Source organism: Musca autumnalis, unplaced genomic scaffold (assembly GCF_047663935.1).
Source record: "Musca autumnalis isolate F117 unplaced genomic scaffold, ASM4766393v1 scaffold_1, whole genome shotgun sequence".
Lineage (NCBI taxonomy): Eukaryota > Metazoa > Arthropoda > Insecta > Diptera > Muscidae > Musca > Musca autumnalis.
The window spans coordinates 215766988-216284178 of record NW_027411644.1 but is presented as its reverse complement, the minus strand read 5'-3'; the positions used below and the strand labels follow the sequence as shown (position 1 = coordinate 216284178).

General features: G+C 37.0%; 31 protein-coding genes and 7 long non-coding RNA genes across 51 annotated transcripts; 18 read left to right on the top strand and 20 right to left on the bottom strand.

Annotated features, from left to right (window-relative positions):
- Positions 1-817: 817 nt before the first annotated feature.
- Positions 818-32359, bottom strand: srl (PGC-1 family member spargel). The gene is made up of 9 exons (XM_073960152.1): positions 31752-32359; positions 20572-20708; positions 20368-20485; positions 19207-20250; positions 17069-19131; positions 6771-6916; positions 6443-6703; positions 6188-6328; positions 818-890 (listed from the first exon to the last, which is right to left on the bottom strand). Exons 2-9 carry the CDS (start codon positions 20667-20669, stop codon positions 844-846), a joined length of 3918 nt encoding a protein of 1305 aa, XP_073816253.1. The 5' UTR covers positions 20670-20708; positions 31752-32359; the 3' UTR covers positions 818-843.
- Positions 32360-39966: 7607 nt separating this feature from the next.
- Positions 39967-44506, bottom strand: LOC141389101 (eukaryotic translation initiation factor 3 subunit A-like). Its single transcript, XM_073960151.1, has 4 exons — positions 44206-44506; positions 42905-43989; positions 40651-42838; positions 39967-40583 (listed from the first exon to the last, which is right to left on the bottom strand). The coding sequence occupies exons 1-4, from the start codon at positions 44252-44254 to the stop codon at positions 40534-40536; spliced, it is 3372 nt and encodes a 1123-aa protein (XP_073816252.1). The 5' UTR covers positions 44255-44506; the 3' UTR covers positions 39967-40533.
- A 12150-nt stretch (positions 44507-56656) lies between these two features.
- LOC141389100 (uncharacterized) lies at positions 56657-64798 on the top strand. Its single transcript, XR_012408986.1, has 2 exons — positions 56657-63504; positions 63666-64798. It is a non-coding gene; the product is annotated as an uncharacterized lncRNA (long non-coding RNA).
- LOC141389099 (eukaryotic translation initiation factor 3 subunit A-like) lies at positions 63247-71199 on the bottom strand. The gene is made up of 3 exons (XM_073960150.1): positions 70802-71199; positions 69945-70715; positions 63247-69879 (listed from the first exon to the last, which is right to left on the bottom strand). The coding sequence occupies exons 2-3, from the start codon at positions 70122-70124 to the stop codon at positions 69772-69774; spliced, it is 288 nt and encodes a 95-aa protein (XP_073816251.1). The 5' UTR covers positions 70125-70715; positions 70802-71199; the 3' UTR covers positions 63247-69771.
- A 4838-nt stretch (positions 71200-76037) lies between these two features.
- On the top strand, positions 76038-77501 carry LOC141391085 (uncharacterized). The gene is made up of 4 exons (XM_073964005.1): positions 76038-76270; positions 76331-76482; positions 76537-76800; positions 76860-77501. Exons 1-3 carry the CDS (start codon positions 76152-76154, stop codon positions 76749-76751), a joined length of 486 nt encoding a protein of 161 aa, XP_073820106.1. The 5' UTR covers positions 76038-76151; the 3' UTR covers positions 76752-76800; positions 76860-77501.
- LOC141391086 (uncharacterized) lies at positions 77399-79765 on the bottom strand. The gene is made up of 2 exons (XR_012409553.1): positions 78383-79765; positions 77399-78326 (listed from the first exon to the last, which is right to left on the bottom strand). It is a non-coding gene; the product is annotated as an uncharacterized lncRNA (long non-coding RNA).
- A 2882-nt stretch (positions 79766-82647) lies between these two features.
- On the top strand, positions 82648-84629 carry LOC141389097 (tRNA (guanine(10)-N(2))-methyltransferase TRMT11). The gene is made up of 6 exons (XM_073960148.1): positions 82648-82867; positions 82940-83002; positions 83064-83456; positions 83515-83917; positions 83980-84178; positions 84250-84629. Exons 1-6 carry the CDS (start codon positions 82790-82792, stop codon positions 84608-84610), a joined length of 1497 nt encoding a protein of 498 aa, XP_073816249.1. The 5' UTR covers positions 82648-82789; the 3' UTR covers positions 84611-84629.
- Positions 84630-85137: 508 nt separating this feature from the next.
- On the bottom strand, positions 85138-86401 carry Lipt2 (Lipoyl(octanoyl) transferase 2). Its single transcript, XM_073960149.1, has 2 exons — positions 85915-86401; positions 85138-85780 (listed from the first exon to the last, which is right to left on the bottom strand). The coding sequence occupies exons 1-2, from the start codon at positions 86106-86108 to the stop codon at positions 85210-85212; spliced, it is 765 nt and encodes a 254-aa protein (XP_073816250.1). The 5' UTR covers positions 86109-86401; the 3' UTR covers positions 85138-85209.
- A 1583-nt stretch (positions 86402-87984) lies between these two features.
- Positions 87985-103703, top strand: LOC141389095 (uncharacterized). Its single transcript, XM_073960145.1, has 7 exons — positions 87985-89972; positions 98296-99001; positions 99065-99218; positions 99289-99413; positions 99474-99576; positions 102615-102928; positions 103002-103703. The coding sequence occupies exons 1-7, from the start codon at positions 88268-88270 to the stop codon at positions 103108-103110; spliced, it is 3216 nt and encodes a 1071-aa protein (XP_073816246.1). The 5' UTR covers positions 87985-88267; the 3' UTR covers positions 103111-103703.
- Positions 103704-103999: 296 nt separating this feature from the next.
- tex (THO complex 3 homolog tex) lies at positions 104000-105520 on the bottom strand. Its single transcript, XM_073960146.1, has 4 exons — positions 105316-105520; positions 104982-105077; positions 104635-104919; positions 104000-104570 (listed from the first exon to the last, which is right to left on the bottom strand). The coding sequence occupies exons 1-4, from the start codon at positions 105406-105408 to the stop codon at positions 104076-104078; spliced, it is 969 nt and encodes a 322-aa protein (XP_073816247.1). The 5' UTR covers positions 105409-105520; the 3' UTR covers positions 104000-104075.
- A 3375-nt stretch (positions 105521-108895) lies between these two features.
- On the top strand, positions 108896-113352 carry LOC141389094 (uncharacterized). Its single transcript, XM_073960144.1, has 2 exons — positions 108896-109095; positions 109175-113352. The coding sequence occupies exon 2, from the start codon at positions 111387-111389 to the stop codon at positions 113043-113045; it is 1659 nt and encodes a 552-aa protein (XP_073816245.1). The 5' UTR covers positions 108896-109095; positions 109175-111386; the 3' UTR covers positions 113046-113352.
- Positions 113353-118700: 5348 nt separating this feature from the next.
- Positions 118701-119744, bottom strand: LOC141389093 (uncharacterized). The gene is made up of 2 exons (XR_012408985.1): positions 119245-119744; positions 118701-119183 (listed from the first exon to the last, which is right to left on the bottom strand). It is a non-coding gene; the product is annotated as an uncharacterized lncRNA (long non-coding RNA).
- Positions 119745-120164: 420 nt separating this feature from the next.
- Positions 120165-121438, top strand: LOC141389092 (uncharacterized). The gene is made up of 2 exons (XR_012408984.1): positions 120165-120361; positions 120441-121438. It is a non-coding gene; the product is annotated as an uncharacterized lncRNA (long non-coding RNA).
- A 2404-nt stretch (positions 121439-123842) lies between these two features.
- ATPsynCF6 (ATP synthase, coupling factor 6) lies at positions 123843-124806 on the top strand. Its single transcript, XM_073960143.1, has 3 exons — positions 123843-123981; positions 124217-124368; positions 124438-124806. Exons 2-3 carry the CDS (start codon positions 124217-124219, stop codon positions 124601-124603), a joined length of 318 nt encoding a protein of 105 aa, XP_073816244.1. The 5' UTR covers positions 123843-123981; the 3' UTR covers positions 124604-124806.
- PolE1 (DNA polymerase epsilon catalytic subunit 1) lies at positions 124795-136929 on the bottom strand. Its single transcript, XM_073960137.1, has 5 exons — positions 136661-136929; positions 136473-136599; positions 135067-136089; positions 129471-134731; positions 124795-125153 (listed from the first exon to the last, which is right to left on the bottom strand). Exons 1-5 carry the CDS (start codon positions 136729-136731, stop codon positions 124853-124855), a joined length of 6783 nt encoding a protein of 2260 aa, XP_073816238.1. The 5' UTR covers positions 136732-136929; the 3' UTR covers positions 124795-124852.
- Positions 136888-138954, top strand: Rpt5 (26S proteasome regulatory subunit Rpt5). 4 transcript variants are annotated; one of them, XM_073960139.1, is made up of 3 exons: positions 136888-137355; positions 137473-137686; positions 137744-138954. In XM_073960139.1, the coding sequence occupies exons 2-3, from the start codon at positions 137480-137482 to the stop codon at positions 138818-138820; spliced, it is 1284 nt and encodes a 427-aa protein (XP_073816240.1). In that variant the 5' UTR covers positions 136888-137355; positions 137473-137479; the 3' UTR covers positions 138821-138954. The 4 variants fall into 4 exon arrangements, with proteins under 4 accessions (XP_073816240.1, XP_073816239.1, XP_073816242.1 ...); XM_073960138.1 differs by having other exon boundaries at positions 137215-137350; XM_073960141.1 differs by having other exon boundaries at positions 137263-137355; positions 137441-137686.
- A 923-nt stretch (positions 138955-139877) lies between these two features.
- On the bottom strand, positions 139878-140791 carry COX7A (Cytochrome c oxidase subunit 7A). The gene is made up of 3 exons (XM_073964004.1): positions 140638-140791; positions 140083-140444; positions 139878-140005 (listed from the first exon to the last, which is right to left on the bottom strand). The coding sequence occupies exons 1-2, from the start codon at positions 140650-140652 to the stop codon at positions 140199-140201; spliced, it is 261 nt and encodes an 86-aa protein (XP_073820105.1). The 5' UTR covers positions 140653-140791; the 3' UTR covers positions 139878-140005; positions 140083-140198.
- A 15154-nt stretch (positions 140792-155945) lies between these two features.
- On the top strand, positions 155946-156935 carry Arl2 (ADP ribosylation factor-like 2). The gene is made up of 3 exons (XM_073960136.1): positions 155946-156108; positions 156219-156573; positions 156636-156935. The coding sequence occupies exons 1-3, from the start codon at positions 156044-156046 to the stop codon at positions 156768-156770; spliced, it is 555 nt and encodes a 184-aa protein (XP_073816237.1). The 5' UTR covers positions 155946-156043; the 3' UTR covers positions 156771-156935.
- On the bottom strand, positions 156867-158750 carry PNKP (Polynucleotide kinase 3'-phosphatase). Of its 3 annotated transcripts, none has more exons than XM_073960131.1 (3): positions 158630-158750; positions 157394-158556; positions 156867-157324 (listed from the first exon to the last, which is right to left on the bottom strand). In XM_073960131.1, the coding sequence occupies exons 2-3, from the start codon at positions 158547-158549 to the stop codon at positions 156882-156884; spliced, it is 1599 nt and encodes a 532-aa protein (XP_073816232.1). In that variant the 5' UTR covers positions 158550-158556; positions 158630-158750; the 3' UTR covers positions 156867-156881. The 3 variants fall into 3 exon arrangements, with proteins under 3 accessions (XP_073816232.1, XP_073816233.1, XP_073816231.1); XM_073960132.1 differs by having other exon boundaries at positions 157394-158571; positions 158630-158743; XM_073960130.1 differs by lacking the exon at positions 158630-158750 and having other exon boundaries at positions 157394-158623.
- Positions 158751-160334: 1584 nt separating this feature from the next.
- On the top strand, positions 160335-177849 carry Tti1 (Telo2 interacting protein 1). Of its 2 annotated transcripts, none has more exons than XM_073960127.1 (10): positions 160335-161063; positions 163457-163777; positions 163834-164011; positions 164069-165178; positions 165239-165332; positions 165391-165546; positions 176009-176151; positions 176217-176920; positions 176994-177065; positions 177547-177849. In XM_073960127.1, the coding sequence occupies exons 1-10, from the start codon at positions 160873-160875 to the stop codon at positions 177830-177832; spliced, it is 3255 nt and encodes a 1084-aa protein (XP_073816228.1). In that variant the 5' UTR covers positions 160335-160872; the 3' UTR covers positions 177833-177849. The 2 variants fall into 2 exon arrangements, with proteins under 2 accessions (XP_073816228.1, XP_073816229.1); XM_073960128.1 differs by lacking the exon at positions 160335-161063 and adding an exon at positions 162959-163114.
- A 17430-nt stretch (positions 177850-195279) lies between these two features.
- LOC141389079 (uncharacterized) lies at positions 195280-209814 on the bottom strand. Of its 2 annotated transcripts, XM_073960125.1 has the most exons (4): positions 209590-209814; positions 209249-209526; positions 203531-207590; positions 195280-203233 (listed from the first exon to the last, which is right to left on the bottom strand). In XM_073960125.1, exons 1-4 carry the CDS (start codon positions 209592-209594, stop codon positions 195364-195366), a joined length of 12213 nt encoding a protein of 4070 aa, XP_073816226.1. In that variant the 5' UTR covers positions 209595-209814; the 3' UTR covers positions 195280-195363. The 2 variants fall into 2 exon arrangements, with proteins under 2 accessions (XP_073816226.1, XP_073816225.1); XM_073960124.1 differs by having other exon boundaries at positions 195280-207590.
- Positions 209815-220093: 10279 nt separating this feature from the next.
- PpD3 (protein phosphatase D3) lies at positions 220094-248974 on the bottom strand. The gene is made up of 9 exons (XM_073960134.1): positions 248798-248974; positions 248227-248713; positions 230260-230501; positions 229879-230029; positions 229683-229804; positions 229094-229364; positions 228571-229021; positions 228417-228498; positions 220094-221457 (listed from the first exon to the last, which is right to left on the bottom strand). The coding sequence occupies exons 2-9, from the start codon at positions 248405-248407 to the stop codon at positions 221398-221400; spliced, it is 1560 nt and encodes a 519-aa protein (XP_073816235.1). The 5' UTR covers positions 248408-248713; positions 248798-248974; the 3' UTR covers positions 220094-221397.
- A 5799-nt stretch (positions 248975-254773) lies between these two features.
- LOC141391083 (uncharacterized) lies at positions 254774-255561 on the top strand. Its single transcript, XR_012409552.1, has 3 exons — positions 254774-254931; positions 255003-255419; positions 255499-255561. It is a non-coding gene; the product is annotated as an uncharacterized lncRNA (long non-coding RNA).
- A 1399-nt stretch (positions 255562-256960) lies between these two features.
- On the top strand, positions 256961-296589 carry Prp4k (Pre-mRNA processing factor 4 kinase). 2 transcript variants are annotated; one of them, XR_012408982.1, is made up of 13 exons: positions 256961-257241; positions 257329-257778; positions 257845-258910; positions 258975-259307; positions 266726-266958; positions 267021-267129; positions 267194-267626; positions 267701-267804; positions 268096-268413; positions 268961-269114; positions 269322-269415; positions 269497-269588; positions 296230-296589. XR_012408982.1 is itself a non-coding variant. In XM_073960129.1 (9 exons), exons 1-9 carry the CDS (start codon positions 257222-257224, stop codon positions 268297-268299), a joined length of 2952 nt encoding a protein of 983 aa, XP_073816230.1. In that variant the 5' UTR covers positions 257041-257221; the 3' UTR covers positions 268300-268900. The 2 variants fall into 2 exon arrangements, 1 of the variants encoding a protein (XP_073816230.1); XM_073960129.1 differs by lacking the exons at positions 268961-269114; positions 269322-269415; positions 269497-269588; positions 296230-296589 and having other exon boundaries at positions 257041-257241; positions 268096-268900.
- On the bottom strand, positions 264683-264951 carry LOC141389088 (uncharacterized). The gene is made up of 2 exons (XR_012408983.1): positions 264892-264951; positions 264683-264834 (listed from the first exon to the last, which is right to left on the bottom strand). It is a non-coding gene; the product is annotated as an uncharacterized lncRNA (long non-coding RNA).
- On the bottom strand, positions 292328-293500 carry LOC141389086 (ciliary microtubule associated protein 1A-like). Its single transcript, XM_073960135.1, has 4 exons — positions 293335-293500; positions 293049-293261; positions 292805-292994; positions 292328-292738 (listed from the first exon to the last, which is right to left on the bottom strand). The coding sequence occupies exons 1-4, from the start codon at positions 293345-293347 to the stop codon at positions 292474-292476; spliced, it is 681 nt and encodes a 226-aa protein (XP_073816236.1). The 5' UTR covers positions 293348-293500; the 3' UTR covers positions 292328-292473.
- Positions 296590-302060: 5471 nt separating the features above from the next.
- Positions 302061-303565, bottom strand: LOC141389080 (protein CIMAP1D-like). The gene is made up of 4 exons (XM_073960126.1): positions 303034-303565; positions 302755-302970; positions 302486-302672; positions 302061-302370 (listed from the first exon to the last, which is right to left on the bottom strand). Exons 1-4 carry the CDS (start codon positions 303053-303055, stop codon positions 302106-302108), a joined length of 690 nt encoding a protein of 229 aa, XP_073816227.1. The 5' UTR covers positions 303056-303565; the 3' UTR covers positions 302061-302105.
- Positions 303566-306806: 3241 nt separating this feature from the next.
- prt (putative mushroom body vesicular transporter portabella) lies at positions 306807-331270 on the bottom strand. Its single transcript, XM_073960123.1, has 8 exons — positions 330987-331270; positions 324840-325661; positions 314249-314352; positions 314029-314191; positions 308182-308222; positions 307811-308116; positions 307323-307694; positions 306807-307103 (listed from the first exon to the last, which is right to left on the bottom strand). Exons 1-8 carry the CDS (start codon positions 331195-331197, stop codon positions 306999-307001), a joined length of 2124 nt encoding a protein of 707 aa, XP_073816224.1. The 5' UTR covers positions 331198-331270; the 3' UTR covers positions 306807-306998.
- An 11656-nt stretch (positions 331271-342926) lies between these two features.
- Sec23 (transport protein Sec23) lies at positions 342927-351622 on the bottom strand. 2 transcript variants are annotated; one of them, XM_073960120.1, is made up of 7 exons: positions 350161-350272; positions 346831-347248; positions 345486-346771; positions 344647-344800; positions 344023-344571; positions 343800-343820; positions 342927-343431 (listed from the first exon to the last, which is right to left on the bottom strand). In XM_073960120.1, exons 2-7 carry the CDS (start codon positions 347107-347109, stop codon positions 343342-343344), a joined length of 2379 nt encoding a protein of 792 aa, XP_073816221.1. In that variant the 5' UTR covers positions 347110-347248; positions 350161-350272; the 3' UTR covers positions 342927-343341. The 2 variants fall into 2 exon arrangements, with proteins under 2 accessions (XP_073816221.1, XP_073816222.1); XM_073960121.1 differs by lacking the exon at positions 343800-343820 and having other exon boundaries at positions 350161-351622.
- Positions 351623-352862: 1240 nt separating this feature from the next.
- LOC141389077 (uncharacterized) lies at positions 352863-363187 on the top strand. Of its 2 annotated transcripts, none has more exons than XR_012408980.1 (6): positions 352863-353238; positions 353296-353571; positions 353637-353690; positions 353754-354082; positions 354147-354290; positions 362769-363187. It is a non-coding gene; the product is annotated as an uncharacterized lncRNA (long non-coding RNA). The 2 variants fall into 2 exon arrangements; XR_012408981.1 differs by having other exon boundaries at positions 352897-353238; positions 353296-353575.
- A 1832-nt stretch (positions 363188-365019) lies between these two features.
- On the top strand, positions 365020-421638 carry MTA1-like (metastasis associated 1-like). Of its 2 annotated transcripts, XM_073960118.1 has the most exons (13): positions 365020-365254; positions 381746-381907; positions 409059-409166; positions 409434-409687; positions 409835-410155; positions 410223-410411; positions 410483-410737; positions 410811-410989; positions 411055-411305; positions 411374-411715; positions 411779-411906; positions 411982-412097; positions 420482-421638. In XM_073960118.1, exons 1-13 carry the CDS (start codon positions 365227-365229, stop codon positions 420609-420611), a joined length of 2463 nt encoding a protein of 820 aa, XP_073816219.1. In that variant the 5' UTR covers positions 365020-365226; the 3' UTR covers positions 420612-421638. The 2 variants fall into 2 exon arrangements, with proteins under 2 accessions (XP_073816219.1, XP_073816220.1); XM_073960119.1 differs by lacking the exon at positions 409059-409166 and having other exon boundaries at positions 365041-365254.
- Positions 421639-439152: 17514 nt separating this feature from the next.
- LOC141391082 (probable oligoribonuclease) lies at positions 439153-440101 on the bottom strand. Its single transcript, XM_073964003.1, has 2 exons — positions 439555-440101; positions 439153-439494 (listed from the first exon to the last, which is right to left on the bottom strand). The coding sequence occupies exons 1-2, from the start codon at positions 439992-439994 to the stop codon at positions 439287-439289; spliced, it is 648 nt and encodes a 215-aa protein (XP_073820104.1). The 5' UTR covers positions 439995-440101; the 3' UTR covers positions 439153-439286.
- Positions 440102-447422: 7321 nt separating this feature from the next.
- Positions 447423-449369, top strand: LOC141389073 (dnaJ homolog subfamily C member 8). Its single transcript, XM_073960117.1, has 4 exons — positions 447423-447448; positions 447593-447654; positions 448252-448572; positions 448637-449369. The coding sequence occupies exons 2-4, from the start codon at positions 447595-447597 to the stop codon at positions 449000-449002; spliced, it is 747 nt and encodes a 248-aa protein (XP_073816218.1). The 5' UTR covers positions 447423-447448; positions 447593-447594; the 3' UTR covers positions 449003-449369.
- A 2642-nt stretch (positions 449370-452011) lies between these two features.
- Positions 452012-456836, bottom strand: tst (superkiller complex helicase subunit twister). The gene is made up of 8 exons (XM_073960115.1): positions 456705-456836; positions 454962-456628; positions 454187-454906; positions 453947-454126; positions 452806-453382; positions 452562-452740; positions 452372-452503; positions 452012-452311 (listed from the first exon to the last, which is right to left on the bottom strand). The coding sequence occupies exons 2-8, from the start codon at positions 456561-456563 to the stop codon at positions 452108-452110; spliced, it is 3594 nt and encodes a 1197-aa protein (XP_073816216.1). The 5' UTR covers positions 456564-456628; positions 456705-456836; the 3' UTR covers positions 452012-452107.
- Positions 456837-475432: 18596 nt separating this feature from the next.
- Positions 475433-476507, top strand: LOC141391081 (succinate dehydrogenase [ubiquinone] cytochrome b small subunit, mitochondrial-like). Its single transcript, XM_073964002.1, has 4 exons — positions 475433-475609; positions 475744-475862; positions 475920-476107; positions 476177-476507. Exons 1-4 carry the CDS (start codon positions 475567-475569, stop codon positions 476361-476363), a joined length of 537 nt encoding a protein of 178 aa, XP_073820103.1. The 5' UTR covers positions 475433-475566; the 3' UTR covers positions 476364-476507.
- Positions 476508-481044: 4537 nt separating this feature from the next.
- LOC141391080 (succinate dehydrogenase [ubiquinone] cytochrome b small subunit, mitochondrial-like) lies at positions 481045-481795 on the top strand. Its single transcript, XM_073964001.1, has 3 exons — positions 481045-481176; positions 481258-481546; positions 481609-481795. The coding sequence occupies exons 1-3, from the start codon at positions 481104-481106 to the stop codon at positions 481793-481795; spliced, it is 549 nt and encodes a 182-aa protein (XP_073820102.1). The 5' UTR covers positions 481045-481103.
- A 52-nt stretch (positions 481796-481847) lies between these two features.
- Positions 481848-484235, bottom strand: PTPMT1 (protein tyrosine phosphatase, mitochondrial 1). 3 transcript variants are annotated; one of them, XM_073963999.1, is made up of 5 exons: positions 484087-484233; positions 483933-483991; positions 483405-483548; positions 483020-483337; positions 481848-482168 (listed from the first exon to the last, which is right to left on the bottom strand). In XM_073963999.1, exons 2-5 carry the CDS (start codon positions 483942-483944, stop codon positions 482043-482045), a joined length of 600 nt encoding a protein of 199 aa, XP_073820100.1. In that variant the 5' UTR covers positions 483945-483991; positions 484087-484233; the 3' UTR covers positions 481848-482042. The 3 variants fall into 3 exon arrangements, with proteins under 3 accessions (XP_073820100.1, XP_073820101.1, XP_073820099.1); XM_073964000.1 differs by having other exon boundaries at positions 484097-484195; XM_073963998.1 differs by having other exon boundaries at positions 483933-484235.
- Positions 484236-495679: 11444 nt separating this feature from the next.
- Sec13 (nuclear pore and COPII coat complex component secretory 13) lies at positions 495680-497416 on the top strand. The gene is made up of 2 exons (XM_073960114.1): positions 495680-496150; positions 496225-497416. Exons 1-2 carry the CDS (start codon positions 495861-495863, stop codon positions 496883-496885), a joined length of 951 nt encoding a protein of 316 aa, XP_073816215.1. The 5' UTR covers positions 495680-495860; the 3' UTR covers positions 496886-497416.
- Positions 497417-517191: the final 19775 nt, after the last annotated feature.

The window sequence follows — 517191 nt, the reverse complement described above, 5'->3', positions numbered from 1 at the left end:
CCTTTGATATAGTCAGGCACTCCACGCTGTTTGAGGAAATTGAGCAGACAACCCTCCTACCAAACTTGAAACGTTGGATAGTCAATTATATGTGTGGACGCCAGTCGAACGTGGAACTCAGGAACAAGAGCTCCAAACCATGTAGAGTGAAACAGGGAGTTCCCAAAGGTGGGGTGATACCTCCGGAACTGTTTAACCTCTATCTCTCCTGTATTCCGCCCACTCCAGACGGCATCGATATCGTAACGTATGCGGATGATTGCACGACCCTGGAGTCAGGTACCTTCGCTGATGTCAATTGTGAAAGGCTGAACTCATATTTGTCTGATCTTACCACATTTTTCCACGCGAGAAATATGCAAATATCCACTACTAAATCTACGGCCACTCTGTTCACCACAAAGACGCCAGAGATGAGTACTGAGTTGAATGTCACGATCGATGGTAGGGTCACATTCGACAGCTGTTCAGGTCGTCTGTGCATGCCAAAGCTATCTGCGCCAAGTTGAGATGTAGGAACAAGGTCATCATGTCCCTAGCCGGCAGCATTTGGGACGCACATAATGAAAACCTATTGATCACAAATAATGCGATAGGTCGGTCTGTGTCCGCCAGTGTGGTCCGCGAATTTAACTGCCCAGCATGTGGCACATGCCCGCACGAAACACTGCACCAGTCCTGCCATTTTGTCCGGGAAGGACAAGGTGAAGACATATGCAGTAACACTATTAAATAATAAGGACACCCATAATCTCCTTGATGAATTGTGATGGTGTTCCTGCATACTTCTCCAATTCACTTTTAATTAAAACAAGAATTTATTTGAAATTATACGCACATTTTTTATTTTCTTTTTCCTTTTTGTTGTTGCATACAAATTACACGTTTTCCTGTTGCTGTAAAGTTATATCAATAAAAAAAACAAGAGAGAGAGAACATAATAAAATTATAACATGTTTTTTTCGGTTTTGTTTTATAACACTTTAACACATTTTTGTTGGTTAGGGGATTGATTCAATACAAAAAGATAATATAACTCAAAATTATTTATGAAAAACTATGGACTTTTTTCTTGCGGTTTTCATACAAAAGGGATTTTTTTTGACAAAGCGAGAGAGAGAGAGAGTGGGGGGTAGAAAAATAATAACTTATGCATTTTAAATCTAACAATTGTGTTTTTGTTTTTAATCAAAATTAAAAAAATATGTTTTTAACTAAATTCTGTTTGTCTTGTTGTTGTTTCTTTTTTAAAGGCTAAACAGGCATACAATTTATATAAAAAATATGTTTAAAAAAATCATTACATTACAAACTAATATCAAGGTTTTATTATCAACAGTTAATTCATGTTAGTGTCCCTGGGCGATGACGAGACGAGTCGATGCAAACGCTCGCTGGCGCACCCAAAGACATAACAAAATTCAAGTTTGAAAAGAATAAAAATTATATGAAATTTGAATAATGTGTGGAGGGGATGTTTGTTGCTTTTTTGCATCGCATTTAGAGTTGGCGGTGGGTGGTAATAACAAAAAATTATTCTTGTCTAAAAATTATTTTGTTTTACCACATAAAGCATATAATTTTGTTGTTTTCTATTAGCAATAGCAGTTGTAACGGTTTGGTGTTTTACCACACATTTCTTTTTAATACAAGTTTGATGTTTTTTTTTTCTTTTGTATAATTAACAAATTCAAAAACACAAACCGACAACTATTTGCTTTGGGAGATGGGGTTGGTTTTTTTTTAATGTTTAAAAACTAAAATAATAAATTATAAAAAAATGTTACTATTGAGGAGTAGGAAGTAGTTTTCTATAATCTTCTTATCTATTAAAGGGGTTGAGCTATTGAGGTGTTTTGGGGGAGGAGGTGTTTTTTGCGGTTTTTGGGCTACTTTATGTTTTTAATATTTATGTTATCTTTTAAGTTTTATTGGGGAAGGAGAACCTAAGTTTAATGACTTCTTTGTTTTTTATTGTTTATTTTTATATCACATTTCATTTAATGCCAAGCAAATTTAAGCAATTTCAATATTTCGCTAAATAGAAATCAAAGAATTTTGTTTGAAAGGTAATTTAAAAATATTGTAGCTAAAAGCTGGTACAGTTCAATTTTAAATGTTCGGCGGTATAGGATTTTTCACTTTCACTAATTCGTCCTATTAGGAACAAACAGGGAGGTTAAAAAACGGATTTCATGTTTGATTTTTTTTAATTCTTTTTTATTTTTATTTTTTTTTTTTGAATAATGGCCACGATTCGTTACCTAATTCATTCGAATTTACTACCAAACTTTTGTATTTGTTAACTGTTTGGTAATGATTCGAACCAATGAGGGTTAGTTTTGTCTCTCTGCCGTATAAACATAAATGAGTGAGAAAACGCACATTTGACTGACCTTTGTAAAGCAACTGACGATACTACTACACAGTGTGTAATTTTTTGAGTCATATATATTCTGACACCGCAGCGCGATAGAAAACCAAAAATAAGAAGATACGTGTCCCTGCGTTTTTCCCTATCACTTCAACTTTCGCGGTTATGGGCCACAAAAGACCTGAGGCATTGATGTCAAAAGGGATCATTTTGTCAGGCACATATCTTCTAAACCGCTAAGAATTTGGGTTTACTCGTAGAGGAAAAGTTGTAGCTCTCGTCTTAAAGAATAATAATTGTCAACACATAAAATCCATTCAACCTCACCTTCAAAGTCAAAATCGTCAAAGTAAAATTTGCCTTTTAATTTTTTCTCGGATTTTAGTCTACCGATATCAAACCGATCAAAATTGAAGCAAACAACCAAATAGAAAAATGTACCTTAGATCTTAGTAAACAACTTTCTAGAACATACGAACTCTGTAGAAACGGTTCTTAATGGTCAAAATAGCCAATCAAATGCGATTTTTAACCCCTTTTCTCGGTCCCTGCTCCATAGATACCAATCCGTTCAAAATTCAAGAAAACAATGGACCACAATAATTTGGCATAGATATCAGCAAACGACTTTGTGGAAAATACGAAATGTCTATGACCGGTTCTGAAATGTGAAAATAGCCAAAAACTTTTGAAAATATTCGATTTTTATACTTTTTTCTCCGATTCCGGTCCACAGATACCGAACCGCCCAAAAATTAAGGACACCGTCAACTACAAAAATGTACCTAAGATTTCAATAAACAACTTTCTAAAATGTAAAAAGATTCTAGGAATGTTTCTTGTTTAATAAGATCTAAGGTACATTTTTCTAGTTGGTTGTTTGCTTCAATTTTGATCGGTTTGATATCTGTAGACTAAAATCCGAGAAAAAAATTAAAAGGGAAATTTGACCTTGAGGATTTTCTTGTTTAATAAGATCTAAGGTACATTTTTCTAGTCGGTTGTTTGCTTAAATTTTGATCGGTTTGATATCGGTAGACTAAAATCTGAGAAAAAAATTAAAGGAAATTTGACTTTGACGATTTTGACCTTGAAGGTGAGGTTGAATGGATTTTATGTGTTAGCGATTACTATTCTTTAGGACGAGAACTACAACTTTGCTCCCACTAGTAAACCAAAATTCTTATCGGTTTAGAAGATATGTGCCTGACAAAATGATCCCTTTTGACATCAATGCCTCAGGTCTTTGGGGGCCATAACCGCGAAAGTTGAAGTGATAGGAAAAAACGCGGAGACACGTGTCTTCTTATTTTTGGTCTTCTATCCCGTTACGGTGTCAGAATATGGTTAATAATTTTCGTGTCGCACAGTGCTATTAGCACCGGACATAAGAGTGGTTAATCGAAACGTCAGTTGTTTTGTTGTCATGAAAGAAATCTCATGAAATTAGGCGTTCTTAAATCGAGTTCCATACTAGAGTAATTTTATGAAATTACAGTAGCGGGGAACTCGATCTAAGAACGCCTATTTTCATGAGATTTGTTTCATGACAACAAAGCAACTGACGTTACCGAAGGCAGTCAGTGTATGTTTTATGCATGTATTTCGAAACACAAATATGTGCGCATGAAACACACCCAAACTTTAATTTTCGAAATTTTATTTCCTTTGCTTTTGCTTCAAAACAAAAACTAATTTAAAAAACACAATCAAATTTGGTATTGTTTCTTACTCATTCATTTTCTTCTCGACATACATAAACAGTAGGGTGGGGCGATTTGAACACCACCACGGGCGCCTGGATTTTCTGATTATTGGGAGTGTACTGAGCAAAAAAGTCCACTAGACCATATGTCTACGGTGAAAATCGAGCCCCCGGATTTTTACTTGAAGTTTCTTTTCAATGTTTTTTTTGGATATTTTGGCATGTATGTAACAGCCAAACCACTGAGATTTTCGATCCAACACAAAGACAAAAATTGTAGCCAAGACAATAATTAAGAACTCTCTAGTACATCGCAAAAGCATTGGAACGCTCCTTCAGGTAGTTATGGCCCCGAAAAAGTGCACATTTTTCGGAAAATATCGATAAATTACACTGTGCTACAAAATTTGACTCAAAGTCAGTGGGTGGAAATTTCCTTTTGGAGATAAAAGTCCTTGGTGAGTGTACTAAGAATGCAAAAGGAAATTTTCAGGATAGGTCAAGTTTCTGAGATATGGTTTGGCCAAAAAAACCTTGAAAAAAATTTCCATTCAAAATCCGGGGGCTCGATTTTCACCGTAGACATATGGTCTAGTGAACTTTTTTGCTCAGTACAATCCCAAGAATCAGAAACTCCAGGCGCCCACTATCACTTTTTTTCCTTCCACACAAATCGCCCCGGCCTAATAAACAGGCCTTTATAAATTTGCGTATTCACTTTAGTTGGTGTAAATTTTATAGATTCCCGAAAAGATGTTAAATTTTTAACAATTTTTCATTTTATGAGCCTGGTGTCAAAGGGGAAAATATTCAGCATCAAATTGTACTATGGGTCATCGAACAGATAAAACCTTTATATAAAGATATCAATAAGAGGTGGTCTATATCAAATTTGTATGTATCAAAAAAAAAAAAAAAATATTTTATGGTAATTTTATAGCCTCCCGAATTGAGTCCGGATTTCGTATAACACTTAAATTTTTGGGTATGACGTTTAAGGGTAAAATATAATTCATCAAATTTTAACATAGGTCACCGAAAAAATGAAAGCAGTAGATGAGATGGATATCAATATAAATGGGGACATAAATTTTACCCAATCAAAAATAATGACATTAAAGTGGAGCACATTTTTCATCAAATTTTAACATGGGGCATCAATGAAATGAAAGCTGTTGATATAATGCATATCAATTATAATAGCTATAACAAATTTGTAACTATTATCATTATAATATAATTCAAAACGTCTCGTATTGATTTAAAAATGTCCAACAATACTTAATTTTATATTGGTAAAAGCGGAAATATTCTAAATCAAATTGCAGCATTGGTCACAGTACAATGGAAATATGTGGATGCAATAAATTTCACTAAAAATATCAACAATAAAAACTGTATATAAATATTTTTTCTATGACAATGAATTCATTGGCAAAACGCATCTTGTTAAAAATCTATTCTACAAACGAGTAACTTTCTAAATTCAGCTAAAAATTTAGGAATATAATCAACAATTTGAAAGTCCCCTCGATATTGAATTTAATCACTTTCATGTAATTCCTTAAAAAAATTCTTTGATTTCCATTTGGCAAAAAAAATATTGTCGAAATTTTGAAAAACAAACCAAGAAAATCGACGACCCTCAAGGAAGTTAGAAAAATTAACTATACATTTTTTGGGTTTTATAAATATACAATCTTATGTTAAATATTTTATATATAATAAAAAAACAAAACAAATCTATAACAATTGTTTAACTTGGTTATCGTCACCATCATCATTATCATCAAACTCATGACTTTCTAGCTATCTAACATCCAAGAGGGTTTTTCTTGAATTTTTTTTTTTTCACAATTTCTCCTACGATTGCTTAGCTCTGCTTGACAAAACTTAATTATTAAGTTAAAAAAATAAACTTAAAAGCAACAAAAAGAAACATAAAAACATATTTATGATACTATATGCTCTGTTCCAGCACATGCAAGAAACTACTATTTTTTACTACGACAACATTTGTTCCTTTATGTTATCGGAAAAAAATAGTAAAAATTAGTAGATTCTTGCAGTTCTAGAACAGACCAATTATTGTAAAGGGTGTGTTATGCCTTTTCGTTTTTTTTTTTTTTGGTGGAGTAGTTTAAATTCTATTGTATAGAAATTTTGGAAAATATCATTCTTTTTTTGGCTGTAGACAAAATTTGTAATAATCTTTAGGCCTAAACGGTCAATGGAGGAGCATTTGAAAACTTTTAAAAAAGAAGAATCAGAAGAAATATAAGAAATAGTCTTGTTGTTATCAGTTGAACAAGTTAAACTCTGGCTACTACTGGGTACGACGAAATATAGCCGTCAAATTTTACCATTAGACATTGAATTGGTGGTTGATGTGACATCACTAGATGATGCTGCTGTTGTTGCTGACGAAGTTGATGATGATGTCGTTGATGTTGCACCTGTTGTTGTTGTTGCTGCTGTTGTTGTATTACTACTATTTGTATTCTTATTAGCACTCAATTTAGCTTTCATTTTCATAAGTAAAGCCTCAAAGGAATCTTCTTCTTTGGGTTGCTGTTGTTGTTGTGGAAAAACATACGATTGATAGGTATTAATGCCGGCATTATCTGTAAATGAATGAATTTGTAATTTTATTAAACGCTGTTGTCTTACTGTCTTAATTAGTTTTCTTACCCAAATCAGCATAGGATGCCCTACAAAATGCTCTTCTGCCACCAAAACTAACATCATACATATTTATTTGAGGATCACGTGTACTATTGTCTATGGCATTGAATGCATCCTGTGATCTTTCAAATGTTACAAATCCATATTTCATACTAAAAAGAGAACGAAAATTAATACAAATTAATAAAAATGTACAAGCAATTCAATTCAGTTTTGATCTTATGTGGGAAAAAGTGGGAGCAATGCTTCGTTTTTCTAACTAAAGTGTTCAAAAAACCCCGGTTTATAGGATATTCAAGTATAATACAAAATGCATTTGCTTTATATAGGGGTTCTTCTTTTAAAGCTTACATATTGAATTTAATGCGGCTATAAGGACTTATATTTACTAAAAAAATCAATAAAGACCGAAAACATGTGAGCGAATCTGCTGAAGAGTCAATAAACAACAATCGACACAGAGGAAGAGAAAATTCTTGATAAGTTTCATAGCTCTTTGGAATCAATGTTAAAGTTTCTGAAACAATTCGCGGTTATGGGCACCCAAAAAACCTGAGGCCTTGATGTCAAAACGGATCATTGTGTCAGGCACATATCTTCTAAACTGCTAAGAATTTGGGTTTACTCGTAGAAGAAAAGTTGTAGCTCTCGTCTTAAAGAACAATAATTGTGAACACATAAAATCCATTCAACCTCACCTTCCAGGTCAAAATCGTCAAGGTCAAATTTCCCTTTTAATTTTTTCTCGGATTTTAGTCTACAGATATCAAACCGATCAAAATTGAGGAAAACAACCAACTAGAAAAATGTACCTTAGATCTTAGTAAACGACTTTCTAGAACATACGAACTCTGAAGAACCGTTCCTAGAATCTTTTTATACCCTCAGTCTTTAGGCTAAGGAGGGTATATACACTTTGATACGATGAAAATGTGCCTCACCGAAATAATGGTTTTAGACCCCAAGTATGTTTGGACGAAATGTGTTTCAGACAATTTGGAGTCGATCTAGCCATGTCCGTCCGTCTGTATGTCTGTCTGTCCTGCTGGCTGGAGCGCACGATAACTCTCGAACGGATGAACCAAATCGGTTCAAATTTTGGCTTTCGTAATATTTTGCCCAAACTTAGTTTAAGTTCGAAGATGAGCTACATCGGTCCACTCCTTCCGGTACCTCCCCCATAAAAGTTCGAAAATGTTCGGAAAGTTTGTACGCACGATAACTCTTGAAGGTAGTGACCGATTTGGTCCATACTTTGTATAGCGTAAACTTTCTACCAGAGGAATATGAGGTTTCAATATGGTCTCAATAGGTCTACTCCTTCGGGTACCTCCCACACAAAATTTCGAAAAAGTTCAGTTTAGGGCCATCTCTCGAATCGCTTTGATTTTTGTTTTAGCAACTTGTATTCACTGCCCTCCATACGACGGTACAAGTTTCAACAGGGGCAAGTCCATACTTCCTGAGAAAATAGCATGAAAGTTGCAAAAAAACCCTATGACACCGTGTGAGGTGGTTGGAGCGCAAAATAACTCTCGAACCGATCTTCCGATTCGGTCCAAAATATGGCCTTAGTAATATTTTGTCCCAACATAGTTTAAGTTTGAAGATAAGCCATATCGGTCCACTCCTTCAGGTACCTCAAAAGTTAAAAAATTTTCGGAAAAATTGTTCGTACGGTAACTCTTGAAGGGAGTGGCCGAATTGGTCTATACTTTACACATCCTAATATATCTACTAGATATATATCAGGTTCAAATATGGACTATACTTGTCCACTCCATCCGGTACCTCCCACACAAAATTTCGAAAAAGTTCAGTTTAGGGCCATCTCTCGAATCGCTTTGATTTTTGTTTTAGCAACTTGTATTCACTGCCCTCCATACGACGGTACAAGTTTCAACAGGGGCAAGTCCATACTTCCTGAGAAAATAGCATGAAAGTTGCAAAAAAACCCTATGACACCGTGTGAGGTGGTTGGAGCGCAAAATAACTCTCGAACCGATCTTCCGATTCGGTCCAAAATATGGCCTTAGTAATATTTTGTCCCAACATAGTTTAAGTTTGAAGATAAGCCATATCGGTCCACTCCTTCAGGTACCTCAAAAGTTAAAAAATTTTCGGAAAAATTGTTCGTACGGTAACTCTTGAAGGGAGTGGCCGAATTGGTCTATACTTTACACATCCTAATATATCTACTAGATATATATCAGGTTCAAATATGGACTATACTTGTCCACTCCATCCGGTATCTCCCACACAAAATTTCGGATAAGTTCACTTTAAGATCTGATGTCGAATCGCTTTGATTTTTGTTGAAGCAACTTGCATTCTCTGCCTCATTTACGATGGTAAAAGTTTTTTAGGGGCAAGTCCATATTTCTTAAGCAAACAGACCGAAGAGTGTAAAATCCCCCTATGGCACCATATGTTGTGGCTGGAGATCCACTTCCACAACGGTCAATGTCGATCCATTACTTTTAAGATCTCCTACGCAAAACTTTTGATCTTTAATCCTAATCATCATTTCAAACGCCCAACATTTTTAAAACCCCCTAAATACATACGTATTTTGGGAAAAATTGTTTCAATATACACAGGCTGAGGGTATATCTCTGTCGGCAAAGCCGACTGATACTTTTTTACTTGTTATATTCTAGAAAGTTATTTATTGAAATCTTAGGTACATTTTTGTAGTTGACTGTATACTTAATTTTTGTGCGGTTCGGTATCTGTGGACCGGAATCGGAGAAAAAAAGTATAAAAATCGAATATTTTCAAAAGTTGTTGGCTATTTTCACATTTCAGAACCGGTCATAGACATTTCGTATTTTCCAGAAAGTCGTTTGCTGATATGTTTGCTACATTAGTGTGGTCCATTGTTTTCTTGAATTTTGAACGGTTTAGTATCTATGGAGCAGGAACCGAGAAAAGAGGATAAAAATGGCATTTGATTTGCTATTTTGGCCATTACGACCGTTTCTACAGAGTTCGTATGTTCCAGAAAGTTTACTAAGATCTAATACATTTTTCTAGTTGGTTGTTTGCTTCAATTTTCATCCGTTTTTATATCTGTAGACTAAAATCCGTGAAAAAATTAAAAGGGAAATTTGACCATGACGATTTTGACCTTGAAGGTGAGGTTGAATGGATTTTATGTGTTCACAATTATTATTCTTTAAGACAAGAGCTACAACTTTTACTCTACGAGTAAACCCAAATTCTTAGCGGTTTGGAATATATGTGCCTGACAAAATGATCCCTTTTGACATCAAGGCCTCAAGTCTTTGGGGGCCCATAACCACGAAAGATGACGTGATAGGGAAAAACGCCGGGACACGTGTCTTCTTTTTTTGGTCTTATATCCCACTACGATGTCAGAATATGGTTAATAATTTTCGTGTCGCACAGTGTAATCTATTCAATCCAGGGTTGGAATAAGTGGGGCAAGGCTTTGTTTTTTACCTAAGGTTTGTTAAACCCCCAGCCTATTTAATAGACTCATAGGGTATTCTAATATAATATAAAATATCGATGCCTTACTTTCTCAACTTCGTATCTTAAAAAATACAACTTTTCAGGAGAGGCAAAAAACGGTTTATCTTTTGATACATCAGTGTTTGGGTAAAAGTGTAAAAGACAACAAGTAAAAAAGTATCAGTCGGCTTTGCCGACAGAGATGTGTATATTGAAACAATTTTTTTCCAAAATAAGTATGTATAGATCAAAAGTTTTGAGGAGGAGATACTAAAAGGAATGGATCGACATTGAAGTGGAAGTGGATCTCCAGCCACAAAATATGGTGCCATAGGGGCTTTTTACACTCTTCGGGCTGTTTGCTCAAGAAGTATGGACTTGCCCCTAAAAAACTTTTACCATCGTAAATGAGGCAGCGAGTGCAAGTTGCTTAAACAAAAATTGAAGTAATTCGAGAGCATGTCTTAAAGTGAACTTATCCGAATTTTTGTGTGTGTGGTACCAGATGGAGTGGACAAATATAGTCCATATTTGAACCTGATCTATATCTGGTAGATGTATTAGGATGTGTAAAGTATATACCAATTTGGCAACTCCCTCCAAGAGTTACCGTACGAACAATTTTTCCGAACATTTTTGAACTTTTGTGGGGGAGGTACCTGAAAGAGTGGACCGATATGGCTTATCTTCAAACTTAAACTATGTTTGGACAAAATATTACTAAGGCCAAATTTTGGACCGAATCGGCAGTTCCGTTCGAGAGTTATCTTGCTCTCCAACCACCTCACACGGTGTCATATGGGTTTTGTGCAACTTTCAGGCTATTTTCTCAGGAAGTATGGACTTGCCCCTAATGAAACTTGTACCGTCGTATGGAGGGCAGTGAATACAAGTTGCTAAAACAAAAATCAGAGCGATTCGAGAGATGGCCCCAAACTGAACTGAATGAAATTTTGTGTGGGAGGTACCCGAAGGAGTAGGCCGATTGAGTCTATATTGAAACATTATCTAAGTCTGGTACACATTTTACGATGGGTAAAGTATGGACCAAATCGGTTACTCCCTTCAAGAGTTATCGTGCGCACAAATTTTCCGAACATTTTCGAACTTTTGTGGGGGAGGTACCGGAAGGAGTGGACCGATATTGCCCATCTTCGAACTTAAACTAAGTTTGGGCAAAATATTGCGAAATCCAAAATTTGAACCGAATCGGTTCATCCGTTCGAGAGTTATCGTGCGCTCCAGCCAGACAGACAGACGGACGGACATTGCTAAATCGACTCCAAATTGTCTGAAACACATTTCGTCCAAACCATTATTTCGATGAGGCACATTTTGCCCGTATGAAAGTTTATATACCCTCGTTAGCATAAATGCTGAGGGTATAAAAATGTATAAGCTATTCAATTGGGTATACAAAATGTGCCTCATCGAAATAATGGTTTTAGACCCCAAGTATGTTTGGACGAAATGTGTTTTAGACAATTTGGAGTTGATTTAGCCATGTCCGTCCATCTGTCTGGCTAGAGCGCACGATAACTCTCGAACGGATCAACCGATTCGGTTCAAAATTTGGCTTTCGTAATATTTTGTCCAAACTTAGTTTAAGTTCGAAGATGGGTTATATCGGTCCACTCCTTTCGGTACCTCCCCCACAAAAAGTTCGAAAATTTTCGGAAGATTTGTGCGCACGATAACTCTTGAAGGGAGTAACCGATTCGTTCCATATTTTGCACATCGTGAAACTTCTATCAGACTTAGATAAGGTTCCAAAATGGACTCAATCGGTAAACTCCTTCGGGTACCTCCAACACCAAATTTCGAAAATGTTCAGTTTAGGACCTGCTCTCGAATCGCCTTGGTTTTTGTTGTAGCAACTTGTATTCACTCTCCCCCATACGAGGTACAAGTTTCATCAGGGGCAAGTCCATACTTCCTGAGAAAATAGTCTGAAAGTTGAAAAAAAAATCCACACAAAATTTCGGAAAATTCACTTTAAGACCTGCTATCGAATCACGTTGATTTTTGTTGAAGCAACTTACATTCGCTGCCTCAATTGCGATGGTAAAAGTTTCTTCATGGGCAAGTCCATACTTCTTGAGAAAACAGCCCGAAGGTTGTAAAAACCCCCTATGGCACCACCATAGTCTATGTCGGTCCATTCCTTTAAGTACCTCCTCCGCAAAACTTTTGAACTTTAATCCTAATGAACATTTTTCTACGCCCGCAATTTTGAAACCCCCTAAATACATAAGTTTTTTTTTTTTTTTTGGGAAAAAAGTGTTTCAATTTACACTGGCTGAGGGTATATCTCTATCGGCAAAGCCGACTGATACTTTTTTTTGTTCTTACCTAAGATTTGTTAAACCCCAGTCTATTTAATAGATTCATAGGGAATTTTATTATAATATCAAATATGTTTCCTTTATATAGGAATTTATTTTATAGCGAAATCTGCTGGGGACTTTATTAAAGATCAAACCGAATGCCGCTGTAAGGACTTATGCTAAAAGCAATAAAGTCCAAAAACATTTGAGACAATCTGCTGAAGAGCCATTCCCCTTTATTAGGCAACAATCGGCACGGTGTGCCTTAACCAAATTTAAATGGAAGGTGCTTACACCTGGGAAGTTTTTGCAGATTCTGAAACTACAATGCTCATAGATGACAAATATCAAGAAACAAAAAAAATCGCCGGAGGGATTTTCAAATAAATCGCGTTTTTAGGGGTTCTTTAGGTTTTCAAGATTTTGCTTGGAAACCGCGAGTCCTATGTAAATGGGTCTAAAGAAAATGTTGTAGCTGTGAAAATTTTTCACAAGATTGACCTTTTGATATCTTCGTAGGTTTTACCGTTTTTGAGATATAGAAGTTCAAATTGAGACAATGCTCTGACTGTATCGCCTCCTTATAAAACAATATCATGCTCAGTGCGCCTTAACCAACTTTTGATGAAATCCGCTTACACATGGGAAAATTTCGCGGATTCTGAAACAGCAATGTTCATAGATAAGAAAAATAAAGAAAACAAAAAAAATCGCCGGTGGAATTTTTAAATAAATCGCTATCAAAATTCACAATTTTAGGGTTTTTTTAGGTTTTCACGATTTTGCTTGGAAACCGCAAGTCGTATCGAAATGAGTCTAAAGAAAATATTGAAGCTGTGAAAATTCTCTATAAGACTGATTTCTGGGTTTTTTCTTAGGTTTTATCACTTTTGAGATATAGAGGTTCAGTTCAAATTTTTAGGTTTTTATCCTAAGTCTTCAAGATTTTGCTTGGAAACCGCAAGTCATATCAAAATGGGACTAAAGAAAATATTGAAGCTGTGAAAATTCTCTACACGACTGGATGATTTATTTTTTTCCTAGGTTGTTCCATTTTCAAGATATATAAGTTTTATTTGGGAAATTGCAGTAATGACATTGTATTATAAGGAGGCGATACAGTCAATGCATGGTGTCTCAATTTGAACTTCTATATCTCAAAAACGGTGAAACCTACGAAAGTATCATAAAGGTCAATCTTGTGAATTTTCACAGCTACAAAATTTTCTTTAGGCCCATTTACATAAGATGCGCCGCTTCGAAGCAAAATCATGAAAACCTAAAGAACCCCTAATAATGTGAACTTAAATCACGATTTATTTGAAAATCCCTCCGGCGATTTTTTTGTTTCTAGATATTTCTCATCTATGAGCATTGTAGTTTCAGAATCTGCAAAAACTTCCCAGTTGTAAGCACCTTCCATTTAAAATTAGTTAAGGAAGGCGCACCGTGTCGGCACAGAGAAAGAGATAATTCTTGAAAAGTTTAATGGCTCTTTCGAATCAACGTTAAAGTTCCTATAACAATCAATTCATTTTATTTAATATGCCTTTGGTTGGGAGTCAAGGCAAATGAATTATGGCTTTGGGTTGGAGTCAAACCTGTAGATATAATAGATTCGAAAAAAATTATATCAAGTTCGTTTATATAACAAATTATTTGGAATAAATTTCATATCTTCCCGAATCGATGTTAAATCTTCAACTGCATTTCATTTTTGGGTGGGGGCTGGTGTCGAGGAAGAAAATATTCTTATCAAATTGTACTATGGGTTACCGAACAAATAAAACCTGTATATCGTCACCATAAATGCCGGAAGACGTAACCGACATGAAAATCGAAATTCGTTTTTTGACGTAATCTGATACATAAAGCTAAAATACATGCTTTGGCTAAATTTCAAGCTTCTACGTTCAAAAACAACGATCCTATTCAAGAAATGGCATTTCGGAAAATGGGATAGTATTGCAGATTTTGTGGTAATGGAAGATCTCGAAACTAAGCAATTCAGCGGTTTTGGTTTCACTACTTATTCCCCTTCGTATATGATCGATAATATCCCATATACTCGCCTTTATAAGATTAATATTCCGTAAAACAGTTTTTAATTTTATAACGTTTTTTGCTTCTCCTGTAAAGTTTTGGTTTTGTGGGTTACGTCTTCGGGCATTTATGGTGACGATATGTAATAGATATCATATATGGATCTATCAATGAATTCATTTCATATTAATTGCATAGCTTCTCCGAATTGATTCTATAATTCTTATAACACTTCAATTTTCAGGAATGGCGTTAAAGAAGAGTATATTCTTCATCAATTTTTAACATGGGTCACCGAATAAATGGAAGCTCTAAATATAATAAATATCAATAAAAATTGGAATTTGAGACAATTTAAAAGATGTTTATTATACCCTCAGCATTTATGCTAACGAGGGTATATACACTTTCATACGGGCAAAATGTGCCTCATCGAAATAATGGTTTTAGACCCCAAGTATGTTTGGACGAAATGTGTTTCAGACAATTTGAAGTCGATTGAGCAATGTCCGTCCGTCTGTCTGGCTGGTTGGAGCGCACGATAACTCTCGAACGGATGAACCGATTCGGTTCAAATTTTTGGCTTTCGTAATATTTTGCCCAAACTTAGTTTAAGTTCGAAGATGGGCTATATCGGTACACTCCTTCAGGTACCTCCCCCACAAAAGTTCGAAAATGTTCGGAAAATTTGTGCGCACGATAACTCTTGAAGGGAGTAACCTATTTGGTCCATACTTTGCCCATCGTAAAATGTGTACCAGACTTAGATAATGTTTCAATATAGACTCAGTCGGCCTACTCCTTCGGGTACCTCCCACACAAAATTTCGGGAAAGTTCAGTTTAGGGCCATCTCTCGAATCGCTCTGATTTTTGTTTTAGCAACTTGTATTCACTGCTCTCCATACGACGGTACAAGTTTCATTAGGCGCAAGTCCATACTTCCTGAGAAAAAAGCCTGAAAGTTGCAAAAAACCCCTATGACACCGTGTGAGGTGGTTGGAGAGCAAGATAACTCTCGAACGGAACTGCCGATTCGGTCCAAAATTTGACCTTAGTAATATTTTGTCCAAACATAGTTTAAGTTTGAAGATAAGCCATATCGGCCCACTCCTTCAGGTACCTCCCCCACAAAAGTTCAAAAATGTTCAGAAAAATTGTGCACACGATAACTCTTGAAGGAAGTGACCGATGTAATCCAAACTTTGCACATCCTATATCTACCAGACATAGATCAGGTTCACATATGGACAAAATTTGTCCACTCCATCCGGTACCTCCCACACAAAATTTTGGATAAGTACACTTTAAGACCTGTTCTCGAATCACTTTGATTTTTGTTGAAGCAACTTGCATTCGCTGCCTCAATTACGATGGCAAACGTTTTTCAGGGGCAAGTCCATATTTCTCGGGAAAACAGTTCGAAAGGTGTAAAAAACCCCTATGTCACCATATGTAGTGGCTGGAGATCCACTTCCATAATGGTCAATGCAGATCCATTCCTTTTAGTATCTCCTCCGCAAAACTTTTGATCTCTAATCCTAATGAACATTTTTGTCGGTTCAAATTCCCAAAATTTAAAAAAAAAACAAAATACATACGTTTTTTTGGGAAAAAATTGTTTCGGCAAAGCCGACTGATACTTTCTTACTTGTTTTATGTTAATTTCATTTCATAACCTCTTCAATTGATTTAAAAAATTCCCACATTTCATTTTGAAGAGAAAAAAATTCTTCACCAAATTTTAAAATGGGTCACGCAGAAATGAATTGATGTTAATATAAAAGGCTTATAACAACTGTGTCCCAATCAAAAAATATTATAATTTCATAGCATCCCCAAATTTCAAATTTCCTAAAACATTACATTTTAGAGGGTGGTGTTAACGGGGAAAATATTCTTCATCGCGTTGTACTAGGGGTCACGGAACAAATAAAACATGCAGATATAATATATATCAATAAGATTGTCTATATAAAATTTGTATCTATAATAATAATATAATAATTGTTCCACAAACATCCCAGATGGGACAACGGAGACTACTCTCATATCAATGAGTGCACACCGATTCATATTAGGTGGTATCTATCAACAAAAAAATCATGGAACAAGTATCGTTTAGGAACACTTCTCGGATCGGGTTGAAATTTTTACCATAGGTAGTCCTTAGAACCCTGATTACAACGATATAGATCTCTCCCGAGGGAAGTTCATACTTCTAGAGACATGGTCTCTATTATCGGACATGTCTTACTCTAAAGGTATTGAAGGATAAAACCAAAAAATCAATGGGAAGTTCTGTATCGAACCACCTCATTTAGATTTTCAGTTTAATGGCCATTATTCTAAATAATCCTTTACCTATATCAAAATCTCTCTCAATCCCTTATTGCTCCCACTTTTATATGGCAATAATAGTTTACTTATAAATTTTAAGTTTTTTTTTGCACACTTACCCCGTATCCTTATAATGTATGCTAATCTGTTTAATTGTACCGTAGGGTAAAAATTTACGCCTCAACATATCCTTCGTTGTCTCCTGCTCTATCCTTCCGACATAAACAATACGACGCTCTTCCACAGCTGGTTGTGAAACATTACGATCGACAAAGTTCTTCTTATTTTGACGATTTGATGAATAACGGGAACGTGAACCACGTGAATTTGATCTACTACGTGAACGACGATACAATGGACTTCGCGAACGATCTGAATCCGAGGTATACGAAGAGGAACTATATGGTGAACCAGATGAACGTTTGCGTCGTGACGAACGTTGTTTATAGCTGGTGCGTCGTTGACGACGGCCACGTGCTTCACGATCCAGTGATTCGGAATATGATGATGATGACATGGAGCTACGATGTTTACGACTACTTCTTGAGGAATAGCCTCCCGTTCCAATGGCACTATCATAGATACGCATACGTTCCTGAGATGAGGAAGAGCTGTTATCACGTGAACGCAAAATTGACGAAGAATTTGAATGATCCGAATGGTGATGGTTGTTGTGATGATCTTCATCTGAAGAATATTCCGAAGATAATGATGCACTATCATCATTTCTATGCTTACGATATTGACGTTTACGATGTTTACGCATACGTTCACGAGATTTATGCTGCATGGCTCCCTTGGGTAATGGCAATGGTGGAAATTCTGGTTGTAAATCAGTCTGTATGGCAATGGTAGCGGTACGTTTACGTATTCTATCTTTGCGCAAATGCATAATGATTTTATCTTCACCATGTTGTTCGGACTTTTGTGTACTATTTGTGGGTGAATCGTTATCTTCTGGATTCTCAACGGGTAGGGTTTTCTTCACCACAACATCCTGTATACTGGCAATGAGAGAACTTGTGGATATTTTGCCATTATCAACGGCTTTAACTTTTTGAAAGGTGTTCGTTATGGTAGAGAGTAAAGCTGATGATTTCAACAACGAGCGAGAGGCTGTATTTACTGGTTGTAAAGATGGATTTGGTAGTGGTGGTATGGAAATATCTGTATTACAACTAGCTGATACAATAATGATTTCTTCATAGTCTGGATGACATTTAAAGGATTGATTGGCATTATCGCCTGTTTCAGTGAAGTAAGGAGAATCTTTGACAATTTCCCTAAGGGGTGGAAGTTTTGTAACTCTTGGCACCTTTGCTGATATTGTTGAATCAATGATGCGCATCTGTTGGGCCTTTTTCAATTCCTGCATGCGCAAAACTTTGTTTTTAGCCTCTGTTATGGGATCGACATGGTTGGTGGTCTTTGGAGGTTGACTTTGTTGTTCTTTTAGCGTTTTAACCACAGTCTTGACCTCATTACTGTGTTTTTGTGTCGTTGTGTTGGTTGTTGTTGCAGTTTGTTTTTGTTGCTGCGCATTTTTGTCATTGTGGTTTCCTGGTGTGCTGTTGTTGTTGCTGCTGTTTGTTTTATCTTCCAACTTTGGTATTTTATAAGATTGGAACTTTGCCTTAGCTGTGGGAATTATGCTGGCGACACTTGGTATTGTGTCACTGCGCCTCTTTTTATATTCCTCTAAGTTTAGTTTCCGTTTACAAGCGGCTGTGGCTTTTTGTGGAGATGTGGGGAGTTCTTCTTCTACTTCCTGGGTTTCTGGCTCCTTTTTAACAATTTGGGATGTTGGTTTTTGTGGTGTTGTCTTCTGCTCCTGCTTAATGTTGAGGGGAGGAGCAGGATTTTGTATTTTAACAGGGGTTGTATTCTCCTCTGAACTTTGTTCAGATATACTGGTACGTTCGTGATACCGCAATAAGGCCAAATTCTTACCACCCATGCCAATGCCAGTTTTTCTCTCTGTTATGGGGGGTGTTGTTTCAATCTTCGTTTCTTTCTGCTGTGTGTTGCAGCTTCCCGCCTTTGGCAAGGGTTTTGCTGGTTTCTGGGTAATCTTTGCTGCTTTGCCTTTACCAAATTTCCCCTTTAAAAGGTCGCATTGTTTTTTATTAGGAACTAATGTTATAGTTTTGGGAAAATTGTTTTGTTTGGTGGCTTGTTTTTCCTGTAACAAAGGGAAAATTTATGCAAATTTAGATCTCTTTCTAACTCTCACTCTCCTTATAAAAAAAAATCTTACCTCATTTTTACTATTTTCCACCTTTTTCACCGATTGTTGTTGTTGCCCTGGACTCCAGGAGGGATCTTTTGTGGTATTATCCACAAATGACAAATCTTCCTCTGGTATTTGTTTTGCCTGCACCTCTCCCACTTGAATATCATTATTTTGGGTTGGTTGTTTCAAAAGCTCTGAGGCTTTTCTCAATGAATTTACATCCTCATCATCATCTGCCTCTACGGTTTCAACATCAACAATTATATCCGATTCCGAATCGGAATCTATGGATTTAGAAGATGAAATAATTTGTGTATTTGGTGGTATGACTGTTGCAGCTGCCACATGGGTATTTACAGCCGGTGCTGTTATTGCTGCCAAATCTTCGCTAACCGGATTAATTGTAAAATCATCTTTTGTTATAAATTCAGCTAAATCAAAATTATTAGCATCGATATTCAAACCCAAAGCATCAACATCAGAATTAATGGTATTTGTGCTCATGGTACGATTTTTGTGATAGGCTGTATCTAGCATTATATCATTATTATCGGGTGTTATAAGATGTTGTTGAAGTGTAGCAGCATTCAGGGCTAAAAGTGACTCATTTTGATTTAGCAAATTTGCTTGTGTTATGTGGGGTGCTGCTGCTGTGGGGGGTATTTGCATATTACCCATTTGGCCAATAACATAGGCATTGTGGGCCTCTTCACTGACATCATCATCATCGTCGTCATCATCATCATCACTGTCATCATCATCATCATCGTCGGTGTCATCATAATCACTTGTGTGTGATTCATAGTCTCCTATAGAAGAACTATCAGTTCTTGTACGAAATGTCAAGTTGCTACATTGACTCTGGCGATCAAATTCTATTAGGCTATTATGTACGATGCCATTAGTTTGATTAATAACATCATTATCCTCATCGTCGTCATCATCATCGTCATCATCATCACTGTCATCGCTATCGCTGTCATAGCCATCAGCATTTGGATCAACTGTAACAATTTCGATGGCACCACCAGCTGTTAAGTGCTGACCAGCAAAGTCTTCATAATTAAACTGTTGTGTTTAAAAATAAACACCATGAAGAGAACAGCGGGAAGAAGAAGACATTTCAAATTATTTAATGCTTCATTACTAGCTCTTCGATTTTTTTTTTGTTTTTCAGAAACCTACCGCATTTTTATTACTTTGTAATGTTAAGGCGTTTGCATTGTCTTCTTTGCCAAAATCATCTGTTGGCGCTATAGGCAATATGCCATGCAATGTCTCTGTTAGTTGCATACCCATGGTACTATAAAAATTCGGTAGTTAATCACAAATCATGTTCACAATAATGACCGTTTGATATTCTAAATATATTTCAAAACTGAAACTTACTCGCTTCCACTGGACCAAAAGTCTGTATCATTGTCATATTTTGTAAAGTTTCCGTCAAACGGATCATCATAGACGACATTTAATAGTCTTGAATCCATAATAGCAGCAATGTGACCAGTTTCGAAAAGCAATAAATGCTGTTTGGAATAAAAAGAGAAATATTAGTAGAATGGGGAGGAAGTGGTTAGCAATAATTTATATAATAAATACAATAGGATTGCTATAATTTTGAAACAATTACTCTTGCAGGCTGTAATCGACTTTATACATAATATTTCTTCCAAACTTTGATCAAGTTCAAAGATGTTACTAATTTTCTTCTAAACTCAATTTAAGAGCTGTTTGAAGATTGTTTTGAAATTGTTGAGTATCACTCAGAATTGAAGTCTTACGCTGCTCAACCGGAATAGTCGCCACATGGCCAGTTTTAGGAAAGAAACTGGCGACCATTTGCTTCGAAGTGCTTCTTTCACCAACAACTTTCATCGCATTTGGCTCATCTTGGAAGAACCACGCTGTCGATTGTTTTTTTGTTTCGGCCTCATACGCATATATCCAAGCGGAACTATATCCCATAGTTCCCTTTGGGGATATACATATAATCACTTTCTGAGCCGATTTATGCATGTCCGTCCGTCTGTCCATGTATTTTTGTTCTCAACGTACAGGTAGCATTTTTTGCCCGATTCAGCTGAAAATTGGGGAATATAATTTTTTTAGCCATAGGAAGAACGCTATTGCTTTTGGTGCTCCCACATATATATATATATATATATATATATATATATATATATATATATATATATATATATATATATATATATATATATATATATATATATATATATATATATATATATTCGCCCGATTCAAGGTATTTGCTGCACCAAACACGCTATATCTTTGATTTCGATGAAATTTGGAATGTGTGACTGAATTCAGTCTAAAAATAAATGTGCCAAATTACATCGAAATCGGCTCAGATTTGGATATAGCTCCCATATATATTTTTGGCCGATTTGACGTAATTGCTGCACCAAACACGCTATATACGTCCGATTTTGATGAACTTTGGATTGCGTGACTGAACTCGGTCTAGAAACAAGTGTGCGAAATTATATCGAAATTGGTTCAGATTTGGATATAGCTTCCATATATATTTTCGCCCGATTTCACGTATTTGCTGCAACAAACACCCCATATCTTTCCAATTTTGATGAAATTTGGAATGCGTTACGGAATTTTGTCTAGTAATAAGTGTACCATGTCATATAGAAATCAGTTCAAATTGATATATCTCATGTATATATTTTACATATTCACAGTGGTGTAGGGTATCATATAGTCGGCCCGCCCGACAATGATCCTTTCCTTACTGGTTTGTGACGTGAAATGGCGCCTGTAGTGTTGCCTAGGCTGGAAACTTGTATATTAGCCATCCTATAACTGGTTAAAGACAAAAATAATGCACATTTTAGGTCAATTAGCGATTAAAATTCGAATATTTCTATTTGTAGTTTGAATTTTTCTATTTGCAAATGAAAGTTTTTCATTTGGAATTTCAAATTTAGATTAAATATTTTTTTTAATTTAAATTAAAATTTTTAAAAATTAAAAAAAATCCTTGATTTTTCATAAATCTCATATATTTAAAAAAATGTAAATTTTTCTTTAAAAAGCTATAATTAATATGGGAAACGGTAACAGGAGACACATTTTTGCCCATTTTATTTCAATAAATTTAAAAAAGTGTTAAACGGACGGAACCGATAAAAGTGTATGGGCTGAAAGAGGACCCAGCTAACATTTTTTTCCGAATTAGTTTCGAATTCGGACAGAATTTCTGAAAAAATATCCGATTCTGATGCCGAATTCGTACCGAATTCGGTACGAAAGTTGTATGGACGTGGTCACAGAATTCAGAAAGAATTTTCTAAGGAAATTCTTAAAAAATATTCGAGTTTCGCGACGAATTCGGAAGTAAATTCTTGGAAAATTCGGAGAAAATATTAGATTTTCTGAGAGAATTCGGTCCGAATTCGGAAGAAAATTCGGTGAAAATTTTAGATTTTCTTAAGAAAATCGGTCCGAATTCGGAAAGAAATTCTGGAAAAATTCGGATAAAAGTTCAGATTTTCTGAAAAAATGGGAAACAATTTTGACGCTGACGCCTTTGATATTGACACAACACGTGTCGTGCTGTACAGAACAACCCCCACTCAGAGACAATTTTCTTTTAATGTGCTATTTATGGAAGCTTCTAATTTCAAACTTTCTAATGAATTTGCCTGTTGTTATCATTTTGTGATTAATAGTAGAACAATGTGCATGAGTAAGTTGAACCTATCAACACTAGCATGAATTATTGTATGTTGCATTTATATTTAAAAAAGTTAAAAATTGTATATGCGAATTTTATAACAAGTAATTTTGTTTTTCGACAACAACCGAACAAAAAACAGCCTTAGAAATCGATTAGAAATCGGAACGAATTCGGAATGAATTCTTAAGATTCTTCAGAAAATGTGCAGAGATTCTTAAAACGAACTTATAGAAAATCAGTACAATTTCTAAGAAAATATTAGAGAAATCGGCAAAATTTCTTAAAAAAATCAGAAAATCTCAGAAAAAATCGGAAATCTGAGCCCTCGGAAAAAATTTTTAGCTGGGGACACTCTCAGGCATCTTTTTGCGAATTCGAAACTTTGTTCCATATTGTTCCAAAAAAGTTCTACTCCACTAAAGTTGAAGTTTCCCTACAATTCAGTGCCAGTATTAAAATTCTGTAACACATTTGTTGGTTACCGACAAAAATCCGTATAATTAAATCTAAAATTATTTAGGAAAAGTACCAATAAAAGATGGTTGCTAACTTACTGACAAATTTTGTTAATTATCGAAATTTTAAGCATATTATTTGACCTATTTTTGTCGCTGACTCAAAAACAATTTACAGAATACCACTACTGAGGAAAAATAAAATAGATCATCGTGTGTAAACGCTATGGTAATTTATTGAAACGTTTCCTAAAGTCAACAATCCTACCTACCTAACAAAGAACCCAATATCTTTTATGGTTTCCAAGAAATAGTTATTTCTTATTCTAGAAATGTTCAAAAATTACATGGTACAACTTGATTATATTATATTTCTTTCTCGGATTCGAGGATTATTTAGCCACTGTCCACAATTTATCAAATCCTGTACCATTGTAGCATTTCTTATGGTGCACACACTATAGCGAGTTCATTCTTTGGCTCCATGAAGCGCAAACTATCCGAAATGAATGGAGTTGCATTGCAGATTTACTTTAAAGCTAAATACGTGCGAACGACCCTGAAAGGAACATCGAGGAGTGGACAAAGAAAGACCTTATGGCGCATTATTTATTTCATAACATGCAATTTTACGCCGTATGGCCGGATAACAATGAAATTGCAAGCTTAGTAATAAGCATAAAAGGGCAATAATAATAATTATATGTATCTTAAAAATAATAATACAAATTCATTGAAGATCGAATGCAAAGCTAAAATTGGTTGTTTGTTTAAAAAGTAGTAGTCTATTCTTGCAAAAACTCCATTGTTCAAAGTTTTGACTTGGACCACATATTATACACATGGACGTCTCTAAGATAAATTGTGGAGTCTGTTCGAGAGTCTTCTCGGAAGAAACAAACATATTTACATCAACAAAGCTACCTGCATTGTGATTGAGGCGGAGATTCTTGTCATAAAGAAAGATTATATCGTACTTCTTCTTCTTCTTCTTACTTAAAATCATACACTGACACATCAAAGCTAGTAAAAGAGAGTGTAAAGAAGAACTTCCAGATGGGAGAAGGCTGAAAATGTCAAATATCAAAATCTACATACCCTTATTACAACATCAAACGCACAAAGTTCCTGATTAGCCAAAATCGACGGAACTTGGTAAGACTTATTTTGGTGTTAATCGGTCACTGGGCTATTTGTAACCATGCAAAGCGCCTTAATCTAGGAAAGAGTAGGAAACGTTCAAGCATCTCCCCTGTATCTGCACAAATGCAACAAAGATTATGTTCACGCTACGAACTCGATTTGGAAGACCTACTGAGAGTCATCAATTCATCAGGCTAGATATATAAATTTCAATAGATTATAACGGAGTAGTAATCTTTACACGAGTGGTGTGGCTGTCAAAATGAAATACATCCCAGCAAAATTTATTTGAAGTTGTTCTATGTTAAGTAGTGATTGAATAGCTTTTTTAGAAGCAGTCCACGCATATTCGTGAAAAATGCATTCCTTTTTTCACATTTTGACAATGTCCGATTTGAATCCATTTCATAAAATTTTCACATTTTAGCAATGTTTACATTTATAATAACTTTTCTGCAAATAAAATTCTTAAGAACACAAAAAAACAATTTTTTGTATGGTATTTTAATTACTCAGCAAAATGTTTGTATCCATAAAGATCATCATGGGTGCAAGAAATGTCAGACTGCATCTTTGTTTGTAGCCAAAAAAGTAGTTGAATCATGAGTGCAAGTGACTATGTCTTTTTACGTGAAAGAAGTCATAATTTTTACAAGGACATGGTGCAGCTAGAATGCAATCAATTTTAGATGACTCTATGCAAGAAGCATTTTAAGATGTTTTTGGGTATTTTTGAGTAATAAAAGCTAACTTTCTAGAATAAAAGTATTTGATTTTGCACTCAGTCGCTATTTATAATGCTTTATTTGAGATATATTTCATTGTTTTATATTCATTTTATTTCAATTTCATTAAGACGATCGAACTATTATCAAACTACTGCTTTTTTTTCAAACGAAAATTTTCTACAAAAACATGAGTTTGGTAGTAATTTGAACGAATTTTAATTCGAGTCGTCTTATAGAAATATGCCAAAAATATTAATTAAAATTTACCACAACTCTTTTAAATAATTTTTCCAAATCCCGAGGTCTCAAATCAGTAAAAAATCCTCGCCTAATAGATGTTATCTTCTCCCATATCCTCGCTTGCGAATCAAATTTTAAATGAATGGAAAAATCAATTCAAAATACTTTTCATGTAATGTATGTACATATATTTATTCACCACAAAGAACTAATGCAAAATGTGTGCTTAAGAAGCAAATTAGACAGTATCCTCACTGCACCATGCCCTTGCAAAAATCATGACTTCTTTCACGTAAAAAGATGTAGTGCATTGGGAGCATTATCTAGTGGCAGCAAAAATATAAGACTTCATAAGCCCTCTAACTATGATCCTGGATCAACAACTTCTGAATCTCCTGGTTCATGTCCAATCAACGAGGACTGTTTTTAGTCTTTGGGAGTCAAGAACATAGTGATATTCACATCATGGACATGTGAGGGTACTATACATAATTGACAGTCAAATTGTGTAGGATGACCGTTATAAATACAGGGGGCATGGCGGCGGGTTCTTCGATATCGGATTGACCCGGAACCGCACAACACCCGTATTTCGTCCAGCGGCAACCACCTTAGTGTACACAAATTTGTATTTGTATCGCTTTTCTGTTTTGGGATCAGCATATCCCGGAATACCGGAATCTTTTGGTCTTTGCCGGGAAATCCCAGGACCAAAGTGCCCTGTCACATCCGCATCCACATTACTCAACCCTCGGTGATATGCATTTCAGTGGTTGTTCTGGAGTCGTCCATGCGATGGACTATGACAGGGACTATATTGCTGCATGCAGCCCCCAGCCCCCCCGTGACTCGTCTTCTGACTACACAACTCCCCTGCAATCCCCCAACAGCAGCCGCACAAGCAGCACTTAACGCCAGCCGTTGCTGTTCCAATCCCCGAAAATGAGTCCTTTTTGCAATTTAATTGCAATGGTCTCCAGGATAAGGTCGAGGAAATAGTAAATCACCACATTGACGGCAGAGGTGAGCTATGTTTCTACGTAGGTTTCATGCTGCTATAACAACATAGTTGAATGTCATGTTTGTGGACCACAAACTATCCCAAAATTCACATGCATGAAAAATGGAGTTCTCGTTGCATTGGATTTATCCAAAGCATTTGATCGACTGGATATTTCGAAGATAATAAGTAAACTTCGATCCAATTATTTGTTCGATTCATCTGCTTGTGCATTAATTTCATCTTTTTTTTTTTTTTTTTGGGTCGCTCCCAATTCGTTACATTCAATGGTAGTGTTTCCGATATTCGTTATATATACAGTGGAGTACCCCAGGGTTCCATCCTGGGTCCTCTTCTGTTTATTTTATACATCAATGATATTTCCAACAGTGTACACAGACGTGGGTGTACTCTGTTTTTGTATGCTGGTGACATTCATCTATTTTTTAGTGGTAATACTCCTGCCGAATTGCAGTCTACATTATGCGACATATCACATTGGTTAGATAGCAACAATTTGCTGATTAATGTTTCTAAATCTAAGTCAATGATATTTGGCCCCACTAGTCGTCTAGGTGGTAGTGTAAATATACTTCCCTGTGGGGACGAAAATTCCAATTGTCGCAATTTAAGTAGTCCAGAACTAGTTCTAATCAGTACTAGTACAAATATTGGCCGCTAAGTAATGCGAAGGGAACCAATTGTCACCTTTTTATCCCCAAGTAAACGAGGAGGCGTCAGTTGCGACTTAATTAACTTAACTTAAACGACGAGTTGTATAAATAATTCACATTTACATTTTCTTCATAACTTTAATATAAATGAAGCATCCAATAACAGAAGCTAGTGTTGATGGAATGAATATCTTCGTTCATATTATTCATATTGTTCTGGTATAAAAAAGGAATACGACGGAAATATGCAAATCGCGCTCTTCTTCTCTCTACCCGCTAGCAATTCCAATTGTCGCAATTTAAATAGTCCTAAACTAGAGGTAAGTGGTACTAGTTCACAATTGACCCATAAGTAATGCGAAGGGAACCAATTGACACCTATATATCCCCAAGTAAACGACGAAGCGTCAGTTGTGTGACTATTTCCCACCACTTTTTTTTATAAATAAACTGGTATATGACTGTAAACCTGGAACTAGTACAATACCACCTACAGGTAATGTATAGAGTGTCAATTGGTTACCTCCTATGACATCCCCATGTTAAAGTTTACAGTTGATTGCACTGTGAGGGGTCAGAAGTGGAACTAGTTACTGTAACGCTGAGAATCGACGAGTTTCCGATGCCGAACTAGCCCATCGCCCAAGCGGGTTATTGATGGTTCTCCTATACATTTCGTGGACAAGATGAAGTGTCTAGGTGTCATTAACGATTCGAAACTTGATTTTTCTGCACATATTGATGCTTTGTTTCCTAAGATCATAAATGTTCTTCGAAAATTATATAGCACTGAGTTCTACCTGCCCCTTTTTTTTTTAAAGGAATATGGCTCACGCACTACTGTCAGTTATTTCTTGTGGCATTGATGTTATACCAGGTACAACTGATGAGCAGTTGAAGAGAGTAGAAAAGCTTTTTTAAAAAGGTTTGCAGATTTGTTTACAGTTTAAGCAGAAGGGACCACATTTCTACTCATGCGTACAATTTCTTAGAAGTACCTTTTAAAATTTTTATCCAACAACGTGTTGTGTCTTTTCTTTATAAATCGATATACTTAGATCTGCCATCTGCCAGTAGTACTTCGGGAACGATTTGCGTTTTCAAAATCTACTCGGAACACACAGATAATTCTTCCCCCTTTTTTACCACATCTTTGTTAGAAAATTCTTTTGTTGTTCATGCTGATCGGCTGTGGAATCACCTATCCAATGAGCTGCGTAACTTCTCTTACCATGTTTTGAATTTCGGCGTAAGTTTGAAGCCTTTACGTTTCTTTGCATTTCCAAACGCTGACAGCATATATTTTCATATTAGACCTCAAATATTGTTGCAGAAGGACTGTCATTAGCTATTTTCGTCAAATATTAGGGAATAAATTGTCATAGTTAATCATATCTACCACATTTTTCTTAAGAATTTCAAATGTTTGTCCGACTTTTTATGCATGCAAAATTTTTAATAAAACAAGTAAAAAAGTATCAGTCGGCTTTGCCGACAGAGATATACCCTCAGCAAATTGAAACACTTTTTTCACAAAAAAACTTATGTATTTAGGGGGTTTCAAAATTTTGGTCTAACCGACAAAAATGTTGATTAGGATTAAAATTTAAAAATTTTGCGGAAAAGGCACTTAAAGAATGGACCGTCATAGACCATGGGGGTGCCATAGGGGGTTTTTACACCATTCGGGCTGTTTTCTCAAGAAGTATGGACTTGCCCCTGAAACAACTTTTATCATCGTAATTGAGGCAGCGAATGTAAGTTGCTTCAACAAAAATCAAAGTGATTCAATAGCAGGTCTTAAAGTGAACATATCCAAAATTTGGTGTGGGAGGTACGGGATGGAGTGGACAAATATAGTCCATATTCGAACCTTATCTATATCTGGTAGATATTATGAGAATGTGTAAAGTATGGACCAAATCGGTCACTCCCATCAAGAGTTGTCGTGCGCACAATTTTTTCCGAATATTTTTGAACTTTTGTGGGGTAGGTAGGTACCTGAGGGAGTGGACCGATATGGCTTATCTACGAACTTAAACTAAGTTTGGAAACAATATTACGAAGGCCAAATTTTGGCCGGAATCGGAATTTCCGTTCGAGAATTATCTTGCGTTTCCACCCATAAACATGGTGTCATAGGGTTTGTTTTTCAACTTTTAGGCTATTTTTTCAGTAAGTATGGACTTGCCCCTGAGCAACATGTACCTTCGTATAGGGGGAGGTACCTGAAGGAGTGGACCTATATGGCCCAGCTTCGAACTTAAATCGAATCTGGACAAAATATTTCGATACCCAAAATTTGAACCGAATCCATTGATCCGTTCGAGAGTTATCGTGCGCACCAACCAGACAGACGGACATTGCTTGATCTACTCAAAATTGTCTGAAACGGATATCGTACAAACATACTTGGGGTCTATAACCATTATTTCGATGAGGCACATTTTTGGTCGTATCAAAGTGTAAATACCCTCTTTAGCCTAAAGGCTGAGGGTATAATTATAGTTATTTTTACATATTTCTATAGCAGAGGCATTCCAAAAGAAGAAAAGAACAAAAAAATATATTGCTCATATGTGTACGAATACGAACTTTGCCGCCCACACAGGCGCCATCTATACCTAAATGACGGAATAAATTAAAAATTTGTTTCGTTATTCTTAAATCTTTCTTCGTTTTAGTAATTCCCATCAATTGTTTCATATTTGCACATAAAATATGGAATAAATAACGATTTTATTCATTTTTTAGGGGTGTACGAATATGAACTTTGCATACTGTATATCTATTCTGTCTTAGTCCTTATTTATATTAGGCAATTTTCCTTGCGGCAATTGTCAGTTTGATGGAGAGAGAGGTGAGGTATATGGTAACTCTTTGCCTCTCAACACCTTCTCTCACCCACAAACTGACAATTGCCGCAAGTAAAATGGCCTAATGAAAATTGGGACTTATCTCTTATCTGTTAAAGTTCATTTAGAATACGCTGGATTTAGCAATTATCTGGCTTTATTTGACATATGTTGTATGAAAATGACAACTTAAATCCACTGGATTTGCTAAATCCAGCATAGTCTAAATCAGGCATAAGTCATTTTGTAATATGAAATAATGTTGTAGTTTCTTGCTGTGTTGCGATGCTTCTATAAACGGAAAAATATTTATTTAAACCGATTTTCGCACTTTGCCGTTTTTGACCACCAAAACAAGTCTTTTCGCAATATTCACCCATATAAAATTGTAAAATTTTTAGATGCTTGCATGTTCGAAACAGAATCAGAATAAAATGCTCCGGAGTTGTTCTTATAAAATTCATGCGACTTTCCCGCAAACTTTAAAGTTTAAACCTACGCTCAATGCGTTTGTCAAAGAAAAGTAAAAGTTATGTGAAATGGCAACACTGTTATTGGGTTAGTGCAACAAATGAAAACACGTGGCAAATTTTTGCCAAACTCAGCGGGATATGAGTCACTAGTATAAACAAAATAGGCAGTATTGAGATATTGATATTTTGTCATAAATTTTCCCAATATTGAAAAATACTGTTAATTTTTATTGAGAAGAAACACAGAACTAAAAGAATAAACAACAGCCATAACCAGAAAAATTAGAGAACCAACGAGAAAGATAGGAAATGTTGAAATTTATAACGAAAAATTCCGAATAAATCGTGGTCATCAAAAATCCCAAACATTCCCCAACAACAAATGCCATAACAAAACAAACAAAAAGTCTACCATGCAACATGTTTGAGGACAACATGCCTGCATCATGCACGACGACAATTGTTGTGTACAACAATAACACAACAACAAAAGAACACAATGTAAACGGAGAACAAAAAAAAAAATAACACAAACATGTGCTTTTTTTGTCGTCACTTTTCTATTAATTGATTTGGATACCAAAGGAAAATGTTCTTAATTTTTCTGACATACAAACATATTTAAATCAAAACAAAACAATTTCAACGATATATTTTAAAATAGCCACATTGAATATTATTAATTATTCACTTTCCACATACATATTAAAATACAATCTATGGTATTAAGCAAGAGACCTAGCCTAGAGAGGGGGTTTTAGGAGGTGGAAAATGGGGTTTTGCGATTACTTTTGTCTCACGATGGGGGGAAGATAAAACCATACAATTTTTTTGGTATTGAATGCGTATTGAACTTAAACGAATGCCATTATGTTGACACGTTGCATTTTTGCTCTACTTCTGTGCACTGAAATTTGCCATCATTTGTTTATCCACACTCTCACCAAACATACAAATACCGCATGAAACATATTTTTTCTTTGTCACATATGCACAATTACATATAACTGTAATTAATTTTCAATAGTTAACCGTTATTTAAGGCAATGACCTTTTACTAAAATCAATTATTTGCTTCAACAATTGTAACGGTTGGCGGTGGCAGACTTGAATCCCCCCCCAAAACCAAAAGGAATGCAAAGCATGTATGGATCTTTTCTTTTTGTAGAAAGGGAGGGTCAATAACTTCATCTTTTAACAGCTAACAACCAAACACAGACATCAATTTATCATGGGTTTTAGCAAACAACTTCATCATCGTCAGTCTCGTTGTACATGTGCCAACTTACCTTTTACTTCTTCGTCTATCTGGTCAATCTACTATTCTCCTCCTCACCACTGCCTCTTCCTTCCGTGTTTGTTTCGTTTCTTTGCACTTTTATGTTACTTCTTTTAACTTTTTAACAATTTTTAAAAACGTGTTCACTTATTTTTTTATTTTATTTGTTGTTGGTGGTGGTTTAGCTTAGACTCTTCTTAAAGATTTTTGGTTACTTTACTTTTTGAAGTGCTAAGAAGAGTTGGTGGGTTGGCTGTTTTAACCTCACATGTTGTGTTGTCGTCCACATACAAATCAAATTTTTATGGGTGGGTGTGTGTGTTGCTTCTTCTATAGATTTGCGTGTGGCGACCGACTAGGACAACTTGTATCTATTTAAATTTCTTTTCAATAAACACTTTTTCTTCAAATTTAATTCTGCGCCCGCTTCGCGTTTAAAACTTTAAAAATGATTTATATTTATTTATTTATTCTTTGTTATGTTTTGAAATATTTTGTTGAGCAGCACTTAAAGAATTTCACGTGGAGCGAACAACGACGCTATACGAATTTTGACGTTATACTTTAGACGACCTTTCTTGCGTTGCGGCGATTTGATTTTGCGAAATCAAGTGGAATGTGAAAACGTCAAAAGTCTTAGCACGTGTTTTTTGTGACAACTTCGTCACTTGGAAATGATAGCTTCAAATGAATACAACAGCGTCATCTATATTTGAAATGTGGCTAATTTTGGGAATGTGAGCTTTGATGCGAGTAATTTAAATGAATATATGTTCCAATGTGAAGTCATTTTCAATATATACCATTATTTTTATATGTATATGCAATTATATTTTTATTTAAGGCCTTGTACACACGCTGCGACTTTTGATGCATCACCATTTTTTTAGCGGTGTTGCAAAAAATAGTAGTGATGGAGGGAATGAAAATTTACGAAATGTAAAATTTCATGACTAATCATTTAATTTATTAATACCGTTTAGAATGTTAAAATTATTTAATGTACATCATGGATTTAAAAGAATGTAATAAAAATAAATGGACTAAACTTCCTCCTTTATTTGATAAGTATGTTGTTTTTGAATCGATTGGATTAATATTGACGTCGTTAGTTGCTCTATTTGTTGCCCAACAGTTCGTAAAAATATTTCAATAATTATAATTGTGTGAACACCCATATCAATACAAAGTTACAAATCAAATGTTACATAACATATATTCCGTTAATTTAAAGAATTCTGTACCTGCATTTTACAAATAAACGTAAAAACCCAACAGGTATTTTAATATGAGCTATTTTACTCTAAAGAAAAGTAATTGTCGGAGTTTTATTACCTGTATCTCGTAGAATGGAATAACCCGAATGTTGGAAAATACATTTTTACCTAACAATGTTTTTTCCAAAAATTTTGTTATTTACATTTGTCGAGAAATACAGTTGAACCTCGATTATCCGTGAATCGATTATCCGGGAACCTCCATTATCCGTGATAGAAAAGACATGTTGGACTTTTTTCCATTTCTTCTATTTTTCGTTATAAACTTCATTGTCCGGGAGTAAAAAAACAATTTCCAATTAATCTGATTAGGCAAACAGAAGGTAAACAAACGAAAACTGGAAATTCTCTCGTATTACACAATTTGTGTATTTATGGTATCACAAAAACCATAGGGCAAAGTCCATTCAGACGAATCTAATGATGATGATGATATTATGTATCCTTCTAAAATTTGGTGGATTACCGTAACGAATTTAATAAAAGTTTCTGATATTGATAGTATTGTACAATATTATGTCATTTTTACTTAAAAATACGTTCAAAAACTGCGTAAAAGCATTGCCTCCATTATCCGGGAAAATCGATTATCCGTAATGCCTCCGGTCCCGACCATCACGGATAATCGAGGTCCAACTGTATTAACAAATATTTTTACGTGTTTCAATAATTTTGGTTTAACAATTTATACCTACATGCATTCAACAATCATAACATGTATGTAAAATCGTACATGTTTGTTACAAAAATTACACTTCTTACAATATTACGAAAAAAAATGCAACCCTACAAGTACGAAAATGGTGATGCATGCATCAAAAGTCGCAGCGTGTGTACAAGGCCTAAAAAGGTTCAGTTAAATTAGATTGCCAATCACTTTGAAATGTTAGCCCCTTTGGTTAAGTGAGACATCTGCATTTCAAATGAATTTTGATTAAAAACATAGAAAAAATCGAAAATTCGTTATTTTAAAATAAATGGTCTGTTCCAAACCTGCAGGAAACTATTACTTTTACTACGATAAAATTTTGTTCTTTATGTTATCGGAAAAAATAGTAAAAATTAGTAGATTCTTGCAATTCTGGAACAGACCAAAAATAATGAGTAAATAAACATATCCAGAGCATTTAAATATAGAAGTCTACATTTAAAGTTAAGGGAAAGATGCTCTTTAAAGAGAATCCTTAAAAGAATTCTTTTAAATTATTAATTGTCCTCAACTTAACCACTTATTTAATTTGTTATACCTACTAGCGCGGGTGTTACATTTCGTATGCCGTTGTTTTGAGCAGTAAAGTGACCTAATCCGTCTGTGCAATTTCTTATCACGTTCACGAGACGTATAAACTTTTCCAGCAGCTCTCGTATATCGTTGTTTTGAGTAGTAAAGTGTCATATATTTTTTGCCGGGTAAATTAAATCCGGTTATATGTAAACATATTACTATTTTATCTAAGCCATTCTTTATCATTTTCACGACACGTAAGACCTTTTCCAGCAGGATATTGAAAAAATCTCACGATTATCTCCATTAGGTATTGACTTGTTCTGAGAGGTCCTTCCTCCCTTTAATTGCAGATCAGGGGCTGGATTCTTGTTCTATGAAAATTTGAATTGAAAAATATTTCCTTTATAATTTTTTCACTGGGCAGTTTTTACCTTTATAATTGTGAGACGATTCGAATACCAATTCGTTCGAACTATGGTAGTAATTCGAACGAATTTCGTTTCGAATCCTCTTAGTCCCGGTCCACACTAGAGTGATTTCATTGAAAAATTTGCATGAAATTATGCGTCTCTAGATCGACTTCCATAGTAGAATAAAATCATAAAATTGCTGTAGTGGGGAATTCGATTTAAGAACGCCTAATTTCATGAATTTTTTTAGTGAAATTCACGCTAGTGTGGACCGGGACTTACAGAACCTGGCAATAAAAGTTTTCATTTCACATTTTCATAGAAACAGAATTGAGCCCCAGGTATGATTTAAAATCACGTAGACATTGACATGTGTGTATTGACCAGCTTCTCCTGGCTTAGCTTAAGGCGAAATCTTTCAATAATATTTCCCTCTGTAATTGAAACAGTCATGATCGCGTGGCTTTGAGGTTATGTTGTACAAGGGAAACAAGAATTTTGGCTGGCTCAAAAACTTACGTTACGTTGTCACCGGTAACACACATAACAACAGATACAGACATGCGTCCAATCAAATACACAATCGACTTCGAGATAATTCAACTTAGCATCTATAAGAATACATTTAAGAGGAAAATCGAATGCTTTAGAACTGCATCAGTATTTGGTCTGTTCCTTTACTTTTGAAAGTGGTAAAACCGGCAAAAGTAGCAAAAGTTGTAAACTGCTCCCATATGAATTGTATGGTGTCAGAAGTAAAGGAACGCTTTTCGAGTAAAAAGTGGTAAAACTTGAAGATTCTTGCACGTAAAGGAACAGAGCTATTGTCAGTAGATGTTTTGTTTCCAACAATCATCAAAGTAATTGTTTATAATTTAGGTTTAAATGCTATTTTCGGCTTCCAAAAGACGCTGTTCTGTATATAGTAGAGGTACTAAAAATGACTTTAAAAAAGCCGTAGGTCAACAACAATGCAGCCACTCCTTAAAGTGTGTGCTGCTTATCGATTTTTTTTTATTTTTTGCATAAGGAAGTTTTCAAGGATCCCATGGCAATGACTTTTACCTCGGTATGGCTCAACCCATATTGTCAGTGGTATCTGGGAAGTGTTGCAGTCAATAGTCGATGGTGCAGTTGTGGCTTTAAAATGAATCCACACTCTGCGCTATTCATCTGGTTTACGGGTTGGTGGACCATAACTATTTAATTGCTCCGCAACATCCTTCCATACCTCTTCAAAAGTGGCCTTAGTTTCGCCAAAAAACCTGACTCCACGAGCTACGTTTAGGTGGGCTTCCATTTTTTCAACAAGCATTTCAAATTGCTATTTTGTAGTAATACTAAACACCAAAAAACGTATTTAATAGGTGTGTCTTCTTACTTACTAAGGGGTCGATTATGCATTGCCACTCAACTCGAGTTGCGTTGTAAATTGTCAGCACAAGTGAGATGAAATGTTGTATTATTGATGTCAACCCAACTGGGTTGTCGATAAACGTGTTATCGATCAGTGTTTTTTCAAACTAGTGAACTCTATTAAATCCAAAAGGCACAATTCGCCAAAAAAAAACTATTTTAAAATAATAAGTTCAGTGGAATTATTTTTTGATGGAGAAGAAAATGTACAGGATATGACATCTATTAGAAGAAATTTGAGGGACAATTCGAATCCATTGGAATTGTCATCTGCACTGTCAGTTGAAACTCATGTTGGAAAGATCTGTATAATCAATAAATTATTTTAGGTTTAAGGCGTATTTTCGATTGTCAAAGCATGCCGTAGTTTATGGGCCGATTCCGTACAGCGAGGCGAGTCATGTCGCGTCGTCTATCGTCTCTGTGATAAAATTTAAAAAATGCACTACGTACAGCGATAGAAAATAATCGTCGATAACAAGTTATTTTTATTCGTTAGTAAAAATGAACGGCGACAGCTAATTTGTTGTCGCCGGAAAATGAACATTACGGCGACAAAATTTGACGTCGTCGTGCGACTTTTGCCATACGTAATGGAAAAATTGCAACTGGCAACGCGACACGACTCGCCTCGCTGTACGGAATCGGCCCATTACATTGTGGAAACGTTAAAGGATGACTTCAAAGTAAGTTACAGATCAACAGCAATGCCCACACTTTCCAACACACATTGGATTATCAATTAATATTTCAAACTGTTGTTTTGTTATTATTTTCACCATATTTTTGATACACAAAATTATGGGCCGATTCCGTACAGCGAGGCGAGTCATGTCGCGTCGTCTATCGTCTCTGTGACAAAATTTAAAAAATTCACTACGTACAGCGATAGAAAATAATCGTCGATAACAAGTTATTTTTATTTTTTTTTTATTTTATTTTTATTCGTTAGTAAAAATGAACGGCGACAGCTAATTTGTTGTCGCCGGAAAATGAACATTACGGCGACAAAATTTGACGTCGTCGTGCGACTTTTGCCATACGTAATGGAAAAATTGCAACTGGCAACGCGACACGACTCGCCTCGCTGTACGGAATCGGCCCATTAATTAATCGTGCAAATAATCAACAATTGTTAAGAAAAATTTTTTTTTTCTTTCAATTTTACTTCTTTTTTTACTTGAATATATTCACTGCAACTGAAAATAACTGGTTGCTGAAAAATAGCCGGTTCGTCAACTAAGATTCGCAACTTCAGTTGAAGGTTGCCATACATAAAGTAATTTTGACAACTGACAACTCCACTTAACGATAATTGCTATCGATAATCGACCCATAAATGTTGCAGAAATATTTTTTCAGCAACTTTTCCTTTATACAACTGTCAAAATCTGATTATCACGTAAAAAGACACAGCTAATATCAAACAAAGTCACTTACAGCGTGTTTTTGTAAAAAGTTTTTGCCCATTCGTTCGTCGACTTCATGAACGAAGACACAATTTGGTTTTCATAGCGGTTGACGTTTGTATTCGTGTGACAAACAAATGAAAGCTTTTTATTTTCGTAATTTTTTTGGTTTTCGTAACAAAATCAGACGAACGAATACGTCAAAAATAAACGAATGGAAAAGACCCATCGTTTTGAATGAAAATTAAATAATTTGGGTAATAAATGGCACAAAACACGCGCAAACTGGAAGGGAATTCAATTTTATTTATTTTCATAGAACCACACGCGTGTATGTACATCCGTTTCTTTATATTATCACAATTATTTTTGGACAAATTTGATTACATTTTTTTCTTATTTTTTGTTTGTCATCTGTTTATCGGGGTTGCCATCAAGTAGCAAATTTTACGTGCAGATGCCTATGCCAAATTCACAAAATAAGTATCATGGAAACCCTGAAATATAAAAGCTTTTATGAAATAGACGAAAGCTTTTAGATAAAAACGAATGGTTCGTAAATTTTTACAAGAACCAAATTTTGAATGTATACGTTTTAGTACGAACCATGGCACAATTACCCAGGTAGTGGCATCGTAAAATTTTGAATATGTTATGTCAAAACTTTCCTTATGTTGTTGGGGAAATTACAACAAAAATATTTTTTTTTAGAAAGGGATTTGACTTTTCATATTCGATCAGCTGGTGTGATACCACTACCTGGTAGTTCTGCCATGGTACGAACGGTTCGTGTGACAGGCAAGCATTTTTACAAAAACACCCTGTTAAAATAAATGAAAATGTTACTTCTTGGTCTGTTCCAGGACTACTACACCTTTTTCAGATGTAATTCGAAACACTTAAGTTGTAATTCGTAACATTTCATTTGTAATTCGAGAATTCTATTTGTAATTCGTAACTTTCCATTTGTAATTCGAATTATTCCATTTGTAATTCGAATTATTCTATTTGTAATTCGAATTATTCTATTTGTAATTCGAATTATTCTATTTGGAATTCGAATCATTCCATTTGTAATTCGAATTATTTCATTTGAAATTCGAATTATTCAATTTGTAATTCGAATTATTCCATTTGTAATTCGAATTATTTCATTTGTAATTCGAACTAATCCATTTGTAATTCGAATTATATTATTTGAAATTACAAAGGAAATCATTCGAATTACAAATGGAATAATTCGAATTACATATGGAATAATTCAAATTTCAAATGGAATAATTCGAATTGCAAATGGAATATTTCGAATTACAAATGGTATAACTCGAATTACAAAATGAATAATTCAAATTACAAATGGAATTCTCGAATTACAAATTAAATGTTACGAATTACAAATAGAATTCTCGAATTACAATTAAAATAATTCGAATTACATCTGAAAAAGGTATAGAATCTACTAATTTGTACTATTTTTTCCGATAACATAAAGGAAAAATTTTATCGTAGTAAAAAATAGTAGCTTCTTGCAGGTTCTGGAACAGACCATATGTTTCAATTTTTCGTTTTTATTAACTTGTAAATATGCACGGCGACAGCTAATTTGTTGTCGCCGAAAATTAACTTTATGGCGACAGAATTTGACGTCGTCGTGTGACTTTTGCCATACGTAATGTAAAAATTGCATCTGGCAACGCGACATGACTCGTATCACAATACGGAATCGACCCATTACTTTTGTGGTTGTAGCAGCATAGGTTTGTTGCTGGGTTGGCATCGACTGGACGAAACTTTTGGTTTCGGGTCAATCGACAGATTTACTCCTATAGCTCTTCTATATGCAGGGCAATCATGAATAAATATTGCGTGCGGAATTTGTTGCAGCATAGGTTTGATGCTGGGTTGGCATCGATTGACCGAAACTTTTTTGGTTTCGGTCAATCGACAGATTTACTTCTGTCGCTCTCATGAATAAAAATTCCGTGCCGAATTTGTTCTCTTTCCCCAATTTCACAATTTTTTATTTCCATATTTATGTCCAAAAAGGGAATATTTTTGTCGATTCCGCGAGATTATTCGGGTATGTTCTGAGACACACTTCATATCTCACTTTACGCCTCAAGCAGTTTGTTCACCCCGTTTACTCCTATTTTTTGCGAAATTCTCTGGGATAAGATCCATTAGGGTATTTAAAACGAATAGTACACCGTAGTCCATCCAAAAAATACTCAAAAAATAAGAATAAATGGGGTGAACAAAATGCTTGAGACGTGAAGTGTGTCTCAGAACGTACCCGATTCATTTTAAAATAATTTCAGTTTTCAAAATAATTTTCCGTGCGAAAAATTCCGAGGGAAATATTCCTTATGATCAGTTTTCTATTTCTTTTCTTAGATTAAATCCCATAGACCCCAATACTTAGGGACTAATTTCAAAACCCCCTTGGCCCCAATGCAAAAAACGACAAAGAACAAAGAAAGACTCATTTATCCTCCAAGCATTGTTTTCATTATACTGTAATATATTTTTGCTTAAATATTGAATTTGAGGGGGAGTTTTTATAACACTTTTGTTGTTGCTGTTGTATGAATATTAGATGATATACATATTTTTATGTTTCATGGAAGTCGAAGTATGAAGGTATGTTGTTGCATATCGAATACATTGATCTGTGTGAACAGTTTTCCTACACTTCCAATGCGTTTTGTTTTCAATATCAGCAAAAGGATATAAAATAACACCTCCTAATGCTGAATTGGAAAATTTATTGATTTTCCTTGTTTCAATGTTTCATACAAAGTAATCTTCCTCTAGTTACTGACGTGTCTTCTCTTCCTATTATAGAGGCCCTTTTTCAGGGGACAATAGTTATTATAACGCTTAAAAATTAAAAAAAAAATAATAATAAAATACAGATTTAAAATAATTAGCATTAGTAGTTTGTATATAAAAATTTGTGTTTAGAAAAAATGCAGGAGGGGATATTTCTTCATCATTTTTCTTTATAAGATTTCAAATGTGTGTATATATAAGAAAGAACGGTGGTTGCCCCTTAACGACGTCTGACATTAGTCCATTCACCATCATCTCCGCTCTTGTTTTCTGCAATGGAAGGAAATGGAAGTTATAATTTTGGTGTCGAATGGTTTCAGTTTTTAGTGGGACTCACCTTTATCTTGTTGTTGTTCACGTTCCTTTTTTTCTTCGCGGGCTGGAGGACGTTCAGTTCTCCAGTTTCCAGAATCCTTAGCACCACCACCTGCACCACGTTCGGGACGATCACGACGATCGCGATCACCGCCAGGGCGACGATTTTCACGGTTATCACGATCAGCTGGTGCGGGACGTGGAGCATCGCGCCAATTTCCGCTGGTATTTTCATCACGACGTACATCACGGCGTTCATCGCGATCTACGCCACCTCGTCTGAATTCACCGCCACCGCGAGGACGTTCATCACGTTCACCGGCAGGACCGCGTCGGAAATCTCCACCACGTGGAGGACGTTCATCACTAGCACCTCCGCCACGACGCCATTTATCATCACGTGATGATGGAGTAGCAGCAGATGAATCAGCATCACGACGTGCACGCCAAGAACTGCCACCTTCGTTAGATTCACCAGCTTCCTTGCGTTCACCACGGTCACGGTCACGATCGCGATCACCAGCAACTGATGGTCCACCACGGCGCCATTCGGAAGCACCTTCCGATGCACCTTCACGTTCTGGACGTCTTTCAAGACCACGCTCAGGACGATCACGATCACCACCACGTTCAGGACGTTCACGATCACCACCACGAGCACGCCAGACACCCTTATCCGCAGGCTTCTCACGTTCTCTTTCGGCAGCCAATTCACGGGCCAAACGTTCTCTTTCTTCTTGAATTCTGCGTTCGGCTTCTTCTTCCTTGGCACGTTGTTTCTCGTATTGAATGCGGCGTTTTTCATCCTCGGCTTCTCTTTCCTTGCGGCGAGCTTCGGCCAAAGCACGCTCCTCTTCTTCCTTGGCACGACGAATCTCCTCCTCCTTGCGCATACGCTCCTCTTCTTTTTCGCGTAGCCATTGTTGGCGACGTTGTTCTCGTCTTTGTTCTACACGCTTGGCCAAACGCCTCTTGCGATCCTCAGCTAAGGCAATTTCGAATTGTTCAAGTTTCTTGGCATAAATAGAGGCACGTTCCTTCTTCAAGGTTTCCAAGAATACATCGCGATCGGGGTGCATGCGTTTCAAGCGCTCTTGTTGGGCCACAGCATCCTTGCGTTCTATAATAGCGTTCTCTATGCGTGTAGCCTCTTGGGCCTCCCAGAACTCTTTGTCCTTAACCATTTTCTCGCTCAAATACTTTTCAAAGAGTGGAATTTCCTTCATACGCTTGCAACGTTCGAAGTAATCTATCTTCTTTTCTTGTGATTTAAGTTTGTTTTGCAATTCCTTGCGTTCTCTTTGCAGCTCCTCAGATTCACGTGCTGCAATTTGCTCAGGATCCAATGTCTTGATGGTCTCAGCATCGAGATTTTTCAAAATCTTCTTTCCGTGAGCGGTTTGGGCGATTTGTTCCACCTTCTCCTTCAAGCTCTTCTCCTTGATGGCTTGGATTTCATTTTGATGACGCTTGCGTTCACGTTCCTCGTTTTCTTGTTCGAGGCGTTTTTGCTCAGCCAATTTAGCCTTGCGAGCCTCTTCTTCCAAGCGACGGGCCTCTTCTTCTTCGCGGGCATTATTCTGTTTCTCAATGAATTCCTTGCGGTCTTCAATGATCTTTTGACGCTGCAAAATGCGTTGATGTTCACGATCCTTGATTTCATGATAATGTTGGACCATTTGAGTGCGCAATTTGGCACGTTGGTCACGCTCCCGATTGGGATAGACAATGGATACAGCACGATGCAATACAGTGGACATATTGACCAATTGGGAACGAATTTGCTCGGAAGGCATAGATTGCAAGGTTGGGCCATCTGGGTGATCTTCACGTTGGCTTTCAGTTAGATCGGTACCAAAGTAGATACAACGTTTTTGATGATCAATACGGATTTGCATGTCATTGTGGCGGACAGATTCTACCAATAATTTTTCCAATTCGAAGATATTGCTGAAGGGGGCCAATTTCAAGAGGCGTGCGAATTCGATGCTCTCATAAACTTGAGATATTTGGCGAATCAAACGCATAATTGTGACATCCTTCAATGGACGAACGTAGGGTGTCAAGGGATTTTCACCGGGAATGGCTTCAATGGCGTCGACAACAGTTTGAACGCGTTGGCACAAATTGAGGGGGTTGAAATCAACTTCAAGCCAGTTGTACAAGTTGCGGTACTCCTCAGAAGCCAATTGGGGCACACTTAGGCGAACCTATAACCAACAATATACCATTAAACACATATGAACCAACTTAATGTTGTACCATAAATAACTTACCACTTCCTTAAGCAATGAAGCTCGAGTGGGTGGTTGTTGGAGACCCAACAACACAGCCAGTTTTTGGGCCTTTTCCAAGGGACTCTTATCTGCTTCAATAAAACGATCAAATTCAGGATGCGCAGATGGCAATGGAATGGACAAGGTGGCAATTAAAACATGGGAGGCCATACGTTGCATATCTTCCCTGGTTAAATTCTTCTTCAATTCACGAGTCAATTGGAAGAGTTTCAACAATGCAGCGGCATGGAACAATTGATTGCCGGCCTTAGAGAAAACCATAGCCAACTTTTGGTAATAATTTGCCATGGTCTTGGGTACGGGGGCCTTCTTCGACAAAGCCATCAAACCATGAATATCCTCAATGGCCTTGTAAGCTTCTTGCCACAATTCCATTTGAATGGCACAATCCAATTGGTACAATCTTGTTTCCAAACACAACTGTTGAGTCTCCAATTTGGTAATGGAAACACCAGTAGTTTGATTAGTGCTCTTGCAAATATCTTCCAAATGCTTGCGCAACTTATCGCACAAACGACGGAACTCGCTCTTACGATTATATTTCAAGCAAAACTGAAATGCCATGCGAGCAATGTCGTGGTACAAAGCTTCACAGTGGGTATTAATACGTAGCAACTCCAAACATTGACAATATGATTCCCACAAAAATTTTACCCAGGGCAAGAGGATGGTACGATCCGAACGATCTTGGGCATCCTCACCGCAGACAGCACTCATTAGAATACTCTCGGGAGTGGCAATGTTGTCCAAATCGTCCAGTTCCAAAACAGCAACGGCAGCCGAAGACTGAGCCTGAGCTGCCTCAGTATGCTCCTCAGCCATACGCAGATAGGCACGGATAACATTTTCCAATGAATTCACATTCACCAATTGGAACATATTACGGTACTGGAACAAACCTTCCTTGGCAATGTGCGACTTCTTGAGCTCCACGCACAACCACAAGTACTTGTACATGAGAGGCTCAATGATGGTTTCCGAGTAGGCATAGTTCCAACGTTTATTGCGAAACACCTCCTGCAATGTATCCAAGGCACGCAAAGGCTTTCCCACTTCAATAAATTCTGTATGGAAGAAAGAAATTAAAAAAAGTTGTATGAATGATAAATCTCAAGATTGCCATTATTTTCTTGTCATCTCTTTCGCACCACCCCATCATCTCGTCCAAATGTACACACATTCACGGCTCATCTGATTGTATGTGTACTCGTTGCTCGTCATATCAACGTCCGCATGGATTTTTTCAATTGCGAAAATCTTCGGTCACTTGCTAGACTTACCATTCGCCCTTTTCAAAGCATTTTCCGGTCGTTGAGTATAACGTGCCATTATTAATTCATATAATTTCGACGTAGAAACACTTGAACTTTTAATTTACACAATTTTTTCACACTTTCTATGTGATTTTATAGCGGAAAATTATAAAAATCTTCGGCCAAATTGTGTGTGCCGTCGAAATTTATGCAAAATGGCCGAGTGTCATTTCTTTTGACGACACGACAAAATCGCCAGGGTTGTATCTTTTTAGGCACAACACCAGCGTAGTTGCTTATGCAGCATTGTTTAAGGGGAGTTCACATCAAATAATTTATTGAATACGTATCTTTTCTTTCATATCGGGTCTGTTCCAAACTGCAAGAATCTACTTAATTTTTCTATTTTCTCCGATAACACAAAGGAAACAATTGGTCTGTTCCAGTACTGCAAGAATCTACTGATTTTAACTATTTTTTCCGATAACATAAAGAGACAAATGTTATCGTAGTAAAAAATAGTAGCTTCTTGCAGGTTCTGGAACACAGCAAATGTTATCGTAGTAAAAAAATAGTAGCTTCTTGCAGGCACTGGAACGGAACAATAAATTACTGCAGTCCGTTTCTTGTTTGATAGCACGTTTACATATAACCGGATTTAATAAAACCACTGGCTTTCAATGTCAAATAAATGGACTGTTCCATAACTGCAAGAATCTACTTATATTTACTATTTTTTCGATAGCACAAAGGCAAAATTGTTATCGTAGTGAAAATTAGTAGTTTCTTGCAGGTACTTCAACAGACCAAAATACTCATAAAAAAGGTTAACCTGCAGTGCGATTCTCTAACTTATTTTTTGAGTTACCGACAATTGTCGGCAATATTCAAATGCTTATAATTTCCGTAATTACCGACGTTTTTCGGTAAGTTAACGAAGAATAAAAAGTAGTCGTAAAGTTTTACCGATAACAAGAGTGTTGTTAACTTTTGTTTGAACTTTTCATTCATAATTTTGTGTTTTAATTTTACCGATTTTTGTCGGTAACACAAAAAATATGTTAGAGAATCGCACTACTGATACATCAACCTTGTATACATGCCTTGGCGCAAGCCATGCGAAGCATTTTGTCGCGTCAACCTTCTTTATGAGGATTTATTTGACGTTTGCGCTATGGAATTGGCATTTGAAACCAAGTGGGTTTATTAAATCCGGCTAAGTGCGAACGCCGTATTAACCCGTCAAAAAGCTCTAATGCAAACGGCGTTTAAGGCCTGCGTACATAAGCTTCCTTGCCTGCTTACCTTGCTTACTTCTAATAAAAGAATAAAAAAGAAAAGGGCAACCCAGTTCGAAATTTGCTCGGCCTTCTTTATCCCAGCAAAAAGTTTACATCCGCGGATGCAGTTGAATCACTACAAGTTTACGGTACATTTGCCGTTGGAGTACATCTTTTCCTATGAATTCACATATGAATTTTACAAGAGAGCGCGCAGCTAGGATGCACTCCATTTTCGATCCAAATCACGGTTTAAGATACAGTGCTTTTGATTGGATTTACATACATGCATTCTTCGGATAGCATTTTAAAGATGCAATTAAAATGCAAGCGATTGCAAAATATCCCAAAATAAATAAAATGCATTTATTATTTGTGTAAAACAAGAACACAAAGAACTTTATTATATAAACACAAATTAAAACAAAAGTTTCCATTAATTTCAATCACATTTGAGCCTACTTCCTCCGTTTCCGACATGGTAGAATAAGAAAAGGTAGCAGCAATACACAGCTGACTGAACTGGGTTGTAACGTTAGTGTCAAATTTCATATGACATTTTATACATTTATTTCTATTTCGATGTACATTAGGGACATATATTTTTTGAAAAAAAAAAAACAAAATATATATCATTCGGAAAAAACCATTTCCCAGAAAGACTTCTTCATATCAATGATATGTAACCTCCTCCAAGTTCGAACGATAAGCCGTAAGCATAAATCCCCGCTTGTAGAGGCGATACAACGTTCGTTAATATAAGAGGTATTTTGTTAAAATTTAAAAAACATAAAGCCCTAATAAACATGTGCTTCTTTGATTTCTAAAACAAAACATTGAAACAGCTTCTCCTTTTTCTATGAATTTCCAGCGACCCCAAACTTTTCTGCAAGAATTCTACTTTCTGCGAGAATTTATGCATTTAGTGGAATGATGTGGAAACATGAAAATTGAAAATGTAACGAATTTTCATTCATGTTTTCCAAAATATTCAACCAAATGTGAAAAATTATTAGTTTTTTAAATTCCAATAATTTATAGACATTTCCTTGTTTTGTTTACAAATACAACTGGCAGTAACGTTACAAACAAAAACAAATTCCTTTGTGGTTGTTGTTCGAGTTGTATTTGTTGTAGTATTAACTTTACCTTGTATTTGTTCTACCATGCGTTTCCGATTTAATCCAAGCGCATCTGATTTTCTTTCATCATTCTAAATTTTTTTATGTTGCCTTCCCATCACTAGTTCAGCTTTCGACATGGATTCAACTCCACTTTATTACAAATTTCCGTCTCGTGAATTACCGCAAAAATGTTCGCAACTAAAGTTGTTATCTCTTTATTTTATAACAAATTCTTCGAAATGTATACACTATTGTTTATCTTTTGAAGAAATGTGTAGGGATCAACTAACTGTTTTTTTCTGTAGGGATCTCTACAGCAACTGCTTATAAAATGTATCGAACGGAGTGCATTTTTCATAACTCTTTGGACTACATCGAAAGATGTTGTGAAATCATAACTCCAATTGCACAACTTCCAAAATTTGTTGCTGGGTAGGCCTTAAAAGCTTGGGTACATAAGCTGCTTTGCCTGGTTGCCTTGCTTTCCTGCTTCATTTCTGACATAATAAAAATAAAAGAATAAAGAAGGCCGAGCAATTTTCGAACTCGGTTGTCCTTTTCTTTTTTATTTTTTTATCAGAAGTAAGCAAGGTAAGCAGGCAAGGCAGCTTATGTACGCAGGCCTTTAGGCCTCGGTACATTGACAGCTAGTTTCTGTATGTCGAAAGAAGAACGTGTGCGAATGAAACACGTCGAAACTCGTGTATGTGTTTTCAAATTTGTTTTTTGTTTGAAGCAAAAGCAAAGGTAAAATTATTACGGAAACTAAATTTTGGACGTGTTTCATTCGCACACATTCTTCTTTCGACATACAGAAACAGGCTGTGAGTGTTTTTGAGGTTAAAAGCAACAACGACATACAAACTTCAAAAGAAAAACGGCATCCCCTAAGGCCTAGGCACATAAGATACTTTATGTGACGCGTTGCGAGTTGAAAACAACAACCACATGACAAATGTGTAAGTGATGCCGAATTTGTTCTTAAACTTTTCATGTGGTTGTTGTAACGCGGCACTCAACGGACTGTATGTGCAGAACCATTTACAGTTTTTATGTGGTTGTGGTTGTGTTAACGCGTCAGTCAATGGAAGCGTTTTGCGAGCACTTTAAGCTGAAAACACGTCTAAAGGCCAGAACAGAATCAATCGTCGCTTGCTTTCCAAATGTCAAATAATAAAGGGATGCCAAAGCCTTCTAAAGGGGAACGCAGGTGGATTTGCAAAGAGGGTCTGGCATTACTATTTTTTACTACGATAATATTTTTTGCTTTATGTTATCGAAGAAAATAGTAAAAATTAGTAGATTCTTGCAGTTCTGGAACAGACCAAAAAATGGCAAGAACATAATAATTGCTCTGTTCGAGAACGTGCAAGAAGCTACTAATTTTTACTACGATAATAGCACGGTTACACTACAGCTTTTTGCTGGGTTAACCCACTTCATGAGGATTTATTGCTTAATCTGGTCAAATCTGACCAGATTTGCCATACAAAAATTAAATCCTCTCACGACTGGGTTTATTTTAAATCCGTCACAAATGCACCAAAAATACAGTGTTGTATTCGGTATTTGTGCAAAAAAATCCAACTCCACTCAAAAAGTACCAAAAGTTGCAACTGTTTTCGCAACAGAGTTTGTCGTGTTTTACACGTTTACGATTGGTTGCATGAGATTTTATGAAGTTAATAAATCTAAAGTTAATTGAAAATCATAAAATTATTTATTTTTTACATTACATACTTTTTTAACAAAAAGTACGCTTGATACCATGATACAAAAATGTATCCCTGTGTGTAAAATATACCAATATGAGCAAAGAGGGGACGATATCTCATACGAGAAATTGTAAAAGTGTAAAACACGACTTTATTAGTTATTTTGTATGTATACGTAAACAAACATCAGCTGACAGTTTATATCCTCGAAAAGCTAAGTGTAACGAGCAAAGATTAACCCACTGGATCTATTAAACCCAGTGGGTTAACCTTTAATAGTGTAACCGGGATATAAGTGCAAACGGCGTTTAGGCCTCGGTACATTGACAGCCAGTTTCTGTATGTCGAAAGAAGAATGTGTGCGAATCCCAGCAAAAAGTTTGCATCCGCGGATGCAGTTAAATCACTAGAACAATTGCCGCTGGAGTACATCTTTTTTTATGAATTCACCTATGAATTTTACAAGAAAGCGCGCAGCTAGGATGCACTCAATTTTGCTTCCACGGCACACAGCTAGGATGCACTCCATTTTCGATCCAAATCACAGCCTTTGATGTAGTGTTTTGGATTGAATTTAAATGCAGTCTAAAGATGTTATAAAATGCAAGCCATTGCAAATATCCCAAAATAAATAAAATACATTTCTTCATGGTTTAATAAGAAAGGTTAGCCAAGGCTTCCTGTTAATTTAAATTTTTTCTTTCGACTATTCCTAAAACGTCAAAACAATATACACAATCTTTGTATGTGTGTGTGCTGTTTGAATAATATGCCAAACAATTTTAAAAACAATCGAATTCAATGGTTTTTAAATTCGTGTTTAGACTATTAGTATGGAAGAAATTTGTCAGCTTATCATTGAAACAAACATTTTATCATATCCGAAACTCGATTATGTGGAGAAACCTTGGCCCTTCATTAATTTTAAAGCTGTTCTACACGGTATGTTTTTTACATATTTGTGCATACCAACTGTCACTTTTTACAAATCTGAATTTTGTACACATGGTGTGAACCATACAGAAATTTCAATGGATGAAGGTGTTATGTGCATACATATGTATATTTTTCGAATAGAACGCGCTCTATTCTCGTCTGTACAACCAAAGGTAAACAGCTGTTTTGTTTGTACGCGGAATTAATAAAGAAAACAACAGAAAACAAATGAAAAATAAAATGTTGCCGTGCAGAAGGAATCACATATGGGCGAAAAAAAGTGACAGTTGCTATGCATGAATATGTAAAAAACATACCGTGTAGAAACCCCATTACGTGTTTTTTATAAAATGCTCAAAATTGGTATTGTAAACAAACCCACTTGTTGCTTTTGTGTTTACCAATTTTGATGTTTTAGGAATTCAGGAAAAACAAGGGTTTTATAGATTTTTTGCATTTAAATCTACCTCTTTACTTATACCATGCATTTCTTATTTGTGTAAAAAAAGAATATTAACTTTTGGCCTGTTCCCGTACTTTATCAAGTTGTAAAAGTCGTAAACGATTTTCGTATAAATTTTGTGTACGGGAACGCAAAATGTGTAAAAGTGGTAAAAATTGTAAAAACTTTTTAGTTCTGGAACAGAGCGTGAATTACATTAACACATATCAAGGCATATTTATACAAGGTAGAAGTGACAATCAGCTGTATTCTTACTTTTTTTGTAAAATTAGTTTTCAAAATGTAATAGGGTCTTCTCATGAAATTTGAAATTTCGAATTTTGCTACTTTAAAATACTGCTTTTCATCCTAAACGTGTAATAAAAATGCCCTACGACAGTTCTGAATGCTTTATGTTTACATGTTGATTCAAATGTATTCTATTTTATAGGATTTTCAAAATGTATTTATGTTTTTCCTGAACAAATTTTTGGAACGACCCTATTATTCAATATTTATCTTTGACAATTAATTTTCAATAACAACAATGTTGTTTTTGTAAATTTGTTAGTTGTTGTAATTCATGCATTTACCTTATATGAATATGCCTTGACACATTAACTTTATTACATTAACACAAATTATGAAAATGCTCCATTAAATTTAATCGTAGCTGTGTTTACTCCTCTTTTCTGCATTTTATGACACCGCAACTGATTTTGCTTCATCATCAAAATGGTTTTTCATTTTTCCTCCTGCTCCAGTTCAGATTTCCAAAAAAACTCCAACTCCACTTCAAAAATAATTTGCGTCTCGTGAATTACAGCAATGTTCGTAATAGTGCGGTTACACTACAGTTTTTTGCCGTGTTAACCCACTTTATGAGGATTTATTGCTTAATCTGGTCAAATCTGACCAGATTTGCAATACAAAAATTAAATCCTCTTACGACAGGGTTTATTTTAAATCCGGCACAAATCCACCAAAAATACAGTGTTGTATTCGGTATTTGTGCAAAAAAATCCAACTCTACTCAAAAAGTACCAAAAGTTGCAACTGTTTTTGCAACAGAGTTTGTCGTGTTTTACACGTTTACGACTGGTCGCATGAGATTTTATGGAGTTAATAAATCTAAAGTTATTTGAAAATCATAAAATTATTTATTTTTTTACATTAGACACTTTTTTAACAAAAAGTACGCTTGATACCATGATACAAAAATGTATCCCTGTGTGAAAAATATACCAATATGAGCAAAGAGGGGACCATATCTCATACGATAAATTGTAAAAGTGTAAAACACGACTTTATTAGTTATTTTGTATGTAAACGTAAACAAACATCAGCTGACAGTTTATATCCTCGAAAAGCTAAGTGTAACCAGAAAAGATTAACCCACTGGATCTATTAGACCCAGTGGGTTAACCTTCAATAGTGTAACCGGGGTATAACTTTAGTTTGTATTTCTTTATTTTTTAAACAAATTCTTATAATTTTAGACACACTTTCTTGTGTTCAGAAAAAAGACTGCGACTGTAGGGATCAAAAAATTGGTTTGCTTGGCTAGGGATCTATAAGCGAGTGCTTCTAAAATGTATCGAGCGGAGTGCATTTTTCATAACTCCGTGTGGACTGCATCGAAAGATGTATTGAAATCATAACTCTGCTTTGCACTACTTCCACACTTTTTTGCTGGGATGAAACACGTCGAAACTCTTGTTTGTGTTTTCAAATTTGTTTTTTGTTTTGAAGCAAAAGCAACGGTAAAATTATTACGGAAACTAAAGTTTGGGCGTGTGTGCGAATGAAGCACATTCTTCTTTCGATATACAGAAACAGGCTGTGAGTGTTTTGGAGGTTAAAAGCAACAACGACATACAAACTTCAAAAGAAAAACGGCATCCCTTAAGGCCTAGGCACATAATATACTTTATGTGACGCGTTGCGCGTTGAAAACAACAACCACATGACAAATGTGTAAGTGATGCCGCATTTGTTCTTAAACTTTTCATGTGGTTGTTGTAACGCGTCACTCAACGGACCGTATGTGCAGAACCCTTTAAAGTTTTTATGTGGTTGTGTTAACGCGTCAGTCAATGGAGGCATTTTGCGAGCACTTTAAGCTGAAACCACGTCTAAAGGCCAGAACAGAATCAATCGTCGCTTGCTTTGCTTGCTTTCCAAATGTCAAATTATAAAGGAATGCCAGAGCCTTCTAAAGGGGAACGCAGGCGGATTTGCAAAGAGGGTCTGGCATTCCTTTATAATTTGACATTTGGGGAAGCAAGCGACGATTGATTCTGCTCTGGCCTTAAATTTTGTGTAAAGTTTTGTGTCATTTCTGGTAAGTTTCAATTTTTACAAGCTTCAATTTTTCTTTGTTCTTCTACAAGAAATGATACAAAACTTTACTCAAACCTTGGATGTGTTTTCAGCACCTTGTTTATTACAACATGGCTTTCTCAGCTAAAAAATAAAGGCCTGCATACATAAGCTGACTTGCCTGATTGCCTTGCTTTCCTGCTTCATTTCTGACATAATAAAAATAAAAGAATAAAGAGGGCCGAGCAAATTTCGAACTGTTGCCCTTTTCTTTTATCAGAAGCAAGCAAGGTAAGCAGGCAAAGCAGCTTATGTACTCACCCCTTAAATGCTCTGTTCCAGAACCTGCAAGAAGCTACTATTTTTTACTACGATAATATTTTTTCCTTTATGTTATCGAAGAAAATAGTAAAAATTAGTAGATTCTTGAAGTTCTGGAACAGACCAAAAAATGGCAATAACATAATAATTGCTCTGTTCGAGAACGTGCAAGAAGCTACTAATTTTTACTACGATAAGGCGGTCATCAGACCATCTGCTTTTCACATGTATGTTGTCACCTTGGGTATACTAATATACAGAACAGCTGATAACATACATGTGAAAAAGCAGATGGTCTGATGGCGGCCTAAAGTGGAGTACACACTAACAGTCAAAACTGACAGTCAACGTACTTTTAGGACAATTTTCCGGCAAATAACAACTTTTATTTAGCTAAAAACGTTTGAAATACAATATTTACGGTATTATTTAGAGATTACAAAAGAAATTTTTCAGTTAAGTCCAATTTACATATGCACATTAAATGATTTCGTTTTACGGAATCCTAGAATCAAATGAAGTGCATTTACATCTGTTTTTTTTCGTCATTTGCTTACGCACACAATCGCACATACACACATATACAATAACACAAACACACTCACACAATATATTTATTCAGAAAAATAGGAATTTCAGCACAAATGTGTATCAAATAACTTAAATTAATTCAAAAAACATATTTTTTGCAAGTTGTTTAACCATTTATTTTCACTTTTGTCATCGTTTGAGTATTTTTGTTTTTCTACAACACACACAAACGAACAAAGACATCATAAAACAGTTGCATTTTTGGTAGTTTATGACGAAAAAGCAGGGTTGCGTATAACAGTATGGTGTTTTCGTGCGTTGTTTATAATAAATGACGTAGCTATAGTCATTTATTTTTGTATGGTAAATGACGCAAAATGTTGCCTGTTTTAGCAAATAAATGACGAAACAGCTCTAAATGATGAAAAATTTGCTAATGTAAATTGGACATTAGGCTTTGGTATTCACGAAATAGACCTCGATGACTGTCAGTTTTGCTTGTCAATGTGTACTTTACTTAACATTTTTTCCTTTATGTTATCGGAAAAAATAGTAAAAATTAGTAGATTCTTGCAGTTCTGGAACAGACCAAAAATTATAATGCTTACACATAAGCTCTGTTCCAGAACTAAAAACTTTTTACCATTTTACCACTTTTGCACAGTTTGCGTTCACCTGCAGAAAGTTTGTATTTCTACTTCTTTATGACGACATTTTTCTCTGTAACAAATAAAAAATAAAACACAAATTTTCACCCATTTTAACTTCTCTATAACACACAAACCTCTCTATAACTGCAAACTTCTTTTCATGGAAGTTTACACAATAAATGAGAGACAAAACATATTGATAAACTATACTTTTTATTGAAGTTCTCACAAAAAAGAGAAGCAAACTCTTAAAATAAAAATTGGAAATTTTTTTCAATATTTATTTGTCATCAAACTGACAGAGTGGAGAGTGCTGAGGCATATGGTAACCCATGGTTACCTGATGCCGGTTTGCTTTTAACTTCAAATGAATAATAACAAATTCAACAGGTTTTGTTTATTTTAAATATTGTCAAATATTTAAATTGAAATATTCTATGTATGTATGTCCACATTTTGGTATAGCCCCATATAACGCGAAATTTCGCTTTTAGTAATTTTGAATTTATTAGGCCAATTTGCCCTCGTAATGCTAAGTTTACATTTACGAAATCCCCTCGATTTCAACTGTCAATACCATTGCTTAAACGTCAAATGAAATCCAATGGATTTGAGATGAGATTTCATTTGACCATTGGATTTGAGATGAGATTTCATTTTACGTTTAAGCAATGGAATTGACAGTTGAAATCGAGTGGATTTCGTATATGTAAACCTAGCATAGTTTAGGATTTTATATTTGCAGAGCTTAAAAATCATTTCTACCAAAAATTGTTTATAAAGTCCACGTACGCAGGCCTTTAAGGCCTGGGTAAATAAGCTGCCTCGCCTACTTGCCTTGCTTTCCCACTTCATTTTTGACATAATAAAAATAAAAGAATAAGAAGGCCGAGCAAATTTCGAACTGTTGCCCTTTTCTTTTTTATTCTTTTATCAGAAGCAAACGAGGTAGTCCCGGTCCACACTAGCGTGAATTTCATTAAAAAATTTCATGAAATTAGGTGTTCTTAAATCGAATTCCCCACTACAGCAATTTTATGATTTTACTCTACTATGGATGTCGATCTAGAGACGCATAATTTCATATCAAAATTTCAGTTAAATTACTGTGGTGTGGCCCGGGACGTAAGGGGTAGTTTAAACTATATGTAAATGTCATATGACATGAAATTTTCCATCATTATATCGTCGCTAATATGTGCAATACTGGGGATTTTCCTTACGCCATTTACTTGGTGCGTCCACACGAGCAAAATTGTAATAAAGTTACGTCTCTACATTGCCTGTGTGAGCAGATATGGAATGCTTTTATTTCGTGTCATATGACGTTGATAGATAGTGTAAACTACCTCTAAGCAGGCAAGGCAGCTTCACCCGAATAATTTCATAAGTAAACTCCTAGACCAGCAAGCCAATCAAATAACTTTGGAGAGCATTTAATAAACAAACATCTAACGCAGCTAAAAACGGCAGCTGCCACTACAAATCAGATCCCATGGCAGCGAGTTCTTTCGTAGCGGGTTAACCAGAAACCATAGTGCTTCGGCCAGTGGCTGCCAAACCAGCGTTGCTACGTAGGTTCCTATGTGAAAGATATTTTCATCAGCATTTGAACCCATTCCATCGATCCAATAGAGATAATGTTGGGGTTCTTATTTACACGCTTATATATTTTATTTATCTAAATATATTTAAATCTATATAAGGTTTATTATTTACAATAGGCTTGATGTTGCCGGACATTTGCAATCACGACCAAAGTCTTGAGGTAGAAACACAATGAAATACGCCGCTTTTCACGCTCAGTTTCATGTAAAAGACTAAAGGCCAAGTACTACCTAATTCAAATGAATTAGGCAGCATTTGAATTAGGTAGTACTTGGGCTTTAATCTTTACATGAAACTGAGCGTGAAAAAAGTGGCGTGTTTCATTCTGTTCACACCTTTAAGGCCTCGACACATAAGAAGCATGGCATTCTTGCTGAAGTCATATCTGATAAAAGACTAAAGACCAAGTTCGACCTAATAAAGATTTCAGAATCACATTTGAATTAGGTCGAACTTGGTCTTTAGTCATTTACCAGTAATGACTTAAGCAAGAATGCCATGTTCTTATGTGTCGAGGCCTTTCTCCCTTCTTATCCATAAGCTGAAAACATTTTCATTAAAATTTTCATAGTCTGGCACAAGACTATTCATAAATCAGAACAATGCACTTAACTAGGCGTTTACACTAGACAGTTTGTCTTCAAATACAACTCTGATTTACCAACACATACATACTAGAGTTGTACAATCTAGTTCATTTGAAAGATCTAGTTCAATAGCTCACCTCTTTAAACTGAACTAAGTCAGTAATCTAGTTCATAGTTCACTGTCCAGTTCAATCATTCGGATAAAAATCGTTCACCGGCTCTTAATAGGTCGTTTGATGAAAACGCATACATACACCAAATACAAACAAACAAAAGACTAATATAATTTAACTACTCCATATCAAAAATATAAAATTTACATAGTTTTATTGCATTCTTAAAGAAAGATTAATTAATTTTAGAAAAAACATCCTTCATTTAGGTGACTGGCAAAAAATCTTATGTTGTGTGTGTAGAAATTGTCATTGCGAAAAGGCTTTGTGCGTGTGTGTTTCTTTTTATGTTTTCCCTTTTTTGGTCTGTTCCTTTACTTTTGAAAGTGGTAAAACCGGCAAAAGTAGCAAAAGTTGTAATCTGCTTCCATATGAATTGTATGTTGTCTGAAGTAAAGGAACGCTTTTCGAGTAAAAAGTTGTAAAACTTGAAGATTCTTGCACGTAAAGGAACAGAGCTATTGTCTATCCAAAAAAGCAGATTCATTAGGTAATCGGTTCGACATACAGTTAGTCAACTTAATTATTGCAAAACAAAAATTATTACAAAATTTGAAATAAAACATCATTTTATTGATATAAATAAATATCATTTTTAATATTTTTGTTAACAGTATAATTCTTACAGATGTTTATTAATATAATAAGATAAAAAAGTAGCTAAATTTCACTAAACATTTCCTAAAATTAAAAAATGAAAACAACTCAATTTTTGCACTGTCAACTAAAGAATTGCAAAATTGACAACTTTTCAGTCTTTTACGGTATTTTTCGAAAAGTTGGTTTTAATATTTCGTATACCCACCTTTGGCATCAAAACCAGCTTGTAAACGTATCTGAATTTAATAAATAAGTTTCGTAATGTCATATTTCAATGGTATTTTTGCCATTCTTCTTTATTGCATTTTATTTAGTCCCCCAGGTTAGTGGGCGGCCTTTTCCCGACTTTTTCCTTCAGGTGTTCCCATGAATGGTCGATGGCATGGTATAAGTAAAGAGGTAGATTTAAATGAAAAAAAAATCTATAGAACCCTTGTTTTTCTTGAATTCCTAAAACTTCAAAATAAAAGCAACAAGTGGGTTTGTTTACAATCCATTTTTTGAGCATTTTATAAAAAACGCGAAAAATGAATGAAGAGTTAAGTTTTCTCCACATAATCGAGTTGTGAATATGATAAACTGATTGTTTCAATGCAAATCTCACCAATTTCTTCCATACAAATGGTCTAAAAACAATTTTAAAAATCATTGAATTCGAATGTTTTTAAAATTGTTTGGCATATTATTCAAACACCACACACACATACACAGTTTGTTTATATTGTTTTGAAGTTTTAGGCATACTCGAATGAAAAAATTTAAATTGACATAAAGCTTTGGCTAACCTTTCTTATTAAACCATGGTCGATGGGGTTAATATCTAGACATTGGAACGAGGTGTATATGACTTTGGTACAGTTGTATAACAACCAAGTCCTACATAAATTAGATTTATGCTTAGGGGCGTTGTCTTGGTAGTACTTATATTGCAATTTGTTTGAATTTTCAGGGCCAACAGGCCTACATTTCTTGACGCTTTTGGTTAAATCATGTTTTGAAACATCTAAATAAACTTCCTCTGTCATTGTTTCCTCCAAAATCTGGATGTTACCAACGTCATTGCTTGGTATACAACCCCATACCATAAATGACAGTTTTCCGAACTTTACGGTATGTATTAAATTTTTGTTTTCTATGACTGTAAGGGGTTTTCGCAACACTTTTTGAGACCCATCGTGATAGTACAGCATAATTTTAGTCTCATCAGAAAATATAACGACATGCCGATACTAAAGATGGCGTGAAAAGTTGTCTGTAACAAGTCTGAATAGTTTCTATATATTGTGCTGGGAGGGCAATGGTTTTTACCTAGTCACTCGTGATGAGTGCTTGTTATTATGTAGCACTTTTCTGACTTTTCCATGTGACACACTTACTCCAAAATCATTTTTAATTAAAAAATCAATTTTCTGGTGCTGCTTTGGGCTCTTTCGTCACTTTCTTTAATCATTCTCCTATCAATTTGTGTGATTACTATTTTGGGTCTGCCATGTAACGTCTTTAGTTTGAGCCTGCCTTCTCTCTCGGTGCGGTATATGATGTTGTATATAGTTTTCAGCTTACGAGATGTGATTTTAAGGAATTCTCTTTCGGATTTGCCATTATTATAATTGGAATAGACCAAATGTAGCCTATTTTCCGAAACCGTTTACCTGACTTTCTCTTTTTCTGAATATACTGTCTATCTTACACACACAAAAATTAATTTTTGATCAAAAATTATGGATTTGCATGTCCACATACCATAAAAGTCATAAAAATCCTTAATTGGAAAAAATCGCGGGGAAAATCCCACTATTTTATTGCACGTTCATTCATTTTGCAATTATTTAGTTGACACCACAAAAACCAGGTACCTATCCTTTTTGCCCGTTATTTTTGTTATTTCCTACCGATTTCTGCATTTATTGGCTTGATGTTGTCATTAACAAGTAAATCAACAGATATTTGCAAAAAGCCCAACATTATTGAAAGAATTTCTTGTAGTAATTCCTAATTAAATATCTAAATTTTTAAAAATTCATAATTTGCAATAATATAGTTGACTAACTGTATTGTAATATGTTATGTCTCTATGTTTTTGTAGAAATCTTCATTTTCGGGCAGCTATTCCATGTACCTTGATCCAAACAAATAAACAAACTGATCACATTACGAAGGCATCCCTTAACATAGACGACGCCGTCACTTTATGTATTTGTGAACGACATGTTGAACTAGATTGTGAATCGTTCGTTGATCGTACGGCCACCGACTGATTATAGTTCAGTGAACTATTGAACTATAATGAACTAAATCCACTGATCTAGTTCATACGCTCTTTTCAATGAATCGTTCAATTGAACTAGTTCGTTCATGAACTATACAACTCTAATACATACATTTGTCGTTTGGCTACCAGCTGTCCATCATTCTTTCACAGACAGCCGGGTTAACAAAATTTTGACATTTTTTGTAAAAATCTGTAAGATAATAATTGAAATGTGTTGAAAACAAAAGAACATGAACAAAAATAAAATATGTGAACGGAAAACAAAAGGAAAAGGAAAATGATTTTCATTCATAATTTTACAACTGTTTTTGCAGTTGTCTGGGCGCCTACGTCACAAAGGTAAGTTTTGGGATTTTGACAACCAATACATGAAGTCAACTGTCCTGTCATTTGTAAACGCAGGGTAAAAACAAAGAAACAACATTAGGCATGTTCGATAACCTAAAAGTTTATACAAACTTTTACAAAATGCTGTTTGATAACAAACTAGTTCAGTAAACGAGAAATGAGACGTAGTTGTAAGTACTTTTTGACATACTAATTTCTAGACCAAATTCCGTCACACATTTCAAATTTCAAGGAAATTGGACATTCATAGCGTGTTTAGTGCATAAAATACACGAAATCGGACGAAAATATATATGGGAGCTATATCCAAATCTGAACCGATTTTAATATAGTTTGGCTAATGCTTCGTTTACATTGGGCTTCGTTTCGTGATTTCGTAGGCGTTTCGTGATTTCGCGCGAAATCAAGCAAAATTTATCATGATTTTGCGTACAAAAATGAAATCATCTCATTTCGTGATTTCAGCGAAATCAACATCGAAATCACAGTACACATGATATACAACCTTGCTTTTGCCTAAAAAAGCACCAAAAGTTGCAACACTTTTCACGTATGACAATAAACAAGGTAGATGTGCGAATTGCTGCAACAAAAAATGTTTGTAAACAATGTGAAAAAATATTAAATTACTTTGTTGCAATGCTATTTTTCATGTGTTCCCGTACTTTTTAAATAGTAATTTTAGAAAATGGAGCGAATTGTCAAAAATTGCTTCCCCATACAAATTTCCTAAAAAATACTGGAACGGAAAAATGACGGAAATTGCAAAAACTCCAGCAGAAATGTCAAAATCAGGGTATCAGTTATAATATTAGATACCAATGAACTTATGAACATGCTTGCTGCTAGTTTCTACTAGGCCAAACTTTTATGGCAGAAAACAGGAGAAGAGGGTGTTATTCAGCGCTCTTTTTGTTTAAAGAGAAGTACAAGTCTTGCTAGATTTCGGTGTACGGGAACGCATTTTTAGCACTAAACGGGAAAACTACTGCAAGTACTAATATTTTGCAGGTTCTGAGCTCAACTTTTATCTATCAAAATTTATTATTATGATGTCTCAACGATAAAATCATTATTTATTTGGTACTATACACAATTAATACGATATATTGATAATTTTACGATAATTTTCGAAATAAAGTTGTAAAGTTCTATATTGTCGTATATTTTTTAAGTTTAATTCAATTTACAATAACTTGTTTTGAAAATTATGTTCGATCAGCTGCGCATATGCATCTACCTTGATCATTGTGATATGTTTGAAATCAACAAAAAATAAGTGTAAACACCGGGGTGTATTTCAGGATTTCGTGAAATCCAGTGGATTTTGGAGCGCAAGTGTAAACTTGGCATAATTTATTTCTAGACCAAATTCCGTTAGTCCCAATTTACATTGGGCGAGTTTACTTGCGGCAATTGTCATTTTGTAGGAGAGAGAGGTGAGGCATATGGTAACCCTTTGCCTCTCAGCACCCTCTCTCACCTACAAACTGACAATTGCCGCAAGTAAACTCGCCTAATGTAAAGCTCTGTTCCAGAACTAAAAAGTTTTTACAAGTTTTACCACTTTTACACATTTTGCGTTTCTGTACACAAAATTTATATGAAAATCGTTTACGACTTTTACAACTTTTACGACTTTTACCACTTTATAAAGTACGGGAACAGGCCATAAATTGGGACTTACTTATTTCAAAATTTCTGTAATAGAGTTGTATAGTTCATGAACGAACTAGTTCAATTGAACGATTCATTGAAAAGAGCGTATGAACTAGATCAGTGGATTTAGTTCATTATAGTTCAATAGTTCACTGAACTATAATCAGTCGGTGGCCGTACGATCAACGAACGATTCACAATCTAGTTCAACATGTCGTTCACAAATACATAAAGTGACGGCGTCGTCTATGTTAAGGGATGCCTTCGTATATTAGTCTTTTGTTTGTTTGTATTTGGTGTATGTATGCGTTTTCATCAAACGACCTATTAAGAGCCGGTGAACGATTTTTATCCGAATGATTGAACTGGACAGTGAACTATGAACTAGATTACTGACCTAGTTCAGTTTAAAGAGGTGAGCTATTGAACTAGATCTTTCAAATGAACTAGATTGTACAACTCTATTCTGTAACCGTTCATTAGATATCAGCATACAAAACCTACATTTGTTGGAGGTACCTCCGATCCTGAGGCTATATCTTTTCAGGTCGACGCGAAATTTCTAAAATTAATATAGCCTATTTTACGTTCAGGCGATATTGCAATATACCCTCAAAATTTCTGGACGATCGGTTCAGCGGTTTTCGAGTCCATAAATTACAAAAATTTTTCTATTTTATATATATATAGAAGTCGTGTCATATTATTGTTGTTCTGTGTTTGACACGGTCCTGTACAGACATACAGAGTTGCATGAACATTCATTTCATAAGTGAGACTACCTTTTATCATTCTACCATGGGCATGTCTTTTTCACCAATGAAATTTTCATATCTTGTTTAGAAAATGGAAAATGCTGTATTGAAATATGATTTTCATGACAAAAAGCTCTTTATTTATTCAAACGAATACATGCAATAACTACAATTAATTTATCAGCGAAAAGTTTACGTCAAAAATTGCAATTTGATCACCGCAACAGAGTTTACTTCCTCCGCTTTCCGCAACTGATCTTGTTTCATCTTACAAAATGTTTTTTCTATTATCTTCCCAACACCAGTTGAGATTCCGACATGGACTTCAACTGTACTCCTTTTAGAATTTCTTGTACGTGAATTACCTTTAATTTTATAACAAAATTTTGGAAATTTATAATCTTTTGTTTCGGGAAGAAATGATATCGCTAAGGTACCTAGAGAATAAAATTTAGCGAACGGAGAGGAGAGACTTTTTCAGGAAAATATCATTTATGCGTTATTAATTTATAAAAATTCCTTTTCAAAACTCGTTACTTTTTTCTTTTTGGTTTCTTGTTCCTTTTCGCGTCGACTTTTTATTCAAATTTCGTGAAGCGAGATTTGAATGATTTCATTCTATGTCAGATTTAGAACAGACATGGAGACTTTTATAATACCAAAGAGTGCAGTCCTGAGTGCAGAGTCTGAACGACGTTTCGAGCTAGGTACAACACCAATTGTTTAGAAGTCGTACTTGCCTGATATACGGGAAATGTAAGAAAGCATTATGACGAAAGTTTTAACAACTTTAGTCGTGATTTCGAGTCTTCGACAACATCAAGCATATTGTAAATAAAAAACACCATATAACTGTAAACATATTTAGATAAATAAAAAAAACATATATAAGTGCGTAAATAAAAAACACAAACTTCATCTTGGATCGATGGTATGGGTTCAAATGCCAATGAAAAGATCGGATCTTACACGACTACCTTTGAATTGGCTTAAATGCTGATGAAAAGATAAGATCTTTCACCTCTTCCTTTGAACCAATGCAAAAGATGACATGAAATCACGTCATCAAATAGAACCCCTTCCATCAAATTTTGCTCGATAGTTATTCATTAAACTGCTAAGCATCAACATGTTAATTAATCATAAATCAGAACAAAATAAATGTCATCTTAAAAACCAACAAATAACATTAGCTTTCTTACAGAACTATAAAGTTTTTACTATTTTTACCCGTTCCCGTACACAAAAAAGTTGTAAAATGTTAATTTATCTTTAAACAAAAATTGCACTATGTTTACATTTGCGAAATCCACTCGATTTCAACTGTCAATTCCATTGCTCAAATGTCAAATGAAATCCACTCGATTTCAGATGAGTTTTCATTTGACGTATACGCAAAGGAGTTGACAGTTGAAATCGAGTGGATTTCGTAAATGTAAACATAGTCTTGCGCTGAGATATGCTCTCTTTAAAAACTTTTTACACAAGAAATTTGAGCGTGTAAAAATAGTAACATGGTTGCCGCCTTCTGATTGGCTGGTAGGCCGACTTTGACATTTGTTCCATTTTTTTGACGTTTTTTTTTAAAGTTGTATGTGTATCTCATTTTTCTCAGTTCTCTCTTTTACATCTTTTACCATTAAAAAATTACGGGAACACACATATTGTTTCATGTATCAGAACAATGAACCATAAACAAATCATAACGGCACGTTCTGCAAAAAATAGTACAATTACCAAAACAATTTTTCTTTTTTTTATTTGTTTGTTTATTTATTAAAGACATGTAATATATTTAACTACAAATAAACAAATAGTAATTGGTCTGTTCCTGTACCGCAAGAATCTACTAATCTTTACTATTTCTTCGATATCATAAAAGAAAAATTTTTATCGTAGTAAAAAATAGTAGCTTTTTGCAGGTTCTGGAATAGAGCAAATATAAATTCTTATTACACATTTTATCTTATATCTCAATCGAATATCTCAAGTGTATAGCTTAAGCCCTGTTCCTTTACGCTCAAGAATCTTCAAGTTTTACAACTTTTTACTCGAAAAGCGTTCCTTTACCTCAGACACAATACAATTCATATGGGAGCAGTTTTCAACTTTTACTACTTTTGCCGGTTTTACCATTTTCAGAAATAAAGGAACAGACCATTAGTATATAGATGAACTTTTTCAAGAATTGATAACACATTTATACAATAGGAAGTATTCCTTGATATTATCTTGATATGTGACGGTTAGCATCTCCACGGAGAACGTTAACCCAAAAGAAATAAATGTGTTAGGGCATTCAAAAATATCTTAGTTAATAGCATAGAAACAACATTGTTCGTTATTCGTTAATCAGAACAATGTGTAATACCCAGGTTACACTATTGAAGGTTAACCCACTGGGTTTAATAGATCCAGTGGGTTAATCTTTGCTGGTTACACTTAGCTTTTCGAGGATATAAACTGTCAGCTGATGATTGTTTACGTATACATACAAAATAACTAATAAAGTCGTGTGTTACACTTTTACAATTTCTCGTATGAGATATCGTCCCCTCATTGCTCATATTGGTATATTTTACGCACAGGGATAAAGTTTTGCAGCATGGCATCAAGCGTACTTTTTGTTAAAAAAGTGTCTAATGAAAAAAAAATAATTTTATGATTTCCAAATAACTTTAGATTTATTAACTCCATAAAATCTCATGCGACCAATCGTAAACGTGTAAAACATGACAAACTCTGTTGCAAAAACAGTTGCAACTTTTGGTACTTTTTGAGTAGAGTTGGATTTTTTTTGCATAAATACCGAATACAACACTGTATTTTTGGTGGATTTGTGCCGGATTTAAAATAAACCCAGCCGTGAGAGGATTTAATTGTTGTATGGCAAATCTGGTCAGATTTGACCAGATTAAGCAATAAATCCTCATGAAGTGGGTTAACCCGGCAAAAAGCTGTAGTGTAACCGTGCTATAAACTGCTAAATATCAACATGTTAATTATTTATAAATCAGAACAAAATGAATGTCATCTTAAAAACAAACAAATAACATTCTTAGTTATTGATTAATCAGAAAAATGAACCGATAAACGAATCATGAGGGCACGTTCTGTAAACTGTTACAACAACAATAGTACACAGATCGAGCAATAAAGGTATAAAAAGCTTTAGGATTTCTAGTGGAGCTAGCAAAAAAAATTGTCTTCATAAGGTTACATTGTAAAACAAAAACTTTTTATATATTAGAAATTAATTTTTCTTTTTTCTCTATTGGCAATGAATTGGGAAGAAAATCATCGGAACTTTTGCAACGTCGAACTGGAGACAAGGCTAATAGTGGTAAACGAATTGCATTCAAAGAAGGCATATACCATGGACCAACACCTGTTAGGTACAAAAACACCCGACATTGCTATTGTTGAAGAGTGGTTCCCAAGGAATCAAATTTGATTTTCAGAATCCACACGAAGAAAGCTGGTGGAATTTTTCGCGGAAGGAATCTCCGTTTATCCATACAATGAACCGGATAAAGGTTCATAATTTAACCAAAGAAGGCATATATCATCGACCAACACTTGTTAGGTATAAAGACACCCGACATTGCTATTGTTGAAGAGTGGTTCCCAAGAAATCAAATGGGATTTTCGGAATCCACAAGAAGGAAGCTGGCGGAATTTTTCTCGGAAGGAATCTCCGTTTATCCATACAATGAACAGGAGACAAGACTAATAATGGGGAAAGAATTGCATTCAAAGAAGGCATATACCATGGACCAACACCTGTTAGGTACAAAAACACCCACAAGAAGGAAGCTGGCGCAATTTTTCGCGGAAGGAGTCTCCGTTTATCCATACAATGAACAGGACAAAAGGTTAAAAATATAATCAAAAAAGGCATACATATTGGACCAGGACTTGTTAGGTACAAAGACACCTGACATTGTTATTGTTGAAGAATGGTTCCCAAGGAATCAAATGGGATTTTCAGAAGAAGGATGCTGGCGGAATTTCACGAGTAAAGGGCTGTTTACACCATCTATCAATGTCATATGAGCTGCCATTCCTTTCACCCATTTGACATTCTCTATGTTTGTCAAAATTGACGTCATCCATACAACTTTCAATTTGTGCGTTCATACCTGCAAGTGTTATTTTCGTATGACATAACCTAAAAATACAAAAACAGCTGTTTTTGTCATTATTTACATTTATTGTTGAGTTGCAATTTTGCGCAAATTTTAATTTTGGTTGAAGGAAACTGAATTGGTAGAATTGGTGTTTGGAGTTATAGAGGCATTCATGTTTTTGCCACCAAACAATCATTTCAAAGACTGCTTCTTTCGACCAATCGATCTGAAAATAACATTATAAACGCCATTTATTTACTTTACTGAATATTTAAATATAAATACCTTTCCATTTTCTTTTTTACAAGATTTTGTTTTTCATTTTTTGTTTGAGAATGTCAGAAAACAGCTGATAAATTTATGTTTACATACGAGAATGCCGTATCAAATAGAGCGCTCCCTAAATGAAAAATTTACATATGAGTTGCCAAATCATTTTGATAGATGAAAATTTTCATAGTGGTTACACTATGTGTACAACATTCGCAGGTAGAAAATTTGGCATCTCATACGACATTGATAGATGGTGTAAACAACCCTTAAGGAATCTTCGTTTATCCATACAATGAACAGGAGAAAATGACAATAATTCAATCAAAGAAGGCATATACCATGAACCAACACTTGTTGGGTACAAAGACACCCGATATTGCTATTGTTGAAGAGTGGTTCCCAAGGAATCGAATGGGATATTCAGAATCCACAAGAAGGAAGCTGGCGAAAATTTTGCATGAACGTTACGAAAGAAGGCATATCGTTGATATAATATCACATAAATAGCATGAAGCCGAAAGCATTGGAGTTAATGTTGTAGCCAGTGTCTGCGATGCGGACGCTATACATCAATCTACTTAAAAACAAAGAAACAACATTGTTAATTATTCATTAATCAGAACAATGTGTAAACTGCTAAAATCAACATGTTAATTATTCATAAATCAGAACAAAATTAATGCCATCTTAAAAACAAACAACATTCTTAGTTATTCATTAATCAGAACAATGTACATAAACAAATCATGAGGGCACGTTCTCTAAACTGTTACAACAACAACAGTACACAGATCGAGCAATACAAGGTATAAAAAGCTTTAGCATTTCTAGTGAATCTATAAAAATATATGTTGTCTTAATAACGTTACATTATAGAACAAAATAAACGTTGTATATGTTAGAAATTATTTTTTCTTTTTCTCTATTTGCAATGAATTGCGAAGAAATCAGCGAAACTTTTGCAATGTCGCAAAAGAGATATCGATTCATCCATACAATGAACAGGAGAAAAGGGTAATAATAGTGAAAGCATGCATTCAAAGAAGGCATATACCATTGTTGAAGAGTGGTATCCAAGGAAAGGAATGGGATTTTCAGAATCTACAAGAATGAAGCTGGCAGAATTTTTCTCGTTTATCCATACAATGAACAGGAAAAAAGTGTAATAATTCAATCAAAGAAGGCATATACCATGAACCAACACTTGTTGGGTACAAAGACACCCGACATGTTGAAGAGTGGTTCCCAAGGAATCGAATGGGATTTTCAGAATCCACAAGAAGGAAGCTGGCGAAAATTTTCGCATGAACGTTACGAAAGAAGGCATATCGTTGATATAATATCACATAAATAGAATGAAGCAGAAAGCATTGGAGTTAATGTTGTAGCCAGTGTATGCGATGCGGACGCTATACATCAATCTACTTAAAAACAAAGAAACAACATTGTTCGCTATTCTTTAACCAGAACAATGTGTAAACTGCTAAATATCAACATGTTAATTATTTATAAATCAGAACAAAATTAATGTCATCTTAAAAACAAACATACAACATTCTTAGTTATTCATTAATCAGAACAATGAACCGATAAACGAATCCTGAGGTCTATACAAAGTATAAAAGCTTTAGGATTTCTAGTGGATGTAGCAAAAATAAATGTTGTCTTCATAAGGTTACATTGTAGAACAAAAACTTTTTATATATTAGAAATTAATTTTTCTTTGTTATTGTTGAAGAATGGTTCCCACGGAATCAAATGGTATTTTCATAATCCAGAAGAAGGAAGCTGGCGGAATTTTTCGAGGAAGGGATCTCCTTTTATCCATACAATGTCGAAATTTGTCTCATGAAGAAGGTATATCGTTCATACGATATCAAATATATACCATGCAGCAAAAAGCGTTGGCGTTAATGTTGTAGCCAGTGTCTGCGATGCAAACGCTATGCATCAATCTACTTGAAAACAGAGAAACAACATTGTTCGTTATTCTTTAATCAGAACAATGTGTAAACTGCTAAATATCAACATGATAATTATTCATTAATCAAAACAAAATGAATGTCATCTTAAAAACAAACAACATTCTTAGATACTCATTAATCAGAACAAGAAATCGATAAACAAATCATAACGGTACGTTCTGTAAACTGTTACAACAACAGCACACAGATCGAGCAATACGAGTTATAAAAGCTTTAGGATTTTTAGTGGATCTAACAAAAATAAACGTCGTTTTCATAACGTTATATTATAGTACAAAATAATCTTTGTATATATTAGAAATTCAGGTTGTGATAACAACAAAGATAACGAGAACTTGAAAAATACATATACATTTGTGACAATGACGACAGAATTCCATAGACTACTAACAGTAGGAGGAAATCAAGAGCATAAATAAAATGTAATATGGGATTATAAAATAATTTTGCAAAGAATGAGGTATATTAAAAAACATATTCTTTATGCAACGCTAAAAGCATGGGAAGAATTGCTGGAGTTGCACGGACGTTATAATTTAAATAATTTATCAACTCATACTAAAATCGAAAATTTTTTCATCGAAATAAGAAAAACGCCAACAAACAAACAACATTCTTAGTTACTCATTAATCAGAACAAGAAATCGATAAACAAATCATAAATGCACGTTCTGTAAACTGTTACAGCAACAGCGCACAGATCGAGCAATACGAGTTATAAAAGCTTTAGGATTTCTAGTGGATCTAGCAAAAATAAACGTCGTTTTCATAACGTTATATTATAGTACAAAATAAACTTTGTATATATTAGAAATTCAGGTTGTGATAACAACAAAGATAACGAGAACTTGAAAAATACATATACATTTGTGACAATGACGACAGAATTCCTTAGACTACTAACAGTAGGAGAAAATCAAGAGCATAAATAAAATGTAATAAGAGATTATAAAATAATTTTGCAAAGAATGAGGTATATTAAAAACATATTCTTTATGCAACGCTAAAAGCATGGGAAGAATTGCTGGAGTTGCACGGACATTATAATTTAAATAATTTATCAACTCATACTAAAATCGAAAATTTTTTCATCGAAATAAGAAAAACGCCAACAAACAAACAACATTCTTAGTTACTCATTAATCAGAACAAGAAATCGATAAACAAATCATAAATGCACGTTCTGTAAACTGTTACAGCAACAGCGCACAGATCGAGCAATACGAGTTATAAAAGCTTTAGGATTTCTAGTGGATCTAGCAAAAATAAACGTCGTTTTCATAACGTTATATTATAGTACAAAATAAACTTTGTATATATTAGAAATTCAGGTTGTGATAACAACAAAGATAACGAGAACTTGAAAAATACATATACATTTGTGACAATGACGACAGAATTCCTTAGACTACTAACAGTAGGAGGAAATCAAGAGCATAAATAAAATGTAATAAGGAATTATAAAATAATTTTGCAAAGAATGAGATATATTAAAAAACATATTCTTTATGTCACACTAAAAGCATGGGAAGAATTGCTGGAGTTGCACGGACATTATAATTTAAATAATTTATCAACAAATACTAATATAGAAAATTTTTTCGCCGAAATAAGAAAACGGATAGAAGGTACGCCAACTATGCGTACCATGTCATATGCCAAGGCAAGATTTGATAATTCTCTTGAGTGCACAAATCGAATTGCAGACGCTTATAGATTATATTGATTGTTAAAAATTTATCCCACATATATTTTACCCATAGCAAGAGGATGTTACGATCATTAGAATACTCCAGTTCTAAAACAGCAACGTCAGCCGAAGACTGACTGACTAAGCTGCCTAAGTATGCTTATCAGTCATAAGCAGATAGATATTACGGTACTAGAAGAGACATTCCTTGATTATATGCGAGCTCCACGCACAATTACTTGTACATGAGAGGCTCAATGATGGTTTCCGAGTAGGCATAGTTCCAACACTTAGACGAACCTATAACCAACAATAGACCATTAAACACATATGAACCAACTTAATGTTGTACCAAAATAACTTACCACTTCCTTAAGCAATGAAGCTCCGGTGGGTGGTTGTTGGAGACCCAACAACACAGACAATTGTTGAGCTTTTTCCAAGAGACTCTTATCTGCTTCAATAAAACGATCAAATTCAGGCTTAGCAGATGACAGTGGAATGGACAAGGTTGCAATTAAAACATGGGAGGCCATACGTTGCATAACTTCCCTTGCTAAATTTTTCTTCAATTCACGAGTCAGCTGAAAGCTTCAATTATGCAGGGGCATTGAACAATTGATTGTTGGCCTTAGAGAAAACCATAGTCAACTTTTAATAGTAGTTTGCCATGGTCTTAGGTACGGAAGCCTTCTTCGACAAAGCCATCAAACCTTGAATATCTTCAATGGCCTTGTAAGCTTCTTGCCACAATTCCATTTGAATGGCACAATCCAATTGGTACAATCTTGTTTCCAAACACAGCTGTTGAGTCTCCAATTTGGTAACGGAAACACCAGTAGTTTGATTAGTTCTCTTGAAAATGTCTCCCAAATGCTTGCGCAACTTGTCGCACAAACGACGGAATTCGCTCTTAATTCGTGGTACAAAGCTTCCAGTTCCAAAACAGCCACGACAGCTGAAGACTGGGCCTGAGCTGCCTCAGTATGCTCCTCAGCCATACGCACCATTTGGAACATATTACGGTACTAGAACAAACCTTCCATCTTGAGCTCCACGCACAAGTACTTGTACATGAGGGGCTGAATGATGGTTTCCGAGTAGGCATAGTTCCAAAGTTTATTGCGAAACACCTCCTGCAATGTATCCAAGGCAAGCAAGAAAGAAAAAAAAGTTGTATGAATGTTAAATTGTCATTATTTTCTTGTTATCTCTTTCGCACCACCCCATTATCTCGTCCAATCTCATCTGATTGTACGTGTACTCGTTGCTCGTCAAATCAACGTTCGCATGGATTTTTTTTCGAGTCACTTGCTAGACTTATCATTCGCCCTTTTCAAGGAATTTTCCGGCCATTGGGTGTAACGTGCCATTATTGTTTCATATAATTTCGATGTAGAAGCATTTGAACTTTTAATTAACACAACTTTTTCACACATTCTATGCGATTTAATAGCGGAAGATTATAAAAATCTTCGGCCAAATTGTGTGTGCCGTCGAAATTTTGCGAAATGGGCGAGTGTAATTTCTTTTTGGTTTGCTTGTGGGTTTAAAGTGGTAGTTGTATTCTCTAATTAAAATTTACGTCTTCTCTTTGAGCCGCCCGAAGACAAACTGGTCATTTCTTTTGACGACACGACAAAATCGCCTGGGTTGCAGCTTTTTAGGCACAACACAAGCGTAGTTGTTTATGCAACATTTTAAGGGGAATTCACACCAAATAAATTATTGGATTATTAATTTTTGCTGAGAGATCAAACACTTGTAGTACGTTTATATAACCTGTAGTGCGATTTTCTAGAGGACTCGACACATAAGAAGCAAGAATGCTATGCTTCTTATGTGTCGAGGCCTTAACTCATTTTTTGAGTTACCCACAAATATCGGTAAATTTAAAATGACTATAATTTCTGTAATTAACGATATTTCTTGGTAAGTTAGCGACCAATGAAAAGTAGTTGTTAAGTTCTACCGATAGCAAGAGTGCTGTCAAATTCTATTTGAACTTTTTTTTATAAGTTTGCGTTTAATGTTTTTGTCGCTAACTCAAAAAATAAGTTACAGAATTCCACTACTGTAGTGCGATTCTGTGACTCTCTACCGATGGAATTAACGACACAAGTCGATAGTTAGCAATATTTGTCGGTAAGTGCAATTCTGTATACAAATTTTACCGATTTTTTGTCGGTAATTATAGAAAATCATCTGTCAGTTACCGACGAAACAAAGGAGTCGTTATTTTAACCAAAAAATAAAAAAAGCTATGAAAATCACATTTTTAAGAAATGGAGTTATAATATATTTGATTGCAAATAATAAGGTAGGCAGATATACATATTTTTTTACACATAACAAAAAGAAAATTCTGCGACTTATGGAGGATACTTTCGATCTAATCGCTCTATCACACCATATGTTTTTCGCAAGTATTACTCAGCTGAAGTGCGATTCTCTAACTCATTTTTTGAGTTACCGACAAAAATCGGTAAAATTAAAACGCAAAATTATGAGTGAAAAATTCAAATAGAAGTTGACAACGCACATGCTATCGGTAGAACTTTTCGACTGCTTTTTATTCGTCGCTATCTTACCGAAAAACATCGGTAATTACCGAAATTATAAAAAAATAATTACCAAAATCAAAAAATGAGTTAGAGAATCGCACTATTGAGGCTCAATTCTCGTTCTATGAAAATTTGAAATGAAAACTTTTATAAAGGAAATAAATGTCAAATGAAAAATTTTATAAAGAAAATATTTTTCATTTGGGGCTGGATTCTTGTTCTATGAAAATTTGAAATGAAAAATATTTCCTTTATAATTTTTTTCATTTGACAGTTTTCTCCTTTATAAAAGTTTTCATTTCACATTTTCATAGAAACAAAATTGAGCCCCTGGCCTGTAAACTCAAAGTGACAACATACATGTCAAAAACCATATGGTATCGTATAGGCCTAAGTGATATGATCTAATGACTCTTTACAAATTGGACATGGAAACATTTTATGAAATAATGGATAAAATCGGGGGTCATTTGGAAACCTTCAGAATTGCAGAAAAATTCCTAATGTAAATACCCAGCAAACCAATCGTACCGACATCTTAACGAAATCGGAACAAAATTCGGACGATACGTCCGATGTCTGATCCGAAATCGTAACGATATGTTAACGAAAGTTGTATGAAGTGGTTGAAATAATTTCGGAACGAAATTTCGGAGCGACATCGTATCGATTTCGATCCGATTTCTTAACGAAATTTGAAGAAAATCATTGGGAAATTCGGAAAGGAAATTTCTTTCCGACATTAGTTCCGAAATCGAAACGAAATCGGTACAAAATCTAAACTATTTCCGCTCCGAAAAATCATTTAGAAATCGGAACGAAATCTGAACGACGTTGCTTCCGAAATTGTTCAGACGTGTCGGACATCCGACATTTGTTTTTCACATTTTTGTAGTCATTATGCATTTTTATGACTTTTGTGACTAATAATAGACTAACAATATTGAATGTGATAAATGCTCTGTTCCAGAACATGCAAGAAGCTACTATTTTTTACTACGATGAAATTTTTTCCTTTATGTTATCGGGAAAAATAGTAAAAATTTGTAGATTCTTGCAATTCTGGAACAGACCAAAAGTTCAATACATTTATTAGGTCTGTTCGTAGCTTCTTGTAAACGACTAAGGTCTTTTGCATTGTACTTTACTAACTACACTAAACGGAACGATTGTAGCTATGTTCCAGAACTAAAAAGTTTTTACAATTTTTACCACTTTTACACATTTTGCGTTCCCGTACACAAAATTTGTATGAAAATCGTTTACGACTTTTACAACTTTTACGACTTTTACCACTTTATAAAGTACGGGAACATGCCATGTATTTGCCCCCGAAGAACTTTTAAGCGGGGTACACACGATCAGGTTTGGCTGACAGCCAGAAAGCCAGCCACTTATGCATCGAGGCCTTAAGTCCAATTTACATATGCACATTAAATGATTTCGTTTTACGAAATCCTAGAAACAAATGAAGTGTATTTAATTCTGTTTTTTGCGTCATTTGCTTACGCACACAATCGCACATACAATAACACATACACACGCACACAATAATTTTAATTCCGAAAAATAAGAATTTCACAACACTAATATTTACCAAATAACTTGACTTAATTCAAAATTGAAAAAATTTAATTTTTGCAAGTTTTTTAAACATTTATTTACACTTTTGTCATCGTTTGAGTATTTTTGTTTTTCTACAACACACACAAACAAATAAAGACATCATAAAACAGTTGCATTTTTTGGTAGTTTATGACGAAAAAGCAGCGTTGCGTATAATAGAATGGTGTTTTCGTGCGTTATTTAGAATAAATGACGCAGCTATCGTCATTTAATTTTGTATGGTAAATGACACAAAATGTTGCCTGTTTTAAATTTCGGAGCGACATCGTATCGATTTCGATCCGATTTCTTAACGAAATTTGAAGAAAATCATTGGGAAATTCGGAAAGGAAATTTCTTTCCGACATTAGTTCCGAAATCGAAACGAAATCGGTACAAAATCTAAACTATTTCCGCTCCGAAAAATCATTTAGAAATCGGAACGAAATCTGAACGACGTTGCTTCCGAAATTGTTCAGACGTGTCGGACATCCGACATTTGTTTTTCACATTTTTGTAGTCATTATGCATTTTTATGACTTTTGTGACTAATAATAGACTAACAATATTGAATGTGATAAATGCTCTGTTCCAGAACATGCAAGAAGCTACTATTTTTTACTACGATGAAATTTTTTCCTTTATGTTATCGGGAAAAATAGTAAAAATTTGTAGATTCTTGCAATTCTGGAACAGACCAAAAGTTCAATACATTTATTAGGTCTGTTCGTAGCTTCTTGTAAACGACTAAGGTCTTTTGCATTGTACTTTACTAACTACACTAAACGGAACGATTGTAGCTATGTTCCAGAACTAAAAAGTTTTTACAATTTTTACCACTTTTACACATTTTGCGTTCCCGTACACAAAATTTGTATGAAAATCGTTTACGACTTTTACAACTTTTACGACTTTTACCACTTTATAAAGTACGGGAACATGCCATGTATTTGCCCCCGAAGAACTTTTAAGCGGGGTACACACGATCAGGTTTGGCTGACAGCCAGAAAGCCAGCCACTTATGCATCGAGGCCTTAAGTCCAATTTACATATGCACATTAAATGATTTCGTTTTACGAAATCCTAGAAACAAATGAAGTGTATTTAATTCTGTTTTTTGCGTCATTTGCTTACGCACACAATCGCACATACAATAACACATACACACGCACACAATAATTTTAATTCCGAAAAATAAGAATTTCACAACACTAATATTTACCAAATAACTTGACTTAATTCAAAATTGAAAAAATTTAATTTTTGCAAGTTTTTTAAACATTTATTTACACTTTTGTCATCGTTTGAGTATTTTTGTTTTTCTACAACACACACAAACAAATAAAGAAATCATAAAACAGTTGCATTTTTTGGTAGTTTATGACGAAAAAGCAGCGTTGCGTATAATAGAATGGTGTTTTCGTGCGTTATTTAGAATAAATGACGCAGCTATCGTCATTTAATTTTGTATGGTAAATGACACAAAATGTTGCCTGTTTTAGCAAATAAATGACGAAATAGCTCTAAATGACGAAAAAGTTGCTAATGTAAATTGGACATTAATTACTTTATATTAGGAAAATTTCCTCGCGGCAATGTTCAGTTTGAAGGATAGAGAGGTGAGGCATATGGTAACCCTTTCCCCCATTATTATAAGTCTTCTTTTGCTATAGTTTGGATTTACCGAACAGATTTAAAGTGTTCCGGTTAACTTAAAGCTAATAGTGATGATTGAATTTCAAGCAGGAGCTTCTTGGCATTCACTTTCAATGTAAAAATTGTATTTTTAATGCCTCCAAATTGGTTTATTTTTCGTTTTCAAATCCATCAAATGCTTGGTTTACATTTACGAAATCCACTCGAATTTAACTATCAAATCCGTAGGTTAAACGTCAAATGAAATCCAGATGTGATTTCATTTGACGTTTGAGCTATGGAATTGACAGTTGAAATCGAGTGGATTTCGTAAATGTAAACTTAGCAAAATAGTTAAATGACACATATATGGTCTGTTCCCGTACTTTATAAAGTGGTAAAAGTCGTAAACGGTTTTCATATAAATTTTGTGTACGGGAACGCAAAATTTGTAAAAGTGGTAAAAATTGTAAAAACTTTTTAGTTCTGGAACACAGCTATAATACAGGCATGTCACAGATTCCGATCGGAATGGTTTCAATTCCGTAATTTCATTTCGATCGTTTTTGTTTTAGCTTCTTCAGATTCCGATCGATTTGGTGAATTTCGGAATTCTCATTATTTAGCATAAATGTGGCAACATTAGACGAAAAAGAATCAAAACAAAAACCATATGATTAGAAAACACTGTAGAAGCGGGCATTGCGAAAAATATTTTGTTTAAAAAAAGTTTTGTTTTTGTGCGAAAATAAAGTTAATTTTTACAAAATGCCTGGTGTATCTATATTTTCTGTAATTGAGGCGCAAAGTAATCAACATAACAATGAAAAAATACGCCGGAGAAATTTGAGAGATGCTTCGGATCTTTTGTCCTATCCCAATGCAGTGTGAGTATTTTTGTAACTACTTTAGTTTTATCTTATAAATAAAAATAACTCTTCTTTTAGTTTTACAAGTTATTTCCGATTGAATAAAGAAGCTTTTATTTTGGTATTGGACCAAATAAGTCAGCATCTTCCACGTTCATCTATACCCCCAATATTACAATTGTCGACCACACTTCGCTTTTTGGCAACGGGTGCTTTTCAAGGTGTAATAGGTAAGAATAACATATCCCCTTCCACTTCATTTTATTAACTTTACAAAATTACAGGTAAGGACTTTGACGTTTCAGTGGGAAGAAGCACAGTTTCCACAATCCTATGGCGAGTTTTGTATGCAATGGAAAATGAAATTTGCCCACAGTGGATACAATTGCGAAAGTCAACAAATGAAAAGCGTGATTCCAAAACGCATTTTTTCCAAAAATGCCGAATTCCTGGAGTAGTAGGATGCATTGATGGCACTAAACAAGCCACGAGAAGATGAATCGCTTTATCTTAATAAAAAGGGTACATTTAGCCTTAACGTTATGATTGTAAGTATTTTGGTTTAAACTCATGCACCTAGATATTAATTATTACAATTTCTTTATAGATTTGCGATTATAGAATGAAAGTGCTTGCTGTGGATGCTTCCAGGCCTGGTTCTTGTCACGATTCATTTATATGGAATATGAGTAATGCCAGGGATTACTTTTTAAACCAATATAACCAGGGGGATACGAATTCTAGGTTGCTCGGGGATTCTGGCTATGGATTGGAGCCTTTCCTACTTACTCCATATAAAGATGTTGCTGCCGGAACCACAGCACATAAATTTAATAAATGCCATGCATCCGGTCGCAACATTATTGAAAGGACAATTGGCGTCATTAAAAGCCGATTTCGGTGTTTACTTGGAACATTATTATATACACCCCAAAAAGTGGTTACCATCACGAATGTTTGTTGTGCCCTCAATAACATATGCAGGGAATTGAATGTGGACTGGGAGGAAGGTCCCATAATTGAAGAAGGCATTGATGATGACGTAAGCGTAGATGATGAGGAAGAGGCATCCCAAAGAAATATGTTCAATGTCGCCAAAAGACTTAGGGACAACATCGCTGCGGGATTAAATAAAACATTTAATAGTTTATAACGACTGAATTCATTTTTTATTTAAATATTATTATTATTAACACTAGTTTTAATCCATGAATGAACTTTTTGGAATTAAATATTTTTACTTAGAAAACTTAAAGTATTTGTACTATAGATTTGCGGAGATCAAGGAATGATTATTGTTGTTTCGCCTTTTCTTGTTCGATATGAAGCCTTAGTCTTTCAACTTGGAGTAACTTCATTTTTAGCTCATTTTTTTCCTTTAAACTTTTATTGACTTCATAATCATTTAGCTGTCTAGCTTTATAATGATCTTGTAAAATATTGCACAGCCTCTCTAGCTTTTCATTTTGTATTTTCATTTCTATTCGCTGTTCTTCCATTACATTAAGGATTTGTCCTAATTTTGTATTTTTCTCATCGTTCGGGTTAGGTGACGGCGTGCGAGAATGGCACATCAAGGTGGTATCCAAATTATTGTTTTCTTTGTTTCCTGAGCTTACTCTTTTTAAGCCCTTTGAAGTGGATGGTGTCTCGTCGAGCGTCTTATTCTCACTTTCATCTTCTAACTCGTTTAAAAACGCATCCACATCCGCTACTCCAAAAGTTTTTGCTCCCTCAATACCATCAACACTTTTATGGAGGCCACACAATATTGCAATTGATTCTTCAATTTCACTTAGCACGTATTTGTTGAAAGACCAACCCCAGTTTTTGCATTCTCCTTTTTGTTGTGGCACAATTTTTTTTAACGTATATTTTCCAGTCTGTCCAAGTCTTTTTCCATCCGTTGCAATCTTTGGTAGGTGGCCCCGAGGAATTTAGTTTTTCAGTAAGTTGTGACCAATTTGTTTCTGCAACAACTCGATCACCTTTGACATAGCCCCTGGCAAGGTCCTGATGGCTCTCCATAAAATCTATAAAGATTTTTTCTTGTGCCGAATTCCTGTGCTTGCCCCTAAAATATTAAACATTAATTAATACATCAAAATTACATGATTTGAAAATACTTACATTTTGCACGAAACTCCTTGTTTGAGTTATTTTTTGTTTTTTTTTTATACCCTCAGCCTTTAGGCTATGGAGGGTATATACACTTTGATACGATGAAAATGTGCCTCATCGAAATAATGGTTTTAGACCCCAAGTATGTTTGGACGAAATGTGTTTCAGACAATTTGGAGTCGATCTAGCAATGTCCGTCCGTCTGTCTGCCTGTCCTGCTGGCTGGAGCGCACGATAACTCTCGAACGGATGAACCGATTCAGTTCAAATTTTGGCTTTCGTAATATTTTGCCTAAACTTAGTTTAAGTTCGAAGATGGGCTATATCGGTCCAGTCCTTCCGGCACCTCCCCCACAAAAGTTCGAAAATGTTCGGAAAATTTGTGCGCACGATAACTCTTGAAGGGGTAACCGATTTGATTCATACTTTGCCCATCGTGAAATATATACTAGACTTAGATGTGGTTCCAATATGGACTCAATCAGTCTACTCCTTCTGGTACCTCCCACACAAAATTTCGGATAAGTTCAGTTTAGGACCTGCTCTCGAATCGTTTTGATTTTTGTTTTAGCAACTTCTATTCACCGCCCCCTACACGACGGTAAAAGTTTCATCAGGGGCAAGTCCATAATTCCTGAGAAAATAGCCTGAAAGTTGCAAAAAAAACCATGAGACCGTGTGAGGTGGTTGTAGCGCAAGATAACTCTCGAACGGATCTGACGATTCGGTCCAAAATTTGGCCTTAGTAATATTTTGTCCAAACATAGTTTAAGTTCGAAGATAAGCCATATCGGTCCACTCCTTCAGGTACCTCCCCCACAAAATTTCAAAAATGTTCGGAAAAATTGTTCGTACGGTAACTTTTGAAGGGAGTGTCCGAATTGGTCCATACTTTACACATCTTAATATATGTACCAGATATAGATCAGGTTCAAATATGGACTATATTTGTCCACTTCATCCAGTACCTCCCAAACAAAATTTCGGATTAGTTCACTTTAAGACCTGCTATCGAATCACTTTAATTTTTGTTGAAGCAACTTGCATTCGCTGCCTAAATTATGATGATAAAATTTTTTCAGGGGCAAATCCACACTTCTTAAGCAAACAGCCCGAAGGGAGTAAAACCACCCTAATGGCACCATATGTAGTGGCTGGAGATCGACTTCCATAATGGTCAATGTCGATCCATTCCTTAAAGTATTTCCCCCGCAAAACTTCTGCTCTTTAATCTAATCAACATTTTTGTCGGTTCATACCTCCAAATATTTTAAAACCCCCTAAATACATACGTTTTTTTGGGAAAAAATTGTTTCAATATACGCAGGCTGAGGGTATATCTCTGTCGGCCGAGCCAACTGATACTTTTTTTACTTGTTTTTTGTATCTTCGCTTTATGCTATCATTCGTAATGCCAGATTGTGTAGTTTTTGCAAACAAATAATCTTTGTTTTCACGAAAAAATCATGTGGCAACACTTTGTTAACAAGTGGTTTCGTTGATTGAGAAATAATGACATTTTGCTAAATTTTTAATTAAAATGATTAAAAAAATATGAAAATAAATGTGATTTTGTTAATAAAACAATATTTTTATTATTTTTAAGTGCTTTTGGAGTGTTTTAAAGTGACTTGTTTTCAAAAAAATACAATTCCACTTGAGAAACCAAAAGTGGTTTCATTCCGAAGAAATTTTTCGTTTTTCGTTTTCTGAAGAAGGTAAATTCGGAATCAATTCCACTTTCGATCGGAATTGGTTTCTGTGACATGCCTGATAATGGCCCTTTGTCTCTCAACACCGTATCTCACCGACAAAATGACAATTGCCGCAAGTAAAATTGCCTAAAGCTGGGTACACATTGTAAGTTTTGATTGACAGCTTTGTCGTTGCTTGCTAGTGTGGCCGTTCATTTTTGTCATTCATCATGCAACCGCAAAATGTTTTGTGGTTGCTGGACGGTTTGACAGTTATCGATAATTGCTAAATATCGACATTCAAAACTGACAATATGTGTGGTCGTTTACTCAAAATCTGTACAAATTGTTACTGGATGTTGTTCGTTTACTCTACAGTACACCGATTACAAGAAGTTACTGAACTTGTAAAATTTTTTACAAATTGTTGAGTAAACGAACACACCTAATGTTTACCCAGCTTAGGGCGAAACCTATAACTCTGCGTGTTGCGTGTGCGTTTAAAAAAACAAAAACAAAATACATGTATTTCAAATTGTATTTTGTTTTTGTATTTTTGAACGCACACGCAACACGCAGAGTTATATGTTTCGTCCTTAATGTAAATATGGACTTAATAGGCGTTTACACCGGATAATTTGTCTTAGAATACAACTCTGATTTAAAACACATAAATACATTTGTCGTTTGTCTCCCAGCTGTCCATATTTTTTTCACAGACAGTAGGGTTAACAAATTTTTGACATTTTTGTGAAAAAGAAGTGAGAAGATAATTCAAATGTGTTGAAAACAAAATAATATTTACAAAAACAAAATATGTGAACGGAAAACAAAAAGAGATCGATGATTTTCATTCATAATTTTACAACTGTTTTTGCAGTTGTCTGGACGCCTACGTCACACTGGCAAGTTTTGGGTTTTTGACAATCAGTACATGAACTCAACTGTCCTGTTATGTGTAAACACAGGGTTACAGTACAGTTACACTAGAGTTTTTTGCCGGGTTAACCCACTTCATGAGTATTGATTTGACGTTTGCGCTATGGAATTGACATTTGATACCCAAACCCACTGGGTTAATCCGGTTAAGTGTAACCGGGGTATTAGGATTCTTTCAAATATAGGAACAAAACTACATAACTTGACATGTGGCCATACAACTGTTTATATAGTGATGCATGGTACCATGGTAGAATAAAGTAAAGGTAGGCCACAGCTAACAGCTGATTACAATTTTTTTCTTTTTATGGCCTAATCTGTCAAAAGCAGGGTTGACATTTTGTACAGTTTTTGACATTATGCAATCATAAAGGTAGATGTATCGCTGAATTGTTCCAACAAAAAACTTCTGATGTAACACTATATCTTAAAATTGACAACAAGGACAAAGAATGTGTATTCGCGTGGCAAAATAAAATTGTTGATTTTTTAGCAAAACATACGAATGAACAATTTATCAAATAGTGATATTAATTTAAATTTGTTCCAAAAGTACGGGAATGAATTTTTGTAAAAATTCTGCTGACATTTATCAGCAAATCGGATACCATGTCAAACAAAGTAGAAAATAAGTGAATGACATTTTTCCATTGTCATAAGTTAAGGAAGAACTTTTGCTATTTTTTGAACACTTTTCCAACAAGAATATTTTGGAGCCTAGCTAAAGAAATGTTTTTACACTATATGAGAATTTTAACATATAAAAAGTGAAGCTCTAAGTTCCATATGTTTTTGTAATACGGGTTAGCTATGCAGGTATGTACATCTACCATTATTATTTTACCATGCCATTTGACGTTTTAAGCCATGGCAGCAGGGTGGCATTTCTCAGTGATTTTCATACCTGGCCTACCTCTACTTCATTGTACCATGCATGGTACAATAAAGGAGAGGTAGGCCAGGTATGAAAATCACTGAGAAATGCCACCCTGCACCCATGGCTTAAAACGTCAAATGGCATGGTACAATAATAATGGTAGATGTACCTGCATAGCTATCCCGTATTACAAAAACATATGGAACTTAGAGCTTCACTTTTTATATGTTAAAAGTGCCATATAGTGTAAAAACATTTCTTTAGCTAGGCTCCAGAATATTCTTGTTGGTAAAGTGTTCCAAAAATAGCAAAAGTTCTTCCCAAACTTATGACAGTGAAAAAATGTCATTCACTTATTTTCTACTTCACAAGTTTGGCTAATCTGACATCGTGATTGCTGGCATCCGATTTGCAGATAAATGTCAGCAGAATTTTTACAAAAATTGTAATTTTTACATTCCCGTACTTTTGGAACAAATTTAAATTAATATCAATATTTGATAAAACTTTCATTCGTAAGTTTTGCTAAAAAAAAATCAACAATTTTATTTTGCCACGCGAATACACATTTTTTGTCCTTGTTTTCAATTTTAAGATAAATTGTTACAGCAGAAATTTTTTGTTGGAACAATTCAGCGATACATCTACCTTTATGATTGCATAATGACAAAAACAGTACAAAATGTCAACCCTGCTTTTGACAGATTAGGCCATAAAAAGAAAAAAATTGTAATCAGCTGTGAGCTGTGGCCTACCTTTACTTTATTCTACCATGTATTGATGTATCTGAACATCCCTTGTAAGAGAATGTAAACAAATACATGTGTTCGGCTCGAATTTGTTTGTGTTGCTTCTCTAATTTCGGATTTTTTTTTTTTTGGACATTTTATTTGGAAACACACACCGATGGTTTTAAAAATGACACATAATTGGAGACGTTATATTCTCTGGTTTGCTCAGGAACACGTGGATTTTCGTCAAGCAGTAAGTCCGTCATACCATCAAAAATTAGAATCAGACCGGATTTGAAAACGTTATTTGATTTTACTTTTCCAGGAGTTCAATTCACTGGTAAAACTGTTCAACATAGAGTATCGTAAAATTTCCCCAGATTCCTTGGTAAGCTCTTCAATAAAGTTTTCATTAACATATAAGCAATGTCAGTTCATTTTTTCCGTAGAATCCTTTTTGGATTGTTGATTTCCCCAATGATAGTTCGGCACTGAAAATTGCCTCCAGATCGATCGGCTTAAGAGCTATTTTCGAGCTATGGTCCCATGGAAATAATTACCAAACATTTCACAATCAGCTAAGGAATTATGTTCAGGATAACAAAGAAGCCGTGGAAGGTTATTTTAAGAAAGATTGCAGTTTCAAGATAACTGTGGAAACATATAACAAACATTTTACCCACAAGGAAAAGATAGAAAAAATTGAAACTATGGATTATCTACCCTTAGAGGGTAATGTTGATTTGAAAACACCACAAGTTGAATGGTGGTACATTGAATTTTGGGGTCTAGATCCAACACAAGTACCAGAACAGCCAGAAGATATTTTGTTTGGTAGATGGGTAACTACATGAGGATTATTATTCAATGAGAAATTATAACAATAATTTTGTTTTGCAGCTTTGTGATGGCCAACGTCATTTGATAAAAGAAATGTCCTTGAAAAAACGTAAATTCATTGGCAACACCTCTATGGATGCTCAATTGAGTTTACTCATGGCAAATCAAGCTTTGGTTAAGCCAGGTGACTTGATATTTGATCCATTTGTTGGCACTGGCTCCCTTTTGGTAAGTGCCGCCAAGTTTGGAGGTTACGTTATGGGCGCTGATATAGATTTTATGATGTTGCATGCCCGAGCCCGCCCAAGTCGCATAACACAAAAGGTTCGTGAAAAGGATGAAAGTATTCGGGCAAATTTAAAACAATATGGTTGTGATGATCGTTATATGGATGTTGTTGTGGCAGATTTTTCAAATCCTCTATGGACGGATTCATTGGAATTTGATAGCATTATTACCGATCGTAAGTTTCGGGGCAGATGTTTTCGCTTTATTTTAAATGATCCATGACATTTTTATTTTTAGCTCCCTATGGCATTCGTGAGTCAACAGAAAAAGTCGAAACCAAGACAAACATGAAACAAACCTCCAAAAATCAAGATGTACCGCATTATCCCTCAACGTCGCATTATGCTCTACAGCATTTGTACAAAGATTTGCTTGTATTTGCTGCCAAGCATTTAACCCTTGGTGGTCGTTTAGTATGTTGGTTACCATTTCATAGGTGGGTTGCGTCCTATAACATTATAACCTTAAAAATGCTGACAATATGCTTGTTTTCATTCTCCCTTACAGAGATGATTATACGGATAAGATGATACCACGCCACTCGAACTTGCATTTAATAGCAAATTCGGAACAACCATTGAGTGGTCACACGGCCAGGCGTTTATTAACCTATGAGAAACATTCAGAACCATCAGTTGATCATAATGGCGTAGAGGTAATTGTGGATGAATCGTTAACTTTGGATTTCCGAGAGCGTTATTTTGATAATGCACTTGAAAGTAGAACTGAACGACGCTTGCGTAAAGCAGAACTACGCGAAATCGGCCGTCTGGAGGCATTAAAGCGTGGAAAAATTATTACTGATGGTCGTGAAAAGAAGTGCAATATTAATAAGGCCAGATTTAGTAATACAAATAATGAGAAATAAAATGTTTGCTGTAAGATTACTATTACTTTTCCTTATTATGGTAACTTATCGGATACGTAGCTTCGAGGACATTTCTTTACAACAAATAGGTGCCTAGGAAGATATCGACATTTTTACACATTAACGTAAAGATTTCACATATCGTTTCATTTAATCATTCTAACATTTCTGAAGTTAGTTGTCACTCGTGCTTGGTGAGTCTTGTCAGGTGAACATTTGGGCTGAATTCCTTATCGTCATTTGCTTTACAAATGACTGAAAATAAGCGAAGTATTGTTTCTTAACGCCGTTGTACTTAACAACTAAGAAGCTACGTGTTTCAAAACGTCAAAAATAATAATTTTTAAAGCAGGTAAAAAGCAAACATGTATCATTTTTATTTCTGATACATTTAGTTGAATTTTCGAGGAACAATGAATGAACGTGCAACTGAAATATTTTGACGAAGTTAAACAACACAAAGTAATTGACGATACGGAAGTCAGCCTTGATTTTATACCTACATTTATTCACCTCAAATGTATAAATTTATTGACATCTTTTATTAACAAATATCTTTGGTCTCTTACATTAATTAGCATTTTCTTTTGTATTATTAGCTAACTCTTTAAAGCTCGTTCCAGCAACTCTTTCGAATTATTATTCTCAACATCACACTGAAACACTTTGGCAAATGTTTCAGTTAACTTTTCCGCACACTCATCTATGGAGACATTACGTTTTAGTTCCTCACTCAATGATGTAACGCCTTTTCCCTCGATACCACATGGAATAATATGATCAAACCAGCTTAAATCGGTACAACAATTAAAACCAATACCATGTGTTGTAACATATCTCGAACCGTGGACTCCTATTGCACATATTTTCCTATCATCCACCCATATGCCAGTATCTTTTGTTGTTGTTGCATTCATAATACCCATCTGTCGACATGTTTCTATAACCATTTGTTCAAGTGTAGCTACATACCATCGCATGCTGGGCTTAAATTGCTTTAAATGTAATAGTGGATATGCCACCAGCTGTCCAGGTCCATGAAATGTTATAAGACCTCCTCTATTGGTTTTATGAAATTCTGCACCTAGTTTTCTCAGTCTATCTTCATCTTCTTGTGTATATCCTTTAGTGCGTATTCCAATTGTATAGACCGGTTCAAATTCTTGAAAACTAGAAGGCAAAGGAAACGTAGACACGGTTTACTTTATTTCAAAGGAAATATAAAATGGAGAACTATGGCAATGAAATAGGACAGAAAATGAGGGTAAGTAGTGATTTGGTCCAACATTTGGTAAGTTACTTACATCAAATAATTTTGAAATTCGGTAAATGGTTCATTTGGTTGATTGGTGGTTAGGAATTTTTGTAGCTGCAATCCTTGTTGATAATTGATGCGACCAGCTCTAATAACATTTATTAATGGTTTTAGTTTAACCATTTTAAAATGAAAAGTACAATTCCAAACAGCTTTCCGGGACGAAAGAAACGATCGATCCATTCAAAACAAAAATCATATGATTTCATGAGCTTCTTCTTTTTTACTTAAGCTCTGTTCCAGAACTAAAAAGTTTTTACAATTTTTACCACTTTTACACATTTTGCGTTCCCGTACACAAAATTTATATGAAAATCGTTTACGACTTTTACGACTTTTACCACTTTATAAAGTACGGGAACAGGCCAAAAGAAAGTTTTGACATAACATATTCAAAATTTTACGATGCCACTACCTGGGTAATTGTGCCATGCAATGAACGCAAAACAATTTCCGGAAGGCAACCACTTAGCCATGGTGGAATAACATGGCACAATAAGAAGGTACAGCGCCAAAAACACCTGATTTTCAGACTAGTTGTCAAAATGCATTATTGTGAATAAAATCTCATACAAAATGTAAACAAGCAATTCACAGCACTGCATTATTGTGATCAAATTTGACGTTTGGTATGATTTGATGTAATGCTTGGTTTACATTTACGAAATCCACTCGATTTCAACTGTCAAATCCATAGGTTAAACGTCAAATGAAATCCAGATGAGATTTCATTTGACGTTTGAGCTATGGAATTGACAGTTGAAATCGAGTGGATTTCGTAAATGTAAACTTAGCATAACACCTTCTTATTCCACCATGTGTAACACCTTATTCCACCATGTGGAATAATAAGGTGTAAAGCCAAAAACAGCTGATCTTCATACCAGTTGTCAAAATGCGTTATTGTGAATAAAATCACATACAAAATGTAAACAAGCAATTCACCATAATGCATTATTGTGAGCAAATTTGACGTTTGACATGATTTGATGTAATGCTAAGTTTACATTTACGAAATCCACTCGATTTCAACTGTCAATTCCATAGCTCAAACGTCAAATGAAATCTCATCTGAAATCCATTGGATTTCATTTGACGTTTAACCTATGGATTTGACAGTTGAAATCGAGTGGATTTCGTAAATTTAAACATAGTATAACACCTTCATATTCCACCATGCACTTAAGGCCTGCGTACATAAGCTGCCTCGTCTGATTGCCTTGCTTGCTTCAGATAAAAGAATAAAAAAGAAAAGGGTAACCCAGTTCGAAATTTGCTCGGCCTGCTTTATTCTTTTTTGTTATGTTAGAAGCAGGAAAGCAAGGTAAGCAGGCGAGGCAGCTTATGTACGGAGGCCTTTAACGTACTGCTCTTATGCCCTCGGCACATACGGTCCGTTTTCAGCTTTAAAGCAGTAAACACATCCAACGTTGGAGTAAAGTTTTGTGTCATTTCTAGTAGATGAATAAAAGACAAAGTGCTGCCAAGTTTCAATTTTTCTTTATTCTTCTACCAGAAATGACACAAAACTTTACTCAAACGTTGAATGTGTTTAGGGCTTAAGGCCAATGCATATACGGCGCGTTGCGTTACAACAACCACATGAAAACTTCAAGACCAAACTTGGCATCACTTAGTCCCGGGCCACACTACAGTAATTCCACTGAAATTTCGATATGAAATTATGCGTCTCTAGATCGACGTCCATAGTAGAGTAAAATTATAAAATTGCTGTAGTGGGGAATTCGATTTAAGAACACCTAATTTCATGAAATTTTTTAATGAAATTCGCGCTAGTGTGGACCGAGACTTACACATTTTTCATGTGGTTGTTGTTTTCAACGCGTCGCACAACGGACCGTATGTATTTGGCCCATTAAGGCCTCTGCACATACGGCGCGTTGAGCGTCGCGTTACAACAACCACATGAAAACTTCACTTACACATTTTATTTACTAAATTTTTTGTTGTTGTGTGCTGATTGTGCCGATTGCTGCATAACAGGAATTCAGTCGTGTGTACTCCCCTTTCGATTTTCTTCTCTTTTTTAACTGGCAGCACTTACGATAGCAACAAAAAATAACGATAATCTCGGGTTCCTACGTACAGATCCCTAAAAGCTGAAAAAACATTTTTGTGTGTCTTTTAATTGAAGAAAATAAAAATATATAAAAATAAAAGAAAACAACTTTTGCATTGTTCATATCGGCAACAAAAGCTCTTGACACTGATATGGTGAAGTGACATAAAAGGTTTTCAAAAGAAACAAAATAAATGAAGGAAAACAACAATTTCTTCTACCCAAGACAGACACGTATTAAACGATATCGTTGTATTTTGTAATGTCAACGCCAAATGATGGAGGAAATTCTGCGGAAGAATTGTACAGGGGTGGAATAAATCCTAATGTACCACAGCCGCCACCGCCGCAAATTCAACAATATGTAAGTGCTGGTGTTCCTCCACAATTTGTCCATTGGCCAAATCCATTGATTGGTGGAACCCCATTTATGCAACAGCATCAGCAGCATCATCCACATCCACCACCCCAGCAGCTATTTAATGATGTATTGTTCAATATCCAGGCACAGGCTTATGCATCGGCGGCGGTTCCTGCGACGCCAGCACCACAACAGGAAACTTACTCAGTTTTAAGGGTGGGTAATGGTAATTTCTTGAAAATATATCACTGCCCTGAAAATGCAATGGGTCCCTTGCCGGGAGAAACGTCGTTTGCTCCCCTGCACCATGCCCCTCCTCCACCACCACCCCCATTTAATCCGCAACCTCAACAGCAACAAGCCTATCATCACATTCAACAACAACAAGCAGCAAGTGTCCAGCCAGCACCACCACAACAGCAGCAGCAACATTCGCAAGCCCAGCAACAAACACCATCACATATACCACCCAACAACAATTCTGGCAATAGTGCTCCGCAAATTTTCAATAGTTATGAACTATTTTCAAGTAATACCTTTACACAATTGCCCACTGCGGAAATGCCACCTGTGCTCTTGCTTGGTACAACTAACAGTAATCTTAATGAACAACCAATAACTATAACCGAAGAGTTCGATGAACAACAAGAACAGCAACAAACAACTCCTCCTCAGCCAATAATGGAGGAAAATAATACTGTGGCCAATATGACAAATAATTGGTTGGGTGATTCAAGCATTCCACCATTGTATGACCATTTTGACAATTCTTCCCAAACAATGCAAACGGAAAAGGAATTTCTTGCCCAAATTGAATTAGAAAAATCGCAACAACACGAAAATTTCACTAGTAATGACAATTCCGATAGAAATACAGATGCCTCCGCCGCCAGTTACATTGCCATACAACCACAACAGAAACAACATATGCAACAAACACACGTTAATGTCATCCCAAAACTCCAATCTAAAGATAAACATACTGTTATCATGCAATCTCCTCCTCCTCCTGCTCTTAATCACAAATCGGAAATCCCTAGGCAAGAAGCTCCCAAAAAACGCATAGTTGCCGAAGTAAAACCAATGCGTATGACCTACTCCGATGTCTTGAGTAAAATCAATAACCAAGCACAGCAGAATTCCTCCAACTATGTTGGAAATAATTCCAACAACTCCATAAGAAATCAACAAAAATCTTCAGTAAAATCTTCAACCGATAATAATAGTATTTCAAATTCAAATAACTATTTGGGTACACGACGTAACATGGAAGAGTTTCCCAATAATCGTTCGTCTAAGAAATCTCCAACGCATGATAATAAAGAAAATCAACAACAAATTAATAATAAAAATATCAACAATAATAAGAGGTCATCGGCAGGAGCAACAACACCCACAGCTAACAATGCAACAAACACTTTAAATAATAAAAACATGGCAACAGGCACATCGACTGCCCAGAAGAACTCAATAAATAATTTAAAGACAAATGCTAATGATTTGCAACAGCATGCACAGTCGCTGCAGCAGCAGCAACAACAACAGCAGCAGCATCAGCAAAAGAAGCGTATTAATAAAAACAATGATATTCAAGTTAATGGTGGAGGTAAGTCCAGAAATAGTTTTATATTTACGTTATTTAGAAATGTTAATTTTTCAAAGAGAGAGGTATTTAGAATTCCAAGGGAATTCCATGTAAGAGTCACTAGAGTCTAGTTCAAACGAGATAGGATTCTCTATTAAACAGAAAGGTACAATAGGAAATATCGTTGTGATGTCACTTCTTCTGTAATTTGACAGAGGAATTAATATTAAGGCTCTTTTAGCAACTACAAACGCTCTCACTTTGCGCCTATTTGCCGCTTAGTCCACCATATTTTTGTACAAATGCAATTCACAAAAGTTCAAAAATTCTTGCTAAAACGGTGCAAACTTTGAACCTTGTAATATATCCTCCAGACATATATCAGCTTCAGTATCTAAGATGAAAAGAGTTTGCAGGGGTCCAGCAGCTGCAGCTTTGCATAGACGTAGATTTATCTGCACAAAGTTAAGCCTTGCTGCTTCGCTCTACTGGTGTTTTGGAGGGATTCGGAAGCATAACCTTCCAAATTCGAATTAGCACCCTTCTCCACGTTTTACATAGTCCTATCTATACTTATCGGTGGTAAAGTTAATGGCAGACAAGCCGCTATGTTACTGACTTCCCAAGGTAAGCCAATGCCATTATATGTCCGAATAAGAAAATCGATAATAACGTTGGGCTGCCAGGTCTTGCCGTACTTTACTCTTGTACACAATGTCGGAGGTAAGAATGTCCCTGAGATTACCCTCAATAAGTAAACAATGAAAATTGCTGATGCACCCGTTTGGGTCAGCCCTGTCAATGATCGCTAGCTTCATTCAGATCATTTGGACAATTCGTCGTGCAGAATTGTCAACATGTTTCGGACTAGACAAGCATGTTTTCAGGGAAGAGCCTGACTGATCACCTTCGAAGACAACAACAACTCACAACAACTGCATCATCATCTTCGAATCACCCTACCTGACAAGCCTTGTCATGTCCTTCCAACCTATCATCAATGTCCATTAACTATCATGCGTTTATTTAGCTCTTTCACGAAACTTGGATGTGCCTGGGGACTTCGCATTTGCGGGGACCCGCAACAGCTTTCAGCGAAGATGTCTGACTAAAGATATTTTGGTATCTCCGGTAGGATTTTCTCACTAAACTTTTTCGTCATCGAAGCATGCGACGTAGGAGTATGGCGATACTGTGCCTCGGACGATCTTACCCTCTTCACAGCCACTGGTTGTGATATTGGATTTGTCGACTGAGAACTAGCGACCTTTGAAATAGTTGACGCTATCATAAACCGATCATTGTCCGACTGCTTGCGTTTGTACCTAAATCGGATGGTTGCAAACAGTCAACGGATTTGGGGTCAGTATCATGACTATAGTAAAAGACACTGCGTGTCCACGGCTTTAACCTCATCTGTCAATGATAAATTATCCAAAATATCGTCCGCGATATTATCTTCCCTGAGCCTTATGTGGACCTTTTCTTCAATAAGATTGAGGAGTACATTTTCTTCGCTGAGAATTTGAGGGACCTGCTTATTTCGTCCAGTACCGGGATGTTGTATTCGCTCTTACCTTCAGTTCGTTTCTTTTTCACATTATTGCTGTCGACCATAGTTAGACCAATCCCACGGCAGCGGGTTCTTTCGTACTGGATTGACCCGAAACCATAGTGTTTCGGCCAGCGGCTGCCAACACAGCATCAAACCTACGGGTTTATGTTGGTTTTTATGCTGCTACAACAACAACAACAACAACAACCGTAGTTAGGTGTTCGCTGTCAATCTCCATATTTGTAATGGTCAGAGAGAGTGAAATTTGTAGGAGTAAACGACAGAGGGCACCAAGGCATTCACACCTACATCAGTTGAAGATTTAATTTCGGGTTCCTTTTTAGTAAAAGTTCGTACGTAGTGGATGGACTGTGGTCGACGGCAAGGTATGGAGTTGGCAACTAAGCCTAGGGTATTTCCACTTTTATACGACCATAATGTACCTAACCAAAATAATGGTTTTAGACCCCAAATATACTTGGACGAAATCAGTTTCAAACAATTTGGAGTCGTTTGGCCATATCCGTCAGCGCGTCTGTCGGGAGGAGCGCACAATAACTCTCGAACGGAGCAACCATTCGGTCCAAAATTTGGCCAATCTTGGGCCACTTAGTTCGAAGATGGACCATATCGGTTCACTCGTTCTGGTACACCAAATTTCAAAAGTGCAGTTTAGAAACTCTTTTCGGACCGTCTTGACTTTTGCAGCTGGTTGTTTCCGCGGCCCTTTTAGGATGTTACAATTTTTTTCGGGAAAAGTCCATACTTCCTTAGATAAAGACCCAAAAGCTCCAAATAACCCCCTACCGGCACCAACTCATCAAATTTCTCATGACCACGATTATCCAATTTGGCCGAAACTTTACACATCGTGAAATTTATTCCAAACGTACCTACATCATGTTCCAAGAAGGTCTATATTAGAAAATATTTTAGAGCATTTCCCTCTCAAAAGTTCATTACTTTTTGTTTAAGTGCAGTTTAAGGACTGTTCGAGGATAGTTTGCAATTTTTTTAACGAAAGTACTTCTTGTGGTCCTGTTTACAGCGATATATTTTGTTTTTCGAGGGCAAGTCCACAAAAACCGACAAAGTGCCGACTAAAGTGCCTAATGGGCACGATAACTATCTTCTTCTTCAGACATATGTTTTCATATGTCAATTCCAACCATGTTTGGGGTGGAATTTAAAGTGACATGAGACACTAAGTCTATGTTGCCACTTTCATGGGTATAAATGTATTTCATGGGAACGTGGTAGATTTGTTAATTTTGGGAGTTCTGTGTTCTTGAATGTTGATTCTGATTTAAATTTTAATGTCTGCTTCTTTATAATAAGTCCATAAGGCCAGGTAGGCCTTAATGTTGTTTGTTTTAAGAATATCATCGACTGATGGTTGATGTATACCGAGTTGTCGCAGTTTCTGTAATAGAGCACGTCTTGTGCTGAGGTTAACGTCTGGGCAATTGAATGTGACGTGGTCCACGGTTTGGATGTCACCACAATCACATCTGTCAGTGCTGGTAATATTGATCTTGTGGAGATGTTGTTTCATCTGGTTATGGCCAAACCTAAGTCTCGTAATGGTTGTTGCGACGCTTCGGGGCATTTTGATGTTTCGAAACCAAGGGTTGCAGTTGACTTTAGGGGAGAATGAATAAAATCGTCTGCCGTATATACTTGTGTTCCATTTTTCCTGCCAGGATGAGACAGCCGCAGTTTTGTCTTGTTGTCTTAAGTCCGATGAATATAATTTTGGACATGAGTCGGTATGGTTGTGATTCGTTGCAATAGAGTCCACGTACTCATTCCCATCGATGCCACAATGACTTGGTACCCACAGGAAGTGAACGGTGAAAGCCTCCCCAGACATTTGACACACCTCATTCTTTATTTCGAGAATAGAGGGATGGGTGTTTTTATTGTTTTGGGATGCAATGGCTGTTAGGACCGATTTGCTGTCCGTAATGATTATATATTTCCCAGGTTCACAGGTTCTTACTAATAACAAAGCCTCATGTATGGCGTATGCTTCCGCGGAATATATGGAACTTGCTTTATTTAAGGAGAAGGATGCTTCGATGTCTAACGATGGCATCCATAAGGCACAGCTGGTTTTGTCTGGGGTTTTTGATCCGTCGGTAAATACTTTTATGTAATCTGGAAAGTTGGTGTTGATTGTAGTGCTATACAGGTTTTGTATATCCACTGAGGTCGAACGATTTTTACAGACGTTAAGAAATGATATGTTGGGAACCAGAAGGCTAGCTTGAAGTGGGAATTCATATTGCATAGGCCGCTGAAGTTTCACAATATTGTTGTTCGCTACCTTATCTTGATATAGTTGGAAAAATGTAGGCCTGATCTGAAATTTTTCATTATATTCTGATAGAAATTTATTGGTCGGGTTTCTACAGTCGACTATCATACTGTTGATGTAGTTATTGGAAAGCAGTTTTAATCTTTCCGGCAAAGGCATTATATTGGCCTCCACTTCCAAAGATTGTGTATGGGTAGAAATCATAGCTCCGAGTGCCGTTCTGAGCGCCCGAAATTGGATTCTTTGCATTTTGAGTAACTTGTTAAGCGGAGCGTCAAGCAATAGGTGTCCCATATATTCAATTTTAGGTCTAACTACTCCAACGTAGAGACGAATAAGCTGTTGTGGATTGCCTCCCCAAGACACGCCACAAAGGGCACGGATTATGTTCATGAATTGAAAAGTCGATTTATGTATATAATCAATGTGTGGTATAAAGCTGAGTTTCGAGTCCAATACAAAACCCAAAAAGTTGAATGTATTTACAAATTCAATTTGTTCGCCATTGATAATTAGATCAGGGTGCATTTGAATAGAACGTCTGCTGTACGGATTGAAAATCATTCCTTTCGATTTTTGTGGGGAAAGTTCAAGCTGTATTTCTCCTAATCTTTTAACTAGACAATCAAGTGCTTTCTGCATTTTTATTTTTGCAATATTTAGGTCATATTCTGCGCAGAATATTACGAGGTCATCTGCATAAGCTAAAATTTCCACTCCTAGATCTTTGAAGATATCGTTTATATAAACGTTGAAGCTCAGTGGACTCAGGACGGAGCCTTGTGGTGTTCCGGTAAAGGATCTACGAGTAGTAGAATTCTCTGCTTCGATAATGAGTTCTTTATATTGGAATAGACGATGTAAAATAGCGCAGGTATGTTCACTTGCACCAAGATCTTTATATTTATCGATTAAAATATCAATGTTTACATTATCGAATGCGCTTTTGATGTCTAGAAATGCAGCCATAAGGTATTTACCTTCCCTTTTTGCCAATTGGGCCGCTGACCAAATACAAGTTAGGTTATCACGTGTTGATCTGGTTTTCCGGAATCCAGATTGTGCATTGTGCAGTTTATCTGAAGATTCTAGTTGGTGGTCGATCCTTCGAAAGACCATTCGTTCGAATATCTTCCTCCAACATGAGATCATGGCAATTGAACGATATGAATATGGGTCATCAACAGGCTTGCCTTTTTTATGTATAGGACATACTTTGTATTCCATCCATGGGTTCGGTATTTTTTTCAGAGCGCCATATGTGGTTATATAGTGACAATAGTGTTTCTCTTACCTCATTATTAAATTCTTTTATGTGCCCATGACGAATACCATCAAGGCCGGCTGATGTGTCTTTAGATCCCTCTATAGCTGCGTTTAATTCCTCTATTGTGAAGTCATTGTCTCTTGGAATGTTGTCCATTGTAGGAGGTACATTTATAGGTCCGATGGGCCCAGATAATATGTCGTAGAATTTATCAACGCACATTTCTGGCATGCTTTTGTGTTTATTGCTGTGTCTTCGTCTGAACTTTTTAACGGTGTTCCACAGTTCAGTTGGTGTGATGTCGGCATGGATGTCTTCACACATTTTTTGCCACCCTTTTCGCTTTTCCTCTCTGAGAGTGTAAAAGTAATCCTTTTGACATTTTTTCAACTTTTCATTATTTATTCTGGTGGGAACTTTTTTGAAACGTGCTAGGGCTTTGATTAATGCTGCTTTGACTTTTTTGCATTTAAGATTCCACCAGCCGTTGTCTGGATATTGTTTCTTGCCAACGGGAATCACAAATTTGTTGTACAAGCCTTTTGAAAGGTGTTCAAATTTTTCGTCATCGGGACATTCATTATATTGTTCACTATTCAGTATTTCATCTATGCCGTTATTTAGCCGATCTTTTGTTATGTGTCTTGGTACGCCATATGTGGTTTTGTGGCACCTTGCGTGTAAGTCGACTTCAATGATTACGGAGCAGTGGTCGGAACCAAAGCATTCGTTTAACGTGTACCATGTTGAGATCAGTGCTATAGCAGGACTACATATTGATAGGTCTAATGCTGAAGGACAGCTGGTACCAAAATAAGTTTGTGCTCCATCATTTAGGAGAACGAGATCTTTGTCTTCTATAAATTGGAGCATATTTTCTCCGCGATGGTCAGTGTTGTTACAACCCCATATTATGTGATGGCAATTGAAATCTCCACACATAATAATTTTTGCACATTGTGGTGTAGATGGTATGATGCTCATAAGGTCAGCTGTGCTGAAAGACACGTTAGGTGGAATGTATGTTGATATTACTATGACTGGGCCAATCTCGCTGTTAATGCAACAGGCGACTATTTCTATGTTCCGATTTATGATGTTGATGTCAACGCTGGTGAAATGTATTGAATTTTTTATTAATATGGCAACTCCGCCGCCATATGAAGTCCTATCTTTTCTTAAAATGTCGTAGCCAGGTAAATTACAATCATCTATATTATCCAAATAAGTCTCCGAAATGCATGCAATGTCTATCCCCGATTCTCTTAAGAACTGAGACAATTGGGGTTTTTTATTTCTGATACTTCTTAAATTAATCTGTAGAATCTTCATTGTTACAATTCATCTTGTCTTTTTGAAAAGCCTCAAAAAGATGCAGGGGTGCATTAATGCTGTTATCGGAGGATGTGGATGATTGTTTAATATTTTTAACTTTATTAATACTTGTTTGGATATGATTAGGTTTATTGTTGTTAGTCGTTTGTTTTGGTGTATTGCTGATTGTAGTTTGTATGGTTTCAACTGAATTTTGGCTTTGGGTGCTTTCAATGCGAGTGGAGCTGCACAACGAGTTTGAATTGAACTCAACGTGCGAAGCTAGGTTCTCCATGGAATCAGGCAATTGAAGGTCATTGTTAGTCTGAGATTTGGCTATGTCGATGTCAACCGACAAGTCCTCAGTTATTGGAGTTTCATTTTGAATGTCATTATTGTTAGTTGTTTCTCCTATGCCATCATTAGCAATAGGTTTTGGGTTATTAATTATCTTTCTTTTTATACCACCTTTGGGTTTTAGCTTTGGTCTCTTTGCATTTATTTCAGGAAAGTCTTCCTGAGTAAGGTCGAACGTATTTGGAGAAGTATTTTGACTTGTTGAATCGAAGTCAGTCGTGAGCATTGGTGTTTTTTCTTCGGCTACTTTTTTAGCTTTATTTCTCAGCTCGGTACGTACATCACAATGGTTGGACCTCGCATCATGGGGCTTGTGACAATTGATACACTGTGGCATCAATGTGCAAATACCCTCATGAGCAGAGCCACAACGTGGGCAAACTTGGCGGGCCCGTGTGCAAACTCGAGTGGAGTGTCCGAATTTCCAACACTTCTTGCACTGGAGAATTCGCCTAATAAACGGCTTCACTGGGAAATATACTTTATTGATACATACATGAGAAGGCAGCTTATTGCCACCAAATGATAACATGACGGCATCTGAATTGGTTCTTTGACCCTCTTGAGCTGGGTCCGGCTTAGTAAAACGCTTAACCTCAGTTATGGCAATGTCTTGATCGATTGGACCATACTCGGCTTTATGTTTTATAATTAAATTTTCATACAAAAATTTTTCCGAAAAGTCATGGTCGGCCGGGATTTGCACTACGGCTTTGATCTCACAAAGCTCAGCAGGAATGAAAATGTTATATTTACTGCGCATTTCCTCATCAGCAACAATTTTGTTGATGGTGTCACGGTCGCTACAGATAATCTTCATTTTCCGCTTCGTAACAAAATGTGTCTCCAAGTTTTCAAATTTGCTGTGGAGCTCATCGGCGATTTTCATTATTGGGATAATTTTCTTATTGGGAAAAGCCTGTAAGATCGCGGCATACTCCCTCATGTAATTAATGTATTTTTTGATCCTCGGTAACGGGTATTTAAACCCATCATCCAGAGTTATTTCAACGGCCTCAGGCCAAATTATTGTAATTAATTAATTAATTTTATTTTCTTTGAAATTTTGCGCGTCCTATTCGTTCGGCGTCACTTTCGGGTTTTTTTTCACGATAACTATCGAAATTATATATTGACTAGAGTTGTATAGTTCATGAACGAACTAGTTCAATTGAACGATTCATTGAAAAGAGCGTGTGAACTAGATCAGTCGATATAGTTCATTATAGTTCAATAGCTCACTGAGCGCCGACCTAAAGATCCACGAAGAACGATCAGCGAACGATTCACAATTTAGTTCAGTTAAAAGAACTGAGCTATTGAACTAGATCTTTCAAATGAACTAGGTTGTACAACTCTAATATTGACATTAGTCCAATTTTTTTGCACATCGCCATACTATTTTCACACATAACTCATGTTCGAATATGGACTACATCGGTGCTCGAGTGTTTTGAAAAACGATTTCAGTCTTGTAAATCCCTAAGCATTTCTCATGTATATTTTTAATTTCTTCTCTCTTCCATTTTAGGTAAAAATGGAAACGATACTCGCGGTTCTTCCAAAGGCAATGCAAACACTAACAACAATAATAACAATGCAACTGCTTCAACAAATGTATACAATGCAACCAACAATACATATGTTCGCAAAGCAACAAAATCTCCAAATTCTTCATACGGCGGCACCACATCGGCAGGACAGCAGAGATCACGCTATCAAAATAATTCAAATGCTTCGTATTCATACTCATCAACGAAACGCAATCGAAATAATAGTTCGTACGGGACTTCATCGACACCTTCTTATGGTGGTGGTGGATCGGGTCCCAACAATCCTAACTATGAATTGGCAAAACGTTTTCTTAAGGCCTGGTACTCTTACACATTAAAAATATTGATATGGTTATTCAATTTGGTCTATGATATTGTCGTTGTCGGATGTAGTATACTCTATGATCGCTTGACTTCGGGCTATGAATACTGTAAGACTTATGCACAACAGCTATGGAAAGATCTGAAACAGAATTCGAATAAACCCAGTATTTGGTTTAAAAATACCTGTCGTCGTTTTGATGCAAGATTTTCGAAGACGAGTAAATGGGCATTTTGGCGAAGATTCTATAAGAAACGGCCACCAGATATTTCGAGTGAAGCAACAAAAACTGGACGTTTACCACAGACCGGAGAAGAGGCCATGTATCAGCTGCTTAACTGTAAAGGAAAGGATGCCTATAGGTGGGCCAAAACACTCATATTATAATTTGATTATATTGAAATTTTACCTTTTAAATGTTACAGCATTTTAGGAGTACCACGCAACAGCTCACAGGAACAAATACGCAAACATTACAAGAAAATTGCCGTTCTCGTGCATCCTGATAAAAACAAACAACCCGGGGCAGAGGAGGCGTTTAAAGTTTTGCAAAGGGCATTTGAACTAATTGCAGAACCGGTATGGGCGTATCGATATTTCCCGGTTAGATTTCAATTTTAATAATATTCCTCTTGTTTTTTTTCGGCAGGAAAATCGTCTATCGTATGATCAGAGTTTAGCCGAAGCATTACATGCCGAAAAAGCCTGGACAGAATTGCACGATTTACTATCACAGCTACAGACTAAAATTACCGAAGCTGCTAATACAATAAGGTATACCGGTGAGCATTATAATTAAGTTAACAGTGATAACACTACAATTTCCTATTCCAGATGTAGTACATGTGGCTTACGTCATCCCCGGAAAATGACCGATCGTCCCCATTATGCGGCACGTGAATGTGCATCTTGCAAAATACGACACTCAGCAAGAGAGGTATGTACAAAAATGAAACAGAAGATATTTAATATTTTCGATCCTTTGGGGGGCGGGATTTTGGATTATGGTCTCATAGAGCCAATGGATATTTGCAACCACCTTTTTTATATCAAATTGATGTAGTTGTGGCAATGCGAATATATTCGTTCGTATATCTTTTCGTTATCGGAAAGGCTGATGTTTTGCACTGTGTCATCGATCCTTGCCTTATAGAATCCATACGAGCGTAGTTGAGCAAAAACTACTCTGACGCTGGGGAGGATTAAAACCTCAAGGGTCTTTGCTACGGGCGATAAAAGCGAAAACAAGTCTTTAAGATTCATCTTTGTTGGCATCCTTGCCTGGCTTTAGTAGCTGGTCCACCCTGTACATTTCCAGACTAGGGATACGTAGTGAAATGCTATAATCGGTTTTTCGATCATTCGGTTTATGTGAAAAACTTAAAACTCAATTTTCGGTTTGTCGATTATTTGAGAGTGTTCAAAAAGTCGACTTTCGATTAATCGTTAACCGCCGAAAACCGATTATAATTGACCATTTTTCGTTGATGGGATCCGTGATGGTTATTATATGTATAAACAAGTAAAAAAGTGTCAGTCGGCTTTGCCGAAAGATATATACCCTCAGCCAATGTGAAGTGAAACTTTCACCTACGGACAGATCAAATGTATTTAAGGTCTCTTCAGAATTTTGTGGCCCTTTTTGGACATTTGAACTTGCCGACAAACATGTGGATTAGGAATTAACTGCACTAAGGAACAAATGTTGAACCTTTGTGGGGGAGGTACCCTTAACACCGTTCGGGCTGTTTTCCTAAGAAATATGGACTTGCCCCTGAAAAAACCTTTACCGTCGTAATGGAGGTAGCGAATGCAAATCGTATCAACAAAAATCAAAGTGATTTGAGAGCAGGTCTTAAAGTGAATTTATCCGAAATTGTGTGTGAGAGTTACCAGAAGGAGTAGACAAATATAGTCCATATTCGAACCTGATCTATATCTGGTAGATATATAAGGATGTGCAAAGTATGGATTACATCTGATTACTATCTTGAGCTCCGTCCACTGCACACGGTGTTATAGGGGCTTTTTGCATCTTTCAGGATATTTTCTCAGGAAGTATGGACTTGCCCCTGATGAAACTTGTACCGTCGTATGGGGGGCAATGAATACAAGTTGTTGCAACAAAAAGCAAAGCGATTCGAGAGCAGGTCCTAATCCGAACTTTTCCGAAATTTTGTGTGAGAGGTACCCGAAGGAGTGGACCGATTGAGTTCATTTTGGAAACACATCTAAGTTTAGTAGAAATTTCACGATGTGCAAAGTATGGCCCAAATCGGTTACTTCCTTCAAGAGTTATCGTGCGCACAAATTTTCCGAACATTTTCCAACTTTTGTGGGGGAGGTACTGGAACAAACTAAGTTTGGACAAAATATTACGAAAGCCAAAGTTTGGATCGAATCGGTTGATCCGTTCGAGAGTTATCGTGCGCACCAGCCAGACAGACGGACGGACATTGCTCAATCGACTCCAAATTGTCTGAAACACGATGAGGCACATTTTGCCCGTATGAAAGTGTATATACATACCCTCGTTAGCATAAATGCTGAGGGTATAAAAAGTACGATCGATTACGCGGCTTTAGCACGCCCAATAGTCAACTACGACTAATAGTCGACCACGATTAATAGTCGACTACGAATAATAATGGACTACGACTAAAATGGTTGACTACGAATAATAGTTGACTCCGTCTTCCGAAAGTCGATTAAGAATAATCTATTATCCGGTTTTCGCACATTCAATAGTTATAAATTTTACGGCTAATAACCGATTAATTGAAATCGATTTTACGAATCCCTTCCAGACTTCGGAAACGATGTGAGGGGCTACCGACAGGTTGGAACTTTAATGATATACTCATCTCCCGGCATTTTCAGCTGTTTCAGCATTGCCCTGGAGATTCCAGCAGATCCCAACGCTTTGGATGCTTTGGGCAGGAAGACATCTAATGTGTGTAGTACTCTTCTCTTCGCTATATCGTTCCCGGATGTGCTCGCCAAACTGTCGATTGAAATAACTTTAGCACCAACGTCGCCAAACTTGACTGAGGTCCTATCTTCCTTCTTCCCAGGGTTCGAGAGTGACTTAACCGTTGTCCGCAATTCACTTATTTCGGTTCCAATTTTGTAACTCTTCCGATGATTTAACCACTTATTTCGCTTATGCTCGCCTACCACGACGAAGCTCATCACGCTCATTTGATAAGGAAGGTAAATGCCGAGCGGCTGCAGCAGTGATCATGTCTCGGAACGTCCTTTTTGCTACCCGAATATCAGAAGGGTTGGACAGATCTCTGAAGCGGTGATTAGTGAACTTTCTGAAACTAGGCCAATTAGCTTTCCTATGATTGATGAAAGTGCGGTGTTCAGAGGTAATGAAATCGCACGGTCTGTTGATGGAGACAGTTATGGGGAGATGGTCTGATACAAGAGAAACGGAGGGTTGTTAGATGACACGTTTGTTATGTCTGGGGAACTGTGACACTCTCTGCTAATTCTGGTAAGGGCGTCCTCATTGACCGTGCTAAACGTAGAGTTAACAATCTGCTCAACCAGCACTATACAGCTCTGGTCGTTTTCGAGGACCTAATGCTCCCAAAGGTGGAAAAAAAAAACTCAAAATCCGGGGGCTCGGTTTTCACCGTAGACATATGGTCTAGTGGACTTTTTTGCTCAGTACAATCCCAATAATCAGAAACTCCAGGCGCCCACTATCACTTTTTTCCTTCCATACAAATCGCCCCGGCCTAACCCCCATACTTTCCATGCACGGGTTATTAGAGTCTGGTTCAAACTGATGTGGGTCACGTTGCTGTTGTAGAGTCGTCCTTAGTCGTTTGTTTTTCTCATTTAAAAGGGTTCTTCACTCATCGTCGTCTTTGAATTGTTAATAGATGAGTTTGTAATATCTTTTAATTTAAAATATTTTAAGATTCCATCATTTATCATTATTGTACTATTTTTTTCTGTTAGGGCGATATTTGGGCTGAAACAAGTATGCTTGGTTTACGTTGGAAATATTTGGCATTGATGGAGGGTAAAGTTTATGACATTACCGAATGGGCAAATTGTCAGAAGGGTGCATTGGCTCACTTGGAACCAAATTCACATATGGTCCAATATCGCATTGTTCGTGGAGCTCAACAGCAACAACAGCAGCAGCAACAACATAAACAACAATCACATCACCAACAACAACAGCAGCATCAACAGCATACTGGATCTCATTATGCCGGCGGCGGTGGACCAGCGGGTGGTAAATTTAAACGTGATAATATACCAACAACGTAAGTTAAAAAAATATATAATTAAATTTGAAACAAAGTGTTAAAATAATGTGAAATTCTTCCTTTTTAACAGCGAGGCATCTTTGCATGAGTTCCTCGACAACTTATACAGTGGTCAACATCCCCAGCAACAGAATTCCTCTGCATATGCTGGTTCCGGCCGTCGGCGAAATCGCCGTTAGTTTAAGCTGTTTTTTCTCTCTTTATTTTTTGTTTCTTGAGTTTCTTTTTCCTATTTTTACAACTTTTCTCAATTCCCTTCAACTATTTAAATCCATAATTATATACTCTACAATTACTACTACCAATATTATTTTGCCATTTATACAATACACACACACTATTATGTATTCTTTTGTGATGTACATCACTTACATCTCCTCAACCCCTGCTATCGAATTTCTTCGTTTTTTTGTTAGTGTCTCCTTTTTATATATGTATATTTTTAATTAAATATATGTTTTTTTTTAATTTTAATCCATACTTTTTTTACTATATTTTAGTAATTTTAAATACAAAAACAAGCAACTTTCATTAAGAAAGCAAAAACAACTTAAAAAAATCATTAAAAATTTATATATTTAAACTCAAAAATAATTAACGTATTTACATATAAATGTAGTGTTAATTTACTCATAAATTAAATGTGTAACACTTCTTCTTCTTCTTAAATGTGAAGAGAACATGATATTCGCATTGAATTTCATTTTGATTGTAAAAACAACAAACAATTTAAAAACAAAACAAAAAAATAAAAAGAAAGCAAAATAATCTATAACTAGGACTTTCAATTCCACGGACGGTGGGAAAGGGTGCTTCTTAAGACCCTTTCCTAGCGAAAGGGTGCTTTTTAGGACCCTTTCCTAGCGAAAGGATGCTTTTTAGGACCCTTTCCTAGCGAAAGGGTGCTTTTTAGGAGCCTTTCCTAGGGAAAGGGTGCTTCTTAAGACCCCTTACTAGGGAAATGGTGCTTCTAAGGCCCTTTCCTAGCGAAAGGGTGCTTCTCTCTTCAAGTTCTCGTAGTGTCATTGGTGCAAAAACCTCAGTACAATTAAAATAAATCTTAATAAATCATTTTCTTCTTAAATATACATTTTATTTCACTTCTTACTTTGATAATAATAAAAAATCCAAATGTTCATTTACTCTACTCTTGGAAACCAAAAACTTTAAGATTACCCGCCTCACGACGTCTATCATTACTATCCTTGTCGTCACAAGCATAGGCCAACAAATATTGTTTCGGATGCCAAGCCACCGTAAATGTAGCTGCATCAACTGGTACATCAGCAATTTTTTCACCCGTTTCCGTATGGGCAATATCAATCAGTAAATCTTCCGAAGCTGAGGCTATTAGCTTACCATCATGACTAAAGGAAATTGTACGTACCGGCCAATCCAGTCGAGACAGAACACGTAAACAAGCCAATTCATTAGCATCCCATAAAGATACTAAAGCATCTGCTGAACCGGTAGCAAAATATTTTCCAGTTGGATCGAATTCAATACAAATACATGTGGCCGGGTGAGCTTTTAAAATATGCTGTAATTCCAAACTGGGATAACTTAATATGTGGACACATCCCATACCATTCGTGAGGAAAAACAAGTCACTACTGTTATTCCAAGCGATTTCGTTGACCTGTTATAAAAATTCCACATTATAACTGGATTATACAGTAATCTCTCATCTCATTTGAACTTACCTCAAAGTTAAATTGTTCTTCGGCACGAATTTTATTGGTTCGGGTATCAATGAATGTAACTAAATCCTCTTTATTGCCCACAGCTATGGTTTTACCATCAGGAGACCATGTTATATTTATGTTTTCTCCCTTGGTATTGGTAACCGAGGAACATTTGCCAGCCCTTATGTCCCAAATACGAACAGTTTTATCACCACTCGCCGTGCTTAGTAGATCGGCATTAGAAGCATGCCAACACAGTTGATCTACCGAACCACTATGTCCACGATAGGTGTTTTCCTTGCTCTAAAAAGAAAAGGAACAGCGATAAAAACCTCTGCTAAAACAATATGAATCTATATACATACCACTCTATCTCTTTCCAATGTATATACAGCCACAGATTTGTCAAAGGATGCCGAAGCCAAACGACGACCATCACAACTCCACCCAACGGAATGAACCTATAAATGTCGGCGAAAACTTATTTTTTTAGAATCTAGTCCTCACAACCTTTTAAATGATACCAATATTGCATTGGTTAGCTTTTAAAACAAAAAAATAAATTACGATATTTCAGAAACTTTGAAGGAAGTGTGACTTCCCGTCCCAAATGACAAAGTGATCCGGAGATCAGGCCTTAAATCTGACATGTTTCATTTTTTAGTTTTTCTCGACCTATTACATGATTTTATCAGTTACCTTTGATGTATGTGCTTTTTGTTCTCTAATTTTACTGTGGCTTTTGAAATAACTTTTCAGTTCTTCCTCTATAGCAGCGTTTGTGCGTCCCATTTTTCAGTCCAAACTATTGATGGAGTTTGACAGCCTGCTTTGATGTGTCACCAGGCCACTTAATAAAATGCCGCATTTCATAAACAAACATTTTGTTTAGACTCCTGGCAATATGTCAAACTCAAAGTCGACACCGGTAAATGCATGGTCTGTTCCTTTACTTTTGAAAATGGTAAAACCGTAGTAGTAAAAGTAGTAAAAGTTGTAAACTGTTCACATATGAAGTGCATGGTGTCAGAAGTAAAGGAACGCTTTTCGAGTAAAAAGTGGTAAAACTTGAAGATTCTTGCACGTAAAGGAACAGTGCTAAAGTGGGTTAACCCGGCAAAAAACTGTAGTGTAACTGCACTATAAAACCCTAAACACATCCAATGTTTGAGTAAAGTTTTGTGTCATTCCTGGTAGAAGAATAAAGACAAATTGAAACTTGGCAGCACTTTGTCTTTTATTTATCATACGAGCTTTGTTCCTTTACTTTTTTAATAGCAAAAGTAGCAAAAGAGAGAAGTTCTCTCTTCTCTCAGAAAACTGTGAAAATTGCTCTCAACTCTTATGTTACACGTTGAAACTTTCATACGAAACTTTCCCATTATTTTGGCGTTCTTAGGTCGAGTTCCCCATTACAGCAATTTCATAAAATTACTTTTGTATGGAACTCGATCTATGAACGCCAAAATAATGGGAAAGTTTCGTATGAAAGTTTTAGCGTGTAACATAAGAGCAAGTAACAAGTTTTGCACAAAAGTTGTTACGTGCCACCTGCAGTGGCGCTACGGGGAGGTACCAACTAGCTCAGGGGGCCATCTTCAGGGCGGTCCCAACCCATTCCACCGTAGCCCTAGGGGACGAACAATTATAAATAATGACTACACAACATAAAAAAATAAAACGATCACAAACACGAGGTACACCTAAAACAAGGGAGCTTGGTAGTTCTGCCCCCACACTTCGCCCGCCCATCCTTGACCCTTAAATCCACTTACAAAAACAAACATTATAAGGGCCCCGTTTTCCACCGACACTCACCTCAGGCTATGTTCACCCACTTTCCTCTCATTAACAAAAAAACAATTAGCACGTCATATTGATTTTAAAACATTCAAACAATGGAATCATTTATTACATCTATCATTTTTCTTCCTTAAACCTAACATTTAACCATACATATAACACGTCGATTTATGGAACACTAACTCCGGAAACAATTATAAACGAGTCATTGACTCGGATTACCCTTAATATTTCGTAGAACAAAAAAAAATGATGCCAAATCTGGCCTTTATTACTAATTCATCTATACCTTCCTAACAGAGCTCTTTTAGGGGGTCTTTGGACACATTGATTCGTCCATGCAAAAACCAATCAAACTCTGGATACCAGATTCTACGTAATTTGGGGCAACCCTACACTCGAAATTCAAATTATAATGGGTTAATGTCCCTCACAAAAAAAAAGTTAACTTATTTAGAACACTTAATAGACAGCACTTAACGACACAACTTTACCTAGGTTATACACATAAAACAATAGATTTTCTTTTATAATATTCTGCTTTTTTTTTATAATTTATACTATGAGTTTTTTTTTTAACTCATGATTTTTTTCATTATCAACTTATTAATTTACTTTTTGTCATATCATTTTTCTTTTCAGGTCACAGATGATCAACACGGGCCGTCCAGCAACCCGAGGAAATATTTAACAAGCAAGAAAGTACGTGTTTAGACTAATGTTACCTGGACTTTACATGAATAATTAATACAATGTTTGGTTTTTTTTTCTCTTATGTTTCAGGATTTGCCAAGATTTATCCTGCCCACAATTGGGATGTATGGAGCCAGCTCCTCAGAATTACCAGATTTTCCGGATTTTTGGATAAAAATATCTGACCTCCTCCTTGCAGAGGAGGCCAGCGATTGCCTTATTTTGATTGTTGGCGATATCTTTAAAATAAAAAGAAAACAACGAAACACCACACAACGTTAACATAGCCAACACACAATATTCGTACAAAACCACACTTATGCTAAGTTTACATTTACGAAATCCACTCGATTTCAACTGTCAATTCCATAGCTCAAACGTCAAATGAAATCTCATCTGGATTTCATTTGACGTTTAACCTATGGATTTGACAGTTGAAATCGAGTGGATTTCGTAAATGTAAACCAAGCATTACTTATGTTTGTTAAAGCCCACTGCATGGGATTTAAATAAAACGAAGCAGTCCTCAAATAAAAATTGAATTTATTCCAAATTGTTTTTATTTATCTTTTGGGAAATACACTTTGGCTGTAATAAAAAAAGCCAGTTTTTAAAGCCGGTTGGTTTTTGAGTTCACCCTGAAACACAAGTTGACAAAAAGAGTCAGATTTCTTGGTTATGGCCCTTTTATACCCCCGGGAAAAGCATAGAATTTTAACGCTTTTCATACATTTTTCCATATTTTCCGACATTTATTTCCATTTTCCTATCCACTCAACCTAAGAGACCCTGTAGGTACCCACAGTGTTGTATTCTGCCATACGTTCATTGTTCAGGATTAACTCAGACCATACAACCATGTGCCTGGCATCACCTTTTAGATACCCATTCCATCCGTTAGCATTTCCGCTTAATTTTTCTGTGCGTACCATGTACGCGGAATTGCTGCCATCGTACTTCTTTCTTTTAAAACAATTAAAATAAACATTTAATAAGTGTTGCTGGCCTGGTACAAGAACACTCAGCAAGAAGAAGCATAAAGGCCGTGTGCCAAACATATGGCAAGAAGCCTGTACACCAGGCGGCTCTTATCTTTAGGCCATGCCAAGAAAATATTCTCCATGTATTTCATTCTATTCCATCCGAGAGTGAGAGGCAACAAGCGTAAATAGGGTCAAGCTGCTTTAGGCGACGGCAGTAGGAGGACTTTGCGTTTGGTAAAGGGGCAATAGGAAAAATTTGTTTTCTTTGCGTTTGAATATGCACATGGTGCAAATTAAATGTAAGCCCATTGTAAATTGGATGTGTTGTCTATGTAGTAGCGTGTTCTAGAATGACAGAATGGTTTGCCAGGGCGCACATGATCGAAAAAGGACTGGTCAGGGGTGATTAATTGGGTAGGAGATAATCGACCGCAGGGTTGTATCGAGTGGGGACCTAAAGCAAAAGCGGGCGGAAAACAAGGCGAATTAGATTTCAGGAGATTTATAAATATGGACGTTTACATTGAACAGCACGTTCAAGATCGAAAAGGTTGTAAAATTCATACTATTGTATGCATAGATATTCAATAAAATATAAACTTGGACATATATGAGGGTACTGGTAAAATAATACGATCGCGTATAATCAGGGAAAGAAATAGGAGTGCAGTCATTCGAGCAATCTGATGACCGTTAAATTTCAAAAACCAGATCAGGTGTTAATATAGCATTGCCATTCAATATCCAAAGAATCATCCCTGAAGAAATACGGAAAAAGAAAACGAATGGTTACCGAAAACGTTAGAAGAAAAATCGGTAAAGAAAATGGTGTTGGCTGGAAAATTTGGCTTGTGGCGGGAGAAAAGAGGGCTATAAAAGCCGTCTGGTTGAGAAAATCGTCATTTTGGAGTGGATCGTTACGTTAACCTGTTAAAACAAGAGTGAAAAAATAAAAAGATTATTTTGTATTTGCTGTGTTTTGTGTTTGTATTTAATATCTGTGAGTATTAACAACGGTCGAGGGAAATGAAGTGTGGTGTTTACATCTTTTGTTTGTGTATTTGTTTATATTTTAACAGCCTAAATCATTGGTTTGCGAGTAACACTGGCCTTCATAGCAATTGAAGGGGGCCAGTGTATTTATTTAATTGCTGGAGGAAACATTTTGGTTATTTTGGCTGGAGTTTGTTAGTGGCCCCTTGTGTCTCGCCCGCAAACGTGATTATTCCGTGGCATAGTCTGGTGTGAGTGCGGCAAATAAGTATATGTATCCGTTGGATGGATGATTCTGGTATTTGTGTTGCAACTGCCGTCGAATCGATGTAAACCAATCCATGACCAAGGGGAATCTTGCGACATATTGGAACCTAGAGCGTCTGCCGTCACTGCCGCCATTGGTGCATAAACGGAAAGTGGTGTTGCTACCATTTTTTTGTATTGTGAAATCTGAAACTAGAAAAAAACCCAATTGATTAATGTTTTAACAACAGGTAATACTGTGTCGTACCTTGTGTCGTCTTTATTGAACGTAACGATAATTTGATTCAAGAACATCACCTGAAAGGAAAGAAAATATAAGCTTTTCATTGAATATTCGGCAAATGAGTCAGAAATCTATCAGACAAAGAAATAAGGAAAATAAGGATAGTAATTAGAAAGAGTTAGCGATAAGTAAATTAATAATTAAGTTTTGTACAGGGAATAATACCTAAGGTGAAAAAATATTAGTAGGCGTAGGGCAACAGTAGACTTAACTTTGAGCCTTGTTTTTTTGTATTTTCTAGCGAGCCGTGAGCAGAGGAACGGCAAAAGCAAACTGGTAAGAGAGCTCTTTTAGTGGTTGTGTAGAGTAAAGCGCTTGTGCCGGTAGTGGGCACTAAGAACAAGGAAAAAGCTTAATCCTATTGGAAAGCCTTAGAAATTGAGCCTGAAGTCGTGAGAGATAAGTCTAGGTATTATTCTCCTAATTTGTTCATCAAAAAAAAATTATTGTTCAATTATTGTGTAAGGAAAACAAAGGGAATTTCTATTGAAAATTTAATTTTAATAAATTGTCTAATGTAGTGTTGAAGATTAATTAAGATGTGTTGCTAATTGTTTGTGATTGCGTGGGGAACGCTATGAGGTAAGTGTGGGAAGTTGAGTGTGTGGTTAATGGGGTCCAGGAGAGATTATCGATGAGGACCATCTGGACCATGGTAGGGTGGGCCAGTGTAGGGTCGGGACAGCAAGACCCGTGTGTGGATGTTTTCTCGTAAAGTAAGTAAATGTGAAGGTAGGAAAGAAAATTCACCCTCATTCAATGTTTGTGTGTGAGTCCTGTTTTGGCGGGTTGAGACCCCATGCCGCCTTTGAGATGTCTCAAGCTAGTCTGGTGGCTAAAGCGGACGCCCTAAAAGCACACATAACAGAGATGGCGCCCAAACGAAAAGAAAGATAAATTAGTACCTGATGCGCATTCAAAATGGCGCGGAAACGAAGTCGTTTAAGAACTGTGATGTTAGGAGATAAACAGTGCAATATTACCACCTATGCACCGAGAAATAGACTACTAATGAACTAAGTAATAGACCTAAGGAAACAATTCATAATCTTTATGCAAACTATAATTTCCGTTGCAGCCGAATTTGTGTGTAACAGATTATGTTGTGCAATAATAATTATAGTAGGCAAGAAGGAAATGTTTTCTCAATTTAGCATCGGGGTTGTGCAGTAGCTCAGAGATTCGTTGATGAATAATGATGTATTGCCAATGTCGTATTTGTTTTTTTTTAGTTTTTTTTTTTATAAGCAATAAACCATGAGATAAAGCATGAGATTTACACAGACTTCAGCTTAGGGAAATAAGCAACAGCCAATCGGCTATTTAAGAGATTCAGCGATTGTAGTGTTGTAAGTACCGTGCTATGAGCTTGTTTTTTATATTATTGATGGGAAGATGTCATAGTCAGCGAAGAAGTACATGTTTTAACGTTGTTTTTTTATCTGTTTGGGGAAACATCCATATATCTCTATAGAGAGCACTGTAATGAAAATTCAAGTACAATACCACACCACATCCATACTGCCTCTAAAAGAAAAGCCGTACCCATGCAAATATATGTATGAAGTGTCCTTTAGTAAATTATTGCGTTTATATGTGTTTGTGTAGTTCGTAATATTGAGGTTTAGTAGAATTATTCTTGTTAATCAGCATTTTAATTGAGACTACCGCTCGTTTATCTAAAAATACGATCACTCTTGTCAACTTAGTTGAAAAAAATACCAACATTTTCTGAGAGGCTAGGGGATATGAATTATAACACTAGGTCTAAACAACGAAACAAAAGAGGTAGGCCAGAAACCTTTGATTTCAACAGATCGGTATATTACCCAAGTACTCGTAAACAAAGAAGAATAGGCATCGGGGACGAAATGGCGGAATCGAATCCTAATATGACTCCATACCAATTCATAGACTTGGCCGATTCTATAATCAGACGTGAAAATAACAATATGCCAAATGGGGGAAGTAACCCGGTAATGAATGAGTCAGGTGAACTCTTAAACTCTGAGGTAAGAAGTTTAGTACACGAGGAAGCGGCATCTGTTCAGAAATCCCTGGAGGATAAAGTTAAAAGCTTGGTACAAAATGAGATGTCAGAGGTGAGAAAAATGATTGATAGTTTGACAAGGGGAATGAAAGATCTGTCGGAGGTTGTTCGCGCACAGACCGGGTCTACGGCGACGGTAAATCAACCAATTTCTAATCCAGAGATGGTTAATTCTGCACCTATGCAAATGCCATCAAACGAGGATAACCCCATTACGACATTTACAAATAGTCAACAAACGTCCAATAGAGCGACATTTAGTTCTGCACCTATACAGGTACCAGCCAACAGGGATAATCCTACGATGATAAATACAAATAGTCAACTAACTTCTAACCCGGCGATGGTTAATTCGGTACCGATACAAATGCCAACAACCAGTCGTAACCCCTTGATGACCTACATAAATGGTCTGCCAATTATCCAATATCCTAGTACAAACCCCACACCGGCGGTTAATCAGGGGATAGTGCCAGTGAATGCACCAATGAATGAACTTTTGAGAACTAGGGTGGACAAACTAGGTCTGAATTTTAGTGGAGATCCGAAAGATCTTAGGGTAGCTGATTTTGTATACCGCTTAGAGATCATGAGGGAACAATATGGTATACCATGGGCCGAAGTCCTGCGGGATTTTTCGTTCCTTGTCTCCGGCCAAGCCAGGGAATGGTATTGGTTGTATCGCCGAAACAATATAGGGACTGATTGGGAAGGTTTGAAACTTGCATTGCTTAGTCAGTATCAGACTCCTCAGTCTAAATTCGATCTTCTTCGAGAGTTACTGGAAAGGAAGCAGAGGTACAATGAACCAGTGAACGCTTATTTCCATGAAATGGGGATTTTGCGCTCGAGGTTAATGCAGCCTGTCTCCGATAACGATATGATCAAAATATTGAAAGGTAATATTCGTGAGGACATAAAACGACATGTCTATCAGATGACCATATCGTCTGTTGAACAATTGCGCATAGAGTGTATAGACGCAGAGCGAAACTTCCCGAGGCGTGAAACGAAACCTATGACTGTACCTCAAAGACCAAATAGGCAGGTTAATGAAATCTATGAAGAGGAACAATGTATCAACATCGAGGGCGATGATATTCTGGCGGAAGACAATATTTCAGCAATCCGTTTCCAACAGCAGGCCAAGCCGCAAATTAAGTGCTGGAATTGCCGTGAAAACGGGCACCTTTTCATGGATTGTCCGGCGGAGTACAGAAAGTTATTTTGCTACAAGTGTGGTAAGCCAGACACAGTAACTCCGAAATGCCCGAATTGTCGACAGGGAAACCACAGGAGGGGCGTGGAGAATACAGGGGACCCACGTCCGGCGGAGAACCCTGCGACTCAAAATTAGTACCGGATATATCGGTTAAAATTCTAGCGAGAAAAAAAGGAAACCCCGTGAATAGTAAAGTATACAATACGGAATTTTCTCCAGCTGAGAGACACTATATCCCACTGGAAGTGCGCCAAGAAAATTATAAGAGGACAAGAGAGAGAATTTTTAATTCGGAAATTCATAATATCCCTAAGAAAATTGAACATTTAAGAGAAAAACAAAAACAATGGCGTCAACAAAAGAAATGTTTAGTCGATTCCCTATCAAAAATATCAAAAAGCACAAAAGATCCCAGAGTTTTTGCAAAAGTTAGTATACAAAATAAGAGCATTGAAGGTCTTCTAGATACGGGAGCCTCAGTTAGTTTGTTGGGTCGAGACTGTAGGGAACTAGTGGAGGAATTGGAAATTCCCATCATTCCAATGACCAGCAGGGTTGCCACAGCTGGCGGAAAACAATATATGGTTTTGGGCAAAATACAAGTTTCGGTACAATATCAAAACCAGGAAAAAAGTATGATGTTATTTCTGTGTCCAGAATTGGAACAGCGACTGTACCTTGGTATAGATTTCTGGCGAATCTTTCAACTAGCTCCCGCCGTAGTGGGGGTATCGGAAGTCAACGTTGAAAAGATTACTACAGATATGGCGGAAAAAGACTCGAAGTACAAACTGAACCCGCATGAGTTGACAGAGGATCAAGAAAAGAGACTAAATGAGGTTATAAGTAAGTTCCGTACTTTTGAAAAAGATGGTTTGGGGTGTACAAATCTCGAAAAGCACAGTATAAAACTGATTGAAGGGTCAGAGCCGGTCAAAGACAGGCATTACCCGATGTCTCCAGCTGTCCAGGCAATTACATACCAGGAGGTAGACAATATGTTGGCTTTAAATGTTATAGAAGAAAGCGAAAGCCCCTGGAGCAATCGGACAACGGTCGTACGGAAGCCCGGGAAAAACCGCTTTTGCCTAGATGCCCGGAAGTTGAACAAATTGACGATAAAAGACGCCTACCCACTGCAAAATATTGAGGGAATATTAAGCCGGATTGATGAGACTTATTTTATTAGCAGTGTGGATTTAAAATGCGCATTCTGGCAAATTGAGCTGGACGAAGAGAGCAAATCTTACACCGCCTTTACTGTCCCAGGTCGTCCATTGTATCAATTCCGCGTGATGCCTTTCGGCCTGTGCAATGCCGCACAAAGATTATGCCGTCTGATGGATAAAGTCATTCCCCAACGATTAAAGGAGAATGTCTTTGTATACTTGGACGACCTGTTGATAATATCAGGCGATTTTGACGAGCACCTGCGTCTGCTAAGCGAAGTTGCCGAATGTTTGCAGAAGGCCAATCTCACAATCGGGTTGAAAAAGTCTCAATTTTGTTTTCGACAACTAAAGTATTTAGGGTTTATAGTCGGGGAAGGGGTTTTGCGTACGGATCCAGAAAAGGTAGAAGCAATTCAGAGGATTAAAGTCCCCAAGAATGCTAGGGAGGTTAGAAGTTTTCTTGGTACAGCGGGATGGTACCGCAGATTTATAAAGAATTTCGCTACTATTTCCGCACCCCTCACTGACACTCTTAAAAAGTCAACCAAATTCGCCATGGATGAAAATGCGAAAAAGGCTTTCGAGGACCTCAAAAAGGCATTAACGTCAGCCCCGGTGCTGCGCCATGCGGACTTCTCAAAACGATTTTATATTCAGTGTGACGCATCAGAGTATGGAATCGGTGCTGTTCTCTTTCAGCTGGATAGCGAAGGAGAAGAGCACCCGATTGCCTTCTACTCGCAAAAACTGAATAAATGTCAGCGAAACTACAGCGTCACTGAGAAGGAGTGTCTCGCCGCGCTAATGGCCATAAAACGATTCCGACCTTACGTTGAGCTCATGGAGTTTACCGTAATAACCGATCATGCGAGTTTGCAGTGGCTAATGAGCCTGAAAGACCTTAGTGGTCGGTTAGCTCGTTGGTCATTGCAACTCCAAGGGTACAATTTTAACATCGAGCACCGTAAAGGGAAGGAAAACGTAGTAGCTGACATGCTGTCCCGTATGCCCAACGCTGATGAAATGGACATCGATCAAATTTTTGACTTTGAGACAGTAGAATTTGAGAGTGAAGCCTATAAAGAGCTAAGAGAGGTGGTGGAGAAAAATCAAGAAAGTTTACCTGACCTCAAAATCATGGGCAATATGGTTTTTAAAAAAGGACATGCGTCATACGATCCGGAAACACAAGAGTTTCAATGGAAACTGTGGGTTCCTGAAGCGTTAACGCAAGACTTGATAGAACAAGCCCACAATCCAACCACTTCTGCTCACGGAGGGATCGCAAAAACTTTGTACCGATTAAAAGAAAAATATTACTGGCCTAATATGGCGGTCCAAGTACGTAAATACGTCTCGAATTGTACAACTTGTAAAGAAACGAAACCCACCAATGAAAATACCCAACCAACCATCGGAGAGGAAGTCGTCACCCAACGTCCCTTTCAAAAATTATACGTGGACTTCTTGGGGAAATATCCACGCTCTAAAAGTGGCAACGCGTTTATTTTTATAGTGGTCGACCACTTTAGCAAATTCACCTTTTTAAAGGCAATGCGTGAGGCAACCGCTTCAAATGTGGTTAGGTTCTTAGTAGAAGACATTTTCAGAAAGTTTGGAGTACCTGAGACGATCCATACGGACAACGGGGCACAATTCGTGGCAAAAGCCTTTAGGGAAATGATTGAAACATATGGCATTAATCATCTCCAAACTGCACCGTATGCCCCGCAGTCCAATGCATCGGAACGGGTAAACCAATCTGTTCTTGCAGCCATAAGAGCGTATTTAGAGAACGATCACCGAGATTGGGATCTGTATTTAACAGATATCGAATGTGCTTTAAGAACATCGATACATAGTGCGACTGGTGTCACCCCTTTTTTCGCCTTGTTTGGCTATAGTATGTACACCCATGGGGCGGATTATAGGTTGGCTCGAAAGTTACATTCTCTGTCCGATCATGAGATCGCGAGATTGAATAGAAACGATAGACAGGAACTCATCCGAGCTAAGATAAAAGACAATATGCATAGAGCATTTGAGCAGAGTGCAAAGCGGTATAATGCCAGGGCCAGAACGGTTATTTTTGCCCCAGGACAGGAGGTATTTAAAAGAAATTACGTTCTGAGCGACTTTGGCAAGAATTTCAATGCGAAATTTGCTCGCAAATTCGTAAAATGCCGCATTGTTAAACCAGTTGGCAATAATATGTATGCCATTGAGGATTTAAAAGGGAAATCAATGGGCGTATGTCACGCCAAAGACCTCAAGAGGTAATTCAGCGGCGATATATACAACCGGAAGAGGCTGAAAACAGCGAAATATTCCAGATAAATAATGTTCAGTAGATGGGGGAACTAACTCACCAAACAAAAAAAAAAACACATTATATCCAGACAAAATTGTACAAGAATGTCCGGATTTCCCTCGCAAAATAAATCTAATCAAATGGCAAGCACGGAACATTCACCCCGAGGTATAGTGAGAAGGAATAAGTTGCAACCCTTTGGTGTTTTTTTTTTTACTTTTTTTGGCGTAAATTAAGTGGGAAGTTCAATAGGGTCTACTGAAAATCTCTTCCATAAAATACTTGGCATCATCTAAAACGTGTAATGCAAATTTACAATGTTGTATTCTAAAGTTTGATTCCATTTTACAGGCTTCTTTTGTGTTTTCTAATTTTTTTTAGAAAGATCCTAGTATTCAATGTTTTCACAGACCGTATATTCAATAATAGCAAGGGTGGTTTTGTAAAAGTGGTGATAATTTAGGCATATTTCTCCTATAAATGGACCTTGGTATACACCTTGAGAGCAGGATATGATTTGGTTTCCGAAAATAATAACGACAGGTTCACGCGAGAAACTGAGTTACGTGGTCGCGGGACGATTGCCAATCAACCCGTTTCCGAGACACCATACGTAATGAGGATTAACTCAGTCCTTAAAATTGCGGAGACCCACATAAAAACACATGTGAAATGTACAATGTGGGTAGGGAAAGCTGAAAATTTTTTGTGTAGACATATGCGTCATGTTTAATTTCATACCGTTCATTCATATGTTCGTTTATTCGGACAAATTTTTAAAGTCCAATTAAATAATCCGCCTTGATCCAGATGGAGAGACAAGTCAACACACTTTGTACGTATACGGACTTTCACCAATCCGTATGCCGCCTTGTCTAAAGCATATCTGATTTTCGAATGTATATCCGATTAATTTAACCCTTTGAACCCCGATATTTTTTCCGTAGAGATACAAATATTTTTCATATTTATTATGATTATTGGTAGCAAAATAAGTCCGCTGTGAAAAAAATTCTTAAATTCCTCGTGTTTAGGGAGTTACCAAATGGTGCTTGTTTGCAACATTGTGTTGTAAAAAAATTAACAGTTTGTTATTTTAGTCCTTGTACTATTTTATTATTCATGATGCGGAAAAGCATAAACTGATAAGTTATGTAATTCTAGAGGTAAAAATTATGGAAATGTAATGGAAAATTGGTCTATATTTATCATATAATTCCCGAATTAGCCAATGCGAACGTATGTGTTGGTGTTCATATATATTGAAATGCTCATATTGACATTTGTCAGAATAGAAGCCTTTGAAAAATATTTGCTGTATTATATGCAGACTCTAAACCTGATAATATTGACCTTTAGTCGGTATATACAATTATCGTCGATAATTGAACAGATATTCGCTTGATATCTTTCAGATTCCTAATATGTATATTCACTAAAAAAAAAGTGTCAATCCCCTCTTAATTCAAGTCTAATCTATGAACATTAATATAAATACAACATTTTTCACATGCCCGAATGTGCCAATAACACTTTTTGTATTTCATGGAATACCACTAACCAACATTTTTCTTGACTTCTACTAATCTAACCACTTAATTACCACGAAAGGGCAAGAAGTCAGTCACAGTCATCTTCAGTCTGCATCCAGATAAAGCTTTTAATTTTTCACTGCCCTGTCAGTTTCCTCAAAACTTCAGTGTTTTCAATACATTTTCCTATGGTAAACGTACACATGTCGTAAATTATGCGTATTCACAAATTCCCTCCTCCTAATTTTGTTACTGAGGAGGCATAGGTATTCGTCATACCGAAAGTAGTAAAAATGGAAAAGGGTGAATAATATTTGAGTGGTGAGTAATATTTGATTTCCAAGGTCAACGTCCTACGAACAACCCGTTAATAGAAAGACTAAAATGTACAATAAAGACATCAGTAGATGTGGTGGTGGTTCCGTGTTAAGTAAAACACAGAAAGAAATAAACACCGGGCATCACATATGATATCTCCATATTATTTTGATCACGTTCATCTTTCAATCGATCCGTGAATATTCCCCACTTTTCGGGGCGAAGTATCGTCGTTAGAGTGCACGTACTTAACTATCACCCTTTATAAGTTCAGGTATATAAGATTGATGTCCACCAATGCTACAAGTAGGGTTAAAAAAATAAAAAAAACGCCTGTAGACCCATAGGAGGACCGTGGAATTGGACATGACCGTCCCAATTCAGTAACGAAAATATCCCCTTTTAAAACAGCAAAGCGTTTCGGAGTATCGTTCGAATGAAAATATTCCCAAAAACGTTTAGTAAAAATATCACTTTATTTTTGGTTAAACTGACATTTGGTTACGTTAAAGACTTGTTTTGGAGACGAATAAGTTGTGATTGTGACGACAGTCGGGAAAAAAACATTTCCTGGATGATGCCCATAATTCGTATTTATTCCAATTAACTGTAATAGTCACAAGGAGGGGGGCCACAATCCATAGTGACGGGACAATATGAATATGCATTATCATATATGGGAAACTCCCTCTGCTGTGGAGGGGGTGGCGTATGAAACATGTTATGATTTCTGGGCGCAAACTAAGTTTTCACAACGAAGTTCCCTGGTAGGTACAAACATACACAATACATTGTAAGACACAAAAACAGGACATCACAGCTACCAAGAACAGAGATTTGTACCTGTGGGTCTACAGAATATGGGTTGGGTTGTGTAATTCCGGAATATATCGATGAAATTGCGTCTGAAGTTTCTTCTGAATTGTCCCGAGCCGTCAATCTGTAATGAGCAGTAGCAAGTTAGTTTTCTTTAAATCATATATATAATAAAATGCACGAACCTGCTTGGAACGATTAGAACCGAGAGCCCGGCATGAGACGAGACAGGGGTGGGTGTTCCCCACGTTTGACCAACTTAGTCATGCCATGCACATCAATTTCGCCTGCGAAGTCTTGCCGAACTTGAATGTTTGTTGCTGGCCTGGTACAAGAACACTCAGCAAGAAGAAGCATAAAGGCCGTGTGCCAAACATATGGCAAGAAGCCTGTACACCAGGCGGCTCTTATCTTTAGGCCATGCCAAGAAAATATTCTCCATGTATTTCATTCTATTCCATCCGAGAGTGAGAGGCAACAAGCGTAAATAGGGTCAAGCTGCTTTAGGCGACGGCAGTAGGAGGACTTTGCGTTTGGTAAAGGGGCAATAGGAAAAATTTGTTTTCTTTGCGTTTGAATATGCACATGGTGCAAATTAAATGTAAGCCCATTGTAAATTGGATGTGTTGTCTATGTAGTAGCGTGTTCTAGAATGACAGAATGGTTTGCCAGGGCGCACATGATCGAAAAAGGACTGGTCAGGGGTGATTAATTGGGTAGGAGATAATCGACCGCAGGGTTGTATCGAGTGGGGACCTAAAGCAAAAGCGGGCGGAAAACAAGGCGAATTAGATTTCAGGAGATTTATAAATATGGACGTTTACATTGAACAGCACGTTCAAGATCGAAAAGGTTGTAAAATTCATACTATTGTATGCATAGATATTCAATAAAATATAAACTTGGACATATATGAGGGTACTGGTAAAATAATACGATCGCGTATAATCAGGGAAAGAAATAGGAGTGCAGTCATTCGAGCAATCTGATGACCGTTAAATTTCAAAAACCAGATCAGGTGTTAATATAGCATTGCCATTCAATATCCAAAGAATCATCCCTGAAGAAATACGGAAAAAGAAAACGAATGGTTACCGAAAACGTTAGAAGAAAAATCGGTAAAGAAAATGGTGTTGGCTGGAAAATTTGGCTTGTGGCGGGAGAAAAGAGGGCTATAAAAGCCGTCTGGTTGAGAAAATCGTCATTTTGGAGTGGATCGTTACGTTAACCTGTTAAAACAAGAGTGAAAAAATAAAAAGATTATTTTGTATTTGCTGTGTTTTGTGTTTGTATTTAATATCTGTGAGTATTAACAACGGTCGAGGGAAATGAAGTGTGGTGTTTACATCTTTTGTTTGTGTATTTGTTTATATTTTAACAGCCTAAATCATTGGTTTGCGAGTAACACTGGCCTTCATAGCAATTGAAGGGGGCCAGTGTATTTATTTAATTGCTGGAGGAAACATTTTGGTTATTTTGGCTGGAGTTTGTTAGTGGCCCCTTGTGTCTCGCCCGCAAACGTGATTATTCCGTGGCATAGTCTGGTGTGAGTGCGGCAAATAAGTATATGTATCCGTTGGATGGATGATTCTGGTATTTGTGTTGCAACTGCCGTCGAATCGATGTAAACCAATCCATGACCAAGGGGAATCTTGCGACATATTGGAACCTAGAGCGTCTGCCGTCACTGCCGCCATTGGTGCATAAACGGAAAGTGGTGTTGCTACCATTTTTTTGTATTGTGAAATCTGAAACTAGAAAAAAACCCAATTGATTAATGTTTTAACAACAGGTAATACTGTGTCGTACCTTGTGTCGTCTTTATTGAACGTAACGATAATTTGATTCAAGAACATCACCTGAAAGGAAAGAAAATATAAGCTTTTCATTGAATATTCGGCAAATGAGTCAGAAATCTATCAGACAAAGAAATAAGGAAAATAAGGATAGTAATTAGAAAGAGTTAGCGATAAGTAAATTAATAATTAAGTTTTGTACAGGGAATAATACCTAAGGTGAAAAAATATTAGTAGGCGTAGGGCAACAGTAGACTTAACTTTGAGCCTTGTTTTTTTGTATTTTCTAGCGAGCCGTGAGCAGAGGAACGGCAAAAGCAAACTGGTAAGAGAGCTCTTTTAGTGGTTGTGTAGAGTAAAGCGCTTGTGCCGGTAGTGGGCACTAAGAACAAGGAAAAAGCTTAATCCTATTGGAAAGCCTTAGAAATTGAGCCTGAAGTCGTGAGAGATAAGTCTAGGTATTATTCTCCTAATTTGTTCATCAAAAAAAAATTATTGTTCAATTATTGTGTAAGGAAAACAAAGGGAATTTCTATTGAAAATTTAATTTTAATAAATTGTCTAATGTAGTGTTGAAGATTAATTAAGATGTGTTGCTAATTGTTTGTGATTGCGTGGGGAACGCTATGAGGTAAGTGTGGGAAGTTGAGTGTGTGGTTAATGGGGTCCAGGAGAGATTATCGATGAGGACCATCTGGACCATGGTAGGGTGGGCCAGTGTAGGGTCGGGACAGCAAGACCCGTGTGTGGATGTTTTCTCGTAAAGTAAGTAAATGTGAAGGTAGGAAAGAAAATTCACCCTCATTCAATGTTTGTGTGTGAGTCCTGTTTTGGCGGGTTGAGACCCCATGCCGCCTTTGAGATGTCTCAAGCTAGTCTGGTGGCTAAAGCGGACGCCCTAAAAGCACACATAACATAAGAAGAGCCACGCAACAAAGTAACTCTTATGTTACACGCTGAAACTTTCATACGAAACTTTCCCATTATTTTGGCGTTCCTAGGTCGAGTTCCCCATTACAGTAATTTCATAAAATTACTTTGTTATGGAACTCGATCTATGAACGCCAAAATAATGGGAAAGTTTCGTATGAAAGTTTTAGCGTGTAACATAAGAGTAAAGAAACGAAAAAATAGTAGATCTGGCAGCAAAGTCAAAAAACAAACATGGCTGCTTAAAAAAAAATAACAAACAAAATAAATTTCACTGTTTTAGTTTACTGGGTTACTACATGCCTCACCTCTCTCTCACAAACTGACAATTGTAAATATGGAAATATGCCTAATGTAAATATGGACTAATTTGTATGTTCGGTACTAATTATCTACGAACAATTCTTATTAAAAATTGAATTTTATTTAAAATATTGAAATGTGATACCAAGAAATAAGCGGCCTAGTGAAGAAATAAAGGCCTGCGTACATAAGCTGCTCTGCCTGATTGCCTTGCTTTCCTTCTTCATTTTTGACATAATAAAAATAAAAGAATAAAGAAGGCCGAGGAAATTTCGAACTGGGTTGCCCTTTTCTTTTTTATTCTTTTATCAGAAGTAAGCAAGGTAAGCAGGCTAGGCAGCTTATGTACGCAGGCCTTTAAGGTGTGAACAGAATGAAATACGGCGACGCTCAGTTTCATGTAAAATATTAAAGGCCAAGTACTACCTAATTCATTTAATTAAGATAGTACTTTGGCGGCGTATTTTATTGTGTTTCCACCTTAATGCCTCGGCACATACGGCGCGTTGAGCGTTGCGTTACAACAACCACATGAAAACTTCAAGAACAAACTTGGCATCACTTACACATTTTTCATGTGGTTGTTGTTTTTTTTTAACGCGCAACGCGTCGCACAACGTACCGTATGTGCCGCGGGCTTTAAGCTAAGCAGGAAAATTAAGTTAAAGGCCTCGACACATAAGCGGCTGGCTTTCTGGCTGAAGTCATTTCTGAGAAAGGAATAAAGAAATGTCAGAACCAGCGTACGTAAAAATACTTTAAATAACATTTCCAATCGTTTCGTTTCGTATTTTCCATAGGAACAATACAAAACGAAACATAACCCACGTTGGCCGAGCTCGCTGCTTAGTTTTGTTTTGATTACATTCGTGAGTGCAAACAAAACGAAAAGCGAAAAGTACTCAACTCCACAAGAGCAGATAGAAAACACATGTGAATAAATCAAAAACGTTTGGTGGTTGATAAAATTCACTGTGGTATGCTGATTGGTGGTTGATAAAATTCACTGTGGTATGCTGATGCTAACTTATAGGGTTGTTAAGCAATCACATGTGCGTGTGTCTGAGTGTGTCATTGACAATACGCACGGGAAACGTTTCCCAAAAATACTTTTTGTTTCGGTGGTGAATGAAACAACTCGGCAAAGCATAGCCGAAGTTACAATACAGCAATCGTACGGTTTCTATCTTTTTACATTGAAAAGTTTGTGTTTTTGTTTTGGTTGTGAGAATGAAACGATTCAGAGAAGCTGAAAAGTTTGTGGCTTTGTGTGATTGGTACTGGAATCGTTGTGTTTGTTTCCGTTCATTGGTCAGAACCACATTTGAATTAGGTCTTTTAGCAAGAGCTGAATGTGTTCTCACCTTTAAGCTGGAAGCACATCCAACGTTTGAGATAAGTTTTGTGTTATTTCTGGTAGAAGAATAAAGAAAAATTTAAGCTTGGCAGCACTGTCTTTGTTTCATCTACTAGAAATGACACAAACAGCCAGTTTCTGTATGTCGAAAGAAGAATGTGTGCGAATGAAACACGCCCGAACTTTAGTTTCCGAAATAGTTTTACCTTTGCTTCAAAACAAAAAATATATTTGAAAAACACACAAGAGTTTGGACGTGTTTCTTTCGCACACATTCTTCTTTAGACATACAGAAACAGGCTGAAAACTTTACTCAAACGTTGGATGTGTTTAGGGCTTTAATTCGCGCCACTTTTTATTTAGGTTGTACTTTGAAGAGTTGTAATTTTGCAAACTAGACGTTTCATGGTATTGGCAATACTATAAAGTTTTGACTGCAAGATCTGTCAAAAATATACTTCTGCAAGTGAGCGAGTTTTGACGATTGGTATTCGAGAGTTCTTTTGAGAAATTAAAAGAAAACTAATATAATAAAGGTAAAATCGCAAAAATAAAAGTAAAACTAGTAAAACTACAAATATGTATAAAATTAAAATGTTAACAAAACATGTCCGGCAATCATACGTTTATTGGGTTGTTGACATTTTGATTGAAAAAAGAAATCATTACATAACCTTTAATGTTTTTTAAGGTTACCGAATAACAAGTAAAACCAATTTTTGGCAAATTTCTTTTGTGGAAAATTATGTTAGTAACGATATTTTTTTGTAGATGTTGTCCCAATCAATTTTGAGTGGTGTACGCGTATTGCGTGTTGAAGCCCGTCGCAGCATTGGTATCATTGCCCCAGCCTTGAGCAAAGCTTCCGATCCAATCCAGCAATTGTTTTTGGACAAAGTTCGTGAATACAAATCAAAGAGCTCGTAAGGACTTCAATGAGAAAAAATATGGAAATTTGTTATTATCTTTATTTTTCTTTTGGATTGTTTTAGTGGTGGCAAATTGGTTGATCCCTCACCCGAAATTGAACGTGAAATGAAGAACGAATTGGAACGTGTTGCCAAGCAATACGGTAGTGATGGTAAAACCGATATGACCAAATTCCCTGACTTCAAATTCCCCGAAGTTAAAGTTGATCCCATCACATCAACCAACTAGGATGTAAAACAACAGTTATATAGTTTAATAATTCCAACAACAAGAGTGTTTTAACAAAACATGATGCTCTGAGAGAGAAAGAAATTGCTGCCAAGGATTGGATGAGCTGTTATGTGCGTGTGTATTTTTATTTTCTTTTTTCGGTTCAACATTCAAATTTATTCAAAATAAAACGATTGTGGAAAAACAAATGAAAATTTAAACAGAATGAGAAGATTTATTTACAATTTTTGAGCTTATTTTATTCCATTATTTGGTGGCAATAATTTGTTGAACAGTTTCATGTAATAACTCCATTTTATGGTAATCTGCCACATTCTTAAAAGTTCTTAGCAGGTGATCGATTTCCTTTCCCGAGATTAGTGGTACAAAATCTCCTGCACATGTACAAAATTGTGCCAAATTTTCTCTTTTGATTTCATTGCATCGAGAGCAACGCAAATCTTGTAGGACATATGACATAAGTTTTCGCTGGACAACGTCGATAATCCGCATTTCAATCTCTTCATTGTCATAGGCAACAAAACATTGTGCACAAAGCCAAACGGGTCTGGAATTAGGGAATTAATTAATAATAAGCAGTGTCTTCTGTAGGATGTCCACAAGCCAAAACTATCAATAGAACGGCTTTCTTGAAATTTTATTCCATAGCTAAATCATCTTGTGCTGATTACAGAAATGCTATTTTCTTCCTCCCTTCTATAACAAACGACTTTGGACCTCTTTCTATCTACTCAGTAAAAGTGTCTCTGTCCTTAACAGTCGGTTTGAAAGTTGTTCATGACTATAATAATAATTGTTCCACAAACATCTCATTCTCTTATATCAATGAGTGCATGCCGATTCATTAGCTCAATGATATGGGACCTACTGTTTATCGCCGATTCCGAACGGCGTGTCTTACGAAAATACTCAGGAAATGTCGCAAACATTACTGAGGGGATGTTCGAAAGTCTTTCCTTATCTACAAAAGCCGATCGCAGCGGCTTTTTGTTTATAGAAGTCAACTTCAACAGTCTTCCTGTCTATCACAGTTAACTTCATCAGCCTTCGCGTCTTTAGCAGTCGACTTCAGAAGTCTTCCAGGTAATAAAAGTTAACCTTAAAGTCTTCCTGTTAATAACAGTCGACTTCAGAAGTTTTTCTGTTAATAACAGTCGACTACAGAAGTCCCCCGTCTGTAACAGACCTCTTCAAAGTTCTTCCTGTTTACAGCAGGCGACTTCAGAAGTCTTCCTGTTTATAGCAGTCAACTTCAGAAATCTTAGTGTTAGTAACAGTCGACTTCAGAGGTCTTCCTGTTAGTAAATGTAGACTTCAAAAATCTCCTGTGAATTACAGTCGACTTAGAAGTCTTCGTGTCAATAACAGTCGACTTCAGAAGTCTTCCTGTTAGTAATATTCGACTTTAGAAGTCTACCTGCAAATAACAGTCGATTTCAGAGGTGGTCTTCCTATAACTTACAGTCGACTTCCGAGGTCTTCCTGCTACTAACAGTCAACTTCAGAAGTCTTCCTGTCACTAACAGTCGACTTCAGAAGTTTTCCTGTCACTAACAGTCGACTTCAGAAGTCTTCCTGTCACTAACAGTCGACTTCAGAAGTCTTCCTGTCACTAACAGTCGACTTCAGAAGTCTTCCTGTCACTAACAGTCGACTTCTGAAGTCTTCCTGTTACTAACAGTTGACTTCAGAAGTCCTCCTGTTAATAACAGTCGACTTCAGAAGTCTTCCTCTTAATAACAATCCGCTTCAGAAGTATTCCTGTTAACATAAATCGACTTCAGAAGACTTTCTGTTTATAATAGTAGACTTCAGAAGTCTTCCTGTTAATAACAGTCGACTTTATAAGTCTTCCTGTTAATAACAGTCGACTTTATAAGTCTTCCTGTTAATAACAGTCGACTTCAGAAGTCTTCCTGTCACTAACAGTCGACTTCAGAAGGCTTCCTGTCACTAACAGTCGACTTCAGAAGTCTTCCTGTTACTAACAGTAGACTTCAGAAGTCTTCCTGTCACTAACAGTCGACTTCAGAAGTCTTCCTGTCACTAACAGTCGACTTCAGAAGTCTTCCTATCACTAACAGTCGACTTCAGAAATCTTCCTGTTACTAACAGTTGACTTCAGAAGTCCTCCTGTTAATAACAGTCGACTTCAGAAGTCTTCCTGTCACTAACAGTCGACTTCTGAAGTCTTCCTGTTACTAACAGTTGACTTCAGAAGTCCTCCTGTTAATAACAGTCGACTTCAGAAGTCTTCCTCTTAAAACAATCGACTTCAGAAGTATTCCTGTTAACATTAATCGACTTCAGAAGACTTTCTGTATATAATAGTCGACTTCAGAAGTCTTCCTGTTAATAACAGTCGACTTTATAAGTCTTCCTGTTAATAACAGTCGACTTTATAAGTCTTCCTGTTAATAACAGTCGACTTCAGAAGTCTTCCTGTCACTAACAGTCGACTTCAGAAGTCTTCCTGTCACTAACAGTCGACTTCTGAAGTCTTCCTGTTACTAACAGTTGACTTCAAAAGTCCTCCTGTTAATAACAGACGACTTCACAAGTCTTCCTCTTAATAACAATCGACTTCAGAAGTATTCCTGTTAACATTAATCTACTTCAGAAGACTTTCTGTTTATAATAGTCGACTTCAGAAGTCTTCCTGTTAATAACAGTCGATTTTATAAGTCTTCCTGTTAATAACAGTCGACTTTATAAGCCTTCCTGTTAATAACAGTCGACTTTATAAGTCTTCCTGTTAATAACAGTCGACTTCAGAAGTCTTCCTGTCACTAAAAGTCGACTTCAGAAGTCTTCCTGTCACTAAAAGTCGACTTCAGAAGTCTTCCTGTCACTAACAGTCGACTTCAGAAGTCTTCCTGTCACTAACAGTCGACTTCAGAAATCTTCCTGTTACTAACAGTAGACTTCAGAAGTCTTCCTGTCACTAACAGTCGACTTCAGAAGTCTTCCTGTCACTAACAGTCGACTTCAGAAGTCTTCCTGTCACTAACAGTCGACTTCAGAAGTCTTCCTGTTACTAACAGTTGACTTCAGAAGTCCTCCTGTTAATAACAGTCGACTTCAGAAGTCTTCCTGTCACTAACAGTCGACTTCTGAAGTCTTCCTGTTACTAACAGTTGACTTCAGAAGTCCTCCTGTTAATAACAGTCGACTTCAGAAGTCTTCCTCTTAAAACAATCGACTTCAGAAGTATTCCTGTTAACATTAATCGACTTCAGAAGACTTTCTGTTTATAATAGTCGACTTCAGAAGTCTTCCTGTTAATAACAGTCGACTTTATAAGTCTTCCTGTTAATAACAGTCGACTTTATAAGTCTTCCTGTTAATAACAGTCGACTTCAGAAGTCTTCCTGTCACTAACAGTCGACTTCAGAAGTCTTCCTGTCACTAACAGTCGACTTCAGAAGTCTTCCTGTCACTAACAGTCGACTTCAGAAGTCTTCCTGTTACTAACAGTAGACTTCAGAAGTCTTCCTGTCACTAACAGTCGACTTCAGAAGTCTTCCTGTTACTAACAGTTGACTTCAGAAGTCCTCCTGTTAATAACAGTCGACTTCAGAAGTCGATTGTTATTAAGAGGAAGACTTCTGAAGTCGACTGTTATTAACAGGAGGACTTCTGAAGTCAACTGTTAGTAACAGGAAGACTTCTGAAGTCCTGTTAACATAAATCGACTTCAGAATACTTTCTGTTTAGAATAGTCGACTTCAGAAGTCTTCCTGTTAATAACAGTCGACTTCAGAAGTCTTCCTGTCACTAACAGTCGACTTCAGAAGTCTTCCTGTCACTAACAGTCGACTTTAGAAGTCTTCCTGTTTATAACACTCGACTTTATAAGTCTTCCTGTTAATAACAGTCGACTTCAGAAGTCTTCCTGTCACTAACAGTCGACTTCCGAGGTCTTCCTGTTACTAACAGTCGACTTCAGAAGTCTTCCTGTCACTAACAGTCGACTTCAGAAGTCTTCCTGTCACTAACAGTCGACTTCAGAAGTCTTCCTGTCACTAACAGTCGACTTCAGAAGTCTTCCTGTTAATAGCAGTCGACTTTATAAGTCTTCCTGTTAATAACAGCCGACGGACTTCTGCTCCGTCTGTAACAGACCTCTTCATTCTTCCTGTTTAAAACAGTCAACTTCAGAAATCTTCGTGTTAATAACAGTCGACTTCAGAAGTCTTCCTGTTAATAGCAGTCGACTTTATAAGTCTTCCTGTTAATAACAGTCGACTTCCGAGGTCTTCCTGTTACTAACAGTCGACTTCAGAAGTCTTCCTGTCACTAACAGTCGACTTCAGAAGTCTTCCTGTCACTAACAGTCGACTTCAGAAGTCTTCCTGTCACTAACAGTCGACTTCAGAAGTCTTCCTGTCACTAACAGTCGACTTCAGAAGTCTTCCTGTTAATAGCAGTCGACTTTATAAGTCTTCCTGTTAATAACAGTCGACGGACTTCTGCTCCGTCTGTAACAGACCTCTTCATTCTTCCTGTTTAAAACAGTCAACTTCAGAAATCTTCGTGTTAATAACAGTAGACTTCAGAAGTCTTCCTGTTAATAGCAGTCGACTTTATAAGTCTTCCTGTTAATAACAGTCGACTTCAGAAGTCTTCCTGTTAATAACTGTCGACTTCAGAAGTCTTCCTGTTAATAACATTAAACGTCAGAAGTCTTCCCGTCTATAGTAGTCGACTTCAGAGATCTCCCTGACAATAAAATCAATTTCAAATAACTTCTTGGCTATAACAGTCTACCTGCAGCGTTCGTCTTCAGAAATCTTCCTGTCCATGGATAGGCTTCTAGCTGACCTAACTCAAAAAAATTATTGTTTTGCTTTCAGATACTTACATGCCATCCTTCATGGCGCGATGTTTATCTTTACACAAATCCAAATCGCGACAGTGGTTGCAAGCTTTACAAATGACCTCAGATATGGTATAACTATCGCAGGGGTCTTTCCATTCGGCCAAATCGGAAAACTCTCCAACTCCAACTAGTCGCAACATATTGCGTCGAAAATCATTTATATCCTCCATTAGGCCCTTGTCAACACTTAAGACCTTGATAATGGTGCGTATTAAGTCCAGGCCAGGACTGTGTTTACCTTTGCCATAATTTTTATGCAACTTTATAATGAAATCAAATGTCAAATGCGAAATGTCTTTTATGGCCTGTTTGGTGGTCTTGCGTTCGGCCAAGGACTGCATGAACAATGTTACAATGGCCTCAAATTTCTCACGACATTCATTTTCTTCTGGCAAATGCTCACTTATGGTCCAATTTAATTCCAGCGACAACTGTTCCTCTTCATTTGCTGGATTATCATCATCTTCCTCGGCTCGTGGCACTTCTTCTACATCATCGTCGTCGTCGTTTTCGTTATCGGAATTATCAACATTTCGTTGACGTTTCTCAGATTGGGCAGCCAAGGCGGCAGCTGTAACATCGCCCAAAGTTGTTTCATCCAAACCCTTAGGTAATCTGCCTCGAATACCCGAATAATTGGCATGATCCAGCCACAGCATAAAATCCCAACATTGTTCAAATGACAATTGAATGGAATGGAACATTTCTTTGTTCCTAAGAGACTGCACCACATAGTCCACATACCCAAGGGCATCGGCAACAGATTTCTTACCCGACGATAATATGATGCGATTGAAATCGGCATAGATAATAGTGGCTCCAAGCCTTTTAAATTCTGCCACAATACGTAAAAACATTTTCCTCATGAGATTATTCAGAGATCTTCTCAAAGCGGGATCATAGAGCAGGGCATTACTTGATCTTACCCAACGATAAAAATGGACAATTTGAAAATCAGAAAATATATTTCTATTTATGGATACCTCTCTCAGCCAACCATTGACCATGGAACGCATTACCCTAAAGGCTGCAGAACATAAGGCAGTTTCATCATAACTTGGCAATGTGGCTGCGGGCACCGTACCGATCATTTCTTCCAGCGAGGCTTGGGGTATAACATCAAATGTAATTGCCGAGGAGGCACCTTCCAGTTCTTGTATCTTCGTGGATTGCAACAGGGCGGAAACAGCCAAACTATCTAAGGCCAGTTCAACACAAACATCTGGATAAAAGCCTGCTTGATTTTGTACCACAGTGACACTGTCTTCAAACTCTGCCAACAATCTGCTGTCATCAGCTTCACGACCTCCCAAATCTGGCCTTGTGGTGGCCGACCACCATAAAACAAAATTGTGTTTCTGCAGCAAACGGGCGAAAAACAAATCCGCTCCAAACAGCACAGTATCCGGAGGCATATTGCCTATGGGTACATGGAAGTAACGGCATTGATCCAACATCAATTCCACCACATTATTAAGATTCAAAAAATGACGCACCAAGGCCCTTGATCCTTGTCTCTGCCAATCTAAACCCGACAGCAAAGAGGCATCGTCTGATATGTGTATCTGGGCCTGAGGGAAATCCAATAAGATGGGCATATTCGTACTCAATTTACGTGCCTCCAAGGCAGTTTGCATGCATATCAACGAGGGACCACGTTTCTCCTCCTTGTAGGCTGTCAAGGCTCTTTGGATGTGACGATACACCTGTTTGACATCAACTTCAATAAAGATTTCAAATTGAAAATCTTCAACTGGAACCTTTTCAATGTCCTCGGCACTTTGCAGATTCTTGATGAGAGCCAAACGTTCCGCAGTGTAGAGGTTTTTCATATTTGGCATTTGGTTGGTACGCACCGTGTCCAAAGCAATTACAATGGCTTTTTTACTGGCCATCAAGAATAGGGCCCATATCTCCTTCTTGGCTGTAGGTATGTTGTGCTGATATAGGAAAATCTTGCGTAATCTGCTATTGCTACCTTGTAGATATTTGATGTGGGCCTGTGACTTCTGTTCCAGCTGTTCTATATTAAAACTTTCCAAATCTTTGGTAGCCAAGCTTGCCAAACGTCGTGCTTCTTCTCGTTGTACAGCACAAAGGCAGCCCATATCCATAAGGGCCCTAAATTCCAAAGACATTTGAGTCTCATAGATACCTTCTATGTCAGGTGTGGCTAAATCGGCCAGCATTCCAAGGCAATTGTCTTTGAACACCTGCTCGGGAACACTGTATCTATATAAGTTGTAAACAGGTCGGGAACGTGGTAGGACTCGATTTACCTTTTTCCACATTTGCCCCTCTTCGGGTGGGGCAAGACTCCTTTGATTGACATAAAATATGCGCGGCACCGTTAGCTTGATCCTATGCAGCTCTTCACCAATCATTGCCCATACCGTGAAGTGACCCAAATCATCGACGGGAACAATTTGCAATATTTGCCACACTTGATCGAGCAGGGTTCTTTGAGCTCGTCGCAGGAAACCACCCAATGTTGCTGTTGATGTGGCACCTTTGGATGCATTTGAGGGATCATGGGTGGCATTGGAATCATCGTTGCGCATACGTTTATTTTGTTGCTTATAACGCTGACGTCGCTCCAACTGCCATTCCCATTTACGTTTCTGAAATTTAACCCACTCCACAATTTCCTTGCGTGTTGTTCCAATAGGTGGTGGCGCACCCAATGCTTGACGCCATGAAGATGCTTCCGGTTGGACATTTTCATCACCATCCCCATCATCAGAGTTATTTCTTCGACGCTTTGTAACTCTTGGCCGGCCATCAGAATTGTCCTCACATCCCGCCAAATCCTCCATATCGGCTATATCCACATTTTTAGCGTCACTATCATTGCTGGATGACGGCAGTGCTGGTTTGGGTTTCGGTCTACTGGTAAACATTTCATTAATGCGTCGTTGCTTAAACACATCATTTTTCTCCGATATTTTCTTGTGCAGCCAATCGGGATGTTGTACTCTGGGTACGGGGTTTGGTAAACCTTGCAATGCCGCTGGAATGGTAATAATCTTTTGAATCGCACCACCCAAACGTTCTATATAATAATTCCAATCTAAAACATCTCTTATATCAGAATCACCCATGGTATTGTCCTTCAACCAACGACGCAGATGATGCCTCCTTACACTGGGTTCGGATTGGAAAATTGCCAAGGGAATGGCTCTTTCGGTTACGGGAGCACCTTCGGGCTTACGGGAGATAATATATTTACAAGCCAACCCGGCATCTTTTACCATTTGTTCACCCAAAAACTCAGCCAAGCGTTTGGCGGTTGATATAGAGGTACTCTTTTGGTCACCATATTCTTCCAATTTCTTTGACATGGATTTGTTTTCGGCAATTAATTCAAACAATTCTGAATCGGGTAAGTTGGAACCACGACTATACAACACATCTAACCAATAATCAGCAACTTTAGCCACAGAAGCATAGCATTCCTCCAAGGTGCTACCAGCCAGGAAAGCTTCAAATACTGAACTTTGGAAATTTTTAATCAACTGCAACTCACCACGACGTTTTACTTCAAATCCCTTCAATTCCGCCAGAGATCCGTCAAAATTGAATACGGCATACCGTTTCTTTAGTTTTTTACCTTCCTCCTTGGAGGCGGGCAGTACCATAGCCAAATATGGACCATCAACCTCAAAGAATATAGAATTCTCCTCTCTTATGGTATATTCTGGTGGCTCGGAAGAACCCTCATCTCTTTTCTTTACCAATTCATGATACTGGTCATTGGTAAAGTGATCTTTGACCATTGTGTTGAGTACAGCATTGGGATAGGAGATATTGATTTTCTTTTTCTTTTCGTGGGTTGTTAGCACGGTAAATTCTTGGGGAAAAGAACCTGGGAGAATACACCAAATACCATCAGTATCCAATTCCAAAGGTCGGCCGACACGTTCTATAATTTCTCTGGCTTTGGTAATAATGTTCGAACCAGTTAGACACACAATACCCGCCATAGGCATGGAGTGCCATCTGGCACCGCGACGCATTACATAACCGTAGAAGGAATTCAAAATACATTTATGGGCTAATTGTAGGGAATCATACAATACCTCACGACCCTTGGCGGCCTTAATCTCGGAAGCATCGCCGGAGGCAAGGGCAGCACTCACCGCAGCCTTGGCTACTTTAGTCAGGCCTTTATATTCATAACGACGATCACGAAAAGCTCTCACTGTGTCAACATAGAAACTGTTTTCCTTTTGGCATATGGTGGCAGTTCTAGTTTCCAGTTTGGTAATTTTTGTTTTCTTATAGGCCTTGCGGCAGTAGTCGGCCAAACGTTTCTTCTCATATGCCGCTTGATCTTCTTTTGAAAGTTCATGGAAAGCTCGGGTGGGTCCACCGGGAAATAGCGGAGGAAATTTTTCCGTCTCCAATTGTTGTTGGATACGTTGAAACTCATTACGTGAGGCGGGCAACATTTCACCACGCCACAACCAATCCATTACCCTCTTACATCTCACCCCAGGTTTATTGAAATCACACGCCGCACAATCTGTATCGCTAACCATAGCCGAAGGTTGTAAACGATTGGTTAAAATAATATTGGGATACATAGCACCCACATCCAAATGGTAAATAACCGGTTGTTCCAAACGATTTGGTATATCATGCAGCCCTTGCAACGCTTGGCAAATCTCCTTATGGACATCATCTAAATTGGTCACCTTATCCAAAGGTATACCCTCTTCCACTTCTATGGCATGTTTAAGGACACGATCAACATTTCCTATCAGCGTCTGGACCATATTTGGATCTAAACGAAAACGACATGGTATATCAGCACGAAATACTCCCGATTCCAAAGCCTCCACATGGCCACCAACATATGTTTCCGAATCCAAAACATGACCTTCATTAGACAATTTATTCAATTCACTTTGTTGTTTGTTGGGATATACAATGTTGGCATGGTAGGCCTGTACCATGAGTAGTGTTTCGCAAAGAGTACCAGACCCTTTACGTAAAATTTCATCAGGTTCCATGGGAATAATAGTATTCAAGGCAAATATGAAGGGATGGACATATTTCATATAGAGGTAATATGTGGCCACTGCATCTGATACGGAATAGTTTGAGAGTACCTGTGGTTGTTCAACAGAAATTTTGCACATATCTTCAGGATCCAATTCAACAGGATCATAACGTAATTTAGCTTTTGCCACAGCTTTCAGACCTTGTGAACCAACCGGGAGATATGAATCACGTTTTACCTTAAAAGAAAGATATGTTTGTTTAATGATGAAATCGTCAATGCTTTTAGGAGCCTACAAAACAACGCTATCGAAACAACGCTATCGTGAAAGGGTATTTTGTTTTAAATCCATATCCTAAAAAAACTAAGTCAAAGTGTATATGTGAAATTTGGTATTTCCCAACGAAGCACTGTAATATTGTAAACTGCATCCAATGCCCATCAGTAGGAACACATCAAATCAATGCAGCTAAACAACACTTAAGCCAAAGCGGGGAATATGCTCCACAAAACTTGAATCTTTTTTTTACAAAATTCCATTTCAAAATTCAAACACATTCACAGATAACTTACCCAACATAGACAATCCATGTGAATTGAGGGTCTGCACAAATAATTTCCATCTCTAGATTTTGAAAATCCAATTTCTTGCTTCATATCCAAATCATAAACAGCAGCTCTTGTTTCAACAAATGGCCAATCGAAAAAATCACCGTTGTATGTGACAACAATATGTGGCCGCACCTCCATTATGTGATCAAAGAATTTCTGAATTAACTGCATTTCATTTTCTTCATTGAAGACAATAAAATTTCCCTCAAATTCCGGTTTTGGAGTATATTCGAAATCATCAACATCAGAGGAGATAATTTCACGATTTGTAATCAAATATCCCTGACCATCAATCATATAGGATATCATCATTATTTGATCTGTTTGAGCATCGGGAAATTTCAATGGCAATTTTGTTGTTTCTATATCGAAAGCCAATACCACCGGTTCAGGACGTTCTAATATATCAGGACGACATGTTATTATGGGCAGCTCCAAGCCACCACTACGACACCGAATATTATACCATTGTCCACAAAATATTTTCAAATCAATAGAGACACGTACATGATAGGGGACGTCATGTTCGCGCAACTCCTTAATGCAATCCATATAATCGAGTTGCTTTTTTGTACCATCTGCATCATTGGAAGCATTTGCTGCCAGTGAATTTGCCAACATTTGTAAATAAAATGTATTGGATTTTTCACGCTCGGTGTTTTTGCGTACGGCGGCCATAATCTCACGTCGCACCTTGGTCATAGCCGTTTGATTGAGAAATGATAATTTTAAATATTGTTGTTTGATGCCAGCTAAATGATTTGGTAAATCTAAATCCTCTTTGTATATATGTTCCACGCCAGCTAACTGACCAGAATATTTGCGACTTAAAAATCTAGCCAACTCCAATGCTTGTTTCTCATCAGGTTTCACCAGTAGATATGGTTTATAGGCCACAGTACACTTGAAACGTGAACCATCCATTTGAATGAAGAATAAATCTAAGGCAGCCACCAATCGTCGATCTTCATCTAATATTTCAGTCTAGAAGTTAAAAACATGCAAAATAAAGGAATTATATGCTGTTTATATTAGAGCTTTTTGCAGGGTTAACCATCTTTATAGGGATTTGTTTGAAATATAAGCAATGGAATTGACATTTAAAACCCAGTCGGTTTGTTAAATCCGGTTATATATAAACGGGGTATTAGTATTTGTAAAATAAGTAAGTTTTGTTCCAGCTAAGTAGCTAATGTAGATATGGACTAACACATGATTTTAACTCATCCTACCAACACGCCTATTTTAAAGTGCATATTACTTTATGCGTTATGAGAATTAATTTTTGAGCAAAATTCAATTGCTTGGTGATGTTTGTTATCCAAAATTCCCTCAAATTTGAAACCCCTTTCCACCTACATACATACCGTATGCATGTTAATCAAATATCCAGTCCTTTCCAATCCATCTTTGACACGATCAAATCCATATTTTGAATCGATTTTATCATTTTCCCGAGATTGTCGGTAACCAGCTTCATTATAGAAATCATCTCTGGAGTAAAGAAATATTTCAATAGAAACATAATCAGATTTCAATAAGCAGTGTATCTTACCCCTCTGTTCTTGTTTCAGCCACATATTTGCCAGTATTCTGAAGGACTTTCTTTCCGCCACTTGGCTCCATTATTTTGTTGTACTTCGCTTATTTCATTAACATTTGTTGTAGAATATAAATAAATTGTGTTTAACACAGATAACAACTTATATGTTCAGTTTTTTTACAAATCTTTTTGTTTGTTAAACTTAAAAGGTATTAAAAATGAAAAATTAACGATGAAATTACACCAATGACACCAAACAAACAATTTTTGCAAAATGTATTGTTTTTGGCGCCAATGAATCAGCTGTTGTCCGATATAAACAAATAAACAGGCAACTCTCTTTTCCTGGCTGGCAACTTTTTTTCGTAAAGAGATATAAGCACGGTGGATAGAAGATATTTCACATTCTTCTTTCACTTCACTCCGTCACTCGGTTCCATGAGAAAGGGAGGAGATAGCTAATGAAAATATATGAGTTGATACGTATTTCGTAACAAAGCATAAATAAAATCTTCTAAAAACTCCGTTCAGGGGCTTTGTGTCTGGCAATGCTCTGCAACGAATATATTCATACTGAAATGATAACACATAATGATGATTTGCCAAACTAAACACAACCCTGTATGATTTGCAAATTGTTTTTTTTTTTCTCATTAACCGCATCTGTCAAATTGCCTGAAAACACAAATTTACAAGTCATCGGTAAAGTGAGCAAAAATTATTTTTGTTTCCAAAAGAACCTATTAAATAAAAGCTTAATATTAATAAAACTACGTTTTTATTTGTTATCAGCAATATCTAAATTGTAAATAAATATTCCGCAGCACTACAATGGCAGCAACGTTGGAAGACAAGTCAATTTGGGAAGATGGCGAAGAACTGGGTGAGGAAGTGATGCGTATGTCCACTGAAGAGATTGTTAATAGGACTCGTTTGATGGATAATGAAATTAAAATAATGAAGAGTGAGGTTATGCGTATTACCCATGAGATACAAGCCCAAAATGATAAAATTAAGGATAATACCGAAAAAATTAAGGTATGTGTGTTTGTTCAGTAGTTTACCTTTGTTGCTAATGTACCTCTTCCATTGAAGGTAAACAAGACGCTTCCCTATTTAGTTTCAAATGTTATTGAACTCTTGGATATGGAAGCCCAAGAAGATGAAGATGATGGAGCTGTACAAGTTTTGGATAATCAACGCAAAGGCAAATGTGCTGTCATAAAAACATCTACTCGCCAAGCCTACTTTTTGCCTGTTATTGGCTTGGTAGATGCAGAGAAATTGAAACCCGGCGATTTGGTGGGTGTCAACAAGGATTCATATTTGATTTTGGAAACATTACCCGCTGAATATGATGCTCGTGTCAAAGCTATGGAAGTCGATGAACGTCCCACCGAACAATATTCCGACATTGGTGGTTTGGACAAACAAATCCAAGAACTAATTGAAGCCGTTGTACTACCCATGACACACAAGGATAAATTCAAAAATTTGGGTATTCAACCTCCAAAAGGTGTTCTCTTATATGGTCCTCCCGGTACTGGCAAGACTCTGTTGGCTCGTGCTTGTGCTGCCCAAACAAAATCCACTTTCTTAAAGTTGGCTGGTCCACAATTGGTACAAATGTTTATTGGTGATGGTGCAAAATTGGTACGTGATGCATTTGCTTTGGCTAAAGAGAAAGCTCCGGCCATTATTTTCATTGATGAATTGGATGCTATTGGTACAAAACGTTTCGACTCGGAAAAGGCTGGTGATCGTGAGGTACAACGTACCATGTTGGAGCTTCTCAATCAATTAGATGGTTTCAGTTCTACAGCTGATATTAAAGTTATCGCAGCTACAAATCGTGTTGATATTTTGGATCCTGCTCTGCTGCGTTCAGGACGTTTAGATCGTAAAATTGAATTCCCTCATCCCAACGAAGAAGCTCGTGCTCGTATTATGCAAATTCATTCGCGTAAAATGAATGTTAGCAGCGATGTAAACTTCGAAGAATTGTCACGTTCCACAGACGATTTCAATGGAGCACAATGTAAAGCAGTTTGTGTGGAGGCTGGTATGATTGCATTGAGACGTTCTGCAACACAAGTGACACATGAAGACTTTATGGATGCTATTATGGAGGTGCAGGCTAAGAAGAAAGCAAATTTGAACTATTATGCTTAATTAAATGTGAGCAGTTACAAAACCATAGTGTTTATAATATTATCATTTAAAAATCCCTATCTCCATTAAATTCGCGTCGTAATCTTTAATTTTATAAAAAATAAATATAAAGAACTAAAAATAATAATATTTAATTACATGTTTTATATTAGCAAAGGGTTTTGGAAGTCTATTAGCCATGGGTCGTATGCCTCAATGACCAGTGGTCTCATCTACCGCCATTCTAATATCAGCTGCTTTGATGGAGAAAAATGGCTATGGGGAGGAAATCTTACTTTTGTAGAATAAACTTATAGAATTACGGGATACGGCCCTCGAATCATCTGAATTACATGGTACCACTTGTGGTGATCTGGTGAACAGTTTGGCCAATGAATGTTGGGTATACCTCAGTCTTTTCCCCGCCTTCTTTGGTGTAAGTCTGTCCTGGTCTCTTTAAGTGTTCTAACTTGCTTCGATATCGGTGCCCATTCCATAGTAATGTGGTTCTTTGTCGCCTATTCCACTCTATTCAATCAACCCCTTATCAAATAATCGGCTAGAAGCTTATTGTCTTTCCTATAATGGAAGTTTATCCATCGATTTCATAGCCACCTTGTAAAATGCTGAAAGTGTTATTGAAAGGTTATTCTGAAGGTAAATTCCCCTTCTCCTTTAAGTTGAAATGGCGGAAAGACAAAACTCGCGGGGAGTTTGTTAGAGATTCAATCGACTTAGTTTGTAATTTTCATTATATTATTTTATATCAATCAAGTATTGTCAATGTGAAAATATTTTTTCATTCCCAAATAAAATTTCGTGTGTTCAAATCGTTTGTTCTCGAAAGGAATATTTTTCCACATATTGCGCCGCTAACAGAGTTTTCATTCAGAATAACCCCTTGTATTTTTCTCTGCAGTGTGGCTTGTGAATTTTGAGGGCCACAAAGACCATGGCTCTACTACATATTGGAATTGGTTTGCAAACCAATATTGCATCAAGACTGTTAAACTTGTTTTGGGGGGGAAACAGATTCCAACAATTTCCAAGTTATTAAGAAATAAAACAAAAAAGCGGATTTCCTTTATAGCTTAACACTCATATATTTCTATGCTAGTTTTAAAATGCTTTTGAAAGAATGTTTAAATATCATTAGGATACCATTGAGAAACAATTAACATGGTACAAAAGTTGTCCAGGGGATTTCTGAAAGAAACAAAACAAAATATTCCGTCATTAACCCAGGCGATAATATTGTAAAAAATCACCAACATTTTACTTACAAATGCTTTTTAACACAGAAATACAAGAAGTGGGAGGCTACAAGTGTGGTAGTAGGATGACAAAGGTTCTTACACTAACATTTGTTTTGGTTGTGTTTAAATACATAAAACAGCATTTATTCAGATTTGGGGACGGACAAATCATAGAACAACTTGCCCATACCGCCAACACCGACCAAAGCAAGGGCAACGGTGACACGGTACAAAACTTGATCAAATGTGGAACCCTTCAAGAACACAGGTTTGCCATCCTTCTTTTGGAAATGTTCTTGGACTTTCTTGAGTTCAAAGTAGCCCTTTTCTACTTCTCCTTTGGCAACAGCGCGTTGAGCACCGGATGTGGTGAGGCTGCGAACAATGACCTAAAAAAAGAGAGCAGGAATAATAAAAAAGTATTTTTAATATAGATTTCTACTCAAAATATAACCTATCTTACGTAATGTTATCCAATGTTCCAAAAAATTTGGAAAAATATACGAACTTTTTCCATCAGGTTTTAATGAAACATGGATAATATTACATTCCACCATTTGGTACTCTTTTCGGAAAACTTACTCTGGAAAAGTTCATTTTTATGTTTTGTATTTCACTAGAGGATTGCTTATTGCAAGGAAAATTATTCGTCGGCTGCTGAGAACTAGCAAAAAATTCACATTGGAAATCGTTGGAGAAGTTGTCAGAAATTTTGACAGTTTTTGGAGAACAGAGTTGTATTTTTTTGTGAGAAAAAAACTGTAAAACTATGCAACCTTTTTGAAAAGCGTTAAGGTTTGGTTTGTCATTTAGTCTGTTCCAAAACCTTCAGCTCTGCGTGTTGCGCACAAACACAAAATACGTGTATTTGTTGTTGTTTTCAATTTGAAATACATGTATTTTGTTTTTGTACTTTTGAACGCACACGCAACACGCAGAGCTGTAGGTTTCGCCCTCAAGAATCTACTATTGTGTACTACAATAGCTTTATACCCCGGTTACACTGTTGAAGGTTAACCCACTGGGTTTAATAGATCCAGTGGGTTAATCTTTGCTGGTTACACTTTGCTTTTCGAGGATATAAACTTTCAGCTGATGTTTTGTTACATACCGCCTCTAAACCTGCTCTGGTGGTGGCCTGCATAGCTCTTCCAACTCTTCCCAGGGTCGGTTCCAACCCTACCACCAAGCACACGGGGATGCACAATTAAAAGGGGGATCTAACAAAAGAAACATACACAAATACAACACAAACACTACACACACATGTGACCAGGGAACTTGCTGGGTTTGTTCCCCCACTCTGCCCACCCAACCTTGACCCTTGGTTCCGGGTATCATTCATTTTAAGGGCCCCTTACTCCACCTACACTTACCTTACATTAACATACCTCCCTACTTCCCTCTCTCATTAATAATCTAGCAAATCATTTTTTGTTTATATCAAATCAAACATAAAAATCATTGTTTATTAAAGTTATCATTTTTTCTTAAATTAAAACATACAAACATTGATATCCAAAAATTATGGACCACTAACACCGATTCTAAATTTTGTTGTTGTGAGCCACTGACTCGGATAACCTTCTTCTTACTCAGAGTTATTCCCCAATAGCCTTATAGGATATATTAACTTTTCTTTAACGCCTGCCTAAAAGAGCTTTCTTAGAAGGGATACGGACTTTCGCTTATTGTCCTACAGGATGATCAACATCCTCCAAATAACAAAACCAACACTCTCAGTAATTAGGGTAACCCTACTCTCACCGTAAGGAACTTTCGGTTGTTAATAATCCTCACAATACAAAAAAAATTACAAGTTAAATTAGCTATGAAAAAATTTAATATTACTTAGATAATAAAATAAATGATAATAAAGTAAATAAAATAAAGTCTCGAGTATATAAATTTAGGTTATAGGCCGTTTACATATAACCGGGTTAACCCAGTGGGTCTGGGTTTGAAATGTCATTCCCATTGTGTATACTTCAAATAAATCCTCATAAAGGAGGTTAACCCTGCAAAAAACTATAATATAAACGCCGTAGTAGTCTGGTATTTAGGATTGTGGTGCCTGTTTCATAGTTTAATAAGAAAGGTTAGCCAAAGCTTTATGTCAATTTAAATTTTTTCATTCGAGTATGCCTAAAACTTCAAAACAATATAAACAAACTGTGTATGTGTGTGTGTGGTGTTTGAATAATATGCCAAACAATTTTAAAAACAATCGAATTCAATGATTTTTAAAATTGTTTTTAGAACATTTGTATGGAAGAAATTGATGAGATTTGCAATGAAACAATCAGTTTATCATATTCACAACTCGATTATGTGGAGAAAACTTAACTCTTCATACATTTTTCGCGTTTTTTATAAAATGCTCAAAAAATGCATTTTGAAGTTTTAGGAATTCAAGAAAAACAAGGGTTCTATAAATTTTTTTCATTTAAATCTACCTCTTTACTTATACCATGGCCTGTTTCTTTATAAATACATTTCACTAACGAATTTTCTTGTTTTTTTTTTCTTTTCAGTTTTTCTTTTATATTGGGTTCACGAACATAATATTTCATACAAATCAGATGGGTAAATTAATCATTTTTTTTTCTTTTTTGTTTTACCTGTCTTCATAAAAGTTTATGTCTGTGATCTTTTTTATCTCTTTCCAGGGGCTCTTTTGTTTTGGCGATTAACTACATCAGCACTGGCGTCAAGGATAAAAATATTGCGGTCGTACCAAAATTTTTATGGGATCTTCTCACCAGGATTTATATGGGATTCCCCACTATTGGTTCCCGTCATGAACAAATTCCCAGCAGTGATAAAAATTGTAGCACAGGATAATTTACTGACGACCCCCTCTACGATGTTTGTTGAAGAGGCCGACGATCGTGGTCTTTTTGCGATGTTGGCGATTACTTAAAATAAATAGAAACCCGGTCAACATCCACATAAAAATAATACTGGCTTTCACTCAACTTACTTCTTTGATTTATCACACAAAACATGTACATTAAAACACACGTTTGCTCCAATCTTCAATAAAAAAAATATCCGTCACAATAAAAGTGTACTTTTTTATCTAGGTTATTTCAAATACAGGTGTAAACGGGCTTTACTTTTCTCGCACCAAAATCCAAATGAATTCTTTTTTTCTTGATTTTGCTGCTTTTATACGACCTAGGGGGACGCGCATTTTCCCTCTTTTCCTAGATTTTTCATATTTTTCTCAAAATTTATTTGTTTTTCTTTGGCACCTATACTACTAAACCCCATCCTGAAGCAGAGTTGTATTTTTTGTCGCCCGTCTATCATAAAGTCGGTGATTTCAAATACAACCCTGAACTTGGCATTATCTTTTTACCTCCAGACAAGCTACTAGCCGTTTCCGGGTTCATTTTGAAATCTGTGGCTGCTAGAGTGTAGACGTGCAAAAAAAAAAGTGTTGAGGATTTCGTTTATATTTTTCCTAACGAGAAGAAAAAAAAATTAATTTGATAAGCCACGCAACAGTTTGTTTACGTATACATACAAATTGGTATATTTTACACACGGGGATACATTTTTGTATCATGGTATCAAGCGTACTTTTTGCTAAAAAGTGTCTAATGTAAAAAAATAAATAATTTTATGATTTTCAAATAACTTTATAGCCCGTTTAGACTATACTCTTATACGATGATTAAGGGCATACCAAATCCCCCCTGATTTACCATTCAAAATTAAATCAACTCAAAACTTGGATTTGTTTTAAATCAAATGTTAAATCGAAATATTTTTTATATGCAACACTGCTTTTTTGCTCCTAAAAATGCAACTATTGCAGTCTGTACCAACATTGGCAACTATGTTCATGTGTCGATTATTTACTAGGGTTATGACTTTTTGACCTTTTTTCTCAAAAATGATTTCCTGTAGCGAGAGTAAACGAACTTTTGCCTACTAAAGCCAAAAATAACAACGTTCATTCCATTTAATTAATAAAAAAGGTCACGCACAAACTACTTTGAAATTTTTTTTGGGAAATCCTATGAAATGGAAAAAATGTTGCACCAAATGTTTTTCCTGTTGCACGAATAAATGACGTTTTGCCTATTAATGACTAAAATAATTTTTATTTTTTTGAGAATTTTTTCCAAAAAGCTCATCTATAAAAACTTTTTGTGCGTGAGCTTTTTTCTATCGAATAACATTGCAATTAAAATTTTATCTAATCTTAAGCAAAAGCTCATCAAAATATGACACAGGGATATGAGGTTGTAAAAAAGTCATAACCCTATTATTTACATTTTTCAAATAACTGTAAACACAAACACACAAAAACAAGCAGAAGCGGAAAAAAATAAAAAAATATTAAATAAAAATAAAATGGATGTAGCTTTAATTTAATATAAATTGTAAACAACATATTAAATAGCAATTTGTCAGATTATTTTGTGCAGTATTCCATTCCATTTTTAATTTTCAAGCAATTCTGTTTGCAAATTCGCTTATGTATACGTAAACAAAGATCAGCTGACTGGCATCTTATATCATTTTAGACTAGTCTAAACAACTAGGATTTGAAAGTTGGATTTAGAAATCGAGTCAATTTAAAATGACTAGTCTAAACGGGCTATTAGATTTATTAACTCCATAAAATCTCATGTGACCAATCGTATACGTGTAAAACACGACTAAAGCGCTCGGCACATACGGTGCGTTGTGCGTCGCGCTACAACAACCACATGAAAAATGTGTAAGTGATGCCAAGTTTTTAACTTTAATGCGTAAGCCATATTGTTGTTTTTCAAAAAACTTGGCTTCACTTACACTTTTTTCATGTGGTTGTTGTAACGCAACGCACAACGCATCGTATGTGCCGAGCGCTTAACTCTGTTGCAAAAACAGTTGCAACTTTTGGTACTTTCATTTCATTTCAGCTCTGTTCCTTTACGTGCAAGAATCTTCAAGTTTTACCACTTTTTGCTCGAAAAGCGTTCCTTTACTTCTGACACCATACAATTCATATGACAGCAGTTCACAACTTTTGCTACTTTTGCCGGTTTTACCATTTTCAAAAGTAAAGGAACAGACCATTCATTTCATTTATTCATCAATTGTAATATAAAAAAGCCAACATGGCCAATAACTTATATTATCTTACTTTTTGAGAAGAGTTGGATTTTTTTGCACAAAAACCGAATACAACACTGTATTTTTGGTGGATTTGTGCCGGATTTAAAATAAACCCAGTCGTGAGAGGATTTAATTTTTGTATGGCAAATCTGGTCAGATTTGACCAGATTAAGCAATAAATCCTCATGAAGTGGGTTAACCCGGCAAAAAGCTGTAGTGTAACCGTGCTATTAGCTCTGTTCCTTTACGTTCAAGAATCTTCAAGTTTTACCACTTTTTACTCGAAAAGTGTTCCTTTACTTCAGACACCATACAATAAGTAAAGGAACAGACCAATTTTTTCCTTTATATTAGCTGTGTTCCTTTACTTACCTGAGGTTACCATTTTTACAATTGTTACCATTTTTAACCTGCAAAGCGTTCCTTAACCGCGAAAATTGGCAAAACTGGAAGCAATTTTTAAGAGAGCGAGACCACTCTCGAAAATGGCTTTCTCTTCTACCACAGGCTACCAGGAAAATTTCTGCAGGTAAAAAATTGAAGAACTGATTTTTCGACTTTTGTTTGAAGATTATTTCACAACGATAAAGAAAATGGACAAAAAACAGAAGAAAAAGTCGAACGCTAACAAAATTAATTAAAAACTGTGAAATAAAAGACGAAAATTGATTTTTTATGTTTCTTTTTGACATTGCTGCCAGATCTAACCATTTTTTCGTTCCTTTACTTTTCTGGTAAAAATGTTCATGAGAGAGAAATTTTGAGCAATTTTGACACTTTTCTCTTTTACCACCCTTACCATTAAAAAAGTAAAGGAACAAAGCTATTATCGGAAAAATAGTAAAAATTAGCTATATATAGCTGTGTTCCTTTACTTACCTGAGGTTACCATTTTTAACCTGCAAAGTGTTCCCTTACTTTTAATAGCATACAATTTATATGATAGCAGTTTACCACTTTTACCATTTTCTGCCACTGTTACCATTTTTAAAAGTAAAGGAACAGACCATATATTGGTTTGATCCTTTACTTTTGAAAATTGTAACCCCCCGTTTACACATGCAAGTGGCAGTTCGAAAAACACAAATACACTCACACATATTCATTGCCACACCAACTAACAACCTCACTGCCGACAAAATTTTCTTGTCAGTAATCAATGTAAGTGCTTTGAAAGTAACTTCAATTTTTTTCCGAACGTCTACACATGCAAGTGTCAGTTCGAAAAAATTGAAGTTTCGACTATAATATGTATACACAACTGTCTGTAAGTTACTTGCATGTGTAATCATTGGGTAAGACCGGCAAAAGTAGTAAAAGTTGTAAACTGCTCCCATATGAGCTCTGTTCCTTTACGTGCAAGAATCTTCAAGTTTTACCACTTTTTACAACTTTTACTACTTTTGCCGCTTTTGCCATTTTCAAAAGTTATGGAACAGGCCAATTATTATGGAATCCATGGTACAAATACACAGGTAGCCGCATCGGCAATTGTTGGCAACATAAGATGTCAAAAATTGACATCAATTCAATTGACCCATTATGTTACCATCAGCTGGCATGATAATGCTACCTGTATTATTGTACCATGATGGTATCTGAAGTAAAAACTTTGTTCCTTTACTTTTTTAATAGCAACAGTAGCATGGCTATTTTTGGAACACTTATGTAGCAATAATATTCTAGAGCATAATACGGCGTTTATATTATAGTTTTAACCTTCTTTATGAGGATTTGTTTGAAGTATATACAATGGAAATGACTGGGTTAACCTTGTTATATATAAACGGCCTATAACTGAAGTGATTTTTATTTTTACTATATTTGGTACTTTTAAAACAGTGAAGTTCTAAATTTAACATGTTTTTTGTAAAACTGACTAACAGCCAGTTTCTGTATGTCAAAAGAAGAATGTGTGCGAATGAAACACGACCGAACTTTAGTTTTCGAAATAATTTTACCTTTGCTTTTGCTTCAAAACAAAAAACAAATTTGAGAAACACACAAGAGTTTGGACGTGTTTCTTTCGCACACATTCTTCTTTCGACATACAGAAACGGGCTGTAACTGTGCATATACACCTAACCATGGTAGAATAAATTAAAGGTAGGCCACAGCTAAGAGCTGATTGCAATTTTTTTCTTTTAATGGCCTAATCTGTCAAAAGCAGGGTTGACATTTTGTACTGTTTTTGACATTATGCAATCATAAAGGTAGATGTATCGCTGAATTGTTCCAACAAAAAACTTCTGCTGTAACACTATATCTTAAAATTGAAAACAAGGACAAAAAATGTGTATTCGCGTGCCATAATAAAATTGTTAATTTTTTTTGCAAAACTTACGAATGAACAATTTATCAAATATTTATATTAATTAAAATTTGTTCCAAAAGTACGGGAATGTAAAAACTAAAATTTTTGTAAAAATACTGCTGACATTTATCTGCAAATCGGATACCAGCAATCACGATGTCAGATTAGCCAAACTTGTCAAGTCCCGGTCCACACTAGAGTAATTTCATTGAAAAAACTTCATGAAATTATGCGTTTCTAGATCGAGTTCCATTGTAGAGCAAAATCATAAAATTGTTGTAGTAGGGAATTCGACCTAAGAACGCCTAATTTCATGAAACTTTTTAATGAAATTTACTCTAGTGGACCTAGACCAAGTAGAAAATAAGTGAATGACATTTTTTCACTGTCATAAGTTTGGGAAGAACTTTTGCTATTTTTGGAACACTTTTCCAACAAGAATATTCTGAAGCCTTGCTAAAGAAATGTTTTTACACTATATGGCACTTTTAACATATAAAAAGTGAAGCTCTAAGTTCCATATGTTTTTAATACGGGATATCTATGCAGGTACATCTACCATTATTATTGTACCATGCCATTTGACGTTTTAAGCCATGGCTGCACCTGGCCTACCACCACTTTATCGTACCATGCATCTACCTTTATTATTGCTCAATGTCATTTGACGTTTTAAGCCATGGCTACAGGGTTGTATTTTCATACCGGGCCTACCTCTACTTTATTATACCATGAAAAGTAGCAAAAATCGTAACAAATGGTAAAAATGCTAACCTCAGGTAAGTAAAGGAACACAACTAATGTAAACAAGCATTACTTACATAGTCTGTGTCAGACTATGAAAATTTTCATGAAAATGTTTTGAGCTTATGGGTAAGAAGGGAGAAAGGGAGCTCCTTCACCTCCGCTCTCTCCTAAAAGCTAAAATATTTTCATGTATTATTTTCAGTGTCTGGCACAAGAGTTACTTACATGGTACAATAATACAGGTAGCATTATCATGCCAGCTGATGGTAACATAATGTGTCAAGTGCATTGAATTGACGTCAAATTTTGACACCTCATGTTACCAACAATTGCCGATGCGGCTACCTGTGTATTTGTACCATGCTTACTTACTTAGCTGGCCCATTACAGAACACTTGTTCTATAGGCCGAACTAAGAAGAGATCTCCATTCCTCTCTATTTGTTGCTTTGCACTCTGAAATACCGCGCCTTTTCATCTCATCATCCACTTGTTTGCGCCATCTATTCCTTGGCCTGCCAATTCTGCGTGCACCGCCATGTGGCATGTATTCATACGCCTTTTTAGCGGGTTCATCATCGCTCATTCTTATGATATGGCCTAGCCAACGCAATCGCTGCATCTCGATACGTTTAACTATATTGATGTCGTTGTATAGCAGATACAGCTCGTGGTTCATGCGACGTCGATATTCACCGTCAACGCAGATTGGTCCGTAGATCTTTCGAAGAATTTTTCTCTCAAACACACCAAGCACTGCCATGTCTGCTTCCGCAAGTACCCAGGCTTCGGAGCCATACATCAGCACGGGTAGTATCAGTGTTTTGTAGAGCGTTATTTTTGTTTGACGAGATGTGGCTTTGTTTTTAAACTGCTTACTTAAACCAAAGTAGCATCTGTTGGCCAATACAATTCTTCTTTTTATTTCACAACTGATGTCGTTTGTTGTGTTTACGGAGGTGCCGAGGTAGACGAAGTATTTTACTACCTCAATATTATAGGAACCAACTTCCACAGTCGGTCCGAGCTCAATGGACGCATTGCGCGTCGACACCATCAACTTGGTCTTCTCACCGTTTACCGCCAGACCCACTTTAGCAGATTCTCCTTCGACCTTTATAAAGGTATCAGTTACTTCTTTTACTGATCGGCCCATGATGTCTATATCATCAGCATAAGCAAGTAACATGTGACTATTGGTGTAGATTGTGCCACTTCTTTTGACGTTTGCCTCTCGTATAACCTTTTCTAGCAGGATGTTGAAGAGGTCACACGAAAGGCTGTCTCCTTGTCTGAAACCTCTTTTGGTACCAAACTCTTCGGAGAGGTTCTTTCCTATTTTAACTGAGGACCTCGTGTCAGTTAAAGTCATTTTACAAAGCCGGATGAGCTTTGCGGGAGTACCAAATTCAGACATGGCTTGGAATACCTTTGAACGCAGCGGGCTGTCGAAGGCTGCTTTATAATCGACAAAAAGGTGGTAGGTGTCGATCTGCATCTCTTGGGTCTTCTCTAGGATTTGCCGCAGGGTAAATATCCGGTCAATGGTGGACTTGCCAGGTCTAAAGCCGCATTGGTATGGTCCAATTATCTCGTTGACCATAGGCTTTAGTCGTTCGCACAATATCCCTGACACGATCTTGTAGGCAATAGGGAGTAGACTTATGCCCCTATAGTTAGAGCATACAGTCTTATCTCCCTTCTTGTGGACGGGGTACAGGATACTTAGGTTCCAATCGTCGGGTACTCGTTCTTCCTGTCAGATGGTGCTAACTAGCTGATGAATACACCTTATCAGCGTGTCGCCTCCGGTTTTGAACAGCTCGGCTGGTAAGCCATCTGCCCCTGCTGCTCTATTATTCTTCAGCCGATTTATTGCTGTCTTTACCCCATCTTGGCTGGGCGGTATACATTCAATACCATCTTCTGGGATTGGGACTGTGGTATCTTCGTCGCCTTCGCTGCTATTGGATACCAACAGATTTGAAAAATGTTCTTTCCATATCCTGAGTACACTATCTGTATCAGTTACCAAATTACCTTGCTGGTCTCTACAGGAGGACGTGCCTGTACCAAAGCCATCAGTTTGATGCTTGACTCTTTGGTAGAATTTTCGGACTTCATTCTGGCTCCTGTACATCTCGATTTTTTCACACTCCCGCTTTTCCATCTCTCTCTTTTTCCTGCGGAAAAGACGTTTCTCCTCCCTCCTTTTCTCCCGGTATCTCTCTCGTGCGCTACGCGTTGCTACGGATTGTAAAGTAGCCTTATATGTCGCATTTTTCTCTTCGGTGGCAGCACGACACTCCTCATCATACCATGGATTCCTTGGTGGAGGTCTCTGGTATCCAAGTATGGATTTTGCGGCTGTTTGCATGGAGTGGGCAATGCTTTGCCATTGCGCTGATATGTTATCGGGATGAGGAGTGCTTTGATTAAGCAATTGGGCTAGTTGAGTGGAATATGCTGTGGCTATCTGTTGTGATTGCAGCTTACCGATGTCTTGTTATGTTAACCTTGTATAACAACGGCGTAAGCCGCTGCGTATACGACGTCGTGATTGTGTGCAATACAGCACACAGTCATCGTGTGTTCCTCTTCACACAATTTTTGTTTTTCTTTTTTTGTCGATGTGGCATCACTGCTAATTGCAAATGTCAGGCACCAAAGACAACGACAAATTGCAATCATTCTAATAAAATTGTGGTGGCGGCAACATCCCTGAAAAGGAAAAAAAAAAATTAAAAAAGTGTAATTCGTGAATATTGGGAAGTAAATCCCAACCTCACTCAATTCGCATAACGAATAAGTAATTTCCAATTGGAAAATTGTTTCATAGCCCCAAGTAAGGGTAAAATTATAAGAAATGGTGAGTTTAGTGGAAAAGAAAAATTTGTTGAATTCAATTATAAAGAATTCGTGTTTTTTTCCTGATTGCAGTTGTGAAATTCATAATTACACGTGTTGCCGCATTCGTGCACTACAACCACCGGCAGATAACCTCGCTTAATTAGTGCAACGGCGAACAAATTAGTTGAGGAAAACCAACCATCGTTTTAGCCCGCTTTATGGAACAATTAAACAATTTGCAATAAAAAGGAAAATTAAATCCGCCACCACAGCCTAGAATTTTTTTTGTCGGCCATTATCCACGTTGTGTAACTAACGTTACATTAAGCCACCACAACCACCTCGAAAAATAGAACTTTCTGGAACTTTTTGCCAGCATTCCCGTTTGCGACACAATAGAAGGAAGCCACAACTCACAGAACCACCTTCACACAAAAGCATCCATTAACAACATTGTGATTGCCGCCATTTTATACACAATTTCAGTCTGCATTAGAGAGGAGATGTTAATCCAAATTAAGGGTAATGCCTACCCTCCAACTGTAAGTACGCAATATAACACACAGATATAGTCGGTGCAACCATCCTGCTCCTTCCTGGTAACCCAGGAAGGGAAACCAGTTCCTACATCCAGCCCTCGACGTCAGCAGAGCAAATTATTTATTTCTTTCTCTTTTTAAGTATTCTCTTGGCATTGCACTTTGTATGCACACATACATAGCCATAGCCCTGTATGTATGTGTGTAAGAAATTAATGTTGTTGTTGGACCTGTAACGGTTCGTCTCCGCGTGCAAAAAAGAAGATGAAGATAATCATGAAAGCTTTGCAATAACGGTTATTTCCTACAATAGTGATTCTTGTGGATGGATATTTCGAAGTTTTTTTTCTGTTATTTGGTTAAATAATTTCGAGTGCGACTTTTCTTAAGCAAACAAAAGAACCTACAACAGATTTCTCCTATCTTTGGAAACTTCGTTTAAAACTCCGCGCCTTCTGATAAAAAGCATTTAAGAAATTTTTATACGTCGAGACTACGTTGCAGGTCGACAGATTGTGATTATCGTATACCGTACAAATTTATTGGATGTTTTTATTGAATTTCGATCTTTAAGAATATTATGTTTACGATCCATAAACATCATCTTTATTTATAAATCATATCAATCGCATACCTCGGTTAAAATATACGCATATATAGACATATGTATACCCAATTTTAAGAATCTTTTCGACGTTAAATTGACCTGTGGTCAACCAAAATAGTAAATGATACTTTTTGTTGTTGATGCGGACATTTCCGATTTTTTTTTGTTTATACTGCATATGGTATATATATGCATATGTTCTAATTGATAATTTTACCTGGTAATTATATAATGTCAATCCCATTACTTTGATCTCCGTCCATCTATCCTTACTGGATATTTACCTCATAATTTTATCCACTGAGCTCATTAGGTAAAAAAATTGAGGGTAGTATTGAATATTTTGGTGCACAGTGGCACGAATGGGAATGACATGCAAAAACAAATTTGAATTTTGTATGTATTTCTGAACTGAATATAAATTGAATTGTTTTAATCGATTTTAAACTTATTATCAGTTAGATAATAATTGAATAGTGATTTACTATAAGACTACTTCTAAGCATTTATTGATTGTTCTTATTATAACGAATAGTTATAAATAAACATGTTTTGAATTTCTGAAATTAATCATCATGAGGTTCTAATTGAACAATATAAGGTAAGGTAAAGGTAAGGGTCAGCCAAGCCAAATTTTTGGGAGTCATCATCATCGGTGAGACAGACTCGTTGGGGATTTTGTAGAAAATCCATTGGGAGGGCATGGTATCCCAACAAACACCTTGGGTACCCATATCAACAACAACAACATCATATCATTGTTTTGAAATAAAGCATCCTGTTTGTGATTGATAATGAATCAATTTTGTTTATGGCTAGTCAGGAGTGGCCACTGAGCTAGACCGAATTTCTTCAATGGCAAGTGTATACCAGCATCTTGGTATGCCTCATTCCCCTTTACACTCCGACTTAGTTACATAACAGTCTAACTTTCGTGTTGTGTCTGTTCGTACTTTGTTTGCTACGTTTAAGCGGGTGCGTACCTTTGCTGCAACAAGGTAGTGGTCCGAATCAATGTTTGCGCCTCGGAACGATCGTACATCCAACACGCTCGATGAATGTCTTCCATCTATCACAACATGATCAATTTGGTTTCTTGTTTTCTGATCTGGAGACAGCCAGGTGCCCTTATGAATATCGAGATGATTAAATCTGGTACTGCTAACTACCATGTTTTTTGCAGCTACAAAGTCTATCAGCCTCATACCGTTGTCAGATGTTTCACTGTGGAGACTGAATTTCCCGACTGTTGGGCCAAAGATATTCTCCTTTCCAATTTTGGCATTAAAATCGCCTAGAATGATTTTAATGTCATGGGCAGGGCAACGGTCATATGTTTCTTCTAAGCGCTCGTAAAATATATCTTTGGTTTGTTCGTCCTTTTCTTCAGTGGGAGCATGAGCGCAAATAAAGCTGATGTTGAAGAATTTAGCTTTTATTCGAATTGCAGCAAGTCTTTCATTCACTGGGGTGAAGCTGGATACCAGATGTTTTAGTCTCCGACTAACTACGAATCCACAACCAAACTCATGCTTTACGTCATGGCAGCTATAATACAGTGCGTCACCTTTAGGTGTTGTTGTTACGCCTTTCCCAATCCATCGTACTTCCTGTATGGCAGTAATATCGGCCTTGTACTTTTCAAGTACGTCTGCCAATGCGAAGACTGCACCTTCTCTATAAAGAGTGCGAACACTCCAGGTGAAGATTCGCAGATCATGGTCCTTAAAACGTTTGCGGGGTTCGTCAACTTTAGAGGGGTTTGTTTTTCTTTTCTTTCGTTTTTATACCCTCCACCATAGGATGGGGGTATATTAAGTTTGTCACTACGTTTGTAACTACTCGAAATAATCATTGTAGACCCCACAAAGTATATATATTCTTGATCAGCGTGCAATTCTACATCGATATAGCCATGTCCGTCCGTCTGTCTGTCTGTCCGTCTGTGGAAATCACTCTAGCGTCCGAACGGATTGACGTAGGTTGATGAAATTTTGGGAAAATATGTTATATTTACGTAGGACTTTTGGTATTGAAAGCGAGCTATGTAGGTCCACGCTTTCGTATAGCCCCCATACAAAATGACGCGTCGTCGTTTTATTGAATTTTTAAGATATTTGGCCCATTTTACCACCGAATTGGTTGTAATTTGGTACTTTGTGTCTCCAGAGGCCAAAAAATATTCCTACCAAAGTTGGGTTATATAGGTCCACGTTTTGGTATAGCCCCCATATAAGGCCCCATATAAAGTACGCGTCGTTTTAAGGAATTTTAAGATATTTGGCCCATTTTACCACCGAATTGGTTGTAATTTGGTACTTTGTGTCTCCAGAGGCCAAAAAATATTTCTACCAAAGTTGGGTTATATAGGTCCACGTTTTGGTATAGCCCCCATATAAGGCCCCATATAAAGTACGCGTCATTTTAATATATTTTGAATGTTTTAGACCCATTTGACCACAGAATTGGTTGTAATTTGGTATTTTGTGTCTTCAGAGGCCAGAAAACATTCCTATCAAAGATGGGTTATATAGGTCCACGTTTTGGTATAGTCCCCACATAAGACCCCTTATAAAGTACGCGTCATTTGAATATATTTTGAATGTATTAGACCCATTTGACCAAAGAATCGGTTGTAACTTTGTATTTTGTGTTTCCAGAGGCTAAGAAACATTTCTACCATAAAATGTTTATATAGGTCCACGTGTTGATATAGCCCCCATAATACAATATCTCCCGATTTTCGATATTTTGAACGTTTTAGCCTCATTATCACACCGATATGGCTGAAATTTGGTATTTAGTCTTCTTTAGGCGTATAAAACTTTCCCCCAGAAATTTGTAGGTATAGGTCCACGCCATCATATAGCCCCCATAGAACGGTACCTTCCGAATTTCGGTATTTTGAAGGTAGTGGCCACATTAATCCACCGAAATGGCTGAAATTTGTGGTGGAGGGTATAAAAAGTTCGGCCCGACCGAACTTAACGCTTTTCTTACTTGTTTCATAGTAGGCTGTTTTTTCTAGGGGAGGGTTACTAACCCGACGCCCAAACCCAAGTTTTGAACGTTCTTATGGGTGAACGCGCGGCACATGTTAGCTCACTACCTTTAACGGGTGTTAAAGGCAGTTCCCCAGGTGACACCACGGGGAGGTCAGTGTCCACTTGAGACGAAAGAGGGACCAAGATAAATCCTGGGCTTTGCCATGTTAAAACCGGTCAGGACCGTTCCTTGGTATCTTCCATCCCCTACGTCACCCGTATAAACAAGCATTATTGTGAGCAAATCTGACGTTTTGCATGATTTGATGTAACACCTTCTCATGCCAAGTTTACACTTGCGCTCCAAAATCCACTGGATTACACGAAATCCTGAATTTCAGGTGTTTATAGCATATGCGCAACTGTGGTTGCATGATGAATGACAAAAATGAACGGCCAAACTAGCAAGCACCAACAAAGCTGTCAATCAAAACTGGCAATGTGTACTCAGCTTAACAAGCAATTCACAGTAATACGTTATTGTGAACAATTTTGACGTTTGGTATGATTTGATGTAACACCTTCTTATTTCACCATACTTGCACCCATGATTCAACTCATGATTTGTCATCGAACATAAAGGAAAATTTGGAGCTTCTTGTCGATACTATCGATAGTGCCATCGATTTTTTGCCAGATCTAATTTTAAGACTTTGAGTTGGCAACTCTGCTTCTAATAAGAAATATAAACAAAGCGAACAGCATTCGACACAGATGTTGTCAAAATTATAAATTAAAATAGTTAATTGAAAAAATAATAAATTAATACAATGGGATTCTTAACAGTTTTAAAGAAAATGAGACAAAAGGAAAAAGAAATGCGAATATTATTGTTGTAAGTCGTTTGCCTAAAATAACAAAATTAACTGATGAATGGGAGTGAGTGTTGTCATAGATGAGTGAGTCACTTTCATGTTTTTTCTTGTTTTCCTTTTTTGTTTGCAGAGGCTTGGATAATGCCGGTAAAACAACAATCTTAAAACGTTTTAATGGAGAACCCATTGATACCATTTCACCAACACTGGGATTTAATATAAAAACTTTGGAGCACAATGGTTACACATTGAACATGTGGGATGTCGGTGGCCAGAAATCTTTACGTTCATATTGGCGTAATTATTTTGAGTGTACTGATGGTTTGGTGTGGGTGGTTGATAGTGCAGATAGAATGAGATTGGAGACTTGTAAACAAGAGCTGGAGATTTTATTACAAGAAGAAAGACTAGCTGGGGCAACATTATTGGTGTTGGCCAACAAACAAGATTTACCAGGGGCATTGACTGCAAATGAAATAAAGGAGGTAGGTACACAACTTTGAAAGTATTTTCAATACCTACAACTAATTGAATTCTGTAATTTTAGGGCTTACAATTGGATAACATTACCACACATCATTGGCTAGTGGTTGGTGTGAGTGCTGTTACGGGAGAAAAACTTTTAAATGCCGTCGATTGGCTAATTGATGATATAGCCAAACGAATTTTTACATTAGACTGAATTAATGTATTAACCAATATGTGATTGGTATAAGTGTTGCAAACATTTCCATTTTCGAAAGATGAACAAATTCCCAAAAATTAAATCTCGTATTGATTAACTTTGCCTTTTTTATTTATCAACTAAATACATAGTATAAAGACGTTTCCAGTCATCACGTTCAAATGTTGGTTTTATGTTGACCTTTACAATTTCCGTAAATCCTTCTTCCAGCTGGGGCTGTGTAAATTTCTTTTTCATCATATTTAAAAGCATTTCATTAATTTTAGAATGCTTGACATCGGTTAGCTGACGAAACGCTATATTGTGTTTAACCTGGGCCACACTAACATTCATTATGAAACATCTACATGGAACTTTGAATTTTTTCGATAGTTCTATAAACTTCTTTCGACTTTCCACATCAACATTTGTATTATCTACCACACAGGATTTAGATGAGACCAAGGCATTTTCACACATTTTTAAACAAGCCTGAACATTGCCAACTGTATCGGCATTTGCTACGGTATAACCTAAAGATGCGAGATTTTTCTTTGCAAAATGTGATTTTCCTAAAGAGAAAATAGATTTGTGAACATTGAACGCTGAAAATAATGTAAAGGATAATATTCCAAACTTACCTGATCCTGGTAAACCGACCATAATTATCATTTCACATTCGTCTGCGGGTAATTTAGTATCTTTCGGTTCCAACTGAGATAAACTTTCCACATCTTTTGTGGGATCAAATTCTGGTCTTATCCATTCTTCTTTTTTCATCCCTAAGAAATGTTCTTCAGGTGTATAAAATTTCAATCCTACATTCTGGGCAAATAAACGATCTGCCAAAGAGTGGTCTTTTCGTCGCTTTGTTTTTCCTTTACCAATTTCGGGCCGTCCAGCAGCATCACCAACATAAAAACTCTTTTCTTTGCTAATGCGCACACCGTTATTGCAATGTCTTTCTAAATGTTCCCACATACCGGGTAAGGGTTTACGATAATAACCATCTGTAATGGCTATAAATGCCTGCACAGGTACTTGTAGTTTGGAAATAATTTGTTTTATCTTTTGTTTAAATTCATTTAAATCTGTTTTTCCTTTGGCAATACCACCCTGATTTGTAAAGAAGCATATCTTAAAACCATCCTCATTTAGACACTTCAGCTTCTTTGGAACCTCCGGATAGTTAAGCATCCAATCATCGCAAGTTTTAGGAAAGACATTGCCAGATTTTGTTCTAATTATTGTGCCATCCATATCATATGAAGCGATTTTATCCGAGGCTTTAACTCCTTTACTGGTAAATACCAGCATTTTGCCTTTTTCAACATCGTTCCAAGAGTCTGCTGTGGTTTCTTGTAACGCTTCTTCGTCAATTACAACTTCCTCGTTATTTTCTTTTTCAATGGGATCCTCCTCCTCCTCGCCTTGTGCATCTACTTCCATGTTCTCCTTATTACATGATGCAAGAGGTTTCTCAACTTCTGGAGGTGGTTTAAAATGTACTTCAAATGGATGCCTGCCATAGACTACTTCCAATACATCACCATGTTGCAGCTCACACTGCGTATGTTGAAGGCCCATCAAACCATTTATACCACATGGATTTAGTCCTAGAACTTTTAGATTAATTTTGGCATTTTCCATATCAACATCTAATTGAACTTGCTTCCTCGAGCATTTTCCATCCCTAATGCCCGTTTCCTTTTGGCGTCCTATAATATTTTTGCCCGGATTTAAGTGGATCGTTTGATGCTCGGGTTCCATTGGTTTTAACAGACAGATGCGTTTCATGGTTCCACTGGAAAATGGACGGCTGAGGTAAGAGAATTGCATAAACTTTTATTTAGATTAGAATTTAAAACAAAATAAACCTTGTTCTGTATGCGGTTAAAAACAAACAAAAACGACCAAGACGATCAAGAAGAAGACAATAGCTCTGTTCCTTTACGTTCAAGAATCTTCAAGTTTTACAACTTTTTACTGGACAAGCGTCATGGTACAATAATACAGGTAGCATTATCATGCCAGCTGATGGTAACATAATGTGTCAACTGCTTTGAATTGATGTCAAATTTTGACACCTTATGTTACCAACAATTGCCGATGCGGCTACCTGTGTATTTGTACCATGACAAGCGTTCCTTTACTTCTGACACAATACAATTCATATGGGAGCAGTTTTAAACTTTTACCGGTTTTACCATTTTCAGAAGTAAAGGAACAGACCAAATAATAGGTCTGTACCATGGCACAATTACAAACATGCTACAATTACAAAGGTAGATGCCTCAGCCCAGCTGATCGAATCTAAAACGTCAAAAAACTAGGAATTAGCCATGGCACAATTACCCAGGTAGTGGCATCGTAAAATTTTGAATATGTTATGTCAAAACTTTCTTTATGTTGTTGGGAAAATTACAACAAAAATAATTTTTTTATAAAGGGATTTGACTTTTCATATTCGATCAGCTGGTGTGATACCACTACCTGGTAGTTCTGCCATGGAATTAGCCATGAAATCAAAACAAAAAACCATGGTACAATTACTTAGGTAGACACATCGACGAATTGCTACTACAAAGCAACTTTTTTTTTGTAATGTAAACTGTCACCATTTTCGCCAACTGGTTTCTTGTTGTCTCTTTTTATCGCTTGTGTTTGTACAGTGAAGTGAACACATGCTATCTCTTACTTACCGAATCATATGGTTTTTTGTTTTGATTTTTCATATCGAATTCCTAGTTTTTTGACGTTTTAGATTCGATCAGCTGGGCTGAGGCATCTACCTAAGTAATTGTACCATGCAAAAAACAATATGATTCGGTAAGTAAGAGATAGCATGTCTACACTTTATAGACAAACACAAGCGATAAATAGAGACAAAAGAGACCATTTGCGAAAATTTTGACAGTTTACATTACAAAAAAAGTTGCTTTGTTGTAGCAATTCGCCGATGCATCTACCTTTCTTATTGTACCATGCATCTACCTAACTAATTGTACCATGGTAAGTAAAAGGACCATGGTACAATAATACAGGTAGCATTATCATGCCAGCTGATGGTAACATAATGTGTCAATTGCATTGAATTGATGTCAAATTTTGACATCTTATGTTGCCAACAATTGCCGATGCGGCTACCTATGTATTTGTACCATGAAAAGGACACACCTATTTGGTCTGTTCCTTTACTTTTGAAAATGGTAAAACCGGGAAAAGTTGTAAACTGCTCCCATATGAATTTTATGGCGTCTGAAGTAAAGGCCAGAACAGAATCAATCGTCGCTTGCTTTGCTTGCTTCCCCAAATGCCAAATTATAAAGGAATGCCAGAGCTTCTTTGCAAATCCGCCTGCGTCCTCCTTTAGGAGGCTCTGGCATTCCTTTATAATTTGACATTTGGGAAGCAAGCAAACAAGCGACGATTGATTCTGTTCTGGCCTTAAAGGAACGCCTTTCCAGTAAAAACTGGTAAAACTTGATGATTCTTGCACGTAAAGGAACAGAGCTATTATGTTAAGGTCAAACGCCATTCACTGAAGGATGATAACAAAATATCATCTTGTTGTATTTATAGCTTCGTTCCCGTACTTTTTAATAATAAAACTCGTAAAAGAGAGAACTGTAAAAAATTGTTCTCACACAAAAGTTTTTTGATAAAGTTCGGGAACGGAAAAATGGAAAATACGTCAAAAAAATGGAACAAGCGTCAAAGTCGCCGCACCAGCCAATCAGACGCCGGAAACCATGTTACTATTTTTTACACGCTCAAATTTGTCGAGTAAAAAGTTTTTAAAGAGAGCGTAATTCAGCGCCATTTTTGTTTAAAGAGAAGTGAACATTTTACAACTTTTTTGCGTACGGGAACGGTTTTTCGGGAAAATGTGTAAAAGTCGTAAAAATTGTAAAAACTTTTTAGTTCTGGAACAAAGCTTATGTCTTTGTTGGAAACAAAGACATTCACTTTGAACTGATGGAGTTTAGGTATGAAAAATATGCGATTGTAAACAAACATCAGCTGTTGATAGTTATAAGAGCCGGTCCGGTCTAAGGCGATTGATTTATCCTTCATCTCCTAAGCGGGAATCAAATCAAAAGTAAAGAAATTCTTTTCCATGAAAATGTCTTCATTGGAGCCGTTTGTAAATTCTATAAAGCCGGCCTTGGATACATTTTTACGCAAACCGAGCAAAGAAACGTTAACCAAATTGGAAAATGAATTGGTACAATTTAATTGGATGCAAATGAATATATTTAATGTTCATATACTCGTTCCTTTAGTGCTAAAATTGGACGAGTTAAGCAAGTAAGTAACACTATTAATTAAGGAATCTTATCACTTTTGCTTACTCCAAAATCGTCTAAAAAATCCACAATTTAGTGATATTTGGTTGCTGCTAAAAATCTTTTAAAAAATCCACGTTTTAGTGGTCTTTGGTTGGACCTAAAAATCTTTTAAAAAATCCACGGTTTAGTGATATTTGGTTACTCCTAAAAATATTTTTAAAAATCCACGCTTTAGAGGTCTTTGGTTGCTCCTAAATATTTAAAAAATCCACGTTTACTGTGTTATTGGTTTGCTCCCAACAGCCTTTAAGAATACACGCTTCTCTTAGTTTTTGGTTGATACTGAAATGTTTAAAAACAATTTCAGCATGAGCCAGGCTGGGATTCGAACCTGGGACCCCAACAACCAAGTGACACGGTTGCAGGCGTCTTAGCGTTCTAAGCCACCATCAACTTGTCATTCCGATGACAAATATTGATGATCAAAATCTTCTGATACAGAAGAACAAATAAAATAAAGGTGGAAAAAAGCTGCCTTAGTATTTGTAATAAAGCATTGAAAAATAGGGTTACCAGCCAAGTCGGACTATAGGAAAGGTTTGGAATTAAAGGTTGGGTTACACATGCCAGTGACAGTTCGAAAAATTCAATACATACACAATATTTTACTACCACAATTACATTTTTTGTATTGTCGACTCCACTGGCACTAGATTTTTCATGCCAGTAAAATTTTCAATTGGGTGCCAGTGATATGTCGAAAATGAAAAAAGAGTTGCCGAGACTATTATTAATCCATGTACATTTTTGTTTGCTTTATGAATGCAAAGATTCAATGCATATTTTCAAAAAGGTTATGAGACACAAATAATACATCTCGGTGGCTGCAACATATTAGTGGTAAATAAAGTCATAATTTTGATGTTTTTCATGAAAATATTGGTAGACAAATAATTTCCCCTCTGGGATTATACAATACTGAAAAGACGGCAATACAGGATTCATTATGTTTATGACTGAAAACAATCTTTTTAAAACGAAATAAAATAAAAATAGTAAATTATGTTGTGAATTGTGTTTTAAATCTGAAATATAATGCAATTTTGTGTGTTATATGCGGCTTAAAATAATTTTGGAATTGAACTTGCACTGGCATGTGTAAACACACAAGAAAACTACATGCCAATCGAACACTTTTTCGGCATTTTCGAGTATAATACATGTACTCAATTGGCACCAATTTACTGGCATGTGTAACGGAAGTGTAAATGACTAACATTAAAATAAATAAATAATTCGAATATACAAATTTCGAATGATTTGTGATATAAATGCTAGTCTCCAAGCTTACACTTCCGTTACACATGCCAGTGAATTGGTGCCAATTGAGTACATGTATTATACTCGAAAATGCCGAAAAAGTGTTCGACTGGCATGCAGTTTTCTTGTGTGTTTACACATGCCAGTGCAAGTTCAATTTCAAAATTATTTTAAGCCGCATTAACACACAAAAGTGCATTATATTTCAGATTAAAAACACAATTCACAACATATTTTATTACTTTTTATTTTATTTCGTTTTAAAAAGATTGTTTTCAATCATAAACATAATGAATCTGGTATTGCCGCCTTTTCAATATTGTATAATTCCAGAGGGGAAATTATTTATCAACCTATATTTGCATGAAAAACATCAAAATTATGTCTTTACTAACCACTAATATATTGCAGCTACCAAGACGTATTACTTGTGTTTCCTAATCTTTTTGAAAATATGCATTAAATCTTTGCATTCTTAAAAGAAACAAAAATGTACATGGATTAAAAAATAGTCTCGGCAACTCTTTTTTCATTTTCGACATATCATTGGCAGCCAGCTCAAAATTTTGCTGGCATGAAAAATCTAGTGCCAGTGGAGTCGACAATTCAAAAAATGTAATTGTGGTAGTAAAATATTGTGTATGTATTGAATTTTTCGAACTGTCACTGGCATGTGTAAAGGTTGGGTAAAAATCTAGTGCCAGTGGAGTCGACAATTCAAAAAATGTAATTGTGGTAGTAAAATATTGTGTATGTATTGAATTTTTCGAACTGTCACTGGCATGTGTAAAGGTTGGGTTAGCCTTCGTCCACCCACTAAAAAACACCATTCAATATGCCTGATGATCGGTCTAACCACCCGTGAAACGTAGCATAGTGGTTGAATGTGTGGGACTTCGGTGGATTCCTAATTTTTCAATGTACCTATTAGGTCTAAATAGCTCAACTCGAAAGAGAATTAATTCAAATATCACTCTAAAAATGACCTTCGCCTTAATAAGGCAAAACAAAAAAACAATTTTTTTTGTTAGCATCCTAAAACCATAAAAAATCCACGTTTATTGATACTGTTTTTCTGCCCATCCTTTTCAGTGCCAATGAAGATCTGAGAACTGGTTGCTTGGAATGCATAACCCTTGTGACATCTAAAATTTACTTGAAAGAGTTAACAGCACTACGAACTATGCTGGTAGTTGTTATAAAACAAATTCGCGAATGTGATAAAGCTGTGATGAGATCAAACATTTCAGAAGAAATCAAATTGGCAGCCGTAAAATGTATGGCTGAATGCCTGCGACGTTCTACCACAGATGTGTTGGAACAATTCTACTGTAAAGATTCATCAATGATTTTGGGACAAATTCTTTTAACATTGGTCGATCTCATTGAGAATGAGAGATATAAAAAACTTGTGTAAGTATTGAAATTAATTTTATAGACTGTGTCGTTTATCTTTCTTATACTCCTAGCATTGCATCATTGGAATGTCTTATGATAGTATTTTATGTGCATGATGAAGCTGATCGTATGGATGTTGTTCTGCGTAATCAGGTGGCAAATGTGTTGTTTATATTCCTACCCAAAATTGTTACAGTTTTGTATAAAACATCATTATCAGATGATAAAATTGGAGAGACTATCAAAATTGTAAGTACTTCGAAGGATAGAGAACTTCTTCCATAACTTATAACTCGATTTTTTTAGAATTCCATAAAAGCTTTGGGACGTATCCTCTGCGTCATCTATGAAGAAACAATGGAAGATGTAATACACGCAAAATATGATGTGGATGCATTTAAGAAGCTTATCTCAAGCTATCAAACACATTCCAGCGATTCATTGATGAATGATGATGATATTTTGGCCATCCGGAAGAATCGTGAACAATTAGAAGAACGTATGAAGAAAATGCAAAGTGATGGTCGTACTGCACAATGGGTACAGGCTTCATCTAAAAAATTGCGAATAATATTTACAGAAACAAATATCTTAAGATCACATTTGTCCACGAAAATACGTCAGGAATATGCCCAAATGTGTTGCTTGCTAATACAGAATTGTGCCTATAATAATCTCAAAGAGAATTTTGTTTTCCTGCTTGAAAATGTTGTAGCCTTTACCGAAGATGATGATGTTCACATACGAAAACTTTGCTGCAGTTGTATAGATGAAATACAAAAACTAAACGTAAATTGTGGAATTTTTGATGAAAACTCTGAATTACTCTTCGATGAACATTTAACGAAATTGCCACGTATCATACAAAGAGGTGATGAATCAGAACAATACACTGAATTTATATTTCTCAAGGCATATTTTAAGTCCCTGAGTCCAAACAAGTTGCAATTACTTCTATCCATACCCAAAAATTTGGAAATGTTTTGTATGTGTCTGTTGTCGGCCTTGGAGTTGAATGTTTCATTTAATTTCCTTGTCGAAGAATATTCTTTGCGCACCATGGATATTGATTGCGATTTCATTGAAGCCAGCAAGCTACCATGGCGTAATTTTAGAAATATCTCCTCCGAAAGATGTGTCAAATGTTTACAGGATATTTGCAGCACAGTGGGTCGTATACAAATTTTAAATCGCATTATAACAGATCATCTAATGGATATGTTACACCAACAAAATCCTGCCATAAATGAAATATTTCTAACTCTGTTGTGGTTATCAACGGCTAAGGAAAAAGACAATACATTTCGTTATAGTGATTTGGATTTTGTTAAAAAACTATTAGATGAGGTGTTGGATGATAAACATTGGCATTTGTCTTTGGAACCAGATAATGTAACAAAGCTTAAGAGACACAAGGTAAATTGTGTAACAAAACTTATGAAAATGTCACTTTTTGAATTTATTTATTTCTCGTAGAACACAGAGTGGTTTGTTGATCGAACCCCGGGGCTTTATGAATCTGCTGTGGAAATTCGTACCCAAGATTGTGACTCAGATGATGAGACGGAAGGTATGTTTTAAATAAAAACCATGATTTTAAAAATGTCCAAATGAAAATATAATTTTAGATTTAAATGAAAACAGTGTTACCATCGCCGATGCTGAGTTCAATGTTTTACACACTTGCATCATCATGGACTGTCTGGGCCACTGTGCTTTGTATGTGGGCGAAAGATTTGATAGTTATGTATTTCAATCATTGCATAAGGTTCTATTGAAAATAGGTAAGTTGTATAGGGTCAAATAAAGTCCACAGTAAACAGGGATATCTGAACAATTTTAAGGTAAGCATAGATTATAATAAACGTGATTTTTGAATGATTTTTTACAAGATTTATTAAAGACCAAAGACCACAAAATACGTGGATTTTTTAATGATTTTTCTTAGCAACCAAAGGCCACAAGAAACGTGATTTTTTTTAAGATTTTTCTTAGCAAACAAAGACCACAAGAAACGTGGATTTTTTAAAGATTTTTCTTAGCAACCAAAGACCACAAGAAACGTGGATTTTTTAAAGATTTTTCTTAGCAACCAAAAACCACAAAAAGCGTGGATTTTTTAATGATTTGTCTTAGCAACCGAAGGCCACAAAAAACGTGATTTTTTTTAAGATTTTTCTTAGCAACCAAAGACCACAAGAAACGTGGATTCTTAGCAATCAAAGACCACACGAAACGTCGATTTTTTAAAGATTTTTCTTAGTAACCAAAGACCACAAAAAACGTGAATTTTTTAAAGATTTTTTTTAGCAACCAAAGACCACAAAGTACGTGGATTTTTTAATGATTTTCTTAGCAACCAAAGGCCACAAGAAACGTGATTTTTTTTAAGATTTTTCTTAGCAACTAAAGTCCACAAAAAGCGTGGATTTTTTAAAGATTTTTCTCAGCAACCAAAAACCACAAAAAGCGTCAATCCCACGGCAGCGGGTTCTTACGTACCGGATTGACCCGAAACCAAAAGTGTTTCGGTCAGCGGCTGCCAACCCAGCATTATATGCTGCTACAACAACAACAAAAAGCGTGGATTTTTTAAAGATTTTTCTTAGCAACCAAAGACGACAAAATACGTGGATTTTTTAAAGATTTTTCTTAGCACTTAAAGGCCACAAGAAACGTGATTTTTTTAAGATTTTTCTTAGCAACCAAAGACCACAAGAAACGTGGATTTTTTAAAGATTTTTCTTATCAACCAAAGGCCACAAGAAACGTGATTTTTTTTAAGATTTTTCTTAGCAACCAAAGACCACAAGAAACGTGGATTTTTTAAAGATTTTTCTTAGCAACCAAAGACCACAAGAAACGTCGATTTTTTAAAGATTTTTCTTAGCAACCAAAGACCACAAAAAACGTGGATTTTTTAAAGATTTAGCAACCAAAGACAACAAAATACGTGGTTTTTTAATGATTTTTCTTAGCAACCAAAGGCCACAAGAAACGTGATTTTTTAAGATTTTTCTTAGCAACCAAAGACCACAAGAAACGTGGATTTTTTAAAGATTTTTCTTAGCAACCAAAAACCACAAGAAACGTGGATTTTTTAAAGATTTTTCTTAGCAATCAACGACCACAAGAAACGTGGTTTTTTTAAGATTTTTCTTAGCAACCAAAGACCACAAGAAACGTGGATTTTTTAAAGATTTTTCTTAGCAAGCAAAGACCATAAGAAACGTGGATTTTTTAAAGATTTTTCTTAGCAACCAAAGACCACAAGAAACGTGGATTTTTTAAAGATTTTTCTTAGCAACCAAAGACCAAAAGAAACGTGGATTTTTTAAAGATTTTTCTTAGCAACCAAATACCACAAGAAAAGTGGATTTTTTAAAGATTTTTCTTAGCAACCAAAGACCACAAGAAACGTGGACTTTTTAAAGATTTTACTTAGCAACCAAAGATCACAAGAAACGTGGATTTTTTAAAGATTTTCTTAGCAACCAAAGACCACAAGAAACGTGGATTTTTTAAAGATTTTTCTTAGCAACCAAAGACCACAAGAAACGTGGATTTTTTAAAGATTTTTCTTAGCAACCAAAGACCACAAGAAACGAGGATTTTTTAAAGATTTTTCTTAGCAACCAAAGACCACAAGAAACGTGGATTTTTTAAAGATTTTTCTTAGCAACCAAAGACCACAAGAAACGTGGATTTTTTTAAAGATTTTTCTTAGCAACCAAAGACCACAAGAAACGTGGATTTTTAAAGATTTTTCTTAGCAACCAAAGACCACAATAAACGTGGATTTTTTTTAAGATTTTTCTTAGCAACCAAAGACCACAAGAAACGTGGATTTTTTAAAGATATTTCTTAGAAAACAAAGACCACAAGAAACGTGGATTTTTAAAGATTTTTCTTAGCAACCAAAGACCACAATAAACGTGGATTTTTTTTAAGATTTTTCTTAGCAACCAAAGACCACAAGAAACGTCGATTTTTTAAAGATATTTCTTAGAAAACAAAGACCACAAGAAACGTGGATTTTTTAAAGATTTTTCTTAGCAACCAAAGACCACAAGAAACGTCGATTTTTTAAAGATATTTCTTAGAAAACAAAGACCACAAGAAACGTGGATTTTTTAAAGATTTTTCTTAGCAACCAAAGACCACAATAAACGTGGATTTTTTTTAAGATTTTTCTTAGCAACCAAAGACCACAAGAAACGTGGATTTTTTAAAGATATTTCTTAGAAAACAAAGACCACAATAAACGTGGATTTTTTTTAAGATTTTTCTTAGCAACCAAAGACCACAATAAACGTGGATTTTTTTTAAGATTTTTCTTAGCAACCAAAGACCACAAGAAACGTCGATTTTTTAAAGATATTTCTTAGAAAACAAAGACCACAAGAAACGTGGATTTTTTAAAGATTTTTCTTAGCAACCAAAGACCACAAGAAACGTCGATTTTTTAAAGATATTTCTTAGAAAACAAAGACCACAAGAAACGTGGATTTTTTAAAGATTTTTCTTAGCAACCAAAGGCCACAAGAAACGTGATTTTTTTTAAGATTTTTCTTAGCAACCAAAGACCACAAGAAACGTGGATTTTTTAAAGATTTTTCTTAGCAACCAAAGACCACAAGAAACGTCGATTTTTTAAAGATTTTTCTTAGCAACCAAAGACCACAAAAAACGTGGATTTTTTAAAGATTTAGCAACCAAAGACCACAAAATACGTGGTTTTTTTAATGATTTTTCTTAGCAACCAAAGGCCACAAGAAACGTGATTTTTTAAGATTTTTCTTAGCAACCAAAGACCACAAGAAACGTGGATTTTTTAAAGATTTTTCTTAGCAACCAAAAACCACAAGAAACGTGGATTTTTTAAAGATTTTTCTTAGCAAGCAAAGACCACAAGAAACGTGGATTTTTTAAAGATTTTTCTTAGCAACCAAAGACCAAAAGAAACGTGGATTTTTTAAAGATTTTTCTTAGCAACCAAAGACCAAAAGAAACGTGGATTTTTTAAAGATTTTTCTTAGCAACCAAAGACCACAAGAAACGTGGATTTTTTAAAGATTTTTCTTAGCAACCAAAGACCAAAAGAAACGTGGATTTTTTAAAGATTTTTCTTAGCAACCAAATACCACAAGAAAAGTGGATTTTTTAAAGATTTTTCTTAGCAACCAAAGACCACAAGAAACGTGGATTTTTTAAAGATTTTACTTAGCAACCAAAGATCACAAGAAACGTGGATTTTTTTAAAGATTTTTCTTAGCAACCAAAGACCACAAGAAACGTGGATTTTTTAAAGATTTTTCTTAGCAACCAAAGACCACAAGAAACGTGGATTTTTTAAAGATTTTTCTTAGCAACCAAAGACCACAAGAAACGAGGATTTTTTAAAGATTTTTCTTAGCAACCAAAGACCACAAGAAACGTGGATTTTTTAAAGATTTTTCTTAGCAAGCAAAGACCATAAGAAACGTGGATTTTTTAAAGATTTTTCTTAGCAACCAAAGACCACAAGAAACGTGGATTTTTTAAAGATTTTTCTTAGCAACCAAAGACTACAAGAAACGTGGATTTTTTAAAGATTTTTCTTAGCAACCAAAGACTACAAGAAACGTGGATTTTTTAAAGATTTTTCTTAGCAACCAAAGACCACAAGAAACGTGGATTTTTAAAGATTTTTCTTAGCAACCAAAGACCACAATAAACGTGGATTTTTTTTAAGATTTTTCTTAGCAACCAAAGACCACAAGAAACGTGGATTTTTTAAAGATTTTTCTTAGCAACCAAAGACCACAAGAAACGAGGATTTTTTAAAGATTTTTCTTAGCAACCAAAGACCACAAGAAACGTCGCTTTTTTAAAGATATTTCTTAGAAAACAAAGACCACAAGAAACGTGGATTTTTTAAAGATTTTTCTTAGCAACCAAAGACCACAATAAACGTGGATTTTTTTTAAGATTTTTCTTAGCAACCAAAGACCACAAGAAACGTGGATTTTTTAAAGATATTTCTTAGAAAACAAAGACCACAAGAAACGTGGATTTTTAAAGATTTTTCTTAGCAACCAAAGACCACAATAAACGTGGATTTTTTTTAAGATTTTTCTTAGCAACCAAAGACCACAAGAAACGTCGATTTTTTAAAGATATTTCTTAGAAAACAAAGACCACAAGAAACGTGGATTTTTAAAGATTTTTCTTAGCAACCAAAGACCACAATAAACGTGGATTTTTTTTAAGATTTTTCTTAGCAACCAAAGACCACAAGAAACGTCGATTTTTTAAAGATATTTCTTAGAAAACAAAGACCACAAGAAACGTGGATTTTTTAAAGATTTTTCTTAGCAACCAAAGACCACAAGAAACGTCGATTTTTTAAAGATATTTCTTAGAAAACAAAGACCACAAGAAACGTGGATTTTTTAAAGATTTTTCTTAGCAACCAAAGGCCACAAGAAACGTGATTTTTTTTAAGATTTTTCTTAGCAACCAAAGACCACAAGAAACGTGGATTTTTTAAAGATTTTTCTTAGCAACCAAAGACCACAAGAAACGTCGATTTTTTAAAGATTTTTCTTAGCAACCAAAGACCACAAAAAACGTGGATTTTTTAAAGATTTAGCAACCAAAGACCACAAAATACGTGGTTTTTTTAATGATTTTTCTTAGCAACCAAAGGCCACAAGAAACGTGATTTTTTAAGATTTTTCTTAGCAACCAAAGACCACAAGAAACGTGGATTTTTTAAAGATTTTTCTTAGCAATCAACGACCACAAGAAACGTGGTTTTTTTAAGATTTTTCTTAGCAACCAAAGACCACAAGAAACGTGGATTTTTTAAAGATTTTTCTTAGCAAGCAAAGACCATAAGAAACGTGGATTTTTTAAAGATTTTTCTTAGCAACCAAAAACCACAAGAAACGTGGATTTTTTAAAGATTTTTCTTAGCAATCAACGACCACAAGAAACGTGGTTTTTTTAAGATTTTTCTTAGCAACCAAAGACCACAAGAAACGTGGATTTTTTAAAGATTTTTCTTAGCAAGCAAAGACCATAAGAAACGTGGATTTTTTAAAGATTTTTCTTAGCAACCAAAGATCACAAGAAACGTGGATTTTTTAAAGATTTTACTTAGCAACCAAAGATCACAAGAAACGTGGATTTTTTTAAAGATTTTTCTTAGCAACCAAAGACCACAAGAAACGTGGATTTTTTAAAGATTTTTCTTAGCAACCAAAGACCACAAGAAACGTGGATTTTTTAAAGATTTTTCTTAGCAACCAAAGACCACAAGAAACGAGGATTTTTTAAAGATTTTTCTTAGCAACCAAAGACCACAAGAAACGTGGATTTTTTAAAGATTTTTCTTAGCAAGCAAAGACCATAAGAAACGTGGATTTTTTAAAGATTTTTCTTAGCAACCAAAGACCACAAGAAACGTGGATTTTTTAAAGATTTTTCTTAGCAACCAAAGACCAAAAGAAACGTGGATTTTTTAAAGATTTTTCTTAGCAACCAAATACCACAAGAAAAGTGGATTTTTTAAAGATTTTTCTTAGCAACCAAAGACCACAAGAAACGTGGATTTTTTAAAGATTTTTCTTAGCAACCAAAGATCACAAGAAACGTGGATTTTTTAAAGATTTTACTTAGCAACCAAAGATCACAAGAAACGTGGATTTTTTTAAAGATTTTTCTTAGCAACCAAAGACCACAAGAAACGTGGATTTTTTAAAGATTTTTCTTAGCAACCAAAGACCACAAGAAACGTGGATTTTTTAAAAATTTTTCTTAGCAACCAAAGACCACAAGAAACGAGGATTTTTTAAAGATTTTTCTTAGCAACCAAAGACCACAAGAAACGTGGATTTTTTAAAGATTTTTCTTAGCAACCAAAGACCACAAGAAACGTGGATTTTTTTAAAGATTTTTCTTAGCAACCAAAGACCACAAGACACGTGGATTTTTTAAAGATTTTTCTTAGCAACCAAAGACCACAAGAAACGTGGATTTTTTAAAGATTTTTCTTAGCAACCAAAGACCACAAGAAACGTGGATTTTTTAAAGATTTTTCTTAGCAAGCAAAGACCATAAGAAACGTGGATTTTTTAAAGATTTTTCTTAGCAACCAAAGACCACAAGAAACGTGGATTTTTTAAAGATTTTTCTTAGCAACCAAAGACCAAAAGAAACGTGGATTTTTTAAAGATTTTTCTTAGCAACCAAATACCACAAGAAAAGTGGATTTTTTAAAGATTTTTCTTAGCAACCAAAGACCACAAGAAACGTGGATTTTTTAAAGATTTTACTTAGCAACCAAAGATCACAAGAAACGTGGATTTTTTAAAGATTTTTCTTAGCAACCAAAGACCACAAGAAACGTGGATTTTTTAAAGATTTTTCTTAGCAACCAAAGACCACAAGAAACGTGGATTTTTTAAAGATTTTTCTTAGCAACCAAAGACCACAAGAAACGAGGATTTTTTAAAGATTTTTCTTAGCAACCAAAGACCACAAGAAACGTGGATTTTTAAAGATTTTTCTTAGCAACCAAAGACCACAAGAAACGTGGATTTTTTAAAGGTTTTTCTTAGCAACCAAAGACCACAAGACACGTGGATTTTTTAAAGATTTTTCTTAGCAACCAAAGACCACAAGAAACGTGGATTTTTTAAAGATTTTTCTTAGCAACCAAAGACCACAAGAAACGTGGATTTTTTAAAGATTTTTCTTAGCAACCAAAGACTACAAGAAACGTGGATTTTTTAAAGATTTTTCTTAGCAACCAAAGACTACAAGAAACGTGGATTTTTTAAAGATTTTTCTTAGCAACCAAAGACCACAAGAAACGTGGATTTTTAAAGATTTTTCTTAGCAACCAAAGACCACAATAAACGTGGATTTTTTTTAAGATTTTTCTTAGCAACCAAAGACCACAAGAAACGTGGATTTTTTAAAGATTTTTCTTAGCAACCACAAGAAACGTCGATTTTTTAAAGATATTTCTTAGAAAACAAAGACCACAAGAAACGTGGATTTTTTAAAGATTTTTCTTAGCAACCAAAGGCCACAAGAAACGTGATTTTTTTAAGATTTTTCTTAGCAACCAAAGACCACAAGAAACGTGGATTTTTTAAAGATTTTTCTTAGCAACCGAAGCCCACAAGAAACGTGATTTTTTTAAGATTTTTCTTAGCAACCAAAGACCACAAGAAACGTGGATTTTTTAAAGATTTTTCTTAGCAACAAAAGACTACAAGAAACGTGGATTTTTTAAAGATTTTTCTTAGCAACCAAAGACCACAAGAAACGTGGATTTTTTAAAGATTTTTCTTAGCAATTAAAGGCCACAAGAAACGTGGATTTTTTAAAGATTTTTCTTAGCAACCAAAGACCACAAAATACGTGGATTTTTTTAAAGATTTTTCTTAGCAACCAAAGACCACAAAATACGTGGTTTTTTTAATGATTTTTCTTAGCAACCAAACACCACAAGAAACGTGGATTTTTTAAAGATTTTTCTTAGCAACCAAAGACCACAAGAAACGTGGATTTTTTAAAGATTTTTCTTAGCAACCAAAGACCACAAGAAACGTGGATTTTTTAAAGATTTTTCTTAGCAACCAAAGACCACAAGAAACGTGGATTTTTTAAAGATTTTTCTTAGCAACCAAAGACCACAAGAAACGTGGATTTTTTAAAGATTTTTCTTAGCAACCAAAGACCCCAAGAAACGTGGATTTTTTAAAGATTTTTCTTAGCAACCAAAGACCACAAGAAACGTGGATTTTTTAAAGATTTTTCTTAGCAACCAAAGACCACAAGAAACGTGGATTTTTTAAAGATTTTTCTTAGCAACCAAAGACCACAAGAAACGTGGATTTTTTAAAGATTTTTCTTAGCAACCAAAGACCACAAGAAACGTGGATTTTTTAAAGATTTTTCTTAGCAACCAAAGACCACAAGAAACGTGGATTTTTTAAAGATTTTTCTTAGCAACCAAAGACCACAAGAAACGTGGATTTTTTAAAGATTTTTCTTAGCAACCAAAGACCACAAGAAACGTGGATTTTTTAAAGATTTTTCTTAGCAACCAAAGACCACAAGAAACGTGGATTTTTTAAAGATTTTTCTTAGCAACCAAAGACCACAAGAAACGTGGATTTTTTAAAGATTTTTCTTAGCAACCAAAGACTACAAGAAACGTGGATTTTTTAAAGATTTTTCTTAGCAACCAAAGACTACAAGAAACGTGGATTTTTTAAAGATTTTTCTTAGCAACCAAAGACTACAAGAAACGTGGATTTTTTAAAGATTTTTCTTAGCAACCAAAGACTACAAGAAACGTGGATTTTTTAAAGATTTTTCTTAGCAACCAAAGACCACAAGAAACGTGGATTTTTTAAAGATTTTTCTTAGCAACCAAAGACCACAAGAAACGTGGATTTTTTAAAGATTTTTCTTAGCAACCAAAGACCCCAAGAAACGTGGATTTTTTAAAGATTTTTCTTAGCAACCAAAGACCACAAGAAACGTGGATTTTTTAAAGATTTTTCTTAGCAACCAAAGACCACAAGAAACGTGGATTTTTTAAAGATTTTTCTTAGCAACCAAAGACCACAAGAAACGTGGATTTTTTAAAGATTTTTCTTAGCAACCAAAGACCCCAAGAAACGTGGATTTTTTAAAGATTTTTCTTAGCAACCAAAGACCACAAGAAACGTGGATTTTTTAAAGATTTTTCTTAGCAACCAAAGACCAAAGAAACGTGGATTTTTTAAAGATTTTTCTTAGCAACCAAAGACCACAAAAAACGTGGATTTTTTAAAGATTTTTCTTAGCAACCAAAGACCACAAAAAACGTGGATTTTTTAAAGATTTTTCTTAGCAACCAAAGACCACAAGAAACGTGGATTTTTTAAAGATTTTTCTTAGCAACCAAAGACCAAAGAAACGTGGATTTTTTAAAGATTTTTCTTAGCAACCAAAGACCACAAGAAACGTGGATTTTTTAAAGATTTTTCTTAGCAACCAAAGACCACAAGAAACGTGGATTTTTTAAAGATTTTTCTTAGCAACCAAAGACCCCAAGAAACGTGGATTTTTTAAAGATATTTCTTAGCAACCAAAGACCACAAGAAACGTGGATTTTTTAAAGATTTTTCTTAGCAACCAAAGACCCCAAGAAACGTGGATTTTTTAAAGATTTTTCTTAGCAACCAAAGACCACAAGAAACGTGGATTTTTTAAAGATTTTTCTTAGCAACCAAAGACCCCAAGAAACGTGGATTTTTTAAAGATTTTTCTTAGCAACCAAAGACCACAAGAAACGTGGATTTTTTAAAGATTTTTCTTAGCAACCAAAGACCACAAGAAACGTGGATTTTTTAAAGATTTTTCTTAGCAACCAAAGACCACAAGAAACGTGGATTTTTTAAAGATTTTTCTTAGCAACCAAAGACCCCAAGAAACGTGGATTTTTTAAAGATTTTTCTTAGCAACCAAAGACCACAAGAAACGTGGATTTTTTAAAGATTTTTCTTAGCAACCAAAGACCAAAGAAACGTGGATTTTTTAAAGATTTTTCTTAGCAACCAAAGACCACAAGAAACGTGGATTTTTTAACGATTTTTCTTAGCAATCAAAGACCACAAGAATTGTGGATTTTTTAAAGATTTTTCTTAGCAACCAAAGTCCACAAGAAACGTGGATTTTTTTAAAGATTTTTCTTAGCAACCAAAGACCACAAGAATTGTGGATTTTTTAAAGATTGTTCTTAGCAACCAAATACCACAAACCAATTGGATTTTAAAGGTTAATTTAAAAGACCACGAAACGTAGATTTTTTAAAGATTTTTCTTAGCAACCAACGACCATAGCGATATATCTGAAACTGCATATATACAAATTAGCATATTTTATTTGCTACCAAAACTGCAGAGTCGAGTCAATATGTTTTTGAAAATTTGAAATCATAATATTGTAGATCAAGGTTCATTTAGTGACGTTATCCAGAAAATAAAGAAGCTGTTGATGTATAATTTTGGTTGAAGTGAAATATTTTTTTATTATTTTTTAAAACAAAAATGTATTTTGGCGGCAAGAACAGACATCAGCTGGGCTTTCAGGGTCATCTGTTATTGCGTTACGATGTAGACGATATGGAATCTTACCGTTATGGGAATCTAAAATAACATGTATTAAATACAACAAAATGATAATGTTTCTTTCCAGCCCACAGCAATACATTTGTTTACAAAGCTGCCACCTTTGCCCTTGTGTGCATGCAAAAGGCCTTGAGATTCCAGAAAGTTACCCAATTGGTAGAGAGCCATGCAGACTATATAGCCTATCATTTAAATACCCTATTAAAGAGGGTAAGTTCTTTATACTCGACTTTTTTAGAAGTATGTAAGTTAACTCAATATTTTCCCCATTTCAGGCACCTGACAGCAAATCAGCTGTTGATATTCTCAGCGTTATTTTGCAGTTTTCATCGCGCAGTACACTACCACATATGGAGACAATATTTCAAACAATCTACAATGAGTGTTCCAAGGCACATCAAACACAGAACATAATCTCCTATTTAAAAGTGTTTAATGCCTTTCTAATACACATTGACAAATGGCTGCGAACATGTAACAAAGAATTGGATGATGCAAACACAATGCAAATTGATGATAATAAAAATGAAGAAGAAAATGATTTGCTCTCAACATGGTTACAATTGCTTCATGATACAAAATTTGCAGAAGATGTTAATACATCGTGTGATAGAACATCCACTGATAATGTTACAGAAACCCAACAGCCAAATGAAACCAATGATGATGTGGGTACCAGTGATGATGAAAAAACCTTACCCCGCCATATAGAAATAATTAAATCCATATTGGAACAAGTGGTAAAATTCATTAATTCATCTGATCAACGTTTACAAATTTTATCATTGGAGTGTTTGACATGTGGTTTACCTTTACTGGTGAATTATGAAAATATCCTGCTACCATTGGTACATTTGATATGGTCACCGTTGGTTGAGAAATTTCGCCAGAAAAATGCATTAGTATTAAATCGTTGTTTTTCGTTGCTTGAAATATTGGCCAAGTGTGCCAAAGATTTTATTACTAAAAGGAGTTTGGAGTAAGTTTGGGGTGTTTTGCGTAATTATTTAGAGTATTTTCTTAACATTATTATTTTGTTTTTCTTATTGCAGTGATGTGATACCTTTTCTCAAAAACTTTCTACAAAAGGCTGCCCAATATTCATGCAAGGAAAAAATTACAGCGTAAGTGTTTTATTTTTTAGCGAAAAATGTAAAAGTAAGCCCAGCTTAATCTCAAATTTGCTGTTTTCAAATTAAAAAAACAACAACAACAAGTATTTAAAGTTGGTGTAGTTAAAATTCATTTACTTTAGGGAAAGATCACATTTATTCTTGAGCTCGAGTCGTCATAAAATTGGGGAAGAGTTCTTTGTTTCAATACAAAGAACTAAGAGAACTGATGCCTTTCAATAAAGTAAATTAATTTAAAAACTTGTTGTTTTTTAATTTGAAAACAACAAATATGAGATTAATCTGGGCTTACTTTAAAAATAATAAGTAAACACACATCTCAACAAAACTGCCAAAGTGAATCTATAAAAGAATCTAGACTAAAGTAAAAAATCTTAAGACATGAAGTAGAGAATGTGCCTCCTGTGAAACCTTATCTAATGAAACTTGCCCAGATATGTAGCTTTTAAAACAATTTTTTTTTGCATTACAGACAAACCCAAGAATATAAACTGCAATTGAAACTCCTTGATTCATTTCCAAATCTTATTGTATGTCTTGATTTGGATGGCAAGCATTTAAATGATATTTCAGAAATAATATCATTATATCTATCTAAAGAGCAACCCCATGAACTTCAAAGGTATGCCGCGTCATTCTTTACTAAACTTCATCTCCATAATGGTCCAATGATGTATTTAATAATAAGTAAAAAATCACATTTAAAGTTATACGAAGATAATGTTAAGCAAATTCTATTAGAATTTGGTATAAAATAAATTGTAAAAACAACAAACTATTCTACTAAATATTTACACACACTAGCCATGAGACAACATGAATGTTTACTATATAAGAATTTAATCTTACCAACGGGAACACAGACAAGACAAGAAGTAAATTGGAAATGCAGATTTGAGTGACTGAAAATAAGGTAAGTTTCAAATAATTGCTTTCATTTTATGATGTAATTTTTAATTCTGATTAAGAAAGAAATAAGATTAGTCTATAGACTGCATCCTGAACTAGCAACTTCTTGCAAGAATAAATAGGAATTCACGTAAAAATGTGAAGTGCAGATTTAGAAGACGAAAATGTTTATATGCAAACTTTTTGCTGGATTAATTACACTACGTGGCATGAACAAATCATCATATTGTCAAGCTCATATCTTCTAAACCGCTAAGAATTTTTGTTTATTCGAGGAAGCAAACAATTGTGAACTCGTAATTGAATTTTTTAATATTCCATAAAGGCAAAACCTAAATTAGGGCGTGTTTCGTGTGTGTTTTTTTAAAGAACGCAAATGCAACACGCACTAGAGTTGTCAAAATCTAGTTCGTTTGAACGACCTAGTTCATTATAGAGTTCAGTGGACACCGGTCGTTTGTATGAACGAACTGCGAATGAGTTATATTTTCTCTTTGTTTTAATGAAATAAATCATACGCAAACGAACTATGATACTGAACTAGTTCACTAGATATAACAACTCTAACACGCACTAATTCAGGTTTTGTCTTGACTGTGGTTAGCAAAATATTTCATGGACTGAGGTGCGTATAATTAATGTATCGTGGATGCATTTCAATATGAACACGTATTCGCAATGTAGGCTCGTCTTCGTTTTGTATAGTGTTATTTTTGTTTGACGAGATGTGGCTTTGTTTTTAAATTGCTTACTTAGACCATAGAAGCATCTGTTGGCCAATACAATTCTTCTTCTTATTTCACAACTGATGTTGTTTGTTGTGTTTATGGCAGTGCCGAGGTAGACGAAGTCTTTAACTACCTCAAAATTGTAGGTACCAACTTCCACAGTTGGTCCGAGCTCTATAGACGCTTTGCGCGTCGACACCATCAATTTGGTCTTTTCGCCGTTTACCGCCAGACTCACTTTCGCAGATTCTGCTTCGACCTTCCTAAAGGTATCAGTTACTTCCTTTACTGATCGTCCCATGATGTCTATGTCATCAGCATAGGCAAGTAACATGTGGCTATTGGTGTAAATTGTGCCATTTCTTTGGACATTTGCATCTCGTATTACCTTTTCCAGCAAAATGTTGAATAGGTCACACGAAAGGCTGTCTCCTTGCCTGAAACCTGTTTTGGTACAAAATTCTTCGGAGAGGTTCTTTCCAATTTTAACTGAGGACCTAGTATCAGTTAAAGTCATCTTACAAAGCCGGATGAGCTTTGCGGGGATACCAAATTCAGACATTGCGTGGAATACCTTTGATCGGAGGGGACTGTCGAATGCTGCTTTATAATCGACAAAAAGGTGAAATATGTCGATCTGCATCTCTTGGGTCTTCTCTAGGATTTGCCGCAGGGTAAATATCTGGTCAATGGTGGACTTGCCACGTCTAAAGCCACATTGGTATGGTCCAATTATTTCGTTGACCATTGGCTTTAGTCGTTCGCACAATATCCCTGACACTTATAGGCAATAGGGAGAAGACTTATGCCCCTATAGTTTGAGCATACAGTCTTATCTCCTTTCTTGTGGACGGGACATAGGATGCTCAGGTTCCAATCGTCGGGTACGCGTTCTTCCTGCCAGATGGTGCTAACTAGCTGATGCATACACCTTATCAGCGCATCGCCTCCGGTTTTAAGCCATCGGCTCATGCTGCTTTATTATTCTTCAGCCGGTTGATTGCTGTTTTTACCTCATCTTGGCCGGGCGGTATACATTCTATACCATCTTCTGGGATTGGATCTGTGGTATCATCGTCTTCGCTACTATTGGATACCAGCAGATTGGAGAAATGTTCCTTCCATATCCTGAGCACGCTATCTGTATCTGTTACCTTGCTGGTCTCTACAGGAGGATGTGCCTGTACCAAAGCCATCTGTTTGATGTTTCACTCTTTGGTAGAATTTTCGGACTTCATTCTGGCTCCTGTACATCTCGATTTTTTCACATTCCCGCTTTTCCATTTCTCTCTTTTTCTTGCGGAAAAGACGTTTCTCTTCTCTCCTTTTCTCCCGATATCTCTCTCGCGCGCTACGCATTGCTACTGATTGTAAAGTAGCTCTATATGCCGCATTTTTCTCTTCGGTAGCAGCACGACACTCCTGGTCATACCATGAATTCCTTTGTGGAGGTCTCTGGAATCCAAGTATGGATTTTGCGGCTGTTTGCATGGAGTGGGCAATATGTTGCCATTGTGTTGTTATGTTATCGGGACAAGGAGTGCTTTGATTAAGCAATTGGGCTAGTTGAGTGGAATATGCTGTGGCTATCTGTTGTGTTTGCAGCCTATCGATGTCCAACTTCCGCGTTGAGTCTGTTCGTGCTTTATTTGCAACGTTTAGACGGGTACGTACCTTTGCTGCAACAAGGTAGTGGTCCGAATCAATGTTTGCGCCTCGGAACGATCGTACATCCAACACGCTGGATGAATGTCTTCCATCTATTACAACATGATCAATTTGATTACTTGTTCTTTGATCTGGAGACAGCCAGGTGCAATATGAATATCGAGATGATTAAATCTGGTACTGCTAACTACCATGTTTCTTGCAGATGCAAAGTCTATCAGCCTCATACCATTGTCAGATGTTTCACTGTGGAGACTGAAATTCCCGACTGTTGGGCCAAAGATATTCTCCTTTTCGATTTTGACATTAAAATCGCCTAGAATAATTTTAATGTCATGGACAGGGAAACGGTCATATGTTTCTTCTAAGTGCTCGTAGAATATATCTTTTGTCTGTTCGTCCTTTCTTCAGTGGGAGCATGAGCACAAATAAAGCTGATGTTGAAGAATTTAGCTTTTATTCGAATTGCAGCAAGTCTTTCAATCACTGGGTATGTGGTATTATGATGTACTCGTTTCTGTTGTTGTTGTAACATTGTCTTTTTATTATGTTTGTATGTTCGTTCCTCTGTTCAATCTGGCTCTAGGTCTATCTCCCGTTCCAGAAAAATGGCTGCTTCGATGGGATGTAGCCACAGATCCACTGGAGTTAGATGGGTAGGTTTGGCGGGGCAGTTGAAAAGGTGTTCTGTGTCGTGCGGGCCCATGCCGCATACTGGGCAGATGTCTTGCACGGCGCGATCGATTTCCGCCCAATAAGAATTTAGGCGACTGCAATATCCCGAGCGTAGTTGAGCCAAAACTACTCTGGTTTGTCGTGGCAGCTGACGCTGCTCAGCTGCGATAGATGGGGGATGTACTCCGAGTACTTTATTCACACTATAATTTCTTAAGGCCTTGGCAACTAAGTCCGTGTGAATGCTATTCAAACCTGCTTGATATGCTTGTTGATCTAGGGGTTCTCTCCTGTATCGTTGGACCTCTCCCTCTAGAGCATGGATATCCTTTCTGATCTGCCTGAATGTGTCGGGCCTACCCACAAGATGGTGATTGGAATGGCTCACACGGTAACATCCAAGCAGGTACTGCAACGAAAGCATCTCCGGCCCTCATCGCAGTTGGTTCTTTGTACCGGGGTCGACGCAGGTTCACACCTACCCAAGGACTGCAAACTCCCCACGCAGGGGACTCACGTATGTATACTTCTTTTTCTACCCTTTCCATCCCTATCCTATCATTATTTTTCTCTCAGCTGAACAGGATTTTCCGGCGAGTCTGTTCAGTCTCCTCCTCCTACTAGCCGGAGACATTGAACAAAATCCAGGTCCGGCGATTTCCATGTGTCCAGTATGTTGCACCAAGATCACCCGCAAAGGAGGATCGTTCCAATGCGGAGAGTGCCAAAACTGGGTACATCTACGTTGCTCAGGGCTCAGGAAGGCTAGTGACTACACTGATGATTTCCGCTGCTCTACCTGCATGCAATCAGGTTCAATGACAAACCACTCTGCATCCAATATCGCATCACCCAAACCAGAAACCCCCATTCCTCATAAAACTAAACCCACAAATAACCCCAACACAACAACAACTGCCAAGCCCCACAAAACCAAAATCCTCCAATGGAATTGTAACGGACTGACCCGTAAAATCACAGAAGTCACTGACTACATGGATAGGAAAAGAATATATATCGCAGCGCTTCAAGAGACAAAAATGACCAGCAGAAATACCCTAACAAGGTCATCTGCCTACACTCTCATAAGACAAGACCGTGAAAAAGATGCTGGCGGAGGAATTGCCTTCTTGGTACACGACTCAATAACCTACAGTCCCATCCCCCTCTCAAGCCCTGACCCCCACATAGAAATTCAGGGTATAAAAAATCTTACAGACGGGAACGAGCTAAACCTCATAAATATATACATCCCTCCGGAGTCAGCATGCCGAACAGGCTTCAAACCCGACATAAGACCCTATCTATCTGGGAGAAACACCATCCTTCTCGGTGACAAAAATGCCCACCACGAATTCTGGTTTTCAGAACTAGGCAACGACCAAAGAGGAAACCTCATTGCCCAACAGATTGATGACACGAGCTACTGTGTCATAAACGAAGACCACCCTACACGCATTACTGCAACGTGCAGAAGCTCCCCCGACATAACCATCACAAGTCCCGATCTAGCCACAATCACCTCGTGGCATGTAAACATAGCCCTCAATTCGGACCACCTCCACATAACCATAAATGTCTCCACAGAATCAGAGTTCTCTTCGTCAGAAGAACGAATTTTCACCAATTTTGAAAAGGCCGATTGGGACCTTTTCACGTCAACCACAGAAAACGAGTTCACGAACACCTCTCTACCAAACACAACACCCGCTTGTGAAAAAATTTTCAGAACCATCATTTTAAACGCATGCAAGAGGTGTATTCCCTCGGGACGCATCCCCAACATCAGGCCAAACTTCCCCACTGAAGCCACAAGCCAATCAAAGAGATGATATCAGAGCAACTGATCCATCTGATCAGAGAATATCTGCTCTGAACAAAGAAATTGATAGGATCGTAGCAAACCATAAAAAGGACAAATGGAGAAAGCACTTGGAAGAATCCGACTTGGGCACCAAAAGACTATGGTCCACCATAAAAAAACCTCTCCAATCCAAGAAGAAACGACAAAATAGCAGTTAGTTTTGACGGCAACACTCCCAAAAGCCATGGGAAAACCGCCTCCTCCTTCTGTCGTCAATTCGTAGAACACCCCACAGACAGAAACAACACGCGCAGGAAGTTGAAACGCCACTTCCAGTCTTTAAAGCCAGACACGCCACCCACCCAAATAACCGAAGAAGACGTTGCTAACGCCATCAAAACCGCCAAAAGCTCAACGGCCATCGGTCCGGACGGTCTGGCAACCAAAATGCTAAAACACATTGGTCCCAAAGGCATTTCTTTCCTAGCCCACACTTTCAATATCTGCATAAACTCCCTTGAGATACCAGATATGTGGAAAATAGGCAAAATTATCCCCATCCCCAAACCGGGGAAGCCCCCACATTTAGGATCGTCATACAGACCAATCACCCTGCTATCTCCGGTGATAAAAATCCTGGAAGCCATACTTCTTACAAGCTTCTCCCAACACCTCCAACTTGCAGAACACCAACATGGTTTCCGTGCGGGAAGGAGCACGACCACAGCCCTCGGCGAAATAACAGCATCCATAGCTGAGTCGCTCAACAGCAAAAGACCTCACAAGAGAACAGTACTTGTAGCCCTGGACCTGTCTAAGGCCTTTGACACCGTCTGCCACTCCACACTCCTAAATGACATCAAAGAGACAACTCTACCTAACTCTTTGAAGAGATGGATGGCAAACTAATTGGCCGGACGACAGTCCTACGTCGAGTTCAGAGGAACAAAGTCCAAACATCGACGCAACAAACAAGGGGTTTCTCAAGGAGGAGTACTATCACCACTACTCTTCAATTTCTACGTGGCGAAAGCGCCAACCCCACCTCCAAACATCAGTCTCATATCCTATGCAGACGACTGCAGTGTACTATCGTCTGACAGGAAAATCCCCACCATAGAAAATCGACTGAATGAGTATCTCCCCCTACTCTCAAACTTCTTTGAAAGTCGTAATCTAAAACTTTCAGCTCCCAAATCCTCCGCGACGTTGTTCACAACCTGGACAAAAGAGGTTAGGTTAGGTTAGGTTAGGTTAAAGGACGCGCAGCTGTCGTGTTGGACAGCCACTCCACTCGGAGTCCATTGTGTTCATCCTATAGTAAGGGTAGGAGAGAAGAAAAGAAATAATAGCATAGGAGGTATCGAGTTTAGAAGTAAGAAAAAGGAATAATTAAGTAAATTAGAAGATAGTTGAGAATTGATTAAGTAAGTGCTACGGATTGAGAAATTATTTGTAAAGAGAGAGAGTAAGGAGGTTTGCCGTATTAAGATGCTGTAGTTTGTTCGTGTTGAAGTCACTTCAGACCCTTGGCGAGAAGAAGCAGTGTTGTCGGCTCGGCTTGGCAGAATGTTGTCAGAGATGATAACGTATGTTCACCCATTGTTTGAATTCTCCTGGTCCTGAGCATTGGACAACGGCATAATAAGTGCTCAATCGTCTCTGTTTCTTCTTCGTCTTCGCATAATCTGCAGTAGTCCGTGGGGTCATCTCTATCCCATTTGCAGGTCATTGATCTTATCCTGCAGTGTCCCGTGATAACTCCAATCATTAGTTTTAGGTCGGGTTTTCTCATAGAGAGTAGGGAAGTGGTCTTCCGTTTGGAGAGGTTGGGCCAGATTGCCTTTGATACCTTGCCAAATCTGACCAGCCTTCTCCCTGTATGTTTGTTCTAGGAGCCGCATGAAGTGACACAGGGGTGGCCTGATTGAGTGATCGATTTCGATATCGTTTGACTCAGATCCGCGACGTGCCAGTTCATCCGCCTTTTCATTTCCCTCGATGTCGCAATGCCCCGGGACCCAGCACAAGGTAACGATTGATCGTAGGGCCTCCAAAGCTTTCCTGCAGTGCAAGACCGCAGCAGATTTGATTGAATGGGATCTAAGTGATTTTAGGGCCGCTTGGCTATCCACATAGATAGTCACCGGTCCGGCTATATCCCCTTCCATGTTTTTAATCAATTCTGCTGGTTTCGTGACCGCAAAGATTTCGGCTTGGAAGACGCTACAATTTTCGCTTAGCTTGTACGAGATCCGTAAGTTGAGGGTATCGCTGTAGACGCCCGCTCCTGTTCCCTTTTCCATCTTGGATCCGTCGGTATAAATCTCTATACCGGGTAGAGGTAGGGAGTTGTGGGTCCAGGCTTCTCTGTCAGGTATCCGAACTTCAATGTCGTCGAAGTGTAATTGTGGTGATATATAGTCACTGATTACCTCCAAACCCACTGATAGTCCAGATTGTCGTAAGATAGCAGCATGGCCGTAGTCGAAGTTACGCCATGAATTTAACTCCTTGAGTCGGAGAACACTCTTTGCTGCCAACTCCTGCACCACGAGATTCATCGGATGAAGATCCAGTAATACATTGAGAGCAGCCTGTGGAGTGCTTTTCATGGCACCGGTAATTAGGAGAGATGCCGCTCTTTGAACGACATTAATCTTATGGAGAAGGGATGTCTTACTCAGTGCATTCCACCATACCAATGAACCATAAGTCAGAATGGGGCGAACTATGGCCGTAAAAATCCAGTGTATGACCTGTGGTTTCAAACCCCAACTCTTACCAATAGAGTTCTTGCAAGAATAAAGGGCTATAAGTCCTCTCTTGGCACGTTCTTCGACATTCCTTTTCCACGTTAGTTGGTGGTCCAGGATAATGCCAAGGTACTTGGCCTCTAGGGAGAGCTTTAGGGCCACTCCATCCAGCGTTGCAAACCTTAAAACACCGATGGGCACGGTTTCGCCTGACACCCCGGCGTTAGGGGGTCTCTAATAAGTAGGAGACCGCTACTTGGATAACCTTTGGTCGGTCACAGTTCCCTAACTAAACACTTCCAGGGTGTTGAGTGTGTGACCTTAACTGTGACCTTAAGCCCCCGCATCGCGCCAAGATTGTTGTCCCTGGCGGGGGACAAAAGAGGTAAACACAACATTAAATATAAACATCAACGGCAACACCATACCCACTGTCAAATACCCCAAAATCCTAGGAGTCACCTTCGACAATACTTTCCAGTTCTGTAAACACTCTGAACTAACGCCAAAAAAGGTAGGTGGCAGAAACAAAATCCTCAAAGCTCTAACTGGAAGCACATGGGGTAAAGAAAAAGAAACCAACACCTATAAAGCCATAGACCGGCCACTACTTGACTACGCGGCCCCAGTCTGGACCCCCAATATCAGTGACACTCAGTGGGATAACCTCCAAATAACGCAAAACACTGCCCTCAGACTGGCAACGGGATGTCACTCTAAAACACCCGAAGACCATCTGCATCATGAATGCAAAATGCTGAATGTCAAAAGACATTCAAAACTCCTCACTAAACAACATCAACTGAAGTGCCTCTCCCCAGACCACCCAAATCACCTCACGTTCATAAATCCCCCCTCTGAGAGGGACACACCAATCAGATGGGACTTCAGGAGGGACAAGCACACCCTTCCCCCACTGAACACACCCAATGAGGCAGAAATTAAACGAGCAATAAACCTAGCTCACACAAACGCTGTGCAAGAAGGTACTGATGCATACACATATAGTGTCGTCTTAGGTGGCAGACCCCCTCCAATCAGCGAGGAGGAAACTAAGCTACCACGAGAGACCAGATGCATTCTAGCCCAGCTCAGGTCTGGACTATCGAGGTATCTAAATAGTTATCTATGCCTCCTAAACCCTGAAATACAAAACGAGTGCCCAGATTGTGGACAGTCTCCGCACATCACTAGGCATCTTTTCATGTGCCCACAAAAACCCACAACACTAACACCTGAATCGCAATATTCCTTGGATTGGATGTGGATATGTAAAATGTCTTATTTTTAACCATTGTCTTTCTCTCTCTCTCTTTATTTTCTTTCTTCCCTCAAACATACATACGTGGAAAACCTGCAGGGGCTACAACAACAACAACGAAAGCAGCTCTTTGTGTTGCTTTACTGGAAGAATCTTTGCCTCCTCATGTAGATGGTCCACTGAAGATTTGAGGAGGCACCCTGTTGCTGTTCTCAGGGCGGCATTCTGGCAAGTTTGAATCTATTTCCCAATTCGTATCACATAATCTCGGGGACCAGACTGGAGCCGCATAGCTTACCACAGACCGACCTATCGCGTTATATGTGGTCAACAAGGTTTCTTTATCTGCACCCCAAGTGCTGCCGGATAGGGACTTGAGGACATTGTTCCTACTTTTCAGCTTGTCGCAGATAGCTGTGGAGTATACATATACATATGCTCGTTTCTAGGCTAAGGAAGGTGGCTATTATTTTTAGTGGGAATTTCTAAACAAATCATTTGTTTAAATTTATTGGTATGTTCGAATCAGGTATTTCTGATTATCCGTTAATAGCAAACGTGTAAAGCCATTGTACCAAATTCCTTTTGTGGATGAAAGTCCATAGTTGGTAAATAAGGAAGCCAAACGGAAATTTTCGCCATAGGTCAAATTTCTGATTTAAGTTGAAAGCACATACAACGTTTGAGTAAAGTTTTGCGTTGGGCGTTGACAAAAAAAAAAAAACAACAACAACAGGGCGTCGCCGACATCAAAGTCCGGCGTTGATGTGTTTGCCGGCATATATTTCAAATGAATTTGAATTTTTCGGCATCATGCCCAACAGTGTAAAAACGGCCAAAACGACACAAAACTTTACTCAAACGTTGTATGTGTTTTCAGCTTTATGGTGTGATGAATTTGTTGATTGTCTATTTGTAGAACCTTTCGCACTTGTAACGCGGTTCCTTTTGTGCCCATTAAGTCCTTTTTTATTGAAGCGTAGTAAAACTACCACTAGATAAAATCTTTTAACATCCAAAAATTCTACAAAAATGTTGAAATGTTGTTGACAATCACACGGCGGTGATTTCTTTGATACCGAATTGACCCTGAACCACACAACACCCGTGTTCCGGCCAGCCACCTCAGTGTACATATGTTTGTATTTGTATCGTTTTTGTATGATGGGAGCATAATGGCCGTAATGCCTGCTCCGAATTTTGGTCCGTGTCGGGACGGAGGAAAACTCAGGACCACTATGTACATATGTTCTCAGGACCACTATGTATGTTGTCATGTTCTCAGCAACCTGTCGTTTCTCTTGGGTCAGACCACCTCCCCATAATTGTATCCAACAGCCGACCGCCCGATTAAATCACCTCTGAACACCGCACTTTCATCAATCGTGGGAAAACTAATTGGCCTTGTTTCAGAGAGTTCACTTATCAACGTTTCAAATGTTCGGGTAGCAGAAAGCACATTCCGAGAAATTATCACTACTGCAGCCGCTCGCCATATACCTGCCGGTTGAATACCCGAAGTGAGACTAATGGGCCGATTCCGTACAGCGAGGCGAGTCATGTCGCGTCGTCTATCGTCTCTGTGACAAAATTTAAAAAATGCACTACGTACAGCGATAGAAAATAATCGTCGATAACAAAAAATAAAATAAAAATAACTTATTTTTTTATTTTATTTTTATTCGTTAGTAAAAATGAACGGCGACAGCTAATTTGTTGTCGCCGGAAAATGAACATTACGGCGACAAAATTTGACGTCGTAGTGCGACTTTTGCCATACATAATGGAAAAATTGCAACTGGCAACGCGACACGACTCGCCTCGCTGTACGGAATCGGCCCATAAATTTCCCAGCAGAGGTAACGAGATAAGCAAATTAGCGTGATGAGCTTCGTCGAGCCAACGCCAGTGACCCCAGAGTCTAGGTGCTGACACTGGTAGCTAACAGGTTGGTCGGTGATCAAAAGCGGAACGAGTGGTTAAATCATCTGAACAGTTGCAACATTGAAAAAGTGAATTGTGGGCAACGACTAAGACACTCACGAACCCTGTAAAGGAGGAAGATAGGACCTCAGTCACTTTGGGCCAAATTACGCTGACTGATCCTAAGAGGTGTGCAGGTTATTTTATTCGACAATTTGTCGTGCACCCCTGTTGTGACAGGGCGATGAGATGAACACTACGTCACATTATATCTCTCCCTCCGAGGATGAATCACCATAATTTTTAATGGAACGCTTAATTATCCCAAACGTTGGGCCCTGATGGAATCGGCATGGTAATGCTGAAACAGCTGGATGTGCCGGGAGTCTTCCCGAAGTAGGGATGCATTTTACCTACCATATGGTGCTAACGAGCTGATGCATACACCTCATCAAGTCGCTTGTAGAAAATATCTGTGGTTTGCTCGTCCTTGTCTTCGGTCGAGGCAATGGACACAGATAAGAATGATGTTAAAGAATTTAGCTTTTATCCGAAATGTCGCAAGTCATTCATCCATTGAAGTAACTCTAGATACAAGTTCTTTAAGCCACCGGCTGACTACAAATCCACAGTCAAATTCGCGTCTAGTCTCGTGGCAGCTATGGTATAATACCTCATCTTTAGGTATTGGTTGCGTGGCTTTCTGCTGTGTTCATCGTATTTCTTGTAGGGCAGTGATATTGGCATTCTACTCATGGAGTATTTTCGCCAGTACGTGAACTGCACGATCTGAATTTAGTGTTCGTACATTCCATGTGCAGATTCGCAGATCATGGCCTTTAAAACATCGATGTAGCTAGCTAGATATGATGCGTATAATCAATGTGTTGTAGGTGCATTTCATGTGGATAATACGTAATGTAGGCGAAAAGCTAGTTAAAAAGATTGTTTTGTGTCGTGGGTACTTGTACCCCATGCTGGTTGATGTTTTTGCACATTCTTGTCATATATCAATTTGTGCGTCGTCTGCACAACCCCGAACATAGTTGAGCCAAAAATACACTGGTTTCTTGTGGCAGCTGACATTCTTCAACTGCGATAGATGGTGGATGTAGTTTATGGCATCTGTGACTGCATCTGTGTACATGATATTTAAACCTGCTTGCTAGCCTTGTTGATCTAGGTGTTCTCTCTCGGACCTCTCTTTTTGGATAATGAAGATCTCTCCTGACATCCATGGGTAGTGGTCCTATCCTCCATATAGTGACTACGATGGCTTGGTAACACCCTGCATATACTGCAACTAAAGCATGCCATTGTGTTGCTGTACTGAAAGAATCGTTGTCTCCATATGTAGATGGTCCGCTGAAAACATGAGGAGGCACTCTGTTGCAGTTCTTAGAGGTTTGAATATGTTTCCGTCGCGTATCACTTATATTCGCGGACTACATTGGTACATACCATAGACCGACCTATCGCGTTATATGTGGTCAACAAGGTTTCTTTGTCTGCACACCGGCTAGGAACTCGGCTTGTCGCAGATAGCTTTTGCATACTCGGAAAACGTGAACATGCTTTCAAATGTGACCCCTAGAATCGTGGGGTAGTTGATGGTCTGAATTCTTCTATTTTCGATCATGACATTCAACTTTGTTCCATGTGATGAACATACGGATATTTGTATGTTCCTCGGGTGGAAAATGGTTGTACGACCGATGAAATAGGAGTTCAATATTTCACAAATGACATCATGGAAGGTACCCGATGCCAAGATCTTACAATCATCCGCATACTTTACGATCTCAATGCCGTCTGAAGTCGGTGGAATACAGAAAAGGTAGAGATTAAACAGCTCCGGAGATATCACCCCACCTTAGGGAACTACCTGTTTCGCTCTACGGGGCTTAGACTTCATGTTCCTGGATTCCAAGTACGGCAAACTTGATTATCCAACATTTATAACTTGGCCGAAGTGTTGTCTGCTCGGTGTCTTCAAGCAGTGGGGTGTGCTTGACAGTATTAAAGACATTTGAGAAGTCGAGCGCCACCTTCACTGTTCTATCTCATGGCTTGATTTGGTTGAGTCCTCGACTGATATATGTGGATATGGCGTGCAGATCTGTTGTCGTGCTGTGCTGTTTACGGTACCGATGCTTAGGATCGGCAACTGGATAGTTATTTCTGACGCTGAGGAGGGCTAAAACCTTAAGAGTCTTTCCTACGAACAAGAGCAAAATCGGTTTGTACGATTCACCTTTGCTGGCTTTAGTGGCAGGCATTTTCCAGACTTCGGGAACGATGCGAGGCTTCATTGGCAGGCATTTTCCAAACATCACAAACGATGTGAGTGGCTAGCGACAGGTTTAGAACTTTAGTAAAATACTCGACTTTCTTTCTGCATTACCATGGAGATTCCATCAGGATTTGGATGATTAGCGTCCAAGATGACATTCGCAAGAAGAGATCCAATGCAACGTAATACTCTTCTCTTCGACGTATCACTACCGGGATGCTTGACAAACTGTCGATTAAAATAAAATGCACACCTCTTCGTATCAGTCAGCGTGAGGTCGCCAAACGTGAATGAGGTCCTATCTTCCTCTTTGCAGAGTTCGAGGGTGACTAAACCGTTGCCCATAACTCACTTTTTCCGGTCCCAATATGGCAACTCTTCAGATTATTTTAGCTCTTGTTGCGCTTATGTTCACCAACCAACATGTTAACTTCCAGTGTCTGCTCCCTGATTCTTTGCTAATCCCGTCGTCTCTGCTGGGAAGTTTGGTCTCACTTTGGGTATTCGACCAGCATGTATATGACGAGCCGCTGCAGCAGTGATGTCCTTTCTGCTACGCGACAATCGGAATGGTTGGGCAGATCTCTAAAGCGTTGATTGGTGAACTCTCTGAAACTAGGCCAATTACCTTTCCCATGATTGAAGAAAGTACGGCGTTCAGAGGTGATTAAGTCGGGCGTTCTGCAGATGGAGACAACTGTGGGAAGATGGTTTGACCCAGGTGACACGATGATTATATTTGGCGAACTCTGACGCTCTCCGCTAACTCTGGTTGGGTCGTCCTCATTGACCGTCCAGCAAAACGTAGAGTTATCAATCTGCTCAGCTATATACCTGGTCATTTGGCAAAGGCCGAATGCCACAACTCATGCCCCAAGACCAGTCGGTTATAACCTTCCAAATGCAGGCTAATATTGGGCCTATAACCTGGAGTACAACTATTTATCGACTGGTGTATACGTTAAACAACTCTACCTCTACGGGCCATATAAGCGATACCGTAGGTCTGTATTGAACAGATGGGTGCAAGAGGAAAGCTAGACCCCCACCACCACTACTGGTGCCACCTTTCCTCAGCACATTGTAACCATCACAACGCTATAAGCTGCAGTTACTGTTGAGGTACTTGTTACGCTGTCAGTGTCAGCTCATTGACTCTGGGGTGAACCTGACTCTAGGGTTCTCTCGACGAAGTTCATCATGCTCATTTGCTAATTCCGCCGCTTTTACTGGGAAATTTCGTCTCACTTCGGGTATTGAACTTGGTTTCCTGCATCCTGATATTCTTCCGACTCATGAAATCCATTATTTCCCCGTCCTTATCTCAGATGGCAATGACAATTAAATTGCAAAAAGAATGCATTTCCAGAGATTTTAACAACAACGGCTGGTGTTAAGTGCTGCGAGTGCGGTTGGTGTTGGGGGACTGCGGGAGAGTCTCTTCTTCTGATGACGACGAGTCACTGGGGACTGTGTTTATGCAGCAACAGTCCTCAACAACCCTTGAGATGCGCCCACTACCGACATCCATGGCATCTCACCGAACTAAGCACATTCATTCATGGCATGAACCAAAAGAATCCGGAGCAGGCATTCCTGGATATATGTACACTGAGGTGGCATCTGCTGGCCCGAACACAGGAGTTGTGTAGTAGTCAATCCGGTTTCGAAAAACCCGCCGCCGTGGGATTGAACCAAGATAAGTCCTAGGCTTTGCCGTGATAACACCGCTAGGGTCATTCCTTGGCATCGTTGTGATGGTTACAACGTAATAAGGAAGGATCGCACCAGATGTGGAGGTGGGGGATTAGCTTTCCTTTTGCACCAGTCTGTTCAATACAGACCTATCTCGCATGAGCCTGCCTGTAACGACCCGCACATGGAATGTATGGGGGTAGCAGTCAGGTGTGGAACTGCCAAGATAGAGTTGCTGAACGTATACATCCCGCCGAGAATTAGCTGTATCTCAGATTACGTGCCTAACATTAGCCCGCTTTTGGAAGGTCATAATCGTCTGGTCCTGGGGGACTTTAATGCGCATCATGAGATGTGGCATTCGGCCCTCGGAAACGACCAGAGAGGTACAGCGCTGGCTGAGCAGATTGACAGCTCTACGTTTTGCACGGTCAATGAGGACGCCCCTACCAGAATTAGAGGAGAGTGTCACAGCTCGCCAGACATAACCATCGTGTCACCTGGTCTGACAAATGACGTTACCTGGCAACCCGTCATTTCCCTTGGATCAGACCATCTCCCCATAATTGTCTCCATTAGCAGACCACCCGATTTCATTACCTCTGAACGCCGCACATTCGTCAATCATGGGAAAGCTGATTGGCCGAGTTTCAGAGAGTTCACCAATCACCGCTTCGGAGAACTGCCCAATCCTTCTGATGTTCGGGTAGCGGAAAGGACGTTCCGAGACATCATCACTGCTGCAGCCGCTCGCCATATCCCTGCTGGTCGAATACCCGAAGTAAGACCAAACTTCCCAGCAGAGGCGACGGGATTAGCAAATGAGCGTGATGAGCTTCACGGAACCAACCCCAATGACCCCAGAGTCAGGGAGCTGACACTGGAAGTTAACAGGCTGGTCGGCGAACATAAGCGTTACAAGTGGTTAAATCATCTGAAGAGTTGCAACATTGGAGCCGGTATAAGTAAATTGTGGGCAGCGGTTAAGTCACTCTCGAACCCTGGAAGGAGGGATGACAGGACCTCAGTCACGTTTGGCGACGTTACGTTGACTGACCCGAAGAGGTGTCAAGTTACTCCAATCGACAGTTTGTCGAGCACCCCGAGAGTGACAGGGCGAAGAGAAGAGTGCTACGTCGCATTAGATCTCTTCCTGTCGAGGATGAACCACCACAGTTTATAATGGATTATGTTGCGAATGCCATCAGGAACGCTAAATCATCCAAAAGCGTTGGGCCCTGACGGAATTTCCATGGTAATGTTGAAACAGCTGGATGAACCGGGAGTGGAGTATTTCACTAAAGTTCTCAATCTGTCGCTTGCCACCCTTATTGTTCCCGAAGTCTGGAAAATGGGCAGGGTGGTACCTCTACTGAAGCCAGGTAAGGATGCCAGCATTAGAAATAGCTTTTAAGTTGCCGATCATCAGCATGGATTCCGTAAGCAGCACAGCACGACAACTGCGCTGCACGCCATTACCACACATATTTGTCAAGGACTCAACCTGAGACGACCGTGCGATAGAACAGTGATGGTGGCGCTTGACTTATCAAAAGCCTTTGATACAGTCAGGCACTCTACGCTGTCGTCCTCGCATGCCACAGCTATCTGCGATAAACTGAAATGTAGGAACAAGGTCCTCAAGTCCCTAGCCGGCAGCACTTGGGGTGCAGATAAAGAAACCTTGTTGACCACGTAAAAAGCGATAGGTCGGTCTGCATAGCTTACCATGCGGCGCCAGTTTGGTCCCCGAATTTATGTGACACGCAGTGGGACAGGACGCCGCCCTGAGAACAGCAACAGGGTGCCTCTTCAAATCTACAGTGGACCATCTACTTGAGGAGGCAAAGATTCTTCCAGTACGACAACATAATGAGATACTATCGTTGCAGTACTTGCTCGGGTGTTACCGTGAGAGCCATCCCAATCACCGTCTGCTGGCCATCGATACACCCAGGCATATCAAGAAGGATATTCATGCTTTGGAGACGGCGGTCCAACTATATAGTAGAGAACCTCTAGATCAACAGGCATATCAGGCAGGTTTGAACAGCATTCACACGGACACAGTTGCTAAGACCATAAGCAATTATTGTGTGAATGCAGTCATCGGAGTACATCCCCCATCTATCGCAGCTGGAGAGCGTCAGCTGCCACGACAAACCAGAGTAGTTTTGGCTCAATTACGCTCGGGATATTGCAGTCGCCTAAATTCCTATGGGCGGGAATCGATCGCACCGTGCAAGACATCTGCCCAGTATGCGGCATGGCCCCGCCAAGCCTACTCATCTGACTCCAGTGGATCTGTGGTTACATCCCATCGAAGTAGCCACCTTCCTGGAACTGGAGATAGACCCAGAGCCAGATTGAACAGGAGAACGAACATAAAAGACATAATAAAACACTGTTACAACAACAACAAGTAACCCAGAGCGATAGGGCGAGAAGTTTAATCGCCGACCTGTTCGGAATTTCCATTTAAGGTCCCAAACATTTTTCAGATTTATAGTTTTTATATATTTCGAGCACAATTTCAACACAGATACTAATAAATTTCGGAAAAAATAACGAATTACATTATCGCTCACATTGCTCTCTTTGTCCATCCCGCTGTCTTTCAAGAGATCGTACTGCGCTGTAACCTGTCATGTTTTGAATTGCTTCATCTTTTGATATATTCAATTGTTGACTTCTATTCATGCCAGTGGTAGTGGAGGTAGCCATAGCTTCTCTTTCCAGAGCTTCAAATTCTGCCATTTCTTCGGAGTCCATAGAGTTCTCAGGTTTGTTGCATGCCACTATTCTTGGTGTTATATGCATTCGCTGATGTGTTGCTCCATGTACGTTTAAAGTATTCCCAGATATGGGTGTTCCGCCATAAGCTTCCCTTTCAAGAGCCTCAAATTCGGCATCTTCTGCCGACTTTGGACTTAAGGCGCAAGCGGTACGTGGTGTTATGGATATCTGCAGGCGTTGTTTTGCAAGATTTCTTATTAAATCTGCTTTAGATTTGGTGCTAAGTTTGGTTGGTAGTGGGGTTTGCATTGCATTCTTTTCGTATTCTTCAAATTCCCTAAGTTCGGTGTTGTTGAAGGAATTTCCTGCCACCGGACAAATAATTCGTGGTGTAATGGAGGTGTGCATTCCTTTGTGTTGCCTATTTGTTAAAGGTGTTGGCCCGCCTTCTTCTCTTTCCAGAGCTTCAAATTCTGCCAATTCCTGAGATTCCATCGTGTTGTCTTCAGGTATGCGGTACACTGTGCGAGGAGTTATGGACATTTGCATTCGCTTCTTTAGATTTTGACTCAATGCCATTCGAGCTAATGGTGTTCCCTGGGCATATCTCTCGAGGGCTTCAAATTCAGCCAATGTTGGAGATATCTGAGACTGATCCGGAGCTTCATAAGTCATACGCGGTGTAATTGATGTCTGCATACGTTGATAATCTGTGCTTGTTAGAGGCGGCCTTAGGTTTTGACCCAAGGCTAATGGTGTTCCCTGGGCCTGTTTTTCTAGGGCCTCAAATTCAGCCAACGTTGGAGATTCCAGAGACTTATCCGGTACTTCACAGGTCATTCTCGGTGTAATCGATGTCTGCATACGCTGATAATCCTTGCTTGTTAGAGGTGTCCGTTTCCCTTCCCGTTCAAGGGCCTCAAATTCCGACAATTCCCGAGATTCCCTGGTGTCGTTGGGAATACCACCCACAGTTCGTGGTGTCATAGTGATCTGCCTTTGTTCCATTTCTTTTATTTTCTTTAGATTTTGTTTGAGAGCCATGCGTGCCAATGGTGTTCCATGGGCATATTTTTCTAGGGCTTCAAATTCTGCCAATGTTGGAGATTCCTGTGAACGATCAGCTACTTCACATGTCATGTGACGTGGTGTAATGGAGGTCTGTAGCCTTTTGTAATCCTTACTTGTTTGCAGAGTTGGTCTGCCTTCTCTTTCAAGAGCTTCAAATTCTGCAAGTTCTGCAGCTTCTCGTGAATCCTCAGGTATAGTGCGAGGTGTTATCTGTATTTGCTGCTCCCTTTCTTTTATTTTCCGCAGATTTTGTTCGAGAGCCATGCGTGCTAATGGTGTTGCCTGGGCATACTTCTCTAAGGCCTCGAATTCGGACATTGTTGGAGATTGCATAGATTCATGTGGAATCGTCCGTGGTGTTCCATTTCTCGGTCTTGGTACTCCTTCACTTTCGAGAGCCTCAAATTCTGCAAGTTCTGCAGCTTCGCGGGAGTCTTCAGCTATCCTGTAGCCTGTACGAGGTGTTATTGACATTTGCATTTGTTCCTTTTCTTTGAATTTCCTTAGATTTTGTTTGAGGGCCATGCGTGCCAATGGTGTGCCCTGGGCATATTTCTCCAAGGCTTCAAACTCTGCCAAATCCGGTGATGCCATAGATGTCTGTGCCATGGCACATGCGCTAGGTGTTATGGAAACTTGCATTTTTTTCATTTCAGGTCTCATTGTGGGCGACTCTCTTTCTTGCCTCTCCAAAGCCTCAAATTCTGCTAGATCCATTGAATCCTCCGTTAGAGCAGATGCCATGCGAGGTGTTATGGACATTTGCATTCTTGCATTTCTAGGAGATTGTAATCTTCGGGGAAATGGACTTCGTCGTTGTATTGCTGTTAGTGGTGTACCTTCCGAAAGGGGTTTTAGGGTTTTCGTTTCTAACGCAGAATCGGTTGCGGGAGTAGCAGACATTTGTAGCCTTTGTCCCCGAGGTGGTCTCTTTATTCCCCGTGGAGTTTGTTTTTGTGTAACTGGAGATCTTGGTACTACTTTGGGTATGACAGGTGTGGCGGATAGTCTTCTGGCGGAAGAAGTTATCTTTCCAGAACGTCCCAATGTCTTTGAAGCCATTAAAGATGATTCTCTGCCATATTTTTCCAATGCTTCGAATTCTGCCAAAGAGTCTTGCAGCATTGATGTTCTAGTTGGCCGTGGTGTTAGGGAAATTCTTTCGGCGGGAGTTATTTGTTGCCGTTTCTTTGAGGTAGGAGATCGAGTCTGGGCCAAACTTCTGGGCATTTGACTTTGTGGAGTTGCCCTTTCACATTTTTCCAGAGCCTCAAATTCAGCCAAGGAATCTTCGGGTATTGTGTCATTGGCGGAACGTGGAGTCAAAGACATTTGCATTCTTTGTTTGGCCGATTCCAAAGGAGTTCTTTTGATGGCAACCCCCCTTTCTTCTTTTTGTGTAGGCGTCATGGAGAGTTGTCGCCTGCGAATTTCTTTCCGACTTCTTTCCATGTCTGAACTCATATCAGTTGGCATGGAAATATCTTCCAAGTGGTCCAGTGTTGTATCCCTACTCAAATAAGCTTGTTGGGGTGAAGCTGAGAAACTATATAACCCGGAGGGCATTGTTATGTCACCAATGGCAGATTCTGATATACTCTGTACCAGGGGACATTGCCTTGGAGCTTTAGTTCTCGACATTTCGTCGGGCATTGAAATATTGTCAATATCAAGGGTATCTTGGAAATATGAAGCCCGAGTGGGGGAACTGAAACTATATAACTCCGGAGGCATTGACGTATCTAATATGGCACGGGCGGATATATCTGGCAAATAAGGTCTTGTTTGCTTCTCGCTGGTCATATCACATATAGCCATCTCCGACTTATCCGCCAGATATGCCTTCCTTTGTGGTGTTGAAAAGCTGTATAATTCCACAGGCATGGATATGTCGGCCAACTGAGGTTGCCAGGACTCTTGTAAGCGGGATCTTTGGCTCATATCCGTTGGCATAGAAATATCGCCAATATTTATTTCAGATTTATGCGGCAGATATGCACCTCGTTGAGGAGAAGTAAAGCTGTATAATTCGCCGGGCATTGATATATCTCCCAATGCAGGTTCGGAAATGTCGTGGAAGCGGGATATTTGTAAACGTGATGTAGTACCTTGGCTCATATCTGCTGGCATGGAAATATCGCCTATATCCACTGTGGACTTATCCGGCAGATATGCTGCGCCAAAGCTATACAATTCAGAAGGCATTGAAATGTCTGCCAAATCAGGTTGGGAGAGATCTTGCAAGCGGCGTCTTTGTGATTGGTAGCCAACTTCTCTGCTCATATCTGCTGGCATGGAAATATCGCCTATATCCATGGCGGATCTATCCGGCAAATATGCACTTCGCTGTGGAGAAGTAAAACTATATAAACCTGGAGGCATTGAGGTGTCTCCCAAATGAGGTTGAGATATGTCATGCAAACGTTGTCGCTCCGCTTGAAATCTATGATCTCTGCTCATATCTGCGGGCATGGAAATATCACCTATATCAATCTCAGACTTTTCCGCCAAATAAGCCTTCCGGTGTGGTGACACGAAGCTATATAATTCCGGAGGCATTGAAGTGTTTCCCAAAAGAGGTTGAGAAATATTCTGAAACCTAGCATCCCGGCTCATATCTGCAGGCATGGAAATATCACCTATATCAATTTCAGACTTTTCCGCCAAATAAGCCTTACGCTGTGGTGACACGAAGCTATATAATCCCGAAGGCATTGATGTGTCTCCCAAAAGAGGTTGAGAAATATTCTGAAACCTAGCATCCCGGCTCATATCTGCAGGCATGGAAATATCACCTATATCAATCTCAGACTTATCCGCCAAATAAGCTTTCCGCTGTGGTGACACGAAGCTATATAATCCCGAAGGCATTGATGTGTCACCTAAAGCTGGTTGGGAGATATCATGCAAAGGGCGTCCATGCGATGACATTGTGGCATCTCTGCTCATATCAGCTGGCATGGAGATATCGCCTATATCAATTTCCAAACTCCGCTCCGCTCGATAGGCACCCCGCTGGGGTGTGGAAAAGCTATATAATTCAGCCGGCATTGAAATATCTCCCAGAGCGGGTTGAGAAATGTCTTGCAAGCGGGTACTTTGAAGCTCACACCGAGCATCTCTACTCATATCCAAAGGCATTGATATATCTCCTATATCTATCTCCGACTTATCTCTTCGCTGAGCCGCGGTAGGACTATATAATTCCGCTGGCATTGATATATCTCCTATATCTATCTCCGACTTATCCCTTCGCTGAGCCGCTGTAGAACTATATAATTCCGCTGGCATTGATGTATCGCCGATATTATCGTCGTGAGTCGCATCACGAATTGCTTGTTTCATATTTTCAGATTCCAGTCTTTCCATCACCTGATGTCGAATATTTTCGATTAAATGCGAAGGTGTCGCCTGGAGTGTTACACCTCTCTGGCTGCTTTGTAGAAAGCTAGGTTCTTGCAGGTCACTGAGGGCACTGATGTCGTGCAGATCTTTAAATTTACTTTCATCGAATTTCCAGGCAATTTTTTCCCTGGGACTTTCCAAGGTTAGGGGACGGAAAGAAATGTCCCCAAGTGTTTGCGATTCCTCAAATTCTCCACTAGGAGGACCTCCTGTGGAGGTTTTAGCTGCCCATTCTTTAAGTTTTCTCAAGCGACTTGCGGGGGATTCAGCGGCAGGGGTTCTCTCTCTTGGACCTAAGGCGGCCTGTAATGGTTCCATGACCTTTATATCTTTTATTTCAGCCAATTGGCCCCGTTTTCTCATATCAGCAATTTTGGCCATGAGATTGGCATAATTTTCCTGCTGTTTTATTGTTTCAGGAGCTTGGGTTTTCAGTGGTTGTGGCCTAATAACAGATTCTTGAGTTTGTGCCGACTTCCCTCGTCTCCCTTGTTTTGGTGTTTCACGAAACATTTCCGGAAGCGAAATGTCTAATTTAGGTTCCGTAGTTTTCCCTTTCTTCTTTATGGGTGTCTTTTGCGGTGTTTTTGGCAACTCTGGCAAAGTCATTTCCAGCAAATCTTCTTCGGTAACCTCCTGAGGCAGTGGCAATATTTTTGGTGGTGTCCTCAATTCAATTAGCTGGCCCATTGGTACTTCAGGTCTGGGAGGTCTGCTTTGAACTTCTTTCCGAATCCGCTCAATGATATCCCTGGGTCTGGGAGGCACTTCCGAGGGTGAAATTGGTGTTGTATCAAGGAAACTGGGTTCATCAATAGCTTCCAATGCTTCTGCATCCACTGAGGTATCAAAACCTATTACCTTTTTGATCTCCTTTGTTTGTGAGGTTATGTTGCCCTGTAGATCCGAGGCCGTGGTAATGTGTTCAGTGATTTGTTGCAGCTCACCATTAACCATTTCCTGGGTTTCAGTTATTACCTCCTTTATGGTGTCATCACCTTGCTTTGTTATTTGGCTTGTTGATTTTTCACTTAGTTTAACACGTTTGCCAGGGGTAGTAATGTCCGGAGTGCTTAACAATATTGGGCTATAGTGGACCAGGGGAGTTTCACTCAACTGCGGTGTTTGTGGAGCTTGAGGTGTGGCTTGTTTTGCAGCCATAAGTTGTTGGAAACGTTCTCTGGGTGGTAGAGGTGTGGCCAATTGTTGTTGTTGTATTGTTGTAATCTTTTCCTGCAAATCCATGGGCAACTCTTCCGGTTTGGGCGCCATATGGGGACTTCTTGTGGGACATTCCATTTGTTCTAATTTTTCAAATTCTGCGATTTCATCCAAGATATCCTGTTGCTGATCCTGGCCTACTTTTGGTGTTATTGTAACACCCTGATGTATTTCTCGAGTTTCTGGTTTTATGGGAGTTTCTATGGGTGTTGGACGCGGACAAGCCTCCTTCATGTGCTGCAGAAATGCCATTTGTTCCGTTGTGGGTTTTGTGGTGGGTTTAAATCCGGGTTTTTTCTTTAGTTTTTCCATGCGATGCAACAACTTGTCATGTTCGCTCATGGCCTCAAAGGCGGCTGCCTCTGCCTCGGCCTTGGCCTTTTGGGCAGCTATTTTGGCGCGAATTTCAGGATTAAGGGCAGCGGTTTTATTTTTCAGCCCCGCTAACTTACGGGCATGGGCCACAGCAGCCACATAATCTTCGGGTAAGGGTGGCAACTCTTCGGGATAATCTATTGGCTCTGCGGCTTTTACTTCTGAAGGTTTTTTCTTGAGTACCAATTTTTTTCTTCTTCCCTTCAAAGGTAACTTGGCTAACGGCAGTCTTCCTTTAGCTGCTGCCTCTTTTTGTTGTTGTTGTTGTAACTTATATATGGCCTGGGCCTTCTTTACCATGGCCACATATTCTTTGGGGTAATTATGGGGAAACATTTCCGCAACTTTGGGAGAGGTAGGTTCAGGTTGTAATTCCTGCTTTATTGGAGTTTTCCTAGGATCCTCAGCCGGTGGTTCACCAAAAACATACGGCAAAGAGTGCCGTGGTGTAATAACTCTTTGGGGAGTCGTACTTTTTGGTGTCTGAGCAAAAGAAGGTGCACTTAGCTCCAATAATGCCTCTTCCGGTAAATTCTCAGGAAGCTTTATTCCCTTGGACAACGGCAAATGAATGCTTTCATCCAATTTTTCCTCTCTCAAACGTTGTTCGACCTGTTGTTTGATTCTGGCAATAAGTTCGGAGGGTTTTGGTGGTGGTGTCAATGGCTTATCAAAGGAGATATTGGCAAATGTGGGTACATCTTCAAATGCCAGATCATCCAAGGGCATATCTTCAAGTTGGCCAAAGGGTTTGATAAATTGAAAAGGCTGGTGCGGAGGACTCTGTAGATTTACCAAAGGCATATCACGCTCCATTCTCTTCATTGCTGTGGCATCACGGGTTTCATCCATTGAAGGGTGAGAAGGAGGAGGGGGACTATCAGGATTAGCCCAAGGTATGGGACTGAAGGTGGCTATGGGGGTCCCCTGCAGCATTAAGGGGGTTTTTATTTCGGTTGGCCTAATTTGTTGAGTTTGGGCTTCTTTTATCCGCCTGAAACGTTCCTGGGCGCTTAGCGGAGTCGATACGATTAAATCTTCATGGGGCTTTATTTTTTTTCCTTGAGTATCCTTGTGGGTGGCAAACTCCCCAATAAGTTTTTGATAAAATTCCGGATCTTCTTTGGCTGCTTCCCGATCTATTTCCGCCATTATATTACGCCTTTTGGCCTTGTGATAGCCAATGGCCTTGGGAGTGTCTCTGCTGAAGGGTGGAGGGGTCATTGCTTGAGCTGCCAACTGTTTTTCTGGAGCTTTTGCCGCCATCTGCCTCTCTAGTGCCTCAAATTCATCCAAGGTAGCATCTTTGTGGTGCCGAGGGGTAATCAGTATCTTGTGTAGAGCCATTTCTCTGGGATAAGCTGCCATTTGCCGTTCCAGGGCTTCAAATTCATCCAGGGAAGTATCTTTGACATGTGCTGCTGCCAACTGCTTCTCTAGTGCCTCAAATTCATCTAAGGAGGTATCTTTGGGGATAAACTCTTTCCCATGTGGAAACGCTTCTCTGGGACAAGCTGCCATTTGCCGTTCCAGGGCTTCAAATTCATCAAGTGAAGTATCTTTGGCATGTTCAGCCGCCAACTGTCTCTCAAGTGCCTCAAACTCATCTAAGGAGGTATCTTTGGGGGTAAACTCTTTCCTATGTAGAGTCATTTCCTTGGGACAAGCTGCCATTTGGCGTTCCATGGCTTCAAATTCATCAAGGGAAGTATCTTTGGCATGTTCCGCCGCCAATCGCCTCTCCAGTGCCTCAAATTCATCTAAGGAGGTGTCTCTGGGACAAGCTGCCATTTGCCGTTCCAGAGCTTCAAATTCATCAAGGGAAGCATCTTTGGCATGTTCAGCCGCCAACTGCCTCTCAAGTGCCTCAAATTCATCTAAGGAGGTATCTTTGGGGGTGAACTCTTTCCTATGTAGAGTCATTTCTCTGGGACACGCTGCCATTTGCCGTTCCAGGGCTTCAAATTCATCAAGGGAAGTATCTTTGGCATGTTCAGCCGCCAACTGCCTCTCCAGTGCCTCAAACTCATCTAAGGATGTATCTTTGGGGTATCTTCCGCTGGGACAAGCAGCCATTTGCCTTTCCAGGGCTTCAAATTCATCCAGGGAAGTATCTTTGGGTTGTACAACTGCCATATGTTTCCCTAAGTCTTCAACCTCTCGCCGAGAGGTATCCCTGGGGCATATGGGCTTATTAATTTTCAGGGAATCAGTGCCATGCCTTTGAGGAGATTTTAAAGAAGCTTCTAACTCATCTTGGGCTCTCGAGGGACAAACAATTTTCCCTTCTAGGACCTGTGGTTCTTCTTCTACTACTCCATCCTCTTCTTCTTCTTCTTCTTCCGCTTCTTCGGCAATGGGCAAATTAGCCCTTATGGCCTCAATCATACCCAAAACATCTGCAGATGGTTGTAACTTTCGTCGTCCCTCTGTAGATTTTCTTATTTTCTCCATTCGCTTTTGGATTTTTCCAAAGGCACTGAGCTTCTCAAATTCGGCTAATTCTGCTTGCCGGGCAGCTTCTTCGGCGGCCAGTTTAGCTGCCAGTTCAGGATTAAGTAAAGCTGTGGTATTTTTTAAACCAGCAATTTGACGGGCTCTGGCCACGGCCGCAACATAATCCGAGGGTAGTGGTGGAGGTTCCAAGGGATACTCTTCAGGGGGAATTTCTTTCTTTTTTGGTACCCCCTTTCCCTTGGGTTTTTTACTTATTTTCTTTTTGGGCACAACAGGAGGTGGTGGTTGTTTGGCAGCCATTTCCGCCGCCTCAGCTTCCTTTTGTTTCTGCAGCTGATATATGGCTCTTGACATTTTCACCATGGCCACATAGTCCTTGGGATCCTTGGGGTAGGGCGGAATAACAATGGTTTCCTTTTTTGGTGGCGGAACCTTTGTTTCTTTTGCCGGTGATTTGGGGCAAATGGGTTTTTGAGGTTTTGCGGGTGAAGAGGGAATTGCTGGTTTTGGACTTGGTTGAACCTCCTCCATGAACAGATGTGGCAGGGAGACGTCTAGTTTGGTTGGCCTTTCTTTTTCGGGTGAAAATATATCCATCTCCGGCATATCCACATCGAAGAGTTGCTCATCTGGTAAATTTGTGGGTAGGGGGATCTTCTTGGGACTCTGCATTCTCATGGAGATCTTTTTGGGAGGACTTTCCATTCTTGGTGGGATCATCTTGGGACTTTCCCTTGTCATCTGAAGCTGTTGTTGGACCTTTTGCCTTATGTTCTCTATTAATTCTGAGGGGGTTGGTATGCTAAGATCCCCCACCGGTGACCGCGGTGCCGTCGAAGGTTGTACAGTATCCGAAAGGTCTAGAAACTCTGGAGCTCCAATGGCATCAATGTTTTCCACATTTTCCTCCAGACGACCGGTTACCTTACCAAATGCATCAGTTTTTGTTGTAATTTTCTTTGTTGTTGTATGCAATTCACCATTTTCCACAAAGGAAGTTTCCAATACCTGCTCGTGTATCCTCTCTTCCAGGCCACTTTGATCATTCCGGCGTGTTGCAAAAGATTCTTTGTGAATTTCTTTAGTTCGGGGTTTGTCGGGACTTTGTAATGTCAGGGGGGTATAAACAAAGGACGGTAACTCTTCCTCTGTTTCCTCAACTTCCTCAGTTATGGTTTTGGGGATGATTTTGGGAGCGGCTTTCTGTTCTGCCTGCTGCTTTAGATGTTCCAATCTCAAACGCATTTCATGGGGCCGCAGAGGTGAAAACTTTATTAAATCCTCTTTGTGAAAGCTTTCCTCTTTTATGGGGGACATGGGTTGAATTTGTTCCAATGCTCTTTGATACTGCTTCGAGAATAACTCGCCATCTTGGGTTTTAAGTTTTCGGGCAGCAGGTTTCCATTTACCTTGTCGGGGGGTTTGACTTATTACCGGCCTGGGTAAACTTTCTCTTATGGCCTCGAGGGCAGCCAAGGTGTCTATTGAGGGTCTGAGGGCAGGTAATTTTCCTCTCTTCTCTCTTATACGTGCTATGCGTTTCTTCATTTTCTCCACGGGCGGTAGAGCTTCCTCCGCAGCCCTTTCGGCTTCCTGCTGGGCTTTCAAGGCTGCCAATCTGGCTGCCCTCTGGGGATTTAAAAGAGCCGATCTATTTTTATAACCTGCCAATATGCGGGCACGGGCAACGGCCTCCACATAGCCTGGAGAATATTCCCCCGGAGGATAGATTTTTTCCGGAGGTTCACTGGTAGCCGGTTTCTTTTTACCTGCAGGTTGTTTGGGACCGGCAGCTTTTTTTGGTATGGACGTTTTGACCGGAGGTTTCTTTTTTGGCTCTTTCTTAGCTTCCTCTGCCATCTGTTGGGCAGCCTTGGCCGCCTCCCTGGCCTTAAGTTTATATATAAGTTGGGCCCTCTTAACCATGGCCTTGTAGTCTTTGGGGTGTATGGGATCTGTGGGTATGACAATTGGTGATTCTGGAGAGGGTGGTGCAGCCACAGCTTTAACTGAGCATGCCTCCTTTTCAGTCTTAGGTTTAGGTGGTGTTATGGCTTTTGGTGGTGGTTGTGGTGTGCACTCAAACACATTGGGTAGTGAAGAGTCCAAATTTATAGGGTCTTCATCGATTTGAACTTCTTCTTGGTCCTTGCCGGATCCCACAAACATGTTGCGAAATTTATCAACTACCGCTCCAACCATGGAAGTTAAAAATCCCGGAGAAGCTTTATCCTGCTCTTCAGCCGACAATTCCAATGAATAGTCTGGTTGTAAAGCCTCTGGTACAGATATCGATAAATCATCTAGTTGGGGTGCAGATATATCTTCCACAGCCGGTTCTTCAATTGAACTCTCTTGCAGGCAAACATCATCTGGCATGGAGATATCACTTAGAGACAATTCTTGATCCTGACCATAATCCATATCTGCCAACAAATTGGGGGATAATAAATATTGAGGGACCCTAGGAGTTGCCGAAGCTAGGGGAGTATACACATCTTTCCTCTTGGGAGTGGCACAAACTGTTCCGGAAGATTGAGCAATTTCTTGTGGGCTAAGCGATTGTTGTGAAAGTTCTGCCAGTTCCCAATCGGCCATATCTTGAATTTCTTTTAGATATCCTTCCTCATATTCCGGCACATGTTCGTACTCTTCTTGCCTATGTTCAGGTTGCCTCAATGCTTCTTGACGTTTCAACAAATCATAATAACGGATTATGGGTGGTACCTCAAACACGGGACTTGGTGGTGCTTTTTGCGGGGGAGGGCTTTCTAAAAGTTGGCGTTGTAGATTTTCTATACGCTGCACTAAAGATTGGCCCACATCCATTGATTCTCTGGGACATTGGCTGGGTTGGGCTTCATATAGCCTTTCCAACGTTTCAAATTCAGCCAATTGATCCTGCACAGATGTCGGCATTAAGGTTGGTGTTAAGGTATCGACTGGGATTTGTGGCGGCCTTTTTGCCTCAGCTGCCGCTCGTATGGCAGCCATACGTTTTAAAATAGTTTCATATGTGGCACCAGATGATGGTTCACGGGGACTAGATGGCATTCTTCTGCCTTCAGCTTCTATGGACTTGATGGGTGTTGAACGTTTTGGCAACAGTTTAGGGTTTCTTGTTTTAAGTCCAGCTATTTGGCGGGCCCTTAAAATTGCCGCAGCATCTTCAGGATCTATATAATCTGGGGGATGTTGTGGCGGACATTCTTTAGTTTTGGTTTTCCCTTTTTTCACCAACTTTGGTTTTACTTCCCGTTTTGGTGTTTCTTCCGCAACTTTTTCAATGACAGGTGATTTTTCTTCCCGATCGTGGGCTATGGGAGTCCTTGTACGAGTCGATACCGGAGTTGGAAAGACACACATTAATTCATCGAAAGAATTACTTTCCGGTGGTTCATAAAATGAAGGTTCTTCATATTGTTCAAGCAATTCTTCGGGTAAATCTTCAATGCGACGACGAACTCTTGGAGTTGTAAGTTTAGGTTCACGAAGTGGGGTTTTTGCAAGTTGTTCATCAAATTGACCGTGATAATCGTCTTTATTGAGAATGAAAAAGGATTAAAGATGAAATGCAGGGGTGTTAACTCTGTGTGGACTTTATATGGAAGGTCAAGATATCATCTTATGGAAGACAAATAGGTATTATTCTTATATCGGTCCAGAAGAGTAACATGTCTTCTTCTAATAGAAGATAAATATGTCTTCTTATAGAAGACTCATAAGTCTTCATATGGAAGACCAATAGGTCTTCTATAGGTAGGTATTCTATAGTTCTTCTTATAGAAGACCAGTAAGTTTTCTTATTAAAGATCAATAGGTCTTCTTATAGAAGAGCAATAGGTCTTCTTATAGAAGACCAATAAGTCTTCTTTTGGAAGATCAATAGGTGTTCTTATAGAAGACCAATAGGTCTTCTTTTAGAAGACCAATAGGTGTTCTTATAGAAGACCAGTAAGTTTTCTTATTAAAGACCAATAAGTCTTCTTTTGGAAGATCAATAGGTGTTCTTATAGAAGACCAATAGGTCTTCTTTTAGAAGACCAATAGGTCTTCTTTTACAAAACCAATAGGTGTTCTTATAGAAGACCCATAGGTCTTCTTATAGAAGACCAATAAGTCTTCTTATGGAAGATCAATAGGTGTTTTTATAGAAGACCAACATGTCTTCTTATAGAAGACAACTAAGTCTTCTTATAGAAAATCAATGAGTCATCTATCGGTCTTCTTATAGAAGAACAAGATGTATTCTTATGGATGACCCATAAGTCTTCTAATAGAATACCAGTAAGTCTTCTATAGGTAGGACTTCTATCGGTATTTTTATAGTAGACCGACATGTCTTCTATAGAACACCAACATATTTTCTTATAGAAGACCAATAGGTCTTCTTATGGAAGACCAATAGTTCTTCTATAGGAAGGTCTTCTAGCGGCCTTCTTATAGGTGAACAACATGTCTTCTTATAAAAGAGTCATAAGTCTTCTTATAGAAGAACCATATGTCTTCCTTCTTATAGAAGACAACTAAGTCTCTTATGGAAAACCAATAGGCCTTCTTATGGAAGACCAAAAGGTCTTCATATAGAAGACTAATAGGTCTACTTATACAAGACCCATAAGTCTTCTTATGGAAGACCAATAGTAGGTAGGTAGGTCTTCTACCGGTCTTCTTAAAGGAGAACAACATATCTTCTTATAAAAGACTCATAAGTCTTCTTATAAAAGAACCATATGTCTTCCTTCTTATAGAAGACCAACATGTCTTCCTATAGAAGACAACTAAGTCTTTTTATGGAAAACCAATAGGCCTTCTTATGGAAGACCAAAAGGTCTTCTTATAGAAGACTTATGGGTCTTCTTATACAAGACCCATAAGTCTTCTTATGGAAGACCAATAGGTCTTCTTATAGAAGACCAGTAGTAGGTCTTCTTATAGAAGACCAGTAGTAGGTCTTCTTATAGAAGACCAATAGGTCTTCTTATAGGAGACCAATAGATCTTCTTATAGGAGACCAATAGGTCTTCTTATGGAAGACCAATAGGTCTTCTTATAGAAGACCAATAAGTCTTCTATTGGTCTTCTTATAGTAGACCGGCACGTCTTCTATAGAACACCAAAATGTCTTCTTAGAGAAGGCCAACAAGCCATCTTTTATGAGACCATTTTAATAATTTTTTAGTTTTTAAAAACTTACAATGATGCTCCTCCGGCGGCCTGGCGGGAATTTCCTGAGGATGGACTTGATAACGACCCAATGCATAGGTAGGCGTGTGGACCACAGTTCCCGGACTAGGCATATAACGAAATAATTCTGGTGAACTGGGAACATGATGGGGACTTAGACGTTGATGGTGTCCGGTCGGTGATCTATTTGGTGATCGGCCGGGTATATAACGACCATTGCCATGAGGTGAGGATTTCGCCTTTTCATGTAGGGCACGATCTAAGGATGAACAACGATCACGTCGTTCACTGGATGTAGAAAGAATAGATGAAAAATTTGAAACGAATTTGAGATTTTCAATTTGATCTCACCTCATTTTTTATGAAACGCAATACGGGTAATATTAATTTTATTTTTAACTGAGGATTTTGTCTCAAAATATCCTAAACTTATTAACAACGATTTTTATTAAAATAAATTTAATTTTATATCTTTAAAATTATTTTATAAATTTTTTCACAACAAATTTGAAAGTCGAAAAAATGTCAATGTAATTTTCGAAGTCGGTATAGCAGGGGAAAGGAATTCTCCAAAGTAGTTTCATAATAGTCTGGATTTATATTCGGCAACTTTATAAGGGTCTATAAAAGCACCCTTTCTTTTAGAAAGGGTCTATAGAAGCACCCTTTCTGCAAGAAAGGGTCTATAGGAGCACCCTTTCCTTCAGAAAAGGTCTATAAAAGCACCCTTTTTTCAGAAAGCGTCTATAAAAGCACCCTTTTTTCAGAAAGCGTCTATGGAGGCACCCTTTCTTGTAGAAAAGGTCTATAGAAGCACCCTTTCTTTTAGAAAAGGTCTATAGAAGCACCCTTTCTTTTAGAAAGGGTCTATAGAAGCACCCTTTCTTTCAGAAAGGGTCTATAGAAGCACCTTTTCTTTCACAAAGGGTCTATTGAAGCACCTTTTCTTTCAGAAAGGGTTTATAAAAGCACCCTTTCTTTCAGAAAGCGTCTATAAAAGCACACTTTCTTTGAGATAGGGTCTATAGAAGCACCCTTTCTTTCGGAAAGGGTCTATAAAAGCACCCTTTCTTTCAGAAAGGGACTATAGAAGCACCCTTTCTTTCAGAAAGGGACTATAGAAGCACCCTTTCTTTCAGAAAGGGACTATAGAAGCATCCTTTCTTTCAGAAAGGGACTATAGAAGCACCCTTTCTTTCAGAAAGGGACTATAGAAGCATCCTTTCTTTCAGAAAGGGACTATAGAAGCATCCTTTCTTTCAGAAAGGGACTATAGAAGCACCCTTTCTTTCAGAAAGGGACTATAGAAGCACCCTTTCTTTCAAAAAGGGACTATAGAAGCACCCTTTCTTTCAAAAAGGGACTATAGAAGCACCCTTTCTTTCAGAAAGGGACTATAGAAGCACCCTTTCTTTCAGAAAGGGACTATAGAAGCACCCTTTCTTTCAGAAAGGGACTATAGAAGCACCCTTTCTTTCAAAAAGGGACTATAGAAGCACCCTTTCTTTCAGAAAGGGACTATAGAAGCACCCTTTCTTTCAGAAAGGGACTATAGAAGCACCCTTTCTTTCAGAAAGGGACTATAGAAGCACCCTTTCTTTCAAAAAGGGACTATAAAAGCACCCTTTCTTTCAGAAAGGGTTTATAAAAGCACCCTTTCTTTCAGAAACGGTCTATAAAAGCACCCTTTCTTTCAGAAAGGGTTTATAAAAGCACCCTTTCTTTCAGAAACGGTCCATAAAAGCACCCTTTTTCTCAGAAAGGGTTTATAAAAGCACCCTTTCTTTCAGAAAGGGTTTACAAAAGCACCCTTTCTTTCAGAAAGCGTCTATAAAAGCACCCTTTCTTTCAGAAAGCGTCTAGGGTCTATAAAAGCACCGGAAAGGGTCAATAAAAGCACCCTTTCTTTCAGAAAGGGACTATAGAAGCACCCTTTCTTTCAGAAAGGGACTATAGAAGCACCCTTTCTTTCAGAAAGGGACTATAGAAGCACCCTTTCTTTCAGAAAGGGACTATAGAAGCACCCTTTCTTTCAGAAAGGGACTATAGAAGCACCCTTTCTTTCAGAAAGGGACTATAGAAGCACCCTTTCTTTCAGAAAGGGACTATAGAAGCACCCTTTCTTTCAGAAAGGGACTATAGAAGCACCCTTTCTTTCAGAAAGGGACTATAGAAGCACCCTTTCTTTCAGAAAGGGACTATAGAAGCACCCTTTCTTTCAGAAAGGGACTATAGAAGCACCCTTTCTTTCAGAAAGGGACTATAGAAGCACCCTTTCTTTCAGAAAGGGACTATAGAAGCACCCTTTCTTTCAGAAAGGGACTATAGAAGCACCCTTTCTTTCAGAAAGGGACTATAGAAGCACCCTTTCTTTCAGAAAGGGACTATAGAAGCACCCTTTCTTTCAGAAAGGGACTATAGAAGCACCCTTTCTTTCAGAAAGGGACTATAGAAGCACCCTTTCTTTCAGAAAGGGACTATAGAAGCACCCTTTCTTTCAGAAAGGGACTATAGAAGCACCCTTTCTTTCAGAAAGGGACTATAGAAGCACCCTTTCTTTCAGAAAGGGACTATAGAAGCACCCTTTCTTTCAGAAAGGGACTATAGAAGCACCCTTTCTTTCAGAAAGGGACTATAGAAGCACCCTTTCTTTCAGAAAGGGACTATAGAAGCACCCTTTCTTTCAGAAAGGGACTATAGAAGCACCCTTTCTTTCAGAAAGGGACTATAGAAGCACCCTTTCTTTCAGAAAGGGACTATAGAAGCATCCTTTCTTTCAGAAAGGGACTATAGAAGCATCCTTTCTTTCAGAAAGGGACTATAGAAGCACCCTTTCTTTTAGAAAGGGACTATAGAAGCACCCTTTCTTTCAAAAAGGGACTATAGAAGCACCCTTTCTTTCAGAAAGGGACTATAGAAGCACCCTTTCTTTCAAAAAGGGACTATAGAAGCACCCTTTCTTTCAGAAAGGGTTTATAAAAGCACCCTTTCTTTCAGAAAGGGACTATAGAAGCACCCTTTCTTTCAAAAAGGGACTATAGAAGCACCCTTTCTTTCAGAAAGGGACTATAGAAGCACCCTTTCTTTTAGAAAGGCACTATAGAAGCACCCTTTCTTTCAGAAAGGGACTATAGAAGCACCCTTTCTTTCAAAAAGGGACTATAGAAGCACCCTTTCTTTCAGAAAGGGACTATAGAAGCACCCTTTCTTTCAGAAAGGGACTATAGAAGCACCCTTTCTTTCAGAAAGGGACTATAGAAGCACCCTTTCTTTCAGAAAGGGACTATAGAAGCACCCTTTCTTTCAGAAAGGGACTATAGAAGCACCCTTTCTTTCAGAAAGGGACTATAGAAGCACCCTTTCTTTCAGAAAGGGACTATAGAAGCACCCTTTCTTTCAGAAAGGGACTATAGAATCACCCTTTCTTTCAGAAAGGGACTATAGAAGCACCCTTTCTTTCAGAAAGGGACTATAGAAGCACCCTTTCTTTCAGAAAGGGACTATAGAAGCACCCTTTCTTTCAGAAAGGGACTATAGAAGCACCCTTTCTTTCAGAAAGGGACTATAGAAGCACCCTTTCTTTCAGAAAGGGACTATAGAAGCACCCTTTCTTTCAGAAAGGGACTATAGAAGCACCCTTTCTTTTAGAAAGGGACTATAAAAGCACCCTTTCTTTCAAAAAGGGACTATAGAAGCACCCTTTCTTTCAGAAAGGGACTATAGAAGCACCCTTTCTTTCAGAAAGGGACTATAGAAGCACCCTTTCTTTCAGAAAGGGACTATAGAAGCACCCTTTCTTTCAGAAAGGGACTATAGAAGCACCCTTTCTTTCAGAAAGGGACTATAGAAGCACCCTTTCTTTCAGAAAGGGACTATAGAATCACCCTTTCTTTCAGAAAGGGACTATAGAAGCACCCTTTCTTTCAGAAAGGGACTATAGAAGCACCCTTTCTTTCAGAAAGGGACTATAGAAGCACCCTTTCTTTTAGAAAGGGACTATAGAAGCACCCTTTCTTTCAGAAAGGGACTATAGAAGCACCCTTTCTTTCAGAAAGGGACTATAGAAGCACCCTTTCTTTCAGAAAGGGACTATAGAAGCACCCTTTCTTTCAGAAAGGGACTATAGAAGCACCCTTTCTTTCAGAAAGGGACTATAGAAGCACCCTTTCTTTCAGAAAGGGACTATAGAAGCACCCTTTCTTTCAGAAAGGGACTATAGAAGCACCCTTTCTTTCAGAAAGGGACTATAGAAGCACCCTTTCTTTCAGAAAGGGACTATAGAAGCACCCTTTCTTTCAGAAAGGGACTATAGAAGCACCCTTTCTTTCAGAAAGGGACTATAGAAGCACCCTTTCTTTCAGAAAGGGACTATAGAAGCACCCTTTCTTTCAGAAAGGGACTATAGAAGCACCCTTTCTTTCAGAAAGGGACTATAGAAGCACCCTTTCTTTCAGAAAGGGACTATAGAAGCACCCTTTCTTTCAGAAAGGGACTATAGAAGCACCCTTTCTTTCAGAAAGGGACTATAGAAGCACCCTTTCTTTCAGAAAGGGACTATAGAAGCACCCTTTCTTTCAGAAAGGGACTATAGAAGCACCCTTTCTTTCAGAAAGGGACTATAGAATCACCCTTTCTTTCAGAAAGGGACTATAGAAGCACCCTTTCTTTCAGAAAGGGACTATAGAAGCACCCTTTCTTTCAGAAAGGGACTATAGAAGCACCCTTTCTTTCAGAAAGGGACTATAGAAGCACCCTTTCTTTCAGAAAGGGACTATAAAAGCACCCTTTCTTTCAAAAAGGGACTATAGAAGCACCCTTTCTTTCAGAAAGGGACTATAGAAGCACCCTTTCTTTCAGAAAGGGACTATAGAAGCACCCTTTCTTTCAGAAAGGGACTATAGAAGCACCCTTTCTTTCAGAAAGGGACTATAGAAGCACCCTTTCTTTCAGAAAGGGACTATAGAAGCACCCTTTCTTTCAGAAAGGGACTATAGAATCACCCTTTCTTTCAGAAAGGGACTATAGAAGCACCCTTTCTTTCAGAAAGGGACTATAGAAGCACCCTTTCTTTCAGAAAGGGACTATAGAAGCACCCTTTCTTTTAGAAAGGGACTATAGAAGCACCCTTTCTTTCAGAAAGGGACTATAGAAGCACCCTTTCTTTCAGAAAGGGACTATAGAAGCACCCTTTCTTTCAGAAAGGGACTATAGAAGCACCCTTTCTTTCAGAAAGGGACTATAGAAGCACCCTTTCTTTCAGAAAGGGACTATAGAAGCACCCTTTCTTTCAGAAAGGGACTATAGAAGCACCCTTTCTTTCAGAAAGGGACTATAGAAGCACCCTTTCTTTCAAAAAGGGACTATAGAAGCACCCTTTCTTTCAGAAAGGGACTATAGAAGCACCCTTTCTTTCAGAAAGGGACTATAGAAGCACCCTTTCTTTCAGAAAGGGACTATAGAAGCACCCTTTCTTTCAGAAAGGGACTATAGAATCACCCTTTCTTTCAGAAAGGGACTATAGAAGCACCCTTTCTTTCAGAAAGGGACTATAGAAGCACCCTTTCTTTCAGAAAGGGACTATAGAAGCACCCTTTCTTTCAGAAAGGGACTATAGAAGCACCCTTTCTTTCAGAAAGGGACTATAAAAGCACCCTTTCTTTCAAAAAGGGACTATAGAAGCACCCTTTCTTTCAGAAAGGGACTATAGAAGCACCCTTTCTTTCAGAAAGGGACTATAGAAGCACCCTTTCTTTCAGAAAGGGACTATAGAAGCACCCTTTCTTTCAGAAAGGGACTATAGAAGCACCCTTTCTTTCAGAAAGGGACTATAGAAGCACCCTTTCTTTCAGAAAGGGACTATAGAATCACCCTTTCTTTCAGAAAGGGACTATAGAAGCACCCTTTCTTTCAGAAAGGGACTATAGAAGCACCCTTTCTTTCAGAAAGGGACTATAGAAGCACCCTTTCTTTTAGAAAGGGACTATAGAAGCACCCTTTCTTTCAGAAAGGGACTATAGAAGCACCCTTTCTTTCAGAAAGGGACTATAGAAGCACCCTTTCTTTCAGAAAGGGACTATAGAAGCACCCTTTCTTTCAGAAAGGGACTATAGAAGCACCCTTTCTTTCAGAAAGGGACTATAGAAGCACCCTTTCTTTCAGAAAGGGACTATAGAAGCACCCTTTCTTTCAGAAAGGGACTATAGAAGCACCCTTTCTTTCAGAAAGGGACTATAGAAGCACCCTTTCTTTCAGAAAGGGACTATAGAAGCACCCTTTCTTTCAGAAAGGGACTATAGAAGCACCCTTTCTTTCAGAAAGGGACTATAGAAGCACCCTTTCTTTCAGAAAGGGACTATAGAAGCACCCTTTCTTTCAGAAAGGGACTATAGAAGCACCCTTTCTTTCAGAAAGGGACTATAGAAGCACCCTTTCTTTCAGAAAGGGACTATAGAAGCACCCTTTCTTTCAGAAAGGGACTATAGAAGCACCCTTTCTTTCAGAAAGGGACTATAGAAGCACCCTTTCTTTCAGAAAGGGACTATAGAAGCACCCTTTCTTTCAGAAAGGGACTATAGAAGCACCCTTTCTTTCAGAAAGGGACTATAGAATCACCCTTTCTTTCAGAAAGGGACTATAGAAGCACCCTTTCTTTCAGAAAGGGACTATAGAAGCACCCTTTCTTTCAGAAAGGGACTATAGAAGCACCCTTTCTTTCAGAAAGGGACTATAGAAGCACCCTTTCTTTCAGAAAGGGACTATAGAAGCACCCTTTCTTTCAGAAAGGGACTATAGAAGCACCCTTTCTTTCAGAAAGGGACTATAGAAGCACCCTTTCTTTCAGAAAGGGACTATAGAAGCACCCTTTCTTTCAGAAAGGGACTATAGAAGCACCCTTTCTTTCAGAAAGGGACTATAGAAGCACCCTTTCTTTCAGAAAGGGACTATAGAAGCACCCTTTCTTTCAGAAAGGGACTATAGAAGCACCCTTTCTTTCAGAAAGGGACTATAGAAGCACCCTTTCTTTCAGAAAGGGACTATAGAAGCACCCTTTCTTTCAGAAAGGGACTATAGAAGCACCCTTTCTTTCAGAAAGGGACTATAGAAGCACCCTTTCTTTCAGAAAGGGACTATAGAAGCACCCTTTCTTTCAGAAAGGGACTATAGAAGCACCCTTTCTTTCAGAAAGGGACTATAGAAGCACCCTTTCTTTCAGAAAGGGACTATAGAAGCACCCTTTCTTTCAGAAAGGGACTATAGAAGCACCCTTTCTTTCAGAAAGGGACTATAGAAGCACCCTTTCTTTCAGAAAGGGACTATAGAAGCACCCTTTCTTTCAGAAAGGGACTATAGAAGCACCCTTTCTTTCAGAAAGGGACTATAGAAGCACCCTTTCTTTCAGAAAGGGACTATAGAAGCACCCTTTCTTTCAGAAAGGGACTATAGAAGCACCCTTTCTTTCAGAAAGGGACTATAGAAGCACCCTTTCTTTCAGAAAGGGACTATAGAAGCACCCTTTCTTTCAGAAAGGGACTATAGAAGCACCCTTTCTTTCAGAAAGGGACTATAGAAGCACCCTTTCTTTCAGAAAGGGACTATAGAAGCACCCTTTCTTTCAGAAAGGGACTATAGAAGCACCCTTTCTTTCAGAAAGGGACTATAGAAGCACCCTTTCTTTCAGAAAGGGACTATAGAAGCACCCTTTCTTTCAGAAAGGGACTATAGAAGCACCCTTTCTTTCAGAAAGGGACTATAGAAGCACCCTTTCTTTCAGAAAGGGACTATAGAAGCACCCTTTCTTTCAGAAAGGGACTATAGAAGCACCCTTTCTTTCAGAAAGGGACTATAGAAGCACCCTTTCTTTCAGAAAGGGACTATAGAAGCACCCTTTCTTTCAGAAAGGGACTATAGAAGCACCCTTTCTTTCAGAAAGGGACTATAGAAGCACCCTTTCTTTCAGAAAGGGACTATAGAAGCACCCTTTCTTTCAGAAAGGGACTATAGAAGCACCCTTTCTTTCAGAAAGGGACTATAGAAGCACCCTTTCTTTCAGAAAGGGACTATAGAAGCACCCTTTCTTTCAGAAAGGGACTATAGAAGCACCCTTTCTTTCAGAAAGGGACTATAGAAGCACCCTTTCTTTCAGAAAGGGACTATAGAAGCACCCTTTCTTTCAGAAAGGGACTATAGAAGCACCCTTTCTTTCAGAAAGGGACTATAGAAGCACCCTTTCTTTCAGAAAGGGACTATAGAAGCACCCTTTCTTTCAGAAAGGGACTATAGAAGCACCCTTTCTTTCAGAAAGGGACTATAGAAGCACCCTTTCTTTCAGAAAGGGACTATAGAAGCAGCCTTTCTTTCAGAAAGGGACTATAGAAGCACCCTTTCTTTCAGAAAGGGACTATAGAAGCAGCCTTTCTTTCAGAAAGGGACTATAGAAGCACCCTTTCTTTCAGAAAGGGACTATAGAAGCACCCTTTCTTTCAGAAAGGGACTATAGAAGCACCCTTTCTTTCAGAAAGGGACTATAGAAGCACCCTTTCTTTCAGAAAGGGACTATAGAAGCACCCTTTCTTTCAGAAAGGGACTATAGAAGCACCCTTTCTTTCAGAAAGGGACTATAGAAGCACCCTTTCTTTCAGAAAGGGACTATAGAAGCACCCTTTCTTTCAGAAAGGGACTATAGAAGCACCCTTTCTTTTAGAAAGGGACTATAGAAGCACCCTTTCTTTCAGATGGGACTATAGAAGCACCCTTTCTTTCAGAAAGGGACTATAGAAGCACCCTTTCTTTCAGAAGCACCCTTTCTTTCAGAAAGGGAAGCACCCTTTCTTTCAGAAAGGGACTATAGAAGCACCCTTTCTTTCAGAAAGGGACTATAGAAGCACCCTTTCTTTCAGAAAGGGACTATAGAAGCACCCTTTCTTTCAGAAAGGGACTATAGAAGCACCCTTTCTTTCAGAAAGGGACTATAGAAGCACCCTTTCTTTCAGAAAGGGACTATAGAAGCACCCTTTCTTTCAGAAAGGGACTATAGAAGCACCCTTTCTTTCAGAAAGGGACTATAGAAGCACAATTTCTTTCAGAAAGGGACTATAGAAGCACCCTTTCTTTCAGAAAGGGACTATAGAAGCACCCTTTCTTTCAGAAAGGGACTATAGAAGCACCCTTTCTTTCAGAAAGGGACTATAGAAGCACCCTTTCTTTCAGAAAGGGACTATAGAAGCACCCTTTCTTTTAGAAAGGGACTATAGAAGCACCCTTTCTTTCAGAAAGGGACTATAGAAGCACCCTTTCTTTCAGAAAGGGACTATAGAAGCACCCTTTCTTTCAGAAAGGGACTATAGAAGCACCCTTTCTTTCAGAAAGGGACTATAGAAGCACCCTTTCTTTCAGAAAGGGACTATAGAAGCACCCTTTCTTTCAGAAAGGGACTATAGAAGCACCCTTTCTTTCAGAAAGGGACTATAGAAGCACCCTTTCTTTCAGAAAGGGACTATAGAAGCACCCTTTCTTTCAGAAAGGGACTATAGAAGCACCCTTTCTTTCAGAAAGGGACTATAGAAGCACCCTTTCTTTCAGAAAGGGACTATAGAAGCACCCTTTCTTTCAGAAAGGGACTATAGAAGCACCCTTTCTTTCAGAAAGGGACTATAGAAGCACCCTTTCTTTCAGAAAGGGACTATAGAAGCACCCTTTCTTTCAGAAAGGGACTATAGAAGCACCCTTTCTTTCAGAAAGGGACTATAGAAGCACCCTTTCTTTCAGAAGGAGCTATAAAAGCATCCATTCTTTCAGAAAGGGTCTATAAAAGCACCCTTGCTTTCAGAAAGGGTCTATAGAAGCGCCCTTTCTTGCAGGAAGGGTCTATAGAAGCACCCTTTCTTTCGGAATGGGTCTATAGAATCGCCTTTTCTTTCAGAAAGGGTTCATAAAAGCACCCTTTTTCAGAAGGAACTATAGAAGCACCCATTCTTTCAGAAAGAGTCTATAGAAGCACCTTTTCTTTCAGAAAGGGTTCATAAAATCTTCAGAAAGGGTCTATAGGAGCACCCATTCTTTCAGAAAGGGTCTATAGAAGCACCTTTTCTTTCAGAAAGGGTTCATAAAATCTTCAGAAAGGGTCTATAGGAGCACCCATTCTTTCAGAAAGGGTCTATAGAAGCACCTTTTCTTTCAGAAAGGGTTCATAAAATCTTCAGAAAGGGTCTATAGGAGCACCCATTCTTTCAGAAAGGGACTATAGAAGCACCCTTTCTTTCAGAAAGGGACTATAGAAGCACCCTTTCTTTCAGTAAGGGACTATAGAAGCACCCTTTCTTTCAGAAGGAGCTATAAAAGCATCCATTCTTTCAGAAAGGGTCTACAGAAGCACCCTTTTTCAGAAAGTTTCTACAGAAGCACCCTTTTTCAGAAAGGGTCTATAGAGGCACCTTTCCCTTCAGAAAGGGTCCATAAAAGCACCCTTTTTTCAGAAAGAGTCTATAGAAACACCTTTTCTTCCAGAAACGGTCCATAAAAGCAGATTTTTTCAGAAGGAGCTATAGAAGCACACTTTCTTTCAGAAAGGGTCCATTGAAGCGCCCTTTCTTGCAGGAAGGGTCTATAGAAGCACCCTTTCTTGCAGGAAGGGTCTATAGAAGCACCCTTTCTTTCAGAAAGGGTCTACAGGAGCACCTTTTTCAGAAAGGGTTTTCTATAGAAGCACACTTTCTTTCAGAAGGGATCCATAAAAGCACCCTTTCTTTTAGAAAGTGTCTATAGAAGCTCCCTTTCTTTCAGAATGGTTCTATAGAAACACCCTTTCAGAAAAATTCTATGGAAGCTCCTTTCCTCCAAATCAAACACAAGTGGTGAATTTTTCATTTCATAAAAATTGTTGTTGTTGTTTATTTATTTATAATATTAAATACACATTGTTTTTGGATTTACTCTCATATTATTTATAATTTTTATGACGATGATGATGTTTTTTTTTGTTGGTTTTTTGTTATGTGTTACACATTCGTTTCGTTTTGTTACACTTAGTAATTGCTCTATATTTGCTGTTTGTAGTTGTTTGTTTTATATTTTTGAATGTACGCAGGTAGGTATATATAATTTATAAATTAAAATATTTAATTTTTTTTGTTCTGATCTTTTAGAAGATATTTTTGTTTGTTATTTTTATTGACTAAATCTCTCTTTTTTCATTTTGTTTGTGTTAATAAATGTCTTTTTTGTTTCTTAAGATAAAAATATTAGATGTTGTTGTTCTTTTTTGTTTATTGTTCATCGTATATGTTGTGTATTTGCATATATAAATATGTATGTATATAATACCTTAACTGGGGTAGTAATTTTCTTTATTATTTTTTTAGTTTTGTTTTGCTGATGTGGAGACATGATTGTAAGGGGATTTGGGGAAGGGGGCAGAGAAAAGGTTGTTGTCCTTTTTATATGTAAAAATATAGATTAGCTTTGAATAGTGAATTTAATATTTACAGCCAAATAAAAGAATATTGTTTTTGTTTTCATTAAAAACGAAAATTGTTTACAATTTTGTTGGTTTTGGTTTTTTTATTTTGAAAAATATTTTTTAATTTAAAACAATTATAAAAAGATAATTAAAAATAAATTACAAAAAATGGCATCAAATAAAATATTGGTTTCGATTTTCTTTAAAAGTGAAAAAAGGTTAACAAACAAACCCCACAAGAAAAAGAATAAGAAACAAAATATTAACAAGTTGTAAATATTTAAACAATTTTCTTTTATTTTTGATTATTTTTTTTTTCATTTATGGATTGCAAAATTGGATGACTTAATATGCATTTTTTAACGGGATTGTTGTTTGTTCTTAGTTTTAATGTAAAGCTTGGCTAGAAGTTAGCAATCTAATGTTTGCCTCTCCAATTGCTGTAGCCGCTGTGGTTGTCTGTCTTGCTGGCTGTTGTTGAGAGAACAGGGATAGAGAGAGAGAGGGAAAACAAGTTATTTTAAAGGATGCTGCATCCTTTCTCGACTTGCTGCTGCTGCGGTTGCATGATTTGTTTTTCTTTTTTTATTGTTTTTGTATAAAATTACTTTTAGCGCATATGTTTAACAAATTGTTCCGTTTTAGAAAAACATTAGATCCATATATAGTATAGAGAAGAAAAGATAACAACACGACTAAAATGACTACGCCAATAAACTCATTAGTCTGTTTGCATATGCCATGGGTTTAACATCAGGGTGAGGCTGTAAAGAAAGGAAAATGTGATTTTTTTTTTAAATTTTAGTTTATTAGTTTATATTTACTGCGTTCCAGGTCCTGCAAGAATCTACTATTTCTTAATTTTCGACAAATTTATAATAGAATTCTTTTTTCCAAAATTTAACCAAAGTAGACTCTTGCGGGTTCTTGAAGCTATCAATTGATTACTTGTTTTATTGAAATAAGCAAAAAATAGTCGGTGGGTCAGTCAAAGTGTCCTCCTTAGAGATCCCTATTTTAACAATTAAAAAAGTAACAGTCGGCTTTGCCTGTGTTAAGGGGTTACATCTACTTATCACTTTCAAAAAAAAAAAAAAAAAAAAAAACCAAAAAAATACATACAGTCGATCGGAGCAAAATTGGCTGAGATATATATAGCATAAAAATTTAAAACGCGTTTTTCTCGAAATGACATTTTTGAAGTCGGTGCCAACGATAGCTCGAAAACGAATTGACCGATCTTCATATGGCTTGGTGAGCTTCTTAAATACATAAAAAGCTTGTCTTTAAGCGAGACAGATTTTCCCCCGATTTTTTGACAAAAATCTCTCAAATTTTTCGTTTTTCGAAAATTTTAATTTTCGCTTCAAGACCAGAATAGGTTCTTAAAACGCCCAAAATAATTTTCGAAAATCGGCAAATCTGTTTAGGAGCTTTCGTTGGCACCGAAGGTAGCCGTTTACCACAAGACTATGCAATATTTTCCAACACCAAAAAAAATCCAAAATTAGTATAAGATGTTCTCTTTCAGATGAATGAAAGAACTACATAAAAGTATTGGTACTTTAATTAAAAAAATCACGAAAAATTAGTTTTTTTGGTCTGCACAACTAGGGATAACCCCCCTTAATTGAAATTTTCATCTATGGACAATGTAGAATCGAATACCGGCTACGCAACCAAAATCTATTTCCCCAATAATAATGCATTTAAGAGGTTTTCAGATTTTGTGTCCCTTTTTGGACATTTGAACGACAAAAGTGTGGATTAGGATTAAAGCTCAAAAGTGTTGTAGACGAGTTACTAGAAGGAATGGATCGATATAGTCCATTTTGGAGTATATCTTATTTTGGGCGTCATTTCTTTTCGATAGATATTGCTCCCACCATGGTCACCGTATAACTTACAGCTTTTGGACCTTTACGTCAGGAAGCATGGACTTGCCCACAGGACAACAAGGGTAGCCATCGGTATAAATTTCCAAAGGTATACATTTCACTTAAACAAAAATGTTGAACTTTTGTGGGGGAGGTACCCTAAGGAGAAGGCCGATATGGATCATTTTGGAAGTTAAACTAAATTTGGACAAAATATTATCCTGAGATTGGATCAAACTTGTTTGCTCCGTTCACATGCTGGTTGTATGGACTTGCCCCGTTGTAATGTGGGCAGCGAACACAATTTGTTACAACAAAAACCAAAACGATTCGTGAGCAGGTCTTAAATTGCACTTTTCTGAAATTTTGTGTGGATGATACCCGAATGAGTTGACATATATAGTCCATATTCGAACTTGATCTATGTCTAGTAGATATATAAGCATGTTCAAAGTTGTTGTTGTTGTAACAGTGTTTTTGTTATGTTTATATGTTCGTTCGTCTGTTCAATCTGGCTCTGGGTCTATTTCCAGTTCCAGAAAAGTGGCTGCTTCGATGGGATGTAGCCACAGATCCACTGGAGTTAGATGGGTAGGTTTGGCGGGGCAGTTAAAAAGGTGTTGTGTGTCGTGCGGGCCCATACCGCATACTGGGCATATGTCTTGCACGGCGCGATCGATTTCCGCCCAATACGAATTTAGGCGACTGCAATATCCCGAGCGTAGTTGAGCCAAAACTACTCTGGTTTGTCGTGGCAGCTGACGCTCCTCAGCTGCGATAGATGGAGGATGTACTCCGAGTACTTTATTCACACTATAATTGCTGAAGGCCTTGGCAACTGCGTCCGTGTGAATGCTATTCAATCCTGCTTGATATGCTTGTCGATCTAGGGGTTCTCTCCTGTATCGTTGGACCTCTCCCTCTAGAGCATGGATATCCTTCCTGATCTCCCTGAATGGGCCGGGCCTACCCACAAGATGGTGATTGGGATGGCTCACACGATAACATCCAAGCAGGTACTGCAACGAAAGCATCTCATTGTGTTGCTTTACAGGAAGAATTTTTGCCTCCTCATGTAGATGGTCCACTGAAGATTTGAGGAGGCACCCTGTCGCTGTTCTCAGGGCGGCATTCTGGCAAGTTTGAATCTTTTTCCAGTTCGAATCACACAATCTCAGGGACCAGACTGGTTTCTTTATCTGCACCCCAAGTGCTGCCGGCCAGGGACTTGAGGACCTTGTTCCTACTTTTCAACTTGTCGCAGATAGCTGTGGCGTGTGCGCACGACGTGAATGTAGTGTCGAATGTGACCCCCAAAATTTTAGGGCAGTTTGTGGTCGGAAATTGCTACCGTCGACCACGACATTCAACTCACGTCCAAACTGCGCTGTCCATGTGGTGAACAGAGTGGCTGTAGATTTTGTGGGGGAAATCTGAATATTCCTCGAATGGAAAAAGGTGGTAAGATCGGTTAAATAGTTGTTCAGTCTCTCACAGATGTCATCAGTATAGGTACCTGACGCCAGGATCGTGCAATCATCCGCATACTTTACGATCTCGATGCCGTCTGGAGGGGGCGGAATACAGGAGAGGTAGAGGTTAAACAGTTCCGGAGATATCACCCCACCTTGGGGAACTCCCTGTTTCACTCTACTGGGTTTGGAATTGTTATTCCTGAATTCCACGTACGACTGGCGTCCACACATATAGTTGACTATCCAACGTTTCAAGCTTGGCCGGAGGGTTGTCTGCTCAATGTCCTCAAACAGCGTGGAGTGCCTGACTGTATCAAAGGCTTTTGATAAGTCAAGCGCCACCATCACTGTTCTATCGCACGGCCGTCTTGAGTCCTTTACAGATATATGTGGTAATGGCGTGCAGCGATGTTGTCGTGCTGTGCTGCATACGGAATCATGCTGATGATCGGCAACTTGATAGCTATTTCTGATACTGGGCAAGACTAAGGCCTCATGGGTCTTTGCTAAGGGCGACAAAAGCGAAATCGGCCTGTACGATTCACTTTTGCTGGCATCCTTGCCTGGCTTCCGTAGTGGGACCACCCTGCCCATTTTCCAGACTTCGGGAACAACGAGGGTGGCTAGCGACAAGTTGAAGACTTTGGTGAGATACTCGACTCCCGGCTCATCCAGCTGCTTCAACATCAGGGCCCAACGCTTGGATGATTTAGCGTTCCTGATGGCATTGGCAACATCATCCATTGTAAATTGTGGTGGTTCATCCTCGGCAGGAAGAGATCTGATGCGACGTAATACTCTTGTCTTCGCCCTGTCACTCTCGGGATGCTCGACAAACTGTCGATTAAAGTAACTTGCACACCTCTTCGGGTCAGTCAACGTAACGTCGCCAATCGTGACTGAGGTCCCATCTTCCCTTCTTCCAGGGTTCGAGAGTGACTTAACCGTTGCCCACAATTCACCTATACGGACTCCAATGTTGCAGCTCTTCAGATGATTTAACCATTTGTTCCGCTTATGCTCGCCGACCAACCTGTTAACTTCCAGTGTCAGCTTCCTGACTCTGGGGTCATTGGGGTTGATACTACGAAGCTCATCATTTGCTAATCCCGTCGCCTCTGCTTGGAAATTTGGTCTTACTTCGGGTATTCGACCAGCAGGGATATGACGAGCGGCTGCAGCAGTGATGATGTCCCGGAACGTCCTTTCCGCTACCCGAACATCAGAAGGATTGGGCAATTCTCTGAAGCGGTGATTGGTAATAATAATTGTTCCACAAACATCCCAGATGGGACAAGAGAGAAGCGGTGATTGGTGAACTCTCTGAAACTCGGCCAATCAGCTTTTTTATGATTGACGAACGTGCGGCGTTCAGAGGATATGAAGTCGGGTGCTCTGCTAATGGAGACAATTATGGGGAGATGGTCTGATCCAAGGGAAATGACGGGTTGCCAGGTAACGTCATTTGTCAGACCAGGTGACACGATGGTTATGTCAGGCGAACTGTGACACACTCCTCTAATACTCAAAACGTAGAGCTATCAATCTGCTCAGCCAGCGCTGTACCTCTCTGGTCGTTTCCGAGGGCCGAATGCCACATCTCATGATGCGCATTAAAATCCCCCAGGACGAGACGATTATGACCTTGCAAGAGCGGGCTAATGTCAGGCCTAAAATCAGGGATACAGCTATTTCTCGGCGGGATGTATACATTCAGCAACTCTATCTCGGTAGCTCCACACCTGACTGCTACCCCCATACATTCCATGTACGGTTCATTAGAGACAGGCTCAAGCGAGATAGGTCTGTACTGGACAGACTGGTGCCAATCCCCCACCCCACTTCTGGTGCGATCTTTCCTCAGAACATTGTAACCATTACAATGCTCTAAGCTGTGGTTGTTGTTCAGCTTGGTTTCCTGCACCGCCGCGACCTTAATGTTCTGCCGACTCATAAAATGTACTATCTCCTCGCTCTTACCTCGGAGTCCATTGCAATTCAATTGCAAAAAGGCTGCATTTTCGGGGATTGGGACAACAACGGCTGGTGTTAAAGGCTGCGTGTGCGGTTGTTGTCGAGGGGACTGCGGGGGAGTTTCGTAATCAGACGACGAGGGAGTCTCGATATCCGACGACGACTCACTGGGGACTGTGTTCACGCAGCATGCAGCAACATAGTCCCTGTCGTAGTCCCTCACGTGGACGAGTCCAGAGCAACCCCTTAGATGCACCCACTCCTGACATCTATTGCATCTCACCGAAGGTTGGATGTGGGTGAAGATGCGGATGTGACAAACTGAGCAGAGATATATTGGTCCTGGGTTTTCCTCCGTCCCGGCTCGGACCAATAGAATTCGAAGCAGGCATTCCGGGATATGCTGCTCCCAATACAGAAAAACAAAACAAATACGAACATGTACACTAGGGATATAACTTTTTGCACTTTTTTGCAAATATCAAAAATACCACCACATAGCCGTGCAGAGCATGAAAAACTATTATGAAAAAAGGTGTAATTTTTTCTCTATCGCGAAAAAAGTTTCCGCACCAAATGCATTGAAGTTCAGTAATGCATTTTTTAATTTTAGCTGTTATGACAACATATTTGCTTTTTATTAAAATTTTTATTTTTTTGTAATCTAATTTAAAATCATTATCAAAGCGTTCTGGACCAATTTGTTCTCAAATCGCGCCATTTCGGAGCATTTTATGCATTTTTGACACTATTGCAATTTTTGTTTATTCTTTATAAACTCGTGAATTTTATGTTTATATTTATTGTACCTATCGGACAAGAGAATATGGTGTCATTTGCAACAAATTCGCGAAAGTTACAGACAGTTTTTAATGACTTTGCCTGTGAGAATTGTATTTTTTCTATGAATATTTATTCAAACAAAGCAAATTTAAAATTATAAGTAGAAAAAATATCAAAAGGGTTTTAGTAATTACAGTCGGCGCGGAAACTTTTTTCACCGAATCGATCTTAGAAACGCGTTTTCATTATTAGGACAAAATTCCCCACGTGGTACTGGTGTTGTATTTTTGTAAAAAACATATACGATTCTCACAGGCAAAGTCAACAAAAACAGCCTGTAACTTTCGCGACTTCGTTGCAAATGACCCCATATTCTTTTGTCCGGTAGGTACAAAAAATATAAACATAAAATTCACGAGTTTATAAAGAAAAAGCAAAAACTGCAATAGTGTCAAAAATTCATAAAATGCTCCGAAATGGCGCGATTTGAGAACAAATTGGTCCAGAACGCTTTGATAATGATTTTAAATTAGATTACAAAAAATAAAAATTTTAATTAAAAGCAAATATGTTGTCATAACAGCTAAAATTAAAAAATGCATTACTGAACTTCAATGCATTTGGTGCGGAAACTTTTTTCGCGATAAAGAAAAATTGACGCCGTATTTCATAATAGTTTTCCATGCTCTACACGGCTATGTGGTGGTATTTTTTTGGTTATAGCCCTAATGTACACACTGAGGTGGCAGCTGCTGGCCGGAACATTGGTTTTGTGTTGTTTCGGGTCAATCCGGTACGAAAGAACCCGCTGCCGTGGGATTGTGTTCAAAGTATGGACTTAATCGGTTACTGTCTTCGTGAGTTATCGTGCGCGGTATTTTACAGAAAAGTTTCGAACTTTTGTGGGGAAGGTACCCGATGGAGTGGATCGATATGGCACATCTTCGAACTGAAACTAAGTTTGGATAAAATTGTTTGATCTGTTCGAAAGATATAGTGCCCTCCAGGCAGACAGACGGACGGCCATTGCTCCAAATTGCCTGAAATGAATTTCGTCCAAACATGTCATTATTTTGATTAGGCACGTTTTGCCCGTATGAAAGTGTATACACCCTCGTTAGTCTAAAGAATGTGATTATAAAAATCCCTGCGGAACTTATTACGGGTCACTGTAGGGTTAAGACAAAAACCATCGATCGATCAACAATGCTGCAATATTCCGTAAACTTTTTCTTCTTCATCTTCAAATCAAAATTATTAAAAACTCTCTCGTCATCATATATCCACAATAAACACAGTGGACCAAAGCTCTCCGAGTGAAGCAGTCAATATACTATTAGATATACCCTACCTACCTACAATAGAGGTGTAACGTATAATAAAATCATTAAAAATATAGCTTATTTGTATATCACAACAAATTTTATGTTATTGTAATTTTATAATGAAGTTTTGTATTGTCTTTGTCTTTCTTTGTGGTTATTGATCATCATCTGACAATTCAATGTGTCAGCACAAATCGTTTTAATATGAACTCCAAAATCAGTTTTAATTAAAAACCCTTATTTGCTTTTCATATAAGTAAGAGATATTATATTTATTTCTTTTACTTACCACAGATTTGAACGACGTGAATTTGGGTGTTAAATCATTGCCCTTAATGGTTATGAAAGCACCCATATTACCCATTGTATCACTGTAAAAGTACACAAAAAATAAATAGATTAAGAACAAATCATTGAATTTGCCATTTCAACAAATATCTCACCAATAATTGGGTGCTGAAAATACCGTTATGCATTTGCCGTCATGTGTCACCTCATAACCCATATTTTTCACTTCATGTGATCGTACAATATAATCTAAATTATTACGTTTGCAGAAAGCCTCTGTTACATCGGGACCAAATTGTATACCAACACCGCGTTTTGATGGTCCTCTACCCTCCCCTGGTTGGGGATCGGACCACAGCAATTCACACATTAAACCATCTTCAGGTGGTTGACAATTACGATCAATGCGTCTTAAATCTTGCAATGAAACATCGTCGGATGAGAAGAGACCACCATGCATGACCAGAATCTTTTTGTTAATGCAATGGCACAATGGCAGCCAGTTAAATGCTTGAGTAAACATATCAGCCATGGTACTGGTATATTTAGCTGTGACTTCACCAGTGAAGCCGTACATTTGATTCATGTTTATACTTTCGTGATTACCTTAAAATTGAATGAGAAAACATTTTGATTTATTAGAAAGTTAGAGTATGAGGAATGTAATTTCCCACTTACCTCTTGATAGATAAAAGTGATTGGGATATAATAATTTAAATCCAAATAATGTAAATATACATTCCACTGAAAATGAGCCTCTGTCCACAAAATCACCATTAAACAAATACGGATTAGTTTCCGAAGGTAAACCATTAATTTCAAAGATATTCATTAGATCATAGAATTGACCATGGATATCACCACAAATTGTGAATTTCGAATCGCCGGGTACAGTAATATCAACCATAGAATCTTGGGTACGCATATAGGCATCAATGTCGCATAGAATCTGTTAAGAAAAATATAATGGATTTTAGATAGCATAAAAAAGAACAATTGGGCAAAATCATGCAAAACAAGGGAGCCTTATATTCACTGTTACCGAACCTGCAAAGTTCTACTATTTTTTGAAATTTGTCAAAAATTTAAAAATAATGAATTCTAGCAGGTTTGGGAATAGAGCTATTTGGTATGTTCCCGAACTACAAGAATCTACTAATTTTTACTATTTTCTCCGATAACATAAAGAAAAAAATGTTATCGTAGTAAAAATAGTAGCTTCTTACAGGTTCTGGAACAGACCAATTATAAATCATCTCTTCCTTACCTTATAGGCAAATTTACGATGTAATTTCTTTTGCTGTTTATAATTTTCCATTAAATCTAACATAAATTGTAAAGTGACTTTTCCATCTATGAGCATGGGTCCCGTATAATCTTCCTCAATTGCTGGGGGGGAATGGAAATCAAGACAATGTAGTTAAGTGTTATTGTGGGTAAGATTAATTAACAAAACTACTTACCAATATTTTCAAATTCTCTAAACATCTCTGTTAATGTTTTCTCGGGCTTATCAACAGCTATGGCCCTCTCAAATGCCCGCATTTTAACAATTTTATTACATTCGCTAAACTTTAGCTTTGCATCTTTATCATTGGGACGGCATTTCGATACCTATTGTTGATGATGGCGATGATGATTATGATGTCCAATAAAAAGAGAATGTGATAAGAATGGTGTTCGAGGAAAAGGGAAGTAGTAATAATGTAGGGTTTTATCATGAATGAAATTTCACCGTGAATTTTGTCTTTCCGCCGTAGCAACTTAAGGGAGAAAGTGGAAAAATTCAAGGGGAATTGCCGTTCATGATAACCCCCGTAGTGTTCATTGTACGCTATACTCACATATTCATAATCTGAAAGCGCTTGTTTAAATTTACCCAAAGACATGTGAGCTGCTGCTCGGCGATAATAGCCCTTAAGATATGTTGGATCAGCTTTAACAGCTGAAATACCATCTTGTAAAGCAAATCCAAAACTTTCCTGCCTTAAGTGGGCCAATGAACGATTGGCATAGTAAATAGCATTATTGGGGTTTAATTCTATGGCTTTGGTGTACATTTCAATAGCTTTTGAAAAATCCTTTTCTACAGAAAAATATGAAGAAAAAAAAAGAAATAATATAAAATAAATAAAATAAAAAATAAAATTATTAAAGAAAAAATTGGCAAAGAAAAGATTATTGCCATGCATCAATAAAAATTCGGAAAACGTGGATCTTAAATAGCTGAATAAATTTATAGGTACAGATACATAAAAAGGAATCTGATACTAATTTTAATATGAGTTTTAAAGAGCTACGACTAGAGATGGGAACTTATGGAGTCTTTATGTCGTCGGGTTAATATACTGTGACATTATATAAATGTCACTCTTCGAATTTAGTTCTGTATCGACTGTTCAAACTTAGTTTAAGTTCGAATATGAGCTATATCGATCGACTTCTTTGGTTACCTCCGTCACAAAAGTTTAAAATTTTTCCCCTAAGTGGTGTGCAATATAAATCTCAAACGAATCAAACGATTTGGTTCAAAAATGGTTACTCTTAATATCTCACTCGGTCCACTACTTCCAGTACCTCACAAACAAAATTTCAAAAAAATGTGCACCGATGTAGATTAAAGACATGTCTCGGATCGTTTTGATCTTATTTTTTATCAGGTTGTCACGCGGTCCCCTTAGCAAACTTTTTTCGGGAACAAGCCCATACTTTCTGAAATAATGATCCAAAACCTATAAACACACAAATGACTGTTGTTGTTGTTGTTGTAACAGTGTTTTTGTTATGTTTATTTGTTCGCTCCTCTGTTCAATCTGGCTCTGGGTCTATCTCCTTACTTACTTACTTAGCTGGCCCATTACAGAACATTTGTTCTATAGGCCGAACTAAGAAGAGATCTCCATTCCTCTCTATTTGTTGCTTTGCTCTCTGGAATACCGCGCCTTGTCATCTCATCATCCACTTGTTTGCGCCATCTATTCCTTGGCCTGCCAATTCTGCGTGCACCGCCATGTGGCATGTATTCATACGCCTTTTTAGTGGGTTCATCATCGCTCATTCTTTTGATATGGCCTAGCCAACGCAATCGCTGCATCTCGATACGTTTAACAATATTGATGTCGTTGTATAGCAGATACAGCTCGTGGTTCATGCGACGTCGATATTCATGGTATATATTCTGGGTCTATCTCCAGTTCCAGAAAAGTGGCTGCTTCGATGGGATGTAGCCACAGATCCACTGGAGTTAGATGGGTAGGTTTGGCGGGGCAGTTAAAAAGGTGTTGTGTGTCGTGCGGGCCCTTGCCGCATACTGGGCATATGTCTTGCACGGTGCGATCGATTTCCGCCCAATACGAATTTAGGCGACTGCAATATCCCGAGCGTAGTTGAGCCAAAACTACTCTGGTTTGTCGTGGCAGCTGACGCTCCTCAGCTGCGATAGATGGAGGATGTACTCCGAGTACTTTATTCACACTATAATTGCTTAAGGCCTTGGCAACTGCGTCCGTGTGAATGCTATTCAATCCTTGTTGATCTAGGGGTTCTCTCCTGTATCGTTGGACATCTCCCTCTAGAGCATGGATATCCTTCCTGATCTCCCTGAATGGGCCGGGCCTACCCACAAGATGGTGATTGGGATGGCTCACACGATAACACCCAAGCAGGTACTGCAACGAAAGCATCTCATTGTGTTGCTTCACTGGAAGAATTTTTGCCTCCTCATGTAGATGGTCCACTGAAGATTTGAGGAGGCACCCTGTCGCTGTTCTCAGGGCGGCATTCTGGCATGTTTGAATCTTTTTCCAGTTCGAATCACACAATCTCGGGGACCAGACTGGAGCCGCATAGCTTACCACAGACCGACCGACTTGAGGACCTTGTTCCTACTTTTCAACTTGTCGCAGATAGTTGTGGCGTGCGCGCACGACGTGAAAGTAGTGTCGAATGTGACCCCTAAGATGTTGGGGCAGTTTGTGGTCGGAATTCTGCTACCGTCGACCACGACATTTAATTCTCTTCCAAACTGCGCTGTCCATGTGGTGAACAGAGTGGCTGTAGATTTTGTGGCGGAAATCTGCATATTCCTCGAATGGAAAAAGGTGGCAAGATCGGTTAAATAGTTGTTCAGTCTCTCACAGATGTCATCAGGATAGGTACCCGACGCCAGGATCGTGCAATCATCCGCATACGTCACGATCTCAATGCCGTCTGGAGGGTGTGGAATACAGGAGAGGTAGAGGTTAAACAGTTCCGGAGATATCACCCCACCTTGGGCAACTCCCTGTTTCACTCTACGGGGTTTGGACTTCTTATTCCTGAATTCCACGTACGACTGGCGTCCACACATATAGTTGATTATCCAACGTTTCAAGCTTGGCCGGAGGGTTGTCTGCTCAATGTCCTCAAACAGCGTGGAGTGCCTGACTGTATCAAAGGCTTTTGATAAGTCAAGCGCCACCATCACTGTTCTATCGCACGGCCGTCTCTGGTTGAGTCCTTTACAGATATATGTGGTAATGGCGTGCAGCGCTGTTGTCGTGCTGTGCTGCTTACGGAATCCATGCTGATGATCGGCAACTTGATAGCTATTTCTGATACTGGGAAGGACTAAGGCCTCATGGGTCTTTGCTAAGGGCGACAAAAGCGAAATCTGTCTGTAAGATTCACTTTTGCTGGCATCCTTGCCTGGCTTCCGTAGTGCGACCACCCTGCCCATTTTCCAGACTTCGGGAACAACGAGGGTGGCTAGCGACAAGTTGAAGACTTTGGTGAGATACTCGACTCCCGGCTCATCCAGCTGCTTCAACATTACCATGGAGATTCCATCAGGGCCCAACGCTTTGGATGATTTAGCGTTCCTGATGGCATTGGCAACATCATCCATTGTAAATTGTGGTGGTTCATACTCGGCAGGAAGAGATCTGATGCGATGTAATACTCTTCTTTTCGCCCTGTCACTCTAGGGATGCTCGGCAAACTGTCGATTGAAATTACTTGCGCACCTCTTCGGGTCAGTCAACGTAACGTCGCCAAACGTGACTGAGGTCCTATCTTCCCTTCTTCCAGGGTTCGAGAGTGACTTAACCGTTGCCCACAATTCACCTATACCGGCTCCAATGTTGCAGCTCTTCAGATGATTTAACCATTTGTTCCGCTTATGCTCGCCGACCAGCTTGTTAACTTCCAGTGTCAGCTCCCTGACTCTGGAGTCATTGGGGTTGATACGACGAAGCTCATCACGCTCATTTGCTAATCCCGTCGCCTCTGCTGGGAAATTTGGTCTTACTTCGGGTATTCGACCAGCAGGGATATGGCGAGCGGCTGCAGCAGTGATGATGTACGGAACGTCCTTTCCGCTACCCTAACATCAGAAGGATTGGGCAATTCTCTGAATCGGTGATTGGTGAACTCTCTGAAACTCGGCCAATCAGGTTTTTTATGATTGACGAACTTGCGTGTGAAGTCGGGTGGTCTGCTAATGGAGACAATTGTGGGGAGATGGTCTGATCCAAGGGAAATGACGGGTTGTCTGAACACAAATGACTGATGAACACGATTACTTACGAATTGAGTATCCGTTTGGCCAAAACTGTGCACATCGTAAATTTTTTTTCCAAACTAATATCAAGTTCCATGAAGATCCATATCGGGCAAGGCATCACAAAAGCTAAGTTCCCTCAGCCTCTGACTGTACAAAGTATAGTAACATGAGTTACACACAGACACACTTCACCTCTCACTTCACGTTACAAGCATTTTGTTCACCCCATTTACGCTTATTTTTCGAGTATTTTATGGACGGACTAGGGTGAACTCTTTTTAAATACCCTAATGAATTTTTGCCCCAAGAAATTCGCAAAAAGTGGGAGTAAATTGGGTAAAAAATGCTTGAGGCGTGAAGTGAGAGGTGAAGTGTGTCTCAGAACATACCCGTAATGTCCTTAATTTTCAAAAGTTATTACATTTTGGTGGGCCTAATTATTTCACTGGCAGATCCAATCAAAGTCAACTCTAATAATATCCGTAAAACTTAAACATATCCGATCCAAGAAGTGGTGGATTGAGCGCAGTAATAGGACGACATAGTTCATTATGGGACTTGAACTATGTTTGGTAGTCACACCTTTTTTTTTTGTTATCGTGCGCACCAACCATTTTAGTGGGTTAGCGTAGAAAATACAGACTTTGTCTAGAAAAAATGTATATCGTTCATTGTATTTGTATTTCAGAACGATCCTCGAGCAGCCATTAAAATTCAAATGAAAAATGGTAATTCATCCATCTGCTTGGGTTTTAACAAAAAACTTGAGATTTATCATTCTGTTGGCTTGTTTTTTCACACCAAATTGATAAATAACACAAGTTCCGTCAACACTTAAGTATAGGAAAATTCTTTGGAATGGCAATGTCAAGCATGTTACAAATCTTGAGGCGATCATCTATCGAAAATTTAGCGTTACGGACAATAAATATGCAATAATAGCGCGTTGTTGTTGTTGTTGTTGTTGATTTGAAATTATGGAGTTAATGAAGAAATCATTAGAAATTTGCAAAATATTGTGAAAAAATAAGGAATCATGCTGTTGAAAATTTTTAAATAAAGGTTGATTTTCAAATGGTATAAATAATATGTAATACACTTATGTTGAAACAATGGATTTTAGAGTCTTGTAATGCGCGAAAAGTTGTACAATACCATAATATATGAACTCATTAAGTGTTTTATAAGAATTCAGATTTCATTATAATTTAAAAAAAAAAAAATGGTATGTTCCTACAAAAAAAAAATCGAAGACTACACTTCAGAGACAAAGTTTTTTAATATATGAACGGTTGGCATGATACCACTAAGAATCGATAGCTCAGGAATGAAAAGAGAAGAAAATAAAAACAAAACAAGGAAGAAAATATCAGTCAGCTGTGCTGTCAGCCACTCAACCAAAAAAAACCATGGCAGAACTAATTGTAATTGTGCCATGAAAAAAACCAAACAATAATTATGCCGAATATAAAATATATGGTCTGTTCCAGAACTGCAAGAATCTACTAATTTTTACTATTTTTCCGATAACATAAAGGAAAAAAATGTTAGCGTAGTAAAAAATAGTAGCTTATTGCAAGTTCTGGAAAAGAGCAATATTGATTTTCTATTACAAGTTTGCTTTTAAATCTGTAGGTACCGTAATGTGGGGCTATACCAAATTATTGACATATACCAAACATAAAGGACTCGAAATACTCGGAACCAGGCAAGGATGCCAGCAAAAGTGAATCGTACAGACCGATTTCGCTTTTGTCGCCCGTAGCAAAGACACTTGAGGCCTTGCTCCTCCCCAGTATCAGAAATAGCTATCAAGTTGCCGATCATCAACATGGATTCCGTAAGCAGCACAATACGACAACAGCGCTGCACGCCATTACCACATATATCTGTAAAGGACTCAACCAGAGACGGCCGTGCGATAGAACAGTGATGGTGGCGCTTGACTTATCAAAAGCCTTTGATACAGTCAGGCACTCCAAGCTGTTTGAGGACATTGAGCAGACAACCCTCCGGCCAAGCTTGAAACGTTGGATAGTCAACTATATGTGTGGACGCCAGTCGTACGTGGAATTTAGGAATAAGGAGTCCAAACCCCGTAGAGTGAAACAGGGAGTTTCCCAGGGTGGGGTGATATCTCCGGAACTGTTTAACCTCTACCTCTCCAGTATTCCACCCCCTCCAGACGGCATTGAGATCATGACATATGCGGGTGATTGCACGATCGGCAATCCCGATCTGGCGTCGGGTACCTATCCTGATGACATCTGTGAGAGACTGAACGACTATTTAATCTTACCACCTTTTTCCATTCGAGGAATATGCAGATTTCCCCCACAAAATCTACAGCCACTCTGTTCACCACATGGACAGCGCAGTTTGGACGTGAGTTGAATGTCGTGGTCGACGGTAGCAGAATTCCGACCACAAACTGCCCTAAAATTTTGGGGGTCACATTCGACACTACATTCACGTCGTGCGCACACGCCACAGCTATCTGCGACAAGTTGAAAAGTAGGAACAAGGTCCTCAAGTCCCTGGCCGGCAGCACTTGGGGTACAGATATAGAAACCTTGTTGGCCACGTCAGGGTTTAAAATGCTAACGCCATATTAGCAAAAGCACCGAATATTTGCAGCTTTGCCTGCTAAAATTTCTTCGAAATATGTGTAGCATCAATGAACAACGGCAACATGTAGCAACAAATTACACAAACATATTGCAAGCGATGCTGATGCTATTCGATTTTGTCGCTATAATAAAATAGCCAGGCACACGCATACTCATATTTTGCAGCACACATGATCAACACAGAAAAGAGAATAAGCAACAAAGTTTCAACGGCTTAGCCATGTTTTCAGCAAACAATTGTTTTTGAGATCAGGGTTACCAGTGTAATGCATGAAAAGTCACGATATAAATAATTCCGCTTTTTCGTTCAAAGGACATGTGGATTTTTGGTGAAGCCGTTCAATATATCACCAATATTTTTGAAAATTTAACATAGCTGAAGCCAAGGTTTACCCTTTTAGAACACGCGACTTGTGATTGTATATTATACAAATTAAATGTTTATGGATAAAATGAAATGTTTTTGGACGTGACAAAAAATATTGGCCTCAAAAGTTAATTTGCGTGGAAGCTGTGGCTATATTTATGTTAGAAAATGGGTAAAAATGGGTTGAAGCCAACGTGTCTTTTTTTGTTTTCTCTCGATTTGTGAGTAAACCACACTTCTCACGATTTTCCTGTCAAAGTAAAAGTAGAAGCCAACTAAATAAGGATAATCTCACTAATGTATAACTTTTCAAAATTTCATCAGCGTCTACCAATAAATGACGCTGACATTTTGAAGCCAAATTTACAGTGTTTTTGACATTTTCTTCTAGTCGCGTTCCGCAAACAGATTTTTCAAAAAGGCTTTAATAGGATTATAGTACTTGCGATTCTGAGCTTTTTGATACGTATATCGTGAATGTAGCCTCCACAGCTTCACAGAAATATGTATCGAAATGACGAAATTTTGTGTGAATATTTTTCTAAAAATCATATTATTCGGGCCTAATTTTTACAATTGTCATTCGATTTCCTCGTACTTGATTGCACATTTTAGTTTTTTACGTTCCGGATCTAATAAATCATTCTCCGTGAAAATCCATCCACTAAAACGCGAGTTACAAGAAAATCCAAAGTAGAAAAATCACCTAAAATTGTTTTTGGAATGAAACAACTAATACAGCATCTTTGTTTTAGCGGAAACAGAGATTTGAAAACTTCACTGATAAGGGAGCTACATTCATTTTATCCCAAAAAATAGTGTGTGATGCTACATCCACGGTTCTTCGTTGACCGCCTTGAAATAGATATATATCTATGTAGATTTTTATGGTGGACACTGAAATCGGATGCGGACAAAAAGCATACGCACTCTGCGCAAGTTAGCGACGTTATATAGGTTTTTAGGCACTAAGATGCAGCCGATGCTACATCTTAGCCACCAAATTAAATTTCGAAAACTATATTCAAATTAAAAGATACGGTATTACTGTACATGAAAATCACATGCGGACAAACTGATTTTGATAATTACGCGATTTACACGTATTTAAAAATGCATATAAATAAAAATGGGTTATTTGACCTCTATTTCCATGTCAGAAGCTTTGACATATATCCCCATCAACCCAATTAGCTTCCCTAATGGGAAAGCTTTAATATGAATGTCAATAAAGCAAAATCCGTCTATTTTGTTGGGAGATTTAAGCAAAATGAAGGAAGTATTCCTATAAATTTTTACAATATTTTCCACTACATAATGCATGTGAAAAATATTTTTTTAAACAAAAAATTATTTTTTTGACCGAAATATGTGCTTATTTTGGCTGTAACATCCAAACTATAACACCAATCTGTATGATTGTAGTCTCATTTGATTTGCCGTGAAGTTTGGATCCACAACAATTTTTTTTGTAATTTTATGACCACTAAATGGGCCTTAATTTTGAAAAAAGTAGACTTATATTCAATAATTTATCAATTTTTTGTACATTCCGCGAATTCTGTGTAACATTTTGCAGGTATTATGCAATCTACTCGCTGAAGTAACTTCGAGAGAACTTTTTTGTAACAATTGTGCTCATTAAAATAATTAGCGTTTTTATAATATTTTCTTTCTTAAAAAGCGAAATAAAAGCGCCATAACTTTTGTCCGCAACAACCAAAAATTGGCTCGCGACCAGATTCGTACTCGGAATTTTTTTCATAACCTACATATCAAAAATCGTTGATGTAGCGCGAAAAAAATTTATCCTTTTTTTCTGAAATGGAATATGAAATAATTGACAATATTCCTGATATATTTTTTCTATTTTTAAACAATAATAATTAGTATTCTTTAGGTTCTACCGTATGATGGAGGCATTTTGACATTAAATTACACCTTTTTTATTACTGCGTTGGCAACTCTAATCACAAAATCACAGTCGGTTGCTAATTCGCTGCTACGAATGGTCAGCCGACTGCTAAATATGTAGCGTGGTTGTCGATTATGCCTAACGAAAAAAAGATTAGGCGTAAAAAAAGAAATAAGCAAAAATGTACAAAAATAAATATGCGTTCGGTGGCTTATTTAGCCGTGTGTGTCAATGTTGTGTAGCAGTTGAAGTGTACAGCTAATGCTAATGTATTTAAACGCTGGCTTTTAAACCCTGGGCCACGTATAACGCGATAGGTCGGTCTGTGGTAAGCTATGCAGCTCCAGTCTGGTCCCCGAGATTGTGTGATTCGAACTGGAAAAAGATTCAAACTTGCCAGAATGCCGCACTGAGAACAGCGACAGGGTGCCTCCTCAAATCTTCAGTGGACCATCTACATGAGGAGGCAAAAATTCTTCCTGTAAAGCAACACAATGAGATGCTTTCGTTGCAGTACCTGCTTGGATGTTATCGTGTGAGCCATCCCAATCACCATCTTGTGGGTAGGCCTGTCACTTTCAGGCAGATCAGGAAGGATATCCATGCTCTAGAGGGAGAGGTCCAACGATACCGGAGAGAACCCCTAGATCAACAAGCATATCTAGCAGGTTTGAATAGCAATCACACGGACGCAGTTCAAAGACCTTAAGCAATTATAGTGTGAATAAAGTACTCGGAGTACATCCCCCATCTATTGCAGCTGAGGAGCGTCAGCTGCCACGACAAACCAGAGTAGTTTTGGCTCAACTACGCTCGGGATATTGCAGTCGCCTAAATTCGTATTGGGCGGAAATCGATCGCGCCGTGCAAGACATATGCCCAGTATGCGGCATGGGCCCGCACGACGCACAACACCTTTTTAACTGCCCCGCCAAACCTACCCATCTAACTCCAGTGTTTTTCAGGCAGAAGTTTTTGCGGTTTTGAAGGCCTTGGAATTAATAGTGGGAATGACGGACCTTATAGATAAGGCAGTCACTGTTTACGTGGACAGTCAGGCTGCCCTAAAAGCGTTAGGGTCATACAGTATTAAATCCAGGATTGTTCAAAGATGCAGGTCTCTCTTAAAAACATGTAGCATAGTTGTTAGGTTTTGTTGGGTTCCAGGGCATTGCAATGTCGAGGGAAACGAGATAGTTGATGAACTGGCTAGAAGAGGATCCAATCCTCGGACCTCACGGTAGAGGATAGTGTCAAGCCACCTCTCTGCTTCTTCCTCGACAAACTCAGTAAGCTCTACGCAGAGGAAACCGTTAAAGTTTGGCAGGATGTGCCTGGTTGTATGGTATCTAAGTCAATCTGGCCGGTTATCTCACGGCGTAGAACTTCGTCCCTCCTCTCGCTATGCAAATCAGTAATCAGAACCGCAAGTGGGATGGCAATAACATTGAGTACTGTAGGTTATGTGAGGATGAGGAGGAAACGGAGACAATCGAGCACCTTCTATGCAGATGTCCTAGACTGATGGTCAAAAGACATAGACTATTTGGTGTACATGTGATTGAATCTCTTTCCTACTTCGCCTCTATTGACCCCACAGTGTTGGTGGTTTACTGCAAGAGCCTTAAGATGCTCTGGGGCAGGCCAACACAGACCTAAAACCATTAGTAACTAAATCGTAGTTAGCTACTAAACCATCTTCTCTCTTTAAATAACCTGACTTCTCCAATATAATCACTAATCATTCTAATTATTCTTATTCTTCTCTCTTGTCATACCAACTTCCGCTTCCCTTCCTGTCCAACCTTTCCAACCTAATCACTTTCCTCCCACACAGCACATCACATCAACAAACATATATCATCATCCACAGGCATACAGCACCGTACAGCTCTATCCACAACAGGCACCTCATCACTTGTCCTCCACATCACCAATACCTTCACATACACTATCATCATCTAAATAGCCACCCAGCTAACATTTTTTTCCGAATTCGTATCGAATTCGGACAGAATTTCTGAAAAAATATCCGATTCTGATGCCGAATTCGTACCGAATTCGGTACGAAAGTTGTATGGACGTGGTCACCGAATTCGGAAAGAATTTTCTAAGGAAATTCTTAAAAAGTATTAGAGTTTCGCGACGAATTCGGTCCGTATTCGGAAGTAAATTCTTGGAAAATTCGGAGAAAAATTTAGATTTTCTGACAGAATTCGGTCCGAATTCGGAAGAAAATTCTGGAAAATTCGATGAAAAATTTAGATTTTCTTAAGAAAATCCGTCCGAATTCGGAAGGAAATTCTGGAAAAATTCGGAGAAAAGTTCAGATTTTCTGAAAAAATCGGAAACAATTCTGACGCTGACGCCTTTGATATTGACACAACACGTGTACTGTACTGAACAACCCCCACTCAGAGACAATTTTCTTTTAATGTACTATTTATGGAAGATTATAATTTCAAACTTTCTAATGATTTTGCCTGTTGTTATCATTTTATGATTAACAGTAGAACAATGTGCAGAAGTAAGTCGAAGCTATCAACACTAGCTTGAATTATTATATGTTGCATTTATATTTAAAAAATTGTAAATTTGTATATGCGAATTTTAAGACCAGTAATTCTGTTCTTCGACATCAACCGAAAAAAAATTCCCTTAGAAAATCCATTAGAAATCGGAACGAATTCGGAATGACGATTCTTAAGATTCTTTAGAAAATGTGCAGAGATTCTTAAAATAAAGTTATAGAAAATCGGCCCAATTTCTAGGAAAATATTAGAGAAATCGGCCACATTTCTAAAAAAAAATTCAGAAAATCTCAGAAAAAATCTGATATCAGAGCCCTCGGAAAAAATTGTTAGCTGGGCACGTATCATCATCTACAGATATATATATAACATATCTCCTTGTCATCACCTGAATGCACAAATCACCATATAGCCATCAGTTACACATCACCACAATCTAAAAGCACAGCACATCAACAGACTTATATCATCACCCACAGTCACACAGCACCACATAGCTCTATCCACAACAGGCACCACATCACTTGTCCTCCACACCACCATTATCTTCACATCAGTTACATATCATCACCATCTACAACTCAACCAACATCAACACACATAGCCATATCCAGCATCTACAATCAAATAGCCCAGACCACACATCAATACAACATCTTTCACCTCTACAACACAAATAATTTAATAGTTTGGATGATCACAATGGACCTCAAGGTCTCCGAGTGGAGTAGCTGTCAACATGGCAGCTGCGCATCCTGAACCTAACCTAACCTAACTCCAGTGGAGCTACCCGAAGGAGTGGACCAATATAGTCCATATTCCAACCTGATACATAGCTGGATGAAATAATATTGATGTGCAATGTCTGCATCAATCAGAAACACCGTGCAAGAATTATCTTGCGGATTTGCCATTTTGGGTGGTGCCGTCAGGGTTTCATGGAAAATTTTGCCCAATATCTCAGGAAGTATGGACTTGCGCAAGAAAAAAAATTGTACCGTCGTAAAGGGAGCCGCATGGGCAACCTGCTGAAAAAAATTTCAAGACGATCCGAGAGGAGCTCTTGAACTTCACTTTATCCTAATTTTGTGTGGGAGGTACCCGAAGGAGTGGACCGATATAGTCCATATTCCAACCTTATACATGACTGGATGAAATAATATGATGTGCACAGTCTGCACCAATCAGAAACTCCCTGCGAGAATTATCTTGCGGATTTTCCATTTTGGGTGGTGCCGTCAAGGGTTTCTTGGAACATTTTACCCAATATCTCAGGAAGTATGGACTTGCACAAGAAAAAAATTGTACCGTCGTAAAGGGAGCCGCATGGACAACCTGCTGAAAAAATTTCAAGACGATCAGAGAGGAGCTCTTCAACTTCACTTTATCCGAATTTTATGTGGGAGGTACCCGAAGGAGTGGACCGATATAGTCTATATTCGAACTCGATTAATATCTGCAAGGAATAATATGATGTGCAAAATTTGGACCAAATCGATTGCTTATCTTTCACACAAGTTTTCAGAAAAATGTTGAACTTTTGTGAGGGAGGTACCTGAAGGAATGGACCGAAGGCCACATTTTGGAACAAACGGCAGATCCGTTCGAGAGTTATCTTGCGCTCTAACCACTACACACGGTGTCATAGGAGTTTTTTTTTTTTGTAACTTTAAGGCTATTTTTCTGGAAGTATGAACTTGCCCCTGATGAAACTTATACCGTCGTATGACGGGCGGTGAATACAGGTTGCTACAACAACCAGAACATTTCTGAAAGAAATAGTGCTTCTTCAGAGACTTTCTGAAAAAATTGTGCTTCTCTAGAGTCTTTCTGAAAGAAAGGGAGCTTCTCCAGAGCATTTCTGAAAAAAGGTGCTTCTCCAGATCATTTTCGATGAAAGAAAGGGTGCTTCTATAAGGCCTTTCAGAAAGAAAGGGTGCTTTAATAAGGCTTTTCTGAAAGAAAGGGCGATTCTATAAGACTTTCTGAAAGAAAGGGCGCTTTTCTAGAGCCCTTCTGAAAGGGTGCTTCTCTAGAGCATTTCTGAAAGAAATAGTGTTTCTTCAGAGACTTTCTGAAAAAATGGTGCTTCTCTAGAGCCTTTCTGAAAGAAAGGGTGCTTCTCTAGAACCTTTTTGAAAGAAAGGGTGCTTCTCTAGAGCTTTTCTGAAAGAAAGGGTGCTTCTCTAGAGCCTTTCTGAAAGAAAGGGTGCTTCTCTAGAGCCTTTCTGAAAGCAAGGGTGCTTCTCTAGAGCCTTTCTGAAAGCAAGGGTGCTTCTCTAGAGCCTCTCTGAAAGAATCCCTTCAAGAGTTATCGTGCGTACAAATTTTCCGAAATTTTGTGAGGGAGGTACCGGACTTCGACTTAAACTAAGTTTGAACAAAATACAGTTCGAGAATTATCGTGCGCACTATCCAACCAGACAGACATACGAACATGGCTAAATCGACTCAAAATTGTCTGAAACTAATTTTGTCCAAACATACTTGGGGCACATTTTTGGCCTTCGAAAGTTAAAAAGCAAGACGGATTTGGATTAATATACCTAATATACCCAGGTAATTTGCGACCGTAATTGTTCTAAAGACCATATGGTAAACAGTGTGCCCGTAGATTTTGTGGTGGATATTTGCATGTTCCTCGCGTGGAAAAGTGCAGTATGATTGATGGTGTCTGGAGAGTTGGAATATAGGAAAGGTAGAGGTTAAACTGTTCTAGAGATTTCTCTGCTCTTTGGGAAACTCCCTGCTTCACACTACGGTGCTTCAGCTTCTTGTTACTTAATTCTACTTTGGACAGGCACTTACACATATAAATGATTATACGGTAAAACATTTGCTCTATTTCCGCATGCAGAAATCACGATGATGATCGGGCTGGCGGATAGTTATACCTGATACCTGACAAAGTGGATAATTATACTTGATGTTGGGGGTTTGTTCTACTTGTGACAAGCTTTTCCGCCAAACGCAATAATATTTCGTATTAAGAGAATGTAAAGAATAAAAAAGTTGAGCCTTTTGCATTTTTGATTTTTTATAAAACAAGTCAAAAATTATCGATCAACTTTGCCGACAGTGATATATCCTCAGGCTGTAACACAATGAAAAGAAGAAAATGGGTTGTTTTTTTCAATACATTACTGTTGTAATAAGAACTGCGAAAAATATCCGAAAAAAGTTTACGGCGAACAGATTCTGAGCCAGTTCTTAGTCCTAAATATTTGAACTTTTCTGAGGGAGGTTGTGGAAGAAGTAGGCTGATATAGTCCTTCTTCTAATTTGACGTATGTTTGGAAGAACGATTGTGATGTACAAAGAATGGACCAAATCGGGGACTTCTTTTAAGTTGGTGGCCTAATGCTTTTTAAGCTTTAGGGTAATTAGACAATTAGCACTTACACACGATAAAAATTATCCTATCGTAATATGAGCCAAAAGGACTACCTGCTGTAAACATTTCCAAATGGTCCTACACATGTCTCTAAACTGCACATTCCCGAAATGTTTTGAAATTTTGTGTGGTAGGTACGACGAAGTAGTGAACCGATATAGTTCATATTCGAACATAATTTAAGTGTGAGTGAAATATTACACCGCTACAAGGTTTGGACCAATGCCAATCACCCCTTTCGATAGTTGTAGTGCCCGTCAGGCACTTTAGTTGCTGTTGTAGCAACCAAACCAAACCCAACAGTGTTCATTATTGTGTGTTTACTTTTTGTTTTCAGTAAGGCTGAGTTCAATCGACTGCTGCATTGGATTGGTTATTCTTACAAAGTCGAGGATGGTTATAGCAAATGTAGAAAAGAGTCTGGTTGCCGTTTATCAACATTTTTTCATAAAAAAAACGATTTTCCTATTTTGAGTTTTGAGCAACTTTATGCCTAAGTTTCACCTCGGTGCGTCCGTACAAAAAAAAAAAAATTAATCAAACTCGTCAGTTGTACTTGTTTTTGTTTTAAATTGATAATCTGAGGGTATACTCGTACATATATTTCGGCAAAATCTACTGAAACTTTCTAAATTCTTTCTGTTGTTGTTGTTCTTTTTGATATAAGATACAGCAGATTCAATACGGAACATCAATTTTACATCGCATTGCATTACAAATTGTCTTAGAGAAAAGAACAGATAAGCATATAGGGGGTCCTAGTATAGGAAAAGTTGAAAAATTTAGCAAATTTTATTAATTTTTAGTGGTATAGGAAATTACCCTCGGAGTCGACTCCGGAGTCGGAGTCGTGACAAAAAACTGGCCTGGAGTCGGAGTCGAAGGAAAAATGGCTCGACTCCGAAACCCTGGTTCCAAATATACTTAGGGAAGATCTTTTAGAAGATTTACAGGCCATTTTATAGAAGACTCACTGGTCTTCTCTTGTTGTTTTTTATTAGAAGTCATTTATGTCTGCTGTGAAAGAACCTGTTGGACTTCTATGAAAGACCTTGTAGTACTTTAAGGGAAATCATACGAAAGACCTACTAGACTTCTGCTGAATTTGTATGAGAAAAGTTAGAATCTTCTTAAAGACGATGTTCCAGCTATTTTTTAAACGACATATTCGGTCTTTTGAAGGGGTTTGCTACATGTTCTGAAGTGTGAAGTATTCTGAAGTGCTTGTTACGTTGTATTCCGTATTGTCAACGAGAAAAAATTGGTATCCTCCCAATGTAATGTATCTTGAAAGTTCAAAGTGAGATGACTGTAATTTAAGTTGTGAATTCTATTTTATCTATTTTCGGAGTCGACTCCGGAGTTGGAGTCGGAGTCGAGAAAAAAAATGGACTGGAGTCGGAGTCGGAGTCTGACCAAAAATGGCTCGACTCCGAAGCCCTGGACAGGACAGTTGAAAAGGTTCAGTGTGTCGTGCGAGGTTCAGTGTGTCATGCTTCATACACTGTATGTGTGGCACATTAGTTGGTCACTGTTGATTTTTCAGAGCTTTCGTCTAATGGTGCATAAGCTCTAAAACTCAGGAAGCATGGACTTGCCATGAAAATCATTATATCGCTTTAAACAGGACCACAGTAATGAAGTATTTTTGTTAAAAATGTATAAACGATCCTCAAACATCATTGAGCTGTTGCGGGGGAGGTACCCGAAGAAGTTCTGCAATGTAGACCATTTGGAACTTGCGGTACGTTTAGAATAAATTTTACGATGTTCAAAGTCTCAATAAATCGGATTCTCAATTCGTGAGTTGTGCTTATCAGTCATTTTGGTGCGGCTGGGATACTTGCTTCGGAAAAATTGAACCGTTGTGAAAGGGGCCGCGATCACAACTTGCCGGAAAAACTCAGGACGATCCTAGGGGGGTTTTTAAACTACACATGTGCCAAAAATGTTGACATTTTGTGTGGGAGGTACCCGAACATAGTTCATATTCGAACCCGGTCTATGTCTCAATGAAATATTTCAGCTGTGCCGACAGAGATACACCCTAAGCCTCGAAGCTGAAGAAAAGAAGCAAACACAAAACTTCTACTGTCTATAGGAGTTTCTTGAGTTTTTAAGGGCCAATTTCTCAGGAAGTAACTAGGACCCATACACAACAAATTTAAAAACCATCCCAAACAAGTCCTTTAACTGCACTCTTTCCACACTTTGTGTGGGAGGTACCTGAAAGAGTGGTACAACGTGTGAAAAAAATCGCTGAAGACACCGATGAAAGGAAAGCATTTTGCTATAATTGAGGAAATAAAAGAAAAATCGAAGCGGAAGCTGTTGTCTATAACAACAAACGCTTTTCAGAAGTGTTTTGAGGATTGGAATACCCGCTGCCATAAGTGCATTATATCTGAGGAGGGTTACTTTTAAGAGGACAAAATCAGGTTATAATGGTTATTTTTTAATCAGGCCTGGTATATCTAAAACTAAATCGATTCTCACCAAAAGTAATATCGATTCTCCCACGGCTAAAAATGATCTTCCCCAATGTTCAGTCGAATCGGACATGCATAAATCGACTCTGTTAGTTTAAGGTCTCATTGTTGTAGTATCAGAACGACCTCTAAGAGCCGAATCACTGCATATCTCTTCGTCTTATATTTATTTAACAATTTGCAGTTTTACCTATGGGTTGATGTAAAATATGGAACAAGTCCAGTCTAGGACTCGGCACGGGATTATGTTATGTATACCACAAATAGCCCTTGTGTCCTGAGTATAACAATATAAATTTTGTCTTGGGCATTAAAACAAAAAATTAAAATTTTTTGCGGGTGGCTCGCATCGGGCGGGATTTTAAAACGCTGTTAAATCTCTTTGTAAGAAATAAAAGTTTTTGTTGGTGGCCAGCCTTTGGTCGCTAACTTAAGGCTTTCACCTATGGACAGGGTCCCGGTAGGATTATATCTTCCCTTTAAAAACCAAAAGTTTTTCCAACACTAGCTAGTTGCAATCAAGACATCCAGAATACTTTAAAAGGGATATCCTTTGTGGTAATCGATTCGATTTACCTTAACTAAGAGATGTACCCATTCATACTTTCAAAAACATGATTGGACATTTCCCTGTTCCAATTGGAATATTAAAACAAAGAATATACATATGTATGTGTTAAATTATAAAAATAGCATATAATTTTCACCTGGTTTACACTACACAGCAGAAGAAAAACTGCACGTGCTTTTTATGGGAACATATTAAATCAATGTGTTATTACCGCATACAAATTGTTTTCACAGCTTTCCCTAAACATCAATAAACAATTTAATTTTATCTTTGAGTTATTCAATTACGGAATATGCCATCTTAATATGTATAGGTTTAACTCATTAGCAATTCACAAACAGTTGTCGTCAAACGGGTCATCATAATACTCACCCTTAAGATAATCATTTCCCTGATTTTTATATTGATCGGCTAAAGCAATTATATCATCCTGAGCAGGTTCTGTTATGGTGACGACAGGTGCATTTAATGTGGATTGTGGAGTATTACTGGAACCACATGCTTTCTGGTCCTCATTATTGTTTTGTTCCTGCATTATTTCAACAGCTGACATTCTTGTTTTTTCTTTTGTATTCTCTGTACTTCTTTTTACTTAATTATTTTTTTTTTGTGATTTTTGTAAATTTGAAATAAAATCTCACTCCCTTTTCTGAATTAGAAAAAAATTCGTTGTAAAAGGAAAAAAATTTGCGCTTTGCAAATTCTTGTTACGATTGCTTTTAGTTTCACCGTGTTTTGTTGTATTCGGTCCTTTAGAGTCCTACACCACCAACATAACTATTGACTTTCCAAGTCTCCACTGCTGGCTGCTTGGCTGCTGTTCTTTTCTTCTGGGGGGGAGAGACGTCGTTTTGCAACACTGTTATAATTGTGAAAAAAGCAAATAGTAAGAATAATATTTACAATTGCACTGTTTATTCTGCGGTATCATAATTCAACTCACCCGCTTAATATTAGTTATTTCTTACAAGATTTATAATAAAAAATGTCCCGCACGGTTAATTTTTTCAAAAGAAAAAGGATGTAGCAAAATGTCGTGCTGAGGTTAACTAACAACACTGTTTCAATTCGTCTTGTTTGTCAATTATCATGTTCCTCTTTAGGTTGTCAAAGTGAAGGCGTGATTACATAGAAATATTTTGCATGAAGCTCTACGGCGACATGTTAAATGATTACTACACTTTGGTAATAAAGCCGACCTTCTATATGGCTTGGTTATATGGTTGCCTTGGGCTGGATTTTTGTTCTATGAAAATTTTTAATGAAAAATATTTCCTTTATAAAATTTTTTATACCCTCAGCCTTTAGGCTATGAAGGGTATATACACTTTCATACGGGCAAAATGTGCCTCATCGAAATAATGGTTTTAGACCCCAAGTATGTTTGGACGAAATGTGTTTCAGACAATTTGGAATCGATTGAGCAATGTCCGTCCGTCTGGCTGGCTGGAGCGCACGATAACTCTCGAACGGATGAACCGATTCGGTTCAAATTTTGGCTTTCGTAATATTTTGCCCAAACTTAGTTTAAGTTCGAAGATGAGCTATATCGGTCCACTCCTTCCGGTACCTCCCCCACAAAAGTTCGAAAATGTTCGGAAAATTTGTGCGCACGATAACTCTTGAAGGGAGTAACCGATATGGTCCATACTTTGCCCATCGTGGAGCGGGTACCAGACTTAGATCAGGTTTTAATATGGACTCAATTGGTCCACTCCGTCGGGTACCTCCCACACAAAAATATGGAAAAGTTCAGTTTAGGACCATCTCTCGAATCGCTTTGATTTTTGCTTTAGCAACTTGTATTCACTGCCCTCCATACGACGGTATAAGTTTCATCAGGGGCAAGTCCATACTTCCTGAGAAAATAGCCTGAAAGTTGCAAAAAACCCCTATGACACCGTGTGAGGAGGTTGGAGGGCAAAATAACTCTCGAACAGGTCTGCCGATTCGGTCCAAAGTTTGGTCTTAGTAATATTTTGTCCAAACATAGTTTAAGTTCGAAGATAAGCCATATCGGTCCACTCCTTCAGGTACCTCCCCCACAAAAGTTCAAAAATGTTCGGTAAAATTGTGCGTACGATAACTCTTGAAGAGAGTGGCCGAATTGGACCATACTTTAGACATCATAATATATCATGGTGTAAGAAAGAAGGTGATACAATAATAGCAACCTATGTCTTCATTTGCTGTCAAAACATATTTTTAATCAAAAATAAATAACAAATATTTCGCTTCTATAAAAAATATCTGTGTACAACATCTTTGTTTAAGCTTCGCGAATAATATTTTAACGTTTTCTTCCAACTTTTGTGGATATTTCGCGCAAAAAAAATTTGACAGCAAATGAAGACTACAACCTAACGTCAACTATTGGATCACCTTGTTAAATTCGCCTTGCACTTTAAGACCTGCTTTCGAATCACTTTGATTTTTGTTGAAGCCACTTGCATTCGCTGCCTCAATTGCGATGGTAAAAGTTGTTTCAGGGGCAAGTCCATACTTCTTGAGCAAACATCCCTGAAGTTGTAAAAAACCCCTATGGTACCATATGTAGTGGCTGGAGATCCATTCTTTTTAGTATCTCCTCCGCAAAACTTCTTGAGCAAACATCCCTGAAGTTGTAAAAAAACCCTATGGTACCATATGTAGTGGCTGGAGATCCATTCTTTTTAGTATCTCCTCCGCAAAACTTTTGATCTCTAATCCTAATCAACATTTTTGTCAGTTCAAACGCCCAAAATTCCTTAAATAAATGCGTTTTTTTGGGAAAAAATTGTTTCAATATACACAGGCTGAGGGTATATCTCTGTCGGCCAAGCCGACTGATACTTTTTTACTTGTTCATTTGACACATTTTTCCTTTATAAAAGTCTTATGAATATTTTCATTAACATGAAAATGAGTTTATAGGTAATAGTACGGTTACACTAGAGTTTTTTACCGGGTTAACCCACTTCCAGAGGATTTGTTTGACGTAAGCGGGCCCAGCAAAAAGTTTTCATCCGCGGATGCAGTTGAATCACTACAAGTGTACAGTACAAGTTCCGTTGGAGTACATTATTTTCTATGAATTCACTTATGAATTTTACAAGGGAGCGCGCAGCTAGGATGCGCTCCATTTTGCTTCCACAGCACACAGCTAGGATGCACTCCATTTTCGATCCAAATCACAGCTTTTGATGTACATATTTTGGATTGAATTTAAAGGCATTCTGCGGATTGCATTTTTAGTCAGTATACTGATGCAATAAAAATGCAAGCCATTGCGAAATATCCCAGAATAAATAAAATCATGGTTTAATAAGAAAGGTTAGCCAAAGCTGTATGTCAATTTAAATTTTTTCATTCGAGTATGCCTAAAACTTCAAAACAATATAAACAAACTGTGTATGTGTGTGTGGCGTTTGAATAATATGCCAAACAATTTTAAAAACAATCGAATTCAATGATTTTTAAAATTGTTTTTAGACCATTTGTATGGAAGAAATTTGTGAGATTTCCATTGAAACAATCAGTTTATCATATTCACAACTCGATTATGTGGAGAAAACTTAACTCTTCATTAATTTTTCGCGTTGTTTATAAAATGCTCAAAAAATGCATTGTAAACAAACCCACTTGTTGCTTCTATTTTGAAGTTTTAGGAATTCAAGAAAAATAAGGGTTCTATAGATTTTTTTCATTTAAATCTACCTCTTTACTTATACCATGAATAAAATGCATATATTATTTATTATTTGTAAAACAATAATACAAAGAACTTTATTATATAAACACAAATTAAAAAAAAGTTTCCATTAAATTCAATCACATTTGAGATTACTTTCTCCGTTCTCCAATTAATCCAAGCGCATCTGATTTTGCTTCATCATCCAAAAGGTTTTTTATGTTGCCTTCCCATCACTAGTTCAGCTTTCGACATGGACACCAACTCTGCTCCATTAAAAATTTCCGTCTCGTGAATTACCGCAAAAATGTTCGCAACATAAGTTTTTATTTCTTTAGTTTATAACAAATTTTCCGAAATGTATACACTTTTGTTTGTCTTTTGAAGAAATGTGTAGGGATCAACCAACTGGTTTTTTTCCGTAGGGATCTCTACAGCAACTGCTCATAAAATGTATCGAACGGAGTGCATTTTTCATAACACTGTTGGACTACATCGAAAGATGTTGTGAAATCATAACTCTAATTGCACAACTTCCAAAATTTTTTAATGGGGTGTATAAGAGGTGTGAAGGGGGTGAAACTCTGTACACAAGGTTCTGTATTCTGAAATTATTCTTTGTGTTTAAATTCGTAATGCCGGGCATACACTATGGGCATGCAGGACAGCATTTGTAATAGTATTAGTAAATTTTGAAGTTTTTGTCAATGTATTTGAGAGTAGTTTTGGCAGGATTGAAATCAAAATAGTTTTGATTTTGTAAATGAACCCCTTTCAATCCGATGAATATTGTTTATTTTCCAAGTAACCAACAAATAATTTTTGAAAACAACAAATATTATTTGTGAGGAAATTAAAAAAATTGGAAACTTCAACCCAAATTCGAGTTTTGGAGGAAAATTCATCATTTTTGGAATATGGATTGAAGGAATGCCACACACTATTCAATCACACACATACACAAGGGTTCATTTGGCAGTCCAGTTTGGCAGTATAGTGTATGCCCCGCATAACTCTCAAACCAATGCAAAGCAATGAAAATATTAAAATTTTCATATGATTTCATAAAGCTGAAAACACATCTAACGTTTGAGTAAGGTTTTGTGTTGAGCGTTAAAAAAACAACAACAGGTCGACGCCGACACCAAAGTCCAGCGTTGATCTGTGTGTCGCCATATATTTCAAATGAATTTGAATTTTTCGGCATCATGCCCAACAGTATAAAAACGGCCAAAACGACACAAAATTTTACCCAAACGTTGTATCTGTTTTCAGCTTAAATATGTGTGGACTTCAATGAAAATTTTAAGCTGAAAACACATCCGTTTTTACACTATTGGACATGATGCCGAAAAATTCAAACTCATTTGAAATATATGCCGCCAGGCCTTAAAGGCTTGGGTACATAAGCTGCCTTGCCTAATTGCCTTGCTTTCCTGCTTCATATCTGACATAATAAAAATAAAAGAATAAAGAAGGCCGAGCCAATTTCGAACTATGTTGCCCTTTTCTCTTTTATTCTATTATCAGAAGCAAGCAAGGCAGCTTATGTACTCACCCCTTAAGGCCTGGGTACATAAGCTACTTCGCCTTCTTGCTTCTGATAAAAGAATAAAAAAGAAAAGGGCATCCCAGTTCGAAATTTGCTCGGCCTTCTTTATTCTTTTATTTTTATTATGTCAGAAATGAAGCAGGAAAGTAAAACCGAAAACACATTTATCTATCAGAAATGACACAAAACTTTACTCAAACGTTGGATGTGTTTTCAGCTTAAGGCAACCAAGCGAAGCAGCTTATGTACCCAGGCCTTTAAAGCTTAAAACAGATACAACGTTTGATTAAAGTTTTGCGTTGGGCGTCGAGAAAAAAACAACAAGCACAGGGCGACGACGATACCAAAGTCCAGCGTTTATCTGTTTGTCGGCATATATTTCAAATGAATTTGAATTTTTCGGCATCATGCCCAACAGTGTAAAAACGGCCAAAACGACACAAAACTTTACCCAAACGTTGTATGTGTTTCTAGCTTTAAAGCAACAACCACATGAAAAGAGTGCAAGCATGGTTTAATAAGAAAGGTTAGCCAAAGCTTTATGTCAATTTAAATTTTTTCATTCCAGTATTCCTAAAACTTCAAAACAAAATACACAAAATGTGTATGTGTGTGTGTGGTGTTTGAATAATATGCCAAACAATTTTAAAAACAATCGAATTTAATGATTTTCAAAATAGTTTTTAGGCCATTTGTATGGAAAAATTTCGTCAGATTTGCATTGAAACAATATTTTTATCATATTCACAACTCGATTATGTGGATAAAACTTAACACTTCATTCATTTTTATCGTTTTTTATAAAATGCTCAAAAAATGCATTGTAAACAAACCCACTTGTTGCTTTTATTTTGAAGTTTTAGGAATTCAGGAAAAACAAGGGTTCTATAGATTTTTTTCATTTAAATCTACCTCTTTACTTATACCATGAGTGCAAGTGATGCCAACTTTTCTTTTGATGTTTTTATTTGATTCTTGTTTTTAACGTGTGACGCTAAAATCAACCATTATCAACGAATATGTTATGCTTGGTTTACATTTACGAAATCCACTCGATTTCAACTGTTAAATCCATAGGTTAAACGTCAAATGAAACCCAGATGAGATTTCATTTGTCGTTTGAGCTATGGAATTGACAGTTGAAATCGAGTGGATTTCGTAAATGTAAACATAGCATTAAGCTGAAAACACATCCAACGTTTGGGTAAAGTTTTGTGTCGTTTTGGCCGTTTTTACACTGTTGGGCATGATGCCGAAAAATTCAAATTCTTTTTAAATATATGCCGACAAACAGATCAACGCTGGACTTTGCTGTCGACGTCGCCCTGTTTTTGTTGTTTTTTTCTCAATGCCCAACACATGGTACAATTACACAGGTAGTGGCATCGCAAAATTTTGAATATGTTATGTCAAAACTTTCTTTATGTTGTTGGGGAAATTACAACAAAAATAATTTTTTTATAAAGGGAATTGACTTTTCATATTCGATCAGCTGGTGTGATACCACTACCTGGTAGTTCTGCCATGGCCCATGGCAGAATAAGAAGGTAATCTCATTAGAAAAACCCGTCCTTGAGCTGCCAAATACAACACTGCTTCGAAACAATATGAAAGTTTTTGTTGTTATTGTATGTCAATGACAACAATAAAAACATACAGTTTTGTTTACATTCTCTTAAAATATTTGTGTATATAATTTGATTGGAGCAGAATAAAAAATGCGACCAAATATGGTAAGCAGTGTGCAAGAAATGAAACAGACATCGCGACCAATTATGGACATGTAGAAATTCTGTGAAAATTTCGCTAAAATAACTGTGTAGAAGCAGATAGAAATTTCGTTCTTCTGTTTCTGGTAAGAAAATTGTGACATCGTGGAAAAAGTTCTGATTTTGATGTTTTTTATATTTGTTCGTGTTATTGCAGAGCTTAGCAATGTGTATTCAGAATGACAAACCAAGGAAAAGATCATTTGCTTGCCAGCAGCGTTCAAAGTACGCATCCTGAGTAACAACATCCAGATACAATCATCAACCATATGCTGTTAGCTAAAAAGCCTACAAATCACTCGCCGTGTCTGAGTTGGTGACATCATTGATGTCGTCTCTAAATTCCCTTTGGTCATTTCTTATTAACATATTGTTGTTTACGATTGAACGACCTTTTGTTGGAAAACAGATCGTTGTGAAGGTACTTCCTTTTGGTCCCATATGTCGGAAAACATACATTTCCTAGACAAAAAATATTCATCGTTGGAATCAGGCTAGAAAGGGCTACCAGTAGAAAAAATATAGCCATCTCCGTTAAGTGCCCATGGTAGCTGCTAGATAAAACCTGTTTTCGGTAAGTATTCCTTTGTAAATTGTTCAATACTTTCTTACCAGTTAACTTAAGCCAACATATTAAACGTTCATCTTTTTAGGCAATTCTCTTTTGGAAACGCTACTGTGCTGGCCGTAGTACCATGTGTGATCGTCGCCGCATTGCCCTCGTGGGCCCTCATCGTCTACAACAAAGATTAAGGTCGCGACTTGCGTAACATACTAGGCATTGAAATTACGAGATTTGAGATGATAAACGTGTTAAAAGTAGCTCATTGTGACCATTGGTTGTTTCGTCATCCGCACCGGGTCTGCATTCGCTCGATTTAACGAACTCTTCCTCAACCCAAGACGACCAAAACCGATTTGTATCGCCTCTTTAATCCGAAGAAATCTACGAGGTACCCCGTGGCCCATGCAATAATGTTTTCCGTTGTGTTCGTCGTCCATATTTCGTCAACTGATCAAGGTTCTCCGCCGGCCCACCGCTTAAATTGTTGACATGTCTAACATCGCCAAGTAAAACAAGAGAAAGTAAACTACTATATTGTAAGAATTTTTTCATAATATAAAAAAATATGTAACACCAACATAAGTTATGCAACGGTACCTTTTTAGGACTTATGTATATTGTCTAGTTAAGCAACTACATTTATGGATGTTTTCCAAATAAAAGTAAAACATCTGAAAGCTGGTTAAAATGTATTATTTAATTATTTTATTTTAGAAGAATGGGGGGATTTAGTAAACATGGTAATGGTCAATAACCCATATTTGGTTTAGGATATATATACTCCGTTGTGTTCATCCTGTATAAGTTAAGATGATGATAAGAGTTTTATGCTTGATAAATTGAAGATGAAGAACGAAATGGTGTAATGATGATGAGAGAGTTCTGTGGTGGCTGCTTGTCGGATTAAGGATAAAAATGGAGAATAGGTCACAGTATTGCCGTGAGTTCGATTTGTAGGTTTTGCTGAAAATAGATAGAAGGAAACCATGATAGGTGGCAAAATTAACAATGATTATGGGGTCTATGTCTGACCTAAAGTCCGTCCGAGATACACTTCATTACTTATATTAGCGACCTTTCCTCTATACATTTGTCGTCACAATCCCTTGAAAACTGGGAACATTTGAATTTTGCGAAAAACCATATTTTTTGTTGAAAGTTTTAGATATTTAGATATTTATTTTGAAATTGTCGTTTAATTTTCAAATTAAAATGTAACTGACATTTGTTTACATACATACACATACATACAAAGTGTGTCAAAATCGTTTTGACTATGAAGGGACGTCGAAGCTAATACAACTCTGTGAGCTGTGAGCGTGAGGTTACCTTGTATCATTGTATCATGGCCATGGCCCAACACAAAACATTACTCAAACGTTGGATGTGTTTTCAGCCATACGGTCCGTTGAGCGTCGCGTTACAACAACCACATGAAAACATCAGGAACAAACTTGGCATCACTTACACGCCTAATTTCATGAAATTTTTTAATGAAATTCGCGCTAGTGTGAACCGGGACGAACAAAATTGGCATCACTTTGGTTGTTGTTTTCAACGCGCAACGCGTCACACAACGGACCGTATGTATTGTATTTCGCCCATTACAGAGGCTGTAAGTATTGCCAACACAGTCACATGTACAAACAGTTGGCAACTTTCATAATAAACGCTGTGGTCTTCGTTGTGTTATTTTCTCCAATTTATTTTCTTCTGCAAAAAAAATAATATTTATTGGATTTATTATCAAAATAATTTATTATTACTGTGCTTAGATAATAGTTTTTGCTTGGCAAACAAAACTTCTCACAATGACCAGTGACGAAAATGGGTATGCAAAAGATTTTAGGATTTTCAATAAACGTTTTAGTAGCTCATGTATACATATTTTTTCTTGTCTATTTACTACCCCCACCAGCTACGATTCCAACAACGATGATGGCCCTCCTGAAGAGAAGCGTTCCAAACATTCATCTGGAAGTCATCATAAGAAATCGAAGAAACACAAAAAGCATAAAAAATCAAATAAAAGTGAAAAGTCACACAAAAAGCATAAGAAGTCTTCAAAGAAGAGATCTCGCAAGCATTCTGGCTCCTCATCGGGTAGCGAGTCGGAGCGAGAAGTTGTTGTGGAGAAGAAGAAAACTGGAGCTTTAAATGAAAAGTTCACCGAGATCATGGAAAAGGTGAAAAAGGATACGAGTAGTGCATTACGTGTGGAACATGACACAAAAACAAATAAATTTCTCATTACCAAACCCAATTTGCCAACAGATCCATGTAGTTTGGTGGAGGAGATTACCAAGACAATACAGAATAAAGTTTTGCCCACAATGGAGGTGGCTTCCTCCGGATCGGAAAGTGAAGTGTGAGTAGTAGTGTTTAGGTTCAAACATAAATTACTTAATTTAAATTCATATGTTTCTCGCTATAGGCCAGTTGATGATGCCAGTCCCGTTGTAACGATAATTGAAGATGATCTTAATTTGGAGGATCTCATGAAACAAAAGGCCCTATTGCAAGCCCGTTTGGGTGCTTACATGTCTGACACAGAAGGTGATGACAGCCGTCCAAATTCTGTACCCAAGAAAACCGTTGCAACCATTGATGACCACCACAAGACTAAAAGTTCTCATCTAGTTCCTGCAGAACTTCCTGCCACTAGTAAAAACATTAACAAAATTTCTAATGATTGCAAATCGAATGATGAAAACGATGTTATATTATTGGATGATTCTAGTGAAAGCCCAGATGGCAGAGGAGGAGGAGAAAGTAGAGATCGTCGTGCCAGTAAGAAGAGTCACTCGAAAGATGGGGAACGCAGTAGTAAAACAAAGAGAGAAGTCGTTGAAACCTCACGGACAAGAGAACGGAAAAGTTCTCGTGAACAAAGAGATTCCAGAAGCAAGCATCAGTCACATAGCCATAGTAGAATTCGTAGCCGCAGTCGTTCGCCAGGACGGAGGGGGGATAAAAGCGATAGATATTCAAGAGAGGAGAGAAGACGACCAGCAGATGTTGATGAAGATCGCAGCAGACAAAGACATCGTGAACATTACGATCATAATCGGCAATTGGAAGATTTAAGACAAGAAATCAATCGTGATAAACAGCGTGAAAATGACACTGCAACTGGCCGCGATAAAGATAACAAGGGTCGTGAGGATCGAATGCGTCAACATGATCGTGGCAATAATCGTGGAGGACGTGAACGAGAACGTGATAGAGATCGTGACAGATGGATGCGTGAACGATCACACAGTCGTAGCAAAGCTGAATCTGATCGTAAAAGGGAACGTGATCGCCAGCGTTCCACCCGAGATCGTAGTGAACGAAATGATAAAGATCGCTACAGAGGTTCTTTGAGTGAAGGACAGAAAACTCTACAAATCGATTCAAGCAGTGATGAAGATGTTAATTTGGACATTGATATTGATGAAGATGACGATGAAGAGAAAATCATTGAGATGAGACGTAAACAAAGGGAAGAGTTGTTGAAAGTAAGTTTTTAATAACTGCATTAAAAAAAAGCAAATGAAAATGTTGAATTTTTACTTCTTCTAGAAATTGGGTGTTAAAGAAGAAACCGCCAAACCTGCTGAAAATAATGATGTTAGTAGTGGCAATGATAAGAATCATGACAAACCTAATGTTCATGTTGAAAAGCGTTCCCCATCACCCGCATCTCCTGTAGAACGTAAACGCCTACGTTCGCGTTCCCGCTCACCTGTTACATCAGAATCATCACGTCAGCCTACCGAAAATGCGGAAAACACTCCTGATCAGCAGGAAAATATTAAGAATACTAACAACAACACTACTACAACATCAACAACAAAAGAAAAACGCGCCGAATGGGATATGTTTGCAGATCAAGATGTTGATTCAAATTTCGATGTGAGTTGTTGGCTTGTAAAAATCAATTTCAATTTATAGTTAAGGATAAGCTATAATTAGTACTTTTTAAGATTATTGCTCCGTTCCAGAATCTACAAATTTTTGCAGTTCTGTAATAGAGCATATATTGTCTATACGGGAAAACTGGTTACAATCTCATTGGACATCGGCAAAAAACAATATTTTCAAAAGAAAATCTTGTCGTTAACAAAAAATCCTGATAAAAGCCTTTTTTATATAAAATCTTATCGATAACGTATTCTATTGAAAATTTTATCTTATCTATATAAAATCTTATCGGTAACAAATTTTCTATACAAAATCTTGTTGAAAACGACATTTTCTCTAGATATTTTTGTCGATGACAATTTTTTCTCTAGAAATTATCGATAACACTTTTTATAGAAAATCCTTTCGATAAAATTTTCTATCAGCCCGATCATGAAAACTCTCCGTGAGTTTTCTCGCCTTCTCCTTTAAGTTGCAATGCAGAAAGACAAAACTCACGGGGAGAGTACATTCATATATAACACAAATTTCTGTGGAAAATCTGGACGATAACAGAATTTTTTATAGAAAATCTGGTCGATAACAACATATACGATTTAAAATCTGGTCGATAACAACATATACGTTTTAAAATCTTTTCGATAACAACATGTTTTATAGAAAATGTATCGATAACATTTTTATAGAAAATGTATCGATAACATTTTTATAGAAAATGTTATCGATAAAATTTTCTGTAGAAATTGTTGGGTGCCACCGTGGTGCAATGGTATGCACGCCCGCCTTGCACGCAGAAGGTCGAGGGTTCGATTCCCCGGCCAAGCAACATCAAACATTTTTCAACGGTGGCAAAATACCCCTCAGTAATGTTGGCGACATTTCCTGAGTATTTCAGCCTTGAAAAACTTCTCCATAAGTGGTGTCTTAAGACACGCCGTTCGGACTCGGCGATAAACAGTAGGTCCCATATCATTGAGCTAAATATGAATCGGGGTGCACTCATTGATATGAGAGAAGTCTCCCTTGTCCCGTATGGGATGTTGTGGAACAATGTTTTTTTTTTTTTTTTGTTAGAAATTGTTATATATAACAAAATTGCCTACAACAAATGTCTTCTATTAAAAATCTTGTCGATAACAACATTGTTATTCAAAATTTTGTCGATAACAACATTTTCTCTAGAAATCCTTGTCGATTACAATGTTTTCTATAGAAAATCAGCCATAACTAAATTTTCTTTCCAGAATCTAATCGATAACACAATTCTCTTTAAAAAAATCTTGCCGATAACAACATTTTCTCTATCAATTCTTTTCGATAACAATTTTTTTCTTTAAAATCCGATGTCGATAACAGCATATTCTATTGAATATCTCGCCAACAATATTTTCTCTAGAAAATCCGGTGCGATAACTACATTTTCTATAGAATATCTCTAGGAAATTTGGTCGATAACAAATTTTTTATAGAAAGTCTTGTCGATAACGTAATTTCCTACAACATGGTTTTCTATAAAAAATCTTGTAGATAACAACATTTTCTATAAAAAATTTTGTCGACAACAAAAAGTTTTCTAGAAAATCTTGTCGATAACAAAAGTTTTTATAGAAAATCTTTTCGATAATAATATATTCTATTGAAATTTAGTCGATAACAGCATTTTCTATAAAAATCTTATCGATAATAACATTTTCTCTAGAAATTCTTATCGATACCAATGTTTTTTCCAATAAATCCAATGTCAATAACAATCCGATATCCAAAACACATTCTGTAGAAAATCTCACCAATAAGATTTTCTATGGAATATTATGGATAACATTTACTATAAAAAAGGTTTCGATATATGTGTTCTCAGTGCGATTTTCAACATTGATGAAAATCAAAACAAATCGTCCATAACCAACTATAGTATTTGCTCTGTTCCAGAACCTGCAAGAAGCTACTAATTTTTACAACGATAATATTTTTTCCTTTACGTTATCGGAAAAAATAATAAAAATTAGTAGATTCTTGCAGTTCTGGAACAGACCCATTGTGTCCAAAAAGAAAAGTGACAACTACGGCGGAGTTGTCATCCTTCTCAAAAAACAAATTAATGGGCCGATTCCGTATAGCGAGGCGAGTCGTGTCGCGTTGCGAAATGCAATTTTTCGATTCCGTATGGCAATATCGCCTGACGTCGTCAAATTTTGTCGCCGAAATGTTCATTTTCCGGCGACAACAAATTAGCTGTCGCCGTACATTTTTACTAACGAATATAAATAAAATAAAATAAAAATAACTTGTTATCGACGATTATTTTCTATCGCTGTACGTAGTGCATTTTTTAAATTTTGTCACAGAGACGATAGACGACGCGACATGACTCGCCTCGCTGTACGGAATCGGCCCATAAATTCAAAAAAATTAAATTTCAAACTCCACTGGATACTCTAATATGCCAAACAACGAATTTAACAACCAATTTGACAATAGCTTCGGTGTACTTTCCTCATTCAATCAAAGCAAGTGAAATCAAACATGAGCTGGAAAAACTCACTTATTTCTTGGAATCAAAACCGAACGAACTCATTTGTGGCGATTTTAATGCAAGGCATTCTGTTTATGGCGATCGTTTTGACTCTCACAGAGGTAACATAGTAAAAACAATATTTGATTCCTCCAATTTCTATTGCTTAAACAATGGCAGCTATACATTTAAAAAGCGTCTTGATGACACATATGGATCAGTTCTCGATCTTTCCTTTACCAACACCACTTTACAAATATCTTGGAATACACATCCTTTTAACATCGGCGGAAGTCATCACTACCCCATTGTCATAAAAATTGAAAACGTTAATAACAAAAATCAAAAATTCCTTGCAAAGAAAAAGCTTCTAAAAGGTTTACAAGCTGCAAACTTTCCACCTTCTTTTGATGAAATACAGTCAGTATTTAATAATGAAGTTAGAGGGTCAACTTTTGTAATCAATGGCAATCATACTCCCAAAGCTTGGTGGGATGACACGGTCGATAAAACTTATAGGTTGCAGTTAGCAGCACAAAAGGTCTTTGATCTACAGAATAACAATATAAATGCCATCAATCTCAAAAAAGCCATCAAAGCTTTCAGAAATGCAGTTAAGTTTGCCAAACAGAAGTCTTTCAAGTCCAAAATTTGTGAGCTCAATAAAAATCCAGATTCTAAATCGTTGTTTAAATTTGTTCGTGGGTGCAAAAACACTTCTTTCAAATACGTGTCAAACAAAGTGGTGCTCCGAAAATGATAAAACTTTCCTAACACATCTACCGGATCAAGTTCCAAATAACAATCCAATAGACATCTCTTTAGATCAACAATCAAATCCTACCCCTTTCACGATGGATGAATTCAACAATACCCTGAGCAAGAAAAAGAAGCCCTCAGCTGCAGGAGTTGACGGAATAACTTACGAGATGGTCAATCAATTATCAATTTCAGCCAAACACAATTTGCTTACTGCTATGAACGATTCCTGGAAAGAGTGTAAAATTAGAGATGAGTGGAGAAAAATAAAAATTGTTCCAATACCCAAGCGAGGCAAAGACTTAGAGGTTCCCACCAATTTTAGGCCTATCGCTCTCATTCCAGTATTTGCCAAAATAATCAACCTTATGGTAAAGGAAAGACTCCAATTTTTCCTTGACACCAATCATATTTTACCGGACAATACTTACGCGTACAGAAAGCACCTGTCAGCATCAATGTGTACAAACCAAATGTGTTCTTCTTTGACACAGCGGTGCCTAAGTTTTTCGGCAATTTACACACATACGACCCGAATGCATAGAAAGAGCGTACGAAAAAGAGACAATGTTTTGATTTGTTTTTGTTTTGTAGCGTGCGTACATAAAAGCACACTAACACACAGTCATAAGTTGCCAATAGTTTGAATACATTCACATTTTGGGCTGTTCTCTTTTTGGTCACGTCTGGTATAAACCATCTGTTATATACTATCAATGTCCACAAGGAAAAAGGCGAAAAAGTGATCATCCTTTCTTTGGATATTTCAAAGGCAAAGGTAATAATCGAACTACTTTACAAAATTTTAAATGAACTTCAATGTCCAAATGAGATCACAAATTGGATTGTACACTTTCTAAGACAACGAACTTTAGTTATGGTTAAAGAAAATCTGGTAATTTATAATAGTCTACCGCAGGGAAGTTTGCCTGAGTCCCACTCTGTTTAACATATATACTCTTGGATTGCACGGAATAAATGATCAGTCTACAAAAATCTTTCAATTTGCTGACGATTTTATAATCTTGGCTGCACATAAAGACTTTGATGCTGCAAATCTCGCGCTTCAAGCAAAAGCCAATCAATTCTGCAGTCTTTTGGAATCATTAAACCTAACATATAACGTAGAGAAAACCGCTGTGATGTATGTGGCAAAAGGACCTAGGAAAATTCCTCAGATTACCATACGCGGATCATCAATCAACGCTGTAGAAAAAATCAAATTTTTGGGAAGGCATATAAAAAATAGCCTCACACTAAAAAATCATTATGATGAAGCTTTAGACTCCTGTAAAACTACATTAAATGCGTTAAAAATGATTAATGCAAAGAAAGAAGGCGTACACCCCAGTATTTCTATTAATCTCGCTAAATCGCTGCTTTTTCTAAAGTTGAGTATTCAATTTCTAAATATATCAATAAAAAAATAACAACATTCCAGAATCAAATTCTGAGAAAAAACCTTGGCTTAACCCCATCAACACCAGTTCATATAATATATGCTTTGGCAGTTGTTTTACCTCCCGAACAACGATCGTTATATCTTACTGCAAAAGAACTCTTAAAATTCAAAATGTTTCATAATGAATCATACAGTAAATTTGTCTCAAATGCGACAAACAAAACCAGTCTTGGTCTAGTATACAACAAATTCAAAGATGTATTTGATAAAACAAAAATTTATCCTTTTGTCAAACCGGAAAACAAAACTAAATTTCTTCTAAATATATTCAATGTTTCTAAACACGCACAATCAAATGAATTTTTCAAAACAAATGTGTTACAAAAGCTCGAGGAATACAAATCTATAGGTGCCTCCATTTGGGCAACAGATGCCTCCGTCGTTGGAAATGCTACAGCCTGCGGTGTATGCAACATATCAGCCAATCAAAACTTTCTCTTCAAAATTAACGGCAAATGCTCTTCCCTCATGGGGGAACTCAATGCAATAAACAAAGCGATTGACTTAATAATCGAAGACCGCATCCAAAAAGCGGTAATATTGACGGACAGTAAAAATGCATGTATCCTGTTGAAAATACATCTCAGAATTACTTGGCCAATGAAATCAACAATAAAATAAACAATTCTATGATTGACTTAATCATTTTTATTTGGATTCCATCACACATCGGCATTCTTCCCAATGAAAGGGCAGATTATTACGCGAAACTAGCTGTTGAGGCCGGTTGTCCAATTCCAACACTTTTATCAGTAAAGGATGCACTCTCCATCATATACAACTCCCTATGGGATGAATGGGTTAGCAAGTTTAAAATATTATCTCTATCAAAGGGTACATACTTTGCTAAATTTTTCCGGAACCAACTATATGCCACTGGTTCTCTGGGTCGCCGCTCACACTAGAGCTGGCAAACTATCGATAGTTCGACTATCGTTTTGATTGCTGTCGTAAAACAAAGGTTACGTCGGCAACCAAAACAAGTTATTTGAGTTATCTGTCCCGCATCTTTCAAAACATAATTGCTTTTGAGTCCGATATAAACGAAGCTTTGAGACAGCGATCAAAACGATAGTCGAACTATCGATAGTTTGCCAGCTCTGGCTCACACCGGATGAAATCAAGACTATAAACCGACTCCTCACAGGTCATTCTTACTCGAAACCATACCTATTTAAAGTACAAAGTATATCCACGAATCTCTGCGAAAGCTGCAATATAATAGAAGACGAAAATCACTTGATATTCGAATGCACCAGATTTAATCATATACGTGCCAGTTTTAACTTCTTCAATCAATTCAACAACCTAACCGATCTTTTGAGTAGTCGCACAAATGACACTCTCAAAGAACTCTGCAAATTCATTAAGTCTACTAAAATTGAACTTTAGTCAACAACAAAAAGTATAAATGTAAACAATCAATACCAAATACATAACCAGTCGTGGCATACGAGTACTTCGGGTACTCTACCAACTACAACCCTAATTCCAAAAAAAAAAGTTTTCTATAGGAAATTTTATGGATAACAAAATTTTCTGCAGAAAATCTTGTCGATAACAATATTTTCTACACATAATTTCATCGGTAACAAAATGTTTTCTGGAAAAACTTGTCGATAACAGCATTTTTATACAAAATCTTGCCGAAAACAGCATTTTCTATATACAATCTTGCCGATAACATTTTCTCTAGAAATTCCTGCCGATATTTTCCGTAGAAAATATCGCCAATAACAACAGTATCTATAGAAAATCTCAAGAAGGTCTTGTCTCTAACTAAGTTTTCTTTAGAAAATCTTGTCGATAACGAAATTTTCTTGTGGTTAACTTATTCGTTTTGAAATCATGTCGATAACAGCCATTTCTATATAAAATCTTTTCGATAACACTTTTTAAAAAATCTTGTGGATAGCGAAGTTTTCTTGTCGATAAGTACATATTCGATTTTAAAACTGTTCGATTACAGCATTTTCTATAGACAATTTTATCGACATTAAAATGTTCTCTAGAAAATCGAAAACGACATTTTGTACAGAAAATCTTTTCGATAACAACATTTTGTACGAAAGATCTGTTCTGTTTTCCATAAAAAATTTGTTACAAAATTTTTTATAGAAAATCTTATCGATAACAACAGTATATAGAGAATCTTGTCGATAACAAATTTTCTATAAAAAATATTGTAGGTAACAACATTTTCTCTAAAAATTCTTGTCGATAATAAAGTTTTCTGTAGAAGATATCGCCGATGAGAAAGTTTTCCTCAAAAAATCTTGTCGATAAAAAAGATTTCTTCGGAAAATCTTCTTGATAACAATATTTCTGTAAAAAATCTTGCCGAACACGCAGGTATCTATCTACAAACAACAAATTTGTATAGAAAAACTTGTCGATAACAACATTTTCTCTAGAAATTCTTGTCGATCACTATTGCTCTGTTCCAGAACCTGCAACAAGCTACTATTTTTTACTACGATAACATTTTTCCTTTATGTTATCGACAAAAATAGTAAAATTTAGTAGATTCTTGCAGTACTGGAACAGACCATAAATGTCTTGAGTTTATGGGTAAAAAGGGAGAAAGAGAGCTCCGCCAGCTCTCCTAAAAGCTTAACAAATTTCTTGTAATTTCATAATTAAATTCCTTTACCATTTCATCTTTCTCTCTTAAAGTCTCCCAACACAATTGTTCAAAATAAAAACATGGCTGAGAATCCTGCATTAACAGACAATTGGGACGATGCCGAAGGTTATTATCGTGTACGTATTGGTGAAGTTTTAGATAATCGCTATGTGGTTAGTGGCTATACAGGCCAAGGTGTGTTCAGTAATGTCATAAGAGCCAGAGATCAGGCCAGAGGAAATGCCAATGTAGCTGTGAAAATTATAAGGAACAATGAAATTATGTAAGCTTTAATTGTCTTCGGGCAGGAGTTTCAGTTGTTAATCAATGTTTTCTCTTTTCCAGGCACAAAACTGGTTTACGTGAATTGGAAATACTTAAGAAACTTAATGATGCTGACCCCGATGATAGATTCCATTGCCTGAGACTATTTCGTCATTTCTTTCATAAACAGGTAAATGATGTTTAAAGATTGGATTCCCTACAAAATTATTATATTGGTTCTAAACTCATTTCAGCATCTTTGTATGGTCTTTGAACCATTGGCTATGAATTTACGTGAGGTCTTGAAAAAATATGGTAAAAATGTTGGTCTACACATCAAGGCTGTACGCAGTTATACCCAACAATTATTTTTGGCATTGAAATTATTAAAAAAAACTGGCATCTTACATGCCGACATTAAACCTGACAATATTCTGGTAAATGAAAATAATTTAATTTTGAAATTGTGTGATTTTGGTTCGGCCTCAACTATTAACGACAATGAAATAACACCCTATTTAATTTCACGATTTTATCGTGCACCTGAAATTATATTAGGCATACCTTATGATTATGGTATCGATATGTGGTCAGCTGGATGTACCATATATGAATTGTACACCGGAAAGATTTTATTCAGTGGCAAGAGTAATAATCAAATGTTGAAATTTTTTATGGATTTAAAAGGTGTGTATAATTTGTTAGAAAAAAATAGTTTGTTAAATTTTGAAATCATTTTGTTTTGTATATTTTCTCCACAGGCAAAATTCCCAATCGCATTATACGCAAGGGTCAATTTAAAGATCAACATTTTGATCAAAGCTGCAATTTCCTTTATCATGAAATTGATAAAGTTACTGAGAGGGTAAGTTTCTTTTTGTTTAATATTGTTTAAAATTATATATTTAGAAATTTGAACTTAAGTCTAGGAAGTAGAGTTTAAGTTACTGGTATAAATGTCTTTGCAAAATGGACCCTCCGCTATGGTATTGGGTTTAAATCCAGTTTGATTTGTTTACAATAGTATATTTTTTCTTGGCGATATGGACCCCGAAATTTCCCAAAGGAAAGCTGAATATTTCTTTTTTACTTCTTACGCCTTTATTATGTTTAACTAACTCTTATTCCATTTTTTGTATTTTTTTCTTGTTCACAGGAAAAAATTGTTGTTATGCCAGTCATAAAGGCGACACGCAACTTACAACAAGAATTGATTGCCGATCAAAATTTGCCCGACGATCAACATCGTAAGGTTACCCAACTAAGGGATTTATTGGATAATATATTTGCTTTGGATCCCTCGAAACGCATTTCATTGAATCAGGCTCTTGTACATCCATTCATACAAGAAAAGATGTAAATTTTGCTTGGCATGCAACAACCAATGGAAGGAGAAGCAATGACAGATGATGTTGGAGACACAGAAGTTATTGTTTCGCTGCTAAATGTTGTCCTAGCTAGCAATGCTCTAAATGTAAATTTTTATCATACACTATAATTATATAATTATCATAAACAATACAATTTATTTACCAAACTAATGAGGTAGTTATTAAAGTAAGGATGTTCAATTTTTTTATTTGGTGTGTATAAAAATGAAACCCCCCCCCACATTGGAAAGCAAAACTGAAAAAAATATATTTGTAATATTTGAAATTTTGTTTGTAAAAGTACATAATTCACAAGAGAGATACTAACTATTTTGAAATGTTTTAAAATGTATTACGATAACAATAACTACAACAAAAACATCTATACGCCCCCAATGTAGGCATGTCGTCTGATTTAAGCTATTTTATTTTAGTGTAAAAAGAACAATTTCAAAACAACACATGAAATTGTAGTGTGTTGTTGTAATAAGCAATGTCTAAATTAGTAAAGATAAAATAACATTTCAGTCTGTGACCAAAAGGAAAACAACAACAAATGAAGCATGTATTATTTTTATTAAATTACCTAAATTACACAGCATTTTCTTTCATTGACTGTGGCTGGTTATATTAACTTTTCTACATTTTCAGAATTCCAACCATGACAACATCAAAGAGATATGCAGCTCTCGTTACCCCACCAAGAGTTCGATCTTTCCACAAAAAAATGCCGTGACAAACTAACATCAAAAACTTGAATTGTTTTGAAAGTAACGCCTTGATCATGTGAAAGAGTGCAACTCTGGTAATAATAATGGGCAAAATTGCATTGAATTTACTTCATATTAAAAATGTTAAATTACAAGAAGGAAAACACACAAGAACTCTTTAATCCAAAAACCCTAACCCGGGTCATATCCGCCTTAAATAGTTCTTGTATTTGTTTTTCTCAAAAAATCATTCTCTTTTATAACCCTTACCTAAAGTACTGTCTCTTTTTTCAAATTTTCAGAATATATTTGCTGTATGTGTGGTTGGGTGACACACACAAAGGCAGATGAGAGTTTGTTGTTTATATAAGTATAGTTAAAATTGGTTCTAAAGTCGTAAGTCGTTAACGTTTTAATCTTAACTTGACGATTTTTATAAGTATCATTATTTCTTTTTTTCTTCTTTTCTTTCATCAGATGCATGTTGTGTACAGGGAGAGTGATTGCCAATAAAAACAAAACTCTGGACTTTAACACAATATTGAGAAAACCAAAAATGGAAACAAAAGGTTTGATAATTACCCTAATACACTATTGAAAATTACAACAAGTGATGCGACAGCGTAGCTAAAGATATACATATCTTAATATTTCTAGGTCTTATTAGAAACCATAAACAATTGTATAAAGTATTTTATACTTTTTTCAAGCACCAAATGACCACCAAGTGCGGATTTTTAAAGATTATTTTCCAAGCATTGAATGAATCGCCTACAAGCGTGGATTTTTAAAAATTATATTTCAAGCACCAAATAACCACCAATCGTGAATTTTTAAAAATTATTTTTCAAGCACCGAATGACCACCAAGCATGGATTTTCAAAGAATGTTTTGCAAGCAAAAGCCTGTACTCCTCCCGGAATTGTCTATCTATACATATAAAAGAGCTTAGTGATGACTGAGTGAGTGAGTGACTGACTGGCATATCATCGCCCAGACGAAACCGCTGAAGCTAGAAAGCTGAAATTTTGACTGTGGGTTGCTGTTGGTGTGTAGGGGTGAGATAAGGCTGGGTTTTTGGAAATTCGACCTAGAGTGGTACGAAAAGTACTAAAAGGTACTATATATGGTACCCTTTGTATTAGGCAAACGGGAAGAGCTAGAATTCTGAAATTTGGAATGAGGGTAACGGATGGAGAGTTAGAAAGATGTACCAAATGGTTTTTGGAAATTCGACCTCTAAGTGTACGAAAAGTACTAATTTTTGTACGAATTGTATATTTTGAAGGGATTTAGCTAGAAAGTTGGAATTTGGTATGGAAATCAAGGTTGGGAAGTGGTGTTTATAAAAGGAAATTGTTTGGGAAATTAGTACTCATGTGTACGAAGAGTTCTGAATGGTACTAAATGTAGTACAATTTGGATTTTGGCTCACTGATTGAGAGTTAGATGTACCAAAGGGTTTTTGGAAATTCGACCTATAAGTGTACTAAAAGATACTAAATTTAGTACCATTTGTATATTTTCAACTGATATAGCTAGAATCCCGGAATTTGGTATGGAAATCAAGGTTGGGAAGTGGTGTTTATAGAAGGAAATGGTTTTGGAAAAGCGTACTCATGTTCACGAAAAGTTGTAAATGGTACTAAATTTAGTACAATTTGGATTTGGGTGAACAGATAGAGCGGGAATTCTGAAATTTGGAATATGGGTCACTGATGGAGAGTTACCAAAGTTACTAAATTTAGTACCAGTTGTATATTTTCAACTGATATAGCTAGAATACTGGAATTTGGTATGGAAATCAAGGTTGGGAAGTGGTGTTTATAGAAGGAAATGGTTTTGGAACACGAAAAGTTCTAAATGGTACTAAATTTAGTACAATTTGGATTTGGGTGAACGGATAGAGCTGGAAACCAGAAATTTGGAACTATGATTATTGTTAAAGTGTAAGAATGAGATATGGGTGTAGTTTTGTAAATTCGTACTTATGTCCACGAAAAGTACTAAATGGTACTTAATTTGGTACAACTTGGGGTTGGGTAAACAGATAGAGCTGCAAACCTGAAATGTGGATTATTGAGGTAGCTTTGGAAATTCGTACTTATGTGTACGAAAAGTACTAAATGGTACTAAATTTGGTACAATTTAGATTTGCATAAATGGAAAGAGGCGGAATCCTAAAATTTGGAGTAGTGATTACTGTTGTAGTATAGGATTGTGGTAGTTTTGGAAATTCGTACTTATGTGTACGAAAAGTACTAAACTGTTCTAAATTTGGTACAATTTTGATTTGGGTGAACGGATAGAGCTGGAAACCTGAAATTTGTAATTAGGATTGCTGTTTAAGTGTAGGATTGATTTATGTAGGTAGCTTTGGAAATTGGTACTTATGTATACGAAAAGTACTAAAGTGTACTAAATTTGGTACAATTTGGACTTGGATTAATAGATAGAGGCGGAATCCTAAAATTTGGAATAGTGATTACTGTTGGAGTATAGGATTGTGGAAGTTTTGGAAATTCGTACTTATGTGTACGAAAAATACTAAACTGTTCTAAATTTGGTACAATTTCGATTTAGGTGAACGGATAGAGCTGCAAACCGGAATTGTGGAATTACGATTACTGTTGTAGGGTAGGATTGAGTTACGGAAATAGCTTTGGAAAATTGTACTTATGTGTACGAAAAGTTATGGTGAACCGATTGTAATAAAATTTACTGTTGGAGTACAGGATTGAAATTTGGAAATTTGTACTTATGTGTAGGAAAAGTATCGTGAAATTTGGAATTGTGATTACTTTTGCGTGGAGGATTCAGACAAATTTCGGAAATTCATTCTTATGTGTACTAAATACTTTTTGTACACAAAAGTACGAATTTCCGAATGGTACTACATTTGGTAGCATTTGGATATGGGTACAATTAACTGAAAAGGAAAGTCCTTATGAGTAAGGATTAAGGATTATTACATGTTTCAAAAGGACAACGGCCTCAAAAGTATGGGTTTCCTTCAAGAAATTCCCGTTTTTTCTAAGAGGACAATCCGAAACTCGATTAAGATCACCCCATATTGAAACTTTAGAGCATTTCATGGCTTTAAAATTCATAAACAAGACATAACACCCGGAATTTTGTCGTTACAGTTGTTATATTTGTAGATGACCAATTTTTGTGGATTTTACGATCCAGTGTACGTTGGACTTGTTACTATAAGTACTATAACTGCCATTAAAACCAATTAATAAACAGCCCAATCATAAACATCATATCACCGTGAGTTTTCTGACTCTCGCCTCCTCGTTTACTATAAACACCATAAGGGAGAACAAAACTCACGTTCGTGAGAAATGTTGCTATCATAAATGTCAAAAAAGTGAGAATGTGAGGCAATTTTCTCTCACTACAGAAATGGAGGTGAGTTGAACAGAAAATGTAAATATGGAAATTTTTTATAGAAAAAAATCGACGAAAACGAGTATTTTGCATTTTTAATGATATTTAATAGCGTTTATTTATGTTTTACGTTAAAAGTAACAAATAAAAATCAATTAGAAATTCTTTTGGCAACTGCACATGTTCATCCGTGTTTTAATGAAGCAAGGAAGACCTCAATCGAGTTTGGCGTAATTTGGAGGCGGAGTTGAAGTTGGCCAATATTTTTCATATATGGGAAGCGGTTCAGAATCATAGGATTGCAACACGAATGGAAGAGGACCCAATCAGGAGCAACCCCTTTCTGCAATTGTTGTTCCTCGATAGAACAATGTGCATATTACTTAATGTACATACATACATATGTAGGTACTTACAAACTTTGCGGCAACTCAAGATAATAAGTGACATATCGTAAGTGCCTTTGAATTGTTCTTTGTTCGCTAAGGTTCCCAGCAAAATATTCGATGCCAAAGATGCTATTCAAGCATGAGTACAAGTGACATGTCGCCATTTTACCACCTTCGCCCATTCTTTTTACAAGACCATTACCCCCAAAAGATCCAAATCATTTTGGATGGCATCTTCAATAACCCAGTGGAATGGTATCTTAACCCAACTTGGCATGACATCACCACGAAGAAGAAGGAGTCAAAATATGAAGGATTAAATTCTTAAAGTAAAATATAAACATATTCAGGGCAATGATGAATATTTCCCTGGGAAATTTTTCCGCACGGAAATCAATTTGAAATGGTGAAATTCTTTAAAAATCAATATTTTTAAACGTGGAAAACTACTAGAATCGCCTAATTATGGAGTATTCTCGTTAATCGATAAAAATATTCCCTTTTTGGAGACAAATACGGAAATAAAAAAAAAATGTAAAATTGGAAAAAGGGAACAAATTCCGCACGGAATTTTTATTCATGATTGCCCTGATTATAAAAAAACGTAACAAAAAGAAAGATAACATTATGAAATTGGTTTAAATGTTGAAGAAAGGAATTTAATTGAATTGTACTTAGCACTCATAAAATTGGTCCTAATGCTGGAGAAATGATCGGATGTTTCACGTATTGTATTTATTTACAATTCTTGAAATTCCTTCAAATGCTGAAGATGGGATCTTTCGCAACTTCATTTGAACTAATACAGAAGATCCAGTGAGATATTGGCATCGCATGGAACAACTTCCACAAAATTTTGCTTGGTTTTCTTAGTATTCCTCAGCCTTTGTCGTTTCGGCCATCATCCAAAATGCAATATTAAACATTTTCATTTTTTGCCATTTAATGACCTTTAAACGATATTTGTTAACTTTTTTTTTTTGCAAATTGCAGAAAAACAGCTGTTACAGATGTTGCCACATATCAAACATTTAATATTTTTTATCAATTACCAAGTGTTTTTAAAGTGGATTGTTGATAAAAAGTATTTTTCGTTTTAGAAATATTAATTTAATTTAAAATAAAGTAGTGTTTTATTAAAAAAAATTAGGAATTTAGTTACTGCAAAATTATGTGTAAATAAAATAACGATATGGCAACACAAATTATATTTTCAAGGGTTCACAAATTGCGGCAATATTTTCAATTTTCCAACTTGTGAACCCTTCTTCACTTTTTTCGCTCCTCCCTTGTCATTTGTGATAGGTCGAGAAGTGAGAAGTGAACTGCAACTCACTCGTGAGAAGCTCCCTACGTGAGTATTCATGATCGCTATGATACTCTTTATGATCTTAGATACAGACTTAGTTTCATTTTGTTCAAAAATATCAAGAATTTTTTACACAGTTCCAGGAGGATTCTCCGTTGTATACTAACTTTTGCGACATAAATTTTGGTCTTTTGGGATTCGAACCGTACATTTGCTAATGTACGCAAATATTGCGCACTTTTAATTGTTATTACGGAAGACAACCTTCTTGTCTATCAAATAAAACTAATTCTTTGTTGTTTTCAATAAGTTATAGTGATATTTATCCCTAATACATTTTGGTTTCAACGGTGTATACTAACTTTTGAACAAAATTGTTTTTTTTTTTAAATGGTTTTTTAGAAAGTACATTTGAAAATGAAATTCTATGCGACTATGTTTTACAAGAAGGTTTTTAGCCCTTGTGAACAAAAAGGGCTAAATTAAAATGTGTAAAAAATAACTGTTATATAGGGGACATGTCAAACAAAGCGTGCGCATTAAGTAACATTTTTTGACTAAAGGTTTTCTACATCTTGATATCACAAATGACGAAATTCTAATAAAACATGGACTGGAATTTAAAATGGGTATTTTTTGGAAATTCGAACATATGGTATATGAACAGTACTAAAAAGAAATTAAATATAAATTAAAATAGGTATTAGTACATCAAAATTTTCAGTGTCCACCATTTTCATATGAAATATTGTTTATTTGCATATTATTCCCTTTCCGCATACGAAGTAGCGGGCATTTTGCTAGTATACTATATTTGTATGTTAAATTATCATCTGATGAGCTTTCAAAAACGTTTCAAGTTTATAGACTCCCGTATTTTTAATGACACCGGTCCTTATAACGTCAATAGATCACCATTACTCACCACCAAACCAATCCCTTATCGGGAGCCAAACTTCTGAGCTTTGCTAATAAACGATATAACATCACTCTAGAGCAGACGTGACCAAAAAGAGAACAGCCCAAAATGTTAATGTATTCAAACTATTGGCAACTTATGACTGTGTGTTAGTGTGTTTTTATGCACGCACGCTACAAAACAAAAACAAATCAAAACATTATCTCTTTTTCGTACGCTCTTTCTATGCATTCGGGTCGTATGTGTGTAAATTGCCGAAAAACTTCGGCACCGCTGTGTCGAAGAAGAACACATTTGCTTTAGAGTCTAGACTCTGAATTTTATTAAATCGAAAAATTCTTTAAAAAATCTACGCTTCGTCTCATTGAGGAGGAAATAAAAATTCTTTAAAAAAATCCACGCTTCAATTCAGGAATGATGCAATTAAAATTCTTTAAAAAATCTACGCTTCGTCTCATTGTGGAGGAAATAAAAATTCTTTAACATTCTTTTTGTAAGCGTCATAGAGTACAGATCGATCTCCCGCGCGGAAAAAACCAAGCAAAACCACCAAAACAAAAGCTAAAGTGCCAATTTTCAGAATTAAAATAATTAACTCCTGTGTCAATAAGAATTCTTATATGGTGTTGTGTGTTATTTTTTAATAAACCTCTGTTGCTGGTGCTTTTTATAAACAGTGCAACGTGCCTTTCTTTTGCATCCTCAGTTACCAGAAATTTCTGATGCTGTGTTAGTGTGTGTGCATACGTTAAAGAACAGTTATTTTCTAGAACTTACAAGATTCCTCTCTAACGATCTAGATAGTGTAAAATAATATTACATTCCAAACTTTTTATAACTAGTTAGCCATGGCGGAGGGTGTTAACATCCTCCCCGCTAGACTGTCTAGGCCTGAAACCAGGCATTCTCGAAAATTTATTGAAACTAAAAAACCTAGAATAGAAAGCAGTGAAAAGAACAATAGTCCTAACCGCGATAGAAACCGAAGTCGTACGCGAGATACGGTGCACAAAAAACCTCGTTGTGATGTGCTAGGAAAGTCTAGAAATGATTCAAACGGTGACTTAAATGAACCCCAAGCAATGCAAGTGTCAAGTGAACTTGAAATTTCACAAGTTGACAATGACAACAAAAATGAACATAGCAAAAAAGAATTTTTGTATGATGTCGATCACCAGGGTCCATTTATTGTCTACATAGACAGAGTAGACTCCAGTGGCAATATTATCCCTATCAATTCAATCTCTTTGTCAAGGCTCTTCAAAACGCTTTACATACCAGGAATACTGGATACGTTTAAAATTGGATATGGCAGAGCAAAGGTCTATTGCAGAAGTGCTCAAGCCGCTAACCTTTTATTAAGAAATGTACAACTAAATGAAAAAGGATATCAAGGTAAGATTCTTGCACATTTTGTTTCAAAGGCCGGTATCATATTCGGAGTTCCCACCGAAATACCCATCGAAGAAGTTCAAGCGTCAATTAAGTCTGATGTTCCTATTCTGAGTGTAACAAGACTTACGAGAGTGGACAAAGGAGTACGAGTACCTACGCCAAGAATTAAAATCCTGTTTAAAGGATCCGACTTGCCTAAGACTGTTAAAATTTTTGATTACACAAAACGGGACGTCAAACATTTTGTATCATTCTCTCAATGCTACAGATGTTTCCGTTTTAATCACTTCGCCGACCACTGCAAGGAAAAAGTAGCCTTATGCCGTACTTGTTCCAAAGTCCACGAAGAGGACGAGGATTGTAAGCTACCTGTAGCCTGTTCCAATTGTGAGGGTAGTCGTGCCCCTACTCATAAGAATTGCCCTGTACGAGAGGAAGCATATCAAATTAAGAGGATAATGACCATTGAAAATGTCACATACAAGGAGGCGCGTAAAAAATACTCCCCTGCGTTCTCAAACAGATTTGATATACTTGGTGAAAACATAGAATCGGAATTCCCCTTAGCTAACAGTTCACGCAATAAAATAAAATCCAAACCAGTTGTCTTAAATAACACAGCCGAGTCGGCTAAGTTCATACACGCAAGAAATTCTTACGCAAAGGTAACCAAGGTAAACAAAAACCGACAAAGAGAAGCAGAAAACGCTGCAAAAACAATGTTGGAGCACAAAAGAGTTCTAGAAGAGGGAGAAACCTACAACTCAGAAAACGGCGAAGCTCTTAAGTGTCTGGAAAAAGTTAAAGAGATTCAAGACTTTTTGTGTAAAATTGCAAATGAAATACAAACCGTCAGCCAAGGCGAAAACAAAAATATCCCAAGCGAGTTTTCTCGCTATTTTGTTAATTTAAAACAGACAAATAGTTGACATAGATACTTATGAAATAAGGAAACGTACGGAGGAGCTGAAAAACAGCAGAGAAATGTTGTGATCTTGCTTATTATAAATCTTACCTTCTTCAATTATATATATTTAATTTTTATCTTATACCTCTTTACTCATCAATATGATTATACTTCAATACAATATACAAAGCATCAATAAACCAGAAAATAAAAATCTCCTCGAACTGTTCTTACACGAAGAAAATGTCGACATAGCTATCCTATCGGAAACTTGGGTTAAAGATAACTCAAGCATAAGCCTACTCGACTATAACTTTGTCAGTAAGGCCAGATCCGATGGATACGGTGGCGTAGGGCTCGCCATTCGACGAAATATTTCGTATAGCATCATAAGCTTCAATTCCAATTATGAGATCATTGGCATTACGACGCACAACTTGCTTAAAAAAACCTAAATATCAAAGCGGTCTACCTTCCACCAAACCTTAGAAGAAACGAATACAGAAACATAATTAAAACAATCTTCGAAGCAGCAACAAAACTTCAAGGTACAACCTTAATAGCAGGAGATTTCAATGCTAAAGCCGTCTCATGGGGCAATCAAATAACTGATGCACAAGGGGATTTACTTCTCAACCAAGTAAATGATCATGACTTCATTTGTCTCAACAATGGTGAGCCAACATTTTCAGTTAACAATTCATGGTCAGCTATAGATCTCACTTTTATAAATACATCAGACCACCACATAACTTGGAACGTTCACTCAACAAAGCTAACCAGTAGTAATCACTAATAATAATAATTGTTCCACAAACATCCCATAAGGGACAAGGGAGACTTCTCTCATATCAATGAGTGCACCCCGATTCATATTAGCTCAATGATATGGGACCTACAGTTTATCGCCGAGTCCGAACGGCGTGTCTAAGACACCACTTTTGTAGAGAAGTTTTACATGGCTGAAATACTCAGGAAATGTCGCCAACATTACTGAGGGGTATTTTGCCACCGTTGAAAAGTGTTTTGATGTTGCCTGGCCGGGGAATCGAACCAACGACCTTATGTGTGCAGGGCGGGCGTGCATACCATTGCACCACGGTGGCACCAACCAGTAGTAATCACTACCCGATAATAGTAATCACTCCCCGATAATAATAAAGATTTTTAAAAACAATAAGCCCAGAAACCGGAACAAAATTCAATTTAACAAAGTATATTCAGATATAAATAACATGAAAGTTGGCAGCAACCTTTCTGAGTTCACCTTAAATATGAAGACAGTTATACAGAACAACACCATCTCTATTGACCCCAACAATAAACATACACCAAAGCCTTGGTGGGATGATGAAATAAAAGAGTTATATCAAATCAGAATGAGGGCTAGAAGAAAATATCAAAGAACCAAATCATGGGAAGATTGTCTGGCGCTGGGCGAAGCTGAAAGGAGGTTGTACAAAAAAATATTAAGGAGAAAAATAAGATGTTTTAAAAAGTTTCAAAGTCAATTAAATAACCCGACTTCAAGTAAGGACGTGTGGAACATGATTAAAAACGTCAAAAAGTATAACAAGGAAAAACCAATAAACAACATCTGGAACGAACAACAAAAGAAAGAATATCTAGATTTTATTGTGCAACAATATAATGGCAACACAAACTCAACGCCACCCATTTTTGGAAATATCCTTAGTGATCGTCCTGCTCTCGATCCAAAAACATTTGAAAATTTCTTAAATAGCAGCACTGTTTCGGCACCTGGGCCAGATGGCATTTCATATGGAATGATTGCGAGCCTTAACAATGAAGAAAAACAAAAATTTTTCTAAATGCTATTAGACATATGGAACACAGGAGATTTCCCAGAAGAATGGAGGCGAATCAGGATTTCACCCATTCCCAATAAAGGAAAGGATCTGTCTGACATCCAAAACTATCGACCCATTGCATTAATGTGTACTTCACAAAAAATTCTTGAAAGTGCCATCAAAGAGATTATGCTGCGTTTTACCGAAGAGGAGAAAGTTTAACCAAGCAGGTCATATGCATTCCGACCAGGTAGATGTACTACAAGTTGTATCAATGACGTCATAAACTCAATTGAAATACTAAAAAGATCCGGAAATCATGTTGTGGGTGCGTGTGTTGACGTTGAGAAGGCGTTTGACAACACCAACATTGCCAAGCTAGCAAGAATTTTATTCGAAAAAGGTGTCAACTCACATGTAATGTAAATGTGGCAAAAATTCAAGGATCGTGACAAATGGACTTCCCCAGGGCAGTGGGCTAAGTCCTATCCTTTTAATATTTACACCATTCAATTGCATAGGACCACTTCGGACAACGTAGCAATCTTTCAATTTGCCGATGATTTTTTTATCTTATGCCACGATAAAGTTCATCAAAAAGCGAGAGATCGCCTCGAGGATAACTCCAGAGATTCTACAACAGCTGCACCAATTTTGATCTAAGTATCAACATGGAAAAGGTAAACACCATTCATTTTTGTCGTAGACCAAAACCGCTGAAAATCAGAGTTAATGATAAGGAACTTAACCAAACAAATAGTATTAAAAAGGCGTTCGCTAAAGCAAAATTGGAATATGGCGCTACAGCAATTTCAAACCTGACTAAATGCTCAGAGAAAAGAATAAAAACATGTGTCCAGAGCTTCCTTCGCAAAGCCTTAGGGCTCATAAGGACGACACCTACGCCAATTATTTACCACTTAGCAGCAGAATTGCCACCTCGTTACAGATTTCAATTTGCCACAGCCAAGGAGTTAGTCAAAGCTAAGGCCTACGGGCTTCCCAACATCTACAACGCCAGACAAATGTCAACACTCATCACTAGTTATGCACAAGTGCTTAAACAATTTGAAGATATCGGGTGTTTTTTTTAGTGGTATAGAACTTCGAATTGAAATAAAACACAAGAAAATCGTTTTAATGTCCATCATTTTGGCTTTATTGGAAGGATAATTTTATGCCATTAATGTTTAAATATGATTTCGGGCATGTGGCCGCCGCGGCTGGCTCGAATAAAGCCAATTCTAGATGTCAAATTTTCAACCACTTTTTCGAGCATATGGGGCCGTATGTCGACAATAACGCCACGAATGTTGGCTTCCAATTCCCCTAACGTTTCTGGTTTGTTGGCGTAGACGAGCGACTTCACATATCCCCAAAGAAAATAATCCAATGGTGTCAAATCACACGATCTTGGTGGCCAATTGACAGGTCCATTCCGCGAAATTATGCGCTCATCGAATGTTTCCTTCAATAAATCGATTGTGACGTGCGCTGTGTGGCATGTAGCGCCGTCTTGTTGGAACCACAACTCATCCACATTCATCATGGCTCTATACCGGTCTCCATTAACGGTAACTGCCTCTCCAGCATTATTTCGGAAGAAGTATGGCCCAATGACTCCACCAGCCCATAGAGCACTGTTCGACGTCTCTGCGGATGCGTATTATCATATAGAGTAAACGTAGTGCGAAAACGATACATGGTTAACCGAATTAATTGCTCCGATGGACGATTATATATATATATATATATAATTGTTCCACAAACATCCCAGATGGGACAAGGGAGACTTCTCTCATATCAATGAGTGCACGCCGATTCATATTGGCTCAATGATATGGGACCTACTTTTTATTGCCGAGTCCGAACGGCGTGTCGTACAACACCACTTGTAGAGAAGTTTTTCATGGCTTAAATACTCAGGAAATGTCGCCAGCATTACTGAGGGAGAATTTTGCCACCGTTGAAAATTTGATGTTGCTTGGCCTGGGATTCGAACCGCAGACCTTCTGTGTGCAAGGCGGACGTGCTAACCATTGCACCACGGTGGCCCCCATGGACGATTATGTCGACCATAAAATGGACGGAGCTTGCGGTAAACTTCGCGAACTGAACCATTATTTTCGAAATAAATTTGCACGATTTGCAAGCGTTGTTCTTTTGTCAACCTGTTCATGATGAAATGGCAAACCAAACTGAACATAAATGACATTAGAGTTGCCAGATTTGACCACAAAATGCCAGTTTTATCTCTATTCGAAAAACAAACCTGTAAAAACACACCCTATATAATAAACAACGTTGCGGAAACAAATGTAATACCCTTGTCTCCAAATAATGTAACCATCTTTACTGACTTCTTCCCAGGTCTTGTAACCAGAAAGAGAGAAGCAAACAATGAAATCATTACTCAACTTGTAAACGAGAAGATCAGTAACCTGCAACAACAAGGCTTTGAAGTTTTCATCACAGACGGATCCGTTTCCAACAATTCATCTGGTGCAGCACTACTACACATAAATAGTAACACTATTGAGTCATTTTATACGAACAAAAAGCTCACATCAATGTCAGCTGAGGTTTTAGCTTTCCTGCAAACTGTTCTTTTTGCGCAAAACAGAAATTTCCCAAAAATAGCAATATTTTCAGACAGTCTCAGTGGGATTTTAGCTATAAATGCAAAACAACACAAAAATTTCCTCATCGACGAGCTCCTCAGGAAGCTGAACTCATCAACAATGTTAGTAGAAATGCATTTCATACCAGCCCCCCTATTCCGTAACTTTTTAACAACTTTACTCATTGTTTATTTTACAACAATTTCATTTGTTTGTTTTGTAGTTGTTACAAAAACAAAAGAAATTTTAACAACTTTTCAATCGATAAAAGTTACATTCTTGGACATCAACTAGCCTATCAACGATGTCATATCCGTAATCCAAGACAAAATCTGGGAAGATTGGACAAGGGAGTACTCAAATATAGCCCTAGAAAGCAACTCGCATTACTATAACATTTTTCCTGAGCCAAATAGAACAACTTGGTTCAAGAAATCCAAGCTTCACCCTAGTGATCAAAAACAGTCAACCGCATTCTTAGCAACCACTCTTTTAGTAAAAGCACACTATACAAAATGCACGTAGTCCCATCGGGTGATTGCGATACTTGTAATTCAGAGGACACTGTTTCGCACATCTTGTTTGAATGCACCAAATATAGCAACATAAGAGGCAACTACTCCACCTTTAATGAAATCCTCACAGTCGAGGACTTCATGGTTAAACATAAGGGAGAACATTTGTATGATCTAGTCAAATTTCTAAGAGAAACCAAGACTGAAATATAATTTTAAGGCACATAGACCAATTCTATACAATTTGTTTTGGCCCCATACATGGGATTGCTTGGCAAGCCCTTGGACCATTTACACCTTTCTCTATAGCATAAATATAGACAAAGGCAGTGGAGAGAGAAAAAAAATTCTTTAAAAAATCCACGCTTCAATTCAGGGATGATGCAACAAAAAATCTTTACAAAATCCACGCTTCAATTCAGGGATGATGCAATAAAAAATCTTTAAAAAATCCACGATTCAATTCAGGGATGATGCAATAAAAAATCTTTAAAAAATCCACGCTTCAATTCAGGGATTTGGCAATTAAAAAATCCAAGCTTCAATTCAGGGATGATGCAATAAAAATTCTTTAAAAAATCCACGCTTCAATTCAGGGATGATGCAATAAAAATTCTTTAAAAAATCCACGCTTCAATTCAGGGATTTGGCAATTAAAAAATCCAAGCTTCAATTCAGGGATGATGCAATAAAAATTCTTTAAAAAATCCACGCTTCAATTCAGGGACGATGCAATAAAAATTCTTTAAAAAATCCACGCTTCAATTCAGGGATTTGGCAATTAAAAAATCCAAGCTTCAATTCAGGGGTGATGCAATAAAAATTCTTTAAAAAATCCACGCTTCAATTCAGGGATGATGCAATAAAAATTCTTTAAAAAATCCACGCTTCAATTCAGGGATGATGCAATAAAAATTCTTTAAAAAATCCACGCTTCAATTCAGGGATGATGCAATAAAAATTCTTTAAAAAATCCACGCTTCAATTCAGGGATGATGCAATAAAAATTCTTTAAAAAATCCACGCTTCAATTCAGGGGTGATGCAATAAAAATTCTTTAAAAAATCCACGCTTCAATTCAGGGATGATGCAATAAAAATTCTTTAAAAAATCCACGCTTCAATTCAGGGATGATGCAATAAAAATTCTTTAAAAAATCCACGCTTCAATTCAGGGATGTGGCAATAAAAATTCTTTAAAAAGTCCACGCTTCAATTCAGGGGTGATGCAATAAAAATTCTTTAAAAAATCCACGCTTCAATTCAGGGATGATGCAATAAAAATTCTTTAAAAAATCCACGCTTCAATTCAGGGATGTGGCAATAAAAATTCTTTAAAAAATCCACGCTTCAATTCAGGGATGATGCAATAAAAATTCTTTAAAAAATCCACGCTTCAATTCAGGGATGATGCAATAAAAATTCTTTAAAAAAATCTACGCTTCGTCTCATTGAGGAGGAAATAAAAATTCTTTAAAAAATCCACGCTTCAATTCAGGGATGATGCAATAAAAATTCTTTAAAAAATCCACGCTTCAATTCAGGGATGATGCAATAAAAATTCTTTAAAAAATCCACGCTTCAATTCAGGGATGATGCAATAAAAATTCTTTAAAAAATCTACGCTTCGTCTCATTGAGGAGGAAATAAAAATTCTTTAAAAAATCCACGCTTCAATTCAGGGATGATGCAATAAAAATTCTTTAAAAAATCCACGCTTCAATTCAGGGATGATGCAATAAAAATTCTTTAAAAAATCCACGCTTCAATTCAGGGATGTGGCAATAAAAATTCTTTAAAAAATCCACGCTTCAATTCAGGGATGATGCAATAAAAATTCTTTAAAAAATCCACGCTTCAATTCAGGGATGATGCAATAAAAATTCTTTAAAAAATCCACGCTTCAATTCAGGGATGATGCAATAAAAATTCTTTAAAAAATCCACGCTTCAATTCAGGGATGTGGCAATAAAAATTCTTTAAAAAGTCCACGCTTCAATTCAGGGGTGATGCAATAAAAATTCTTTAAAAAATCCACGCTTCAATTCAGGGATGATGCAATAAAAATTCTTTAAAAAATCCACGCTTCAATTCAGGGATGTGGCAATAAAAATTCTTTAAAAAATCCACGCTTCAATTCAGGGATGATGCAATAAAAATTCTTTAAAAAATCCACGCTTCAATTCAGGGATGATGCAATAAAAATTCTTTAAAAAATCTACGCTTCGTCTCATTGAGGAGGAAATAAAAATTCTTTAAAAAATCCACGCTTCAATTCAGGGATGATGCAATAAAAATTCTTTAAAAAATCCACGCTTCAATTCAGGGATGATGCAATAAAAATTCTTTAAAAAATCCACGCTTCAATTCAGGGATGATGCAATAAAAATTCTTTAAAAAATCTACGCTTCGTCTCATTGAGGAGGAAATAAAAATTCTTTAAAAAATCCACGCTTCAATTCAGGGATGATGCAATAAAAATTCTTTAAAAAATCCACGCTTCAATTCAGGGATGATGCAATAAAAATTCTTTAAAAAATCCACGCTTCAATTCAGGGATGTGGCAATAAAAATTCTTTAAAAAATCCACGCTTCAATTCAGGGATGATGCAATAAAAATTCTTTAAAAAATCCACGCTTCAATTCAGGGATGATGCAATAAAAATTCTTTAAAAAATCCACGCTTCAATTCAGGGATGATGCAATAAAAATTCTTTAAAAAATCCACGCTTCAATTCAGGGATGATGCAATAAAAATTCTTTAAAAAATCTACGCTTCGTCTCATTGAGGAGGAAATAAAAATTCTTTAAAAAATCCACGCTTCAATTCAGGGATGATGCAATAAAAATTCTTTAAAAAATCTACGCTTCGTCTCATTGAGGAGGAAATAAAAATTCTTTAAAAAATCCACGCTTCAATTCAGGGATGATGCAATAAAAATTCTTTAAAAATCCACGCTTCAATTCAGGGATGATGCAATAAAAATTCTTTAAAAAATCCACGCTTCAATTCAGGGATGTGGCAATAAAAATTCTTTAAAAAATCCACGCTTCAATTCAGGGATGATGCAATAAAAATTCTTTAAAAAATCCACGCTTCAATTCAGGGATGATGCAATAAAAATTCTTTAAAAAATCCACGCTTCAATTCAGGGATGATGCAATAAAAATTCTTTAAAAAATCCACGCTTCAATTCAGGGATGATGCAATAAAAATTCTTTAAAAAATCTACGCTTCGTCTCATTGAGGAGGAAATAAAAATTCTTTAAAAAATCCACGCTTCAATTCAGGGATGATGCAATAAAAATTCTTTAAAAAATCCACGCTTCAATTCAGGGATGATGCAATAAAAATTCTTTAAAAAATCCACGCTTCAATTCAGGGATGATGCAATAAAAATTCTTTAAAAAATCCACGCTTCAATTCAGGGATGATGCAATAAAAATTCTTTAAAAAATCCACGCTTCAATTCAGGGATGATGCAATAAAAATTCTTTAAAAAATCCACGCTTCAATTCAGGGATGATGCAATAAAAATTCTTTAAAAAATCCACGCTTCAATTCAGGGATGATGCAATAAAAATTCTTTAAAAAATCCACGCTTCAATTCAGGGATGATGCAATAAAAATTCTTTAAAAAATCCACGCTTCAATTCAGGGATGATGCAATAAAAATTCTTTAAAAAATCCACGCTTCAATTCAGGGATGATGCAATAAAAATTCTTTAAAAAATCCACGCTTCAATTCAGGGATGATGCAATAAAAATTCTTTAAAAAATCCACGCTTCAATTCAGGGATGATGCAATAAAAATTCTTTAAAAAATCCACGCTTCAATTCAGGGATGATGCAATAAAAATTCTTTAAAAAATCCACGCTTCAATTCAGGGATGATGCAATAAAAATTCTTTAAAAAATCCACGCTTCAATTCAGGGATGATGCAATAAAAATTCTTTAAAAAATCCACGCTTCAATTCAGGGATGATGCAATAAAAATTCTTTAAAAAATCCACGCTTCAATTCAGGGATGATGCAATAAAAATTCTTTAAAAAATCCACGCTTCAATTCAGGGATGATGCAATAAAAATTCTTTAAAAAATCCACGCTTCAATTCAGGGATGATGCAATAAAAATTCTTTAAAAAATCCACGCTTCAATTCAGGGATGATGCAATAAAAATTCTTTAAAAAATCCACGCTTCAATTCAGGGATGATGCAATAAAAATTCTTTAAAAAATCCACGCTTCAATTCAGGGATGATGCAATAAAAATTCTTTAAAAAATCCACGCTTCAATTCAGGGGTGATGCAATAAAAATTCTTTAAAAAATCCACGCTTCAATTCAGGGATGATGCAATAAAAATTCTTTAAAAAATCCACGCTTCAATTCAGGGATGTGGCAATAAAAATTCTTTAAAAAATCCACGCTTCAATTCAGGGATGATGCAATAAAAATTCTTTAAAAAATCCACGCTTCAATTCAGGGATGATGCAATAAAAATTCTTTAAAAAAATCTACGCTTCGTCTCATTGAGGAGGAAATAAAAATTCTTTAAAAAATCCACGCTTCAATTCAGGGATGATGCAATAAAAATTCTTTAAAAAATCCACGCTTCAATTCAGGGATGATGCAATAAAAATTCTTTAAAAAATCCACGCTTCAATTCAGGGATGATGCAATAAAAATTCTTTAAAAAATCTACGCTTCGTCTCATTGAGGAGGAAATAAAAATTCTTTAAAAAATCCACGCTTCAATTCAGGGATGATGCAATAAAAATTCTTTAAAAAATCCACGCTTCAATTCAGGGATGATGCAATAAAAATTCTTTAAAAAATCCACGCTTCAATTCAGGGATGTGGCAATAAAAATTCTTTAAAAAATCCACGCTTCAATTCATGGATGATGCAATAAAAATTCTTTAAAAAATCCACGCTTCAATTCAGGGATGATGCAATAAAAATTCTTTAAAAAATCCACGCTTCAATTCAGGGATGATGCAATAAAAATTCTTTAAAAAATCCACGCTTCAATTCAGGGATGTGGCAATAAAAATTCTTTAAAAAGTCCACGCTTCAATTCAGGGGTGATGCAATAAAAATTCTTTAAAAAATCCACGCTTCAATTCAGGGATGTGGCAATAAAAATTCTTTAAAAAATCCACGCTTCAATTCAGGGATGATGCAATAAAAATTCTTTAAAAAATCCACGCTTCAATTCAGGGATGATGCAATAAAAATTCTTTAAAAAATCTACGCTTCGTCTCATTGAGGAGGAAATAAAAATTCTTTAAAAAATCCACGCTTCAATTCAGGGATGATGCAATAAAAATTCTTTAAAAAATCCACGCTTCAATTCAGGGATGATGCAATAAAAATTCTTTAAAAAATCTACGCTTCGTCTCATTGAGGAGGAAATAAAAATTCTTTAAAAAATCCACGCTTCAATTCAGGGATGATGCAATAAAAATTCTTTAAAAAATCTACGCTTCGTCTCATTGAGGAGGAAATAAAAATTCTTTAAAAAATCCACGCTTCAATTCAGGGATGATGCAATAAAAATTCTTTAAAAAATCCACGCTTCAATTCAGGGATGATGCAATAAAAATTCTTTAAAAAATCCACGCTTCAATTCAGGGATGTGGCAATAAAAATTCTTTAAAAAGTCCACGCTTCAATTCAGGGGTGATGCAATAAAAATTCTTTAAAAAATCCACGCTTCAATTCAGGGATGTGGCAATAAAAATTCTTTAAAAAATCCACGCTTCAATTCAGGGATGATGCAATAAAAATTCTTTAAAAAATCCACGCTTCAATTCAGGGATGATGCAATAAAAATTCTTTAAAAAATCTACGCTTCGTCTCATTGAGGAGGAAATAAAAATTCTTTAAAAAATCCACGCTTCAATTCAGGGATGATGCAATAAAAATTCTTTAAAAAATCCACGCTTCAATTCAGGGATGATGCAATAAAAATTCTTTAAAAAATCCACGCTTCAATTCAGGGATGATGCAATAAAAATTCTTTAAAAAATCTACGCTTCGTCTCATTGAGGAGGAAATAAAAATTCTTTAAAAAATCCACGCTTCAATTCAGGGATGATGCAATAAAAATTCTTTAAAAAATCCACGCTTCAATTCAGGGATGATGCAATAAAAATTCTTTAAAAAATCCACGCTTCAATTCAGGGATGTGGCAATAAAAATTCTTTAAAAAATCCACGCTTCAATTCAGGGATGATGCAATAAAAATTCTTTAAAAAATCCACGCTTCAATTCAGGGATGATGCAATAAAAATTCTTTAAAAAATCCACGCTTCAATTCAGGGATGATGCAATAAAAATTCTTTAAAAAATCCACGCTTCAATTCAGGGATGATGCAATAAAAATTCTTTAAAAAATCTACGCTTCGTCTCATTGAGGAGGAAATAAAAATTCTTTAAAAAATCCACGCTTCAATTCAGGGATGATGCAATAAAAATTCTTTAAAAAATCTACGCTTCGTCTCATTGAGGAGGAAATAAAAATTCTTTAAAAAATCCACGCTTCAATTCAGGGATGATGCAATAAAAATTCTTTAAAAATCCACGCTTCAATTCAGGGATGATGCAATAAAAATTCTTTAAAAAATCCACGCTTCAATTCAGGGATGTGGCAATAAAAATTCTTTAAAAAATCCACGCTTCAATTCAGGGATGATGCAATAAAAATTCTTTAAAAAATCCACGCTTCAATTCAGGGATGATGCAATAAAAATTCTTTAAAAAATCCACGCTTCAATTCAGGGATGATGCAATAAAAATTCTTTAAAAAATCCACGCTTCAATTCAGGGATGATGCAATAAAAATTCTTTAAAAAATCTACGCTTCGTCTCATTGAGGAGGAAATAAAAATTCTTTAAAAAATCCACGCTTCAATTCAGGGATGATGCAATAAAAATTCTTTAAAAAATCCACGCTTCAATTCAGGGATGATGCAATAAAAATTCTTTAAAAAATCCACGCTTCAATTCAGGGATGATGCAATAAAAATTCTTTAAAAAATCCACGCTTCAATTCAGGGATGATGCAATAAAAATTCTTTAAAAAATCCACGCTTCAATTCAGGGATGATGCAATAAAAATTCTTTAAAAAATCCACGCTTCAATTCAGGGATGATGCAATAAAAATTCTTTAAAAAATCCACGCTTCAATTCAGGGATGATGCAATAAAAATTCTTTAAAAAATCCACGCTTCAATTCAGGGATGATGCAATAAAAATTGTTTAAAAAATCCACGCTTCAATTCAGGGATGATGCAATAAAAATTCTTTAAAAAATCCACGCTTCAATTCAGGGATGATGCAATAAAAATTCTTTAAAAAATCCACGCTTCAATTCAGGGATGATGCAATAAAAATTCTTTAAAAAATCCACGCTTCAATTCAGGGATGATGCAATAAAAATTCTTTAAAAAATCCACGCTTCAATTCAGGGATGATGCAATAAAAATTCTTTAAAAAATCCACGCTTCAATTCAGGGATGATGCAATAAAAATTCTTTAAAAAATCCACGCTTCAATTCAGGGATGATGCAATAAAAATTCTTTAAAAAATCCACGCTTCAATTCAGGGATGATGCAATAAAAATTCTTTAAAAAATCCACGCTTCAATTCAGGGATGATGCAATAAAAATTCTTTAAAAAATCCACGCTTCAATTCAGGGATGATGCAATAAAAATTCTTTAAAAAATCCACGCTTCAATTCAGGGATGATGCAATAAAAATTCTTTAAAAAATCCACGCTTCAATTCAGGGATGATGCAATAAAAATTCTTTAAAAAATCCACGCTTCAATTCAGGGATGATGCAATAAAAATTCTTTAAAAAATCCACGCTTCAATTCAGGGATGATGCAATAAAAATTCTTTAAAAAATCCACGCTTCAATTCAGGGATGATGCAATAAAAATTCTTTAAAAAATCCACGCTTCAATTCAGGGATGATGCAATAAAAATTCTTTAAAAAATCCACGCTTCAATTCAGGGGTGATGCAATAAAAATTCTTTAAAAAATCCACGCTTCAATTCAGGGATGATGCAATAAAAATTCTTTAAAAAATCCACGCTTCAATTCAGGGATGATGCAATAAAAATTCTTTAAAAAATCTACGCTTCGTCTCATTGAGGAGGAAATAAAAATTCTTTAAAAAATCCACGCTTCAATTCAGGGATGATGCAATAAAAATTCTTTAAAAAATCCACGCTTCAATTCAGGGATGATGCAATAAAAATTCTTTAAAAAATCCACGCTTCAATTCAGGGATGATGCAATAAAAATTCTTTAAAAAATCCACGCTTCAATTCAGGGATGATGCAATAAAAATTCTTTAAAAAATCCACGCTTCAATTCAGGGATGATGCAATAAAAATTCTTTAAAAAATCCACGCTTCAATTCAGGGATAATGCAATGTGGGGGAGGTATCCTTAGGGAAGACCGATATGGCCCATTTTAGAAGTTAAACTAAATTTTGACAAAATATTAGGAGAACCAAAGTTTGGACCAAATTGGTTGACCAATTCAAGTGATATCGTCCTAGCATTTTAGTGACATTTTATTGGGGGAGAAGTACCGGATGTTGTGGTCCTGTATTGCTCCATGAAACTAAGTTTGGATAAAATATGACGAAGACCAAATGTTGGACCAAATCGGTTGAACAGTTCGAGAGTTATCGTGGCATAGGGTTTTTTACAGCTTTCGGGCTGTTTTCCCAAAAAATATGGACTTGCCCCTAAAATAACTTTTACCGTCATAATGGAGGTAGCGAATGCAAATCGCTTCAACAAAAATCAAAGTGATTCGAGAGCAGGTCTTAAAGTGAACTTTTGCGAAATTTTGTGTGGGAGGTACCAGAAGGAGTAGACAAATATAGTCCATATTTGAACCTGATCTATGTCTGGTAGATATAATAGGATGTGCAGAGTATGGATTACATCGGTGACTCTCTTCAAGAGTTATCGTGCGCACAATTTTTCCGAACATTTTTGAACTTTTGTGAGGGAGGTACCTGATGGAGTGGAAAGATATGGCTTATCATCGAACTTAAACTAAGTTTACACAAAATATTACGAAGGCCACATTTTGGACCGAAGTGGCAGATCCGTTCGAGAGTTATCTTACGCTCCAACCACTACACACGGTGTCAAGGGGCTTTTTGCATCTTTCAGGCTATTTTCTCAGGAAATATGGACTTGCCCCTGAAATAACTTTTTACGTCGAAATGGAGGTAGCGAATGCAAATCGCTTCAACAAAAATCAAAGTGATTCGAAAGCAGGTCCTAAACTGAACTTTTCCGAAATTTTGTGTGGGAGGTACCCGAAGGAGTGGACCGATTGAGTCCATATTGGAACCTCATTTAAGTCTGGTAGAAAATCCACGATGTACAAAGTACGGGCCAAATTGGTTACTCCCTTCAAGAGTTATCGTGCGCACAAATTTTCTGAAAATTTTTGAACTTTTGTGGGGGAGGTACCGGAAGGAGTGGACCGATATAACCCATCTTCGAACTTAAACTAAGTTTGGGCAAAATATTACGAAAGCCAAAATTTGAAACGAATCGATTGATCCGTTCGAGAGTTATCGTACGCACCAGCCTGCCAGACAGACAGACGGACGGACGGACATGGCTAAATCAACTCCAAATTGTCTGAAACACATTTCGTCCAAACATACTTGGGGTCTAAAACCATTATTTCGATGAGGCACATTTTGCCCGTATGAAAGTGTATATACCCTTTCTAGCCTAAAGGCTGAGGGTATAAAAATACACGGTTTTGTTCAGGAAGGATGCAATAAAAATTCTTTAAAAAAATCTACGCTTTGGTTCAGAGAGGATGCAATAATAATTCAGCTAGACAAACGAACGTACAAGGCTAAATCAATTCCCAAATTGACTGAAATGGTTTTCGTCCAAGCTAACTCCTAATGAAAGCTTTCAGAACGCCGATAATCTGCCCGATTTTCCGTGGATCCTTTGGTATAGGACAACAAATAAAGCCAAAATTTTTGATTTTACATTAAATTTACTTGTTATTTTATAAATAATTTTAAAATTTTGATGCATTTTATCCTTAACTATTTGATCCATTCTGCTCAATGTAAACTCTCGGGTGTAATAATCCAACCTTTGTTCTACTCTCGTCGTCCTTTTACATATTATCACAGGCAACAATCATTGGTGGCGCCTTTGGTGAATGACGAACACCAAATGAATAGTTGGGTGGGGTCTTTCCAGGTTTAAAATTCATACAGTCATAGGCATTTGCTGCAGGTCCAAACAGCTTGGCATTTAGGAAGGTACGTGGGGCCAATGAATATTCCGGTGCTTTGGGTAAATAAGTTTTCAAAGTGCTTGGGCTGTAATTTGCTGGTCCAGGTGAGAGACTTTTGGCTTTCAAGCCGGTACGCATTCCACTAAAAAAAAACGAAACAAAAGGTTCGGTTATTGAAATCACAAAGTTGACCTTATAAGAAACCTACATGCTAAATGCTGGAGCAGCTGGTCTAACCATATTAACACTAATACCATAAGCATTGGGTCCGGGACATATGTTTTTATTTGCCAACATGGTACGGCGACCAATCGAATACGATGGTGGACTAGTCGTATTTACATAGGGTGACTTGTTCAAATCGTAATTCGCTGGGCCAGGTCCAATATTTTTTGAATCTGCAATTGAAGTGTTTTAAATAAAGAATACATTTTCTTCGTTGTTCCACAAACCTTTCATAAATGTCCTTGGCCCTATACTATAGGCATATGTTCTGGCCGGTCCATAACGTGTTAACCCCGATACATTTAAACCAGGGCCCGGTACTTGGTTCTTATTAATTAATTTTGTCCTTCCACCAAAGGAGTACTGAGGCATACGATTCTTACGTTGATCATGATTTTCATAGCCTATTGTTGGTGGTAGAGCATACACCGGACCCGGACCTTAAAGGAAGAAAACAAGAAAAACAAGATTGAAAAAAAGAAGTAATTGATATAATTTGCTTTGCTTTCGTACCTGTAGATGCCATTGTGGTTTTAAGAATTTATTGCATTACCCTCTTCCCGGTTTACAGAAAGAAAAATTGAAGGAAAAAATAGCCAAGAAAAAAATGCTGCTATACCAAAAAATTACAATTAAATATTTGAAAATTATTTTCAATGTTTTGGTAACATTTTCAGACCGGGTTGCTTAATTCAAGCTACAAAATTATGTTGTATTCAGGAAAGCAAGTGGAAAGAACGGCAGGTATATTCTTGATGAGTTGCAGTTATAGACTTCCTTTTTCTATCGGTATTTTGACTTAAGCTTGTAATAACTTAAATCATAATGATAAAGGTTTTGGATGATTAGGCGTTTCAATTGGCATTTGCAACTTCAACCATTGGAAACTGTGGTGATGAGACTTAATACTCTTCTCTTCGCCCTCTGACTGACTCTGGTGTTGTCGACAAATTATCGTTAATTTACTTGTTGCGTCTCAAATTCTGCAACCTATCGAATGATCCAGCCACCTTTTCTAGCCATTTATACTTACGTCCAATCTGTTGACTTTCATTGCCGCAGACATTTATGTATTTGTGAAGTTTTGCAGACGGGCGTTTATTGAATCGTGCGTTTCCAGGTTTCGCATCCGTAAAAGAGGACAGATTTAATATTGGAATTATATATACGAAGCTTCGTGTGTTTTGAGATTTGTCGGCATCTCCAAATAGGCTGAAGCTTGCGGAAAGCAGCCTTTTGCTTTTTTAAATCGAAAGTTGATGTCTTTTCAGCTCCAACTTTATCGTTATTTGGCTACCAAGGTAATTGAATTTGTCCACCCATTCGAAGTACAGTCAGACACTCCACGCTGTTTGAGGACATTGAGAAGACGTTGGATAGTCAACTATATGTGTGGACGCCAGTCGTACGTGGAATTCAGGAATAAGAAGTCCAAACCCCGTAGAGTGAAACAGGGAGTTCCCCAAGGTGAAGTGATATCTCCGGAACCTCTACCTCTCCTGTATTCCACCCCCTCCAGACTGCATTGAGATCGTGACGTATGCGGATGATTGCACGATCCTGACGTCGAGTACCTATCCTGATGACATCTGTGAGAGTCTGAACAACTATGTAACCGATCTTACCACCTTTTTCCATTCGAGGAATATGCAGATTTCCCCCACAAAATCGACAGCCACTCTGTTCACCACATGGACAGCGCAGTTTGGACGTGAGTTGAATGTCGTGGTCGACGGTAGCAGAATTCCGACCACGAACTGCCCTAAAATTTTAGGGGTCACATTCGACACTACATTCACGTCGTACGCACACGCCACAGCTATCTGCGACAAGTTGAAAAGTAGGAACAAGGTCCTTAAGTCCCTGGCCGGCAGCACTTGGGGTGCAGATAAAGAAACCTTGTTGGCCACGTATAACGCGATAGGTCTGTCTGTGGTAAGCTATGCGGCTCCAGTCTGGTCTCCGAGATTGTGTGATTCGAACTGGAAAAGATTCAAACTTGCCAGAATGCCGCCCTGAGAACAGCGACAGGGTGCCTCCTCAAATCTTCAGTGGACCATCTACATGAGGAGGCAAAAATTCTTCCTGTAAAGCAACACAATGATATGCTTTCGTTGCAGTAACTGCTTGGATGTTATCGTGTGAGCCATCCCAATCACCATCTTGTGGGTAGGCCCGGCCCATTCAGGGAGATCAGGAAGGATATCCATGCTCTAGAGGGAGAGGTCCAACGATACAGGAGAGAACCCCTAGATCAACAAGCATATCAAGCAGGATTGAATAGCATTCACACGGACGCAGTTGCCAAGGCCTTAAGCAATTATAGTGTGAATAAAGTACTCGGAGTACATCCTTCATCTATCGCAGCTGAGGAGCGTCAGCTGTCACGACAAACCAGAGTAGTTTTGGCTCAACTACGCTCGGGATATTGCAGACGCCTAAATTCGTATTGGCCGGAAATCGATTGCGCCGTGCAAGACATATGCCCAGTATGCGGCATGGGCCCGCACGACACACAACACCTTTTTAACTGCCTCGCCAAACATACCCATCTAACTCCAGTGGATCTGTGGCTACATCCCATCGAATCAGCCACTTTTCTGGAACTGGAGATAGACCCAGAGCCAGATTGAACAGAGGAACGAACAAATAAACATAACAAAAACACTGTTACAACAACAACAACCCATTCGATGTCAACATCGTCAATGCGGATGTGTGAATCAGAGTCCGCTCAATAGCCTCCCGGCATGGACTTAGTTTTTGAGATGTTGATTTCGAGCCCGACTGAACGCGACAAAGTCATGCTTCGCCCTTTCACTTTCGTATTAAAATCTTTGGATTTATTACTACACCTCTTTCGGGGATACGAGAGTAATTAAAACCGTGGTCAGATGCCTCAAAACTTTGTTTTACATTATAAATAAAATTTCAGGTAGGACGAGGGCCTTGGATGTAAATGGGTTATACTCAATAGTTAAGACCGTTAACCCTGACAGCTTGGTTCATCTCTTGAGTAAGTCCGTGTTTCAGACCTGTTTCTATAGACGTCTAGGATGTCTGGGCGGAAATCTCTTACGTTCTGTCGTGTGAGATGGCCCTGCATTTCAATGTGAAAGCTGTGGGGACTTGACATAACGCTGTTTTGGTATGGAAAACAACGTTATGCTGGGTCACATAACCCAATTCGTAGCGACAGGATTAACTGTGCAGTTTGTGGGGTATTTATAGAAATTAAGTAGGTTATCAAATTCCTTCTTAACATCTCGAAAGTATTGCATAATAAAAGTGATTCTAAATTTATTCTCAAATATAGATTGCCTTACTATTGTACAGCAAAGCATTTCAAACACACAATTAAAATGTAATTAATGGATGTCAATTAAATTTCTTATATTTTCATAAAAGGTATCTGAGGTCATGGCATGCAGCGGTATTTTCCGTACGAGGACGCCGATTGATTGCAAAAACTACAGCTTAAAATTCAGAAATACAGAACAAATGAGAGGAAGTTTTGAATCTATACTAAGTTGTAACAATTTAAATTTATCTCTGTGTGTTTCATTATTTCAGATTCAAATAAGCCAATGATTGGAACTATTGGCAATCCAATAATTTAAAGCAAACCGTTTTAATATACGTAATAACATCTGTTGATGCTATGGTATGTATTTATTGATAAACATTTTGGATCCTGACGTTTTTACCATAATAATGAATCATTACCAAAGAATATTTAATAAAATTTATTTAAATTTTCAATATTAATATGTTGTTGTTTTATATTTCAATATGTTAGAAAGGTATTAACTTATTTGTAGTGGGATCCTTTAATTCATTTTTTGAGTTACCGACAAAAATCGTTAAAATTAAAACGCAAATGAAAAATTCAAATAAAACATCGGTAAAACTTTACGACTACTTTTTATTCGTCGCTAACTTACCGACAAACATGGTTAATTGCCGAAACTATAAGCATTTTAATTTTATTGATTTTTGTCGGTAACTGAAAAAATGTGTTGGAGAATCTCACTAAAGTAGTGGGATTCCCTAACGCATTTTTTGATTACCGACAACAATCGGACAAATTAAAATAATTGTAATTTCGGTAATTAATGAAATTGGTAGGTAGTTAGCAACCAAAATAAAGTTGTCGTTAAGTCCTACCGATAAATTTGGGTTTAAATTTGACCGATTTTTGTCGGAGGTTCAATCATATGGTCTCCAGCTTCACCCAGCGAATGAAAGACTTACTACAGTACGCACCAAAGAAAAATTCTTTCACTGAAGACAAGGACGAACAGACCAAAGATATCTTTGTCCCAACAGTAGGAAAATTCAGTCTCCCCAGTGAAACATCCGACAATGCGATGAGTCTGGTAGAATTCGCAACGGCAAAAAACATGGTGGTTAACAGTACCAGATTTAGGGGTCGATTATGGATAGCAACTCAACTCAGAAAATCATACAATTAAAATAAGTGGAACGACATACATTTTTGTCAAATTCATTCAATACCTGTGTTTTGAGCCTTTGGCTATTAATTTAATTGTATTAAATTTGTGGTCGGCAACGCAACTGGAGTTGGGTTGCTATCCATAATCGACCCCTTAAGCATCTCGATATTCACAAGAAATCACGTTGATCACGTTGTAATAGATGGAAGGCAGTCTTCAAGTGTGTTGGATGTACGATCGTTCGTTCCGAGGAGCAAACGTAGACCACGCCGACCAAGAAGAGAGCACACAAAATTCTGAATATTGGAAAATTTTGACAGTGTGTTAGTAAGGTTGTACGTACGCATGCGGCAAAACAAAACAAATCAAACATTTGCTCTCTTTTGTGTGATCTTTCGTCGCTTTCGGGTCGTGTGTGTGTGAATTGCCGAAGAACTTCGTAACTTTAACAATGCCAAAGAACGGCATTGACGTAGACCTGGAACAACACCTTGTTGCAGTACGCGATTAACCGTAGCAAATAAAGTACGACGAGACACAACACAGAAGTTAGACATCGGTAAACTGCAATCATAACAGACAGCCATAGCATATTCCACTTAACTGGACCAATTGCTTAATCAAAACACTCCTCCTCGTCCCGATAACATACCAGCACAATGACAAAGTATTGCCCACTCCATGCAAACAGTCGCAAAATTCATACTTGAATACCAGAGACCACCACCAAGGAAGCCATGGTATGACCAGGAGTGTCGTGCTGATACCGAAGTGAAAAATGCGGCATACTCTACAATCAGTAGCAACGCGTATCACACGAGAGAGGTATTGGGAGAAAGGAGAGAGGAGAAAGAGTGAAACATCAAACTCGTGGCTTTGGTACAGGTACATCCTCCTGTAGAGATCAGCAAGTTAAATTGGTAACAGATACAGATAGATAGATAGATAGATAGATAAATATGGAAAGAGCATTTTTTCAAACATTTGGTATCCAATAGTACCGAAGGCGAGGAAGATAACACACACACCCGATCCGAGATGATGGTACTGATAGTGTCCGGCTAAGAAGAGGTGAAGACAGCAAAAAACCGCCTCAAGAATAAAAAGACAGGGGGAACCGATAACATTCCAGCCGAGCTGTTCAAAACCGGAGGCGACACTCTGATAAAGTATGTGCATCACCTAGTTAGGGCCATCTGGCAGGAACAATACGCACTCGACAATTGGAACCTGAGCATCCTGTGTCCTGTCCATAAGAACGGAGATAAGACTTTATGCTCCAACTATAGGGGCATAAGTCTTCTCCTTATGGCCTACAAGATAGTGATATTGTGCGAACGAGTAAAGCCCATGGTCAACGAAATAATTGGATCTTACCAATGCGGTTTTAGACCTGGCAAGTCCACCATTGACCAGATATTTACCCTGCGGCAAATCCTGGAGAAGACCAAGAGATGCAGATCGACACCTATCACCTTTTTTCGTTTATAAAGCAGCCTTCGACAGCCCGCTACGTTCAAAGGTATTCCAAGCCATGTCTGAATTTGGTATCCCCGCAAATCTCATTCGGCTTTGTGAAATGACTCTAGCTGCCACAAGATCTTCAGTTAAAATGGGAAAGAATCTCTCCGAAGAATTTTGTACCAAAAGAGGTTTCTGACAAGGAGACAGCCTTTCGTGTGACTTGTTCAACATCCTGCTGGAAAAGGTTATAAGAGATGCGAAGGTCAAAAGAAGTGGCACAATATATACAGTCATATGTTACTTGCTTATGCCGATGACATTGACATCATGGGTCGATCGGTAAAAGAAGTACCTTTAAGAAGGTTGAAGAAGAATCTTTTAAAGTAGGTCTGACAGTAAACAGCGATAAGACCAAGCTGATGATAAAGACGCTCAATGCGTACATAGAACTCGGACCAACTGTGGAAGTTGGTTCATATAATTTTGATGTAGTTAAAGACTTTGTCTACTTCGCCACCGCCATAACCATAACAAACAACATCATTTGGGAAATAAGAAGAAGTATATATTACTACTTTGGCTAAAGTATGCAGCTTAAAAACAAAGCCACATCTCGCCGAACACTTAAGAAAAAAACACTGATACTACCCGTGCTAATGTATGATTCTGTAGCCCGGGTACTTGCGCACGCAAATAAGGCAGTGCTTGGTGTGTTTAAGAGAAAAATTCTTTGATAAATCTACGGGCCAATCTTCTTTGACGGTAAATATCGACGTCGTATGAACCACGAGTTGTATCGGCTATACAAAGACATCAGTATAGATAAACGTACCAAGATGCAATGATTGCATTAGCTAGGCCATATCATAACAATGAGCGATGATGAACCCGCTAAAAAGGCGTTTAAGTACGGGCCACATGGCGGTACACGCATAACTGGCAGGCCAAGGCTTCAATGGAGCGAACAAGTGGAAAAAAGGGATGGAAAGACACGGTATTCCAAAAGCGAAGCAACAAACAGAGAGAATTGGAGATCTTTTCTTAGTTCGGCTTATGGAACAAATGTTCTTTAATGGGCCAACTAAGTAAGTTTGTAAGTAGACAGAAAAACAGGAAAACATTTCCACAATGCAGGGTTATATCTCCCGAACTGCTTAACCTCTATCTTTCCAAAATGTATGTTGATGATTGTACGATCTTGGATCGGGTCCAATCACCGATTACCTATGTGATAGGTTAAATATCTACATAGGGCAGTTCTTCCATCTGAAGAATATGAAAATATCCGCCGCTAATCCATTGCCACACAGTTCACCACCTGGACGACTGAAATGAGGCTCCCCCTTAACATGTTAGTCGATGGTATCCCTGATTACGACCCCTAACTACCTCAAGATGCTGGGTGTAATGTTCGATGGCATGTTTGAGTCGTCCGTGCAAGCCACAATATTTGCGACAAGATCATGTAGCATTTGGAGTGCAGACAAAGAGATAAAGCAATAGGCAGGTCTGTAGTAAACTATGCGGCGCAGGTATGTATGTATTTAGGGGGTTTCAAAATTTTGCGCGTATGAGCCGACAAAAATGTGGATTAGGATTAAAGTTCAAAAGTTTTGCGGAGGAGGTACTTAAAGGAATGGACCGATATAGACCATAGGGAGTTTTTACACACTTCGGGCTGTTTTCTCAAGAAGTATGGACTTGCCCATGAAAAAACTTTTATCATCGTAATTGAGGCAGCGAATGCAAGTTGCTTCAACAAAAATCAAAGGAATTAGGTAGCAGGACTTAAAGTGAACTTATCCGAAATTTTGTGTAGGAGGTACCGAATGGAGTGGACAAATATAGTCCATATTCGAACATGATATATATCTGGTATATATATTAGGATGTGTATAGTATGGACCAAATCGACCACTCCCTTCAAGAGTTATCGTGCGCACAATTTTTCCGAATATTTTTGAACTTTTGTGGGGGAGGTACCTGAATGAGTGGATCGATATGGCTTATCTGCGAACTTAAGCTAAGTTTGGACGGAGTCGGCATATCCGTTCGAGAATTATCTTGCGCTCCAACCATGACACACGGTGTCATGAGGGTTTTTGCTCCTTTCAGGCTATTTTCTCAGGAAGTATGGACTTGCCCTGATAAAACTTATAGCGTCGTATGGGGGGCAGTAAATACAAGTTGCTAAAACAAAAATCAAAGCGATTCAAGAGCAGGTCCTAAACTGAACATTTCCGAAATTTTGTGTGGGAGGTACCCGAAGGAGTTTACCGATTGAGACCATATTGGAACCTCATCTAAGTCTGGATGAAATTGCACGATGCGCAAAGTATGGACCAAATTAGTTACTCCCTTCAAGAGTTATCGTGCGCACAAATTTTCCGAACATTTTTGAACTTTTGTGGGGGAGGTACCGGAAGGAGTGGACCGATATAATCCATCTTCGAACTTGAACTAAGTTTGGACAAAATATTACGAATGCCAAATTTCGGACCTAATAGGTTGATCCGTTCGAAAGTTATCGTGCGCTCCAACTAACACACACGGTGTCATAGGGGTTTTTTTGTAACTTTCAAGCTATTTTCTCAGGAAGTATGGACTTGCTCCTTATGAAACTTGTACCGTCGTATGGGGGACAGCGAATACAAGTTGCTACAACAAAAATCAAAGTGATTCGAGAGCAGGTCCTAAACTGAACTTTTCCGAAATTTTGTATGGGAGGTACCCGAAGGAGTGGACCGATTGAGTCCATATTTAAACTTCATCTAAGTCTGGTAGAGCTTTCACGATGTACAAAGTGTGGGCCAAATCGGTTACTCCCTTCAAGTGTTATCGTGCGCACCAAATTTCCGAACATTTTCGAACTTTTGTGGGGGAGGTACCGGAAGGAGTGGACCGATATAATCCATCTTCGAACTTAAACTAAGTTTGGGCAAAATATTGCGAAAGCCAAATTTTCAACCGTTGAGTGTCGTTTTACGCGTCAAAAGAAGAATACGACACTCAACGGCCCGTTGTATTCGGTCCCTAAGTCGAAATCGCTTATAACGTCGTCTTTAACGTCATATCGGTTATAACGACGATATCCAAAAGTCCCAAATTTCTGGGGCCCTTTATAGCCCCATCGCTTATAACGACATATCGGTTATAGCGACAAATTCCGTCGGTCCCTTGACCGATGTTATAAACGATTTCCACTGTAATTTGTTATTCGTTTGTTATGATAGTAGGACTGAGTCTATTTTATTTGAATATTTATTCATAATTAATTACATACATATTTATATAAAAAGCAAAAATATTTGAAAACAATACCATAATTTTGTAAAAAAAAATTTTGTGATGAAATATTGCTTATTACCAATTATCACAAGGAACAATCATAACGCCAGAACGTGCTGAATGTCGTACACCAAAAGAATAGTCAGGTGATCTTTTCCCAGGTTTATATTCCATGCGGTCGTAATAATTCGAACCGGGACCGTACAATTTAAATTCATATTTGGTTCTTGGTGTCAGGCTATAGCTAGGACTAGATTGTTTTATGGCAGACAAATTGGTGCGGGGATATTTTGCTGGGCCAGGTGAACGTGACAATTCTGGCAGATACTTCTTAACTCCGCTAGTGGAAGGGAAAAATATTAATAATAATGTGTATTAAAAATACTACAGCTACCAGAAATCACTTAACTAAACTGAAATGCTGTTTATGTACAGAGGCATCTGACTATACTTACAGACTATAATCTGGAGCCCTTGGTTTAGTATAGGCATCATTGATACCATAAATATTTGGTCCTGGTGCACAATTTTTAAAGAAAAATGTATTCATTGCACCTAACGTATAGGCTGGTGGATTAGAACCTTTATATATCGGGGAATCACGTAATTGATAGGCCAAGGGTCCCGGACTTCTACTCTTCTCTGGAAATTCATAAAATATACACACACCACATATGTATGTATATTATATAACAAATGGTCGATGAATTAAGGTATCTCTTACCCCTGTAAATGGTTTTTGAGGCCATTGTATAAATATTCGCCTTCGTATTGCCGTAACGTACCAACTTATCCACATTATATCTCGCCGGCCCCGGCCCAATGCTATTATCTTTCAATTGTGTTCTCGTTCCAAACGAAAATTGCGGTAGCCTCTGTTTACGCAAATCATGACTTTCATAACCCACTGTGGTTGGTAATCCATAGAGATCGGAGGGACCTGTCATTAAAAAAGCAACAGATTTGACGTGTTCCCATAAAAAAAATATAATATCCTAAATACCCGTTGAAGTTCTGGCTGCCATAGTTTATCTAAATTGATGCAATATTTGCAAATTTTGTAAATTTTGAAGAGGTTGTAGCCAAAAGTAGAGAAGACCGAAATGTAAGAAGACCAAAAAAGGATTGAAAAATAAAGTTTGAAAACAATAAATTTTTTTTGTTTTCAAATCATGCTGCATACAATTTACAGTGGGACTAATAAGTTCGTAGAACCTTTGGCGAAGGTTTAGTAAAATACATTATTGTAAAGATCTTTGATTATAGGATGCGCAGCAGCCCCTGCTTGCAGGCAGTCACTTCATGTGAAGACCACAGAGGTCCACTGTGCTCACCCGAAAAAATAATAATAGGGATGTTTCCCCCTGTCCCCCAATACCAGTACCCGTTTATACCTTTGGAACTCCCTCTAGATCATAAATAACTCTTCTAACTTGTATGGATTGAAAAGCCTGCAAACCCGCAAACTCTTAGAATCCCCATGAAGATGGTAAACTGATGCCATGAGGAGGTACCCTGTTGCAGTCCTTCGGGTACCATTCTTACAATTTTTAAAATTCTCCCACTGCGTAGCGCTAACATGTGAATACCGTACCTGCGCCGCAAGGTTTACTGCAGACCTGCCTATTGCTTTATAAGAAGTAAAGAAGATCTTTTTGTCTGCACTCCAAATGCTGCATGATCTTGTCGCAAATAAATGTGGCTTACACGGACGACTTAAACATGCGATCGATTATTACACCCAACATCTTGGGGTAGTTAGGGGTCGTAATCAGAGATGCCATCGACTAACATGTTTGGGGGGAGCCTCATTTCAGACGTCCAGGTGGTGAACTGTGTGGCAATGGATTGGCGGCGGATATTTTCATATTCTTCAGATGGAAGAACTGCCCTATGTAGATATTTAACCTAGCACATAGGTCATCGGTTATTGGACCCGATCCAAGATCGTACAATCATCAACATGCATTTCAGAAAGATAGAGGTTAAGCAGTTTCGGAGATATAACCCCGCCTTGTGGAAATGTCTTCCAGTTTTTCTGTTTACTTACTTACTGACTTAGTTGGCCTATTACAGAAGATTTGTTCCATAAGCCGAACTAAGAAAATATCTCCAATTCTCTCTCTGTGTGTTGCTTCGCTTTTTTTGAATACCGCGTCTTTCCATCTCTTTTTCCATTTCGTTCGCTCCATTGAAACCTTGACCTGCCAGTTATGGGTGTACCGCCAAGTGGCCCGTACTTAAACGCCTTTTTAGCGGGTTCATCATCGCTCATTCTTATGATATGGCCTAGCCAATGCAATCATTGCATCTCGATACATTTATCTATACTGATATCGTTGCATAGCAGATACAGCTCGTGGTTCATACTACATCGATATTCACCGTCAACGCAGATTGGCCCTTAGATCTTTCGAAGAATTTTTCTCTCAAACACTCCAAGCACTGCCTTGTCTGCTTGCGCAAGTACACAGGCTTCGGAGCCGTACAGGTAGTATCAGTGTTTTGTAAGGCGTTGTTTTTGTTTGACGAGATGTGGCCTTGTTTTTAAACTGCTTCCTTCAGCCAAAGTAGCATCTGTTGGCCAACACAATTCTTCTTTTTATTTCACAACTGATGTTCTTTGTTGTGTTTATGGCGGTGCCGAGGTAGATGAAGTCTTTAACTACCTCAAAATTATAGGAACCACCTTTCACTGTTAGTCCTAGCTCTATAGACGCATTGCGCGTCGACACCATGAACATTGTCTTTTCGCCGTTTACTGTCACACCCACTTTTGCTGATTCTCCTTCGACCTTCTTAAAGGTATCAGTTACTTCCTTTACTGATCGTCCCATGATGTCAATGTCATCAGCATAAGCAAGAAACTTGTGGCTGTTGCTGTATATTGTGCCATTTCTTTTGACATTTGCATCTAGTATAACCTTTTCCAGCAGGATGTTGAACAGGTCACACGAAAGGCTGTCTCCTTGTCTGAAACCTCTATTGGTACTGAATTGTTCGGAGAGGTTCTTTCCTATTTTAAATGAGGACATAGTATCAGCTAAAGTCGTCTTATAAAACAGAATGAGCTTTGCGGGGATACCAAATTCAGACATGGCTTGGAATGTATTTGGGCGTAGCGGGCTGTCGATGGCTGCCTTATAATCGCCAAAAAGGTGGTAGGTGTCGATCTGCATCTCTTGAGTCTTCTCCAGGATTTGCCGCAGGGTAAATATCTGGTCAATGGTGGACTTGCCAGGTCTAAAGCCGCATTTGTAAGATCCAATTGGTTTTAGTCGTTTGCATAATATCCCTGGCACTATCTTATAGGCAATAGGGAGAAGACTCAAGGCCTCGTCCCATCCACAAGAAAGGAGACAAGACTGTATGCTCTAACTATAGAGGCATAAAGGCCTGGGTACATAAGCTGCCTCGCCTGATTGCCTTGCTTTCCTGCTTCATTTCTGACATAATAAAAAAAGAATAAAGAAGGCGAGCAAATTTCGATCTGGGTTGCCCTTTTCTTTTTTATTCTTTTATCAGAAGCAAGCAAGGCAAGCAGGCGAGGCAGCTTATGTACCCAGGCCTTTATGCCTCTATAGTTAGAGCATACAGTCTTGTCTCCCTTCCTGTAGACGGGACACAGGATACTCAGGCTCAACTCGTCGGGTACGCGTTCTTCCTACCAGATGGTGCTAACTAGGCTTTGAACAGCTCGACTGGTAAGCCATCGGCTCCTGCTGCCGTATTATTCTTTAGCCGGTTTATTGCTGACTTTACCTCATCTTGGCTGGACGGTATACATTCAATACCATCTTCTGGGATTGGATCAGTGGTATCTTCGTCGTCTTCGCTACTATTGGACACCAACAGTTTGGAAAAATGCTCTTTCCATATCCTGAGCACACTATCTGTATCAGTTACCAAATTACCTTGCTGGTCTCTACAGGAGGATGTGCCTGTACCAAAGCCATTATTTTGATGTTTTACACTTTGGTAGAACTTTCGGACTTCATTCTTGCTCCTGTACATCTCGATTTTTTCACACTCTCGCTTTTCCATTTCTCATTTTTTCTGCGGAAAAGACGTTTCTCCTCTCTCCTTTTCTTCCGATACCTCTCTCGCGCGCTACTGTTTGTAGAGTAGCCCTATATGCCGCATTTTTCTTTTTGGTAGCAGCACGACACTCCTGGTCATACCATGGATTTCTCGGTGGAGGTCTCTGGTATCCAAGTATGAATTTTGCGGCTGTTTGCATGGAATGGTCAATACTTTGCAATTGTGGTGATATGTTGTCGGGACGAGGAGTGCTTTGATTAAGCAATTGGGCCAGTTGAGTGAAATATGCTGTGGCTATCCGTTGTGATTGGAGCTTAGTCCCGGTCCACACTGGTGTAAATTTCATTAAAAAATTTCATGAAATTATGTGTTTCTAGATCCAGTTCCATAGTAGAGTAAAATCTTAATATTGCTGTTGTGAGGAATTCGAGCTAAGAACGACTAATTTCATAAATTTTTTTAATGAAATTCACACTAGTGTGCACCGGGACTTACCGATGTCTAACTTTCGTGATGGACAAAATTTGAAGTTTTGGCAGACCTTTATGGCAGCTCTTATGAAGTCCACCATTCCAAACGATGTTGCGCGTTAGTAGACCACCAGTTACAAAAATCTATCCGAGCTTGCAGTCAATGTATTACCATGGTTCGGCCATAGCAATATTGCATATTTTATGTTATCCGAATACCTACCATTTCGCCATAATGCCCCCTTCCTTTCCTACTACCTCCCACTTGTGAATTAGGAATATGAATTTTATTTAGATACTTTTTCAACATCGAATTAAACATTCATAGGAATCGCAGAGACACATACATAAATAAATACAATACAATATTGCTATAGAAGAGGTAAGTAAATGAACAAAAATTGGTACATATTTGCTTTTTTAGAAGAATATTGTAGGTAATCTGTAGGTAATCTCTCTATTCATTGTCAACAGAATTGTAGAGTTGTTTATATTTACTGCCACGGCCATAACTGCCACCGCTCGAACTCAATAGCATTTCGTGTTGCCTTTTACGCAAAACCTAAAAATAAAGTGAATACCGCAAATTTATCAATACGTAAGTTAAACCAAGGCTGGCTTCCGTATCGTCAGTTGCTTGGCAAATGACTAAAACTATGTGAAGTATCATGTTACTCAACGCCGTAGTACTTAACAAAAAATGCATTTTTGACAAAGTTTAAACAACACAAAGCAACTGACGATGCGGAAGTCAGCCCAAGTCGCTCCAAGCTCCTCTTACCTTTGGATCATATTTATAATAGAGATAGACCAATATGGGACCATAGACAATATTGAATGCGCCCACAATACGCATCAGCCATACAAAACCCAAAGCTTGGGCCAATTCACCGCCCAGCAGGGGAGCCAAACAATATGCTAAACTAACGGAGGTTTGTTGTATGGCATAGACACTGCCATAGCTTGACATGGAATGGGAACTTCGGGTATCAATCGTTTCCATGCGAGCATCATAACCGTCATCATCACCGGATAAAGTGGCATCAACAAATGTCGCTAACAGAGGCACCAGGGCAGCATCAATTATACCGATGCCCAGTCCCAAACCGAAATGGGGTAAAAGGAGCTGAGATACAGTTGTTGCCGTTGGAATCTGCAAAATAAAAAAATAAAAATATGTTAAGAAAAGGGCGTCCAATAAGGGTGCGTCTCTACAGTGCAAACATCCATTGACTTTTGGCAAAAATAAACCTGTCCTCCTAAACTTACCAAAATCGATGATATGCCAACCAACAACAGCGACAGGCATGACACCTTGATTTGTCCAAATCTATAGGCAATGGAACCGAAAAAGTTTGTACCCACAAAATAGCCCACCGAATCTGGTATAAAGACAGTACCCAATTGCCATTTGTTCGGTTTCAAATTCGTCATCAACCACAGCGGTAAACAGGGTTCCAATATGGCCATTGTTGATGTTGAAAACCAAATTGCTACGACTATGGCCAGAATCATTTTACTTTGGAGCAGAGGTTTCCATTTTGGTTTTTGTTGTTGATCTACATCCACTATGGCCTGAAACGGAGACAATTTGGAAATAAGTATCTGAATAATTCAAAAATTCTTAGATGAAAATTCACCTCTGATTGTACAGATAGATCCATTGTGATAAGTTGTAATCCTTTGGGTGAGGCAAAGAGGAAACGAAAAGAAAACGGTTGATAAAATATAATATTTTACATACTGTACACAAAGAAAATCTGCAGATAGAAAATTTTCTATATGCCTTCTTAGAAGAAAAAATCGAATATTTTGTAGAGAACGAAGACCTTCTTTGTAGATCTTCTCTTCTTTAAAGGTCTTCTCTAGATTCAGTCTTATATAGACAGATAAACCCTATAAAACATTTATAAATAGAATATAATTATAGAAGACCTTCATTGATCTCCAGCCAGTAAGAGGTCCACGATATGTTAAACGAACACGAACTTATCGAACTTCGTTGATACTTGGGCGACTTAACGAGTTGTTGTTGCAGCAACGCAAATACACATATTCGTTCGTATACCCTTTTCAGTTATCTGGTTCCTTTAAAAATACACATATTCGTTCGTATACCCTTTTCAGTTATCTCGTTCCTCTATATCCTGATTCAAACATGTTGCAACCTGGACTGATCGCGTCCATAAAGAATCACGAGACAGGTGAGTGGAGTTAGCTGGGGAGCTAAATAAATGCAGCGTGTCGTGCGGTCCCAATGTGTTGGGTATCGTGCCATCAATTCGGGTCCAATATAAATTAAGGATCTTATCTGGGCTGAAACCCCTCGTGTTTGCCTTGGCGGCTGGCGTTCTTCTGCTGCGATGCATAATGGGTCGTCTCCTGTATGGCATTGACACAGTACCGTTGTTGTTGTCGTAACAGTGTTTATTATTGTATGTTTGTGTGGTCACCAGTCCCGGACTCCTTGAGTCCAACTGTTAGTAGTCTTTGGCTACGTGGTCGGCAGAAGCTTTATTCTGTGGGTCACCAGTCCCGGACTCTTTAGAGTTCAACTGGTAGTAGTCTTTGGCTGCGAAGCTGTGCAGAGGCTTTATTCTGTTGGTGAACAGTCCCGAATTATTTGGAGTTCAACTGGTAGTAATTTCTAGTACGAAGCCTGACCGGAGGCTATATTCTGGTACCGCGGGTGTCAGGAGCCCCTAGGTCTCAATGATCTAGCCTGGCAGTTTGATGCAGGCCCCTGCTGGGAGCATCGCGGTGGCTGTGGTTTATACCCAAATCGCGGGTAGAGCTTTGGCTCGAATGTGGAGTTGCATTACCAACCGGGTGCCTGACCCATAGAAAGGCAGGAGTGTTAGATAGGCTCCGCCCCAAACCAAGGGGGTGAACACGTCCAAATACGTGGGAACCAATTGGTACTCACACTTGTGTTGAGGGCACCGATGGACGCATTGTTTCCGTCCGGTGTTGAGAACACCGTGGGGTTAGGCTGAAAGGCAGGTACTCACGTAAAACTCAGCATATCTGTATGTTTGTGTGTTCGTTCCCTGCAAACCAAATGTCGGATGTAAACGATTTTTCGCAGGGGAAATAGTTCAGATTTCGTTCCGATTTCGGAGCAAATGTCGAAAATAAATTTCCCTTCCAAATTTCAGAAGGATTTTCTTCAGATTTCGTTCCGAAATCGATCCGATTTCGCTCCGACATTTCGCTCCGAAATTATGTCAACCACTTCATACAACTTTCGTTAAGATATCGTTACGATTTCGTATCCGACATCGGACGTAGCGTTCGAATTTTGTTCCGATACGATGTCGGTATGATTGGTTTGCTGGGTTCTTCTGCTCAATTTGTCTCTGGGTTTATATCCAGTTTCAGGAAAGTGGCTGCTTCGGAAATAACCACAGGTCCACCGGAGTTAGATGAGTTGGTTTGGCGGGGCAGTTAAAAAGGTGCAGTGTGTCGTGCGGGCCCATGTCGCATACTGGCAAATTTCTTGCATGGCGCCCAATAAAAGCGTAATTGAGCCAAAACCTCGTGGCAGTTGACGCTCCTCAGCTGCGATAGATAGGGGATGTACTTCGAGGACTTTATTCACACTATATTTGCTTATGGCCCTAGTAACTGCGTCCGTGTGAATACTATTTAAACCGGCTTGATTCCTTCCTGATATGCTTGAATGTGTCGGGCCTACGCACCAGATGGTGATTGGGATGGCTCTCACCGTAACACCCAAGCAAGTACTGCAACGAAAACATATCATTGTGTTGCTGTACTGGGAGAATCTTTGCCTCCTCATGTAGATGGTCCTCTAAAGACCTGCGGAGGCACCCTGTTGCTATTCTCAGGACGACATTCTGACAGGTTTGAATCTTTTTCCAATTCGTATCACATAATCCCGGGGACCAAAGTGGAGCCGCATAGCTTACCACAGACCGACCTATCGCATTATATGTGGTCAACAAGGTTTCTTTATCTGCACTGCAAGTGCTGCCGGATAGGGACTTGAGGACCTTCTTCGTACATTTCAGTGGCGTGCGCGCACGACTTTAACGTAGTATCGAATGTGACCCCTAAAATTTTGGGGCAGTTTGTGGTCGGAATTCTACCACCGTCGACCACGACATTCAACTCTCTTCCAAACTGCGCTGTCCATGTGGTGAATAGAATGGCTTTAGATTTTTTGGCGGGAATCTGCATATTCCTCGCCTAGAAAAAGGTGGTAAGATCGGTTAAATAGTTGTTCAGTCTCTCACAGATGTCATGAGGGAAGGTACCTGACGCCAGGATTGTGCAATCATCCGCATACGTTACAATTTCGATGCTGTCTGGAGTGGCGGAATACAGGAGAGGTTAAACATTTCCGGAGATATAACCCCACCTTGGGGAAATCCCTGTTTCACTCTATGGGTTTTGGACATCTTGTTCCTGAATTCCACGTACGACTGGCGTCCACACAGATAATTGACTATCCATCATTTCAAGCTTGGACCAAGGGTAGTATGCTCAATATCCTCGAACAGCGTGGAGTGTCTGACTGTATCAAAGGCTTTTGATAAATCAAGTGCCACCATCACTGTTCTATCACACGGCGGTCTCTGGTTGAGTCCTTGACAAATATATGCGGAGATGGCGTGCAACGCTGTTGTCGTCCTGTGCTGCTTACGGAGTTCATGCTGATGATCGGAAACTTGAAAGCTATTTCTGATACTGGGAAGTACTAAGGCCTCAAGGGTCTTTGCTACGGGCGACAAAAGCCAAATCGACCTGTAAGATTCACTTTTGCTGGCATCCATGCCTGGCTTCAGTAGCGGGACCACCCTGCCCATTTTCCAGACTTCGGGAACAATGAGGGTGGCTAGCAACAAGTTGAGACCTTTAGGGAGATAGTCCATTACCGGCCCATCCAGCTGCTTCAGCATTACCATGGAGATTCCATCAGGGCGCAACGCTTTGGATGGCATTCGCAACATCATCCATTGTAAACTGTGGTGGTTCATCCTCGGCAGGAAGAGATCTAATGCGACGTAATACTCTTCTCTTCGCCATGTCACTCTCGGATTGCTCGACAAACTGTCGATTGAAATAACGTTCGCACCTCTTCGGGTCAGTCAACGTTAGGTCGCCGAAAGTGACTGGGGGCCTATCTTACCCAGTACCGTTGTACTGCCTGCTGTCAAGCCTATCTGATAGGCTCATTGATCTAAAGGTTATCACATCTACCTCTCTCAACAGATCAGGAGCTCTCCTGACGTGCCTGGATGAGGGAAGACTGTCTACGGCAATAACACCCAATCACTGTATCGACGAAATCTTGTTGTGCTAAGGCACCCATAAAATCTTGGTGTCCTCATGATGATGGTCCACTGGTGTCATAAGATTCTGGCAAGTATGAACATTGTTCCACTTCGGTGCGCTAATATTTGCGTACCACACTGGAGCCGCATAGCTTAACACAGTCCTGTCTATTGCGTCAACAAGATTTTTTTCAGCACCCGAAGTGTTACCGGTCAGTGACTTGAGGGCCTTGTTTCTAGTTCTGATATTTTCTTCATAAAGTTCCGCAGATATCACTCCGCCTTGAGGAACTCCCTTTTTCACTCTACGGATCTTCGGCGTCATTTCAAACACGGTCTGAGGGAAGCCCTCTCTATGTTCTCGAATACCTTGACGTGGCTGGTGGTACTGAAGGCCTACGTAAGGTCAAGAGCTACCATATCTGTTCGATCGCACGGTCTGTTCTGGTTCAGTCTTCGACTTATATGTGTGAATATGGTGTGTAATGCTGTTGTGATACTGTGGATATTTCGGAACTTATGATGATGTCAGGCAACCGGAAAACCGTTTCTCATGATGACGAGGAATAGTGACCCTAGGGACTTCGCTACCGGCGACAGAAGGAACATCGGTCTGTACGATTCACCTCTGCTGGCATCCTTGCCTGGCTTCAGTAATGGCGGCTTCTGGTACAATATGGGTGGCTAACAATAAATTGAGGACTCTTGTCAATACTCCAATCGCCGTTAAAAGTAACAATCGTTCTTCCTTCCAGCCCCCCTACTCTGTAACTTTTTAACAACTTTACTCATTGTTTATTGTACAAAAATTTCATTTGTTTGTTTTGTAGTTGTTACAAAAACAAAAGAAATTTTAACAACTTTTCAGTTGATAAAAGTTGCAGAATAGGCCTACAGGATTAGGCCACACTTTACTTAATCCTGTACGAATGTTGCATTGCTTCAGGTAGTATAGCCACTTTTCCTAATAGGCTGTTGTCTTTAAGTGTAAGTTCCCTAACTCTTCGGTCTTCAGGGTTCGTACGACGAAGCTCATCACACTCAGTTTCTAGGGTCTTCGCCTCTTATGGGAAGTTTTCCACTGTGCAGAAAAGTACGACACTCGTGGGTTATGAAGTCGGATGGTACGTTAACGGAGACTAATAGAGGATATCACTGGTTGCCAGGACACACGTCATTTATCAGACCGGGTGCCACAATTGCGATGTCTGTCTTCTTGTATGAACAACTTCTTATCCTTGTATGAACAACTTCGTTAACCGTGCAAAAGGTGGAGATAAAAATTTGGTCGCCAAAATTCTTGTTATTGTCTAGGTCTCTGGTTTCCTAGCACCAGATGGTCATTGTCTCCAAAAGCAAATCATGCACGTAACGCAGTGCATAACTATTTATCTGCGGTATGGTATGTACACATTGAGCAATTCTTCCTCGGCAGTCCCACACTTTACATTCCATGTATGGGTCACTAAAGCGAGATAGGTCTGTACTGGACAGACAGATGTATAAGGAAGGCAAGAGTTCGTTCTCGATGCTCTTTACGATCTTTTCGCAAAGCGTTGTAACCATCGCATCATTGCAAGCTACATGTGACGGTGAGCTTTGTTTCCTGGATCTCGGTTATGTTGATGTTTCTTGGACTCATGAAGTCTACAATGTCGCTGACTTTGTTGCGAAGCCCGTTGCAATCGAACAAAAACATGCGTTGTCTCAAGTGCGAGAGTGTCTCGTATTCCGACGACGACGAAGTTGGAGACAAGTTGGAAATTTTCTGAAGCAGCAAAGTAATTCTGATCGCATACTGCTAGAGGCGGTTAAGACCAGACCAGCTTCGCAAGTGCATCCATTCCCCACTTCCATTACATCTGAAAGATGTTGACATGTGGTATTTGGGAAAAGATTCGTGGTCAGTGATTCTCCTCTATTCCGGCACGGATCAGAAGAGCTCGAAGCAGGCATTCCAGGCAGAAATCCAAGGAGAATAGATTAGGACATGTTCAGACGACCTCTGAGCTGGGCAACCACAATGGTTTGCACACAAAGCTCCTTACCAAAGTTTTTATGAGATGTTTTGAGGATACCTGTTCAATTTCCTACTCTAGGAAAAAGTCAAAAATGTTCTCTCTTCTATAGAAAGAAGACCCTCTGACCGTTATCTATAGATTAGAGAATTCATCCATGTTCACTTACCCAAATTAATGAAAATGATGGTCGACAGAATAATAAACGGTGCTGATTTTCCAAACAAATCGTACAGTATTCCACCAAAAGGATAACCTAATAGCACACCCAAGGCTATGCTACCCAATATGATGCCCATTATTTTAGAACGACGATCTTCTTCGGGATAATGCTAAAATGAAAGTCAATAAAAAATTTCAAATTTTCGAATGTTCTCGTCAACACTTACCTGAGCCACCAAACTCATGCCACAAACACCAATGCATGCTGAACCAATACCTTGTACGGAGCGTGCAATCAATAGCATGGCATAGGTTTCACCAACAGCAAAAACTAAAATAAAAATATACATACATATCGTTCATTTACTCAAAGAGTGACATAACTCAAAAAATTCAATTTCTGAGATAACAATTTCTATTTTTTCTACGACTTCTACTTTATCTTATGTCAAATTTTCATGGTCATATCTCTGAAACTCATCGAGTTACAGCTAATTTACTAAGAGTTTCGCATAATTCAACACAAAAGTTTTTTGAGTTTATGAAGGACTAAAATACTTCAAATCATGCTTGGTCATGCACAGAAATTTAGCACTGATATCTGGCTATCTTATAGCAAAATATGGTCCAAGTAGATATTTTGGTACCACCGTGGTGCAATGGTATGCACACCCGCCTTGCACGTTGAAGGTCGTGGGTTCGATTCCCCGGCCAAGCAACATCAAACAATTTTCAACGGTGGCCAAATGCCCCTGAGTAATGTTGGCGACATTTCCTGAGTATTTCAGCCATGTAAAACTTCTCTACAAGTGGTGTCTTAAGACACGCCGTTCGGACTCGGCGATAAACTGTAGGTCCCATATCATTGAGCTAATATGAATCGGGGTGCACTCATTGATATTAGGGAAGTCTCCCTTGTCCCATCTGGGATGTTTGTGGAACAATTATATATATATATATATCTATTATATAAAAGGCAATGTGTGTATGTTTGTATGTTTGTATGTTCCGAATAGACTCAAAAACGGCTGAATAGATTTTCTTGAAAATTTCAGATAATGTACTGGGAACACCGGTGGTGAAAATAGGCTATATATTTTTTTGAATGGTCGTCGCGGAAGTGAAATATCGCGGTCATCCCAAATTATTCAAAAATGTATTATTTCAGATAATATACCTAATTTTAGTAAGCGTGACTACAAAGCCGCTATAACACTGGCTTCAATATGTGGGATAACGCGGTCAACGCCATATTTTGGAATACAGTAAAATCCCGATGACTTGAGATGTCACTATATAGAAATTTCGATAAATCGACTGGGAAATCTTATGCAATTTTGTATGTGGAGTTTTTAGGTCGGAGAATAGGTCGTAATCTATTTTTTTATCCCGCTAAGTGTAGTGACCGGTGGCCCTCCCCACAATTTTTTTAAGAAAACCGCGAAATTCATGATACTTTTTAATATATTGTTTACAAATTGTTTGCAATGCTATGGTAATTACAGTCTTGACCCTGAATGGTCGTCGCGGAAGTGAAAATCGCGGTCATCCCAAAATTTCCAAAAATGTATTATTTCAATTAATTAGAACTGTCATAAGTTGTTTTTGTAGTGACCGGTGGTCCTCCCCCACAAAATTTTTAAGAAAATCTGAAATCTTTGATATTTTTGAACGTATTGTTTACAGATTGTTTTCCCTGAATGATAGCGGTCATCACAAAGATTTCAAAAATGTATTATTTCAATTAATATACATAATTTTAGTAAGCGTGACACAAAAATGATATAAACACTTGAACAAGTGGGATAGCGCGGTCGTGAGCTATTTTAATACGGCAAAGTGTAGTGACCGGAGGTTCTCCTTAAATTTTTTTTTTTTAATCTGAAGTCCATGATATTTTTGAACGTATTGTTTACAGATTGTTTGCTATACTACTGTAATTACTGTCTTGACCCTGAATGGTCTTCGCGGAAGTGAAATATCGCGGTCATCACAAAATTTGCAAACATTTATTATTTCAGATAATATACATAATTTTGTAAGCATGCCTAAAAACGCTATAAACGCTGAACACTAAACAATAAGTGGGACAGCGCGATCAACTCCACATTTTGGAATACAGTAAAATCCGGATAACTTGAGATGTCACAAGATCGAAATTCCAGAAAGATCCATTGGAAATCAGACAAAGTTATTGATATACAATACAATATCATCATTGGAATCAGAATACCGCGATCGTGTTCGATTTTTGAAAATATTATAATTACGGATAAAATCTCAAAATGTGGGAAGTGAAACTTCATGAGCATTGATTCCAGTCCTTGGAATAGCTAGGTAAATATACATTTTTTAAATACATCAAAATCTCGATAATAGCATCTACAATTTATAGAAGTATTTTTTTATGAATTATATAAATGTTGCCATACATATCCCGAAGGAACATACATTTCGCTGAGGGGTATTTTACCACTATTGCATATAGAGCGCGAAGAAAAAAGCGTTACGTTCGATCGGCCTGCATGAGGTTAAATCCACCAAAAATAGCGAAAATCAGGCGCCACCGTTCTATGGAAGCTATATCAAAACGAGGACGTATACTGAACAGTGGATATATCTCTGAACTATCGAAAATCGGGAGGTACTGTTTTATGGGAGCTATATCAAAACGTGAACCTATTACTGTTACATACCGAGCGCAAATAAAAAGGCGTGTCTTTCGGTCGATACGAATATTTATGCTCTCCTCTTTAAAATATATTAAAATCAGATTTCAGCCATTTCGGTATGATAATGATGTTAAATCCTCAAAAATAGCGAAAATCGACAGGTACCGTTCTATGGGAGCTATATCAAAACGTGGACCTATACCAAAAATTCTTTGCAGTAATAATTACGACCCCAACCGAGACCAACAATCCAATATATAGCAATGTCAATTGACGTGCACCGACCATTATATGTGGGTCTCAAAGTGCTTTAAACTGTCGATTTATGGTGAAGGGTATAATAAAAGAGATTTTATATCTTGAATTTGGGGGATACCATTATATGGAATTTATGTAAAAACATTGATTTATATTATGAAGTTTCTAGAGGGATGCCTAATTATGGGTGTATCAATACTGGATAGATAACTAAAGTTTACACGGAGAACCCAAACAACGGGCTAGCAACGCGGACCGGGTCAGCTAGTATATATATATATATATATATATATATAGGTTTTAGTGTAATAATCTTTTTAAGTTGGGAAGTCAAATTTCAATCGCCAACTTAAAACGCGTTTTTCTCGAAACTTGATTTTTCGAGATGTGTCACTCTTTGAGTAAATGAGCGATATGTATGTAGTTCGGTAAAAAAGCGATACAAATAAAATTCAGTTTATTAATCACGGTGTGCCTTAACTAATTTTAAATGGAAGGTGCTTACACCTGGGAAGTTTTTGCAGATTCTGAAACTAGAATGCTCATAGATGAGAAATATCAAGAAACAAAAAAAATCGCCGGAGCGATTTTTAAATAAATCGCGATTTAAGTTCACATTTTTAGGGGTTCTTTAGGTCTTCACTATTTTGCTTGGAAAGCGCGAGTCCTATGTGATTGAGCCTAAATAAAATTTTGTAGCTGTGAAAATTCTTCACAAGATTGACCTTTATGATATTTTCGTAGGTTTTACCGTTATTGAGATATAGAAGTTCAAATTGAGACAAAGCTCTGACTGTAACGCCTCCTTAAAAAACAATGTCATTACTGAAATTTCCCAAATTAAACTTATACATATATCTTGAAAATGTTAAAACCTAGGAAAAAATAAATAAATTTTGATATGACTTGCGGTTTCCAAGCTAAATCTTGAAGACTTAAGATAAAAACCTAAAAATTCGAACTGAACCTCTATATCTCAAAAATGGTAAAACCTACAAAAAAAACCTAAAGGTCAGTCTTGTAGAGAATTTTCACAGCCACAACATTTTTTTTAGACTCATTTCGATACGACTTGCGGTTTCCAAGCAAAATTGTGAAAACCTAAAAAACCCCTAAAATTGTGAATTTTGATCGCGATTTATTTAAAAATCCCTCAGTCGATTTTTTCTGATTTTTTATTTTTCTTATCTACGAACATTGCTGTTTTAGAATCAGCGAAATCTTCCCATGTGTAAGCGGTTTTTATCAAAAGTTAGTTAAGGCGCTCTGAGCATGATGTTGTTTTATAAGGAGGCGATACAGTCAGTGCATTGTCTCAATTTGAACTTCTATATCTCAAAAACGGTAAAACCTACGAAAATATTATAAAGGTCAATCTTGTGGAGAATTTTCACAGCTACAGCATCATCCATAGGCCCATTTACGTAGGATTCGCGGTTTCTAAGCAAAATCGTGAAAACCTAAAGAACCCCTAAAAATATGAACTTAAATCGCGATTTATTTGAAAATTTCTCCGGGGATTCACATCTGACAATGGTATGAGGCTGATAGGCTTCGCAGCTGCAAAAAACATGGTAGTTAGCAATACCAGATTTAAGCATCTCGATATTCATAAGACTGTCTTTGGATCAAAGAACAAGTAATCAAACTTATCATGTTGTATTAGATGGAAGACATTCATCGAGCGTATTGGATGTACGATCCTTCCGAGTAACAAACATAGATTCGGACCACTACCTTGTTGCAGCAAAGACATCAACCCCGTCTAAACGTTGCAAATAAAGCACGAACAGATACAACTCGGAAGATGGACATCGGTAAGCTGCAAACACAACAGATAGCCACAGCATATTCCACTCAATTAGCCCAATTGCTTAATGAAAGCACTCCTCGTCCCGATAACATATCAACACAATGGCAAAATATTGCCCACTCGATGCAAACAGCTCAAAATCCATACTTGGATGCCAGAGACCTCCACCAAGGAATTCATGATATGACCAGGAGTGTCGTGCTGCTACAGAAGAGAAAAATGCGGCATATAGGGCTACTCTACAATCAGTGGCAACGCGTAGCGCACGAGAGAGGTATGGCTTTGGTACAGGCAAATCCTCCTGTAGAGACCAGCAAGGTAATTTGGTAACTGACACAGATAGTGTGCTCAGGATATGGAAGATGGTATTGAATGTATACCGCCCAGTCAAGATGAGGTAAAGACAGCAATAAGTCGGCTAAAGAAGAATAAGGCAGCAGGAGCCAATGGCTTAACAGCCGAACTGTTCAAAACCGGAGTCGACACGCTGATAAGGTGTATTCATCAGCTAGTTAGCACCATCTGGCAGGAAGAACGAGTACCCGACGATTGGAACCTGAGTATCCTGAGCATAAGTCTTCTCCCTATTGCTTACAAGAAAATGTCAGGGATAATGTGCGAACGACTAAAGCCTATGGTCAATGAAACAATTGAACCATACCAATGCGACTTTAGACCTGGCAAATCTACCATTGACCAGATATTTACCCTGCGGCAGATCCAAGAGAAGGTCCTGGAGAAGATCCAAGAGACGCAGATCGTCACTTACCACCTTTTTTTTGATTACAATGCAGCCTTCGACAGCCCCCTACTTTCAAAGGTATTCCAAGCCATGTCTGAATTTGGTGTCCCTGCAAAGCTCATCCGGCTTTGTAGAATAGCATTAACTGTTACTAGATCGTCAGTTAAAAAGAGGTTTAAGACAAGGTGATGGCCCCTTATGTGATCTTTTTAACATTCTGCTGGAAAAGGTTATACGAGATGCGAAGGGGAAAAGAAGTGGCACAATAACAATACAAACAGCCATATGTTACTTGCTTATGCCGATGACATTGACATCATAGGTCGATCGGTAAAGGAAGTAACTGATACCTTTGAAGAAGTCGAAAGGGAATCTGCTAAAGTGGGTCTGGCGGTAAACGGCGGGAATACAAAGTCGGGCCAACTGTTGACGTTGGTTCCTATAATTTTGAGGTGGTAAAGGACTTCGTCTACCTCGGCACCGCCGTAAACACAACCAACAACATCAGTTGTGAAATTTGAAGAAGAATAGTGTTGGCCAACAGATGCTACTTCGGGCTGAGTAAGCAGTTTAGGAATAAAGCCACATCTCGTCAAACGAAAACAACGCTTTACAAAACACTGATACTACCCGTGCTGATGTATGGTTCAGAATCCGGGGTACTTCCGCAAGCAGACAAGGCAGTGTTTGAGGGAAAAATTCTTCGAAAGATCTATGGACCAATCTGCGTTGACGGTGAATATCGACTTCGTATGAACCACGAGCTGTATCTGCTATACAACGACATATAATAAGAATGAGCGATGATGAACCCGCTAAAAAGGCGTATAAATTCGGGCCGCATGGCGGGCAGGCCAAAGAATAGATGGCACAAACAAGTGGATGAAGAGATGACAAGGCGCGGAAAGTAAGTAATGTCTGGAGCTGTTGGATCTACCGCATCTCCTGAAATTCGTTTGAAATAAAAAAATATGTACATATGTACATGAAAACTCAGCCGTAGACAGTCCAAAGCTCGTTTGAGAAAGGAGGAGATTTTTCTGAAATCCTAGGAGTTAGACTGACTTTTCCACACTACACTACTTTGTGCAAGCCACATATATTTGCACTTTTAAGTTAAAAGGTTGTGAAGGAGTTTTGCCGAGGATCTGAATGACCGACAAGTGTCTAAAGAAGTTTGGTGCTGCAAACGGTACAGTACAACAATGGGATGAGGCGGATAAGCTCACTTATACTAAAATTGTCGAGGATAGACAAAATCTTTCAGAACGATAACCATCCATCTACCTCCAAGCGAGAACGTTCTCGGGCAGAGGACATAAAGTGCGCTAAGAGGAAGATACGAGATCACAACTCAACTGCTTCTTCAAGAATAAAACGACCTTTCAATGAATTAGTTAAGGACAATCTGAAGGTTGCTGTGGCTAACGGGAAAGATGTCCCCTATCGCTACAGCGAAATGGGGTGAATTAGAAAATAAGTTGTTTGAACAAGTAATGGAACATGTTTTTACAAAGAAAGATTCCACTGTGCCCAATTTCGACTGTAGCGAATTGCATCGTGGTTACATGGGATACATAAGATTCTTGGAAAAGTGCATTTTTAAGCTCAGCTATGCTTCTTGTGATCCCAATAAAACCTCGTGCCAGAGTTTGGTTGCCCATGATAGAAGGTAACGTCCCAATGCTGCTGAGAGGATTGGCGAATATGAACAAAAAGCTGTTCTATGACATATGTGAGGTCAAAATTATAGTCCTAAGCCCGCATGGTCCGAATGAAGAAGTTGACATAGATGAAGCCGACGATGCCGAAAAGCTGCTGGACAACATGCAGCTAGAGGGGGCGCACACATCATCGCCTCACAAAAATTATGCTTAATGTCGTGTAGATCAATCTGAAGCACTCTTGAGTCGCTTCGGCTAACCTGCAGATCCTTCTGGTCGAGAAGGATCTTTACATATGCATCATAAGTTTACGAAAACGAAGTAAAGGTTGAATATAGCAGAGGCTACAAAAACGTATTAATGAAGAAAAAGATCGGAGTACAATTCATCCTTACAACAGCATCGCCATTGGCTAACGTCAGACATACCTTGTGAAGCGGCACTGAAACTAACGGCTGTGGTGACTAAAGGTAAGGTCACATTAAGCAAATATTTGCTCAAACGACCGTCAGTGTGCGCTTACTGAGAGCAAGTGAGAGTAAATAATGTATAGAAGTTTATGCTCACTTGTTCTCAGTAGGCGCACACTGCCGGTCACTGGAGCAAATATTTTCCTAATGTGACCTTACCTTTAGTCTTAGATTTTTAAATACTACACCCTCCAGACTGCATAGAGATCGTAATGTATGCGAAGATTATACAGTTCTTGACGTCGGGCCCTATCGTCGATGACATATGTGATAGGTTAAATATCTACATAGCTGACCTAGTGCAGTTCTTCCATCTGAGAAATATGAAAATATCCGCCGCTAAATCCACTGTCCAACTGCTCATCACTTGAACGACTGAAATGAGGCTCCCACTGAACATATTGGTCGATGGTGTATTGATTCCGGTCACTAACTATCCCAAAATATTGGGTATAACGTTCGATAGAATGTTTAAGTCGTCAGAGCAATCCACAGCTATTTGCCATAAGATCAGAAGTAGGAACAAGGTCCTCAAGTCGCTGGTCGGCAGCACTTGGAATGCTGACAAAGATACCTTTTTGACCTCTTACAAAACAATGTGGTAAGCTATGCAGTGGTAGCGTGGTGTGCAATGTTAGCACTAAGCAGTGCAAAATATTCAAACCTGCCAGAATGCCGCCCTAAGCAGTGCAACAGGGTGTCTCCTCAGTACACCATCTTCATGAAGAGACGCAGGTTTTAGCAATGCATCAGCATAACATAAAGGAAAAGTTGCTTCTTTAGACCCTTCCTAAAAGAAAGGGTGCTTCTTTAGACCCTTTCTAAAAGAAAAGGTGCTTCTCTAGACCCTTTATAAAGGAAAAGTTGCTTCTTTAGACCCTTCCTAAAAGAAAGGGTTCTTCTTTAGACCCGTTCTAAAAGAAAGGGTGCTTCTTTAGACCCTTTCTAAAAGAAAGGGTGCTTCTTTAGACCTTTTCTAAAAGAAAGGGTGCTTCTTTAGACCCTTTCTAAAAGAAAGGGTGCTTCTTTAGACCCTTTCTAAAAGAAAAGGTGCTTCTTTAGACCCTTTCTAAAAGAAAGGGTGCTTCTTTAGACCCTTTCTAAAAGAAAGGGTGCTTCTTTAGACCCTTTCTAAAAGAAAGGGTGCTTCTTTAGACCCTTTCTAAAAGAAAGGGTGCTTCTTTAGACCCTTTCTAAAAGAAAGGGTGTTTCTTTAGACCCTTTCTAAAAGAAAGGGTGTTTCTTTAGACCCTTTCTAAAAGAAAGGGTGCTTCTTTAGACCCTTTCTAAAAGAAAGGGTGCTTCTTTAGACCCTTTCTAAAAGAAAGGGTGCATCTTTAGACCCTTTCTAAAAGAAAGGGTGCATCTTTAGACCCTTTCTAAAAGGAAGGGTGCTTCTTTAGACCCTTTCTAAAAGAAAGGGTGCTCCTTTAGACCCTTTCTAAAAGAAAGGGTCCTTCTTTAGACCCTTTCTAAAAGAAAGGGTCCTTCTTTAGACCCTTTCTAAAAGAAAGGGTGCATCTTTAGACCCTTTCTAAAAGAAAGGGTGCTTCTTTAGACCCTTTCTAAAAGAAAGGGTGCTTCTTCAGACCCTTTCTAAAAGAAAGGGTGCTTCTTCAGACCCTTTCTAAAAGAAAGGGTGCTTCTTCAGACCCTTTCTAAAAAAAAGGGTGCTTCTTCAGACCCTTTCTAAAAGAAAGGGTGCTTCTTCAGACCCTTTCTAAAAGAAAGGGTGCTTCTTCAGACCCTTTCTAAAGAAAAGGTTACTTCTATAGAAAGGGTACATTTGTAGACCCTTTCTGAAACAAAGGGTAGTTCTATAGACCCTTTTCTAAAAGAAAGGCTGTTTCTGTAGACTCTTTCTGAAAGAAAGATTGCTTCTATTCACCCATTTCTGGAAAAGAGGGTGCTCCTATTGACCCTTTTCTGAAAGAAAGGGGGCTTCTATTGACCCATTTCTGAAAGAGAAGGTGCCTCTATTGACCCTTTTCTGAATGAAAGGGTGCTTCTATTGACCCTTTTATGAAGGAAAGGGTGCTTCTAAAAGAAAGGCTGCTTCTTTAGACCTTTTCTAAAATAAAGGTTACTTCAATAGGAAGGGTACTTCTATAGACACTTTCTGAAACAAAGGATAATTCTATAGACCCTTTTCTAAAAGATAGGTTGCTTCTGTAGATCCTTTCTAAAGGAAATGGTACTCCTATAGACCCTTTCTGAAGGAATGGATACATCTTTAGGACCTTTCTGAAGGAAAGGGTACTCCTATAGATCCTTTCTAAAGAAAGCTTATTCTATGGACCCTTTCTGAAAGAGAGGGTGCTCCTATTGACCCTTTTCTGAAAGAAAGGGTGATTCTATTGACCCTTTTCAGAAAGAAAGGCTGCTTCTATAGACCCTTTCTGAAAGAAAGTGCTCCTATTGACCCCTTCTGAAAAAAAGGCTGCTTCTATTGACCCTTTTCTGAAAGAAAGGGTGCTCCTATAGACCCTTTTTGAAAGAAAGGCTGATTCTATAGACCCCTTCTGAAAGAAAGGCTGCTTCTGTAGACACTTCCTGAAAATATACCCAAAGACATAATACCCCTTATCATAGTGTGGTGTAGGGTATAACAAAACAAAAACAAAAAGAAACATTGTGGCGTTTTTTTTGGGATAGCGTTTGCAATTTTGTTTTTTCAAAATAGTCTGGCTTAATCCCATTGTTGTTTTAATATTTTAAAACAACTAGTTTATTAGTGGAAAAGATTTGGCATTATTCGCCAAGGGGTAAGGCAGGGAATACTATAGTTTCGATTCTCGCCACAGAATCTCATCAGTTCCCTTGTTTTTTGTTTGTGGATATTCTCCACCGAAGTTATTTTTCAATAACTTCTTCAAGAAAAAACTTGTTATACCCAAACATCAATCGTCAGCTCGAAGTATAAAGGTAAGCGAAGAAAAAAGTTCAATGAGAAGTTTTTCCTTGGCAACCTCACACAACTCCGACGAAAGTGTCTGCGAAAACAATTCAAACCTTTTCCACTAGTATGTGTCGTCGAATTTCGACGAATGCACACACCAAAATTTGATTGGTCTGCTTTACAGCAAAAACAACACACGTCGTGCCAGTGTCTTCAATTAGAAACATTGTGGCGTTTTTTTGGGATAGCGTTTGCAATTTTGTTTTTTCAAAAAAAAAAAATCAAAAACAAAAATCTTACCCAACGACGAGATGAGTAGGAAAAATGTTCCCATAACAATGGGCAGACGGTAGCCATATTTTGTCGATAAATTTCCCACAATCGGATTGAATATCAGTTGAACCAAGGCTTTCATGGCCAATAGAACGCCAATTGAACCATTCTCACTTTGCAATGAATCATTCGAACTTTCATTAGCCTTTCTCGGCTGGGCTTTATTATTGAACTTGTTCTCATTTCTCCATTGGCTCCTTGATCCTTTAACGGAAGCATTGTTATTATTTGAAAATTTTATGGCATTTCCACTGTTGCTTTGCTGCTGGTGGTGGTGGTCTGTCGTCGTTAGCGATGATGTTGATAACAACAATTTTCCATTATCATCCGATGCCAAATGTATTAGTGAAAAATTAACCATCGATTTGCCTGGTATCGGATGCTTTGTCATGACGTGTTGAACTGTTGGTGGTTGATGGTGTTGCTGCTGTTGTTGTTGTGATGGTGCGTGAAAATAATATTGCGAAGGATGTTGTGCCGTTAACGGTTCTGCTTTTGTTGCTGCAACTGTTCCATCCAGATTACGATAAGCCATATGTTGTGCTGAGGCTGTTGTATCAGTGACGACAGGACCGACAGGACCACCACTGTTATTCAAACCCACCATGACGTGGAATGGTGGTGTATTATTATTATTGTATGGTGATAATGATGATGATGACGATGTTGCCGACCCAGTTGTTTTTCCTGTTCCTGGCGTTGTAAATGCCATCCTTGCTGTGCTTGTTGTTGTTGGTGGCAGCAGTGTTCGATTGTTTATGGTAGCAAGATAATCTGGCAAAATGGGCACTGTGGGTGTGTGTGTGTTTAACAAAATCAATTTTATTGATGAACAAAAAAAAAACGAAAATAAAAACATCCACAATCGCCACCCCGCCCATAAAAGGGGTTTCAGCAGAATGTACATGAAAAGAAAGAAGAAGAACAAGAGCAAGAAAGGGGTATTAATGAGAAATAATGCCAAAATATACAACTTGTTGCTTACTGCTGTTAAGCAACACAAATTATGTACCAACAAGTAAGAACAGACTATAGTCGGACGGGGCCGACCATGTGATACCCTATACCACTATCCCTGTGCACTAGCTTTCCGGGCTAGCTGTTATAAGATGTGCATTAGAAATTTTACCAATTTTCACACAAAAGTTTTGATCAATTTAACCCGCTAAATATTATCCGATCATACCGTTGACTTGCACGCTACTTCTTCATCTCAAACCAAAACTACGTTTAAAATTTCGCGCCGATCGGACTATTATTGCGACCTACAGAGCGGCTACAAAATCGAGCAAAAATTTTGTTTTTGGTCCATTTCATCCCTTTAACATTTCACGATCATCGCCAAAAACTAATCAGTTCTATTCTGGTCCAAACCCGACCTCCATACTAAATTTCGTGACAATCGGTCCATAATTGCGGCCTCTAGCTTGATTACAATTTTTAATGGACGGACAGACGGACGGACGGACGGACGGACGGACACACATCGCTAAATCGCTTTATCTCGTCGAGATATGAAGTTTGGTATACCACATGAGGGGTCTACGACGAATATTTCGCGGCGTTACATGAATTTTTGGGAAAACAAACTTATTATACCCTTTTCCACATTGTGGTATAGGGTATAAAAATAATAGCCATTAAAAAATATACAAAACCTTTTTTTGGGTATTACTACAAAAGCTTGGCAAAAGGCATGCTCAGAATAAATGTGTGTTAGTTTCGATATCCTTATAAGCATGTCTTTTGAATGACTATCAGAGACGTATTCATGATAATAAATTAAGGATGTTTTGCAGGGACTATCAGAGCGATAATTATATAGTTTTTATAACTTGCTTCATGAGAACTGTCAGATTAAACAAAAATCCCAATAAGGGTAACTTTCCTGTTGTCTAACGTTGCGTATGATCGATGAAATTACTTATTCGACTTCATAACACTCATCAGTTACCCATGGGTAGCTAAATGCATTTCCACGCTTCTTGGTCTAAAAGTCCATGGAAAAATATCATTAAAAAATCCATGCTGCTTGGTCTAAAAGTCCATGGAAAAATATCATTAAAAAATCCATGCTGCTTGGTCTAAAAGTCCATGGAAAAATATCATTAAAAAATCCATGCTGCTTGGTCTAAAAGTCCATGGAAAAATATCATTAAAAAATCCATGCTGCTTGGTCTAAAAGTCGAAAAAATATTGTTAAAAAATCCAGGGCTATTTGTCCAATAGTCCCCAAAAAAATATTGTTAAAAAATCCACGCCTATTTGTCCAATAGTCCCCGAAAAAATATTGTTAAAAAATCCACGCCTATTTGTCCAATAGTCCCCGAAAAAATATTGTTAAAAAATCCACGCCTATTTGTCCAATAGTCCCCGAAAAAATATTGTTAAAAAATCCACGCCTATTTGTCCAATAGTCCCCGAAAAAATATTGTTAAAAAATCCACGCCTATTTGTCCAATAGTCCCCGAAAAAATATTGTTAAAAAATCCACGCCTATTTGTCCAATAGTCCTTGGAAAAATATTGCTAAAAAATCCACGCCTATTTGTCCAATAGTCCTTGGAAAAATATTGTTAAAAAATCCACGCCTATTTGTCCAATAGTCCTTGGAAAAATATTGTTAAAAAATCCACGCCTATTTGTCCAATAGTCCTTGGAAAAATATTGCTAAAAAATCCACGCCTATTTGTCCAATAGTCCTTGGAAAAATATTGTTAAAAAATCCACGCCTATTTGTCCAATAGTCCTTGGAAAAATATTGTTAAAAAATCCACGCCTATTTGTCCAATAGTCCTTGGAAAAATATTGTTAAAAAATCCACGCCTATTTGTCCAATAGTCCTTGGAAAAATATTGTTAAAAAATCCACGCCTATTTGTCCAATAGTCCTTGGAAAAATATTGTTAAAAAATCCACGCCTATTTGTCCAATAGTCCTTGGAAAAATATTGTTAAAAAATCCACGCCTATTTGTCCAATAGTCCTTGGAAAAATATTGTTAAAAAATCCACGCCTATTTGTCCAATAGTCCTTGGAAAAATATTGTTAAAAAATCCACGCCTATTTGTCCAATAGTCCTTGGAAAAATATTGTTAAAAAATCCACGCCTATTTGTCCAATAGTCCTTGGAAAAATATTGTTAAAAAATCCACGCCTATTTGTCCAACAGTCCTTGGAAAAATATTGTTAAAAAATCCACGCCTATTTGTCCAATAGTCCTTGAAAAAATATTGTTAAAAAATCCACGCCTATTTGTCCAATAGTCCTTGGAAAAATATTGTTAAAAAATCCACGCCTATTTGTCCAATAGTCCTTGAAAAAATATTGTTAAAAAATCCACGCCTATTTGTCCAATAGTCCTTGGAAAAATATTGTTAAAAAATCCACGCCTATTTGTCCAATAGTCCTTGAAAAAATATTGTTAAAAAATCCACGCCTATTTGTCCAATAGTCCTTGGAAAAATATTGTTAAAAAATCCACGCCTATTTGTCCAATAGTCCTTGAAAAAATATTGTTAAAAAATCCACGCCTATTTGTCCAATAGTCCTTGGAAAAATATTGTTAAAAAATCCACGCCTATTTGTCCAATAGTCCTTGAAAAAATATTGTTAAAAAATCCACGCCTATTTGTCCAATAGTCCTTGGAAAAATATTGTTAAAAAATCCACGCCTATTTGTCCAATAGTCCTTGGAAAAATATTGTTAAAAAATCCACGCCTATTTGTCCAATAGTCCTTGAAAAAATATTGTTAAAAAATCCACGCCTATTTGTCCAATAGTCCTTGAAAAAATATTGTTAAAAAATCCACGCCTATTTGTCCAATAGTCCTTGGAAAAATATTGTTAAAAAATCCACGCCTATTTGTCCAATAGTCCTTGAAAAAATATTGTTAAAAAATCCACGCCTATTTGTCCAATAGTCCTTGGAAAAATATTGTTAAAAAATCCACGCCTATTTGTCCAATAGTCCTTGAAAAAATATTGTTAAAAAATCCACGCCTATTTGTCCAATAGTCCTTGGAAAAATATTGTTAAAAAATCCACGCCTATTTGTCCAATAGTCCTTGGAAAAATATTGTTAAAAAATCCACGCCTATTTGTCCAATAGTCCTTGGAAAAATATTGTTAAAAAATCCACGCCTATTTGTCCAATAGTCCTTGAAAAAATATTGTTAAAAAATCCACGCCTATTTGTCCAATAGTCCTTGGAAAAATATTGTTAAAAAATCCACGCCTATTTGTCCAATAGTCCTTGGAAAAATATTGTTAAAAAATCCACGCCTATTTGTCCAATAGTCCTTGGAAAAATATTGTTAAAAAATCCACGCCTATTTGTCCAATAGTCCCCGAAAAAATATTGTTAAAAAATCCACGCCTATTTGTCCAATAGTCCTTGGAAAAATATTGTTAAAAAATCCACGCCTATTTGTCCAATAGTCCTTGGAAAAATATTGGTAAAAAATCCACGCCTATTTGCCCAATAGTCCCCGAAAAAATATTGTTAAAAAATCCACGCCTATTTGTCCAATAGTCCCCGAAAAAATATTGTTAAAAAATCCACGCCCATTTGTCTGATAGCCCTTGAAAACATTTTGTTAAAAAATCCACGCCTATTTGTCCAATAGTCCTTGGAAAAATATTGTTAAAAAATCCACGCCTATTTGTCCAATAGTCCTTGAAAAAATATTGTTAAAAAATCCACGCCTATTTGTCCAATAGTCCTTGGAAAAATATTGCTAAAAAATCCACGCCTATTTTTCCAATAGTCCTTGGAAAAATATTGTTAAAAAATCCACGCCTATTTGTCCAATAGTCCTTGGAAAAATATTGGTAAAAAATCCACGCCTATTTGTCCAATAGTCCCCGAAAAAATATTGTTAAAAAATCCACGCCTATTTGTCCAATAGTCCCCGAAAAAATATTGTTAAAAAATCCACGCCCATTTGTCTGATAGCCCTTGAAAACATTTTGTTAAAAAATCCACGCCTATTTGTCCAATAGTCCTTGGAAAAATATTGTTAAAAAATCCACGCCTATTTGTCCAACAGTCCTTGAAAAAATATTGTTAAAAAATCCACGCCTATTTGTCCAATAGTCCTTGGAAAAATATTGCTAAAAAATCCACGCCTATTTTTCCAATAGTCCTTGGAAAAATATTGTTAAAAAATCCACGCCTATTTGTCCAATAGTCCTTGGAAAAATATTGCTAAAAAATCCACGCCTATTTGTCCAATAGTCCCCGAAAAAATATTGTTAAAAAATCCACGCCTATTTGTCCAATAGTCCCCGAAAAAATATTGTTAAAAAATCCATGCACATTTGTTTAATAACCTTGAAAAATTTATGTTTCACGCCTTTTTTCCTAGTAGTCCTTAGAAAATATTGTTAAAAAATCCACGCCTATTTGTCTGATAGTCCTTGAAAAAATTTTGTTAAAAAATCCACGCCTATTTGTCTGATAGTCCTTGAAAAAATTTTGTTAAAAAATCCACGCCTATTTGTCTGATAGTCCTTGAAAAAATATTGTTAAAAAATCCACGCCTATTTGTCTGATAGTCCTTGAAAAAATATTGTTAAAAAATCCACGCCTATTTGTCTGATAGTCCTTGAAAAAATATTGTTAAAAAATCCACGACTATTTGTCTGATAGTCCTTGAAAAAATATTGTTAAAAAATCCACGCCTATTTGTCTGATAGTCCTTGAAAAAATTTTGTTAAAAAATCCACGCCTATTTGTCTGATAGTCCTTGGAAAAATATTGTTAAAAAATCCACGCCTATTTGTCTGATAGTCCTTGAAAAAATATTGTTAAAAAATCCACGCCTATTTGTCTGATAGTCCCCGAAAAAATATTGTTAAAAAATCCACGCCTATTTGTCTGATAGTCCCCGAAAAAATATTGTTAAAAAATCCACGCCTATTTGTCTGATAGTCCTTGAGAAAAATTTTGTTAAAAATATTGTCTAATAGTCCTTGAAAAAATATTGTTAAAAAATCCACACCTATTTGTCTTGATCTCAAAGTCTTTTAACATGATTCTTGTTCTGATAGTCAACATTTTTCTCTATAAATTCAAATTCAAAATGAAATTTCAGAACTGTCAATAATTTTACCAATTACTGTTAATAGCACATTATCCAATAGCAAAGCCAAATAGACAATCACTGCAATCATGTTGCGATTCGATGTACCATAGTTTGGACTGGAGGTACGTCGTTGATTGTAGGTCGGATTTAGTGTTGAGGCATGTTGAGATTCATGTGTAGTATCCATTTTGTATGGAACATTTGTTGCACTTTGTTGTTTTGGTTCCGTTTCAGACATATTTACTAGTTTCTTCTTCTTCCTTTTTTGCTGTTACAATACAAATTAATTTATAGACTTTTTTTGTGTTCAAAGTTTTAATTAAATTTCCGACATATGGCTGTGGTCATGACCACTTTATTTTTATATTTAAATTTACACACACCCACACACATGTGGTTCACACGAATACACATAAACCGAAATTGTAGCAATCACAATCACATCACTTAAGCATATGTGCTCAATGTAAACACTTCGTTCACGATAATAATGGAGAGCCTAAAAATATGCTTCAAAAAAACAAAACCACCATTAATAGAAATCTATCGGTTGCTGTTAGCTTTTGTGTGTTAACCGCGCTTTAACCATACATTGGTTAAACAAAAACCCGTTACCAGCGCGAATTCAACAGGTGTTAGCGCCACGAAGCCCGAGGCAATATTGAAAAGTATCAATATGTCGATACTTCATTTTATACGGCTGGTTTTTTGAACTGACATCTACGACAGACGATATGGATGAGAATTTCCAACCAACAAAAAAAGGCCAACAAACCGTTATTAACGTTGTATTATTCTGTGATGAAGTTTGTGTCAATGTATGAGTGTGTGTGTGCGATGGAGTCTGTAAGATTTAACACTGTTTTGTTCAGTGCATGTCAACAATACCTCTCTGACATTATATGTATGTGTGTATATGTTTTATCCCCTTTAGCAGGGACGTGGCCTTTATGGCAATTTTGAGGAACCATCAGTGCAATAAACGTGGATTTGTTAAACAATATTTTTGAGAGACTATCACAACTAGAAAAGTTGTCATACCGAAGAAACGATTTAAGATTTTAAATAAATGGCAGAGAACGACTCTCTCTCTCTCTGGAAACACATTAATATACATAACAACAGCCCCCTAAAGTATGCAAAAGAAAATATGGAACCTAAATCTTAAATTGATTCTTATTTGTGCACGTAATGTATACGCCACAAATCGGTTGTCCGTAATTGGGGCGTATGAGTAACACTCATGACAAAGCCTTAAAACACGCCTCTGTTGCAAAACAAATATAGTATGGCGTTCAACAAGTTGCCGTTTTAACACATTTGAACGTCTGTGTGTGAACATTGTGTATGTGTATATTTCTTGTTGTGCTTGAATGCATTTAACATTGTCCTATTAATGTTGATGCGTATGTTTGTATATGTGTATGCTACTTGTTTTTGAGAACGTCCCAGTCAGCATTTTTTGAAAATTTTAATCAAATTCGAGTCTTTTTTGATCCGACTGCACGATTAAAAAGCTAGAATATGAGCTCATTTTCTGATCATAAATGACTCCTTTGTCGGTAGGAAAACATAACCTCAGGCGACTCTTCTAAACAAATCACAAATGAGTCTTTTTCGAGTCGTATTTCAATCATTTATTGGTGTTTTGTTGATTAATTTCGGACCCTTTTTCGAGTCTTTTTAGAGTCATGTTTATAATCATTTATGAGTCTTTAGGGAGTCATTTATGAGTCTTTTTGTTAGACGAAATAAATTAAAAAAATTTTATTTTTTATTCTTCTTTGTTTCTTTTCTTTGTTTTATAGTCTTTTCTGCTTTGTTATGTCTTTTAATTATCCTTTATGTTGCTTGGTGGTTAGTATACTGCTTCTTCATTTCACTTGGCAAAACCTGTTGTGTTGTGTTTGTCTGTACCTTTAATATTATACGTTACATTTATATCAAAATTTTGTAGAAAGTGTATATGAGAATTTTATTTTTTTATTTACACCCAAATAAAAATAAAACAAAGCAATCAGTTTTTAATCACCTAACTGTTCAAAATATGATCAGAGTATACATAATTATAATCACTTTTCAAACACCTGTATGACCCTTTTTTGATTAAGCATTTTTCAATCTTCCAGATGATCAAAATGTGACAATAAATAACAAAAAATTGTCACATTTTAAACACCTCAATGATTTATTTGTGATTGCTACACATTTGTTGTTGTATTTTAAATTGAACTCTTTTTAATCATTACAGGGAGTCACTTTCGAGTCCCTTTCTGATCACACAAGCGACTTAATCAATTTTTGATCACCAAAAGGACTCTAAAAAGACTCCTCAATGTGATTTTTGAAAAAACAGTCTTCTAAATGCTATCTGGGGTAGCATATTGTGTACCAAAATTCTATACATAATACTTTCTTATTGAAATTAATTGAAAATTGAATTAAAAACTTATGTTGAAAACATCTTTGATTTACATACACTATTACAAATGTATTCAGTGAAGGATGCCGGAAGAAAACGTTGCACTAAAAGCAACCGCTATTGGATAATATTTTAAAATACAAATGGTGTGTTTATTAGGGTTATGACTTTTTTACAACCTCATACTCTTGTATCATAGCGTGATGAGTTTCTACATAAGATTACATAAAATATTAATTATAAGGCGAATTAATGAATTTATCAGAATTATGGGCAATTTTTTTGAAGTCACTGCAAGCAGATATATAATTAACAAGTAAGAAAAGTCTATAGTCGGACGGAGCCGACCATGGGATACCCTATACCACTATCCCTGGACAATCGCTCTCCACGGAACTTCTTTTCAATGATTGTGAACATTTAATTATCAAATATTAGAGATGTAATGTATAATACTTATAACCAAAACCAAAAAGTTATCTAGCATGACAAAGAGACTTTTGTAGCAGGAAAGGAAAATTTAGTTCACACAAACTAAAATGTAATGAACCCCACTTATGTAGTACTACTACTTCCGGTGTTTAACCGCTACGTTATTGAAATTTTTACCAATTTCACACAAAAGTTTCAGTTCATTTAACCCGCTAAGTATTAGCTGATCTTCACGTTGGTTTGTACGCTTCTTCTTCATCATAAACTCAAACTTTGTTTAAAATTTTGACCTACAGAGCCGCTACAAAATTCGTTAAAATTTTGTTTTTGGTCCATTTCACGATCATCACCAAAAGCTAATCATTTCTATTCTGGCCCGAACCCAACCTCCTTAAAAAATTCTTTACAATCGGTCCATAATTGCGGCCTTAAGCTTGTTTACAATTTTTAATGGACGGACACACATCGCTAAATCGCTTTGTCTCGTCGAGATATGAATTTTGACATACCAAATAAGGGGTCTAGGATGAATATTTTGTGGTGTTACATAAATTTTTGGAGAGACAATATGTAGCATGGGATAAAAATGTGGTTCTCTACACAGAACCCATTATATATTAGGCAGTAGGCCCGTTATCTAGCAAACACTTTATTGCAATTTACATCAGAGGAAAGGTCAGTAGTTTTTTTTCCATATCTAGGCTACTTTGCGAAATATATATGTCCTCAAGGAATTAAAATATCGACCAAAAATAAAATTTTTATATTTTTCATACAAAAGTAATGGTCCATTTCACCCGCTTAAGAATATCAGATCATCATTCAAAATTGTAGGCATCTTTTTCGACCTATACTCTTACCCGGTGCAAAATTTCGTGACTATTGATGTATAATTGCGACTTCTAGCGAGTTTATTATTACACTACAAACAAATAATGGAATATATTAGGCTGTAACTCTGTTATCTTAGCATGTACACCAACATAATTGGCATCAATTGAAAGGTCAAGCGTTCCACTTTCAAGTATATCTCACTTGTCGGGAATGTCACTTCCAGGAATTAAGATATAAGCTGTAAATTAAAAATTTTCACAATTTTCACACAAAGGTTTTGGTCCATTTAACCCTCTAAATATTATCCGATCGCCATCTCGAATTGCAAGCTTCTCCTATGTGATATACTCTTACCTTATTTAAAATTACGCGTTGATCGGACTATTATTGAGACCTACAGAGCCGCTAGAAAATTGGATAAATATTATGTTTTTGGTCCATTTCACCCGCTAAATATTTCGCGATCATCACCAATAAGAATTGGGATCTATTCTGATCTGAACCCGACATCCACACAAAATTTCGTGACGATCGGTCCATAATTGCGGCCTGGAGCGTGTTTACAATTTATAATGGACAGACGGACGGACGGACGGACGGACACACATCTCAAAATCGCTTTATCTCGTCGAGATATGAAGATTGGTATACCACATTGGTGGTCTCCGACGAATATTTCGCGGTGTTACATGAATTTTTACCAAAACAAACTTATAATACCCTTTTCCACATTGTGGTATAGGGTATAAAAATAAACATTAGAACTACATGAGATAACCAAACTGACATAACATTTGTTTCTCACTAATTTGTTTACTTCTGAGAATCATAAAAATATCGTAAACGCTTTTTTTTCAAATATAACGGGAGATCCAACAAGAGGTACTTTTTTCAACAGCCTTTTTTGACACATCACGCGAGAATCGTGTCACGTTTTCATATTATTTTTGTTTAGTACTGTTTGACATTTTATCATGGAAACGCATCTACAACGTTTACAAATCATTCAACTTTATTACGAAAATTCGCGTTTTGTAGGGAGTGCTTAATTTTGTTCAGTGATGAGGCAATTTTCTGGTTTTATAGATACAGTAAAGAAGCAAAATTGCCACATTTGGGAAGAAGAGCAGCTTAAAGAGATTGAAGAGCTGCCAGAAAAAATCGTCGGACCCTATTTCTTCAAAATGATGCCGGTTAGGACTTCATCGTCAATGGCGGCCGTTATTGCGTCGTGATAACTGACCATTTGATATCTGAAATTGAAGCTTGTAATCTCGGCGACATTTGGTTTCAACAAAACGGCGACACTTCCCACACATCACATTAATCAATGGATTTATTGAAAGAACAATTCGGCGAGCACGTTTTGGACCAGTCGACTGACCACCAAGATCGTCTCATATTACTCCGTTAGACTTTTTCCTGTGAGAATATGTAAAGTCAAAATTATATGCGTTTCGATTCCGATCTTGGGGGAAAACATCAGACGTGCCATTTGCGTTGCACTTATATTCGCGGACCATACTGGCGCCGCATAGCTTACCCCAGACTGTTATATGTATGTGGTCACCTCAAGTGCTGCCGGATATGGAATTGACTACCATGAAAATGCTGTCGATTATAACTTCTAGCATTTTGGGGTAGTTTTTCGTCGGAATTCTGCTACCATCGACCATGAGATTCAACTTAGTTCTCACCTTTGTCGTCCATGTGGTGAACAGAGTGACCGTAGATTTAGAGGCGAATATTTGCATATTCCTCGCGTGGAAAACGGTTGTAAGATCAATGAAATAGAAGATTACCCTCTCAAAAATGACTAAAGGGAAGGTACCTGACGCCAAGATCGTACAATCATCCGCATACGTTTCAATTTCAATGGCGTCTGGAGGGGGCGTAATACAGGAGAGATAGTGGTTAAACAGTTCCGGAGAGGTTAAACAGTTCCTTGTTTCTCTCAAGGGGGTTCTGCTTCATGTTCCGGAATTCCACTGGCGACCAAGGCTTGACAGTATAAAAAAGTTCTTGTTCTAATTGTTCGTGATGCTTACGGAACCCATGCTGATAATCGGTCTGGATAGCTATTTCTGATACTGTGGAGGAGTAAAGCATCGAAAGTCTTTGCGATCCTTGTGTGGCTTGAGTAGCGTGACCCTGCGGATAGCGACAGTGACTTTACCGTTGCCCACAATTCACTAATTTCGGCTCCATGTTTCAAATGATCTAGCCACTTGTTACTCCTGTGCTCACTGACTAACCTGTTAACTTCCTGTGTCAGCTCCCTAATTCCGAGGTCATTAGGATTCACTCGACGAAGCTCATCATGCTCATTTGCTAGTCACGCCGCTGGGAAAAATGATGAAATTTCAATTTCGATGATTGGTGAACTCTCTGAAATTAGACCAATTAGATTTTCCATGATTGATGAAAGTGCGACGTTCAAAGGTGTTGTTGTTGCAGCAGCATGCAACCTACGTGGAAACATAGATTTGATACGGTGTTGGCAGCTGATGGCCGAAACTCTATGACCTTCTAAAAGCGATCTAATGTTGGGTCTATAGCCTGGAATACAGCTATTAATCAGTGGCATATACACTGCCGCTCACTTGAATAGAACACCCCTGCAAATTTTTTTTTCAACCTCCATTTTTTCTGAATTATAGAAGATATGAAGTTTTGAAGTTTTATTATATTTTGCTTCATGTGTTTGGAGTAAACTTAGTCATTCATTTGCATTCAAATCCAATTTGTATAAGAATTATACAAGGAAAAGAAAATAAAGTGAAAAATTGAAGTAAAAAATTTGGCTCATTTGAATAGAACCCCCCTTTAAAACTTGGGAATACAGAAAGATTGTATTAGAATATCGATGTATATTCACTCTATATTGAAAACGAAGTACTTTCAGTAATATTCAGTAAAAGTATATCCCTCCTGATTAAGGATACACCCGTATATCCTGCTTTGGCAATGATTCTTTAAATAATCAGGTGTAATGCCTAACAAAGCTTGCTTTTTTCTTTCAACAAATTAATTTTTGGAAGCGTGGAAATTTCATCACGATTTTATAAACTTTTGTACACTTCGAGTCACCAAAACTTAAAATTTTGAAAAGAAATGCGGATATCCTGGAGGGGCTGTCATATTCTACAGCGGTAAATATTCTCTAAAATGTATGGGAATGACTTATGACTAAAGTATACGACTAAAGGAGACAGTACGCTTCCAAAAATAAACTTGTTGAATGAAAAAAGCAAGCTTTGTTAGGCATTAAACCTGATTATTTAAAGAATCCTTGCCAAAGCAGGATATACGGGTGTATCCTTAATCAGGAGGGATATACTTTTACTGAATATTACTGAAAGTACTTCGTTTTCAATATAGAGTGAATATACATCGATATTCTAATACAATCTTTCTGTATTCCCAAGTTTTAAAGGGGGGTTCTATTCAAATGAGCCAAATTTTTTACTTCAATTTCTCACTTTATTTTCTTTTCCTTGTATAATTCTTATACAAATTGGATTTGAATGCAAATGAATGACTAAGTTTACTCCAAACACATGAAGCAAAATATAATAAAACTTCAAAACTTCATAACTTGTATAATTCAGAAAAAAATGGAGGTTGAAAAAAATTTTGCAGGGGGTTCTATTCAAGTGAGCGGCAGTGTATACGTTAAGCAACTCAAACTCAGCAGTTCCACACCTGACTTCTACCCTCTTACTTTCTAGGTAAGGATCATTAGAGCCAGGCTCATGCGAGACAGGTCTGCATTGAACAGACTGGTGCAATAGGAAAGCTAACCTCCCAACTTTACTTCTCTAAGTTCATTGCAATTAAATTGTAAAATTAACGCATTTCCAGGGATTCGAACTTCAACAACCGTGTGCGGCTGACGTTTTTGGGGCTGCTGGTGAGTCTTATATACTGCTGACGACGACGACTTACTGGCAATCCCACGGCAGCGGGTTCTTTCGTACCGGATAGACCCGGAACAACACAAAACCAATGTTCCGGCCAGCGGCTGCCACCTCAGTGTGTACATGTTTGTATTTGTTTCGTTTTTCTGTATTTGGAGCAGCATATCCCGGAATGCCTGCTCCGAATTCTATTGGTCCGAGCCGGGACGGAGGAATACCCAGGACCAATATATCTGTGCTCAGTTTGTCACATCCGCATCTTCACCCACATCCAATCTTCGGTGAGATGATATAGATGTAAGGAGTGGGTGCATCTAAGGGGTTGCTCTGGACTCGTCCACGTGAGGGACTACGACAGGGACTATGTTGCTGCATGCTGCGTGAACACAGTCCCCAGTGAATCGTTGTCGGATTGCGAGACTCCCTCGTCGTCTGATTACGAAACTCCCCCGCAGTCCCCTCGACAACAACCGCACACGCAGCCTTTAACACCAGCCGTTGTTGTCCCAATCCCCGAAATGCAGCCTTTTTGCAATTGAATTGCAATGGACTCCGAGGTAAGATCGAGGAGATAGTAGATTTTATGAGTCGGAAGAACATCAAGGTCGCGGCGGTGCAGGAAACCAAGCTGAACAACAACCACAGCTTAGAGCATTGTGATGGTTACAATGTTCTGAGGAAAGATCGCACCAGAAGTGGAGGTGGGGGATTGGCTTTCCTATTGCACCAGTCTGTCCAATACAGACCTATCTCGCTTGAGCCTGTCTCTAATGACCCGTACATGGAATGCATGGGGGTAGCAGTCAAGTGTGGAGCTGCCGAGATAGAGTTGCTGAATGTACACATCCCGCCGAGAAATAGCTGTATCCCTGATTATAGGTCTGACATTAGCCCGCTCTTGCAAGGTCATAATCGTCTGGTCCTGGGGGATTTTAATGCACTTCATGAGATGTGGCATTCGGCCCTCGGAAACGACCAGAGAGGTACAGCGCTGGCTGAGCAGATTGATAGCTCTACGTTTTGCACGGTCAATGAGGACGCCCCTGCCAGAATTAGAGGAGAGTGTCACAGTTCGCCTGACATAACCATCGTGTCACCTGGTATGACAAATTACGTTACCTGGCAACCCGTCATTTCCCTTGGATCAGACCATCTCCCCATAATTGTGTCCATTAGCAGACCACCCGACTTCATCACCTCTGAACGTCGCACGTTCGTCAATCATAAAAAAGCTGATTCACTTCAAAGAATTGCCCAATCCTTCTGATTTTCGGGTAGCGGAAAGGACGTTCCGGGACATCATCACTGCTGCAGCCGCTCGCCATATCCCTGCTGGTCGAATACCCGAAGTAAGACCAAATTTCCCAGCAGAGGGATCTCTTCCTGCCGAGGATGAACCACCACAATTTACAATGGATAATGTTGCCAATGCCATCAGGAACGCTAAATCATCCAAAGCGTTGGGCGCTGATGGAATCTCCATGGTAATGTTGAAGCAGCTGGATGAGCCGGGAGTCGAGTATCTCACCAAAGCCTTCAACTTGTCGCTAGCCACCCTCATTGTTCCCGAAGTCTGGAAAATGGGCAGGGTGGTCCCACTACGGAAGCCAGACAAGGATGCATCGTATAGACCGATTTCGCTTTTGTCGCAAAGCAAAGACACTTGAGGCCTTGCTCCTCCCCAGTATCAGAAATAGCTATCAAGTTGCCGATCATCAGCATGGCACAACAGCGCTGCACGCCATTACCACATATATCTGTAAAGGACTCAACCAGAGACGGCCGTGCGATAGAACAGTGATGGTGGCGCTTGACTTATCAAAAGCCTTTGATACAGTCAGGCACTCCACGCTGTTTGAGGACATTGAGCAGAAAACCCTCCGGCCAAGCTTGAAACGTTGGATAGGCACTATATGTGTGGACGCCAGTCGTACGTGGAATTCAGGAATAAGAAGTCCAAACCCCGTAGAGTGAAACAGGGAGTTCCCCAAGGTGGGGTGATATCTCCGGAACTGTTTAACCTCTACCTCTCCTGTATTCCACCCCCTCCAGACGGCATTGAGATCGTGACGTATGCGGATGATTGCACGATCCTGGCGTCGGGTACCTATCCTGATAACATCTGTGAGAGACTGAACAACTATTTAACCGATCTTACCACCTTTTTCCATTCGAGGAATATGCAGAATTCCCCCACAAAATCTACAGCCACTCTGTTCACCACATGGACAGCGCAGTTTGGACGTGAGTTGAATGTCGTGGTCGACGGTAGCTGAATTCCGACCACAAACTGCCCTAAAATTTTGGGGGTCACATTCGACACTACATTCACTTCGTGCGCACACGCCACAGCTATCTGCGACAGTTGAAAAGTAGGAACAAGGTCCTCAAGTCCCTGCCCGGCAGCACTTGGGGTGCAGATAAAGAAACCTTGTTGGCCACGTATAACGCGATAGGTCGGTCTGTGGTAAGCTATGCGGCTCCAGTCTGGACCCCGAGATTGCGTGATTCGAACTGGAAAAAGATTTAAACTTGCCAGAATGCCGCCCTGAGAACAGCGACAGGGTGCCTCCACAATGAGATGCTTTCGTTGCAGTACCTGCTTGGATGTTATCGTGTGAGCCATCCCAATAACCATCTTGTGGGTAGGACCGGCCCATTCAGGAAGATCAGGAAGGATATCCATGCTCTAGAGGGAGAGGTCCAACGTTACAGGAGAGAACCCCTAGATCAACAAGCATATCAAGCAGGATTGAATAGCATTCACACGGACGCAGTTGCCAAGGCCTTAAGCAATTATAGTGTATATAAAGTACTCGGAGTACATCCTCCATCTATCGCAGCTGAGGAGCGTCAGCTGCCACGACAAACCAGAGTAGTTTTGGCTCAACTACGCTCGGGATATTGCAGTCGCCTAAATTCGTATTGGGCGGAAATCGATCGCACCGTGCAAGACATATGCCCAGTATGCGGCATGGGCCCGCACGACACACAACACCTTTTTAACTGCCCCGCCAAACCTACCCATCTAACTCCAGTGGATCTGTGGCTACATCCCATCGAAGCAGCCACTTTTCTGGAACTGGAGATAGACCCAGAGCCAGATTGAACAGAGGAACGAACAAATAAACATAATAAAAACACTGTTACAACAACAACAACGACTTACTGGAGGCTGTGTTCACGCAGCAACATGAATGAGTGAGGTGAACCCCTGAAATGCACCTACTACCGACATCTATTGCATCTCACCGAATCTTGAGTTCATACGGATGTCACAAAATTTCAAATTGGTCTTGGGTTTTCCGCCATCCCGGCACAGATCGACCGTGCCAAATTCCATTTTCCTTTTAGTATTCTATCAGAAATAACGTAAGCAAGAATACCAGCTGCTTATGTACCCTCAGGAATCTTTGTTATGACGAGAGAAGAGTTCGGACTGTAAGATTGTTGCTTTCTCGCATCTTTCCCAAGTTTCAATAGCGGGATCCCCTGCCCATTTTCCAAGCTTAGGCAACTATGTGGATGGCTAACGGAAAATTGAGCATATTCATTAAATAATCTATTCCAGGTTCACTTAGTTCATTCTACATGATCATTGAAATGCGTTCTGGACCAATTGCTCTGGAGAACTGCGGTGGTTCATATTCCACTGGAAGAGTTCTAATGCGACGCAAAACTCTTCTTTTCGCCCTATCACTTTCCGGGTGCTCCACAAAATGTATGTTGAATCGATTGGAGTCCATCCGCTGATCTGCCACAGCATCGTCGCCAAATATAGCTACTTGAGCTAGTTGAGGAAGTACCTCCTGGAATGCAATTTAACCGTTGAAACTCTTCAGATGCTCTAGCCATTTGTTTCTTTTATGCTGGTCTACAAAATTTCTCGACGGAAATCATCTCGTTCCACTGCGATTTCTACAGCATCTGCTAAGTTATAATTTATACCAGTAAAAAATAGTTCTGACAGTTGCAAAGTTGATGACTTCTCTGAAACATTTCTCAGCGAGCCGAGAAGGCAATTCCCTGAAGCGGTTGTCACTGAGGTCCTCAAAGAGAGTTTTACATGGCTGGAATACTCAGGTAATGTCGGTCTGGGAATCGAATCGCAGACGTTAAGAGTACAAGGCAGACGTGCTTAACACTACACCAGGTGGCTCCCCATCACCAATATACTGCTCTGGTTAAATTATCGACTGACGTGTAAAGATTGTACACAATGCTGTTGGTGTAATGTTTGTCAAGAAAAAAAGAAAAGAAACATTTTTGTTATCTTCTTCATACGCTACGGAAAAAACTCGGAAGTACTCCGGAATGAAATGAAAATCTCTACACCAATTTAAGGTTCTCGTTTGCATATTTGTTTTGTTGTTGTTTTTTCGAATGTATTTTTTTTATTTTCGAATGTATTTTTTTTTTCATAATTGTTGTAGTCTTATATGTTTGCTTAATAACATCCTTTCTGGCTATGATTCATTTGTTTATTTGGAATAATTAAAATTACTATTACGAAGAGAAAACACATGCATTAAGACTTCTCACATTTGAAACGCATAATGCCAGACTTAACTTACGATATAAATGTAGAGTAAACAAAGAAAAGAATAGAAGAAAATAAAAAAACACACACGCCAAAAATCTCTTTCACTTGTTTTTTGTTTTTCCTTTATAGCCAAGATAAATACCGTCTAATGTGAGTTGTAGCAAATGCTAAAATATTGCGTAGACTTGTCATAAAACGATGACACCACCAGCTTGCCTTCCGAGCATGAATTCATGTTGTCGAAGAGACAGCCAATTTCTTCAAATGTTCCATGAACAATTGTAGAGAAACATCATCTGTGAGTACGGGAGCACCACCATCCTAGAAAGGCAAACAAAATGGAAAAATGTGTTAAGGAACATGTTTAGAAATATGTGTATATTAGGAGGAATAAGCAGTCACTAGACTAGGAAGCAGTTAAAAGCACAAATAATTGTTATCTTAAAATTGTTTAAAAATTTGTCAATGCAATGCCATTACTACAAATTAAAGGTCAAAATATATGTATGGGAACTGATAAGATAAGAAGGGCATTAACACACAACCAACACCATAAGTTGTTTTGTTGACAACAACAAACAAATATAACCTCCACCAAATTATAACAATTTACTTCCTAATAAGGGCCATATTGCATTAGCCCTTCTTTGGGGGGTTGTAAAAAAACAAAAAAATGTCTGGGTAAATACCATTGATTGGCCAATTGGCGGCTGTTGTTGTTATTATAATTCAGGGTCATTATTTGTTAGAGATTAACAAACATGATGGGGACGGACAACACAGGATACAATTAAAATCATTCATTTTTTCAAAAGAACAAAAACAAGAAAAATTTGCAAATTAAAAAAAGAAAATAAAAACCAACAAAATAAAAAGAAAACAAAAAATTCTCTTATTGTCTGTGCCACTTACCTGACCATAAGCATACATATTATTATGTGTTTGTGAGGGATTAACTTTCGATAGCAAGAAACGCGCCTGAGAGCCACCGTGCTCTGTGTCAATATAACGTGGCATTGGGAAACGTGTTTGCAGAATTTCCTGGGCATCATCTACCGGAGCTTGTAGCAGTTGCTTGAAATTCTCATATTCTGGCATATCTTGATATTTAAGAGCACGCCATTGGGCAATGGTTTCACCATGGTATATCAATATTTGGAAGAACGTATCCATCAACAAGATACGATCCGGTTGTATCGATGATGTATCAAGTAGTACAGGTTCTGGTGGTCCATTGAATGAATATGAATACAATATTGGTTGTATCATAATCAGTGATTGCGTTAAATCTTCACGCATTAACATGTGTCTATAGAATGTGGTCTCATCGGGTGAATTATTGAAAACTTGCAAAAATTGTGAACGACGCAAATGATACATGAATTGTGGGAAGAGTGAGAAATTTTGAGCCAAACGGAAACTATTTGGATCATCTTTACTATATTCACCGAATTTTTGGCACTGTAAAGAGAAAGTACAAGAAATAGAATTAGAAAATTTCGTAGAGCGAGAAGGTATGGTAATTTTTGAACTTACCAAACGAATAAGCTGTCTATCAACCCATCTTAATATATCGGGACCTTCATCGGTTTCAGCGCGATAAACCAACATTCTCGCCATTATAACTGCAGCGGCTTCTTGATCAAAACCTGCGCTTATATGGTGGATATTTGATGTAGCATCCGCCCAGCTAAAAAATAGAAAAATTATGTTTAGGAAAAAGAATGTTATAAAGCAACAAAGGTCAATGAACTATAGAAAATTTTTTGGAGATGAATTTTCCAAAAATTTACCGAAGATAAATTTTCCAAAAATTTACCGAAGATACATTTTCCGATGAGATTTTATCTACAAAAATAAAAAATCATAAAAAAAATTTCCAAAAGAAAAATTCATCGTCGATGAACTTTTCTATAAGAAAAATTCATCGTCGATGAACTTTTCTATAAGAAAAATTCATCGTCGATGAACTTTTCTATAAGAAAAATTCATCGTCGATGAACTTTTCTATAAGAAAAATTCATCGTCGATGAACTTTTCTATAAGAAAAATTCATCGTCGATGAACTTTTCTATAAGAAAAATTCATCGTCGATGAACTTTTCTATAAGAAAAATTCATTGTCGTTGAACTTTTTTCGATAAAAAAAATTCATCGACGATGAAATGTTTCCATAACAAATTCATTGTCGATGAACTTTTTTCCACAATAAAATTTTCCCTATCAATAAATACATATATATAAATAAACTTGTCCCTATAAATAAATTCATCATCGATGAACTTTTCTATAAAAAAATCATCTTCGATGAACTTTTCTATAAAAAACATCGTCAGTCCTTTTTTCTAAATACTTTTCAACAAATTTTTAACTCACTTTCTTGCCAATGTTGTTACACGTATACGCCTCTGACCACTGGGATGTTGATATTGTGTTATAAATTGTATACAACCACGACCGCCTTGTGGTATAGGTGCCGCATGTTGATTAACCACCTCAAAGAAGAATGCCATTGTAGAGCTGGGATTTAGCGTACACAATTTCCATTGAACCGTTTGGCCCATACCAATTTCAACATCCGACACCGATGGGCTCTTCACATTCAATGACACACATGAACCAATACCACCAGATATCTTTAGTTCTCGTGAACATTTCACTTCCAGTGTACCATTGAATGCCATTTTCAAATCGGAACGTGCATCACGGGCAAACACACGTTGGAAAGTTTGTTTGAACAGTGACGAATTGAACGAATCACCCATAACCATATGACCACCCGTCGAATTGCAACATTGTTTCATTTCCATGAGGCCAGTTTGATCCAGAGCACAGGAATAAATATCAATGCAATGCCCGTTGGTGGCTGCACGAAGAGCCAAGGTATCATAGTGTTTGATGGCTTTTTTCATGAATTTAACATTGTCCTTGTGAATGTCGTGATGTGAACGAATGGGATGTTTCAATTCATCATCGACCACTTGACCGGGGCCCTGAGAGCAAGGTCCGCCAACAAAGGCCATAATGCGGGCTCCAGTATTTGGATAGGTACATTCCAGCAAGCCCACAGCTATGGCCATGGCAGCTCCGGTTGAACGGAGATAACGCTTGCCCTGAGGCACAGGCCAAGGATCACGTTGCAGTTCACTTAACAAATCGCCAAGGGCAATGTCACACTTCGAAATAGGCTGCAAGAAGCGATTGGCTGGTGGAACGGCAGCATGTTGGCCAGGGGCACCAGGCATACGTGGCTGTTGACCTGGCATTGGTTGGCCGCCAGGGCCAACGGGAGCGCCTGGAGGACCTCCTGCATTCGTGCGTCCGATACCCAACATTTCTTGAACCTGTTTCGCAGTTAAATCCTTGGTTCCGCGAAATACATAACTCTTCGAGCAACCTTCAGCACCCAACTCATGAACCTGTATCATTTTACCGAAAGTAATGAGACCCACCAAAGCATTTGGGGGTAACAAACTCAATGACATTTGCAGCGAATCTTTCAAGGCATCTAATTCCTCTTCATCCATACAGGTATCAACCAAAAACAAGAAAACTGGTGGCATACATGGTGCCCTTGTAATAGTATATTCGATGGTGCTAAAGCCTGGGATTAACTCGGCTGGTTGATGTTGTTCTGATATGGCAGCATATTGGGGTGGAAACTAAAAGAACAGAAACAAGTTAATATATTGTCTACGCTAAAATATTTTACACAACTTACAGGATTTCTTTGGAAACAGAAATTGCAAACCCACAACTTGGCTCTGTAATCCACTTGACATAATGGATTCAAAATGGCTCTACAATTAGCCCTAGTGCACAGCACTGGTTCATATTGTATGGGTGGTAAATCGGGACGCTCCTTCAAAGGTTGGTAAAGACAAGCCAATGGAACAACCAATCGACTGGCATCAATACGACTTGATGGCCAAACATTCCACGTCAGACGAACACCATCACGATCTTCGTTTTGCTGAATAAACTCCTCATAGGTCGTCATCTTTATTGGGTTTCAGATCACTTGGATCACTGTTTTTTCTATAGTTGTTGTGGATATATTTCTCGTTTTTTACATAAACTAATTTCCAGATATATCGCAGTGATCCAATTAGAAATACAAAATTTTCTCAATTTTTTCCCTGTGGCCAGCGTTGCCAGTATTTTTTAGACTCTTTTCCCCAACTTGTCCAAAACTTTTCCCCAAAATTCCCCAGATTTTATTGAATTTCCTCAAAAAAATCCCCAAAAATTTTTTAACAAATAATTGCAAAAAAATCAAAATTAGTTTTATTTTACTATTAAAATTCATTCTATACATTTATATATAAATTAAATTAACGATATTGAAAGCTTCACTTTCATGTGATTCAGAATCATTAGTCTCATTGGATTTATATAAATTTGTGTAATGAAAGAGTTGTAACATTTCTTTACTTAGCTGGCCTTTTACAGAACATTTGTTCCATAAGCCGAACTAAGAAAAAATCTCCAATCCTCTCTGTTTGCTGCTGTATTTTCCCAATCTGGGATATGTAGCTTTGTGATATCTCGTTTCACTTGTTCGCTCCAACGAAGCTTTGGCCTTCCAGATCTGCGAGAACCTCCATGCGGCCCGTATTTATACGCCTTTTTAGCGGGTTCATCATCACTCATTCTTATAACATGGCCTAGCCATCACAATCGTTGTATCTCGATTCGTTCAACTATATTGATGTCATTGTATAGTTGATACAGCTCGATGTTCATACGACGCCGATATTCGCCGTCAACACAGATTGGCCCGTAGATCTTTCGAAGAATTTTTCTCTCAAACACACAAAGCACTGCCTTATCTGCTTGAGCAAGTACCCATGCTTCGGAACCATACATTAGCACGGGTAGTATCAGTGTTTTGTACAGTGTTATTTTAGTTTGACGAGAGGTGGCTTTATTCCAAAACTGCTTACTCAGCCCAAAGTAGCATCTGTTAGCCAACACTATTCTTCTTCGTATTTCACAACTGATGTTATTTGTTGTGTTTATGGCGGTGCCGAGGTAGACGAAGTCCTTTACTACCTCAAAATTATAGGTACCAACATTCACAGATGGTGCGGTGTTTATGGACATATTACGCGTCGATACCATCAACTTGGTTTTTACGCCGTTTACTGCCAGACCAACTTTAGCAGATTCTCTTTCGACTTTTGCAAAGGTGTCAGTTACTTCCTTTACCGATCGACCCATGATGTCAATGTCGTCGGCATAAGCCAGTAACATGTGGCTGTTCGTGTATATCGTTCCATTTCTTTTGACCTTCGCGTCTCGTATGACCTTTTCCAGCAGGATGTTGAATAGATCACACGACAGGCCGTCTCCTTGTCTGAAACCTCTTTTGGTAGTAAACTCTTCGGAGAGGTTCTTTCCAATTTTAACTGAGGATCTCGTCTCAGTTAATGTCATTCTACAAAGTCGAATGAGCTTTGCAGGAATACCAAAATCAGACATGGCTTGGAACACCTTTGAACGTATAGGGCTGTCGAATGCTGCTTTATAATCGACGAAAAGATGGAAGGTGTCGATCTGCATTTCTTGGGTCTTTTCCAGGATTTGTCTCAAGGTAAATATCTGGTCAATGGTGGATTTGCCAGGTCTAAAGCCGCACTGATAGGGTCCAATAATTTCATTGACCATAGGCTTTAGTCTCTCACACAATATGCCAGATACAATCTTATATGCAATAGGGAGCAGACTTATGCCCCTATAATTGGAGCACACAGTCTTATCTCCCTTCTTGTGGACTGGACATAGGATGGTCACGTTCCAATCGTCGGGTACGCGTTCTTCCTGCCAGATGGTGCTAACTAGCTGATGCATACACCTTATCATTTCTTTAGGTTGGTCAAAATTTCTACAACAAATGGAGTTGTTAGAAAATTTATTATTCTAGTAACTCGTACTGCATTTTATTTCTGAATATGGTTCAAAATAGAAGACTCTTACAAATTACTTGTTGGAACGGGAAGCATATTTAATACCATCTCCAATTTACGAATGATAATTTTCTAAATTGCGATTCGTAAACAATCGTGGAGTTTTTGTGTTGACAACTGGTTTTAAAAAGGTTCGTATATTGGGGTAAAATTGCTTGTAAGTTTAAAAATTGCATATTTGTAGGCATCGGTTTCAGCATTTGTATTAACAGCGTTTAAAATATTCGGCACTGGTCTTTTTAACTTTAATATTTGTTTACTCAAAAAAGTACAAGTCAAAATTAAAGCATAGGTCCATGGCCAAGTCGTTTTCGATCGATTCCACTATTTTTTCAATATCTTCTTAATTTTTTTTTAAAATGGTTTCAATATTCGAGTGCACAGGGAAAAATGCATATTAGCAATGTGCATCGGTTTGAAAACTTAGACTAAGGCCCGTTCTTACATATTTTCTTTGAAATCCCTTTTTGTTATATATTACATTAAGAAAAATAAGGAATAAAGTTCGCATTACCAGGGATTTTTTATTACATCTTCGATTCCATTTCAAGCAAACAGTCTGTATACATCAAAGTTACTCAAATCGGATTTGTTAATATGAATTTGCTCTCAATTTTTTCTTGTTTTTGGGCGCACTTTAAATTTTAAAAGGAACACATTATTAGAGCAACCTTGCAGAAATAAAAAAGGGTTATTTGTCCGATATCGGCCAACATTTAACTACAGAAAGGATGTAATAACGGGCCTAAACATATTTATCTCTTTTATAATTGGAACCATGAATGTTAAATAAAGTTTAATTCCATCATTGCCCATCAATCCAGATTCTGCATAAATCCATTTCTGCAGTTAAGTCCCCTTCCGCAGTAGAAATGATGGAAAATGTTATTTCAATTCAATCCACTGTTCTCATACGCTGTCAATCGACGAACCGCATGATAAAAAGAAATTCCCCAAAAATCCCCAAATATTTTTTCAGATTTCCTCAACATTTTCCCAATTCCCCAAGTCGAAATTTTTTTCCCCATTTCAAATAAAAATTCCCCATTTTGGGGAAAAATCCCCAATACTGACAACGCTGCCTGTGGCTGCTGGCCACGTCACTTTGATTTGACAGCTGCAAACTGAGATGATAGCAGTGGGACCAAATGTTATTCACCAGGTATTGATAACCGGTTGAAGTGGCATTTTTGCAAATACAAACAATAGCTTTGTTCCAGTCCTTTGGTCTGTTCCTTTACTTTTGAACATGGTAAAACTGGCAAAAGTAGCAAAACATTTGAAGAGCTCTTGTTTAAAGGTAAAAGTGTAAAATAAGCAAACCGTTGAAAATTAGTTCCACATACATATTTTTCCAAAATTTACGGGAATGGAAAAATGGCAGAAACGCCAAAAATGTCAAAGTAGGCGTGTGAAAGTTTCTAAAGAGAGAGCTATTTGTTGTGGCGATATAGAGGCGAAAAACACACACAAAAAAAGAGAGAGCTAAGTCCAAAAGAGTTGTGTAGTTCCGGAACGAACTAGTTCCAAGGGACTACATCCAGCTCTTGCGTTTATATAGTTCCTTTAGTTCATATAGTTCCTTTCGTTTTTCTTGTTCCTTCAATTTAACGCCTACGTCAATCTTTCGTTGTTGCTGTTTGTTCGCTGCAATTTATTTATTTTTATGTCAATTCATCCACCAAGTAATGAAAACACTTCGGTCTCGGAACAATTTGGAATGAAAAGAACGATGAAAGAGAAAGATTCGTTGCACTATATCGATCTCGGAACTATTTGGAACTATTGAACTACTTTAAGGAACTAGTTCCTTTTGGCAAAATGAACTAGAAAGATGGATCCACTCCGGGAAGTAGATTGCCCAACTCTAATGTCCAAGTCCACAGAAGAGTGTTTTCATTGACATAATTTCATGAAATTATGCGTTCTTTGATCGAATTCCATAGTCCCGGTCCACACAAGCGTGAATTTCATTAAAAAATTCTAGAGACGCATAAATTCGTGAAATTTTTTCAATGAAATCTCTCTAGTGTGGACCGGGACACACATGAGGCTCAATTCTGTTTCTACGAAAATGAGAAATGAAAAACTTTATAAAGGAAATAAATGTCAAATGAAAAAACATACAAAGAAAGTATTTTTCATTTCAAATTTGTTACGACTCCCTGTTAGTCGGCGCTAGAGGGGACCTTCCGGCAGCTAGCGGTCTCGGGTCTATGGTCCTCAACCCGTCCAACATCTCTAGCCCACAGGGCGAACACGAATTTGAGCTCTACATACACAACCACACTACAAACACAAAACACCTGCCTTGACAAGAGGGTAACGATGTTTTTCCCCCCCACATCCGCCCACCCAACCATGGTTTCCAAATCTCCTCCATACATAAATTTTATCGGAAACCCCACAAACACACACACTCACCTCATCACCTTACGTATTCCCCCTTTTAGACGAACAATTAAAACATATTAAATATTTTCTCTAGAAATCAACATATTTTACATTTATTTTTTTATAAGAAACCTTAAAACTAAGCAATTTGTTTTTTTTGTCTGACGTTTTAAACTATTATTTGAAAATCTAACACCAGCCAAAAATCGTAAAAATATCAAAAATGATCGTCGCTTTATCTACAGGAATTTAGAGCATATGGTCTGTCTTCTGACCACTTATCAATTTATAACCCTATCCTAAGTGAGCTCGCTTAAGACAGTCTAATTGACCAATTTGGCTTCACGCAAAAAAAAAACTACTCTATATCCCCTTGAAAAAATCGATGAAATTCAGTTAATAAGACACTGGCGTTAAAATCTCTTACAAATGTGTAATACAATATCGGACACTCACAAAACACCACAACAATTAATATTAATAGTCTTTCATGATACTTATAAAAAAATATGGTTATAAATTACTGGCATAAAAGTGATAGTTTTAACATTTATGACTCTTAACGGATTTCTATTAAATATTCTTTTCCTTTTGTTAGCCAACAGATCCAAAATATCTGTGGCGACAATTATTTCAAATTGGATTTTTTTTTATGATTTCAAATATGGATATATTGGTAAATAATTAATTTATCTGCCTTTCTTATTTCTTGCAGGAAACCGCAACTGAGAGTGGATTACTCATCAAATTCTCACATACAAAGGTTACCTGGGACGTCCTGTAGCGAATGGCAAAATTAACGCTTTTCTGGCCAAATACCTCTTTTCGGAACTTGTCCATCAATCAAGGAGGAACCGACCAAAATCTCTGCTACACCCACTTCACTTCGTCACGATTTGTCCAGAAAAGTGGTCAAATAGATCGTTGGATTTGGTACGCCCGGCCGTGGCTGGTAGTGGGAACACCAAGACTGAACGCTCTCCAGCCGGCAGAAAGACCAAAAGAAATATTTTTGTGGCACAATTCCCAAAATTGGTTTCCGTTTTGACACAATAAAATACCGGGAAACTTTAAGTATTTGTCTCCACAAACAAACAAAAAGAAATAAAAGTAACAAAACGTTCAACACTTGTCGAATTATTACCACTGTTTTTTTTTTTGGGCTAAAAATGTAGTTATAGCAGGTAACCTGTATGTTATGCGGTCAATAGACAAATAGCTCCTCCAAATCTTCGGAATTTTCCTTTTATACCGCAGGGCATTTCCACCATTTTCCTGCAATTTTCCAATAATTTGCCAAAAACAAAAACCATTATACCGAAATGGCTACTTTTTGCATAGTTGATTGATAAGGTAACTCCTGACTGAACATACCCCTCCGATTTTTTGTGTTGACATGGCAACACTTCCTTCTTCTCTACTTTAGTCTTTTTTGAGGATCGCATGATGTGAGGACACATCAAATTTCTTAAAAAAATTTGTTGCGGCAGAATCAACCACCCATTTTATTTAATAAAATGAACTACGTTGGTGAGTGTTGCATTGATCCTTCGTTTGGATCATGCTTCCTGATATAATAAACGGTACTAGGTTGGATACCGCCGACAACAGGGTAAAAATTGCCTACCCACGCAACAAAACTTCGCCCATTGCTGAGCGAAATTTGGAATTTGCAAAGGGCGATGTGCGTGTGGTCTTCTTTTTCCAAACGTGGGGAACTCCCACACCCTGGAGATTCCAAGCCGGGCATATTTAATCAGTTTCTGGTAAGTTTTCATATTGGTTGATCCATGTGGTTTTTAAGAACTAGCGGCACATTTCAGCGTCATTCATGCATTTGGATGTACTCACACATATACATGAACGTAGACTAGTAAAGTCGAGCGGTCGCCGTCGGCGTCGACAGATTCTTCACTAGTCGAATGTTTCAATGTATACTACCCATCATATTTACTACACCATCTGGCAACATTCTCACACTCCATTCACCCTGAATGTCTCATTCATGAAGAGGTCTAACAAGAAGAAGCATTTACAAATTTTCCATAGAGGAATGTAAACACACAAAACATTGGATGTAAAAAAATGTTTGCTCAACAGTAGGTGCATATTTTAATATTTCCATTGAGGTAACAATTACAAAGGTTTCTTTAATTTTTTCCAGTTCGCCCGACAGTCATTGTTTTTCTACCTCATTGGAATTGTTCTGGAACCCTTTGTGAGTATCTTTGTACAATTCTTTACATTTCCCCCTTTTATTCATTTCTGTTTCGTTTTGTAGGTTCGTTCGTTTTGTTGGGGACCTTCCGACCGGCATATACGTTAGATTCTGTACATTGAATGGAGTGATGGTGTCTTGTACTTAAAAGACAATTTGGTTCCTAATGGGCCAAAAGTGCAAAAATCGTATCACCATCATTTGCCCAATTTAAGGACAACAATGGATTAAACCATAGTGTGGCTTGTTTAAAATACTTCCACGCTATGTTTATGAGTGATGGAATTTCGTCTATGGGTGTATATGATTTAAGTAGGCCGTAGTAAAGTCTTAAACTACCTGCTTCCCATATACAGGGCTCTTTGTAGTCATCAACAAAAAATTATTTGCAAGTATAATTTTAATCAACATTGGTGTCGTTCTGATCACTACGATGGTTACCCTTTTTACTTTTAGATGCGGGCAGTAGTGTCAATTGAATGGCAGCTTCACTAGTCGCATACCTGTGTGGCCCATGTTCCGGGAAAGTGCGGATGGACATTTTACATAGGAACCCACCACTCACTACAAGGACATCTCATTAGGCTGGACATTTTCCAGGTACGTTCATCCCAGATTGTGTGTGTGTGAATAAAAGTGAATGTTTTTTTTATTCAAATGTTTGGGCCATACAAAATGGTTACGTATGATAAAGTCAAGTGTTCATTATTATATGTCTTCCTTTATCCAGTTTGGATTCTCCGAACAGATTTTTTTAAACGTTCCGATTAACATAAAGTTAAAAGCGACGATAAACTCCCAAGGAGGACAATCTTGGCATTACAAACTCAATTTTTAATGTCTTCCAATTGGCTTATTCTGCGTTTTCAGATCCATCCAATATAAATGAACGCATATAATAATGGCCCATAGACTTGTTTATTATTGATAGCGGTCCTAGAAAGTTTGGTTTTGAGCTTGAAATCGGTCTATAAAGACTGTTTACATGTAGGTTATAGGTGTATACATGCATTGAACAAGACAAATTTGTATAAGGCCGGCATGAATTACAACAGCTAACAAATTTTATTGAAAACTATTTGTCAGAGATAATATTGAATTATAAGGTCGTTCCAAAAATTTTCTCAGGAAAACATAAATACATTTTGAGAATCCTTTAACTTAGAACAAATTTGAATCAAAATGTAAATATAAGGTATTCAGAACGGTCGTAGTTCAGTTTTATTGCCGGTTTTGGATGGAAAGAAGTATTTTGTGGTAGCACATTTCAAAGTTTCAAATTTCATGGGTAGACAGACCTAAAACCAAATTTTCAAAAGAAGTAAAAATATAGCTGATTGCTGATATAAATGTGCCTTGGGTATGACGGATTCAATAAATAATTATGTTTTCATGATGGGTGGAATCATGGTGCAAGAAAGACGGTGATACAATAACACCAACTGATGTCTTCATTGGCTGTCAAAACATATTTTTAATCAAAAATAAATAACATATATTTCGTTCCTATAGAGAACATATGTCTGCAAAATCTTTATAAAAAATTCGCGACGATTATTTTACCATTTTCTTCTACCTTTCGTGGATATTGATAGAAAATGAAGACTTTGGTTGGAATTCGCTCGAATTCGCCTTTTGGCACACCTTGTTAGATTCACCTTGGGTGGGATATTCCAACTGTTTTTGTCAATAGACAGATTTGCTCGTAGACTGAAAATGGTTTGACTGGGGTACTAAAACTGCATTTTTGTGTCAATATATTAAAACTGGTAAGTGTAGACTCTAAATATGCATATGATACAGTATCATCCTTAGAAGGTCTGTGTATTCCCGACAATCAATAGGTGTGTTCGTTTACTCAACAATTTGCGCAAATTTGTACAAGCTCAGTAACTTCTTGCAATCGGCTAAGGTATTTTGGATTGTACTGTAGAGTAAACGAACAACATCCAGTAACAATTTGTACAAATTTTGAGTAAACGAACACACATAATAAGGTATTGATGGCAATTGTGCGATCATTTATTATATGACCATTCCCCTCGCTTCGTGGAAAGGTAAAAAAAAATAAAATAATTATGCTTGTGCAAAATCATAACCACGTTTTGGATAGAATATATTAACTTATAGTTAAACAATTATGACCATGTTTAAAAGTGGTATGAAAAGAGATGAATAATACCTTCGTTGGCCAATTGATTTTCGGGTTATTTTATGGTGATTAATACTCCCCACTTTTTTGGTGAAAACCCCAAAACCCTACATAGTGTTCGTACATCATGACTTGTGAAATGTTATCTTTATTATTGCCAATAGTTAGAACTATTAGGTAGTTGGAATCTAGCTTTTGCACCGGCCACTTTGGTCTCCCTCAGTACGCGTGGCACTGGTTCCTCTTCGCTACATATGTTGGAGCCATTTCAGTGGTTTGGTTTAGCTACACGGTCCTGGCTGTAGCCTTGCTAGACTTCACAACTACCTACAAATGTTCCAACTTTGTCTTTATCCGATAACCTCACAGTCTGGTGTTACATTTTTAAATCTTTAATATGGCAAGTGCCTAGAGGATTACCTTGCAGGTCTTCGATTTCGTAAATGTTATTACCAATGGGTCTCACTATTCTACATTTGACATACTTTCTGCAAAATTTTGCATTAATATTCTTTCCGAAATCGCTCAGTATGTGATTTCTTTTATAGACCTCTTGTCCTGGAACAAATTTTACAGTACGTGCCCGCTGATTGTAGCGCTTCGCACTCCTTTCATAGGCTTCATGCAAGTTTTTAGCAATCTTTTCTCGAACTAGATCCAACTTTTCTTTTCGATTTATTTCGCTAATCCTATGGTCGCACAAGGATTTAAGTTGTCTAGCCAACTTATAGTCGGTCCCATTCGTATACATTTCATACCCGAAAAGGGCGAAAAACGGTGTCACTCCCGTGGCTGTATGTATAGATGATCTCAGAGCGCACTCTATTTCAGACAAGTATGTGTCCCATTCTCGATGATCCTCTTCCAAATATGCCCGAATTGCGGCTAGCACAGATTGGTTTACCCTTTCTGATGCATTTGATTGCGGCGCGTAGGGTGCGGTTTGCAAATGCTTGATTTTATAAAGTTCGATCATGTCTTTAAATATTTTGGATGTGAACTGAGCCCCATTATCAGTATGTATGGTTTCTGGAACACCGAATTTTCTGAAAATTTCCTCAACTAGAAACTGCATAACATTGGATGAAGTAGCCTCTTTCATAGCCTTTAAGAAAACAAATTTGGAAAAGTGGTCAACCACTATAAAGATATATGCATTACCGCTCTTAGATCTGGGGTACTTCCCCAAAAAATCCATGTAGAGCTTTTGGAACGGTCGTTCCGTCACAACCTCGTTCCCTATTGTTGGTTGCATACTTTTATTTATGGGCTTAGTCTCCTTACAAGTTTTGCAATTGTTTATGTAGCGTTTCACCTGTAGGGTCATTTTTGGCCAATAGTAAAATTTTTTTAGACGATGGAGAGTTTTTGCAATACCCCCATGGGCAGCTGTTAACTCATCGTGAGCTTTTTCTATTAAAAGGTGTGTTAAGGATTCAGGGATCCATAATTTATATGGCATCTCATCTTCCAATTCGGAATCCACATCACTTTTAGTCCGTTTAAATATCAGTCCATTTTCTATTTTGATATCAGGCAGTTTGGATTTGCTCTTTTCAATATGCTCTAATAAATCTTTATACTCTTGACTTTCGAACTCTGCCGTCTCAAAGTCAAAGAGATCATCTACCACGTCAATATCTTCTACCACCTCTAAACGAGAAAGCATATCGGCCACCACATTCTCTTTGCCTTTCCTATGCTCTATGTCGAAATTGTATCCCTGCAACATAAGAGACCAGCGAGCGAGCCTACCACTTAAGTCTCTTACGCCCATCAGCCACTTTAAGCTGGCATGGTCCGTTATGACTGTAAACTTCATTAGCTCCACATAGGGTCTAAATCGTTTCACAGCCATAACGGCCGCCAAGCATTCCTTCTCAGTTACACTATAGTTGCGTTGGCAACTATTTAGCTTCTGGGAGTAAAAGGCTATAGGGCATTCCTCGTCGCTTTCTCCCTTTTGAAACAAGACAGCTCCAATACCGTGTTCTGAAGCATCGCACTGAATATAAAACGGTTTCGAAAAGTTTGGGTGCGTCAGAACAGGTGCTGTGGTTAATGCAATTTTTAGATTTTCGAAGGCCTCCTTAGCTTCTTTAGTCATTGAAAACTTGGGACCTTTTTTTAGGGTATCTGTCAGAGGGGCTGAGATGTTAGCAAAGTTCTTAATGAATCGGCGATACCAACCGGCCGTTCCCAAAAAGCTGCGGACGTCCCTCGGGCTTTTTGGTACTTTGAGATTTTTAATGGCTAACACTTTTTCTGGGTCGGTCTTTAGAACTCCCCCTCCTATGATAAATCCCAGATACTTGAGTTCCTTGAAACAGAACATGCTTTTTTTCAACCCGATGGTCAGATTAGCGCGCTTTAAGCAGTCTGCCACTTCGCTCAAAAGTTTTAAATGGGTCTCGAAATCTTCAGAGATCACCAAGAGATCATCTAAGTAAATAAATACATTCGATTTTAGGCGTGCAGGGATCACCTTATCCATAAGGCGGCAGAGGCGCTGTGCAGCGTTACACAGACCAAACGGCATCATTCTGAACTGATAGAGTGGACGACCAGGTACAGTAAACGCCGTATAGGGCCTTGACTCTTCGTCCAACTCTATCTGCCAGAATGCATGTTTTAAGTCAACGCTGCTGATATATACCGTTTGGTCGATTCTGCTCAGAATGCCGTCAATATTTTGAAGCGGGTAAGCATCTTTTATTGTCACCGCGTTCAATTTTCGAGCATCCAGACAGAACCTATTTTTCCCTGGCTTGCGGACTATCGTTGTCCTATTATTCCAGGCGCTTTCACTTTCTTCAATAACATTTAATTCTAGCATTCTGTCCACTTCCTCGTATACTATCTGTTGCACTGCAGGTGAAATGGGATAGTGTCTATCTTTAATAGGGTTTGTCCCATCGACCAATTTGATGGTATGTTTTTCTAAGTTTGTGTGACCAAGCCCCAATTTTTCAAAGGATGGAAATGATTCCACTACCTTTTGCAATTTTTCCATTTGATCCGATCCTAGGACATGCATTTCCTTCTTCCCCTCTGAATCACCAGCGAATTTGGATTGTATCTTCTCAATGTCTATTTCCTGTACTTCGATTATATCTGGAGCCAATTTAAACGCTTTCCAAAAATCGATTCCTAAATAGACTGGTTGTTCCAGATCAGGACACAAGTAAAAAGCTATTTCCTTTTCATAATCTTTATATTTCACTTTTATTCTTATCTTGCCTAAAATTCTGTGCAATTGCCCAGATGCTGTTCTGACGTTAGTATAATGAGATTCGGGTCCTATCTCCAATTCCTCTAACAACTCTCGGCATCCTTTTCCCAGTACAGAAACGGTGGCTCCCGAATCGAGCAAGCCTTTTAATTCTTTGCCTTTTACGTTTATTGTTGCATATGGTCTAGGGTCAGAAGTTTCGTTGTATCTTCTCACTGATTCTATCAACATCTTTCTAGCGAGTTTATTTTCCTTTCTTCTTTCTCTCAACTTCAAAAGTCGTTCGTACCTTTTGGGATTCTTGTAAAGTTTTTTGCCTTTCTGACATTCTGTTTCCTTTTCGGTTTCTGTTTGGTCGACCTCTTCTATCTCAAATATCCTTTTCCTTACAATCTCATAATTGGCTTTTCTAACTTCGATTGGTAGGTATTGTCGTATAGAAGCGTAATTTGAATCTTCTATTGTTGACGTTGTTGGTTGGACTGTACGGGTTGGTTTGCTGAACATGACTTTCCCGCCATCGTCATGTTCCTTCGAGAGTTTTCCGGATTACATTTTGGACACAAAGGGGCTACTGTTTTTGGATGACCACATCGGTAACAGAACAGTGTCCTTTGTGTCGATAGGCAATCCATGAAACGGTGCCCCGGTTTGCGGCAGTTCCAACAAACCGGCCCTGTAGAAACCTCAGCTACTTCTGGTACTTCTTCTAACTCGTGATAGTCGTAAAGTTCGTTAGCTATTTCGTGAACCCTAATGTTGCGATTAATGGGTGGTGGTATCTGCCTGACCTCTCGTTTTGAACATGCTTTTTCAGCCCGAATACACTCCATCCTTAAATGTTCAATAGAAGAGATGGACATTGGATACACCATCCTAAATATCTCACCTTTCAAATTATTCTTGACAATTTGAATAAATTCTCTTTCGCTTATGGGTTGAACTAATTTCGACCTTATAGTGTTTATGGATTGGAAAAAGTTATCAATATCTTCTCCTGGCTTGAGCTTTCTCTCTACTAACTCGCTCATAACTTCAAAGTTAGACCTAGTGTTGCAGTACCTGCTAAACAAAGCGTCTTTCAAAGAAGGCCAGTCTTTTACAACGTTAGTTTTGATCTGGAGCCAGAACCATTCATAAGCTCCTCCAGATAGCAATGACTGAAACTCGGCGTATATTTCTTCCCATGAAACCTTGTATTGTTCTTTTAAGTATTCTAAACGAAAGACGAAGTCTTCAACAGACATCCCAGAATGCCCACCATCGAATTTCAATTTAAACTTCTCCACTTTATTTGACCTATCAAAATTTGGACCGTGATTAGTTGGCATTGATTGTGGCCTATCTGGGGGTCTATTTGGATCTATTGTTGGTGGTGGTGTGTTGAAGTTGAATGGAATATTCGGTAGAGGATTTTGAGGAATGTTCTTTGCCCCTGACAAATTCTTAACCATATCTCCTAACTTCCCTATCGCATCATAAACTTTCCTCATTTCATCCCCGATGCACTCCTGTACTAACGGCCTAAGATTCAGTGACGCATTGTTGATGCTTTCATCAACCATTTGCCTTATGTTTTGGTTGTCATTGGAAGGCGTAGGATCTTTACTTGCTATATTCTGAGCTACCTGATTAACATTCATTAATGGTATATTGCTCGCAAAATTTTGACCATTTGTATTAGGATTTACGTTGGCATATTGATTCGAATTGGAGTTGATGGTTTGGGACATGTCTACTATGGACGCGTCCATTCCCAGAGGTTGGTTCACCATCCTGCCCTTATTATTCTTTTTCCTATATTTGGGTTTTGTTTGGACAAAAATCCTACTTGCATCGAAGGATGCTGTTCGGTTCCGCTTACTTCGACGTACTGTCTCAAAAGGATACTCTTCTGTCATTCGCAAAAACCTTCGTATCTGACAAGAACTTGGTGTTTAGAGCCTCAAAAATTTTATATAAAAAAAATAAATCAACGGAAGTTAAATCAAAAGGAAAATTTTAATCAAAAGAAGTCAAATAAAAAAATAATAAAAGTATATAAAAAAATAAATAAAAAGCATAAAAAAATAAAATATAATAAATCATAAATAGTACGTAAACATACAACGTGCAACCAAATTTATAAACGAACAAATAACACATTTTAGGGGTTTTACACAAGATGGGGTTTCATGAGGTGTGTGTTTTTTATTTTAATTTATAATGGATATGTCCTTTCGGTTATCAAGGCAAGCTAACAAATACATGACAATACAAAAAGGTTTAAAAATTTCTGTTTTCGAGTTTGTCTCGGTGGCTATTTTCTTCTTTTTTTTTCGAAAACGCTCTCACCGATAGGATTGTCAACTAACACCCGATTCTCCAGATCCTGGTGACTATTGCACAGTCCCTCGTCTCGAAAATCTCGCTATTTAATCTACACTAACAAAAAAAACAAAACAAAACAGGTCTTTCACAATACAAACATTGTTACACACAAGACGAACAAGCTATTGCACTGACCTACATGTAAATGGAAGTACTATCCTAAATATCCTATATACCTAAAACTAATATTGCACTTAAAATGTTTTCCACAGAAAACACGAATCAATATCGTTCCGGTTGATGGATATCGCGATAGCACTCATATCTATTAAAATCCCTATGGTCTATTGTTTTCGTGCTTGGATGGTATTGCACTTTTTCAATTTTCTTTGTTCATTATATGAACCTTTTTTCCGCTTGGGCGCCATCTGTTACGACTCCCTGTTAGTCGGCGCTAGAGGGGACCTTCCGGCAGCTAGCGGTCTCGGGTCTATGGTCCTCAACCCGTCCAACATCTCTAGCCCACAGGGCGAACACGAATTTGAGCTCTACATACACAACCACACTACAAACACAAAACACCTGCCTTGACAAGAGGGTAACGATGTTTCTCCCCCCCACATCCGCCCACCCAACCATGGTTTCCAAATCTCCTCCATACATAAATTTTATCGGAAACCCCACAAACACACACACTCACCTCATCACCTTACGTATTCCCCCTTTTAGACGAACAATTAAAACATATTAAATATTTTCTCTAGAAATCAACATATTTTACATTTATTTTTTTATAAGAAACCTTAAAACTAAGCAATTTGTTTTTTTTGTCTGACGTTTTAAACTATTATTTGAAAATCTAACACCAGCCAAAAATCGTAAAAATATCAAAAATGATCGTCGCTTTATCTACAGGAATTTAGAGCATATGGTCTGTCTTCTGACCACTTATCAATTTATAACCCTATCCTAAGTGAGCTCGCTTAAGACAGTCTAATTGACCAATTTGGCTTCACGCAAAAAAAAACTACTCTATATCCCCTTGAAAAAATCGATGAAATTCAGTTAATAAGACACTGGCGTTAAAATCTCTTACAAATGTGTAATACAATATCGGACACTCACAAAACACCACAACAATTAATATTAATAGTCTTTCATGATACTTATAAAAAAATATGGTTATAAATTACTGGCATAAAAGTGATAGTTTTAACATTTATGACTCTTAACGGATTTCTATTAAATATTCTTTTCCTTTTGTTAGCCAACAGATCCAAAATATCTGTGGCGACAATTATTTCAAATTGGATTTTTTTTTATGATTTCAAATATGGATATATTGGTAAATAATTAATTTATCTGCCTTTCTTATTTCTTGCAGGAAACCGCAACTGAGAGTGGATTACACATCAAATTCTCACATACAAAGGTTACCTGGGACGTCCTGTAGCGAATGGCAAAATTAACGCTTTTCTGGCCAAATACCTCTTTTCGGAACTTGTCCATCAATCAAGGAGGAACCGACCAAAATCTCTGCTACACCCACTTCACTTCGTCACGATTTGTCCAGAAAAGTGGTCAAATAGATCGTTGGATTTGGTACGCCCGGCCGTGGCTGGTAGTGGGAACACCAAGACTGAACGCTCTCCAGCCGGCAGAAAGACCAAAAGAAATATTTTTGTGGCACAATTCCCAAAATTGGTTTCCGTTTTGACACAATAAAATACCGGGAAACTTTAAGTATTTGTCTCCACAAACAAACAAAAAGAAATAAAAGTAACAAAACGTTCAACACTTGTCGAATTATTACCACTGTTTTTTTTTTTTGGGCTAAAAATGTAGTTATAGCAGGTAACCTGTATGTTATGCGGTCAATAGACAAATAGCTCCTCCAAATCTTCGGAATTTTCCTTTTATACCGCAGGGCATTTCCACCATTTTCCTGCAATTTTCCAATAATTTGCCAAAAACAAAAACCATTATACCGAAATGGCTACTTTTTGCATAGTTGATTGATAAGGTAACTCCTGACTGAACATACCCCTCCGATTTTTTGTGTTGACATGGCAACACTTCCTTCTTCTCTACTTTAGTCTTTTTTGAGGATCGCATGATGTGAGGACACATCAAATTTCTTAAAAAAATTTGTTGCGGCAGAATCAACCACCCATTTTATTTAATAAAATGAACTACGTTGGTGAGTGTTGCATTGATCCTTCGTTTGGATCATGCTTCCTGATATAATAAACGGTACTAGGTTGGATACCGCCGACAACAGGGTAAAAATTGCCTACCCACGCAACAAATTTTCATAGAAGAATCCAGACCCATGTGATGTTTTATGAATAGTCTAAATCAGCTATTAAGCTATTCAAAAATCCTCCACTGGATTTAATAAATCCAGTACAAATCTTAAAGTCAGAACAGAATCAATCGTCGCTTGCTTTGCTTGCTTCCCAAATGTCAAATTATGTGTGTTCGTTTACTTAAAATTTGTACAAATTGTTACTGGATGTTGTTCGTTTACTCTGCAGTACAATGCAAAAGACCTTGGTCGTTTACAAGAAGTTACTGGACATGTACAAATTTGTACAAATTGTTGAGTAAACGAACACACCTATTATAAAGGAATGCCTTTGCTTCCTAATGGGGAACGCAGGCGGATTTGCAAAGAGGCTCTAGCATTCCTTTATAATTTGACATTTGGGGAAGCAAGCAAAGCAAGCGACGATTGATTCTGTTCTGACCACATGAAAACGTCAAGAACAAACTTGGCATCACTTACACATATTCCATATGGTTGTTGTTTGTAACAAACTTGGCATCACTTACATATATTTCATATGGTTGTTGTTTTTAACAAACTTGGCATCACTTACACATATTTCATATGGTTGTTTTAACACAACGGTTCGGGCGCATAATGTCCGTTGAGTGACGCGTTGCAACAACCACATGAAAACTTCAAGAGCACACTTGGCATCACTTATATTTTTTCATGTGCTTGTTGTTTTTAACGCGTCACTCAACACAATAGGTTCGTTCTGATCGTTCATTTTACTCGTCAAAACAACAACCACATGAAAAAAGTATAAGGGAAACCAAGTATTATTTTGAAGTTTTCATGTGGTTGTTGTTTTTAAGGCCCCGGCACATACGATCCGTTGTGTGACGCGTTGAGCGTTGGAAACAACCACATGAAAAATGTGTAAGTGATGCCAAGTCTGTTGTTGAAGTTTTCATATGGTTGTTGTAACGCAACGCACAACGGACTGTATGTGCCGCGACCTTTAAGCTGAAAACCCATCCAACATTTGGGTAAAGTTTTGTGTCGTTTTGGTCGTTTTTACACTGTTGGACATGATGCCGAAAAATTTAAATTCATTTGAAATATATGCCGGCAAACATATCAACGCTGGACGTCGCCCTTTTGTTGTTTTTTTTTTTCTCAACGCCCAACACGAAATTTTACTCAAACGTTGGATGTGCTTTCACCTTTAGGGCTTCACACATTTTTCATGTGATGTTTCTGGAACAAAGCTATTATTTTCCCAATTGGTACCATTTTTATTAATTCCTCTTTTAATATCCATTCCTCTTTGATTCCATTTTCTCTCAGCTTCTTATGTCAGTTTGTAACAATCGATAAATTCGATAGTTTATCGATAATTTTCTAAGATGGCGACGAAAAAAACGCGTCTTGTGTGTGAATGTAATCATAACAAATTGTGATTTTTATTAATAAATGTGTTTAAAAGCGCCTAAGAATTGTTTAAAAACATTAACAAATAAATAGTGCATCAAATACATATGAAATTGTGTATGAAAATCAAATAAAAATGGCAACAAATATGTATCGTGTCGGAGGTGAGAATGTGAAGAAGGAAAAAATTTTCCATTTTTTCGCTTTATCTTTTGAATTGGTTTTCGTTGTGTCGGTTTGCGTATTCTGTTGCTGGTGTGTGCTGCTGTATGTTCGTGTGTTCTGCTCTTTGGCTTGATGATGATGGTGATGCTCGCTCTGTTCTCGCGCTCAAAGTTAAAGTTGGCTTTCTCCGATCGCTCAAAAAAGAAAAACAGTTGACGAAGGGGGCGAAATATGGGACTCCAATTGACGATCAATGTGCACATCAACGTGTTCGCTTAAGCTTATCCACCATACCCATCCCCCACCCCTTTTTCCGGTCGATTAAGCCCAAGTAGAAAGAAGATATGTTAAAAAAGGATAACAAAAAAGAAGTCCATAAAAAATAGAAAGAAATTATAAACAAACTATAAAGTGTCACAGCAAGCCATAGAAGGCCAATATAGAAGAAAAAGTGTGTTTTTTGCAAGCAGTATGAGAGAAAAAAATTATGCCGGAATTTTGTAGGGCAGTGATGCAAAATGAATATTTATAATGACAACCGACAACCACAATTTATTTAATATATTGTGTTTTTAAAATTTATTGAAATATATTCAAAGCGCAATGTCTAGAATGAATGGAAATATGGAATGGGAACATTACATATCAATGTTCTATTACACCTCTTTCCACCCCCAAAAGCCACTTCAATACAACTCAATGGTAAACTTGGTGGGTTCATCTCGCTGATTTTCAATGACGTGCTGTTGCTGTTGCATTTTTGGTTTTCGATTCCAGTGCCTATGTGTACCTGTTTGTGTGTGTATAGATGTGTATATGCTAAAACAGAAAATACGTACCACCAAACATTGGAGACACGCAAAAAGTCTAGATGAATTTTGCCCCAAAATGTGTGTCCTTGTGTGTATGTGTGTGTGGGCTATTGACTTTTGTATGGTAAAGATAGCGCAGCTAACCATACTTGTATGTTAAGTGCTAATATTTGAACCTTCTTTTAGTTATCACTTTTGTGCTTTCGAAATGTGATCATCTAATTTGCTGACATTATCGCTAAAATGTTAATTTTTCAATTTTATTCTTGTTTTGCTTTTGGAAGTAATGTGCAACAATTTTGCTGCCAAATCCTGACGATTGAAATGTGTGACTTCTTGGTTTGTGTTAAGTATAACATCAAGTAGTAGTAGTATAATTTTCGTGTTACTAATTAAGTTTGATACCTTTTTTTATAGCTAATACTGATTGGGAGTGTGGAATGGATAATGAAACATTCATTGCATAAGTTTCTTCATGTTTATGATGATCGCTGAAATGCAGTGAAAGCAAATTTCTAAAGATATTGCCAAGAAATGATCTAATGTGAAAGACAGCTCCATATTTAGTAATTATTAGCTCAAATTAAATGGTGCACCACACAAATTACAAATTGCGGTAGAAGTGTCGTTTAGGAGGCTCCTCTCGGGTCAGGCTGAAATTTTGGGCTTAAATGTCGTTTAGGGGCACCTCTCAGATCGGGCTGAAGGGACCCTGAACACGATGATAACGCGATTATAATTTATTTTTTTAAATATTTTTTTTTTTTTGGCTTAAGACGAGCTGGCCAACTAGGCTCGGATCGAAATTTTTATCACAGGTAGATCTCGTCACCCTGATCACAAATATATATAACATTTGTTGCCATATTTCCCGAGATATGGGCCTTTGAAGTTCCAAAAATTCCTTTGTTAAAGCCCAGCTGATAAGAGAAAAATTTTAAATTTAAAAAAAAGTTGTTCCCGTGCCCTAGATTTGCACCTGTAAATAGGAGAAAATTTTAAAACATCGGCCGAAGGCCGGCTACTTAAAAAAATACAATTTAAAAAAAATTTGACCATAGTGCGTCAACTCAACTTGTTCCTAATTATCATTATTAATTATTGGCGGCATTGGAAAGTACTCTTCGTGAGCTTTAAAACCATATTGCATAGGTTTTAAAAATAATGGTGATAAAAGTAAAAAAGTCAAGACCCATATCTCGGGAAGTACGGACTTTCCTTCGGAAAATAGTATATCGTTGTGTTCAGGGTCCCAAGGGCTACCTATGGTAAAAATTTCAGCCACATCCGAGAGGTGCCCATACACAACATAAAGGGATAATTAGATTTTCTAATAATAATTTATTAAGTTATTATTGGGCTACGCGGTCAAAATTCTCTTTTAAATTGAAAGTGTTCTTAAGAAGCCGGCCTTCGGCCGGGGATTTTAGACTTTCTCCTATGGACAAGGATAAAAGTGGGCTACGCGATCAAAACTCTCTTTTAAATTGAAAGTGTATTTAAGACTTTCTCCTATGAACAATGACAAAAGTGGGGTACGCAAACAAAAATTTCTTGTAAATTTAAAGTTTCCTAAGTAGCCGGCTTTACACGAATTTAATACATTCTCCTATGAGCAGGTGTAAAAATAGGTCGCGTGCATAAAAGTACTCTCCATAAGCTTTAAAACGATGCCCATATTGCCCACGTTAGAATTGTAAAATGTCAAGACCCATATCTCGGGAAGGATGGACTTCCCCCCGGAAAATTATATATCGTTGTATTCAGGATGCCAAGGGCTATCTACTGTAAACATTTCAGCCCGATCCGAGAGGTGCCCATAAACAACCTAAAGGTGTGAAAGTACGAAATTTCCGAAATGTCAAGACCCATATCTCGGGAAGTATGGACTTCCCCCCGGGAAACTATATATCGGTGTATTCAGGATGCCAAGGGATATCTACTGTAAAAATTTTAGCCCGATCCAAGATGTGCCCCTAAACGACATTTAAGCCAAAAATTCTCCTCCGGCTGGATAGAATTTGATGAAATTTTGTATGTGGGGTTTTATGTCTGATAGGTGGGTACGGGTTATCTCCCCCACAAAAAAAAAAAATAAATAAATAAAAAAAAAAAAAAACGCGAAATCCACGACATTTTTGAACGTATTGTTTAAAAATTGTTTGCGATACTATCATAATAACTGTCTTGATCCTGAATGGTCATCTCGAAAGTAGAATATCGCGGTCAGACCAATTTTTCGCAATTGTATAATTATAGATAATATCATTATTTTGTTGGTTTCCCTTAAATAGCAGGCCTTTGGCCAGTGATTAAGACTTTCTCCAAAGGACTGGTTCAAATTCCGTCTAATCGATAAAAACTTCCTTTTAAATTATAAGTTTCCCTTAAGTAGCCTTCTTTCCTTCAGGAATTAAAGACTTTCTTCAGTCCACGAGTTCAAAATTTTCCTTTAAATTTTAAGTTTCCCCTACAAAACGATACTCATATTGCCAACTTTAGAATGGTAAAGCAAATCAAATAAATAAAAAATAAAATGCCAAGACCCATATCTCGGGAAGTATGGCCTTCTCTCTGGAATGCAGGTCGCTGTGATCATGGTCAAAGAACTACTTATTCTAGAAATTTCAACCTGATTATAGGGGTGACCATAAGCATTGTAATGGTGTTAAAGTAGGACATTTCCGAAATGTCAAGACCCAAATTTTCGAAAGTATGTGATCAGGGACCCACCTATGGTAAAAATGTTATATAAGAATTTGGACAAAAAAAAAAAAAGAAACAAAAAAAAAAAAAACATTGAAAATTCCAAGTTATTTTCGAAAACATCATTGTATTTATATTCGGATTTCTGTGGTTTTTGGAATCAACACACATCCTACATAACAGAGGAAGTTCATATTTGGGGACACATCATAGGTAGTTCTTGTTATGCTTATCACAGCGAATCGTGACCAATTTGGCGGTAAAGGTCAAAGAAATTACAATACTAACTAACATTAATTTTAAATAGAAGAATTAACGGTCAGTGCCAGATTAAAGTTCCTTTACACTTTATTGTAATCAGATCAATCAAACCGGAACTAGATTGCCAGCCGGTAGTGCTTGGTTGCATGGCTTAGGTTAGCCTGCACTTGGGTTGATGTTGACATAGAAACCTTGTTCAGAATCTGGTTATGGTATTTTAGCGAATTTTGGTTTACGGAGTGGAAGAATAATTAAAGCTGCCGCCCGGTAGAATGCAACAGGATCCCTCCTCATGATACATGCAGAAAAACATGCTACATGCAGAAAAACAAAACCTGATTGAGTGTAATCCACACGAGCATCCATGTTACAATATTAACAGGCTTTCACCACCCAGGAAATATCTGCATAATCTATAGAGGAGATTCAAAGTTACGAACGTGGACGAATCCTAGATCAAGCAGGCTTGAATAGCATTCACACCGATACAGCCGCCCACTTAATATACAGGGTGATTGCCTTACCCGGAGACCACAAAAACGCCAGTATCCAAGGTTGGCAAGAGTCCCTCAGTATCCAAAGAGCTCTATTTACTGAATAATTTTCAACCATTTAAAACTGCAGACAACTTAGTTTCTACTTTAACCCATACCAAAGTTGTGATTGAGGGCAGTTTTTCCCCTTCTTGTCGTTGGCCACGGCAACCATCAGGTTGATTTGGTTGAAGGGACGTTTTATTGTTGAAAATGTCGTGGTATAGTGATTTAGTTTCTTCCTCTTAGCGGACTTTATGTCTTCTATCCTGGAACGTTCTCGCATGGAGGTACATGGGCGATGTGATCTTGTCTGCCTCACCCCGTTCGTTCACTGTACAGTTGGAAGCTTGCTTTCTTGGCAATTTTGTCGATAATGAACATAATATTTAATAGGTTGTTTATGAAGTATTTCAGAAGTGTTTCCACTGCTGACTATACTTAATTGGCGAGCTACCAGCTCCTGTCTGATAAGAGTTGCCAGACTTCAACCGAAGGATATTGTTTTGGAGTTTGATTGTTTCATTTATATTTTTCTCCATCAGCCTTATTCTGAATGTAAATTTCCCACACATTTCCTCTATCTCTCTCCTTTTAAATTCAAACTACAGAGAGAGACAAAACTGATGGGGAGTCTATATTCAGAATGTTGTTCAAATTCGCAATGACGTCTTTCGTGCGCAGACGAGTAGAGCTGACAAAATATCGATAGTCGCACCATTCGATAGTTTCGATATTTCCTAAAAAATATCGATACTATCGTTATGACGGTATGAGACATACTTTCTAAACGCTGATCAAATATTGGATACACAACCGAAATTCTTTTTGCCCAAGAATTAAGGATTTAACGCGTTTTCAGATTTTTGCGTCCCTTTTCAGGAAGCGATATGTATATATTTGGCATAAGTTGAATATACGGACTGGATTCGGATCGATGATAAAAAAAATTCGATTTGAAGGACAATTTTGTTCGCGTTAGCCGAGATTTGTTCCTGTCCATAGGAGAAAGTCTTAAATCCCCGGCCGAAGGCCGGCTATATACACTCCACGTCAGTAGAATAGAACACCTACATTTTTGTTAATGTTAGCTTATTTATCCCAAAACGAATGAATCTGCGTTTTTAATCTTGTGGGGATTTAAAGTCTATGCCGTTCCGTATCAAACACAGAAAAAATTATGTTACTAGCTCTTCGCGAAATGATTTTATGATCAATTTTCCGATAGTACTATGAAAAATAGGCATTTATTTTTGGTCATCAGGATAGAACAGTCACTATATTTTCGCGAATTTTTAAGATATTAACGCCGAATTTTCTTTCAGTCGATAAAGCAAAGCTTTCTAATCATTTTTCACCAAAGAAACCCTAAAAATTATTCCGCGGACACCGAAATAACAGCGTTAAAGGGTTTAAATTGACAGATATTTGAAACATATCGGAATATCAATAGGAGTCGCGCAGTTATGTCATATTTCTTCACAATAAGATAGAATATGACACTGAGAACCACGACGGATACAATCGAGTGCTTCGGATGCTGATAAAATGGAACATTTTCAAAATAATTATGAAAAATATCAAAATTTCTTATAAATACCTTGATGTTTTGTTCAATAAAATGGTTTTTCCGCGAACAAGTCTGCCGTTTAAAGGTTTGGAAATATGCTCCAGATTTGGAGAAAGATAATCTGATACGAAAACAGCCGTTATTTTAATACACTGAGGGAAATTTTAGTACTTTTTAAAACAACATACGAAACCTAAAACCTCAATTTCCATGAATGTGTTTTCCCGCGAAAACGGGGCTTTTACATTTGCGAGTTCAGTTAAAAAAAACTACTAATTCGTAAAATCCGGTACAGGGAGCATAACCTGGTCCATTTATATTGGAGCATAACATTGTTTAGAACAGTCGCGGACACCGAAAAAGAACACATATAAAACTCGAAGTCCAAAGGGTGTGTTCGATTTGAAAAATGTGGTAAATTTCTCTCAGTGTATTAAAATAACGGTTGTTTTCATATCAGATTATTTTCCTCTAAATCTGGAGCATATATCCAAACCTTTAAACGGCAGACTTTTGCGCGGAAAACCCATTTTGTTGAACAAAACATCAAGGTATTTATAAGAAATGTTGATGTTTTTCATAAATATTTTGAAAATGTTCCATTTTATCAGCATCCGAAGCACTCGATTGTATCCGCCTAGGTTGTCTGTGTCATATTCTATCTTATTGTGAAGAAATATGACATAACTGCGCGACTCCTATTGATATTCCAATATGTTTCAAATATCTGTCAAGTTAAACCCTTTAACACTGTTATTTCGGTATCCGCGGAATAATAAAAATGATTAGAAAGCTTTGCTTTATCGACTGAAAGAAAATTCGGCGTTAATATCTTAAAAATTCGCGAAAATATAGTGACTGTTCTATCCTGATGACCAAAAATAAATGCCTATTTTTCATAGTACTATCGGAAAATTTATCAGAAAATCATTTCGCGAAGAGCTAGAAACATAATTTTTTCTGTGTTTGATGCGGAACGGCATAGACTTTAAATCCCCACAAGATTAAAAACGCAGATTCATTCGTTTTGGGATAAATAAGCTAACATTAACAAAAATGTAGGTGTTCTATTCTACTGACGTGGAGTGTATGAAAAAATTTCGATTTAAAATAAACATATCGTCAAAACAAAGGGATTTTTTAACTTTCGGAGCCTATATCTCGGGAAGTATGGACTTCCTGCCCATGATATATATATTGGCGTGATCAGCAGTGCATGTCCTATCTGTGGTAAAAATTTCAGGTCGATCCGAAACCAGTCCAAACATTCATCCTGCTCCATATTTAATAGAGGTATTTCATTTCCTGTCCATTTTAAAAGCGGATCTTATTTTGAATGCCTTTCCTTTCAATGGATATAGCGCCCACAAGTCAATTCAGTTTGTCCCTGTATAATTTAGGAATCATGAACTTTCCCACTAAAACATAATATCGCTGTAACAGGGATACAGACCTTAAACTGCACTAAGACAAAAATATTGAACTTTTGTGACGAAGGTATGGCCCATTTTTAAACTTAGACTAAGTTTGGACAAAATATTACGAGATCCAAAGTTTGGACCAAATCAGTTGGTCCGATAAGAAATAACACACACACACACACACACACACACAATTTTAACGAAAAAATTTTTGGGGGAGGTACCGGAAGGAGGTGACCGAATGAGCACCATCTTTGAACTTTATCTAAGATTCACAGAAATATTACGATCTGCAAAGTTTGGATCAACGCAGTATTCACTGCGAAAGATATCGTGCGCACCAGCCACTACACATGGTGGCCGTAGAGCTTTTGGGTCATTTTTAGGAATGTATGGGTTTGTCCCTGAAAAAAAATATACCGTCGTAAGTAGGGCAGAGAATACAAATTATTGCAAAAATCAAAACCATTCACTAAGGGCCCATAAACTATACATTTCTGAACTTTTGTCGGGAGGTACACGAAGGAGTGGACCGATATAGTCCATATTCAATCCTGATCTATGGTTCGGTGAATATTACGTTGTGCAAAGTATGGACCAATTATTGTTTTCGAAAGTTATCCTGCTCACCATTTTAGCGAACATTTTTGAACGTTTGTGGTGGAGGTGTCCGGTATTGCCCATCTTCGAACTTCGTTGAGGGGGGTGTATTATTGTATGTTTGTGTGTTCGTAAACATACATCATCTTGTCGACAAAGTTAATAGGTCCATCGGTCATCAGTACATTCAAACTACCGACAGGGATGGCCCGTATGACAATTTTTTAGGTTATCGACCGTCAAAAGTATGTTATGGTCGCAATCGTCATATACCTGTATGAAACTATAAAAAGTCGTATACTTTCAAAAGGAGAGAGTATTTAAAGTAGAAGATCTCACCTTTGCAGAAATAGGATAGTTGAATTCTAGTTAAACATTTTGGGTCATAAGGCAAGAGTTGTTGCAATCTAAATTATAAGTAGGAAGGGGGAAAAAATGCAACGGTTTTAGAGCCCAAGTATGTTTGGATGAAATTAGTTTCGGACAATTTGGAGTCGATTTAGCCATGTCTGTCCGTCTGTCTGGCTGATGCGCACGATAACTCTCAAAGGATCAACCGATTCGAACCAAATTTTGGGTATCGTAATATTTTGTCCAAACTTAGTTGAAGTTCGAAGATGGGCCTCATCGGTCCACTCCTTCGGGTACCTCTCCACAAAAGTTCAAATTTTTTTCTGTAAAATGGTGTGAACAATAACTCTTAAGGGAGTAATTGATTTGATCCAAACTTTGCACATCGTATTATTCCTTCCAGATATATATCGGACTCGAATATGGACTATGTCGGTGCACTCTTTCGGGTACCTCCCACACAAATTCGGCTGAAGTGAATTTTAAGAGCACCATCGGATTGGGTTGAATTTTTTTTTCAGTAGGTTGTCCTTGCGACTCACTTTACGAGGGTGTACATTTTTTCATGCGCAAGTCCATACTTCTTGAGATATTAGCGTAAAAGCTCCAAGCTCAATCCGCAAGATAATTCTCGCAGGGAGCTTCTAAATGGTACAGACTTTGCATGTCATATTATTTCATCCAGTCATGTATCAGGTTAGAATATGGACTATATCGGTGCACTCCTTCGGGTACCGTCCACACAAAAATTCGGAATAAGAGAAGTTTAAGAGGTCCTCTCGCATCGTTTTGATTCTTTTTTTCAGCAGGTTGTTCTGGCGGCCTCATTTACAGCGGTAAATTTTTTTCCGAAGTTAGTCAATATTTCTAAGATAATTGCCGAAAATCTCCAAAACCCTGCCTGCACATACTAAAATGGCTATTGTGCAAGATAACTCCAAAACGTTTTCAAAAATTTCTTCCAAATTTAGTTTAACGTAATTTAATATTTCAAGTCCTTTATGAAAAAGTTTGGTTACTAAAAATGTTTCATATATGTCAATGATTTGGCCCCTCATTACGGAACATACAGATTTTAAAGCAAACTCGTGATATAAAATCAGTATATTTTATATACGGCATAGCACTATGCACTCAGAAACGAATATGCATTTGGACTTGCTATCTTTAGCAATATTGTAGCCCTAAACTGTTAGAACTTATCTTTTGAAAAAACCACATAAGAAAAACTCCATCTAGGGCATTAAAATCTATAAAATATAGAAAATTGTACATAATTGATGAAATACTGGTCAGTATCGGCTAAACTATTAGGAGTTGAACCAAGTAACCTTTTGCAAAAAACCTTCCAAATAAAGTTCTCAACAATTCTTTAGAACATTCTTTAGAACACTAGGGTTTCTTGTCGTTTGGGTCTGTACTTTCAAAAAATCCTCAGTTGGAATTGTTTGAACAAGATCACCTTAAAAATATTGCACAGTGTAATTATTGTTTTTGGTTTGGTTTTGTTGTTCTTTTTTGTCAGTGTCTGAAGGTAGAATTAGACGTGACATAACCATAACGTCATTATGCCATATCAAACAGCTGATTAAACCAAAGGAAATAAATGTATCCGATTAGAAGTGACATAACATAATGCCATAGCCATAACCATATAAAACCAATTGGGTTTTTGTTTTCTATGGTTACTATGGCTATGGCACGTCTGATTCTACCTTGAGGGTATATCTCCATCAGCACAGCTGATTGATTCTTTCTTACTTGTTCAGATGTAATTCTAATTATTTTAATTGTAATTCGAGAATTTTATTTGTAATTCGTAACATTTATTTATTTATTCAATCCATATACTAATACAAAAGCCTTCAATTGTTTCATATGTAATTCGAATTATTCCACTTGCAATCCGAATTATTTCACTTGCAATTCGAATTATTTCATTTTCAAGTCGAATTATTCTATTTGTAATTCAAGTTATTCCATTTGGAATTCGAATTATTTCATTTGTAATTCGAATTAGTTTAATTTAAATTCGAATTTGTTTTTTTTTTGTAGTTGTATTTTTAATCATTTTTTTTGTAATTTCAAAAAAGTAATTCGAATTACATAAAGAATGATTCGAATTACAAGTGGAATAATTCGTATTTCAAATGGAATAATTCGAATTACAAGCGGAATAATTCGTATTTCAATAAAATAATTCGAATTTCAAATGGAAAAATTCGAATTACAAATGGAATTCTCGAATTACAAATTAAATGTTATGGATTACAACTAAGATGTTTCGAATAACGTCTTAATTCATTAAGTCATTTTTTTAAAAACACAAATTTTCAGTAGAGTTAAAAAACTATCATTTTTTTGATACATCGGGGTATTGAGGTTTGATTAAAAGTTTAAATACAATTATTAGGGAATTAGATGTACGAAAATTCATTTAGTTGCATTTAAACAATATACATTTCCTGAATGGATATAGATGGGATTCTATGCGGTATTTACCCAACACACGGTTAAATACCAGGTAAATTTCTTTCTTGGGTAAATAGAATAGTTTTTGAAATCAAAATTTTGTATTTCTGTCAGACAGAAAATCAAAAAGAATACAAGAAATGCTGGTTAATCACGCGGACTAAACTTTTTATATGTCAAATCGGTGGTTGGAGCTGCTTGTGCGAAAAAGTTAAAAAAGAATGCAAAAATTATAGCTTAGTCGAGGAGGACTTAAATCTCAAGATTATCCACTGAAATCGTGGATTAATCCATCTAATATCTATATATATAAAAATGGTGTAAAAAATGTATAGTAATTCATAAAATGAGAACGGCTAAAAATTTTTTGTCAGTTATTCGTATTTTCGAGGAGAAGGTCTTTACGGAAGAAAATTTTGGAAAATCTCTCTGGAAAAGTCGGAAAATTGGAAAAATCGAAAATTGAGTTTTTGTATGAAATTTTATTCCTTAATAGCGAGACGAAGTTCGCCGGGTCCGCTAGTATGATATAAATTTGGATCTCGATCCAGCTTTTATGCAAGGAGAACCACAACAGCCCGCTCTAAAAGTTCTCAAATATCAAATATGACCAAAATTGGTCATATTTTAATTTGCCTCGTATCCAAAAGTGGTAATTATATACACTTTCATACGGGCAAAATGTGCCTCATCGAAATAATGTTTTTAGACCCCAAGTATGTTTGCACGAAATGTGTTTTCAGACAATTTGGAGTTGATTTAGCCATGTCCGTCCTTCTGTCTGTCTGTCCGTCTGGCTGGCTGGTGCGCACGATAACTCTCGAACGGAGCAACCGATTCGGTTCAAAATTTCGCTTTCGTAATATTTTGCGCAAACTTAGTTTAAGTTCGAAGATGGGTTATATCTACGGTGACCAATATTTTTGGATGAAAATAGAGTACACATACGTGGGCTACTACATAAGTTTCTGGGCTAGACAACAATCTCAGGCCCCATTTACCATTTCCACTGGAAAGCTTAACATTTTCTGCATAAGCGTACTCAGTACGGTTTGACGTACCACGTATTGCGTTTTTTACAGGACTTCAAGAATTAATTTGCAAAAAAATGTGGAGTTTACTTGTGAACATTTTCATCCGACCATTTTTCACAATGTTCTACGTGAGGACGACGCGATGAAACAACATCCTATAGTTATTAATCAATAGGGTTTCGTAGTCTGAGTTGGAGTAGAGCAATTATGCTGTAGTCGGAGACTGAGTCGAAAAATAACTTGGCTCCAACTCCGTGCAACAATTTTTTTATACATTTATCAAAAATGAATTTCAAGAATTTTTTTGGTCCAATTAATACTCTAAAGCAAACTTAAAATTCCATGACAATCGAATTAGAGTTTCAACTTTAGCGTGAATTTCCAAGCTGGGTCGATTTCTCAATATTCGATAAGAAATGTATAAATATTTTGGAATATTTGTTTTAGATCCCACACATTCTTGATTTAGAAAATGATCAATGATATTCCAAGAAGATAATGATCTCCAATTGCTCATATTCCCGAGCGAAAGCCTGCCCACTTCAGAACCTGTTACACAGAGTTTCAAATTTCGACGATCTTGTATTTTTATTATAATCGTAGAAGTTTTAAAAAAGAAGTTTTGTAGTTGTGACAAATGTTCTTTTCAAGGAACACCTCAGAAAAGGGGCAACATATAGAAAAAAGTTGGAAACTTGTGTATACTTTATTCATATTGAGTGCTATTAGAAATTATCCTCTGAGTCGACTCCGGAGTCGGAGTCGAAACAAAAATGGCTCGCTACAAAACGTTGGTAGTCACACGTAAAAGGTTTGCCGTAAAGTAAATTGAGTTTTTGCGAAATTGATTGTAGGGAAGCTCCATTCTTCACGCTCTCTACCAAACACTCAATATATTTTACAGCAAACTTTATACGTCCAAGAGAAACGACATCATTTGACAGACCAGGTGACACGATGGTTATGTCTGTGACAGTTGCCGTTAATTCTGAAAGGGGCGTCCTCATTGACCGTGCAAAACTTAGAGCTCTATCCCAAAAAATCAATTTACTTTACCGAAACATTTGTACGAGTGACTGATAATGCAAGATCGCCATGATAGAGGCATCCTTGGACATTTCTTTTACCGGCTTACATTCCATACTGCATGAAAAAATACGATCGCTGTATAAGCCTTATACGACGAGTATAAGCCCGAAACAAAATAGCAATCGACAGAACATGCTGTTGACACGTTCAAAAACAACGTTTTTGAGGTGTTTCAATAAATCAATTTAAATCAATAAACAGTGATTTGAAACGACTGATTTCATTTCAACAACGACAATATTTAGTTAAATTTCTGCCTAGGTTTCTCGGATTTCATTGTATTACCTTTGTACTCACATGTATTTGTAAAACAAATCAAAAATAGAGGACATAGAGTACATATTATGAAAATAGAGGACAAATAGAGTACGTTGAAAATATAGAGTACGGACCCCTAAAATAGAGTACTGTCCTCTATAATAGAGTACGGTTGGTCACCGTAGTTATATCGGTCCACTCCTTCCAGTACCTCCTCCACAAAAGTTCGAAAATGTTCGGAAAATTTGTGCGCACGATAACTCTTGAAGGGAGTAACCAATTTGGCCCACACTTTGTACATCATGTAAGTTCTACCAGACTTAGATGAAGTTTAAATATGGACTCAATCGGTCCACTCCTTCGGGTACCTCCTCCTCCCACACAAAATTTCGGAAAGTTCAGTTTAGGACCTGCTCTCGAATCGCTTTGATTTTTGTTGTAGCAACTTGTATTCGCTGTCCCCCATACGACGGTACAAGTTTCATAAGGCGCAAGTCCATACTTCCTGAGAAAATAGCCTGAAAGGTACAAAAAACCCATATGACACGTGTGTGGTGGTTGGAGCGCAAGATAACTCTCGAACGGATCAACCGATACGGTCCAAAATTTGGCATTCGTAATATTTTGCCCAAACCTAGTTTAAGTTCGAAGATGGGTTATATCGGTCCACTCCTTCCGGTACCTCCTCCACAAACCCACAAAAATGTTCGGAAAAATTGTGCGCACGATAACTCTTGATGGGAGTGACCGATTTGGTCAACTTGTATTCGCTGTCCCCCATACGACGGTACAAGTTTCATAAGGCGCAAGTCCATACTTCCTGAGAAAATAGCCTGAAAGGTACAAAAAACCCATATGACACGTGTGTGGTGGTTGGAGCGCAAGATAACTCTCGAACGGATCAACCGATACGGTCCAAAATTTGGCATTCGTAATATTTTGCCCAAACCTAGTTTAAGTTCGAAGATGGGTTATATCGGTCCACTCCTTCCGGTACCTCCTCCACAAACCCACAAAAATGTTCGGAAAAATTGTGCGCACGATAACTCTTGATGGGAGTGACCGATTTGGTCCATACTTCACACATCCTAATATGTCTACCAGATATAGATCAGGTTCGAATACGAGTATGGACTATATTCGACCACTGCTTCGGGTACCTCCCACACAAAATTTTGGATAAATTCAATTCAAGACCTGCTCTCGAATCACTTTGATTTTGTTTTGTTGAAGCAACTTGCTTTCGCTGCCTCAATTTCGACAGTAAAAGTTTTTTCAGGGGCAAGTCCATACTTCTTGAGAAAACAGTCCGTAAGTTGGAAAAAAACTCTATGGCACCATATGTAGTGGCTGGAGATATTATAATATTTCTACGAATAAAAAAAATTCGAAGGCGGTGCTTATAGGTCCACTCCTTCCGGTACCTGCCCCACAAAAGTTTTAAATATTCGCTAAAATGGTACGGGCAATTTCTCATAGACGTAGCGACCGATTTGGCCCAAACTTTGTATCTCTAAATATTGTCGAAACTTAGTTTATGTTCAAATTTGGGCCCTACCTCTCCAATCCTTGTAGTACCACACACACAAATGTTTAACATTTTTGTGTGGTTAAGGGTCTTTCGAGGATCCTTTGGACATTTTTACCGAAGGTTTTCCTAGTGGTCCTGTTTACAGCAATATTGTGTTTTTCGTGGGATAGTGTGATAAAAAAGCCCTAGCTATCGTTATCCCCCAAATTGTTGAGCTTTAATCCTATCGATACTTTTGTCGGTTCATATGCCCAAAATTTCAATCCACACAGGCTGAGGGTATATCTCTGTCGGCAAAGCTGACTGATACTTTTGACATCAAGAGAAGACAAAGGGCTGAATTTTCTTTCTGGGTAACCTCACTTAAATGAACCTTACCTTGGATTATACCGTCGCTTTATCAGAAACCGTCTAATCTTCTACAATTTTACTTTCGTTAGAAACCTATTGACTTCGGATAGGTTTACGACGTTTTCGACGTATGTATTATACATCGGAAAAGTATGTCATATACGTCAAACTTTCTGACATGCAATCTTTGACTACCACGACACGTAGGATTCAAAAACATTGCATCAACTTTTTAAAACATTGATGACCAAATCGTTATTTATCAAGCAATCTGATTATGGGACATTGTCAGCATTATGTATATGGTTTCGCTAATTGCAGTCTGTCTGAGGGACGGGAATTCTGATGGATTTGAACATTAATACAATACACTAATCTAAAATATTGATATTACTTTGAACATGCTTTCCTTCCACGTAATACTTGCGAATACCTAAAAGCACATTTCACCTGACCACTTATTTTGCACCAAACTTGTTTAGGGATATTATTTGATTAATTACAAACATTTGCTTAAATAAAACAACAGCATTAACCAACAGTCTTGTAAAAAACAATAACAACAAATTTAACAACAGACTGCTAATTAATAAATTCAGTTCCAAAAATAACAAATTTAAGCAGTATTGGCAGGATATAACTAGTTAATGATTTCTTCTTATAATAATGTAAACAAACATCCACAAACATCCCAAAAGAAGGGACAAGGGAGACTTCTTTCATTTGCATTTATAATTTTTGTGAAACAATTAAAATCGTTGGTAATTTGCTATTTATTTCAACAATATTGCTTTATATTTAAACCAAACAAATGGGCGGCATGCCTACATGTGTGTACATCGGTATGAATGGATGGATGGCTGGCTGTGAGTACTCTTTTTTCATACCTTTTGTATTGTCTGTACTTGGGGACGACAGAGTGACTAAAGTGACTACTGGTAGATGATGATGATGGTGGACACACATCTATGTGTAGATAGGTATATATGTACCTACTTTTATGTGTAATATTTAGTGCAGACAACAACAAGAAGAGCTATGCTATGGCTATGGTACCAACCAACATACAAAACGACTAACCAACAATATCTTGAATATGGACAGTGATTTTGTTAATTGTATGAGAATATGTACAAACATACGTCATACATAACTACTAAACGACCAATCGACGACGGACCGACCACATTTTGTTAGCAGCTCCTCCACCACCGTGTGTTTATATGTGCCACCTCTTTTTTTTAATACGCACATAGAGTGTTGGTATTTATTAAATGCAAAAACGACAAACCATTTATTGCCTAACAACAACAACAGTAACAGCGTTAGCAGCACCAACAACAAGAAATATTAGAAACTGGATTGGATTATTTTTTCTTCTAAATACTCTTTTTTTTATTTTAATGTGATATCTAATGAATGTGTCGTTTGCATTTTTACATTAATAACTTTTTTTGTTTGTTTTCTTCCTTTTCTTCTATTTTTGCTGTTTTCTTTGCAGACTATGTCTATGTGGAGACATCTCCGAATAGTCCATATCTTATACGTCGCATAGAGGAATTAAATAAAAATCAAAGCGGCAATGTTGAGGCAAAAGTTATGTGCTTCTATAGAAGACGTGATCTTCCAAATCCCCTGGTTCAATTAGCTGATAAACATCAACGTAAGTACATATGAACGAATACACGCACAGTGAGAAAACAATTTAAATATTTTAGTATATAGGCATATTAATTAAGGCAACTAAAGATAAACACATTTACGAAGAGATTTTGACAACATGTTGAGGGTTTCAACAAGGAAGCGCACATTGTAATTCACAATTATGTTCTTTTAATGATATTTTATCTGGGCCTAGACTCGAAATTAGATGAGTTACAGTTTTTCACAAACTTTTGGGTGGTGAGTGGTGAAAGTTAAAAATGTTCGTCCCGGTCGAACTTAACGCTTTTTTACTTATGAAAGTTTCAACGCCTAGGAGAGTAATCATTTTCCTAAGAAAACAATGAAAGAAAGAGTGAGAGGGTATAATTACATTGGTCATTCCGTTTGTAACACATCGAAATATTCGTCGGCGACCCTATAAAGTATATATTACCCAGAAAAATTTGACGGAAGGGGTTCTTTGCGATGACGTGATTTCATGTCATCTTTTGCATTGGTTCAAAGGAAGTCGTGAAAGATCCGATCTTTTCATTAGGATTTGAACCAATGCAAAGGAAGTCGTGAAAGATCCGATCTTTTCATCAGCATTTGTACCCATTCCATCGATCCAATAGAGATGATGTTTGTGTTTTTATTTACACACCTGTTTATTTTCATTTTGGTATGTTCCAGTACTGCAAGAATCTACTAATTTTTACTATTTTTCCCCGATAACATAAAGAAAAAATTGTTATCGTAGTAGAAATTAGTAGATTCTTGCAGATTCTGGAACAGATCAAAGATGTTAGAACTGTCGTCGTCTTACATTTCCTGCATATCAGACAACTAAAACTTCTAAACAATTGGTATTATATGAAGTCCCAACCATCGAGCTAAAAATAGAATCGGACTGCACACATTGTTATTTTAAAAATTCCCTTGTCTGTTCTAAATCTGACATAGAATGAAATCAATCAAATCTCGCTTCTTGGAATTTGAGAAAAAAGTCCGAAACGAAAAGGAACAAGAATCTGAAAATAAAGAAGAAACTACTTTTGGAAAGAAACAATTAAAAATAAATTAATTAAGCATAAATGGTATTTTCCATAAAAAGTCTCTCCTCCCCGTTCGTTACATTTTGTTCTTAGAGATCCCTAAAGCAAGCCGGATTGTAGATCCCTACATATTTCCGTCACTAAACAAAAGAGTATAAATTACCAAAATGTTGTTATAAAATAACAAAATTATAAAATAAAAGTAATTTACGAAATAAAAATACTTAAAGGAGTGCATTTGGAGTCCATGTTGAAATCTGAACTGGTGATGGGAAGATAATTGAAAAAACCTTTTGTAAGATGAAAGAATATCAGTTGCGGAGAACGGAGGAAGTAATCCTTTGCTTTGCAGCGGTGGTGATTACATTGCAATTTTGGATGTAAACTTTTGAAAAACTAAACTGATAAATTAATTGTAGCTATTTCATGAATTCGTTTGAATTAATAAAGAGTTTTGTTTTTCATGAAAACCATATTTCAATACAGCATTTCCATTTTCCAAACAAGACATGAAAATTTCATGCCAAGGGGTTGGTGAAAATGACATGCCAAAGCATTGGTTAAAATGACATGTCAAAGCATGGGTGAAAATGACGTGTCAAAGCATTGGTGAAAATGACATGTCAAATCATTGGTGGAAATGACATGCCAAAGCATTGGTGAAAATGACATGTCAACGCATTGGTTAAAATGACATGCTTAGGATCCAGAAAAGAACGTCATCTTTTGGGGTCCACGCTCATATAAAATTCATCGATGAAGATGCTAAAAAGATGACATGCTAGATCACTTGCACCCATGATTGAATGTCATCTTTGGCATCGAACATTTTGCTGGGGGTATTTATTTCTGACGCTGGGGGGAGAACTACAGTATCAAGGGTCTTTGCTGCGGTGGCATCCAGTCGTTTCAGCATTACCATGGAGATTCCATCAGGGCCGAACGTTTTGGATGGTTTAGCGTTCCTGATGACATTCGCAACATCACCCATTGTAAATTGTGGTGGTTCATTCTTGACAGGACGAGATCTAATGCGTCCTATCTTCCTTCTTTTCAAGTTTCGAGAGTGACTTAACCGTTGCTCACAATTCCTTTATTCCGGCCTCAATGTTGCAACTCTATAGATGATTTAACCACACATGCTTACGGACAAAACTGTTAACTTCCAGTGTAAGCTCCCAAAGTCTGGGGTCACTGGAGTTGGCACGACGAAGCTCATCACGCTAATTCGCTAATCTCATCGCCTCTGCTGGGAAGTTTGGTCTCACTTCAGGTAATTGAGCAGCAGGTATATGGCGAGATGCTGCAGCAGTGATTATGTCTCGAAACGTCCGTACTACTACCCGAACATCTGAAGGGTTCGGCAGATCTCGGAAGCGGTGATTAGTGAACTCTCTGAAACTAGGCCAATTAGCCCATGATTGATGAAAGGGCGGAGTTCAGAGGTGATGAAATCGGGTCGTCTGCTGATGGAGACAATTATGGGGAGATGGTCTGATCCAAGAAAAATGTCTGCGAGTGACGTCATTTGTCTGGCGAACGGTGACACTAGGAGGGGCATCTTCATTGACCGTGCAAAACGTAGAGCTAACAATCTGCTCAACAAGCATTATACCCCTCTGGTCGTTTCCGAGAACCGAATGTCATAGCTCATAATGAGCATTAAAGTTCCTCAAGACCATACGGTAATGACCTTCCAAAATTGGGGTAATGTGGGCCTATAATATGGAGTACAGCTATTTGTCGCCGGGATTTACATATATACGTTCACCAACTCTACCTCGGGAGTTCCACACCTGACTGCTACACATGCTGCTTCCATGTGTACGGGCCAATAGAGCCAGGCTCAAGCGAGGTAGGTCTGTATTGGACAGATTGGTGCAATAGAAAAGCTTAATGACCACCTCCACTTCTGGTGCGATCTGCTGCAGTTGTTGTTGAGCTTGGTTTCCTGCACCGCCGCGATCACGATTTTCTTTCGACTCATAAAATCCACCATTTCCTCGATCTTACCTCGGAGTCCATTGCAATTAAATTCCAATAAGGGAAGGAGTTGAGTGTTCTGATCACGATGGCGAGTCACAGGGGGCTGTGTTCACGCAGCATGCAGCAATATAGTCTCTCGCATGGACGAGTCCAGAACACACCTTGAGATGCATCAACTCCAGGCATCTATTGCTTTTCGCCGAAATTTGAATGTGGTGGATGCAGATGTGCCAAAATGAGCGCATCAATTTTGGTCATTTTTTGTAAATTTTCCCTTTATCCCGACACGATACAAATACACACATATACATGCTGTGGTGGCAGCCGCTGGTCGGAACAAGGTTGTTGTGTGGTTCCGAGTCAATCCGGTATCGAGGAACCCGCCTCGTGGGGTTGCAACATATCACTTGTTTTTCTCTTTTGAAATGATGATATCCCAGCAAAATGTTCGATGCCAAAGATGACATTCAATCATGGGTGCAAGTGATCTAGCATGTCATCTTTTTAGCATCTTCATCGATGAATTTTATATGAGCGTGGACCCCAAAAGATGACGTTCTTTTCTGGATCCTAAGCATGTCATTTTAACCAATGCGTTGACATGTCATTTCCACCAATCATTTGACATGTCATTTTCACCAATGCTTTGACACGTCATTTTTACCCATGCTTTGACATGTCATTTTAACCAATGCTTTGGCATGTCATTTTCACCAACCCCTTGGCATGAAATTTTCATGTCTTGTTTGGAAAATGGAAATGCTGTATTGAAATATGGTTTTCATGAAAAACAAAACTCTTTATTAATTCAAACGAATTCATGAAATAGCTACAATTAATTTATCAGTTTAGTTTTTCAAAAGTTTACATCCAAAATTGCAATGTAATCACCACCGCTGCAAAGCAAAGGATTACTTCCTCCGTTCTCCGCAACTGATATTCTTTCATCTTACAAAAGGTTTTTTCAATTATCTTCCCATCACCAGTTCAGATTTCAACATGGACTCCAAATGCACTCCTTTAAGTATTTTTATTTCGTAAATTACTTTTATTTTATAATTTTGTTATTTTATAACATTTTGGTAATCTATATATATAAAAGAGCTTAGTGAGTGAGTGAGTGACTGAGTGAGTGACTGACATATCATCGCCCAGACGAAACCGCTGAAGCTAGAAAGCTGAAATTTTGACTGTGGGTTGCTGTCGGTGTGTAGGGGTGAGATAAGGCTGGGTTTTTGGAAATTCGACCTAGAAGGGTACGAAAAGTACTAAAAGGTACTAAATATGGTACCCTTTGTATTAGGCAAACGGGAAGAGCTAGAATTCTGAAATTTGGAATGAGGGTAACTGATGGAGAGTTAGAAAGATGTACCAAAGGGTTTTTGGAAATTCGACCTATAAGTGTACGAAAAGTTACTAAATTTGGTACCAATTGCATATTTTGAGCAGATATAGCTACAATCTTCATATTTGGTGTGGGAATCAAGGTTGGGAAGTGGAGTTGATATAAGGAAATGATTGTGGAAGTTCGTACTTATGTGTACGAGAAGTACTAAATGGTACTAAATTTGGTACATTTTGGATTTGGGTGAACGGATAGAGCTGAAAACCTGAAATTTGGAATTTAGATTAACGTTGAAGTGTACGATTGAGATATGGGGGTAGTTTTGGAAATTCTTACTTATGGGTACGAAAAGTAGTAAACGGTACTAAATTTGGTACAAATTGGATTTGGGTGAACGGATAGTGCTGGAATCCTGATATTTGGAATTTAATTACTTTTGGAGTGTAAGATTGAGTTAGTCTTGGAAATTCGTACTTATGGGTACGGAAAGTACTAAATGGTACTAAATTTGGTACAATTTAAATTTAGGTGCTCGGATAGAGCTGTAATCCTGAAATTTGAAATTAAAATTAAATATGGAGTTTAGGATTGAGGTAGTTTCGGAAATTCGTATTTATGGGTACGGAAAGTACTAAATGGTACTAAGTTTGGTACATTTTGGATTTGGGTGAACAGATAGAGCTGGAATCCTGATATTTATAATTAAGATTACTTATGGAGTGTAGGATTGAAGTAGTTTTGGAAACTCGTACTTATGGGTACGGAAAGTACTAAATGGTACTAAATTTGGCACAATTTATATTTGGGTGAACGGAAACAGTTGGAATCCTAAAATTTCGAGTTACGGTTACTGTTGGAGTATAGGATTGAGGTAGGTTTGGAAATTCGTACTTATGTGTACGAAAAGTACTAAATGGTACTAAATTTGGTACAATTTGGATTTGAGAGAACGGATAGAGCTGGAATCCTGAAATTCGTATTTATGTGTACGAAAAGTACTAAATGGTACTAAATTTGGTACAATTTGGATTTGAGAGAACGGATAGAGCTGGAATCCTTAAATTTGGAGTTATGTTTACTGTTGTAGTATAGGATTGAGGTAGTTTTGGAATTTCGTACTTATGTGTACGAAAAGTTCTAAATGGTACTAAATTTGGAACAATTTGGATTTGGGAGAACGGATAGAGGTGGAATCCTGAAATTCGCAATTACTATTGAAGATAGTTATTGAAATTCGTACTTTCATACTAAAAGTGTTAATGGTATTATGAATAGAGGTGGAATTCGGAAATTTGGTATTATAGCCGCTGTTGGTATGTAGGGTTGAGATATGGATGTGGTTGTGGATAAACATACGTACAATAAGTGTACCAAGACTACCAAGTGGCACAGAATTTGGTCCAAATTGTTATTGTGCTAAGGCGTAGAGCTGAAATTGTGAAATTTGGTATTAGCATAGCAGTTGACGTTTAGAGTGGAGATAGAGAGGAAGTTTTGAAAATGCGTACTAATGTATACGAAAAATACAAAATCGCGTTGGGATATATTGTTCCACAACATCCCATACGGGACAAGGGAGACTTCTCTCATATCAATGAGTGCACCCCGATTCATATTTAAGCTCAATGATATGGGACCTACTGTTTATCGCCGAGTCCGAACGGCGTGTCTTAAGACACCACTTGTGGAGAAGTTTTTCAAGGCTGAAGAACTCAGGAAATGTCGCCAACATTACTGAGGGGTATTTTGCCACCGTTGAAAAATGTTTGATGTTGCCTGGCCGGGGAATCGAACCCCCGACCTTCTACGTGCAAGGCGGGCGTGCATACCATTGCACCACGGTGGCACCCAGTTTAGTTTTGGATAAAAGGAGGCAATTTTTGAAACTTATACATACATACTATAAGTACTAAATTTGTTACCAGTTTGGTGTTGCATGAAGGGATATACATAGGTGGAATTGTTGTATGAGGGATTGTGTTGGTGTTTAGATACGGATTTTTTGAAATAGATACCCATTCTAAAATTAGAGAAATACGAAATGTACTAAATGCTATTAAATTTGACGTTGGGTGTAGCAATGAAGATGGAAGTATATCATTAGTGCGTGAAAAGTACAAAATTGCAATAAATTTGGTATTGGGTTAAGGAATAGAAGTGAAATTCTGATATATTATTGATTTGTCAGGTTCATTGGTAGAGGTGGTCGTAAAATAAGTGTACTAGAAGTATTAAATAATACTAAATATTGAGGCACTGGTATTGGGTGAATCGATAAATAAAATTTGTTATGAGGATCACCGTTGAGATTGGATCAGAAAATTTATTTAAATCAGCCTTTAAATGTATGAAAGGTTTCTACATGTAATACCATTGACATTGGGTGAACAAGTAGAGCTAAAACTGGAACGTTTGAGCTAAGGTTCTGGATTTTAAAAATTGTACTGAATAATGTACTATTGTTTTTAAGTTAAAACGAATTCGGTTTCTAAATAATGTACTGAATGTTTTTAAATCCTGAGAAAAAAGGCCTAAAATAAAATATCTCAAAAATTAACTGTTAGGGTAACATTTTCTGAATAATGGTATTCTACATTTTTATATCACAAATTCCAAAATTGGGTTGGAAAATGTGGATAAAATTTTTAAAATACCCATACCGTTCTAATAAAGCATGGACTGGAATTTAAAATGTAGGCCGCTGTTGAAGTATAGAGGTCTTTTTTTAAATTCGAACAAAACTTGTACGAGCAGTACTTGATGGAAATTAAATATCAATTCAAATAGGTATTAGTACATCAAAATTCTCAGTGTTCTCCATATTAAATATTGTTTATTTGTATATTATTCCTTTTCCGCATACAAAGTAGCGGGTATTTTGCTAGTTTATACTATTTTGTTTAGTGACGGAAATATGTAGGGATCTACAACCCGGCTTGCTTTAGGGATCTCTAAGAACAAAATGTAATGAACGGGAAGGAGAGACTTTTTATGGAAAATACCATTTATGCTTAATTAATTTATTTTTAATTGTTTCTTTCCAAAAGTAGTTTCTTCTTTATTTTCAGATTCTTGTTCCTTTTCGTTTCGGACTTTTTTTCAAATTCCAAGAAGCGAGATTTGATTGATTTCATTCTATGTCAGATTCAGAACAGACAAGGGAACTTTTAAAATAACAATGTGTGCAGTCCGATTCTATTTTTAGCTCGATGGTTGGGACTTCATATAATACCAATTGTTTAGAAGTTTTAGTTGTCTGATATGCAGGAAATGTAAGACACATCACGACGACAGTTCTAACAACTTTGGTCTGTTCCAGAAACTGCAAGAATCTACTTATTTTTACTACGATAACAATTTTTCCTTTATGTTATCGGAAAAAATAGTAAAAATTAGTAGATTTTTGCAGTACTGGAACATACCAAAATGAAAATAAACAGGTGTGTAAATAAAAACACAAACATCATCTCTATTGGATCGATGGAATGGGTACAAATGCTGATGAAAAGATCGGATCTTTCACGACTTCCTTTGCATTGGTTCAAATCCTAATGAAAAGATCGGATCTTTCACGACTTCCTTTGAACCAATGCAAAAGATGACATGAAATCACGTCATCGCAAAGAACCCCTTCCGTCAAATTTTGCTGGGTATGGTTACAACTATTTGGGCATCTACTACAGCGAGAACATTCGTTTCGGGAATTCTAGTTTCAGGGAGCAGAGTTAAAAGTTGAGGAACAACTCTAGTTTATAAAACCGCTACGATTTCTTTGAAATTTTTTCCAAAGGTAGATTATGTTGCGCTGATCAGACCCGGTTATTTGACGCGAAAGTTCGGGTTAGACCCGTCTCTACTGAACCGATTGATATGGATATCTTTGGAAAGCTTATGGAAATACCTGTCCAACAAGGTGTTATACGAAGGGGCTATTTTCATGTGTTCGGCTACTATATTCAAAACCAATTTTTAGACCTGGGGTTTTCCAAAAAATCTTAAAAAAGTCGAAAATGGGCCCATTATGGGTGCTCGCTTAATGTATGCCAGATTATAGTTCACACTTTAACCTTTCCAAAATAGTGCTATATATTGTAATACCTTCTCTGGGATCCAGAGATATGACACTTAGAATCTTTACAAACCGGTTCTAGGTGTCTTGTTGTCACTTATTGGATAGGTATTTCCATAAGCTTTCCAATGATACATTTTGTATCATTCAGTTCATTAGAGCCCGGGTGTAAAACCCGGGTTAGACTCGGCTCTAATGAACCGAATGCTACAAAATGTATCATTGGAAAGCTTATGGAAATACCTATCCAACAAGTGGCCATTTCAGGTGTATTTTCAGGTGTTCAGATGATATAGCCCAAAAATCGGTTTTCTATAATACCGGTCACATAACCGGGTAACCGGGTCCGTCCTCCAAGGAAATAATATATTCCCGTGATCACCGCATCGGGTGCCATGGTGCCACCGTGGTGCAATGGTATGCACGCCCGCCTTGCACGCAGAAGGTCGGAGGTTCGATTCCCCGGCCAGGCAACATCAAATATTTTTCAACGGTGGCAAAATACCCCTCAGTAATGTTGGCGACATTTCCTGAGTATTTCAGCCTTGAAAAACTTCTCCACAAGTGGTGTCTTAAGACACGCCGTTCGGACTCGGCGATAAACAGTAGGACCCATATCATTGAGCTAAATATGAATCGGGTGCACTCATTGATATGAGAGAAGTCTCCCTTGTCCCCTATGGGATTTTGTGGAACAATGTTTTTTGCTTTGATCACCGCAACAATAGCTACCTCTGGAAAAAATTCAAAAAAAAAAATCGGAGAGTTTTAAACTAAACTAGAGATAAGCCAAAGTTGACTGTCTTAAGTAGTCTAGATGGCTGTCATATACAATTAGTTTATCAATGGTGAAATTCCCTTGAATATAAAGTTTCTTACAGAAAAGTTTATCGAGGAAAAAACTCGTCTCTCATATTGAAAATTTGTATTTGTTCGCTGAATTTTCCTATTCGACGATTTGACTTTTCAAAAACAAATTTTGAACACAAAAAAAATGTTTTAGCATCTCCTACTTCTATTTTCCCACATAAAAAAATTTAATTTAACAAAGTCCTTTTGTTCCTTTTTTGTACGTGTGGAGGACCAACATTTGAAAACTCACCAACGATACTAAATATCGATTTGTATTTTGCCTTTGGAAAAGAAGCCGTAGCGCAACAGAACATAAGAAGGGATATAACACAACAAACCAACACCATTATATTCATAGATGGTAACAGCAACAACAACAGCAGCAGGACAAACATGCAGATAGATATTCATACCCAAGAATGCGCGAATAAACACACACACAACAACATTTGTTGGCTTTGACTAAAATTCAGGCTTCCTTCCTCCTTCGCCACATAACTGTTTAAAGTAAAAAAACGAAAAAGTTTGTTTGGGACATTTTCAATTCAACACAATAAATGGGAGCATAAGCAAAACGCTAATGTTTTTTTTTGTGCTTTGTCTGTGTGCTTCTTTCTCGAATCGCGGAAGATGTGAACTTTTTGTATGAGGACAATACCACTGGAGACTGTTGGTTGGCATTCTTTCTCGTTTCGTCTACTATTGTTTTTTAAAGTATGCGTTTTACCTGGGTCAAGTTTTTTTTTATGGCAAAATGGAATTTGAAAATACTCAATTTCAGATTTATTTACTCTAGAATTAAAGTATGATGCTAAAAGCTCATTATTTGTATAGGCGTACACTAATGATACCGCGCCGATATTAGTGATGTCAGCCTTGCAGTCGTTGGTTTGAAACTCAAACAAGGCATTGAGAAGAAACTTGGTTGCTTATTATTGACCAAAATGTAAAATAGAACCCGTACACAGCTTTACTGCCAGTTATAGGCCTAACATTAGCCCGCTGTTGGAACGTCGTAACTGACTGGTCTTAGAGAACTTTAATACTCATCATGAGATTGGCATTCGTTCCTCTGCAATGACAAGAGGCGTATAGCGCGTTTTGCACGGTCAATTTGGAATGTGAAATGTCACAGTTCGCACAGATTAAATCGTCGTGTCACTTCGTCTTTCTCCGCCCCGCTTTCTCATCGATCATTGGAAAGCTAATTGGACAAGCTTCAGTGAGTTCACCAATCACCAATTTATAGAACTGCCCAACCTTTCTGATTTTCGGATAGTTGAAAGGATGTTCTGGGACATCATCACAGCTGCATCCGTTCGATATTTACCTGCTAGTCGAATACCCGAAGTGAAACCAAATTTCCCGGCAGAGCTGGCGGGACTTACAAATGATAGTGAGATGCAGCATTGCAGTCGGAATTAGTGTCATCCGAAATTGCTAGGAAGAAGGAAGATAGGACCTCAGACATTACGCCAACTGATCCAAAGAGGTACGCAAGTTATTTTAATCAACAAATTGTCGAGCACCCGTTTCGCATTAGCTCTCTTTTCGCCGAGTTGGAATCACAACAATTTTCGATGGATGATATTGCAAATGCCATTAGCAATGCTAAATCATCCAAGCAACCCTGACGGTATCTCCGTGGTAATGCTGAAACAGCTGAATGAGCCTGGTGTTGAGTATCTCAGGAAAGTTTTTACATCGCGTACGAAGTCTGAAAATTTACAGAGTGGTCCCATTACTGCATCCAGGCAAGGATGCCAGCAAAGGTGTATCGTACAGACCAAGTTCGCTTTTTTCGCCCGGATCTAAGACCCTTCGGGCTTTACTTCTCCCCAGCATCAGAAATGGCTATCCAATTGAAGTTAATCCATCAGAATGGGATCCGTAAGCAACACATCACTGCACGCCATCTTCACACATATTAGGACATCGAGCAGACAATCCTCCTGCCATATTTATATAATGAAGAACAAGAGATCGAAACCCCGCAGAATGAAACTTGGAATTCCCCATGGTGTGTGATATTTCCGCAACTGTTTAACCTCTACCTTTTCTCTATTCCATCCACGCAGTTAAAGGACATCGAGCAGACTAACCTACGGCCAAGTTTGAGACGTTGGATAATCAACTACATATATGTGTGGAAGCCAGTCGTACGTAAAATTCAGGAACAAGAAGTCGAAACCCCGTAGATTGAAACTGGTTGTTCCCCTAGGGTGGGATGATATCTGCGGAACTGTTTAACCTCTACCTTTTCTGTATTCCATCGGATGATTGTAAGATCTTGGCGTCGGTGTCTTCTCTAATGTCATTTGTGAAATGCTGAACTCCTATTTCATTGATTTTAGCAACTTTTTCCGCCGGAGAAATATACAAATATCCGCCACAAAGTCTACGTCCATTCTGTTCACCATATGGACTGCTGAGCACCAGGGATGGCAACTGTTCCGAGGTAAAAATCGCTACAGCCACATACGCAGTATAGGTCTGTAGCGATTTTTACCTTTAAACAGTTGACATTCCTGATTAAAGCGGGAAAACCACCAACTTGGCACCCCTGCTGAGCACAAAGTTCAATGTCCTGGTCGGTGGTAACAGAATTCCCACCACTAACTACCCCAAGATTATAGGGGTAACATTCAACAGCATTTTCACATCGTCGGTACATTTCACAGCTATCTGTAGGAAAAAGGTCCTCAAGTCCCCAGCCGGCAACAGCTGTGGTACAGACTAAGAAACCTTGTTGACCATTTATAACGGGATAGGTCGGTATGTGGTAAGCTGTGCGAACTTCCGCCAACTTAAGTGCAGTTTTGAAAATTTACACTGCTTTGTGGTCCCCGAAAACTTTAATTTTCACATACGAAAATGTAAACAAACAACAAATACTCCTGGTCATAGGGAATTTATCTGTCGACTGATTCGTTTGTACTAATTTTACCTATTCTTACGCTTTTCATTTTTCCATTGCATACAATTTCCCCATGTATTTAGTTTTAATATATTTAATGCACATTCCATTGCTTACTTTTCAAAGCGTATATTTTTTTCTAGTTAAACAAAATACCATGCAACAACAATTAAAAAAAAAAATTGAAGCAACCAACCAACTATGTACTTATTTCCCATCCATCCATACCCTACTAATGAAAATTGTACAACAAACAACAAATCCTTATGCCAAATATTGCAGAAATAACTTTTTCGGCACGTTAATAAGACAAAAACAGGAAACAGAATTGCTGGACCGACTGACTGACTGGCAGGCAGGCAGACACAAGACCATTGGAATGCATGCTGGTGGTTGGATGGATGATGGTAACAAGGTACTATAATCGTATCGTAGTGTCATGTGCACTGGTGGTGTTGTGTTGTAGACAGACATGTGTTGGCTGTTGCATTTTCGTTTATGCTTTGTGTGATGTGATTGGAGAAAACGGACGAACGAACGAACGTACCGACCGACCGACAACCTCAACAGATGAGAAATGGTTCAGATGTGTACACGGAGCATGAAGAACATCTATCTATACGTACACACTTGTACACGGCCAGCAACAAGGATGACGGCAATATAACTGTGTACTGATGCCGTATCCTGTTGTTTTCGTCGTCGTTGGTACCAATACAAACCAAGTCATACCATCATCAACATCAGCATGTGTACATATGTATTAACGAAAATCTAAAATACGTATCCCACAACATATCCCACAAAACATGTATCATATATCTATCTTCGCTATTTTTTATAGGGCAAACGTGATAAGTCAAATTTGTAAAACTTTGGGACTTTTTTGTGGTCTTGTGTCCAACATTTAACTGATTGATGAATTAGTTTTTTATTTACACTTCTAAATTCTTATAGACCTGTTACATAAAATTAAATACCTATGTATATTTATAAATATAGACTTGTCGCTATTCAACTGAAACGAAAATCTTCATGTGTATGTTATGTGTGTGTGTTCGTGTGCATATTTGATTTTACAAACTAGTAAAAAAACGTATAAGGAATGCTATTAGGGATTTACGGAACAATTTGTGGATACTTCATTCTTTTAGAAATGCGAATCGCCTAATCTAACAGAAACTATGTTTGACTATATAGATTACTTCCACAAATCCTTTTCATACCATCAGTCTTTAGGCTCACGAATGGATTTTCAATTTCGAAATATCATTGAAATAATTGAGTTTCTACCCCAAGTATGTCCATTTCAAACAATTTGGAGACGATTTAGCCATGTCCGACCGTATGTCTGGCTGGCTGGAGCGCAGGATAACTCTCGAATGAACCAACCGATTCGGTCCAAAATTTGGCATTCGTAATATTTTGTCCAAACGTATTTTACATATTAACTCGGGGGTACCGCCCCCACAAAAGTTCAAAATTGTTCGCAAAAATTATAAGCACGAAAACTCTTGAAGGAAGTCGCCGATTTGGTCCATACTTTCCACATCGTAATATTTCTACCAGTTTTAGATCAGGTTCGAATATGGACTGTATCGGTCCACTCTTTCGGGTACCGCCCAGACAAGATTTCGTAAAGTGCAGTTTAAGATCTGGACCCTATTCCATCAAACAACTTATCAACTTTTCATTTTGCACATAGCAATATTTTTGATAATTTGCAAATTTTTGCGTTCCACAGAACCCTTATTTTTGATAAGTGATAAGTTGAGTTTGCTAAGTTTTCAAAAAAATGTTGCTCTCTTTTTTATTTCTGTTCCACAAACGTTCCGTTCCGCTAAGTGAAAAGTTGTAACTGCATAGTGTATTTTGCTAGGTTAGGTTAGGTTAGGTTGAAAAGAGGGGTGATACTAGATCACCGCATGCCCATGTGGACATACACTTAAGCCATAAGTAGGCCTGTTGTGCGCTCTAATTTTGGGTTATGGAAGATTATCTTTATATTTTTGGAATTATTCGTTAAGTTGCTTAATTTTTTTTGTTTATTTATTTATTATTATTATTTTTTTTTTTTTTTTGACTTAGTCTAGGGTCTCTGTCCTATTTACATAGTCTCTGATCTTTTTGAACTCGATTGTCCTAGTTTGGTCGAGGCCTGGTAATTCCCTAGTAACTGGGTTCTCAGATTTGTGAAGGCTTGACAATGACAGATGTAATGTTCCACCGTTTCGTCGTCCCCTCCGCATGCTCTGCATTCACTGTTTTCTGCACAACCTATTTTGTGCAGGTGCGCTTTTAGACCTAGGTGACTTGTAAGGATTCCTGTCAGTCTACTAATATCTTTTTTACTTATTAAAAGTAATTCTTTTGGTTTGTCCTCATCTGGGTTTCCCCATAGGATTTTTGTGTTTTTTCCCTTCTCTTCACTACTCCAGAGGGATACATGTGCATTTTTTGCCCATGTCTTTAGTTCTAGTCGCGTAGCTTTAAACGGCTTTGCGTTTTCTAGACTTACCGTGGGTTGCTTCTTGGCTTGTTTTGCCAAGGAGTTTGCTATTTCATTACCCCTAATCCCGGCATGCCCTGGTACCCATATAATCTTTACCTTACCGTGTTGAGAGTAATTATTTATAGATTCCAAGTAATTATTTATACATTCCAAGACAGTTCTAGATTTCACTGTCTTGGTTGATATAGCTCTAATGGCTGCTTTGCTGTCCGTAAGGTATTTACAGTGGTAGGCCTTGTGTGAGTATCAAACCAAAGCAGACACTCTGTTATCGCCCGGAGTTCCGCCTGCAGGATCGTGTTATGATACGGTAGACGGAGGGAGATTTCCGTTTCCATTATATAAAGACCCAGTCCGGTTCTCCCCCCTAGCACAGCCCCATCCGTAAACCCACAGCTTCCAGCGGGAATCTGTGCTAGAGCTCCCCCGATCCACATGTCTCTGTCAGGTATTGACACTTCACACAAGGCTACTTCATTACTACGGTCCGATACTACCTGATTTATAGATTCACCCGTTGTGACCTTTAATATCCCAGCAAACCAATCGTACCGACATCTTAACGAAATCGGAACAAAATTCGGACGATTCGTCCGATGTCTGATCCGAAATCGTAACGATATCTTAACGAAATTGTATGAGGTGGTTGACATAATTTCGGAACGAAATGTCGGAGCGACATCGTATCGATTTCCATCCGATTTCGTAACGAAATCTAAAGAAAATCCTTAGGAAATTCGGAAAGGAAATTTCTTTCCGACATTCGCTCCGAAATCGGAACGAAATCGATACAAAATCTGAACTATTTTCGCTCCGAAAAATCGTTTAGAAATCGGAACGAAATCTGAACGACGTTGCTTCCGAGACTTGTCGGACATCCGACATTTGGTTTGCTGGGATGTTTTGGTGGTATGTTTGGTGGCTCTTTTCGATCCACTCGCTCATCGACTTTAGCCTTGCAGCTGCGATGGCTGTCTCATACCTTACCTGAATATCTATTGGGTGTACAAACACAATTGTTTCTAAAACCCTAGTCGGTGTGGTCCTCATTGCTCCGCTAATGCTTAGGCATGGATTTTTTAAAAGATTTTTAAGGACAACCAAAGATGACAATAGGCGTAGTTGTTTTTAAAGATTTTTAGGAGTTACCAAAAAGGACAAAGCGTGGATTTTTAAAGTTTTTTAGAGGAACCAAAGAAGACAAGAGCCGTGGTTGGTTTTAAAGATTTTTAGCAGTTACCAAAAAGGACAATAGGCGTGGTTGTTTTTAACGATTTTTAGGAGTTACCAAAAAGGACAAGGCGTGGATTTTTAAAGATTTTTAGGGGCAACCAAAAAAGACAATTTTTAGTAGTTACCCAAAAGGACAGTAGGTGTGGATTTTCTAAAGATTTTTAGGACTTACCAAAAAGGACAATGGGCGTGGATATTTTAAAGATTTTTAGGGGGGCAACCAAAGAAGACAATAGGCGTGGATATTTTAAAGATTTTTAGGGGGCAACCAAAGAAGACAATAGGCGTGGATATTTTAAAGATTTTTAGGGGGCAACCAAAGAAGACAATAGGCGTGGATATTGTAAAGATTTTTTGGGGGCAACCAAAGAAGACAATAGGCGTGGATATTTTAAAGATTTTTAGGGGGCAACCAAAGAAGACAATAGGCGTGGATATTGTAAAGATTTTTTGGGGGCAACCAAAGAAGACAATAGGCGTGGATATTTTAAAGATTTTTAGGGGGCAACCAAAGAAGACAATAGGCGTGTATTTTTTAACGACTTTTAGGGGCAACCAAGGTAGACAATAGGCGTGGATATTTTAAAGATTTTTAGGAGGCAACCAAATAAGACAATAGGCGTGGATATTTTAAAGATTTTTAGGGGCAACCAAAGAAGACAATAGCCGTGGATATTTTAAAGATTTTTAGGAGGCAACCAAAGAAGACAATAGGCGTGGATATTTTAAAGATTTTTAGGGGCAACCAAAGAAGACAATAGCCGTGGATATTTTAAAGATTTTTATGGGGCAACCAAAGAAGACAATAGGCGTGGATATTTTAAAGATTTTTAGGGGGCAACCAAAGAAGACAATAGGCGTGGATATTGTAAAGATTTTTAGGGGGCAACCAAAGAAGACAATAGGCGTGGATATTTTAAAGATTTTTAGGGGGCAACCAAAGAAGACAATAGGCGTGGATATTTTAAAGATTTTTTGGGGGCAACCAAAGAAGACAATAGGCGTGGATATTTTAAAGATTTTTAGGGGGCAACCAAAGAAGACAATAGGCGTGGATATTTTAAAGATTTTTTGGGGGCAACCAAAGAAGACAATAGGCGTGGATATTTTAAAGATTTTTAGGGGGCAACCAAAGAAGACAATAGGCGTGGATATTTTAAAGATTTTTAGGGGGCAACCAAAGAAGACAATAGGCGTGTATTTTTTAACGACTTTTAGGGGCAACCAAGGAAGACAATAGGCGTGGATATTTTAAAGACTTTTAGGGGCAACCAAAGAAGACAATAGTTGTTTTTTTAATATTTTAGGAAATTATAAAGATCGAATTACTTTTTTCCGAACTTTCAACCTTCAAACCAACCACCCACTCCGAATTTCCACACTGGCAACAACCCCATTCCGACTTCTAACCACCCCATTCCGAACTTCCAACCACCCCATTCCGAACTTCCAACGTCAAGAACCATCCCATTCCGATCTTTCGCCCTCCGAACTTCCACCTTGTGAAGCACCCGATTCCGAACTTCCAAACTCCGAACAATCATACAAATCGATGTTTCTCGATTTTACACTTCGCCTAAACTATTTGAGAGTATATTTTTATTTTATTTAATTTTATTTCATTTCACTTTATTTTGCTTTATTTTATTTTATTTCATTTTATTGTACTTTATTTCATTTCATTCATTTATTTTATTTTGTTTTACTTTCTTCAATTTAATTTAATTTTATTTTATTTCATTTTATTTTATCTTGTTTTATTTAATTTTTCTTTTATTTCACTTCACTTCATTTTATTTTGTTTTACTTTATTTTATTTTATTTCACTTCATTTTATTTTATTTCATTCAATTTTTTATTTATAACTTATCATTGCTAAGTAGAAAATAATGCAAAGATGATAAAATGTTCTTTGGGACAAATAACAATCACACTTTGCAAGAGAACTGAGAGGCTTAGCAAGATAGAGGAAAAATTAAGCAAGAGAGCGCAACAACTTTGCTAAAAGAACGGTTTTAAAAAATTTGCTAAGTGTAAAGAGAAATTGAAAAGTTATTTCGTGGATCAAAAAAAAAAATATGTATCACTTTTCAAAATAACTACTTTTTGATAAGTGAAAAGCGATAAGTTGTTTCGTGGAATAGGGCCCTGATGATTTTTTGCAGTAGGTTGTGGTCAGGGCTCCTTTTACAACGGTAAATTTTTTTCCTGAGAAAATGACCCGAAGGCTGTAAAAATCCCCATACAGTCACCATGTGTAGTGGGCTGATGCGAACGGCAATCTTGAAAACGTGTACTGCGTTGGTCTAAATTTCATATCGTAATTTTTCTTCGAATCTTAGATGAAGCTCGATGATTTTGCCTATCAGCCCACTCCTTCCGGTACCCCCACCACAGAAATTGCACTCTCTTAAACGGAGCAACCGAATTTAGTCCAAACTTTGGATTTAGTAATATTTTGTGCAAACCTGATTGAAGATCGATAGATCCACTCCTTAGGGTACCTCTCTCACAAAAGATCTACATTATTGTTTAAGTGCAGTTTAAGGTCTGTTCGAAGATAATTTGAAAATTTATACCGAAGGTACTCCATGTGGTCCTGCTTACAGCGACTGTAACTGTGTGAATACTATTCAAACCTGCTTAATAGGTTTGCTGATCAAGGCGTTCTCTCCTGTAACGTTGGACCCCTCATGAAGATGCCTCATTACATGCCTGGGTGGGAGGTCCTCTCCACCATGTGGTGATTTGGATGGCTCTCGCGGTAAAACCCGAGGAAGTACTCCAACGAGAGAACGCCATGGTACTTCCAGAAGTCGTGAACATACTATCGAATATGAACGCTTGAATCTTGCGATTGTTGGTGGTCGGAATTCTGTTACCATAGACCACGACATTCAACATTCAGCAGTCCATGTGGTGTACAGAGTGGCCATAGACTTGATAATGAAATGAATAATAAAAATGCAATTGAACTTTAATCGGCCCATAGGCTTATATTGCACAAAATGAAATTAAAGATATAGGTGTTCAGGTGTTCAATTACAAATGGAATAATTTGAATTACAAATAAAACAAGTAAAGAAGTATCAGCCGACAGAGATATACCCTCAGCCTGTGTATATCGAAACAATTTTTTCCCAAAAAAACGCATGTATTTAAATTTTGGGCGTTTTAAAAATGTTGGGCGTTTGAACCGACAAAAATGTTGATTAGGATTAAAGATCAAAAGTTTTGCGGATAAGATACTAAAAAGAATGGATCTCCAGCCACTACATATGGTACCATAGGGGATTTTTACACCCTTCGGGCTGTTTGCGCAAGAAGTATGGACTTGCCCCTGAAAAAACTTTTACCATCGCAATTGAGGCAGCGAATGCAAGTGGCTTCAACAAAAATCAAAGTGATACCATATCAGGTCTTAAAGTGAACTTATCCGAAATTTTGTGTGGGAGGTACCGGATGGAGTGGACAAATATAGTCCATATTTGAACCTGATCTATATCTGGTAGATATATTAGAATGTGTAAAGTATTGACCAATTCGGCCACTCCCTTCAAGAGTTACCGTACGAACAATTTACCGAACATTTTTGAACTTTTGTGGGGAAGGCACCTGAAGTAGTGGGCCGATATCGCTTATATTCGAACTTAAACTATGTTTGGACAAAATATTACTAAGGCCAAATTTTGGACCGAATCGGCAGACCCGTTCGAAAGTTATCTTGCGCTCCAACCACCTCACACCGTGTCATAGGGGTTTCTTGCAACTTTCAGGCTATTTTTTCAGGAAGTATGGACTTGCCCCTGATGAAACTTATACCGTCGTATGGGGGGCAGTGAATACAAGTTGCTGCAGCAAAAACCAAAGCGATTCGAGAGATGACCCTAAACTGAACTTTTCCGAAATTTTGTGTGGGATGTAAACAAAGGATTGGACCGATTGAGTCTATATTGAAACCTTATCAAAGTCTGGTACACATTTCACGATAAGCAAAGTATGGACCAAATCGGTTACTCCCTTCAAGAGTTATCGTGCGTACAAATTTTCCGAACATTTTTGAACTTTTGTGGGGGAGGTACCGAAAGGAGTGGACCGATATAGCCCATCTTCGAACATAAACTAAGTTTGGGAAAAATATTACGAAAGCCAAATTTGATCCGAATCGGTTCATCAGTTCGAGAGTTATCGTGCGCTCCAGCCAGACAGACGGACGGACATTGCTCAATCGACTCCAAATTGTGTGAAACACATTTCGTCCAAACATACTTGGGGTCTAAAACCATTATTTGGATGAGGCACATTTTGCCGGTATGAAGTTAGCATAAATGCTGAGGGTATAAAAATTGGAATTACAAATAAAATAATTCGAATAACAAATCAGAATAATTCAAATTACAATTGAAATGTTTCCAATTACAAATGGAATTCTCGAATTACAACTAAAACGATTCGAATTACATTTGAAAAAGGTGTAGTCTCCCAAGCTGCAGTTGTTGTTGATTGCGACCATAATATTTTTCCGACTCATAAAATCCACAATTTCCTCGACCTTACCTCCGAGTCCATTGCAATTAAATTGTAAAAATTATGCACTTGCTGGGATTGGAACAGCAACGACTGGTGTGCTGCGTGTGCGGTTGATGACGACGATGACTGTGCACATCCATATTGGTCCTGGATTTTCCTCCGTCCCAGCAGGTACTAAAATAATCCGTAGCAGGCATTCCGCAAAAAAACCTACAAATATAAACATAAGGGTTATGACTTTTTTTACAATATTATATATTAATTTATATCATATATAACTTTATTCCATATATCATATCAATTGAAAGTGGTTTGTGCGTGATCTTTTTCAATAAAATGAACTACTGTCAAAATGAAATGTCAAATATCAAGCCGAACAAGAATTCCAAAATTAAACATTTTTTTAACTTCGGCCCCTGAAACCTTGCTTCGTTGAGGGCTGTTCTATTGAAAACAGTACAATTTAGTTTCTCGCTTTCATGTCAAGAAAGCGGAGCAACCAACAAAAATCCATTCAGTTTCTTCCTTAATAAACATATGTACATTACACTGATGTGGGTGTGAATCTGGGTCAATTCGGTGTTAAAGAACCTACAGCTGTGGGATTATGTGTGAGAGGTAGTTTCTACACCCGTTCTTGGCTGTGTATGGAATTGAAAGAACGACCAGAAAACTAGTTGACTTTCCCAACTTAAAGCCAACATGAACTGTTGCTTGCTATATTCCACGATAATAATACCACACATAGTTCCACGTGATGGTCTAGTTCTAAATGAAACCAAAGTACCAACCGATTGAATTAATTTTGAAGTCTTTGTATGTAGAAGATCATCCAATTTGCTTTTCTTTAACATTTTCTAAGCTACAGGTAGTGACGTCTTTCAATTTTTTTAATAACTTGTGGATAAAATGTAAAGCTCTAAGTTAAAATCAAACTTATTGTAACTAAGTTATATAACAATAGCGATGACATACCTAAATACAATGTTCTGATGCACTCCATTATCCATTTACATATGCCAACACCTACCTGTCATAAAATATTGTTAAGATAACGAAAACGGTAATTGCCTGCCATTTTCAATTTAAAAACTAATTAATAGCTTCCTTAATTCAAAATAGCCAAAAATTGTCCGTCAAAATTATATTCTCTAATAGGACATACATATATACATATTTTAATTTATTTATAATTTTGTTTTGTACGCAAACAAAAAAGAAAGGATGTACAGACGACACATAAGCATCATTGAAAAAAGATTTTTTTCTTTTACTTTCTTCTTTTTTATGATGGTTAAGAACCATCATATTTTCCATTTCCATTAACTGTTTTTTTTTTTTAAGTTTCGCATGGCTGATGCTGTGCCAGCGCCTATTGTATTTGTCCCCCACTCCCACCCACTATACAAAAATATATAACACAAACTTGATGATGCTGTGGCGGCTGCCTTGATTTTCGTTTACGTGCTTTTGCTTAAAAATTGAATGTGTTTGGTTGGTTGGTCGGTCGGTCTGTGTCTGTATGTCGGGAATTGTGTATTGCGTTTGGTCTCATATCTGCCCTCTCATTACACCCATTTACAAAGAACAACAACAATGCGAAATCATGATATTCTGGGTAGAGAGTGTTACCGATTTGTGGATTTTATCATCATGATGATGCCACTGGTGGATGGTGGGGCGGGCGACCAGTACTTTTGCATATTTCAATTTGCTTACCAACTTTCGTCTTCACAATCTTCCTGTTTACAAATATACTACCTTATTCTTATGCAACCAATTTGTATCTTTGGATTGGAGAACATACACCCAAATATTCTGACAATTGTATATTTTCATTTCTTATTTTCGAATCCTATTTTTTTCATATTTTCTTTGTTTTTATTCGTTTTTATGAACAAAATTCGTTTAACGGGCAGCACCAGATACAGTTAAGACTCTCTACTTGTTTGTAAAAAAAACAGAGACAAGCATAGGCATCATTGAAGACACTCTGGACGGATAATTTTTTAGGTAGATATGAATGCTTGCGTCAATTTCCGGGATGCTAATCATAGAATCCCGATGGCGACCAAGAAGGACAGCATGAAAATTTTCAGCGGTTATTTCTTAATCAGGGGAGACTAATCTCACCTTGTAACTTAACGAATGTTCGGCGGAAATAGTTTTTTTCTGAGCATAGATTCGGGTTGCTCCCCTCGATGTGAAAAAAGTCCTTCCTTCTTCCTACTACGGGGATGATCGGGGTAAATATTTTTATATGAACGTTTGAAGAATGCAAGTCATATTTGTTGTTGTAACAGCATATGATATGTTTGTAAGTTTGTTTGGGAGAACCGAGAACCGCATTCAGGTCAGATACCTTCCCTGATGTCTTTTTGAAGATCCCTCCTAACATGCCTGGGTGGAGGAGTCCTATCACCCATATGGTGATTAGGATGGTTCTCACGGCAACCCCCAAGCAAGTACTGCAAGGAGAGTTGCTGTACTAAAAAAATCTTTTTTTTTTTCCATTGCGCTGCACTTATATTCGCAAACCACACTGGCGCCGCAAAGCTTACCACAGACGGACTTATCGTGTTATCTGTGGTCAACAAGGATTCTTTATCTGCACCCTAAGTGCTGCCGCCTAGGTACTTGAGGACCTTATTCCTGCATCTCAGCTTGTAGCAGATAGCTGTGGCTTTTGCGGTTCTCGCCTCAGCGAAAAACGTGGTAAGATCAGTCAAAGAAGTTCTGCATTTCACAAATGAAATCAGGGAAGGTACCTGTTCCGAGGTAAAAATCTCTACAGATCATATGATCATACCTCGGAATAGTTGTAGTCCTTGCTTAAACAGTGGTTTTTGTAAGTTAAAAATCAACTCTGAGCTGACGCCAAGATCGTACTACCATCCGCATACGTTACGATCTCAATTACGTCTGGAAGGTATGGAATACAGGAGAGGTTAAACAGTTCCCTACCTTGGGGAACTCCTTGTTTCAATCTACGGGGCTTGGACTTCTTGTTCCGGAATTCCACGTAGGACTGGCGTTCTTCATTATTCAACGTTTCAAACATGCCCAGAGGGTAGTCTGCTCGATGTCCTCAAACACCGTGGAGTGCTTGACAGTATCAGAGGCTTTTGACCAGTCATGTGCCACCATCACTGTTTTATCATACGGCTTGCTCTTGTTGAGTCCTCGACTAATATGCGTGGAAATGACATACAGCGCTGTTGTCGTGCTGTGTTGCTTACGGAACTCATGCTAATGATTCGCCCTGTCACTAACGGGGTGATCGACAAAATGTAGATTTAAATTACTTGAGGTGGATCAGTTAACGTAACGTCGCCAGGGTTCGAGAGTGACTTAACCGTTGCCCACAATTCACTTATTACGATTCCAATGTTGCAACTATTCAGATGATTTGAACACTTGTTCCCCTTATGCTCACCGACCAACCTGTTAACTTCCAGTGTCAGCTCTCTATTTCTGGGACCACTGAGGTTGGCACACGAAGCTCATCACGCTCATTTACTAATCCCGTCGCCTTTGTTAGGAAGTTTGGTCTCACATCGGGTATTCGACCAGCAAATAAATAGATGGTGAGTTGCTGCAGCAGTGATGATGTCTCGAAACGTCCTTTCTGTTACCCGAAAATCGGAAGGGTTCGTAGTTTTTTGAAGCTGTGATTGGTGAACTCTCTGAATCCTGGCCATGATTGATGAAAGTGCTGCGTTCAAAGGTGATGAAATCCGCCGGTTTGCTGATGCAGACTGAGGGTCGGTATCAAGAGAAACGACACGTTGCCAGGTGACATCATCAGATAACACGATGATTATGTCTAGCAATCTGTGACACTCTCCTCTAATTCTGGTAGGAGCTTCCTCATTGGCCGTGCAAAACGTATAGCTGTCAATTTGCTCTGCCAGCACTGCAACTTATGATGAGCATTAAAGTCCCCCAAGACCAGACGGTTATGACCTTCCAAAAGCGCGCTAATGTTGGACTTATAATCTGTATTACCGCTATTTATCGGCGGGATGTATACTTTCAGCAACTCTACCTACCAGTGCAGTTGTAGTTTTTCCACGCGAGGAATATGAAAATATCCACCACTAAGTCAACAGCCACACTGTTCACCACATGGACGGCGCAAATGAAGCTCCCACTGAATGTGCAGGTCGACGGTGCAACTATTCCGACCACAAACTACCCCAAAGTCCTAGGGGTCACATTCGATAGCATGTATAAGTCGTCCAAGCATACTACAGTTATCTGCGATAAGCTGAGAAACAGGAACAAGGTCCTCAAGTCCCTAGCCGGCAGCACTTGGGGTGCGGATAAAGAAACCTTGTTAACCACATACAACGCGATAGGCCGGTCTGTGGTAAGCTATGCGGCGCCAGCGTGGTTTGCTAACGTTAGTGATACGCAATGGGATAAACTACAAATCTGTCAGAATGCTGCCCTGAGAACAGCTACAGGGTGTCACCTCATGTCTGCAGTGGACCATTTACATGAGGAGACAAAGATCCTTCCTGTGAGTCGTCACAGGCAAGTTAGGGAGGATTATAGAGATCTAGAGAGAGAGGTCCAAAGATATAAAAGAGAACCTCAAGATCAACGTGCATACCAAGCAGGTTTAAGAGACATTCATACTGATGCGGTTGCAGAGGCTCTGGCAGCCTACAGTGTGAATATAGTCCTCGAAGATCATCCACCACCCGTGACAGCGGAAGAACAGCAACTGCCAAGACAAACGAGAGTCGTGTTGGCGCAACTTAGATCTGGTTGGTGCAGCCGCCTTAATTCTTACTGGGCCAGGATTGATGGCACGCGAAATATCTGCCCAGCATGTGGCACCGGTCCGCATACTACGCAGCACCTGTTTAACTGCCCAGCCAACCCGACTGACTTAACTCCTCTCTCTCTCTTTGGACTAATCCAATTCAGGTGGCGTCCTTTCTGAGCTTGGAGCTGGAGGCAGAGTCGAATCAATAAAATAAATACATGTACTTGTAGAAGCTGCTACAACAACAACAACCAGTGCAGTTCTACTCCTGACTGCAACCCTCATACATGTACGGACCATTAGGCTCAAGCGAGATAGGTCTGTATTGAACAGCCTGATGCAATAGGAAAGCTAATCCCCCAACTCCACTTCTAGTGCGATCCTTCCTCAGAACGTTGCAACTATCACAACACTGTACGCTGGGTTTCCTGTAGCAACGCGAATTCCACTATTTCTCCAATCATACCCGGGAATTCAATGCAATTAAACTGCAAAAAGGATGCATTAACAGGGATTGGAACAGCAACGGCTGGTGTTAGTGCTGCGTGTGCGGCTGCTGTTGGGGGGACTGGGTGGTAGTGTTGGGAAATCTAGTTCCCGGAGCCGATCGATCTTTCTAGTTCCTTTTCCCAAAAAGAACTAGTTCCTTAATATAGTTCCATAGTTCCGTGACCGATATATTTAACGAATCTTTCTCTTTCATCGCTCATTTCGTTCCGAGACCGAAATAGTTCAACGAATCTTTCTCTTATGTGGCATTTTTTGTTTTCATCGTTCCAAAAAGTTTCGAGACCGAAATGTTTGCATGGTTTGGTGGAGGAATTGACATAAAAATAAATAAGTTGCAGCGAACAAACAGCAACGACGAAAGATCGACGTAGGCGTTAAATTGAAGCAACGATAAAAACGAAAGGAACTATATAAACGCAAGAGCTGTATATAGTTCCAATAGTTCCTTGTCCGGAATAGTTCCTTGGAACTAGTTCGTTGCGGAACTACACAACTCTACTGGGTGGGGAGTGGCGTATTCTGACGGCGACTCATCACTGGGGTCTGTGTTCTCTCACCATACAGCAAAATAGTCCCTCACAAGGACAAGTCCAAAACAACTCCTGAGATGCACCCGCCCAGCAAAATTTGAAGGAAGGGGTTCCATGCGATGACGTGATTTCATGGCATCTTTTGCATTGGTTCAAACGAAGTCGTGAAAGATCCGATCTTTTCATTAGCATTTGAACTAATGCAAAGGAAGTCGTGAAAGATCCGATCTTTTCATCAGCATTTGAACCCATTCCATCGATCCAATAGAGATGAATTTTGTGTTTTTATTTATACACATTTTTCTAAATATATAAGATTAATTATTTGCAATAGACTTGATGTTGTCGGAGACTCGAAATCACAACCAACGTTGTTAAAACTCTCGTCGTAATGTTAATGTCATGCCAAAGCATTGGTGGAAATGACATGTCAAAGCATTGGTGAAAATTACATGTCAAAGCATTGGTGTAAATGACATGCTTTGGATCCAAAAATGAATAGCATCTTTTGGGGTTCACGCTCATATAAAATTCATCGATGAAGATGCTAAAAAGATGACATGCCAGATCACTTGCACCCATGATTGAATGGCATCTTTGGCATCGAACATTTTGCTGGTCGGATACGGGGTTAGGAACATATTGTCCATTTTAGTAAACTTTTTTTGGGATACTACCTCCTGAAAAGAGACTCGTTCATTACATTTTAAATAACAACCAAGTTCTATAAAATAAGTTAAAAATGTAGAATTATTATTATGTGAATACTTTTATATATCTTTTATGAATCTCTTTTTTGTTTGGTATAATTCAAAATTAAAACATAATTATGAAATTTCTTCTAAATTATGTAGTGGCAACTGCAGAAGACTCCCCTCTGGCAACGAAGCTGAAGAAAACATGGCTTAGAACACCAGTAGGAGAAGAACAGGCTGCACAAGCTGTGCTAGATCCTTCGATAGGTATCAAACAACTGCTATAACATTTAATATTTTCAATAGAAATATTCAAAATTTTATAATTTCTATGGTAGAGATTGGCTTAGTTTTATAGTTGAAAAATTATTATATTTTTTGATTTAAATTGGTAGTTATTTATTAGAACACAAGAACATATGTTCGTGTATGTGTGTGTGTAGTTACATATTGTAGTACATAGTTACAATATATGAAGAATTTGTTTAAAGTTTTGTAGCATTAATTCTAAATTTTTGCAAAATTTGTTTTTAGCTGCCCTCGATGAAGAACGTACAAGTCCTGTCAGTACTGCAGCTGGTGATAAAGCTGCTGGTGGTATTGGTGGCAATAATGCATCTTCCGAAAGAAGTGAACCTCTAACAGCTAAGCAACGCTATCAAATCAAACATCGTGAATTATTTCTATCACGTCAAGTTGAGTCATTACCCGCCACACAAATACGAGGCAAATGTTCGGTGACATTGCTAAATGAAACGGAATCTCTGCAAAGTTATATAAATAAAGACGTGAGTCGTAAATTTCCAATTTGGCAAAAAATGTTAGACCTTGAAATTTCCATAATTAACATGAAATTGATATTTTTAAAGACCACCTCATAGTAGGGCGAGAATATCACATTACTAATATAACTCACACCACCCATTTTATTTTAGGATACCTTCTTCTATTGCTTGGTATTTGATCCGACACAAAAAACCCTCCTGGCTGATAAGGGGGAAATACGTGTGGGCAGCCGTTATCAAAGTGAAATTCCTGCTAAATTAAAAGATACTCTAACGGATGAACGTAAGCTGGAAGAGTTAGAAACGTTGGTTTGGACACCGCATCACAATCTAAATGATCGAAAAATTGATCAATTTTTGGTTGTGTCACGTTCCATAGGCACATTTGCACGAGCTTTAGACTGTAGTAGTTCAGTTAAACAGCCCTCGTTACACATGTCGGCGGCAGCAGCTAGCCGTGACATAACATTGGTAAGTTTGGTACATTTGAGTGACCACATCGTTGTACTTCTAAAAAGTTGATTTGATTTTTTTCCAGTTTCACGCTATGGACACTTTGCACAAACACAACTATTCCATAGAAGAAGCAATGTGTTCCTTAGTTCCTTCCACTGGTCCAGTTTTATGTCGTGATGAAATTGAAGATTGGAGTGCATCTGAGGCAAATCTATTCGAGGAGGCCCTAGACAAATATGGCAAAGATTTTAATGATATACGACAAGATTTCGTAAGTCAAAAACCCCCTAAACGCTCTATGCAATCAATGTTCTTAAAAGTCCCGTCTTGTTATTGTTATAGCTGCCCTGGAAAACCCTAAAACAAATCATAGAATATTATTACATGTGGAAGACAACAGATCGTTATGTGCAACAAAAACGTGTCAAAGCTGTTGAGGCGGAGTTGAAACTAAAGCAGGTCTATATACCGCAGTATAATTCAAATAAAGCCGGTGCCAAGGGTGGCAACATATACAATGGCACAACAAATGGTGGCGCAGATGTATCAAATATGGGTAAACCATGTGAGTCATGTGGGGTTCTGAAGTCATCACAAGTAAGTATCGGAGAAATTTGGAACTAAAACCTAAAAATACCTAACTTATCTTCGGTGATGTTTGTTATTTCAGTGGTATCCCTGGACAAGTGGCCATGTGCTCAGTCGTGTGTGTCAATCGTGTTGGGACTATTGGAAAAAGTATGGTGGTCTTAAGTGTAAAAACGATGGTAGTGAGGATAAGAAGAAATTGACTGGCGGCGAACCGGATGATGACAAAGTCAGTGACTTATCAAATCGTCAACTGCACAAGTGAGTGACCTATAACCAATATATTAGGCAAATATTTGTAGTTATTTACCATTTGTGTGTTGCAGGTGTTCAATTGTCAGTTGTGGCAAAGAATTTAAACTAAAGACTCATTTGGCACGGCATTATGCCCAGGCGCATGGCATTGCAATTAGTTCAAGTTCACCCCGACCCATAATGAAGACACGCACCGCATTCTATTTACACACAAATCCAATGACTCGACTGGCGCGTATTATATGCCGGCACATAATAAAACCCAAAAGAGCGGCAAGACAAAGCTCCTACGCCATTAACACTCAACTGGTAAAGCAGGAATGTATGTTAAACATTAAATGTTCTCAAAAGTCCACAATTTTCTAAAGTTTATCTCTCTTTTTTTTTCAGTTAATAATCGTATGAGTGGTAAATCAGAGGCGGAAATCAAAAAGATTCTTCTGCTAAAGAAAAAGGAACGCGGTAGTGTAACAAAAATTGCCAATCGTTTGGGTTCACCCGGTTCCGGGCCACATGAATGGCTGATATTAACACCTAGAGATAAAATGCCAAAACCCGATATAGTCTTTTTCCCCAAACCGCCCAAAGCACCAGATGGTAGCCTACTATATGATCGTATACCGAATAAAATTATAGATTTAGATAAAGATTTAACCATAATACCAGCACCACCAGCGCCATCGGCACTGCGTAAAAGAGCACTTGAAGAGACTCAACTTAATGGTACAGAAGGTAAATGATGCTTCACTTTATTATTTTTTTTATTTTGTTTTAAATTCCCATTTTTCATTTTAGTTACAATTGTACCGGCTGGCCCACCCACCAAAAGACCCAATAAGGATCCCATGCCCTCACATTGTCCGAGCCCCGAACAATTTGCTGCCATGATGGCTGCCTCAGGGCAACCGCTAGCAAGGCATCATGTAAGTTGGAAAAATTGAAAATAAAGTTAATAAAAATAACCTAAATTTTGTTCTCAATATCCCATTAATTTATAGCTAAATGGTAAACCCAAAATTGCTCAAATGGCTCGTACCGGGAATGGACGTAAGCAGGTTATTAGTTGGATGGATGCACCAGACGATGTTTACTTTAGAGCAACGGAAGCAAGCAAGTAAGTTCAGATCAAAAGTAACAAACTATTTGTTAGAAGAACAAAATCCTTCAATTAACACTGTGCGACAACAAAAAAAAAAAAAAAAAATGACGAGGGAAATCGAGTAGATTATGAAAGTAGAGCTAAAAATATGAGGCACGTGTATCGGCGTTTTAAAAGTTTACGTCGGAAAGTAACCAAAATAGGCGGGGCAAGTTCCGTCCATTTTTAATTTTTTCGAAATATTCGAGTTAAGATATCTTTGAATCCTTGTATTTTAGGTATATAGTGTCTTTGGCAACTTTACAGAGGAGTATGTGGGCAATATTTCTGTTAAAAATTTTAACCCTCATGCGGTTCATCAAAGGGGTCTTTTTTTGTCTTTTTTTCAAAAAAACTCCTTAAAAATGTGATTGTATCAATTCCAAATACTCTACAAAATTGTTCGCCAAAAAAAAAAAAAAAAAAATTACTATAGGTCTCAGAATACACCAAATCTGTAACTCTTGTCTAATCGCCAGGAATCTCTAAAAATGAAAAACACGTTTTAGGGTTAAAGTCGGACTTCATCTGAGTTTATTCAAAATTGTCCCACAAAACATAATTTTAGAGAGATGATGTCAGAGACAAAAATATTCTTCGTCCAATTTCACTATGGGTCACCAAAGAAATGAAATGTCTATTTACATTTTATAGCATGAAAATATCAGTATCAATTTTGCTGAAAAAACATGAAAACATTTCACAATTTTTTTGATGAAAAATTTGTCCTTCTTTTTTCGAGTTGGTACATGGAAGTAATATGAAACTTGGTTATAGGTGAAAAGTGTCAAAGGATGAAAAATTCTACACAAAATTTCACTATGAGTTTCAAAATAAACCATATATCTATGTATAGTATTTCCTTAAAAGATTAGATTACAAATTTATATATATTAGGATGAAATTATATGTTTTAATTTTGGACTGTTAATTTTACATAATTCCATACTGGATCAAAATCTAGCAAAATCCTTTACTATTTGGGTATATTATTAAAGAAAGAAATGTTCCAAATGAAATTTCATTATGAGTCTCTGAATAAAAGAAATCTGTAACCATAACATATAACATATATTATTAGCAGCACTTGTTTTTGATATATAGGTTTTAGGGCCATATTTTCCAATTTTCATACAGATTGTCGTTGTGATTGGATACTGTAAATATCATATTGATTGTTTTTTCGTTGTGAATTCATACAGAAGATGTTGTGCGTTCCATTCATAATGCTTTTGAAATATTTGTGGTGCATATACACTTCCGCTCACTTGAATAGAACCCCCCTGCAAAATTTTATTCAACCTCCATTTTTTCCGAATTATACAAGATATGAAGTTTTTAACTTTTACTATATTTTGCGTCATGTGTTTGGAGTAAACTTAGTCATTCATTTGCATTAAAATCCAATTTATATAATAATTATACAAGAAATACTAAATTAAGTCAAAAATTGCAGTAGAAAATTTGGCTCATTTGAATAGAACCCCCCTTTAAAACTTGGGAATGCAGAAAGATTGTGTTAGAATAGCGATGCATATTCACTCTATATTGAAAACGAAGTACTTTCAGTACTATTCAGTAAAAGGATATCCATCCTGATTAAGGATACATCCGTATATCCTGCTTTTGCAAGGATTCTTTAAATAATCAGGTTTAATGCCTAACAAACCTTGCTTATTTCTGTCAACAAGTTTATTTTTGGAAGCGTACTGTCTTCTAGAGTCCTATATTTTACGCATAAGTCATTCCCATACAAAAAAAAAAAAAAAAAAAAAAAACATTGTTCCACAACATCCCATACGGGACAAGGGAGACTTCTCTCATATCAATGAGTGCACCCCGATTCATATTAGCTCAATGATATGGGACCTACTGTTTATCGCCGAGTCCGAACGGCGTGTCTAAAGACACCACTTATAGAGAAGTTTTACATGGCTGAAATACTCAGGAAATGTCGCCACCATTACTGAGGGGTTTTTTGCCACCGTTGAAAAATGTTTGATGTTGCCTGGCCGGGGAATCGAACCACCGACCTTCTGTGTGCAAGGCGGGCGTGCATACCATTGCACCACGGTGGCACCCGTTATTCCCATACAGTTTAGAGAATATTTACCACTGTTGGATATAGTGGCCCCTCCAGGATATCCGCATTTCTATTCAAATCTTTAAGTTATGATGACTCGAAGTGTACATAAGTTTATAAAATCGTAATGAAATTGCCCTCGGGATATCCGAAAATGTTTCTTAATACTGGAAATGTCTGTTTTAGAACTCCTTGAACTAAATTGACTAAATTAGTAATGCGTTCCACCACAATAAAAACTCATTCATCGCTACAGAAACAATTTAGAAGATGGTCTTCCATTCAGTAGACGCGAAAATAATAGTTATATTGTTATACAATTGTTTACTTAATGAGGAGAATCCTTAATAATTATGAAGGACTTGGGCGTTAATTTCTTTTACCCTAAATGCGCACGACAATTTACAAAGGAGTTCTAAAACAGGCATTTTAAGTATTGAGAAACATTTTCAGATATCCCGAGTGGCAATTTCATTACGATTTTATAAACTTTTGTACACTTCGAGTCATCGAAACTTAAAGATTTGAATAGAAATGCGGATATCCTGGAGGGGCCACCATATTCTACAGTGGTAAATATTCTCTAAACTGTATGGGAATGACTTATGCGTAAAATATACGACTCTAGGAGACAGTACGCTTCCAAAAATAAACTTGTTGACAGAAATAAGCAAGGTTTGTTAGGCATTACACCTGATTATTTAAAGTATCCTTGCCAAAGCAGGATATACGGATGTATCCTTAATCAGGATGGATATCCTTTTACTGAATAGTACTGAAAGTACTTCGTTTTCAATATAGAGTGAATATGCATTGCTATTCTCACACAATCTTTCTGCATTCCCAAGTTTTAAAGGGGGGTTCTATTCAAATGAGCCAAATTTTCTACTGCAATTTTTGACTTAATTTAGTATTTCTTGTATAATTATTATATAAATTGGATTTTAATGCAAATGAATGACTAAGTTTACTCCAAACACATGACGCAAAATATAGTAAAAGTTAAAAACTTCATATCTTGTATAGTTCGGAAAAAAGGAGGTTTAATAAACTTTTGCAGGGGGGTTCTATTCAAGTGAGCGGCAGTGTATATTTGGAATATAAAAAACCCACATTGGACCTGCCCAAAATTGTGTATTTTTAGTACTTTCTACTTAAATTCCGTAGTTTGGATAAGCCATTGGTTGCTTATATTGTAAGTGAAAATACATAAGAGGTCTATGGCTATGGTCAAGTGAAAATATAGGTGTCATATGGGCTCTCACATGCACAATTTGGTGTGGTCAAAAAAACTACAATGATGGGGCTAGCTCCTACTTTGGTGGCATTTACGGAATTAACACTAGCATTTGACATAAATAGCTGTATCATGAATGACCATAACGATCCCAGTTACGATATAGTCATTTATGTCAATTTCTAAGGTTTATTCCGTAAATGCCACCAACGTAGGAGTTAGCCCCATCATTGTAGATTTTTGGACCACACCAAATTGTGCATGTGAGAGCCCATATGACACCTATATTTTCACTTGACCATAGCCGTAGACCTCTAATGTATTTTCACTTACAATATAAGCAACCAATGGCTTATCCAAACTACGGAATTTAAGTTGAAAGTACTAAAAATACGCAATTTGGGCAGGTCCAATGTGGGTTTTTTATATTCCAAATATATATGCACCACAAATATTTCAAAAGCATTATGAATGGAACGCACAACATCTTCTGTATGAATTAACAACGAAAAACCATCAATATGATATTTACAGTATCCAATTTAATTTTAATTTAATTTTTAATTTATTGAGACTAAAGGATAACAATAAGGTGATTTTTTTTTTACATAATAATGAACACTTACGACTATAATGTATTATCGCAATGATTAAATGGTGTTTACAGCATCAGGCTTATACATAGATTGTCGCTTATATACATAGATAGTGTTTATAAAGGTATATACGCCCTTGCTCCCGGGGCTGATTAAAAGGTTTCTTAATTTTAGGGGTTGTGTACTTAAAACTAATGGGGAAATAATAGATAAGAACTAAAAAAAAACAGACAAAAGAAGGTAAACATGTAACTACCCTCGGTGGGTTCCGGCAAGGGCCTTTTCGTAAAACCCAGAAATACCATCGTTGTGTTCCAATGAAAGTCCCAAAGGGGACAATCACAACGACAATCTGTATGAAAATTGGGAAATATGACCCTATAACATATATATCAAAAACAAGTGCTGCTAAGAATGTTATATGCTACGGCTACAGATTTCTTTTATTCAGAAACCCATAATGAAATTTCATTTGGAACATTTCTTTCTTTAACAATATTTCCAAAAAGTAAAGGATTTTGCGAGATTTTGATCCAGTATGGAATTATGTAAAATTAACAGTCCAAAATTAAAACATATACAGCCCTATTCTGAACGCATGGGAGTTGGGAATTTTTTCCCATTCCCACATTTTCGTATTCTGAACAAAATTTTGTGGGAGTTTTTTTTCCCATTTCCCATCTCCCCTCATTCTGAATGAAGTTCGAATTGGGAATTTGTTCCCATGGGAAAAAAGTATACATTCTCTATCTTGAATTGTGGGAGAATTTTGTGTCTTTTTGTGGGAAAAATCTCCCCAGCAAACAGTGTGGGAGTTTGAAAAAAAAAATCAAGAAATTTCATATTTTTATGAAATTTCATATTTTAAGACATCTACACGACAAAATTATTGCAAATATTTATAATCGCCATGTGTTTGCTTAATAAAAGCATACAAAATGTACTGTAAAATATGTCATTAGTAGACTTCGGATTTTGCATATTCTTATATGATACAAAAACCTGCAAGAATCTAACATGTTTTACACCGATAAAAAAATTTTCCTTTATGTTATCGAACAAAATAAAAAAGTAGTAAAAATTAGTAGATTTTTGCAGTTCTGGAACAGACCATATGTATTGAAATACGAGAAAAAGAGTCATGGTTGATTCTATTAACGCTGAACAACAAGTAAAAACAAATCAATTTCAAAAGAATTTTTGGCAATAATTATTAAAATATATTGGAAAATAACCATAATATATACAATCTTTACAACTTTTATTCATTTTCGTAATATAACTTTCGGGTTTTTTAAATCAGACGACCAACGTTCTATTGAAAACGTGTTAAGCCCCCGGCACATACGGTACGTTGTGCGACGCGTTGCGCGTTGAAAACAACAACCACATGAAAAATGTGTAAGTGATGCCAAGTTTGTTCTTGAAGTTTTCATGTGGTTGTTGTAACGCAACGCTCCACGCACCGTATGTGCCGGGGCCATTAGTCTCCTCAACGACACGACAAAGATCACAGGCGTACATACATATATGCCAAATTATTGCAATGCTATTCCATTTTCCGAAATGCCTTTTCTTGAATAGGATCGTTATTTTTGAACGTAGAAGCTTGAAATTTTGCAAGGGCATGTGTTTTAGTTTTAGATTCAATCACAAACGTATTTTATTATTATTATTATTTTTTTTTTTTTGAGATACGTCTTCGGATATTTATGGTGACGATATGTAATAACAAGCAAAAATATGTATGTAATAATAAATTCAATTTTTAAATTCGTTACAAACTTAAAAAGTTCCTATTACTTTTTACATAAAAATTATGTTTGCCTACTAATTAAAAAATGCTTACACCAATTCGCACAATCTGAAGAAAATGTGCTTATTAGAACAACATCACACATCGTTGACTCCATTCACTTAAAAAATCCATAAATCAATGCACGGTTGTTGAATTAAGTAAGTTGTGCTTTTGCTAATCTAATTCAAAAACCGCGAATTCAATGCAAATAGGCATTTTGTATTACAAAACAAAATTACAGCCCCCTAAAAGTATGCTATCATAATTTGGTGTAACTAATTTCGAATTTCGAAAATTCAATTCTCATGATTTGATGTTCCCACATGGGAATGTTCAGAATAGGGCTGATAATTTCATCCTAATATATATAAATTTGTAATCTAATTTTTTAAGGAAATACTATACATAGATATATGGTTTATTTTGAAACTCATAGTGAAATTTTGTGTAGAATTTTTCATCCTTTGACACTTTTCACCTATAACCAAGTTTCATATTACTTCCATGTACCAACTCGAAAAAAGAAGGAAAAATTTTTCATCAAAAAAATTGGGAAATGTTTTCATGTTTTTTCAGCAAAATTGATACTGATATTTTCATGCTATAAAATGTAAATAGACATTTCATTTCTTTGGTGACCCATAGTGAAATTTGACGAAGAATATTTTTGTCTCTGACATCATCTCTCTAAAATTATGTTTTGTGGGACAATTTTGAATAAACTCAGATGAAGTCCGACTTTAACCCTAAAACGTGTTTTTCATTTTTAGAGATTCCTGGCGATTAGACGAGAGTTGCAGATTTGGTGTATTCTGAGACCTATAGTAAAATTTTATGGCGAACAATTTTGTAGAATATTTGGATTTGATACAATCACATTTTTAAGGAGTTTTTGAAAGATTTTTGAAAAAAGGACAAAAAAGTAGAGACAAAAAACTGTTGATCCAACATTAGAAGTTACTCTGAAGAAATGAAGAGTGAAATAACGGTATAGTTGGTGAAAGGGAAGACAAAGTAACGGGAGATTTTTACAGTGCGTGCAGTTAATCATTAAGTCTGTCTGGTTACTCTTCAGCAAAAATTGTCCAGCAAGAACTTTCTCAGAGAGTAAGGAGTTTTTATTCTCTTTTGCAAGAAAATTGTAAAAAGTAAACAGACACCTTCCCAGCAAAAACCAGCAAGCAATCAGCTGACTTGCCAAAACAGAAGAATTTGTCCGCCAATGCAGGAACCAAAGGAAGCAAAAATGTTGTATTTTATTAAAAATAAAAAAGAAAATGAGCAAAATATGGATTTTTTTCCACTTTGCAACTTTGTTCTACAAAAAAAAAAAAAAAAACAAAAACATAAATTAACGAAAAATTAAAAACAGATGATTGATTGTTTTCAGGAAGAAGAAGAGTTACAAGTTCTTGCTAGAAGGAATTTGTCCAGCATGAATTTGCAAAAAAGTAAAAGTAAAAGAACTGTCAAAATGACTCTCTCGAATCGCTCTCTTTTACTGACTTTTTGTGTTAACAGACGACTTCCAGCAACAATTGGTACAAATTTTAGGGTAACCAGACAGACCTATTATGTATCGTTTTTTCATAAAATGTAAAACAATTCAACATTTTGAATTACTGTCCTTTTGTTGAACAGGATTATCCAAATTTTCAAACTTGGTCGGAGGTTTGTCTGCTCGATGTCCTCAAAAAGCGTGGAGTTCATGATACTTTCCTATAGCGTGCAGTTCTGTCTGCTGCTTACGAAACCCATGCTGATGATCGGCAACTGCATAGCTGCTTCTGACGCTGGGGATGACTAAAGCCTCAAGGGTACGATTAACCTTTGCTGGCATCCTTGCCTGGCTTCAGTTTCATTTTCCATTTTCCAGACTTCGTAAAGATCTGTCGCTAGCAGATTGAGAACTTTAGTGAGATACGCGGCTACTGGCGCATCCAGCTATTTCAGCATTACCATTTAGATTCCGTCAGGGTCCAACGATTTGGACGATTTAGCGTTCCCAATGACATTGGCAACACAATCCATTATAAATCGTGTTGGTTCATTGTTTGCGCTATATCTCTTGATTGATCCAAACTATGGATATCGTAATATATCGTCCAAACTTAGTTTAAGATCAATTTTGAAATAACAAACCTCTTATTATTTCAAAATTGAATGAAAAAGGTCGAATAAAAACAAACATCTAACAATTACAAGTTCAAAAATGGGTCATATCGACCCACTCCTTAAAGTAACTGCCTCTCAAAAGTTTAACGTTTTTGTTTAGGGTCTGTTCCAGGATCCTTTGGAAATTCTTACCGAAGGTACTCCTTGCGGTCCTGTATACAGCAATATTATGTTTTTCGTGGGCAAGTCCATGACCCTAAGCTATAAATTGTACTCGTACGATGATCAACTCAAATGACTGATAGGCTTCATACTTTTGAGTCTTAGTCCAAATCCATAATTTAGCGACAAGTTCGTACTTCTTCTGAAGGTCCCGTAACTACATAATTTTGGTTGTGTAAACGATATTCGATTTCTACATGAATAAACGTTTCAATTCACACAGGCTGAGGGTATATTTCTGTCGGTACCGTCGACTGATACTTTCTTACTTGTCAAGCAATAAATTCACTTTTCTTTTTCAACTTTCAGAAAAGCGCGAAAAATTCTATCACCTACCGATCTAAGACGAGCAGCTCGAAAGCCTTGGCGTAATATTCCTATTGCAAAGCCACATATACCGAGTAGACCCATTGAATCACAGGTTGTGATATTAGACTGACCGTCATCAGCGGCATCATTAACATCAACCACATCAACATCATCATCATTGATTGAACAGCAGCAACAACAACAACAGCAGCAGCAGCAACAACATCAGCTTATAACACAGTATCGACCACAGCTTCCAACAACCAAACAATTACCACCATCAACACAACCATTTCGTTATACAATGGATGCTCTTTTGAATTAAAGGCAATAGCAAAATTAGGTTTAAAACAGAGTAATTTAGATTTGGGAACCAGGAGGACGAAGGTTAATTGTTGCTCGACAAAATGTCAATACCAATGAATTTTAGAAATTTTGTTTGGATATTTACAAAAAAAAAAAAAACACAAAAAACAAAATGCAACTTCTTGTACATAAAAACAAATTATTAATGATGAATGGCAACTTAAATCATAGTTTGCTTTGGAAGATGATGAGCTATACATACAAACACACATATATATATAAATATATATATTTTATAGATTATATAAAGTAATGGAACTTTTTAAGAACAACGACAAGTATAATTTCTACGCATGAATTATCGTAACTACATACCAGACATAGACAGACACACACACACACAAGCAGAAAAATATAAATCTACTTTTTCCCCCATTCTTCCATCTTTTCACGCAACGTCTTTTTTTATATAGAAACAAAACTAGTTCTAAAATCTCCATAATAATAGTTCAGATAATAACAACACTATAAAATAAAACTATAAACAAAATCCCACATAAAATAAATATTTACCTAATTATTCAGGTAAATTGAAATAAACCACATCGCGGGGGTCTAAATAAATATTTAATTATATTTTATATTTTTTATTTCTAAAAGAAATTTGTTTAATTAAATCGAAGTAAAAAAACGTAATAATGATTGTTGTTATATTATTTTGTAAACGCATAATTTCTCTTATTTTACTTTAGGGTTTAGGTTTTTACACACAAACAAACAACCAACCACATAATTTTCAATTTGACTAATGTTGAAAAGAAATCAATAATAATATGATATTTTGCCTATACGATATACTATTTGTGTTCAGTAAACTTTATTTGAGTTCTTTCTTTCATTTGCTCTTCCTCCCTCTTACATTCTTAGTATTTATTCTGAAAAAAATAGTAATTTTTTTAAACAAAAGTCCAATAATTTGTAATCCACTCGTAATTTAAAAAAAAAAGTGTCAATTAAAATAAAACCATGCACAGTTATCCCAGATCAATAGCAACACAACAACACAGTCCAAATATCCTATCTTTATAAAACAAATTTATTTTTCACCATTGATATAAGCATTCGTAATTATTCCATTTTTAGATATAATTCAAAGAACTTTCTATTCAAATAGAAAATTTTTGAGAAAATTTCAAATTGAAAATTAAAAATTTTAAAATAAAAACAAAATTCTTCTACAAAAAATTAAAAATTGTGTGTTTCCTTTTTTTATTTGAATTGCCATGTTTTCCCATTGAAATCGAAGACTTGTTTCCATAATGTCGAAAGAATGTAACTTCCAATGGCATTTCAATGTTTTTTCTCTTTTGGTAATATATTGAATGAAAAATGGAATCGATACTTTATGAAACAACGACGGTAGAAATGTCAGCGTCTTAACATGTTTATAATTATTAATGCATTGAAATTCCATTGTTTTAGAAATTTTAATAATTTTCTTAAATATCTCGTTTCTTTGAATTAAATCTAAAAATTGTCAATAATGTTTAATGATGGGTATAATTGATATAATCTAAATACTTTCAGCTCACATAGAATTACGAAAGAACTAGAACAACATTTAATTTGAAACAATTCAGCCAGAACAAAGAAGCACCAAGTGTCACCAAGTGTCGACAAGTAGGTGTTTTGATAATGACAATTAAATTACGTGAACTCATATGACCTTGGATATATTAAATTCAATACTTATTATGGGATTATGGGAGAGATTGAAGTTATATCCCTAAGTCAAAAATTCAAGTGGAAACATGTAAGTAAATTCATATCTTTCTAAATTGCCTCTTAAAAGAAGTTTGTCGTCAAAATGTTGTTAAACAAATGCCACCAAAGTAGGAGTGAGTCCCATCATAGTAGTTTATTGGACCACACCAAACTGTGCGTGTGAGAGCCCATATGACACCTATATTTTCACTGGACCATAGCCGTAGACCTCTAATGTATTTTCGCATGCAATATAAGTAACCAATGGCTTATCCTAGCTACGGAATTTAAGTTGAAAGTATGTATTAAAAATACGCAATTTTGGCAGGCCTGATCTGGGTTTTTTTTATATTTTTCAAATATATATTCACCACAAATGTTTTTAAAGCTGTTTAAATTAAACGCACAACATCTTCTGTATGAATTTATAACGAAAAACCATCAATAAGATATTTATATTTTTCAATCACAACGACAATCTGTATGAAAATTGGAAAATATGGCCCTAAAACCTATATATCAAAAACAAGTGCTGCTAAGAATGTTATATGTTATGGTTACAGATTTCTTTAATTCAGATACTCATAATGAAATTTCATTTGGAACATTTCTTTCTTTAACAATATTCCCAAAAATTAAAGGATTTTGCTAGATTTTGATCCAGTATGGAATTATGTAAAATTAACAGTCCAAAATTAAAACATATAATTTCATCCTAATATGTATAAATTTGTAATCAAATTATTTTAAGGAAATAGTGTACATAGATTTATGGTTTATTTTGAAACTCATAGTAAAATTTTGTGTAGAATTTTTCATTCTTTGACACTTTTCAACTGTAACCAAGTTTTATATTACTTCCATGTATCAACTAGAAAAAAGAAGGAAACATTTTTCATAAAAAAAATTGGGAAATATTTTCATGTTTTTTCAGCAAAATTGATACTGATATTTTCATGCTATAGAATGTAAATAGACATTTCATTTCTTTGGTGACCTATGGTGAAATTTTACGAAGAATATTTGTGTCTCTGACATCATCTCTCTAAAATATGTTTTGTGGGACAATTTTGAATAAACTCAAATGAAGTTCGACTTTAACCCTAAAACGTGTTTTTCATTTTTAGAGATTTCTGGCGATTAGACAAGAGTTACAGACTTGTGTATTCTGAGACCTATAGTAAAATTTTATGGCGAACAATTTTGTAGAATATTCGAATATTTGATACGATCACATTTTGAATGAGTTTTTGAAAGATTTTTGAAAAAAGGACAAAAAAGACCCCTTTGATGAACCCCATGAGGGTTAAAATTTTTAACAAAAATATTTCCCACACCCTCCTAAGTAAAGTTTCCAAAGACACTATATACCTGAAATGCAAGGATTGCAAGATATCTAAACTCGAATATTTCGAAAAATTTAAAAATGGGCGGAACTTGCCCCGTCTATTTTGGTTACTTTCCGAAGTAAACTTAAAAAACGCCGATACACGTGTCTCATATTTTTAGCTCTACTTTCATAATCTACTCGATTTTCCTTGTCATCTTTTTTTGTTGTCGCACAGTGTTATTTATAATAGACTTATTCATTTCTACAGTTCATCTGCCTGGATTCTATGCACGATAAGTCTTGGAAGGATTTACCGATTATGTCCCAATCATGTACATCGCAATATACGAGATCTGATCAATAAATAACCATTATAACCTGTACAAAACAGTAGCGGTATTCAGTCATGGTGGTAACGTGGCATTGTAGATCTTGTAGATATTGTTAATATTTGGGAACAGATCCTTTACTTCTGAAAATGGTAAAACCGGCAAAGGTTATAAACTGATCCCATATGAATTGTATGGTGGTTGAAGTAAAGGAACGTTTTTCGAGTAAAAAGTGGTAAACTTGAAGATTCTTGAACGTAAAGGAACAGAGCTATTGTAGTCTAACACTGTTTACAATACTACAACAACAAAATACATGAATGTTTAATTTACCACAGGGTTGTTAATTTACTCGACCTAAAAGTATTGTAAACATTGCACTGAACTTTTACAAATGTGTGGAGAACAGCTGATTGTTTTGGCGCCACTTTGTTGCGAGTTTTATTTTATGTCGTAGTTTTGTTTCGTGGTAGAAAAATGGGGAAAATCAAAAGAATAAAAGAATGGAGGCCAAGAAAAAAACTAGTTTTTATGAAAAAGTGTAATAAAACTTAAACTAAAGGATAGACTGACAGTGATGTTAAGATGTTTGAATTTGTTTACAATATTCACAAAAATAAGTGTTCACGCTTCGTTGTAAAAAACCCTAGTGCATATACAAGAGTAGTAAATCTACCACCATCAGTGAATACCACTAGTATTACTTTATTCATCAATAACTATCTTGTTCAAAGTAATCCCCCTCATATACACTTAGGCCATGTTAATATTATAGGGTTTTGCAGGCCTTGTTTTTCACAATTTGTTTCAACCTGACCTACCTTCTATATTATTGTACCATTGGGTTAACCTTCTTTATGAGGATTTATTTGAAATATAAGTCCCAATTTACATTGGGCGAGTTTACTTGCGGCAATTGTCATTTTGTAGGAGAGAGAAGTGAGGCATATGGTAACCCTTTGCCTCTCAGCACCCTCTCTCACCTACAAACTGACAATTGCCGCAAGTAAACTCGCCTAATGTAAATTGGGACTAAGCAAAGAAATTGGCATTTGAAAGTCAGTGGGTTTTTGAAATCCGGTTATACACTCCACGTCAGTAGAATAGAACACCTAAATTTTTGTTAATGTTAGCTTATTTATACCAAAACGAATGAGTCTTCGTTTTTAATTTTGTGGGGATTTAAAGTCTATGATGTTCCGTATCAAACACAGAAAAAATTATGTTGCTAGCTTTTCGCGAAATGATTTTCTGATCAAATTTCAGATAGTACTATGAAAAATAGACATTTATTTTTGGTCATCAGGATAGAACAGTCACTTTATTTTCGCGAATTTTTGAGATATTAACGCCGAAATTTCTTTCAGTCGATAAAACAAGGCTTTCTAATCATTTTCCACCAAAGAAAACCTTTAAATTATTCCGCGGACACCGAAATAACAGCGTTAAAGGGTTTAAATTGACAGATATTTGAAACATCTCTGAATATCAATAGGAGTCGCGCAGTTATGTCATATTTCTTCACAATAAGATAGAATATGACACAGACAAGCTCGACGGATACAATCGAGTGCTTCGGATGCTGATAAGATGGAACATTTTCAAAATAATTATGAAAAGCGTCAAAATTTCTCATAAAAACCATGACGTTTTGTTCAATAAAACGGGTTTTTCGCGAACAAGTCTGCCGTTCAACGGTTTGGAAATATGCTCCAGATTTGAAGGAAGATAATCTGATACGGCGTTAATATCTCAAAAATTCGCGAAAATAAAGTGACTGTTCTATCCTGATGACCAAAAATAAATGTCTATTTTTCATAGTACTATCTGAAATTTGATCAGAAAATCATTTCGCGAAAAGCTAGAAACATAATTTTTTCTGTGTTTGATACGGAACATCATGGACTTTAAATCCCCACAAAATTAAAAACGTAGATTCATTCATTTTGGGATAAATAAGCGAACATTAACAAAAATGTAGGTGTTCTATTCTACTGACGTGGAGTGTATATAAACGGACTATTATGTCATCGTTTTTTTTTCCAATCCTCGAAACACTTCTGAAACGCTCTTTTTGGTATAGCCAACGGCTCCTACTATAATCCAAGCAAAATGCTTTCCTTTCATCGGTGTCTTCAGTTGAATACGACGGTTGATTCACGCACAAGCTGTGGCGATGTGTGAGCTGGTGCGTTATCATGGTGCAAAATCCATGATTGGGTTTTCCACAATTACGTGATTTTCTGACGAATTGCTTCGCGCAAACGACACATGCAGTGGGTGTCATTGAAAATGATGCAGCCACAACTAAAAAATGTAAACGTTGATAACTTTGAAACTAGGGCTGACTTCCGAAACGTCAGTTGCTTTGTGTATTCGTGCATGAAACTAGGGGTTTTTAGATCGAGCTCCCCACTACTGTAATTTCATATTTTTTTAACAATGCAAAAAATAATTTTGTGAAAAGTTATCTTTACGATGGCATACAAAAATATAAACTAAGATTTTACCGAAAAATAAAAAAAATGAGCATTTATAAATTGAGCATTGAAAATGATGCACCATAATAATCGGTTAATAATTAAAATATTGTTGGCTTTGTATGCCATTTGAGTTACCAGAATGGTGGAATAATTGCTTTCCTATCGTTTTCGACGGAAAAAATAATGTTCCTGACGTAATTTTGGCATGATCCTAATTAGTGCCCTTTGTAGGCAATTTGGCTAGAAATTCCCAGTTTTTTTAAGTTACTCTTGTGCCAGACTATGAAAATTGATAATGAAAATGTTTTGAGTCGTGGGTAAGAAGAAGGGAGAATGGGAGATCCTTCAACTTCTCTTTCTCCTAAAAGTTAAAAGTTTTTTTATATATATTATCTGTTCCAGAACTGCAAAAATCGACTTCTTCTTTATGTGCTTATTCGATTTTCGAATATTAGCGATCATACAATTACATAGTTTCTATTTTCATTAAATATTATTTATGATTTGACTAAAGCGTTCTCTATTTTGTGATGTGTTGATAGACCACTACGTTATGATATCCGGTCCATTGCCGTATGTTCTTGAGGAAAGCTGTTTCTTTTCTACCTCTGGGATTTCTACCTTCTATATTTGCTAGGAGAATTAATTGAAGTTTTTTATATTTGGGATTCCTCATAATGTGTCCTAGGTATGCGCTCTTTTGCTTTTTGATATGCGTTCTTAGTTCTCGGGTGCGGTTCATTCTTCTGAGAACCTCTTTGTTCGATATGTGAGCTGTCCAGGGTATTTTTAGTATTCTTCTGTAAACCCATATCTCAAATGCCTCGAGTCTTTTAATGTCTACAGCTTTAATGGTCCAAATTTCCACTGCATATAGCAATACTGACCAAATATAATTTTTAATGAATCTCTTTGTCTTTGTTTCAATGTTTATGTTATGGCTTGTTAACACTTTTTTTATATTTAGAAAATGCGTCCTTTGTCATCTCTATTCTACATTTAGGGGTCGATCATCGATAACAATTATCGTTGAGTGGCGTTGCCAGTTGTCAAAATTGATCCACGTATGGCAACTCTCAACTGAAGTTGCGAATCTCAGTTGACGAAGCGGCTGTTTTTCAGCAACCACAAATTTTCAGTTGCAGTGAACATTTTCGAAGAAACAAGAAGTAAAATAGAAGGAAAAATAAACATTTTATTAACAATTATTGATTCTTTGCATCATTAATTAATTTTGTGTATCAATATGGTGAAAATAACGACAAAGCAGCAGTTCGAAATATTAATTGATAAACTGAGTGAAAATCCAAACTTAGCCCGAGGAGTTCGGGAGTTTTGGTGAAACCAAAGCCACAGCGGATGAAGCGTGGAGGTCCATTTCGGGCAGTTTAAACAGCCGTGAACCTCCAACACGAACACCTGAAGAGTGGCAGAGTCTGGATTCACTTTAAAGCAAAGTTGAAAAAGAAAATGCCTCAAAATAAACTTCAACGACACTGGTGGTGGTCCATCACAATAAGTGAATTTATCGCCTTTGGTGCGGACAGCAGCAAATCTTTTGCAAATGAATTTGGTGACAAATACAGTAGGTGCAGTTTAAGTACAAATGAGGAACATCCTCCATCTATACAGCCAACTACACCAGGGAATTTCGTTTTTGAATAAAAATGGGGTTTATTATGTCTTTTTTCCTCCTCCGTCAACTTCGAAAGATCCAATTTTGGCACAATTTGTCCTCTATCAAGTGGACAACTTCCTTCAATACGCTCGACAATGTAGATTGACCCATGCAATTGTTGAAATCATTGCCATGGGACTTTTAGAAACTTCCGTCCGCAAAGAATCTCAACGCTGCGCACACTTTTAAAAGTGGGGGTATTGCTGTTGATCTGTAACTTTGAAGTCATCCTTTAACGTTTCCACAATGTCAACTACGGCATCCTTTGGCAATCGAAAATACGCCTTAAACCTGAAATCATTTACTGATTATACAGTTCTTTCCACATGAACATCAACTTACAGTGCAGATGGCAATTCCAATGGATTCGACTTGTCCCTCAAATTTCTTCTAATAGATGCAATGTCCTGTACATTTTCTTCATCATCAAAAAATAATTCCACCGAACTTATCATTTTTTGCAAATAAAACTTGACGATCCGAAGATTCAATGGCCAGGTTATATTCCAATCTTGGGTTGTTTTCCAAATTTGCTCGAAAACTCAGCCAAAATATTAAAATATTTTCCAGAATACACAAAAGAGTTATCCAAAGCGCAAATTATTTTTTAAAGTTTTTTTTTGGCGAATAGAGGTCACAAGTTTGAAAAAACACTGATCGATAACATGTTTATCGACCACCCAGTTGAGTTGACATTAATGGTACAACATTTCATCTCAGTCGCGCAGACAACTGACAACTCAACTCAAGTTAAGTGGCAATGCAAGATAGACCCATTAATTTCTTTGCTATTATCCCATTCCTCATTAATTAGAACGCCTAGGTATTTAAAACATTTTACTCTTTCAATAGTAGAGTTATGTATTTTTAAAGATGTTTCCGTGTGCGAATTCTTTCTACTAATCACCATGAACTTAGTCTTTTGGATATTAATTTTTAGCCCATATTTTTCGCTGTATTCAGTGAGTCTGTTCATAAGACTTTGTAGTCCGGACATAGTATCAGCCAGAATAGTGGTGTCGTCGGCGTATCGAATGTTGTTCGTTTATTTTAAATCTACTAATTTTTACTATTTTTTGTTTGTTTTTTTTTTTTTTTTTTTTTTTTTTTTTTGATAACTTAAGGAAATTTTTTTATCGGTGTAAAAAATTGTAGATTCTTGCAGGTTCTGCAACAGGCATATAATGACGATTTGTCGTATCTGTTTAACCCTAGAAATCCGTCCACGGAATCATAAAATTGTTTTGTTTCTTTCCATATTTTATTGATCTAAGACGCTAAAACTTACAACAATTGTCGTAGTATACAATTTTCCATCATATAAGCATATGCAAAATCCGAAGTCTACTAATGACATATTTTACGGTACATTTTTTATGCTTTTATTAAGCAAACACATGATGAAATAATAAGGTGGCGTAAAATGACCAGATGATTGGTTTCAATCTGTCAAATTTTTTGTTATTGTGAATAAATTGTATGAAAACGTAAACAAACGTTTTGACATATTGAAGAATTTTTGGCGAAAACAGAGTTGTATTTGTGCTACTTACGTGACCTGTTAAATAGATCTTGAGCAAACACATGACGATTATAAATATTTGCAATAATTTTGTCATGCAGATGTCTTAAAATATAAAATTTCATAAAAATATGCAATTTCTTGAAAGTTTCTTTTTTTTTTAACTCAAAGAGACACAAAATTCGCCCACAATTCAAGATAGAGAATGCTTACTTTTTTTCCATGGGAACAAATTCCCAATTCGAACTTCATTCAGAATGAAGGGAGATGGGAAATGGGAAAAAACTCCCACGACATTTTATTCAGAATACGAAAAATGAATACGAATGGGAAAAAATGAATACGAATGGAAAAAAATTTCCAACTCCCATGCGTTAAGAATAGGGCTGTAAATTTTTTATATTTTCAATATCTGGCACAAGAGTTATTTTCCAACAAATTACTATGAAAAGTCATTTTATTAATTTTTTCAACAAAACTAAAGCTTGGTTTACATTTACGAAATCCACTCGATTTCAAGTGTCAATTCCTTTGCGTATACGTCAAATGAAAACTCATCTGAAATCCATTGGATTTCGCTTGACGTTTAAGCTATGGAATTGACAGTTGAAATCGAGTGAATTTCGTAAATGTAAACTTACTATTAGTACGGTTTCTTTGACCCATTCTTTCGAACAGTAGAAAAAAAAACAAAGAGTACACCTAAACGCGACTAACCTCTTTATCTGTCAAAAACATACAGGCAATCAATCCAAAGTGGCTGATATTACCAACCAAAGACATGAATACAACTAATGCTAAGTTTACACTTGCGCTCCAAAATCCACTGGATTTCACGAAATCCTGTAATACACCCCGGTGTTTACACTTATTTGTTGTTGATTTCAAACATATCACAATGATCAAGGTAGATGCATATGCGCAGCTGATCGAACATGAATTTTCAACACAAGTTGTTGTAAATTGAATTAAACATCAAAAATATACGACAATATAGAATTTTACAACTTTCTTTGGAAAATTATAGTAAAATTATCTATATATCGTATTATTTGTGTATATTACTAACAAATGAAAAAATAATAAAATGATTTTATCGTTGAGACGTCGTTATAATAAATTTTGATAGATGAAAGTTGTGCTCAGATCCTGCACAATATTAGCACTTGCAGTAGTTTTCTCGTTTAGTGTTAAAAATGCGTTCCCGTGATTCGAAATATAGTAATACTTGCACTTCTCTTCAAACAAAAATCGCGCCGAATAACACCCTCTTCTTCTGTTTTCTGCCATAAAATTTTGGCCTAGTAGAAAATAGCAGCAAGCATGTTCATATTAGGTATGTTCGTTTACTCAACAATTTGTACAAATTTGTAAAAGTCCAGTAACTTCTTGTAATCGACTAAGGTCTTTTGCATTGTACTGTAGAGTAAACGAACAACATCCAGTAAAAATTCGTACAAATTTTGAGTAAACGAACATTATTATTATTATGATTATTATAACGTAAAGTATTTATTATGCAGTTACTTTATTTAAGCAACAACAACTACCATGTAGAACTCTCTTCATTATTCTAGATGTTACTTTACCTTTTATTAATGTGCTTTTATTTGTCTTGCCATAATCATGTAATTATCGTTTAGTCTCTACTTCTTGTATTTCGTGTATTTGTTTGTTGTTGTAATAACGTCATTACTGTGCTTGTCGTCCGCCTGTATTCGCCCCACGTATGTATGTGAGTATGGTTGTTCGCTTAGTGCGAATGTGCGTCTGTGTGTTCGTTGCACAGATTCGAGGTGTTGCCAGACTTTCTGGATAATTCTAGACCAGGGAGACTTTGGGGTATAAATACAAGGGGAACTGGCAATGACGAAGTAGTTGTGTTTTAAGCGTTGAACTGAACAGATCGGTAAAATAAGTGCTGCGTGCTAACTAGATACAAGCTGTGTGCTAGTAATTAAAGTCGGTTCCGAATAAGTGTAATAAAGTAGCATTGTAGAAACGTAATCTAAAACGAACCCTGTTTTATTTGGTACAAATCGTATCGGGGAATAAAACAACGTCTACACGGACATTAGTTAAATCTAATTCCGTAACAATATGTTCATTGGTATCTAATATTATAACTGATGCGCTGATTTTGACATTTCTGCTGGAGTTTTTGCAATTTCTGTCATTTTTCCGTTCCCGTACTTTTTAGGAAATTTGTATGGGGAAGTAATTTTTGACAATTCGCTCCTTTTCTAAAATTACCATTAAAAAAGTACGGGAGCACAATGAAAAATAGCATTGTAACAAAGTAATTTAATGTTTTTTCACATTGTTTACAAATTTTGATACTAACATTTTTTGTTGCAGCAATTCGCACATCTACCTTGTTTATTGTCATACGTGAAAAGTGTTGCAACTTTTGGTACTTTTTTAGGCAAAAGCAAGGTTGTATATCATGTGTACTGTGATTTCGCTGAAATCACGAAATGAGATGATTTCATTTTTGTACGCAGAATCATTATAAATTTTGCTTGATTTCGCGCGAAATCACGAAACGCCCACGAAATCACGAAACGAAGCCCAATGTAAACCAAGCATAAGACTAGACAAAATGCATGCAACAAAAAAATGTTTACGAAACTTTGTATAGAAACATTACCCTTAACAGGTTGCAGTTAATTCAAAATCGCAACCAAGGAGGAACATTTCATGTAATGGTATCAGAAACGAAATTTATGAATTCAAGGATCTTTTCAAGAATAATTCTATGTCAATTGGATCGGTAAGGTCATTTTTATATTATAGCCTTTTGCAGGGTTAACCTTCTTTATGAGGATTTGGTTGACGTACACATAGCCCAGAAAGTCTGCGTTCACCTTACTACTTTTCAAAAACGATGCTAAAACTTTAATTAATAGGTGAATGAGATCAATTTTTCTTTCATAAATTTGTTATTGGCACTCTTTACTACCAGTATAAAAAGAAAAATTCCTGAAAATTTATTATTATTACGAAGATAACGGTAAAAAATTCTTACAACTGCTAAATTAGAGCCCCAAAAAGTCTGCGTTCACTTTGTATGTTGCAATAATACCGTGAGTTTTTCTGAATTTTTTTTGCAGTTTTCTTGCATTTTTAATCAATATTGTCACAACTGGTCATTCTGTGAGATCGTTTGCACACTTAACTTAAAAAAGTAAAATATTTCAAAAATGGAAAACAAGGACAAAGAAATTGGCATCGATAAAAGGAAAATTCTAGGTAAATTATGGAAAAAGCTATCGAAATATTGGCGGAACTGTAGGTAGAACATATTCGTCTATACATAGAGTGATAATTAACTATAAAAAAATCGGAAGTTTGAAGTCAATGCCCAGATCTGGACGGTCAAAGCTCAGTTTTGGACGGTCAAAAATATTATCAGAACGGGAGAAGCGTAACATAACTAACATAGTTAAAACAAACAGTCCGATAATTACTTCAAAAATTGTTGAAAATGTGAAAATGCCATCCAAAAAAAGTATTTGTGCACAAACCGGCAGAAAAATACTGCATAAAGCTGGATATCATGGTATAGTCGCACGGCGAAAACCGTAGATATCACTAGTGAACAGGCAGAAGCATATTTAATTTGATAATGAACACAAAAACAAGCCTCCAAGTATTCCGGAATCAAGTCATATTTTCGGCCGAAAGTATGTTCTATATGTTTGCAATGAAAGGACTTCTAACTGTTTAGAGAAAGCTCGAACAGCGCTTGAAAAACAAAATCTTGTTTTACACTGTAAAAAATGGTGAGGGTGCTGTTTTGGTTTGGGGTGTGTAGCAGCTTCTGGAGTGGGCCAACTTGTATTTATTGAATCGACAATGGACAAGTATGGTTACCTAAACATCATGAAGCGCAATTTGAACCAAAATGCAGAAGAACTACGAAATTTTGGTTGCAACAACATAACGTTTCAAAGCATATTGCTGAGATTGTAAGGTTATGGCTCCTATATAATGCCCAGATCTGGGTTTTGACGTAAAAATTCTGGTTTGTTGTTTATAGTTAATTATGACTCTATGTATGGACTAATATGTTCTACCTACAGTTTCGCCAATATTTCGATAGCTTTTTCCATAATTTACCTAGAATTTTCCTTTTATCGATGCCAATTTCTTTGTCCTTGTTTTCCATTCTTGAAATATTTTACTTTTTTAAGTTAAATGTGCAAACGACCTCACAGAATGACCAGTTGTGACAATATTGATTAAAAATGGGAGAAAACTGCACAAAAATTCACAAAAATTAACGGTATTATTGCAACATACAAAGTGAACGCAGACTTTTTGGGGCTCTAGTTTAGCAGTTGTAACACTTTTTTACCGTTATCTTCGTAATAATAATATATTTTCAAGAATTTTTCTTTTTATTCTGGTAGTAAAGAGTGCCAATAACATATTTATGAAAGAAAAACTGATCTCATTTACCTATTTATTAAAGTTTTAGCATCATTTTTGAAAAGTAGTACGGTGAACGCAGACTTTCTGGGCTATGTGTATATGTAATGGAATTGACATTTAAAACCCAGTAGGTTTGTTAAATCCGATTATATATAAACGTACTATAATTTCGGTTAAATACGTAAAAATGTATAATAGAAAAAAATGTTATATCACCATATCGTGATATAACATTATGTTAAAATTCAAAAGCCATTCACTGAAGAATGATAAAAAAAAAGTCTTATCTTGTTGTATTTATAGCTCTGTTCCAGAACTAAAAAGTTTTTACAATTTTTACCACTTTTACACATTTTGCGTTCCCGTACACAAAATTTATATGGAAATCGTTTTCGACTTTTACAACTTTTACGACTTTTACCACTTTATAAAGTACGGGAACAGTCCATATGTCTTTGTACCAACATATGTATATAACAGACATGTGTAATAAGTCCCAATTTACATTAGGCGAGTTTACTTGCGGCAATTGTCAGTTTGTAGGTGAGAGAGGGGGCTGAGAGGCAAAGGGTTACCATATGCCTCACCTCTCTCACCATCAAACTGACAATTGCCGCAAGTAAACTCGCCTAATGTAAATTGGGACAAACATATAACAGAAAGCCAACATAACATTTTTGATCAGACCTCGTATACATATATATTTGCCAAAAACCAATGCTTTAGAAACAAATACAGTGGAACTTCTCTATAACGAACTTTCCTATTACTTATTTTTTTATACTGCATCTGTGTGAATGCTATTTAAACCTGCTTGATAGGCTTGGTGATGTAGTGGTTCTCTCCAGTAAAGTTGGACCTCTCTTCCTAGATCATGAAGATCCCTCCTGACATGCAGCATAGGTTTGATGCTGGTTTGACATCCGAAACGAATTTGCATATGGTGATTGGAAGCAAGTACTGCAACGAAAGCATGTCATTGTGTAGCTGTATTGGAAGAATCTTTGTCTCCTAATGTAATTGCGGTGGCACCCTGTTGAAGTTTTCAGAGCGGCATTCTGGCAGGTTTGAACATTTTTCCATCGCGTTGCAGTTACATTCGCAGAACATACTGACATCCCATAGCTTTCCACAGACCGACCTATCGCGTTTCTTTATCTGCACCCCAAGTGCTGCCGGCTAGGTTGTTTAGGACCTTGTTCCTACATCTCAGCTTGTCGCAGATAACTGTGGCATGCGCACGACATGAACATGATGTCGAAGTTCACCCCTAGAATTTTGGGGTAGTTTGAGGTCGGAATTCTACTACCATCGACCATGAGATTCAACTCTGTTCCCACCGCTGCCTTCCATGTTGTGAACAGAGTGGCCGTAGATTTAGAGGCGGATATTTGCATATTTCTCGCATGGAAAAGGCTGTTGAGATCAGTGAAATTTGAGTTCAACCTTTCACAAATGACATCAGGGAAGAAGGTTAACGGCCAAAATTTGAAGTTTTGTGAGTAAAATATTCAAAAAATGTCTAAAAAAAATACCATTTGGGAGTGTGCCCGGGCAGGCTCCCCTGGCTACGTTGGTGCTCCCAAGGACTATCAGTATTGCTGTCAGATGAGTCCGATGCATAAATCTGGAATGTTCAAGTTTAATTCAATTTATGTGTGGCGTTATTTTAATATTAATATGGAATAAATTTTATAATAATTTTAGCCCTCAATATTTCCTTCATTTGTGCAACAGGAAATAATTTTGAGAAAAAAATCGAAAAGTCATCAACCTAATGTACGTGATTAATAAAAATACTCCATGAAAACTAAATTCACCTATCTTCTCTCTAAACACCAGCTGTCTTCAATTTATTTATGTACATATATTTAAATTAATAATTATTAATTTAAGTTATTCTTTTAAACGTCTTCCTATATATTTTTCTTGTTATAAATGAAATGTTTTGACATTTCTTCTCGCAACATTAACATAGTAAAACACAACAACTTTTCCATGTAATTAACCTACCTAAAATACGTATTTTTAGGACAATGTCTTAAATTCATTTATTAGTAAAAGAAAAAGAGAAAAAAACGAATAATATTTAAATAATATTATTGCAAATATTAATTAAGAACAAAAAAAAACAACTTTTTGCCTGTTCCAGAAACTGCAAGAACCTACGCATTTTTTTATCGAAAAAAATAGTAAAAATGTGTAGATTCTTGCAGTTCTGGAACAGACCACATGTCTTTATATATGTACAGATTTATATAAACTAAGCTCATATTCCTTCCTTTCTACTCACATCCAAATGTGTTTGTCTTATTTCCTTGTTTTTTTTTAATAATTTTTAACATTAAACCAATTCTACATTTATATAAATATATTATTAAGAAAAAAAGAAAATATTTATATATTTAATAGTTGTAAAATGTAACAAAATAATAATAGTAATATCTAGCATTAAAAATAAAATAAAATAACAAATAATTAAGATCACATTTAAAATTACTAACAGAAGAAACAAACAAAACCAACCACAACAACAAAAATATGTAATTTACAATTTCATTTAATTTTTAATGTAATAACATAAAATCAGATAAAAAGAACACAAAGTAAAACAGATTAAATTACATCTAAAGATATTTCACGCATAACCCCTAACAGATGAAAAACTCAACCAGAAAGAAGTGAATGTGAAAATTTCATATAAAAAATAACCCAAATGAAGAAGAAAACACTGAAAGAAACTTTAAGTAAAGATGAAGAAAAACTTAGCATAGCATTACCATCTTAAAATAAAACGTAATTTTAAATGTAAAACTTGCGTTTTATTTTTTATTGCAAAAGAAAATTGTCTCTCTACCCACTTACGGATAGAGCTCAACGAACGTGGCAATGATCAGAGAGGTTCTAGAGAATATATTACCGGACGCGTAAAGTAGAGGATGATGTATGTCAAGAGACGATCCATCAACGACTTAAGCTGTAAACAGATACAACGTTTGGGTAAAGTTTTGTGTCGTTTTGGCCGTTTTTACACTGTTGGGCATGATGCCGAAAAATTCAAATTCATTTGAAATATATGCCGGCAAACAGATAAACGCTGGACTTTGGTATCGTCGTCGCCCTGTTGTTGTTTTTTTTCTCGACGCCCAACGCAAAACATTTATCAAACGTTGTATCTGTTTTCAGCTTAAAATATGTAAACAAAGTCCCAATTTACATTAGGCGAGTTTACTTGCGGCAATTGTCAGTTTGATGGAGAGAGAGGTGAGGCATATGGTAACCCTTTGCCTCTCAGCCCCCTCTCTCACCTACAAACTGACAATTGCCGCAAGTAAACTCGCCTAATGTAAATTGGGACAAACAAAAACTTAACTAGGCGTTTACACACAGACAGTATTGGCAAGACGATAGCAAAGTTACAAACCATTTTCACCAATACATTCATCATTTTCTCTATACCCAGCAAACCAAATGTCTGATGTCCGACAAGTCTGAACAATTTCGGAAGCAAAGTCGTTCAGATTTCGTTACGATTTCTAAACGATTTTTCGGACAGGAAATAGTTCAGATTTTGTACAGATTTCGTTCCGATTTCGGAACGAATGTCGGAAAGAAATTTCCTTTCCGAATTTCCCAAGGATTTTCTTCAGATTTCGTTACGAAATCGGACCGAAATCGATCCGATGTCGCTCCGACATTTCGTTCCGAAATTATGTCAACCACTTCATACAACTTTCGTTAAGATATCGTTACGATTTCGGATCAGATTTCGGATGTATCGTCCGAATTTAGTTCCGATTTCGTTACGATGTCGGTACGATTGGTTTGCTGGGTACATATTTAAAAGTTTATAAATGTATTTGTGAAAAAGGTTCGTATTTTTGCTATTGTCTTGCCAATACTGGCATTTGTAAACGCAGGGTTAGTTGAGGAATAGGGTTGCCGAAATTTCAGAAAAAAACACTTTACTGTTAAATACACAAATTAACCACACTAATGTCTACGAGCCTCGTGAACTTTTTCAGGACAATGATCTGTTTATCTACACATGGAATGCATTGGTTCTTAAGAGAAGCTTTAATTTTAACACTGGCGGTATGCATGCACCCTTAAAGGTAATTTATACTTGCATCATATACGCGAGTTTAAAAAAAAAATACGTTCAGCTCTATTTTGAATGGTTCCCTGAATCCCAACACCATTGGGATTATCACGAATTAAATTTCTCCATGAGTTTTGTCTTTCTGAAGTTGCAACTTAAGGAAGAAAGTGAAAAAATTCACTGGGAATTGCCTTTCATGATAACCCCCCATAACAGTCAGGAAACTACGAGATTATGTACAAGGTACCGGCTCGGATGAAGGAGTACTTGTAAGTCCGCTTAATCTGAAGAAGTGGAGCATGCACTTTGAGGACAAACACAAATTTAATGATGGGAAAGCTCAATGTTCGTTCTGGGTCTATCTCCAGTTCTAGGGCGAGATGAAACCAACAAAAAATAACTTTCTACTGAAGTTAGTTGAGTAGGTTTGGCAGGACTGTTGAAAAGGTGCAGTTAGTCGTGCGGGCTTGTACCGCATACTTGGTATATGTTTTACGCAGTGTCATCGATCCTTCCCTTATAGGAATTCAGACGGCTACACCATCCCAAGCGTAGTTGATCGAAAACTATTCTGGTTTCTCTTGGCAGCTGACGCGATACATGGGAGATGTTCCCCGAAGATGCACTTGTGTTAAGACAGATATGTATACAAAGTTGCTTTATGTCATGTATGTAATTGGAAGAATGTTTTAAGCCCGTGTCCGGACAAAGAAAAACGACTTGCGTTTCAATAAGGAATTTATTCTATAAAAATAAATGAGTCAATTATGTAAATTTAAGTACTATTGCAATTATGATATACAAAGAAAATAGTTAGAGACAATTTCCAAAAATAAACTATTAAAATTTAACTATTACTTAAAAAATACTTGACGATAATATTTTAATTCTTCTATGCTATCCTTAATGTCGTCCAAACTGCGATGGGCTATTTTCTTGGCGGGGGCATTTTCTAGTATTTGTGGATGCCAACGACGAGCCAATTCTTTTACCGTTGAAACATCAATGATGCGATAATGCATATAATCATCCACTTTGGGCATTTCCTTGCGTAAAAATAACCTATAAATACAAAGAAATAAATATTAAAAAAGTTCCAATACTAAAAGTTAAACTACCAACCTATCCATATAAACAGAATTTCCAGCTAGTGGACATTTTCCTTTTGGTATATGTGACTTTAAAAAGTCCAAAATCAACAGTTCGCCCTTTTCGGTTGTTATTTGTGATTTCAAACATTTCTCTACAAGTCCAGATTCGTTGTGATGTTTTATGCACCATTCATTCATATTGTCCAGAACTTCCTTTGGCTGATTGATGGCAAAACATGGTCCCTCCGCTACAACATTTAAATCTTTGTCGGTAATTAAACATGAAACTTCGAGTATATTATCCGTCATAACATCTAAGCCCGTCATTTCCAAATCCATCCATACAATATTTGTTGCCATTGCATGGGATTTGTTCGCAGTGGAATGGATATTTTCTACTTTTAACTTATTGCACAAGTACTGAGGTATTAATTTATTATTAAATATTATCTTATTTAATTTAGAAATCATTGATATTTAATTCTTATTCTAGTCTAATTTTGTTTGTTGGTTGCGGATGTTATAACAAAACAACTGTTAAAACAACGCTCCTCTTTCTCCCTCTCTTGATACAAACACATGTTTTCTAGCAATTTGAAGTAGCATGGACCAATAAGTCGATGTTCACACTAGAGTTGTTTCTTTGAAACTTTTAGGGGGTCTTAAATCGAGTTCCTCACTACAGCAACTTCATGATTTGACTCTAGTATGAAAATCGACCTAGTCCCGGTCCACACTAGCGTGAATTTCATAAAAAAATTTCATGAAATTAGGTATTCATGATGAAATTATAAGGTGGCGTAAAGCGGCCAGCTGATTAGTTTCAATCTGTCAAATATTTTGTTATTGTGAATAAATTGTATGAAAACGTAAACAAACATTTTGACATATTGAAGAATTTTCGGCCAAAATAGAGTTGTTGTTGTGCTACTTACGTGACCTGTTAAATAGATCTTGGTATTCTTAAATCGAATTCCACACTACAGCAATTTTATAATTTTACTCTATTACTCTTGTGCCAGACACTGAAAATAACACATGAAAATATTTTAGCTTTTAGGAGAGAGCGGAGGTGAAGGAGCTCCCTTTCTCCCTTCTAAAAGTCCATTTAGACTACGCTGGATTTAGCAATTATTTGGTTTTATTTGACATATGTTGTATGAAAATGACAACTTAAATCCACTGGATTTGCTAAATCCAGCATAGTCTAAATCAGGCATTACCCATAAGCTCAAAACATTTTCATGAAAATTTTCATAGTCTGGCATAAGACTTAGGGAAGTCGATCTAGAGACGCATAATTTCATATCAAAATTTCAATGAAATTACTGTAGTGTGGCCCGGGACCTAGGAACCCTGGATTTCATGAAATTGTTTCAATGAAACCATGGTACAATTACTTAGGTACATGGTACAATAAGAAAGGTAGATGCATCGGCGAATTGCTACAACAAAGCAACTTTTTTTGTAATGTAAACTGCATGGTACAATAAGAAAGGTAGATGCATCGGCGAATTTCTACAATAAAAGCAACCATGGTACAATTACTTAGGTAGAAACATCGGCGAATTGCTACAACAAAGCAACTTTTTTTGTAATGTAAACTGTCAAAATTTTCGCCGAATGGTTTCTTGTTGTCTCTTTTTATCACTTGTGTTTGTACATTGAAGTGAACACATGCTATCTCTTACTTACCGAATCATATGGTTGTTTGTTTTGATTTTTCATAGCGAATTCCTAGTTTTTTGACGTTATAGATTCGATCAGCTGGGCTGAGGCATCTACCTAAGTAATTGTACCATGAAAGCAACTTTGTTTGTAATGTAAACTGTCAAAATTTTCGCCAAATGGTCTCTTGTTGTCTCTTTTGGTCTCTTGTTGTTGTTATATATGCATCTACCTTAATTGACAATAAAGAAATTCGCCTCAAACATATTCCGTGTCGGCGAAAACAAATTTTTCGCCTTTGTTTATGAATTTTGACATTTCAAATATTTGTTATACTATGTTTACATTTACGAAATCCACTCGATTTCAACTGTCAATTCCATTACTCAAACGTCAAATGAAATCCAATCGATTTCAGATGAGTTTTCATTTGACGTATACACAAAGGATTTGACAGATGAAATCGAGTGGATTTCGTAAATGTAAACATAGTATTATTGTTTGAATTTGCTTGAGAGAGGACCTGTATAATTGGGCCATGAAATCATCTGATTTTCCTGTCACGACGACAACTCTGGCACGATTCCGTTTTCATGCTCTTATGTTACACGCTAAAACTTTCATACGAAACTTTCCCATTATTTTGGAGTTCTTAGGTCGAGTTCCCCATTACAGTAATTTCATAAAATAACTTTTGTATGGAACTCGATCTATGAACGCCAAAATAATGGGAAAGTTTCGTATGAAAGTTTTAGCGTGTAACTCTTATGTCAAGCTCAAACGTCAAATGAAATCTCATCTGGATTTCATTTGACGTTTATCCTATGGATTTGACAGTTGAAATCAAGTGGATTTCGTAAATGTAAACTTAGCATAAGTCCGCAGTCCCAGTATATATTTTTCGGTAAAATAAAATGTATATTTTAATTTTTTTATGAAATAAAAGCAGTTGTTTCTTCTCCTTTACATTTCTGTGAACTACTTTTGCATAATTTCAAGAAAATCATTGACATTTCCGCCATTTTCATCTCCAAATTAATGGCGAGGACAACTTAACGATAATATCGATAGCAATCGATATTTTAAAACTTTATATCGAAAATATCTAATGTTGGGAATATCGATGGTTTGCCAGCTCTACCATGAACATGGTACAAATATACAGGTAGCCGCATCGGCAATTGTTGGCAACATAATATGTCAAAATTTGACATTAATTCAATGCAATTGACACATTATGTTACCATCAGCTGGCATGATAATGCTACCTGTATTATTGTACCATGACCATGAAGGGTAGCTACATGGTACAATAATACAGGTAGCATTATCATGCCAGCTGATGGTAACATAATGTGTCAATTGCATTGAATTGATCTCAAATTTTGACATCTTATGTTGCCAACAATTGCCGATGCGGCTACCTGTGTATTTGTACCATGGGTAGCTACGACGTCATGGTACAATAATACAGGTAAAAGCAAGTCCCAGCTGATTAGATTCACCCGTAATACTAGTGTCAAAATTTATATGACGTTTTGTCATTGTTTTTCATTTTGTATACTTTTTTTCAACCGTTGTTTTCAAAATAAAAAAATAAATCATACACATACAAACAGATGGAAATTAAAAATATAAAAAATAATAGAAACAATGGACAAAGGTGCTTATTTCAACATCCACATCGCAGTAACGCCTTTCAAGAAGAATGATTGTATATGTTGAGATAACTTTTAACCAGAGGATGGGAAAAAAGAAGTGTAGGAAAAAATGGAAGCTCGTGCCACATGCAGAACCATTTGTGGCGCATTTGCCGAACGTTGTGACTATGGAATGGTAATTAAGTACATGTATTTAAGAATTGATTATTAATGTAATATGTATTTTGTTCAGTTCCACAGATGTAAATATTGCCTTCCATTCCACATCCGTTCAAGAACTTTGTGATGAAAAGGAAATAGATATAGACCAGGAGAAAACGTCAGCCATACATAAAAATCAATATTATGTATTTACCTCAGTCCTGAATTAACAAATAAAAAAATAATTTATAATGAAATGTTATGTTAAGAAATGATTTTCATGGAACATCCCAAAAGGACAAGGGAGACTTTTCTCATATCACTGAATGCAAGCCGATTCATATTAGCTCAATGATATGGAAACTATTTTTTATCGGCGCTCTTGTATAGAAGTTTTTCAGGGCTGAAATACTCTGCAAATTAAAGCTGTCAAAAATGCAGATGTATGAAAATCTGCTTAGGAATTGAGCAGCAGACCTCCCGAGTGCAAGGCGGGAGTGCTTACAACTGCACCACGTGGCTTCCATGGCTAGTATACGTAAACTAACACAAACATCTAATTACACAGTTATGTAATAAGTCGAGGACTGAACCAGAACATTCCGTGACTGTCATTGTAACACTTGACCTAAAAAGACTTTCTAATTTGCATAGAGAAAGCTACCCTTCAACCGCGTTTGAAATGTTGAATAAATAACTATATGCGCGGACAACAGAAGTTTGCAGAATACAGAAACAAGAAGTCGGAGGCCCGTTGAGTGAAACAGGGACTTTGACGAAAACTTCTACAAAACAGTTGCAAGTATACCTTCTTGATATTTCACAACCTCCATATAGGTCCTAATATGTGCATATTATTGTACAACCACGGCGTGGAGAGGTCGGTTAAACGTCTACAAAGCTGATTTAGAGTAGTTCTTCCTCTGAGGAATATGAAATCATCCACCGCAAAATGTACAGACATAATAGCCACATGAACAGCTAAAATAATGCTCACTCCGAATGTATTGGTCGATGAAGCCCTGGATCTCATTACCAACTATCAATAGCATACGAAGAGCTTATATATGCGGCGCACTTTATTTCTTTTTGATACAAGTTTGCATGTAGTATTTAGTATTAAAAGAATTCATTAAACAAAATTCAAGAACGAGAAATCTTGGCCGTTTCGATATATAACCCCTTTGTTTTGTCATCCTTCAACCATCTGAAAAATAATCAATTATTAGTGATTTTAAATATTATATTAAGAGAAATACATACCGCTAAAACTCTTTGTTAGGAAGAAATGTAGTTGAAACTTTAAAAATGGAAATCTTATGTTTTTTCATTCAAATCTTTTTAATTAAAAAGCCTTGACATTTTTCAAGACAATATTTATGAACCTTCAAAATGTGTTTATATTTTTTATATTTGTTTACATTTTTGCCCATATGACTCATATGACACTAGTATTACGTACAACAACAAATTTCTATGTGGTTGTTGTATCGATTGTTGTACAACAAAACTTGCTTTTACCTGTAATAATTGTACCATGCTACGACGTGTTTTGCTCAGTGATGCCATCAATTCCGATGTAAAAATCCACACTACAGTTATTTCATGGTACAGTGAAGCTGAAAACACATACAACGTTTGGGTAAAGTTTTGTGTCGTTTTGACCGTTTTTACACTGTTGGGCAAAACTGGAAGCAATTTTTAAGAGAGTGAGAGGGGAGAGAGGGCGAAAATGGCTTTCCCCTTTACCACTGGCTACCAGCAAAATTTCTGCAGGTAGAAAATGGCAGAAGTGATTTTTCGACTTTTGTTTGACGATTATCTCACAAAAAACCGAAGAAAAAGTCGAACACTGACAACACTAAATAAAAAACTGTGAAATAAAAGACGAAAATTGATTTTTTATGTTTTTTTTTCTGACATTGCTGCCAGTCCTACCATTTTTCCGTTCCTTTACTTTTCTGGTAAAAATGTTCATGAGAGAGCAATTTTGAACAATTTTGACACTTCTCTCTTTTACCACTCCTACCATTTTAAAAGTAAAGGAACAAAGCTATTAATGGTACAACATTTCTTCTCAGTCGCGCAGACAACTGACAACGCAACTCAAGTTTAGTGGCAATACAAAATAGACCCATAAATTTACAAAAAAAGTAAGAATATAGCTGATAGTCACTTCCACCTTGTATAAATATGACTTGACCGGGACTAATGCTAGGTTTACATTTATGAAATCCACTCGATTTCAACTGTCAATTCCATTGCTCAAACATCAAATGAAATCTCATCTGAAATCCATTGTATTTAATTTGACGTTAAAAGAATGGAATTGACAGTTGAATCGAGTGGATTTGTAAATGTTAACCAATACTACGATATCCACTTGATTTCAACTGCCAATTCCATTGCTCAAACGTCAAATGAAATCCAATCGATTTCAGATGAGTTTTCATTTGAAGTACAGTGAATCACAGTCAAAAGTATCCCAGCAAAAAGTTTGCATCCGTGGATGCAGTTTAACCACTACAAGTGTACGGTACATTTGCCGTTGAAGTATATCTTTTCCTATGAATTCACTTATGAATTTTACAAGAGAGCGCGCAGCTAAGATGCGCTCTATTTTGCTTCCACAGCACACAGCTAGGATGCACTCTGATGTAGTCGTTTGGATTGAATTTAAAGGAACTCTTCGGTATATGTTTTTAATCAATCTAAAGATGCAGTAAAAATGCAAGCCATTGCGAAATATCCCAGAATAAATAAAATGCATTTATTGTTTGTGTAAAGCGAGAATACAAACAACTTTATTACATAAACACAACTTAAAATATGTTTCCATTAAATTCAATCACAATTGAGTGTATTTCCTCCCTTCTCCATTTAATGCCTTTACCTAATTGTATGTGCCGGGGGCTTTATAGATAGCTGCATACCAGTGTACCTAGGCGTTGAATTAGTCCCAATTTACATTAGGCGAGTTTACTTGCGGCAATTGTCAGTTTGTAGGTGAGAGAGGGTGCTGAGAGGCAAAGGGTTACCATATGCCTCACCTCTCCCTCCTACAAAATAACAATTGCCGCAAGTAAACTCGCCCAATGTAAATTGGGACTTAGATGTGCATTTAATTTTTTCCCGACAGTTTCTGCATTTACGAAACAACCGATTGCTGTTTTGTTTGCACTTTAATTTTTTGTTTTCCTTGTGTCTCATAGCATGAATATGTTTTCTCCCTCGTATGAATATGGGCTCTCTTTAACGGTACTGCCATATTGAAATACCTAAATGACCATTAAAATTAGTTTGATTTTCTGTATTAAGAATGTGGATAATGCACGACTTAATTTGAATTAAGGTAGTTAATGCAAATTAATGCTGCGTTTCCCATATAATTTGACATTTGAAAGCAAGCAACGAGCTGATTCTTTCACGGCCTTTTAATCCCCGATGTACATTTACGAAATCCACTCGATTTCATCTGTCAATTACATAGCTCAAACGTCAAATGAAATCTCGTCTGAAATCCATTGGATTTTATTTGACGTTTAACCTATGGATTTGACAGATGAAATCGAGTGGATTTCGTAAATGTAAACATAGCTTTACACATTTTACCCGAAAACCCGTTCGCGTACAAAAAAAGTTTTAATATATTCACTTCTCTTTAAACAAAAATGGCGATGAATGACACTCTCTTTAAAAAACGTTTTACTCAACAAATTTGAGCGTGTAAAAAATAAGCTGTGTTCCTTTACTTACCTGAGGTTACCATTTTAACCATTTGTTACCATTTTTAACCTGCAAAGCGTTCCTTAACCCCGAAAAGTGACAAAACTGGAAACAATTTTTAAGAGAGTGAGAGGGGAGAGAGAGCGAAAATGGCTTTCTCTTCTACCACAGGCTACGACGATTGACGATTATTTCACAAAATGGACGAAAAACCGAAGAAAAAGTCGAACACTGACAACACTAAATTAAAAACTGTGTAATAAAAGACGAAAATTGATTTTTTATGTTTATTTCTGACATTGCTACCCTTTTTTCTGACGGATCTACCCTTTTTCCGTTCCTTTACTTTTCTGGTAAAAATGTTCATGAGAGAGCAATTTTGAACAATTTTGACACTTTTCTCTTTTACCACTCTTACCATTAAAAAAGTAAAGGAACAAAGCTATAGTAACATGGATGCCGGCGTCTGATTGGCTGGTACGCCGACTTTGACATTTGTTCCAGCTTTTTTTTGACGTTTTTTCCATTTTTGGGTTCCCGAACTTTTTGAAAAAACTTTTGTGTGACAACAAATCGATAGACAGAACTATCTATCGATATTAAATTTTTAAAAAATAATCGATACTATCGATAGCGCTATCGATTTTTTGCCAGCTCTAGAAACCACTCTAGAATGACCTTCCAATTAGTTATTTTTTTACTTATAGATCCCTAGTGCTTGCAAACAAAGTAATTGTGAATTTTGTGAATCAAAAAAATGTTTTTATTACAAATAAACTATAATATCTAGTCAAAGAATTATATTAAAATTTCATTAGCAACGCATCTAGCAATTGCAAATATTTAATTTATATTTTTTTCGTTTAAACACAGCCATGTCATCGGAGGAAAAGCCAACAACTTCAAAGGAATCATTTGATGTGTTCTATGAAGAAGTAAGTAGCGCTTTAGAGGCATATAAATAAAGGTAAACATTAAGGGCGCCATGTACAAGTCTGCGAGTCAATTAGCGCAATTAAAAACCATCATACAAATACGTTAGAATTCAGTTATAGCAACTTCCAAGGAATCTTTCTTAAAGAGTCTTCCTTGCCAAGGAATACGTAGTATAGATTGGCACAACAGTACTAGCATCGCACATCACAAGGTAAAGTTGGTTTAGATCATCATTTGGTTAAACTTGTGAAGTCCGAAACTTATTTGTTTTGTCTTCCACCATTAGCAAATATCTTGAAATCTTGGTCTGAATTTCCAAAGTTTTATGTTTTCCTAAGTATGATATTACATTTTTTAATCATGAGGCCCTAATTTTACCGACCAAAGAAAATGTAAAGACTGTAAAGAGAATAAATGTTCCTTTGAAATTTCGCCCTAATCATGACGCCCTAATCTTACCCACCAAAGAAAAGCGAAAGACTGCAACTACATCCAAAACAAAATTTTTACATTGTGTTAAAAAGAACAACTTATGTTTCATTCTCATTTGAATATTTTGTAAAATTGCTAAAACTATTTTGCCATATTATTCACAGGTTAAAGAAATTGAAAAACGTGATTCGGTTTTAACATCTTCTCAACAAATTGATCGTTTACTTCGTCCAGGTTCGACATACTTCAATCTCAACCCTTTCGAAGTGTTACAAATTGAACCCGAACTACCCATTGATCAGATAAAGAAGCGTTATCGTCAACTATCCATACTAGTGCATCCGGATAAGAATCAAGATGACAAAGAGAGGGCACAAAAGGCATTCGAAATAATCAACAGGGCGTGGAAAATTCTAGAAAATGAAGTTACTCGCAAAAAATGTTTGGACGTCTATGAAGAGGCTAAAGAGAGAACAGATCATATGGTAAATTGACTTGACTTCCCCCTTAGTGATCCGAGAATTCATAATATTTCCATTTCATTTGTAGATTGCCGAAAAACGTAGAAAAATCAAAAAAGAAAATCGCTTCGAAACCATACCTGAAGATGATCCCGCAAAGTATAAACATGCCATTTACGTTATGGTCATGAAGCTGTTTGCCGACATGGAACGTCGACGACAGCAATTGGATCAACGTGATCAAGAAGAACGCAAACGTAAACGGGAAGCTGAGATCGAGGAGGAAGAGAGAATAAAAGCTGATCGTGAATGGCAAAAGAATTTCGAAGAATCCCGTCAGAGTCGTGTCAACAGTTGGCATGATTTTCAAGCGGGTAAATCAAAAAAAGCAAAGAAACAAAAACGTATGCAAGGTCTGATGGTACCACCGAAATTTAAGCCAGAATCACGATAAGTAAATTTTAAACTCGATTATATTTCTCTGTTATATAGATTTTATACAAAACCACCCGTTTTTTGGATGAAAGTTTTAATCGAAATTTCTTTCATTAATGCAGAATACCCACACACACACATAAACATTATTCTAAATATATTTTAAGCAAATGACGTACACATAATATGCGTATATACATAACTTACATCTATTATATTTAAATAATATACAAACATAAGAAGTTCAAATATTTTTCGTTTTTTAACAAAGTCCTTTGTGATTAATCGGGCATTGTAGCGTGTCGATTCATTACATTCGATATGAGTACGCATATTCATTTTAAATGAGAAAAACAACAATAAAACATACAAATTAATATAGGTAATTACGTAATATTTTTTTTATTTTATTTAAAATCTTTCAGATTGGGTTTAAAGGGAAAAAGGACCAAGTTTGTAACATAATCAACAGGTATATAGAGTGCGAACGAGGTAAAGAGCGAACCCTTTAACAATAGAACACTTGTTTTTTTGTATTTATTTATGTAAATATAAACATCTCAAAAGCTTGTCTACTTCTTTTCAGGAATATTACAACTTCCAAAGCCCAAATATAGATCCAAAGTCAAGTCAAAGAATACCAAGGAAACATCATTGAGGAATTACTACAATTACTGATGATCAAGAATATATACTGGTATTACCATTGAGTAAAACTTAACGTTTTCGGGTAGGAAAACTATACAATTATGGAGTTCCTATCGAACTCAACACCAAATTTTCAACGGTGGCAAAATATATCTGCAACATCCGGGACATATTCTGAGTATCTCAGCCATGTAAAATTTCTCTACAAGTTATGTTTTAAGACACGCCGTTCGGACTCGGTGGTAAATAGTAAGTCCCATATCATTGAGCTAATTGATATGGGAGAAGTCTCTATAGTCCCTTCTGGGATGTTTGCAGAACAATTATGAATTATCGGGACTATGTTTCGCCATTCGCCATACTGCGCTAACGACCTACTCTTCATTGTTATCAGAATATGAGAATGAGAAGAAGTCCAACAGAGATCGTATTATAGAAGTAAAATTGTCCTATTCTAGAAATTATCCGTTTAGAAGTCCAACTACAACCAACATTTTATAGAAGACCAACTGGATGTTGTTGTTACAGTATATTTTTTATGTTTACAAGTCCAAATTTACATTAGACAATTTTCCTTGCGGCAATTGTCAGTGAGAGAGGGTATTCAGAATCAAAGAGTTACCAGATGCCTCACCTCTCTCCATAAAACTGACAATTGCCGCAAGGAAAATTGCCTAATGTAAATATGGACTAAGTTAGTTGTTCTGCTTAATCTGTCTCTGGGTCTATCCCCAGTAGCCACAAAGCAACTGGATTTGGTCGAGTATGTTTTACAGAGCAGTTGAAAATGAGCAGTGTTTCGTGCGGGCCTGTGCCGCATGCTGGGCAAATGTTTTGCACGGTGTCATCGATCCTTGCCCTATAGGAATTAAGACGGCTGCGCCCTCCCGAGCGTAGTTGAGCCAAAACTACTTTGGTTTGTCGTGCCAGCTGACGCTCCTCCGCATTCATACCATAGTTGTTTATGGCATCTGCGAATGTATCTTTGTGAATGCTATTTAAACCTGCTTGACAGGCTTGTGATGTAGAGGTTCTCTCTGTAACGATCGATCTCTCTCAGCCCAATCATGAATGTCAACTCCCTGTGAGATTTCTCACTTTTCCCTTTGTGTTGAAACTACTAAAAGGCAAAACTCACTGGGAAGTTTACATTCATAATCACCGTGTCTTTCCGTATCATGAACATCCCTCCTGACATGCCTGGTGGGGAGGCATATCCACCATATGGCGATTGTGATGTCTCTTACCGTAACACCCAAGCAGTTACTGCAACGAAATCCATTATGTTGCTGTACTGGAATAGTCATTGTCTCCCCATGTAGATGGTCCACTGAAAAAATGAGGAGTCCTGTTGCAGTTCTCAGGGCGGAATTCTGACAGGTTTGAATACTTTTCCATCGCGTTATATGTTGTCAACAAGATTTCTTTATCTGCACTCCATGTTCAGCCGGCTAGGTTCCTTTTTCCTACATCACACCTTTTCTCAGATAGCTTTGGCATTCGCAATCCTGGAGTCTTTGGGTATGATGGGATCTCCATGTTAATGCTGAAACAGCTGGGCGAGCCGGGAGCCTCAACCTGTCGCTAGCCTCCCACATCATACAGATCGATCGCCCGTAGCAAAGACGCTTTTGCCTTTAATCCTTCCCAGCGTTAGAAATAACTATCCAACATAACACGCTGCACGCCATCTCTAGACATATTAGTCGAGGATTCAACCAGAACAGTAATGGTGGCGCTTGACTTGTCAAATGCATCTGACAATGTCAATCACTCCACGTTGATTGGGGATTTCGAGCACAGAAGTTGGAAACTTAGGTTAATCAATTACATGTGTGAATGCCAGTCGTATGTGGAATTCAGGAACAAGAATTCCAAGTCCATAGACTGAAACAGGGAGATCCCAAGGTGGGTGATATCTCCGGAACTATTTAACCTCTACTTCTCTTGAATTCCAACCCTTCCAGACGGCATTGAGATCGTAGTGTATGCGGATGATTGTAGGATCTTGGCGTAATGTAGGTTCCCTGATGTCATTTGTGAAAGGATGAACTCTTATTTGACTGATCTTACCACCTTTTGCCACGCTAGGAATATGCAAATATCCGCCACTAAATCTACGGTCACTCTGTTCATCAAATGGACGTCGGAGGTGAGTACTGAGTCAACTTGTCGCATTTTTTTGAAGACCATCAGGTCGTTTTATAAAAAAGTCCAACGGCCTACTTATAGAAGACCGAGCCATATATGGATTATATGGGGACAGCATTCATATTGCGGATTATCAGAAGCGTTTGATTTTATTGTTTCCATTTGACTTGTATATAGGTAATACAGATTATTTGTTCTTTCTTGGAAAAATAAATGCTTCAATACCTGCTTTTCTTAAATTAAATTTGCGAACTCGCCTGAAGGGGGATGTTTTTTATTTTAAATCAAAACATGCACACAAATACAAAAACTGTATACGACCGATCTAAAACGTTGTATATAAACTTGCAGTAAAGACAATATCACGTTTAATTGCATTTGATGCTTCTTCCATTTTGCTTTGCAATGCTGGATTTCCAATGCGTATGGCAGCGGTTTTAACATCTCGTATTGTCTCATCCAATTGTTGAATGCAACGGACAATGATACCCTCTTGGACTTCGGTTAGCTTCATTATTTCAGCAAAAGGCTAAAATGAAACGACATTTGGTAATATCCTTGAATACTGTTGCAACTACAGACAACAAACCTTATTGCGGGCCCATTCATAGACAACTTCCAACAAACCGAAATTTAAACGATCTTCTGTTTGTACCACAGCATGATGACGTAGTTCGACGGCCAATATGTTATCATTGATTTCTTCAAATTCTTTGACACACTGCAAGTAGAGTATTGAAAAAAAAATGACTCCAAGGAAATAAATATGGATTATTTACCTTTTTAAGTTTCTCTGGTATGACCGGTTCTCCTTGAATCTTGGCTTGGAACACCAAACCAGATAATAGGGCAGCAATTTCAGCCGGTTCCAAATTGTTAAACATGTTACACAAAATTAACTCGGTGATTAACAATTCATTTTGGCCCATTTCACAGGCAACTTTTCCCTTTAGGGTTACTAAAATCCATAATAGAATACAAAACATTAAACGATTTTTAAAATATCAAAACTAAATTTTTTACCCTCATCCAGTTCATCGATGTATTTCAAAGCTCTCAGCACCTCCAATTTGTTGCAGTAGTCGGGGTAGAGAGACAGATTTTTTGTGGAATTTTTAAATTTCAATTCTTCGATACGATGTTCCAACATTTTCCTTTCATAGACAATGGCAAATTCTTGCTCAAACCCGGCTATATTTGTGTGGGGCAAAATGTCGTGTAATTGTTTACCAAGATGTTCCAAATAACGAATTTGAGCCATTTCAGTATCGGCATTAACATTAATTTCTTTAGACATGTTTATGAATTTAATCGAATCGGCATTTTGTATATAATTCTCATTCAATTGATGCAGCTCTGAGACAAGTTTAACCACTGAAGCGCCAGGTGGCGAATCTTTGAAACGTTCAATTTGCCTCTGTTCCCAATTGCGTATTATAACGTCGGCATCAATTTTTAAATTCGTTTTGGTAATTTCCACAAAATCGGCGGCATTTAAATCCAATATGGTATGACCACCAATACCCTCGGGATGGAAATGTTTGAATTGTGGTGTCAATGAGATCATTTTGTAATAGATTTCTCCACGATAAAAATCATCCTAAAAAGAAGGAAATTTAGCAACGAAAATATTCCTATATCTTTTTCAGTTATCTGGTTATGGTATCTCAAAAATTCTGCAACTTGGACTGGTTGTGTCCACAAAGAATAAGGAGACAGACAGGTGATTGGGTTTAGCTGGGTTGTACGCTCTGAATCCACATGTAGGACATGTGTTTGTCATAGAGCTATCTATTCGGGGCCCAATACGAATTGCAACACTGCTGCATCGTCCATATCCTTAATTGAGATAAAATCACTCGTGTGAGGTGGATCGGCTCCGAGTAGTATCACAGTAGCTTTGTACTGCCTGTACAACTGCATGCGTGTTAATGCTATACAAATCTACTTGATAGGCTCGTTGATTTAGAACTTCTGCTTGTACTTTTGACCTCTCTCTCGAGATCATGAGTAACTTATTTCATTTCTGGATATCACAGCGACTGGCTGTTTCGACTTCTTGCGGGTTTTGGACTGTTTGTATTGCCCTGTCTCCAACTTTGATATCCTATGTCCTATAGCAAAAGTTTTACTTACCTTCATTTATGTATTTGTTTTTGCTTACTTTTTCATTGCTTTTGAATTGATGATCGAGCACTAAAACTCTATAGGTAGTATCCTTGCCCTGTACAGTCTTTGTCGACAGCAACACACCAAGTTTATTATAGTGCTTGCCTTTGCTAACCAGCACAACACGTCCAACTTTTAGTTCTTTAACAATTTTTGGTTGGGCCAATAAAAATCTCTAAAATGGAAGAATTTTTAAAAGACCCCTCCCACCATGTTTATTCTTTATAATGCTTACCATCAATCTTTGCTTTTCACTTATATACTCCGTGGCTAAATCATAAAATTTACACAACGGCTGCAAATGTTCACCCAACTCAGGCATTTGGGAAAATTTGTTCTGAGCCACTTCCAGTTGTTTCTGCTGGGCAGGAAGTTGTAACTTTTGATTGAATTCTTTAAAGGTAAACTTCATAATATCTTCAACTTTAATACTTTCTATACGAAGACACGTTAGGATGACAGCATAACGGAGAATAAACTGAGATTCCAACTTTTCTGGTTTACCCAAAATCATTGAACGTAAATCTTGTGCCGGTGGAACATTGGCTTTACACATTAAAATGACACAACCATTTTTATCGTGACCTCTACGCCCAGCTCTACCAGCCATTTGTATGTATTCACCAGGCTTGAGATTTCTAACTTCCATGCCATCAAATTTACGATGTGAATCAAATACCACAGTTCTGGCGGGCATATTAACACCCATGGCAAAAGTCTCTGTGGCGAAGAGTAACTTGACAAGACCAGCTTGAAATAACATTTCAACAATTTCCTTGAGTATGGGTAAAATACCACTGTGATGTACACCAATACCACGGCTGAGAGAGTCTTTCATTTGCAAAACTTGTGGTAATTCACGATCTGGTGGCTTTAACTTGGACAAGCATTGATGGAAGAATATTTCAACAGAACCCTTTTCGCGGGCCGTATTCAAATCAATGGAGTTCAATGCCTGTAAAAAGATTTCATTAGTATAAACATAGTAATTGTGATATCCCCCACCTTACCTGGGCATTCATATCACAACGATTCCTTGACAGGGTAAATGCCACCACCGGCATTAGGTCATTCCTTTTCAAGAAATCAATCAATCCTATCCACGTATTTTGATCTTGCTTGGGCGTGGTGTTTTGATGTTTAGGACCCGTACCACCAGACATTTGTTTTGATTTACTTTGGGCAGCCTTTTTCTTTTCCACTGCCTTTTCATAGTTCTCTTGCAAAAAGCGTCCCTGATCATCAACCAGCAAAAACCGATCATCTTTGGTTTTACCTCCCGAGCCCGTGTAAAGATAATGCATCAATGGAACAGGTCTTTTCAATGTGCTAATAACATAAACCTTCCTCTTCTTGGTGCTGCCAACCCAATCAGCCAATTCCATGGTGTTTGGCACAGTGGCAGACAACATAATGATATTCACATGATCAGGCAGCAATATTATAACCTCTTCCCATACATGACCACGTTCAGGATTATTGATATAATGGACTTCATCGAAAATAACATATTCCAAATCACGTGTTATATCACTACCACAATAAAGCATGGATCGTAGGATTTCCGTGGTCATAATTAAACAGGTGGCCGTTGGATCGATTTGCAGATCACCAGTTATGAGACCAACATCTTTAAATGTCTTCTTAAAGTCCCTATATTTCTGGTTGGACAAAGCCTTTATGGGTGAGGTGTAAATGGTGCGGGTCAAATCTCGCTGTGACAGAGCGATGGCATATTCGGCCACCACTGTTTTACCAGCCGAAGTGTGAGCGGCCACAAACACATATTGCCTTTCCTCCAATTTGAGTATGGCTTGTTTTTGGAAGGTATCCAATTCAAATGGAAATGACATAGCAGGGCAGGGTATTTTCTCTTTGAAGTCTGTAATGGGTTGTGAAATATCCAACATTTCAGCCCATTCTGTTTGCAGCGTAGTGTCCTTAGCTGTGGAGATTTCCAATACCGGTTTCAACTCCGTGGCCATAATATCATCATCTACATCTTTAAATTCAGCTGGAAGATTTGTTGTACTATTCTCTTCTTCCGTTTTGTTTTCCTCCTGTGTTATTTTCAACCACTCCTGAACATCCAAATCATCTTCAAGATTCCTCAGCAGATTAACATTTTCGGCTTCCTTCGGTTTATAAGATTGGAGAATGCTGTTCTTGAATTGTTCATGCTTGGTAAAGTCATAACCAGCTTTAAATCCAGGTGGCGTGGTCAACAATTCACCTTCAATTTCAAAGCCTTCCACTTCTAGGGATTTTATTTCTTTGGGTGGTTCATCAAATCCACCTGGCCAAAAGGGATAGTTCATTGCTGAGCCCCTCGTAACTTCTTCTAATTTACCAGGTTCTCTCCTCATTGATGTTGAGTTTTTGGCATTAGCCCCCACATCTTCCAAGTCCACTTCGATAAATGACAGAATTTTGCCGGTAATGAAATCTCTTTTGGGTACCAATTTCGTGCTTGCAGGGCCCCGAGGTAAATGCAGAAGTTTGTCTGCATTGTATTTACGTGGTATTATATCCGGTAAGGGATCATGTATGGATAGTTCTGGTGCCAAAATATAATTCCTTAATTTACTTTTATTTTCTGTTGCGGCAGTCATTTTTGTACGTCAACAACCATCCAACCATTTGCGAAATTTAGCATAGTACACACGGTCCAACAAAACTGACAGTCATTGAGGTCTATTTCGTTAGTATCAAAGTCTAGCTGAATAATTACTTTCCTAATCACTAAATTATACCTTAAATGTTGTATTTCAATCATATTTAGCTAACAAAAAGTTTTTATTTGCCAGAAAATTGCCGTAAAAGTACGTTGACTGTCAGTTTTGTTGGACCGTGTGTACTATGCTTTAGACCATGGTACAATCACCAGGTAGATGCATCAGCAAACAACTACAACAAAAACGAGTTCAGTACTGTGAAATGTCAAAAATGTTTTCCAAAAATAAAGCGATTCACACAATTTTTTCAACAAAATTTTGTTAGGCAGTTATTAATAAACACATTATTACAAAAATCCGACAAAAATTCACAATTTTTCTTTTAAATTTTTGTTTTTTAATTTTGTGTTTTCAATTACAACAACTTTTTTGACAGCTCACAGTACATCAGCTGGGCTGATGCGGGTACCTGTATGATTGTGCCATGCTTTAGACAAAAACAAAGGCATATTAAACAAGGTACGTGCAAAGTACATCTACCACGTAGTGTTGTTGTGAACTGTCAAAAAATTATAAACAAAAAATCGCGAATATCTGTCAAATTCTGTTAATGGCTATATCACACCATATGCTTTTTCGCATGTATGACATCAGCTGACCCGTATATTAATATACCCAAAGTGACAACATACATGTGAAAAAGCATATAGTGTGATATAGCCATAACAAATCCGTGTTCTTTGTTTTGCGGTTTTATAGAACGGTTACACTATAGCTTTTTGCCGGGTTAACCTACTTCATGCGGATTTATTGCTTAATCTGGTCAAATCTGACCAGATTTGCCATACAACAAGTAAAAAAGTATCAGTCGGCTTTGCCGACAGAGATATACCCTCAGCATGTGTTTATTGAAACAATTTTTTTCCAAAAAACGCATGTATTTAGGGAGTTTTAAGAATTTTGGGCGTTTGAACTGACAAAAATGTTGATTAGGATTTAATATCAAAAGTTTTGCGGAGGAGATACTAAAAAGAATGGATCTCCAGCCACTACATATGGTACCATAGGGGTTTTTTAGAAATTCAGGGATGTTTGCTCAAGAAGTATGAACTTGCCCCTGAAACAACTTTTACCATCGCAATTGAGGCAGCAATGCAAGTTGCTTCAACAAAAATCAAAGTGATTCGAAAGCAGGTCTTAAAGTGAACATGTATCCGAAATTTTGAGTGGGAGGTACCGCATGGAGTGGACAAATATAGTCCATATTTGAACCTGATCTTTATCTGGTAGATATATTAGGATGTGTAAAGTATGGACCAATTCGGCCACTCCTTTCAAGAGAACTTTTGTGGGGGAGGTACCTGAAGGAGTGGACCGATATGGCTTATCTTCGAACTTAAACTATGTTTGGACAAAATATTACTAAGGCCAAACTTTGGACCGAATCGGCAGACCTGTTCGAGAGTTATTTTGCCCTCCAACCTCCTCACACGGTGTCATAGGGGTTTTTTGCAACTTTTAGGCTATTTTCTCAGGAAGTATGGACTTGCCCCTGATGAAACTTATACCGTCGTATGGAGGGCAGTGAATACAAGTTGCTAAAGCAAAAATCAAAGCGATTCGAGAGATGTTCCTAAACTGAACTTTTCCAAAATTTTGTGTGGGAGGTACCGGACGGAGTGGACCGATTGAGTCCATATTAAAACCTGATCTAAGTCTGGTACACGCTCCACGATGGGCAAAGTATGGACCAAATCGGTTACACCCTTCAAGAGTTATCGTGCGTACAAATTTTCCGAACATTTTCGAACTTTTGTGGGGGAGGTACCGGAAGGAGTGGACCGATATAGCTCATCTTCGAACTTAAACTAAGTTTGGACAAAATATTACGAAAGCCAAAATTTGAACCGAATCGGTTCATCCCTTCGAGAGTTATCGTGCGCTCCAGCCAGCCAGACAGACAGACAGACGGACGGACATGGCTAGATCGACTCCAAATTGTCTGAAACACATTTCGTCCAAACATACTTGGGGTCTAAAACCATTATTTCGATGAGGCACATTTTGCCCGTATGAAAGTGTATATACCCTTCATAGCCTAAAGGCTGAGGGTATAAAAATTAAATCCGGCACAAATCCACCAAAAATACAGTGTTGTATTCGGTATTTGTGCAAAGAAATCCAACTCTACTCAAAAAGTACCAAAAGTTGCAACTGTTTTTGCAACAGAGTTTGTCGTGTTTTACACGTTTACGATTGGTCGCATAAGATTTTATGGAATTAATAAATCTAAAGTTATTCGAAAATCATAACATTTCTTATTTATTACATTAGACACTTTTTTAACAAAAAGTACGCTTGATACCATGATACAAAAATGTATCCCTGTGTGTAAAATATACCAATATGAGCAAAGAGGGGACGATACCTCATGCGAGAAATTGTAAAAGTGTAAAACACGACTTTATTAGTTATTTTGTATGTATGTATACGTAAATAAACATCAGCTGACAGTTTATATCCTCGAAAAGCTAAGTGTAACCAGCAAAGATTAACCACTGGATCTATTAAACCCAGTGGGTTAACCTTCAATAGTGTAACCGGGGTATATATACTGTTATACCGTTTTCAAAATTTGGTTTTGGTCAAATTACAGATGAAAGGGATCTTATTAGGGTTGTGTCGTTCATGAGCGAACCGACTCAAAGGAACGACTCCGTGATAAGAACGAATGGATCGTGCAATTAGTTTTGTACACAAACAAGCAAGGTATTCACACACACGAATTAAAGGCCTGCGTACATAAGCTGCCTTGCTTTCCTGCTTCATTTCTGACACAATAAAAATAAAAGAATAAAGAAGGCCGAGCAAATTTCGAACTGGGTTGCCCTTTTCTTTTTTATTCTTTTATCAGAAGCAAGCAAGGTAAGCAGGCAAGGCAGCCTATGTACTCACCCCTTAATGCTGTTGAGTTGTGTCGAATTTTTCAATGCCCGGTCCACACTAGAGTAAATTTCATTAAAAAATTTCATGAAATTAGGTGTTTTAGGTTGAATTCCCCACTACAGCAATTTCTTGATTTTACTCTTCTATGGAACTCGATCTATAGACGCATAATGTCAAAATTTCAATGAAATTACTCTAGTGTGGCCCGGGACAAAAGAACGAACCATGGTACAATTACACAGGTAGATGAATCGGCGAATTGCTACAACAAAGCAATTTTTTCGTAATGTAAAATGTCAAATTTTTCGCCATATTGTCTCTTGTTGTCTCTTTCTATCGCTTGTGTTTGTCTATAAAGCGAACACATTCTATCTCTTACTTACCAAATCATATGTTTTTTTAAGTAAAGGAACAAAGCTCATTAAAAATTGCTACCCAGCAAAATATTTTAGAAGTTGTGCATGTGGAGTTATGATTTCACTGCATTCTTCGATGCAGTCCACACGGAGTTATGAAAAATGCACTCAGTTGGCTACATTTTATAACCACTTAAAGATCACTACAAACAACCCAGTTTGTTAATCCCTACCCCATGGTAGAATAATAAAAGGTAACCTCATTTAAAAAAATGGTAGATACATCTCTGGACTTATAGACATGCTCAATTACAGACTAATTGAACGTATCCAACCCTGCACTACAGGAAAAACAAAAACAAATGTTGTTTATTTATAGCCCTGTTCCTTTACGTGCAAGAATCTTCAAGTTTTACCACTTTTTACTCGAAAAGCGTTCCTTTACTTCAGACACCATACAATTCATATGGTAGCAGTTTACAACTTTTGCTACTTTTGCCGGTTTTACCATTTTCAAAAGTAAAGGAACAGGCCATATATTTACAAAATGAAACGTTTGGTAAGTTAAAAAATACAGGATATTCTGCGATAATATTGAAATTCGTTTTTTATTACAATGGTAAAGATGGCGAATCTTACCCTGCGTTTACAAATGACAGGACAATTGACTTCATGTATTGATTGTCAAAATCCTACAACTTGCCTGTGTGACGTAGACGCCCCGACAAATGCAAAAACAGTTGTAAAATTTTGAATGAAAATCATCGACATATTTTTGTTTACCGTTCACATATTTTGTTTTTGTTCATGCTCTTTTCTTTTCAACACATTTAAATTATTATCCCACTTATTTTTACAAAATTGCCAAAAATTTGTCTTCCTTACTGTCTGTAAAAAAATGATGGACATCTGGGAGACATACGACAAATGTGTATGTATGTGTTAGTAAATCAGAGTTGTATTTGAAGACAAACTGTCTGGTGTAAACGCCTAGTTAGTGGCGAAATGCAAGCAAGCACCGCCGTTTTGAAAATTGTATTATATCTGAAGGCAAAAAGTGGTCTTCACAAATAAATTCCTTCCCATTGAACTTAATTCCAAGCTTGGGACCACTTTTCACGTGTTTCATTGTATTTTGGAACATTAAAAAAAATATCCATTTCCCACAGCGTCATTTTTAATGGCAAACACAACACATTCTCATTTTATTAAAGTTTTTTCTTTAATTTTTTAATTTTGAAAATATTAAATTTGAAACGTAACTGACAATGTCTATGTATGTATGTGTTCACCATGATAACACCATAGACAATGTTTGTCAAATCCGTTTTGACAATGAAATGTTGTCAAAGGTTCAATTTAGAAAAAATTGTAATCATATGATTGCATAAGGTTACCTTTTTTAATTGTACCATGTCCCTACCCTAAATTTCTAAGCATGGTAGAATGATAAAAGGTAGTCGCATCTGTCAAATTTAGATATATACAACCCTGTATGCATGTACGGGAGCGTGTCAAATACGGCATGACATTTCATAATAAAAACAAAATAAAGTTGTTTACTATTTTATTGTATGTATTTGTAAAACAAGAAATATTGGATATTTAAATTAATGCTCTGACTGGTAAGGCGCCCATATGAAAAAACACTTTTAAACATCCTAGTCTCAACAATCACTCTCTTATAGATGCTGTGGAACAACGATTTTTGGAACCTTCACCGAAATAAAAACAGAACCTGCAGGCATTTACCAAAAGTGAGTTTCTTTTTAGAAGCCATTGATAGCGGAATCCTAATCTAAATCCACTGCCGCACTGAAACTGAACATATTGGTCGATGGTGTACTGATTCCAACCACCAACTACCCCAAAATATTGAATGTAACGTTCAATAGTAAACAGGAACAAGGTCCTCAAGTTGCCGGTCGTCAGCAAATTATTGACAAACAAATTGTTGACCTCTTACAATGCATAGACCGGTCCGTGGTAAGCTATGCCGCGCCAGCGTTTTATCCAAATGTTTGTGCTGCGCAGTGGAAGAATATTCAAACCTGACAGAATGCAGCTTCTGCAAAAGCGTGACTCCTCACGTCACCGGCGGACCATCTTCTAGATGAGGTACAGATTTAAGGGTCCGTCAGCACAACAAGATGTTGTCTATGCAATACCTACTTGGGATCCCCACCCACGATCCCCACCCAGGAATGTCAGGAAAAGTCTTCATGATCTGGAGAGAGAGGTTCAAAGGTATAAGCGAGAACCTCTAGATCAGGGAGCCTATCAGAAAGGCTTGAATAGCACACACGCTGATGCAGTTGTACATACACCACAAAGTTACAGTTTGAATGTCGTATTCGGATACCACATTCATCTCCGCAGAAGAATGCCAGCTGCAATTGCAAACACGAGTGGTTGCATGTCAGGTTGCAGAATTAAGTCAGGACACGCAGGAACCAGAATCAGATAACTGAATAGAATATTGCTTGCTACAACAACAAAATTATCAAGACATATTGACAATTGGCCTGCGCCAACACCTCCACTAGCAACAATTGCATGTGATCAATATTGCAACAATCGCATCTGCTGTTACATAATTTAGATGTTTCTTTATGATTTCGACATCATTAGTTTTGTGTTATTTAGATCTTGGTATTTTTAGTTACTTTTTATTAATAAAAATATCTTAAAAATAACAAATGATGTTTCACTTTTATAAATTTGTTAGATACGGTTTAGTCACACTCTATTGAAACAAAGCTTAACCGCTTTGTATAAGAGTTCCTTGACGTCATCCAAAGCTTAGGTTTCTACTCCGAAATTCTCGTTGACAAGAACGAAATAGCTGCAAAGGGCATGCATTCCTCACTGATTTTACCAAATGTCTTGTGATTTCTAATTCCTGGCGGACGACAGATTCTTGTAGTTTGGGTGGTCAAATAACGCGGCCAAAATACGCAGAACAGATTGATGTTTGTCCAAATCATTCCAGGCTGGTTGGTAAACACCATGGCCATCAGCAATGAGTTATTTCTTCAATATTTGGGACATAGATATGTAGTTCCACCAAAATAGGGAACAGTGGGGAGTATATTAATATCAGCCATTTTAATATCTTTTCCACTTTTTGACGACCGGGAAAATCTAATTTGTAAACAAAAATTTTTCATTTCAAATTAAAAAATCAAATCAAAATTAAAAAAACTGACATTTGCACATACATACTTATGTATACATGTAAACACATACATATGTATGTAAACATGCTATGTCAAATTCAGAGTGACAATGAATGTACTTCAAATTCAAAAATTGAAAAAAATTTAAATCATAAGTTAGCATGAAATTACCTTTCTTGTTGTACCATGATTTCTAAGGAATTTTTATAAAATAAAGAAAAAAAGTTGCGAACATTTTTGCGGTAATTCACTAGACGGAAATTTTTAATGGAGTGGAGTTTGAGTCAATGTCGAAAGCTGAACTAGCGATGGGAATGCAACATAAAAAACCTTTAGGATGATGAAGCAAAATAAGATGCGCTTGGATTAAATGGAGAACGGAGGAAGTAAACTTTTTTAATTTGTGTTTATTTAATAAAGTTCTTTGTATTCTTGGTTTACACAAATTATAAATGCATTTTATTTATTCCGGGATATTTCGCAGTGGCTTGCATTTTTATTGCATCTTTAGACTGATTAAAAACACAATCTAAAGAATGCATATAAATTCAATCCAAAGCACTGCATCAAAAGCCGTGAGTTGGATCGAAAATGGAGTGCATCCTAGCTGTGTGCTGTGGAAGCAAAATGGAGTGCATCCTAGCTGCGCGCTCTCTTGTAAAATTCATAAGTGAATTCATACCCATGGTACAATAATACAGGTAAAAGCAAGTCCCAGCTGATTAGATACACCCGTAATACTAGTGTCAAAAACAATATGAAGTTTAATACCTGTTGTTCTTTTCGTTAATTGTCAATTAATATTTATATTTTTTACTTTCTGATAAACAAACATAAAACACATATTTTTGAAGTTATAGACTTCACGGCTAATACTTACTTGTGAACTTCAATCAAATAGATCAGCAGAATGCAACTTTCGAATGGTGTAAGGATGGTGTGTCAAGAATTTGCGGATACAGGTCAGTGCTATATTTATTCATGGTAAAGTGGGTATTTATGCCCGTAAAAATATCTCTTTGCAGACAAGGATCTGATGGAAAACATTATGAATGGAATCTCAATATATTGGATGCACTGTGAATTATACGGAATAAGATAATTGCAGAGTATGGTTAACCTTCTATTATGGAACCTCAGCAGTGTTATTTTGGCTAACTATGGCGAAGCAGATATGTTCAAAATATCCCTAGTAGGCCCCTCTTGCTAAGGAAGAGTTATCAGAACAGCCGTTTCGTCTCAAGTTGTTGCTGTGGTTGGCATCACGAAACCAGTCCTATGTGGTTGTTGTTTTTAGCTACACAAAACGCCAAGCGATGGATTAAACAGAACATAAACCCTGTAGGATGAAAATAGTGAACCCATTTTGCATCTAGGAAATTCAGTCAACAAGTTTTGGGGATAATGTCCAAACACACTGATTTTATTTAAAACATATGTACATACATAGAACAAAATATATTTTATATATCGAATTGAGATGTTTCATTTGTTTACGCCATATAAGGACTCAGAAATAGAGATGTTTGCTTATCCTGGCAATAACATCGGCTGCATTTCTTATTACAGCAAATATGTATGTTGCTTTCTGCCATACTGCTTCACCATCGGCTTTCTTGATTTGTTTCTAGCGGTTTTTATTAATGTTGATAAATTGCATTATACAAGTTAACAATAAAAGACTTCTTCGTCTTTTGGTGAGCTTAAATAAACTGTTTCTTTATTGAAATCCAAAAACTTATTCTACTTAAACTACTTAAGTTATAAAAGACAAAAAGTGCTGACACCATGATCACGCCACTAGACGTAACACGACTCCATCAATGTAGCCTAGCAAGAACACAACACAGCCAAGCAAGCAACAATGTTGTTTGTTAGTTCGGCAGGGATGTGCTAACTACCCCCTCACTTAAGTGGAGGCCGTCCTCGGTCTTCTTTATAGCCATTGCTACGGCAGATTTAAATCTTTGTTGTTCTCTTATCTTTGTCCTACGTTTGACGAGGCACAATATGAAATGGAGTATTCCGATACTCATAAAAACAACACCGCCAACTAAAATTGGTCGCATTCTTGCATCTTTTTCAAGGTCGCCAATATATTGTAAGTTTTGCAAGTTCATCTGATGGATAGATGACAAACTTAAAATTTCACTGTGGTTGTTTATAATAATTGAGGGGAATGATGGTGTTCCTGGTTTCCGCATATCAATGTTGTTTCTATTTACGAATAGTGTACCATTGACAGTCACATTTTTTTCAAAGGTTATGAGGAATGTGCCGTTTATGTTTCTTACATTTTCGGTTGCTTCTTTCACTTCTGCAATAGCGTCATTGACAATGATAATTCCATCGTCGATTTCTGCCACTTTATCAAGATTATTGCTTTGCGTATTACAGTGTGCTGATTCACCCGATATGAGTTGTTGAGCGCAGGTTTCGCTTGGCATAAGTTGACAATAGGTTGAAGATATTGTTTGCTTGCAATTTGTTGCTGAATACGTCTTGCCTTCGCAGTCTACTACAGTGTTGGTGTCAGCGAATTGGATAATTTTATTATCGTGAGGTACTGGGAATAAAGAAATTTTCTGACATGTTCTTATTGGAATAGGATATTTAATGATAAAATACAAACAATATTCATTTGATATTACTTTTACTTTAGACAAAGACATTAGTTCTGATATGGTGAAATCTGTGTGTTGCTCATTGCTCTGATTTTTTATAAATATTTTTAAATCGTCCTGGTCCAAAACTGTTGGATTTACAATATTTATTTTAGCTAAAGTTACGGATAAAATTATATTTTGTAGTTCCATAACTATCATCCGATTTCTGGCCATTAAAATTTCAAATAGATTTACGGTATCAATTTGTTCCTTTCTACGAGACCTTAGAATCGTGTTTACAGCGTTTGTTAATTTCTCGATTTCAATTTGTATTTTTGTATTTATTTCTATCTGTCTATTGTTGGAGTCTACAAGTTGTTTTTCGATTAATTTTGCTTCTTCCCAATCATCTGCATCTGGTGTACCCGCAATGACCTTAAGTGCTTTGCCTATCAAATTAATGCTTCTTGCATGCCGATGATGTATGGTGAGGGTTGTTAAAAGAGTATCAATATGCAATAAATCGGATTCTAATATCTTTTTTACATGAGTCTGAGGAAATATGCTAATTGCATTTTTAGTTTCACGTTGTATCTCAAAGTACGTTGTTAAGTTAGTTGTATGCCTTAGATACCCATAGTCATTCCAAACGATGGCTTTCCCATCCAAAATTGGGACATAATCGGAGTGTGAATAGTCAATAATCTTTGCACGAGTCAACGTTAGTATGAAAAGAAATTGTAGTAACAGCCTAGGTAAAAAACAAAAGCAGAAAAATACATTTTATCAATATAAACTAAAATTTATCTGAGGTTGTCCTTATGGACCACCCTCCCCTTTATTAGGACAGTTGTCCCCAAATCTGCTTCGACAGTAGCTTCTTCATAAAGTGGTGTCATTTTATTTCCAAGTCTACGATTATTCCTAACAAAGACTTTATCCCCCACATTGTAAACTTTGTCATGACGACTTTTATTAAAGTAATGTAACTGCCTGTTTTGCGCGTTAGAGATTCGCTCTTTAATCTTTTGTTTTACCTCAGAGGGTGCAGAATGTATCGTATCAATAGGTCTTTCATTCGTGACAGAATGAATTGTTCGGTTGTATTCTATAGTTGATTGTAAGATGAGTTCGACGGTATCCTCGATCTTCCTTTCTATTTTCAAGCATCTTGCGATTTCGGCAAGAGTGCTATGAAATCTCTCTACCTGCCCATTTGAGGTGCTGTGTAGAGGAGGTGAATTGACAATATCTACATTAAACCTGTTTTTCAGAATTGATCTGATAGTCTCAGAGTTAAAGGACCTCTCATTATCACAGTAGACAACTTTGGTATTTGGAAAAATATTCATTAATTGGAGAATTGGTTCTTTTACGTCTAGAATCGTTCTGGACGCTATTGGCTGTACCACAGCGAATTTTGAGAATTTATCCACACAAGTTAAGAAATGGTTTTTATCAGTTGAATAAATATCAATATGTAGAATTTCACCGGAATAAGAAGGAACCTTTGTTTCTCCTATAACGTGTTTTTCTGGATGCCGATTGTATTTTGCTTTTGAACATGTCTTGCAGTTGGCAACAACCTCATTCGCTATTTTCACCATTTTGGGGAAATAGTAGTTTGAAAGGATTTGCTTAACATTCTCATGGGCTGCCCGATGAGCTCTATTGTGTTCACTTACGACAATTTCTCTCTGGTCGCATTGGTTGAAAATGTCAGAGACAAATTTACTACAAAATCGGAACTTCGTTGAAGGGAACATTCTAATCAAATCGTGTTGAATGTGGGCCAACACAGGTAGGCCGCAATGAATAGCATTGACAACTTCAGTGTTGACTGCATCAACAATTTTGGCCAATATTTCGTTTTTATCTCTATATTGTACAATATGTCTCGTTTTGTTTCCGAAAAGTATAAAATTTCGAGTGGTGGGAAATTCCGACTCTTCCAGAATGATTTGGTTGCGAAAACAATTGACCGGTTTGTCTGAGCTTTCCATAGTGTAAGTGAATGACTCTTCACTATGGACTGTTGCCATGTCTGACGAATTATCGTTCTCCAACGCATGGACAAGTTGCCTTGATAGCGCATCTGCAACTTGATTTTCTTTTCCTGACTTATAATACAAGTTTGCATTATGTTCATCGATGAAAGCTTTCCAGCGCTTAATTTTTGCATTCGGATTACGATCCGAAACTGCATATGTCAAAGGTTGATGGTCAGTGAAGATGTTAAGAGTCTTCACACCATAGAGGTAATGTCTTAATGTTTTAAGAGCCCAGACTATTCCTAAAAGCTCCCTTTCGTTTGTTGCGAAATGCAACTCTTTATCCGACAATGCTCTAGAAATCATAGTGATTGGTCTTCCCTCTTGGGATAGGACAGCACCTAAACCATGTGCTGATGCATCAGTGGTAAGGTCGAACGGTTTTTTATAGTCAGGGTACATCAACATGACGTCCTCCGAAGATAGAATATTTTTCAGTTTGTGAAATGCATCCAGTTGGAAGGCGTTAAGATTGACTACAACCTTTTTGGATTTGGTTGCAGGAATTTTACCGTTTTCTCCTTTTAAAATATCAGTTAAAGGTTTTGCAATTTTGGCAAAGTCCTTGATAAAACATCTGTAATAATTTGCTAACCCAAGAAACGATCTTAGTGCGAACAACGTCGTTGGTTCTGGGAAATTTTGTATTGCACTTATCACAGTTTATACAGTTGGCCATTCAGAGTTCTGTTAACAACATTTGACAGCAAACATAATAGATTGTTCATTATTGTGATTTGATTTCCTTTGTATTTTATGTATTTGACAGCAAACTAAATAGTCAGGGCTAACTAGTTTGGGCTGAATGGCCAACTGTATAAACTGTGGCACTTATCTTTGATGGTGCGGTTTTTATACCTTCTTTGGATACGACAAAGCCAAGGTATTCAACTTCAGATTTAAAAAAATTTGATTTTTCGACAGAGACTCTCATGTTTGCATCGAGCAGTTTCCTAAGAACACAGTCGATATGTTTTACATGATCCTCTTTGGTTTCTGAAAAAACAATAACGTCATCAACATAAACGTAACATGTTTTGCCTATTTCATCTCTTAGTATGTCATCTATCGCTCTTTGAAACATACTAGGAGCATTCTTTAGTCCAAATGGGAGACGGCAAAACTCGTACTTTCCGTTATTTACAGAAAATGCCGTTTTTTCCCTATCTCTTTCCGCGAGTTCAATTTGATGAAACCCGGATTTCAGATCTAAAGTGGTAAAGTACTTTGCTTTACCTAAATTTGATAATATCATTGTTACGTTCGGAACGGGATACTTATCACTAATTTTTTTGGCATTAAGCTTCCGAAAATCTATAACGAGACGTTTGTTTCGGTTGCCTAGATTATCGACACCTTTTTTGTCGACTACCCATACTGGGCTATTAAATGGTGACCTTGAAGGTCGAATTATACCATCTGCCAACAATTTTTTTATTTCTGAATTTACGAATTCGGATACACCCATTGGGTATGGATATAGTTTAGAATAAATAGGTTCTTCGTTCTCCATGTTAATGGTAGCAACGATATTTGTATTATAAGGTAGTGCTTCTTTAGGATCAGCAAAAACCTTTATTCGTTTTTTTAACATTTTCTGAAAATCCGCCTTAATTGCGAAAGGCACATCAATTTTATCGACGTCTATAAAATTAACATCTTTACATTCAAAAAATTCAATTAGTTCAGAGCCAGAATTATGTAGGATAAATCCTTTTTTTAAATCAATGTTTGCTTTGATTTTCTTTAATAGGTCTAAGCCCACAATTCCATCAAATGTTGTTAGAGTTGGCAAAATGAAGAATGTAGAGTTCATGCCGAATAAATTTACAAAACATTTTTGTTTAATAGGAGTTTGTCCGTTGACAGAGTGAACTGAAAAAGGAGTACTTACGGGAATTATATGCTTCAGTTCATTGAGAGGTTTTATATAATTTTTTGAAGCACCAGTGTCAATTAAAAGGCGTATTGGTTTCCCTGCTATCGTCCGCCTTATGAACGGTAGTAGGGACCTGCCTCTAAAAAATTTACATAGTCACGGTCTTCATTTATTTCATCGTTTATGTCTCCACATTCGGATTGAGCTATGTCACAATAGTGTCCCGCCTGCTCTTCTCCTGAATGGGATTCTGGAATCATATTATTCACTTTTTGAAATTTTGGGCCCGTACTTCGGCCAGACCCAGCTTGACGCTTAAATGGTTGTCTGTGAGAAGTTTTACCGTTACCATAATTGGTCGGTTGTCTGAATTTAGACGAAGTTGGGTCCAAGTCCATGTCCTCTATTTGATCTCTAGCCTGTAAATTAGCATCACCACCATTTTCGTAATGTGGATTTTTCCGTTTATGATAGTTTTGTTGTTTATAGTTCCAACCACTATCAGACGGTTTTCTTGGCTGAATTTTTTTTGAGGTTTCAGACCTTAACTTTTTTTCATCATTCCTATTCGCAAACGATGTGGCAAAGACGTATCTTTCGTGATTCGCCTCTACCTCCTGCGCTAAGGCTAGAGCTGACGGAAGATCAGCAGCGCGGACTGAGAAAAGCACATCGCAGAGAGGTTTCCTCAATCCGGAAACAAATACTCTGAGTGCATCCTGTCTATATTTGTTATTCATGGCCAAAGCGAGAGTTTTGTCGTAACTCATAATTGTTTTATTGGTTAATAACGACAGTTTCTTCTCTACTTCGTCATAAAATTGAATCACTGACTGTTCGCCTTGTCTGAGGGTACTTAGTTCTTGTTCGATTAGATGAATTGGTTTTTTATCTGAATATGTAAAATCTAATCTAGCTATGATCGCTTTAAAATTTAGCACAGTGTTGAATGACGCTAATACAGCATCTGCTGACCCCCTAATTTTGTTCCTAATAATGCAGACCGCTTGGTAGTGTTTTGAACTACCATCGTATTTTTCGAAGACTTTATACGCGTTATGTGCCGCTTGTCTCCACGAAACATAGTTTTCGATTTTCCCGTCAAATTCGGGCAAAGATTTGATAATATCAAGTGATTCATCACACGTTATTGATGAATAAATTTTTACGTCTTCGTATGGTTTCACATCTGTTTGCCCTACTGAAATGGACGATAATTTTTTTGTTAACTCGTCGACTTTTTTGTCGACTTCTGTTTTATATGCCAGAATCGCTGTACGTACAGCGGATTCTATTAATGCAGTCATTTCTTCACTGTTCATATTGTCTTTTCAAACAAAAAATTGTTACGACTATAACAAGATCTAAATCACTGTGTTTGTTTTTTTTTTTTTTTTTTGGCACAAAGATAAAAATTTTTTAAACACGCACTACACTTTGTTTTTTCTTAAATATTAAGCTCTTAATTCACCAGTTTTGGACACAATTTTGAAATTCAATGAGTGACACACTTACATGACTTTATGTTGTTTAAAAAGAGTAAATCCTTATATTTTTCAGCAAGTTTTAAGCGGGGTCTCTTAATCCAGCAAGTTTTAAGTAAGGCTTCCTTCCAGTAAATATTACTTTCAGTAAGTATTACGTTATTTAAAAAGAGTAGATCCATAGATTTTTCAGCAAATTTTAAGCGAGGCCTCTTAATCCAGCAAGTTTTAAGTAAAGCTTCCTTTTTCAGCAAAATTTAAATTTAAGATGATAGATCTCTTTTTTTAGATCTTTATATTCGTAGGACTGATTTAAACTGATAGATCTCTTTTTTTTAGATCTTTATATTTGTAGGGTTGAACCCGGTTGGGCGCCAGTTAACAATAAAAGACTTCTTCGTCTTTTGGTGAGCTTAAATAAACTGTTTCTTTATTGAAATCCAAAAACTTATTCTACTTAAACTACTTAAGTTATAAAAGACAAAAAGTGCTGACACCATGATCACGCCACTAGACGTAACACGACTCCATCAATGTAGCCTAGCAAGAACACAACACAGCCAAGCAAGCAACAATGTTGTTTGTTAGTTCGGCAGGGATGTGCTAACTTACATATGTACATATGGGACCTACTTTTTATCGCCGAGTCCGAACGGCGTGTCTTACGACACCACTTGTAGAGAAGTTTTTCAAGGCTGAAATACTCAGGAAATGTCGCCAGCTGTGGAATTTTGCCACCATTGTAAATTTGATGTTGCTTGGCCTGGGATTCGAACCGCAGACCTTCAGAGTGCAAGGCGGACGTGCTAACCATTGCACCACGGTGGCCCAAATTTCATTATGAGTCGTGGATTTCATCTTGTCTTCGTATTATATATATTTGGATTTGGTTAATTGAAAATTGTGATTCAATGTGCCCATCTGAAATTGACCATGAATTATTAGTAATTCTGGATATTTAAATGCAGTGATACTTACCACAGTCAACATTTTTGAAGAAAAGTACCACGTGGAATTGTTATTGATGTTAGTTTAATTAGTTTTTAATTCATTTATTGAATTTACATATATTTGTATTTCATTAAACCAATATTTATGAGACTTCAAAGCATATTGATATTTTATATTTTTGTTTACAATTTTCAAAAATGAAGTTGACACTAGTATTACGTACAACAACAAATTTCTCTGTGGTTGTTGTATCGATTGTTGTACAACAACACTTGCTTTTACCTGTAATAATTGTACCATGATTCATACCCAGCAAAAAAATTGGAAGTTGTGCAATTGGAGTTATGATTTCACAACATCTTTCGATGTAGTCCAACAGAGTTATGAAAAATGCAGTCCGTTCGATACATTTTATAAGCAGTTGCTTTAGAGATCCCTACAAAACAAAAACAGTTGGTTGATCCCTACCGTCGCTGCCGACATAATTTCTTGAAAAGAGAAACATGTGTGAATATATTTCGAAGAATTTGTTATAAAATAAAAAAATACAAAGTAAACTTGCGAATATTTTTGTGGTAATTTACGAGACGGAATTTTTTAATGGAGTGGAGTTGGAGTCGAATGCTGAACTAGTGATGGGAAGTCAACATAAAAACCTTTAGGAGGATGAAGCAATATCATGTATGTATCATGGTACAATCATTACAAGGTAGGACACAGCAAACATATGATTACAATTTTTTTCTGAGGTCCTCCTATTGTGTCAAAATAGTTTTGACAAAGTTGACAAAATAAATTAATTGAAAATCAAATTGTTTATGTATACACAAAATAAAAGAAAATCAAAATAATACCCCGGTTACACTATTGAAGGTTAACCCACTGGGTTTAATAGATCCAGTGGGTTAATCTTTGCTGGTTGCACTTAGCTTTTCGAGGATATAAACTGTCAGCTGTTGTTTGTTTACGTATACATACAAAATAACTAATAAAGTTGTGCTTTACACTTTTACGATTTCTCGTATGAGATATCTTCCCTTTTGGTCATATTCGATTATTTTACACGCAGGGATACATTTTTTGTAACTTGGTATCAAGCGTACTTTTTGTTAAAAAATTGTATAATGTAAAAAAATAAATAATTTTATGATTTTCAAATAATTTTAGATTTATTAACTCCATAACATCGCATGCGACCAATCGTAAATGTGTAAAACACGACAAACTCTGTTGCAGAAACAGTTGCAACTTTTGGTACTTTTTGAATAGAGTTGGATTTTTTTGCACAATTACCGAATACAACACTGTATTTTTGGTGGATTTGTGCCGGATTTAAAATAAACCCAGCCGTCAGAGGATTTAATTTTTGTATGGCAAATCTGGTCAGATTTGACCAGATTAAGCAATAAATCCTCATGAAGTGGGTTAACCCGGCAAAAAGCTGTAGTGTAACCGTGCTATAAATATGCATAAATAAAAACAGCAAGAATTATGGATTATTGTTATGGATGGGTGCTGTCTGCCATTAAGCAATAGGACCAGATGAGTGGACTATGCCGTGTGTATTGTAATCGCAGCTTACCGATGTCCAACTTCCGTACCTTTGCTGTAACTAGGTGATAATCGTACATCGACTGAATGAATGCCTTCCATCTATTTGATTTCTTTTTTTGATCTGGAGACAGCGAGGTGCCCTTATAAAAGTCAAGATACTTGACTCTGCTGTTGCTAACTAACATGTATTTTTTCGCGGCGAAGACAATCACCTCACTTCAAGATTGATCAGTTTAGTTTTTATTCGAATTGTAGCAAGTCTTTCATACGTGGCGCCAGACTAACTGGAAATCAGCAACTTATACTTCATATCAGGGCAGCTATATACAGTGCGTCCCCTTTAAGTGTGGTTGTGACCCCTTTCCCTGTCCATCATATTTCCTGTATGACTGTAATAACGGTTTCGTACGTTTGCAGGAGTCAAGTAGAAATAGGGTTAAGTTCGGCTGGGCCGTACGTATTATACCACCCACCATATCGGGAGGTACTGTTCTATTGGGACTATATCAAAACGTGGGCTGATATATAGCCCATTTTAAATACCAAACATCCTTTGAATAATAAAAGATGATAAAGATCTTTCTTAAATATAGCGTTTTATTTCATATAAGCATTTTAATAAAGGAAAATCAGTAGTGGTTTGCATTTTAACAGCCTCAAATGCCCTTGTCATTCATATGATGCTCTCCCGAGTGGGAGCATGTTTTACTCTTAAGGCAGTTAATGTACGAATGGTATTGGCACCGCAGTTTTGCGCTAAAGTACGAGGAATTATGTCCAAAGCTGCGGCGACAGCAGTTGCGAGTCTTACAAAGCCATTTGGCACCACCATCAGGAACGAAATTGGTAGCCTTGGGATTCTTGCATTTGTTTTGGAAGTTCTCATTACCAATGTTCTTGATTTCAAAGAGACCAGCTCCAGACCGACATCCTCTGCAGACATTTCTGTTGGCACGCAGGCGCAAATTACCACTTTTACTTAAATGTCTAATGGGAGTAATACAAATATTATTTTAGAAAAAATTAAAAAAAAAAAACAAATACAAACCGACAAGATTTCAAATGAAGAAAACTTGTTGCATTTGTTATTATAATATTTGAAGTTATAAGCAAACCAACTTCAGAGTTGTTTTTTTGAAATTTTGTGAACCTGCCCAACCTTCTAATAATTGAACCATGGCATGTATAATGTATAATTGGTATTTATTTGCTTTCTTTGTATTGATTGAATAAATAAATAAATAAAATCAGATGCGCTTAGATTAATTGGAGAACGGAAGAAGTACACTCAATTGTGATTGAATTTAATGGAAATTTTTTTCATTTGTGTTTATATAATAAAGTTCTTTGTAATCTTGTTTTATACAAATAATAAATGCATTTTATTTATTCTGGGATATTTCGCAATAGCTTGCATTTTTACTGCATCTTAAGATTGATTAAAAACACAATCCGAAGAGTGCCTTTAAATTCAATCCAAACGACTACATCGAAAGCTGTGATTTGGATCGAAAACGGAGTGCATCCTAGCTGTGTGCTGTGGAAGCAAAATAGAGTGCATCCTAGATGCGCGCTCTCTTGTAAAATTCTAAGTGAATTCATAGGAAAAGATGTACGTTTGTAGTGATTCAACTGCATCCGCGGATGCAAACTTTTTGCTGGGTAGAAAAAGATGTACTGCTGGGTAGTGATGTCTCCTATATCGATGTGTTACTTGTGTGTTGTTCGTCAATATTCTACGATACGATCCTCACTAATTACTAAAGCTACAAATGGCAACTCTATATACCACATTGACACTTCTCCTGTGTTGTCAAAACTTCACTACTGCCCATAACAGCTTCGATAGACATACATTTTTCTTAGATTTTTAATAAATCTATTTTCAATTAAGGTTTGAACGGTGTTCTTTTCGATAATTAACATCTCTCAAAATGGCTTTGCAAATTGTTCTCCGAAATGCCACCAAATTCAATGGTATGTGTTGATAAAGTTCTTGAAACTTCCCAAAGTAATAAAACAAAATATAATTTACATTATATAACTTAAGGGGAAGGTATGATTTTTGGACAAATTGTTGATTTAATGATTTTTATAAACAAAACGAACAGGTGCTGCTGGTTTGGTTAAGTCAGTGCGTATGACACCACTTAAGACATATGCCACAGTTGTTGCTGCCCAACGTAGTGCTTTGGTGAAACCATTGAATTTGGTTAAGAATGTTGCTGCTGTAAGTATAGATGTGCTGTTATGTATTTAACAAAATATTTATGAATTGTTGTTTTAGCCTGTTACACGTAATGTTGCTGTAAGTGCTCCTCGCATGGCTGCTGCTGGTGGTAGTCACACTGCCTTGTGGACCATTGAACGTGTTGTCTCCTTGGCTTTGTTGGGTGTTGTACCACTTGCATTTGTGGTGCCATCACAAACCATGGATGCTTTGTTGGCTGTCTCCTTGGTGCTTCACTCTCATTGGTAAGGGAAACTTCTGGAAAAATGTCTTTGTTGTAGCGGCACTAATGCATGTGTTTTTTTTACTTGTAGGGGTATTGAAGCCTTGGTAACTGATTACATGCGTCCCTCCGTGGTTGGTAATGTTTTACCTAAAGTAGCTCATGGTTCCCTCTTGTTGTTGTCCATGGCAACATTGGGCGGTTTGTTCTATTTGATCTACAATGATATTGGTATTGCCAAGTCCGTCAAGAAGTTGTGGGCTGTAAAAGGTGTTTAATTTTTTTAGCCAACATTATGTATGTAGTTATTTAGAAACTGTACGCTTTATTTGAAGAATTACTTAATAATTCAAAGAAAACAACAAAGATATTCAATTTGTAAGAAAAATGTTAAAAAATAAATTATTCATCGAACAAGAAAATCGTTGTTTTGTACAAAATCTGCTGTTAATTATAATGCAACGTGGCTAGAAGATGCACACAGCATCTAATTTAAAATGTGCATAAATTATGGGATGGCCAAAATGACAGGTAGAAAAGTTGTCCACGGCATAGAGAAGAGTTTGTTGTTGTAGCGCCATCTATTAGAAATATATGCAATTACAGTAAGCGTTATTATTTCCGTCGCTTCAATTTAAAAAGGGAAAGCGAGAATACCCACGAGGAGTCCAAGAGGAACTTTAAAGCTGAGGAGGAGTAAAGGCCTTGCTGGCCTCCGCATATAAGCCTCTCCGGTTGGCTTTCTTGCTTTGTTACTCCAAATGCCAAATTACAGGGAATTTGTAACTTTTAAAGTAACTAAAATCGGACCTATGTAAACAAATTTTGACCACTTTTAGTCCCAAACTTCAGCCAATTCAGCAGCATCTAATTTAAAATGTGCATAAATTATAGGATGCCCAACATGACAGGTAGAAAAATTGTCCACGGCACACGGTGGTCGAAAGCACTGATCTAGCGGCGCGAAATTAATAACTTGCAAACGAATTGAGATACTTCACTGAAATTTGGCACAAACTCAGCTTGTACCCGTGGGTAATAATGGGCCAAATATGCACAATATCGGCTGATGTTTTGGTATAGCCCCCATATAACGGTACCTTAAGATTTTCGGTATTTTGAGGATTTAAGCCACAATTTCGTAGCAAATTAACTGTAATTTTGTAATTAGGGATCCTAGTAGTCACAAAATATTTTCACCAAAAATTATGGACATAGGTGCACGTTTTGATATAGCCCCCATGTAACCGTACCTCCCAATTTAAGGTATTTTGAATATCGTGACCACATTTTTAAACCAACTTGGCTGTAATTTTGCATTCCGTGTTCTCAGTGCTTTTAAAATCTTCTTACAAAACATTTTCAACACGGATTTATGTTTCGATGTAGCCCCTTTTATGGTACCTCCGATTCGTTGAATTTTTACTTGTTATCCCATATTTAATTTCATGTTTAGCTATAATATGGTATTATAGTGTCTCCGGGGGTAGAACTCCTCCTTGCAAACATTTCTCAAGATAGGTCCATATTTTTATTTAGGTCCCATACAAATGCACAGCTAAATTTGTATGAATTTCATGCAAAATCTCTTATTTTAAAAGTGCAGTCATCAAAAGATTTGCAAATATTTGCAGCCCTAACGTGGTTATTCCGTATCCAGAGAGTCCAATTTCATTCCCCAAAAATAATCGAACCTAAGTTCGGCTAAGTTTACAAGATGCACTCTATGGAACAAGCGCGTACAACCCCTAAAAACACTAAAAAATTGAATTTTTTGAAAATTTATTGGTATATAACTAAGTACCTCCAGACCCCAAACTAATTTTTATAATTTGAATCACACCCTCTGCTATTAATAAAAAATAAATCTTGTCCAGTTTCATTACGAATTTATTTAACATTTAAACAAAAATCAAGTTAATTTTATTGCAACAGTTTTTTAAAATCTGATGCAGCAAAAACTCTTGTATTTGATAGTGAATAACTGAATGAATATTTACAACAACAAAAATTAAAAAACAAAATCTTTGTCTGCAAAGTGTCTGTAATCGATACAATGGAAAATATTTCGCAATTTTATAGTTCGATTTTTTGACTTTCGCGCCGCTAGATCAGTGGTTTCGACCAGTGTGCGGCATAGAGAAAAATGTTTGATCCCCATCTATTAGCGCCATCTATTAGAAATGTATGCAATTACAGTAAGCGTTCACGTTATTAGCTGTGTCTGGTTACCCAAAATTTGTAACAATTTGTACCAATTGTTGCTGGAAGTCGTCTGTTAACACATAAAACCAGCAAAAGAGAGCGATTCGAGAGAAACATTTTGACAGTTCTTTCACTGAGAGCTTGCAAATTCTTGCTGGACAAATTTCTTCTAGCAAGCACTTGCAAGCTCTTCTTCTTCCTGAAAACAATCAATCAGCCGTTTTTAGTTTTTTGTTGATTTATGTATGTTTGTGAACATTAAAAACAATTTTATTGTGGAAATAACATAGTCTAATTGTATTGTTTTATGGAGAACAAATTTCTAAAGTGGAAAAATACTTTTTTGTTTCATTTTCTTTTTTATTTTTAATAAAATACAACGTGTTTGCTTCCTTTGTTGGCCGGCAAATTGTTCTGTTTTGGCAAGTCAGCTGATTGTTTGCTGGTTTTTGCTGGGAAGGTGTCTGTTTACTTTTTACAATTTTCTAGCAAAAGAGAATAAAAACCCCTTATGGGTACTTTACACGGTATGTTTTTTACATATGAGTTGTCACTTCTCCCATACAAAATGTATATGCAAAGTGACAACTCATATGTTAAAAACATACCGTGTAAAGTACCCATTACTCTCTGAGAAAGTTCTTGCTGGACAATTCTTGCTGGGAAAGTAACCAGACAGACTTATTATGAGTGTAAAATCCCAGTGAGTTTTGTCTTCTGTCGGTTCAACTTAAAGGGGAAAGTAAGAATACTCACGGGGAGTTTATATTCATGATTGGCATCTTACGTTTAGGTCCAAGAGGAACTTTAATGCTGAGGAGGAGTAAAGACCTTGCTGGCCTCCGCTTATAAGCCTCTCCGGTTGGCTCTCTTGCTTTGGAGAAATGCCATATTACAGGGAATTTGTGCTGAAAATGTAGAGAAAACTTTAAAGTAACTAAAATCGGACCTACGTTAACAAATTTTGACCACTGTTAGTCCCAAACTTCAGCCAATTCAGGTCGAAAAGTAGATAAAAATGTCTATCGAGAGGTACCGCTATTTTGGGGTATATACAAATACATATGTGCCGATATAGTCCATCTTCCAACTTAACCTCCCAGCAAAAAAGACGATCATAAAAGTCAACAAGATCTCAGAAGTGGTAATAAACTGGGATTAAACAGCAACAATTTTGAGCATTTGTGGTGAGGTATCCGGAAGTGTGGACCGACTTAAACGCATTTTACACTTGCATTTAAAACAGGTGTTTTGAGATTTTACGTAATTTATTTGACAGATATTCTATGGAATTGTTAACAAATGAGGCGTGTTTTATGAAACACGTTAAATGTAAAATGCGTTTTAGACCATCTACGAAGTTTATCTAGGTTTAGAAGAAATATTACTTCGGTTACTCGTCCCGAGAATTAACATGTTCACCAGACATTTTTGAGTCTAAGGTATGGACCGATATAGGCGATCTTCATAATAATTGTTCCACTAACATCCCATACGGGACAAGGAAGTCTTCTCTCATATCAATGAGTGCACCCCGATTCATATTAGCTCAATATTAGCTGTTTATCGCCGAGTCCGAACGACGTGTCTAAGACATAGCCGACCAAGAAGAGCGAGCGCTTAAATTGTTTATGTGTGGGTAAAATTACACTGACAGAACAGGGTGATGATTTTCATATTGAGTGTGAAATGAAAAATATATTGTTGGCGCGTTCGCTTTGTATGACTTAAATTAAAAATAATATAAATAACTTCATAATTTGAAAAGTATTTTTCTTCATATGTTAATTTTTTTGAGAGAAAAAACAAATTGTATATAAAAATGATTTTTTAAGACTTTCTAAGCATACATACATTTTTTATTGTTGCATTGCAGACGAGGCATTCTGCGTCATTAAAAATATTAATACAAAACAAAAATCATTTTCAAATTCTTCCCTCCACATATTTGCTGTACAACTGCAAAATCTTTTCTGTGTACCCAAAAATAAACAAATAAAGCGGCATCAACCTGCTTGCATGAAATTCAGTACAAGACTGAAGTAAAAAAATCAAAACATTTGCTCTCTTACTTTGCGTTCGGGTCGCGTGTGTGTGGTTTGCCGAAAAACTTCGTAACCAAATCAATACCCACGAACGGGTTTGGTCTAAGACACCACTTTTGTAAAGATGTTTTACATGGCAGAAATACTCATGAAATGTCGCCAACATTACTGAGAGGTATTTTGCCACCGTTGAAAATTTTGATGTTGACTGGCCGGGTAATCGAACCCACGACCTTCATCGTGCAAGGCGGATGTGCATACCATTGCACCACGGTGGCACCCGATCTTCATACTTGATGTAAATATGTGTCGGTTATTCCTTGTTGGAGTTATCATGGTCATCAGCCATTTTTATTAAAGTTCTACACTAAGTCCCAATTTACATTAGGCGAGTTTACTTGCGGCAATTGTCAGTTTGTAGGTGAGAGAGGGTGCTGAGAGGCAAAGGGTTACCATATGCCTCACCTCTCTCTCCTACAAAATGACAATTGCCGCAAGTAAACTCGCCAAATGTAAATTGGGACTAACATCTTCTTGCGATTCAACAAATAACTTGTTGTATATGGTAACTCTGCCTCCAAAAGCCTGTAGGATTTTGTTTCACTGCAAGATGGAGTGTCACCAGAATTCAACATAAATCGAATTTTTTTAATGGTATTTTTGCCCAGCAAACTATTAACCGTGGTAATTTTAACCTTATTATAATACCTGCTAAACATCCAAGTAACTTTAGATGCCATTATGAAAATCAAATAACAAAATAAAAAAATGTATCAAACAACTTTCCAAGCAAAGAACATGTATTGCAACCTATTACGAAATAATCTGAGAAGTTTCCGTGGTAAATATCAAATATGTTGAGAGTTCACAAATTTTCTTTACCACTCATATCATTCATGTGTTCATACATGCATTCCTCTAGCAATAACTTCACATGGGCTAAAGATAAGTGCATCAAAATGCCCCCAACAAGGCCTAAGGCAATATTCGAAATCACATCCATTTGGGGTTTACAAAGTTCCGCTACGTCAAAGTGGCAATACGACAATATCAATTAAACAATATGAATCAAGTCGCAAGTATACCGGTCTCTGGAAGGCAGAACGTTTTGTTGGTACTGCCCTCATTTTTATGCTGCCCATGGCATTTTGTATTGAATCCAAAGAGTTGGAAATGGCCACGGCTTTCGTTGCAACTTTGCACACTTATTGGTAGTTATATTTTTCACAATTCCCACCATTGGAAGTTCTCAACAATATTTTTCAACTTCTAGGGGCTGTGAATCAATGTGTAAAGATTATGTGCGTTCCTCGGTTGTGGGTAAATTATTGCCTATTCTTGCCCGAAGTCTAAATATATCTTTGTCTGTGGCTACATTATATGGTCTCTATTTGCTGATTTACAAAGATTGTGGTATTGTCCATATGCTAAAAAAGTTGTGGGCAATAGGGGTTAAGTAGCCGCAAGATATTGTTACTCCAAAGGGGAAATGAAATCATGTACGGTGGTTGCTTTTTTGGAAAAAATTTAATTAGTTTATTTACATAACAATCACAAAATATCTTTTCATTAAAAAATTACCATATAAATTAGAAGTTCACACTCAGCATTCGTATTTGTAACTCATTATTTTAACAATAATAAAGCTATTTTTGTTTAATTTGATTGTTTCCTCACAAAAATTCTTTTCTATGTAGCATCAACAGGTCATGACTTTTCCACATTCTTTTTGTAGAACAATCTCAATGCATCCCATTGTTTGGTGTGTAACAATATGTGTGGTCGACAGCTACGCATATGTTCAACGGCCTTTTCAGGTGTCCAGCCATTTTTCTGAAATATAAAAAAAAAACAATTATGTGTTAGGGGGTTATTAAAATATTGTATATCATTATCATTGAACTTTGATATGGATGTTTCTATAAGGGATTAAAAAACAACAAACTTATTTAATTGGTGGAATTTTTTAGTTTACTTTTAGCTCCATTGCACGATATAATTACTATGATACAATGCTTCTACCACATTACAGCTAAATCGGAATAAGCATTATATAGTTGTTGCATCAAAATATATATATTTATAAGGTTACAGGAATTAAAATTTCCGCGGACGTAAACAAATTCAGAGAGGTGCAAAAATACATCCAATTATTTTTGGCTTTCAGGTTTAGGAACAAGTCAGGTTTAATGCCTGATCGCGGATCTTTTTGACATACCTACCGTCGATAGCCCTTAAAACCGTGATTATAACGATATACATTTGGTGTTGCGGAAGTCCATACTTCCCAATATATGGACGTACAAAGTTCCCTAAATGTCCACGAAAAGAAATTTCGTCGCGTAGCCTACTACATATCGCTGTAATCAGGACCCCAACGGAAACAATCTACCACCAGTACATTTGACAAGGTAATCGCGATCAGGCCATAAACCTGACTTAAGCTGAATTTATGTCATTTGCGTCTACATGCTATAGAAGTTTGTAATATGAAAAATTCACTATATGCATTTTTTTATTAAGACGGAATGTGTTTCCGTTCAATGATTTATACCTACGTACTGAGGTAGTGATTACTTTGTTTGCTTCTTATAAGCCTCATATGTACGTGCTAATCATTTATCGAAAGATTCAGTAAACAATACCTATAACAATAAAAACATATTTATTCAATTCTTACTCACCATCATTAAATAACATCCCACTAAAGTGGCACTACGTGTACGACCAGCCTTGCAGTGAACATAAACCGTGCCAATATTCTCTGGACTAGTTGTTGTGCTTAAATTCTTTATACGATTATCTTGAGGTAGAAATTTATTAATGAATTCAACACCCTTGAAGAGTTTATCTTGACAAGGTGATTCAAATATATCAGTGGTGGCCAATTGTAAAAATTCCACTCCCAACAATTGCCATTTGGGAGCATTATTGGAGAAGACTGTCAATTCATAATCTTCATTCATGGATACTACGGCTTTCATGTTTTCATTTTTAATTAACTACAAAGGGAAAGAGTCACATATTTAGCCATTGAATATAAATTACATTATTAACATAAATACTTACATCATTTGCCTGAGAGCGAAATGGTAAAGCGCCCAAGATGACATTTTCATCGATACGATCATACCAATTACGTGCGGTGGCCTTTTCCATTAATACATTGTACAACAATGTGGGATAGAAGGAGACTCGGGCAAACATAGCAGCCTTTTATTTGTTTTATAAAATATAAATAAATAATTGTTTTGGTTTAAGAATATTACAATTTGTTTTAATAAATGAAACTAAAAGTGGCTCAATAAACTTTCACTAGCACCAGTCCAAACATTCAAATATTAAATATTTAAGAGACCACCATTTGGCCCGCTCTGTTGTTAACTGTTGAGATTGTTAATTGAAACTGGTTTGAGAAAAGTTTATCACACGACAACACAACAAACCATTCTGCAAGTTGGCTTCGGTGGTGGTGAAAGCTTCGCCACAAACGTTACTCCAAAGAGAAACACTTGTTGGTCTTTACACAGCTCAGTTGTAGTCTTTCATACATTTATGGTTATTGCTCAATATGATAGACTTGGATTGGATACTTACACTCATTTCCATTCCTTTGTTTATATGCGTTTGTGTCACAAACAATGTAGATGCCCCAACTAGAAAAGCACAAATTATTATAATGTACATTTGTGTTGTAAGGAATGTATTGTTCTTGGTGTGGAATTTAAATGAATCTTTTTTCGTCATTTACATAATCTTACGAATTGAAATGGAGACTCAAACCCGTTGATCTCTGATAATTTTGGGAAAATTTGGGTCAGCTAGCTAAAACACAGCTTAACGAAAGAAAGAAACTTAAACAGCTGTTTTTGCATGCGTTTCGTTTTCGTTGTGTTATTAGGTGTGTTCGTTTACTCAATAATTTGTACACGTCCAGTAACTTCTTAGCTCTGTTCCTTTACGTGCCTGAGGTTACCATTTCTTACCATTTTTAACCTGCAAAGTGTTCCTTTACTTTAAAAAAACATACAATTTATATGAGACCAGTTTACCACTTTTACCATTTTTTGCCACTGTTACCATTTTTAAAAGTAAAGGAACAGACCACTTGTAAACGACTAATTTCTTTTGCATTGTACTGTGGAGCATGGTACAAATACACAGGTAGCCGCATCGGCAATTGTTGGTAACATAAGGTGTCAAAATTTGACATCAATTCAATGGAGTTGACACATTATGTTACCATCAGCTGGCATGATAATGCTACCTGTATTATTGTACCATGCTGTGGAGTAAACATGGTACAATCATACAGGTAGCATTATCATGCCAGCTGATGGTAACATAATGTGTCAACTGCATTGAATTGATGTCAAATTTCGACACCTTATGTTACCAACAATTGCCGATGCGGCTACCTGTGTATTTGTACCATGGGAGTAAACGAACAACCATGGTACAATAATACAGGTAGCATTATCATGCCAGCTGATGGTAACATAATGTGTCAACTGCATTGAATTGATGTCAAATTTTGACACCTTATGTTACCAACAATTGCCGATGCGGCTACCTGTGTATTTGTACCATGCGAACAACATCCAGTAACAATTTGTACAAATTTTGAGTAAACGAACACATATTGTGTGCCATGGCCCCCAGGGTTGTAAGATTTTATTTTATCTAAATCGCCAACCACTTTATAAAGTACGGGAACAGGCCACAGAAATCAGAAATCGTCAAACCGAAGATTATCAGATTATTGGACACGGTGCTCTTGAAGCAAATTTAAATAGAAGGTGCTTGCACCTGGGAAGTTTTTGCGGATTCTGAAACTACAATGTTCATAGACATGGTAGAACAAGAAAAGGTAGCAGCAATACCCAGCTGACTGAACTGGGTTGTAGTGTTAGTGTCAACTTCCATTCGACATTTTATGTATTTATTTCTATGTTCGATGTATATTAGGGATATATATTTTTCAAGAACAAATTTATTCATCAGAAAAAAAACTATTTCCCATAAAGACGGCTTCATATCATTGACATGTAACCTCCTCCAGGTCCGAACGACATGCCGCACACTAAAACACCGCTTATAGAGGCGGTACAATATTTGTTAATATGTGTGGTATTTTGTTAAACTTGAAAAGAATAAAGCCCTAATAAACATGTGCTTTTTTGTTTTCAAAAGCAAATGATTGAAACATCTTCTCTTTTTTCAATGAATTACCAGCGACCCGAAACATTTTTGCAAGTATTCTACTTTCTGCGAGAAATTATGCATTTAGTGGAATGATATGGAAACATTCAAATTGAAAATCTAACGAGTTTTCATTCATGTTTTCCAAAATATTCAATCAAATGTGAAAAAATAGCTCTGTTCCAGAACTAAAAAGTTTTTACAATTTTTACCACTTTTACACATTTTGCGTTCCCGTACACAAAATTTATATGAAAATCGTTTACGACTTTTACAACTTTTACGATTTTTACCACTTTATAAAGTACGGGAACAGGCCAATTATTAGTTTTTTAAATTCCAATAATTTATAGACATTTCCTTGTTTTGTTTACATTTACGTTGACACTAAGGTTTACAAACAAAAACAAATTCCTTTGTGGTTGTTGTTCGAGTTGTATTTGTTGTAGTATTAACTTTACCTTGTATTTGTTCTACCATGGTTCATAGATAAGAAAAATCAAGAAACAAAAAAATCGCCGGAGCGCTTTTAAATAAATCGCGATCAAGTTGACATTTTTAGTGGTTGTTTAGGTTTTCACGATTTTGCTTGGAAACCGCAAGTCCTATCAGAATGTGACTCACGAAAATGTTGTTGCTATCAAAATTCTCTACAAGATTGACCTTTATGGTATTTTCGTAGGTTTTATCATTTTTGAGATATATGGTCTGTTCCTTTACTTTTGAAAATGGTAAAACCGGCAAAAGTGGTAAAAGTTGTAAACTGCTCCCATGTCCTGGTCCAAACTAGAGTGATTTCATTCATGATATAAGTAAAGAGATAGATTTTTTGGGTACTTTACACGATATGTTATTTTACATATGTGTTGTCACTCTGCATACACATTTTGTATATAAAAAGTGACAACCCATATGTAAAATACATATCGTGTTTTTCCTGAATTCCTAAAACATCAAAATTCGTAAACACACAATACCAAGTCCCGGTCCACACTAGCGTGAATTTCATTAAAAAATTTCATGAAAATAGGCGTTCTTAAATTGAATTCCCCACTACAGCAATTTTATGATTTTACTCTACTATGGAAGTCGATCTAGAGACGCATAATTTCATGCAAATTTTTCAATGAAATCCCTCTAGTGTGGACCGGGACCAATGTTGAACATATGTAATGAAATTCACGCTAGTGTGGACCGGGACTTTTATAAAAAACACGAAAAATGAATGAAAGGCCAAGGTTTCTCCACATAATCGAGTTGTGGATATGATAAAATGTTTATTTAAATGAAAAGCTGTCAAATTTCTTTCATACAAATGTTCTAAAAACTATTTTAAAAACCATTGAATTCGATTGCTTTTAAAATTGTTTGGCATCCCAGCAAACCAAATGTATGATGTCCGACACGTCTGAACAATTTCGGAAGCAAAGTCGTTCAGATTTCTAAACGATTTTTCGGAGAGGAAATAGTTCAGATTTTGTACCGATTTCGGAACGAATGTCGGAAAGAAATTTCCTTTCCGAATTTCCCAAGGATTTTCTTCAGATTTCGTTACGAAATCGGGCCGAAATCGATCCGATGTCGCTCCGACATTTCGTTCCGAAATTATGTCAACCACTTCATACAACTTTCGTTAAGATATCGTTACGATTTCGGATCAGATATCGGACGTATTGTCCGAATTTTATTCCGATTTCGTTACGATGTCGGTACGATTGGTTTGCTGGGATATTATTCAAACAGCGCACACACATACAAAGATTGTGTATATTCCCAGCAAACCAAATGTCGGATGTCCGACATATCGGAACAATTTCGGAAGCAAAATCATTCAAATTTCGTATCGATTTCTATACGATTTTTCGTAGGGGAATTCGTTCAGATTTCGGAGAAAATGTCGGAAGTAAATTTCCCTTCGAATTTGCTAATGTTTTTCTTCCGATTTCGTTACGAATTCGGATCGATATGTCCATGGTACAATAATTCTTAGGTAGGCCACAGCTAACAGCTGATTACAATTTTTTTTTTGTTATGGCTTAATCTGTCAAAACCGTGTTGACATGCAGAGTTGATATTTATTATTGATCAAAAAAAATCAACTCTGTTTTGTTTTCATTTCAACATTTCGTTCTTCTTCTTCTTTGTATACTCATCTGTTATCACTCATCAAAACAATTTTGACGTTTTAAGCCATAGCGACAGGGTTGTATTTTTTTGGCGATTCTCATACCTGGCCTACCTATGAATTATTGTACCATGGATATGTCGGAAACAAATTTCCCTTCGCACAACAACCACCTTTTGTATGTATCTAACAAGCAACATTTTAGTTTGTTGTCGAAAAACAAAATGGTTGGTTATAAAATTCGCATATACATTTTTTTTAAATATTTTAAATATAAATGCAACATATAATAATTCAAGCTAGTGCTGATAGACTCAACATATTCGTGCACAAAGTTTACATTTGGCCTGTTCCCGTACTTTATAAAGTGGTAAAAGTCGTAAAAGTTGTAAAAGTCGTAAACGATTTTCATATACATTTTGTGTACGGGAACGCAAAATGTGTAAAAGTGGTAAAAATTGTAAAAACTTTTTAGTTCTGGAACAGAGCTATTGTTCTACTATAACTACAAGATGATAACAATAGTGAAAATCATTAGATATCTTTGAAATTATAATCTTCCAATAAAAAACATAACAAAGAAAATTTATCAATAAAAAAGATGCATCGGAGAAAAATTTTTTCCATTGATAATCGTACGAAATTATTCCAAAATCGTTCAGAAATCTTTACGAAAGTTCGGAAAGTACCTCAGATTTTCATACGACATTATTCCGAAATCGTTCAGAAATCTGTACGAAAATTCGGAGGAAAAAATTCGCATTCCGAATTTCCCAAGGATTTTCTTCCGATTTCGTTCCGAATTGTGACCGAAATCGATCCGATTTCGCTCCGACATTTCGTTCCGAAATTATGTCAACCACTTCATACAACTTTCGTTAAGATATCGTTACGATTTCGGATCAGATATCGGACGTAACGTCCGAATTTTGTTCCGATTTCGTTACGATATCGGTACGATTGGTTTGCTGGGTTGTGTTGACGTTTTAGGAACAGTCGAAAGAAAAAAATTAAATTGACAGGAAGCTTTAGCTAACCTTTCTTATTAAAGTCGAAAGTCACACTAGAGTGTTCCATTGAAACATTTTCATGAAAACAAGGGTTCCTAGATCGAGTTTCACTGTAGAGTGATATCATAAAGTTGTTGTAGTGGGGAACTCGATCTATAAATACCTAAAAGTTTCAATGAAACCACTCTAGTGTGACCTTCGACAAACCATAGCCCTGTTCCTTTACGTGCAAGAATCTTCAAGTTTTACAGCTTTTTACTCGAAAAGCGTTCCTTTACTTCAGACACCATACAATTCATATGGAAGTAGATTACAACTTTTGCCACTTCTGCCAGTTTTACCATTTTCAAAAGTAAGTCCCGGTCCACACTAGCGTGAATTTCATTAAAAAATTTCATGAAATTAGGCGTTCTTAAATCGAATTCCCCGCTACAGTAATTTTATGATTTTACTCTACTATGGAAGTCGATCTAGAGACGCATAATTTCATGCAATTTTTTCAATGAAATCACTCTAGTGTGGACCGGGACTAAAGGAACAGACCACATGATTTCATTGAAAAAATTGCATGAAATTATGCGTCCCTAGATCGACTTCCATAGTAGAGTAAAATCATAAATGGTATTTTCCTTTACTTTTGAAAATGGTAAAACCGGCAAAAGTAGCAAAATTTTTAAACTCTCCCATATGAATTGTATAGCGTCTGAAGTAAAGGAACGCTTTTCGAGTAAAAAGTGGTAAAACTTGAAGATTCTTGCACGTGAAGTCCCGGTCCACACTAGCGTGAATTTCATTAAAAAATTTCTTGAAATTATGTGTTCTTAAATCGATTCCCCACTACAGCAATTTTATGATTTTACTCTATTATGGACGTCGATCTAGAGACGCATAATTTCATATTAAAATTTCAATGAAATTACTGTAGTGTGGCCCGCGACAAAGGAACAGAGTTAAAATTGCTGTAGTGGGAATTCGATTTAATAACGCCTAATTTCATGAAATTTTTTAGTGAAATGAAGGGTGTGCCTTAACTAACTTTTAATGAAACCCGCTTATACAGGGGAAGTTTTTGTGAATTCTGAAACAGCAATGTTCATAGATGAAAAAAATGCAAAAACAAGAAAAAATTGCTGTAGGGATTTTTAAATAAATCGCGGTAAAAATTCACATTTTTGAGTGTTTTTTGCTTGAAAACCGCAAGTCCAATCGAAATGGAGCTAAAAAATGTTGGAGCTGTGAAAATTCTCTAGAGGATTGACGTTTATGATTTGTTCCCAGGCTGTACCATTTTAGAGATAAAGATGCTCAGTTTAGTTTTTTTTTGTTAGGGTTTCGCGATTTTGCTTGAATACGGCAAGTCTTATCGATATGGGATCTCAAAAAATCTTAAAGCTGTGAAAATTCCCTACAAGACTGGCTTAAGAAACTTATCCTAGTTTGTACCATTTTTTAAATATATTGGTCTGTTCCAGAACTACAAGAATCTACAAATTTTTACTATTTTTTCCGATAACATCATGGTAGAACAAATATTGCTGTGTTCCAGAACCTGCAAGAAGCTGCTATTTTTTACTACGATAACATTTTTTCCTTTATGTTATCGGAAAAAATAGTAAAAATTAGTAGATTCTTGCAGTACTGGAACAGACCATATGTATAAGGTAAAGTAAATACTACAACAAATTAAACTCGAACAACAACCACAAAGGAATTCGTTTTTGTTTGTAACGTTACTGCCAGTTGTATTTGTAAACAAAACAAGGAAATGTCTATAAATTATTGTAATTTAAAAAACTAATAATTTTTCACATTTGGTTGAATATTTTGGAAAACATGAATGAAAATTCGTTACATTTTCAATTTTTATGTTTCCACATCATTCCACTAAATGCATAAATTCTCGCAGAAAGTAGAATTCTTGCAGAAAAGTTTGGGGTCGCTGTAAATTCATAGAAAAAGGAGAAGCTGTTAATGTCAATGTTTTGTTTTAGAAATCAAAGAAGCACATGTTTATTAGGGCTTTATTTTTTTAAATTTTAACAAAATACCTCACATATTAACAAACGTTGTATCGCCTCTACAAGCGGGGATTTACTGCGCGGCTTATCGTTCGAACTTGGAGGAGGTTACATATCATTGATATGAAGAAATCTTTCTGGGAAATGGTTCTTTTCCGAATGATATATTTTTTTTCTCCAAAAATATATGTCCCTAATGTACATCGAAATAGAAATAAATGTATAAAATGTCATATGAAATTTGACAATAACGTTACAACCCAGTTCAGTCAGCTGTGTATTGCTGCTACCTTTTCTTATTCTACCATGGATAACATAAAGGGAATAATGCTATCGTAGTAAAAAAGTAGCTTCTTGCAGGATCTGGAACAGAGCATACAAGTTTAAGTTGGGAATTTGCCATGGTAGAACAATAAAAGGTAACAGCAATACACAGCTGACTGAACTGGGTTGTACCGTTAGTGTCAAATTCCATACGACATTTTATATATTTATGTTTGGTTTACATTCGGCGTCTTTTCGTGATTTCGAAGGCGTATCGTGATTTCGAGCGGAATCAAGCAAAAATTATCATGATTTCGCATACAAAAATGAAATCATCTCATTTCGTGATTTCAGCGAAATCAACATCGAAATCGCAGGACACATGATATACAACCCTGTTATTGCCTGAAAAAGTACCAAAAGTTGGAACACTTTTCACGTATCACAATAAACAAGGTAGATGGTCAATTGATGCAACAAAAAATGTTAGTATCAAAATTTGTAAACAATAGCTCTGTTCCAGAACTAAAAAGTTTTTACAACTTTTACCACTTTTACACATTTTGCGTTCCCGTACACAAAATTTATATGAAAATCGTTTACGACTTTTACAACTTTTACGACTTTTACCACTTTATAAAGTACGGGAACAGGCCAAATGTGAAAAAAATATTAAATTACTCTGTCACAATGCTATTTTTCAGTGTGTTATTGTACTTTTTTAATGGTAATGTTAGAAAAAAGAGCGAATTGTCAAAAATTGATTCCCCATACAAATTTCTTTAAAAATAATGGAACGAAAAAATTACGGATGGTCTGTTCCTTTACTTTGAAAAATGGTAACAGTGGCAAAAAATGGTAAAAGTGGTGAACTGGTCTCATATAAATTGTATGCTTTTTAAAGTAAAGGAACACTTTGCAGGTAAAAATGGTAAGAAATGGTAACCTCAGGCACGTAAAGGAACAGAGCTGAAAATTGCAAAAACTGCAGCAAATCAACGTATCATCTATCGTATTTATATGATAATGAACATGTTGCTAGTTTCTACTATGCCAAAATTGTATGGCAAAAAACAGGAGAATAGGGTGTTATTCGGCGCTGTTTTTGTTTAAAGAGAAGTGCAAGTCTTGCTAAACTTCGGAGTACGGGAACGCATTTTTAGCACTAAATGGGAAAACTGCTGCAAGTTCTGAACACAACTTTTATCTATCAAAATTTATTATTATGATGTCTCAACGATAAAATCATTTTTTATTTTTTCGTTTGTTATTACTATACACAATTAATACGATATATAGATAATTTTACGATAATTTTCGAAATAAAGTTGTAAAGTTCTATTGTCGTATATTTTTGATGACTAATTCAATTTACAACAACTTGTTTTGAAAATGCATGTTCGATCAGCTGCGCAGATGCATCTACCTTGATCATTGTGATATGTTTGAAATCAACAAAAAATAAGTGTAAACACCAGGATGTATTTCAGGATTTCGTGAAGTCCAGTGGATTTTAGAGCGCAAGTGTAAACTTGGCATTATTCCTATTTCGATGTACATTAGGGATATATCTATTTTTTGAGGAAAAAATATATCATTCCGAAAAAACTATTTCCCAGAAAGACTTCTTCATATCAATTATATGTAACCTCCTCCAAGATTTTCTTTCGTTAAAATCCAGTTTAACAAAAATGATTACAAACGATGAATTTGTAAAAATTTTGATTTTCAATTTCAAATTAAAACAAAAATTCTTTCAATAATGTTTGGTTTGTTGAACATATGAGTTGCTGCTGAAGACAAAATTAGGATATTAAATTCAGAAATCGGTCAGAAATAACAAAAATAATTTCTATTAAAAAAATAGTTTTAGCCCCTGTTTTTGTAAAAATTTTTATTCTTCTCACACGAATTGTCAAATATTGTAGATCGATTTACTCGCTTTAGCGCAAATGTAGAGCGCTGATTTTTAAATGAAGAATTCTTATCGATATATACCCCGGTTACACTATTGAAGGTTAACCCACTGGGTTTAAAAGATCCAGTGGGTTAATCTTTGCTGGTTACACTTAGCTTTTCGAGGATATAAACTGTCAGCTGTTGTTTGTTTACGTATACATACAAAATAACTAATTAAGTCGTGTTTTACACTTTTACGATTTATCGTATGAGATATCGTCCCACTTTGGTCATATTCGATTATTTTACACGCAGGGATACATTTTTTGTAACTTGGTATCAAGCGTACTTTTTGTTAAAAATTGTATAATGTAAAAAAATAAATAATTTTATGATTTTCAAATAATTTTAGATTTATTAACTCCATAACATCGCATGCGACCAATCGTAAATGTGTAAAACACGACAAACTCTGTTGCAGAAACAGTTGCAACTTTTGGTACTTTTTGAGTAGAGTTGGATTTTTTTGCACAAATACCGAATACAACACTGTATTTTTGGTGGATTTGTGCCGGATTTAAAATAAACCCAGTCATGAGAGGATTTAATTTTTGTATGGCAAATCTGGTCAGATTTGACCAGATTAAGCAATAAATCCTCATAAAGTGGGTTAACCCGGCAAAAAAACTGTAGTGTAACCGCACTATATGGAACGGGTATACGAAAAATTAGATATGTATGTCGTGCGGGTGCTGAGCTATGGATGCCTAAATCATTACGAATATAGACGAACGAACAAAAATAATACGGCGTTTATATTATAGTTTTTTGCAGGGTTAACCTTCTTTATGAGGATTTGTTTGAAATATATACAATGGAAATGACATTTGAAACCCAGACCCACTGGGTTAACCTTGTTATATATAAACGGCCTATAAGTTACAAAAACAGGGGGTTAATGTTGACATTTTCTTTATAATTGTGTCACTTCCGCTAACGAAGTAGCGGGCACATGCTAGTGTTTACATATACCTTTGACAGTAACATTACAAACTAAAAACAAATTTCTATGTGGTTGTCGTTGAGTTGTATTTACTTTACCTTATATTTGTTCTACCATGACGGCAAATTTGTGCGAGCAAAAATATGCAACATGTTTGCCTGCTTATGGTTGGCTTGACACAATTACCCAGGTAGTTGCATCGTAAAATTTTGAATATGTTATGCTTGGTTTACATTTACGAAATCCACTCGATTTCAACTGTCACATCCATAGGTTAAACGTCAAATGAAATCCAGATGAGATTTCATTTGACGTTTGGGCTATGGAATTGACAGTTGAAATCGAGTGGATTTCGTAAATGTAAACTTAGCATGAGCTTTGTTCCTTTACTTTTTTAATGGTAAAAGAGAACAGTGCCAAAATTTCTCAAAATTGCTCTCTCATGAACATTTTTACCAGAAAAGTTAAGGAACGGAAAAAATGGTAGATCTGGTAGCAATGTCAAAAAGAAACATAAAAAATTTTCGTCTTTTATTTCACAGTTTTTAATTTAGTTTTGTCAGCGTTCGACTTTTTCTTCTGTTTTTCGTCCATTTCTTCTTCATTGTGAAATAGTCGTCAAACAAAAGTCGAAAAATCAGTTCTACAATTTTTTACCTGCAAAAATTTTGCTGGTAGCCTGTGGTAGACGAGAAAGGCATATGTGCTCTCTCACGCTCTTAAAAATTGCTTTTTGCGGTTAAGGAACGCTTTGCAAGTTAAAAATGGTAACCTCAGGTAAGTAAAGGAACACAGCTATTATATCAAAATTTTCGTTATGTTGTTGGGGATATTACAACAAAAATAATGTTTTATAAGGGAATTTGACATTTCATATTCGAACAGCTGGGGCTAGATTCTTGTTCTATGAAAATTTGAAATGAAAAATATTTCTTTTAAATTTTTTTTATTTGACAGTTTTCTCCTTTATAAAAGTTTTCATTTCACATTTTCATAGAAACAGAATTGAGACCCATGGTAGAATAAGAAAAGGTAGCAGCAATACACAGCTGATTGGACTGGGTTGTAACGTTAGTGTCACATTTCATATGACATTTTATACATTTATTTCTATTTCGATGTACGTTAGGGACATATATTTTTTGAGAAAAAAAAAATATATATCATTCGGAAAAAAACATTTCCCAGAAAGACTTCTTCATATCAATGATATGTAACCTCCTCCAAGTTCGAACGATAAGCCGCGCAGTATATCCCCGCTTGTAGAGGCGATACAACGTTTGTTAATATGTGAGGTATTTTGTTAAAATTTAAAAAAATAAGCCCTAATAAACATGTGCTTCTTTGATTTCTAAAACAAAACATTGAAACAGCTTCTCCTTTTTCTATGAATTTACAGCGACCCCAAACTATTCTGCAAGAATTCTACTTTCTGCGAGAATTTATGTATTTAGTGGAATGATGTGGTTTGTACAAATTTGTACCAACTTTTACAAAATGCTGTTTGATAACAAACTTGTTCAGTAAAAGAGAAATGAGAAGTAGATGCAAGTACTTGCAAGAACTTACAAATACTTTTTACTTGCGAAGTTATCGAACAGACCTATTGTTTCAATGAAACCACTCTAGTGTGGATTTCAGTTTGTAGTGGAAAAATGTCTGTATACATGCCTTTGTCTGCTCAAAATTGTCGTTTGTTAACATCAGCATGTTTATTTTAAAGCATTTTTACATTTACGAAATCCAGTGGATTCAACTGTCATTTCCTTTGCGTAGACGTTCTAAAGTTCTGATGACATATTTTATTTTCTTCGTGTTACCCTGTTCATGGTGTTTCATTCCACTCGTTCCATGTCAAAACTTTTCGTAGCGTTGACAGTTGTCTTGGAGAGAATCCACGTCAAAACTAAAACGAAAAAAATTAAGCAAAAGGCCGCAATTTAACACAGATAAATAAATATTTAATAAAAAAATAACGAAAAAACAGCAAGTTATTTCAACAAAATGGTTAGCTTGATTAACACAATTGACACCGGCCATGAGGACATGATTCATAATGCTGTTCTAGATTATTATGGAATGCATTTGGCAACCTGTTCATCGGATGGTTCGGTGAAAATATTCGATGTTAAGAATCGTAATCAAGTTTTAGTTGCTGACCTGAAGGGTCATCAGGGTCCAGTGTGGCAAGTGGCATGGGCTCATCCCAAGTTTGGAAATATTTTAGCTTCATGTTCCTATGATCGTAAAGTGATTGTTTGGAAAGAAGGTGCCGCCAATGACTGGACAAAACTGTAAGTAGAACATCACAGAGAGATATGAGGAAATGATGTCACTGATGTGTGATTGTTTTGTTATTATTTTTCAGATATGAATATAGCAACCACGACTCTTCAGTGAATTCTGTTGCATTTGCCCCTGCCGAATATGGTTTAATGTTAGCTTGCGGCAGTTCAGATGGATCCATTTCCATATTGACTTGTAATACAGAATATGGTGTATGGGATTGTAAAAAGGTGCCCAATGCCCATACAATTGGTTGTAATGCCGTGACATGGTGTCCCTCAACTGTGCCAGAACCTGCATTCGATCAAAAGTCTTCCACACGTAGTGCCGGCATAAAACGTTTGGCGAGTGGAGGTTGCGACAACTGTGTCAAGATTTGGCGTGAAGAAAGCGATCGTTGGGTTGAGGAAAGCCGCTTGGAAGCCCATTCAGATTGGGTACGCGATGTTGCCTGGGCACCCTCAATCGGTTTGCCACGTTCACAAATTGCTTCAGCTTCCCAAGATCGCCATGTTATTATTTGGAATAGTACAGATTTTACAACATGGTCACCAACCATTTTACATACATTCGATGATGTTGTGTGGTCGGTCAGTTGGTCAATGACTGGTAATATCTTGGCTGTAACCGGTGGCGACAATAAAGTAACCCTCTGGAAGGAAAATAATGAAAATCAATGGACTTGTATCAATGATGATGCTTCAGTTGCCGGAGGTCAACAATCTGAACAACGAACATTGTAGATTTGTGTTGATTCATCATCCAGCAACAAAACTGTATCTATAGTTAAGTGATGATGATGATGTTGATGATGTATAGAAACAGCAAACAATGGTTGCGTACAACGTCTCCTTATCTCTGATTTCTCTAAGAACGACAACTACAAACAACAACAAGAATTATGGGAACAAGACATAAGCGGACATCAAACTTGTTTTGTAAACCGAAAAATTATACCCATTGCATTTTCATTATTCTAAACTTTATTGATAAGAAATTCCATTAAAAATTCCCATATCTATAAATATTTTGTCATAGTTTTGTATGTTTCTCTTTAGTTATTGCTGTTCAGTTCTTTGTAAGCCAAGATTTGTTCTGTTTTACAGTTTCTCTTTTATGTTACTCCAAAATTATTAAGGAACTCTTAGGTGTTTATTTTTTCCAACACTGTAAAGTTGCTGCCTCCCTTGAGTTATAAAATGAATTATAGTTACATATAACGAAAAATTGTGTATAAGAAAACTTTATAAATAAAAAAATATTAAAACAAAAAATATCAATTTGTATATATGTAGTAGATTCATTGTAGGGAAGGGAAGTTTATAGCTGAAAAGCGAGCAATAGCCAAATTAAGAAAAAAATGGTATTTAGTTCGGGTTAGAATTGAAAAATACGAAAAAGAATAGCGTTTAGTCTATAACTTTATATGACGTTAGAGTTACAATGTGCCTCGTAAGAATAATAACAAACGATGACGACTCATGATTATTCTGATTTTGTTTGCTAAGTTCGAGCTCTGACGACATCCTTCAATTCCTTTCTTATAGGTTCTGAAAACCTTGATTAGATCCATTGGGAATTCCTTACGATAAGATTTCTAGCGACAAAGTTTTTTATTCCCGTAGGCAGAACTTCTCTCATAAAACCATAAGAAGGCGAACATCTTATCAAAATAAATATTAACAAGTAAAAATGGTGTTAAGTTCGGCTGTGCCATTTCATTGCTAAAAGTAATAAGCTCTTCCTCTTATTCCTTGCAGGAGCAGCATATGTTAACTGATATTTGCTTTGGGAACCCATAAGAGGCGTCATCGTTGTCCTATCCTAAACATGGAACATTATCTATATAGACCTATTCTGAACATTCCCATGGGAGCGAAATTTCCCATTCCCACGTTTTCCATATTTTCAACGACGTGGGAACATCAAAACATGGGAACTGAAACATCGAAATTCGAAATTAGTTACACCAAATTATTATAGCATACTTTTGGGGGCTGTAATTTTGTTTTGTAATACAAAATGCCTATTTGCATTGAATTCGCGGTTTTTCAATTAGATTAGCAAAAGCACAACTCACTTAATTCAACAACCGCGCATTGATTTATGGATTTTTTAAGTGAATGGAGTCAGCAATGTGTGATATTATTCTAATAAGCACATTTCAAGCTTCTACGTTCAAAAATAACGATCCTATTCAAGAAAAGGCATTTCGGAAAATGAAATAGCATTGCAAAAATTTGGCATATATGTATGTACGTTTGTGTGATCGTTGTCGTGTCGTTGAGGAGACTAACACGTTTTCAATAGAACGTTAGTCGTCTGATTTAAAAAACCCGAAGGTTATATTACTTAAATGAATAAAAGTTATAAAGATTGTATATATTATGGTTATTTTCCAATATATTTTAATAATTATTGCCAAAAATTCTTTTGAAATTGATTTGTTTTTACTTGCTGTGCTGCGTTAATATGTAGAATCAACCATGGCACTTTTTTTCGTATTACAATACATATGGTCTGTTCCAGAACTACAAAAATCTACTAATTTTTACTACTTTTTTTTGTTTTGTTCGATAACATAAATGAAAATGTTTTTATCGGTGTAAAACATGTTAGATTTTTGCAGCTTTATGTATCATATAAGAATATGCAAAATCCGAAGTCTACTAATGACATATTTTACAGTACATTTTGTATGCTTTTATTAAGCAAACACATGAAGATTATAAATATTTGCAATAATTTTGTCGTGTAGATGTCTTAAAATATGAAATTTCATAAAAATATGAAATATCTAGAAATTTTTTTTCAAACTCCTACACTGTTTGCTGGGGAGATTTTTCCCACAAAAAGACACAAAATTCTCCCAAAATTCAAGATAGAGAATGTATACTTTTTTCCCATGGGAACAAATTCCCAATTCGAACTTCATTCAGAATGAGGGGAGATGGGAAATGGGAAAAAAACTCCACCAAAATTTTATTCAGAATACGAAAATGTGGGAATGGGAAAAAATTCCCAACTCCCATGCGTTCAGAATAGGGCTAATAATTTTCTAATCCTCTGGCAACACACAATATCAAATTACAGCAATCCGGGTTCGAAAATATTGCTCTGTTCCTTTACTTTTGAAAATGGTAAAACCCGCAAAAGTAGTAAAAGTTGTAAACTGCTCCCATATGAATTGAATGGTGTCTGAAGTAAAGGAACGCTTTTCGAGTAAAAAATGGTAAAACTTGAAGATTCTTGCACGTAAAGGAACAGAGCTTATGTCAACAAATTGGGAAATACTGGCTAGACTTAAAACTGGATATTAGGGTTATAACTTTTCGACTTTTTTTTTAGCAAATATCAAAAATACCACCAACATCGAAAAATATTAAGAAATGCGTTATCACTTTTCCCCTACCGTTAAAAAGTTTCCGCCCCTATTGCATACCGGTTTTTCATTGGAGTTTTTTCTTATATGTTTTACATTATATAATAGCACTAGCTGAACCCGGTGCGCTTCGCTGCCCCTTTAAAGAAGATAATTAATATAGGAATAACGTTAAGATTGAGAACGTTTTTCCAACGGCATATATCAAGCTGTTGTGACACCTTAAATTATTATTAGGGTAACTCCCACTTGCATTGACAATTTTTAATCCAATAATAATATTTAATAATTTTAACCTTGATTTTCTCCAACTAAAAGTACACGCATACTATAATGATGACTTCTACTGACTTCAAAGACACCTCCTTAAATAATGAATCAGAGATTCAGTATTTTATTATTATTCCTTATCTCCACTCATGTGATATTTTTTACCAAAAGGGTGACCTGAAATCTGAACGGTTTTCAAAATATTTTTTCGAATATTTTTTAGTCCAAATTCTGCACACAATTTACAAATCTCGACCGATTTCAATATAATTAATATATAGTCCCAATTCCTTCACACTTAAAAACTTCATTGAAATGTCCAATTCATAGCGTGTTGGTGCATCAGATACCTCAAATCGGCCAAAATTTTATATGGGAGCTACATGCAAATCTGGACAGGTTTCGATATATTTTGGCACATTTATTTGTAAGCAAAATTCCGTAACAAATTCCGAAATTTATTGTATGTTTGGTGCGTCAAATAGATTAAACAATATATTTTTTTAAAATATAGTTTTTTTAAGAACGACTTTTTGCCGTAATGGCGAAATGAAAGAAATAACTGCTTTTTTACACCGCTATGTGGTATTTTCGATATTTGTAAAATATACAAAAAATTTATGACCCTAATTCACATATTTTTAATCTGCATAAAATGACAATTCGATGTCCCTCAGTCTGCTCGTCTGTAGAAAAGTAGACAAAGCTTCCAACATTTTTGATGGAGTTTTTAATGAAAATTATACAGCTCCTAAAGTATAGTACACATTGACAAGCAAAACTGACAGTCATCAAGGTCTATTTCGTGAATATCAAAGCCTAATTGAAAAATTTCTTTTATAATCTCTAAATAGTATCGTAAATATTGTATTTCAAACGTTTTTAGCTAAATAAAAGTTGTTATTTGCCGGAAAATTGTCCTTAAAGTAAGTTGACTGTCAGTTTTGACTGTTAAGACTTTGGACGGGTGTGCAAGAGGAACGAAGTCTTTTGAAATCCGCCAGAAACCGAAGGCTTTCGATAATTGGATAAAAATGTATTTAAATAATTTTAACAATTAGTTATTTTAATTATAGTAACACGAAATTGTAATTGTATAATCGGGAACATCCGAATACAAATGAAGAAGAAGAGGTGATTTTGTTATTGAAGATGATTTTATCGGTCGTTGTTTTAAAATAGACTCCATAGAACAATACCATATTTTCGGTATTTTGAAGGTTCGGAAATTAGATGTATACCACTATGTTGTAGAAAATTGTTGGTATAGACCCATAGAGTCCGTAAAACAACACCTAGATATTTTCGATATTTTGTTGGTGTTAGGCACATTGTACAATAAAAGCGTGTGCAATTTTTATCTTGGTCTTCGGTACAAACATTTCTTCCGAAAATGTTCGGCGAAGCTCCACGTTTCGGCAAAGCACTTATAGAACGACACCGCCCGAAAGCGGTATTTTTGGAGTTGAGCATCAATCACTGCGCTGTGGGTATTCTTGATCACATATACACCATTGATTGCGGTAATTTCGAATTTTCAGACTCGTGGTACCGGAATATGAACACAACCGCATAAAATATGTTTTGTCGTTACTTACGGTCACAAAATTAAAATCGGAATGTATTTGATTCCCAAATAATAAAAAACAAAAAAATTTAAACTTGAATATAAACATTTTAAGACAATTGCGAAACAACTGTTTTGTAAATTGGTCGAATTTTTGATCCACGTACGAACGACATTTGAGTTTTATATAATAGAAGTCGCGGCATTGAAATATGATAAAACATGTAGCAACACCATAATAAACTTTTGAAATTAGGAAATAATTCAAAACAATTGGTAGTTTGCAATTTCAAATAGATTTTGGGCTCCTTTAAATGGGGTATAATCTTGAAATAAAACTCTATCGGGTGATGTTCATTTTGAAATGCGTGTGAATCGCGAAATCCTCAAAATAGCTTGATGCGCATGTGGTTTACCAATACACCAAATTCTTCTCTTTTAATTTGTACACATTTGCCAGGATTTACTTTGGCCGCTAAGATGTTGCATCGCCTGCAGCGTAGTGTGCAAAAAACGGTATAACGCTTATAATTTGCACAAAGTGCATACACTTTTTATGCGCACCCAATGTCACTATCGTCCAAGAAAAAATTCATCGATCTAAACCTATTTCGATAAAATCCATCAAGAAACGTGGGTGTAGCATTACACACTATTTTTTGGATAAATCGGATACAGCTCTCATGCCACTACATTTTTTAAACGGCTGTTTTCGCAAAAACGCGAGTGATGTGTCAGTTTCTTCATTGAAAAAGGAAACGATTCACATTAAACGCGACTAAATCCGCGATATTTCCAAAAACATTTTACGCACATTTTTCGGTTTTTGCAGTTGCTGTTTTCGCCGTTCTAGTGGATGGATTTTCACGATTTATGATTTACATGATCCGTACCGTCAAAAAACTAAAATATCTTGGGGTCCCAGCACAATCAAACGGATATTGTAAATACTGTAACCCAAAAATAGGGTTTTTCGGAAAACTATCGCACCAAATTTTGCTGTCTGGGCTACATGGTCAATATACATAAGGGGGATGCAGTGGAAATTTTGAAATGTGATACATTAGAAGTGTAATCTTCATTCAGTGGAAATTTTGAAATGTGGTACATTAGAAGTGTAATCTTCATTTTTATTCTTCTACTTTTACTTTATTTAAACGTTATTTAAAATAATAACGTAAAAAACTCGTTTGCTTCATCGTGTTTTTATTCACTTTTCGCTAAAAAATTGAAAAAGGTGGAAATAAGCAAGTAGACAACAAAAGCCTTCAACAAAATGTGGGGAAACAGTTAACTTTCTTCAAGATATATTTTTGCAAATGTTAGCGGATTTTTCGAGCTAAAAATTGAAAAAGGTGGAAATAAGCAAGACGGCACATAAGCCTGCAACGAAATGTGAGGAAACAATTAACTTTCTTCAAAATAAATTTTTGCAAACTTTAGCGGATTTTTCGCCCTAAAAAAATTTAAAAGAGGTGGAAATAAGCAAATCGGCAACAAAAGCCTCCAACGAAATGCGAGGAAACAATTAACTTTCTTCAAAAAATATTTTTGCAAACTTTCGCGGATTCTTCGCTATATCTCAAAAATAAAATACGTCAGATCCTTTCTTGGATAAATACGAACATTTTACGACAAACGCGAAACAAATCGGTTGTAAATTGGTCGAGTTTTTGATTCACGTACGAACGTCATTTGAGTTTTATATAATAGAGAAGAAGAAGATATCATTATAAAATAAGGTAATTATTATTGAAATTGAATATAATCTTCAATATCGGAAAATTATACGTACGTCCAATGCATAAATTTTTATTTATTTATTTTTATTTAGAAACAACTTTACATTAATTTCCTCAAATCGCGATATTTAAAGCGTTTATTTTGACATAAATATCTATATAAATAAAAATCATCGGTTTGGAAATTAATTTGCGAGATAATTGTGGTGGTGTCTGCGACCTTACCTACTTTTAGGACCCAAAAACTTGACCACGCCCACTTTTTTAAAATATGTTACATCTACAAAACTACTGAACCGATTTTCCTGAAATTTTCAGGTGGAAAGAGGATGCATATATCCTTGATACGGCCCTTTGCCATATTTAAAAAAACACCATATCTTTATGAATACAAATCAAATCCCGTCATAACATAATTTAGGTTTCAATTAAAATTAAAATTCCAGACGGGCGGAGTACCTCCCCTATGCTATATTAAAAAAACGCTTTGTTTGCAAAAATTACGCATTTATCGGTTTAAAAATTTACGGATTAATCTACAATGTAGTACTTCCTTGGGGCCTAAAGACTCGACCACGCCTGTTTTTTTAAATGTTATATCTCCAATACGAGTGAACCGATTTCTATCAAAATTGCAACAGAAGCTCAATGTTTACCGTTGTTATGTATATTTCATGAATTTCGGAGGAGTTGGTCTACCTTCCCCACGCCTTTCTTTTAAACGCTATATGTATGTATAAGCCAAACTTATGATTATATCGGTTTCAGCATACATTTTTGGGAGGCAATGATGTTGTGTATAGGACATATTTGGAGCCAAAACACCGGACCACGTCCACTTTTTTTTAAATATTGTTACGAATGTAACTGATAGGTTTAATTTAATTTAGTTTAATTTCCGTTAATTTAAAAATTTGAGTTGTAACGTAAAGTTTTATTACGCAGTTAGTTTATTTAAGCAACAACAACTACCACGGCAGCGGGTTCTTACGTACCGGATTGACCCGAAACCAAAAGTGTTTCGGCCAGCGGCTGCCAACCCAGCATTATATGCTGCTACAACAACAACCATGTAGAATTCTCTTCATCATTCTAGTTCTTACTTTAAGCATAGTACACACGGTCCAACAAATTTGACAGTCATCGAGGTCTATTTCGTTAATATCAAAGTCTAGCTGAATAATTACTTTCCTAATCACTATTATGGGTGCCACCGTGGTGCAATGGTATGCACGCCCGCCTTGCACGCATAAGGTCGGGGGTTCGATTCCCCGGCCAGACAACATCAAACATTTTTCAACGGTGGCAAAATACCCCTCAGTAATGTTGGCGACATTTCCTGAGTATTTCAGCCTTGAAAAACTTCTCCACAAGTGGTGTCTTAGGACACGCCGTTCGGACTCGGCGATAAATATTAGGTCCCATATCATTGAGCTAAATATGAATCGGGGTGCACTCATTGATATGAGAGAAGTCTCCCTTGTCCCGTATGGGATGTTGTGGAACAATGTTTTTTTGTTTAATCACTAAATTATACCTTAAATGTTGTAGTTCAATCATTTTTAGCTAACAAAAGCTTCGTTCCAGAACTAAAGACCATGTTTAGACATTCAAACTGGAAAGAAAAATTTTCATATCAATTTCTTTTAAAATGTCCTTGTTGTTTAGACACGGAAATCATGTTTGTGTCAATTTTATAATTTTTCTTATTCTTCTTCACACTCATTTTCTCATTGCGCCGTTCAAAAACAAAACCAAGGCAAAATTGTAATGAAAAGTAAAAAATGGACGTGTGCACATAGGTTTCAATCAGGAAATTTTTGGCCAAAACCATATTTTTGAAGTTTCGAAATTTTAACTTTTTTTTTTGCACAGAATAATAAAAAACACCTCAAGTCATCTGAAAATAATTAGTTTTTGTAAATAACGTTAGTATTCGTTGATTGGCGCAGTACCAAAGTTGACACCTTCCTATGTAAAAATAAAACAGACTTTGTGCTGCAAAATATACAATTTTTGTTGTATTGCGTCGCTGCATAAATATACAGAAGTGAGACCAAAGTTATTATGAATCGGGAAGCTGTTAATGAGTACTTTCATAATATTTACAAAAAGGGCGATGAAATTTGTAAAATTTGCGTAATAAAATCAATTTTTATATATATATTAAAAATTATTTTTTACAAATATTTTTAAAATATATTTAAACTTTTAAAAAAATGTCCAAGTTTGTCCACCTCCAAATTGATTTTGGAAGATAGCTGGGGGTCTGAGCTAATAAATTGAGAAATAAATTCTTGCTCAAATTTGCCACAGTTAAAATAAAGTGGATTTTTCTATTTTAAGATAGGAGAATTTTTTGTAAATACCTGTGGTGACTGTACGTAGTATCCAATTGAAATAGAACGGTAATACCTACATCTATCAACCGATTTTTCTTAAAATTCATATTTAAGGGTTTCAGAGTGTAGGAAACAAGTATGTGTAAGTTTTATGAAAATAGGTCCATTTTTTTGTCATGTTAACATAGGTCAATGTTTTGGTTTAGACCCCACACAACGGGTCCACCCTGTACAACAAATTTTGGCAGTTTTTGGTCATTTTGGTCGATAAAACGTAAGAATTGCTGTTTGTACACATTTATTAAAAATAATAATAAATTTCAATACAAAATGGACGTTGAAATAGTTTTGGCCAGAAAATTTGATTTTGTGACCATTGTGGTGTGTGATAAACAATTAATTATTAAAGGAACCCTTGAATTGCATTTTAATTTTGATATTTCCACTTATTTCGAATTATTTTTGCTTAAAAAAATAGTTTTTCCTCAAAATGGTTTTATTTTTCAATTGTCTCCGCTGTTGTTTGTTTCTCGACAGAGAAAATAAAATGAAAGAAAATGCAAAAACAAATCTGCAGACAACTTCAGGTTGTATACGAAGAAAAACGAAACAAAACAGAATTTGCCAGTACAGAGGTCTGTGTACCCCCTCTTATTCCTCTCTACTCCCTCGCCCATAAACTCAATTTTCTTTCACATCAACTTTCCCTGTATAAACAGGGACAAAAAGTTTTTACACATTTAACACATTTTGAACATTTTTCCCCGAAATGCGTTCCCGTACACCTAAAAAGTTGCAAAATGTTCACTTCTCTTTGAACAAATATGGCGCTGAATAGCTTTCTCTTTAGAAACTTTTTACACGACAAATTTAAGCGAGCAAAAATGTGCAACATGTTTGCCGGCTTCCGATTCGCTGATACGCCGACTTTGACATTTGTTCCAGATTTTTTGACGTTTCTGCCATTTTTCCGTTCCCGTACATTTTGGAAAAATGTGTGCATTGAACTCATTTTTGACAGTTTTCTCTTTTGAACATTTTACCATTAAAAAACCGACTTATTCGGAACCGACTTTAATTACTAAGCACACAGCAAGTCTCTAGTTAGCACGCAGCTACTCTTTTACCGATCTGTTCAGTTCAACGCTTAAAACACAACTAACTCGTCATTGCCAGTTCCCCTGTATTTATATCCCAAAGTCTCCCTGTTCGAGAGTCCTCTAGAAAATGTCTGGCAACTCCTCGAATATGTACAACGAACACACAGACGCACATTCGCACTAAGCGAACAACCAGACTCACATACATGGGGGATGATCAATGACGTAATTACAACAACAAATAAATGCAAGAAAAGAAGTAACAAACTAAACGATTATTACATGATTTTGGCAAAACAAACAAAAGAACATTAACAAAAGGTAATGTAACGACTAGAATGATGAAGAGAGTTCTACATGGTAGTTGTTGTTGCTTAAATAAAATAACTGCGTAATAAAAACTTTACGTTACAATTCAAATTTTTAAATTAACGGAAATTAAACTAAACTAACTTAAACCTATCAGTTACATTCGTAACAATACGTTGTTTTACTAAGAAAATAAATTCAATTACATTTTTTACTATTTTCATTCTAAAGATTCTAAAGATAAAGATATTCAATTCATTCTTCAGCATATATATTACGTTAATAGAGGATGTGGTTCTATTTAAACTGGTCTGTTATTTTAGCTTGGGCTTTTGAATTCCAACATAAGTTTTAAATTTAACTGAGATAGTGGATATTTACCGATTCCGGCAATGCGATTTTAATAAATTCAGTACACCTTCGCTCATGGGTTGTAAAACAGATGTGACATTTGACTTGAGATGTGAATCGTAATTCAGTTGTCCAACTCCGTCTTCAACATGATGTGCATATGTTTGATATTTTGTAGTTGTTTGAGCTTGAAAAAGTATACATACAACAAAATATCGAGGGACATTTTTTTCTTCGTATGGTTCGACGTTATAACCGAACCAAAATTCAAATATTTAGCCAAAACCCGACGTTACAACCGATATGACGTTATAAGCGATGACGTTATAAGCGATATTAATTTGTGTGAAATATAAAGGGAAATGACCAACTAAATAGAAAATGTCAAGAAATTGAATTTTACAGTCCATACATGACGACTTTAACCTACATAAAAAGATAAAGGAATCTGCGGGGACGTATGGAAGAAAGACAAGTGCAATTATATTTAATGATAATAATGAAGCAGTGTTTGATATGGAGGGCAGAATGAGAATAATATAAGCAATTATCTAGTTGGATCATCAATAACAAGATTAGAAGTAGAACGCGCCGTACAAACTCTAAAGGATAAAAAAGCCACAGGACCAGATGAAATACCCTCTGAAGTCTTAAAACTAATAGATTCCAGCAATAAAGAACTCCTCATCACCCTTTTCAACCACGTATACGACACTGGACAATATCCAGAAGATTGGCTCAAATCTACTTTCATAGCCATTCCCAAGAAAAACAATGCAAAACGATGTTGTGAATTCAGATTAATAAGTTTAATGAGTCACGTACTGAAAGTATTCCTAAAAATAATTCATCAACGAATATATAGCAAGTGCGAACATGCTATGGGAAAAACGCAGTTTGGGTTTAAGGAAGGGATGGGTACCCGAGAAGCTCTATTCTGTTTACAAATCTTAGTCCAGAAATGCAGAGAAGCCCAAAAAGATGTTTTCATCTGCTTCATCGATTATGAGAAAGCCTTCGATACGGTACATGATAAATTAATATACATTTTGACATCTATCGGAGTACAAGGAAAAGAATTACGATGTATTAAAAATTTGTATTGGAACCAAAAAGCACGAATCGACGTCAATGGGGAACAGAGTGAAGAAATTATTATCTCAAAAGGTGTTAGACAGGGATGCATACTGTCCCCATTACTATTCAACGTGTACTCAGAAAAAATATTTCATGAAACGCTAGATGGAGGAAATATTGGAATAATAATATTAGATATGCAGACGACACCACACTACTGGCTGAGAGCATATCAGGTCTACAGAAACTTATATAAAAATTGGCACTCACAAGTGAAAAGTATGGGTTAAAAATTAATATGAAAAAAACTAAATACATGATCGTAAGCAGAAAAAACGACCATCGCAACGTGAAGCTTACTATAAAGGAAACCGAAATCGAGAGGGTACACACATTTATATATTTGGGAGTACTAATAAATGACCGTTGGGACTACTCAAAAGAAATTAACAGCCGAATAGAAATAGCGAGTGATGCCTTTTTTAAACACAAAAAAGTATTAATAAGTCACGACATAAATGTGACAACAAAAATAAGATTTATCAAGTGCTATGTTTGGTCAGTCCTCTTATATGCTTCCGAAGTCTGGACACTTAAAATGTCCCATGAAAGAAAATTGGCAGCTTTTGAAACGTGGACATTCCGACGAGTACTGAAAATACCCTGGACTTCAAAAATATCAAATGACGAAGTACTTAGAAGGATGAATGTGAACAGACAGCTAATCTCAACAATAAAAAAGCGTAAAGTATCATACATTGGACAAATACTTAGAAATAACAAATACAAGATTCTACAATATCATTGAAATATTATTGTACGATAACCAATAGTATTTTTGCGAGTAAGTTTTCTATCTTCTGGGAACAAACAACCATTTCGATAGAAAAATGTAACTAAAATCTTAAAAAACATCTAAATGGTGTGTTACCCTTATATGGGGATTATACCAAAACGTTGTTGTTATTGTAACAGTGTTTATTATTGTGTGTTTTTGCGTGTTCCTTCTTCTTCTCAATCTGCCTCTGAATCTATATCCAGTTCAAGGATAGTGCCTGCTTCGATGGGATGTAACCACAGATCCACTGGAGTTAGATGAGTAGGTTTGGCAGGGCAGTTGAAAAGGTGCGGTGTGTCGTGCTATACCCCCACGGAGACTAAATACCGAATTTCAGCCATTTCGGTGGGATATTGAGGCCACAATCTTCAAAATACCGAAAATCGGGAGGTACCGTTCTGTGGAGGCTATGCGAAGGCGAGGATCTGCAGTAATAAATTTCTGGTGGAAAGTTTTGAACCCTCAACGAAGACTAAATACCAAATTTCAGCCTTTTCGGTGAGATATTGAGGCCACAATCTTAAAAATATCAAAAATCGGGAGGTACCGTTCTATGGGGGCTATATGAAGGCATAGACCTGTACAAATTTCATGTGGGAAGTTTTATACCCCGAGCGAGGACTAAATAACAAATTTCAGTAATTTTGGTTGGGAATTGAGGCCACCACCTTCAAAATACAGAAATTCGGGAGGTACCATTCTTTGGAGGTTATATGAAGGCGTGGATCTATACCGACAAATTTCAGGTGGAATATTTTATACCCCAACGAATACTAATTGCAAGACTCCAACATTTTCGGTGGGATAATGAGCAGAGCTCCGATTCACTCGCGAGTGAAAATTTGCGGGGAGGTGGTAATTTTGTTGGGGTGCAATATTTTTGGTGGTTGTGGGGCATGTTTATTTTGGGGTGGGACACGTTTTTGTTTGGTGTTGGGGGGGGCAAGTTTCCCCCTCAACGTACTCGAAGTCGAGAAGGGTTTCACTCGCAAGTGGAATTCGAGCGAGTATTCGGAGCTCTGATAATGAGGCAAAACCTTCAAAATACCGAAAATCCGGAGGTACCGTTCTATGGGGGCTATATGAAGGCGTGGACCGATACAGTTCATTTGCTATACCAAACATCCTAGGAGTGATAGAAACTCACGGTGTACCTTAACCAAATTTAAATGGAAGGTGCTTACACCTGGGAAGTTTTTGCAGATTCTGAAACTACAATGCTCATAGATGAGAAATATCAAGAAACAAAAAAAAATTGCCGGAGGGATTTTCAAATAAATCGCGATTTAAGTTCACATTTTTAGGGGTTCTTTAGGTTTTCACGATTTTGCTTGGAAACCGCGAGTCCTTTGTAAATGGACCTAAAGAAAATGTTGTAGCTGTGAAAATTCTGCACAAGATTGACCTTTATGACATTTTCGTAGGTTTTACCGTTTTTGAGATATAGAAGTTCAAATTGAGACAATGCACTGACTGTATCGCCTCCTTATAAAACAATATCATGCTCAGTGCACCTTAACTAACTGTTCATGAAAACCGCTTACACATGAGAAGATTTCGCGGATTCTGAAACAGCAATGTTCATAGATAAGAAAAATTAAAAAAACAGAAAAAATCGCCGGAGGGATTTTTAAATAAGTCGCGATCAAAATTTACAATTTTAGGGTTTTTTAGGTTTTCACGATTTTGCTTGGAAACCGCAAGAAAATTTTCTACAAGACTGACCTTTAGGTTTTTTCGTAGGTTTTACCATTTTTGAGATATTTAGGTTCAGTTCAAATTTTTAGGTTTTTATCTTAAGTCTTCAAGATTTTGCTTGGAAACCGCAAGTCAATGTTGGAACTGTGAAAATTCTCTACTAGAGTGGATGATTTATTTTTTCCTAGGTTGTACCACTTTCAAGATATATGAGTTTAATTTGGGAAATTGCAGTAATGACATTGTTTTTATAAGGAGGCGATACAGTCAGTGCATTGTCTCAATTTGAACTTCTATATCTCAAAAACGGTAAAACCTACGAAAATATCGTGAAGGTCAATCTTGGGAGAATTTTCTCGCCTACAACATTTTCTTTAGGCCCATTTAAATAGGACTCGCGGTTTCCAGGCAAATCCTGAAAACCTAAAGAACCACTAAAAATTTGAACTTAAATCGCGATTTATTTGAAAATCCCTCCGGCGATTTTTTTTGTTTCTTGATATTTCTCATCTATGAGCATTGTAGTTTCAGAATCTGCAAAAACTTCCCAGGTGTAAGCACCTTCCATTTAAAATTAGTTATACCGCCATAAAAAAGATTTCGCCAGATAAGAGTTTCCCCAATGGCTGTCGAGTTTGGAACAATGCAGCATGGTAAATACACTGCTAGTTTTGAATGACAACATTGCTTAAATATCGCCTGATTGACTGTGTCCATGTCTTTCGGTCATGACTCACTAACTGACCTCTTAAAGAACGCAGAACGCTGGACTCCTACATTTTTCACAATGAGGTAGACGATTTTCATCCGTTAACAATCCTAAACGAAAATGTTCAACTAAAATTCGAATGTAAGGCAAAAAAGCTAAACTACCTTTATTCCAGATATGTGCCTAAATATAGCCAATCTGTCTGGAAATTGTTAAGGCCCATAAAATTGAGTTTACAACATTGTTTTCTTTAAATTCTTTAGTTAAATTTTGGTTAAAATATAGTTATCCTGTCTTATTTCATGCAATTTTGGCTAACGTGAAAAATCGTCATTTCAGGGCACGAAATCGTCAAATCGTCATTTTCCAATTTTGGGCCAAAAACCGACATAGTCCATTTTAGAAGAGGATCCTATTTTCAGAATCATTCCTTTCGATGTTATCGCGCCCATCACCCATTTTAGTTGGTCACAGTAGGATATGGATCTTTTGTGTCATTATGTCAGGAAACATGGACTTCTCCACGAAAAGTAGAATATCGCTGTACACAAGACCGCAAGGAGCACCTTTGGTCATAATGTCCACAGGATCCTCGAACAGCACTTATGTTGAAGTTTTGTTATGAAGGTACCCAAAAATGTTATCCCATATAAACCCTATTGGTACTTCATATATGTACGTTTAGAAGTCATTTTACGATTTGAAAGGTTTCGGTCGAAAATAGCCCGAAAGTTGCAAAAAAACCCTATGACACCGTGTGATGTGGTTGGAGCATAAGATAACTCTCGAACAGATCTGCCGATTCCGTCCAAAATTTGGCTTTAGTAATATTTTGTCCAAACATAGTTTAAGTTTGAAGATAAGTCATATCGGTCCCCCACAAAAGTTCAAAAATGTTCGGAAAAATTGTTCGTACGGTAACTCTTGAAGGGAGTGGCCGAATTGGTCTATACTTTACACATCCTAATATATCTCCCAGATATAGTTCAGGTTAAATTATGGACTATATTTGTCCACTCCATCCGGTATCTCCCACACAAAATTTCGGATACGTTCACTTTAAGACCTGATATCGAATCGCGTTGGTTTTTGGTGAAGCAACTTGCATTCGCTGCCTCAATTACGATGGTAAAAGTTTTTTAGGGGCAAGTCCATACTTCTTGAACAATTAGCCCGAAGAGTGTAGAAACCCCCTATGCCACCATATGTTGTGGTTGGAGATCCACTTCCATAACGGTCAATGTCGATCCATTCCTTTTAGGATCTCCTCCGCAAAACTTTTGATCTTTAATCCTAATCAAAATTGTTGTCGGTTCAGACGCCCTAAATACATACGTATTTTGGGAAAAAATTGTTTCAATACGAGTATACACAGGCTGAGGGTATATCTCTGTCGGCAAAGCCGACTGATACTTTTTTACTTGTTGAGTTTATGTGCTCAATCATGCACAGATATTTAGCACTGATATCTGACTATCTGGTTGCAAAATATGGCAAATTTCTGTTTGCGACAAAGTGTATATTCCCGCCTGCTTCGTCATAAAGCTGAGGGTGTGAATAAAAATTGAAATGATGCAAATAGATTTTGAAAGGAAATATTGTTTCTAAGTATTTGTCATCATCATTTCAATTGTACAATAGTAAAACAAACGACATTATGGTGTAAATTACTTAACATTTTCTTTCATCCTAATGCCATCCATATTGTTGGAAATTACGTGACATCCTAATGGGTGTTGTGCGCTTTTGGGTTTCTTTTGTGTGTTCGGTAATGAGTTTAGGCCATAAAATATTGATGGCATGTTCCTAATGTAAACAATTTGTAAAATGAGTTAAAAATGTACATTGGTGAAAGGTCAGGTGTCATTAAGTTTGGCATATACAAACTTATATAACTTCTTGTGGTGATTTTGACAACTATGGGGAAGGATATTTGCACATTTTGCATTATTACTTTCAAGATTGTTTCAGGCCGCCAAAAAAAAAATTGGGAACGTTAGTTATTATATTAGTAGAACATTTCGGTATTCTGTGCTACTCTAATCGATGCCATTTCATGAAATGTTCACTTTTATTTTAGTTTTTACTTGGATTTATGATGTTAATTCCGGTGTGATGCATCGGAAGATTCAGACACAAAAAATTATGATGTTCTTTGTGGTTCCGAGTAACTTTTAGAGTTAAGATAGAGAGTCTAAAATTTGTATTTTTCTACTTTCATAATGTTTATTTTCGAGTCTAGAGGTTTTTGTGCGTAATGCCACTATTTTGGTTAGCTCAGCCCTATGGCTAAAAGACAAGTCATCGGAATAATAGTTTAAACCCCAAATATATTTGACAACATTCGTTTCAGGTAATATTTAACCGATTTAGCCATGTCTATTCGTGGATCTGGCTGGGAATAATAATTCTCGAAAAGGAAATTAGCAGTAGACCCAAAACCACCACCATTAGTTTTACACACAAGCTCTGCTCACATAAGCTGCCTTAGTGCAAGCAGCACAAATGCCTAACCAGGTGTGCATAGGAAGTAATGCTGCTTTGTCTATGCTGGTCATCAATGGTATATAGCCACCACGTAAACCAATCAAAGCAACCAACGATCTAGTTTGGATGATTGGAATTCGTCGGGGACCTTATAAAGCATATATATTCTTAATCGATATAACCATGCCCGTCAGTCAGTCCATCCGTCTGTCGGTTGAAATCGTGATACAGCTTGCAATTTTTAAGATAAAGCTTTGTAATTTGGTATTAAAGTTTCTGTTACTCCTAGAATGTTTGGTATTGAAAATTGGTCATATCAGTCCACGTTTTGATATAGCCCCCATTGAAGTGTACCTTCCGATGTTCGGTCTTTTGAAGTTTTTAGCCGAAATTTGTTGATTAGTCTTAGTTGGGGGTATAAAAATGTCCACCTAAAATTTGTCGGTATCGGTCCACGTATTCATATAGCCCCCATAAAACGGTACCTCCCGATTTTCGATATTTTAAAGGTTGTGGTTGTTGTGTTCGTTGGGGGTATACAAATTTCAACCTGAAATTTGTTGGTATAAAAATTCCCACCTGAAATTTTTCGGTATAGGTCCACGTCTTCATATAGGCCCCGTACAACGGTACCTCCCGATTTTCGGTATTTTGAAGGTAGTGACCTCTATATATGACTGAAATGTGGTATTTAGTCTTCGTTGGGGGTATCCAACTTTCCACCTGAAATTTGTCGTTATAGGTCCACGCTATCATATAGGCCCCATAGAACGGTACCTGCCGATTTTCGGTATTTTGAAGGGTTTGGCCTCAATATCCCAACAAAATGTCTGAAATTTGGTATTTAGGGGTATACAAATTTCCACCTGAAATTTGTCGATATATGTAGGTCCTCGCTTTCATATAGCCCCCATAGAACGATACCCCCAGATTTTCGTTATTTTGAAGGTTGTGACCTCAATATCCCAACAAAATGGCTGAAATTTGGTTTGGAACGGTACCTCCTGATTTTCGATATTTTGAAGTTTGTGGCCTCAGTATCCCAGTAAAATGGCTGAAATTTGGTATTTAGTCTTCGTTGGGGGTATCCAACTTTCCACCTAAAATTTGTCATTATAGGTCCACGCTGTCATATAGCCCCCATAGAACGGTACCTGCCGATTTTCGGTATTTTGAAAGTTGTGGCCTCAATATCCCAACAAAATGGCTGATATTTGGTTTGGAACGGTACCTCCTGATTTTCGATATTTTGAAGGTTGTGGCCTCAATATCCCAGTAAAATGGCTGAAATTTGGTATTTAGACCTCTTTGGGGGTATAAAAATTTCAACCTGAACTTTGTCGTTATAGGTCCACGCTTTCATATAGCCCCCATAGAACGGTATCTGCCGATTTTCGGTAGTTTGAAGGTTTTAGCCTCAATATCCCAACAAAATGACTGAAATTGGGTATTTAGTCTTTGTTAGGGGTATAAAAATTCCCACCTGATATTTGTCGGTATAGGTCCACGTATTCATATAGCCCCCATAGAACGGTACCTCCTGATTTTCGATATTTTGAAGGTTGTGGCCTCAATATCCCAGTAAAATGGCTGAAATTTAGTACTTAGTCTTCAATGGGGGTATCCAACTTTCCACCTGAAATTTGTCGTTGTAGGTCCATATAGCCCCCATACAACGGTACCTGCCGATTTCCGGTATTTTGAAGGTTTTGGCCTCAATATCCCAACAAAATGGCTGATATTTGGTTTGGAACGGTACCTCCTGATTTTCGATATTTTGAAGGTTGTGGCCTCAATATCCCAGTAAAATGGCTGAAATTTGGTATTTAGACCTCTTTGGGGGTATAAAAATTTCAACCTGAACTTTGTCGTTATAGGTCCACGCTTTCATATAGCCCCCATAGAACGGTATCTGCCGATTTTCGGTAGTTTGAAGGTTTTAGCCTCAATATCCCAACAAAATGGCTGAAATTGGGTATTTAGTCTTTGTTAGGGGTATAAAAATTCCCACCTGATATTTGTCGGTATAGGTCCACGTATTCATATAGCCCCCATAGAACGGTACCTCCTGATTTTTGATATTTTGAAGGTTGTGGCCTCAATATCCCAGTAAAATGGCTGAAATTTAGTACTTAGTCTTCAATGGGGGTATCCAACTTTCCACCTGAAATTTGTCGTTGTAGGTCCATATAGCCCCCATACAACGGTACCTGCCGATTTCCGGTATTTTGAAGGTTTTGGCCTCAATATCCCAACAAAAAAAGCTGAAATTGGGTATTTAGTCTTCGTTGGGGGTATAAAAATTCCCACATGATATTTGTCGGTATAGGTCCACGCCTTTATATAGCCCCCATAAAACGGTACCTTGCGATTTTCGGTATTTTGAAGGTTGAGGCCTCAATATCCCAGCAGAATGCCTGAAATTTGGTATTTAGTCTTCGTTGGGGGTATAAAAATTCCCACCTGAAATTAGTCGGTATAGGTCCACGTCTTTATATAGCCCCCGTACAACGGTACCTCCCGATTTTCAGTTTTTTGAAGGTTGTGGCCTCAATATCCCACCAAAATGACTGAAATTTGGTATTTATTTTTAGTTGAGGGTACACAACTTTCCACCTGTAATTTTTCGGTGTAGGTCAACGCTTTCATATAGCCCCCACAGAACGGTACCTGCCGATTTTCGGTGTTTTGAAGATTGTGGCCTCAATATCCCAACAAAATGGCTAAAATTTGGTATTTAGTCTTCGTTGGAGGTATACAAATTTCCACCTGAAATCTGTCTGTATAGGTCCACGTCTTCATGTAGCCCCCGTAGAACGGTACCTCCCGATTTTCCGTATTTTGAAGGTTATGGACTCAATATCCCAACGAAATGGCTGAAATTTGATATTTAGTTTTTATTGGGGGTATCCAACTTTCCACCTGAAATTTGTCGATATAGGTCCACTCCTTCATATAGCCCCCATAGAATGGTACCTCCTGATTTTCGGTATTTTGAAGGTAGTGGCCTGAATATCCGACCGAAATGGCTGAAATTTGCTATTTAGTTTTTATTGGGCGTATAAAACTTTCCACCTAAAATTTGTCGATATAGGTCCAAGCCTTCATATAGCCCCTATAGAATGTTACCTCCAGATTTCGGGTATTTCGAAGGTTGTGACCTCAATATCCCACCGA

Bases quoted from the DNA above. Each gene is read 5' to 3' on its own strand.
- srl (XM_073960152.1), bottom strand. From the start codon at position 20,669: ATGGATTCAAGACTATTAAATGTCGTCTATGATGATCCGTTTGACGGA. The intron at 20,486-20,571 runs GTAAGTTTCAGT...GAATTTTTATAG, and splicing joins TTTTGGTCCAGTGGAAGCGA to TACCATGGGTATGCAACTAA. The intron at 6,704-6,770 runs GTAAGAAAACTA...ATTCATTTACAG, and splicing joins GGCATCCTATGCTGATTTGG to ATAATGCCGGCATTAATACC.
- LOC141389101 (XM_073960151.1), bottom strand. From the start codon at position 44,254: ATGGCACGTTATACTCAACGACCGGAAAATGCTTTGAAAAGGGCGAAT. The intron at 43,990-44,205 runs GTAAGTCTAGCA...TCTTCCATACAG, and splicing joins TGCTTTGAAAAGGGCGAATG to AATTTATTGAAGTGGGAAAG. The intron at 42,839-42,904 runs GTAAGTTATTTA...TGTTGGTTATAG, and splicing joins CTTCATTGCTTAAGGAAGTG to GTTCGCCTAAGTGTGCCCCA.
- LOC141389099 (XM_073960150.1), bottom strand. From the start codon at position 70,124: ATGCAACGTATGGCCTCCCATGTTTTAATTGCAACCTTGTCCATTCCA. The intron at 69,880-69,944 runs GTAAGTTATTTT...TGTTGGTTATAG, and splicing joins CTTCATTGCTTAAGGAAGTG to GTTCGTCTAAGTGTTGGAAC.
- LOC141391085 (XM_073964005.1), top strand. From the start codon at position 76,152: ATGCCTGGTGTATCTATATTTTCTGTAATTGAGGCGCAAAGTAATCAA. The intron at 76,271-76,330 runs GTGAGTATTTTT...CTCTTCTTTTAG, and splicing joins TTGTCCTATCCCAATGCAGT to TTTTACAAGTTATTTCCGAT. The intron at 76,483-76,536 runs GTAAGAATAACA...ACAAAATTACAG, and splicing joins TGCTTTTCAAGGTGTAATAG to GTAAGGACTTTGACGTTTCA.
- LOC141389097 (XM_073960148.1), top strand. From the start codon at position 82,790: ATGGTTTTAAAAATGACACATAATTGGAGACGTTATATTCTCTGGTTT. The intron at 82,868-82,939 runs GTAAGTCCGTCA...TTACTTTTCCAG, and splicing joins ACGTGGATTTTCGTCAAGCA to GAGTTCAATTCACTGGTAAA. The intron at 83,003-83,063 runs GTAAGCTCTTCA...TTTTTTCCGTAG, and splicing joins AAATTTCCCCAGATTCCTTG to AATCCTTTTTGGATTGTTGA.
- Lipt2 (XM_073960149.1), bottom strand. From the start codon at position 86,108: ATGGATCGATCGTTTCTTTCGTCCCGGAAAGCTGTTTGGAATTGTACT. The intron at 85,781-85,914 runs GTAAGTAACTTA...TTTGCCTTCTAG, and splicing joins GAATTTCAAAATTATTTGAT to TTTTCAAGAATTTGAACCGG.
- LOC141389095 (XM_073960145.1), top strand. From the start codon at position 88,268: ATGTCAACGCCAAATGATGGAGGAAATTCTGCGGAAGAATTGTACAGG. The intron at 89,973-98,295 runs GTAAGTCCAGAA...CTTCCATTTTAG, and splicing joins TATTCAAGTTAATGGTGGAG to GTAAAAATGGAAACGATACT. The intron at 99,219-99,288 runs GTATGGGCGTAT...TTTTTTCGGCAG, and splicing joins TTGAACTAATTGCAGAACCG to GAAAATCGTCTATCGTATGA.
- tex (XM_073960146.1), bottom strand. From the start codon at position 105,408: ATGGGACGCACAAACGCTGCTATAGAGGAAGAACTGAAAAGTTATTTC. The intron at 105,078-105,315 runs GTAACTGATAAA...CGACATTTATAG, and splicing joins AAAAAGCACATACATCAAAG to GTTCATTCCGTTGGGTGGAG. The intron at 104,571-104,634 runs GTAAGTTCAAAT...TTTTTATAACAG, and splicing joins AAGAACAATTTAACTTTGAG to GTCAACGAAATCGCTTGGAA.
- LOC141389094 (XM_073960144.1), top strand. From the start codon at position 111,387: ATGAATTATAACACTAGGTCTAAACAACGAAACAAAAGAGGTAGGCCA.
- ATPsynCF6 (XM_073960143.1), top strand. From the start codon at position 124,217: ATGTTGTCCCAATCAATTTTGAGTGGTGTACGCGTATTGCGTGTTGAA. The intron at 124,369-124,437 runs GTAAGGACTTCA...GGATTGTTTTAG, and splicing joins GAATACAAATCAAAGAGCTC to TGGTGGCAAATTGGTTGATC.
- PolE1 (XM_073960137.1), bottom strand. From the start codon at position 136,731: ATGGAGCCAAGTGGCGGAAAGAAAGTCCTTCAGAATACTGGCAAATAT. The intron at 136,600-136,660 runs GTAAGATACACT...TCTTTACTCCAG, and splicing joins GCTGAAACAAGAACAGAGGG to AGATGATTTCTATAATGAAG. The intron at 125,154-129,470 runs GTAAGTATCTGA...CCCTAATTCCAG, and splicing joins CGCGCCATGAAGGATGGCAT to ACCCGTTTGGCTTTGTGCAC.
- Rpt5 (XM_073960139.1), top strand. From the start codon at position 137,480: ATGGCAGCAACGTTGGAAGACAAGTCAATTTGGGAAGATGGCGAAGAA. The intron at 137,687-137,743 runs GTATGTGTGTTT...CTTCCATTGAAG, and splicing joins ATAATACCGAAAAAATTAAG to GTAAACAAGACGCTTCCCTA.
- Arl2 (XM_073960136.1), top strand. From the start codon at position 156,044: ATGGGATTCTTAACAGTTTTAAAGAAAATGAGACAAAAGGAAAAAGAA. The intron at 156,109-156,218 runs GTAAGTCGTTTG...TTTTGTTTGCAG, and splicing joins GAAATGCGAATATTATTGTT to AGGCTTGGATAATGCCGGTA. The intron at 156,574-156,635 runs GTAGGTACACAA...CTGTAATTTTAG, and splicing joins CTGCAAATGAAATAAAGGAG to GGCTTACAATTGGATAACAT.
- PNKP (XM_073960130.1), bottom strand. From the start codon at position 158,591: ATGCAATTCTCTTACCTCAGCCGTCCATTTTCCAGTGGAACCATGAAA. The intron at 157,325-157,393 runs GTAAGTTTGGAA...TTTTCTCTTTAG, and splicing joins GGTCGGTTTACCAGGATCAG to GAAAATCACATTTTGCAAAG.
- Tti1 (XM_073960127.1), top strand. From the start codon at position 160,873: ATGAAAATGTCTTCATTGGAGCCGTTTGTAAATTCTATAAAGCCGGCC. The intron at 165,179-165,238 runs GTAAATTGTGTA...TATTTCTCGTAG, and splicing joins CAAAGCTTAAGAGACACAAG to AACACAGAGTGGTTTGTTGA. The intron at 165,547-176,008 runs GTAAGTTGTATA...GTTTCTTTCCAG, and splicing joins TAAGGTTCTATTGAAAATAG to CCCACAGCAATACATTTGTT.
- LOC141389079 (XM_073960124.1), bottom strand. The intron at 207,591-209,248 runs GTAAGTTTTTAA...TTCTCAATAAAG, and splicing joins GCCGCCGGAGGAGCATCATT to ACGATTATCACGGTCAATTT.
- PpD3 (XM_073960134.1), bottom strand. From the start codon at position 248,407: ATGTCAGCTGTTGAAATAATGCAGGAACAAAACAATAATGAGGACCAG. The intron at 230,502-248,226 runs GTGAGTATTATG...ATTTTTCTGTAG, and splicing joins GGGAAATGATTATCTTAAGG to AAAAGGATTTTTCAAAAGCT. The intron at 229,022-229,093 runs GTAAGTGGGAAA...TTCAATTTTAAG, and splicing joins TCACTTTTATCTATCAAGAG to GTAATCACGAAAGTATAAAC.
- Prp4k (XM_073960129.1), top strand. From the start codon at position 257,222: ATGACCAGTGACGAAAATGG. The intron at 267,130-267,193 runs GTAAATGATGTT...AACTCATTTCAG, and splicing joins GTCATTTCTTTCATAAACAG to CATCTTTGTATGGTCTTTGA. The intron at 267,627-267,700 runs GTGTGTATAATT...TTTTCTCCACAG, and splicing joins ATTTTTTATGGATTTAAAAG to GCAAAATTCCCAATCGCATT.
- LOC141389086 (XM_073960135.1), bottom strand. The intron at 292,995-293,048 runs GTTTGTGGAACA...CTTCAATTGCAG, and splicing joins GCCAAGGACATTTATGAAAG to ATTCAAAAAATATTGGACCT. The intron at 292,739-292,804 runs GTAGGTTTCTTA...GTTTTTTTTTAG, and splicing joins GCTGCTCCAGCATTTAGCAT to TGGAATGCGTACCGGCTTGA.
- LOC141389080 (XM_073960126.1), bottom strand. From the start codon at position 303,055: ATGGCAGCCAGAACTTCAACGG. The intron at 302,971-303,033 runs GTATTTAGGATA...TTTTAATGACAG, and splicing joins GGCAGCCAGAACTTCAACGG to GTCCCTCCGATCTCTATGGA. The intron at 302,371-302,485 runs GTAAGTATAGTC...CCCTTCCACTAG, and splicing joins AGGGCTCCAGATTATAGTCT to CGGAGTTAAGAAGTATCTGC.
- prt (XM_073960123.1), bottom strand. From the start codon at position 331,197: ATGTCTGAAACGGAACCAAAACAACAAAGTGCAACAAATGTTCCATAC. The intron at 307,695-307,810 runs GTAAGTTTAGGA...TTTATTTTGCAG, and splicing joins TTGGCATATCATCGATTTTG to ATTCCAACGGCAACAACTGT. The intron at 307,104-307,322 runs GTAAGAGGAGCT...CTTTATTTTTAG, and splicing joins ATTATAAATATGATCCAAAG to GTTTTGCGTAAAAGGCAACA.
- Sec23 (XM_073960120.1), bottom strand. From the start codon at position 347,109: ATGACGACCTATGAGGAGTTTATTCAGCAAAACGAAGATCGTGATGGT. The intron at 346,772-346,830 runs GTAAGTTGTGTA...CTGTTCTTTTAG, and splicing joins TCTGTTTCCAAAGAAATCCT to TTTCCACCCCAATATGCTGC. The intron at 343,432-343,799 runs GTATTTACCCAG...TTGCCTTTCTAG, and splicing joins CGCCAATTGGCCAATCAATG to GATGGTGGTGCTCCCGTACT.
- MTA1-like (XM_073960118.1), top strand. From the start codon at position 365,227: ATGGCAACAAATATGTATCGTGTCGGAG. The intron at 410,156-410,222 runs GTAAGTTTGGTA...ATTTTTTTCCAG, and splicing joins CTAGCCGTGACATAACATTG to TTTCACGCTATGGACACTTT. The intron at 411,306-411,373 runs GTATGTTAAACA...TTTTTTTTTCAG, and splicing joins TCAACTGGTAAAGCAGGAAT to TTAATAATCGTATGAGTGGT.
- LOC141391082 (XM_073964003.1), bottom strand. From the start codon at position 439,994: ATGATTTCTAAATTAAATAAGATAATATTTAATAATAAATTAATACCT. The intron at 439,495-439,554 runs GTTGGTAGTTTA...TTGTATTTATAG, and splicing joins AATTCTGTTTATATGGATAG to GTTATTTTTACGCAAGGAAA.
- LOC141389073 (XM_073960117.1), top strand. From the start codon at position 447,595: ATGTCATCGGAGGAAAAGCCAACAACTTCAAAGGAATCATTTGATGTG. The intron at 447,655-448,251 runs GTAAGTAGCGCT...TATTATTCACAG, and splicing joins TTGATGTGTTCTATGAAGAA to GTTAAAGAAATTGAAAAACG. The intron at 448,573-448,636 runs GTAAATTGACTT...TTTCATTTGTAG, and splicing joins AAGAGAGAACAGATCATATG to ATTGCCGAAAAACGTAGAAA.
- tst (XM_073960115.1), bottom strand. From the start codon at position 456,563: ATGACTGCCGCAACAGAAAATAAAAGTAAATTAAGGAATTATATTTTG. The intron at 453,383-453,946 runs GTAAGCAAAAAC...CCTTCTTTTTAG, and splicing joins AATTCAAAAGCAATGAAAAA to GATGATTTTTATCGTGGAGA. The intron at 452,504-452,561 runs GTAAATAATCCA...CTCTACTTGCAG, and splicing joins TACCAGAGAAACTTAAAAAG to TGTGTCAAAGAATTTGAAGA.
- LOC141391081 (XM_073964002.1), top strand. From the start codon at position 475,567: ATGGCTTTGCAAATTGTTCTCCGAAATGCCACCAAATTCAATG. The intron at 475,863-475,919 runs GTAAGTATAGAT...TTGTTGTTTTAG, and splicing joins TGGTTAAGAATGTTGCTGCT to CCTGTTACACGTAATGTTGC. The intron at 476,108-476,176 runs GTAAGGGAAACT...TTTTACTTGTAG, and splicing joins TTGGTGCTTCACTCTCATTG to GGGTATTGAAGCCTTGGTAA.
- LOC141391080 (XM_073964001.1), top strand. From the start codon at position 481,104: ATGTATCAAACAACTTTCCAAGCAAAGAACATGTATTGCAACCTATTA. The intron at 481,177-481,257 runs GTAAATATCAAA...GCATTCCTCTAG, and splicing joins TAATCTGAGAAGTTTCCGTG to CAATAACTTCACATGGGCTA. The intron at 481,547-481,608 runs GTAGTTATATTT...TTCAACTTCTAG, and splicing joins GCAACTTTGCACACTTATTG to GGGCTGTGAATCAATGTGTA.
- PTPMT1 (XM_073963998.1), bottom strand. From the start codon at position 484,082: ATGACGAAAAAAGATTCATTTAAATTCCACACCAAGAACAATACATTC. The intron at 483,549-483,932 runs GTAAGTATCCAA...AACAAATAAAAG, and splicing joins ACAAAGGAATGGAAATGAGT to GCTGCTATGTTTGCCCGAGT. The intron at 482,169-483,019 runs GTGAGTAAGAAT...TTTATATTTCAG, and splicing joins TGGGATGTTATTTAATGATG to AAAAATGGCTGGACACCTGA.
- Sec13 (XM_073960114.1), top strand. From the start codon at position 495,861: ATGGTTAGCTTGATTAACACAATTGACACCGGCCATGAGGACATGATT. The intron at 496,151-496,224 runs GTAAGTAGAACA...ATTATTTTTCAG, and splicing joins GCCAATGACTGGACAAAACT to ATATGAATATAGCAACCACG.